General features: G+C 41.6%; 10 protein-coding genes across 11 annotated transcripts; 4 read left to right on the top strand and 6 right to left on the bottom strand.

The window, feature by feature from the left end:
- Positions 1-24,780: 24,780 nt before the first annotated feature.
- man1b1a (mannosidase, alpha, class 1B, member 1a) lies at positions 24,781-49,173 on the bottom strand. Its single transcript, XM_083982837.1, has 13 exons — positions 49,050-49,173; positions 45,758-45,866; positions 44,433-44,638; positions 44,089-44,234; positions 43,763-43,875; positions 43,018-43,209; positions 41,774-41,922; positions 41,346-41,534; positions 40,635-40,825; positions 38,348-38,468; positions 27,021-27,215; positions 25,589-25,720; positions 24,781-25,193 (listed from the first exon to the last, which is right to left on the bottom strand). The coding sequence occupies exons 1-13, from the start codon at positions 49,149-49,151 to the stop codon at positions 24,984-24,986; spliced, it is 2,055 nt and encodes a 684-aa protein (XP_083838963.1). The 5' UTR covers positions 49,152-49,173; the 3' UTR covers positions 24,781-24,983.
- Positions 49,174-55,644: 6,471 nt separating this feature from the next.
- LOC310994289 (uncharacterized protein) lies at positions 55,645-169,297 on the bottom strand (the record flags this gene model as incomplete). Its single annotated transcript, XM_083982931.1, has 64 exons — positions 55,645-55,794; positions 57,240-57,320; positions 58,841-58,950; positions 59,532-59,697; positions 59,801-59,863; positions 60,207-60,260; positions 61,357-61,410; positions 63,943-64,062; positions 65,137-65,190; positions 65,284-65,337; positions 65,677-65,730; positions 66,315-66,368; positions 66,490-66,543; positions 66,710-66,817; positions 67,179-67,232; positions 67,329-67,382; positions 68,875-68,928; positions 69,092-69,145; positions 69,495-69,602; positions 69,683-69,736; positions 71,059-71,166; positions 71,352-71,405; positions 72,247-72,322; positions 72,501-72,554; positions 72,655-72,708; positions 72,862-72,977; positions 73,775-73,819; positions 75,815-75,859; positions 81,274-81,327; positions 81,596-81,649; positions 82,199-82,252; positions 82,337-82,390; positions 82,818-82,871; positions 83,750-83,794; positions 84,585-84,638; positions 84,986-85,030; positions 85,173-85,226; positions 86,218-86,271; positions 86,562-86,669; positions 86,890-86,943; positions 87,028-87,072; positions 89,157-89,210; positions 89,528-89,572; positions 89,679-89,732; positions 89,836-89,880; positions 90,174-90,227; positions 90,322-90,366; positions 90,570-90,623; positions 91,081-91,125; positions 92,146-92,199; positions 92,961-93,014; positions 93,136-93,243; positions 98,139-98,192; positions 98,281-98,334; positions 98,428-98,466; positions 109,982-110,101; positions 111,735-111,779; positions 112,927-113,628; positions 127,963-128,043; positions 128,396-128,530; positions 131,695-131,887; positions 133,741-133,899; positions 134,683-134,830; positions 169,141-169,297. 64 exons carry the CDS (start codon positions 169,295-169,297, stop codon positions 55,645-55,647), a joined length of 5,334 nt encoding a protein of 1,777 aa, XP_083839057.1.
- A 5,292-nt stretch (positions 169,298-174,589) lies between these two features.
- Positions 174,590-337,041, bottom strand: cacna1bb (calcium channel, voltage-dependent, N type, alpha 1B subunit, b; the record flags this gene model as incomplete). The annotated part of the gene is made up of 50 exons (XM_083983117.1): positions 174,590-175,159; positions 176,301-176,524; positions 180,542-180,791; positions 184,200-184,238; positions 186,336-186,446; positions 186,545-186,674; positions 188,112-188,284; positions 189,296-189,405; positions 190,021-190,128; positions 190,254-190,359; positions 194,803-194,899; positions 197,652-197,779; positions 198,702-198,852; positions 198,959-199,050; positions 201,395-201,460; positions 202,229-202,345; positions 204,467-204,550; positions 206,269-206,379; positions 207,856-208,020; positions 208,561-208,762; positions 209,977-210,114; positions 210,299-210,459; positions 214,313-214,409; positions 217,277-217,297; positions 220,781-220,887; positions 221,410-221,469; positions 222,301-222,430; positions 223,829-223,958; positions 224,635-224,840; positions 226,842-227,573; positions 229,252-229,293; positions 230,258-230,320; positions 232,711-232,817; positions 232,913-232,980; positions 233,603-233,720; positions 234,046-234,118; positions 244,692-244,823; positions 248,356-248,468; positions 248,640-248,752; positions 248,861-249,082; positions 250,702-250,791; positions 253,568-253,657; positions 253,766-253,881; positions 255,919-256,022; positions 273,832-274,019; positions 278,777-278,929; positions 280,049-280,140; positions 330,254-330,393; positions 334,374-334,479; positions 336,752-337,041. The coding sequence occupies 50 exons, from the start codon at positions 337,039-337,041 to the stop codon at positions 174,590-174,592; spliced, it is 7,236 nt and encodes a 2,411-aa protein (XP_083839243.1).
- Positions 337,042-343,897: 6,856 nt separating this feature from the next.
- Positions 343,898-375,253, bottom strand: ehmt1b (euchromatic histone-lysine N-methyltransferase 1b). Of its 2 annotated transcripts, none has more exons than XM_083982993.1 (26): positions 375,223-375,253; positions 364,051-364,138; positions 363,421-363,959; positions 362,356-362,608; positions 362,102-362,238; positions 360,612-360,767; positions 360,401-360,472; positions 360,134-360,236; positions 359,019-359,159; positions 357,017-357,285; positions 355,977-356,209; positions 355,665-355,880; positions 355,503-355,585; positions 355,247-355,353; positions 354,985-355,107; positions 354,619-354,720; positions 352,681-352,785; positions 352,411-352,565; positions 351,360-351,530; positions 351,061-351,205; positions 350,886-350,963; positions 350,521-350,636; positions 349,326-349,412; positions 346,318-346,396; positions 346,049-346,224; positions 343,898-345,237 (listed from the first exon to the last, which is right to left on the bottom strand). In XM_083982993.1, the coding sequence occupies exons 1-26, from the start codon at positions 375,241-375,243 to the stop codon at positions 345,048-345,050; spliced, it is 3,945 nt and encodes a 1,314-aa protein (XP_083839119.1). In that variant the 5' UTR covers positions 375,244-375,253; the 3' UTR covers positions 343,898-345,047. The 2 variants fall into 2 exon arrangements, with proteins under 2 accessions (XP_083839119.1, XP_083839120.1); XM_083982994.1 differs by lacking the exon at positions 375,223-375,253 and adding an exon at positions 366,794-366,823.
- A 7,270-nt stretch (positions 375,254-382,523) lies between these two features.
- On the top strand, positions 382,524-385,368 carry ssna1 (Sjogren syndrome nuclear autoantigen 1). Its single transcript, XM_083983020.1, has 3 exons — positions 382,524-382,793; positions 383,791-383,990; positions 385,145-385,368. The coding sequence occupies exons 1-3, from the start codon at positions 382,742-382,744 to the stop codon at positions 385,235-385,237; spliced, it is 345 nt and encodes a 114-aa protein (XP_083839146.1). The 5' UTR covers positions 382,524-382,741; the 3' UTR covers positions 385,238-385,368.
- Positions 385,369-389,019: 3,651 nt separating this feature from the next.
- Positions 389,020-416,717, bottom strand: tprn (taperin). The gene is made up of 4 exons (XM_083982846.1): positions 414,414-416,717; positions 392,160-392,358; positions 390,296-390,417; positions 389,020-389,145 (listed from the first exon to the last, which is right to left on the bottom strand). The coding sequence occupies exons 1-4, from the start codon at positions 416,625-416,627 to the stop codon at positions 389,083-389,085; spliced, it is 2,598 nt and encodes an 865-aa protein (XP_083838972.1). The 5' UTR covers positions 416,628-416,717; the 3' UTR covers positions 389,020-389,082.
- A 1,378-nt stretch (positions 416,718-418,095) lies between these two features.
- tmem203 (transmembrane protein 203) lies at positions 418,096-420,977 on the bottom strand. Its single transcript, XM_083983323.1, has 2 exons — positions 420,864-420,977; positions 418,096-420,285 (listed from the first exon to the last, which is right to left on the bottom strand). The coding sequence occupies exon 2, from the start codon at positions 420,021-420,023 to the stop codon at positions 419,607-419,609; it is 417 nt and encodes a 138-aa protein (XP_083839449.1). The 5' UTR covers positions 420,024-420,285; positions 420,864-420,977; the 3' UTR covers positions 418,096-419,606.
- Positions 420,978-421,233: 256 nt separating this feature from the next.
- alad (aminolevulinate dehydratase) lies at positions 421,234-428,565 on the top strand. Its single transcript, XM_083983340.1, has 12 exons — positions 421,234-421,301; positions 422,336-422,461; positions 422,604-422,654; positions 423,124-423,220; positions 423,511-423,646; positions 423,763-423,846; positions 424,890-424,978; positions 425,490-425,545; positions 425,641-425,728; positions 425,820-425,906; positions 426,101-426,230; positions 427,946-428,565. Exons 2-12 carry the CDS (start codon positions 422,343-422,345, stop codon positions 428,002-428,004), a joined length of 996 nt encoding a protein of 331 aa, XP_083839466.1. The 5' UTR covers positions 421,234-421,301; positions 422,336-422,342; the 3' UTR covers positions 428,005-428,565.
- A 2,882-nt stretch (positions 428,566-431,447) lies between these two features.
- npr2 (natriuretic peptide receptor 2) lies at positions 431,448-507,080 on the top strand. The gene is given in 23 exon segments (XM_083984119.1): positions 431,448-431,732; positions 431,734-432,467; positions 441,804-441,985; positions 445,497-445,610; positions 445,997-446,132; positions 449,442-449,536; positions 453,035-453,170; positions 457,117-457,201; positions 465,257-465,377; positions 475,285-475,359; positions 476,391-476,468; positions 479,366-479,470; positions 481,221-481,292; positions 482,093-482,252; positions 482,355-482,510; positions 486,667-486,835; positions 498,597-498,743; positions 500,416-500,539; positions 502,455-502,523; positions 502,629-502,803; positions 504,078-504,176; positions 505,649-505,740; positions 506,559-507,080. Coding segments are annotated over 23 exon segments (3,261 nt in total). The 5' UTR covers positions 431,448-431,658; the 3' UTR covers positions 506,622-507,080.
- Positions 507,081-526,783: 19,703 nt separating this feature from the next.
- On the top strand, positions 526,784-527,176 carry pmchl (pro-melanin-concentrating hormone, like; the record flags this gene model as incomplete). Its single annotated transcript, XM_083983328.1, has 1 exon — positions 526,784-527,176. One exon carries the CDS (start codon positions 526,784-526,786, stop codon positions 527,174-527,176), a length of 393 nt encoding a protein of 130 aa, XP_083839454.1.
- Positions 527,177-528,646: the final 1,470 nt, after the last annotated feature.

Below are 528,646 nucleotides of genomic sequence, written 5' to 3'. Positions count from 1 at the left end.
AAGTTATTTTTAAGCTCCTGCCCAGCGTCCCGAGGAGTTCATAATATCCCGCTTCGCTCACGGTTTTAGTTCCAAACGACGTCAAGTTCACAAAAATATATATATCCAGGACTGTTTACCAACCGAAGCTGCATGTGTTTGTCGGTTGTGTTTTTCTTATCCGTCCGGTACCGTGTGGAGGTGACCTGCTGCTCGGTGTCTCCGCTTCTCAGACGTTACTACAGCGACTGAGTGGAGAGTGGCGGCTCCTGCGCCTCTCACCGTCCTGTCAGGAAATGACGCAGCCGCGTGCAGCCCCTGCGTAGCTCCAGACCAACAACATGCGCTCGTGGCACTGGCACAACCAAACAGGACTAAACCTGAATGAAACAGTGAACAGTTTGTTTAGGTTGAAGTGTGTTATGTGACATTAAACACACTTTTGTATGGCATATCATGCTTCTACTATGTCCTATAAACGCAAAAGTAATCCATGACGGTTTTAGTTAGTCTGGCTTTTATATAATATACTGAATATTTCACTAATTTAGCAACAAGTGTGTCACCTTGATGACATGTTTGTTTGTCCTTTGTTTTGTTTCTTCAAGTTTTCTCCTCATTCCTTTTTTCCAGCAGATCTTCAATGACAGACATTGGTGTTACTAACAACATAGACACGATTCTGTTATGTGCTCACACTGACAGTGAGCCAACATAGTACTGCACACTGAAGGAGTCAGTTTGAACTAGGTCATTACTCTATTAGTTACACCTGTGCTTTTCCACCAAAAGACACAATAGTTTTCAAGTGTTTTTTTCGTAGGATATCCAATATGACATTCATTGAGAGAAATACAAAGTTAGGCAAAGAATTGTGACAAATATGTATTACTCTTTTTTACTTAATTAGTTTTGTTTGTGGCAAGAAAGATATGAGAAAATAATGCATAATGACGACCTGCAGTGCATCAAACAAGACAGATCATTCACTTTGGAGCAATTTTCAAAGGTCAACTATTTGTGTTGTGGCAGATACATTTGTTACAGAAATATATTTTGCTCCTTCTGTTTTCAATCAAACAAGACTACAACAAAACAAAAAAGAATGTACTAGATGTAATCATCAGAGGCTGTTTTGGTGGTTAATTACCAGTTGACCACAGAGTGGCACCACTGAGCGGCTTAATGTTATATTCCGAAATAACTTTATTATAATAATGGTGAATAAGAGCATCCCCCAGACACCAGAACAATTCATTTTTAGCATCCATTGGCTTAATAGCTGATGTTGGAATAAAAGCTTGTTTTAAAAGACACTAACAGTCTTTGATTTACATTTTGTGCTGAACTATTGTATTGCTATTTTCCCTTAAGTGCAGTACAACAATATATCACATTAATTTAGTACATTTCTCCCTTATCTTTTTTCTTTTCCATTTCTCTGGACAAACATTTGTCTTTGCCTGCACATCTCCCTCTGCATTCCCTGAGCCATGAGTTCTCCAGCTGTAGCCAAAAGGAGCAAAGAGTTTAACTCAGGCGCCCAAGGGATCATTTGCAGGTGTAAAATGGTGACGATGTCAGCTACAGATGAAGCCCTGCACTCTGAGGCTGCTGTGTTGACAAATGGCAGTGTGTGGGTTTGGCAGAGTTTCAAAGCCGAGCTTTCCTTAAAATCTGCAGCCTCTTGGAGCCAAATATTCCCCCTGCTTTAACTGAAGCATTTGAGCGGCTGACCAGGGCAAACTGAGGACAGGAGGCTCTCGGGGCAGGATCATTTTCATTCAAAACTGTGACCAAGTACAGTATGTGCTGCTGTGTGATACAATTACAGACGTCAGAGCAATTATTGTGACTGAAAAAAGATCAGTGGGCCGTGAAAATGACAACGAACTGGGAAAGTGGAATTGTCTTTGGAAATGAATCAATAAAACGGTGAATGCATAGAAAACACACGGAGGAGCAAATGAGGTTAGAGCAGAACTGGCTGAATTCACAGATTAAGTCAGTGCTGTGTGTGCTGAAAGTGACACAGCAGAAGTGTCAGCAGAGCAGCCCAGATAAAAGCAACAGCATCTGATAGCATACGCACCGTTTCAAAGAAGAAAGTCTATCGGTTAATGATCGTTTTATTTTCTATCTTCCTCTCAAAAACAAGCACCCAAAGCTTCTTTGGTTTGTCCATGGTGATGAAGGTTCAATTTGGTTTGTGGTAAAATTGTATGATGATCACCAGAGTCACAGTGACCAAATATGTCCACAATTGATTTAAAAAGCCTAAGGTGATGTGTTTAACCTATACTTGTTTTGTTCAAATAAGAGGTCAAATCCCAAAGAAATTCAAATATGAGTATTTAAAGTATCACAGTGCTTTCAACAGAGGAACCCTCACAGCCTGTATTCAGAACTTTAGGCTTAAAATGTGAAGCCTGATCTATCCACACTCAGCAGGATTTAGTTTCTGAGTGTCTACCTGAAATTTGCTGTTTTTATTCCATCACTCAAAAAAAAAAAAAAAAAAAAGTCATCTAATCTGCATCAGCCAGTCAGCTCACCAACCTGTTATTAGAGCTCCCACATCCAATCCCTTCAGGAGAACAATTGCTGTTGTAGCTGTACATGAACGTGTCCAAATATGGAGGTAATGTTTGGGTGTCTGGCTGATGCAAGTGGTTCTGTGGAGACAAAATATGCAAAACCTCAAGTGACAGAGCTGTTCCTCGACTAAATAAAGTCTGACAATAAGCTTTTTTTAAAATGACGAAGAACTTTGCCAATAATACCAGAGAGAGCATTCTGGATGGTGATTGTTGGTGCAGTAGTACATTTAATGTAATTTGAGGCTAGAGGGCAAATCAAAAAATGTAAAATAAATATCATTGAGCCCTCTCACTACACAAACTCTTAATGAACTGCTTAGCTGTTCTGTTGAGCCTTGTGTGCAAGTGCACAATAGTTAACTCAAGGTAATGTGCAGGAGAGCAGAAGATTTAATAAGCACAGTAAACTCCTTGTCTAACACCACAAACCAGAACACATTTTAACAAGCTCTGTGTGTATGACAGCAGCTGCCTCTTGAAGCCTGCAGGGTCAACTAGGCTTAAATTACCAGCATAGCTGAAAAGTGTCTTTGGCCAATAATCCTGTCTAGCTGAAGTGACACGCTGCAGTCTAGGACAAGTGAAATGTTTTGAATTACAATTTTCAGTGACAAACAAAAAAGGTAAATATGAATCTGGTTTTCACTGTGCAATTACAATGACAGTGATCACTTGGAAAGCAGTCATTTTATGATATGAGACAAAAATTACAAGTTGGTCGGCTCAGTTTTGGTCTTATTTAGTTTCTTTTCAATAATTATGTTAAAGACACAACAACAGCTGATGCTCTACGACCTTTATGGTTTTATGGTGGGGGTGCAAAGAACACTGTGAAAGGTTAACTTGGCTGTGATGTAATGTCATAGAATCAGCCAATTGCAACATACAATACCGGATTTATAGACAACAGCAAATTCTAAGGAGACTGGCACCTGCTGCTGATGAGCTGACATATACTAGCTGGTGTACATGGAAAGGAGAGCAGTACAGCAATGACACTCTGAGTCTGCTACCAGCAAATGAAACAAGGTGAAACAAAAAAACGTTTGGACAGCGCTTTTTCAGTCTGTGCTGCTGAGTAGGAGGTCAAACAGAGCCTGTGTACAAGGTAAGCATGTGCATGTCTACGTATGTTAGTGTGTGTTCGAAGTTGATCGATCGCAGTAATTAGGGGAGTTCACCAGTGGGAAACAGTGAAAAGCCAAACAGCATTAACTGGACACACACTGCAAAACAAGCAGAGCAGCAGAAGAGCAAGATAAAGAATATTCAGCATGGGAGAAAGAAAGAGATAGATAAAGAGAAAGAGAGCTAGAGAGGGAGAGGGAATGAACACAATGAGTTCTTCAAGAACACCCACTGAGCTAATGATTTTGGTTATTATCCCAGTTTTCAATTTTAACTGCAGAAGCACTGAGCTCAATGCCCCACGAAGCAATCCCAGGGACTTAGAAAGACGGATTTCTCATGGAGGCAGAACAATAATGTGTTAATGAAGAGACGGCCGCTCTGAACTGCACTGCTGCATTATCACAGAGCATCACAGATCTGTGTGTGAATCTCTCCGTGTGCGAGACAGCTACACTCAAGTCCCAAATCCCTCCCCCCCTCCCCCCTTGGCTGATCAGTGTGACCAGAGCATTTTGCCTCTGGAAAAGATCCTCCAAAATAAAATAAGCTACCTACCCACGAGGAAATTACCACGTTTCATGGTTAACTGTAATCATTTTGAAGGCTTAACAAGGCTTGAATACTTCACTTAACAGGCTTAACAGCTCATGACCAAAAGCTCAACAGAGTCATCAGTTTTCATCAAGTGGAAGATAAATAAGCTCCATACAGGTGGGCATTAAAAAACAAAAGGCAATTATGTTTAAAGCTGCTCCATCATTGTATATTAACAATGAGTCCGAGGGCTGTGAGCAGTGAGAATGGGCTCACAGAGTAAATCCTTTCCTGCATCTTATGTCCCATTGTTTTGGTTTAAGAGGCCACACTGTCACTACTTGGTTCATTCTGCAGCTCCAGCCGACTTCACACAACACTAAACCAATAAATCCACTGCACACCACTAGAAAAACAGCTGGACTAGCTGGGGACAGAGTGAATTATTTGCCCTGCACTTCAGAAACCAAACCTTCACCGTCTGCAGTGACTCTGTTGACCAGCTGGGCCCTTGGTTTAAACCACTTCCATCAATGGATGTACAGGTAATGTTTACTGTTGGGTGAAGTCTCCCTTTAATAAAGAATTCAGTTAAAGCAGAAGTAAGCGATCCGGTCGTTTTCGCTAATGCTGCGTTCCAGGCAGGCTTTTGAAATCGTAAATTACAGCTTCAAGTCACAACTTACGACTTTGTAGCGTTTCAGGCAACCCACTCGTGTTTTTCTGACCTGTTTTACCTGTGAAAGTCACTATAACGGCCACTCGTAACTTCCGACCCGTGAACTCGTACCAGATCGAACTGGTACGACTTCACAGGTCGGAAAAACAGGAGTTACGAGTTGCTTTGAACGCACCATAACAGTCCTCGTCCCTACGTCACCACATTCACGGCGTCCCTTGGCTGCACACACAGCCCTGCATGCCGTTCTCTCTCCTCATTGGATAAAAACTGTAGGATACGAGAAAAGTTTTCTCCTCGGCTCAGAGCAGAGCAGAGTGACTGGGAGACCCGTGTTTCGGTCCAAACACTCTATGTAAGTGATTGCTGTCGGAAGATATAACTATTTAAGACTTATATTAACACAAATATATCACTCACTTCTGCTTTAATAGTAAATCACTTTTCTATTGCAGAGAGGAGAAATATGATGGTGTGTTGGGCGGCACTAGCTTCTGTGTGCCTAGTGTGATCACACAGACCCTACCTCTCATTACTCCACCACCCACGATGGTCAGATGTAAACTACAGACAATCATACACACTCTCACACACACACACAATATATGGCTATAATGATTCATTATTTTTATCTGACCTCTGTTTCCAGGAAGCAGCTTGGATGCAAATTGACATCCTTTCAGATAAACACTCTTATGTTTTATGAAATATATATTTTATATTCTAAAAACACACACACACACACACACACACACACACACAACGGCACTCAGCTTGAAGGATAAAAAAAAACAAAAAAACAATCGGCGCAAAAAAAAAAAGTGAAACATGTGCTCAGCTACACGAGGTCCTGGATGAGAGGATTTGAGGTGAGCATGCTGCAGCAGGACAGAATGCGAGTGGACAGACTGCAGGGAGTGTCTGGAGTCGGACATTAGCACTCAGATTGGAGTCGTGCCTTAATGAGCAATGAAACAGTGAACTTTTCCCACTGATTACACTTCAGAACACAGCAAATGGTTATTCAGCCGACAGGAAGAGAGTTTTACTGTGTGTGCGCCTCATTGCTCAGAATAACAAAACTGACTTGGATCTGAGTACACTTCCTGTCTTGTTTGTATGGTGTAAAGCCTGGTTTAATGATTAGATGCTCTTAAAAAGAAGGTGGCAGTAACGTGGCTGCAAAAACACAGGGGATTCAATGGAAGTTAATTTGGGTTTTTCAATACCAATGCATTTAACAAAAACCTTCAGGAAGAATATTTGGATTTTTTACACTTACAATTAACACCTTCCTTGTTTTCCACACAGGAAAATTTGCAATAACCCAAAAAAAACCTAGGTGTCACTGTGTATGTATATTAGTGTCTGTGTGTTGGTATGTGTAAATCAATGCTTCTAAATATTCTTATGCATACTGTACTGTAAGTCCTCAGATCTAAACCACACTATTTACACAACTGGTGTAAAGCGTTACATGGAGGCTCAGGGATTCTTCAGACCCCAGAACAGAATCACTCACACACAACCAGTAGCATTTAACTAGGAGCGCTTCAATGACAAACCTTGAGAGCTTCCTGTGGGAGTGGAGCTCCAGGAGGCAGATGGCATCTGTGGAGCAGGTGAGCACTGTGGTGGATTGGAGTGGTTTGCAGGCAACAGCAGTTACAGTAAGCTGGCAGAGAAGAAAGCACAGGTAAGAGGTTGTTCAGGAACAAAGTGAGGAAAACACTGGAAGCACTGGAGTGTAGCGTGTTACCATGACATTAAAGGTACATTGATATATTGTGTAAGAATTACTCCCATCTAGCGTTGCGGTTGTATATCGCAAGCAACTCAATCGTATTTTTCATTCTGCATTCACGTGAAATTGGGCAGACAGCAGACGGATGGCAGCCGCTGCACGTTAACGGCATAAACAAACCTCTATGTAAACAAGTGGTCCGTCAGCACGAGGCAAAACAATACACGTGACAATATGTTGTCATGGTGATGTCGTATTGTTTACCTGACCCACGTTTTACCGGCTTTCTCTGGACTTCTGAGACTAAAATGACATCTGGTTTGTTACCGACGTCTGTCCGACTGCAGGTGAATGCAGCATCAGTGTAACGCTCCATTCCTCCTCACTGCGTTACCGCGGTGACTTTCCACAGACACCACCTCCACCTGAGCCGACAGCTCCGGTGTCTCCGGTGAGTTTCCGTGGTTTCCTACCGTCACGCTGCCACTGAACGTAAAAACATGGCGACACCACATGGCAGCCAGCACCGAGCTTACCCGCTCCATGTAGATATGAATGATATGAACGGCTAATTCAGAGCTGAAAGGAACACTTCAGTTTGTTGATGGGGGGGATTATGAAAAACATACTTTTGAACGAAATAACCAATTTTCGTGAATAGATAACAGGAGAAGTTACACAATGTCCCTTTAATAGGAACAGTGAAAGGAAGTGGGATTTTTATGCTGAGTTTGATTGCATGATGAGGAAGAGGTGACCCAGGTACTCAAACACAAACGCACACACATAAAGAATGGGAGCAAACACAGAAAAGTGATAGAACTCTGTTTTTCTCAGTTATTTCAACAGACATCATTATTTTGGAAGTTCTTTAAAGTTTATCCAGTTATTGAAAAAATAAATAAATAATGATGAATAAGATTTTTAAGATGAAGACCAAAAAAACACCACATTTGTAGTTTATGTTGGGTTTTAGTCGTTATATATCCAAACCAAATGATGTCTCACGAAAGTATTTTTTGGCCTTATCGTTCTCCTCATAGCTTTTTTCATTTGAGCATGCAAATGTATGCAAATTGTATTAGCTGAAACTTTCCCCACAGCTGAGGAGCTAATGGCGCTGATGAGTTAACGGAGCTCAAGGACGGGAACCTCTGATCAGAGGGTTTGATTGACCATCCCACCAGCTGAGATGGTGATGGGATGGAGTTGGATGGTGGCTCTTGAAATCAAATCAAATCTACATGAAATGAGAGCGGAGAGAGAAACGCCTTTGGATGAGGAAATGAAAAGATGGTGGGGCTTAGAGATAGTGGGCAATACTGCACGCACAAGACCAGATCCAGTGTTTGGTACTGTAGGCCTACTTGAGAGTTCTCAAAACTTGGTGGACAAAGTTTAGCAGTAAAAAATGTCTTGAGGTTGAGACCCTGTGACAGTTTTATATTAGTTGCAGCGCTGGGATACTGATGGAGTCAGACTGTACAGGTGTTACTTTTATAGTGTCCACCTCATTTAACTGTGACTGTACGTGCTCAAGCACTGAATCAGAAGAATAATGTGTTTCTTCTCCTCCTTAAGAGAGAGGCGAGTGCAACATTGCCGTCTGGACTAAGCCAACATGAACCAAACATGACTGATGAAGAATTAAAACAACACTTTCAACATTTAAGTGTTGGTAATTTGATTAACAGAAAGAAACAAGGGTTGTGCCTTCTTAACCTGCATATAAAACACAAACAGATTTCACACAACTCTCAGTTGTTAATTACTGCTTTCATCTCTGTGAACAGATCTGGAGATAAAAAAGGGCAGCACTTGTGTGATTTGCTTTCTAGTCTATCCAATTTCCAATTTTCTACATGAATAGCTCCCCTGTTGAGAAACTCTCACGGTGTTTAAAGAGAAAACCAGAAGCAGAGACACTCCTTTATTTTCTAATAAGGTGAGTTACAGACACGACAAACAATCAAATCAAAGCACAGAAATAAAGAGATGCATACAGGCTGCCATCAGCAACTGCTCTGATGTTTTCTATTATACACCGTATAAACAATCTAATACATTTGTGGGCTCCTTTATTTATTTACTGCAGGACTTTAAGATGTGTATTTCATAACTTTGGTGTGACCCCACACACCAAAGTTACCAAAGTCACATGAACTTTCAGTCAATAAAGTCTTAAGATGTCACTTGTCTTCTGAGGCAAAACTTTTCTGATGCAAACATAATGAAAATAAGTGCTGAGGACATCCAACTAAATACAGCAACTCATTTCTGTTGAGGCCATTATGTTATTAAAATGTCAAATGTCAAAGATTATGGTAGAAGTCTTTTGACTTGTCAGACCCGCTCCTCGTTCATCTCAATTCTCAGCACAACATTGATCTGACGTCTAAAAATAGCTCCACTGTGTTTGTTTGTGATTGATTATTTGATCTGATGAGGGATCACAGCTAGCTGAGCTGCTGCATTGACGGCATGCACACAAATGATACACTTCTAAACAATTTACACAGACGGCGACACACACACACACACATGCAGGGCAGCGTGCAGGGCTATCATTTGGCTTACTGCAAATGACTAGTCACATAATCTGCAGGGATAAGCTGGACATCAATCACAAATGGCTGCGGTATTGAGCGCGTGCTGTGAAATCTGCACATTCAGATCTCTGGCCGGCCTCCCCTGCATGTTGTGGAGCTGAAGCCCCCGCAGCTCTGCAGCACCGACACGTAGGTCAGTTTGTTCCGACGACGCGTATCGTAGACATTTCTGTGCATAAAAACTTCAAAAAGTCACCACCTCCTCACTGAAACTAGTATAGTTTTTTCTTCACAAGTGAACACATTTCCCATGATGAGCTGACTTGAAAACCACTGAGCTGAAACCTTTCTTTAATGCTCAGCTGAATATAAAGCGTGTGCAGGAAGAAAAAGAGAGAAGAAAAAAAAACCTTTGGTGTGTGTGACAAAGCCACATTGAGTGTACTATGAAACCTATTTAACAGAGATACAGCTGTGAGCAGAAGGACAGTTCATTTTATATTTCTAAAGCCAGATGACAACAACACCTACTGGAGGAAGACATAGATCACTATGTTTACATGACACTTGAGAAAACCAAATTGAATCAGACTATAACTGGACAACTGAGTGCATGTAAACGCGTTAGTCCGACTAATATCGAAGCTCTCCAATTCCGATTAAGACACACAGATAAAGCGATCGGAATTCGACTTTCTCTGGCATGTATACGCCTTAATCAGAGTTTAAATGGACAACGGATGTGCGCATGCTCCACACCCCCACGCTGGAAGTAAGTAAGTAAGACCCTGGAACAAAAACCCTGGAACAAAAACATCCAAGAAAGCCAGTCGCAGAAGCTATTGTTGTAGCGTTGCGCCATTCTTGTCTGGCTCTCAAAATCACCATGACCACGAGGGATAGCGTGCACCTGCACAATAAGTAACGCACACATTACGTTCGAGATTAACAAAGCTGTATGATTAACCATCTCGCTGTTGTTCGAAAATGCCGGTCTGCTGCCTGGCTAACAGGTCAACTGGAAAAGGGGCCGTATTAACCCGCTGAAACGACGCATCATCGCCACCTGGTGTTGAGGAGGAGGACACGTTCATGGACAGAAGTCCGATTAGACGCCAAAATCGAATTTTGAGCATAGCTCAATCACTCGCTTCAATTTAAATTGGTTAAAATCTGACACAGATGGTCTGAAAGAGAAGTGTGATAATCTGAATTTAATACAACTGATTAATGCTCTAACCAGACCACACCTTAATGATCCATTAAAGTCATCCCTGATTGATTTAATTCTGTGTAACAGGAGAGACAAAATAATACACTCTGGTATTTTTAGCCCCGGCATCAGTGACCACTGTTCAGTAGCTTGTGTCAGAAGAACCAAAATGGAAAGATTCTGCTCCAAAATCATAGTTAAAAGAAATGTCAAACACTTCAATGAAGCAGCTTTTCTTCGGGACCTTACCAAGAGTAATATTTATAAAACATGTGTGAACTATAAAATCAAGATCTGACCCTAGATCATTTTACAAATGCTCTTTTAACAGTTGTAAATAAACATGCACCCTTCAAAAAGCACAGGGTTAAGAACAGGTCAGCACCGACCGAACCCTCATTGTTGTTCAGAGCAAGAGACAAGGCCTGGCAAGACTCACTGGTGATGCTGCTCACTGGTTGAGTTTCAGACAACTCCGTAACAAATGCACCTCAGCTATGAGAAATGCAAAAGCTAAATTTCACATGGATTTGTTTGCTATTTCATCCACAAACCCATCAGAATTTTGGAATGCTGTAAATACACAGAAAACCAAATGTTCTGTCTCTGCTCCTCCTTCCATTATGCTCAATGACTGTATCATAAACAATCCAACTGAGGTTTGTGTTGCTTTTAATGTACATTTTGCTTCTGCAGGAAATCAATTCAATATGATTCATCCTAATGCTCAGTATAACAGTCTCATGTCTCCTCAAATACAACTATGTTTGTGATACAGCCTGTTGCAATATCTGTGGTCAAAAACGCTCTTCAAGGTACAGACTGTAAGAAATCACCTGGCGAGGACAAAATAGAACCTTATTTTCCAAAACTTTCGGCTCCTCTCATTGCAAATTTGGTTACATATTTGTTCAATCTCTCAATCTCTTCTGGAACAGTACCACAAATCTTGAAGACCGCACAAGTAACACCACTCCACAAGAATGGTACCAAATCAAATCAACTATCTGCCAATCTCCAAATTCCCATATCTCACAAAGATTTTTTACTTGACTGTCACCAACTAAAATCATTTATTTTACATAATTCTGTTTTGAGTCCTCACTAGTCCGGTTTCTCAGCTAAGCATAGCACTGTCACTGCTATTGCATCTGTTACTAATGACATCATGAGTCCGCTGGACAAAGGAAAATATTGTGTGATCTATTTGTGGAGTGGACTTATCAAAAGCATTTGATACTGTTGATCACATGCTGCTACAATAACAACTAACTGATATTGGCTTCAATTTAAACTCACTCAAGTTGTTCTAGGATTATCTTACCAACAGACAGCAGGCAGTGACACTGGGACATTATCATTCTTCACACCGGCCCTTAACGAAAGGTTTTCCACAGGGATCCATACTAGGACCTGTAGTATTCACAATCTATATCGATGATATTACATCCACGATAACCAACTGTCACACCCATCTTCATGCCGATGTTACAATTCTCTATTGTCTCTCGGATAATCATGATAATAATACATGTACATACTTAAGGGATAGTTCACCCAAAATTCAAATTTCACTCATTATCTACTCACCCTCATGTCGACTAAGGGCTGGGAGAAGTTTCAGAGTCCTCCGTGCCTTCTCTGAGTTACAGCGGGGCTCCGTGCAGCACTGCATGTCCTTATGACGGTTTGCGAATGGGCCTCACTTTTCTTCGTCCAAAAAGACACACCAAAAACCATCCAAATACCTCCATAGTGCTCGTCTGTAATGTCCCACTTGTATTGAAGCCCCAACATGAGAAATTGTTCTGAAAAAATCTAAATAAGTCTATATTTCAAGCTTGTTTGTAGCGGAAGATGCAGTGCTGCACGGAGCCCCGCTGTAACTCAGAGAAGGCACGGAGGACTCAGAAACTTCTCCCAGCCCTTAGTCGACATGAGGGTGAGTAGATAATGAGAAATTTGAATTTTGGGTGAACTATCCCTTTAGCTTGTAAGTTCAACAAATCAGTATATGCTACTGTGATTTAAGTAGCCATTTGTTCACGCATTATTTAATATAATATATAGGGATGACCAAAGGCCAATTTATGCTTAATGTGTTTTTGATCATTATTGATAATTATTGATATTCAATATGAAAACATTTTTATCAATATGCTTTTTTTCCTATATTGTCCAAACCTAATCTAACTTTCCACTGACTTACAGAAAACGCATAATAGGGGCCGTTTTTATGCCTGTTCTGGATTATGGTGACATTATTTACAAACATGCATCTGCTTCTACTCTTGCCCCACTAGACTCAATATACCACTCTGCTCTCAGATTTATCACCGGGTCCAGTTATTCCACCCATCACTGCACACTGTATAAGAAACAGAAGAGAGTACATTACTATCTTTTTATCTATAAAGTTTGAACAGGTTTCACACCACCATACCTTAGTAATTTACTGAACTGGCCATCTCAAAATTACCCAACATGCTCAAATGATTGTCTAACACTTCATGTTCCCCGGACAGACTCAGCTTTTGGTAGAACTGTTTCTCTGCTGCTCACAACTGGAACTCTCTGCCAAGATCTCTGAAAATGAACCCTTTGTTACCCTGGGCCAATTTAAAAACATCGTTATTAACATGCACTCTTCTGAATGTAACCGTTCAAAAAATACTCCTAAAATTGTTGATGATGTGTGATTGTGCCCAATGTGACTGCTGTTTTGATTTGATGTGCTCTCGACGTCATGGAAACGAGAGTTTACCCTCAATGGCCCTCGAGATCTAAATAAAGGTTCAAGAAAGAAACATAGTCCTGGTGACCAGCAGGTTCAATGTCCAGGGATTTGTTGTGTGAGCTATGTGTGAATGAGCTCTGTGTTTTGTTTCTTCACCTGCTGATGAGGACAGAGAAGCGAATCAGTGAAACGTCCTCCGTTTGTGTTCATTTCTTTTGGCTGGATGATGATGAAATGTTTAAGTCATGCTTTATTTTTGCAGATTTTAATGGCCTGAGGGAGAGGGCAGAGTATTTGGTTTAATACTGAGCTGTAAAAGAGCCTATAATTTTGGAATGAATTAAAATGTAATGAAATGATCAGCGTAACTGTACTTTTAGTGTCTTGTAAAGGGTTGGCCGCTTTGAATGAAATAAAATCGCTTCTGCAATCACTGTGAGAGTTTTCAGTGGCAGAAAAACCCAGCTCAGCAAACATCCAAACATGGCAGCTCATATTTCACCACGGAGGTAAATAAAGAGCATGAGAGCATCTTAGTACACCTGTCAACAAAAAGATGAGCTCAGCTGTCACAAAAGATTCATTTATAACCTGTATCAATAAAACACAGCGCATGGCGACACATTCTTTCCACGGGTATTTGGATCCACAGTAGTTTCCACAAATAAAACAATCCCAAAAATCACACTGTATCAACAAAACAAAAGAAAGACAAAACGCTGAAGTTAAATTTCTCCATGTAGTAAACAACACAACATGATACACACCTGGTAGAGTCTTTGTCACACACTTTCTGGTACCAGTCCAGTCCAAGACCCTTTGTTGGATTTCCTCCCAACTGTCCCCAACTGTCCCGTCTCAGTGCAGCTGAATTATGTTAAAAAAAAGAAGATGAAGTTGTACAAACATCATAAAGAAAGAAATCAACATTGATGACACAGAAAATCCAAATGAAGGTTTTACATGTGTTGTGTATTGATAGAGCAGGGCCCTTTCAGGTTTCATGCTGATTAAAGAGATATTAAAAAATTTCACATATAATCCTACTATTATCATTACATACACATGGCTAAAACTAATGCAGTCTAATACAACAGTCCTTCAACAAATCCTACTTGCTCCCACTTGTCATTCAGCCTTAGTAATATAACAGGGGTGGACAAATTGATTGAAATATTTGCCATTGTAACACAATGCAATTCAACAGCACCACAAAACTATTGTATAACCTCCAAAACGATTGTGGAATTGATTCAGCACATCTCTGAAACAGTTTAGACACAGACTAAAGATTATAACCTTCAGATAGATGATTCACCGCAGGACTCTTGTATCAGACTGTGTGAGTTTTAGCAAAGTCATGAAAAGACAAAGACGTGGAGAGTGAGCTCTCGTCAGCAACATGTAACAGTGAAACAAGGTTGGAAAGTCTTGTTTCTGAGCACTACAGAAATAAAGACATCTGTGATATTTTGCAGTAAAAATACAAAGGTTAATACACCGCTGCTTTGTACTAACCTGGTGTACTAGTTTGTTTTGTTTTTCAGACCGGTCTGAGTCTTCTAACTGTGAGGTAGAGCATCACCTGAGGTAAAAACAGATTCAACATTAACTAACAACGATCATTTCTGGGAAAGAGCGACCGGAGACGCTCTTGTCTCTCCATCTTCCCTCCCTTCGTTCCCCTTGCCTTTCTTTCTTTTTCATTTCTCATCTGAGAGACCACAGGGTTGCGGCTGACATTTTGCTGATAGATAACAGCTCACAGCGCGCAGCACAGGCTGGTGCCAAGGTCTCCAGCTGCTCCGATGAATCCAGCTCCCTGTGATCAGAGGAGTCACACTGCTCTGCCAGGCTGCACCGTCCATGGATCACCCTGCTACTACACCGAGGCGGGAGGAGAGGAAGGAAGATGGAGAGGAAAGATAATCAACTTTACCTTTTTCAGGCGCCTACAGGGGAAAGAAAGCTAACAGCCTGTCTCACCTGCTTATGAAACCAAACACACTGGAAGTTATTTTAGTGCCTCCCTGGGTTTGGATTTATTAAAAGACACATCTAAATCAAATATTTAAAGTAAACCTTTGGCTCCTAATGTTTTATTGTCTCTTCTTGGCTTCTGACTGACGGGTCCCAGGCACCAGCTTTGAGGAGCTACTTTAAGGTGCCCTGTGGGATTATGTTTACATGTCAGGTCCCTCATTAAAATGCACTGTGTCACATGTCCTGCAGTGTACTTCTACACCACAGCAGCGAGAAGGGATTTACAACCACTGGGGGGCAAAAAAACAAGATTTTCAAGGGGCGGGGGGGCATCACTTTGCTCTCTAATCTTTTTTAGCGGTTTAGAAACAGACACAGTATCTGAAACGTGCTACATCAGATGAATTTAAAAACTCTCGTGTGCAACTCGACTCTCACAAGCACACTCAGATTTATTTAGAATGATCATAATAACCTAGTTGAGTGTGAAGAGCCTACTGTGGCATTTACCGCACAATTCATTAGATTCACATGACGTCACTGTGTTTCTGCGCCGCCATATTTGTGTCCGAATCAGGGCGATCTGGGCACAGATCACAGCGTCACGTTACCAGAACAAGTGGAGTAGTAGGAGGAAATCAGCAAGAGACCGAAAATTGACGTTATTTGAAAGATGCCAGGATTATATTGTGCTGTTGACTGTGATAGCAGTCGCCAAAGAAACCCCGGACTGCAGTTTTATTCCATCCCAAAAGACGTAAAGTTATAGACGGAATAAATGGTTGACTGCAGGCAGTCTATCAGTGGCAGCGTGGGCTGTGACAAGTCTCACAAAAAGAGGGGATTCACTTTTTTTTTAATAACATGGATATATTGAATTCTGCATTTTGATTACTTTCTTATTAATTACTCACTGATTCTGCATTTAGGGTCTTTTATTTCTGTATAACAGACCGTTGCTAAGTAAAACGGGTCGTTGCTAGGGACGCCGCTCTGATCAGCGGAGCAGGGCAGAAGAACTATCAAGGATTTTTACCTTGTGTTTCATTTTTACCAGCTTCAGACTAACTGTGATATTAGAAAAATGACTTGTAGCTGGTTAGAGGGAGAGTGGAGGCTCTCTGCCTCCCTCACCGCTGCTGGAACCAAACCTGCGATCAGAGCGGACAGAGCGGACGGGCCAGCGCAGTGTCACAGCTGTGACCAGCTGTGTCTGTGCCACCGCAAGTCTGTGACACAAACGTGTCTCGTATCGTAACCTCTTATGACAGACAGGACGACATAAATGCGCACATCGTAACATGATAATTCATCAATCTACTGATTGATTATCAAAAGCTCGTTGAAAACAACTACACACGAGTCGACCGAGAGGAGGGTGAGGAGCAAACAGCGGAGAAGTGACCGGACTAAGGACTTTGATCAACATTACGTCTCAAATTAATTAATTAATTCATAAACTGTGTAATAAGTGGGATAATATAGAGTTAGTCTGTTGTTATAGAGATATAAACCCAGACAGGATGTATGAAACCCTGTCATTTTGTCAAGAAACTGTCATTCCATCCTGCGGTTTGCATGCTGTCATATGAGGAGACCTGTCAAATCGGACACAAATATGGCGGCGGTCCCTTCGACGTGACGTCACTGCAACCCATGAATTGTTTGCTGACCCTCCCTTAACAGCCTTGTTGAGACTTCATATTGTTATTCTGCAATAATTAGGAATAAACACATTCAAAACACAGCAGTGTATTAATCAGGGAGTGCGGCCAATTTAAGAAACCAGGGACTGAGCTTTTATAGAGCGGCGATAAGAATAACAGCACGCCTCAACGCCTTGACACAGTGTGTAATCTTAGAATTAGATACCTCTTTATAAAAAAACCTCCCACGTGCCCGGAACCATCACCAAGGATACAACCTGTGTGTCCTCAGAGGAAGTCACAGTCATGAGGCGTCCAGACCTCCCATCTTCTTCACTGTTGAGCCTGACAGGGAACAGGGGGACAGGCTGAGGACCTGTGACATGGGAATATTTAGATCACATGCTCAGTTCCTTAAACACATAAGAACTGACAGTCACGGTGAAAATAAATGTCACATTATTTTTTTTCTTCTTGGTCACAAAACATGAGTCAGTTCTTATTCCAATGAGGGGGAGAATCTCTAAAAAAAAAAAAACACCAAAGGTCACATGATCTACCTGGAAAGGTGCTTTGCCCAGATTCAAATGAAATCTATTTAGACACAGCCTCCACAGGCGGAGGAGAAAATACAGACCAACACAATGTGAAAAATGCTAAATAGTTAGAGCAGCACAGTTTCAGAATGTGAATATAGTGTAGGGAAACTGAAACATTCATAAGACTCTTTCAGCCCAATTTGTTGGCAAAAGGCGAAATGACAGCTGGTGAGTTCTGGGTGAAAATCTCCCTAAATTCCCCCTCGGGCAACAATTAGTTTGTATAAAACTTATTCTTCGTAGTCTTTCGGGAGAGAGACGCAGCTTTAAGCCTCAGGCTGCGTCTCACAGCCAAACCATACACTGCTACAGTGCTACCGACCCAGCATCCCTCAAGTCAACAACAGCCAGCACAAATCTGAGAAATACCCAAATCTAATTATCCATTGAAGATTTAAAGAATTTTGGATTATATCAGGAGTCTAAACCGTCTGGCTGTAGCAGTAAATCCCACACTGGTAGCTGTTAAAAACTCTAATAGGATCAATGCAGAAAGATTCATGGTTGCAGAGAGTCAGAGGGTTATATTGACATCTACCTTTTCTGCAGGCTGCTCGGTATTATTCTGACTGTCAAATCCACCAAATCCTCGTTTCTGTTGAGGAGAATATTCCATGTCAACGTTAATGAAAAGCAGCGTAGCCTGTAATCTTAATCAAAACACAAGACACTGGATTCAGAAGTCAAGGACGAAGCTGCCTTAAAACATCACTGAGATGAGACGTAACTTGAAGATGATACAGCTGAACGGATAAATAAATAAACAAAGTTTGACATATTAAAAGAATGGTAGATGACAAGAACTACACTCAAGTTATTCCTCATACGGTCAAGGGTTTGTTTACATCAAAACCTACATTTATGTACACATAAGAATCACAAAAGGCTGAAAAAACTCAATGTGCTGCCCATAATTTCAGCCTATAAGACTAAAGTCAGTGGCAAATGTTCAGGTTGTTTGTTCATTTTTATCTAAAATCAGAAATACATCACTTGCAGCCTCCAACACAACCATGTTTGTCTTCCAGATAAAACTCCTGCTCAAAATAATGAAATACATGCTCCGTATCTTCTGATATGTGATATATAAAACATGAGGCTGAAATAAAAATCTCAGCAAACAAACAGACAGCATCTGTGTCGTATTATGTCTTACAGTAGCTGTACCATCACTGTTATTTGTGATTTAAAGATGTGAAATGTCACATGCTGCTGCCTATGTGTTGCTGCAGCTGCAGTAATGACAGAGTGTGCAGTAAATGTCAGGGATGGCACATGTCTCACCTGCAGCGTCTCCTCACCGCTTCTCCATCTCATGTTATTGTGCGATCTTCATTTTTATGTGAGCGCAGCAGCAGCGACTTCACCACGGCCCTGAACGAGGAAAACAACCTTTATGAGTGGATCTGTTTTAACACCACATTAATTAAAGGGGTTCAAATGCACTTTGTTTCAGAAGGTGAAGATTTTCCACCTCTTCATTCATCAGATATTTGCCTGAGAAGGCGGTAGCTGAGACGAACAACAGAGCAACCTGTAAACACTTTGGGCTTCTGAGTGAAAGTTGGTGCTGAATAGAAGCTGCTTACTCTGAATGGTGTTTCATTCAAACAGTCAACCTGGAGTCACGTGATGTCAGAGGTGGAAACAACATTTAGGAAAGTGATGCTGGAGTTGTTGGTAACAGTAAGACAAAAATAAATACAAGAAACCCAGAGACTGTCTTCCACTTATTCTGGACTTGTGAACACACTCAGGGTATATGGCAAGGTTTTATACTGGACTATATTTATAAATGCCTTTGCTTGAACTATGTAGCCTATTATTTGGTTTCACAAACTATGAGAGAGTTTAGACAATGGATTTTGTCTTTCTAATTTCTTCATATGTCTGTGTATTAAAAACGAAACCCTCTTTTTGTACCTTTAAAAAGGAGATCGAATCCTACATTAAAACAATAACCACTACTTGCAACATAAAAGCTGTGAAAACGTTAAGTGTGTTCTCCAAATTCAGTGTTTTCCTATAATGTGAATATACATTATTATATTTTCTTATGTTTTGCACCATTTTCATTTCATTTCCGCTATCCTTTCCCATTGACGTTGTTCTGTGATTTCCCATTAATTCATAACAAATAAAGTTTATTATTAAAATAAATAAATAGGAGAAATGACTGAAACCGAAGATTTTATAATAAATAAATATTTTAAATATTGGGTAGGATTTGTGGACGAGCCTCAGCATTAGCTAACTATGAGGAAAAAATACATACCATAACGTAGGCTACATTTTGCAACTTCACTGCTAGCTTTAGCAAGAAATACCTTATTTCTCGCTAATGCTACATCATCCTAAACAGTTAAAATGACTATGGTCAGAGACTTTCTATAAGGACTTTGCTATGGTTTTGACAAAAAAGGTTTTGACAAGCAGGTGGGTGGGTTGAAGGCTTCATCTGGCCATCACTACAAACCCGTTCACTCACTGTTTCTGCGGTCTCTCCTCATCCTTCAGCGAAGTTCTCCACGATAAAAACCTATGATAAAAACTCACCGGTTTCTTTGAGTCTCCAGTTGGCGCCATTATTAAGTAGCAAAGAGCCTCTTCTGCGCATGCCCAGACCGGCCCAGACTAGAACCAGAGAATTTCTAATATCTAAACAACAGCAGTGTTAACTTTTGCTTAGCTTCTGCTGCTTGAGACTGGCTCATTATTTTCCAACTGAGTCACAGTAGCTTCCACTGTGTCCTGAAGATGTAGCTGCTCAGAGGACACATTACAATCCAGCTGAGCTACAGCCATTATAACACTCACTCCTCCATTTGGCTGCAGTGAAAACCTACAAAAAACATGTTTAAGATAGACATGTTTCTGATGCAGTGGTGGGCACAGTGCTGCAGCAGCATGAGTCTGCTCCTGTTGTCCATTAGCTTCTTATGAACCTGATGCAGACTCGTGTTATTTGAAGATGGCAAATGTTCCCTAGTCGAGCAAATTGATGCCATGCATTAGAGTCATTAGTTGTAGTTAAGTTCCTGTAGTTTAGACAGTGATGGATGATTTCTGCTGCCCTCTGGTGTTGCAGAACCGAAAATATCAACATACTGAGTCAAAAGGCAGCTTGACTTCATGTATTATTTAGCACGTGATACTTCAATGTCTCATTTTAAATCCGTGGGTATTAATGTGCTATTAGAACAGCCCCCACTGCGCTGGGGAGGCAGTGAAGCGTGCTGAAGCCACGGATCCTTTTCAGACTTCTTTCACAGAGAAAAAAAATCAATTCAGAACAAGATACAGTACAAAACACTCACTGAAAAGCTTTATTCAAAAACATTGTTGGCAGGAAAATAGTTTGAATTTGGTGAACATAGCAATAAGCCACAAAGTGCTCAGTCGTCTGTGCAGTGAACATGGATTTGGTGGCAAATAAGAAACTTTAGCAAACTATGAAAAATACGAGCATGAATGAGGTTCTGCTAAAACTGTGTCAGCTCTCAAAACAGCAGTGAACAGAATGATTTCTAATTTCAAATGAATACTTTAAAAAAATATTTAGATAGTCTACTGGCTTGTGGGCCAACAGAGCCGCTCTGCTATCATGGAGAAGTGAGTCCTGTGTCAAGATGGGTTTTTATTTTATTTTATTTTTTTAAAAGAAAGAAAAACAAAGACATTATTTATCCATGTTGATGGTCCCTGACACAGAGTCACAGCCACTGCAGCAGGAACCTCTGTTAGCAACACTGACGTTCTGTAGCCCACATAAATCTAAATAGCAGAGCTGTCATTTTGATATGGCTTGGATTCATTAGTAATTACATTAAGATTCATCATCAATCACATCAAAAAAGGGAGATTTGGCCAATCAGCTGGCAAGAGAGGAGATCAAATACTGTACATGAAACCCTCCAATTTAGAAAACCTTAAAATTCTTGACAGGGTTTTGCAAAACGCCCTCTGCAGAATATGTTCTACTTCTCTAACAGTTTTATACAGTGCATATATATAATAAAAAAAAAAGTCAGATTAGATAAGACTGTCTAATTTCATTTAAGAAGAAATAATTATTTAAAGTGGAGCAATCAGCTGTGAAACACATTGCAATATGAAATGCCAGAGCTGAGTGAATTTAAATAGGTTCTGCTGGGAGCTGGCTGCGGAGCCGAGTGGGTCTTTTCGGCTCTTTTATCTTTTTTCTTACCATCAGTTACTCATCACAAAAGAGTGATTAGGATTGTGTGACATAAAGGCTAATATGAGAGACCATAATATGGAGAAAGCAGATTAATTATCAATGTTAAGAACCTTTCACTCACAGTCTCTGGCAGTATAACTGCTTACTACATGGTCAAGCTAAAAAATAAAGCTGCTTTTCTGGCATTGTAAAAATGGAAAGGCAAAATATTAGTGAACGTCTTATGAGACAAAGAGATCACGTATTGATCTCCTGAGGCTTGGACTGTTGCTCAACTGTGCAAATGCATCTGCAACATTAACAACTGTAAAAACAGATTTCAAATGGTCAATAAATCCCATCTACTGTAAGTATTGCACGTATGATTCTTCTGTGCAGCTCCACTGTTTCCATAAACCACTGAGGACACATCGGTGAGCAGCACTATTGCACTGGGTGAAATGTTCCTTCATTAATATACAGTAACACACTGCAAGTTATTTTTTATTCAAGCCCCCATACACTGCCCTGTTGCGAGTGCTCATTAGACCCCAAATGTTTATTAATCCACACCTGAAAATAGTCCCCAACAAATCCACATTTGTTAAAAACTACAGTTCCCAGCTGTTTGAGGAAATTACTCTGACTTTTAAATCTTTATATAAATCTGTGAGCCATTTCTGAAGATGCATATTTTCAGAAAGCTCCAGTACCACAGACTGGCACTGGCACTCAAAGCTGAGACTAATTGACTATTGCTGATTTTTGCAGAATTTGATGACAGCTAGGAAAACCATATGAGACTGATCCTGTCAAGTGTGGAGGGTTGCTGACAGATTTTGTTATTGTGTAATTACATTAAGAAAATGAAACTCATCAAAGCCATATAAGAATTAGGTAAGAGTCATGGAGCATCGCAGCCCCCCCACCCCCCACCCAAGTGTGGAATTCAGTCTGTAAACAAAAGACATTTTAAAAAATAAAATAAAATAACAAAACAATTAAAACAAATCACACAATCATCAGTCATCACTTGTCATAAATGTTAACCCAACATTAATACCAGCAGCCTGCACTTCATATACACCTGTGTCTGAGCATATTCTCATTTAGCATTTACACTACTAGAATAAATTACAAGTGCCAATTAGTGTGTGAAGTTTCGGACAGCTGAAAGCAGAGATGCTACAAGTTCCATGTGTGTGAGAGGCTTTTAAATAAAAATGATAATATTTATGAAGGATATCAAGAAAAAAAAAAATAGTGGAAAAGCAGAAGAGTAGAGACAAAAACAAATAGACCTGCTTCTTTGACATTATAGCAAAGCCCATAAAGACTGGAAATAGCTCAGTCACCAGCAGACACACAGGTTTGATTCAGTAGAAACAATTTACACAAAATATGTACACCCTTATTGTTTTGTCACCCACCCATCCAGAGTAAAAAATACGAGCCATAAATCAAACTGTCACGCATAGCACTTCACAAATAAACACCACTTATGCAGCAGCAATAAAACAAAATAATAACCAATCCACCATAGCACAATATTCATTTCAACAGGCACAGCAGAGCGTTGGCAAACGTGGTGCACATTCAATGGCGTGGGTTAGCATATGGCTCTCTGTGGGACGGACTTCATTAGCGAGAGGAGATGGTGAAAAGCAGAACACTGCTGTCTGTCAAAACACAAACTCCAGATCCTTTCTATGGTGAAGAATCGAACCATTTTCAAAGCAGCGCGCACGGGAGGCCGGATGCGTCCTTCATGTTGATTTGTCAACATTAACCGTATGGGGAAAAAAAGAAAGAGCTTGCACGCTGCTCTTCATCACATTTGACAGGGAGTCAGGGATCGCTTAACAGCAATGAATCAAACTCCTTCAAGTATGAAGAAAACAATTCAACAAACTTCATTTCTTAAACAAGTCGTTTTAGGGAAGAGGATGAATGGCGTCTGCGTGTAGAGTAACTCGTCCCTCACCATCATGGACCTGGTGGGTTTATATTGATCCGACTGGAGCTTCTGATCATTCCCCTTCATTTCATATAACACAAGAGTGAATGAATCCACACCAGGATGGGACTGAAAACCAGGATACAATTGTGCATGTTTAAGTGTTCTGTGACAAAGATTAAAAAAAAACAAACACAAAAAAACATTTACAGAATAAATGTCTACATTCATCAATAAAACAAAGTGTCATTGAGTGTTGAGACTGAAAATCATTCAGGACTGATTCAGTCATTACATCTCTATATACACGTTTCCTTCAAACGTCCAGGTCATGTGGACACGACCTAAAAACCAGGACTTTGTAACGATCAGACAACAACCACATTTCCCTTTGCTTACATCACGAGGTGTGAGTGTGCAGTGAGGTTTTTTTCTCAGTATCGAAGCATCAAAGCCATTATTGCTATATGTGCAAAAGTGATCCAATAAGTAACGAACCAATAAGTGATCGGTCTTAAGTGCAATGCTTTCTGGGGGGGTTGCACAGCTCTTTAAAACTGTCCTGTCTTCATTCTAGCCAGTGTTTTAATCTGTTGGCCTCAACTTCCCTGATACTTGATTTAAAGTTTTGACCCCATTAAAGACTTGCATGTTAGCTGTTAGGAATACTAGGTGCAGCCTTTGCCCCTGGTCTCGGAGTGAAACTGGTCCCTGGATGCTGCACTTTCACTTTCACTGCTCCTAAACACTCAGGACAGGACAGTACAGGGAGACAAAGTCCTGAGAGGGTTGAAAAACTTCTAACTAGACCTAACTTCACTTATTTTATGTCAGTTTAATACATCAACAAGTGCACTCAGTGTTGCCATAGCAGGGGCAAACAGCAATGTACTGTAATTACCCCATTAGACTAATAATGTTTAAATAGACGTTTAGCTTAACATGGTCCATACATTTCTATAACAGGTTACTGCACCTTCAGACGTCGCTTTTGTTGACTCCTCCACGGCCATGACACCTGACTGTGAGGGAGTCACCAGGGTTTTCACTTCACATGAGGGGAAACATGTTTGCTGTGACCACACACATACAGTAAATACAAGAGCTCTTCAGTCGACCGGGTTATAAAGCACTCCCACTTTGTTCTCTCTTGTTTCCCGTCAGCTCCAGCTCCTCAGGACTGATTCCAGAAAGTTTTTAATCATTAGAGACCAGCTCTAACACAAACCTCTGCCTTAGAAAAATGTAAAGAGAAAGGAAAAAAACAAAAAAAAAAGCTCCTTCACATGGAAATGTATCAAAGTACAGATGGAGGGCACAGACCTGCGTTGCTGCTGCACACAGCGGCCCAGCCTGGACGGTTTGCTTAGAGATGTGCCCGACTGTGCAGCAGTAACAGTCTTTTAGACTCATACGGGCCTGATCTTTGCTGACGTCTACTGTGCGGACACATCACTTGGGTGGAGAGGGCCATATGGGGAGGGGGTGGGCCTCCGTGTTGAAGACGTACTTGTCTAGACTCAGCAGTTCCATGTCGTCGGAGAAGAGCAGATACATATATTTCAGCGTCTCACCCAGGAAGAAACTCTCCATCTTGTCCCGGGGCCCGGGGTTAAGGGGGTCACGGACGTTGTTGATGGATGTGTAGCCGCCTCCAGGAACCTGCGGGTATTTAGTCAGAGGTTAAATGAAGCAGAAAAAATCTGTAAGGAAAGTTGTATTTTCCAAAGCTTCCAGATGTGTTACAGAAAAAAAAACACACATGGACCTCCTGCCAACAATGTCAATGAACCTGACAGTCATATTTTTTTCATCTCTGCTCTGACATGTTGACCTGTTTCTCTTCTCTTCCTTGTCAAAAATCTGCCCGGAGTGATTTTTTGCCGTCAGAATAAATCTTGCTGACCTGAATGTTAATTTTTTGTACGACACCTGGACTGCCAAACAAAGCAATATTAAAACAAACACTTTAGTTGACTCTCGATATGAGATAATATGGCTCATCTTTATGATTTAACAAGCCGAGTCATTAAAAAGAAGTAATTAAACTGAAGTACCTTAGTGTACTTGTTGAAGCTCTGCAGTATCTCCCATCCCCAGTCTCTGTACTTCGTGTCCTTGGTGAATCTGTACATGTAGAAGAGACTTTCCACCGTCTCTGGTCTCAGCAGGTTGTGTCTGTCTGCAGGCTGGATGATGCAGAGGAAGGTGGCATTAAAAATTAGAATTAATCACAATGATCACACAAAGAGCTTTTTTTTTTTCAGTCTGACCTTACTCAACCAGGCACAGCCAGTAAACCGAAAATGCATTTACAAGAAAGTAACGCCAGTGAGTTAAGATTAAATACGAAACTAATTCAAAATTCAGTGTGTGACAGTAGGACGCACAGATGTACGCGCCTCCTTCACAGCACGTTGACAGAGAAGTGAAATAAAATTCAGAACATCTTGGTGAGATTAGTTATGGCTTCAAGCACAGAGAGACAAGAAAAAAACAAATGCTTTGAAAACATCCCAAGGCTAGATATGACTCTCCTAACTTTGACACAAACTATAAAAGTTCCCCATCCCAGAATTCAGTTAATGGAAGCACTGCATAAATCTCAGAAAGAGATTTAACTTCATAAAAGTGAAAGAATAAAAACTCTAATAAATAAAGCTTATGAAAAGCCTGTCTGTACAAGTAATCCCTCAGCTGTCGAGTAAGAGTCCACACTAATACCAACTCTGTCAGGCCCCAAGGCTCTGGAACAACCTTCACCTTTATATGATGATTTCACTTTTCGTCTTCATTTTTTTCCCCCATTTTCTTATTTTGTTTGACTGTAAATGAATAAAAACCTCTACATCTTTCTGTCAATTGAAAACCAAACATCCAAGGACATGAAAACACAGGACAAACATGTTTTTAACCAGAGGCAGTGTTTCAGAAATGTTCAGTCATGGTTAGTTCCCTCACTGAATTACACAAAATCTGAATGAATTAAGGCTTTCTGATCTGACATCAGTTTTCTAAGTTTATAATACTAAAACCTTTGAAGTGTTTCATATTTACATCTGAGGTAAATGAAGGCAGCAGTGCAGTAGACACAGGAAAAATGAAAAACTCAATAATTGCCTCCTTGTAGTTCTACACCTACAGCAACTGTCCAGACTCATGATATATATAGACAACGCCTCATCATGTCATAATTAGCACATGAATTTGTGAAGAAGGTCATAAATGTGTGATGGCCAACACAAAACATTTGGTCATGCACCTGTCACTGAGGCAGAAAAGAAGTTTCAACCATTCCTGAAGACTTCAGTGTCTGCTGTTACTTTATCCACTGAAAACATCAGCTGCCAGTCACAGCTTAGTTCCTGCTTTTAGTCAAGGTTTAAAATAAGTTCAATTTTGAAATTAAGCAGTACAGCATTAGTCAGGCTATAATTTGTAGTACACACAGACCTAAAATTGCTAAAAAGCTTCTGTGATTAACCTCACCTTGACAACAACGTCTCCCCTGTCACTGCCCTGCAGACTGAAGTGTGCGATCTCTGGGCTCAGCCCGGTCTCCATCTGCGCGTACATCTGGTGACAGGTCTCCATCAGCTGCACTGCCAGATCCATGTGGTCCTCTGGAAGGTTGTTGTGGGCCCCCAGCGCCAAGGTTCCTGGCAGGAAGCACACCAGGTGATCCTGTACAGGAACGACACAGGGAAGGTTTAGTGTGAGAACCACCCCGGTATGACGGTCTGAGGTCCATGTGTTGTGTACAGTGCTACCAAGACACAGTGGGCCACTGTCTCTTAAAGAGGAACTATGCAGGATGTTTACTCCTTAGCTTTGGAGTAATTGTGATGGTTTAATAAATGACATGTAACTTGTTACAGGGAGAATGGAGGCGATCTGCCCTCCACTTAGCGTCTCTTGGCTGAAAAACTACTTTGTAAGATCAGTGCCTCTGCTCCGGTGTCCCAGCTCTCATCTCTGCGGCACTGTGACACAACGTGCCCCGTAATTGTAATCTCTTGTTTATGACAGATACAACTACACAAATATATACGTATTTACATCATATATGATATATAATGTTATGTACCGCTCTATTGATTTATTTCTCCTTGGCATTGTTCTACATGTTGCATCGGATTTACTCTTACCTGGATGAACCTGGGCGATATGTGAGACTGCTGTTTCTAGACTTTTCCAGTGCCTTTGACACAATTCAACCTAGTATTCTGAGAGGAAAGCTGGAGAAGATGGGTGTAGATCCAACCATCATCTTGTGGGTCTATAACTATCTTACAGAGCGGCCACAGTTATGTGAGGCTGGGGAATTCCATGTCAGACACAGTGACTGCGTTTACATGCACTTCAGTAACCCGGTTTTAATCGGGTTTTTTAAGTAGATCAAATTCGGGTTATGGTGTTTACATGAACTTAGAGAAACCCGGTTATTCAGTATCCTTGTATACATGATAAATACAGTATCCCGGTTTCTGATTACTGCGTCTTACGTGCGTATGTGTGTTTCATTCATGTTTATTGTTTACAACAGGAAGCGCACCTACTAGGAAATATGTAGGTCAGAAAATTTACAAATTAAAAATGCTGCCATGTTATATAACTTCATAAAAGAAAAGGTAATGCAGACTGATCGGTTTATTGTAAAACTTGCATCTATTGATGTAAAAGTGGTGATTTCTGTACACACGTTAGGTGACAGAGCCTCCAGACAGCGCTGCTCCTCCAATACACACATGAAGCTTCACTTTTCATTCAAACAAACTAAGGCAACTGCCACAATTATTAGATTTCATCAATGAAACCAGCATTTATCTCCTAAAAAGAATATAACCAGCCGGCACTAAACATCTAAAAACCTACGGGTAAGTTAATTAACGACCGTCTTCTCCACCGAGGTGACGGAGTAGTCTGGCCCGTGTTGTGGCCCAACTGGTTTTTAATTTAACTGGTTACCGTACTGAACAGCTGCAGCTGTTTTGCGCTCCCTCAGCAGATTCGTCACAAATTCACAAACATACACAGCATATTACCAGCGAGTTTCAAGCCGCAGTTCACATCTACTGCAGCGAATATGCTGCTGTGAGTGAGCACTAACAGTTACGTACCAGCCACATGAAAAAAAAATAAAGTGGAGAAAAAATAATCTTCACATATTAGCGTGGAGCGGGACTCGATCCCGCATCAGCAAAAACAATTACACCTCCAATCACCTGTCTACCTCTGTGAGCCACTCAAGCTCACAGGTGACTGCGGTTCCCCTGCATATTTGTCAATTACGTCACTACAGGTAACGTTTTGACTCGAGCTGACCTCAAACAACTGGTTACCATCGGTTTGCCTGAAATACACGGACATATGCCTCGGTGTTTATTGTTCTTTTTCCTCCAGTCTAATGAACATATTCAGCGCTACACTCCACTCCGCACAACACTACACACTATGACAAAGCCTGTCGTGTTGAGAAAGTGATTAAATAACTTGGAAATACTGTCAAAATACGCTAAACAATATGTAAACAAAAGCGAAACACTTGAGCCACTGCGTGTAGCTACATGAGTGAAAAACGTACGACTTGCATTTACTCACATCACTGTATTGCGAATGTTTTGTGTACTTACATTTCTTTACAATTATCTACAGATCTTATAAAACGCACAACGTGTTTATTGGCGTGCATTAAAACAAATGTTCTCTTGAAGTCGCCGTGGTTCGCGGAAGAGGCGATGTTGAGTCTACCTGTTTCTGCCTGTGACTATGATGCGTTCAAGGGAACAGGGCAGCGTCGGACGTGAGTCGATTGTTTGAAATGTATTTATAGAATGGTCTGATGCTTTAGATTTTGTGTGCCGACATATTTTATCATTGCCCTTTGTAAAGGTATACATTTTAATTAAAACTAGTTTGACATTCACAGAAAAAACTGACAAACTAAACAGTTTTGGGTCCATGGTGATCTAAATGGCAAGAAAATTATCAATCTCTATTTGAACATTAGTCCAGAATGATTTTCTGTCATACATATGTCAGTTTTTTCTGTGAATGTCAAACTAGTTTTAATGAAAATGTATACCTTTACAAAGGGCAATGATAAAATATGTCAGCACACGAAATCTAAATTTCAAACAATCGACTCACGTCCGACGCTGCCCTGTTCCCTTGAACGCATCATAGTCACAGGCAGAAACAGGTAGACACAGAGTAACATCGCCTCTTCCGCGAACCACGGCGACTTCAAGTGAACATTTCTTCTAATGCACGCCAATAAATACGTTGTGCGTTTTATAAGATCTGTAGAGAAGTGTAAAGAAATGTAAGTACACAAAACATTCGCAATACAGTAATGTGATTAAATGCAAGTAGTACTTTTCACCCATGTAGCTACACGCAGTGGCTCAAGTGTTTCGCTTTTGTTTACATATTGTTTAGCGTATTTTGACAGTATTTCCGAGTTAGTTCATCACTTTCTCAACACGACAGGCTTTGTCATAGTGTGTAGTGTTGTGCGGAGTGGAGTGTAGCGCTGAATATGTTCATAGACTGGAGGAAAAAGAACAATAAACACCGAGGCATATGTCGTGTATTTCAAAGGCAACCCGATGGTAAGCAGTTGTTTGAGGTCAGCTCGAGTCAAAACGTTACCTGTAGTGACGTAATTGACAAATATGCAGGGGAACCGCAGTCACCTGTGAGCTTGAGTGGCTCACAGAGGTAGACAGGTGATTAGAGGTGTTACTGTTTTTGCTGAAGCGGGATCGAGTCCCGCTCCACGCTAATATGTGAAGATTATTTTTTCTCCACTTTATTTTATTTTTATGTGGCTGGTACGTAACTGTTAGTGCTCACTCACAGCAGCATATTCGCTGCAGTAGATGTGAACTGCGGCTTGAAACTCGCTGGTAATATGCTGTGTATGTTTGTGAATTTGTGACGAATCTGCTGAGGGAGCGCAAAACAGCTGCAGCTGTTCAGTACGGTAACCAGTTAAATTAAAAACCAGTTGGGCCACAACACGGGCCAGACTACTCCGTCACCTCGGTGGAGAAGACGGTCGTTAATTAACTTACCCGTAGGTTTTTAGATGTTTAGTGCCGGCTGGTTATATTCTTTTTAGGAGATAAATGCTGGTTTCATTGATGAAATCTAATAATTGTGGCAGTTGCCTTAGTTTGTTTGAATGAAAAGTGAAGCTTCATGTGTGTATTGGAGGAGCAGCGCTGTCTGGAGGCTCTGTCGCCTAACGTGTACAGAAATCACCACTTTTACATCAATAAATGCAAGTTTTACAATAAACCGATCAGTCTGCATTACCTTTTCTTTTATGAAGTTATATAACATGGCAGCATTTTTAATTTGTAAATTTTCTGACCTACATATTTCCTAGTAGGTGCGCTTCCTGTTGTAAACAATAAACATGAATGAAACACACATACGCACGTAAGACGCAGTAATCAGAAACCGGGATACTGTATTTATCATGTATACAGGGATACTGAATAACCGGGTTTCTCTAAGTTCATGTAAACACCATACCCCGAATTTGATCTACTTAAAAAACCCGATTAAAACCGGGTTACTGAAGTGCATGTAAACGCAGTCACTGTGTTACTGTTTATATTTGAATGTACCTCCCTGATGACCTATGAGCAGAATGTGGGAGCAGCTTCAGAACAGTGACACTGTGACCTCACAAACAGGGTTCCACTTTAGAACCCAAAACCACCCAGTCTGAGCTCAGTTTCTCAGTCTCACTTTGTGCCAAGAGGATCAACCACGTTGTTCTCTCAGCCTTTTTGTCGTATCGACCGTTGTGGACTTTCGTTTTGTTGCTTTGCCAGTTTGGCTTGTTCTGTATTGTGACGTACAGAAGTTGAATATGGAGTTTGTGGAGGGAAGCAGAGGAATCTACAGACCCATCAGGGTAAGACAGCTTGTTGGTTTGTTTCTACTGGACTTAGACTGTTCAGGTGTGTTTCATCAAGTTAAAGCTGATGACTAACATGATATTGTTTGGTGAACAGGTGTTGTTTGACACACCAATCTATGATCGGGCTCTTCAAATCTGCTGGAATATTAAAAGCTACAAGTGTCAGGTAAGAAGTGCAATCCTTCACAGTCCACACAGACACAGATACACCAGATAAATCCTGATGAACTTTGAGTTGTCCTGCTTAGAGGTGACATTGCTCTTCAATGGTTTCCAGGTTGCACTTATGATGGAGCTCCTGAGCCTCCAGCAGGAAAACCAGATCCCATCTTGGGTGACTGCTGAAGACATGATCCAGCTCATCTTGGAGAAGAGCAAAAGTACTCTGAGAGAGCGGTGAGTGGCCGATACCTAAACACAGTCCACCGCTGCATCTTCAGCTCTTCTCACGTCACACCAGTCTGTCTGTAGTGATACAAAGTAGAAGCTAAAGTTTGTGTTTGTGTGTGTTTGAAGTCTTTGGGAGTATAAGCTGCAGGGCTGTGATGAGGATGATGATGAGGACGAAGCCAGGCCACTGCTGACACTGGTAAGACAAGAATCCAGAGTCGACTAGAGATAGATGCTTATCATATCATGTCCATTTTAATCTCGATTTATGCAATAACTGCATTTCATATGAATTTGTTGTTTCAGTTGTGGGCAGTGAACGTCAGTAATAAAATGAGGGATGTTGAATTTGAGGCCAGAATGCTCCTCAAGTCCCCAGAGGCTGCGCCTCCTAATTTCCGGTGACATTATTTATGGACAGCTAAACTAAATTGGTTTGAATATGTCTGTGATTTTCTGAGTGGTTGTAATTTGAATGTTATTGTTTTCAACCCACAGACGTAATACAATCCTCAACGTGGCACAAGAATATGCCAAGATCCTGTGTGATGTGGAGGCCCCCGGCTCCAAACTGCTGTGTCCACAGGAAGTGGTGCTAGAGGTGGTTCCCAGAGTCCTGCAGGGCTTCTGGGTGCTCCCCCCTCGAGCCCTCTTAAACATGCCCTCCCAGCTGCTCAGCAAACTCTCTGTTGGTGTCGCCAAGGCCACTTTGGACCGTGTTTGCCATGTCCTCACCGCTGTGGGACATCAGGCCGACTGCAGCCGCTCCATCAGGGACGACATGGTCCTGTCCATCCAGACAGAGATCAGGCAGACGTGGCCACATGATGTCCTGGTGAGCAGCATCAAGAACTTCTCTCCAGCTCTGTTGACTGAAATAGCAGATGTTGTATCAAGGCACATTTGCGAGATGTTTCAACCTAGGAGCCGTGAAGTAGCGGTTCTTCTGATACCTGAAGTTGAAACGCCTGAGGAGCAGCAAATCAGCAATCCAGAGACAAACTCTGCTGAGGTTGAAGGTCCACCATCACCTACTGCTGAACCTGCAGCCAGCATCCAGGCCAAGGAGGATGGCAGCGAAGAAGCCAGCCTTGAAATGGACAACTCCACTATACTAGACACTGCTGCTGTGGTGACACCTCTGCTGCCACAACCTGTTGAAGCTACAGCCAAAGTTGAGGCCAGAGAGGACGGCAGCAGAGATCCCAGCCCTGAGGCGGAGCCACAAGTTACTACAACACCAGATTCTGTTGTAGTCCAGAAGTTGAATATGGAGTTTGTGGAGGGAAGCAGAGGAATCTACAGACCCATCAGGGTAAGACAGCTTGTTGGTTTGTTTCTACTGGACTTAGACTGTTCAGGTGTGTTTCATCAAGTTAAAGCTGATGACTAACATGATATTGTTTGGTGAACAGGTGTTGTTTGACACACCAATCTATGATCGGGCTCTTCAAATCTGCTGGAATATTAAAAGCTACAAGTGTCAGGTAAGAAGTGCAATCCTTCACAGTCCACACAGACACAGATACACCAGATAAATCCTGATGAACTTTGAGTTGTCCTGCTTAGAGGTGACATTGCTCTTCAATGGTTTCCAGGTTGCACTTATGATGGAGCTCCTGAGCCTCCAGCAGGAAAACCAGATCCCATCTTGGGTGACTGCTGAAGACATGATCCAGCTCATCTTGGAGAAGAGCAAAAGTACTCTGAGAGAGCGGTGAGTGGCCGATACCTAAACACAGTCCACCGCTGCATCTTCAGCTCTTCTCACGTCACACCAGTCTGTCTGTAGTGATACAAAGTAGAAGCTAAAATTTCTGTTTGTGTTTGTTTGAAGTCTTTGGGAGTTTGAGTTGGAGAGCTTTGATGAAGACGAAGCCAGGCCACTGCTGATGCTGGTAAGACAAGAATCCAGAGTCGACTAGAGATAGATATTTTATCATATCGTGTCCATTTTAATCTCGATTTATGCAATAATTGCATTTCATATGAATTTGTTGTTTCAGTTGTGGGCAGTGAACGTCACTAATAAAATGAGGGATGTTGAATTTGAGGCCAGAATGCTCCTCAAGTCCCCAGAGGCTGCGCCTCCTAATTTCCGGTGACATTATTTATGGACAGCTAAACTAAATTGGTTTGAATATGTCTGTGATTTTCTGAGTGGTTGTAATTTGAATGTTATTGTCTTCAACCCACAGACATCGTACAATCCTCAACATGGCACAAGCATATGCCAAGATCCTGTGTGATGTGGAGGCCCCCGGCTCCAAACTGCTGTGTCCACAGGAAGTGGTGCTAGAGGTGGTTCCCAGAGTCCTGCAGGGCTTCTGGGTGCTCCCCCCTCGAGCCCTCTTAAACATGCCCTCCCAGCTGCTCAGCAAACTCTCTGTTGGTGTTGCCAAGGCCACTTTGGACCGTGTCTGCCATGTCCTCACCGCTGTGGGACATCAGGCCGACTGCAGCCGCTCCATCAGGGACGACATGGTCCTGTCCATCCAGACAGAGATCAGGCAGACGTGGCCACTGGATGTCCTGGTGAGCAGCATCAAGAACTTCTCTCCAGCTCTGTTGACTGAAATAGCAGATGTTGCATCGAGGCACATTTGCAAGATGTTTCAACCTAGGAGCCGTGAAGTAGCGGTTCTTCTGATACCAGAAGTTGAAACGCCTGAGGAGCAGCAAATCAGAAATCCAGAGACAAACTCTGCTGAGGTTGAAGGTCCACCATCACCTACTGCTGAACCTGCAGCCAGCATCCAGGCCAAGGAGGATGGTGGTGCAGAATCCAGACTAGACCTGGACCCTCAACCCTCCTCTGAACCAGACACTACTGCACTGACAAACCTGCTGTCAACCCCTGCTGAACCATCAACCCAAGATCAGGCCAGGGAGGATGGCAGCGAAGAAGCCAGCCTTGAAATGGACAACTCCACTGAACTAGACACTGCTGCTGTGGTGACACCTCTACTGCCACAACCTGTTGAACCTTCAGCCAAAGTTGAGGCCAGAGAGGACGGCAGCAGAGATCCCAGCCCTGAGGCGGAGCCACAAGTTACTACAACACCAGATTCTGTTGTAGTCCAGAAGTTGAATATGGAGTTTGTGGAGGGAAGCAGAGGAATCTACAGACCCATCAGGGTAAGACAGCTTGTTGGTTTGTTTCTACTGGACTTAGACTGTTCAGGTGTGTTTCATCAAGTTAAAGCTGATGACTAATATGATATTGTTTGGTGAACAGGTGTTGTTTGACACACCAATCTATGATCGGGCTCTTCAAATCTGCTGGAATATTAAAAGCTACAAGTGTCAAGTAAGAAGTGCAATCCTTCACAATCCACACAGACACAGACACAGATACACCAGATAAATCCTGATGAACTTTGAGTTGTCCTGCTTAGAGGTGACATTGCTCTTCAATGGTTTCCAGGTTGCACTTATGATGGAGGTCCTGAGCCTCCAGCAAGAAAACCAGATCCCATCTTGGGTGATTGCTGAAGACATGATCCAGCTCATCTTGGAGAAGAGCAAAAGTACTCTGAGAGAGCGGTGAGTAGCCGATACCTAAACACAGTCCACCGCTGCATCTTCAGCTCTTCTCACGTCACACCAGTCTGTCTGTAGTGATACAAAGTAGAAGCTAAAGTTTCTGTTTGTGTGTGTTTGAAGTCTTTGGGAGTTTGAGTTGGAGAGCTTTGATGAGGACGAAGCCAGGCCGCTGCTGACGCTGGTAAGACAAGAATCCAGAGACGACTAGAGATAGATACTTATCATATCGTGTCCATTTTAATCTCGATTTATGCAATAACTGCATTTCATAACTAATTTTTTGTTACAGTTGTGGGCAGTGAACGTCAGTAATAAAATGAGGGATGTTGAATTTGAGGCCAGAATGCTCCTCAAGTCCCCAGAGGCTGCACCTCCTAATTTCCGGTGACATTATTTATGGACAGCTAAACTAAATTGGTTTGAATATGTCTGTGATTTTCTGAGTGGTTGTAATTTGAATGTTATTGTCTTCATCCCACAGACATCATACAATCCTCAACATGGCACAAGCATACGCCAAGATCCTGTGTGATGTGGAGGCCTCCGGCTCCAAACTGCTGTGTCCACAGGAAGTGGTGCTAGAGGTGGTTCCCAGAGTCCTGCAGGGCTTCTGGGTGCTCCCCCCTCGAGCCCTCTTAAACATGCCCTCCCAGCTGCTCAGCAAACTCTCTGTTGGTGTCGCCAAGGCCACTTTGGACCGTGTCTGCAATGTCCTCACCGCTGTGGGACATCAGGCCGACTGCAGCCGCTCCATCAGGGACGACATGGTCCTGTCCATCCAGACAGAGATCAGGCAGATGTGGACACTTGATGTCCTGGTGAGCAGCATCAAGAACTTCTCTCCAGCTCTGTTGACTGAAATAGCAGATGTTGCATCGAGGCACATTTGCGAGATGTTTCAACCTAGGAGCCGTGAAGTAGCGGTTCTTCTGATACCTGAAGTCGAAACGCCTGAGGAGCAGCAAATCAGCAATCCAGAGACAAACTCTGCTGAGGTTGAAGGTCCACCATCACCTACTGCTGAAGCTGCAGCCAGCATCCAGGCCAAGGAGGATGATGGTGCAGAATCCAGACTAGACCTGGACCCTCAACCCTCCTCTGAACCAGACACTACTGCGCTGACAAACCTGCTGTCAACCCCTGCTGAACCATCAACCCAAGATCAGGCCAGGGAGGATGGCAGCGAAGAAACCAGCCTTGAAATGGACAACTCCACTGAACTAGACACTGCTGCTGTGGTGACACCTCTACTGCCACAACCTGTTGAACCTTCAGCCAAAGTTGAGGCCAGAGAGGACAGCAGCAGAGATCCCAGCCCTGAGGCGGAGCCACAAGTTACTACAACACCAGATTCTGTTGTAGTCCAGAAGTTGAATATGGAGTTTGTGGAGGGAAGCAGAGGAATTCAGGCCAAGGAGGATGGTGGTGCAGAATCCAGCCTGGACCTGGAGCCTCAACCCTCCTCTGAACCAGACACTGCTGCGCTGACAAACCTGCTGTCATCCCCTGCTGAACCATCAACCCAAGATCAGACCCGGGAGGATGGCAGCGAAGAAGCCAGCCTTGAAATGGACAACTCCACTGAACTAGACACTGCTGCTGTGGTGACACCTCTACTGCCACAACCTGTTGAAGCTACAGCCAAAGTTGAGGCCAGAGAGGACGGCAGCAGAGATCCCAGCCCTGAGGCGGAGCCACAAGTTACTACAACACCAGATTCTGTTGTAGTTACACCACCTGCTACACCTGCATCAGAGGTCCAGGTCACAGAGGAGCTCCTTGAGAAACAGTTCCAGGAGAAGGAGCCTGAAGCCTCCAGTGAACCAAACACACAAGTTCCTCTTGAACCTGTGGTGATTGTGACGGAGCACTCAGTCGTCAACTCGTCTGTGAGGGAGAGAGTGAGGCGCTTCCTCAACCGGCTTCGACCCCTCTTCTGTTGTTTCCCACAACAAAACCGGAATGACTGAATAATGAATAATGATAATGTGATGTGTTGATGTGCTGAAGTTAATTAAAAAAATTCTAATGTATTAAATGATTGTGATGAGTGAAATTGATAAATGTTTAAATATTTATAAAGACCAGGTGTACTATCAGCAAAATGTAGGCTCCATCATGTATAATGCACAGCAAACTAAATTAAAGCTGCTGAATGATCTTTTTAAAAATCTTGTTCTGCATTATAGTTCATTTTACAGCTTCTTTTTCTTTCTTCCTTTTTAAACATTTCCAGGAAGTCATATTATTTTCTGCTACATTACAAGATAAATAGCAATTTCCCTGAATGAAAACATTTCATTATATAATTTCATATCGGTTAAATTGTACTCTGTCTTGTTGCTTATTTTACATTATTGCATATTCCCCTGAACTCTCTGTGCACTGACTCACTGCGTTACACTTGCAATTAATTGGTAATTTGATTTAATTGATAAGTAACTTAAATGTGTGCCAACTAGACCCTTTCTTTATTTCCCCTAAAGTGGAGCCAAAACACACAGTTCCCCCCTGGAAGCTTCTGTAGCTGCTGCTATTGTTACTGCTGCACTAAATATAAAATCTGCTCTTAATCACAATGCAGTTGTTACATGTTATGAAAAAAATGAATCAGGGAGAAATACATTGTGGCGAGGCCAGCAGGAATCAGTGACTACAGACCAGTAGCCCTGACTTCTCATATTATGAAGACTCTGGAGAGACTACTACTTCGCCACCTTCGACCTCAAGTACAGCATTCTGTGGACCCCTCGCAGTTTGCATACCGGGAGAACATTGGGGTGGACGATGCAATCATCCCAATGTAAACAAATGCACATGGCCAGGAGGAGGGTTAGAAAACAGTGGAATAGTGACCAGACTTGCATAGTTCCTCTTTAAGGGCCAGTGACACCTGACCTCTCCTGTCTCTCACACACTGACTTTAAGGGAGCATCTCTACCATTTTAGGGTTGAAGCGGTTGTGGGACAGCTCTCCCACAAAGGTCAGTCTGCTGGGCCCCGTCTGTCTCACCAGGTGTTTCTTCACTCCCTCCACTGCCTGCACGTAGTCCTCCAACAGGCTGCACAGAACACACAACCACATGGAAATATCAGCTGTTGGGATTATAATATAGATATCACTCAGACTCATTAGAGAAGACAGAATGACAGTGTATCACAAAACAATGATTACTGCACAAGAAAGATCACATACAAAATACATTACCAATTAAATCCAGCAAAAGTCGCTTGTTTAAAACAAAAACTTCAAAGAGTTTTTGGTGTTGTCACATTTTTAAATCCAATTTACTTGGAACAGATGATAAAACTATCTTATCACAAATTCGGTTCCGCTAAATATTTAGTTGATGTAGCTGGAAATTGCAAGATGTAAAGTAACCATTTACACTGATTGTCATATACATAATATTATCCCAAGTGAGTCTTGATATGCATGTGAAGCTTGAATTATCAGTATCCCGTCTCACATTAATGTGATACATTCTGTCTCTTAAAGCCCCTGTCTGGACTTTTCATTTAGTGCTGATTTTGGCGGCCCCTGTGGACGAAAGCGGCGGAATGAAGACTGCATTTCCCACTGTCATGAAGACATTTGTCTGGCCGGCGCGTGTACTGTAGATTTGTTTTGGAAACTTCGGAAAGAAGACGGGACTTGCTTCTTTTTTTTTTTTTGCAGCGTAATGTATCTATTCGTATCTTTTCATCAGTGGTCCGACCAGACCATGCCTTCCAGAGGTATAGAATTACACTACTTAGAAAAAGCGTATCTTCACACTGATGGGCTCATTTGCTGTTGTAGGTAACAGAGACACATCAGCAGAAACCAGAGACTTTTGCGTATCCAGTTAAAAGCTCCGTACAGGGGCTCTAATGGCGCATTTCCACTAGCACGGCTCGGCTCGGTACGGCTCGGAACGGCACGGCTCGGCTCGGTTTGGTTGTGTTTCCATTACAACTGAGTATCACTAGTGCCGCCGTGACGTCATTTACACGGCGCCGAGCAACGCTCTAAACTCTGTAAATATATAACTTTAGCAACATTTGAAACATTTTCAGGCGAGAAAGTAGTCGTTTAGATCCCCAACGTGTTGAAAATCTGACAAAATACCAGCTGTTTACAATTTTGTTTCAACGAAGTCGGCGTTACTAAAGCTAGCCGTAGTGAGCAACGCACTTCCGGTTATTTTCACAAAATAAAATACCCGTTGCCTTTTATCATAAGGAAAGCCATTACGATAGAATTGGTGCTTTTACTTTGTAAACAGGAAGTGAACCTACCCTCGCTGTAGCTAGCTTTAAACCGCCGTTTTGACTGCTCTCGTCCCGTTAACGGCATTTAACCGTTCAATATGCCTTACCGGAGAGTCTTGCCAGCTCTGAGATCGGCCTGGTTCATTGTAAAACATTTATTTATTGATGTAAATGTGGTGTTTTCTGTGCGTACAGACCCCAAGGCAGTGCTGCTCTTGTGTCTAACCACAAACAAACTTCTGCTACAGCCACAGATTTCATCAATGAGACTGAGCAACATTTATCCCCTAAAAACAGTTTAACCAGCCGGTGGTAAACCTCTAAAAGCCATCTGGGAAGTTAATTAGCGGTCTGTTCTCCTCGGGGTGACGGTGGTAGGCTGGCCGGCGGAGCACGTCAGGAGCCGGGCTGCTGCCTCTGTGATGTCGCGGTCGCTGCTCGGACCTGGAGCTTCACTTCCCCGAAAAACATCGGGGCAAACTTCTAAACAGCCGTCGTTTGGATAAACTAACCGCACATGGGGATCTAAACAGTTACTTTCTCGCATGAAAAAATATTAAAACTTAATAAAGTCACGTAATAACAGAGCCAGTCCCAATATTAGAAATTATCTGGTAATAACAGGCTTCAGGCTTCAGCAGGAACATTTCTGTTGTCGGTCGTCGCTTCCAGTGACGACACTCATCGGCCAATCAGTGGAAGGCAGTCGGCTGACGTCACGTTTTAGTAACGCTTCGGCTCGCTTGGAACCAGGGCTGAGGTGATACCAAAAATGTACCCGGTTGCAGGTACTGCGTGCTAGTGGAAACACGCAATAGCGCGCCGAGCCGTGCCGTACCGAGCCGAACCGTGCTAGTGGAAATGCGCCATAAGTGAGTGGGATTTTGTAAATAAGTTTTCCTCTCTGTGGCTTTGCTGTTGCAGCTTTTACAACGTTTTGCAAATCCTTCTCAGAATCAGAAAACTGGACTCACTCGTCTTCTGTCTTGCCTCCCTGGAGCCACTGTTTCAGCAGGTATTCGTAGTAGCTGTCTGCCCTGGCACCGAGCGTGAAGACCCCTTTGTGTGTGAACTGGCCGCTGTTGGTGTTGATGAACATGGGCACCAGGCCGTCGTGTTTGCCTGGCAGCTTGTGGACCAGCTTCATTACCTCATTGACAACCTCCTGGGAAGATAGAAAACACCACATTACAGCCAGGATGTGAGATAATGAACCCAAAGCCTCGCTTCACTTACAGCTCAGTGTGTTTGAAAAAGATGGTTTTAAGCTATTTATCATTGGAAGATCATTAGCCATTTCACACTTTGATGAAACTGGGCTCATCAAAAGCTATGTCTCAGAGGCCTGGCTCAGGTTATGACAGATATTATTCAAATTCCTGTCAGACCGGGTTGGAAATCTTCAGCCACGAGCTCTGCTTTCTGGGATCATTCACACACTGACGACATGATGGATTTAAAGAAAATCCTGGGTTTTGCTTGTCACTTCAATCACACAAGTGTTTGTGAGCTGTGCTTAACGTCTCAACTAAAAACCTTCGTCTGAACCCTGGAAACATTAATAATACAACTTTATAAAACTGCCTCCAATCTTCTTTAGTCCATCCCAGAAAGCTGGAAATACCAAACCTAATTATATGACACACAAACACACACGTTACTATTACATAGACTGTTCTCCTGACCTGATACTGCGGCTCCTGCGTGAGGCGGCTCAGCTCTCTGAACTCCAGCTGAATGCTGGTCACCTCGGCCAGCGTGCTGTCTGTGGTCCAGCGAGGGGGGTGGGCCGTTCCCTTCCCGATGTTGACATCTGAAAACGGGATCTTTGAGGGAGTTTTGAACGCAGGCATCAACCTGGACCCCAGATCTTTCTTTAAGAGGAAAAGAGAACAGGGATTCACGGACTAGTTCTGTTTTGTAGGAACTGTGGCATGTATTTTAGAAAAGAAACTGAAGAGATTAGGCTACAATGATTGTTTTTCTTGTTCATTTCAACATGATGTCCAGAAAACCTCCAAGCTCTATAATACTGCGTCATTATGTTGTAAAACAACCACAGTACATAAGGCCACAGACAGACAGAGTGGTTTTCTGCTGTGTGCTGACTCACTGCTTTGTCTAGAAAGAGCTGGTCCCCTGTGAGATGGTAGGTGCTGAGCAGGCCCCCGAGGATGCGGATGGTCGTCTCAAAAAGATTCACGTCCACATTCTTGCTGAAGGTAAGCTCTTTCTCTACCCAGGTCCTCGCTTCTTCAAACTCTGTGTGGAGCGAGGCAGAGCGCAGGAGAGAGGGAGGACAACAAAGAACATCCTTAATTCAGCATGGCATGGTGGTTTAAAGGGCTCAAGTCAGGGGATCAACTCATTAACCAGCTCCCGTCCCTGTAGCCCAGTTCCCTTAATCAGCATCAAACTCTTTTAACAGATTACAAAGTGGCAGTTAAATAAATGTATTATGGATGGGCAACGATTTTTTCAAGAATAGTCATTAAATTATAAAACATTGAATAGTGTATGAGACTATTGTCTTGTCTGTAATGTAAATGTTCTCTTGTTTTTACTGGAGCAGAAGAAGGAGAAACATGAAAAGACTCATACAGCCATCAGAAGTGTGGAACTCTGTCGAATAAAAAAACAAATGAAACCGAGGTGCAGTACAAACTCTGCAAGGTGCGGACTTTGATGAGAAGCGGTACCGGAGAATTTTCACGCTGAGAGAGGAGACACCGTCCCCGTTTAGATGTGCTCCCATTCCATGACCAGGACTTAATTGAACGGTACCACTTCTTGTCAGAGCAGTACCGTTACAATATTCTCCGGTACCACTTCTCATCACAGTCTGTGATTTCATTTCTAAATGTCGGATGGATTTTTTTCAGTCCGGGGGTGGGGGGTTGGTGGGGCGAATAGGCGGAGAAAGGTCAAATAGTGCGTTTGCTTGAAATGCCCATCCCCACAATGTACAGTAGGTAGATAACTGGGACAGATGAACCAGAGTTGTTCTTTATACAGCTAGCCTCATGCAGTAATGAAGAGTGGGTTATGGAAATGGGCCAGGTTTACTTATCTTCACATTCTACCATTCAAACACATTTGACCACACACGGCTCTCTCAGCAGCCAGTAACAGGATGTTTTACACATTTTCCTCACATTCACTTCACTTTCCCACTTGGAACAGACTCTGATGCATTAAATCAGTGAAACATCCTTTTTAAAGTTTGTGTCTAAGTGTTAGCAACGGCACAGTTACTCTATACACACTATCTGTACAAAATGGACAGATGCATCATTTTTAGTTTCTGAAACAAAACTCTATCTCTCTCGTATTTGTGTTTGTCATACAATACTGTACCTTCTTTTAGGCCCATGATCCACATCGTGTCCAGAGCGTCAATGAGCGTCAGCCCGAGTCCAAACCACTCGCCAAAAGACTTGGAAATGGGTTTGAGCTCATCATGACCCCAGGCGTCGCTCTTATAGCCTTTCCATGCATGTCTGAAGGCGTCGCGTACTGCCTCCAGTCTGTCCACTGTTCCATTTGAAACTACAAACAAAAATCCACAAAGGGATGGATAAGAAAGGAGCGTGTGATCTTAAAAGTCTTTGCAGGAGGGGAAGTCTCTCTCTACGGTGCCCGTCCTATTTTTCTAATTATTTTCGGCAGACAGAATATTTTGTGTCGTGTGTCGATTCTGCCGCTTTGAGCACAGCAGGGCTTTATCCTACGAGTTAGAAATGTTCAAACTTTAAGTCAGAGAAAGGTGCTGGACTTTAAAAGAGCATATAGCAGGAAGGTTGGCCAAAGCTCCGTTAAATAATCTGTTTGAGGGCAAATTTAAGACCCAAGTTTGAAAGTTTGAAGTTTCCTCATCTCCTTCCTACATAATTCTTCTACTGACAACATCCAAACGCTTGTTTGACATCTTTGCTCTGTTTGTGTTCTGGACTGTTGGTCAGAACAAGACATTTGACATGAACTTGATGAATATTTTAATAAACTAAATAAATAATCGGTAGTTGCAGGCCTCTTTTATTCACTTCTTGTGTTCTCTCCCTGTATGAAGCTCTTGTACGGTTCCCAGCAGTTCAGTACTGACCTTCCAGTGGGACGGTGTTGGCCGGGTTAGCTGGGGGCGCTGCAGCTTCTTTCTCATTAGCTGAAGGTGGGGGCTCTGTGGCCTGGTCAGCTTCAATCATGGCTCCTCTCCAGCTGCACAACAAAAGATAAAAACCTGTGTGATGCCTGAATTATTAATAAACTGCTTCTCTGAAGCACGCATTTCACAAACATCCGCTACAGGGCCTGGATTTGATTCTTATCCTCTGAGCGGTACTGTGTTAACACATCAGCTACTGTTCTCAGCTGTTCCAAAACAGCTGCTTAGTATATTTATTTATAGGAGAGAGCAAACAAAAAGATCACCTGACAATCTTCTTCTCTTTGTCCTCATCCTCTCCTCCTCCATCTTGAACCACCTCCTGCTCTTGCTTTTCCCCAACGACTACATCTGAGACGTTTCCATCTTTCTGCAGATTCGGAGGCCCTCTCTTAACTGGAAATGTCTTTTTCTGTGGAGAAACAAACAGCTAGAGCTAGGAACGAGGGGACAACATGAACACCTCACGGTAAAGGACTGATAAATACGTCAGTGTATGAGCCACACATTTGTTATTACAACATCAAAACAGATCCTCACTCCTCAACCGTTCAGCAAACGGCTGTTGATTGACAACACTGAAATAAATACACACAAATACACGTCGAACCTTGGTGGGAGGTTTTGGCAACATGAGGATGTTTGGTTGTTTGGGCTCCGCCACAGAATCTGGACCTACAGCTGGGCCCACATCTGGCCCCACCACCGGAGCAGGAGCTTTATCTGCAACTGGACCCAACACCGGCTTGGCACCCGGAGGAACGGCCTTCACCTCTCGGTCGTTGAGCTCCAGCCAGTCCTCCCTGTCCGACAGTCCTACACACACAGAATCAACAAGAAAGCTAATACACAGCTACTTTAAGCATTGTAGCCACTTCCTAAGATAATTCAAGATCTGTCTGACTACAAATACATTTACTCATCACAGAGATGGCCACAGATGGAAACAGAAGTTGTCTTCCAAACCTGGCCACCGCACGGACACCGGCCAAGTCTGGGCAGCCAGAAAGTAGATAAAATGTGCTCTGTCCCACTCATGTGCAATACCCCAGCACTTTACTACTCCAGTCGTAGCTTTTTAATTATTTTTAGCTCATATGTATTTTAATGCATTTAGTATTCATACCTCATATGTATTTTTTAGATGTCTTCAGCTTAATTTATATTGTAGATAAATCTGTAATTCTTTAGATAGATCTCTTTTTTTTTTCCTGTTGTTACAATGAATGAATGATTGAGTGCAGAGCTGCTGTAACAATTGCAATTTCCTGTGAAGGATTATTAAAGTATCTATCTATCTATCTATCTATCTATCTATCTATCTATCTATCTATCTATCTATCTATCTATCTATCTATCTATCTATCTATCTATCTATCTATCTATCTATCTATCTATCTATCTATCTATCTATCTATCTATCTATCTATCTATCTATCTATCTATCTATCTATCTATCTATCTATCTATCTATCTATCTATCTATCTATCTATCTATCTATCTATCTAAGTTTATATTACTTTTCCCAAAGCTGAGTTTTTCCAGTCTGTACTGAAGCTCTAAAACTCATGGAACTTTTTCACATTTATCTGCTCCGGAGAGGGATTTTTGAAAAGCTTGTGGGTGTAAAAATATCCTAAAAAAATAATAAAAAAAACTGGCACAGATTTTGAATGAAATATCTAAATAGAGGGAAATAGAAGTATTTTCAGATTTACCCATCCTGGTGTGTACACTAACAATACTTCCAGTAGTACTCAACAGCAGAGGCAGGCAGGTGCATGGAAAACTAATCTAAATATAAAAAAAGGGTCTCCAAACACAATAAACCAGGCAATCCAACTCATCAGCTTCAACTGGTCATGGAGCGAGACATTCAAATTAATGTCAGACTTGTCTCTCCCTGTGAGCGGTGTGGTGTGGGTATTGTTTACCTCCCCATTGCTTTGCCATGCTTGGATAGGAGAGCAGTCCAAATATGAGCAGCAGAGCCAGCAGGAACAGGATGAGGCTTCGCTGGAGGCGAGACAGCTGCTTCCATTTCTGTAGGCAGACAAACAAACAAACACAACTTACCTCACCGAATCATGTCCAACAACTCTGAATTTAAATCACCAGCAGATTCTTTCATCCTCCCTTTTCTTAAAATATCATCAATCTGCTTGAGTTGAGACGGAGTTGCCTGATGGCCTTCGTTCTTTGCCTTACCCTGCACAAACTAAACATCTCTCCACCTGATGCACTTAGCTCAGCGAGCGCTCGCAAATAAACTAACCATTTAAAGCCGGCAGTGCAGAGGGAGGGACAGAGCCGGGCGTGTCTCAGGAGAGAAGACGAGCAGGCAGGCTGGTACCACTCTGTTACCCTCTCTAATTAACACCTGTGCAACACCATGAAACTATTGAGCCATCGTCTACGAGCTGTGACGGAACACACAACAGAGACTTCATCTCTGGAGACGTTTTCATTTTACTTTGCAATAGTTCATTAAACACAGCAGCATGAGAACATTCAGTACTGCCTCATTTTGGATCTTTAAAACTTTAGTTTCTTTTCCTCTGAATACTCGGCTCTCACCAGAAGTCTTGTAATCCAGTGTTATACTTTATGACGAGGTTTGATATACTCAGATTTGTGGTAAGCCATGCAGCCAAAAGCTCTAAAGCTACTAAACCCTGAGTTGTGAATATTCTATTACAGGAAACACAGTTTAATCAACCAGGTATTTGTGGCGTATTGCATCAACACGACTGTGTATCGGTCTCTACGTCAACTGAATACGTGAACGGCTCCGTGGATGTTATATTTCACTCTTATAAATTCACAGCGCGACATGAAGAAGAGACAAATATTCATTTTCTCCATCTGCACTGGGCTGCAGGCTGCAGGCTGTCTGCTGCTGACGCACTGAGCCCCAAACTCACACCCACATACCAATGAGAGTTTCGTGTGCTTCCATTCGACATGTATGTTTGAGGGAAGTGTGTGTGTGTGGGGGGAGAGGAGCTCTTCACGGCCTTTTCATTATGTGTGGAGCAAACATAGAGCCAACAAGCCACTCAGAGCAGCATGACGATAGAGAGAGGTTCTCTCAGGAACCGTAAACACTCATCACCACATCCACAGGAGAGATCTGAGCCAGGTCCACGGCTCTACTATAAAGCTGGATTTATAGGAGAAATGTCGATTGATATATTGCCCAAATAAAATGTTATAGATCAGTCAGTGAGAACACTGGTTCGCATTTTCAATTCATAAAGAATGAATTTCTTTGATAGGGGCTGACCGTGCTGTTTTTGATTTTATGGTTTTTGATGAAAAGATGATTGTTGCTGATGATTAAAGAAGCACAATTCCTTATAATGAAGCTGGTTGCTAGTATCTGGAGACTTTTTTGAAAGTAAAACAACAGTAATCAAAACAAAATCATCCCTTGTGTTCTATACCAACTCTAGGAACAAAAAAAGTGGACACTGATGAGAGAGTTAAGTGTGGACACAGGGTCCATTCTGTTAGAAATGCAGCAGATTCATTGGAGTTGGCAGCAGCAATAAAGTCTGCATATGAAAACACTGTTTTCCATGCAGACTACATTGCTGTAGTGTCTTGATATGCATCACTGCAGACACATCACTGTCTGATTTCTCAACATCGACACATTTTTGACTCTCCAGAAAATATAAAATGCTTTCGCAACTGTCCCGGAGAGTAGCACGTCCCAGCTACTGCTCCCTAACCATTAGTTCTGCCTGTATGGAACATTAAATAGATGCCAGCAGAGTCAGATGTCGGGCTGCACAATTAATAGCAAGCAAATTGAAATTGCAATAAATCGGCCAAGTGCAAAATCCAGACTGCAGTAGCTGCATTTTCCTTTTATTTTCTTCCTTTCTTTTTTTTAATAAAGGTTAAATGAGTCTCAACATTGTTGTGCATTGCTAGCACTGTGAATGTTGAAATTTCTTGAGTGAAATTGAAAAGCAGAAGAAACCCTTCCTGTAAAATCATCACATATCACAATATCTGGCCATGTAATTGCAATAAGATGATTTTTGCATACTGTCTAGCCCTAGTCAGATGATGTGCATGGAATGAAAGATGGTAAATGACATGAATGGTGAGTGATGAACATACAGTATTAGCTGTGAACATGTAGAGCAGAGAAAGCTGCCATTGCTCGGTAAACTTCTAACCTCATTCAACCCACTTCAATCCAAGACTGATAGACCTGAATTGACTCCACAGAAACATTCAGTGAACAACCAGGTAGTTTCACTAAGAGGCTGTAGGACCAGCTGAACAAGGGTGAAAGTGGAAACCTGTGAACAAAGCAGCATGTGTCTAGAAACTGCAACATAATATACCTTAGCATCAAAACAAAGTGGGAAAATGAGGTAGCCCATAGTCCGAGGGCAAAGGGAGGTGAGAGGGATGTGAGGATATTGAAAACAAAGAAAACAAGATTAAAGAAAATACGCAGGGAGAGAGAGAGAGATGGTGGGATGAACGACTCGTTCTATCCTCCTGTTGTGAACAGACACATTGTGCGCTGAGGGGAGGCTTTTATCTGCTCGGTCTGAAGGTTCAGGCTGCGCCACTACAAAGAAAACGGAAGAAAGGAAGACTGAAATCCAAGAATCGATCTGTCACAAAGGCAGATACATTTCATAAAGACAGAGATGATCTATCTCAGTGAAGTCATCGGAAACATAAGCAGGCAGGTTGCTGGCAGCAGCAGGTGAAGCCTTTAGGCAGTGTTCACAACCACTCGCAACTGAGCAACCTAATCAACTAGGTCTACAAACAAGACAATTCAATTTTGCAGTTATCCCTTCAACATTTGGTTGTATTATATCAATCCATGATGGATAATACTGCAAATCAATGAGGGATGACTGTTTTATGGCTAAATTTAATTTACAGGATCAATGAATCAATGTGATGCTTTGATTTCTCCAGCATGCGACTCGCTACAGTATCTGCATTACTGATCATTAAACAGTTTATCAAACAATTTCCCCGAATGAACCTCAGGATGAGCAGCGTGTGGACCTCAGATGTGGAGAAGAGCCTGGAGCGACTATGGCGACTCGTGACAGCTCATCATCACACAGGGCTTTGTGTGTGTGTGTGTGTGTGTGTGTGTGTGTGTGTGTGTGTGTGTGTGTGTGTGTGTGTGTGTGGTGGTCAGGTCACACTACGTGTAGAGCACGGAGGACCACTCACCCTCCAGCAGGACTGTCTGCGGTGCTTGCCGTTGTTGTAGGAGTGGCTGTGCGGATCACTGAGTGTCAGAGAGATGAAGTCCTTTCTGGACGGTGGATACATCCTCTGATCGGGGCTGACAGTCGTAGCTCATAGAAGCTGCACTCAGACAAGATGAAAGCCACAGTTAGACTATGACTATGACTGCTAATGTCAAACATGAAAGGTGAAAGCAGGATTGATGCCAACATTGTGCTGAAAGGACTCGGGGGAAGAGACAGACAATTAGCTCATTATCTTTATATTCTATCTTTTAGTGATTTTAACTTTCTCACAACTATTTCAGTTGTTTTTTTTTTGTTGTTGTTTTTTTACAGTATTGTAAATATAAACTGTTGAGGTTATTGGACTGTGGCTATTGTGAGGCCAGAGGTTATAGTACACCTATATACACTCCTGACTAATATGATATGATGATGATATAGGTGTCTGTGGAGTCTGTGCATGATGGGAAGTACCATTAAGAGTGACTACAGGGAAAATAAATATTTGACCTTATTTCACTTGATTAAATGTAAATTAATCTTTAACCTTTATATGCTGATATCACTTCTGGATGTTTTGTCATAAAACTTGCCATAAAAACTATAGACCACCCATTCCTTTTGGGGGAGCAAACTTACAAAATCAGCAGGGGATCAAACACTTATTTTCCCCACTAAACTAAAACCAGTGTTTATAGAGGTTTAGGGCATGTACTGTGTCAGTGTATTAAAACTGTTGATTGAATGTGTACTTTGAGGGATTCCCAGACAACAAGTAGCTACAACAATTGATTGAGTTTCCAGACTATTTGTCACTTCTGATTACAGTTTGCCTGATCCGAGAACCATTTACTTTTTCTGTTTAAGGGCTTTTCCTTCAGTGACTTACAATGTCCAGCTGCTGCACTGTTAATGATCTAGACTAAGACCTAAACAAATTGTTAGATATTTCCATAGAGGAAGCTGGGGCTTGTCACTGAAGTTTACTTGAGCTAAGCAGCAGGTGGACTGACCAAAATAAACAACTCATTCACCACAAGCAAATATAGCAAGACTGATGATGGTGCATGACATCAGGGTTTGCATGCTCCACAGATACTGTTGATTTAAATCCCCCTCATTTCACTTAGAAATCAATTAATCAGCACGTCCTTCAGCACCATGGACAGCTGACACAACAAGCCCTGACCTGTTCCAAGGATGTTTTAGGAAGGGAAACACACTGATGGTTGTCAACCTCTGAGGCTTAATTCACTGAAGTGATGCTTCTTTAAGTCTGTGTGTAGTTCATGTAAACCAGTTATCAGTTATTGAAGTATAAAACTTCAATTAAAGACAGCATCATTCTGACGAAGCAATGATACACGCTGCCTTTGCACGCTGTTTAAAAGTCTCCCTCCCATCAGCAGATAACATCTTCAGAAGCCATTGCTCATACCGCTATACAAGCTAACGCAGAGGCTAACTGGGCTAATCCGTAGCCTTAGGGCGCATATTTTATCACTAACCCGCAGTGTAAACACTCCTACAAATGACAGGTGAAGTCAGACAGTGAGGCGAGCTAGCTGCACCCCCGCACCCCCTCACCTCTGCGCCTGGTTGGCTGCCTCGCAGCGGAGCAGCTGTTAGCTCCTGTAGCCGCCGGAGGCTCGCTGCTTTCTGGACGGACAGTGACGCTGCGGAGCCGTCAGGAGGAGCAGCGTGTAACACAGCAGCTCGTCCGACTGTCACGTACAAGGAGCCGCTGCTACATGAAATGTCAAACCAACTAAAGTGGGAGAAACATGGCTATAGTTAGCGTCTGGGAAACCACGGACAAATGCGGAAATGCAAAAGCTGGTGAGAAGGGGACGCTCTGCGTCACGTGACGTCTTCACGTATTGTGACAGCTTGAGAATTAACCCTTTGTGAGCCTTCAACTTTTTGGTGCTGCAGGTCTGGACCATAGACTGTAAAGGTCTGGACCTATTATATGGTCTGGACAGGTGAAGTACGTTACTGTATGTGTTTGTGTTTTTGATTCAGACACCATCTCTTCTGTTTATTCTGATTTAGAGGTGCTTTTTAGACCGCGGTTACCATTCTTAGTTATCATTTGCACCACCTGTAAATCAAACACATCAATTATTGATTTCATTAGTTGCTGTGTTGCTTCAATCACAACAATGCCCTCAGAACTTTGGCATATCTTTATGTTGTTGCTTTTTTCACTATAAGAAGATAGATCAAAGATAAGATCAAGCAAATTGGTTACAACTGAATTCTATAGCTTGAAACCATGCAACACTTGAAATTCCTTTTTTTCTACAGTAGGCTGATGCTACTGTGGTTCTTATTGTGACTATGTACGCAAGACTACACTGCTTCAACTAACTGTGTGGCTGCTTCTGCTGCTGCTACTGCCCCCGTTAACCTCTGTTAGTGCTCATGGTCCAAAACAGATGACTGATCAATACTGAAACCCTCAAATCCTCAGAGCCATTCACAATAAAGAGATAAGCTGCAGCAGAGGAGAGAGTCTGGGTCTTGGAGTAAACACAATGAGGATGGAGAAAAGTAAAGTAAAGAACTCTAACTGAACAGGAGACTGAAGTTGAGAAAAACAAGTCCTGCAGCTGGAGGCCTTGGCACCCAGCTTGTGAGGCTGATCGTTCTGTTTTTTGTTTTTGCCTACTGTGCTCTCTCTCTCTGTACATGGAAGAGTCCCAGCAGCCAGAGGCACAGGAAGAGTTGAACCAGGTAGAAGAACCAATGCAAAGATTTTTTTGATTTTGATTTTGATTCTTTTAATGACCACACAGCCAGGCTGGTGGAATTTGCTTCCAGTACAGCTCATTGGTACAGGTTCCAAACATATAACATGTATAGACAAACACACAAACAAACAAACTGACTCTTGACCAGCTGATTGTACCACTGTGTAAGTGTAGCTGAGTTCACTTCACTTCCACCACTTACAGTTTAGTTCTTTATCTCAACCAAGGAAAATACATTTTTCATTTGTTTGCAGGTTTACATAAAAAGCACTGAGCTGATTTGCACCAAACGTCCTGGAGTGATTGGCTGTGTATAGTGCCCATCCAATTCTATTGTCAATCCAGGGTCCTTCATCACTTTTCTCAATACTGCAAGGTGGTGGTTTTTCAAAAAAACAAAACAAAACATTTTTAATAGTAATAAAACAACATTTTGACCTTTATGTATAAATCAGACATTAATGGTGGTTAGATCTATGACTTTGTACAATTTGGGGCACATCCAGATAATAATCTAATCAATCTTGTGTAGGATTGTCTGGCTTTGGTTGACGTAAGCACTTGAGTGCCACTCTATTTCTTCATAATTTATAAGTTTCATGTTACATAAAAGTTGTTTTTTAAAGCTACAGTTAAAGCAGAACCTGACAAATGGTTCATGTGGTAAGTGCAGGTTCTACAATTGTAAGACAGATGAATGTCTCTATCAGCCTGTTTAAAGAGAAGGAACCTAAATGGAAACACAAAGGGGAAATATCTTGTGTGATGACAAACTTATTTTTGTAATATATGTGGTTAACCATAATCAGATGAGCACCTATGATATAATGTAAAAACCTGCTTTTGATAATTTTGTTAATTATATTTTTAAAACATATTTATGTTTTCTGTTGAGCAGTGGATGAGCTGAACAAGATATTGTTTAAGTGAAAATGAAAACTATGTCGCTTTGACTGCACAACAACTGGCTGGATTTGCTGTGAGGCAAAGACATTCATGCTTCCCTCAACTCTTCATACACTACCATGATCATGCCTAAATGTAATTTTATCAATTACCAAAAATAAAACAGATAAAAGACACTGAGTACTAAGAACACTTGGTTATGTTTTTTTAATTCAGCTGACACAATTCTTTGAATGAGCTGACGGCAGGATCACAAAAGACAGATGTCCAGCATGTCATTTCTTATTTTCTTTTTAAATGACAATTCGTACAAAACAAGAAGCGTAACAATGATCAGTCTCAGCCAGCTAAGGCAGTCATGTGGATCGGTGATATGACAAAATCTAAATACATATAGTAAACATAAAAAACAAGAATCTTTGGCCAGAATCTGCAGACCTGTGGTTACTTGAATCTAACTGACATTAAGGTCAAGCACATTTCCTGTTTGATCACTATGGCACGCCTCAGCCATGTGAAAACCCTGGAAGTAAATTATTATGAAAAAATGAAGAATTGATATTTTCCCAGCTTCAGAGCTGCTGTTTCGGCGCTCTCACCACAAACTCCCTGAGATCTTACTCCAGTGCCTCCTCTCCTCCCTGCAGACCGTACACTGTACGAGTCATCAGTCACTACTGAGCGATGCTCTGGGATACAAACACCACACTCTGATTCTGCTGAGAAGCTACAAGATTCGCTTCTTTTCTCTGGACCCAAGCACTTCTCAGATTGAATGAAGCAGAAATTCAGACCGACAGCAATTACTTGATGTTAAGCGGGTGGTAATAGGCACTTGTTTTTTCCACTGGGGGCCGAAGAAGCTCTGCAGGGCTACGAATCTTGCACTTGCCGTACGGCCAAACTGATACATTACCATTACAGTACAGTGAAAAGTTACAGTATTGTTCTGTGAGGAAATAATTGGATCTGTTCCCTCTGGCTGCTTGACTTGTCTTTGGTTTACATGAGAGCAACTAAAAATAAACACCTCAATAGACTCGAATAAGATTTCTAAATAATGTAATGTACACCTGTTGGGCAGCTGTGAGGGAGAATGAAATAACCAGAGTGAAATGCTGTTTTGTTTCACTTCAGTGTTCATACGGTCCAATTTCTGCTTGGAAAGCTGCACTTTTTAATACTTTGTAATCTCAGGTTTTCATTGATTTCTTCCTCAACGAGGTGTGCTGACTGGGGCTATTGAATATTCACACTGTCTGGTTATTTAGAGATTGGTTGATGCAGCCTGAGGCAATTTTACAAAGATGCTGCTTATTGTGTTGTTTCAAGCCTAATGATAACCAGTGACTGATTCAACAATATCATCAATGTGCAGGAATTCAGCATTTTATAGGGTACGGCAGGACGCATGTTATTTTCTGTTATGTCAACAAGTCCCACTAAAAGACCAAAATCAACAATGGGCAGGTCCATCTCTGAATACTCTCTGACCCCCCTGCCTCAACAGTGGCTCTGTTTTCCAAAGCCCATTTATTCGCCTGAAAATTTAAATCTTTAAAAACACCTAGCATTGTCAGGCTTCATTTCTAGTTTTATAAAACCATTGCCAAGAGAGCTAGCCAGTGCATTTCAGCTGCACACTTGTCAACAGCAGGACAGTGAATGTGGGACTGAGTCAAAATAAACATGAGTTCATTATAATGAAGGAACAACACTGGAGCTCTACAGAGTAATAAGATGGACCAGGTGCTGTCAACACATACAGTTGAAAGTAAATTGGTTCATTGTTGGTTTTTGTCATTTCATGTTGACTTCTCATGTGTTATTTCTAATCTTAACTTACAGACATTATGTTTGTGTTGTGGTATTGGCTAACATTCGCATCAATAGCTGTTTACTTACCAGTCTTGGGAAGAGCTTGAGTCATTGTTGTGTTTACAGTACAAGTAGTTATAATATGTCCTCCAGGGCAGACTGGACACCACAGTGTTTCTGAAACATGACCACATGGTCCAGGTGAGAAGAAGCAAAACAAAAGTGTTGCTTTCCACCTCTGGAGAGTAAAGGAATGAAGTGTGATGCTGAACCAACATTTCTCCTAGACTGGTGGGTAAGGAGCTGTTAATGCTAAAGCTAGCTATGTGGCAATAACAAAACTTACAAGTTTTGTAAAGTCATGTCATGTAAAGATCATGAAAACATTATACCTGAGGTGTGAAAAGACATTATACCACTATAAGGAACTGTAAAAACAATGGTGTTAAATTTAGTCTCACTGTTGACAACAAACAGCAACACGGATGAATAAGATAAGATGTCCACTTAGATTTTTGGATTAAATAATGTTGGTCTAAGAAAACACGATCAGCACCTTGATAACAGTGACACCTCTGAGTTCACTTGCTGTACGAAAGTAGTGGAAGTACAATGAGAGAATGTACTGGCCTGGTCACATACAGCCAATGGGACGACAGTAGCTGTGTCCTCATCCAGAACACATTGTTAAGATGTGAGCTGGAACAGTCTGACTTTTATATACACAATGGGCAGGCTACATCAGAGGCCCTGAATACATAACAAAACTCAAACACAGGAAAGAAAACATTGTATATAAAAAAGGATAAAAAACATACATTTTTAAATTATTCAATATAAGATAAATGTCTCTGTAAACAACATTGACTTCTCCTTGAAAGAAAAGGCTGGGTGCCGTTGTGCCCTCTCATATTCATAACATGGAGTCACTCAACTTGAGAGATCAAATCCCCAAACAAAACAGGAAAAGCAAACGACGTCCTCAGATATTGGAGGATATGTTCCAGGTGACCTCTTAGTGTCCATGTTTCAAACAGAGGTTTGTGTCCTGGACCGGTGAGTCCTTTGGGACGGCACAGCTCTATACCACCTCTAGCTGAAACACACAGGTCCGATAGTGAAGCCAAACTGATGCGTGATGTTTCCGCCTCCCATTAGGGCCAAGTCTCTCAGAGGAAGCAGCTGGAGATCCTCAAACTCGAACACAGACTCTCGAGTTTCAGAATCCGTCTCCTCTCCAGGCTGATACACAGGAAACACAAAGCAGATGTTTCACATATAAATGTTATGAATAATTACCAGGTTTGTAACTTATGAACATTTCCATGATCTGTTGATAATTTTTTTTAATGAATTGCTCATATGTTCTACATTATATTTGAAAACATTAAATAACCCGGTGTGACACCTTCTCTGCTCTATTCATGGTATAACAGAATTATATTTCCAGTGATGCCAGAGGATACATCCTGGACTATTTTTTAAAAATTTCCATAAATATGATGTCTGGGGTGGCTGTTGCTCAAGGGGTAAAAGTGGGTTATCCACTAATTGAAAGGTCAGTGGCTCCTCCAGTCTGTGTTACAGTATCCTTGGGCAAGATATTGAATCCAAATGGCTGTGATATATAAATGTGTGTGGAGTGTATATATAAAGTGCCTTGAGTGGTGAGAAGATGAGAGTTATGCAAGAGCTGTTCATTTACCATTCAACCTCAAATCACCACAGCTTCAGGCCCTTCCACCCATTTTCATAGCAACTACTGCTATTAATTAGAAGCTGATGATAATAATAATAATAATAATAATAATAATAATAATAATAATAATAATAATAATAATAATAATAATAATAATAATAATAATAATAATAATAATAATAATGAAGAACTGTTCTATTGACGTGTAGTAATGTTGTCACTATTTGACTTACTATTATATATTTGGACTTGAAGCTTTAGCTTGTTTTTTGATATATTTTAGTAAAATATGTTCTGCAGAAATGTGGAGAGGTGCTGTCAAAGCTTCTCTGATTAAAAGGGTTTGAGTCAGAAGAGAGAGCTCATGTCTGTCAGTCAATACATGATCGATATATCCTCTCCTCTCGCATCAGAGATTTAACATTAGTAGCATGACTCGTGCTTTCTCAAAGCTTTGAAGAGTAGAGCTGCAAAAGATTTTGTTTTTACCATGCAGTCTTTAATTTCTCCAAGGTAACTCTGCTTTTTTGTGTCAGTGAGAAACTTGATGTCTCTCTGTGTCTGGCCCAGTCTGTGTCCAGGGTGGCAGGAGAAGGTCACTTTCTGGACGGCAGTGGTACTGTGTAACCTCAGGAAACGCATCTGGACCACATTAGCACCTGGATAGTAAAACTGTGGAGAAGAATAGTAGTAGTAATAATAATTTAATATATTATCAGTTCATGGTTACCGATCAACAACAACAATACAAAACATATAGGTTCAAAAACAAACACTGATGAAAAATGAACAAATTGTCATCACATTAATAAGACAAAAACAGAGCCGAGAGGTGAGAATGCTTGCAAACACAGACTATACAAGCTATATACTGTGATATGTTAGTTTCCAATTTTTTAGATCTTTCAGACTGCCCCCAAATGCCTACTTCAAGTATTAATCAGTGTTTATTTTGGTACAGTAGTTCTCTCCAGAGAGATCCACCCACCTGAAAGCCCTGCTCCAGCCTGCTGAGCCACTCAAAGGACTCTTCCTCAGAAAATTCCTCCAACCAAGCTTTCATAGGCAGCTGTGAGCAGAGGGGAAAAGGACACATTTTTAAATCTGAATGCAAGTCTCATTTCCACGTAAGAGACCTGTGAACATCAGTGATGCGCAGGCAGTGGCTGGTGAACTCTGGATTAGCATGCAGCTCAAGCACGATCCTGAGCTAAATTGGCTACATTAGAAAAAGATGCATCCACTTCACACCGCCCGTCAACAATTCACATTATCTTGAGGTGAATGAGTCAATGTTCTCTGTGGTATTGACTGCATTACAGTGGAGAGGGTGAGAGGTGAATGTGTCTTGTGTTTTCATCCACACTGCAGCACAGAAAAGGAGAACGGGAATGATAGCTTGTATTGAATATTCAGACGCCCTCTGAATGACTTTGAATGCTTCATTGCTCCTGCTCCACAGCAAGGGAATATCTTCATTTTCATACACAAAACTAATAATTTTAGGTATTTTAACTGAGAAACAAAGCAAATAGTTACTGAATTCCTAATAAAGCCTGTACACACCTCTAGGTAATTAAAAATGGAATCATACATTTAGTAATAAATGTCACCACTTCCTGCCTATTATACATACACTCTACATTTATTCTACTTACAGACTTATTTGGTCTAATAATACATTTAATGGATTGCGAAGTGAAAAGATGTGAGATCCTTCAAGCTCATTGTACTGGCACTTTTCTGGACAGTTTACAGTTTGCCTGATAGATTTGATCTTCTCCATGATAAATATGATATCTATCTCTTATCTATGCTCCCTATGCCTTTGATTGACTTGTGTGTACTCCCATTTGTTTGCTGTTTTTACTGTTTTGTTGTTTAAATTAGTTTTCCTGCAAACAGTTTGCAGCTAATCAAGCTACTCAGTGTATTGCTACTTAGCTTTAATACAACAGTCTTGAAAACCACTAATGTATTGTTAGACTAAGTGAATATCATTTATTCTATTCTCTTTACTTCCACCCCTGTGGATCTATGTACTGTCTGTTTGCAAGATTAAATACAGTGTTGCCCTTCCTAATGTGGATTAATCTTGAGCTTGTTTCTTCTTGGTATAAGCATCAAACACAGTAAAATGTAAATGGTGAAACTAAACTGCTCCAGTCTTTTGGATTTTTCAGGACCTTTGGTCTTCTTGATGTAGATCATCTTTCCTGATATTAATCACTGTGTTTTATCGTATACAGTTTAAGGACCAAAATTTTATATTCATGGAAATTTGGTAGCGAGTCCTGACAACTGTAAGGTGGAATAGTGTTTGCTTGTGGTTGTGCAGGCATTTCAATGTGCGTGTCAGGCAGCAGATCCCAAGAGTGACAGTGGCAATGCTGTCCAAAAGACCAAGAATAAGATTGAATTGAAGTCATTGCTGCAGATGTGTTAGTCAACACTGTGAACATGTGAGCTGACTGATAATGCATCGAGTTGAGATTCAGGTCGTACAACACAGCTGTGTGAGGTTAGTGGGCATGTCATTGATCCAGAGGTGCAATTTCCTGTGGCCCTTCTCTGGTGATGTCTCCATACCTGAGAGTCTCGAGGGTGGAGGCAGGTCTGTTTTGATGTGGAGGTGAAGCTGCAGTAGGCCAGCAGAGCGTCAGCCGAGCTGCCCTGGTTGGGGTCGATGTAATAGATACCTGCAGAGAAAGGTCAGTGAAAGCTTAGTGACAGGGATCAAAGTACTGTACACCACCCTGACAGGAGGACCTGAGCAGCCACTCCAACATACAGGGCTAACTAAAGAGAGATTACAGATGTTCAAGTGTATTCAAAGCAGGTGAAAACTTTACATACAGTATTATTATGTAGGCAAATGTGGAGGAACATGATAAGTGGAGAGGATTGTTTTTGAAGGTCTAGGTCCAAAAATGTAACAATAAACTGTTGAAAGTTAGAAAAAGTGCAGGGATTCTTTGAATATCTGATGTTTAAGTGTACAAATCTGCAGTAAGTAAAAAATGTGCTGTGGTGCTCTAAGTATCCCACTGGTGTAATGTGTGCTGGATGTGCTGCTACTGGGGTCGATGAGAATATTCACAAATAATAAAGCTGCTTTACTCTTTAAGAATGGAGTTTATCACTATCAATGTCTAGACAGATTTCAGGGAGGTAAGGCCACAGTTGTTACCAGGTGGATTTATTGTGTCAGATAAGTAATTTCCACAATAAAATCAAGTGTGGATTGGTGTTACTGTATCTGATTGTCTCTGGAACTGACCGCTGCTGTATTCAGGGTGGCAGAGCCAGAGCTCCAGGCAGCTGGTGGCAGGATGCTCCTTGCTGCCGTCGGGAGGATCCACCAGCAGCCGGAGCTCCTGCTGCAGGGAATCCAGCAGAGTCTGGATCAGGGGATAGTTGGGCTTATCAGCCACATACATCAGGTCCTGGACACACAGACAGAAACACACAAGTGTTTTCATTTCATGTTTTATGAGAGAATGTTTGTGTCTTTTTGACTTGGATGGAAAACTGCAATAACTAACTCGCCTTGAGTTGAGTCAAAGTCATGTTAAGTGACTGTCCTGGAGGTCCGGGGATGCCAGGTGGACCCTACAACACAAGGTTACACCACCATGAGATGTAATAACATCGATTTAGATATTCAAAACACAGGATGCACATTTTCACAGTTTTTCAATATAATGTTCAACAAATGACATTCAAAATAATGATGTCACTATGAAAAAAAAGAAACAGAAGCTGGTCAAAATTTAATTTCAGCAAACAACCGGACACATGAGAAGTGTGACCACTGTGCTAATATCATATTTAATTGAAATCATTTCTAGGAATTTGTATGTTGTGTTTTGAAAGAGGTTTACAGCAACTTGATAAAATAAAATAAAATATGAATTTCCAACCCTTCTGTGTTGCCTGACTGCTATAAACTCACCGGGAGGCCCCTCCTGCCAGGCAGACCAGGCAAACCTTGGTATCCTTTCAAACCCTGCAGGGAGGAGAGTGTGAGATGACCATGTGATTCTGCACAGTGATGCCACACTATATGAAAATACTGATACGAAAATAAAAACTCCTGCAAAATCCCATTACAGTCCAACACCGACTCCACAGTGTGACAGCTCCATGATTATGTGCTATCAACATAAACCAGAATGATGTTGATGTAAAAAAAAAAAAAGCCACAGAAGTGTTTGCTCCAGATAACACACAGAGAGCTGAAGTGGAGGGACAAGAGAAGTTGAGGATTTCATACCTTTAATCCAAACAAACCCTGCAACAGAGAGAACAGCACAAGAAAAGGGCATTAGCATGATTTTTCACCGCGACGTGCATTTATCAACAAAGAGCTTCCGAGTCCTTTTATCTCCTGCATTACGAACCCATCAGCCACGGCTTCACACATTTTATAACCCAAGTCAATGGATTCTTTTCCCGCAGGACACAGTGGGTTGAACATAGTCATAATGTGTTGCTGAACTGTGAAAGATTCAAGAGACTGGCAGATGATTAGCTGGCTGATAGATAGCAGTTGCTACTTTACAGGAATGACTGGGTTTTGTTATAAAACAATAACACTGCCATCACATGTTCCATTTCTCTGCCGTCTCCATTTTGCAAACACAATCTAGAAGAAAGTATAGAGAGAGATGATCTGCTGATTTTAAAATACTGAATATCCCAGAAAAAGAAAAAGGTTCTGCATGAATAAATGCTGTGTATCCAGAGGGCATTACACAGCTGCAGAGGTTTTTCCAATGAAAGTAACAATATAAAAAACAAATTGAGAAGCAAACTAGTGGTTACAAACAAATGAAAACAGATACGACGGGTGGCTACAATAACAATGTAAAATAAACAAGTCTGTGAACATGTACTGTATGCTATTTTACAAAGTGGATGAAAACCTACAGGCAGTCCTGGCATCCCTGGTGTTCCCCTCCGCCCTGGAAAACCAATACTCCCCTTAAATAAGAAAAAAGAGGAGCAGAACATCACAGCATATTAATGTCTACTAAAAACTCCGGCCTCTAATCACAAATTTGGAAAAGAAACAGACAAAATACAAACTTTACACTGCGTACCTGCTCTCCCTTTGGGCCCAGTGGACCTGGCAACCCATCAGGACCACGAATTCCCTGAAAAACAAACAGCAAGAATGACACAGAAGTATGTGGTCCAGTTCTTGTCTTAAAATTCTGTTTCTTGTTCATCAAAATATTTTAACCGCTCCTTTCAGGACCACCTCTTCATGAGCAGACTTCATTATTAGCATAATTAACACCACTGATGTGGCCATATAAGGCTTCCTCTTCCACTCTGTTTGTGGGACTGTTTCAATCAGAGATGTCACACAAGAGTGAAGTAATCTTCACACAGCCTCAAAACTGCTGTCAGAAATCAGAACATACACATTTATCAGAATCAGTAGTTAACATTACATCTCTCACTAATGTGTGATTGAAGCAGTGTTGCACTGTGATAGAAGATGTAACTAACTGGATGAAGGGAGAGAGAGAGAGTTTATTGTAATTTGAGAGAAAAAGGTTTGTTCTTGCCTCCGTCTGATCCAAAGCTGTTTTAAAACAACTATTTTCTGACTTTCTAACAATGTTCTTGAATAGGATGAATTATTATCATTAAGATGGAGGTTCTGTACTACCTAAATGTCTTTATCTTTTTAACATTCAACGTCATGTCCTCCTTCTGTGACAATAAATTTCATCATTATGCCTCTTATCTGTGCAAACAGGTTTCCCAGCATCTTCAAGGTGCACTCTCAAAAGCTCATCGCTGAAGATGACCTTCTTGTTTTCTTGGTCTGTAATAGCAGGGCTAGGATTTTCTGGAAACGTGTTCCAGCTGTGGCAGGGAAGGGCAGGACCCTGTATCCCACCCAGCCTGAACACGGTGCCAATTATTGTTGCTATCCTATTCCATACAGATACGAATATATCTATTAAACAACTGAAGGGTGATGTTTGTTGTTACTTCTATCTGCTTGTCAAGAGCAGAGCCATCACTGTCTTCATAATACAAGAGGTTATAATATGCTGTCAGAGCAGCCATGTCTTCAGGGCAGGCTGGAGGATACAGTGATGTGCTGTCAGGAAGCAAACAGATGGACCACGGCTGGCTGATTTAAACTTATGCTCCGATATGAGGTCAGGTAAGATTCTGTCTACTAGTGTAATGAAGGTCCGTGGGTATAGCCACAGTCACGAGGTACCAGAGAGGAGAAGTGACAACGTGTGGCGGTTAGCGGTACTGAAGTTAAACTCACTCATCCATAAAAGACGTGCAAACCCACTTGCCAAGAAACGGTTTGTATCGTCACCCGCGGTGCAGGAGACCCGGATTCAAAACCCACTCAGGGAAGGCCAGACAACACCGATCACACTAGTAAGGATCCCTTCATTAACAATCAATGTGCAACTTTTTTCATCATCTGCAAATTACAAATCTCTCGTCAATATGGTGTTATGGTGTTATGGTGTACATTTAATCTCACAGTTTGTCTGTCCATTTTCTCAGGCACATTAAAAGGGACTGGATTAAAGAAACTGATTAGGGGATTTTGGATGAGTTGTGGGAGAAAGGGTTAGATAGGATCAATGCATGTTCTATTAATGCTAGACTTCAGCTTAATCACTTTAAAGTCAGCCATTGTCTTCACAACCACAGTGAATAGAGGTTCTCCCTCTATCTCTGCTACCTGCCCTGATAAGTGGAAGTGAGGTGACAGGACCCTAGGTCTTTGTCTCTGGTCATTTCCCAGGCTCAAGAGTTTTTTGGACGACACTTTTCATCTGCACAGCGACATGTAGAGCAGACAGTTAATCCCCGACTGTCTCTGGGTGATAATGGGTTGCTCCTATGACCCTACTCCACTCCCCCACCTGCATTTCAACAAGCCATCAGGTTTGGTACAGTATGGTCACAGCAAAAAGCCTTATCCAGAGAGTGTGTTTTTTTTCCCAGTGTGCTGGATAACAGTAAATAAATCATGAGGACATCTCACACCATTTAGTGTTTAATGGTCCTGTTCCTATCCCAGCACAGTGACTGTGTAAAAGATGACCCAACAAAACCTGGTACAACTTCATCGCTTCAAAATAACTAAAAACATTCTCGGCTCATCAGTCACACAAGCAAAATAATAGGCACAACCCACTCTCCTCTGTAGGAAATGACAGTAATATGAGTTACACAGATATTTAATGTATTTCTGTTTACATACAACATGTCATGAGGAGGTGGGGGGCATAAAACATAATCCTAAATGTCAGCCATATCAGTGTCTCTTGGTCTCTTCCTTACTTTCCCGCACTGCCCATTCTCAGAATTAGGGCTATATATATATACTGTATATAAACTGAGAGAAAAAAGTGATTAACCTTCTGGGACACACATTCAATACTTGTCAAAATGATGAAGATGTTTGTAATGCAGGGTGTTTGTATATTTGCATGTGTTCTCTCAGGGCCACTGTATCCTCTCCTTTCCTACAGTTGTTGATAAAGTGATGTCATGAACATTGGCTGGTACTTTATCATCACACCCACAGCCCACCCAGAGCTACCACATTAACTATCACTGCTATTATTATTTGATTTTGCAGACTTTATGTTTATCTCCTTATTAACACAATACACCTTGGCAGCGCCTACCTTCATGCCATCACCTCCAGGTGGTCCTGGCAGCCCCATGTCTCCTTTCTCACCCTGAGGAGGCAGATAACGCAGTTTCATCTCCACAATAACAAACTGTTCAAATCTGCTGAAACCAAACTAAACCCAGAGGGAACAAACACATTTTATGAGCTGAGGCAGCTTTCATTAACGGCATTTTTTATTTCTGCTTATTAACCCCATCAGTTGTAATCCTTCCATGCGTGTTGCTATGACAATCAGAGCAACATTAAAGCTTGACATTTAATTATGAGTCACTCCCAGGAAGCAAATAATTTACCTTATTGGTTCTGATACTGTTGTCGACAACTAGTTGCTGTTTGTTTCATGCTGTCTGTTGTGTAGTTGCTGTTTTACAAAGAAAACCCACACATCTACCTGATAAGCTGAATTACAGATCTGTGATGAGGTATCACATATTTAGTATTTGCCTCTTATTGATTGATTTTTATCTTCATTTTACTGTTTTTCTATTATTTTTTCCATTAATTCTTCTCAAATGCAATTGTCTTTAATGTTTGTATGTGGTCATGCAAATGTCATGCAATGAAGGATCTTTTGTTGGTTCTCGAATTAATTCCGTTTTAAATCTCCTGGGGATGTGTATGTATGTAATGGCATCACAGTATGATTCAGTGCTTGTGCTTGATGGAAACTGGAATAAACTACATTTACATTTGAAGTTAATGTGTCTTTCAGAGGAAGAGATTATGGTAGAAATGGAAGCAACACAAAACATGGTGTTTTAATGAATCTAAATCACTATTATTATTCCAGGAGAAATCAAATTAACCTGGGTCAGTTTCAACTGATTGAATCCAGTAAGATCAGGCTGAGGTGTCAGTGAATGGAGACATTTCACTGAATCTGTGTGATGTTGTATTTATTCTTGTTTACCTCTTTTCCCTTTTCACCTTGATCCCCTGACTCTCCACGTAACCCAGGGATTCCCTTGGAGAGAGAAAATAAATACATGTATCAAGTACAGATCAATTCACAGTCTGATAAAATGCATCTTAATTGTGAAATTCATTGCTTTGTTGAGGTCTTCTCTCTAAATCACAGAGGGAGACAGGCTGCTGCACGGACAATGTCAGGCTAATGTGTGGATATGTTCAGCTATGACATGAAAACAGATGAAGTGATGTTAAGTGAGTAAATAAATTGACTTACGATGAGACCCGGCCACCCAGAGACGCCTCCCAGTCCGATGTCTCCCTTTTCGCCCTGAACAACCGAAACACAATCTACTGTTGACTCATACATCATAATTACACTGAGTGTACACAAAGCCTGAGGTGCCATTTCCATATATCCCACCTTTGGTCCTCTGTCTCCCCTGGTCCCCCTGACTCCAGCCTTCCCTCGTTTCCCCTGAGGATGAGTTTGCCATGTTTTTCAATGAGGCAATCAAAAGCAAGACACACACACACATACATACGAAACAACCTAATATTTAATGTATGAATCGGTTCATGTCTTTCAGGATGACTTCTTTCTGGCCACCTTCCTTTATTATCCCATGTACATCCCATGTACACGAAGACATGAAGACATACAGTATGTCTATATGAAAATTCCTGTATTCAACACTAAATGAAAGCTCTTCTCCACAAATTTGGATTCTTATAGTAGATTAATCACCACTGTGGATTTCCTACAACGCTGCATTTCATTATTTAGAAAGGCATTGCACCTGCAGGAATCTCTTACCCTCCTGCCTACATGACCAGTCCTCCCCTGTGCTCCTTTGCTGCCATCCTCTCCCTGCAGGAGGAAAACAAAAACTCATCAGTATCTGTAGCATCTCTAAATGCAAAGTGGGATTTTCAGCACCTGCAGTGTCATTTCTGTTTTTCATAATCTGCCATTAAATCAACAAAACAAAGTGACACATGCAGCTAAAAATGATATATGTGCAAAATTAGTTAGGGGTGTGTTGAGTGCTACAAAGTCTGCATAGGCCCCACCTCATGCACAATGAGGTGGGGGCAGGATTTAAGGACATAGTAAATGCTTATTCACGATCCAAATATAAAGTTACAAGCACCAAGGGGTTAGCATGTCTTAGCATTATGGCTGGAAACACTTTACCTTCTCCCCTTTCATGCCTTGTTTCCCCTCAGGTCCTGGTCTTCCTTTGACTCCCTGCACAGGAATAATAGTTTTATTTTTTTTTCTTCTAATTTCTCTGTCTAGAGCATTTGTTTTCAGGCAGACATTACTGAGACATCCTTACAATATTAATGTTTTGTGTGGTCTTAAAAATTAATCACCAGCAAACAACTGCTGCAGCAGCAAAAAATGCAATGTCATCATCTGCGCTATACTGTACACATCTGCATACTTACAGGAGCCCCCGTGGGTCCTGGTGGACCCTGGGGTCCCATCTCTCCAGGAGGCCCCTGAAAAAGAAATGGAAGAAACACAACTCAAGTAGTTGTAGAGGGGAAACAGCAGTCCTCAGCAGTGGTTATCAACATCAGACAAAGAGCTGAAGTTGCTTGATAGTGGTTGTGTTTTCACCTCAAGTCCAGGGAGAGCTGGAGGACCTTGGACTCCTGGCAGACCATCCTCACCCTGCACAGGTAATCAATATCATTGAGGTAGATTTATAGATAAATGCACACAGCTCTCTGTTTTTTCAACTAATGTATTCTTCAAGAAGGCACAGTCGGTGTGCACAGAGGCCATATTGTGTTTATTTATCACTGTCATATAGCGGGTACAAGAGGTCCACACTAACCTGTTCCCCTGGTGGGCCTGGAGCTCCTGGCTCTCCCTTCAGTCCCTGTAGCCCGGGTTCCCCTTTAGCTCCCTGGTCTCCCTGTGGCCCAACTTGTCCCACTGGACCCTATAATGTTGCAAAAAATACAAATTACAACACAATATTAAGTTGTCAGTTTTTTATTCCCTGTTAAAAACTAACTGGGGCAGCTCTGGGGACAGCTCCAGCCAGGGATAGGCCACAAAAAACAGAACTGTTCACATGGATGTCTGATCACCCAACATAAAAAGTGTAGTCCTCCCATGGACACTTAATAAAGTTTGCTGTTACTGTTACAGAATAAAACAAAACACATAATCGTAGAAACGTTGTCCCCTGGACGAAATTTTAAAAGTTCACTCTATGTGAACTGTGAAAATAACAGATTAAATATTGATGGAAAACAAACCAAACACAGTGAACAATGTCCTGACACAGGAACACTTACAGGTGGCCCCAGCTTCCCCATGTCTCCTCTGACACCACGTGCACCACTTATTCCCTATGAAGGAGATAAAGACAGAGCAAAATGGATGGATGGATGGATTTCCACATGCACTCTCCATACAGTATTGTACAACATGGAAACAGAGTTTACCCGAGGGCCCCTCGATCCAGGAGGTCCAGTAATTCCAAAGAGTCCAGACTCTCCCTGGAAAGATTAATGAAAATCTTTATTGCTGCTCCTTGGACATTTCTTCTAGTTTGACTGATTGGATTCAAGTGAAGCCCATCAGGAGGAGAACAGTATGTGACAGGGGCGAGGTTGAAGTCCTCTCAATCAGGTGGTTAACTGAGGACCAGCGCCTCCCCGTCATCAGCAGCTGTAACGCTGACAACCTCAAACAACCTCACTCAAACTCTCAGCGAGTAACTCTAAGCTCAACTATTTATATATATATTTAAAGCAGAAGTAAGTGGAATGTTTGTGTTAATATAAGTCTTAAATGGTTATATCTTCCGACAGCAATCACTTCTATAGAGTGTTTGGTCTGAAACACAGGTCTGTCAGTCACTCTGCTCTGCTGTAAGCCGAGGAGAAAACTTTCCTTGTATCCTACAAGCTTTATCCAATGAGGAGAGAGAACGGCATAAAGGGGCGGTTCTCTCTGTGTGTGCAGCCAAGGGATGCGCATGAATGTGGTGACGTAGGGACGAGGACCAATAGATCCATGACGAGGGCGGGGGCTGCTAACTCCATCGGCTGACAAGAAGTTAGCCAAAACGACCGGATCGCTTACTTCTGCTTTAACATGGATTTCTCATGGAAGTAAAAATCTCCTTCATTTTCTACTTCACCCAGGACTGAAACAGACTGTGCAGACTGATGCAGACTGGGTTACAATAACAGAACAACAGTGACATTTTCCATTGGCTTTGTTTTGTCTCAAACATCATGACTGTGATGATTAGACATTTATGTTACTTAAATTGCCATCAGGTCAACAACAAATGGGGTCAACTGGTTAACTTATGTTCAGGAGCAGGGCCAGGCCTCAACCACACCTCCTTTTGTCTTTTTTTATTAGGTGCTACGGTTACTGGACAGGTGGAGAAAAAACACAAACATAGAGGGACATAGAAAACAACTTATTAAAAGGATTGACAAGACAACTGAGACAAAATAACAAAGACATGGACTGTGATGTTAATGGTGCTGTACATATATTGTGGTGGAAGGTAATGTATGCAAGTACAGTATGTGTGTGTGTTGTTCTGTGTGTGCCTGAGGTTAAACTGGAAGCCACTGGAACCTCTAATCACTAGTCAAGCCTACAAATACCTGGTCAACCCCTTCTTCCTCCGTTTGCCTCAGATTTCTCGACTCTCCCTCCCTTCTTCTCATCCCTCCATCCTTCCCTCCCTTCCCCCATCCTTCTCTATTTAACCAGCGCATCTCCTTCCTAGGTACATGTACTGTCTGGGGGGCATGAATCCAGCTCGGACGGAACCCCCACTCTGAGTCTCCAGTTCATCCTCCCAGACCAGCAGCACAGATCCTCCCTTCACCTTTACCACTCTGTACAATATTATTCATTTCATCCATTAAAACAGCACATTGTTGTGGCGTGGTCCTTGCTAGTGAATAAACACTATTTTAAAACTCTGAGTGCATGTCAGCAACTTGTTTTTTTTTTCTTCACCTTCTGTCCTGGAGGTCCATTTGGTGCCACAGGTCCACGAGAGCCTGGGATTCCCTACAAACACACCACACACACAACTAAATCAATGGTCTGAATATCTGTAGAGACAGGACTAAAGATTTGTGACAAATATTTGTGTCATATAGATCAATAAATGCCAATCACAGTGGTGAACTGTTCAGTAAAGGTTAAATGCTACATCCTGCAACAAACTCACCTTTAACCCTCTCAGGCCTCCAGGTCCTACTTCACCCATCAATCCCGGTTCACCCTGTTCAACACAAATGAAACACTTTCAGTTGATCATCCGCAATCTCATTCACTAGTTTCATACTTCACTTTCACTCTGATCTGATTTTCTTCTCATTCCATTACAGGGAAACTAAACAAAAGATAACATTTCTATTTTTAATCTATACATTTTTAAAAATTATTTGGTCTAACGAAACTAACAAAAGTCCTGCATTTGTAATATTGTAGACATCACATCATCAAAACTTTGAAAGGACAAATATCACTACTATAGTCTCTCAATTCCTTCTTGGGGGTGTGTTCAGGTTTCATTCAAATATGACAAAAATATCAACTGCCACACATCCGTGAGGGGTAAAAATGCTCACCATCAGTCCAATGTGGCCCTTCTCTCCCTTAGGACCCCTTTCTCCATTTTCTCCGAGGGCTCCCCAGGGGCCTTCACGACCAGACAGACCTAGAGGTCCCACCTCACCCTGTGGACAGAAAGCGGTGAACTCCCTCATAGTTTTACCTCTAACAAACTAAAGTACAGTAGTAGTGATGCTTACTGTACCTTCTCCCCTTTGGGACCAGGATCTCCAGCCTCACCAGGAGGCCCCACATCTCCCTGTAGAGGAAGGGTTCATTAGGCCGGGGATGAGTAATTGTCTATGCACAAGCAATGTATTTATTTTGTGTGATATTAGTAGGTGTGGTAAGGCTGAGCCTGCCTGAGCTGGATCAGTATGGATCAGGTCAAGATAACAACACCCGCCAGCTGGTTCATGTCAGACTTTGGGACAAGCACCTCACAGATCAAACACCTTGTTTAACTGGTGTTATTTTGTAATTACTAATGCACAGTGAGATCAGTCAATAGCATGTGTATGTGTTGCCATTCATCAGTAAACAGAATATTTGGTAACACTTTATTTTAAGGGGTCCTTGTTCCTGTGTATCTACCTAATTAATTACAGTGTAATTACCTATGTAACCGTATGTAATAACATGTACTTACATTGTAAATACATAGTGTATTTTGGTGTACTTACAGGTCCTTGTTACACTTGTAATAAGAAATGCCAAAGTGGCCTCTCTCTTTGCACAAGCATTTCTTATTACAAGTGTAACAAGGACCTGTAAGTACAACAAAATACACTATGTATTTACAATGTAAGTACATGTTATTACATACGGTTACATAGGTAATTACACTGTAATTAATTAGGTAGATACACAGGAACAAGGACCCCTTAAAATAAAGTGTTACCGAATATTTTAAGGCCGTGGTCTTTGTATTCTCTCATAGACTGTTGACTGATTTTTTTAAAGTATATTTTAAGGCTTTTTATGCCTTTATTGGATAGTACAGTTTAGAGAGAGGGGGAATGACATGCAGTAAAGGGCCGCCCGAGGACAGTAGCCTCTACATATGGGGCACCTGCTCAACCCACTGCGCCACTCTGCGCCCCGGTAGACTGATTTATTTTAGGAAAATGAATTGTTTGGATTGTTTGATTTGTTGCACTTGGCACTACCTCTAGGTGGTGTTTGAGATACTCTCACCATTCCTGAATTTGATTCTGCTTTTTTAAACCAGATGCTTCAAGGCAGAAAGTACATTTACAGTTTGTCAGAAAAAAGTTGAATGTTCAAAGGTGGTCGTTTAAAGCTTTTTCATGGTGAACCTGGAATCTTTTTCAACTTTATAGACTGATAACCATCTAATACCAGCAATAAAAGACAAATACATCTGTTCACCATCACACACTTTAGACTATTTGTGTGATGTCATAAAGTAAACATGGTGATGGTGATCTGGTCCTGAAATTCTTCACTGAATTAGAAAATCACCTCTTGTGAAGCTGTTGTCATTTAAGAGACAGCAGTTCAACATGTGTGTCAGCATCTGTAACCATTCACAGCTGCAACAACAATAAATGCACCTACCTCTGCACCCGCTGGTCCTGCTGGTCCCTGTAGACCTTTCAGACCCCCAAGTCCTCTCTCTCCTGCGGGCCCTGGAGGACCAAGTTTCCCGCAAGACCCTAGGTCCCCCTGTCAAACACAACAGCATCGGAGGCAGACAATCAGACAGATATTGACTGCAGGTCCTTCAGTCAGAGCACACTGCTGGGCCTCTCCAAACTTGAGGCTGCAGAATGTTCCACTACATTCAACACAGTCAGCACCACTTCATCCTGTATGAAACAAATTAATCTTAACTGAAAACAATCACTTACCTGATCTCCTTTCCGTCCAGGTGGGCCCTCGATTCCTGTTTGGCCTGGGAGACCCTGATGTGTCAGAAATCAAAACAATCATCATCTGACAGAACTCTCTGTGGTAGAAGAGCTGAATGTGGACAGACGGTGTATTTGATCCATCTGACAGCATGAAGGTGATCAGGACTTTACCATCACCATATTAACTCCCTTTTTCTCTGCTGTCAGTCACAACACAGAATACAAATTTGTATTTGTATTTCAATACAACAGAAATATAGATGTGGCTTCTCCGCAAGAGCTGCTTGTCAAATCCAGACTGGATTTAGGATGTTACTAAACACACGCATGGCCCATGTTTGAGAAGCTGCTGATGGCAGCGCACATGTCAGCCCATGATCATATGACAGCTGTTCCAACCTTTGGGCTATAAATATACGTACGTACTCGATCAAGATATGATACATACAAGACATTTAAAGCAGAAGTAAGCGGAATTTTTGTGTTAATATAAGTCTTAAATAGTTATATCTTCCGACAGCAATCACTTATATAGAGTGTTTGGTCTGAAACACGGGTCTGTCACTGTCACTCACTCTGCTCTGCTGTAAGCCGAGGAGAAAACTTTCCTTGTATCCTACAACCTTTATCCAATGAGGAGAGAGAACGGCATATATATAATACGGTCCTCTCTGTGTGTGCAGCCAAGGGATGCGCGTGAATGTGGTGACGTAGGGACGAGGTCGGGGACTGCTAACTCCATCTGCTGACAAGAAGTTAGCCAAAACAACCGGATCGCTTACTTCTGCCTTAACAGATAAAGACGCCAGATGATATTAGATGTAGATCACAGGTTAATGAATGACCTTCAGCAGACTCGGCGTGCTCAACTCCAAGTATAAGAAAAGTAAACCGGGTGCCAGTCCAAAAAATCAACAGAGTACAGCGCTGAGGACGGCTGACTGTCGAACGCGTCCGTTTTCTTGCTGCTGTGCAGTTTCATGAATTAAAAGTGTTAAACTTATAGTGAGTGCTGTCAAACACTTTTTTGTACTCTAATGAATGACCTTTTCATTTGGAAATGTTTTTAGTCACACAATGTTTTTAGCTCTGTGTGTGTAAAAAGATGACTGAAAACACTGTTCTTTATTATTAAACTTAACCCACCTGTGGTCCATCTTGTCCTGTGTGACCTGCATCACCAGGTACGCCAGGTAAGCCCTAGAGATTGTAGTTGATCAGTAAATCTTACACACAGACTTAACTTAGATCATAAAGGCTGATATTCCATGCGTCCATGAGGCTATGTTCTGTAATTTACCTTGGGTCCTCTTTCCCCTGCTGCTCCTGAAAACCCATCAGGACCCTGTGAACCCTGAGGAGATCCAACAAACAAGCTGTTTTTTTAAATGTGTTTATGTGACGGGTCAATCAGAAGTTCTCACAGATGTGTTTAATTGAAAACACAAAGAGGTGAGCCTCTTAAGCATAAATTACATAAAATAAATCAGCAGTCGATGGTAAGTACCCACTCACTGGGATTCCTGCTGGCCCCTGTGGCCCCTGAGGTCCTGGGGGACCTATACTTCCCCTGGGTCCTGGTTTTCCAATCGACCCATCAGCACCTGGAACACCTGGAGAGCCCTAGATATCACAAACAGCTGTTAGAACAGAGATCAGCCGTAAAGTGTTGTGTGAAAACAAATCTAATCGGTTCTTTTAACTTTACAAGTGTGTTTGAAAGACATTTTGGAGTCTCACAAATTCAAGACTCACTCTGAAGCAAAAACAGACACAAAATGTGCAGCATATTAAAATCACAGTGTTGTTGTTTATCAGTAACACCCAATGAGCTGTGAGTCACAGCTGAGTCAGTCAAACTGACTCTAGACAGGAAATTGTCTTGATGGATGCATACACATGTGGTTGTTGTGTTTTTATGAATCAGTGGTGAACAAAGACTGAGAGTATCAGTTTTGATGATTGGTTTATAATCAATGACTTGCATTTTTCAGCAGGTGTTGTGGAGACCTCACTGAAAGAAAATCAATTAAATCACATTTGGTGACCAACAGTTTAATGTCATCTGTTCCACATATATAATTAATGCCTGTCTGCACAGTATCACTCTGGGATACTGTTGTTATGCTCAGTAACAAAGACAGTGTCATCATGAAAATGACTGATTAGTTCATGCTGAAGTTACACAGCCTCGATTGTAATCTGTTTTAGTGCAGACTACAGGAGTAATAGGTTTCTTCCTCTGTGTAGACAGATAGCACCTGTAAAACTACACACCTACACCGCTTCATAACTACCCACACACCGCCCTGCTGTACACACTCCCACTTCATGAGTCAAATAATGACATCAAGATTAAAACATGTGGTAAAAAGCTGTTAAGTCTCTGTGAAAATACTTCAGTATAAGGTGTAACTCACGGCTGGGCCGTGTATCCCTTTAGGTCCTTCATCTCCAGGTCGACCCTGTGAGAAACAACATGAATTCCAGTTAATACACTGGTTGACTAGGAGACAGAAAACTGTAAGACGCAGCATTTTAGTTCTGAAAGGTTCTCAGCAGATTGAACTGTATCAAATGGTCCCACAACGACAGATTGCCAGCTGCCTCTACATCCCTAAACTTTCACCTTCTCCCTTTGCATCACTCTACTGTAGGGCTGCACAATTAATCGAATTTTAATCACGATCACGATTTTGGCTGCCACGATTAAATTAAGATGATCGTCACGATTATTAACATGTAAAAAAACGGGCTGTGCTGCATATGAAATCAAGCGCTTTCTCGACCAATAGTCCGCCAACCACCAGGGGGCGAACGAGAGGTCAGGGCTCCATGAAGCTGCCTAACTAACAAGCGAGCGCATCCTCCCTTTACATGTTGTTTACAGTCCAGAGTGTGTGTCCCGGCCGGTCAGTCGGCACCTTCAAATGCTGCTGTACTGTGTCACCTTCTGCGCCCGGTGTTACGTCTCACTCAGACTAGAGAGTGAGACGATGTCGGGAGCAGACGGTGACAGTAGACATGACGTGTGTCTGTGTCTGGTCAGTCAGCACCTCCAAAAGGCTGTCTACTGTCGCCGTCTCTCTCTGGATCGGATCGAGGTCGGGCTGCGGGGTGGTCTCGAAGCTGGACCGAGACCCCGTCACCCCACGCGGCCGTTTTGGTGTTAATTACATACGTCGTGTAAATAAAATGTTCCGACCGTGATCATAACGGCCGGTAACGGCGATCTATGGTCGTTTTGGTGGCAGCACAGTTGAGCCAGGCCGACCTGCTGGACGCTGCCTGTGTGAAAACACTTGGTCTGTTCATTAAATGTTTTTAATTTGTTCCAAATTGCTGCTGAACCACCCGTGCTGTGCTTTGGTCCATGCTGGACAGACTCTTGCCCACACATCTCTGTGTATCATTGATGGCAAAAATTAATTTTTACCTATACCCTACTTTGAAATTACATTTCAGAGCCTGTACTTTCTTACTTGTATTTGAGTAAAGGAGTTGAATCAGCAGCTAGGCTACTTCTACCAGATTTTTGTTTTGTTTTTGTTTTTCACACAAGTATCTGTACGCTACTGTACAGAATGACACCTCTGCACTCTGCAATGGCATTTATTTTTCGCTAGCCCTTTGTCTTGGGTAAATTTTATTTTAGGCTATTATTTAATTTTATTTTACGTTTTATTTTGAACTGAAAGCCTTGTTCACATAGCCTATTGTTTGTTTCAAATAGAAAGTGCAATAAAAACATGTTTTATCTAACATAATGTATAATCGTGATTAATAATCGTGATTTCAATATCGACAAAAATAATCGTGATTATCATGTTGGCCATAATCGTGCAGCCCTACACTGTCAAATAATGTTGTTCAAAAGAGCAGTTTGGAAACATAGTACATGTTACTGTTAACTTTTGAATGAATTACATCACTCTCTATCTCTACAATGGATAGATTTTCATCTGTAAATCTGTGATCTTCTCTGGCATGTTTTTGGATCACTGGTCTTTTGTCTAAGCTTCAATTAAAACAGAAAACGAAAAATTGCATGCTCATGTTAACATGCAAATTACCACTACTTTTTAAAAATGAATTCCCTCAGAGACAGTGGCTCTGTTCAAACATTTCAACAGGCGTCTCCACATGTGTCAAATGACTATTTGTAATCAGGTCTAATTTCCCTACATTATGTACATTTAAATAAACACATATGAGTTGTTTTTAACATGGGGTGGGGGTAGAACCAATCATTACATTGCTCAAAGTTCTACAGTGAATTAAGGTTTTATTCATTTCAAATAGTCAAATATTTCAGTCCATAATCAAACTGTGTTTGACGATTAATTTAAATAATTTAAAATCAACAGCATCACAGTTTAAGTTCATCAACAAAATGTGGTGGGAGGAAAGCATCTACTTCTCATTGATTAACAGACTCTCCAATTAAAGACTTCTCTCACCTGACGTCCCTGGAGTCCCTTCTCTCCAGGAGGACCTGGCAGACCCTAAAAAAAAACAGGCAAGGCAAGTTAGAACACGTTAATCCCACCCACGACTCACACTTCTGTCTGAGTACACAAAGGGGAAATAAAACAGATTTCAGTTTTTGTAAAACTGATATATTTTGATTTTTTTTCTCAATTGCATGTTGAACTCAACCTGCCAAAAGGTTTGTTGGTCAAGGAACACTATGAAGGGGATGACAGGGAAAATAACGATAAAAAAACAATATTCGAGAGTGCTATATGATAATCTCTCTCTGAACCCTAACATAAATGAGCTGTCAACCTCTGTGTGTGTGTGTGTGTGTGTGTTGGACTTGACAGTACAGTAGGTGATAAACACCACATACATCCTAGATGTCTGATAATCAGAGGTGTGGACTTGGACTCGAGACTTGAGACTTGACTTGGACTCGAGTCCCGATTTTGATGACTTAAGACTTGCTTGATCAAATCAAAAAAAGACTTGGACTCGCTTGGGACTTGATGCCAAAGACTTGAGACTCTACTTGGACTTGAGAGCAAAGACTTGAGACTCTACTTGGACTTGAGAGCAAAGACTTGAATTCAAGTCAAGTCACAAGCAGCAAGCACAAATATTAAAATATTTAAAAAAGTGTCACATCAATGTTATACTGCAGCAGCCAGCCAGAGACATTCCTATAGAACCCTCTCCTGTTATCAGTCTTGGCTGTATAATTAATGCCAAAACACTAATTCCTACCACACACATAAAGATAATCTGGCTGTTTTTGCCCCGATTTTCCCCCTTCCGACCAAAGACAAAAATCGCCCGATTATCTTGGCTCTTAAGAGTATTTTATGAGATTCTCCTGTGGTGTGTGGTGTTTGGATTTAAATTCTCCCAACAATCGGCTCTTAAAACGGTCGGCGGCGACCAGTATTTACTGTTGTTGGTCCCAACAATCGTGACCGTTTGGATCAAAAATCGGCTTGTGTGTGGGGGAAGCCGACAATCTCGAGTCACCGGCTCTGCTTCTTTATGTAACCAATAAAGAAGCGAGCTGACTGCAGCACACGTAGCATAACAAACCAGTGTGGCTAACGGCTCCATGGCATGGATCTATATAATACATCCATGCACCATGGCTACCATCAACAGAGTAGCCTACATCAGATCACATTTGATCACACGAGATTTCTGACGTGTTACTGTACGTCAATTTTAAATAGCTTTATTGGCATGAGAAGGCAGTGCTTATAGACAAAGCATATCACAAGAGAATATTAATAAAAATAAACAGATGAATAAGTGGCAGAACATTAACAATAAAATATAAACAACTTAACAATTGAGGCGTGGTCATGATCTTTACTTATCATTAATTATAATGGATTTGTTTGGGACTCGAAACAAAAATCTTAGGACTTGGTTGGGACTTGAAAAAAAATCTTAGGACTTGGTTGGGACTCGAAACAAAAATCTTAGGACTTGGTTGGGACTCGAAACAAAAATCTTAGGACTTGGACTTGACTTGGGACTTGAGAGCAAAGACTTGAGACTCTACTCGAGACTTGAGAGCAAAGACTTGAGACTCTACTTGGACTTGCAACATAGGGACTTTCTCCCACCTCTGCTGATAATAATCTGATTTAAAACACCTGCCTGTAAGCCTGCCCCCGGAGGTTGCCATGGTGATTTTATCTGCTGGGTTAGATCAAGCTGAAATGTCCCTCTCAAACTCAGGCTTACAACTTAAACAGCCCACACTGTGTGTGTGTGTGTGTGTGTGTGTGTGTGTGTGTGTGTGTGTGTGTGTGTGTGTGTGTGTGTGTGTGTGACTTCATATAACTGTATGCGACTCAGGGTCAGAACTATCAGTGCAATAGTTGATCAACTGCAGAGATATCAGAGGAGCTCCTAATTCATCAATTGGCCTCAGCTGTGGCTCTGGCCCGAGGCTCAGAGTTTGCCATGGCAACAGTTTAGGGAAGTAACTTCATGTCCAAGGTATTAGACATGTCCCTCCTGCTGTTTTCCTAGACTGTAAAGTCACTAGGGTTTAGTCCAGTCTGGTCTGGTCTGTTCCACCGCCCCGAGCACGTCTGTTCCAAGTTTCATTTAGTCATAGGTCACATTTCCACCAACACACCAACACTCAGGTACACGAGGACAGATGTCCTCACATCATCTGATCATGTCAGCTGATGGAGAGCCAGGGACATGATGGCTGCCTGTCACGAGGCATGTCTCAGTGTTAGACTTATAATATAAAATGATATTCAGCAACATTTCCTACACTTCATGCTGCAGCAGTGCATCATCCGGTAAACCTACACATTGGCTTTTAGCTGGTGGGACCTCCCAGTGGAGCATACTGTAACAAGTCAAAAAAAGAAAATGGTCAACAATGGCTCTGTTCTTTCTTGCTGTTTTTTGTCACTTAAACTCTATGCCCTGAGGCACTGACCTCTATAGCTATAGAGGTCAGTGCCTCAGAGCTGAAGCCTGTGGCACTAATAAAAACATAAACTGTGGCAGAATGTATGATTGCAGTGCTTCTGTCATTCACTGTGATCAAGTTTTATGGGTTGGATGGGTTAAATCAACATTATTTTATGCAGTTCAGATGCATGTTTATACAACAAACTATTTATTTTATTTTTTATGTAAACTCTACAAAACATGGAGATTAAGATCAGGTGTCCTGTGAAGGCCTGATTGCTCCAGCTGAGTGGTAATGTCAGATGGCATGGGATTGGAAAGTCAGGCGCAGTGTGAAACTTTCTGAGACTCTATTTGTAAATTCATTCAGTTCCTTATTCCAGTCGATATATTTTTCTCTAGGGCCAAATTTTTGAATTGTGCTGAATATAAAATGTCCAGATAAGTAGAAGTCTAGTGCCTTATCTGCACTGAGAGATGGTGTTATTACTGGTTGCTCAGTGAGCTATGTGCAGTGAATACTGGATAAACATTCTGCGAGTTAAATAAAATAAAATAAATCTGCCTTTGGTTAATTGTTGTTTGAACTGTTTGATCATCTTCCATCATCACTGTATCTACTACAGTACAATCTTCTTTCTGCTGCTATGACCACAAAGAAAGTTAGAAAACAGTTCAGGTTCAGGAGCAGCAAGACCTGTGAACAACAGTAGCTAAACAGGACAGTGAAGACAGCAGGAACATTGGTGCCTCTCTGCCCTTCTTGATAAGGATCTATCAGCAGCACTGCAATCACCAGCCACCTCCATCATTTAGGACCCTCACCACCCTTCTCACGCCATGTTCTCCCTCTTGTCTCAGAAAAGGTTCAGAAGTATCTGCTGCCAATCCAGCAGGATGCTCAACAGCCTACAATAAGCAATCAGCCGGAGGGTTAGTCGTCATTAAATTATTTGCACTGAAAGGAGCTGGTGAGAAACATTTATTTTCCATTTCATTTTGTGTGTGAAAATACCCTTTGAAATGAAAATAAATTTGAATCTGAATCTTAATAAAAAATTGTCTAAAAAACTGTAACCCAGAACATTTCCTGTATGTCAAAGACAGTGAGGACTGTATTGTCACATGAAGAAAAATCACAGGTTTAAAAAAAAAATTCTGCAAATACTGATCCCCACTGCCTTCACTCTCTCTTTTGACATTTCATTTTATTCCCTCTGAGGATGAAGAACAGACATGATTTTAAGAAACTGTTGCAGTAAGGCATGCAACCTGACTCAGACAGCCCGTGCCCTGCTTTTGTTGACAGGATTATTTTCTACAGTTTAGCTTTCAGTGCCTTCACATAAGTGAATGAAAGCATCCAGTTTACCACGGTATTCCATGTTCGAGCCTGCAGCTGATGAATCCACCTTCTTGGTGCTGTATGACTTCACTCCATGTCAGACTGATGGATTTCAGTACAGCAGTGGGCGACCATGTGAGTGAGCAGAGTGTGCACTGTGCAGCCAATGACACCACAAGGAGGACAGCGGGGAAGTAGTGAACTTCAGACAACAGCCCCACTTGCACTGCTCAAACTAACCCTTTCCATGCAAGAGGGACTTTCCTATTCCCAAATCCAACCAACCAAAAGACAGGGGGACTGATTTATCGGGGGCGCACAGAACGTTTGACCTTGCAGCTTTTCTCACCACTTAGACAAATTGTCTAAGCTAGTTTCTTTTCTAATAGTAGAAACAACAACAAGACAAAGCTTCATCTATCTGTGGGGACAGTGCATGCTGGCACTGAGGTTCATGTGTGCGTACACTAGCGGTGTCCTCCACTAAGGATTTTCTCATCTGATTTGTCAGATTTTGCCTTTAGTCAACTAATCATTGAAACATGTTGTTTTTTCCCTCATTGATTCATGATCTCATCCATCCTTTCCCTCATCTCATTCATTAAGCTCACATTAAACATCACCGTCTCTCTTTTGGGGATGGTGTAGCGATGATGAGTATGAGTATCTGCTGTGAATTAACAAGTGTGACCGGAGAATGAAAACATGAAGTCCCATCATTGTGTGACCATGATATGTGCATCAGTGCTTGTATAGACGGTTCAGAGGTTGAGTGTCACAGCACCATGGACAGCGCTGTTAGACGGGCGCGTCGGTGCTCGAGCACTCACTGTGATGTTTCTATCAAAACAGTCTCGCCTATATTATAAGAAAACAAAGAAATTCTCTGTAAAATCAGATGTTCAGCAGCAGGGAGAACCCCAACATATAACCACATTTTTGCGACGATTCGACGACGAGGTTGATAGTTGAATCAGACCTCCCGAATAGTCGACAATTCGAGGTCAACCGTAGCGTACACCTGCTTATCCATGCAATAATCCAATCAGCCGGCTGGAATGAGCAGTGTTATTATTGTTGGTGCCTGTTGTTCGGTTGAGCTGTTTCTGAAACTGCCGATCTCTTGAATTTTCATACAGTCTGAGTTCTACTCCTATGCAGTCAAAAACTAAAACACATCCAGTGAGCAACTGAAACACCCGTAAACCCCTTAGACCGTGTAGACCTGTAGTAAAGATATAAGGCAGAACAGTGTCAAACACACACTGCCCAGTGAAGCTGGGCTGCAACATGTGGAGAAAAAAATCATTATCATTGGGGATTTCTCCTGGCGCTCTCACACTGAACAGGACAACAGAGAAACACAGTTATTTATCCTCCATCGGCTGAACGTGACACATCACTCTGCCATTAGATTTGCCAGCGGTGCCCCCAAGAAAATCAATCACTGTGTCCTGTTCGCTTTCATAAACTGGCAGTCCCAGTAGACCAGCTGCACACTTCACTGGTTTATAGAGCAAACCCTCCTTGGCATGACCCCATCATCAGTGCTGTCTTAATCAAATCCTCCCTAACAATACTCAGTCCCTCTCTCATATACTCCTAACAGCTCCCAGGGGTCTGTGGATAGGAAATGAAAAACAAAAATAGACTGTTCACACTTACTGGAGGTCCTGGCTTCCCAACAGGCCCAGGTAAACCTCGTAAACCTGGCTCACCCTGAAGGACAAGAAAAGAAGAGATTTTTAGTTAGATTCATCTTGTCACAGTTAATTTTAACAACTCTGAATAAAACTTGATATAAAATATCGGCACTTTGTTAGAAATGTCAGCAAAAATCTGTTTCATTCTCCTGGCTGGATTGTTGCCACACATGCCTTTATGAGCTCTTTAACATCTTTGACGATTATCACATATAACGCAGTCAGTGCAGGCTGCCTTTATAAAGCTTTGAGATCAGAGACATGTGAGACAAAGATGATCGTACCCTTTCTCCGTTGACACCTGGAGGCCCACGCATTCCCACACTCCCTTGGATGCCCTGATTGGACAAGAAGCAACAGATGGAAGAAGTGAATGATCAGTTAATCTCACAAATCAAGCAGCTAGTCCAGTACCACAAGACAAAAACAACCCTAACTCTGCTACTAGCTTGTTCTACATCTTGATCATTCTGTCAAGGTTCTATATCAGTGCTTATAATAATTCATTTTATTTATAACGCACTTTCACAAGTGCTCAAAGACGCTTACATGAGCAAAATTATAATACAGACAGAGAACAATGTACAATATCAAAAAGAAATAGAATTAAATGAAACAGATACAATTTGGAAATTAGACACATTTAATTACACATTAAAAGCAGTTTTAAAAGGTGGGGTTTTAGAGGGTTTAAAGGTGTGGAGGTCTGTACAGTCTCTGATGAGTTTTGGGAGTGAATTCCACTGGGTGGCAGATACGTTAAAACTTAATTTACAACAGTGTCCTTCATTGATCATGTACTGTATATTCTGTGTACAGTGTGCATGTGCTATGAAAAGGTGGTGCAGGTGCATTCCTTGTATCTGCCCGGCTGAAAAATCACTTACATACATGCCTATTGGGCCCTGAGGTCCCTCCATGCCTGGCTTCCCTGTGAAACCCTGAGAAAACACACACACGTTTATATAACACAAAATTATGAAATACAAACACACACACAGATATCTGTGCGCCTGTGGGCTCACCGTCTCCCCTGGGGGTCCTGGTAAGCCTGGAGGTCCCGTCTTCCCTGGTGGCCCCTTTCAGATGAAAACACTCTGTTACCAAAGTCCTTAAGTCACAATTCGTTAATCTATTCAGCCAATCAGATTTGCAGGACTGCACAAACGTATATATGGTATAAATTATTCATGACTTTAAGCTTTAATAAAATTGTGAATTATTAAAAAAAAAAAAAATACTGTTGTCATGAAGGAGGAACTGAGGTGCAGTTTTGGGCACTTGTGTGTTGGCTTCCTTTTTCCAGCTCTTTCCAGGTTCCCTCATATTTACTTCACATGACACAGATTTACAGTTGCTAGAACCCAGCGACTATTTCTTGTGCTATATGCTTAATGGATCCGTTCATCTCCAAATTTGCTGCCTGGCTGCCTCAACTCTGAGGAAGTCAGTTTCAAATCCTCTGTCCTTCAGACAACAAAGCCACAGAGTGACAATTTGGCATACCGTAGAACCTGGTGGACCATCTGCTCCTCTCTCCCCAGCGATCCCTTGAAAACCCTGAAAAAAATACAGTAATAAAAATTGTGAGGAAAAAGAAGTGAAATGGGAAAAGAGGAATGAAAGAAAACATGGGAGTCGCAAAGCTGTTGAAAAATACAGTATAGAAGTGCAAATGTGAAACAAATTGCCATGTGTTGCACTAAACAGTTACATATTTAGTTTTTAAATGAGTTGATTCAGTATTTCACTAATTAGTTACTTAATCTACCATTTAATTGCGTCTTGGTCATTCATTTGATGGAATTCATGAAGCTGCTGCCTAAATGTCATTATGTATTGGTAATGAAGAATTTAATTTAATACTCTTTAACAGGCTACATTTGTCTTTGTTAACTGAAGCAATTAATAGTGAGGAGACTGTAAATTTGTCAATACAGAGCTTGTTCGTCAGCAGCAGAACATCTGGAGCAGTAAATCCACTTTTCTCAGGAGATTAGAAGTTTTCACACAAATTACACAATGTAAACATGTGCAATATGAAGGTATCCACATCATTTTGGCGAATCAGTGTGTCTATACCACATATTGTATATTATATGTAAGCATGTGTGTGATACGAACTCACATCTACTTGCACTATGATCAGCCCCAGCCACCGAAATGCTTACTTAACACACCTGATATGTTTCACTGGCTGGTAGTACTTTATTTTGTGTCCTGTAAAAATCTGTCTTTGGCAACATTTCTTGTGTTCGCTTGCTCACAAATCTGTAAAATCCTCCATAATTTGAACCTGGGACGTCTTGTAAAACTGTAATAATGTGTTTGTGTTCATCCGAACCCTGCAGCATTTGGCAAAGAGCCAAACAGAGCCGAGGTGCAGGGATGATGTCACAAACTGAGCACCGAGGTCGTCCTGTAGGTAACACTCTTACCGTCAGTCCATTACTGCCTGCACTGCCAGCTGCACCCTGGGGACCCTGAAACGGAGACAGAGAAAATATCAGAAACGTCATTTTTCCCAGCAGCAGAGGATATTTATGGAATTAATGTTTAATTAATGTTTAATCAATATTGAATCTCTTTACCATTTTAATTAGAACGTTTAGCATTGTTAGCGCATATTTTCTCACAAAATAAGATTTCAGACTAAATAAACAAACATGGTCAATCTGACGACAAAGATGGGAAAATATGAGGTGTATATGACACCTCTGATCCAATACAACAAATCTCAGCCATGTGAAGCACAGTCGTTCATTATTGGATACAGTTCATTGATGGATAAATGAGACAGAGATACACCATGAACTCTTACTATGGATTTACAACAGCTCACCACAGCCCTGTACATAGACTGCCTCCTGCTGTCCAAACCAACAATTACTACAGAAGAGTCAACTCAACTCAACTCTGGAGCCAGTTTTGACATTTTTGGGGCATTTCCATCTTAGCAGCGTTTCAGTATGTCACTCCTCTAAACTGTCACTCAACAGTCATCTAATCTTGTATTCAGAGAAGACTTTCTTTACAGAGGTGTGTGACTACAATATATGCAGTGTAACATCTCTTCTTTCTGTAAGCATCACTCTGCAAAGCTGGGAATCAGGCCAAGAGATAACGAGTGTGGAATAGGTTTACACATGTTGGTAGGAATTAATTCTTTGAATAAACAGTGGTGCAAGTGTGTGGCAGAGAGTCAAGGAGACACAGACACATACAATCAGCATTTACAGGTGATAGGATTGAAATATGATAGAGAATGGGAACCTGTGTACCAGGCTTTCCTTCTGCTCCCTCTGGTCCTGGTGGCCCCGGCAAACCCTGAGGAATCATCCAAAAACACACACAGAGACACAACACACACACATGCAGACAGTTCATCCTCCATCCTTCATGCAGCCTTCTTTTTTGTTTAGTAGGCTACTCTCAAAATGTGACATTCAAAATGAGCAATAAGAATGACACATGACTTCTCTGCTGGTCAGTACAGGTGTGTCAACTGAAATAACAACTTTTTTTTACAACATACATTTCTAATTTAACTATAGTTTTTGTGTCTCATATTTAACCCATATTCAGATTTTGTAGGACCTGGATTTTAAACAAATGACCAGTCCAGTGTTGACTACACTACACTATGTATCATGTCTGACAGTAGAAAGGTTTACCGGTGGGCCTGGTTGGCCAGTGTGGCCCCTCTGTCCAGTCCGACCCTGAAGAAAAGAAAAGACAGAAGGCAGAATGAGTATAAACTAAATAAATTAAATTAAAACTACGTGGATACTACCTCTAATATGGCATAGAAATGTCTGTGTGGTATTGAGATGAACCCCATAAATAAACTGAAATCAATACCTTGTTCCCTCTGGGTCCTGGTTTGCCGTTACGTCCATCTGGTCCCCTGTTCCCCTTTAAGGAGGTTCAGATGTTAGTGTGTGTTGCTGAGCAGCAGAATCCAGTATTAAGTGTTTGTCATCATCTTTAAAGAAGCATTTTGCCAAGACACTTAAATTAAAAACTACGAGACAGAAATATCAGATGATTCATTCATGACAAATTTTGATGTTACTGAATTTAGACCAGTGGAGCAGAGTTTGACTTCATACCCACATGGTCACAAAATGCTGGATTGTAAAACTTTTTTCCTCATTGTTAAAACAAACATATTGGCATTTTAAAGTGGTTAGTCATCATGGTTAGCAGCTCTCAGCCTGAGAGAACAGCTGTATAATTGTCTTTTGTGACTCTAGAGGAGCTTTGTCAAGTTTTGAAAAATAACCTTGATGATGTCCCTGAAGGATGCTATCAAGTACTGTAGGGTTATGGGATTTGTATCTTGCTAGATTAAAGTGCAGTATGTTCAGAGACAGTCATCCTACATGCATACTGAGCTCTTTCAAATGAAAAGATGTAAGTGTCTGGAATTCCTAAAGGTTGAAAGCACTCTTAGGTATTGCTTATTAACAACCATCTGCAGTTGGAGTCACCAGTGAAGAAGTAAATTGTGGATTACTGAGTGGGTCTTGAAACCATTTAAACAATCATGTTTTACCTTGTGTGTCAAATAAACGGCATAGAGTTGGTGTTTATTCAATAACGGGTTAAATATTTAACAGAAGGCAGAGAATGCCTCCAGCTCTGACAGATGATTCTTTTGCAGTATTCATTTAATTTGCATGCCGCAAAAAGAAGACATTTTTCATTCAAAACATTTAATATTCCTGCAGAATGTAGAAACTGGAGTGTGATAAATTCATGTCGTTGCACTTGGATTGTTAAATACACATGTTAGGCCACTGGATGCTCTAACGTTACACTGTTAAATCTGGTGTTAAATCTGGAACAACATATGAAGTCATCTGACATTTCATGGTGTTCAGAGGCACAAATCATCACTGACCTTCAACCCACGGCTGCCCTGTTTCCCCTGGGGGCCTGTTTCTCCACTTGTGCCCTGAATGAAGAAATATAAAATCAGTCAAGCTTATCTTGTTTTTTCACCTTCACCACACACCCTCTTTCACCTCTCTCTGTCAAGCTTAAAAGACCATGAAACAGACTTCTGCAATCACAGTGGGTTAAATCTATGGTAATGTTTCATTTGTTGCCAGTGTAAATCTGAAACAAGTTGTGTGTTATCTGAAAACAGGAAGGAGATCCATAATCAGGACAGTTTGTAAGAATGTTTAAAATACTTCCAAACACCGAATCAATACAGTTAACACACAGTGCTGTAAAGTGTACCTCGGTGCCTGTGGGGCCAGGCTGGCCCTTGTTCCCTGGGAAACCTGGGAAGCCGATGGGGCCCCTCTCTCCCTGAGGACCCTTAATACCCGCTGCCCCCTTAATACCCTAAGAGAAAAACAGAGACGTTGTAGGGAGCAGAAACTACTCACCAGCTCCTTATTATAGGTTTATACTCAACATACAATTGTACAAAACATGAGTGGTGTCAATTTGCATCTAACTTTCAAAAAAAGTGAAACATATAATAATTTCTCTCAAAATGTTGAGCAGTTTCTTCCAAGTAGCTCTATAACATTCTCTTCGAGCTGAAAATGTTGTTTCCTACTTTGTTGCCTTTAGGTCCTGGATCCCCCTTGTCCCCATCCGGTCCTCTGCCACCCTGTGAAGAACAAAGTGGTCATAAGTAGGTTCAGCCAATAATGTTTTGGAGTAATTACGTTTGTAATCTACACTGCGTACATACCAGTATCCCGGGGAAACCTGTAGGACCTTGTATCCCTGGAGCGCCCTGTGAATGAAACATTATATGATACATGATTTAAAACTTGGCACTGTGAAAAAGGCAAGGCAAGGCATCTTTATATTATATAGCGCATTTCATACCAAGGCAACTCAATGTGCTTTACATAAAGACAAAACATTAAAAAAAAAGAAGCATAAGACAGAATAAAAACAGACAAAAGGGTAATGTCATCATTCAGGACTAATTTAGCAAATTTATGGGCAAAATTACAATACCTAACATATACAGTAGAAGGATAGCTAGAGGATTGAATGGCTGGTACTGTAAAGATGATATTTATTTTTCATTGCATCAAGCTGTAAACTTTAATCTGTTGGAGTGAGTAACTGTGAAGAATGACAGCAGAGTGAAGATGTGATTTCAGTGTTATAAGCAACTGAATGAGTCACAACCAGTAGATGGCAGTGTGAGGCTATAGCAGAGGAGAAACATGTCACTGTACAGTCAGTGTCAACAGTGAGGTGCAGCTACCGTGGTAACAAACGTTATGAGAGAAAACCCAGCACACACCTGGGACTAAACTCAACGTCTGCTTGTGACCTTACACACACACACACACACACACACCTACTGTGTTATGTGTTCACACACACAGTGGCAATGAAACAAACACCATTCATTTAGTATAGTTTAATATAGTCTATAATTAAAACAAAACACAAATCAAGCATTTCCAGTATGAGCTGTGAAACAGTCTCAGTCACTAGCATTGATATGAAGTTAGAAAACAGATAAGAGGACTTTACATCTCCACACCACAGAATTATTTGTGAACATCACATCACAAGACCAAAATCTTTTTGCCCCTGATTTGAACCTTAACATCAAGGGGAAAATTAAATCCCTGGTTTATCAAGGTCTCTCACAGGATGATGTCAGAGTGGCTGTCCACCAGCTGTGGATTAGTAGAGGTTGTGTGATGCAGCAGGACAAAGACCCAAAACATCAAAGTAAATCGACAGGGAACGAGTTCAAAAAACAAGGTCCAAATAAGGTGGAGTGACCCAGGAAAAGTCCAGACCTTAATCTTGAAGAGATGCTGTGGAGTGACCTGAACAGAGCTGCTCACACATCAGACATCCTGAGAATGTGTATGCAGCTCTGCAGGAAGAGTGCTGCAGGTCTGATCAGCAGATTGTTTGATTTTATTGGTGTCAAAGAAGGATTGGCCTGTTATCAGGTCCAAGAGTTCCGTTAGCACTGTGAATGTGATGGATGTGTTCACTGAAAACACCAAAGATTATAATTGTTTGGTATTACTATCTTACATTACATTGTGTTTGACTGAAACCTGTATGCAATTATTAGAATTTCTCTGTTTATTTATTATTATAATTTTTTTTTCTTTTTTCTTTGATTTACTTTTTTGTTGTTGTTTGTTGTACCCTCTTTTTTTTCTTTTTCTTTTTATTATTATTATTATTTTTTTCTTTTTTTTTTTAAATTATGATTATTGTTACTGTCTGTTTGTTCGTTTATTAAAAGAAAAAGACAATTCAAAAAAAAAATACATTGTGTTTGTCTGTGATTGTGGCTTGGATGAAGATCTGATCACACTTTGGCGTTTCCAGCAATGTGAGACTTTACTTTTGGTGGTGAATGGTGCAGAGTGTTACCACTGTGCATGCAGAGACTCATGTAATTTAGTGGGTAAGAGCGAAACCCAGGACATTTCTGTGGTTACAGTCAGATGTCCTCAACATCTCACACACGCTGCACCATGGCAACTCATATGGCCACCTGCAGTGAGGACTGTAGTGGAGCGCCTGCTCAACCTGCTGCGCCACTCGACACCCCATGTTGGGTTTACTTTTGTTTGTCTTTAGATTAGTTTCCTTTTTAGTTGTGCATATAATAATCATATTTTTACTCATGTGTGGTCTTCTCTCATTAGTCCTGCCTTGAGCTGGGTTGTGACAAACGGAAACGCTGCATTTATGATCAATTACTGCAGAAAAACAGATAATTCCCATGGGTTCACATGCTTCCTCCTTAGTGCTGTATAGTGAACCTGCATGTAGGACTGCCATGATGTAATACCCTGGTGAATATGTTCGAGTGCAACTCACCATGGGCCCCTCAAAGCCAGGATCCCCCCGGGCACCCATAGGTCCCACGGGCCCCTGGTGAGAAAACAAAAGAAAAACAAACAAAACCAACAGTAGATCAGTGGTTAGATGCTGTTTATTCTGTTTAAATGGTCAGGTCTGAACTGCATGTGTTGATACACTATTGTAGGCTCCTCATCATGCACAATTAGGTTTACATGTCTGATTAGACAGACTGATTAGGTGGACAGACTGATTAGGTGGTTTCAGTTGGAATAAACTGGACGAATAATTGAAGTAACGGGGAAACCCTGTTACTTCAATTATTCCAACTGAAATTAACTGGATCAAAAAATACAAAATACAAAATAAAATGATGAAAACAAACTCACAAGATCTCCTTTAGGGCCAGGAGCGCCGGTCAGTCCTGGATGTCCCTGTTCAGATGCACAGTTTGACTTTAACCTCCTGTAGTTCCTGAATACAAAGCAGCTCAATGAATCATCAGTCTCCATTAATAGTTTTGTCTTGAACTGTACTCACTTGGGGCCCTCTGAGTCCAGGAGGTCCGATCTGCCCATCTAAACCCGGAGGCCCCTAGTTGGAAGAAAAAGACGGCAACATACTATGTCACACCAAACATAGTGTTTAAAAAGAAATGGAGGAGCTGCAGCATAATTATAATAAACTAAATGTATACCTGTGGGCCTGTGGGACCAGCGCTGCCAGCAGGTCCCAAGTCCCCCTGAAAGACATTTTATTTTACAAATTTAAAGAATGATAAAACAGTCATTTGTCATTTAAACCAAAATATCTGCCAGCATTCATCCATTCAACATTTCTCACTCAACAGAAAAATAAATTGACTATCGGTTTTGATGTGTATGTCCATAATCCATCCAATGGCAGAAATGTCTTTTTCTTTGGAAACTTCCCTGTACTTTTAACCACCCCAATCCACCACACTCTCTCCACCCTCACTCCCTGGTTACCCCCCCCCCCCCCCCCCCCCAGTGGAAGTGTTTAGTGTGATCCTACCCTTGAGCCATTAACCCCTTGAGCGCCAACACGTCCCGTAGCTCCAGGTGCACCCTGTGTCATGCAGAACAGTAAATATTAAGTATAATTATTAATACAGTAATTGGCACTAATAGACAAATAGACAATTTAGCATCTGTCCTCTTACCGTTGACCCTAACAGACCTGGGGGGCCGTCCAGCCCACTCTCCCCCTAGTGACGACAACAGGAAAGTAATAGCATGAATGCTCTCACAGTTCATCAGTTCACATTTTCAGTGCACGTGTGAATACAATATAAGATATATGAAGTATCATCCTTCATGCACATTACTGTCCCAAAATGCTACAGCGGCAAAGAATGCACAGAATGTTTTCTATCCATCTTTCTTTATTTCTGGAAAGCCCATCACTTACGTCAGGCCCAGGTGGTCCCTCTAGCCCGTAACCACCTCGGACCCCTTGAGATCCCTGCAGAGAAAATAAAAGACGTACTGTACTCAATGTCAAATCAATGAAAATAAGTCATTAAAATGCACTGTATTCATAACGCAGAATGGTCACACAGCCTGTGCTAAAACTGTGAAACATTCTTTTTAGACGCCACATAGAGTCAGAATAAACCTGAGAAAAGACTAAAGTGAAAATGAGTGCTTCACCGCCCAGACCTCAAAGTTCAGGGACTGCTTTGGGGTTCAAATGTTTTTTTTCTCTTATTTTATACCAGTATCTACTATCTACATACGATAGGTTAGGACTGTGTTGATATCCAGCACATTGTATTTGCACATATGTTTAATATGAAAGTTGCATTATGTCGAAGGACAAAGGGAAAATGTTCATAGCTTATAACGCACCTACTTTACCAATGTCAAATTTCTCTTTTGCTTCACATTGAAAAAGATACTGTAACAGGAGAGATACTTACTGGTGGTCCAACAAGACCTGGTGGGCCAGGTAAACCAGTTGAGCCCTAAACAAAGACAGAACATGATCATTCAACTTCTTGAATTGTTCACTAAGAGAAATAATAATTTACTTATCAACATTTTTTTTGGACTAAGTAATTTGATTGACGAGTCATTCAGTAAGAGCTGAAGAGCTGATATAGTGTACAACATAACTGAGACGATGCTGTGTCTGTTAAAGCAGAAGTAAGTGATCCGGTCGTTTTGGCTAACTTCTTGTCAGCCGATGGAGTTAGCAGTCCCCGCCCTCGTCCCTACGTCACCACATTCACGCGCATCCCTTGGCTGCACACACAGAGAGGACCGCCCCTTTATGCAGTTCTCTCTCCTCATTGGATAAAGGTTGTAGGATACAAGGTAAGTTTTCTCCTCGGCTTACAGCAGAGCAGACAGACCCGTGTTTCTGACCAAACACTCTATGTAAGTGTTTGCTGTCGGAAGATATAATTATTTAAGACTTATATTAACACAAACATTCCACTTACTTCTGCTTTAACTAGTGTTCTATTAAGCGTTACATTAATGGGTGTAACTTATCTCAGACTGTAAAAACCTTTGTAAAGATGAAACCATTTCCAGAAATAACATTTGAAATAACATATTGGTGGTCGTCAGAAGGGATAAAGGGAAGGAAGGATAAAAAGTTCCTGCAGATCATCCAGACAGCAGAAAATCATGGCGCACGGCTGAGTTGTAGGTATTAGACCACAAGCAATACTACACACAATACTGATGTTATTTAAATCAAAAGCTACAGGCTGCATGGTCTGTCTGTTTTAACGCCATCTAAAAATCATCATCTTTATGACAGTAAGCCACAGAACACCAGAGGTCATTCATTTCAATTTTGTACCACTGTGTATAAATCACATAGGTTCAAAGTCTACTTTAATTTGAATTCAGAATCAGACTAACTTTATTGATCCCCGAAGGGAAATTCTTTGGTTACAAACAAGCTCCCGATGGAAAAATGTAAAACTTAAACATTGTTGGATGATGGATGATAAATCAATGCATCACAGTACCTTCTCCCCAGGTTCACCAATCTCCCCTTTTGGTCCCTTAAGGCCAATGAGACCCTGTTGTGGAAGAGAGAAGACGACTTTCTGCAAGTTTGTTTTTTTTACCCTTATCCTATTCACACAAGCATTGATTCACAACTGACACCACTTAAATAGATCATTATCAATGAATGTATTCCATTTCCTCTTTATTCTACAATGGCCTGTCTAGCAATTCACTCTTAACTTTGCCCAATCATCAAATGAGGAACTAGTAGAAGAATCAGAGGAAGAGCGAGCTGTAAGGAAGGTGGATGTTTACTTTTACTTTTTGTTGTGTGTACCTACCTGGTAAACAGTAAAGCTAATGCTGCTCTGTAGATAATGGTTTATTCACAAACTTGCTATTAAGTTAATCAAACAGAAAAAAAACTCCAGCTTCTTTCCCCACACTGCCCCATAGTGGCCAACATTTTTTTTAAATTAAATTACAGCTTCAATTAATTGAAAAACATATTTAGTGGAATATAATATTTGAAATATTTCTCAAAGTTACTAAGTTTGTAATTAGACCAAACAATTGAATCTGGTTTCGACAAGGTGTTACCTGATAAATACTTTATTACCACAACCACTACCACTAATAAACAATAACAGTGAAAACATAAGTGCTGAATAAATGCATAGTGGTTAAAAGATAAAGCATATAGGAATATGCATTATAGGGTACAACGTGTTCTTCACTCCACACATGTTTAATTTCACAACAGTAAATCAAAGGTTTAAATGGTGCTGACGTTTCTTTCCCACAAAAACAGCTGTGCTGTTTTATTCCTCACCTCATCACCTTTTTCCCCCTTGGTCCCTCGTTCTCCCCTGTAACCCCAGGGGCCCTGATGTCAATTAGAGACAAGATGGAATGATTTAAACAGGTGAAACAACACATAATGAACTCGCTATAACACACTTATTCTAGACAAACAGTATTCTGTCTTCTACACAGAATGGGCCCACCTGAGATCCAGGAGCACCAGCTGACCCGGGCTGACCATCCTCTCCATTTTCACCGTCTCTCCCTGGGGCACCAGCTCGTCCTGGAGGACCTCTGGGACCCCGCTCACCCTGTCAGGTAACATAAATCATCAGAGGTGGGCCGCTATGGATACGGACTGCTACTCTATCAGCCTGTGAGTCAACATGAACAAATACCAACAAATAGAACAAACAGATGAAAAAAAAACAGAATGGGGATATAAAAACTCTGGCTGTGTGCGAGCTTTCCACCCTGATAGTTACATCATAAATTACATGTCTGCACTCTGAAGACACTGACGCCTCTCCACCACTCTGCAGAGCTATTCATCACACAGGCAGGGCATCACCTGAGCAACAACACGGTGTGTAGGAGACTGTTGTCTGCAGTAACTCTGCCTGAAAACAGGTGGGAAATGTGAACAGATTCATAATGAACAGCTAAACCACCTGTGCTGGCACTGGACAATCATATATTTTGCGATGATGGATATGGAGTTATACATGTGGAGACTGGCATGATGAATCAGTTTTTAAACTATTGTTCAACTGCCATAGTTTCCCCTCTTACACACTTTAATGATTGAGCAATCATGTAATGCCCAGAGCCAAACATGTTACAGTATCTTCACATATTCTATTCAGGGCCGTTGCTAGGAATTCTGGGCCCCCTTAAAGAATACTAAAGTGGGCCCCTACGCCCTGACTTTTCCAGTTTTTCTTCTTGGACTACGTATGTATTATCATTTTTTATTTTGCCTACTTTGTTTTGATGCTAATGCAGCATTACTATGAGTATTAGTCAGGGTCTTATGCAGAATAAATCAGTCATACAAAGATTAAACTACTGGGGTTTTTTATGGGCCCCACTGGGCCCCAAGAATTATCATCACCTTTCTCCCCTATGCAACGGCCCTGATTCTGTTGTGTACAAGCAACAGTCCAAAACAGTCCAAAACTCACTGTTTATTACAATGATATAAAAATGTGTAAAGCAGCCATTGTTCACATCTGAGAAGCTGAAACTAAGTGTCCGCAAATTGCCATTATTATATCCATGACACTCACAACAAACAAAAATATTGTTGTTCAGACTTTTTTTCTGTGGAGCTAATTTTAGTGCATCCAGTTTGCTTTAATTATCCTTGAGCTGTCACTGGAATTTCGCTAGAATCTAATTAATAGTTTAGAGAGACACACGCACTTGTGCATATAAAGTCCCACAATTCAAACTGCATGTCATGACAAAACCAAACAAGAATGAACTCTCCACGAACCTCCACAATAAAATTTTGTGATGAGGCATAGATCAGAGGGAGAGGGTATAAACCATTTCCAAAGCTTTGAGTTTTCCCAGGAGCTCTGAGGCCTTGATGATTGTGAAATGGAAGTTTGGAGCCAACAGGACTCTTCCTAGAGTTGACCAAACAAACTGGACGACTGGGCAGGACGGCCTTGGACAGTAGGATTGTCACGAATATAGATAAGATATATTTTATTGATCTCAAGCTGGGAAATTACAGTAATATTATAAATTAGATAAGATAATGGAAATCTAAAAAACAAACATGAATAAATACATTTCATTATGAAAATCAAAATGTGTGGGAAAAAAGGGGGAGTTCTAGTGTGTCTGGCTTCATGATTTCTCATGTGGCTCTGGCCCACTGGACTGAACGCACCATATACAGCGGGGAAAATAAGTATTGAACGTGTCAACATTTTTCTCAGAAAATAAATTTCTAATAGAGCTATTGAAATATTGACCAGATGTCGGCAACAACCCAAGTATACACCCCACACATACAAAGAAATCCAAACATTTATGTTCATAAATTAAGTAATTCGTAATAAAGTGAAATGACACAGGGTATAAGTATTGAACACATGAAGAAATGAGGTGCAAAAAGGTTTAGAAAGCCAAGACAGCAGCTGGAGTCTATCAGTATTTAGAAAGTAATCCTGTCCCCTACAGTGCAAAGTAATATCAGCTGTTTAGTCCAAATTGACGCCTATAAAATGGTTGCTCATCACCAAGGTCACACAAGAGGCATCTCATGATGGGAAAAAGTAAAGAGCTTCTCAAGATCTTCAGAAACGTATGTTGCAGAACAAACTGATGGCATCGGACATAGACGTGTCTGAATGCATCGTTTTATCCGTTAGTGCCATTATCCGGAACTAAAAAGCACAACATTTTACCATAAACTGGCCACGACAAGGTCCTCACAAGATTTCTGACTGATTTCTGATTCTGAGTCAAAAGAATTCTAAGAAGAGTTGTCCAAGAACAAAGAGAGCTTTAGAGAGACATGCAACTTTATTAAGGAAAGTCCGCACACCAACAACAGCTCCAGAACAATAATTCATTATCACCAAAAGGGAGTGTAACGTTTCGGGTTAGAAACCCTTCCTCTCTTCCTCTAACCTGAAACGTTACACTCCCTTTTTGGTGATATTAAATTAATGCTCTGGAGCTGTTGTTGGTGTGCGGACTTTTTCTTATGATTTACTTGTGTTGTCCAGCACCCAGCATTTAGACTTTTTCTATTTTCACTATGCATGCTCACCATGCAAGTCTATTGACACGCTCAATACTTATTTTCCCCGCTGTATTGGACAGGAGTCACACAAAGTCACATTCACTGACTGACAATAAAATGTAGGCCAAGTTGACGCCGACTTCACAACCCAACTCAGCCACAGAGAGAATTAGTTACACTCTGACATTTCTACAAAGCCCTACACTGCTCACATGGTGGTGGCAGCACAATGCTCTGTGAGGATCTAACTGGCAGAGACAGGGACACTGGTCTGAATGGAGGGAAGGATGAGTGCAGTTCAGCAGAGAGGTCCTTGCAGGGTTCAGGACCAGTCTGACCGTCCTTGAAGGTGACAGTCCATAGACACTGCCAGGAAGAATGGGATAAACTGCTCCTATCCAACAGGGGTGTAAAGGTTGTAGAGACTTCCCCAAGAAGAATCAAATCTTCTGGTAAAGAGACTCCTAGAAAGTGCTAAAATTCAGGCTCTGAATACATTTTCAATTGCAAGATCTAAGTTTTTGATATTTAAAACATGTTTTTACTTTGAGTTATTGAGTTGAGGCTGAAGGGAAAAGAGTACATTCATTTCTGTGTACAGTTAACTCTACAACACTATAATGTGAAGCTGTCTGAGTACCGTGTGAACAGTCACCAGGGGCTGTTGTACGGGCGATTGCGTGTTTCCAACTATCCCTAACCTCAGTGTTCCTCAGTACCAACTCATTACCAGACTGAGACCTCACACAATACTGGCACCAGGCTTTCAGTTTCCATACGGTCACACTGGACTTGCAGGACTCATGTTTATGTATTTTGAGATGGTTGTTGAGATGGATGTACCACAGCTTAAATTACCTCCACCTTTACAACTTGTTCACCCAAACAAATTACGTCAGTACTTTTTAAATCTTATGTAACTCGACACTACAGCAGAGTAAGGGAGGCCTCAGTGAGAGAATGTGAAACTTATAAAATTACACTATATAAATTAGGCAAACTTGATCAACTAGGCCTATGACTTACTCTGTTCAAAATAGAAAGAACTATGGAAACTCTTAATATAGCAATAAAACTTTGATTGCTTATTCTCAAAATATGGGAATGGTTACATCATAGAGGGTTTCATACAGACAGCACCCACTTCTTTTAACCACACACACTGCTGTTGCTACAGTATATTACACTTAAATTTGACGTTCAACCGATGCACTCTGTGGCACTGACCAATGCAGCATTCAGCAAAGTTTAATTTCAACACCAAGTTTCCAGCCACACCAAATTTATCAGACTGAAATACTGTACAATATTTCTTTTTGAAGTGATGACACAGCCATAAAAATTTTATTTTTCACTGTTTCATCAACTGTAATGCAACCAAGTTTTGGAATGACAGAGGTATTAAATCAAGACACACAACAGGCTTGTAAATTTGTTATTCACTGTGACCAAAATCATAACAAGTCATAATCTTGACTTGGAGGACATTTTGCATACATTTCATGGAATAAGTAAAACCACTGACTCAAGCGATTAGAGCAGGGGTACCCAAATGCTTCTCAGTGCAAGGCCAAAAATGATCGTGGTGGAGGGTTGTGGGCCAAAACTAAGCATTCATGTTGCAGTGCATTAAATGAAATATGCCTATAACATAGGCTAATTGTGCAAAATAAACACTCAAAAGTAATTTTGAAATACTGTTGATTGTGTTTCACTTTTAAATCAGGCTTCCAGACTGCCCCTAAATAGGGGCATTTTGCCCCTAAAATTCGGGACAGTGCAAGTAAATTTGTCATCTACTTGCACATGTGCAACCAGTAAATTTGCCTCGCTTTTTATTTTGTAACGTTGGTGAAACATGGAAGGGGAGACTCAAAAAAGCTGATATTTGTCATTACAGGGGGCAGGTCAATGTGCGAGTATTGTGAATACTTGCTTTGCAAGTCGACTTCTAATATTTATACTAATTTCTAATTTGTGAATTTGTTGCTGCCGGTACCGGTGCCGTACCGGCCCCAGCTCATGCCCAGTCTCCCTGCTCCTCTCACCCACACAAGTGCCCTGGGCTGGGCCGCACGGCCGACCAGCAGCCTCCCCTCCAGAGCTCGCCAGAGCACTGGGGAAAGTTCCAAAGCTCTACTCTATTCACGTCACCTTTGCCGGTGCTAAAGCTCTTGGAGCTTGGAGCTGTGTTTGACTCCACCTAGTGGTGGGAGTCATACATGCAACATACAGTGGGAAAATAATTTCAAAAATTAAAAACTAAAATCGGTCGCAGGCCAAGCCCCAAATTGGGCAGCCCTGGATTAGAGGATCATACATAAGGCATTAGTTTTATTCCCTTGGGATCCTGAATGTATAGATCACATTTTTTCTAAGCAGTCCATCAAATAGCTGTTGAGATAATTCACCCTGCACCAAGTGTTAATTGATAAAGTTTACCATCTCTCCTGGCATCCCTGGTTGTCCACGGCCCCCAGGTTCACCAGGTGGCCCCTGAGAAAGAACATATACATGTATAAACTGAGGCTGAACCAACACTGAATTTTCTACCTCAAAGTTGTGGATGGAGCCCATCACTAACCTGCATGCCAGGCCTGCCCACCTCTCCAGGTGGTCCTGTAGGACCTTCTTTACTCTGCAAGCTCACAAAGAAGAAACCAGTCTCAGGTCAACAGGAACAAACTAAGTTCCAGTAAGGAGAGGTTATTAATTGTCACAGCATACTTACAGGCCAACCCGCACGGAGCAGCTGGTAGAAATTTGTTTGCTACAGGGAGAATGAATACACAGAGGATGAGTTACAGATCCAGGAACTAAGAGACAGAAAATGACACAAAAGAAAATAAAGTGGATGCGAATGACATCAGTGCAGCACAGTGGTGGTTAGCATTGTTGCCTCACAGCAACAAAGTTGATGTTTGATTCCCCCCACCTCCTTTCGGTGAGGGGAGAAAGTTCTCCCTGCACCTTCATGGGTGCTCTGGCCTTCTCCAAAAGCCTGATTCAATTTAAAGTGGATCGATTGCCACCTGCCCATAGGTGTCAGAGTGTTTGTGCCGTTTGTCTCTACATGTCAGACCTGTGATAGACTGGAAACCTGTCTGGTGTGGCAGGTAGCAGGGCAGGCAGAGAGGAGCAGGAAGACAGACGGGGGTCGTAGATCCAGTGAATAAGCCGACGCCAGGAGCTCTCATGGTGAAGAGCTGTCTTGGTACTAGGCTGGTGACACAGGAATCTCGACAACGCTGAGGCAGAGGTACGCCAAACAACCACAGGCAGACAAAACCAGTAGAAGGGCAAACGGAACTCGTGGTCAAGGAGTTTGGTTTGGTTCACCAGGGCAAAGACGTGGACGGATGCAGCCGAGACAAAACCGGGGAATCAGTCCAAGAATGAGCGCTGGAATTCTGGCATACGTGCTGAGAACGATCTGGCAAAGGAGTGAGTGTGGAGCTGGTGAATAAAAGCTGGGCTGATTGCAGGTGATGAGGAGCAGCTGTGTTCACAGGTGAGTTGTGTTGTCCTGATGAGGGGGCGGGGCTTGGCCAGCAGAGGGAGGCAGGGCCAGGTGAGTGGAAAAGTACTGTGGAAACTGGGTAGTCTGGGGCCGTTGACTCGCTGTTTTGGTAGGAAACAGATCCAGGGCGAGAGAGACAGACCTTTCCGTCAAAATAAAAGCACCGAGCTAATAAAATGCGGTAAAACTCTTTAATTTAAGGAATATAATTTACAAGAAAGTCCCCGAGCCATTAAGTTAACATTTTGCTTTTATTGTATTACAAGGTAATGTTTATTTTATAAGTTTTATGTTGGTGAACACTTTTATTTTGGTGAATTTGGTGATTTTGGTTTCCGCTACAGACAGGAACCAGAATGCAGACGAAATTCGAGGTAACGGACACCAGGCTCTTCGCTTGTCTGAAGAGCCTGGTGATGCGAGGCTAGAAACTGGGTGACTGAACTGTGTCCCGCCCTCAGCTGGGAGTGGACAAGGGGGTGGATCTGACTACACGCAGGCGTAGCTCACAGTCGGCCATATGAGGACGGGCAAATTGCTCTGACTCTGGCTGCAGTTACAGTGCAGTAGATAGGTGATCCAGTCATTTTCACTAAAAAAAACTATTCATAACTCTGTGTAAAATAAATCAATATGTAGCTATTACTTTAACTATTTGCATAATGTCACTATAATGTTACTTTTACAAAAAAAAATACATTATTAAAATTATCCGTGATTCTAAATATGCTGGATCATAACTGCATAAACGTTCATAAAAACCAAACCGTTTTGAAATCGGACAAAAACTGAGCAAGTTATGGTCATTATAGCAGAACATGCAGCAGAGGCTTAATGCTCTGAGGGAGAGAGTTGCCCGTCCCAAGATGGCCGCCGTACTGGCTACGCTTTGTCATTAGAAAACAGCTGCGGGTGAGTCATCTAGTCTTCTTATATATATCTATGGGAGTGGACCCCATGGATGAGCAGTGTAGCAGATGGATGGATGACATCAATATAGATTAGCTTCTTTTCTTTTTTTAGTCAATTTTAAAATGTAATCATGTAGTTACCAATGAGAGAAATAAATTATAAATAGGTAAAGAGATACAGCTGAAAAGATTAATTCTCAAATAACAAATTCCTTCACATTCTGTAGAGTCAGGTTATTTCTAATGTGTAAGTTCCTGAGGCAAAAAGTGGAATAAAACCTGAGCAGAACATCTCAGAAAACCTCTGGTTATTTGCATTTTTATCAAGATTAATAAACATCATTACTGTACATCTTTAAGGCTGAAGGGTACCGACCGACTGAGTGAGGTTTCATGTAATTCTTCTCTCCAATACTACTACATGCTATAACATTCTTTAATTCAATATTTGCTGGTTGTTGTGATCATGTGCTGGAATCCCAACGTAGCATTTCTCCTCAAACTTCTGCCAGTCGTTTCAAACACACATTCAAGAATAGTTACCCAGTGAGAGAGCAGGTCCAGAACACACGAGTCCCGTCTGCTGGAGCCAATGACATCTATCCAAGTCTTGTCTAAATTAGGATCTATTTTCTCCAGTTTGGCTTTTGAATAGTGGATACGATGGATGACTTTAAATTGAATCAGGCTGGTCGAGCACAAGGGGTACCTTCATTTCTTTTTTTATTTCCACTACAGCATCCCAAGTTTTCTCTGAGAAAGGTTCCCCATTTGCGTTTCCCAATTTACTTTGGTCACTCGACAAAATAATCACAAAATGCAGGGTGTCAGATTTGAGCCCTATTGGGAAATGTAAGACACTGACACTGAGCTAAGAGACAAAAAAAATCCAAAAAGGTTTAAATGATGAAGTTGTTCTTTCTTTTTTTTCTTTTGACAGGTCACTGAAATGTGACAACATAACTTAAACTGAAACATTAGCCTCTCTCAAAGTCCAGAGTTGGCCCCTTTAGTTTAAATAGCAAACCTGACCTTCAAAATGAGTGAAGGTATGACAATGACCTCTGTAGCCTAGAGAGACATCAAGTTCAAAGCACACAAAGTAACAAATCGCCACCACAAACTACCAGCAGACTTTTATCTTTTGTCATCTTTTTTCAGTGACGGACAATTCTTCATCATGCTGACACACTGGACGACAAACAGCTGTGTCCACAGCAGCGATATTAAACAGATGAGGACAGAGCAGCAGCCTGAAAGCACTATAACTACAGAGCCAAAGGTTTTACAGAGAGTTGATAGAGGACATGGCCTTTTTGAGGAAACTGGCTTTGACTCAAAGAACATTTTATGTGTTTTTTAGGTAACTGACAATGAATTACAAAAATGCTTAGGTAGAGAGAGGAAGGAAGGAAAAGCCATCTTCACTTCAACTGGGTGAGATGTTTTAGGGATGCCAACGCTTAGGGATGTGAAAGCTCAGCAGGATTTAGATAAAACAGTTGTTCAGAGTTACAAAAATGCAGCGTTGGTACTTCTCTGTGATGGATGGACTTTAAAGATGTAATGTGTTCTCAGTGCTCAGGGCAGTGCAGATGTCAAATTGGCATGGTAACAGAAACCATGACATGTCAGTTTGAATTTCTTCACGTGTTAAATAAGCCGCGTTTCCACTGCAGGAGTTCCTGGTAAAAGGAGGGGGTAGGAACTTCTACAGGAACCGTGCTCTCACTCGGCCCTCTCGGTGGCCGTGTCTCCACTGCAGACAGGAACCCACCGGGCTCCTATGGCGACGTGCAACAGTTTCGATCACTGCGTGGTCGTTGTGCAGCGTTTTTTTTTGTTTTGTTTGTTTTTTTACTGTTCTTGTTGGGGTTTTTTTCTGTCAGTATAGACGCTTTCTTAAAAAAAAAAATGCCGTCTCTATCGCCACGTAATCCTGCGATCGCCTATTTACCAATCTCTCTTTTTTTTTTTTTTTTACCAGGCTTACTGCTACTCTCGTCTTTTACTGAGCTTTCTCTTAGCGTCACATGATCCTACTTTGAGTCTGACCAATCAGCACAGAATAAATCTCAAGCCCCACCACGACTTCTTCAGGGCCGATCCGAGTACCTACTGTTTTTTTTTTTTTACTTTTTATTTAGACATTTTAAACATTTTACAAAACATGTCCTGACATATGACTTTGAAAATGCATGTTAGACTGTACAAGAGAATGAAAGGTAATGTAAATGAGAAAATATACATAGTCATGATATAAACATTAGTAACAACCCTGACATTAATAGGTAGGAAAGCAGATATCTATAGATAGTAGCTGAGCATGATTCTCCAAAGAGGGACTCCCAAAATTACTCCGTCGTATATTCCCGTTATTATACACCCAGGTATCTTGAAATACAAGTCCATCTTTGCATGAAAGTGTCCATTGTGAGCTGGAGAGTAGCTGTCATTCGCTCCATCATATATACATTTTTCAGTCTCTGGGTCCATTGACCTATAGTTGGTGGTTTTACCTCTTTCCAGTTCACTGTAATCATTTTCTTCGCTACCAGTAAGAGAATCCTCAGTGCATATCGTTGGTCTGCATTGTATATATCTTTGGGTATAGCTCCCAGCAAAAATAACATTGGTTCTAGAGTAACATCTATATCCAGGATATTATCGATTTCCTTTTTAATATCACCCCAGAATCCTTGCAGTACTGGACAGTCCCAGAAGATGTGTGTGGTGTCACCAATATTTCCACATTTTCGCCAACATAGTTCCAAATTAGAGTTTTTCACATATGAAGAGATAACAAGAGGAGTATTAAAAAATCTTATCTTTACCTTCCAGTCAAACTCTTTCCATAATTGACTATTAATTCCCTTATGGCAGCCTGCCCATATGTCCTCCCATGTAGAGTCTTCAATTATAACATTCATTTCCAATTCCCATTTTTCTTTAATGTACTCCGTGTTTTGTAAAGTGTTCGTTGCTAGCCTTTTATAAATATTAGATAAGTGTTTTTTTGTTTGGAAATGTTTCTCTAAAACACTAATAAAGTATTCTTCTATTTCATTTGGGTTTTTACTAACCATTTCCTTTTCCTTATGGTTTGTGACATAATGTCTTATCTGAAGGTATCTGTATAGATCCTTCGATGGGAGGTCAAATTGTTCTTGAAGTTGAGAAAATGATTTAAATTCTGTTCCTCTGAAAAGTTGATTAATTGTACGGAGACCTTTGTCGGCCCACCTTCTAAACCCGCTATCCCACAGGGAAGGTGGGAATTCTATATTTCCTACTATCAACATGGCTCTTGAAATTGACACTGGTCCACCGAGCATTTTTTTTACTATTGTCCAGACTTTTAGAGTGTGTTTTATCCATTCATTCTTTATTTTAATTTTATTGACTGACTTTATATCCATAAATGGGAGTACTGATAAGGAAGCGCCCTTAACAGAGTCTTGTTCTATCTTGGTCCATATTGCCTCTCGGTCATTTCTGAGCCATGCCACTATTGCATTTATTTGTGCAGCCCAGTAATAACTTTTGAGGTTTGGTAGACCCAAACCTCCCTTGTCTTTGGATAGTTGAAGAGATTTTAATCTTACCCTCGGTCTCTTCTTTTGCCATATGAATGTTGAAATTAGTTTATCTAACATTTTTAAGGTAGAAACGGGCACTCTAATAGGGAGGGATTGAAACAAAAAAAGAAGTCTGGGTAATAGGTTCATTTTTACCGTCTCTATTCTGCCGATTAAAGACAGGGGTAGGACTTCCCAGCGTGTCACATCATTTTTTATTTGTTTAATTAATTTGTTGTAATTTGCCTCAAACAGTTGAGTGGGGTTAGGTGTAATCATTATTCCCAAATATCTAAATCCTTGTTTGGACCAGCGAAAAGAGACAATACTATTCAGCTGTGTAGGCCAGGTACCTGAAATCATCATGGCTTCTGATTTATTTTCATTAATTTTGTATCCAGACAGTGACCCATATTTATGTAGGCAGTTCATAAGTGCAGGGATGGAAGAAAGTGGATTTTTTACAAAAAGCAAAATATCATCTGCGAATAAAGCTATCTTATGAACTGAACCTCCTTCATCCGTTATCCCTTGAATCTGTACATTTTGGCGTATCACCTCTGCCAGAGGTTCAATACTAAGAGTAAACAGGATGGGTGACAGTGAGTCTCCCTGTCTCACCCCTCGTTCTATCCTAAAAAAGCTAGAACAATGACCATTAACTCTAACTTTGGAGCTGGGCTCTTTATATAATAGATTTATCCAGGCTACAAATTCCCTCCCAAAGCCCATTTCTATCAGTGTCTGCTTCAGAAAAACCCAATCTACTCGATCAAATGCTTTCTCGGCGTCTAGGCCGAGAAGCATTGATGATTGTTTGTCCCTTGCCGCTATTGCCTGCAAATTCAGGGCTCTCCTTATATTGTTTGTTCCTTGACGTCCTAATATAAATCCTGTCTGGTCTGGTTCTATTAATTTTTTTATGTTTTTTTGGATTCTAGTGGTTATTATCGAGGTCAGGATTTTATAATCTACACAAAGTAGACTTATTGGGCGATAACTAGTGCACAGAAGGGGGTCCTTTCCTTCCTTATGAATCACTGTTAATATGGCTTCCGACCATGAATTTGGGGGGTTTCCTGATTTTAAAACATAATTATATAATTTACACAATATGGGTGTGAGCTCATTCACAAATATTTTATAGTATTCTCCAGAGAAACCATCTGTTCCTGGTGTTTTGTTGTTTTTAAGTTTGGTAATGTTTTCTTTAATTTCACTTTCTGTAATGGGTTTTATTAGAAGTTCTGCCTCTTCATTTGATAGTTTATTCATTTTAAGGGATCTTAAAAATTCTGATGTTTTTTCTTCCTTAAATTCTAGTTCTTCAGCCTTATATAGTTGTTTGTAATACGTGGCAAATGAGTCTGATATTTTTGTGGGTTCGGTCTCAACCTGATTGGTTTCAGGGTTTCTAATTTTGGGAACTGCACGGTTAGATTGGGCTTTTCTGAGCTGAAAGGCCAATAGCCTGCTAGCTTTATTCCCCATCTCATAATACTTTCTATTAGTATATCTCAGAGCTCCCTCTGCCTTATATGTCAGAACCTCATCCAATTGTTGTCTAACTTCCTTTAATTTTTTAAGAATGTCTTTCTCTCCAAATTGTTTGTGTTCTCTTGTTAATTTTTTTATTTCAGCTTCCAGTCCTTGTTGTTTAGCGAGTCTTTGTTTCTTAATTCTAGATCCTATAGAAATAATCTTTCCTCTCATCGTGGCTTTACTGGCATCCCATACAACCGAGGGGGAGACATTACCATCATCATTTATAATGAAGTACTCAGTCAAAGCTTCTTTTAATTCCTGTCTAATATTCATATCTGTTAATAATGAAACATTAAGTCTCCAATATCTAAAGTGGCTGTCTACTCCTAAGTTAATTTTCATGGTCACAGGGCCGTGATCTGAGATAGAGATTGGTTCAAGTGTGCTGTCTTTTATTCTATATAGTTCAGTTTTTGATATACAAAAGAGGTCTATCCTTGAATAGCTCCCATGTACATGAGACATGTAGGTAAAATCTCTCTCATTAGGGTGGAGTTGTCGCCAGATGTCCACTAGACCCAATTCCTTCATCATATCTGATAACCCCTTGGACATTTTGGATTGAGGTTTTCTTGTTGCAGGTAACCTGTCCAATTTTGAATCCAAGGTGCAGTTAAAGTCGCCTCCCACTATTATAACCCCCTCACTTTTATCTGCCAATAAGGTTGCTATCTTTTTAAAAAAATGAGGACAGTCTTCATTTGGGGCGTATATATTAAGTATAGTTATCTTCTTCCCTCCAATTGTGCCTATCACCATAACGTATCGACCTTCATCATCTTGAAAAACTTTCTCATTGTTATAGTATACAGATTTATTAAACAATATTGCAACCCCTCTCTTCTTTTTCCTCCCACATGATGCGCTGTAGACCTGATCAACCCACTCTCTCTTCAGTTTTAAATGCTCAGACTGCGACAAGTGCGTTTCCTGGATTAGAGCAACAGAACAATGCAATTTCTTTAATTGTCCCAAGATTTTTTTCCTTTTGATTGGGTTATTAATTCCTCTTATATTGTAGCTTATGAAATTCAACTCAGCCATGATCCTCGTATGGTCTTGTGATATAGCTCCCTACCTGTTTTAACAAAATAAGTCTAATCACTAACAAAACATTGTCTGTAGGATATGTCAGGAAAAACAAAGAATAAAGAACAACATAGATAACACAAAACTGACCTTCCACTTCATCAATCTGACGCTGGAACTGAACTAAAACTGCGTCAGATCCCCGGTGATGTTGGGGCAGAGAGGTGTGACCTACCCTCTCTGTGGAGAAAAGCACAAAAAGTGCGAGTGTGACCAATATTACATTAAAGTGTAAAAGAGGTCCAGATGAGTGTAATCCACTCATATATTCAAGCATAGCCTCCTTGGACTAACACATAACCTTATTATGTGACAACAATATATGTTTGAAAAAAAAAAAGATAATCTATTGACGCTTGTGTTTTTTTTTTTTTTTTTTTTTGTGGTAGCAGCCCGTTAGTTGCATAACCTAATGTGTGGTTGTCAATCTTACCACCGATTTGGTTGACACAAGTTTTTTGTTTTTCTTATCCATAAATGACATATTCACTTCAATCTTCCTCCTGCAGAAGGGTCTTAAAGTCAGCTGCTGACAGAAACGCTCTCCTTTTTCTCCCCTCTTGGCTCCTCCATCCATCCTTCAGTTCTTCCTCGATGCGCTCCCTCTCCTCGTAGCGCACGTTAACCCCCAGCTCTCTCAGCAGCGTCGCGGCACCTGTTAGTGATGTAAAGGTCTTGTCCCCGGTGTTCAACTTGATGCGTAGTTGGGCTGGGTATAGACATCTCGCCTGTATGTCTTTCTTTTTAAGTTGCTTGATAACTTCGTGTACCCTCATCCGTTTCTGCTGTAGGTCGGGGGAGTAGTCCTGATCAAAGTAGATCCGCTTTCCTTGAAAGAGGACTGGACCCTGGCTCCATGCCTGCTTGATGATTGTGTCCTTCACTGCTGCATCCAAAAATCTCACTATGATCGATCTTGGGGGGGCTGTAGCATCTCTGGGTTTGGCCACAAGAGAGCGATGTGCTCTTTCAATCTTAATGTCCAGGTCTGGTGGTAATTTAAGTTCCTTCTGGAGCAGGTCTTTAATAAATCCAGCCATATCTTTACCTTCACTGTCTTCCGGGATTTGAAAGATCCTGATGTTGTTTCTTCTCATCCTGTTTTGCATGTCGTCGCATTTTGCCGAGAGTTCAATATCCCGGTGCAGCAGGTATCTCAGTGCCCTGTGGTGGCGTATCTCCGCATCCTCGGCCGCCCCAATTCTCTCCTCCATTCTTCCCATTCTGTCTTCGTGTTCCGCCAGTTGGTCTTTTATGTCCGAAACAGTTTGTTCAACACGGCCAAGGGCCACTTTGGTGTGGTTGTGTCCGTCTTGGTTTTCTTTTCGGAGTTTCTTCAACTCCTCCAGTATCGATTTATCAGGCGGAGACGGACACATGTTGCTACTAGCCATGTTTTTGCTAGGTGGGCTCGGTTGATTCAGCTTATTCTCCACTTTTCCTCGTGAAGGGTCGGGTTTGTCCTGTCTCCTTTGGCCGGCGGAGGAACTCATGCTTTATGAATGTCTTTTTAGCGTTTCGGCGTCAAAATATTATTGTTGTCACTCTAATCTGTTATTTTGTCCAGCGGAGCTCGGCTGCTATGCTGCAAGCACGTTCATTGCGTCACCGGAAGTCTCCGAGTACCTACTGTAACCCCAGGCAGGTTTGCCAGGGGTTTGGCCCCGTAAAAGTTCCTGTAAGCGGCCCTGTGGGGGAGGTTCCTGCAGTGGAGACTAGGGCCCGACCGATATGGATTTTTTGGGGCCGATGCCGATTACGATTATTAGGGGGAAAAAAACCCGATAACCGATTAATCGGCCGATTATTATTATTTTTTTAATTAAGTTTTAAAATTGTATTACTATAATAATATATCTATATATATTATATAATATATAAATTAGGGCTGCCTGGTCGACCAAAAAATCATTAGCCGACTAAAATTTCATTGGTCGATTGGTTGCATGAAAAAAAAAAACATTTGAAGCCCTGTCTTGTCAAAATGAAGTCAAAATCAATATGGGCTTTTATTTTGAAGGGCCAAATACAGGAAGTCATGACACGTGATACTTTTTTGTTGTTGTTTTTTTTACACGGCACGGCGTCTCTCTCTCCCTCTCTCTCTCTCTTTTCAATTAAAAGCGATCAGCGGTTGCTGCCGTGCCCGGCACCGTGTCAAAGCGCTCACCGGCGGTCAGTCTCACGGAGCAGAGACATGATAGTCCCCGCTGCAGTCAGAGTCCCGCACCGCTCCACGCCGCCGCGGACCCCCGCCCCACCAGCCTCAGCTCAGTCACTCCCTCCCTCATCTACTGTGTTTATTGGTGATAAATGAGCATACTGCCGTGCCGGTATATAACGGTAAAACCCGACCCCGACCGGCTTGTTGAATCTCGGACCCAACACGGCCGGAGACGAGCATTAATTAATTAATTCACAACCCGACCGCGGTAAAAAAAAAAAAAAAAAAAAAGGGAAACAGAAATCCAGTGGCAACACTGGTTTTGAGACAGATCAGTCACTCTGCTGTGTGCTGTGACTGAGGTGGTAGTGGATGGAGTTTGTCATGAGGTCGGCGCCGGTGCGGGGGAATCTTTTCAAAGTAAAACCAAGTTTTATTCCCTGCATTTTATTCCTGAAAATATCGGCGACAATCGCCGAGTTTTGGCCGATTACCGATTAGTTTCAAACGGGCTATAATCGGCCGATTTAATCGGCTCGCCGATAAATCGGTCGGGCCCTAGTGGAGACACGCACCAACGGGGTAAAATTACCCCGAAGTTCCTGCAGTGGAAACGCGCCTATACATGTTTTACCAATTCTGCTGTCATTTAGTCCCAAATCAAAGTATGGGATTAATTACATTTTTGTGCTGATGACATTTCAATTTGGGATCATCATATCTTTAACACTTCATCCTGAGAGGATTGTCCGACCCATTTCTAATGGAAACCTGTTTGAAATTGAGATGAATGACATATCTAAGTCTAGTGCTAGACCCTCTAGTCCAGAACCACTGAGGAATGCTAGACCAGCATTGCAAGTAGAGGCCAAAGCTGAAAATGCTTCTGATGTGCAAGATCTACACTACACTTTTATCAAATTATAGACAATTCTATTGTTTCTGAGATTGTAACTCCCATAAAGTATTTGTCCATTAAATGTCTTGTAGCCCAATCTCATCTTCAAAATGACTCTTTATCACGCTGTGGGTGAAGCCACAGAGGCTAGGTCCATACAGTCTACAGTATGGGTTCTACGTGTTCAGACATTCTTGTTCTCAAACTGTAAAATATCATGGAGGATCATGTGAAAGGTCCACTTTTTCTTACATGCTTGACTGACAGCAACAAATCATGCAGGTGTAATCTCACAGTTCAGAGATCAGCTGATTCAGGACTCAACCCTGACCCTTTAACCCTAATTAGGATTAAGTTCAGAAGTGGATGACAGTTTGTTATGGGACTGAACCAGACTGGCTGTCTGGAAACATTTAATCTATACAATAACAATACCTCCTAGCCATTCAAACAAATTAAACAAATTAAATAAATTATATAAAATTATAATTATTATAAATTATAAAAGACTCTACACAAACAGAGGAATCTTGTACATACTGCAAATATTTGCACCAAATATGATGAAGACACATCTTACCTGGAAGGCAGCCCATTCCTCAGCAGTGTTCCTCCACAGGTAGAGGGTTGGTAAACCTGGCGGTCCAGGAGGTCCTCGCTCTCCCCTCTTTCCTGAATGACCTGCAGGGCCCGTTTTACCCTGTCACGAAAGTAAAAGGTACATTTATGCACGACAAATCAATTTATATGGGATTTAACCAGATAGAGGCCCACTGAGTTTGAGATCTCATTTACTGTACAAGGGCGGATACTTATTATTACAGTACAGCACTGATTTCAGCTTTACGTCATAAGAGTGATTTGTTGCAGCACTCAAGCTCCTGCACTTAATAATATAAATGTAGGCATAATGGAGAAAGGGACAGGAGTTTACAACTGTACGTATTAAAATGGGAAACTGAGCATTACAACACGGTATGGCTTTGGATGTTTTTTCTCATACACAGGACACTGCACTTCAACCCTGAAGAGTCAAGTGGACTCATTTATCACATGTTCATAGGCTAAAATGTCTTAAAGGGGACATATTATGCAAAACTCACTTTTTCATTGTTTGAGTATGTGTATTTGCGTATCTGGAGTGCCTCCTCACCCCTTAAACGTAAGTTTTGACAACTACGTCAACATTTTGTAAACTGCCATAGTCAGAAAATGTGTCTCTTAACAAGCCGTTTTTAATTTCACCCGGCTTATTACATCACAAGCCGGGTGATGTGAACATTCAAGCCCTCGCTCCCATGGTTACCTCGGCTACCAGAGCGAAGATTCTAAACCGACCGTTTAGAGCAGGGCTGTGAAACTCATAGATATATAAACGTAGATGCCGCGTTCTATATCTGGCGATACGTCAGCGGGGCCGCCATATTGTGCAGGACACAGAACGTCAAAGCCTGTGAATATTCTCATTTGTCCAGGTCATTTGTCCAGGTCCAAGAGGCTTCATCAGTCTGATGCGTACATGAACTGATGAAGCCTCTTGGATGAGAGGTGAAACGTCTTCCTAGACAAAATAACCAAGTCCAGTTGCGTTTGATTTAAATTTATTTGGGAATATCTACAGGTCTACAGCTCTAGGTCACTGAATTGATAGACTACACTACAGTTTGGTCATTTCAATTTGCGTGTCTGTGTGTTTTCCTTTTTTATTAATTTATATGCGGATCAAGAGTGAGCGAGTGAGCAAGCGCGAGAGAAACAGCAGATGCGCACCAGATGCAGATGCAGGTTAGATGTTGATTTTGTATAGGGACTTTGTTGCACCCAAACATTAAGCATATCACCGTGGTGCGTCTTGAAATCCCTCTTTGTCCAAAGCGGGAGATGACAGAAAGAGTCTGAGAACTACTTAATTGAAGCTACATTGTTGCGAGTTGGCTCCGGCGTACAGGAAGCTCTGCGCCGTGCTCAGGGTTTCAGCTGCTTCTAGGATAATGTAGTTAACGTCCCCAGCGTAAATGACGCCTGTGAATAGATTTAATCAAAATCTGGGGTTACAACCATGGTTACAACGTTTAGAACGTCAGTCTTTTAGAACTTATGCCCTGCACAACATGGCGGCCAGTAGACGCATGGTGGCGCTGTTCGGCAGTATGGAACGCGGCATCTATGTTTATATATCTATGGTGAAACTGGTGTGTAGAGAAGCCAGCTGTGCTCAATCTTTTGGTTTTTCTGACCAAAGCATGTTACTAACATTACTTTTAGACATCAAGGTGCCATGTCAAGAAGCAGAAATGAGCATAATATGTCCCCTTTAAACAAAGTTATTTTACCTTATCACCTTTAAACCCAGGTGGGCCAGGCTCACCATGACAGCCCTGTGGGAAGACAACAACACAATTATCTGCTAAAAAACACGTTAAGTATCCCTTAGAGACAAATATTATTTATCAGTGAAAAGTTGTGTGTAGAAATCTATCTATGTATCTACTACTGGCTGCGGGTGGGATATGGGATTATCTTTTATGCCTTGATGTTATGTTAAAACTTAAAAAAAGAGATTTATTTTAGTGAGTGAGGTCTTGCAAGAGCAGCCAGAGGGATTGATGCTGAATGCAATTATTTAGTTAATACAACTTGCACAGTGCCTAAACTGTTACCTGGGTCTTCCCTTTATGATTTTAACTCACCTGCCTACCAGTCAGGAAAGAGTTTTTTCTGTGATATAGAAAAATTATTTTGTAGATTTTGTGAAGTACTTTTTATTCAAATAAAATGAGTTTGCTAAAACACTTGTAGAGGATAATGCTGCCGGCTGTACACCACAACAAGCTAAGCAAGCAAGACCTGAGTTGTTAGCCAACAGGTCTTCCTTCATGTTCCCTGCAGCCGGGTCCAATCACAGTAATCGTGCTGAGTGATCCTGTGCATTTTATGGCAGCGTGACTCCAGAAAACGGCCCAGACAGGACCAGATGTGCAGTCTGGTTCTGGTTCTGTCTACCCTGAGGTTCCTGCCCACCTCTTACACCAGGTAAACCTTCTTATAAAATGACTTTCCTCACTGGCACCAGCCAGATGACTTGGCAGCCAGAGGTTAAGATTGTCACATTGAGTAATGCTACGACAAACTGCTGAGACTTGTTCACTATGCAGTTCTGAGGGCTGAGATCGCAGCATCAAAAGACATGTGGATCAACATGTGTTTGAGCAGCGTAACCTCTGCTGATCAGATTCAGATGGCAGCTGATGGAGAACAGCTCTTGTAAGCTGGAAAGCATAAACAGATGTCCTTCATTCACAAGGTTCTTCCTCCCTTTTTCTAAACCCCTCATCTAACAGATACCTCCGATACATCAACTTCACTTGTTCTGGAACAAGTCTTGGCTTGGCTATCAATATCCTCAAAAAAGTAGTGAAGGACTATGCAAAAACAAGAATTTCTCACTCGGATAATCACTTGTTTAGTAAGTGAGAGATCACAACAATAGCATTGGATCAACAAGGGCACCACAAGACCACTCACTTCCTGTCCTGGAGGGCCCATTCGGCCTGGTGGTCCTCTCTGGAGCCGGTATGTTTTGCCGTCTGAGGTCCGGACCAGATCACCATCTCTGGATACAATAGTCACAGTTCCAGGGCGTTCCCTGTCCAGCTGTTTACCATTGTGCTTGGAGCTATTATTCGAGTCTGTGGTGCTCTGTGTGGTGTTGCGTTCCCCCTGCTCCACTACAGCCTGTGCAGACGGGTCTGAAGTAACAACATGAGGTGGAGGTGAGACAGTCCTGGCCGGATCATCTGTCTTCTTCCTTAGTTTGCTGGAATTTGTGGATGTTCTAGGATCTGAAGGGATCCTGGGAAGTGGAGGAAACCCTGCTGAGGGCTTCTTGGGTGTGTTTCCGGTGTCAAGCTCAATTATGTCATCGGAGGGTTTTCCGGGGAACAGCGATGAAGTCCTAGCACTCAAATCTGTCTTCTTTTCTGTGGTAATATTCTCGTCCAAATGTTTAGAGGAAACTTCAGGCTTTCCCTTTTGGTTTCCTTTAGAGCCATTTCTTGGGGGCTTCCACTGGGGGTTCACCTGTCCTCCAGTTTGGAAAGTTGGATCTAACAAGTCAGTGTCCTCGTCCACTACGAAGATATCCCCACGAACTACTGACCCTTTCCGGTTGGGTCCTGTAAGCAGCGTCCCATCCCCTCGAGAGCTCCCTCGACGAATGAACTCATTCTGTCGGGAGAAAAAACAAGAATTTGAGATTCAATCAAGAATAGTCAAGATGACCCCATTGTAGTTTTCTAATTTGTATCATGTTGAGACCTCAATAGCTTAATGGGATCATGTCTTATGGATGTTTTGTGGTGGACTTGTACAGGCAGCTTGTCTGAGGAGTAGAATGGTGAAGTACAAATGATTTAAGATAAGAGATTATAGAGACAGAAGGAAGAATCTGAGATTCACAATACAATTGAGAAAAACAGAGAAACCACTGTACACACAATCATCTTCCTTCTTGAGAACTGTCATCAGCTTTTCATTGACATCTGGTGTTGGTTCATCTGCCTTCGAGTCAATTAGCTTCTCAGCTCTTCAGCGGTTACCCCTGACCTGTCTGCTGTCAAAACCTGCAGGCCACTCCTGAGTCTGTCTCATTTCTTTCCAAGACAAATTGTGTCATTGGTTTGCATAGATGTAATGGAATCATGCTTTCCCGTGTTGCGATGTGTTTTGGATACTACTCTTGTTTTTTCAATCAATCAAATTCCACCGCAGTACTGTAAACTGTGTAATTTTGTCTTCCCTCATCATGTAATATTTTCATTAAAGCATGGTGTAAGTTTAACATCTCTCTGGGAGACGTCTTCCTTATCACCACCCAGTGTCAACATACAGTGATTTACATATCATGAGTTGTGGTTCAAGACATCTATGCTTCTACTTTACTTTAAATCACCTCCAATTAGAGCAGACACTCGACTCCACTATGCAACTGACAGTGGAGTGGCCCCTGCAGGCACCTGGGAGCACTCCCCTCCTGGCATCATATCAAAGCTCAATTCCAAAACATCAGGCCATCATAAAGCCCCTCATATTATTCTGGTACTTTGGACAGCTTTGCTCTCAGCCCCCTTCGATACATCTAATACCAATAGTCTTCTCTTTCATCTACCCCTCTGGAGGAGGTGCTTCCATTTAAATCAGAGCAGGATTTTCAAAACTGTGAACGCATTATTAATGAGTCTCATGAACCCCCTGCTTAATGGGGCGCTGCAGTTTTACTAGGGGTGACAGGGACAAAAAGTAGTACACACAAGTACTCACGCCCTGCCACACGGCCACAAACGCAGCAAAACACAACAAAATGTTGGAGTGCAGAGCAGCAGAGAAGAGCAGCACAGTGAGAGAGGCCTTTGAGGGGAAGGGACCTAAGGGCTGTAAATCTGGTTTGATGACCCTAATGGGCTGAAGTGAAGAGCACTAAAGTGGAGCTACGAGTCATATGGAGAGCAGGAGGAGAGGAGGAGGAAAGGGAAGCAGCGTGCATGCTCAGAGAATTTAGTGGAGCATATTTTACAATATACAAGTTAAGAGAGCTGACATATGACACCACACTACCCTGCTGTGTTGTGTAATTATGTTTTGTACACAGAAAACAACAGATCAGAAAAGAAAATGATGTTAAATGCATGGGGACATGGACAACATCTTTCAGCTCTCCTAAGTGCAGCACTGTTTGAAGTTTAATAACCATTTTTCTATTATTGGCTGGTTCTGTAATGTATATCTAGCTACTTTAAACAAGTTAACATTTAGTTTAACCTCTTAAACAGCCTGATTTTTTTGAGCCATAAATTCATGGTCTTGCAGGACTAACAAAAGTGTCCACTGTAAAAGCACAGAGATCTTAAGGTATAGGTATATAAGATATGTGTACAAAATATAAAAAGAGAAATTATATCATACACATTTTATCTATTAGTGCAATTACCACAGCGGTCAGCTCAGGTTTCCTATTTGGTTACAGACATTTGTTAAGGCAAAAATCAATTGAGCATGGTCTGATTGTATTATCAGAAAGACTGATATGCCCAGACACAACGCAGAAATACCCTGCTGAACCTGGCTTTCATTCATCAAATCTGAAACATTAGAAGAGTCCGTCTAAAATACTGTATCTGCAATGAAACCCAGCCGGTGGTGGAGCGCTGGCTGGGTATGACAGGGGCCAGTGAAGGAATGAGATAGGCAAGAGACCAAACAAAGTGCCCCAGTTCCAAACAAAGGCCCTTTCTCTCTGTTTCTTATCCAAGGCTGCAGTCAGGCAGCCAGCCCTGGTTGATAAGCTGACACTGGATCTGCTCTGGTCAACATGGTCCCCTCAGCTTATCTCCCCTCCAGTCTGTGACATGTCTCTGTGAGCGCCAGCCCAGGCCACACTTAGCGGGAGAACCACAACACGTTGGCCAGTCAGTCAGTCAGTCAGGAGAAAGACAAGCTCCATGAAAACATCTCCACGTTATATTACTGTATATTTTAAACTTATCTTGCTGTCTAAGAATTTTAAGTACTGCTACTACAGCAGCAACATGGTTGTTTCTGTCTGCACTGCAGCTCTGCTTCTCACTGGGTGCTTTTCTCGCCACACTCAGTAAAAATGTAAAAGACTGTTGTTTGTGAAAGTCTCAAAGAGATCAGCAGTTTCAGAAAAACCTTCCAACAATCACAGAAATGTTGTTGTGTTGCATCTGGTCAGCGTACATTCGTGAGCCACAACAATGTCTCTACTATAAACCAGAGAGACTAAAGCGGAACGTCACAGACAGGGCAGAGTATTCAGAAAGAATTGGATGGCAAAGCTAAATATTAAAGCATTATTTTTTTTACAGAATCTGCAGACAATAAGATAAATACATAATAACCATGCCTCCACTGGAGGAGTTGATTTATGGTTACACAGTGGATTTTACCCACTGTTTTCACCACAGCACTAGATCAATATGTTTCTTAAACTTAATTTATGAAAGGGAAGTCACGCTCAGCTTTGCAGGAACACAATGATCAATCTCACAGTCAGATGTATCCACATCTGGAAGCTGCCCAGTCTGATCTGTTTACTGAGCAGCTGGAGGTTAAGGGCCCCACTCAAGGGCTGCTAAGTGGTAATGAGTGATGGCCAACTGTTGCTTTTTCCTATTTACATTTATTCTGCCAATCAAATCCAGTTTGACCAAACTGAGCACCTTCAGGTGTCAGGTGACCAGTCGTACTAGGAGGACCATTTACCAGCTGACAGGTTGTTTTTAGACTCAGATCTACTCTAGTCTTTCAGTGATAATACCATGACAGACATGACAGTGTGTAATTCTAACAACTGGATGGAAAATGGGCAACCTCTGAGCTGTCTTCAGCATCCAGACCGCTGTTGGGTCAGAGACTCTGTGACAGCTACAGCTACTGTACAAGCTACATACCGTAGATGACTGAGTTTAAAACACCAAAGGCCCAACAACAAACCAATCTGCAGAACAGGCGCTGCATAACATGAAACTGAGTATTTATCCTGTCAAACAGAACTATTAATCCCAGCAGGTATCTCTTCAGGCCTTTAAATCATGTGCCAAGGCAACATTTAGGATCACTGTCTGGCTCTGTAGCAGCAGGCTCATGCAAGCAAGGGCACTGTATTTGTTCAAGGTCTGTACTATATGTGTGGGGTTGTTGTTTTTTGTAATAAATAATGACTTTCAAAGTTCAAGCTTCCCGCAGCAGGGGAAAGCCCTTTTCTGTTTCAACAGTCTCCCACACACAAAGCCAGATCTTTACAAAAATGGTTTTCCTGGTTTGTGGCTGCACAGCGCCCTGACTTTAAGCCCACCCAGCATCTTTAGGATGAACTGGAACATTGAGTGTAAACCAGGTCTCATTAGCCACTAATGCTGTTGTGGCTGAATGATAGAAAATCCCTACAGTCAGGTCTTCCAATCCAACTGTTCTGGATGAGTGGAGGCATGTTAAACATTGACGGGCATCTTGTGGTGTAGACATGTTGTCCGGTAACACTTTACTTGACGCCTATCTCTATAACGCATTATAACCATACTAATGAGTTATAATGCAGTTATAGCACTGTATAACTATAGTTATAGACATTCATAATGATGATCATAATGCTTTATAACAATAATCACCGATAAAGCATTTTATCATGACTTATAAGGTCAGGTATTATAATACGTTATAATTGTTAGTAGCTCACTGACAATGCCCACATCGATAATGCATTACATATACTATATAGTTATAATGTGTTATAATTGGCTTATAGACGTGTATGTGTTATGTGTTATGCTTATTGTTATAAAGCCTTATGATAATTTATGAGTGTTTATAATTATAGTTATACAGGTTTATAAGCCAATTATAACACATTATAACTATATTTATAATGCATTATCGATGTGGGCATTGTCAGCAAGTTACTAACAATTATAACGTATTATAACACATGACCTTACTGTATAAATCATGATAAAATGCTTTATAGTGTGTTATGATTATTGTTATAAAGCATTATGATCATTTATGAGTGTTTGTAACTATAGTTATAATGAGTTACAATGCAGTTATAGCACTGTATAAGTATGGTTATAATGCGTTATAGAGATAGGCGCGTAAGTAATGTGTTAGCTATTGTCCTTTTTTGGTCCAATTACTGATCATATCACATGAGGTTGTACGAGATGAAAAATAAGACAACTTAAGTTTGTTGAGGATTCACACACAGTCATATTGTGAAGCCAATACTGTCAACAGAAGCTAAAGGACTGACAGGCTACTTGTTCATTAGACAGTTGTGGTGAATTGGAGTAACACTGCAACACTGTCACACTATTTGCTGCAGGGGGGAATTCTAACAATAAGTAATAAGTAAGTTTTAATGTGTCCTAATCATTTATGAAGTAACTTCACCCTGGAGTCTGGGAAAATAAAAAAAATTAAATTTTTACATTTCTATTCCTGTTACAGAGTTACAGCTTAAACTATTAATCACATTGATTAATAATTATAAAGATTATTATCAATAGTTGCAGGCTTAGGTGCAGTAAATTGGGTAAAAATGTCACATTGCACCGAACATTTGAGCCGAACCAAACATGTGCATTTCTTTTCAGTGTGTCTCCAACCACTGGTCCAACGTGCAAGGACTTGAAACTTCCTTTTTTTTCTTTTTTTTTTTCAATCCATCACACTGTCACACTATGTTTTATTATTCCCACAGTTACAGTATCATTGCATGGTGAGGGAGGAGAAAGTGACATGAAATAGTGCTGACACAGAATATATTCTTAAATACTGACTTCAACAGGATACTAGTACATATCACCTGCATGTGATAATAACACAGTGCAAGTAAAGTTCCAATAAAACAAAGTATTTATGAGTATTATGCTGAGAGAACATGATGATCATGACTCAACTTCTTTGCATCTCTCAACAAATATTTGTGGGAAAGCAATAAAAAATTGATTAGGGCAGATGTTGACACCTGGACAAGATTAATGTTTATCATTAACCACTGTACGTTCTCAGGAGTCTTTGTGTGTAGCTGACAGATCCTCTGGTAAAGCCAAAGAGAAATGTGTGAAGGCCTCACAGTCTGTTACAAGCGCTGCAGGCTAGAGCACAATCAACACACACACACACACACACACGTGCACACAAATACACACGCAGCATACAGACAATGAACACTCGCTCGTACAAAGGGCTAATCAAATGGCAAGGTCCGTAAATCTCGCCAAGACACAGGTATGCAAATGTTCTCAGACTGGCTGAGTCTTGCAGGAGCAGTAGGCAATTTAACCTGGAAAAATGTACGATGGGAGCAGTCCGATGGTTCAGGAATAAAGACGCAACACTTTGCATGGCAAAGCCTGATCCCAGGTAAATTAGCAATCAGACGGCTGCTTTTATTTGCCATGATTATAAAAAATGACAATAAGCATTGCAGTTATGGCCAGAAGTCTGACAGAAATATGAGGAAAATAGCAACAGCAGCCTGATGAAACAAATGGGCCGTGGGTCAAAGAATTCTATTAGTGTGTGTGCATGTGTCTGTGTGCATGTGTGTGTGTGTACCTGTGAATTCCAATAATGCTTGCACTGCGTGTAGTGATGTGGACTACAAGGCACTGCACTATAAGCATGCATGTCTTTGTGTATGTGTTCATGCGTTCATCAGAGCACTGTCATGTGCACACGAGTGAGCGTGTGACTCTCTATTATGACTCCGTGTTGTCGGGTAGCTAAGGAGGCTGAGCGCGGTATTAACACTGTCATGGTTGGGGATTGGACCACCCATGTTTGAAAAGCCGCTATTCGTTGGGATCAAAGTGCCCACCAAGTCGCCAGTGGTGGTCCTGGGATATATAGAAAGATCATGAAGCATGTAGGATGGAAAGAGCGCTTTGCATTGTTCCGCCCCCTCTAGCTGGCTACTATGCAAACCAACAGACTGTTGCCTCTGCGGGTTTCTCATTTTCCCTTAAAAACCAATTGGCGAGCCCCAAACCAGAGGGCTCCATGATGATGATGCATCTGTCTAATGTTGGTCCACCAAAGTCTGAGGACTGAAACAAGCCGGTAAATGCAGCGCACGATTCTTCAGTTCCTTGTTAGTTTAATCAGCTCAAAACAAATTATACACCTGACCCATGAATTTGCAGTCACACAAATAGTAACTGCTGCTGAGCTAGCTACTGTGCATCACAAATGGGCTGCTCTCAATCACATTCAGCATGTACTGTATGTCTATTTATCTCCAGTCTTTTCCATAATCAACGTTAGATGAAACCCATGTATCTGCAAAATGCTTAGAGATACTGCAGTTTCTCATTAACTGGTTTTCTCAGTCCCCCCAAAAAAGGCAATGACATCCATGGCAACGATGTCAACGACAAGACATCAGGTTGTTTCTACACTGAAAACATGAGCAGGTGCAACCCTTGTGCTGTAAGCCAAATCAGAATCAAATCCTCAAGAGAAAATGGCTGTGAACAGTGTAACTCACACAGATACAATCCATGGGTATCATCATCCTCATCCAGTAAAATTAACAAATGCACCAGTGAAATCATCTAGAGTGTTACACAGTCAGTCAGTGAAGTGCAGAAGAATCCAAAGATACAAAAGGAAAAGCAGTGTGTGGTGTTTCAACAGGCCGTACCTTTACATTCTGTCGCCTTTGACCTTTCACGTGCAATCCATCTAAATCCAACAGAAGACATCCCAGGAGCAAGTACCATCCACCATGGTAGAGCATGACTGCAGGAGACACTCTGAGTCTGTCCACGCTTCAGCTCTGCTCACTGTGCCCACAAGCAGACCTCTGCACAGGAGGCTGATCCAGCTCTGAGCAGACACACCCACACACACCTACTGGATACACACACCCTTCCACTTTTACAAGCCATACATCTTGTACAAACAATACACCTAATCTGGATGGAGATGTAGCCCAGCCCATTAGCCCTGGGGAGGAGGCCTCTGAACAGAGAGAAACAGTCAACTAACAGAGAGATTGAAACTGACAGTGTCGTCAAAGCTGGAATAATTTAAACTTCAAAACAACCCAAAGTCTTTTAGATAGTTTGGATTCACGCAGCATTTACTGTCAGCACTCAGCTAGCCAAACTAGATTGAGGGTGAGAGTGAACATCTGATCACAGCAAGATATTGGCACAACGCTAACTGCAACATCATGGGCAACTAAAACTCTGCACTGGTGAGTAACTGCTCCTTCCAACTGAGGGGAAGCAGAACAAATGAAAACAGAGACGCGGATGATGTGAGGGAATCCCCACTGCTTTCACACATGGGTGGGTTTCGGTTGAAGGGAGCCTGCACACCAGAGTGAATAAAAAAATCTCTGGTAGGGAATAAGAGGAGAAGAAAGCCACAGTGAAATAAACCAAATTCAGCAAAAGAACCACAGTTGAGAGGATGTTAGAGGGGGAAATATTCACCACTGGCTTGATTTACACCTGTGGGCGGACATGGAGGAGACCTCCTCTGTATGAAAAGTCAAGCTCAATGGGGCAGCTCAGTGTCACAGGAAGTGTTACTTCATTTCTATTAGGAACAAAAGGAGAGGTGGTCTAGCATAAACAGCAATATAAATAAATGAGAGCAGAGGGAGGTTGAGTCAGGGTGAACAGAGCAGCTTTAAAACTGCAGGGCAGATGTGCACAGGGGAATCAATGATCCCTTTTTTTTTTAAATTGTAAACAACTTCCCAGGACGTCTACATCCTCCTCGCCACATAATCTCTTCCAGAGATCTGACGACATGAGGATTTCAGTCCTCGCAGTGGGTTTGTAGCACAGTGAGGGCACAGAGAGGAGAGCGGCTGCATGTTGCTGATGCAGCAGTCTTATGACAACTTTCCATCATCTGGCATTCAGCCCTGTATGATTTATCTTCACAGCATACATAGACGCCTCATGCTAAATGATGGTTTGGGAGAGGAAAATTAATAGTTTGAGCGTGTTGGGGCGTCTCACGTTGAGAATTGGTTCTGCGCTGCTTAGTGACAAAATAAAGAAATGAGGCAAGAATTCTTCCTTTTCATCATTTCCATCCTTTCTTTCCAAATTCTTGATCTCCTTCTCCTCCACCTCCTCCGCCTCCACATCTTTCATCAGTGCATCACCTCTTTCAATAACCCACTTCCTCCCGTCCTCCATGATTTGAGGGCCTCCTGGCTTGTCTGTAATTACTTTATTTTATATTGGAAGCAGTGATAAACTTTGCCAGGCAGATGAGAAGTTACTCCTTGTCTGTGGCCATGTGCGTAAAAGAAAAGCTTGACAATGTGCAGAAACTTCCTGTGTTAAAACCAAAGGCTCTTTCACTTTTTACAGCAAATGCAAAGCATGACTCCCTTTCCTTGTTTTAATTGAGCAAACTGTTCATTCATACTCTTGTAAAGCCTTTATTTGCTCTTTAATGCATCATGCAACTAAGAAACCCCCAGAAAAGATGTTTTAGCCCCAGTTTCCATCCACCGCATGGATTTTGAGGGTTTGTCATAATAATAATAATATTGAACTTTTCTTCCTAACACTGTCTTGAGGAACGAGAGCTCTGTATTCTGCTGACTCTGTTCTTTTGCTGCTCTGACATGTTCGTGGTGTTGTGTGTCATCTTCCTGCGATGCCAACAGTTTGGTTGAGCAATTCCCAGCATGAACCGACGTCAGAGTGTCTCTTGAGACTATTATTTGATTGGTCTGACCTTTTAAAAGAGTTCACTTAACTGTTCGTAAATCTGTAACACAAAGGACTAGAAAACCATATTACTCATGTACTTTATACACTTTACAGAGAGAGAGACATTCATAGAAATAGAACCTCTTCACTGTCTTCTATTTTTCTTTCCTGATCATATAGGATGACTTCCACTAATGGCAGAGCTCTGCAGACACAGGAGCAGCGCTGTGAGTAAACTCCATCGGCAGACCCATCATCTCTGAGCCAACCACAGCAGGACGTCCATTTTGCACAGACAGAATATTCGACTCAAGCTTTTTCTGGCCCCCTCCAGCAGATATTGAGTCTATCATTTCAGGAGATATGTCAGCACATCTACCATTACATCTGCTTCCTGCAGTCTTTGTTGCCTGGAAACCTGGCAAACTTGTTTGTTAAGCAACCCCATCCTCCAACAGAGCACCATTTACAGGAGGGCAGAAGAATTAGCTGAGCAGTATTGGATTGTTGCTTTCTGGCACGAAAACATGTTGTTTTTGGCCAACGATGTACTGTAACCTCTCTGATGCTGAAGGAATGATCTCGCAGCAGTCTACAGTTTGCACTGGTTCAGCTCTCCTGACAGGTAGATGATCAGTGATGAAGTCCGTAATGATAGGTGTGTAGGAGCAGTCTGGATGAGGGGTGAACGCTGGGTAACCTGCCTGTCCTCATTACAACCCAGCTGGATAACTCTGACCTGGACCTGACCTCTGACCTCAGCTGCGGCCAGCTGCTGCCTCTGGCCAAGTACGCAGCAAGGCCGGAGAGTGAGAGTAGAAATGTGACAGAAACGCATGAGTCCACATTAAGTTCATGTGTGTACTCTACTCGATGTGTAAATAGGCCAATGATTAATTAATGTTGAAGATAATGATCTGGAACATCATCTGTTTGGTGAAGACTTTTGATCTGATGGGCAATTTATCAATCAGCAATGCCTGATCACCTCAACACTTAAACTTGTCTTAGACATGACATTTCCACCCAGACTTTACTTAAAGGTTTTTATGAACCTTGGTGGATTGACAGAGTCATGGAAAAGTATAAAAATAATGAATCATTTTCCCCCCACTACTTTGTTTTTTGTCTCTTTCCAGTTAAACGCTATTGTTCAACAAGTTTTATGAAAGAGGGCTCTCTGGAGATTTGAATGGAAAACACTTGGTTGTGATAGGATGTGGAACAGGGAATATTACAACCACAGGCGTGTGTGTGTGTGTGTGTGTGTGTGTGTGTGTGTGTGTGTGTGTGTGTGTGTGTGTGTGTGTGTGTGTGTGTGTGTGTGTGTGTGTGCGTTTCTTTCTGACAGATGCAGCTTTAGGGAACAAGTGAATAAAACCATTTATAAAAGTGAGTGGCCTCTGAAGAACTGGTTTCATTCTTGTGGCGACACTCAATGTAGAAAACCAAATGGCTCTGTCATGCACAGTCTCTCCCTCTGTCACTGACACACATTTTTTCCAGACACTGAGAAAGCCCACCTTCTTACCCACCATCTTTTGGAGAATAAATGTTCCAATCAAAAAGGAACAATTCTGATCACTCAACTTCTGATCACATGCTTAAGTTTTAATTTACTAAAGCTGATTAAGGCACCGCCCAAGTCTGGTTCTGCTCGAAGTTTCTGCCTCTTAAAAAGAAGTTTTTCCTGTCACTGTTGCCATGTGCACTTGCTCTTGGTGCAATCTGTTGTGTCTCTGTAAATACTACGAGGAGAAGGTCTATATCTTCTCTCTTTGTAAAGGGATACCTTGAGATAATTTGTGAATTACCACAATATGAATAAAACTGACTTGACTTATCATTTGTCTTAGCCTAATGTAAAATAAAAATCATCGTATTACTTGCTTGGTTGGGTGAGAAGATAAATTTGCAATTAATATAAATCAATAAAAGCAACAAACCTTCACGTAATGAGGAAAAGTACAATGAAAACTGTTTCCAGAAGAAAGTAGTTCTGACTAACATTGAGCATGCTGAATATGGGGGTTCAAAGCCATTGACACACTAAGCTCTGGCTTTGTAATCACACATTTAGCTGAGGTTCCTGACCTCCAGGAGTGTTTAAAATCACCAAGCACATTGAAGTAACTGCACATTAACTGGTCAAGTACCATGTCTCTGAAGAGAGCACCTGTCAAGGGAGCTATTGGCCCCAGACAGGACATGCATCAGGAAACCCCAACAACGAGGCCCCACAGTTTGAAATGTTCCGCCTCAAAGACGACAGCAGCAGACCTTAGCGAAGGAGAAATAGATCTTGTTAATGAAGTGCTGTGTGTGGATTTAATGAGAAACAGGCTGCGTCCAATATCACCTACAGTACTTATTCATCTATTCATTTGTTGTTTCCTACACGATAAACGAGAATTACGCAATAATCAGCTATCTACAGTATATTGTTCATCTGCTGACTGGTGATTACACTATTAGTTGTTCAGTTCATAAATTGTCACAAGCTGCCAGAGTCCAACTTGACAACCTCAAACTGCTTGTTTTGTTCAACCAATAGTGAGTGTTTGACAATTGTTGGACATTTATGTGACAAGACAGACGCCACTGTATATTATGGTTTCAAGGTAACTGTATGTATGTAGCCAGAGACAGCAGGCACTTAGCTTAGCATAGCACCTGCAAAGCTCACTAATGAACATGTTATATCTTGTTTTACAGTCCAAAAACAGTGTTATGGACCTGCACCTTTCTTGCAGCAACCAGCAGAGACTACTGTTAGAGGTTACTGGATACTGAATTCTTCAGGTATGTAACTCTTGGCGATTTGCTATTCATAGAAATGTGTTTTTTTTGTTGTTGGTTTTTTTTTGGTTATGAATGAGGTGGTTCGTAAAATTCTTATTTAAATTCATAACAGATTCAAAACTGATCCAGGTTTTGATCCAGGTGGATCATATTAAATGCATAGGGTGATTGATACTGTAAGTGATTGACACAGCAGAGGAGCACAGAGACGGAGATACAGGGAGACATGTAAACATAAAAAGATGGACAGCCAGAGGAGACGGATTTGGGCGCAATAAAAAAAACTGAAAAACAGAAACAGATGAACAGAGATCGACAGATAATAAGAAGGAGATGCAGCCCGCTGAGGAAGATTTTACCAACTATTAAGACAGATCTGCTGCGGCTTGTTCCTGCAAACAACAAACAACACAAAACAGCAGGAGAAGTCTCTGTCGTCTACATCATCGCAAAGGCATCCCAGTGCCATCCTAATGGAGGAGCTCTGTGCCTGGTGGGGCTGGCATGGCACGGCACCGTCTGCTATGTTTTATACTCAGGATTGTAGTCACTCCTCTGGCTGCACACTACTGTATGCTGTAAAGAGAACCAGACCCGAGCTGATTATTTCAGAGATTTTTCTATGCACACGAAAATGTAAATTCAAACCAGCTTTTCTTTTCCTTCATGTCCAAGCATATGGTTGCCGATGTTTCCATTTTAAATGCAGAAACAGAAACATGGTTTATTCTCCAACTGCCAATGTAAACAATCCTATGTATATGAGCAACTATGTTTTGTTTGGTCTGAGGTATTAGACTACAATGTGTGTGTAGTGATAACAAGATGGGTTACTAAATCTACAAACTAACTAAAAACTGATCAGTTTCATCAACACAAGTTTGAAATTGAAAAATGAAAAAATGAAATATTGTCATGACTTCCTGTAACGTTTTATGTTTTATGTTTCCTTTTGAAACATGATTTTCAGGTGGGATAACACAAACCATTGTGTTGGCAGCTTTAGAGAGAAAGAGTGTGAGGGAACAATCATAGAACTGAGCTGGTCAGACACTGTATGACTAGAAAATGTCAAACACCAGTTCAGTTCATATGGGGTATTCATTCAGACAGTGCAGTAATTTATTTGTGCTATATGTAAATGCTTCTTTGTTTTATTGTGAAAGGTCAATTGCTGCTGACAAACTAGCTCTATCTTGACTCCTCCCTTCTTGTCTCCCTGCAGCTGTTGGCAGTGGTACTTGTTCGGCTCTGGTGGAGAACTGGTTGATGTGGAGCTACACCAAACTCACAGAAGCTGCTTATCAGAATAAAGACAGTGGTACCCACTGATGCATCAAGAGATGACTGAAAATTGTGATGTTGCTGTGAAAAAGTGATTTCCAGTAAGTCCAAGAGCCCATTGGACTTTAAATGACAGAAACAAAGAGACTTGATGCAGCACTGTTCATGTCTAGATTAAAGTAGAACAGTTAAGGTGCTGCAGCTCTCCACTTCCTCAGGCTGATCCTTTTAGTTTTACATCAACTCAAGACTGACACTAATGACTTTCATTACGAATCTGATGATTACCAGCACAAACAGTTAGTTAGAAGTTGAATCCAGCATTTGTGCAAATTTGCTTTAAAATACCTCAAATAATTACGGTTATTTATCAACTTTAAAAAAAAAATATTTTCCAAAAGTTAACAAAGAAAGAAACAATAGAACAATAAAGATTGACCACCATGTATACACTGTTTTCTTGCAGTGATAGAGTATTACTCAATAATTCTGGTTCTAGTTATGAACCACTGACAGAGAGGATGAGAAAAAACAATGAGTAAAGCAGAAGCTAAAATTAGATAGTGTGATTTTTCTTTTCTTTTTTTAAAATCCTTGTTTGCTGTCATTTTCCCCCTAGACTTTCCCAGTGTTTCTAATCCTCTAAATAAAACATGTAACTGAACTGATACATTTCCAGCTGTTTTTGGTAAAAAATCAAAAGGACTCCTACCTGTAATTAATCAAACTAGGTTTTCAGTTTCAACACCCACATGAACCCTTGTGCAAGTAACAACAAAGACCAGTGAGAAGACACAGACTGATGGGCCACAAAGCAGACACACACACACACACACACACACGCGCACAAGCAAAGTGGGCCAGTCAGCCAAACATGAGAGGTGCGGCTGCCGGTCGGGGCCTCTGACGCCTGAGGCTCAGCACCACAGCACTAATTAATGACAGACACTGGACTGGTGGTTTTACAGACAGTGAAACCAGACCAGTGGTTGATGGACCGGACTGAAGCTGCCTGCCTGCCCACAGCTGGATATGATCACCATGACAACTGGTCAGCTGCCCACACTATTGAACTAAAGCTTCAGGACTCAGCTGCCTGCTTTTTTGTTTTGTTTTTAACACCTTAATGAGCAGGGGATTTTCAACACAGCTTTAAAGAGCACTGCTGATGTTTATCAGCAATTAGGGGCCAATATCTTTCACTCACAGTTCTGCCAAGGCTGAATAATGACTCATCCTCAGGATTCCCCAGCAGGTCCTCCAGGTCGTTCGAGGACAGCAGAATATTCTGCAAGGAAACAAGAGGCGACAATTTCTAAATTTAAAAACCACAAACAAACACAGCTCAGGGCTGAACTAATGAATAACCAAAACACACAGAGTTGTTAAAGTCATCAGACGGGATCAAAACCAAGTCGGAATGCTTTTGAATCCTCTCATGGTATTTTATCATGCTTCATAGTATATGACACGTTCAGCATTCAAGGTATTAACTGCAGGAGTCTGAGTGTCTGGGTTGTGGTTTCAAAATACTTTGCTTTGTCTTGCTGTTTACATAAGTCAAAGGAACCATACTACAAGTTAATATCACTTGAAATTTCCTGATCCTGCGTTTTTCTTTTCCACCCAACTTTCCTCACCTCCAGGCTGTTTTGGTTGCGTGTTGAGCGGGGAGGCTTGGGGGCCATCTCACCGCAGCGGGGCAGGTGCTTGCTGCAGTGTTGTTGGGCGGCGTCTGGGTCACCCATCAGGAAGGTCAGCTGTCTGAGATGACCCTGTGGAGAAGGAGACATGAACTGTAGGGTGAGCAAACAACACTCACAACACTCGATGTAAAGACAGGACACCATCTTCATAGGAAAAAGAAATGTATATTTTTCTTGATTTACAGCTGCAGCCTGAGAATGGCTGCAAGTCACAGACAGATACTGAAGTGTTTGCATGTGTACACCCGTAACACGCTACATCAAATTGTCCTTTTGAAAGGTTTAGATTTTCTGGACTGTGCCAACTGCGGCAATAAATTTCAACTTTACAATAAACATAGTTTATTGCTTCTTCAAGTAGAAGCCACAGATTTCTGCTCTAATCAATTCTACTTTCATGAATCTCCATAAAATCCAAATATCACAGTAAAATCCTGTGTCAAAGGTCAAATGGGGATCAGTACAAAAGAAGAAAAGAAGAGTGAGTCACACATATCTTCAGACATCTATTCTTTTTTGAATGATGTAATTCCTCTGAGTACAACGCAGGAAATCATGTCATTTTATGAGTTAAATTGTAAATCAATAAATGATGCAAAAAGGACCAGTGAATAGATATGTTCTACTGCTCTCTTGACATTGAAACACAGATTCTGAAACTGTGTCCTGGTAGTTTCAGCTTCTGTCTGTACTACGCAGCTTTCCATGCATGCACATACAGTACATACACACACAGAATGGAAGCACAAGTTTCTAACACTCACACTCAACACAGGGAGGTTACTGCAGGTCACGGTGCTCTGTGATTGCATCAGTGACATGAAAAAACAAAACATTACCAGACATTTTGAAAAAAAAACCTGTGTCCTCGGGCTGGTGTTTTTCGAAGAAGGGGATGGTGGGTGATAAAGTATGTGCCTGTTTGTCTGTATATATGTGTGTGTGCACTCTTAAAGACAGGTGAAACCACACACAGATTTTAATCTACAATATTAAAATGCAAATTTCCCCTTGTTTTGCCAAATTCAAACATGCTGGTGCTTGTCACAAAGCTAATGAATTAATCAGACCCACTAGAAAAGACTGAACTGACTCATTTTAATAAGCCGTCTGATCTCACATCTTTTAAATCAAACCCTGAGACAGGTGGAAAGTTGCAGACACACATAATAAGTTCCAAGCAACTACATCTGAGAACTGTGGTTTTCTTATTTGATGCAGATTCCTGGTACCTCTGTTAGAGAATGATGTGGTCTAAAAATAGACTGTAAACAAAATATCATGTGTGTCTGCTCAACACACATCTGCTGAACACTTTCATGAGAGTAAAGTTTTTCTACTGATTTTTATTGGTCATTGATCTTGGGTTATTAAACCAGTTCAATTAAGAGTATATATTGCATTTCATTACATGTTAACAAGATTCAGCGTTTAAGTGAGCACTGGACAACTAGTTTGTTTGCTGCAGAAAGACTGTGTCAAGTAAACAAATCTTTATCTTTACTCATCACAGCCAGAAAACCGTCAAAAAACAAAAACATCTGGTCAGACAAGAACCAGTCCATTAGTAGATTAAATAAAGAGAAATGGGTCTTTATGATGTTTAACACCTTATAAGGAAACTTCATGTGGCTCAAAACATTATTACTTAATGAGCATCAAAGGCCTTAAACTACAAGGTGAAATTGATGGGAAAGGTGGGAAAGACATGATACCACGAAGACCTGAATTCAAGCCCACATTACTGAAAATACTGAGTGTGATTCTGAGGAACTAAACACACATCCAATATAACATCTGCCTAATGTGTGTAATATGAAACAATTTTTCACATGCAATCATAACAATTATCTAGAATCACTCTCTGAGATGGATGACAGAGTAATAGAAGAAAGCAGGGTACAGTAATGAATAGTTTAGCACTGTCCATGACAAAAGAAAGTCCACAAACAAGAACTGTCACCACATCTGGGTGTGGAGGTGCTTCGTCCTTGGAGCTCAGTAAAAAGCTGTCATCAGGGGAAACAAGTCATTGGAGAATCCAGTCTATCTGGTGCTAAGAATAAATCCAGATGTAGCCTCTTCACCCCCATTGTGACACAGTCACACTGTCTGCTCTGATCCTCAGACTGCCTGTTGTAACTGGAGCCCAGTCACAACTTATGGCCAGAATTTAGGCCAGGAACTACACAGCCTTTAATAGAAGACTTTCAGTTTTTCAGATTTTTCAATTTTAATCTGCACTTAATCTACACAACTCAATTCATTCTCACATCAGACTGAAACAAAAACCAGCAGGCATCTGAAATGGACATAAAAAATACATGCATCTAAAACTGGAATTTGATGTAAATATTTACATGATCTGAACTTTACATGTTCCCCTTCTGGGTTATTCCCAGAGTCTGAACACACATAGGTCTGGTTAACAATCAAATAAAGGGAAATGAGATCTTCATGGTGTGTGGAGAACAGGGAGGGGGATGAGGATACTGAACTCATCCTCTGTCCAAACACTCATCAGCATTTCCTCTGTAATTTTACATAACACTGGTGCTTGGGGGGGGTAATTGGAGTTGTGGTGTGGGCAGGTTACAGGGATTTCTATGCATACTTTATCAAAACAAACACGTGGTTTCTAAGCATCACAGACAATACGTCTTTGAGTCTGTGATGAAAAGGGACTGGGGTAAGGCTGGGCCATGGAGCTACAGTATCTACTTGGGTGTTCTCTCCTGTGAATGGGTGTTTGTATGTGTGTGTGAAGATGAGAAGACATGCATGTCTTTTTGGTCAAAATTGGACAAAAATGAACTAGACGTTACACATGTGAGTTATTATCCTGACAAAGTTGTGTTAAATATCATTTGGCTGTGGTATAACCATCCGGTCATAAAATGTGTCCTATTACACACATGCAATATAGCATAACACTTGAAAATGAGATCATTCAAAATCCCACTAGGGCTATCAGACCCCCTGAAGTTCATTGTTTAGTCAGCTGAGGGTCTGACCTGCGGTTAGCAGAAAACTACTTAATGAATTCAGCTTCTTGTAAATGTTTAGAAAGAAATGTGGGGACTGACAGAATAGGTGATAGGGGGTGTGTTTGATGATAGATGATGGTGGATGGAGCTGTTTCATTTGACTTTGCGTTTTTATGAGCCATGGCAAAGAGAGAAGGAAAGTTGTGGAGCTGGACAAAAGCATGATACTGGGTGGAAACCACTCACTTCAAAAGGAGTCTCAAATCCCTCGATGATGCCTCCAACCATGAGCAGCCCATCTGTGCTGATCCCCATGCCGTGGTAGACCCAGTCCACACTCTCCAGCAGAGAGCAGTCCATGTACACCGCCAGCCGCTTGGCAGACACACTGACCGCCACATGGTGCCACTTTCCATCTGACAGACCGCTGACTGGGAACCTGACAGAGAAACACATGGGACATTACTGTATATACATAATCATGTCTTTGCTTTTGTTCGTCTAGAGATCAATGTGTCCAGGAACTAATCTATGACATAAATTCAAGTCATGCTCAGGCCCTCGGACTATTACAAGACAATTAAAATACAGATGCCTGTAGAAATGAAAAGCTTTTTATTCCTCATAACTCATTAACATGACTTCACAATCAGAAAAACTGTGGACCCAGTTTTTATGGCAAACATTTGGTCTGACAAAGCTCCAGCTCCAGGGAGGCTGTTGAGTAGTATTAGATCCTGTAGCCAAAATGGGCTGGTAGAAATTAATCAATGTACAAAACACTCTGTAACATGTCTATATAACAGTAAAAAAAAACTTTTACAGCATTAAAGCTTGATAAAACTTTTTTTGTTCTGAACCCTTGGGGGCAGAACGTAAATTGTCAAACACACCTGTGGCCTATTATCAGCTTATAAAGTTGCTATGGCTAAAATGTTAGCCCATTTACACGTTGAGATACGGCGTTAACATGCAAACTGCAAATTGGTGTTTACGTCTACCTGTTGAATTTAAAGTCCAAAATTCACTCTGCTTTTAGTTTTACTCTAGTCTTCGTCATGTCTGGAGAAAAAATGGACTATTTAAAATTAAGTGCTCTACTCTGTGGGTTTATTAGAGCTTTAGCTGTTGCTGAAGACTCAGAGCACTGTACACAGAGATGTAGATGCTAAACTAAACAGTGAGCTAAATGACACTAAAACGCTAAAGAGATAATGAGAATGAGACTAACCCATTCCACTGGAATCTTACAATGATTAATTTTTGGCAGAGAGTTGGAAGATAAAAGTGTCAAAATCCATGCAGCAGAATGGTTGTCTGTTTTACTACGCACATTCTTCTTCTTTGTCAAAACCTGGTGCCTAAATCAGCTAAAATCCAGCTCGCCCACAAGAAAATCATTGCTGGTAGCAGCTAAAGTCGCCTTGAGCTGCTGTCTTCAAGATAAGATAAGGAGCGGTCTGGGAGAGGTGTGGGGGAGTGAGCTTCACTTCTTCCTCTACACTCCTCATCTCCAGATCCTGGTCATGTATAAATTAGTTGTTTTCAGCTCCAACCAACACAGACATTGACTGAATTCTCTACATAACGTATGTAGGTCCCTCTAGACCTATGGGTGGTCCTGCAAAGTTAGTGAAGTTTCCCTTAAAAATGTAAATATTAACCAGAGAAGCTTTGCCCATAAACATTCTGTAGATGTCGAAAGACGACTAAACTAAACTAAGAGGACGCTGCCACTCAACTTGCTTGACGGACAAGCAGCTTTTTCTTTTTTCAGAAAGTTTAAAATAAAATCAGTCATGTGCCAAAAATATATGATAGGTTCAGTATCAGTGTGTGTCTATGTGTTGGCTCAGTTCAGTCTGCTGTCTTATAGTGATGTATTGCTTCGAGCTCTGTGGTTCTCGAGGAGGAGGAAACTGCCAAAAGATGCCTAATAAATCATCCCACCAAAGGGACAGCCAAATGCAATGCTCAGTCAAAGCAATACACACAGGCTGCAAACAAATACACATCCACAGAACCCCTCTGGATCTTAAAGACACATTTGCATACATTGAGCCAAGAGCAGGAATGGGCATGAGTCCTGAATTACCTGAGATGGCTGTATCAATCACCTCTTGACATCTGGATTTTTTTTAATGATGGGTAATCCATAAAAATGTTAGACGTATAAAAGCTTATTGTGTTTGCCAAAGAGCTTTTGCAACATAAACTACATAGTGTCACTCAAGTTGTATTTATTCAGAGGTTGAAGGTAAGAGGAAAAACAAAATAAAGAAGTGGGCTCACTCATAGTGCCGTTGCTGTGTTCCTATGAAGATGACGGCGTGGGCACTGATCCGTACTTGCAGCATAACGTGGCTGTCGGGGCTGAGAATGGTGAAGACACTGCGTTCTTCCGTCTGAGGACTCCGCAGCTCCACCAGTAAACTGAACTCATCTGAAAGTCTAAATACAAATTCAATTCAATTCAATTCAATTAGATTCCTTTTATTTGATAAAGAGGGACAATGTACATTGATAAACATTTTAAAAGATAAAAGATCAAATGTAAATGTACTCAATTCTAGCTAAAAAGTTAATTTCCCCCTATACTGAAATAGAAACAAGCAGGTTAAAGAAAACAAAAGTATAAGTACAGTATTAGAATATAAATGAATCTAGGAATGAATAACAATTCCTTTAAAACTCTAAAAGTGCAGCCACAGTGGGTGTTTTCACACTTACTGATGGTATATAGTGATACCTTGTTTCATTTCAGTTAGCACACACACACACACACACACACACATTTTGTTTTCGCTCTAGTCCAAATGCTGCACCACTGGCAGAGTGTCATGTTTCCATGACATGTTTCCAAAGTGCGGCTGCCCAGCTTCCTACAGGAGCCTTTTAAACTCAAACTTGTGGCGTACCCCGGGCAGGTGGAGCGGATCGAGGTCCAGCTGCATCTACAGCGCAACTGTTTTAAGAGCGGCAATGGTGTGTAGCGTCAGTCAGAGTTAACACAGCTAACTGGTAAACAGGTTCCTGTTTCTAATACATGTGGTATAGGATCAGTGCCTGGACTTCAGTACTTGCTGATACTGATGCAGCATTTTCCACAGTATCGGAGGCATGGTATTGGTATTGGTATTGGTACTGGAATTGGAATTGGAATCGGAACAACTCTATGAAATAGTACAACTGGTGACAAAAGTAAATAAGAATAATAAAGAGAAGGAACTGTACCCATCAGTGAAGAGCTGTCGTAGGGGAAGAGCCAAGGTGGAGTACTGTCCCACCTGCAGAACTGAACACCTGCTGTCATCTATGGTCAAGGAGGTGTTGCTGCTGTTTGATACTTGAAGAGAAAGCTCCTGCAGGATGTTCACCTCATCTGTAGTGAGACAGTGAAGGAAAAAAAGACATGAGTAAATATGTCCTGCAACCTCCTTCATGCTGCTATGAAGTCAGTTCGTTAACTGGGGACACAGCTTGAGAACCATTTCAACCAATAATTGTCCACAATTAAATCAAGCTGAATTCAAAGTAGGCTACCAATGGGCGTACAGACAGCTGTCACCGAAGTAACAATTTTAAGCAATTTCTTTGGTAACAAGCAGCTTGATTCTGATCTCAAAGAAAGTGGCTTAATGGACATCAGAATGAATGAATCCATTAAGAGTAAGTTGCACTGAATCCGATAATGGAGTAACATTGTCTGGCTGTTCAGTTATGACTCAAAGGAGGTGTGTACATTGTATTGAACATTGTATTTTACAGCCACTGCTGCTGTACCAGCTGCCGTCTGACTCAGCAGTGCTTTTCACCTCAAAGAGTAGCTTCTCCTCACTTCTTTTTCTCTGCACCCACCTCTCTCCCCCAACTACCCCAGAATCCTACACCGAGGCCCCAATAAAGTGACATTTTGCCAAAACATACAAAGATAATTAAGACAACACTTTGGACATGACAAGGCTCCCATGCATGAAGCCAGATCTGCGAGGAATCTTTTTCCCTTTTTGACAGATCGGCACAGCCTCGTCCAACAGGTTGAACACCGACTCAGGCTCATATCACTCCAACATCAGTGGTCGACCTCACCAACACTTAAGTCTGATTGACAGACAATCTCTTTAGCGACTAGCGAGGTTCAAAAACAGAAGTGAAGGCTCTTATAGCATATGGCTGCTTAGAATAAAACTCTTTAGGGTCTGATGTTCAGCTGTCTACATACGTTTGGCCATGTTGTGTATGTTCAGTGCCGTGTCATGATTAAGGGGACTCAGGCGGCTGCCATCTGCAGCAACCAAACCAAATCATTCATCTGTTGGCACTTAGGAGAAACCCTAACGTTCTGTGAACACACCACTCACTGATGGCATTACAAAAAACCACTTATAGGGCCACCGCTGAGGACTGCTGCAAATTCCATCCCGTTTTAAGATTTTATTTTGTTTTTTCCCTTCTTGTGGTGCCCTACAGTACAGATCACTGTTTTACTCCTCACCCACTGACAGTTTCCCATCATTAGAAGTAGGCAGAAACTTTTTTCACCCCATGTGAGAAGGTAAAATGGGTGTTGTTGATTGCCTTCCTCCTACTGAGCACTGCTCTGAGGATTATGAAAACATCTCTGCATCATTTGGTAAAAGGGAGTCACCGCTGACAGGCTGGTATTATTGTATGCTGGTCACACCTTCACTTACACTTGAACTTCAAACCTCATTATGGAAGAGGTGGTACTGAGACAAAGTGAGCTAACAGAGAAGAGCATTGGCATAACATGGGAGGCAAAAAAACAAAACAATTAAACTAAAGAATATCGATTTTACAATGATCTGCACAGGCAGCAGGGTGGTCCGAAACAGCAACCAGCCAACCACACATGAATATGTGGGATTTAAGCACTGGGAACATGTTTGAGAGCCTCCAGGCTTGTTCCAAAGACATGGGATCGCTCACGCAGATTTAACCCTATTACTCTCAAGCACTTTTATTAATTAATCTACATCTTTCAGCTCTTTAGCAGCTCGTTCTCTCTTCCAGACGGCAGTGTCATACAAATGGCTGGTCTACAGAGCACCGTGTGGTCACACTCTGCTGCCCACAGGAATGACCCATGTGAGTCGTATCTGGAGTTGCACTAAAAATTCCAGCATACCAGCCTTTCAGGAATCTTCAAAGATATATGGAGGAGGACCACTTAGAGAGAAAATGTGATTTGAATGATGGTTTAGACTGCACTTTTAACCTTTAGCTAACAGCTGTGAGGGACGTGAGGTCAAAGTGTTTGCTAATCAGGTAAACAAGACGTCAGTTTTCAGGTTTGTAAAGGGGGATGAAAGGACAATGCCAAACAACACCAATGCCAAGTTATTTTCTTTATCTAAATGCACAAAGAACCCAGCGGATGAACACAACATCTGCTCAGTCCAGTTTCCTTTCTCCTCACAAATACAAACAGCATTAGATCAATGAATTATGTTAAGCAATGGGTGGATTTGATTTTAAAGACAAACAACCCTGCTGACACAGTGATTTAAGCCCATAGTGGCTGTATTTTATGAAGTGTAGAAAATTAAATTAAATAACAGTAAGTCGAACAGTAACAAGAGGATGAATTTATGATCACTGTGCTGTCTTATGATTTCAAGTGAAATGGGATCAAAACATACTGTAGTGTATTTTAGATGGGGCACAGACAATAAGAACAACGACTTCCCACAGCTACATCAAACAGGATGAGTCATCTATTTAACCAGAAGACACACTGATTAAACACTGTCATTAGTATTTTTCCATTTATGGTTATTTAACATTGGTTTGGCATTTTAGGATCGGATGTAGGCTACATGAAAGAAACAGCTGCTCTACAGTGACTGGAGATACGTCATGTCTGCTTTGTCCTGGAGACTCTTGTAGGTAAAATCACTGGACTGAAAACAAATGAAGGGTGGAAGAGAGAGTCAGATACAGATACGACTGGTGGAAAATGCCTGTCATGGTTCAGAGTCCAGGGTACCATTGTTTGGATCCAAATAGAGAGAAACACCAAACCTCATGGAGAATCAAAATATTGTCAGTCAACTAGGAGATTTTTTTTTTGACTGTCTCAGCACCAAAAGGATGCAACAACACTTAATAGTTAATTCAGAGAAATAATCAATTTCAGTGTGACCTCAACAATGTGTGGTCACACTGAACATTAATTTTTATTTCAGAGCAGGCAAACAGGCTTAAAATATGAAATAGACAAAGAACAAAAAAGGAAATATTGCACTTATATTGTGCCACTCCAGAAATGTACTGTATATTTATATAGGCATGAGAAGTCCAGTGTGCACAGCTCATTGGAAAAGCTCTCATTTATCAGCTGTTGTCTTGACGCACAAGCACAAGCTTTTAACAATTTACAAATTGCAGTGAACCATAATAACAACATTAACATCAATCACACAATGCACAAACTCCTGTCACTGGTACAATATCTAAATGAGCAGTAATTTGGAGCTGGGAAATGTTCTCACACACACACACACACTCTCTCTCCCTCTCTCACACACACACACTGATCTAATGCTCTCATGGTCTTTATTAGGCCCCACTTGTTTTCATGAAAGAACATTTCATGTGCCAACGATGTGCCTGCAAGGAAAACCTCGGAACATACTCATGTGCTTTTCTCCCAACACTATAATCAAAAGATCAAGCCATTAAGAGGGGGAGAGGGTATGTAGGGGGGGGGGGGGGGGGGGCTTCCAGTCATGCCTGTTCTGTTTCCTGCAAAAGCAAAACAGATGTTTGAGCCCTGTATCAGGAGAAATGTGTGAACAGTAAGGACTTTCACGGTTAGCTCGGTCATTGGATAATTTTGCTGTTTGTCTTATTTACCCACACACACAGTTAAGTCTCTCTTTGGGCTCTATAAAAACTCTTTTTTTTTCTTAAAAACACGAGTTACCAGGCTGCCTTAAAATGTGTGTTGACCAAACCAATTTGTTCAGATTGTACATGAGATCTCTTTCAGGAAAATCCCCCAAATTAACTGAACTGAACTTGTGTCAGAACATGCAAAATAAAATTGAAGAGCCTGCACTTGTCCACATCCGATTTTTGAAATTGTCCAAATGAACACCAGCTGGGTGGTTTGTACGTAGTATTAAACCTGGACAGCTTTCTTACCAGTCGTACAGTAACACATAAATACCATAGTGCAGTCTATACTGTTCTCCAGAAAGAAGGGAACATTTCTGTTTGGCACATATTGCTTCATATTTTTGCTCTCTTTCTCTAATCTTTTCTCTGTCAAAACAAAATACATAAAAATCACATTTCCATCTGAACTCATGGCTTGTGACAAAATCTGTCTTATGATAATATTATTTTAATTATATTTAGTCTCAGTAACCAGTGATGCCATCTCCAGCAAAAGTTGGTAACACCATGTTATCGTGGCCCTGTTGTCTGTTAGGGTCTTTAACCCTATGTTCAGATATCACACCCTAGGAACAACTGTTCTCGACAAATAACTAGTCGTCTTTGTTTCCATAACACCTGCACCTTTAGTACATATCTCCTGTACTCACGTGGTACAGTTATTTCTATTACATTAAGTACAGTAAAAACAAAAACAAACCAAACACACTGTATGTCTGTAGTATGTAACATGTTGCTTTTGTACTATTTCTTATTCATTTGTACTTATTTCTTCTAATTTGTAAATACTTTTGCTTAAGTTAAGTTAAATTGTTTCTATTTTATCCTCTTATTTTTCTATTTGCACTTTGTGTTATTGCTTGTTGCTGTGACACAGTAATTTCCCAGCAATAAAGTAGATCTTAATCCTCTTAACTATAAACACCACTGCCTTTGTTTGGAGCCTGTGCCTGTCTTAAGCAGTAGCAAAGACTCCAGTGCAGGTTGAAGAAAACTGATTGGGTTTGAGCACTTTGTAAATCTGCATCAGTAAGTACTGAGCTGCCGAGTTACCTGGGTGATACTGTTGTTGTTGAATTTTTTCTGGCATTCCCTCAGCCTGCAGCATCAATGTAGAACAGTAGCTGTGCATGAGACAGGAGGCTATCGTTTCCCAACCCATCACTTTGAATAGGACTGTGAGCAAGACATTAACTCCAGGAGATAAGTGTGAAACCAAAACAGTGCAGCAGGGAAAAGCTGCCAACAAGCACAAACACAAAGAACAAGCCGTGTGATCTTCTTCACATGCTCTTAATGTAAAGCATCTCTTGTGTAGTATAACATGTCCTGATTCTCTCCAAACATCTCCTCAGCTGTCTTCTAATAAATGAAGACTTTAATGATGATCCATTGTCATACAAAACAATCAAAAGCCTCTAGAGAGAAAAATAGTAATAAAGCCTCAGTAATTCAGTATTAAAACACTTCAACAGCTACTGGAACTACTATCTGCCAGAACAACTTTGATTTAGTTGAGTTTAACAGTTCAGAGTTTGGTGAGTGCTGACAATGGATGTCTAACAATGACTCAAAATCAGTTTCAGATTACAACGGATAACAACTTGGTGTGTTCCTGTTTTAAGGTTGAACACAATGCAGAGTTAACAACGTGGGACAGGCTCTTTGTGAGGATCATCATATGTTACTCATCAGGCATCCTTTTGAAAATGGTTTTGTGTGTATGAGACGCACATATGGTTCTCATGCATTGTGAACTCTGATATTACATAAATCCCATCATTCACCATGATTCCTTCACATGTCAGAGCCAGTCACCATGTGTTGATGGTTGCGGACGTGACTGTTACATGATTGCTGTCTGACATAGTGAGCTGCACCCTCAAAGCAGGACTTCTTGATTAAAAGACGTCAGTAAAGCAGCATTGTGGTTTAACACATTTACCATGAAAGGGGCACAGGACTAAAGACGAGTTTAGTTCATCAGCTGCATGACGCCTTAACCTCTCCTCACCTCCTGCCTTTAAATCCATCAGTGTCCTGCTGATGACCAAAGGTCTGTTTGTACTTTAGCGTTCAGAGGGTCAAGGTGAGGAAGTCAATGCATGGAGCCTCCACAGATTGAGCTACTTGCTGGAACATGCTTCTCTGTCTGAGTGTGAACAAACACACACATACGGGTGTGTGTTCCTTTCTGTATGGACTTTGGCTGTAAAGTTAACGTGTCTGTTTTGTATCCAGCCTACAACAGGAAGTGATTGCCTTAACTACTGTAGCTGCGAACTGAGCTCTGACAGGTTCTTACCTAAAGTGTGGAAACACTTGATTCAATATTGGTGTACAGTGGAACGTTGTTTTGATTTGATTTTTACTGTGATTTCTTTTCGTTAGTCCTGTTGTCGGTCATTTGTTTCATTCTATGGACACCAATGACTTTGTGTGACCATTGCAGTGTAGGCTAAAGTGTGATAACAACACAAGAAAAGCTCCATATAAGTGCTGCACATTTACCGTTATAACCTCAAACCAAATCAGATTAAAAGATTAATGAACGCAATCATTAATTACAGCCCTAGTCGAGATTTGAATTAACTTCACCTCGTCTGAACATCAGCCCCTGCCGTGCTCCTGTTACACCTTTCTCTGTATCTTATGTGTTCTTTTAATTTCCACTGTCAGTGGAAACAGAAAGTTATATTTCCTCCTTTCAGTAAAACATCTAGCAAAGTCATTTACCATCCCTCTTATTCCCCCAATTTCCCTGAGGGAACCCTCCCCAAGGGATTAATAAAGTACCATCTATCTAAGAGAGAATAAAATGAAATCAATACTTTGGCTGTTTTTGATTTTGATTTGATTTCGCAGAACATTGTTGCTCAATGCCACAAGTGTATGAAGGAACATACTGTAATAACATTGGGACAAATGAAGACATGACACAACACATTCAGTCAGTATTACTGTGATGCGATCAGTGCATGAGATCTGCTGCTAAACTGCAGTCTATGTCAGTTCCTTTGCCAGAGGTGTGCGGTAGCCACATATGGCGGCAGAAGTACTCTGTATATACAATTGAAGATGCTCTCATCCACACAGCTGTGCGCTTTCCAGACAGGTGTGCAAATCTAAACACTAGAATATCATATACACACATATGGTAGTCTCATGCAAAAAAGGCCGATATCCACAAACCAAAAACAAACAAGTGTATAATCTGGCCGTGCTGCTGCATACAGTATTGTTTGTTTGGGATGAGGTCCACTGTGAAAGGCTCTTCCTCACATGTTGTTCACTGTATCTATCCATCCAGTCATTCCTCAGTAACCACTGCATCTAAATCATACATAGACTCTACCCACCTCATTAGCCTCAAAGGAATACTGTCTCCCAACACTGTCATCCATTCTTTGATAGAAATATCTCTGACAGCATTGAAAGATGATTTGTGGAAACATTCAACAGATGGAGTGAGTTTTACGTAAGTGGATGAAAACAAAAACTTTGAGCATGTGCTACAGTGAAAAACCTCAAACATTTAAATATTCTCATTCCAGAGGGAAAACGCCTCAGCGTGAACACGAGCACCAGCGTGAACAGGGTTTTCTTTGGAAGTGACTGTAGAGCAGATTGAGGTCAAAGAGAGAAGCCAGACACTCCCCTACACTCCACGGCTATAAATCCCAAGCGTCAGGGCCTGGACACGCCTCTCTTGATTGCACTAATTTCTCTTGGCTCAGACATCAGTGAGGCAGGTAAAGAACATAAAGACTTTATGTCAGACCGTTACAGCGGGTATAGTGGGCTCTGGTTCTCCATGAGCCAACAATACAGAATAGCATAAGGCCAGAATAAAGCCGGTCCACACTTCCTCTAATTTTCCAACTCTCTGGAGTGGCAGCAATTATGGGGCTTGGCTGATGTCCAGCTCTGAGCCAGAGTCAGTCCGCCTGCAGCAGCTGCCAGGCTCTCCCTTAGAGAAAGGTGTTGTACTGTAGAACAGACATAACCCAACAGTTAGCAATTAGTCAGAACTGACTAAAAGATGCTTTAAAGAGGTCACAAGTTAAACCGACAAGCTACAATTTTCCAAATTAGACAATTTACAACCACTACCAAATTTGAGAGCAGCAGGATTGAGTCCTTGTTCCTCTGGCTCCTTCGTACTCTGCAGCATAAACAGTCTTCTGCTGTACTGAACTTGCACGTACCCAACATGTCGCTGCATGACAATGTGTTCTATATATTACACAAGTTTTTAGTTTCTAATATTGGTTCTTAGGTTATTTATTGTCTTCTTTTTATCTTTTATCTCACTGGTCCTGGGAAACACTTTTCGTTCTGTGTTTTTAACATGTAGAATGACAACGAATCTGAATCTGAATCTGTACTGAGGTTTGTCTGCTTTTCAAATTAGTTTTGGTCGGATGGCTGAAGTGAGGTCTGTGGTTAAGATAGGCTAAAGACATAGTTCATATACTGTGACATAATTTGTAGCAGAAAATACCAGGGTCCTTAGAAACCTCCTCCTTTTTTAAAAGGCATTAAAAACTGAAAACACTAACAAGTGACTCAATGAGTGTCAGGGACTAATATACTCACCACTTCACTTTTACAGTCTTGTTGTATTTATACTGACACTTTTGCAAACCTTTGCCAGAAGAAAGGCTTTTGAAGAAGAGATATGTATGTGAAGGTAAATCATATTACACACTGGCTGTTGGTGGAGGTGACTGAAGTCATGCCACCATGTTGTCGTTCATTTAAAGCTTATAACAGAACTTTAGTTCTTTCTTGTGGCAACTGAATTTAGTTTCAAAATCAAAGATGTAAAGTTCCTTAATGAGGATTATCTTGTTGAATGAGAAGGTTTAAGGGTCATAAACTGTTTTTCCCAGCCAGTAATCCCAAAGCCCATTGTACTGTAGTCATCGTGGTTCACTCGATTAAAAATCAAAGTCTGTGCTGGCCTACAATAATGCATCATCCATACTGCACTCTATACACTGTGCACAGTAGTAGCACTGAAGTGCATTTTATTCAGTGTACTCATCCATTGATTTAGATGACTTTGCTTTTCAATACATATTAATCAAAAACTATGACAAGTAGGAGTAGCCTCAGTCTACTAACCCTAAAGCTATTCATTTGAAAATATGATGACACCACATGAACACCACAAGAATGTTACAGATTTATGGCATGTACCTAAATCATGTTTGAGATTTTCCACACAGTGCTCATCCAGTGGGATCACTGGTCATTATGGGATGTGAGCCATCTGTCAGCGAGGGTCAGACCTGGCAGGGACCACTGAGGGTCACTGGGACGGGACACGCTCAGTCCAGAGGTTCAAACTCTCTCTACGGCACATTGACTTTGTGAGCTGATCAGTGGGGCCCGTTTCCTTCTCAAACACAGACAGGCACGTTTCTACTGTTTACACTTTCCTCTACTCAGTGTGCACTGTGAGGAATCCCGAGGGACACTGAGGGAACAGAGCTCCCAGTAAACCATGCCAAATAACCCTGAGCAGGGCGCGCAAAGTGATTCTAGCAAACTGAAGACTGTTGTCTGCAGCTATAGGGAAGGGAGATTGATTTCTATCATCAGAACTAGTATGAACCTTACACAAACCAATTATTTAAATGATGAAGATGAAAGACCTGAAGTTAGGGCTCAGGGAAATCTGACAAGGAAAAGGAAGAAAGAAAGAAAATCTCGACATGTTGGAGATTTTGTTGATAACAGTAATTGACAATATTTTTTGTCCCTCAAAAATGTGTTAAAAAAATGAAAATAGCTTAAGAGGCGGTAATGCTTATATATTACATGTCAATGAGATTTATAGCAACAACTTTTGTCTTTATAACTGAGTCATTCCAGTGACTCTGCCAAAGTTTGCAGTGTGGTTTTCTGCAAAAACCTTAACTGACTGTTGGCTCCTGAAGCTTCTCATACTCTTCATATTCTGTCAGTGATAACTGACAGATGATGAAATAAGTTAGTTGTCAAGCAACTTTAATGGCAGCAGCTTTCCAACATAGTTTGTAGACAAACATCATTTGAGCAGCAACTGTCTTTTTAGAGCCAAGTTAGGATGATTCACATCCAGCAAATAAATGTAACAACATCCATTTCTCTGTTTGTGTTTTGTCTCCTGATGCTGTTCATTCACTACATTATCAGGGTTTGTAGTGATGCTGAACGCTGCATGTGTTTACAAGTTTATTTATTTAGAAATGGGACAAAACATATTAATGAACATTTTAAAAGAAAAATGTAAATAATATGAAAAGAGATTGTAGTCGTACGGCTAATTTCCATCTCCTGTCCCATGGGCAGGTAGGTGTATAAAAGACGAGAAGAGAAGGAAGGAAGGACAATAAATTACAGTACTTTCCATAACACCACAAATAATGCACCACAACAAAGGCTATCGGTTTGGGATGACACATGATTAATTATTTAAAAATTCCATTTGTACGTGCCGTGGGAAAAGTGCCTGTATAGGGTGCTACACTGGGCTACCAATATAATCTATTGCAGGATGCCCGGTCATCTGTCTGTCAGTCTGTTCTGGCCTGCGAGGTTTGATGTGTGACGACTCTCAAGACGTGTTTTGATTGTGTGTTCTTCTTTTGCAAAATGGGTGCTATTACTTGATATTGTCATGTTGCACCTCCTAAAAAATGTAACACTTAACATATTATCATAGAAACTATATATATTACACACTCATACTTGCAGTGTCAACCAACAGAAAATATCTAATAGACGTCTTTTGTTTGCCAAGACATAAGTTACAGGTGTGTGAGCTGACTGCCTAACTGACCGCACACATCGAATATACGAGCGCCCCTCTTCCACTGCCTTCCCAGAATTAAAAATAATCATGCTTGGCTGTGCTCAGTGTGATGGTCCAGGGGGCTTACAAACTCCCCTCACTAAGCTACCACATGTAATGTGTCAACAACTCCCTTAACATAAAGCAACACTGGGAAAATAGTTTTAAAGTTCATGCTAATGGTTACGGTACTAATGTTGACAAGCTGCACTTTCCAACTGCATTAACAACTTAATGTGAACAAAGTGCCTGGGCTGGTGGAATTGGCCTGATCAGAAGCCTTAACAACCTCATATGGAGACAATATGTCAGTGCTCTATAAACCTCCTGTGAAGTTAATGTATACATGAAGTCATATAGATTTCAAAGACATACATTAACAATTACTCCATTTTAAAGTAACTGAGGTATGTTGAAGTGGTATTCCTTTGTCCCTGGTCAGCCATTGGTGGTTGGTTACTGCGGAGATAACCACAAGGACATGACAAGACATCCTCCCACCAATCTAAATCAAACCCTGCCCGTCCACCACTGTCCTCCTGCTCTGGCCGTCCTCCAGCAGCAGTAATCAGGGGAATCAGAGCCGGCTGCCATGCCGTCCTGTGGTGGGATCACGTTACTCTAATGAGCTGGGATGGACCAACAGATAGCTCAATTACTGTGCTGCTACAATTACTGGCCTCTGCTCAGCAGTGTGCAGCCCAAACAGGCAGAAGATTAAAGACTTCCACCTGCGCTGGTGGAAAACGACGGCAGAATCACCGGGCCAGATAAGTAGGAAATGAGAGCTGGAAAGTTGGAGTGAACACAGGAAACATAAGAAACTCTGCTCCTAAACATCTCAATCAGTCAGTCATCAACAAAGCTATGAGTGATGAGCACAACTAATGCCACACTACACTTTACCTGTAGAGCAGATTGTGAAACGCTCATACATGCAGCACCCTAATGGAAATACCTTCTGTCAGATGCTGGGATATTATTTCAAGAGGTGTCCCTTACAGAGGATATAGAGAGCTTAAGTCAAATCTGTGTTTTGTGTGAAGACGGGCTTGTTAACTGGGCTTACGGCCCAATGGAGGACACAGAGGGAGTTTGGTGGAGTGAATGGCTATAACAGCGATGCTGTTAGCCTGAATGCAACATGGCCTAGGGACCCACACAGAACACAGTGGGTTCAGGTTCTTGTCTTGAAAACTGAGAACATTTCCTCGTCTGGAAAAGCAGGAAATATGTGCAGTCAGGAGAGGAGAATTACAGTGCCACCAGGGGTACTTTTAGGAGGAATGACGTTAGAAAGGTGCAGTTAGAGAGACCAGAGAGATCTGGGCACAGATTGAATCCAGCGGTAGCAAGACATTCAACATTTACACTACATTAACTCATCCAACTTCTGGAAACAGTAAATTTTGATTCGGTCTGCTTTTGTTCCAGCTGATCACATTGGCACAACTATATTGTGAATAAATCTTAAAGAACCTTTGACCTTTTTTAATGGGTAACAAGCCTGCAGGACCAGGTCTCTTCCTCAACTCATTCAGGGTGGTTATCCAGAGCAACTAATCACTCAGTCCTGGAGGGTTGAGAGACATAAAAACTTCCTGTGCTGTTTTTCTCTCTCTTAACTGCAGTTGTAATCCCTTCAAGACAGAGCCTTAAGAACACCGGAGCCAGTCATCAGCCAAGTAAATTAAACATTATGGTGGCATAAGTTGGAGGAAAGGGAGGGTCCCTGTGTGGTGCTTAATGCTTAAAGTGCATTACATCTGTAAAGTCCTGGGCTAGAGTCACACCACAGTAAGAGATTTATCTCTGCACACTGACATAATGTGACATAGCTCCAAGCACAAAGACTTTTGCTGTGTTTTTTCGGTCATTTGTTTATATTTGGCTCAATCTGACCAGTTATGGAGTTATGAGAAACGTCTCTGTCATCCCAAGTGGATTTATGAACATCTAATCACCAAAGACATTGCAAGTAATGATATCCTGCTGGAGCGTAAGTCACACCAGCTATTAACACTGTCCTTGCGTGTTTGTTTGCGTTTGGCTCCAGGCGTTGGGCCTTAGTAGAGCCTCTCGGAGCCACCAACCATTTAACTGTGGTTTGGCACAAAACATTCTAAAACTCCACTGGCCTACATTGTGTTGGGGTGGAGGCAACACCTCAGCATGGCTAGACACCAGAAAGGATGGTTATATGTGCTCTGGCTGAACTCACCGAGTAAAATTCTGTTATTCTTATTTAGTATTGAGTATAAGGTCATTAAGTTCACTTGGTTCATAGAAAACATCACTAATAACGTAAAGAGAAAAAAAAATAGATTTTGCAGATGAAATCGTAAACATTTTATATAAGGATTTAAACTTTTTGAAGAATCACATAAAATCCAACACATTTGGAAAGAACCAAAATGAGAATAATAAACTTAGTTTACTTCACAAGATTATGCTGAGCCCCCCCTTGAACATTTTCTCATTTCCCCTCTGTGATGAATAATATTTAAGTTTGACCAACGGGTGCAAGCAATCCAAATATTTTTGGTTAACACATGAATGCCATTTCAGCTTTAGCTATAGCTTTATGCTTACGGACTCGCTAAAGCTTTCAACACCGAACAGATTCCCTGAGACAACGCTACAGTTTCCTCAGGACAACCCTCCTTCAGGGAGAGGAAACACTGAAGAGCACTAGTCAGCACTTGCCCTGTTCTGCTTCTGAAATTGCCTGTTTGGAAATTCATCAGAGGCCACCAAAGGAAGTGAATGGAGGGGTGAAATTGCCCCCAGGTCTAATTCTCTGTTGTTCTTTGCAGCAGTGAATAGCACTAATGACATGGTTTTAGCTGTGTAGAGCTTGGAAATGTTTCTGCACATCAAAACAATGCAGACTGCAGAGGTCACACCGGGGAACAGTGTCAAAAATTAATTTCACCAGAAGAGTGAGAGAGACACTTCAGATTCCTGTAGAAATCACACTTAACTGACAGCAACAGGCAGTGTTTCTATAAGTCAAGCACCATATATAATTAACTTTTCCCCTCTCTATAATGTACTGACAGGCCCTGAACTTGAGACATCCAAGTGCGAAAAGAGATGGCTGCGTGTAGCATAACATTAGCTTCTCATGTTCAGCAAATGACATCAGGGCAAAGGGCAGGAGACAGAGTGGTGAGTCAGTCTGACTGTGGGGAATCCAGGCCATCCGTCAAAGGTTTGTTCCATTGTTTGACACACTCCCTCTAAGCATGGAGACCCCCAGGTCACTTTGGTTAAGGTCAATGTTAGTGTGAGAAGACAGACAACCAAAGTGAATTTTTGATATAATGTAAAAACAAAACACTGAAACTACATTATGTACATTATAGTGTATAAAGTGCAGTCACTTGTTTGTAGTATGTGCCTCGCATACAGTATACAGGTCAGGTCTTGCAGTTCTTCCCTAGTAACATATGCACATACACAGTGAACGCTGATCACATACACTAAAAACTAGTGGAAAAGTCAAAGATTTGTGGGCATCCATCTAACATACAGGTTATTATTTAAAGGATATCTGAAAGTTAAATATAGCCACATAGTATGCACTATAGCTAAGGAGGATAGTCTACTGACTCATAGTCATACTGAAGATAAACAATACATTTTGACTATTTCAATTGTCAAACTTTGGATTTAAAATTAATAAAGTAATACTCCAACCCCTGACCATCTAAACAACAGTGCTGGGCAAGGTGCATGAATGTTTATCAACTTAAATTTCACAGCGAGTCATCCCAACAGTTGTTAAGACAGTTGATTCAAATGTCATAACTACTGTATCAAACCCATGGAGGAGAAAGTGGTATAAAACATCTGCACCAAACTTCATAGCAATCCATGTAACAAGGTGATAAAGCAGTTTGTAGACGGCATGAAATATGAAAATGTGCTGTTTTCCACTCTGGTGTGATGGGTCAAATTGTGTTAGATCTGTTTGGTAACAATGTTGTGATAATATCAGCTACAGAAAGACCGGCTGTATGTATATGAGTAATGAAAACAACCAGGTTGCAGCTCCAGATAGATGTTCGACATTGAGCATCTATGACAACTGAAATTATTAGACCTCTAAGAACTCTCTTTGTAGATTCATAGATTTCGGCGAGAGCAAATAAGCTTTTCTGTTTTCACAGATGTGAGGCTGACAGTTTGCTCAGCCTTAGCGAGGTTTCATTTCTCACTGAGCAGACACACACGCACAATACGAATACAGCTCCTGGGACAGGATACATCCCTGGACCCCACCTGAGGAAGCAGCAAAACAGATGAAAGGGGTGAAAGGGCCTTAACAGACAAACTCCTCGCACATCTGGAGAAGTACTGTATGTTTCAGACAGCCGGTCCCAAAGCCGGACTCTAACCAGGCGCACAAACAGCACCTGTGGTAATCCTCTGGCCTGTGTCCCACAAGCAACATGAGAAGTTCTTTATCCATGTCAAGCCAGGTATTTAGGGAGATTTATTCAAAGGCTTTAGCTAGCTTTACTATGAGGCAGTTATACGTGATTACATCCTCATTAACACTATCAACATTATTGTGTCTCTCTTGCCATGTCCTAGCTGGCTTTTTGCAATTCCAGGAACCACACAGCCAGATGAGGAATGTGACGGCTGAACATGCAAACAGATGGAGGAAGAAAGCCTTTGTGCTGCTACATGTGTCTTACATACCAGTTAGAAAAATAAAGCTGCAGAGGGCGGGGAGGGCAGAACGGCCTGTAAATGAGTATTTTACATGAGATGAGGAAAGCAGAGAAGGGCTCTTGGACGTCTGAGGGAGTTGGTGAGTCAGATAACGAGCCTGCTGGAACACTGAAGGAGAAACACATCTCAAGCAGAGTGGAAACGCGAGGAGTAAAACAGGGTGTGTGCTGGACGGTTCCCAAACCACCCAACCCCAGCAACCACAGAGAAATGACCAGGGGATGGGGAAAAATCACTTCCAACTGAAAGAGGCCACTCTATTTCCACAGAAAACATTAATAAACAGCGTCAAACGCTCTCTCAACAGAGTGAAATTAAATTTTAATTTACAGCTCCCTTACGTTTGTTTATATTTTCATGAATATTGTTATCTGTGAAACATATAACCACGGGCCACAGCAGAAAAACAGATCAGAGTTTCCAAATTACATAACTGATAGTGTATCTATTCCATGTTTCATGTTACGTTTCTGTAAGCAGCCCTTCTTTTCAAGCTGGAACATGAATGTGTTTTCAGACTGACAAATTAAATAGGATCCAGGCCTCTGGTAGCGTATGGGAACGGCCCCGTAGCTCTGGCTGCTGTCACCTCTGTACAAACACTACACGTCTACTGTGCTGCATCTGTCTTCATGTGGCAAACACTTTGGATTTCATTTAAACATTGTGTGAGATAGACGTGGTCTGTGTCAAACACTCATAACACTGTTTGTCAGATGAAAACCCTGCATCGCAAACTTGTCCACCTTTTTTAAAATACGACTTAACAGCCTTGTTAATGGTTACAGAGCATATGAAGTGTGTTTTAAAGGCTTTCACTCAGCTCAACGTTTGTACAACCCTCTCACAACGGGAATAATGTTTTCTAGCGATGTTAATAGCAATTTACAACAATTTTTTCTTGGGAAATCATAGTCCATGGTCTTAGATGGGCAGAAAATCCCCTGATAATATACAAGTGAGTGTTTCCATCCTGACTGGAAGTTGTAAATCGTATCTTTCCATGCTGCTTTTAGATGTTTGTCTCGCTCTCTGCTATTCTTTGCCAAAGTTTACCATCTTTACACGCCATGTCACAACCACAAGCAGGATGAGGACAGACAGGCTAATAACTAGCGGGGTGCAAAAAGAGAAAGGATGGACAGGTTCAGGACTCAATCTGGTCTGCTGTCTTTAAAGCAGCAGACCAGCACCGTGTCTTGTGAGGGTCATCATTATCGTGTAGGCCACAGTGGCCAGCGAAAGACAACACCACTGTTACATTGACAAAGTCATTAGACTGCTTGTAAAAACTCTTGTAAAAACCTTTACAAGACAAGCTCAGTTCTGGCAAATGGCCGAGTGCTCTATGAATCCTGACCCCGACAGTCAAGTTCAGTTGAGGATGTTTCTCTGCAGGTCTTCAGTCAACTACAAACCGGCTGGAAGGTCACACCAACAGAGGACTGAGCAGGTGGCAAAAAGTCTTCCTCATTAGTGATGTTAATGATGCACTCTATTTATGATGCCAGTGAGTAACTAGGGGGAAAAGACAATGTCACTGACCGAGTGTGGTGACTTTTAATAGGGATGTCTGGCACAGTGAGAGGATCTGTCTCCATATATCTGTCCATTTATAGACGAGTGACAAATGAAAGGAAAAATTCAATAATGAGTAGCGAAAGAACAAATGCAGGTGATTCCCCACAGGGCAAAAGAGCTCACTGAATGCTTCAATGATAATGATAATGATGTGAATCTCATGCCACGGCCTTTACAGTCACTACATCTACTGAACACCTATGGGAGGCTTAGTGCTTTAATGTCCTCCATGCATGACTGCACACTTACAAGTCAAATCCATTTGCAGGAAAATGACACTTCTAAAGTTACTGTGATGAAGTCTGAGAGATATGACATAACCAGATGCTTTGGCAGGAGGCTGTGTTTCAGTTACAGCTGCCAACTTGTGGTTTCCATGTCTCCAGTACTGTATTTACAAACTGGCATCCCCTGAAAACTTCACATCTAGGTGACCGAAATTCAGTGCACGCACCCACTGACTGCACACAAGCCAATTAATGCAAAAAAAATTTGCCAGCCTCATGTTTGTTCTCTGTGGTCGGGTCAGTGTCACGGCAACAAGTTAACACAGTTTAAAGCAGATATCAGTGGAATGTTTTTGTTAATATAAGTCCTAAATAGTCCTATTTTCCGTCAGCAATCACTTACATGAAGTATTTCAGCCTAAACACGAGTCTCTCCGTCACTCTGCTCTGCTGTAACCCGAGGAGAAAAATTTCCTTGTGGGATACAAGTGTTATCCAATGAGGAGAGAGAACGGCATGAAGGGCTGTGTGTGCAGCCAAGGGATGCGCGTGAATGTGGTGACGTAGCACGAGGACCAATTGATGCCTGACAAGGGCGGGGGCTGCTAACTCATGGTGCGTTCAAAGAAACTCGTACTTTGTGTTTTTCCTTCCTGTGAAGTGACAACAGGATGGTAAAAACACGAGCTACGGGTTACCTGGAACGCTACCAAGTCGTAGTTGTGACTTGAAACTGTAACTTACGGTTTCAAAAGCCTGCCTTGAACGCAGCATTAGCCGAAACGGCCGTGAAGCTGATATCTGCTTTAACAGAGTAAATGTGAATACCATCTCCAGGATGTGTGCTCAGTAAGCCCTGGTGGCTGCAGATGGAGGGTAGATGCACCCTGCACATCCACCCCCCACCCCCCCAACATCAAACTACAACAGCACACAGCTACATTAAAAAAGAAGACCACAGAGACCACTGTTTGCAGGATGATAGATTGGGCCCAGTATAACATGTAATGGGCTGTCACTCTGACAGACACTCATGAATTCTGGAAAATGAGTTTTCATGTACGTGTGTCCTCAAACTGACCTGTTTTGCATATGCTGGTGGAAACTCAGCCCACATCAAGTCTCAGGTCTACAACACAGTAATGACAACCACACTGGGCCATCCTGAGAGGCGTGTGTCTGTGTGTGAGGGCGCCAGCAGCACAGATACTGGTGCTTTTCTCTTCATGTCTGTCAGCAGCGCAGACCACAGTCGATTACGTAACGCTCACCTAATCAGCAGAGAGGAGAGCACAGCCGGGTCATGAGAACCAGGTTATCCTCACTTCATTTAAGGTTTAAAAAAGGGGAAAAACCTCAGCCTGCGACATAATGATGATGATGATGGTGATGATGATGATGATGAATGATGATCGATTCTCACAGCTTGGCAGTTATCCAAGTAGGCATCTATCATTAACATCTCTGGGTGTATTCGTTAACCGCTATTCAGCAGGACTGGACACTTTCAGCAGCAGGTATATGTCAGGATCTGGGTCCCCGTTGTGTCCCTGTGTCTTGTCTTAGTGTTATGTCCTTTGTCTATTTATTTCATGTGTTATTTTGAAGTTCTGTGTCCTGTTTTCCTGTGTGTCATGGTCTGTGTCTTGTGTTCCTGTTTCCTCTTTTACTTTGAAGTCTGTCTTACTCCTGTCTTCCTGTTAAGTTTACCGCCGTTTGATTACCTCATGTGTCTCACCTGTGTCTGATTGCACCACCTGTGTCTTCCCCTGTGTCTCCCTTTGTCTTTGTCCGATCGTCTGCGTTTATACCCTGCGTTCTACCCTGTGTTGTGACCTGTGATTCCCTGTGTGTTCTTTTCTTGTGTTTTGAATAAATAATCTTTCCCGCAGCCTGACAGTATGGAGGTGAAGGATGGAGGATTTCCATTCTGGTTATTTAATTTACTGGTTTAACTTTATATATTACATTTGCTGTAAAACAAGCCTTAATTCATGATATTTTCAGGTACAATTAAAAAATGAATGCATCCTTTCACTTGCTCACTCTTTGAGTCTGTGGTGTTCATATGTATGCAAATTATACTAGTAAAAAGTGTGACAGGAATGCAGCCTGCCGAGCCTTTATCTGGACCATGTCAGTCTGCAGGTACACTCTCATGTCTCTTGGGTATGTGCTGCAGACTGAGAGACTGACAGAGGCACAATCAGTTGCATTGTTTCCACCGTCTTCCCTCTGTTCATTGTTCTCAGGCTTTTTGTCAGCATGCGCAGCACACTGCTCTGCCTACAGTGTCTTTACAATTACAGTAAAGACACTTACAATTTACAGACACTGTCTCTACAGTTAAAGACTGTGCCAGTGTATGAGGTCATCACAAAGACAAAGATTTGATTTGTAATTTTTTGAAGAGAATAATAGCTACAGTTTATGTTTCTGCTAACAGAATGACCCTTCATGACATATAGACGTCTTTAAATCTCACATGTAATCTGGCCTATAACAGCATGTATACTGTATGTGATTATTACTTGAACATGTGAGCCCCCTGCAAAAAGTCTTTATCAAGTCATTTCTCTGTGTAAGTGAGTCCTTGAAGCAGCATTGTCTTTAAACAATTATCCCAAATCTGGCATTGCACTAAGACAATTTTACTTTGTTTCCAAAGCCAATCAGCTTGTTTCAGTATATTGTTACAGTGACCTTCAGATTTGCTCATGATGTTGACAATGATCTTTATCCAGTCCAGGCTGCGACACTGATAATCACCCTCATCCCTACAGCACAGCCTAATGTGGTCAACAGACAAACATGTGGCAAACAAATCTGTCATACACAAAGCATGAAGACGATGCTTAATGTCTCTGCTTGGGGACTGTTTTGATTAGAGCGGCAGAGCTCCATGCAGCCGATGAATGGAGACAAAGAAGCAGCCTGTGGTCCCAGGACCAAGTCCTCCAGGCCTGATCGACACTGTGCAGTCTGAACCAAAACGTGAGCAGTGAGGGCGACACACCAGACTGAGCCCAGGCTTCAAAACAAATCAATCACATTAAAGTAAACAAAAGCTTAGCAGGTCAAACGGGTCCCGACACATAGCAGCTGATATAGGAGTTTGAAAGCAGGGGCATGGTTCACCCACATACGGCAGAGAAGAAAAAAGAAGGAAAACAAAAAGTAACGTGTGGAGCTCAGCTCTCCCTCTGGCTGTCCCATGTAGGATCTGCTCGAGTTCTGTTAGTCATAACACAGTTGTCACCTCCAGTCCCTCATCAGTCAGCTTCAGCCAAACCAATAAAGATAAGCATCTGCACATGTTCATCATGACGGAGAGCGTTTATGAACATGTCAAGGACTATTTGTTTCATTGAACTCACAGACCCGTTCAATTCATCAGAGCGCTTTTCACCTCCATCGAAGCAACAGTCTCTAACTAGGAATGCAGAGAAATCACAATTCAAATGCCACCAGGCCACAACCAGGTAGTAACAGCATTTAAGGTGAGAGAAAGACTCTCAGCTTCTTGATTGTGACAAACATTCAAGAATAAAAGTGGTGCTATTTTATCTATTTGATCCAAAAGCTAAAGCCAATGACAATAACACTGAGGCAAAAACAGAGCTCATGCTTATGTGTCACAGAGCTGTCCTATCATCTCACCGTTACATTCAACGGCATATTCCCTCCTTACACTGAACACAGTCAGCACAGTTTTATCTGAAAATGTTTGGCTGCATTGTTGAAAACAGCAAAAGGTAAATATCAGTCTGCAAACCGTCCCACAAAACTAAGATGTGTTTTACAAAGAAACTAAAAGCAAGGGGAGAAAATGGGAATGGAGGCTCTATACATCGGGACAATGCCCAGTGTTAGAAATTATAAACAAGTTTTTTTTTTATGTCTGGCTACGCTGCAGCAGTCTGACTTTGTCATAAAAGAGGTTTAAAGCTACATGTTCAACAGTGGTGGGGCAGTCAGAGTTCATGGTTTATTTTACCATGCAGCGCACCTTGCTGATGTCACACAGGGGTCAGTGAAACTGCAGATGGTGAATGGAACAGAGTGTCTGTGTGTCAGGGCGTCTGTGTGGGAGCAGAGGCATCACAGGGGTGCGTGCCATGAATCTTTGATAATTAATTTTAAGAAGGTTTAAAATCAGTAAAATTTTTATGTGGTAAGAAAAAAGTTCCTGTACTATGAGGTAAAACAGGAAAGAGTCTGGCAAGGACAGGAATTAAGTGCGCCTGTGTCGGCGTGCGCGTGTCTCACTGGTATGAAACAACATTGCATCACCTGGCATCTATTTGGCGGAACACAAGCGTATTAAGGCAGTTATACATGTAGCAGCTGCAGCAGTTAAAAATGGCCTCCTGGCTCCACCTTGACTTTTTTTTTTAATGATGAATTACAATAATATGATAGTTTAAATGTGTCCCACAGGGCAAATGGTTGCCAAATAAATTCAGACCCTGCTATTAGACACCGGTTGGCACCAGATTTAGGTCTGCACGGCTGCCAAGGCTGAAGACCCTCAGCCAGATTCATGCCAAGTGCTGTTACCGAGCCCTGTGCTCATAAGCACTGTTTGGAGGCAGAGAGACAGAGAGACAGCGTGGCTTAACCTTGGCAAGATGAGCAGCACATGACAAAGCAACACACAACACATCATCCAGAACAAAGACACAAAAATGAGACCACAACCTCTCTCACAAAACATTACCATAGTTACACAGAATAACACGTGTATGAAATGAAATTTGATCAATACCATTATGATGAAGTACCACTGTGCTGTTGTTTAAAGTGGTTGTAACGGTATCAAAGGACAACTTTATATGTGAATATGTGCAAGTGCTGAAAGTTGCAGAGTTACCAGCTGAATGTGCAGCTCCTGTCAGCGCTTAGAGGCTTTATATGAACACAAACTGCTTTTTGTATGAATAAGCAACTCTTTGCTATTTATTTATTTATAGTTACTGTTGTGTTCACAGTTTTTTTCTGCTGCCCCCATGTGGTCAGTTATTACTAGTTTTATTGTTTGGAAAATCTTGTTATTCTCACCTGGGAGCAGTAAACATTATTCCAAGATGAAATTGAAAATAGCCACATTTGACTCTTTACTATGCATACAGTAACTGGTTTCACTTTTTGTAGATCTGTTTTTATTGACTACATTTACTGCATTTGTGGTAATACTGGATTTTATTTGGACAAACTGCTGGTGATCTTGGCTTTGCAGTCATTTTACCATTGGTTTGTTGAGATTTCTTTAGCTTTCTTTCACCCAGTGGGAGACAGCTAACATTAATTGAAGTTAAACCAGGCTATCATTTGCTCATTGTATTTTTGCTCGGTAAGTTAGACCATTCCCTGCTATTACCAAGCTAATTGTTGATAATGGCAGTAACTAAAATGGCTATTATAACACAAACAGTAACTTGCTAATGTTAAGCCAACTTTAAACTCTAGGTTTGTTAAAGAGGCATTTCTCTCAGCAGGAATGTTAACTCATCATAGCAGCAAAGGTACAGATGTTACTAATAACATTAACAACAGCTCCACTCTAAGTGCCATACACATGGTGCACCAAACCAGGACTCTGAAAGTAAACAGTCAAGGGATTTCACTGGTATTTTATAATAACTAAGCTTTACATAAACATTTAAGATAAAGAGGGAATAATAGCATGTGAAATACATTAATTTGTTAAAGCAGAAGTAAGCAATATTTTTGTGTTAAAGCAGATATCAGCTTCACGGCCGTTTCGGCTAATGCTGCGTTCAAGGCAGGCTTTTGAAACCGTAAGTTACAGCTTCAAGTCACAACTACGACTTGGTAGCGTTCCAGGTAACCCGTAGCTCGTGTTTTTACCATCCTGTTGTCTGTGAAAGTTCCCTATAACGGCCACTCGTAACTTCCGACCCGTGAACTCGTACCAGATCGAACTGGTATGACTTCACAGGAAGGAAAAACACAAAGTACGAGTTTCTTTGAACGCACCATGAGTTAGCAGCCCCCGCCCTTGTCAGGCATCAATTGGTCCTCGTGCTACGTCACCACATTCACGCGCATCCCTTGGCTGCACACACAGCCCTTCATGCCGTTCTCTCTCCTCATTGGATAACACTTGTATCCCACAAGGAAAATTTTCTCCTCGGGTTACAGCAGAGCAGAGTGACGGAGAGACTCGTGTTTAGGCTGAAATACTTCATGTAAGTGATTGCTGACGGAAAATAGGACTATTTAGGACTTATATTAACAAAAACATTCCACTGATATCTGCTTTAATATAAGTCCTAAATAGTTGTATCTTCCGACAGCAATCACTTACATAGAGTGTTTGGACCGAAACACGGGTCTGTCAGTCACTCTGCTCTGCTCTGAGCCGAGGAGAAAACTTTTCTCGTATCCCACAAGTTTTATCCAATGAGGAGAGAGAACGGCATGCAGGGCTGTGTGTGCAGCCAAGGGATGAGCGTGAATGTGGTGACGTAGGGACGAGGACGGGGGCTGCTAACTCCATCGGCTGACAAGACGTTATGGTGCGTTCAAGGCAGCCCGTAACAGTTTAGCAGTTGTTCATAATTACACCATGCACCAATGTTTCAAGTCAAACCACTAAAATGGCTGTTTAAAATTCTTTAAAAAAAAGAACTGACCCGACACCTCTGCAATCAAAGCGAACGGAACCATCACTACTTGCAGATTCAACAGGTACTTCCTGTTACCCTGGTGCAGCTGGAACCATTGGTATTTTAATGCAGCACTACAAGGCAGGTGTTTAACATCTGGGAGCTACAAAGAAACTTACAAGTGATGCAAACAGAATGGACGCAATTATTTACTTTAACACTTCAGTCAAAGCGGAACCACAAACGGCATCATTTGGGACAAAACATCAGATCATTAAATTTCCACATAAATGTGAGTCTGTGTCCTACAGGCTGCACTGCGTCTGCAGGCTCTTTGTGGTGGCGGAGCAATGGGACACACATTGAGAAATTACACTACAAAGTGGTCACTGAGGTAACGCTGTAAAGAAAAAATAAAATAAAAAGCCCTTTCTTTTATTCATCACCAACATCAAACATTTGAGGAGCATTGTCTATCTGCCATCTGGTTCCAGTTGGTTGGACAGGAGATTACAGACAAGAAAGGAGCTTCTCGTGCAACATGTGGTTCAGACCTAACCCTCTCTCACCCGCTTTTGTTCACACAAAGCTAACCACAAGCTGTGACCCACTCCGTTCCCACAACCAGACCGGTGACCCGGCCTGTGTGTACTGTAGAGAGTGTTGCACCAACACATGCCACAGCATGTGGGCCTCCGCCTGGTTAAGGCTGGTAATGGGCTCCAGATCTGGGCTCACCCAGTACTAAGGCCTAGATCACGTTTCATTGGATGCAGACACCTGGTTATGGATCTGGCATTATATTGGCAATGACATCATGAGCTCACCTTGCTGCAAGAGCAAAAGTGTCTCTCTGACCGGGCTGGCAGTCTGCTTTTGATCTGGTTGTTTTGACTCAAGGACATGGTGATGGGACCACAGACAAAAAAACAAGACAATACATCGTCTGCCAGATTTCTGGTCTACATACTATTATAGTGTTTACTGGCTGTCACACCTCCCTGATCCACTGCTTGTAATAAAGCAAAAATAAATTAGCCGTCCATAGAGCCTGCAGATTGATCACACTTTACCATTCAGAAAAACTGACAGTTTAGCTGTTGCTGCACTATACTTCAATCAATATATCCGTCATCAACTCTCAACTCTTTCATGATTGAAATCGGCGCTTATCAGTCCCTCTTAAATTGGTGGTGTGATGTTTGGTCATAGTCCATGCTGCATTCAGCACTGTCTACAAGTCCTGGCTGAGGGAGCCAATCAGGAAGCTTCATTGTTTCCAAAAGTATTTTCTGCCCATCCAGACCACTAAACAGGTTTTAGGGAGGTGAGAAATCTGGTGTAGTAAAAAAAATAAAAAAAATAAAAAACCACACAAAACAAAACAGATGTAAATGTACCAAAAAAGATGTGTTATAGTGGTGTCATCCATAAGCTATTGTGATTGCATGAGAGTGAGCATGTGGTGGCATTTCATTAAAGTGACACTTCATCTGCGAGCTGTGGAACGTATTTACCTAATTAACTTAGCAACTTTACAGTGACGACACTTCACTCCCAAACCAGTAATGGAGCTAAAAATATTAAGTACAGGAAAGGTTACAAGGTTATTAAATAAAGGTTCGTCATTAGGAGCATGAAAATGCAAGGAAAGTTATATGCAAATGTGCTAATTAGATGACACATTATGTACAAGTTGAAAAGTTTACATCAGAGGCAATAATACAGGAGACGAGAGGTCAGATGGTCTATAGAAAACATCTATCCTCTTGGCACTATGATACATTAAATTGAGAATAATAAGTTAAACATGTCCTCAGCTTCAATAAGGATCCCACCTAAAGATAACTGATAATCATCCTCTGGGGATCATGAGTAAAATATTATGGCGATCTGACTGGTAGTTTTGGAGATATCATCTGTAGGGTTTCAAAGTCCCAGACAGACAGACAGACAGACATCCTCTGGCCCCACTGAAGGCGGGGCAGACAGTTTTTGAAGCTGGATAATCAAAAGCACATTTATGTCATCTGTGGTATATGTGATTGAAAATGCTTTAAAAAATGGCTACAGCCATGTCTGTGAAACAATGCCCCGCCAAAATCCCACAATGTGCACTTCAGACACACGATAAGGACACTCAGTTCCTCTCACTGTCGGAGCACCACTGACACTCGCAGAGGGTCAAGAGGGTTAGTGAGCAATTTCCACTTCTGAGGAAAGTGTGCTGGTGCCATGGTAGCAGTTAGGTGAGTGGGTGGGTGATGTAGAGCGATATGGAGACACTCAGACATCGGCATATGTCTTTTAAACATCACAAAGCTCTTCTCAACAGCTGTTTTAGATACAGTGCTGTACCGATACCCATCTCATAGGGTCAGAGGTTACAGTAAGCTATTCCAGACATATGGGAGTCACATATCACAGCTGGATATAGCTGACTGGAGGGATGGATGGACACAGGGATGAATGGATGGATGGATGGATTGGAGATGACAGAAATGCCTGATGCTAAAGTCAAGGAGCAACGGAGCTACAGCACCGCAGGTCTGTCCTTCATTCATGCTTTACTATACAGAGAAGTAACACAAGGTCCTCAAAAGTGGATTTAGAAAATTGTTTCCTCCTCATCCATGGCGCCAAGGAAGGACTTTAAGGAGTTTATACAGAAATGTATATTGTTTATTAGATCTGACACCAACTACCAAATTTATCGTATTGTCACTATCTAATTCTTATTTTACAGTATTACATTAGTTTTGCTCAATGTCCCAAATAACAATGGAATTCATCGTCCGTCCATAATGAATGCTTATGGCAAGTACTTGTCTTCCCCTCAGCTGTACAGTTGGATGTCTCACATATGGGACACACATACACACAGCTCAGGTGGGATTAAATGTCTGCACAGAGTTATCTCTACTCACTGGTGGTGGGTGAATATTGCACCCAGCACCCAGAGACAGGGGCTTCAAAGTCAAATCAGAGCAGCTTTGACAATGACACCTTTGTAGAACAGATAAATCACCTGCAGGGGAATGTTTTAAATGTAATAGTATGAATGAAGGTAATTCATCAAACCTGAGGGAAAGGAATGTCTTCATGTGCAGTGAACGTGATTCAATGCAGTCACACAGGGTTCAAATATGAAGATGATGAGCGACTCTTGTGCAACAGCTCAGACGATACCTGGTTGATCCTGCCAGTCTCTCTTTATTCTGCTCTCTAAGACTATGGAGGATGGATTTCTTCCAGCCATCTGAAACTGCTTCAGCTTGGAGTCAGGCCTGATTTGCCTTGCCAATATCAAAACAAGTGCCCATTCCCAACACATAAAGCAGGCATCTAATCACATGGCCCTGTAAACTAATTGCATAATGAATAACTGCAGTCCAGTCAGCACCAACGCATGAACACCTCCCAAAATCCCGGCAGGTCTTCAGTAGAGCTTCACCGGTCTAAGACTTGTCACGACCCGACCCAAGGTTGGACAAAGGAGGGCGGATCACACCTGAGCTTTAACTACAAGTAGGTTCATGGCACATAACTGAAAATCTAAAAGGCAAATAAAATACAACCAAACCCAACAGGGTGGAGGCCTGAGAGACAGACACTGGCTGACTGCCACCAGCTTACAGTACATATTGCAGCCAGGCCAGGTGAGCTGAATCTCCCTGACAACCAGACTCCATCCATCAAGGCTCTTGCAGTCAGACATGTAGCTCACCTCTGATTAATGAGGTAAATGTATCTCACCCGATCATGGTCGACCTGACGAAAAACTATCATTAAATGAACAAACTAAATCAAATTATCACTAAATAAATGAGCTGCAGTAGCTCCAGGTGAGCTCCAACAGAGATGATCTCCTGTCGCTGATGTTAAAGGTCCAGTGTGTAATATTTGTCAAGGTATATTGGCAAAATCTGAATATAGTACCAATCAATATATTAGTATAAGTGTATAATCGCTATAAAATAAAATCCGTTTGGTTTTTATAATTCTTCTTTTATATTCATTAGATTCACATGACGTCACTGTGTTTCTGCGCCGCCATATTTGTGTCCGAATCAGGGCAATCTGGGCACAGATCACAGCATGTCACGTTACCAGAACAAGTGGAGTAGTAGGAGGAAATCAGCAAGAGACCGAAAATTGACGTTATTTGAAAGATGCCAGGATTATATTGTGCTGTTGACTGTGATAGCAGTCGCCAAAGAAACCCCGGACTGCAGTTTTATTCCATCCCAAAAGACGTAAAGTTATAGGCGGAATAAATAGGCTAGTTGACTGCAGGCATCTATCAGTCGCAGCGTGGGCTGTGACAAGTCTCACAAAAAGAGGGGATTCACTTTTTTTTTTAAATAACATGGATATATTGAATTCTGCATTTTGATTACTTTCTTATTAATTACTCACTGATTCTTCATTTAGGGTCTTTTATTTCTGTATAACAGACCGTTGCTAAGTAAAACGGGCCGTTGCTAGGGACGCCGCTCTGATCAGCGGAGCAGGGCAGAAGAACTATCAAGGATTTTTACCTTGTGTTTCATTTTTACCAGCTTCAGACTAATTGTGATGTTAGAAAAATGACTTGTAGCTTGTTAGAGGGAGAGTGGAGGCTCTCTGCCTCCCTCACCGCTGCTGGAACCAAACCTGCGATCAGAGCGGACAGAGCGGACGGGCCAGCGCAGTGTCACAGCTGTGACCAGCTGTGTCTGTGCCACCGCGAGTCTGTGACACAAACGTCCCGTAACCGTCATCTCTTATGACAGACAGGACGACATAAATGCGCACATCATAACATTTACATGATAATTCATCAATCTACTGATTGATTATCAAAAGCTCGTTGAAAACAACTACACAGGAGTCGACCGGGAGGAGGGTGAGGAGCAAACAGCGGAGAAGTGACCGGACTAAGGACTTTGATCAACATTACGTCTCAAATTAATTAATTAATTCATAAACTGTGTAATAAGTGGGATAATATAGAGTTTGTCAGTTGTTATAGAGATATAAACCCAGACAGGATGTATGAAACCCTGTCATTTTGTCAAGAAACTGTCATTCCATCCTGCGGTTTGCATGCTGTCATATGAGGAGACCTGTCAAATCGGACACAAATACAGATGTTACTGGTTCAAATTTGCGGACTTCACGCGTGGTCCACGCGAGACGGCACAAGACTCATGCATTTTTTTTCTTTGGCGAGACAAGAGGTTTTAATGAAAAGCCTCAATGTGCCAAAACAACCGCCAGGTGGCATCTGTGAGAACGGAGGACGACAGGCGGATGACTCAGTGATCTGAGCAGTAATCCACAGCTTAAACTCTAGGCTATTAAACTAGAACTAACTACTGTATACACTGCCTAAATCACAGAAACTATTGTAATATGATAAAGCCTGTCTTGCTTTATGACTTGATGATTATGTATCACATATCGCCGCAATTAGGAGTGGCGCTGTTCATGATACAGAATACAAGAGGATGAAAGGAGAACTAGCTGCAGACAGTAAATAATATAGTAGCCTAGTTTTTCAATGACAAAATGTAACGACGGCAGCTACAGTAGACTATAGCCCACGTCTCACTCTCTTTTTTCGGTCATCTGTCTCGTCATCTCCAAAATGTGTTTTTAAAATGAGCCAACTACAGTACTGTGCAGTAGTGCCGCAGATTTCTCACTCCGCACCTTGTTTGAGAGTGCAGCTGGATGATTTCTTGTGAATGAACGGGTCTGTGTCACTTTGGGGCTGGGCGATAAAACATAGGATAAATAACTTTCCCTCGATAGAAGACGCGGCCGATACAAAGTGACACCGTCAGCCATGCAGCCGGCCTGGACTTTTTATTTTTAATTATGAAGGATCATCTGCGCAAGGCAAAGATGATAGCATCAACAAAACACGGCGTAACACACGCGGCTGTATGGGACAGGCTTTTATTTAATTCAGAACAAACCGCTTAGCAAAAATGGAAAATATAGTCTATAATAATTAATTGATCTGTTGTTTGGCCACTGTTTGAAAATAACCCGAATTATGAGCAAATAATCTGATCCAGAACAGCAGTCATAATCAGACTTCTTCTAAATAAACCTAAACATTAAATAACTGGGTCAGGTCGGACCATGGGGTTATTTTTTCTCTTCTTCTTCACAGGAGAAAATGAGGTGCGCTGCGCTCACGGACGCGTTGATGTTTTGTGATTTATCTGCTGCCTTGACTCTGCCCTTTATACATGTGCGTTCAGATTAACAATAAGACAAGCCATGGTTGAGTTTATTGAGTTTTAGCTGCTCAATCTCATTGTTTCAAAGAAAAGGGATTGATTTTTATAACGAAATGAAACGAAAACAATATTATATTGATACATTGTTGTAAAAAAAAATCCAAAAGAAACGAAAATGAACTAAAGAAAATAACTTTCACACACACACATTAAAACAGTGCGATTGGTTGAAAGCTGATAATTAGCCATGTGCTTATAAGCTGATTGGCCGAAACCAAGAACAAAGCCGCGTGAATGGCCAATCGCCATGTGTTAACATTTCCATATTCCGCACATTCTGTGACAAACTGTAAACTGTTTTCTTGTCTGTAACAACATCTATTGCACGTCTGTCCGTCCTGGGTGAGGGATCCCTCCTCTGTTGCTCACCCTGAGGTTTCTCCTGTTTTTCCCTGTTAAAAGGGTTTCCATGGAGTTTTTCCTCAGTCGATGTGAGGGTCTAAGGACAGAGGATGTTGCTACGATGCCATGTAAAGCCCTTTGAGACAAACTGTTTGTAAAAACGGGCTATACAAATAAAATTGCCTTGCCTTGCCTTAACGGCCGACATGTAAATCAGCTGTTTCGATGGGCGTTATATGAATAGAGATGTTAATGTGGTACTTTGCACATAGTTTAGAGTTCTGCCCTGTCTCTGAGCAGCGTTCTGCCCAGTCTCTGAGCAGCGCACGTTTCACAGATAATATGACCTAACAACAGATGAATTCGTACATAAACAGGTCCTAAATTATGAAATGTCATAGTTTTGAAGTTTAGAGGCAAAACAGGTTTTATTGTCAGTAGTCGCTGCAGGGACGATTGATACAGCTGTTTCAAATGTCCCTCACGCCACCGTGCGTAGTGATTGTGGTCACACTGCGCGATCAATATCTGTATATAAATCACCAAATTAATAGCCTAACTGTTTTGCAATGAACAACAACCGATTTGAATGAACAACATGTATTTTTAATAAACACCACATATTTTTAATGTTCGTGTTTATGACATGAATCAACAGATATTCAGCAAAGTGAGGGGAAAATGCCGAGGGAAAAATGACAATATGTTCAACTGTGTATCCATAAACATGACTTAGGACAGGGAAATAAGTAAATGAAATTAAAATGCAGTTGTCCAACAACTCGTACAAAAGAAGAAAGGCGAGTTTAATCGAAATGCGGATCCTGACAATTGCGCACGGGACAAAAATATTTATTTGACCTATTTATATTGTGAGAAATTATGTGACATTTTGGCAATAACTAGTAGCCTACACTAGTATGTTGTCCGATATGCTGCATAAAAACGAGAGTAATGTCAGTAGTTTCTGTTTAAAACATGCTGTTTCAACCGTCCCTCCTCTGTGTCTCTAACGACCCGCATAGGTGGGGCGTTTGAGACAAATGTCAACTTACGTTCAAAGTTATAAAACAGCGCGATCATCCAACATATGTGTTAAATTACACTTGTAACTAAGAAAATACACATGTGAGTTGTTGATCACATGATAAAAATGTTTGTGTACATAACGTCATCTTTGAAAAAGACGTTTAAATGAAAAGTGTATCAATCGACCCGGCTCTCCCCTAGACTATATTTTCCATTTTTGCTAAGCGGTTTGTTCTGAATTAAATAAAAGCCTGTCCCATACAGCCGCGTGTGTTACGCCGTGTTTTGTTGATGCTATCATCTTTGCCTTGCGCAGATGATCCTTCATAATTAAAAATAAAAAGTCCAGGCCGGCTGCATGGCTGACGGTGTCACCACTCTCATTATCACTGGCTGTTTGTGTTGTCTGTCAAAAAATGGATGAATTAAACCTATAGACTTTGTATCGGCCGCGTCTTCTATCGAGGGAAAGTTATTTATCCTATGTTTTATCGCCCAGCCCCAAAGTGACACAGACCCGTTCATTCACAAGAAATCATCCAGCTGCACTCTCAAACAAGGTGCGGAGTGAGAAATCTGCGGCACTACTGCACAGTAGGCTACTGTAGTTGGCTCATTTTAAAAACACATTTTGGAGATGACGAGACAGATGACCGAAAAAAGAGAGTGAGACGTGGGCTATAGTCTACTGTAGCTGCCGTCGTTACATTTTGTCATTGAAAAACGAGGCTACTATATTATTTACTGTCTGCAGCTAGTTCTCCTTTCATCCTCTTGTATTCTGTATCATGAACAGCGCCACTCCTAATCGCGGCTATCAGGCTGTCAGCATTGTCCCCAAAACGTCTGAGCAGTATTTAGTACGGTGCTGCCACCTAGAGGAAAACAGTTGTGGTGAAAAGTCACGCGATCACGCGATCCTGCAGTGCAGGACAAACCCCGCAAATTTGAACCAGTAACATCTGTATGGCGGCGGTCCCTTCGACGTGACGTCACTGCAACCCATGAATAGCAAGGGTCTTGCTTAGAGAATGTCGCCATCTTGCCATGTTTGTATGGAATGGAAAATCCAGCCAACCAGAGAGCACGTTTCAAGAGTTTCATGTTCATAAATAAACAATAGAATTATTTAATAGATAAATAATAGAATTGGAATGCTGGATGTCACTGTTTTCCCCTCATTTTACACACTGGACCTTTAAACGCCGTCTCATTTTCAGGTGTTGATTCACTGTATCTGCAGAGATCACAAATTCCCTCAGCTCGGTTACATCTGGAACAGGGCGAGATTTCACCGAGGAAACCCAACGACAACAGAGTTAACGCAGGGGAGATTATTGCTGCAGCATTACATAACCAGCCGTCTATTCAGTCAAAGTTTACACAAGGCTTTCGCACTCTGCCATCTACAGTAACTCTATGAAAACACACAGTGAAAACAGGATTTGTCTGTCACCTCGCCGGTCTCAGCCAAACTCTCAGCTGGTTCCCTCCCTGCCCTCACACATCTCTGTTTGGGTCTCCTCTGTGGCTCTAACACACACACACACACACACACACGATAACAGCGAGGAAATGTGATAAAACTTAAAATAAACATTGTGCGGTGTGACTCTGTGGAATCCAGACGTGACACACTCGGGCGCCTGGCACAGCTCCCATCTGAGATCAATTTCAACAGATCAGGGATGGATTAAACAAGTCTCAGAACGATAATGTAAAGCTACAGCATGTACACCCATCGCTGTCAGTGCATCCACAGTGTGCTGATTAAACAAAGACACTGAAAACACTGATGAGACAACAGAGTTGGCTGCCTGTGGAGGACCATGAAGTCTGCTTGGCGCAATAAAAGCATTCCATGTGATTTAATAACTGCGGATGAGTCTTGGCTTCGGCTTCCACATGTGTTTCATGCAAACTAAAAACATTTTGTGCACATGATGCTTCCAGCAAGTCCCAACATCTCTTTTGAGCCATATAAAGGAAAACACATCCATCAAATAAGTTCCACCATACACGTCTCATTGTCTTCAATTTAATGCACAAATAAAAAATATCCTTGACTTGAATGATCCCACGCCCAATTGAAAAAGATCTGACGACTTTACTTTGTAGGGTGCAGAGAGACAACACCAACCATATTGAATGTACGGCTGCTTTTGGTTGCAACATCGGTTATGTATTACTGATTGGTTTTAGGGTTTCAAATTTATGAGACCTGTTGATGATAAATGGAATATCAGTGGGATGGTAGTTTGAATTACAGATGTGGCCTAAAAAACTGTTCTTAATGAGTGTTTTCTTCTTTGAGAGGCTGTTAGAGTCATTGAAAAAAAGTAATTAAATGCAATTGTCCAGTAGTGGAAAATAGGCCTAATGTTTCATTGTTTCTTGTGTTGGAGGTTCACTCTCACACCAGGGAGCGACCAGAGGGAAATATAAAGAGAGTTACTGCGTCAAAGTTGGAGGGTCTGAATGTCAGAGGAGCGGCTCGAGAGAAGCGGAAGATTTTTCATCAGCCCCCAGACTGCACTGGAGAAATGATGTAATGAGCTCCAGCTGATCAAATCTGATGTATATATCAGCCTGCTGTTCTAAATGAGCCTCTACAGTGTTTCATCTGTGTGGTTTCTACAGACATCACAACTTTGTCTATGTTACATTACACAACATTTGGTGGATATGGAGTTCACTGGGGAAACTGCACGTTTTGCACAAGTATTTATAAGACATTAATGTGTTTATTATAAACCTGTATGCAGTGGTACTGATGGTGCTCTGAGCATAAAGACCAGCAACACACTTTAACATTTAACACAGCTGTCTCAATCAAGGTCACACCAGCTGAAACTAATTAGTCACTCTGTAGAAGCCGAGATGATGCAGATTTACTTTGCTTTTTGGGAAGTTACAACTATTAAGATTTTCAATTCTTTAAAACATCCACTAGCATTTGTGAATCTAATATTAGCAAGAAAAGTTTATGTCTGTAGCTGACTTGCACTTATCCAGGTAAAAGACAAGGTTTACTCCGCTCTGAGGCTCCACAGGTGTTGGAGGGCTCTTACCTGTCTGCAGCATCCCGGAGCCGGACTCGCCTCCGAAGTCCTCCGGTGTGTCCCCCGGTGAGTCCCCCGGTGTGTCCAGCGGTGAGGCGGTGCTGGTCGCCAGGAGCCACACGAGGCAAAACGTCCATTTCAACAGCCGGCGGAACATCTTCTCCATGACGTCAAATCAACCTCTGTAGCTCAGGTCTGAGGACAGGAACTGGACGAGGGTCAGACTGGTCTCGAGCTGCGGTTAAACTGAACTAAACTGAAGTAAAGTGAACATGAGCAACATGTCTGGAGTCTGGACTTAGTCTGCAGAGTGTCTGTGAGGTCTGAGCAGGACTGAGACTCAGAGCAGCTCACCTCATCCTCTTCACCTCTGCTCTCCTCTTCATCCCTCTCTCCTCCAGCAGCTGCGTCACATCACCGAGGCGCCAAACGAGCCATCACTGGCCCCGCCCCTCCCCTCTAATGTGGACCAATTAAAATCCTGCAGGGCCTCCACCCTGTCTGCAGCTTCCCAGCTAATCCGATCAGAGTTCTTGAGAAAGACTGAGCGGTTTTCTCAGCTGCACTTGATTTGGACCTTTTATCATTTCTGGTTTGATCATACTGCAGCAGCAGAGGACGCAGTAGTAGGCCTACAGTGTAGCCTACTGTAGGTGAATGACCAGTCCCCTAATGGCCCCCATAAGAGATCACCTGCAGACATCAGTGGTGCACTGGTGTTGGCATAAAACAGAGGAAATGTGTGGTTTTATGCAAGCCCACACTTAAAAATCAGCTCAACAAGGTCTTCCTGTCATTTGCACTTAATTAAACTGACAGAGTGAGTGAACCAAAACAAGACAGGGCAGAAATCTGAAACAATGTCGCTGACAGACTGTGTATGCTCCATTGAGCTGAGAGGAACTGCAGGGCTTAATAATAATTCACTGAAGAATTCATAATTATATGAGAGGTTCCTCTCTCAGGTAGTCATAGTCATAATTATTAATTATGGCCACTCTTATTTGATAACACCATCAAGTTATTTTCTCAGCCTGCCTGGACAAAATGAAGACAATATGAGAGCATGACAGGCTGGGTACTGATCTTTAATATGAGTCGCTTCATTAAGTTTTTGTTCCGTTGCCATTAATATTATTTAAAGGTCAAAAGTAGGTCCTAGTGCAAAATTTAATCAAAATCTAATGAGGATTTGTACCTACTTTTCTCTGGCAATGAGCAATATGAAAGCTACATGGGATAATTACATTTTGGCCACTGGAGACTGGATCCAAACATGTGACAATTACCCTTACCACAAAATGGCATCTCCCAACATCTCTGTTCCACATGCTCCACGTCTTTATACATTTTTGTGTTAGTCATAAGTTAGATGGAGACCAGCACTGCCACGATGGTGACGGCAGGACAGCTCTCTATGAGCTTCAGAAATTCTTCTTCAGAAGCCTGGGTGACGTTACATTGGCCATCTCTGAGGTTTGAAATTCAGATTGAAAAAGATTTGCGTAAAACATGACTAGGGATGTCACAATTACTTGTTTTCACAATTAATCGCGGTATTAAACGCCACAATTAATTAATCGTAAAGATTCCTAATACCGTCACTTTCCAAAAAAGATTATGTTGGAACCGTATCGGCAGATGTGCGCCAAAGTAAAGGTAAATATACAGATACTGGTCCATTTACGTAGTACGTAACACTGAATTGGTAGTAATTTAAATGTTAGACTGTCATTTGTAATAACAAAAAAGATTAAAACAAACTTAAACATTTGGTATGGATGACTTCAATACTGTATTTCAAACACTTCCCCTGGGGTATTAATAATTGGCCATATTTTAAGAGATACTTTTGTGTAAATAATTCGTAATGTAGTTATATTTTGACTATATTTGATTTTACACTGGTAATGCATAATAATTGTGATAATTGTAATACAGTGATTATTTCTGTGACAATATTCGTACCAAGAAAATCTATAATCGTGACATCCCTAAACATGACTGTTATAATTCTAATACAAATATTCAGAAATCTCCATCATGTGTTTTCATAATCATACCTCTTTATTCAAGGACTCATATATTAATACAAAATCTATAGGTACAGTCAAAATGACTGCGGGAGAGACAGTCAAGTAACAGATCAGGCAGCGAAGGATTCAGCCACTCCAGAACCTCTTTTCTGAGAAAGAGCCTTGTTTCCACTTTGGTGGTTCTGTGATAAAATGTTATTCAAGCTCATGTTTTTTTCTTTTTTTTTCTTTACCTGAAACAGATACATGTGTATTTAGATAATCAGAAAATACAACCAGGAAACAAATTGTACAAATTGTGGACTTAATGAAGTCAAACAATGCCTCTTTTTTCACATGCACATTTTCTTTTCAGAACATGCAAACAGGACATGTCCAGAGGGGTCAGCCACTGTAAAACTGTCAGAGGAAAACTTGGCACCCTGTTAACATGGGGCTCGTTGGAGGTCTGAAAATGGAGCATCTTTTTTCAAATCTACTGTAGAGATGAACACAAATCTCTGTTCCAATATGGCAACTTACAGAAACGTTTAAAGACAATAAGATGACAAGCAATCTATTACATTACCTTTACGAAGAGCAGAGTCACACCTACAGTTTGACCTCACTGCTTTAAAGTCCACAGTCTCCTTTAAGATGGTCCATCAAATAGATTGCACAAATATGAGACCACAGGAAGTAAATTAAAACACAAGGAAGTAGTCAGACTTGGATCAAGTGACATTTTCAAATAATTTTCATGCCTTTAAACCTTTAAAGGATGAGCTGTCCAATGCGCACTAAGATTCAGACACCCATCAGTCTCTTTTTTGATCTAATCTGTGTTTTGATTTTTAACACATAAGAGATAATCCTTTGATAGATTAAACACCAGTGTGTTAAAAAATCCCTTTAAAGGAGCCATCTGTTAGTTTTGCTATTGCTACATACAGTATCGTAGCCAGTTTAGCATTAACAGTTATTTGTTTACCAGTTTTGCAAAGAACTTCAATTACTGTACTATTTACAATACAAGAGATTATACCACACCCTGTGAGCACTGAGCACGACTACTTGCTAAGATTGGACGCACCAGTAACTGAGTGTTGTAAAGTGCTGCTCTTAAAAGAAATGAAGCCTGAACTTCACAATATAAATAATAAAGATCTTTATACTGTTTTCAATTTCTCTCACTACCAATAGCTAGACAGCAATGCCAAAACTTACAAATAGCTCCTATGAAACCCTGTCCATGCCAAATCTTTAACTTTAATTTATACACTGCTGATTAATAAATATGACATGTGTATTTGTGATCTGTTTACAAAGGAATTGATCTTCAGTAAGAACTAATAGGCTTGCAGCTGAGAGCCAGGTAGCTGGGCAGGATAAATGTCATGTTAGAGATTTGTTGTCAACAACAGCCATTGTCCTATCAGTAGATATGTTGGGAAAGGGTCAGAGTCAGAGTATAGCTGACACGTTGTCTGGCATGACATGAATAGTCAGTCACAGATAAAATATGGCACAAATAGAGCCTCCTGTCTTTGATCTGGCAGAACCAGATTGGTTAATCTGGTCCATGTCTAAAGGAGGTGCTGCAGGACTGGTGCAGGTTTGGGGCCAACGCAGAGCTATGAGACAGAAAAATGTTTCATAGTCAGTTCAGGCGTTTGTGATTGGACACAATAGCTGACATATGCTCCTCTGGACAAGATTAAAGGCAACTGAAAACTATTTAAAAAATAAAACTTGACCCAAATCTGGAAAGAACAGGTTCATATTTTGTGTGTTTCTATCTGGGCAGGAGTCATGCAGTCAACTTCCCAACCTCAAAAATGCCCTGTGATTCACAAATATCAGCTTTAATATGAGTTGTGCCTCAGTGTGTTTTCAGTTCACTGTACATCATATCATTTATTTACAATTTACAACTCTTCACACGTAAATGTAAAATTTGGTCGCAGTCACACTAAAGCCTGAACCTGGAGATTCCAGAGGGTAAAGCTACAGGGCAGATGAAGTGTCGTCTTGTTGCATAGCCCTACTTTAGGTCAACAGTCAGCAGCAACAACACAACTCCTAAGTGTACCGGTGAATACACACACAAGTACATGTAACCTCGCCTACAAACCCTCACATGTTACTGCTCTCAGTGGAGAGAGGTGAGAAGAAAGGAAACCCATGAAATCTGGGCAAATATGGCAGACGTGAGACATACGGTATGTTTCAGGAGGCAGGTGTTTCTGAATATGAGAAATATCTGTTGATTTTTCATCAAAAAAATGGCACTTTTCTCCATCCAGAGACCATTTCTACCAACTGACTGGCAGTATATTTGAAAGAGAAAGGCAAATGCTTACCACACATCCTTAAGCAAAAGTACAGACACTTTTTTTTTTTTTTTTGACAAATTCAAGACCCTGGCATGCACTACATTGCTTACTTTGCATCTGTAATTCTGATTTACCTACAACAAGATTCAGTACAAAAGAAGTCTTTTTTTTTGCTTTCTATTCTTTATACCAGATTCAAACAGGAGCTTTGTTCTGTCCACTTTTCCTCAGCTGTGTACATACTTACATCAGTTCAAGTCCGTCTGACACAAAGCCAGGCTGCATGTCAACACATCTTGGAAAACGAGGCACTTAGTATTCAGCCACATGACGTCAGAAAAGAGTTGACCTAGTCCCTATGTGCGCTCCAGAAATCTGGCACGATTTACAAAAGACGTGATCATTAAAACTCGGCTCTAGTTCCATTCTAATATATCCCTTTGTTTGGTTTTTGTCACATTAATTGCTGTGTCCGTTAAGTGTCATGGCAGAAGTTTAAGACTGAAATAGATCTGTTCTCCTAATATCTCTTGTTGTCAGGATTTGGTGATAACTTTGAATAGCTTATGGAAAAGAAAAATCAAAAGAGAGGAAAATAATTTGGTGACAGCGTAAGTATGATCAAGTTATAGCCTAACACTTTAACTCTTCTCTAACCTACATGGCAAACAGAAAATGGAACATACAGTAATAAAAACAGTGTTGTGAGCAGCCACACTAATACCAGGGATGAGGCATTCAGATCAGTTCATGAGTGACAGAATTTTGGCTTTTGTCTTCTGCTCCAACACTGATTTTACTGGCCAAGGCAAAATACTTCAGGGTCTTCACATGTGCTATAACTTCAGTGCAAGTAAAGGGGCTAGAAAAGTGATCGGTGTCTTTTTTCCCTTAAAGAGTTTGTTGTATAAAAAAGGAGAGTAACACTACAAAGCTGGAATGATTTCTGATCCCCTTTAACAGCACGTTCCACTGGTGTCTCCTCCCTTCTGTTTCAATCCTCTGGCTTCCTCTCAGCTTATTGGACCTGACATGAGCGCTGTACAACACTGACAAGCCGCAGCCTTCTCTGCTAACATCAACATCTTTCTCAAGTGTTCTGCCATGTTAGCACCAGTCCTCCTCATCCCTCTCCCTGAGACTTCCTGTTCCTCTGCTCCCGGGTCCCGACATGGAGTTGACCCCGAGGGTGAAGTGGTACCCGTTGGGCACCGCTCCCGCCCGGGCCTGTGTGGCGGCCACTGAGGCGGGCGCAGCAGCACTTCCGTGTGAAGCTGAGGCTGTTGTTGAGGCAGTGGTTCTGGCTGAGTGTCCCGCTCCATGGCTGCTCACAGCGTCCTGGAAGTCCTCTGTCTCTTCGAAGAGGGCCTGCTGAGAAGTGTCCTGCAGCTGCCGGGTTAAATTAGAGTCCGAGCTGATGCGGGTGACCGGTATCGGGGACTCGTTGCGGCCCCCGAGTAAACTATCGTGCTCTGAAAGGCCACGGCTGAAGCGAGTCTGGTGCGCTGTCGTACCGGTGCTGGCACTGGACGGCAGAGGCGAGGAGTTGGCGGTCTTGTAGGCCACAGCAGGACGAGGGGTGAGGGGCGTCTGTGGCAGCTGCCTGCGACCACGGCCCGGCGTACTGGAACCAGAGGGGAGTGTTCCTGGGACAGCTTTAATCACACTGCTACCATACTGAGGAAGACAACACAAGTTGGGGTTGGTCAGTTTGCTCTGATATAATCAACAGATTGAGACTAAATCAATTCCTTTGAGGATTTCAATAGCCACAATATCATGCTGGTTTTAGCCCTATAGTATATACAGTGGAAACCGCTTATAGTGATCATGGATATAGTAATCAACCGTTTATATGGATCAAAAGACTTGGGACAGAATCATTTCTATACAAATGCTGTTTAAATAATTTGTTTATAGTGATCAAGAAATCTGCTTAAAGTGTTCATTTTTGGTCATTTTATGAATGAAAACATGTGCAAAAGCAATTTCAAAAATATGTGTAGCCTATTTATTTTATTTTCGGCGGTGTCCCTTTAACGTGCACGGCTGCAGCAGCCCGCACATGTCACCACGCTGTGTCTTGTGCTGTGTGCTTCACCTGGCTGGCTGAGCCACATGACTGTCGGTGCGGCGCAACTCACTGGATGTTTGTGTTGTCTGTCAAAACATGGATGAATGAAACCGACTTTCTATCGACCACGTCTTGTATTTCCATCGAGGAAAAGTTATTTCGGGATATCATTTTGTTTTATTGCCTGGCGGCCCGACAGCGACATATTGCCCGTTCATTCATGAGAAATCATCCAGCAACACTCTCAATCAAACAAGGCGGCGAATGAGAAATCTGCGGTGCTACTGTACAGTAGTTCGCTAATTTTAAAAACACACCGGCAGCAGCGGCCAGATCTATACTGAGACTGTTGTTATTCTGTCACGTGAGTTAAATGACTGCTGTGTGGAAAACCACACTGTGGTCCGTGATCGAGGTGCAGACAGGTGAGTTTGGAGCTGACGAGAGGATCGCCCTGACGACCGTTTCGTTACATTTTTTTCTCATTGAAAAACTATACAAATGGTATTTAGATGATGTTCTGCATAAAAAATTAAGTGAAATAATAAAAAATCGGTTATGGTAATCAACCGCTTACATGTATAGTGATCAAATTGACTCTGGACCCACGTGATCACTATAAGCGGTTTCCACTGTATTCCCATGCTGAAGTCTTGAGTAATAACAGCTTGGCTTCTCTTTAATTTGCTCTGCACATTGGATTTGTTATGAAACCGTGACTTGCAGGTTAAAGAGCAACTAAACCTGTTTGAGCAAACCCACGTCCTGTCCCTCTCCAGGAGACGTGGATCTACTGGGACCGGCTGACTTGGCGTGACACTGCTCCCTGCTGCCGTATCGCTCACAGGAGTAGTAGCGCTGCTTCTCTCCTGCTGACGAGTGGTGCCTCCTCTCGTGAGGCCGGCTGCGGTCCCGCTCCCTCGCTCGTTCTCTGGACAGACCCTCGGCTGAGGGGTCTGTGAACGAACCTGGACGACAACATCATGGAATGAATGAAGAGAAAAATCAGGAAATACGAAATATGCAACTGTAATATTCAGTGTGGAATAAAAATCAATAATCTCAATAGATGTAAAAGAGGAACTTGTCCTGCAGGAGGGGGTGCTCCTCATATGTAGTTACCCTGAACTACTGGATGACCTGCTGCTCTGTCAGTAAAATGGGAGATTGTTGTTCTATTGAAAGGCTTAAAGTGGAGGAAACTCCATGACAGTGCTGTGTGATCACCACAGCAACCTGTATCCTGACTGCAGCTTCATATTTGTTGTCTACACATGTAGGAAGATAAGGCACCATTAAATAATCCAGAATCTACTTTCAGATTAAGTGTAGGATTGAACTGTATGACTTTAATGGAGTGAATGTAAATATTATTACTGTAATTTATTATGATTTATTATAAATTAGAATGAATGTAAGTTCACATTAATTGGTACAATAGACACTGATCAACCATAACATTAACACAGGTGACTGGTTTTACTGTCGTGACTGATCAGTGAAATAATTTTAGTTTCAAATCAAATCACTAATAATTGAGTATGAACACTAAAAACAGGATAAATGGTCAGCTGCAACAATAAAAACAGTCACTTGTTGACTGGTGTATTTTATAGGGTTTTTTTTAATGTAAAACTATAGGATTTTATGTGATTTTCTTTTTTAATTATTCTGGTAGTAGATGGAGATTTAAGCTGTTCATCTAAACTCCTCTGGTTTATTGCCTGTGTGTTGTCATGGACAGAGAGCGGCTGCACTCCACCTCCAACACTCATATTGTGATCCATATTTTAGCTCTGTGACATGTGCAGTATCACCATGTTTTTCCACATACAGTGAAATATGGTGCTTTGATATTTCTGTAGACGTCTGATTAAAGGCAAATAACTCACACACACTCGCTGCGTGTGTGTGGCATAAAGCAGAGCACTGTGGTGGAATTACTTTCTTCAGTGCTGGAATAATTCCAGTTTTGAGATTAAAAGTGCGATGACAGAAGCACAGAAGCCTATTCATCATTGTGATGTGTCAGATCTGCCTTGAGAATGACAGGCTTTGAGGAGTGGACGTCTTTCTCTCAGTTTAATAGATGTAGAGAGAGCTGCTGGATGTTCTGCTATCCCACCAAGAGGTGCCTGTAAATCCCTGTGCTGGCTCTCTCCACTGTGGCCTTTTATCTCAGCAATAAAGCCCAGCTGCTGCCCTCCAGTGTTAACACACAAAACACCCTGACACCTGCTCTCGGCCTCTGATCGCTCCAGCAGACGGCCCCTATTGCTAACAACGACTGTGACCACCGCTGTTTATACTCAAAACTTTGCTAACTCAACACTATAAAAACCAACATACCGAGCCGTTTCACATTTCTGCTCTTGTTTTCTTGTCGTACCACTTTGAAAATCCTTTACGGTGCATTCATGGGCACTCATGGACACTGCGACGTGACATCTAAGATTTACGGGCCAGCTCGGAAAAGTTGCCATAAAATCAAACCCAGTGGAAAAACAAAAAAGGCAACATGGACAGTGTGAAAGGGAATACCTGAAGTACAGATGTTGCTGCACTGCTGATTCTCAAATCGGAGGTATCTGAGGCACACTTGAATGCACCGCCACAGGTACAGAACTGGTGTCATGCATATTTATCAGACTGAACAGAGGCAATCTGCACGACTCCCGTGAGATATGCACCACAAGGTTCTGTGCTCGTCCTTTGCTGTTTACACTCTATTACAATACTATCAGTGCAGCGCAGGAGGACGGTGATATCCATTTCTAAGCAGATGACACAGTCTTGTGTGCACACTTGGCTCCTCTTCAACTCAAACTGCTTCAAGATTACAATCTGCCTTTAATGTTATTCAGGCATCTCTGCATAATCTCAGGCCTGTTCTGAACGCCAACGTAACAAAATGTGTTTTTCTCTCAATAAACCAACGCACCATTCCAGTCACCGTCTCCCGGCCATTCGCACTAAACGGTTCAGAATGTGCAAGTTCGCTATCTTATAAATATCTGAGGATTTAGGCTGACAGCTGAGCACCTGGCACTGGTGCTAGAAATAAAACACAAATACAAATGGATTTTATACTGGAGTAAAGCATGATTTGTCAAGAGGACAGGGACATGTTGCTATGGGACTGTGTGTCTATGTCTGTGCTTCAGTGTAGGAGTATTCTTGTTTCACCTTAAAACAACATGATGCATCTCACTGAGATAAATGTCATCCTCATTTACAAAAGAGCAAATGGAAACTTTGCTGTTATTGAGTGAATAGGTGAGCTGGCCCTGATTAGAAACAAGAGGACAACTACATCATATTATTTTTTATTGATAAAAGCTCTCTTGCTGCCCCAGTACATCACTTTTATGATTGTCTTTGATGCTGCATATGTTTTTGTTATGACTGACTCTGGTCTTAGTATGTGAGCTTTTGTTCTTCTGTGTGTGTTTGTCCTTTTCTTTTGTCTGGATTTTCAACTCCTGTACCTCTCTTGAAAAAGTTGTTTTCATCTCATTGATATGACCTGATTAAAACGTGTAATGATGGGTACTAAGGTAACACAGCCGGACATTTGGTGGTAGTGTTTAAACGCTTATCAAATAAATGTCTATGGTCTGATTCAAGGCCATACGTAGACAACTGCATGTCGTGCCTCCTCCTCTTGTACAGTTCTCAAAGGCCAGTGATGTCATGTGCAAGAACAAATGATCTGACTGAGTATGAAACACCAGAAGGTCATTTTATTTCTATGGATTTTAACTGCGGACTTTGAGATGACCTCTAAGTTCAGCTCCAGTGTGAGACGTGACCTCATTGATGGGAAACGGCCAATAACGGCTGCCCCACCCTGCTTGTGTGTCAGAAGCCCTGCAAAAAGGGACTTCAGATGTACTGTACAAAATGTGTGTGCCTCCTGTGTGTAGAGCAGAGAACCATAAATAAAACTTGTATTTTTGACTCTCAATGTACAGTAAGTTTGTGAGCGGCTCAGAGATCCCGGCACTTACTCAGTCTTGAGTGTATAAATGTGACTATCGAGGTCAGAGGGAACAGAGGGAACAGCCGATAAAGAAAAGGAAAAATCCCCAGCAAAGCAGATTTTCCTCAGAGCTCACGACTCCCTCTCTCTGCTAATCAGCCTGACAAGTAAAATCCCTGGCTGTGTGCAGCAGAAACCCCCTCACCTTCCGTACATAACCTGATCATGGAACTTTAATCCTATAAAGAATGTCTGCAGCTATGTTAAGACATCCGAGTGATCTGCGGGGAAAGCCTGGCCTGTTATCTCTGCCTCATGCAAGGGATGCCAACTTCCTATGAGCATTTCCTCCCTGTTTTATAAGAACTAATATGAATTAAAATTGATGTGTTATGTAATTTAATTTCCGTAACAAGCTAAAACATGCTACTGAACATGAATAGACATTTGTAAGCTCTTTGTCCACGAGCTCTTTTACTTAATGTTGCAGGTCAGAGCTGGAGAATGTAACAAATCAACAAAGTGAGACTGCTAAATGAACTGTGTCTACAAGTGATACAGTAATTACAGGATAATGATGCATTCTATTTCCTTCATGCTTCATGATTACCTGACTCGGAGTGGTTGGAAACAGGACCACAGGCACGAAACAACAAACAAAACAATAATTCCAACACAAGGTCTAGCTCAGTGAATGGAGTAAGCAAAGTAGTCATGGAAAAACCAGTTGTAGAAAACCTCCAGATGCCTCCACAAGTATTACTCATTTAGAACTGCCATGTGTAGCTGTCAACGATGACCCAACAAACATTAAAGTCTAGTTTTTATCTTACTTATATTTTATAAAAGCTGATTATACTATAAAAAACTGTATACACCAATTTTTCATTTAAATAAATAAGGGGCTATATATTTTAATGCAGTGTTTACTGTTTATGTCAACCTGAACATGACCCATGATGCATTTCAGGTTTTGCATGTACTGTATGTGTTTTTGTCTCACCGACAGTGCTGGACGGTTGCACTGATGCAGCTCTATCCAGAGACTTCTGCTTCTTGTCTTTGTCCTTGTCCCTGCGTCGATGGCAGCGGTGGTGGTGGTGATGGTGGTGGGCTCGGTCCTGGCCCTGCCCTGTTGAGGACTGGGCCAAGCCAGGCCGCTCCAGGTCGTACTCCCTCAGCCCGACCTCCTGGTAGAACTGCGGCGTCAGTGAGGACGCTGAGCGCCTGATGGGACTGAGGTCGACGATCGGCTGCGAGGGGAGAAGAGACGTGGAGAGGCGTGATGAGAGAGCGGAGCAGAGGAGAGGCTGTGGTGGTTTTACCCAAAGCCCTTGATCTGGATCACCAAAATATCCACGACACACAAATGACACAACCGGTGGATGGCAACCTTTAGTCTAAAGACCGACGCTCAACCCGTTCTTCTCCAGGCAGAGATGTTGGAAATGTGTGAGAAGAATGAACACAAATCTGTGACAAAGTTGAATACTTACGTTTAAGGAACTTACACAGTTTGTAAGCCAGCAGGCGTCTCTGCTCGTGAGCAAAGAAGAGGAGGGGTGTTGTCATTGGCCTCTGTGAAGCTTTTTGCAATATGCTGCTTCTGTCCTCAGACAGAAGTGTAATCCCTCTGTAAATAGCTAATACTTGCAAAACATCACATTGTGTTTTACTTAAAGGAATATGTCACTGAGGTCATTCCATGAAATCGGTAACTTTTGCGTCCCCAAGAAGTAATCAGTCATAAAATTATGATAACAACAAATTAATATGTAATTTAAAAATATAACATTACCATGTCTTCTCTCCTTACTATAACATCAAATTAAAGTCAATTAAATATAATTTTAAATAATTAAAATGACTTTTATGCTGATGAGGGTGAGGTTTTTGGCCTGTCCCTCACTGTTGTTGTTGTACGTCAACAGGACTTTTTATATGTAAAATGTTGGCAAAATGTTAAAACGTTCACATTTACATATTGTTATAAGTATGATCTTATTGTAAAACAGTGTTTTTGGTAATAATATATATTAATTATTATAAATATTTACCAATTTATCGGTGTCCCCTGATTTTATGTCAACCCTGTTACCCTAACCAAAAAACCCTAAAAAAAACAATGGTACATCCCAGATTTGACATGGTTGACAGGAGTTTGCATCATCTCTTACCCAGGATGCTAACAGCTCAGTAACAAGTAGCTTTCTCTCATCTCTTATGTGCTATTTTTGATGTTTTTTCAAGGTTGGACAGGGGGGGACAAGCATACAACGTCAACCCTGTTACCACTTTTTAACATATAAATCTAAACAATTTTCTATTTCTCATAATATAATCAATATCTACAGGTAATTACCTTTCAAAGCACATAGCTTGCCCTTTAGCTAGCATTTATTTCAGCTAGCAATGGGCAAATTAGCTTGAAATAGTCAACCCTGTTACTGTCAACCCTGTTACCTTTGCAGTGTAGACAATAGAATGTGTGTCCTGTTACTATTACTCTTGTCAACCCTGTTACCATAACTTCAACCCTGTTGTTGTCATTAATTTGATAAAAATGTTTTTAAAAAATGGTATTTCAACTGTTACCATTATAATTAAAACTATATAGACTATATATAGAAAATATTCTCAATAAACTCTAATTAGAAATACTGTATATTGTAAAGTTTATGTCGGTAACAGGGTTGACAAGATTAGGAAAACATTAAAACTGTAATAAAATATGGAATTTCACAGCTTGAGATGGCACAACATCATTTCTTGTCTTTTTAAACTTTCTTTGATTCCTGGCTACTTAAAAAACAGCAATTAAATATAGTTTAAATTTTAACTTTTCAAAGTTGAAAAGTTACCGATTTCATGGAATGACCAAACCCATGTTGGATTGAAAGGTGGCTCAGAAACGTCTATAGGCCTGATTCATGTTGCTGTCAGAGGGAATGTGGAAATACAAACTCAGCAGATGGATGTATAGATTATATAAATGAGACTGTTGTCTTTAGCATGACTTGATTTTTTTTTGCCTGTGTTCCAGATAAGTTACTTTAAAGTGAATGGGACACATAAGAGAATACTTTAAGGGGGGCTATCTGTAAGTTTTGCAGTTGAGACATAGCCAACTTAAGCATCAACAGCACATTAACTATTAGTACAGTAGGTGTTCTTCTTTCTACCTGATCAATGCACATACAATATTTGTTGGACTCCACCAAGTCCTGAGGAAATATTTGGCCCTAGCTGCTAAATCCTCCACTACTGTGTGTGTCACTACTAATATAACTCAGCAAGTTGTTCATGAAACATGATGTGTGTGGGCCGTGAAATCAAAACAATACAGCTGTGTAAAGCTGGAGGGCGTGAGTCAGTTGACACCTTTTATATATAAAAAGTATAAAAATGATTCCAGCAGCTTTAGTATCAAACAGTGGCATATTCCTTTGATGTTTCATATTAACTCTTTTTCCTAAATGGATTAATACTTTTACTTATTTTTTGAGGACATTGACATTCACCCCGCCTGATTCTTATCTTACTGACCAGTACAGCTACCAGGCCACAAACTGGTGTGATAGGGACCTGGGACAGCAGCTAAGACAGCACCCCACCTGCTGGTTACTCTGTAAACCAGCTCGAAAGTTTTTGGATATGTTATTTGTCTTGATTCATAACAGGTACAGGCACAGGCCCAAAGCTTAGGGGTCTCTAGTGCTGAAAATGCATTTAGTCATCGTGAGTATCTTAATACTAAACAATCAAAATGTTCCTCACTTCCTATTTCGTAAGCAGATTTGGGTGTCTGTGCTGTCCCTTTTGTTCCTACCTCACAGTCTAGCCTGTAGCTACAGTCAAAGAACAATATCACAACACTGCAAAAAAAAAGAAATTAATATTACTAAGTCATTTTTACTAGTACACAGTCTTAAAATCTTAAAATCTGGCATTAATTGCAGTTAATAAATCCCCTCTTTACTTCACATGACTGAAAGAGACATGAAGTAAAGGGGGTAAAAGATTCAAGAGATAAATCACTTGTTTGCTTTAGTGTTTGTTGCATAAAATAAGATTTTAAGACTGAAAATCAAATGACAAATAAGGCAGGGCGGGTTTTTAGTGGTGTAACCAAAAGAAAAGAGTTACTTCAAAGCAGGAAAGTAGCAGTACTGTCCTTGCCTTGTTTCAGAATCACACACCTACTCACAAAATAACTACACACTACTACACTACTACATTACTACATAACAACACACACATACGCACGACCACATTGTACCAAAGTGTAGAATTGTACTGCCGTAGTTAATGGCTGAAAAGCAGGACAGAGTGCTCGACAAACCCCCGCACTGAGATAGTTTTCTAGGGGTGTGAGTATGATTTGTATAGGGTGTAAATTTGTGTGTTGCATGTAATGTGTCCATCAGCAATTGCATGGGATGAGCAGTGTGTAGTGTATGTGTAGGAGGGTCACTTTGTCCATGGTGGTGGGAGGGTGTGAACCCTGCACTGAGATGAGAGGAGCACATGGAGGCAAACATAGACATGAGAGGAGAAGAAGAAAGAAGAAGGAGAAGAAGCGGGAGAGGACGAGAGGAGGAGCCAAGAGAAGTAAAGAGGAAAAGAAAAAAGAGAAAGGTGGCACAACAGGTGGTACATACTGCCAGGTGGGTCCCAGGGGCGTGGCGAGGGTGGCTCCGCTATCAGACAGCACACACAAGAGGGAGGTGGGCAAAACATTAGCAGTGGGCATTGAAATAGGAGAAAGGGAGGAGGAAAAGACTCCAGAGGGATAATTCTGGTGTTATTCTAACTTTGTCCTTACACCAACCAAATCTCATGAAAACACCAAAACCAACTGATCAGGTATCATCTGCAGACAATCTCCCTTTAGTTCTGTCATCCAAAACCCATTAAAACACATTCACCTTCCTGCTGTTGGATACACTCACTGAAACACCAAATGTTCATTCATCTGCTCTGAAAATACTGCACCATTTAGCTCTAAGCAACATTTTGCACCCCTGGGCCTTTTTTATACATCATGAAACTATTAATCCTGCTCTATTTTTAAAACAATTACTTGGCTGTGTACTGCAGACAGGGCAGAGAAGTCAGAAATTATTAAGTGAGGGAGCAGCACCGTTTAGTTTTTGGTCTATTCATGGGATTTTTGGCACTAACAAAAATATGGAATAACGCCAGATACATCCTTTCAAAGAAAGAGAGAGGGAGAGATCCAAATGCAACGTAAACATACAAAGACAGGAGGAAAGCACGTGTTCAGTGTTGTGGGACAGAGCAGGGTGACAGAGAGAGACATACAAAGACACAGAGGCAGATAAACAGTGAAGCTAAACAGACAAGATCACAGAGGTGCTACAGTCCAGGAGACACAGGAGTGATGGACAGAAAAATCATCTGACATGACATCCATATGCAGCAGAGAAGAGCAGCAACTGTAAAAAGTGAACATCTCTTAAGGTGAATGACAAGTGAAATTCAGAAAAACAAAAGGATTATTGAAGTCATGCAAACTCTGGTGTTAGATTAGATTATAATGTACTGAAAGAAGATTGTATGAAATGTAAAGATGGATGATATTATGACGTTTTATTGTATTGTTTTGCTACAAAAACCAAATGTACTTCCCCATACAACTTACAATAATTCCCAGAATATTGTATTTGCATGATGAGGTTAGTTCAAAAAAGAGCAGAACTTCACAAATAATTTCATCAGTTTATATTTTCATGAAAAAAAGGGCTATCTGTCTGAACTGCGCAATTAAAATATCAGGAGCTGTGGGTGTAACAGATTCTGTGGATTACACAGACTGGAGGCAGTGAGAAACAGCAGCTCAGAGTTCAAATCCACAGCAGCTCTAAATTTGCTGTATCTCCTCTGTTTAGTCTTCACAAAAATAGCAATTTTACCCTCAGGGAGAATCTTGTACAAAATCTATTTCTTGTCACGTTGCCTCCCAGCACCAACTCCGTAGTTAACACAGACATCAATCTCCTCATGTTTGTCACAGAAAGACTGGAAATAAGCAAATTACACACAATGTCGTACTATTCCTTTAAAAGAACAATCACAGCTGTTAGTAAATTTCATTTTGAGTTTGTTCCTCTAGCACATCTGATGCTGTTCTCATCAGCTTTATCAATTATTCAATTAAATACCATTTTTCGTAACCTAAAGCAGACACAGGCAGAAATTCAGGTTTCTGATAATGAAGGTGGTAATAATCAACCAAGACATATGTGAGGTTTTGTAGAAACAGCAGTCAGTTTAAAGGTAGTTCTAAATAATTACTGTATATGGCTAATGTAATGTAATGTAATGCATAATTCAGTTAATAATCAGACATTTCTAAATTGATCGCTGGCTACTGATCGTCCATGTTGCTGCTGTGTCCGTCTCTAGCCTGGATCTTGAATTTCCTCCTCAGTAAAGATGACAAACAGATTAGAGAGGTCAGTGTCAGCTGGATGAACTGATGCAGAGTGACAGAGAGCAACTCTGCCTCAGTTAGCTCACGGCTGCTCTCACTAACTGGCTACCTCTCAGTCTCCCATCAGCCACTTTCCGCCCTTTTCTCTGTCTCCCACCTCAGCTCTTTGTTTGAATATTTCATCAAGGAAAAATTGCAGGTATCCACAGCGTCTGCATTGTCTAAACCTGTGACTATCACAAGGATGCGACTCAAAGAAAACAACTGTGAATGAAACAAGGATCTTTTATCTGTGAGCTGTAAAAAACAAAAGAGGCATGATGAGCACTCAAGAGCTTACGTAGTACTCAGCATTGAGTCTGGGCAGAGAAGCTGCTCTGAAGTGTCCTTCCAGGCTGGGATATTCCTCTGTGTCGGAGATGTTCTCCACCTGTTTCAGCTCCACCACCTCCTGAAAGAAAAGTGGAGGCAACACAGATGACACAGATTTCACCAAAAGACTGTAAAATAACAATTAGATGAAGAACTATTCTTGGTGATTTTTTGTACCTGGGGTCTGGTGGAATATGGCACATCCTCTGACTGGCCCCTCTGTAGTTTCCTTCGACCTTTGGGTCTCTGAGCTGTCTGAGAAACATCTCCGGACTGGGAGTGTTTTATTGCACTCCTCTGGTTTGATCTGTGAGCAGACATTCAACAGCTCTGACTGGGAACATTCCCATTTCACTCTCACGGTAGTCTGGTGCACATACAGTATGGTTTCACAAAATTAAAGACTGTGCAGAGGTCTAATAACACTGGAAGTTTTTTCTTTATCGTAACACTCAAAATGCCTGTGTAAATGAATTCTTTCAGAAGTCAAACAATTGGGAGGTGCTTTGTTAACTATGATTTTTCTTAATTTACCCAGAATTCATGACAAATTAGTACTTCACAAAGCCAAGAAAGTTCAGAACTCTGACTGTCAGTAAGCTCTGAGCTGAAGTCTTTATGGAACTTCCTCTACCTATAAACTCAGGTAATACCATGAGTTGTAAAAAATAAGTTGAATAGTCCTTTAAGATAAATCAGTTTAAAGGGATAGTTCAACATTTGGAACGGAACGTTACGAGACAGAGTTGTTTTCGAAGTAAATGTCCCTGTCTGACACTCAGGCGACAGAGAACATCTCTGCTCACCTAGCAGACACGTCAAGGCTCCAACAACAGCTCAACCTGGATACAACTCCCCCAGGGGAGAGGGTGTCTCCGTACTGACAGTTCGGTATTCAGGCAGTGAACCTGAGTGTGACCCTGGTTTACAGTAAACATTAACCTGCTCCTGGAGATTATTCCTGCACAACACTAAAAGGATCAGCTCATCTTCTGTTTGAATCGCTGCTGCTCCCTGTGTCTGCCACCAGACCTCCACAGCTCTACAGCCCACTAACTTACCTGCTGTTCAGTCACCACACACTTCTCTAGTCACTTCACCAGCTTCCTGAGCAGCTCACATTCAGGATAGTGATGGGAACTACTGTATATATGTGGCTCGACTCTGCTCTGACCTGCGATGACCCTGCCTCTCTTGGCTGCTGTGCGCATGTTTGTCTGTGGTGGGGTCCTGGCTATTAGGAAGACCTGGAAACGGGTGGGTATGAAAGTGAAATGACACACCTTTTCTGGTGCCACGAGGAGAGAGAAAGGGGAAAACCTGCTACAATGTTGGGACTAGGAGTGTGACACACCAGGATCACTCTCTCACTCTCTCCTACACTATCAATTACAGTAAGCGACTGCCACACCTCATAGCATTTTGGACGTTTCTCTAGATTTATTATCTTCAAATGGAGACATGATATTTACTTTAAATCTTTGTCACCACAAACTTGAACTAATCATCATGATCCAGACTTAACAGGTGCTACTGATAAAACCCCTCACTGAAATCAGTTTGTTATGACATGTAGCTCTTGCACTTATAAAAGCATTTAGACTAGAGAATAATAGTTAAATAGAGACAAAAGAACATCAGAGGGAAAGACACTCATGTACAAAATGCACCGTGACGCAATGACGTAATACTGTGGTATCATTTAGACTGGGGATGTAATATGTTAAATACTCCTTGTACTTACATTGTGTCCCTGTTTATTGAAGTGGTGGCCATGGTGGTGGTGGGCAGGGCCTCTGGCTTAGCGTCTGTTTCAGGCAGAGGTGGGAGGGGCTGTTTGGGGCTGCAGATGGGTGGTTCTGCTTGCTGTATGTGAGTGAGGGGCAGCATAGGACGGAACAACGCCCCCAGTTTACTCTGCAGGACAGATCAACAGCAGTCGTCACAAATGGAACCATTATATGGACATTGACAAATAGATTTTAGCCACAGCAGAAAGACATTTATAAACAGTGGAGCACCAAATCAGTTTATATGAATTACATGCTCACCCATCTTCTTAAAGGTCAAACATAAAAAAAAAACATCTGTCTTGATACTTTTATTTATTCAATCCTACCTTTTATTTCTCATATTTAGCACCACGACTCACTTTGTTCGAGACAATAAATGTTTCTGCAGTCATACAAATCATATTTCAATTTCTCGAGATGGATTTAAGTTGTTATATCTTTGCATATAAAGTTAAATGATCCTCTCATTGACTTTAACTGTTCTTCTTATCATGAAATACGATTTTTTTTCAAATCCAACAAAAGAATTAAACATTTTGTCCTTGATTAAAATTTGCTAGAAAAAATAAATAAATGAGTGATGCTGAAAACTGGATTATTTGTTTTACATATACAGTATATTTTTCTACATATATACATATATATATCTTTATTGCAGACTCAGGGTCCATAGCAAGACAAACACAAGAACAGACACAACACAAACGATAAAAGAGAAAGCTAAAACATAGAAATATGGATTTACATAGTTCATATCAAAAATAGAAATTACTATAAAGTTAAAAAGAGACAACGGTACCATTCCACTCGCACTCCGCCATCAAGTTCTTTTAAGTAAGATTCTTACAGTAATGTATCGTTATAAGCAACCTGTAGTTTTTTCATGCTTGCTTTCTTGTAGTTAACCCACAGGTATGCGGTTTACATAGTGGTAAATTCTTAAAATTTTTATTCCTTACTTAGGCATCCTGTACTCTTTGCTACTGTTACAAGTGAATTTCCCACACGTGAGATCAATAAAAAGTCTTATGTCTTATGTCTTAAACATACGTAGGATTATCTCTCTCACTGAGGTTTGTTGGTGTCTAAATGAACACAGAGCTCTTCACACTGACATTTTGTCAACACACTGTACCTGAGTTCCTGCTGCAGGATTCTGCTCCTGGAGCCTCTTGGCACGATTCTGCTTGTAGTAGTCAAAGATCATGAGTGCTGCGTAGACCTTCCCCACTGTCAGCTCATTGTCTACAGGAGGAGAGAGCGGAGGGAGACACAGTTCCTACATCACAACAGTAGATGGTGCCACAGCTCAGAGCAGCTGATGTGAACAGTGTGAGTCTGGCCGGTGAGGGTGTGAACTGCGCTGTGCTGTTAAAACACACTGCAAAAAATCTACATCTTCTCCAGGAAACAGTGAATCTTCCATTACTGGTTATCTAAGAGTGCTCGGTCATGTTTCATTCGTTTTTACAGACTAGTGTTGATAACTTGATATCTAGAAAACACACATAATATTACACATCACCACAGCAACATGAAGACAGCTCACATTTCTCTTATTTGACACAAGATGAAATGACTTCACAACTCTTTTGGACTTTTTGACACGTTTTTAATAATTAAGATTTTCAAGGCTCAACCACCACTGGTAAAAATAATTATGGATTTTGCCTCATCTATTATTGAATTTTTTTTTTTTTTTTGGAATGATTTTATTTAATATATTATTGATATAAACAAGTATGTGTCTTTTCAAAATGCCAATTATAATTATTTTAATTAGTTCCCAAAATACATCGAATGATAGAAGAATTCAAGTGATCAGCAAAAACTCAACTAAACAGAACATGGCTCACTCACATTTATGTGGCGTCACCAGCAGGTCGACAGTCTTCTGCGACAGGTTAGGCCAGACTCGGCTCAGCTCCCTCTTCAGGTCAGCGTCACACAAATTCTGCGCAAGGACCCCTGGGGACGCACCCACAAACATGTCACATCAAATCTGCACCACAGTGATCCCAGCATTCACATTAACGTCAGAGCCGCTGGTTCGGCTGCGAGGGATTCTGGATTTCGTAGTTTCAGTCTCTCACCAGATGCCAGTTTGATGTCCAGGGCTGTGCGGATCAGGGCCATCAGTGTGGAGGTGAAATGCACTGTGTTGTCATCTGCAATAGGCATGTTCATCCTCACCAAGCGCTGAGAGGAACAGGAGCAAGAGAGGAGGGGCCATGAACCAGGAACTTACAATCAGCTCAGGGAGAGGAGGCTGCATTTAAGATGGAACTATGAGTTCAATCAAATGATAGATAATTAAATATTTGGCTTTGAAGTACACCAATTTTGGTTCACAGCCAGGTTAATAAAGCTTTAATAAATATAATAATAATAATAATAGTAACAATAATAGTTTTGTATTGAGTCTGAATTTTTACAAACAAAATAAATTATCTAGGAAAAAAAGATCCACTGTGAAATGTGTGGACTTTAAATAAGGATCATTATAATTACATCAATTATTTGTTCATCATCTGTCTTTTTTTTCTTTTCTTTTTACATCCTTAATTATTTAGTATTCACACATGGCCAACGATGCTCCCCATAACAGATAAACTCACATTAAAGAACCTAGAGTCACTGAATGTTTGGCATTCTTGCTTGATCAATGATATAATAATAGATACTAGTAATTGTTATTTGCTATCAAAACATGAACTGATTCACCAATCAACTAGTTCAGTGTAGACAAAGGCTTCAGCCTCTGTGTCCACAACAGCCTTTCTGCTGCCTGTCTGAGCACCACACAGATGAATGCAGAGCGCCTGTCTCTTGCTGCTGCTGTTTCCATGACACTATTACAAATCCACTTAACTTGTGAAAGTTGTGTTTCTCAGCACTGTGAGCTCTGTGAACATGATAAGCTCTTATTGTTGCAGTAAACTAGAAGCAGACTCATTTCTTTCAGAAAAGAATCACTCTAAAACACCTGGAGTGAAAAGACAGGTTGCTTTAAGACACACAGCTGTGGATGGAGACACATTATTCACCAAACTGTTACTGCAAAATACAGACTTCATCTTAATGCAATATTCATGTTATATTTGTACTGAAAAAGCTACTGGGCCCTGTGATCATTCCACTCCTCCATATTGCCTGTTATAATATTCCACTGTAGTGAGCGCACACTGTAAAGATATGAGGAGAAAACCCATGATGCAGAGTTCAACTGAAGCTAATATGAAGCTTGAATGATTCTGATGATCTGTAATATTGATGATCAGTAATCAATAAGTAGTAGGAAGGCAGGTTACAGTGACCAGTTATACATACAGGCCTTTTAGCGCACTGCTAAGATCATACAATACATAATCTGAACCTGTCTGTAGTGCATCATTTCTGACCACAATGAAAGAAAAAGGTTTTCTGGAAAAATGAACCTGTGACAGAATAAAGTAGGTCACTGCACAGGAATCAAGAAAACACCTAATTTATTTTTAGAATATTTGCTGTCAGTTAACTGATGAGTCACTGACAATTTTGTGAAATGATTCATCCTTTCATTTATCAAGCAAGAATACACAACATTTGAGCTTCACCAATGTGAATTTGGTGTTTTTTTCTGATTCATATTGAAGTAAACTCAGTTTCTTTGCTCTGGACTGTTGACTAGACAAAACAAGCAGATTCAAAATGTCACCATGAGCAGTAATATGACATTTTCATTTTATTTTCCAGATTAAACGATTAATCTGTTCTATCAGTTATTGGCCTTGCGTTGCTGCAGTGTTTTTTAAAAACAGATACTATTGAGCAAAGAGGCTCAGTTATCATTAATTCATCACTTCTTTTGCTTTTCCAGTATGGTATGAAACTTAAAAGTGCATCAGAGTTTGACTGTAAAAAGTAGGAACGGATAAATCCATGCCATGCAGAACTACTGAATCAATGCTGCAGCGACGTGACTCATACACAAACGCATGCTTGAATTAGTGCAACACATTCACATTGAGGCTGGATGGAGGCGCAGACATGTACTAGAAATAAAACTTTTAAAAAGAAAAAAAAAACAAGAGCTACAGAGAAACATCAGAGACATTTGTGAAAAAAGGGGAAAACTGCAGCTGATGGTTCCCATTTGATTCGAACCAAGTGAAGGCAAAACAGAGACAGGGGAGAGAGAAAGTGTATTCACTCTGGGATCATAACAACACATAAGAAGAGGCGGAGCAGTGAGAGGAGAGAGACAGTCTAAAATATCTCTGCATGTAAAGGCAGTAAGAGAGACAAAGAGCAGACACAAGCAACAAACAGACAGACAGGAACAGATCCCTAAAATACACATGCAGAGGACACACTCAAAGAATAAATATGTACAGTACACGCACACACAAAGACACACGCAGTGCAGGTGGAAGATGGGGAAGAGAGGACAGAAATCCCTCGACATGGTGAAATAAAGATCGTTCAAAGGAGAGAGTGAAGCTTAGCCTGAGGACAGAATTTCAAACAGGAAACTGGAGGGAAGCAGGTAACTCTCAGGTGAAGATGTGTTCGTTAGGAGGGGACGGTAACGAGGAGTGACATCAATGACATGGTGGTGGGAGGGACGAAACAGAAAAAGGAGGGTTGTGGGAAAGATGCTCTCATGTGCACTGCTGCTCTCTCTCTGCCTTTGTTCATGTCGATTCACAAAAACAGGAGTTATATTTGGAGATGCCACCACGTCAGACCCAGACATTTTTAACTGGGGCAAGGGCAGGGATGTTTTAAACGTGATGCATTTCGACAGCTGTGCACGCACTGGAACCACTCACATTAAGTCTGCATGCTAAGAGGTAAGCAGCTGGCACAGACGCTACCTGAGGATTGTTGCACTGTATATGTTACTCTCATATTTCTGCTCTTGCATATAATCATGAGAGACATGTGCCAGTGTCATTTTCTTTCAAGCTGCTGAATGAGCTGATGAGACGAAGATGAAAATGTCCTTACATGCCTCAGCCTGCAGCACTTACAGATATCTCAGTAAATCGTGATTAGAATCTGAATCCAGAAGTGATTGAGAACTAAAGCATTCCATAATTTGTCAAATTTGACACCAAGTTTAGTTTGAAAGCTCCAGTTTTTGAGATATCCTGAATCAGCTCCTCAAATGAAATTTTAGCCACTAGTGAGAGTTGCAGTTCATTTCCACATGATGAATCTGTGACAACTCCAACATTCACTCTCCTTTTAGCTCATCTGGACTCATTTTAGGACTCTACATTTCATGTGTGACTCCATGTGTCAGTCAGATAGTGTTCCTGAGGCAAACCTTAGGGGGAAGAAGAATACAGCCATGCTAGCTGTATTTTGCGTTGCTAGGCACTGTGATGTTCTTGCTAAACGCTAACATCAACAGGCAGTGTAAACATGCTGGTGGTCTCTTACTATGTTAAACATCATAGTTTAGCATGTTAGCATGCTAACATGAATCAGGACACAGAGTGGGCTGAGGCTGATGGGATGTCAGGTCTGACCAAACAACAGTGGTTCTGAAAATATCTGGTCATAAACCAAAGTGTGTGACAAAGTGAAATGTTGACCTGAGGTTGGTGCTTTCACTAAAGCTGTTACAATTCATGCTGAGGGGAACGTTCATGTCTGCACCAAATGTCAACGCAATGCATACAGAAGCTGTTATGACCTCACACTCTGAGCCAAAACTGTCTCTTTGTAGTGATGCTAGATGAAACTTCTTGAGATGACCGGTCAGTAGCAGTCTTCCCTTGGGGACCGTGACTTCCCCACAAAACACAAAGCAGTTATTTGGCCAGTCACCCATTGGATAGCATCTTCAAATGGATTTTCTCGATCTTACAGATGTCTGCAGTCAGTTCAGAATAATCAAACAAGTGCCTGAGGGGAGAGCACATTTTAAATCCTCTCTGCTCTTCTGCTTCTTAGCTGGATGTATGTTAAATCCACTGTAAGAGCCAGAGAAGAACAATGTACAGTCTGTGGAAACACTGGTTTACCACCTAGCAAATATATACTGCATCACCTCAGACAGACTGACAACATGTGTGAGATGCAACTTGGAGGCTCTGGATGTCACTTTATCTTAACCCTAAGGTTTGCATACGGAAAGCTATCACACAGGAATGCACACTTCAACTCCTGCAGCATAATCCCTGGTGCTTTAGCTGCTAGCGGCTCCTCTAGGTGTTGAGGAGAGCATTAAGATTGTCATAAAGTTTACTTTCTGTTTGTCTGACATAACAGCTGATCTCTTTCAAGGCCATTTACTGCAGCTGTAACTACCTAACACACGTAACAGCCCTTTTTCTTTCAGTTTGCTTTGCACCAGCAGCTGGAGCTGTTGTTTTTACAACCAACACCTTCTATTTTCTCACCAAGATGACATTGCGGAGTCAATATTATGGCTTTGCTCCACTCTCTGATCTATTTTCATTTATTAGTGTTATAGCCCTACCACAGACAGAACAGGAAAAGACCATAGAGCTTCACAGATAAAACAGACAGAACGACACAGCGGCAGACAAGAAGATACTGACTGCAACACACTGACAGAAGCCTGGAGATGTTTGACAGGTGGAAGCGGGGAACCAGCAGTGAGGGAGGAGGAAGGAGTGATTCTACCTTATAGGCGATTCGGGGCGGACATTTCTTTCCCAAACCTAGTGGAGGGGACATGTCGCGAAGCATCTTGTACATATCGCGGTAACTCATGCGTCCGCTTCCCAGGGGAAAGGCAGTGGGAGGCCATGGAAGGAGGGATGAAGATTTCCCGGATGAGGAGGTAAAGGGATTAAAAGGAGTAGGGGGGAAATGGCATTGGAACAAAAAGTGGTAAAACCCAAGAGAGAGAATGGGAGAGAAAAAAGAGGGAGACACAGAAATCCTTGTTAATAAGATTTCCAGGATATGATGATCTGGAATGCCATCCTAGCCGGATTCACAGACTCAGGAATGGTTTCCAAAAGGAAGAAGAAGGAGAGGATGCTCCAGAGGATTCCCTGCACAGAGGTGCTGGATGGAGGGATCCTGGTGGAAGATATGCACTTGGGAATGAGAGTGCATTTTATTCTAAAGGAATATGACACCAAAAAAAAAAAAAAAGATCCTTTGAGAATCAAACACTCACCACCCACCAAAGATGGCTCTAATAAGATAGCAGCATGTTAATATTGTTCTCTTTCTCTCCAATTAAACAGGGGATTTGAAGCCCTCACCAACAGCACTAGGCTGTGCAGTGATTTTGCTGTACTGTGATGTAACTGAATACAACAAGTAAAACAACAGAGAATATTTTGAATGTCACAAACAGTAAAACAAGTCTAATAGACCCAGTAATGAAACCTCAAGAACTCATTTGGTCTACACGCCTATAGCAACATTCAATAAAAATAATGGGGCACCATCTGTGTTTGTTACTTTTTTCTCTCTTCACCATCAGAGGACATGAAGTAGAGACAGTAGAAAGTTAAAGGTAGGTAGTGGGTCTGTTTTATTCTTTGGTCTTTAACTTGCAAGACAACTTCAAAAATCAGCTGAATAAATGAATAAAGATCACTGATGAGCAGCAATCTATACTCTGACTTCTTCAGTTGAACAATGTGGTAAAAGAACAGCTTCCCCCAGTGTCTGTCTAACTGTCCTACCTAGTGTCTGAATGTTTTTCAAAGTTGTTAGGGTTTTTTTTTTGTGTTTTTTTTTCTTTTACACTTCTACAGGGGAAAAATGCATTTTTCTGCACGACTAGTTTGAGAAGTCTCTATGGATGTTTTCATGTTCTTTTCATTCTCCTCTTTTTTTGCCACAACAAACAAACAAGCTACAAACTTTTCAGAGCCACCTTTCGGAGGGGTTTGGTACGTCACACTTAAACAACAGACTGAGAACATTTTGGTGGAATATCCCTTTGAGATTCCCTCTGTTTCTGCATGCTAAGAGACGTCAGCAGTAACCACAGTGGAAACAAAGCACACAATGCTCTCTCCTCACTACCCACTCCTCTGTCACTCCTGTGTTTAGAGGCAGGAAAATGTTCGACATTGCATACGATGCCATTTGTTTGAGCCTGACTTGCGGCATTGTTTCCTGCGCTCGCCATGGTTATCTGCCAGCTGGTTAGTGGAGGATCGATGCATGTTTGTATGCGTAAGTGTTCGGGTCATTCTCTGGCACGGCAGGGAATGAGAACAGACATTCACAGTCTGAAACCATCACAGTCCCTTTGAAAACAAAAGGACTGTGTGGGAGTGCAAACCTTATAAGCCACCCTGTTAGGGCACTTCTTCCCCAGGCCCAGAGGAGGAGAGATAAAACGCAACAATTTGTACATATCCTGATAGCATATCCTCCCGCTGAAAGAGACGACACATGTTCAAGAGGTTAGGTCACAGGATATTTCATTACATCTGTTTATAATGGTCTGTAATAAATGAGAGGGCATCAACAGGCAGGGACATATCAAAAAAGAGCAGCATGAAGAATACAATACACCTTGGTTTCAACTTTTACTTCCTGACTGGGAGAATGTGCTGGAACATTAAGATCTTTTTTTTCTTTTCTTTTTTCTTTTTTTTTTTTTTACATTTTATCTCTTCTAGAATAAATGTTCTGCATGTTTTGTTTTTTATAATTTCTCAAAGTGAAAGTCTAAATGCAGTTTAAAAGCTCTCTCCACTTTTTTAGCCTCAAAGTATTCTCATTATCTAAAATATAGGATGCCCGTTACTGTCTTAAAGTCCAGGTTAAACCACCTGCTCCTGAGCTTTAAATACACTCCTCTCTGCAATCTGACATAATGATGAGTTATAGCACTTGGAAATATGCTGAATGTTACTGTAGACACCTCTGAGAGCAGCTCATTTATATTCAAGAGTATAAATAATAATTCCTCCCCCATTATGTCTGTTAGGTGATGGCAATTTCACATCTCACACCTCTCCTGGAGTCCTGACTCACTGACAAGGCTCCTGCGAAGCCTTCGTTAAAACTTAATGAGCCTTACATAATCTGGGACAGATTACGCCTCACACCGTCTCACTCAAAACTTGCATTGTGCTTTAGTGGAGTTAAACAGTGTGGGTGTAAGGGGCAGAGGGGCGTTGACATAAACCTGTATTCCCTTGTTGGAGGCATAGAAATGGTTTCTCTTCACACCACTGTGACAGACTGAGGAGCTTTGGAGCTTAGAGCAGAGAGGAGGGCTGAGTGGACGCCGAGCGGAACGCTGGATTTACATGCATCAGTCCGGCCGACAGGGGGCTCATCACCAGCCTCAGCCAGCGCTCCGGGTTCAGGCTTAATGTCATTCACCCCGCACTCCTAAAACGGGATTTTTCCACTTCCACGTCACAGAGTCACCCTGCTGGAACTCGGAAGCCACTCACGTAGTTCCTTACACTCCCTCTCTCTTAAAATCCCCCTCCCCTCTCCCACACAATCATATTAATCAGAGATCATGTGGTGGCAGCACCTACCAGGCAGCAGGGTCGTACTCCGCCCACACGCGGATGAATTCATCAAGGTGGTGAGGCCCCAGAATAGAGGCGTCTCTGGTCAGGTACTCAAAGTTGTCCATTATGACAGCGACAAAGAGGTTCAGCATCTGGTGAGTCAAAACACAAGTGTGTAAAATAAATCAGTAATACACAGAAATATATGTTTGCACATTAAACAACACCAGAAAGTATTATCTGAACCGAAACAATGATTGAAGAAAAAAGATTGACAGTGTTGCTTAATACTTGGAATCACATAAATGAGATGGAAATGAGATTACTGGTATGCAATTTCTATTTAAAGGAACATATTGATGAGTTTGTATTTTAACTTTTTTTTGTCTGAATTGGTTCATTTCCTATGTTTAATACACAGACATTTTTTCAGAACAGAGCAAACTTGCAACTCCACTAAATCACAGTTGTAACTAAAAATTGGAGAGTCCAAAAAAAATCTACATAACACCACTTTGCTATTGTTTGCAATTTTCTTCATCTTGTGAGCAGCCATGAATGTATCTGTCCTCAGTTTACTTTGATTACTGTATTATAAAAAATACTTTAATTACATAATAACACAGCAATACCAAATTTAGGTGATCTGATTAAAAATTCTGTTTACAGTGTTAACACTAATGGAAGATGTCTAAGGATTTTCTCACATTATCAGCAACTAATTTGCATTTTCTTCTTGTTCCTCTCTTTACTTTCTCTAATTGGCAGAATTTTCTGAGTCATCTTCAGTGTATGATGATAATATTTACTCTAAAGTACAAACAGGGTCTCCTCACAGCAGGAAACATTTTGAGTTTATAGGGAAGGAACTGGGGTGGAAATAAGTTTGAACCCGTTTGCTCTGCCTTTAAGAAAAAAGATGAGAATCAGTAACAATGATCTCAGTTTGACAGTTTAACAGAGTTGGATCTGGTAATTGATGGGTTCAAAAGAACAAACATCTGTGTAATTTCTGTCAGTCAGAACACACGCTGTGAGACTGGACATGAAGAGCTGCTGTTTCCTCATACTGACCAGGAAGGAGCAGAGGAAGATGAAGGAGACAAAGTAGAAGTAGGCAAAGTCACTTCCACACTCCTTCCCCAGAGTTCCTGAGAGCTTATCGCACGGCCGGTTACTGAGACACGATAACATGATGTCATGCCACGACTCGCCTGTCGCACTCCTGAGAGACACAAACACACACGTACACAAAATGAGTGTAAATCCTGCTCAACAGTGAACATTATCAGCTGTTAGTGGATTATTGGTGACACAAGGAGCAGGATTACCTGAAGAGCAGGGTCAAGGCCTGGAAAAAGGTCTGGAAGTTGTTGTGGTGATTTATGGCCGTGTCCTCGTTCAGCTCAATGTTTCCAAACACCTGAGACATCGGGAGAGAGGGGGTTGTGTTTATGGAAGGAAACTGTGAAGCTGTGATACTCTGCTGTGAGAATAAACAACTGCAGCGTGAAAACTGTTTTTAAAAGCTCTGCAAAGATGAAGAATTTATGTATCTCTTCTCTCTTCAGATTCTCCACATGAGAGAGTTCTGCACATTCTTCACTCATCTCTAATTTGAAGCGAGCAAGACTCAGTAGGGAAGATGTGAAGCTACAGACCTACTTCCTGGGCCTCAGTCAGGACTTTGCAACTTTTTAATTAGTATCTGATGACTGTCATTGACTGGTTTTGTGATCGGCTTCCTAATAAAGAAGATTATCAGTGGTTTGTCATTTATTTAAACTCTACAGTTCTTCTTGGAATATGATTGTTGATTGATTTTGACCTGACTATCTAATGTTATAGATGATATTAAACCAATCTTTCGTTGGTTTTAGACCTGGCCAAACTGAATCCAGCTGGTGAGAGGCCCGAGCCTCAACGTGAATCCCACTGGTGATTCAGCAGGTCCAGAAGGTTCTGGGACTACATGTGGTACAAATCCAGTCCGACCCTGCCTGAGCCCACACACATTCTGTCCAAGACTGACCCGGCCTGCCTGTATATGTGGGCCTGAGCCCAGTTGGAACTACATGTTTTTTAATAAGTTGCTTTTATAATCAAAGTTTGAAACTACAGCTCTGAGTTGTTTGAATCTCAGAAATCTGTTCAGAGCACAACATGGAGGAGACACTGTGAGCAGTTTTGCAATTTATAACACTGTGACTTTGTTGGAACTCCATTATGTAATAATCACAGTGGGCTACGGTTACATTGTTAATACATGTTATATTTAAGCAATATATCACGACAGGCCGTGGTATATGCTCATTATACCACGGCTAAGGGGCGTTGTTCGGCCCGGCCGAAGATTATCTGCGGCACTCGGCCTGCGGCCTCGTGCCTACGACCGAATCACAGCCATGCTGATATACAGTACAACAGCACTCCCTCTCGTGTGATATTGCTTAATTATCACACAATAGTTTCCACCACAGTCATCACGCCAACTTCTATCCGACCTTGGACTGGACCTGGACCGACACAAGATTGTTTCAGTCCAGTCTTGGGCTCAGGCAGGGAATCTAAAGTTTAGCATGTGTCGTATGTAGATGGTTTATGGTGCAGTGGTTAGTGCTGTGGCCTCACAGCTAGAAGCTTCTGGGTTTAAACCCTTCTGTAGGGACTCTGTGTGTTGAGTTTGCATGTTTTCCATGTATCTATGTGGGTTTCCACCTGGTACTTTGCCTTCTCCTACAGTCCAAAGATGATTAAACTAAACTGGCCATAGATATGAATGTGAGGATGAATGGTTGCTAGTCTCTGTATGCTGGCCCTGTGATAGACTGGTGACTTGTCCAGGTTGTACACACTGCCACTGCCTTACGTCAGACCTGTGACCCTACAGTATAAACACAAGGAGCAGTATGGATGATGGATGGTGTGTTGCACTATGAGTCCAGTAAAACATCCTAAGGCCATTCTTTAAATATTTATTTAGCCCTGGGCGTGTCCATCCTGCTGACCTATAAACATGGCTGCTGCACCCAGGGGACATGACAACAGTCAGATACTGTACTGTATGTACAGTATGTAGCATCGTGACCCTGTAGACAACAGCAACCGGTTACACAAACACCATAATCTTACAGTACATGCACTATGAGGGGAAGAAGGCCTTGGCAAACCTTTATATATAATGTCGTCACTAAATCAAATATCTGTATATTATGATACATACTTGGTTTGCGAAGACTACAATAATAAATCTTTATTAAGATGTGTTGATTCAGCTCTGTGGTAATATAAGAGGTGAATGTGGAGGATACAGCACAAACACACAACAAAAGAGCAAACTAGGATCTTACAAAGGAACTGGATCAACCCCTGACTGACAAAAACTGTTGTGTTGGATTGATATTGTGCAGTTGTGACTTATACTTTCCTCCTGTTTTATATGTCTCCTGAGGAGAGATGGCCTCACTCTGTGCACGCTGCTTATATTGGAGCCAGAGATTCATCCATCAGTCAGTTAAATACAACTGACAGATATGAGTGAGGTTTTGATCTTCTCATCTAACTTTCAAAGCTCTGACTGCTCACTACTACTAGATGCTGAGGATTATGTGCTGCCCATACTCATTCTAATAGTCCTGACAGGGGGAATTTGGGGAACCCATTGGTTTTCAGGTTTTACTGAGAAATGCAACATTTCTGGGAGACATCCACTGTAGAGGATTACATTCAGATTTGCTTTTCGTGCAGATGGTGATTTCCAGACTCACCTGCATTCCGATGATGGCATAGATGAAGAACAGCATGGCGATGAGCAGGCACACATACGGCAGGGCCTGAAAGCAAACATGTAAACACAGCTTAAAGACTCTCAGAATACAAACAGATACACGTCGCCACAAATTTCCACACATTCGCTCCTCTGTCTCACACACAAACACACTTACTGTAAGCATTGGACATGCACAAAACCCTGTGAGCACTCTTCTGATCTCTCTCTCTTTCTCTACACACACACACAAACACACCACAAGCTGATTCTCCACAGAGGACTATAGCGCTTGTGTAAGATTTTACAGTCATCTTTAAGAAACAGAGCAGTCAACCTGACCTGCAGGGTCGATTCTTTCAACCATCTATTTATATCCCTGTGAGGAGGAGGTGAACATTTGTTGTAATTAAATAGCCACCTTTTAACACTCTGTAGCTACTGTCCATTTTCATTGGGCTTAAAAGCTCTCACCACTGACATTAAAGCTGCTACAAATTCCCTCGGCTGCGCCCCAGCGCTCTGCATTTAACTCAACTTGTCCCAGGGGATTTGGAGAGCAAACCGGCACTGTGTGAAAATCCGAACTGCTGTCTGCTGAGAGCTATTTGGTTCGATTTTAACACTAACAGAGGAATTCTGCAGCGTGTCTCGGCCTGCTCTCAAGCTTTCCATCTATCTATTCTTTACGGAGATACTCTCTCATATCTCTGTAAGACACGTGCTACATACTGTACATGCAGTTTACCTACTCACTAACATGTTTTATCTACTTATCCAGATGCACACACAGCACACAGTCGGCATGTTAAGGTGCCTGTGTGCGTCTCATCACCTTGAAGGACTGAACGAAGGTCCACAGCAGGATGCGGATGGTGTAGCCCTGTCGCAGCAGCTTGATGAGACGAGCGGCTCTGAACAGCCTCAGAAAACTCAGGTTGATCATCTTGTCCTGGGAGAGAAAGCGGCGGCCGTGAGGCGCGGCGTTACACACAGATTAAACATTGTGCCACTTCTGGTAGGATCATTAGTTCATGCTGGCTAATACACATAAACTACAAGCTGCTCTGTGACCTTTACTTGATCTTGCAGCCGTGGTGGACATGGACAATACTCAGCATAAGAGATAATATAAATGAACAAAATCCTAGATCAAAAACCGGAATATGTACATCAATTAGTTGCAATAAAACAATTTACCTATAGCATTACAATCAACATCTACACCATCATGTTACAAAAAAGATTGGTAGCACATTAATGGATCTGTTCATTTTTTTTTCTTTCATTTTGTATATAAATTGCTATTTTTCCAATGTAATGAATTTCTGTATTATCATATATTCCTGACTCTGAAGACGAACATTATTATTTTTTACAAAGGGGAGGTATTTTTTATAAGCCTTTTTTTGGCTTCCACCTCTCCTGCGCAAAGTTGAAACTCTCATTATTCTCATTGTTTATATCATGTGCATATACTCTGTAAAATAAAATAAAATAAAGCCTGTTCTTACAAAATGTAGAACAATTCAACACCTTGATTTTTGATCTGTCTCTCCTCAGTTCACTAAACCCAAGCAACCCAGATGGCAATGACTAGATCCCTTATGTAAAAGTATTTTGTTTACTCTTTGCTTGAATGATTCATTTGAATTCAACAGGTACAGAAAAAAAACACAGGATAAGATAAAGAGTTGAAATCCAGACTTTTTCATACTGATGCATTGATCTCATCTGAGCTCTGAAGTGCAGGGACTCACTATTAAACCACTTGTTAAGTTGAACTTTTGGTTTTTTTTTTACACTGTACTGTATATCTTAACATCAAATCTTACATAAGTAAAATTGTTCTATATGATATTATATATATATATATATACTGTATATATATATATATATATATATATATATATATATATATATATATATATATATATATATATATATATATATATATATATATATATATATACGTATGTGTGTGATAATTGACATTTCTAACAGTTTTAGAGGTGATCTTCTTCTCTATCATGTCAGCAGGTACAGTAGACACTTGAAACTAAGAGTGCGAGTGAGAGTACAACACACACTGACGAGGGAAATGACAAAATCAGCGGCCAACAAGAAAAGCCACTTACCGTCTAGAGGTGTCAGATGTGACAGAGTGACGGCACAGGCGCCAGGAAAGACACAGCAGAAGATGGAAACAGCAAAAGAGGAAAAAAAAGCAGAGAGGGAAAGCGAGAGGGAAGAGACAGAAAAGAGAACTAATGATCACATAAAGAGAGAGAGACAGACTCTGCCACACAGAAAGCTACAGTGCCCGGCCTCAGTCCTCTGTCTCCATAATCAAATACGTTTGTCTATTTGTCTTCTGCTGTAATTCAATAGAAGGAACTAAATGCTCCAAACTGTAATGGCAGTAATGCTCCTCCTGCTGCCCTGCGTCTGCCTTTGTTTCAAGTATTGATTTTCAGGATTTCATTTTTCTGCTCTTGGTTTGCTCGGCTGAGCTCATGATTCGAGGACTGAGAGCACGAGAGCAAAGCACAAATTCTACATCCATGATTAGAAGCTGCAGCGATTTGTCAGACATGAAAAAGGCCCATCCAGGATGACAACAACTGCACGTAAACTGGAGTGGAAATAATTAGTCAGATAATATTTTTTCAGTTAAATGACAAATAATTGAATGTTAATCTATTTGTAATTGGACAAGTGTGAGACTTTGTTGATTTTATTCCAGGTTAATTTGAAAAATAAAACAGAGTGTGAGGAGGTCAGCTTGACTGATGGGCATTTTTCACTTTTTCTGACTTTATACACTAAACAATTGATCAGTTAATAAAAAACACAATATTACTTGAAAGCTCAGTGTTAATGGTAATTGTATACATAGCATCTGCACATGAACAACTTCACACTTGTACTGTAGCATCACAGTTCTCCTGTCTCGGCAGCTCAGAGCGTGCACTGAGACTGATCACTGATCAGTGATTTCCACAGTGACCCACACAAGGCTGGTTGGCATAGCGGCACCGGGGACAGCAGCCGCCCGCTGGCGATCTCTTACCTTAACCTCTGTGACCACGATGTCTGTGATGCTCCCAAGCACAGTCACAAAGTCAAACACGTTCCACGCTGCTTTCAGGTAGTTCTACGAGATGAAGAGGACACACAGATTAGACTGGACAGACACACTTTTAATGTTTGTTTTTAAAGTTCTTAACGGCCTCGCACTTTGGTAGACAGAAAGGATTGTTGTAAAGGGCTGTATAAATAAAGTACATTTACATTTACAAAGTACATTTACTTTGTTATTAAATGTGTTGTCTTTTACACTTTTAGACTCAATAGGAGAAATTAAAACATATACATTGGCACGACAAAGCGAGTGGATATGTCTAATTCCATTCATGGGCAGTATCATTGTGATGTTCCTGTTTGTGTTGAAAAAAACAAAACATTCACAGTGCAGTATGGAAAAAGCATGTGAACATTTTGCGATGTCTTCAGTCAATAGACAAACTGGAGATGAGTCAGTTCTGTTGCTTCTGTAGAAGAGACCACCCAGCTAACATGAGAGCAAACACACAACCCAGTGTGGTAAAACAAAAAGAAGTTCAGAGTAACAGCTGAAGGCTTATAGGAATCATTGGAGCTGGTTAATATCTGTGTTTATGAGTCTATCATATATTAATCATGGTGTGTGTGCAGCTTCATTAAGGCCTGGTGTCCATTGCAGAACACCACAGAGGAAGCTGCTGCACTCTGAGAGAAAACACTCCACTGCACCTGAGGTTTGCCAAAGAGCAGCTTGACACTTGTCAACACTACTGGGAAAACGTTTGGTGGACTACAGTACGGCTCATTTGTGTGGGAAGAACACACAGCACTGCCTGTGGCACAGGACCAGCACAGCATACCAAGATGAAAGCACAGTGACAATCTGTGTATCCAATCAAGTGAAGGGTCGACATCAGAAAGAAAAATCTAGCTATGCAAAAGTTGCAGTGGTGCACAAACAGGTTCCCATAGAGTGAGGGAAGGAAAAACAGATCAAACATCCTCTAGGGCACAAAAATGTGTATGTGCACATGGAACACACAAAAATGTTGACACAGTCTCCTGCATAAACCAACTGCTGAGCCTCCGCCTGCAGCCTGGATCCCCTCAGACTGGTCAATCATCCAGCTCCAGAGGACACAGGCTCCTGCCAGGCCCTGCAGCTGCAGTCTGAAGAGATGCAGCAGCCCGGTGTTGATACCAGCAGATGCGAGCCCATCCGTCTGGGCTTAACAGCTAAACAGGTGGAGGTAAGTGGTGTGTGAGAAAAGCTATTTAATAAATGGGCCTCGTAAATGGAACGGAGCCAGAGATGAAATGCCTCGCTGGAGGCCAGACAGCCTCATGTTGAGATAAGATTTATTCTTTTTGTGCACTCATCTGTTCGTTCTCTCTTTCAAACTAGTTCACCTTACTGAATTTAAGACTAAACATTATTTTGACCCCGTTAATTAGCGTTCTTTACATGTTAAACACCCTCAGATTCTTTTTATGTAACCCTCACAAATAAAACCAAAATCCTTCAACAAACATTCATCTAAGTTTCTGTGTGTCTGTCTCTGACGGCTGACACTAAAGACCACATTTCAAAAACCTTGTAAATGATTTTAATGTTCAAAAGGCTTTAATTATCGGAGGACTATGAGCCCATTTACAGCGGTTTAATGCAGTCGGCCTCAGTCTGATATTTCTGGCTGCTTTGCATATTCAAAGAGCGATTTTCTTTCATGTGTGTAAACAGAAACAAAACAGTGAATAATTGTCTGGTGTTTGCAGAGTGTTGCGCGGCATATGGTCTTGACAGCTCACCAGCGGACCAAAGGCAATAATCTTGAGGATGCACTCCAGTGTGAAGAGGGCTGTGAAGACGATGTTTAAGTATTTCAGCATGGACTCGTAGAGGTCTGGAGCTCCGTAGAACTGAGGACAAAGGGAGAAAGATTCACTGGATATGGACCACAGTCTTCTGCCCCTCTGACTGCAAACTCAGACACATCAGAGCACGGTATGATGCCATGTTACCAACCAAGATGCATCACAGACAAAAGACTACTCCAAAAAGGTGCAAATGCATCTGTCAATCCCAGCTGCATACATTACATTTAATCCTCACCATTGGTGGCGGCTGAGTCCTGCCACTGTGATAATTACAGGTGATTGTGACACTGAAACTGTGTGTGTGTTTGTGTCGGTGTTAGTTTCTGTTTGTCTATAGGACTGTCATGACTTTATGTTCCAGAGGGAAGATCAGCATTTTAGCCACGCAGGAACTCATGTCTTACATAAAGAGAGAAAATGAAAACTGCAGCAGTAGTGATGTAGGCATATGTTGGAATAAAGCTTCGGTCTGACTGGACACATTGATGCTGAGAGGCACCAGCGATCTTCACTTTTACATGGTTTTTAATGACTATAATAGAATTTCTGTTACTTCTTTCCCTCATGAAAAGTTATGAGTCGTGAGACGCCTCATCTCCATAGTTCATTTTGTTTCAAATATTAAATGTAAAAATGTGTCTCGGTGAAACTGGATTATTATCTGCCTAAGCTAAGAGGAAACTCCTGGAGGCTACGGTGCCTGGTCAAGAAAAATAATTTCTGTTACAGTTTTAAACCTATTTTGTACACACTAAACAAATGAGATATAGTGCATTAATTAAAAATGTTCAGAGATGCTGGTAGGCAGATTTAGTTACTCAACAGAGCCAGATTAACCTTTTTCCAGTGTCCAGATTCTCCTATGTAGTAAGGACAGACATCAGATGCCTTCCTTTAAACAGAAAATGTGAGTCTAACAGACAGATATAGTACCTGCATAAACATGAACTACAAGTTAGCTTAATTTCTCGTCACTGCTCCCCTCTCCCAGCTTGAAAAAATCCTAGGATGCTACGATATCAATCTGATCTGACAAAAAGAAGTAAACTTGAAAAAGTGTTTGATAATGTAGAAGTTGTTTTCACTCAGTGAGCTCCTCCCTGTCACCAGCCTGTCTTCCACAGACAGGCTGTTTCATTCCCTCAGAGGTTTTCTCCTCTGAGTTAGATGAATAAAGGGGCTGCCAAGGCACGAGCTCCTCTCTCTGAGAGCAGCAGGCCGTGTTTGGCAGAAGTGTCACAGTGGTGTGTGTTGGCGCTGGTGCTGTTTGATTTTTAATTGTTGACCATGTCTCAAGGCCAGATCACTGCTGCTGTTGTAATTGCATCTCTGCCTTAACAACTAAATTATTAAATAGTTCAGATTTATGGAAACAGCTTCTGCAATCTTTTTTAATATTTCAGCAGTGTGTTGTATCACACTGGGAGCTGAATGAGTATTACTGCACTACTTTATTCTGGCTGAGAAGTATCTGAGAGGAATCGGTGCTTCGCCTCATTAACGGGAGGAACCACTGACCTTCATCATCAGCACGACCGTGTTGAGGGCGATTAAAGTCATGATGGCGTACTCGAACGGAGGCGACACCACAAATTTCCACATCTTGTACTGGAAGGACTGTTTGTTTTCTGGCATGTATCTCGTCAGCGGTTTGGCGTTGATGGCAAAGTCGATACAAGCTCTCTGTTGGGTGAATTAGAAAAACAAAGACAGGCTGCATGAATCCTCTCACACCTTTCATCAAAGGAGAAAGTGTTGGAAATTAAGTCTAATAACATGAAAGACAGCTGGCGACACACCAGAGGATTGTCTAAACATTTTGTAATATGAAAAGATGAGATGTTCTTTGATCGCCGGCCAATATTTTACAGACAAAAAAAACAGCATGATTTTAACAAAGTCCCTGTGAAGTGGAGATGAAGAGAACAGGGAAGATAAACCCCACTGCTTTCCTTTTTACTACTTCATTCTGTTTCGAGTGAATCGTAAGCCTTGTTAGATATAATTTGCCTGCAAGTGATATTTAGAAGAGGATCAGCATGTGCTCTGATTCTTAATGAAGAAAACATTGGTGACGGATGAGACAAACATTTTCAGATACTAGTGTTTCTGAGAGACAATCAGTAGGTGTTCTTGTAGAATCTGGGGTGGAGGTGGAGGTGGAGTTGCTGATTGTTTTCCAGGAGCAAAACCTAGAAGCTACGTGTGTTTCCGCTCGCCCACCTCGTTCTTCTCCAGGCTGCACTCCGACATGGCCTTGTCTCCCTGCTCCTGAAAGGTGATGATGATCAAAGCCACGAATATGTTGACGAAGAAGAAGGGGAACACCACGAAGTAGACCACGTAGAAGATGGAGGTCTCCATGCGGAAGCCCGGGCTGGGGCCCTGATCCTCGTACGTAGCGTCCACAGAGTGCTTCAGGACCCTGGGAGAAGGGGGAGAGAGACCTGACATGAGATTCATCCACAAATGAAATGACCCTGCAAAAAATACACGCCAGCCTGTAACATGCAGAGCGACACCTTGTAAAATATCCTCAGCGATCCAGTGAATTCATGTCCTTCCTCTCCTCTCCTCCTGGAGGCTGCGTGTCCCAGGTTGTTTATTTTATCAGACTTGTACAATAAAACACTTCATAACTCCCCAGTGCTACTGAGCTCCATATTTTCCATTTCCCGGCACAGTCAGGAGCCGCGCTCGCCTTGAGCAGAGGATACGCTGGTGCACTCTTTACAAAGTCTACCTTTACACACTCAGATTATTACAGGTGCCAACGAGAGCCAGAGGAGCGAGACTCTCCCGCTGTGGGATCAGACTTGTTGAACTCTGCCTCTACACTTTCCATAAGCTGCTTTATAATGTGTTGCTGTGAGTGGAGCACTTTGTAAATTCTGGAAAGTGCTCTACGAATAAATATGTTGATGTATTAGAATTACTCTGCCTGTCACTGGTATTATTTAGTATGTTTGTTATTTCGCCAAGCACTCTAATTACATAAAGGTATGAGCTGCAAGTCAATGAATATTTATCGAAAGCAAAATTTAATTTCCTATGTTTGCCAAACTGTTAATAGCAGTAAATAAAGTCTGTCTTGATGTGAAGTTCAGCTCTGGTCATCGTGTTATTGCTCTGTCTCTGCTTGTTTAGAAGTGTGTGATTGCGGATGATCAAGATGAGCTCAGTCAGTTTAACAATTTACAATGAAAGAAATAAGCAAACAGCCATCAATGGCCCTCGACAGAGATGATGGTGATGTCGATGAATCCGCTCTTGGTGCTTTAGCTGAGACACAGGGAGGCAGACGGAGGACAGGGATGCAATGGGTCTTGATTGCATCTTTAGAGTAGGCACAGTAATTAAGGCTGTTTGAAATCAGTTGGGTTTAATCTGCACTGTGCTGGGATGTGTGTGCCTGCAGGTGTGTTCAGGACAAAACCACTGAAGGATAGTCAAACATGGAAAGATAAAATGATCCAACAGTGGCTCAAAAACTCAGTCACTGATTTTCAGCAATAAATTGGCCATCTTTGCTTATTCATATTCAGTATAATATTCACAGTGTATGCCGCTGCTTTAATGTGATATTTTCAGTAGGACAGGTGGTGCCCACATAAAGCAGAAGAGGTGGTGCTGACTTACAGTGGCCAGCCCTCTCCAGTGGAGACGGTGAAAAGCGTCAGGAAGGCCCAGAGAACGTTGTCGTAGTGGAACTCGTACTTCTTCCACTCTCTGGGCTGAGCGGTTATCTCGTCTCTGTCATACTCCAGAAACTGACCCCTGAGAGAGACACACATGGAGAAAACAGATCTCAAGTGAAATGTGACATGTAATGAGATCAAAAGGCGTGAAGGAGACAAACAGTGAAAGACAGCAATTAGGCACCAAATTGGAAAAGAAAAAGTCAGAATGTCAGTGTGCAGTCGTATCTGAGCTTCAACAAGAGCGAGTTTGGACGATGTACCTGCAGTCTTTCTCCAGACCCTTGGACTCGTCGGTGCAGTAGAAGAATTTGCCCTTAAAGAGCTGCACGGCTATAACAGCGAAGATGAACATGAAGAGCATGTAGACGATGAGGATGTTGAGAACGTTCTTCAGGGAGTTCACAACACAGTCAAACACGGCCTGGAAAAAAACCCAAAAAGCATTTACACACAAACACACACAGTAAATACACATACAGTATATCTGCACATTGTTTTGATGCACAGTCTCTGCAGTCTCAGGAGGCTGATGCTAACGGTTACTAGTTTATTTTCTGTCAAGGTTCATTTCAATGCAGATAAAAACTCGAATGAAATGAAAAATTCATAAAGCTGAAACCTGACTGAAAAATATATTTTAAAGATACGACTTGAAGCGCAAACCCCCACTTTCATTCTTTATATCCTCAGCTTTCCTTGGCCCCAGAGGAATCAATGAATCAGTTGATCAAAAATGCTTTAAGCACTGGAGGATAAACTGGAAGCTCTATGAGTTTTAAGCATAACCAGTACATTTAAATCAAACTGAGTGCAGCATGATGTAATTAAATCTGGTTATTTGTTTAAAAAGCTTTGTGGCTGATTGAGAAACCCTTTCCCAGTCAGCTGTAGTGTCACTTAGGTTTTTCAAATGTAAATGTTTTCACTCTACATTACTGTCCTGTAAACATACAGGAGGATACATCCGTGATTATCTGGCCAAAATAAAACTCACCATCACTGACTGTTAAATCCTTCAACTGGTTTAATATGCTCAGTACAGAGTCAAAGTGACATGATGTGTGGATTACTGTCTGAATTCAGAATGTGTCTGACTCACCAGAGACTTTGTCTACTGTCAACATTTCACACTGGTTTCATCTAACCATGACTGTGACCTGCCTCTAAACTTCAAACAACAAACCCTTGTAGTTTCAGAAAACACAAATTCTGGTCATGTTGAAGAACAACAACATAGTTTGTTGTTCACTCTCATGGACTTGTTGGCCAAAAGATGTCTAGAGTTCTCAAGTGCTTGTATAAACTGAAATCCACTGTTTTCACAGTGTCCACTATGAACTTTTATGTAACACATATGTCTAACAACCCTCCTTAAAACAAATTCTACTCCGTTTTAAAGGGGACATATTATGGAAATATCACTTTTTGAAGGCTCTTTAACATACTGTATATCTGGGTGTTTGTCTTGCCTTCTGGCCCCCAAAATTCGAGAATTGACAAAAAAAAATCTGTAACGTGCAGGCTCCCTAGATTGAAATCCATCCGTGGTTTTATGAGCTGTTCCCTCAGTCGTCTTCCAGTGATGTAACTAGTTTTCAAATTTGTATAACCCCACCCCTACCTGGTACCAGTAGAAGGGGCGGGGCAAGCAGTGGCTGATTAGCATTTAAAGGGACAGGCACTGAAACCAGCCGTTCTGAACAGGGCTGTTTTGAGAGGATGAAAAGAGCTGTGATGTTTGATCCTTGGGGTATTTTGACCAAAGCATGTCACAGACATGTCTTTAAGACACCTGGGAACTATCTTAATTTGTGCAAAAGGGGCATAATATGTCTCCTTTAATGTAAACATCCAGACATCTTACAGTCTACAAGCTACATAATCAGTACTTCCAGAGGACATGGACAAAGTTGGTCTTTATCTCTCGACCTGTCACTCTCTCTCTCTCTCCAGTAATTTCCCTCTGTCAGTTAGTGCTGTGATCTTTCCATGAGACAAAGTGCTTTGTCTATCCATCCTGACATGTATGCAATCTAACCAATGAATATGCTGCTGCATGAACGATCGCCATCCAGGCTTCTGTCACCACAGTGAGGGGGGAGTGTAATTCTCCACTCCTCCACCAGCCTGTCTGTCAAACTCCTCTGTCCAAGTATCCTAGAAGAGTTGTGTGTGACGCGTCTGTCTGCCAGCTCTGATCTGTCTCAATCATCTCACTTCTATTACTCCAATCAGATCTCTCATCTTTTGTCAGGTCCATCACTTTTGGATGATCAACTGCCTCACGCACCAGAGGGAAGCTGTCATCTCTGCATCAGAGGAATCTGTTGCGGGTCTCGCCTTGATGAGGGTCACGAGGATCAGCATATTCTCATTATCAGATTCTTCACTTTACTCTGTTTGAGATTCTTTCTCACTCTGTAGGATTTGCATTTCCACATTTGACACCCCCCACTGGTTGTGTTAAGAGAGAAACTGCTAATTTTTTCCAAAACCTAAAAATGTTTCTTTGTGAATATCTGACAGATCACAGCAGGCCATCCACAGTTCTGCTGAGGTGCAGCTCATCATAAATAAATAATTAAAAAAAAGATGCTGATATTTAATCATTTATTGACACCTTGCACTTTATGTTATTTATTTATCTAACTTTTGTGTCCTTTGCTGCTACAGGAGAGAGACTGCCAAACTACATTTTGTTGTATATGTCTATGCAATGACAATAAACAATAAAGTTAAACTTAAATACTTCCATTTTACGGTAGGTTCTGTACACTGAATGAGAACATGTGAGGTTGTGATGTTTCCTCCACTTTTTCATACCGTATCAGAGATTATATTATATTTAATGGCCCTCTTCTGAGTACAGCTGAAGTATCTTTCTCTCTAACATACTGTAGTTGCACTCTGGGCTTTGCTTTTGTTGTAAATCAAGTCAATGTGGGTAAATTCATCATATTTTATGGCAGACAAGAAGCTCAAATAAATGAAAACACCAGACAGAATCAGACTCCATCTGTGCAGCAACAGTTACACCACTATACTCCAATGAATGCCAGTTTGTCAGCTGTAAGAGATAAACGGCAGTCAACACACTGTAATGTCACAGCTAACTGAGCTACAAATAGGACAAATAAATGAAAAACTGCTCCGAAACCAACCTCAGACGCCAGCTTCTGCCACAGACAAATTACAACTTTTTACACATCGAAGCTACATCACAGGCAGGTTCACTATAAATTCAATGTACGGTGTGCTTGAGTGTTAGAAAGGTGCCTATAAATAAAATGTATTATTATTATAAATGGAGCTGACTGTTGACCAGCACACAGCCACCTTTGTGACAATACAGATTTATATATATATATTTATCACACTTCTACATATTTGTAGGTTATACGGTATATATCTATATATATACTTAAATTAATGTCCCTGGGGGGAAATTTGGCCTGGACTCAGCGCCGCTAGACCCATCAAACACACACAGTGTTCTAAAGGGTGGCGATTGTAGTGAATAAATAGGACCCAATATGGGGTCAGTATGAAAATGAAATCTCACACAGTTTCCTGGCAAAGTAAATCTGAACTTTTGCCTCATTCCATCCAGATATTCCCAAATTAGCTAGCTAGCTGTCAGTTCTTGACAACTTCATTCAAGCTGGTGCTGCAAAGGTAAACAGCTAACTATGGTACAGTCAAACAGAAGTGAATTATTACTCAGTCTTAGTCTATATTCAGGTAAATGTATGACTGTTGACCATGGGTGGAGAAATTTGTATAGTAGTTTGTATTTTTTTTTTCATTCTGACATAACTTTCCATTTACAACTATGCTAACGACTGTGAGCAGTACAAAGCAGAGTTGCTGTGTTTAACTAAGTAAACAGAGGAGCATTTCTTCAGTGGTTTGCCTCATGTGTCTGTGTCTTTTACAGTGGAGGACTATGTTCTCTGGGACATAGAGCGTCTTAATGACCCTGCACAGACGGGCACAGAACTGATCCAATAAAGGAAACAATATTTTGTCACTTACATCCAATTTTTGACTTTAATTCCTCCTACCCCCACACAGCTCATAATGCTCCAAAAGTTAAGTGACTATAATAGATGATTAGAATACAGATACCCACTCCTGTTTGATAAACAGTTCTTCACATGCATTTGATTCATGACAGTGCGAGCGACTGTCACCAGCTGCTGCATCTGCTGCTCTCTTACGTGTTTTTTTTCTCTCAGAGTGGACTGGGTGGATGACAGATTGGATTACTTTACCTTCAGCTTGGGCAGACGTTTAATGGTCTTGAGTGGCCGCAGGACTCGCAGGACCCTGAGGGACTTGATGGTGTTGATGTCCTTGCCTTTTGTCCCTCTGTGCACAGCGAGAGTACAATCAGTCTGGGTGATGTAGTGTAACCGATAATCATGTAAAACCTCTCATCCAATCCTACAGTAACAGGAACAGGAACAGTTGTTATTCTGTTAGTAGAGAACATGCATGTGGCTGTGTAATGTTATCCTACAGAGACAGCTACAACATACAACGTATAATATGTTAAGACATGGACGCCAACCAAATGCATTTACTCAGGTTCTTTTTTTTTTCAGGTTTTTTACTACACTGTCTGACACAGGCAATGAAGGTTTCCTTCCTCATGCATTTTCATTCTATGCTTTGGTCTCTCCCTTTTTTTTCTTGTCTTCCTTTATTCTCTGTTGGTTGTTTCCACATCTCTGCTCTTTGTTTCTTTCCATCTCCAGTTTTCCTTTCTTCCTTCTAAATCAAATGTTTTAATTTCTTATATTTCATCATCATTATTATTATTATTATTATTATTGTCTTCCCTTATGTTATCCTGTTTTTCTTCATTTTTAGTTTGTTCTGTCTTCCGGTCCTTTTTCTTCCCTCTTTCTTTCTTTCTAGTCATCACACTGTTTCTGTAGAATAACATCAGATATTTAGATGTTGACAGTAAATGCACAAAGAGTCGGCCCCTGGTGCAGGAGGCAGCTTCTTTGCAGAAACAACTGCTGTCAGTCATTGCTGATGCTGCAAGTTGTGCTAACTGGTCACAGAGTGGGAGGTGGGTGTGGGGGTTTAAAAAGTAGCAGTTATGCTAATAACAGACAGCTGAGCCATCATTCACTCAGAGACTGACATTGGCCAAGGACGGTGGGAGAGGGATTTTTAATTAATTAGTCACACGAACAATGTGGCTGTCACTCGCCATAAAAAGGATTTCTCATTTGTTTCATCTTGACTTTAAAGAAGCTGAAATTGTGAGTGTGTAAATATCTGTGGATGTGCAACAGTTTCATATGTGGAGAATGTGGAGAAGGACACAGGGATATTTGGGACAAATGAAGTCTGCAAGCCCTGTCAGTGGCCCTGTCAGTGGCCCCGAGAGGCCCCACTGCTCCTTGAACCAGTATGTCACTCAGGTGGAGGAAGTGACCAACCAGTGTTTTCACCCACAAGTGACACAGATGAATGGCAACTGTAAAAAGGTGCCATTGAATAATGTATAAGCAAAGTGCTTTAAGTGTATTTGGCCTCACAGAGCCACTAAATATGTCCGTCCAACATCTGCTCACAATCACTCATATGGGAATTCAGTAAAAGGTTGGGGGTGTCACAGTATCTGAAGTAACACTTTGTTTTACATGGCTCTTTACCAGAGTAACTGATATGAAATGAAGGCAGTTTTATGTATTATTTGCAATGAAACTTTACTGTACTTTATCAGCACTGTGTTTCCCCCCTGCAAAGTCAGCTGCTTTAAACCTCACAGGGACACACACACTCACAGGCCTCAATCTGTCCATCAGTGCTGCAGAAGCTCTCGTGTGAAACACACACTGGCTGACGAGGGGAGATTGTGACTTCTATTTACACTTCATGTGTGTTAAAGTCTATAAAGTGGAGGAGTAGCATGGAGCTAACCCTAAGCCCTGGGGGTCTTTTCTTTTCTCAGAGTAAAACTCATACGTCTAACAAAATGGCATGCAGCTCTCATGCTCAGATGACTCGGTTACCCTGGCATGCAATCTATGAAGTCAATGCCAGTCCTCACTATTCAAGGACCTCAACACATTGAAACGGCAAGAACAGTCTCCCAATAGCTTTCAGAAGGGTCGTGGGCAAGAAGGATGTAATGTGTGTGTGAGTATGGGTGCAAGGTTGTGTGTTCACATCAGCACTGATTGCCCCGTCCTGAGAGCAAGGAGCATTTCCTGTTTAGGGACGAAACAGCTGATGTCCAATCAGAAGCACTTTACTGGCTCAGCAAAACAGGACGCACGAGGCTGCTACTATTGAGTAGTTTCGCATTTTCCACAGGATTAGATTACATGGTGGATTCTGAATAATGTATGTGTAAATAGTTAGGGCTCATTATTTTATTTTATTTATTTAAAATATTACTTTGTTAGAGTTTATTATGATGATTAGAACTATATGAAAATCCAGTTTAAAATTCATATTTTAAAAATATTATTTGCAGCACAAACACAACTGTTGTCGTGCATAATCAGCAGCTCATTTGCATCTTTTTTCTCCATTTTGCTCCTGCAATTACTGGGAGCAAAAAATCTGGGTGAGAGGTGGTTTTATATTTTCACCCTCCCCCCTTTAAAAATGATGCACCCTCCATACATTATGGTATTTATGAAAAAAACAAATAGCTTTCTTGTATAATTTCTTCACATTCACTGATTAGACAGTCAAGGTGAATCCAGGTAAGAAGCTATAATCCTCTATCGATCTGCTGCTGCATAAAGAAGGAGAGCTGTAGGTGAAGGGCAGGGAGGCGAATCGTGCTGCAGGCTATAATCTCTTGGCAATTTGACCAATTAAGATCACTTTAGGCACGATTAAAGGAGATTTACATGTGGATAAAACGATAGCTCTGACACAGCAGATATCTGAGGTTGCAAGTGGAAAGACATTGAGTGCAGATGAACATGTCTGCAGCTATATGTTTATCTTCTGAAAGCTATGAGGTGGAGCTCCCAATATTATCTTTTTGTTCTTTAGTCCTAATATTGGGGGCAAAGGGGTTAGTCTTCTAAAAGGGAACAGAGGGAGGGGGAGGGAGGGAAGCCATGGACACATCCCAATCACCTTGGGATTTGAGATTTGTTTGGGAAGGTTGATAAGAGGAATGTTCTCTGTTTCACATGTAGGGGAAAGGGGACAAGTGGGTCAATAAGCAAAAGTTAGATAGGGACAGTTCCCACCTGGCCACGCTTTGTTGCGATCTGATGAGAAAAAGCAATGAAAATCACACACACACACACACACACATACCCACACACAGAAACACACAGACACACACATAGTACAAAAAGACACACACCACCCACATAAACAGAGCAAACAAGAATATAAAGAAAGGCGGAGCAAAGTAAACATATTAAGCAGTTATCACACCGGCACGAAGGTACAGTGACATTATTCAACCTATAAATTGACAACATCAATGCACAATGAAAAGCACTAAAACTAATTACCCTGCCGAAGAGCAGAGCACCAGACAAGTCGGATAAAACATTCAAATGAAGTCGTTATTATGTCAGCGGGTATGTGGATAAATCAAATCTATAGCAAGAGGATGATCGTGATGGAGTGAACTGTTTTCCACAGTGAGGGAGGTGAGGATGAGAGGACGCTGTTGATGAGAACAAAAACGACTACGTTCACACTGCAGAGGGGGAAATAAAGTCACCTATTATCTGATCTGATCTGTTTTAATGACAGAAAAATGACAGTGAATAAATCAGCTCTGATGTGAGCCACTCTCAATGCTGAGGGCTGACGCCCTGATGTCAGCTCAGGAACAACCACACTTTCAGGAGCTTATGTAACTCAAGGCAAGCTCTAATTTGGCGATTTTCAGACCTCAGTATCTCACTCATTCCCACGTTGGTAGTAAACTCACTGACAGCTGTTAAGAGAGTCAGTCAGAGCTTTATAAATTAGGACGTATCAAAAGGAATATTATCTTTCTTTAACAGAGACTGGTGCTGGTACACAGATCAACTGACAACAACACTGACGTTATGTGTCCATGGCCTTTGGATTACACACAGAAGTGACTTGAACAATGTTTTGTTGACGTGTTAATCTGTCTCATCCTCCTCCTTACATGGACTGTCGCTCTGTGACATCACCTGACTAATTACTATGGCCACTAGAAGGCTCCGTCACTTCCAGGTACAGTAACATACTGTGCTGTTTAAATGGCTGACGTTTTTATTCCTATTGCAGGCACAGTCTCCGATTGGAGTACTGGAGAGTGGTAAATAACAGCAGAAGCAAGAAGTAAACATTCTGTCATTTTTGTCATTTATCAGTACTTGCAGTTAAAATTTGATCAGTCTGATTGCTTATACTGTAATTGTGGGTACATCCAAGACATTTTTTTTTACAAAGTCCCCACCCTCCCGGATCACAGTGACTAACTGACTGTGTTATCATAACAGCAAATAAAATCTGCACCAAAAGAAGATCGACGCTTCTAAGAAACCAGAATGATCCTTTAAGCTCTGTGATCTGTGTGAACGTGGCCTGTTACATGCTCATGTGATATGACAGTGAGCTGATGATGGTGGTGATAGGAGCGACTAAAGGTTGGACAGGAAGTGAACGAGGGGGAAATGGATTAATCTGATCTGATGTGAGTGAAGTTCACTCTCCATGGATCAAAACACGGCCACAACATACTGGACCACGCCTAATAAATGGGATGATGTTATCATACTTTAAAGAATTTAAAAGTGTTATTAATGTTTATAAATGCAAGATACTGACAGAATGCTGAAAGTTTACATTATCCTGCGTATGTATTACACTTTACATAAGTCGCTGTTTCTAATAATGACAAAGAAATGGTTAATAGCTGCCATTCCCTGTGTTTAATGGTTTTAAATGAGAGCTGTTTCATTTGTTCCAGACAGGAGCACTCAGATGCTCTGTGCTCATGAATATCCTGAGCACCTTTCACTCTTATGAAAGCTTGTTGTTTTTGACATTTCAGTATTTTTCTTATCCACTGTGCTGCCCCAATGTGCATTATGTATATTGTTCCTACTGACACACATAGGATATATCCAATAAATTAAAATAGGTAATTGCACTTGTGCAACCTGAACCCAGATGTACCATAAACACAGTTATGTAACACAAACAGAGTAAATGCCAGTATCTTTGATCGTGACTGTGGTGGTGATGATAAGAATAGCAAATAACAAAATATGACATTTTATTCAAAGACTGCTGCAGACACTTGTAAAAAAGAAAATCTGCAATATACACTGGCTAAGAAGGACAGGAAGGAGAGAGGAGACATGAACAGGAAGACAAACACATGGATAGAGCGATTCACAGGCAGAGAGAGAGAGAGCAAGCATTACCCCATAAGGCTCCTGAAAGATATCCAAGCCAGAAAACAACGAAAGGAGGAGAAAGGTGAAAGAAAGACGACAGAGACAGAGTCAGAGTCAGCAACAGATAAAAAGACAAAGAGAAGCATCAGTCTAGAGCTGGCCAAAGAGAAAATCAGAGCAACACAAGGCGTTACACAGAAAAACACACAGAAGACAAAGTGCAGAGATTCAGAACGATATGTCGATATGTGAAAACAGTGGCAGACGCCAAATAACTGACTGGTTGTCATCGAACGTGACTACCACGGACCGAAGATGGAGGCTTTTACGCCTTAGTTACCTCCCATTTTGATGTGGCGCTAAAAATAACATTTATTTCCAAGGTAGGAAACTCTTTCAATTTTATAAAAACCTTGTTAATAATTTAGAAATCTGTCCTGAACAGCAGGTCATGTTATCGACACTACTCTGATGAATAAAACAGATCAACCAGTGGTTGATTTGAACCAGTTCTCACTCATTAAAAGTACCAGACAGATTTCTTAATGGACTACTTCCATTTGAATTGCATTGCCACTTTACTGTATGATAAATGTAGATACTCAAGTTGTATTGTGACAATAAGCACTTTGTGTCTGAATATATATGTACAAAATAAATACCTTGACAGAGGACACAGGATAGTAGATCTAACACAAACTGGTGCTGTCTAACAAAATTTCTAAATGCCGTGTGTTAGTAGTTGTATATAAAAACAACTAAACTTCAAAGGTTTAGTTCAACTACTGCACAGTCATACTGTATAATCAAATACAATTATTTTAACAGTAAAATGTGCCATGTGTGAATAATGTGCCATCTTAGAGACTTCCAGTAAAAAAATATATCCATACATCTGCTTCCTCTCCTGAACCTTAAACCTGTCAGCCAAACTGAACATGGCCCATTAGCCGACGAGCAGGGAGGGGCACAGGGACTTTATGTAACAGTGAAAGATGTATTTGACATAGTCATGTCGGCAAAATAACCCCAGGCTGCGCAAAAGCCTTCAGAAGAATTCATGGAAGTAATTGGATGAACACAATAGATGTGTTTGTCAGAAAAACACACAGGAGCAGCCTGCTGGCCTGATCGTGTGATAGAGGGTGGAGGGAAGGTAACAGCAGCTAATACTGTATATAACACACACACACACACACACACACACACACACACACACACACACACACACACACACACACATACACACACACACACACACAACAGTATCTTGCTCTTGCCTCGTCTGTGAGATACATATATTTGGAGCCTTACTGTGATTAGGAAAGATGTGAATGAAAGGAAACTTTGACTTACGAGCAGGCAAAGGCCACCAGAGCTCCACTGACCACGATGAAGTCCAGAATGTTCCACAGGTCACGGAAATAAGCTCCAGGGTGGAGGAGCAGTCCCAGGTCAATCATCTAGAGCCACAGAAAAAAAGTGGAACAGAAAAATACAGAAAATCATATTCTGTCACTGAGGGGTCTTTCTTTCTTTCTTACTACGTAATCTTTCCCTTTTTGTTTGCCTGTGTAAATCTGCCTCTGATATTTTGATATTTTGAATTCAGCATCTTTTTGCTGTGACCCAGAGCATTATCACCCAAAGCGTCTGGTATTATTGCAGGTTTTTAGGTCTGCAGTGCCAGTGCGGCTGTCTGCTGTGTGCTCGCCTTCTGAATAATCACACATGTGAGGGTTAGCAGGTCAAAACATGATGAGACGTCTATGCTAAGCTAATGTCAAGCTAAACTTAAAAACATCTCAACATGAAGCAACTCAAAACTGATTGACCTACAGTAAATGTCTAAAAAAGTTTTAATTTCTGAACGCTTTCATCTCAACCGCAATTCCAAGATTTTCTTTGACCTGCAAAATACCAAAACTCTATTTTGTGGTTTTTATTTCAGAGCTCAAATCAAAGTGAACCTCCAGTCTTCTCACCTTAATCACCATCTCAAAAGTAAAGACTCCAGTAAAGACGTAATCCAGATACTTCAGAACCTGCAAAAGCAAAGCGCATGAAAATATGCTGTGAGATGACTCATCTACAGATGCAGTGACAGATGCTTGTGTGTGTGTGTGTGTGTGTGTGTGTGTGTGTATGAATGAATGGACCAGATATGCACAACATGTTCTCCTGCCCTGTCAGGGGTCTCAGACTCTGTCAGCTTTGTACTCCCCTGCACATGCACACTTCGCCTGAGCACCCACTTGAGCAAACACACACACACACACACACACACACACACACACACACACACACACACACACACACACACACACACACACACACACACACACACACACACATATAAACAACACACGAAAACATACACACACCATCACCTCAGATTCCCTCTGTGCATCTGACTTGAATGTTAATTAGTTGTGCTTGTCTGTCAAAATGCAAAAACTCAAGTCTCGTGTCTATGTGCATATATTACTTCCTCATCCCCGACATGAGCCAACATGTCATGTACCAATATAAAGAGTGCGGAAACACTTTGTGCAGTTTTGTTTTTAAAAATCATGCATCAGAGTGTCAGTATTTTACCAAAAATTATTTTAAAAAGCTTTTTTCTTGTGCTTCCTACTGCTTCTTCCTTAATATGGGCAAACTGTCAAGCCCTGTAAACAAGGACTTCTCGATCAGTCTGAATGAATCAGCTCGGCCGGCAAAATGTCACATGCTTCTGTGCAAAATCTTCATGCGCTTATTTGAGCATGCACATTATCATGCAAACGCTGATCTGTGTGCTTGTGTGTCTGGCAACCAGTGTGCTTGTCGTATACTTCCAGATGTTTATTTATGAAGTCTGGACGCTGACTCACGTTGTTGCGCGGTGCGTTGGATTGCACGGGGTCCTCGGCCGCCAGCGCAATGCTGCTCATGGTAATGACCATCAGGATGCACATCTCAAAGTAGCGGAGGTTGACTACGTAGTGACACAGCCGCCGCACCCTTCAAGATCAAACACACACGCATATAAAAACACACATACACAAAGGACGCTTGTTACATATATTCAGGTGAAGTCATCCAGTAACAGGCCACAGACAACTCGCATTTCCCTCCATGTCGAAAACAAAGGTACAATCATAAACGGCAGAGGAGATGCATCAGCCTCAGTGACACCACGTGACTCAGAGTCATCTGGGTTCAGTGTGTTTTAACTCAATCAACCTGTAAACTGCTATGAAGAATTATTGAAGTATGAAAAATGTTGCATGTTTCTAAAAAAAAAAAAAAAAGAGTCTGCACTTTCTGGAAGGTGACTCATGAAGAATGTTGAGATCAATCCACTATTTTCCAGAAGTGTATCAAGGCTTCAGATTTGAAGGGCTCTCAACAGCTTTACACTTTGCTACAGTGTGAAGTCACATCAACTTCAGTCAATACAACTACATCACTGGTATGAAGGAGAGCACAGCAAACACCAGAGTGGCAGGATAACAGTTACCTGTGTGATGGAGGATTTGACTGCATGAACCCAAAATATATTACAGAGGCAAAACTTCAGGACCTCAAGATGTTCTTGTATCTCAGACATGAATATGAAATTTCTGATGGTCAATACATAAGTAGCGCCAAAGTCTGGAAACAAACCAAGACCCAAGATCATATCAGAAGTGGGTAATTATTACTAATGACCCACCTCAGGGTTGTCAAGTGTTTCAAGTAGCTCAAGTCTAGCAGCAAAACTGTGGAGCAAATGAGATGCTGAGATGCCAAAAAACCGGCACAGAGTCCAGCACCATGCCATTTCTGAATAATGCCTCACTGTGGTCTGGTTCAGTGTTCTGCTGGACCTCCGTGTGACCTTGTGCCCCATATGAGGGGCTGAATGTTTTCATAGACTTTTCAACACATGTGTGTCACCATCAGCCTGGTCGCCTCAGCCCAGGTCTGGAGAACAGGAGGTTCCAGCTTGCACCAGCTCTGTCTCCATCTCTACCAGAGTCCAGACTCTACTACTCTAGATATGAGCTATTTTCAGATTATATACATTTTGTCTTTTCAAAAGATCCAGACTGTCATTTGTCACCTTCTCTTCTTGTCATTAAATACAAATCTACAAATGTTTCTTGCAGAGATTTGTACAAATAGCCCAAAATAAATAGTCTCAGTCTTAGAAATAATCAACACATTTGTTGTATAACATATGACCCTTAGTTTCAACAGAACTACTTTGGTAATTTTGGGGCTTATCATCTATAATTTTCAATTCATTATGTGCCTATTTTTAGACTTTGTTAGCAATGAATGGACTTCATGAACTTCCTCTTGTTCTTAATTCAACCCAAACTATCAATTTAATTCCAAGTCTTTCCTCTCAGCCACCTCCCAGTCGTGACTCACGGATTTGTTTGCCCGAAGACGAACATGGAGCTGTAGGGGAGGATCTGCCGAGGCCCATTAGCTGCCTCCTCTTCCTCCAGATCTTTCTTCTCCTCACTGAGTCGGAAATTGTCACAGTCGATGTTGTTCACTGGTGTGGAAAAATAAATATATTCATTTGGCTCAAAGAGGCACAAATATTAGTGACAAGAGGCAGGCTTTCTGGATTCATTTGTATTTACATTTCTCGTGAGATGCTGGTTGCAGGGTCAAGTCTAAGCAGGAGAGGTGTGATAACTTTGTACAAAAACAATAATTTTACAACTTAAATACAATCAATGGATGAATACAATAAATACTGAGGAGGAAGCTGCTATAATACAGATAGAATAAATGATTGCAGGTTTTGGGAAACATATTTTTCATCTTCCAAATTTGGTGTAGTATTGACTTTCTTTAATCCGATGATAAAAAATAGTTCCTATATTCATTTAAGAAACAAAGTAATCTAAATCTAACCTGTCTTATAATAGAATATACTGATTTTTATTGGCATTTCAGTTTTTCACAACACAATCTTTATTTATTTCGGTCCATTTGGATGTCAGCGATACTGTTGACAGCAACATTTTATTTACTGGTTTCTTAAGGACGATGAGTCATTCTTCATTAGTTTTAATTACCCAATAACTCTTGTAAACTGATGACTAGTGGAAATATAATAATACATCATATAACATAATTTAATTTAACCAATTATGGTCAAAACTTTTCCTCCAGCCTTCTCCAGCTTCCCCTAATAAAGGACCACGCCGTGCTGTACTCACTGGGTATGATGGTGGTTTCTCCGGGTGGGGCAGTGATGGTGACAGGGATGTGGATGGCGTTACTGTTGAGGCCGGCCTGGCTGGCCCTGGTGGAATTCTTCTGGTTGTCGGCGTCCTCTTGCTTTTCCCCAAGACTCAGGCTGCTGTGCATCGGCTGCAGAGGAGTGGAGGCCAGGCCGTTGTCTTCAGCATCTGGCTGCCTCTCCCTGGAGAGAGAGATGTGGCTCTTATCACAGGCATCATTAGACTCTGCTCTCAGGATGCTCCAAGCTTTTTCTGCCAAATGAGTTTGTCTGCCCTCCTGGGATACAGACCACAACTTGTGTGGCTGGCAACCAACCAGAATTCACCTTTTACTGCCATGTTATCCAAACACACAGTTGCACAAAGTCTAGAAAATAATCCAATAATCCACTGGCCAAGTTAGGTGCACACCAGGCACCTTGAGGGCTGTAAAGTGTTTACATGATGTTATAGCACGTCACGGTTACATCAGGACCTCATGAACAGACATGTATAACAGGCGGTGAGGATATAAAACGAAGCGTCTGTAACCTCAGGTTCATTCAGACACAGTTTTATAGGATACTTGATGATTCCAGACCTGTCACTACACATAAATCACAAATAGACAATCTACAGCCCATATAGTTGTTAGTCCAATCAGTGCAGTCACATTAGGCCTCTGTTCTATTAAACTGCCCACATTCACTCCTGCGAGAGGATGTTGGGTTGCGGCTCCAATATGAGGACCAGATAAATATTGAGCAGAGTGATCACAGCAGCGAGAGTCAGGCTGCGGTTTGTCGTCTGCTGGTGTCATCATGCTGCACTTTATATGGTGATGAAAAACTAATAACCTCCTCCATTTTCAAAAACAGAGCATCGGTGACCTGACGTGACTTCAAGTCCACCACAACTGCATTTGGAGAGCTTCAGTAGAAGTGAACTGGAGACGGAGGTGAGATGTGGTTGTACCTTTAAGCCCCGATGATTGATTTTTATCCACACGCAGCAACTGAAACAAGCTGCAATCACAGCACCGACTCTTAGCTGAGAGGGCCAAGCGGCCGGCAACCAGCTGCTTATTTACTCATCCAGCAGACACAGAGCAACATTAGTATTCATTCGGTGTCGTGCTTCTGTCCATCTGATGGATTTAACTCCAGCATCCACTCTCTGTTCCTGGGCCCAAACTCCTGAGGGGAATATCTGACTCTTTAGCTGCTAAATGCTGTACTATCAGCTGGTCTCTAACTGCGTCTGTCTGCTGTGAAGCAGATAGTGTACAGTGGGTGTGTCTGTGTTGTTTTGTTTTGTTTTTACTGCTCAGCTGTTGCTGTGTCTGGAAACACTGCTGATAAGAGCTCTGGGAAACAACTAAAACTATGAGCTGAAAGACTATAAAGCTATAAAGCTTCACAGAGCTGACGGCAACAGCAGAGGTAGGTGGTAAATTAATCCTCTGTAGGTTTATCCTGAGGTCCTGACACATACCTCATCTCAAAATATTGAAGATAGCTTTGTTAGGACAGAACTAAGAACTTCATTGCTAATTGCATTGTCGTGTATGATTTAAACTAAGCACTTACTTTGTAATTTGGTTGCCAGAGGTATAAATCCTTCATAACATCTGCCTTAGGTTAAATTCATGCTCATACAGTATTTGTATCCCAGCCCAAAATGTGTTCCTCGTGACTGTCAACATTTCTCAGACTTTCATCAGTGAAACTAGGACAGGTTGTCTCCTGTTTGATCACGCAGGCGTTTGCTACAGTAACAAGTGCTTGTTTATTTTCTTATTCCATCCCGTCACTTTGTATTCAGAACGAGGCCATGAGCTGAGAACCTTTGGAAGTACATCATTTATATTATAACTGTGTATTGTTCATTGACCCAGATTGCTGTTTTTTAATGAGCTGCATCTTGTTTTCTTAGTTTGGGATATTGTTTGTACAAATAACACTGATCATATGATTTCATTGCTGAGGGGAAACGGCACAAGGTTTTACAGCTTTAATAAAAAAACAGCTGTAAATACTGTATAAGGTTTGAGGTAAAAAGGTGTGTGTAGTTTAATATGCAGGTCTAATGCCAGGCCTCTTTAAAGTTATTACATATGAAAAAACATGTTATTATCAGCAATAACATGTTCAAATCAAAAACAACTTGAATACAAAGAATATAATAAGTCAGTGCAGCCTCACCTTTGACCTCTGCTCCCGTTCTTGTTCCTCCTACAGTCGTCTCCGTCCAGAGTGGACTGAGCTCTGACCATACGAGAGCAGCGTCCCTTCCTCTCTCCGTTACTGTCCCCCCTCCCCTTGCACTCTCCCTGTGCACCGTTCGCTATCATCCCGTTTCCCTCTTTTGGTGGACGATGGGAGTGGTGATGGCGGTGCCCCCTGTCCTCTCCTCCCGTGTCGTAGGTCTCCTCGTCGGGGGAGCCAGCCTGGTGGTGGTGTCTGTGACCCTGCCCGTCACGACTCTGGCTCCTCTCCCCCCTCCTCTCTTTTGTCTGGGCGCCATCAGCGTTGTGATCTCTGCTCCTGCTGTGATGGATGTGGTGCCTTCCGCCCCGGCCGTCGCCGCCCCCGTCTCTGCTGTCCCCGTTTCTGTCTCGGTGGCGGTGATGCTTCCTGGAGTGTGTGTGGAGGTTGTCTCCCGCCCCGTCCTGCCGGGGATCCCCCGCCTCCTCCCGTCCTCCCTCAGGAGGTCTGCTGGGTTTGTCTCCGTTCCTGGCTTCCACCACCAGCGGCCGGTCCAGGTGAGTCTTCATGTCGGGATGCAGGTGGAGGGCGGAGGACATGCGGAGGCGTTCCTCTGGGTCCAGCTCATTGAAAAGGGCCTCGCTGCTCGCCCTTATGTTGTGTCTCCTCAGCTGGTTGGTCCTTTGCTCCCACACTGACATGCTTTTTGATGTTCGCTGCTGCTCCTTACTGCACACAGGAATCGAACCCACAGAAAACATCAGGCACAAAGACACAGAAACACGTTTTGTTTATCTAGACTTCATGAGTTTTTTTTATCGTGTGAGTTTTGGGTGAACTTCATCAACAGCTCCATCCATAGCCACACAATCATCTACTCATCAGGCCCTGAGTAAGGTAAAGTAACTGAGAAAGATCTAGACATGAGGCAGTCTATGGATGCTTCAACAAATGTTCACCATGGTAAAGCAGTCACTTACCATGCCTGAGTGTTGTATGGACAAGTAGTTCAGTCGTCAGTAACAAAATTATGATTCATTTTACTGTCTCCATACCATCTCCATTAATTCCTCCTCCTCATTGTCTTGACCTGATTATGATATAAATCTTTCTACATGATGAAAAATGTCCAATAACCACCCTGATTAGCAAACTGATAATGTTATTGATTGATGTGGTGCCAGCCAATTACAGTGTCCCTCAAAATGTGTCAGAAGAAAACTAAGATTTGCCAACAGAGGATGTGAAAAACCAGGATGCGCTGGCTCAAATTAAAGCTGCTATGTGTCTGTGTTACCAAAAATACAATTTCAGGGGAAAGGCAACAAAAACAGCAGAGGAATCACCTCATGTGATGATCCTGAACAAAAAACAGGCTTGTAAATCTGCTGATGTGGTTGAATGAGTATAAAGTTTTAATCAGATCAACTACTACTGTATGTACCGTCGAGGAAGAACAATTAATCGGCAAAACCAAATGAATCAGTGCCAACAGGACATTTTATAAACTATCCTTATTGGCTCCTCCACCATAGCACAGTCAGGATACATCATCTTACCTCACCATATCTCCACACTGGAGGTTCGGGTACAGGCCTTGATATTAACACTTGTCAACTAAACTAAACACAAAATAAACTGCCTCCTCTATCACAGGAGTGGAGCTTTTTCAATGCTGTCTACATTGTTATGGTCATTTCTACGGGAGACAGCTAGGGACAAAATATGTTATTGTGATTAAAATGTGTTGTGTCACCCGTGCTGACTGTGACTGACTCGTAATGTGCTTCTTTTGTGGGATATCAGCTGATTAATCGGCTTTCTGCTTTTTTCAATGCTCCAAATTATTGTTATATCGGCCTGTAAAAATAAACTAGTGATGGACCGCTACTGCATATACACTGTTATACCTAGAAATTAAATTATTTGTCCCAAATAAAATGACTGATCATTAAGAGGTTGTATGACGGGCTGGTGGATAGTACAATAGTACAGACGTCTTGTGTGATGTGTCTTCATCAGTTTGACAGCTGTCAAAAACACCTGATGTTTACCTTCTTCAGAAGTTCATGAGTATCATGTTTTGTCATGTGCTGCTTGGATCTAATGGGACATGCAGGTAAACTGAAACAGATGTAATCAGTTTGAACCAGCTCATGTGTAAATGATACAGGCAGGACCAACATGCTATGGGTGATGGACCATTCTTGATATGTATTGAGTATGGTCTTTTTGAACATGAGGTTTTCTACAGGAGTCCAAAACACAATCAAAAATCCTTTGATGTGTTCACATTTCCACCTAATGTGTGAAGTCATTGCATACTGCTTCTGCTTCCGCACAGTATGGACTCATTTACATGGGACTTTATGGGTTAGTTAAGTTTGTTCCAACTGGTAACCTGTACCTCAAGATTCGTCGAGCGGGGGAGGAGTAGACAGAATAACTCCTAAAAGACAGAGGACATAGACAGACAGAAGACACAGAGGACAACGGACAGGTGTCCACAGACAAGTGAGCAACAGACGTACAGGTAGTGATGAGGCGCTGGATGGAGAATTCTCGTAGCGATATAGTATTAACAAAGCACATGCACACACTGAAAAACACACAAGGGCAATGTCAGAGAAATTTAAGTTATGTGTAGTAGAATAGAGTTTGAGTTATCTCAAGGAGGTGAGATGTTAAAGAAACCACCGTCTGCAATTTAATCGATAGAGACAGCAGATTCCCGGGCAGGAGAGTAAACTCACAGCTGGCCGTTGCCTTTCATTTTGGCCTCAGATCATATTGTCTTTTAAAGTGATGTCCTGGGGTCTACGATAACTAACAGACTGGAAATGCCAAACTGCCTGTGGTGATAGCAACGCTCAGAGAAATTAAACATTTCTACACAAATTATTCACATCAGAGAGCACAGTGCGCAGGGTGAATTAGTGTAGGCGCCAACGCTGAAGATCTCCAGCCATCAACAAAATACACAATGGTTGGTGAGGGCCAGAGGGAGATGTAAATGTGTTTAATGCATCAGCAATTTACACTCAATTATACTCACACAGACCCCACAGCTTTAAGTGTTGCATGCGTTTATGCTACTTATATATGCGTGTGTTTTTCTGTTTATTTTTAATAATACATTTTAACCCGCAATGAAGACATAACAGACTGTAATTTGGTTTTATGGAGGCCCAGAGGAGAGGAGAGGAGAGGAGAGGAGAGGAGAGGAGAGGAGAGGAGAGGAGAGGAAAGGAAAGGAAAGGAAAGGAAAGGAAAGGAAAGGAAAGGAAAGGAAAGGAAAGGAAAGGAAAGGAAAGGAAAGGAAAGGAAAGGAGAGGAGAGGAAAAGAAAGGAAAAGAGAGGAGAGGAAGAGAAAGGAAAGGAGGACAATATTGTAACAGAGAGTGATAACTCACGGTGACTGAATGCTGTTGATGGACGACCTGCGAGAGAGTGCATCTCGATTTTGCTTTACAAAACTGTACATGCAGAACAAAAACAAAAGAAAAAATGAGACACAAACCTGAGGGGGACAGGTGGACAGGCTGTTAGTCAGCGTGTCCACCTGTCCCCTTCACTTTTACAGTAAAGAACTAATATGTGCAACTACTTCAATAACACAACAGCAACAAAAGCGTGTTCGTCAGCTGGTACATTGTTCTTATAAAAAACACTGAAACTGAAAAAACACTCAGGAGTTTCATTACAAAACAAACTGAAGACTGAAGTTGAAATGATATGTTAATAGGACTATTTCATAGAAAATCAAATATACTTAGATTATTAAAAAAATAACGTTTTTCAGTCCCCAAAGTCGTTTTGTAATGAAACTCTGAGCTTCGCTGAAACACCACACAGAATCCACATACAACAGTTCATTTAAAATAAAAGCAGGTCTATAATCTCTCTCACTGGTTACCACACTGTTCAAGGTACAAATTAAAATATTGAGAGAGCATTGAAAGTAAAGTACAGGATCACATAATAACAGTAATGATGGTGAAAAGGGGTGAAGGATTGAAGATTTATCTAACCAGAGCTGATCATTTTCTACAGTCTGACCGACCTCTTTCTTGGTGAGGAGGGCGGCAATTAAGGAGCCAGCATGACTCAAGGATGAGCACTTTGTCAAAAAAATAAATAAAGGGCTGTGCAGAGTTACACAACAGGCAATCAGTGAAACTCATCTGATGTGAGCAAAATGCAGAGCCAGTGTGCATTATTGCTCTTGTTCCACATTAACAGAGCAGATGAGTATCAAAGAAGCAGGCTCACTGAAACCTCCAGTGTTACATAATGTGTCTAGAAATCACTGGTAAGGACGCAACGCTCCCGTTTTCACACCAGTTTTCTCTTGACAGACTCTCATAATTTCAGTGTTCATCAAAGCTCTAAAAATAGGTGGAATTTTGAGGCGCAATTAATTCCTGGTTGACACAAGACCCCAGACCTGTCAGTCGTGGGCTTGTGGTGAAGAGGGGGCGGGTCAGAAGTTTTAGCATGACAGGAGGTATCTGCGTTCATAAAGACATCTCCGTCATTATCACATTAGCGAAAATGGGGCCGACTGACAGTAAAGATTAAGCTTTTCTTGTGTCTTGCTCATAAGCTTCTGCTGTTCCTCTCTCTTTCAAATAGTAGCTTTCATCTTTTCGACCTTCAAAATAAGGCCAGAGGATAAAAAATAAATGTACAATGGAACTCTTATTTAGACACTGAAAGGATGCAGATACACATTTAGAGTCATATTTTTTTTACTGATTCTGAAATATTATTTTAAAAGGGGCTATCCATACTGGTTTTAAATTAAAGATGCCCAGTTGACTTTCCTTTACAGGTCTATTTACAGTCAATGCTTCTTTCCAAAATGCTGATTGTATTCTCCTGACCTATCAGTGCTGCATTTATCTTTTTTAGCTATGTGTAAGTTTTGCCATCACTACATTGCCACTGTTAGAATTATAGGCTGTTTACAAAGCAGCATTTACGGTAGACATACATGTAACAATTTATTTTCTATTGCTCCGAGGACATGTGCAAACCTCCATATTGTAAATACTGTACAACAATAGCTGAAACTCTTGGTACAGTACAGTAAACGTCTGTTCATGCTAAGCTATGTAGCAATTGAAAAGCAATGTGTTCCTTTACGTATGTAAGACGGTGCTTTGTTGTTGTACATCAGCCCACTCTTGAAAAATTGTTCCATAGTCCTACTGGTCTTCTAGTGGTCAGAAACTACAAAAAGTACTATATGTATGTATGTCTGCAGTTGAAGCTGATTAAATAATTAAAGTACAAGTTGAAAATGAGCTGAGAGGTGTTTTGTTAAATGACATTGGATTTACTTGTTCAGGCTTCGAACAAATGCTTAAAAATGAAATGCTTTTTTTGGAGCATGTAACAAGGCTCATGACCTTCAGTAAAACATTTAAACGTCATATTGCAAAGCTGAAAGTTTGTATTCAGACTCCACAAAAGCTTCCAAACTTCAATTTATATGTGCAACTTTGCCACTAAAATTGGAGAACATGTACTAACACTGGCAAAACAAGCCAAGAATGAAATAGAAAACAACTAGTGGAAGCTAGTAACATGAACTGTGGATTGAAGCGTCCTTAATTGCCACTCCTAGTGAAGAAGGGGAACGTGGGGTATTATAAACACAGCAGCACCATGGGAGCACTCTCACAGCGGATGAGGAGTCCAGAACATACACAGATCAAACACAGTACGTATAAACACAGACATTTCAGACTAAGAGGGAAGAACATACAGAGCGACAACAAGACACTATAAGACATGTATCTCCAGTGGGTGACTGAACAGAGCTGCTGTCAGAGGAGGAGGAGGATGTTCAGATACTTACGCAGCGATCGAGATGTTGGCAGCCGACATGGGGCTGACTTCCTTCACCTCCAAAGCCTTCTGCAGGGCCAGCTTCTTATTGGCTGCCTCCTCCTGCTCCTCCTCATCCTTTAGCCAAAGACAATCAAGGCATAAGAAGAAGGAAACATGTTATTTCTGTGTGTTATTAATGTCTTCAACTATGGGACTTTTTCCAAGGCCACCTTAGTCAGCTCCTGAGCATTGGCGAGGTTATCGACAGCGATGGCCAAGAAGACATTCAGGAGGGTATCTGAATAACAACAGGACTCAGGAGAAAATACAGATGGAAAATATACATCCTGTAAAGAAACACCATACTAGAAACAAAGCCTCCTAGTGTGAAGGAGTAAGAAATGAGTCAGAACTAGGCTCCTCCTTTTAGGACAACAATTATATCAATATATACTATACTGTATATTTTGTTCATTCTCTTAACTTAGGAAATAACTTCTAAGCCCTACTGTAACCTTCTTTTCTCCTCCACTCAAAGATATGTAGATAGAGATGTATTTCTTTTATAATTACAGATAGGGGAGCTATATTTGTGTGTATGTTGCATCCCACACTCTCAAGGGAAGACTGCCATAAAAAAAGATTGTTTTGATTTCATCTGCTGTCTTTTGAGGATTTGAGTTTTAAGGATTTAACAAATTAAACATTAAAAGTTGCAAAGTTTAACAGATGACTTTGAGTGATTTATTCAAAGACGCTGTATCACGCAGTTCAAACCAGAAAAAGAAATAGAACAACTAATCACGCCTGGAAAGAATTAAAACCATTTTCATCCTAAAACCATTTTCACGTTGTCACCAGCTCCTCCTGGCTCTCACACGAACATCACAGTTTTTATTACAGGATGTTAAAGAGGATACAGTTTCCAAAGAGTGTGAGGACGATGAAGTAGACAGCGGAGAACATGCCGCGGCGAACGCCTCCTTGAGACTCGATCCCGTGGTACATCACGGCGTTCCAGTCCTCGCCAGTCAGAATCTGAGGAAGACAGGAGAGTCAGAGCGGTGCCAGGGACACGGGTGGGCTGTAAAGCCCCTGCAAATCTCACAGAGTGCAGAATTAAATTACTTTACAGAGTGAAGGGTTATGAGCACAGACTAATTGAAGGATTATCAACGAGCTCATTAGGGGACAGAAGGTACACAGACTAGTCATTTCCTTTAATTAAAATGACTGATAACAGTCGTTCTTTTGCCATAAAGTCCATATTCGCTCATTTATTCAGAAAGTGTGAAGTGTACCTTATGTGTCTGTGTGTGTAAATGGAAGTATGACTGTGCAGGTGTGTGCCGCAAGGCCGTACCTGGAACACTGTGAGGATGGCTGCTGGGAAGGTATCAAAGTTTGTTGTTGGGGTCTCATCTTCAAAGTTAAACCTGAAAGAGTGAGGAGGAGAACATCGTTACAACGAGAGGAAAGACAAAAAAAACAACAACTAATATGTAGCCCCAGTCACATCTTAATGGTTTCTACCTGCAGTTCAAGAGAGGATACAGAAATACCATTATTTTAAAGATCAGAATTAAAATGTGAACATTTGAAAAAGCATGTGGATTAATATGTTAGGAGGTTCTTGCTGAACTAATCTAAGCAATAATATATGTTTCTGTTCAAGGGAAACATGAGACAGCACAGAGACAGACACATTCACACTCTTATCACAGCTTCTTTTTCTCCTGTCTGCAGCTCTTTTACTGTTAACGGTTCATTCACATGGCATACACACACACACACACACACACACACACACACACACACACACACACACACACACACACACACACACACACACACACACACTTGCACTTCTATGCTTGTGACGACCTTCACTGGCACAATGCAGTTCCTTGCCTTCAGCGCTTACCTTCAAGGTTACATCTAGCTTAATACAACTTGGATCTCGTCTTTAATGTTGTGTCTATTTTCTCTATCTGTTCTTTTGTCCAGACACTTGGTTATAAGTTATATATATGATGGTAAAACACCATAAAAATAGGTTCTACCTTAAACCAAGATTTTCCTTATACTGTATCATCCAACCAGGTCTAGGTTCTATACTAATAACATGAAATCCACAGACAACATGCACACAACCTGTAGTCAACAACTGTATCTTCTGCTGAACTGTCAGGACTTTTGTGACTCTGTGATGTCACAAGCAGTTGATGAGCTATCCTGCCCAGCATGGCCCACCCAGACCCAAAGTCCAACCTCGCAGGATTTAATTCCTGTGTTTACCTGATATCTGCTTTATTTCTCAGAAACTGATCAATTAACAAATGGTAGTTGCCAGAGGAGATATGGAGGAGATATAGAACTACAGTACACATACACATAGATATTCAAAGCAAATGTGGTCTTTGACCCTAAAAGGAACCCTTATGACCTCATCATCCAAAATGTCTAAAACTCACATTGGTCATCACAAACACAGAAGTACAACACAAGTACTGTACAGGGGCAGGTTTATCAGATTTCTTCACAGCTTCAGGTAGAGAACAGCATATTCATAGATGAGGGAGGTTGTCTTGTATCGATAATGCATGAGACAGAAGGAGAGGGAGAGAGACATGCAGCAGCAGGAAAACACCAGTCACCAGGGAGCCACGGCTCCAACTTTCAAGTCCAAAACACACTGTCACACACATCATATAGACAAATAAGAGGAACTGTGACACTGCATGTCAATAAATCCACACAGCATCCTAACAATCTGCTCTCGGAGCGACGCCTCGATTCAGAATTTTTCTCCTATTAATTTGATTCCTCGCCCCAAAACAATCTCACCAGGAAAGGTCTGTTTTAAAAAAAAACCTTTATACTTTCAGAACTGGCAGTTTGACGAATCTGAGTATTGGAGTTTCTCCTTGCCCTGTGACAGTTGCAACACCACAGAAGACATGCTTTCAGTTGACAAGTATAGCCTGGATATGCCAAGCAGCGGAGTGAGAAAAAAGATTGCGCTCTTCTGGGGTGTCGATAGTTGGGCATCTCAAAAGAGCTGTGTGAAGCAGAATTGAACACGCACCCCTACAGTGCCAGTATGTTTTGGGCTGAACACAAAAGCACTCCTGCATGGAAACACACTTCAACACGAGGAAAAGATAATATGACAGGAAACACAAACAATGATGGAAAAACTGATTAGGAACAAATGATGAGAAATTTGGCCTTGACATTTTAAAATGTTTACAACCTTTCTCCCTTTTGACAAAAATCACACAACACAACACAACTTCTACAACTGTTGTTTGCTAAATAAGAGGAAAATTGTTAGTCTCAAAGGTCCATGACTCTGAGTTTTCAACCAAACTGGATCCAAAGTGGATTCAGCTTTTTGAACCTACTGTACTACTGAGTTCACACACAGCTGAAACACTATGGGGTTTAAAGCTCACAACATTTACTGTACAATAGCAGGGATGTATGGAACTACTTTTTGTCAACATGTCGTGAATTCAATTGAGAGTAAAGACTAGGATCCAGCTTGATGCAATCACTACTTTTATCACACATGCACATTTGCTACACAAAGGATCTAAATGTTTGCAGAAAGCCCCCAAATGACCCAACAAACCTGCCAAAACCTGTATCCGTGGTCTTGAAACTGAAGAAGACAATGAGAGAATGACACAGAGATGTATAAGGATGGGTTCGTCACTCAACTGGAAATAACCTACACCGCTGAGCATTCATCATTTCAACTGTCAAGTGTCAGTTCATCTCAAAAATGAAGAGAATAAATACTTTCGAAGGTTGGACAGAAGAAGGACATGTTACAGACTGAGGCAATAATGACGACAAGTTTGAAAACTGTACAGCGCATTTTAAATGTGTACTGTAGGAGATGGAAAAGACAAACAATAAATGAAGTTATGATGATTATGAGTTTCTATTAAAATGTGAAAACTGATGCTGGTGATTTCACCTGTGTCACATTCAACAATTTAAATGTTGTTCTTTAATGTGACATTATCTATTAAGAAAATGTCACGTTCATTCAACTTCTACCAAATAATTTGTTGTTATTGTTATCTGCTGAAAGGGGATAGAAATAGAAATTAATAGTTTGCTTTTCTCTTGAGATCATTCTTTTCATTCTATTGTTGGATAAATTTGGGAGATGTCGGTGTTGGGTAGAAGTTAATAACTGTGACCTGAGATGCAGCTGTCAGGGCTCTGTTTTTGTGATGCAATGCCACTCTGCACAAACTGGAATAACAAGTGCGTTTTTAATGAACACAGCATGAAGAGTGCAACAGTGGTGCCATTGCAAACATAATGGAATTAGGAGGAAATTGCAGTTGCAGGGGAGCACATGGCACAATAGTACAGGAGCAATTTCAGCTAATTTGAACACTGCATGTCGTTAGGATAGAAAATTTTAAATGATTAACTTAGAGTAAATAAATAAATTGTTTTAATAGATGAAAGATGGCAAAAGCGGTAAAGTTATGTAGTAACAGTTGAACTAATGTGTTGCTGTTGATAAATGGGAGCTACCTCAGACAAAAAACACTGCCTTACTGTAGATGATCAGATATAGTCTGCAGTCTAAGCACAGACTATGGCCCATGTTTACCTTAAAGGGAAACGTAACATTGTTATGGCAACATACATACATGCACACATAGTGCATGTAAAAGCCCTTTGCAAAATGAGATGGGAAACCACAAGGGTCTGGACTCGGTCCAAACTCTTTCCATTATTGTGAGACCATTTCATTATTAGTTAAAATATCACTCTACTGAATCAGTGTATTCAATTCATGTTTTATGCTGACGACACCATTACATCGCCCACTAATTCTACTAACAAACCTCTTACCCATCTTCTCTTCTTTACCTGTGATTCTCTGGTTGTCACTTTTTAAACCTGAGCCTTGTTTTAAATGACCGAAGACTATGTGCACAATCACCTCTACATCCAGTTGTGTCTTTGACTATCCAACTCTAATGTCTTTTGACATTACAACTTTATGTTACACCTATCAATACTGAGTCAAAGGCAAAGTAGTCCAGTGGTTAACATTGCCTAATGCACTGATACTAATATGTGCTTTCTAATCCAAAATTACTAAATTAATTTATTCAAAGCACCGGTAGCTCTTCAGCTATTTCACAACCTGAGACATTATCTTTATCTTTAAATCATCTTTAAAGATAAAAATGAACTTTTCTTCCACACAATCACAAAAACAGAGCCCATTGAATTCATAACAACCAATGGGCATGAGTATTGTTGTGTGTGAGTGTTTCAGTGTCTAATGTCAGTTTACACCACATGTGAAAAATCCATCTTGAGTAACTTTTGACACCAGGTGTAGTTTTGAATGATCCCATTTGAGAGAAATGATCAAACATATATGTTCACAATTGAATTGACATCAGACAACACAGTCAAGAAGATACATGCAACAGCTTATGAATTATACAGCAATGCCCCACTGAATGTATTTCCAGAGCATACTACTAACGTTAACCAATGAAAAGGCTTCATGGGAGTTCAAAGATTGTACATTCGAATCTGGGAACATCATGATTTCTGATACATAGATTGAAGTGGAATGTCTAAACAACTATAAGCATGTGATATGTGCAACAGGACAGAAAAATATCCTTCAGTATTTGGGGACAAAAAAATTGCATGATGGAAGAGAAGATGAAGGAAGAAGAGGGGTCTTTAAAAGTGAGGGGAGGATGCAGAGCACAGTCACCACAGTGACCGTCTGCACAAATGACAGCTGGTTTCTACTCCTCAGAGCAGATCCTCTGATGTGTTTATGTGTGTGTCTTGTATGCATTTATACTAGATCTGGACTGATTCTGGATTTTGAAGTTGATACTGGTGGAGAAAAACTTTAGAGTGATTTTAAGAACTGTAACAAAATTAAATTCATAATACCAATGCACAGCTGTTCCATTGATTTGTGCCTCTATGTCAACATACTTGCTTCAGGCATACATAATATAGCCAAAAGTATGTGGACATAATGGCATATATTTTGTCTCAGGTTATTCTCCCATTAGTTCCAGTTGGAGGGGATTTTAAGTGTTCCCCAGTGTTGTAGTAACAGTCAGTGATGTGTTTGTGCACAAATCCAGGTCCAGACAGAAGCACTTTTCCCAGTTTGATGTGGGGGAATTTGACTGAGCTCAACCCCATCCGACCCCTGTGGGATGAACTGAAACAGCCTGACCTGATCACCCACTGGCGTTAGACCACACTAATGATCTGGTGCCTGAAAGGAATCAAATCTCTTCAGCCAGAGAGTGGAGGCTCTTGCATCAGGGGATAATGCCCATGGTTTTGGAATGAGATGTTCAGCAGTCACACATGGGTTTTAATGGCTGGGTGTCCTCATACTTTTGGCCACGTAGTGAATCTGTGAAACCCAATATCAACCGATTGTATCAGCCAGCATATATATCAGTCTGGCTCTAATATGTACTGTACATGCATGAGGGAGCTGGGGGAGGATGGGAGTGAGTAATGGAGGGAAGAGAGCTGGAGGAGAGGGGGGAGGAACAACTAATTCAATAAGCTTTTTCTCCCTTGGTATATCATCATATTCTCTCTCCCCATGCTCCTCTCCTTCTACCTTTGTCCTTCTCTGTCTCATTACTGCATCCTCTATCACCCACCCTCCACCCACCTCTCCACTCATTGCTCATCCCTCCATCACTTTCTCGATTGCACTTAAGACTCATTCTTTTCCCTCCTTTCCTTCCTGTCTGTATTCCCTGCTCCCCTCCATCTCTTCCTCTCTCCCCATTTCTCCCTCCATCCTCCCCTCCTTCCTTGAGGATTAGCGGGCCCAGCGCAGGGAGCGGCGGTGGTGGGTTGCAGCTGCGACTGTGTGTGCCGACCTCTGTTTACTCTGATAATAGGGATTGGAAGCGTGCTGCTTGGCTTCCATGCAGCACCCACGGGGACTTCATTAAATCAATCCTGAAAACAAGAGTCATGTGAGGCCAAACTCCCTCACAAGCTCCTGCCCTCACCCCAGCATCGTTCAAACAATAGCAGCAGGTTTACATTGTTTAAGTGACGACAACACATATCTCTGAGAACACATGGGCATGTACAAGTGGACTGAAGATAACTGCTGTATAATAATAAAAAAGGGGGGGAAACTGCAGAGTGTCAGGAATGAATCAGAACACACACAGCATACTGCAGCTTTCTGAGAAGTCAAGAAAAGAAACTGGCTTTTACTGAATGAGAAATGCAGCTGAATACAAAGAGGGAGTCCACTGTATATAGTCAGACTGCAACCAGGCTAAATGGCTGAAACAGCAGCAGCTTTTCCAGTAATTGCACTAAAATGTTAAAACAGTTGGAATGAAAAAAATTGTATCAATGTTTGAAAATAGTTTGTTTCCAAAATGTATATTAATTTTTGGCTTACAGAGCAGTAAAATTAGTTTAAAATCATTCATTTTGTTAGCCCATCACTTTGGGCCTGATTTAATATAACTTATTTTTAACCTGTATTCAATTTATAGGGTTACAACAGTTACACATTAGCTGACAGTTACTGTAGTACAACCTACGAGGTTCTGGGGAAGCAGAGTTTGGGGCTTGATTTTTTACTTTACATTGGCTCATTATAGTGGTTCAAAATGTTAAGTGACTGATGACAGTAACGTTCTTCCAGTTTGCAGTGTGAGGAATTTTGCGGACTTGTTGAATTTGCGTTACAGTTACAGCAAGATTATAAATTCCTGGGTGGACTGAGAAATGATTGTCTTACATTTATCTGTTTTCATTTTTACTGCTAAACAGGATGTGAACTGGTTGCTATTTAGAGTTATATAAAAAATAAAAACATTTGAAGCAACTGCCCAAACAGGAGGTTGGACACCGGCTAAGCCTACACACTAAAGATGCCGGAGCTGAAAATATAAAATGCCATCTCTCCTGTGTCTGACAAAGTCAGAGTTAATCAACAAAGGTCTGCAAACTGAAAGCTACAGAGCCACAACCAGTAGAAATCCTTATTCTATTACAGTAAATCCTGCACATTTCCTTTGAGCTTATCACATATTTTTGTCCAAACAGTCAGTGATGTCCTGTGAGTCTCAGCAGGGAGACGCTCCTCTGCCTCAAGCTGTTTATCTTTCAATTCTCACAATTTTACCAGGAGATTACTTTAGGTGTTTTGAGAGAAGGAACATCATTTCTGAGCCAAAAATAAAGTCTGGATCCAACAAAGAATTTTCTCTTGTTCTTAACAAGCTGCAAACCTGTTTTACATCAAACAGCTAAAATTGTCTGTTTGAAAAATGGTTGCTGTCTTTGCTTTTGATATACTGTAATTCAACACCTTCTGAAACACAAAGTGACATTATCTGTAATGAATGGTAGATTGCCTATTTACTTACTGATATTCAGCTCTGGAAAAATCTGAAATTATTTGACACCTTTCAGAACATTTTTAGACGCAAATGAGCTTGAATGTTACAGCAGATGTTATTTGCAGAGAGCAGTGTGCTCAGCCCGATGTGCTCGGCTGGCTGGAAGCACCATGTGGACGTCAGACTCATCTCACACTTGTCCATCACCAGAGACTGATGCGATGCTAATGATGGCGCAGACTGATGTAAGACTTGCCGCCATGGCAACAGCCGGCTGCTTCAAAGATATTGAGTTGTTACCTCTGTGGTTTAGGCATGGTGGAGATTAGTGAACTTAAACTTACTTGGTTAGGGTTAAAGAAAGATCATGGTGATGATCAAAGGAGACAGGATGCTAACAGCAGCCAACATCCTCCCTAACAAAGCTGAACTACACTATATTACCAAAAGTATTCGCTCACCTGCCTTTACTCATTCTATGAACTGAAGTGCCATCCCATTCCTAACTCATAGAATTCAATATGATGTCGGTCCACCTTTTGCAGCTATTACAGCTTCAACTCTTCTGGGAAGACTGTCCACAAGGTTGAGGAGAGTGTTTATAGGAATTTTTTACCATTCTTCCAAAAGCGCATTGGTGAGGTCACACCTGGGGCCAGGCCAAGTGATTAGGACACCTGATTCTGATCATTTGAATGGGTGAGCGAATACTTTTGAATGGGTGAGCGAATACTTTTGAATGGGTGAGCGAATACTTATTATACAACAAGTAGTTCCGACCAAGCAATCTGATTGGTCTATAAGACATTTAGAACGTGCTCAAATCAGCATTACAGCAGGGCTGACTCATCACTGAAAATATTACTTCGCCATGTCATGTTGTTTACACATCTCCATGGCAACATGGATTTTTCCCCCTTTTATTTTCAGAAACGTCATTTATTACTCGTGAAAATAAATCACAAACTACACTGACCTCCTGTAGGTTGTTCCTGTCAGCTGCCAAAGTCACATTTATAGAACAATTATTTTATTTTATTTTTTGTTAATATATTGTAAACCTCCCCGTTACAGCCGAGAGGATTGTCTCCCTCCCATGTTACAAAGTCGGAGAGTTGTGATCGCGGTGAATATGTTTTTAAAATATGGCCTGGAGCCGAATATTTCATTGGATAAAACGGAGGTGATTACCTGTATGTTTCTCTCTCTCCCTCTCTCTCGCTTGCGCCTTTTGGGCTTTTAAATAGTCTGGAGTAATCGTTTGGCTTTCTCTATCAGCTGTGTCGGCGACACCGCGCTATAACTTCATTTACATGCAGAGTTTGCGGTTGTAGAAGCTACATCTGTGAAAAGAAAAAACCGGCATCTTTGTTATAACTTGGGCGAGTTTGTGCAGTATTGATTTAGTTCGGGAAAGTCCGAGACCGCGTTAAAACATGAACGTCAGCTCAGAGTTCACTCATCTGGGACTAGAAAATCATTTCTGTTGCTAGGTCGTTACTAAGGTTCGGACTATTTGCTGTAGAGGTGAACTAGGTTCCATTACACATAGGAGTCTACTGACGTGACTGATTGTGTTTCAGTTATTAGTCAGACCCCATTTATTTCCATGGAAACGGGAAGCACACTCGCAAAAAACTTTACATTTTGAGAGCAAAATGTCCATCAACATGAATATTTATTTAATTATACGCTTTATTTTGTTGGTAATTGTTGTATAATCGCAATATTACCCGAGAGGGTGTGCTTTAACGTAATTTGAGCACTTCGGTGATGCTTGCGGACCTCGGCGCAAGCGCCTCGGTCCTGACCGCATCACCGTCGTGCTCAAATGACGTTAAAGCACACCCTCTCGGGTAATATTGCTTAAGTATTCGCACCCATTCAAATGATCAGAATCAGGTGTCCTAATCACTTGGCCTGGCCCCAGGTGTGACCTCACCAATGCGCTTTTGGAAGAATGGTCAAACATTCCTATAAACACTCTCCTCAACCTTGTGGACAGTCTTCCCAGAAGAGTTGAAGCTGTAATAGCTGCAAAAGGTGGACCGACATCATATTGAATTCTATGAGTTAGGAATGGGATGGCACTTCAGTTCATAGAATGAGTAAAGGCAGGTGAGCGAATACTTTTGGTAATATAGTGTACTTCCTGCTTTGCTCCTGTAACAACAATCATTATTCATGTGACCACAAGAGGTCAACGTGGGTCACACAGTAGGTCGATGACGGGTCTGCAGCGTTTGTCATTATCTTAAATTATTCTAAGAATCTTCCACTCAGCTTTCAGGATAATAGGTTGAAAAAGATTCTGGTTTTGGATCTTATTTTCATAGTTTTTGTATCTCTGGAAGTAATAACACTGCACGCTTCAAGTGTTATTTGTCTTATTTTATTCTAAACGTGACTCATTAAACAAGAAAGAAGACAAATGCAGCAAGTCCACATTGTGTCCTCATCAAGTGAAACTCTGGGATCTGGGAGAAGACATAAATAAATAACAACTAAAAATAAGGTAATGAATAAAAATGTAAAAGGCCGGGGGAGGTTGTTAAAAACAAACTGATGAAACTTTGTTGGAATCAATGACACAGGGCCAATGAAAAACTATTACCCAGTTGTGTCTCATAAACATAGATAGAAGTCTACAGACTGACTTCCTGGTTAAGCTTTGCAATTAAGACATTTCCAATGCGTACACTTTTGGCAACATCTGAGATAACATCTTGTTTACAACACCGGCTTGTATGTTGTGTCCTGCTGGACTTCATAGTGGCAATGTTGCTTTTCTTCCCAGATCCTGGTAATAAAATATCGTTTGTGAATTCAATATTTTAAGAGATGAGATTGACTAGGAAAATGTGATCCAAGTTTAAATGAAACCAAATTATCCTTTCGGGGCTTTTAGCTATAAAATCGTTTTTCCTACTGAACAGCGCAAAGCAATAAACATTACCTCAGACCTCACAGACCAGTTGGCTGTGAACTAAACACCTGCACAGACATTACAGTAAATATGTGTTATATAATAAAAAAAATAAAAAACAAAATGTGATCACGTGATCAACCTGCTCGGCCGTACAGTGTCTGCGTGATGTGAGGTGATGGGGAGAGAAAGGAAATGTGTGCGTGCGTGTGTGTGTGTGTGTGTGTGTGTGTGTGTGTGTGTGTGTGTGTGTGTGTGTGTGTGTGTGTGTGTGTGTGTGTGTGTGTGTGTGTGTGTGTGTGTGTGAGAGCTGAGTCAGATAGGGCTGGATGCCAGGTCTTTGATAATCTGCAGCCAGCCCAGAATCATGAGGTGTTCCTGTCATTAGAAAACACGGGGCTCCTGCTGAGAGTGATATCAAAGGGCTGCAGTCGGCACTGCTTCTGTGCCAGCTACCTGCTGTGTCAACACGTCTGTCACCACCACCACGCCGGGCCAGAGATCACACACAGAGACGAGGAGGAGAGGAGACACTGCGAGTGTGTGTGTGTGTGTGTGTGCGTGTGTGAGTACAGTACATGTTTGTCTGTGACGACTTATGGATGGATGGGAAGGAGAGAAAAGAGCGGTCAGAGAGCAGGACAGGTTAGAGAGTGTACTCACTGTCCTCCAAAGAGCTGCATGCCCAGCAGAGCAAAGACCACGATGAAGAGGAAGAGGAGGAAGAGCAAGCTGATGATGGACTTCATGGAATTGAGGAGTGAAACCACGAGGTTCCTCAGCGAGTTCCAGTATCTGAGAGGGAGCGGCAAACATAGAGAGAGGCTCAGAGGAGTGATGGATGGGACACGAAATAACACTAAACAACATAACAAAGCTAGAGTAAATTTAATGAAATTTTAATGAAATTTAATGAAAAATATCTGATACAGGATATAAATCCTTTACATCAGACTCAAATAAATAACAACATACAAAAATTAAACACAAATATACCAACTCATACATAATCACTAAAATACATATAACAAAATAATCCCCAACAATCTCAAGAAAACTACAAGAGAAAAACAAAAACAAGAAAGAGAAAAAAAACAAACACAAAACATAATAATTCATACCCTTGCCCTGTAATTATATAAAAAGTCCTTGTTTGACCAACATTGATCGAGTCTATTTTTAAAAGAGTTCACTGATGGAGCCTGTACTACGTCCTCAGGAAGCTCGTTCCAAACTCTTACAGCTCTCAGTGCAAAAAAATATTTTCTTTTGTCACAACGACACCTTTTTGGTAGGAGTTTTAAGGAGTTCCCTCTTAGCTCATAACTATTATTCCAGAAACTAACAACCGGCTCCACTGTGGGATCATATATTTTATGTACAAGTTTATACACCTCAATCATGTCACCTCTATACCTCCTATAGACAAGAGTTGGCAGTTTTAAGTGCCTTAATCTTTCTTCATATGACATCACATTCAGACCTGGAATTAATTTGGTTACTCGTCTCTGAACTGCTTCAATTTTTTCAATATATTTTACTTTATAGGGACACCAGACAGAGCTAGCAAATTCAAGATGAGATCTCACCAGAGCTTTATACAATGGTAAAACAATTTCCTTACTTAAGTTTGTGAAGGTCCGTTTTATTATGGCCACCCTTGAGTTCGCTATTTTTATTTTATCACAAATGTGTTTTTGAAATTCTAGTGAGCCATCAACCACCACACCTATATCTTTTTCCTCCTCAACTTTATGGACAAGCACATCTCCAACCCGGTAATTAACACAGTTGTTATGCCCTCCTCCAAGTTGCAGATATTTACATTTCTCTGGATTTAATTTCAGTAACCAGGTATCACACCAGTTACTCACGCTATTAAGATCTGCTTGAAGTTGGGCTGTGTCTGTGTCCCCTGTAATTGTTCTAAATATTTTAGTATCGTCCGCAAAAAGGTATAAATCAGAATCAGATTGTATCACACTTGGCAAATCATTTATATACAGGACAAAAAGAACAGGTCCCAGTACTGAGCCCTGTGGGACTCCTGATACCACAGGTTTCCAACTAGACATAATTCCATTTACCCTCACCTGCTGTGTCCTATTATACAAAAAGTCCTCTATCCATTTTATAACTCTCTCATCTAAACCGTAAGATCTTATCTTTGTAAGTAATCTTTTATGTGGGACTTTATCAAAGGCTTTTTGGAAGTCCATATATATACAGTCAACCCCTTATCCCCTTATCCAAAGCTGCTGTCCATTTATCCAATACTGTAAGAAGCTGAAGTGTTGTTGATCTTCCGGATATAAATCCGTACTGCTTCTTACTAAAAAGCTTGTTGGTCTTCATGTGATCTACAACATAATTTCTAACTAATTTCTCCATTGTCTTACAAATTACCGATGTCAGACTAACTGGTCTATAGTTTTCTGCCCTTGATTTGTCTCCTTTCTTAAAAATAGCACTAATTTGGGCCTCTTTCCATTCACAAGGTAAAGTTGACTTTTCAAATGATCTATTAAATAACATTGTTATGGGTTCTACAATTACACTTGCCAACTCCTTTAGAATCCTAGGATGTATCCCATCTGGCCCTGGTGACTTATTGATGTCAATATCCTGTAAAAGCTTATGTACATCCTCACTAGCAATTGTAAAGTGTTTCGTTTGGACATTCATTTTTGGAAGTTCAGGCATGTGCCCATCAGGTTCAGTCACAAATACACTACTAAAATAATCAGACAAAATGTCTGAGAAAAGAGAGAGGAAGAAGCAAACGGAGGAGGAAGAGAGGCCACACTGGCAGTACCAGCTGTGGGGAGCATAAAACAAATCAATGCGTCAGGGTCTATAGCTGCCAGTTCCACTGAATCACAGGATTACAGCTCATCTAATGATATAAAGGGATTTCCATCAAACTCTAACAGGATTGTCAGTTCAGAGAAAAGGAAATTAAGACAAAAGTGATGCTCCTGTAACAGAAAAACCTCGAATCCCTGAGATGCGGAGTTGTAATCACGTCACAGAAATCCTGAACATTTAATCAAGTCAAGTGCATTGGGTTTTAGATCAGAGACGTGCTCATTAGTTGTACTTACAGCGACCACTAAGTGACTGTGGCTGTGATATGGCCCTTTTAATCAAAGACTGTTTTTGCATGGTTCTCACTTGTTTCATTTTTAATGCTACTGCACTGTCATGGTTACGCATATCATATGCTGTTATTTTTAGAGGAGGTCAAGCTACTGATATAACACAGAATGCTCGTCTCTGGTCTATATTCTTAACTTACATGTTAGTAACAAACTGAATGAAATGAGAGAAGAGACATAAGAACCATGTTTATGAGCCTTAGATGTGTTGCTGGGCTTCAACCCACTGATTATTAGCCCTAAGCCTCAGCTCTGTCAAAAATGATTAAATTACCAAAAAAGGAGGTTTGGGAGAGTTCCCAGCATGCTTTGGTTGATGTAAACAGGATGTTTTCACATAGTCAATCTCTGTTTTTGTCGTCTTATGAAATGTCAGCAGTCACTGTAAGTGTTCTTGATCTTATAGAGGAGACCTTAGGACTTAGGCTGACTGGTGTGCTCACTAAGTATCCCAGAATGCATTTCATGGTGACAGGGAAGAAATTTAAATCAGAGTCACAGCTGTTATAACTATCATCTTGTGAATAATAATATTATTATATAATATTTTTCAGCCAACAATGTAACCATTCAAATTTAGAATGGTCAAACCCTATTAGGCATTTTCATTTTGCAAATTGACTTTAAAGGGGACATATTATGGAAATATCACTTTTTGAAGGCTCTTTAACATATATCTGGGTGTTTGTCTTGCCTTCCAGCCCCCAAAATGCAAGAATTGACAAAAAAATCTGTAATATGCAGGCTCTCTAGGTTGAAATCCACGTGGTTTTATGAGCTGTTCTCTCAGTTGTCTTCCAATGATGTAACTAGGTTTCAAATTTGCATAATACCACTCCTACCTGGTTATTTTGTGGATAGGGGGCATAGTATGTCTCCTTTAACTGAATATTTTACTTGTAACATGAAAAGGTATGCATTCATCAGTGATACAGGTATCAGTCAAAAGTTCTACTTTGATTGCATCAGTGTATGAATGATGTGTTTGTGTCTGATTTATGTCACTGAGTAAGAAATTCACAGCTTAAAATAATCAGATCTTTTTTTTTTTAATCCCAAAATGAGATATTATCTTTAAAGGTTGACAGTTGTAGATCTGTTAAAGAATGGAAACAAGGATCTTTGACTTCATGTGTTTCATGTGTGCATGTTCTCTGATGTTAACTCACTTGGTGACTTTAAATATCCTGAGCAGTCGCAGTGCTCTGAGCACACTGATACCAAATGATGCTCCTGGTTTTATCATGTCCCAGATCACCTCAAAAATACTTCCCACGATCACCTGGAGAGCAGAGCAGAGGGTAACATTATTAGTCATCATCTATTTCAAACATTTAAAGCAGTTTAAAATGGATCCAATCTTTCTCTAAACCTAAAGGATGACCAAACAGAACTGGCACTGACTTCTGATGTTCTGATCTGTTTGTGAGTGTAACAACTGACAGTAACTTACCCCAAAATCAAAGCAGTTAAAGGAGGAATGGAAATAGTTTCTTGCTCCGAGGCCGTACATCTTCAAGGTCATCTCAGTCAGAAACAAACCCAGGAACACAAACTCTGCTGTGTCTGTTTGCCACGAGGACAAAACCAAGAGAATGGAGTTTTACACATATTTCATATGACTGAGTGTGTGTGGGTATGTTGTCTATGTGTGACTGAGTACGTGTGACTTACAGAGGGCCCTTGTAAGCCACTCAGGTTGGTCATAGTGAACTATGGCCACACACAGAGTGTTGAGTCCCACCAGACACAGAACGATCCAGTAGAAGCTCTGAGCCTTCACCATGCGGCGGATGAAGAAGCGGGTCCGTTTCTCCTTACGGCGGAAGTACGAGGAACTGTCCATTTTGCTGCCGCTTTTCACGCTGGCTCGGCCGAACGGAGAGCCGGGAGGGGCTGGGAGAGATGACGAAGAGGCGGGAGGAACAGAGGACATGTGGGTTAAATATTTGTCAGCTTCCAGTTTACACAGTGAATCACTGTGTGTGTGCTTTCTTTGCTCATCACAACAGCAGATAGACGACAGCTTCCCCAGCATCGACGTTCTAATCAAGATCTTAAAATGACATTAGATGTTCTGCTTGATCAGTACAGCTTTATTGTAACTGTAGACACAACAGGCTATCTGTGAGGACAAGAATATAACCTATTAATGCACGTTGGGTTTGGCTTTAACACAGGTTAAGGTTTGTCTCACCACTGACCACACTAGCATTATGATGGGTGCAGCTGAGTTTGTCTTTTTGTACCTGTAACAGCAGTAATGTCACAGTATGCCTTCAATTTACAGGGGAAATACTTACTATCTTAACTCATAATGGTAAATATGAAGCTATTATATTAAGTCCTTATCATTAACATGATGGCTCTGTCTTCCTTCCAGCCAAGCAACATTTCCAGCGAGTAACTCCCAGTGAAAACAGGCAGAGCTGGGTGTTTTGGGACTTTTTGTTTACCCAACTCCTCCTGCTGATGCTGTTATCCGCCAAACACTGATATTTTCATCTTTGCTCCAGACTCTTTGCCTTTCAGTTTTCCCGAGTTGCACCAGAATTGCACTCGTGCCTCAGGTCACCAAAAGCTACACAAATCAGTTGCCAACACCTCCAAATATTTGTGTGGAGTTGCTGCTACAAGTGACAGGATGTTAACGCATTGAGATGCTGCAGTTTAGTAGGAAACCATTCCACTTAGTAATATCTGTGATTATGCACAGATAGATGTTTGTGATCAGGACTATAAACTGCTAACAACATGTACCTAAGGGACACGAATAAAAGCATGAAATCACCTGAACACTCCTTGAATTTGAATTTTACTTGCAGCTGCTCATTAAAAAAATATGCACCTAATATGTGTGTGCTGTGCAGCAGAACTGCAGGCGTAATGTGTGAAACAAGTGAGATGAGACTACATTTGATTGTGCAGTGCACTTATTCCCCTGGCACTTAATTTGATGTAGAACAATCATGGGATGAGATAGTCGGTGGAAAAAAGTGGCATTTTTAAATTGAAGGCAACAAAATGGTTTCAATTACCGTGCTTCTGTTTATTTCCAACCCACAGACAAGCAATTACATGTTGTCTGTTAATTCCATTAATATTAAATGTCTAATTTTAATATGCTGCAGGTGATTCTCCTGCTATTTTAATTTTACAGTCTAATTAGGGAAAGATAATTATACTTCTTTTCCCTCAAGGTGATATAGTTCCACAGCCAGGAGAAACTGTTTTAGGTCCCCTGATCCGCACGGTGCTGAATCTGCATCTGTCATGAACATGGTGAAGTTGGTGTGAGACATTTAACACCATGTTTTATAGTGTTGAGGTGACATGACACACTAATCTGACAAATGGGAACCAGAGAGTCAGAGGACAGGACACTGGCTATGTTCGGTGTGGAAGACAGGCTTTTACAGCAGCTTTTATTGTAAAGGTCGACCGTGTGGACAAACAGCATGTGAAGGTCAGAGGTGCTCTGCTGGAGGCTGTGGATGAAAAGATGCGAGATTTACCAACAGAGGAGATGTCAGCAAAGGGGTCCTCCCCCTCCTCAGCGCCGATCAGGTCGTTTTTACCTTTCTTGGCTTTGCCTCGTTTCAGGACTGTAAAGAGAAGAGCACAGGAGAAGAATAATCATGCATGAGTCTTTAAATATACTGAAATTTATAAATAGTCATTCATAGTAATGTAGAAATGGTTCTGTGCCGTCATGTCATGCAAAACGGCACTTGTTATTATCATACTGTCAAAAGACAAAACAAGCAATCACAAACTGACTCTCATCCAAATGTAGGATATACTGTATATGCTTTGTGTGTGTGTGTGTGTGTGTGTGTGTGTGTGTGTGTGTGTGTGTGTGTGTGTGTGTGTGTGGCAAAGTGGAGGGGTGAGCTAATTGGAAACTATGAATAGCAGACATCAATCATGTTTTTCATTTGGAGATTTTCTGCCTTCCTGCTTGAAGCCAGCCTTGGAAATGAAAAACTGCCAGCATGACATGAATGTGATCGTCACGTGACCACAGCCAGCTCCATCTCGCCGGAGCTGTGGGCTCGTTCTCAAGATCTACAACCCTGGTTCTCCACCCGAAAGGGCAGCTGGGAGGCAGAACGGGGCTGCAGAATAAAGGAGTGCTGTGAGATTGAGAAACGCTGCAAAGGTCTCGTCCTTATCAGATCCTTTGTGTTTGGAGCTGACTCTCAAAGAGTCTCAAGACATTTCTTGAACTGAACTTGAGTAGTTTCATGGTATTAGCAGGTTTGGGGGAGAGGGAGACAAGAAACATGATGAACAGTATTAAAAAATTAAGAAAATATACTGTATATAGATTAGTATGTGTTTTGGTGTTTGTTTAAAAACATCGAGCAACTATTTTTTTCATCCAACAAAAATATAAATATGAAAATACAAAGAGTGAGTTGAGTTTCCTGTTAAAAGAGACAGTCGATGGTGGATGAGCTGGTTTACATACTCAACTAATCAGCTATGATTGGCACTCCACCCCACTCATACCTGTCATTCATCTGAAGAAGCCCAACTCCATATTTTCTGCTCTAACAACATCAGAATGGCTTTTTTCTGCGTCTGTGGATTCAGACATTTTAATCCCTTATATGTAACTAATTGAGAAATAAGGCCGCTGGCTGCTGTCACTTCACTGGAGTTGTCAGCTCGGATTTGTTTTCGGTTTGTGTCCCTTTTACTGGCAAACGTGTCTCCACATGTGTGTGTGTGTGTGTGTGTGTGTGTGTGTGTGTGTGTGTGTGTGTGTGTGTGTGTGTGTGTGTGTGTGTGTGTGTGTCTGTCTTGGGGAGCGTGGTACAGTGAATTTATGTTTACGAATCCAGTTAGAATATAGCTGTAAATCTTTCTAATTAACCCTCTTCACACCAGCCCTAATGCACTGGCATCATGGTGAGTGGTAGAGGGTGAGGGAGTGAGAGACAGAGAGACAGACAGAGAGATAGAGACAGACAGACAACATAGGAGAGAGAGAGAGAGAGAGAAAGAGAGAGAGAGAGGCAGATAGTGAGAGAGAAGTAACATTGTGCTCTTTCAGCAATAAAGGCAACAGGAGTACAGTGTGAAAACCATGATTAGCACTCCAGTAACAGGCTGATCGTAAGTGCTGATTATATGATTACACTTGCTGTGTAATTGGCTGGCTTGGCTACAAACATCCCAGTTTGCAGTCACACAATAAGGGGTTACTGTTAATGTGATGAACCATATGTTAACTGTGATGTTGTACTGTAATTTTAACCCTATCAAATGTGGGCACAGTGTCAGACAAATATAAAGGACGCAAAGGATACTAAATTAAAATTTGACTATGAATCATATATATATCTTTTTTTTTCAGTTTATGGGTCCATCAGCTGTAGAGAGTGAGTCCTATTTTCTTTGTTGATCATACAGTACTATAGTGATTTAATAGTGTGAATTCTCCAGAAAATGGTTTGAAAACCCTTAAATATTCTGGTGTACAAGGTTTTGGCTTGGTCACTTAACCTGAGAGGCTAGGATAGACCATTTTACTTAGTATTATTTTTTGTAGACAATGGTCTGAAATTGGATTTTTTATAATTTGCACCTAAGCAGATTTAGTATAGGAAATACACTGTAGGCGGTCATGAAATCACTGCATGAATAAGCCCATGAGGCCTAGTTATAGTCGTATGCATACTATGATAATAATGCATTCATTCTGAGTATGCAGACCATCCAATTCAAAGGAATATTTATTCAAAATAATATATATTTTATATAAAATATGCTTACAGTATATGCAACTTAACACCATTCTCAGTGGGTGCAAACAGATCTTAATTGTTTCCCTCTGTTTTTTCAGGACAAAACATACTACATCAACATTTCTCAATATGCAGAAAGAAAATATGTCAAATGAATATTAGACTGAACTTTAGACCCATTGGAATTACATAGCTATCTGTGAAAAAGCCTGCACTTTAGCTGGTGAAATAATTTATTGACCAAACAGTTAGGCTATATTACATTAATTTATTTAGCTAGAAAAACCAGTGTCTCCTCTATCATTTTTTCAAGATAACAGCCCGGTGAATTATTATTACGTTTTGAGAAACATCAAAATTTATTGTCTATTGCTAAAAGGAAAATCTGGACAAATCATGTCGGAACATTAGAATCACTCCTGTACTCCACTCCTCACATTAAAGAGATCACATTCATTATGAAGTAACTGATGGTTTTATGTGCAGGACATTGTTGATAAACAGCATCAACCTGTGAATGGAAATGATGAGCTCTTATTCTTTGTGCCTGCTTTACCACTGGCCTCCCAAAGAGATGGACCATGGTACAGTGAAGCAGGAACCAGATACTCAGCCCTCTTTTCACCTGGAAGGTTTTGTTTCCTCTTGTACCAGGCACCGTCCAGCGGGGACTTCTCCTCTGCAATCTCATCCTCCTCCTCCAGTAACACCTCCTCTGCAGCGGGGAGAGGCGGAGAAAGACTTGACTTTGTAATGTTTTTCTCACAACAATACTAACAACCACACGAACGCCTGCTCACAATGTTTCAGAGACGACTCTAACCTGCTTTGCAGATCCACTCCAAGTAACCGGTGAGCTCTCTCTCAATCTGCTGCTGCCTCCGGAGCTTCAGGAACTCCTGCCTCTTCTCCACGCGCTCTCTTTCTTTGGCAAATTCTCTGTTGAAACACATATAGAAGTGTTATTATACAGGCACATTTCAGGAGGAACAAACATGCTGTATCACAAAAATGATACTCGGGTTCAAATAGGCTTCAAGATTCAGGTGATGGCTGCGCGGCTGTTGAGGTAAAGTGTGAGAAGTGAAATGTATGCATGAAGAGGAAAAAGCAGGAGAAACCATGATTACACACTTCATGTCAGATATAGCACATATAGATTATAGGCACATTTATCTTGAGATAATAGATATTGTGATGTGGTTAATATTCATGAAAGTCCATTCTACAATGGTTGACAGATAAAATGAACGCATGGGAATATCTGAATGTTAAATCATGAGACAGAGAGAAAGAGCAAGCATGGGGACTTCTGTCTGTGTACGTTCTCAGTCGTCCAGGTCATTGTGGTCTTTAAGTGCTGAAATGACGGCAAATGGACTTTTTTTTAGTCTCTTGAAGACGTTTCAACTCTCATCCAGAAGGCTCCTTCAGTTCTAAAAACTGGTTCAAGAAACCATAAAGAAGTCCAGATGCCTTCACTTCAGCACTTAAAGACCATGTGGAGTTTGCCTCTCTCTCTCTCTCTCTCTCTCTCTCTCTCTCTCTCTCTCTCTCTCTCTCTCTCTCTCTCTCTCTCTCTCTCTCTCTCTCTCTCTCTCTCTCTCTCTCTCTCTCTCTCTCTCTCTCTCTCTCTCTCTCTCTCTCTCTGAGTGATAACACTAGGGTGACAAATACATTTCATGGTGATAATAAACCGAAACTGTCATCACAAGTACATCATTAGTTATTTTCATTTAATAATCACAGCATTCACAACAGTCAGCAGGGGGAGGTGCATAGAAACTGGCTCTCAGTTCTCTCTTCCTCTCTCTCTCTGACTAAAAGTTCTATTTACAACCATGAAACACAGCAGGATAAGAAACTTCTATCTCCTCTGCTGTGTAAGCACCTACACACAACAAGCAGCAATTCGCACTTATATTGTATATATTGAGCTATGGCAGGGCAAATAATAATGATAGTTGAATACATTAATTGGAAAACAAGCCAAATATCTTCCTGACAAAGGAACAGGCTGTCAACAATCGCTTTTAATTATCTTAAAGCAGCGAATGAAAATACAACATTGAAAGGGCCACTTTTTAATAATATTAACAAATACTGGCTTTGTTTTCTTTCTATTTCGATAAAAGTCCTATCATTTCTAAGACCAACTGATGAAGTATGACATATGTTCAACTTCTGCTTGTGCCAGGAGGCCACACAGAAAAACAAACTGCTCATCATACAGCGGTGGGTTTCATGTCACCTGAAGAGTAATGGCCGCACACATGTTTGCTTTTATCCAGATGCTGGTGAGATAAGAACTATGAGTCACAGCAGGTGAGAGGAGGCCTTTTGCAAACACAGACTCAGTGAGATGGGCACACGTCAGATCAAAGATGATAAAAACTACAGACGGAAACCTTTTCATGACACAAGGAAGGCTGATGAGAAACCCAGCATTAAAAGAGGAAGACGCTGCATGATGAAGAATAGAATATAATTGAATAGAATAGAAAAATACTTTATCCATCCCCCTGGAAGGAAATTAAAGTTGTCCAGCAGCAACAAAAACATGTGACCAAATGAAGAGCGGGTTAGTTTCCTCACTTCATCTTCAACTCGGAATTTCCTACCAGGACATGATTGAACCTTTCTATGAACAGCAGTTAACAGATAAACCACAACATGGTGACAGTTTGTCACAAAGGCAGTATTCAAGTGTTGCCAGAAAAGAAAAATCCAGTAGTAACCCACTGAAAAAGCACAGAGTCCTGGTTCATGAAGGCATCATGTTGCCAATCTAACTGCTCATTTGTCTGAAAACCGCTGATCAACTAAAACAACTTGTTAGTTTATGATATACAAAATTGAACAAGATTAGATTTCAGTAAATTAGTCATAATAGTTGCACAGGTTTTCTAATCAGCAATAATCAATTAACTTTAACTAGAAATGGAGTAGTGCTTTTTATATCTGGAGCTGACTTACCCCGAGAGGACACCAAGCACCAGGTTGAGCATGAAGAAGGAGCCGATGATGATGAGAGGGATGAAGTACAGCCAGTTCCACGTGTTTCCTGCCACATCATTGGTCTGGAGACACACACACAGACACACACACACATACAAAATGTTATTATCATACCACACATTACAGCTTTAAGTACACAAATGAAAATATCAGCATTACATTAGTAATATACAGTGTTATTTCTTATGAATACAAACGGCTTACAAAAAAATGATGCCAAATCAAAATGCAAAAGGTCACTCATGCAAATAAATACCTGGATTGTCAGTTTCATTTTCTTGGAATCACTTTTTTAAAATAAATGTGTCACCAAGCCATGTATTGTGTGTCACTTGAAATTTAAAAGAGTCATTTGTTTTAGTCAGGAATGGTGAATCATAACTCACAGATAAAAAAATCAATGAAATGATGTTTAGTTTTGAATGAAAAAGCCATGACAGTGCAAGAATGTGTTTCACCCACTTTGCCATCTCTCATTCACAGCTGTAAACAGGAATATTTTGTTTTATTAACTTGGAAAACTGAACAAAAAACTTTTGCCAACTAGAGTTGAATATTTTCCAGTTTTAAAAAAGCAATTAAAAAGATTCTCCCTCATCTCTGTGCGCTTCCTGCCACACAAACTCATTAACTGACGCCCCGTCCTCTATCACTGCAAAACAACAGTTTAATTCAGCATGAGCTACAGCTCAGAAACATCTATTTCCAATGAATTGTCCACAGACAAATAGGTGTGACGATTCAGTCTTGCAATTGGAGTTGTCATGGCTCGGGTGATTAAATGACTTACACTACACCCAAACCCACACAGCAAACTGCACTGACCCATTACATTTGATTTATGCTCCAAGGCTCGCTCACAGTTTCTTAAACAATATTCTAATTGAAAATTCTCCTATTATTTTAAAGATGCAAATCAGTTTACCTTAAATTTCACCCTGTTATGTGCCTGTGCATTCAGAAGCTCTTGTTTTTCTTCCAGCCGAAGAAAAGTAATTTCATAGTAAACAAAACCAAAGCTAAGACTAACAGAAGCGTGTTAGGCTACTGTACAAATAGTATTTCAGTTACAATGATTTATGATTTATTTATGTAAACCATGGATCAAATAGCTGCATGAAGTGAAATGGGTCACTTACAGTACAATGGCAAAACTGAGCCAGATATTCCTCTTTAGAGGTGGTAGAGACCAAAAAGAAGCTTAAAAAAAAGACAACATGTTGCTGCTGGCAAAAAGCCATGACTACCAATGAATGATACTAGTGGTTCATACAAATAAATATATTGGTGATGTCAATGTTATAAGCTTATAGTATGACAGTGTGTGTTCATAGCTCGTCCAAGCAGCCAAAAACTCAGATTTTCACTACAGTAGTTGTCTAATTCTCAGAATAAGCACAGTATATGTTTTTTTTCCTAAGTAATGAAGCCAAAAAAACAAATGAGGCTTCGACTTCACACAAAGCACTGTTAGTCCTGGCTGGATACCTTAAGATAATGAAGATGGACAAAACCCACTGACTATGTTCCTCTGTATCGAGCTACAATAGAGCTGATGTTCATGTTCGTTTCCCCCAGGGGATGCTGGGAGTCACCGCCCTCCGTGTCTGAGAGGGCTCCCACACAGCGGCCTGTTAGCAGGGGACAGACCTGCGGACGGATGGCTTGTGTGAAGCACAGTGACATTTTGCAGACGCCAGTATTGAAGCGCTGCCACATGCTGGCTGTAATTGTGATGGGAAGTTCAGGGTGGCTGAATAAGCAGACTGGAGATCTATATTATACACTCGAGTATAATATAGATCTCACACTCACACACACACACACACACACACACACACACACACACACACACACCGTCTGTGTCAGTTGTCAGACAAGGAGCCCACACACCAAGATAAATGGGCAGAAGACGCTTCACTTTGCTGCTCGGCATAATTTTTTTGCTACATGTCAAACATTTCATCACCGTCTCATCACCTCATCACTCCATCTGTTTTGTTGAACATTAATATAAACATTAAATGGACATCCTATTTTCTTCTCTGACGTCTCAATTCACCTCAGTTGAGTTAAGTTTTAAGTAGTTTTGAAAAATATTTGTTTTCTTTCCAGAGGTGAAACCAGGACCTAGTTAGCCTAGCTTAGCATACAGAACCAGCTTAACCCTTAAAAAACATGTTAATGAGTTTTAAAAGGTGTGAGCAGAGGAGATAGATAAACAAAACATGTTTTTATTTCTGCTACTATTTCACAACAATCATTTGTTTTAACTTTTAACACTATTATCACTGAAGGTTCTGTTTTCAGTGAAAAAAACATCTGAATGCTATTTGTATAGTACCAAGTGAACGAACGTTAAATATAGCTGCCATCTATTGGCTAAAGAGATATTTCCCTCAGTTGGTAGAGACCAAAACAGAGTTAGATTCACTTGCAAAGAAATGCTGCTGTTGTTCTGTGTACACCAGTGGCAAACGGTTTGCTAACATATTAGCTTCACAAGGGGATGTGTTTATGGTATATTATTAGTATCTCAGCTCATTGTTGCTTAGTTAAATTGACGTCTCTCTTTCTGGGGAATCCGGCAGCAGCTCTGGTGTAGAGGAGAACATGATTTGGACATGCACTCTGTTGCATCAGCTTTCAGAGAGTCAGCTGGTGAGGAGGGAAGACTCTTTTCCTGTGGACACGGCCTTCATTCTTTGGCTGACAGCTCAGGCAGACGAGCTGAGCTCAGTCGTGCTTGTGCAAATTTTTTTCCTGATTCAGAAACATGGCAGGGTCTCACGGTGGAAGCCTCCGAGCTGCTGCGTTTCTAAGATTCAAGACATTGAACAAGCTTAAAGCAAGTGAGCAAACCATGTGATTCTGTGACATCATTTAGAACACATTGAAAACTCACGAGAAAACTAATGGTGCGTTCCAGGCAACCCGTAACTCGTGTGTTTTTCCGACCTGTTCCTATGGTTCCCCGTTAGAACGTACAGTCAAACTCATAACTTCCCACCTGTGAACTCGTACTAGATCGATGTACTCCCAGTTCCCAGTTAGTAACTCGTAACTTGCCTGGAACGCTACAAACTCGTAACTGGTGACTTGAAGTTGTGACGTACGGGTTCAAAAGCCTGCCTGGAACGCACCATAGGTTTGGGAATTTGTTAAAGGTAATTCTGAATATCACTATGTATGTTAAAATGCCGCATTTACACACCATGTAATTAGCAAAAGATTTGCATTTTTTCAACATTTTTCTCTTTCTATTACTAGATGCTTTACTGAGATGTACCATGCCTTGTTCACTGTAACTACTTCATGGTTTATCAAAAGAACAAAGACACAGTATGTAAGATTGAGTAAATGGACTGCCAGTGTCACTGTCATAAAACACTGTTGATTAAGAGTTATTTAGAAAGCAGCTTTCAAAGACATTAAATTGAAAAGTGCTTTACATCAGTAAAAAAGTACAAAGGCTCCAAAGGCAAAGGTCAGTAAAAGGCAATAAGATAAAATGGAGGTTATGAAGTTATGAAGAGATTTTCAGCGAGATTTCACAGGAGTCTATGGATCGCGATGAGGGCAGAGTAGTTCATAAATTGGGTGTCACAGCTCGAGAAGCACGGTCACCTCTGATTTTATAGGAGGTTCAAGAGCCATTCGTTTTTGTCCAGCAGACCAGAGAGGCCAGTTGGCTGTATAAGGGAGGAGGAGGTCAGACTCAGCAATATACTAGTATGTCTGACTATGCAAAGTTCTTAAGGTGAGCACCACTACTCTAAAATTGATGCAGATTTTGGTTGGAAGCCAGTGCAGAGAGGATAAAACTGCTGTGATGTGTGAACCAATGTTATTTCTAGTTAAAAGCCTTAGCAGCTACATTTTAGGTGGTTCAAATAAGTTTGCAGGTAAAAACTGCGTTACTACTATAATAAAAAGAAATAAAAGTATGAATTATTATCTCAATCAATAGATGTTAGTTTGGCAGAAGCTTCTCAAAAAGAGGGAAGCATGATCGAACAAGCTGGCTGATCATCAAAAGAAAATGCTCGATCAAAGGTGACACCTTCAAGGTTATGCTTATAACACTTAACGACCACATCTACTTGCTTTACTGTGGCTAATTATCAGCCACCCAAATTAACTGAATGTTATATCAGCATAAAAAGATAGGAGCTATAAAAATGATATGTTACAGTCAGGGTAGGATCAGACTATGGCATCAGCTGCAGTAGAATATTGGATACAAGTGTCAGACTTAATCGTCACTTAACAGTTTTATCTGTAGAGACCTCATTGTAAAGACAAGCCTGTCAGATTTTTTGATTTACTCATTTTGCTTCTTCTTGTCTATTGTGGATCACACTAACTACACAGAATGGATGGACACAATGGTTTTTGACAGTCCTGATCCTGAACACCTCTCTCTAACCGCTCCTGGACATCAACCTCTGCATGTCATGCAGGTTGTGAGAGAGTGTGTGGGAGAAGACAGGAGACCTGTATGACGATGGCCCCTGGGCAGAACGGAAGGACATCCATCACTTCATTTTTTCAAACCGTATGTCACTTCTGGATGGCAGGTGTGATCCAGTATTGTATATAACAAACAGCCTGTGGCACTGACAAGCAGACACATCTGTGGTTTCCATCTACATTTAATTCATATATTTAGGATAAGATGTGTGTGTGCATGTGTGTGTGTGTGTGTGTTTCTTACCAACCCTCTCCATTCTGATAAAGCAGCAGAGAGAATGTACAATTCTTTCCCTTTACTACCAATTTTATGTCGCCAATGATTTGGTTTTGAAAGTTTGACATAAATATGTCATTTCTATGTGTGGGCCGATTAGTTCACCCCATCTTTCAGTACTCTGGGTATGAAGCAATGCACTGAGGTAAACGCACACTGTCTACACTGCAGGACAGAAAATACAGGGCATATGGCAGTTAAGGCCACTGGCTATACTAATTTAGTTCATTACAAAATTGCTGATGCATGATGTTGCCTTCAGCAAGGTACTTGAAATGACCCTGGATGATGTTTAAACCAACGTGATAACTAAAGAAAACAAATTAAACAATAGTTATAGGTTAAAGCTTAATTAACAGGTTGATTAAAGCAGATATCAGTGGAATGTTTTTGTTAATATAAGTCCTAAATAGTCCTATTTTCCGTCAGCAATCACTTACATGAAGTATTTCAGCCTAAACACGAGTCTCTCCGTCACTCTGCTCTGCTGTAACCCGAGGAGAAAATTTTCCTTGTGGGATACAAGTGTTATCCAATGAGGAGAGAGAACGGGATGAAGGGCTGTGTGTGCAGCCAAGGGATGCGCGTGAATGTGGTGACGTAGCACGAGGACCAATTGATGCCTGACAAGGGCGGGGGCTGCTAACTCATGGTGCGTTCAAAGAAACTCGTACTTTGTGTTTTTCCTTCCTGTGAAGTCATACCAGTTCGATCTGGTACGAGTTCACGGGTCGGAAGTTACGAGTGGCCGTTATAGGGAACTTTCACAGACAACAGGATGGTAAAAACACGAGCTACGGGTTACCTGGAACGCTACCAAGTCGTAGTTGTGACTTGAAGCTGTAACTTACGGTTTCAAAAGCCTGCCTTGAACGCAGCATTAGCCGAAACGGCCGTGAAGCTGATATCTGCTTTAACAAGCAGAAGTGTTTGTGGTTTTAAGAACCAAAGATCATCTCAGTGTAATTTTTACATCGTTCTCAGGATTCTCGCTGTAGCTTCAGTAACAACAGGTTAGTGTCAGCCAATCACAGGCGAGACTATGATTCTCCTGTTTGATTGATTGACTGTTTAGTAAATAAAAAATATAAAAGTGTCAGGTAAACACTCAAAGAAACCCAATCCCAAAAGTTTGGATGGTAGGTCCAGGGGGGCGGGGCCTGGGGCCTGACTGAGAGCCATTAGTCTCTGAATACAGGTTGTACACATTTCTTTGTGGACAGCATTTTGACACCTGCACCGTATTAATACAGAACCTAGTCCTGCTTTATATATAGAAAGACATTGAAATCTCACTGAATGCATTATGGAACCTTTGAAAGGTGAATTATTTCACTAAGAAACTTAACAAAATATATTAATGACTTGGGTAAACTTAGAAGTTGTTTGAAGAGCACTTTGGATCACATTCCTCCGCATTGTCATACATACAGATCGGGTTTCAATCTGCAAAAGAATATTAGAACTTAACATGGTGTAAAGTTTCAAATGAAGATTTATTGGAATAGCACAGTGTGTGTAAAAGTCACATCTGTTTGTAACAAACTAGAAAAATTAAATGTTGAAGCCAAGAAGAACTTTGCAGCTAATGCAGTGATTAAGTTTAGTCGGCCATCTGATATTTGCCCACATGAGTATTTGTACTTTCTTACGTAACGCTCCCTTTGTGACTAACCATGCCTGAGCTGAAACAGCATAGAAATGTTCTTTGTTGAAAAGGAATGAGAAGAAAAAAACTGTCAGACTGAAGAACCTCCATCACATTATGAAGGATCATCTAATAACTACACAGCTGCAGCAACCGACTTCACTTACAGCTGCAGGTGGTAATATCACACCCTGGCCATGCTGTGCACGTTTTAAATACCACTACAAGTGACATATCTAAAGTTAGATTCGGCCACATTTATGAAATTTAGAGAATTGTGAAGAATAATAAGGTTCACGTGGATTTATAAACTTAAGGAAATAACTTATATCCACAGCTTGATATTTTTCTTATAAATTCACGTAATATTGTTATTCCACCTCTGTTACTCCCATGAGTCATCGCTGGCTGGCTGCTCTGAATGATCATCGAGGTGAAAAGCAAAAAGCTGCCACAGAATTTGGAGTCATGCATCATGCAGTTGCAGTGTGACAGTTTACTCCCACTCGCAGCTCACAGTGCTGCCACCGCGGACATACGTGCACTCACACACACACACAAACATTCACACAAACTAATTTTCTCTGATGGCAAAGAAAGCCTGCTGTGATCAAGACAGCCACTCGGAATCAATTCTGCAGTTCCTTACAGTCGTGAAACATTTACACCAAGCAGACGGCACTCAACAGCTCAGGTGGCGCACAGAGCAAAGGGTTTTCAGAGAGCTGCTTCAAGAAGAAGAATATAACAAAACAGTTTCCTGGATAAATTGAATTTGAGGCTCTTATCGTCTCTCTCGGTCAACTATTTTTCTCTTTTGACACTTTGAATTAATGTGCTGCAGGCTCATTTTAGTGATATTTCATCAGCAGTTTGAGTTTGAAAGGCTGACCGCTTCAATTTGGACACAAAGTTCCTCTCACTTCAAAGTACAAGTCCCACAGGCTCACAGAAAGTCTGATATCCACACCAAAGCATTTTCAGCGCTTTTACGTGAGTGATAACAAAACTGTCCTGTATGAGGCCTCAGAGGCATCATACTTCCCTGTTAATGATGCAATGATGTCATCTAAATTTGCATACATGCATAATTCATCCAATCACCATCAACCCAAGCCAATTATTTTTTTTAATTCTGAGAAATTTAGAGAAACATTGCCATCATTTCTCAGCGGAGTATATGACGCTGACGTATAGATGGTTTTAAACAAACACATTTATTTTAAGGTAAAAATGGATGACATAAATATTCTTTTTAATACTGTTTAAAAGCTCATACTAGCATTTGGCCACTGCCCAAAAACAAATAATCAGTTATTATGAGCTGAGCGGTCCAAATGCAGCGTCTAATTTGTAGCTGACATAAAAATGAGGATTAAAATATGTTCACATTTTAAAGGACGTAATTAATATTTCTGTCAGACATCATACTGTATATTATTTTGCCTGCAACCCATCCGCTGTTAATCAGAATGTCCATTTGTATGGCTCAGTCCCTCTGACTCAACCTGCAGTGACTTTGCATATAACTGCAGTCCACACATCATCTTTCCCTATCAAACTTTTTTTCTCCCCTCATTAACTAAAAACGAAAGTTTTTAATGCATCGAATGGCACAAGGCTGTGTTGGGGTCCACAGACAATGAGCCCTGTTTAGCTACTTTTGGCTTCATGACACGTTTGGCACAATGGTAGAGGCCATTCTGAAACGGCGGTGGCAGACGGCTCCTTTCTCTTCGCTGCAGGATGGAGAGATATAGAGAAGATTTTTTTGGCTATTGCCACATGGCCAACTTTAGCATCAACAGTTTTTACTCACCAGTCCAAAGGAAACACATTGTGAGTTCATTATCAAACTTCATTCCTTTACTCACCAGCAGCTGTCTCCAGGTGTGGAAAGCACTGTCAAAGTTAACTCTTCACTATAACTAGGGCTGACCCAAAAAATTCGAAGCTTCGAAGCTTCGTTCGTTGCCATGATAATCGATCATGAAAGTCCGTGATCGATTTCTTTTCCCCCCTCCTTTTTCCCTTTTTGACACCGGTTCTCATCTGCAATTGTTTTCATTATTTCTGCTCGAGACAATGAAGGCTGAAGCACTGCTTCCGGGAAACCACATTTGGCCACAGAGAAAATTTTATAAATAACTTTTTGATTACTTGTACCTACCCAGCAGATTTTGTTAAAGGGATAGTTCAACATTTTGTCAAATTGGCCCATTGCCATAATCCCTATACTGTAGTTGTAGGAGTAGGTTAATTGTCGGTGCAAGCTATTTTTTGAACGGCGGAGCAGAGCCGCAAGCTGCTCAGAGCTACAGTACGCTACGGAGGCTAATGGGATTTCTTGGTTTCCCTCATCAAACTCATCAAATACACAATCCAGCAACTCCAAAACGCTCTCGTGGACAAGTTGTGACCTGCACGTTCACCACGCCATGAGATAATAATGGAACGTTATGAGACAGAGTTTTTTCGAGGTAAATTCGTGCAAAACCACTGATGTGTGTTATCGTTGGGGGCAGTTTTTCGACAAGCAGTCGCTGCATCTGCCTCGAAAACAACTCTGTCTTGTAAATTAATGTTCCATTATTATCTCATAGCATGAATGTGCAGGTCACAACTTGTCCACCAGAAATGTTGGAGTTGTTGGATTGTGTATTTGATGAGTTTGATGAGGGAAACCAAGGGAAACCAAGAAATCCCATTAGCCTCCGTAGCGTAGCTCTGAGCAGCTAGCGGCTCTGCTCCGCCGTTCTAAAAGTATCTTGCACCAACAATTAAAGGTAACGAACCTACTCCTAAAACTATAGGGATTATGGGAATGGGCCAATTTGCCAAAATGTTGAACTATCCCTTTAAAATATAAAACATTTGTGTGTTGATAGTCGTTTTCTTTTATTATTACACCAATTGCATACAATCGTTCATGATGACGTTCAAGAATTTACACAAAATGTAACTGTCTCTCTCAGTGCTGCTCTATTTATACTTTGACAAGCACCATGCCTGCCCTGACTGCACAAGACGTCGTTGCGCTGACAGGGTCAGGGTGCACCTGCCTGAGTGACTCACACTGCTCTAATGAAGTGAGATGAAAAGCAGTGTACAAGACCCCAAGCATTTCACACACACAAATACAACTTTTTCAATGAAAGCCTCACTCACTCACAACCAGTCAGAGGAGCACCGATCATAAACAACACACATCTCCCATGTGATGTAAACAGCACACCTTCACCACTACATGTAGGACTGATTGACAAAACCTGCCTTTAGGTTCCTTAAAAAAAAGAAACACAAGATCTAATCACAAGATTCAAGTGAAACAAATACAGTTTTTTTAGTGTGAAGCCAGAACATGACACAGCAGAGGTAATTAGGGCCGCTCCCAATCTGATGGCGGCCACTGGGTCACCAGGAGAGACAGAGGAAATGTAATAAAATCATGAGGCATGAAATGAAGACTGCCACATTATCAATGCTGAGGAACCACCCACACAACCCTGCTGCTGCTACAACAGAGTCACTCCCCTGCTGATTGGCTCAGAGCTAAGACAGGACTCTCAGTGTGAATCAGCGCAAGGCTTTACTGTCCTTTTGTAGATCATTATCATGGCATTACTGATTAAAAAGAGAGTAAGTCTTGTGCTGTGATTATTATGATTTGATTTAGTATTCTTAAATAAACCTGAGGAGACTTGAAAAGCTGTAGATATTATATTTGTGCCGTTGGTGTGTGCACATCAAGTCAGCCGGCTCAGCCAAAGAAGGAGTCTAATGTTGGGTGCTCTAGTGGTTCAAGTAACTTTCTGTGAAATGAATGGAGGTGTCATCTCTGAACGCATTGACCATTTCTCCTGATACACAAGATTCCTACTGTATTTACAGTTAAATTTGCTGAGCTGCACAGCTTTGTGATTCCAGGGGAAAAACACATCAAGTCAAGCTATTGTCAAATAAATTGTTCTCTTTGCCCTCACAAGCATCTTAAAAGAAATGCAGAAATAATCCCTGCAATTATGGATTCGCTTTAGTATCTGTTCTGAAAGAACTACTTGTGTTTCCCATGCCCGACATGCCTCCAGAAGCACTTGACCACACGGCAACATCCAAGGCTGAAAATAAAGCCAAAACAAAACTACCAAAACTGCAGTTCCTCAAATGCTCCAAAAGAGAGATAGTCTTACTCTCATGAATGGTCAACTTCGCTGCAGAAATAAACATGTTTACAGCCTGGTATAAAAAAAACATGACAAATGTGTGGGGGGTGACTCGCTTATTCAAATTCTAGTATTATTGAGGGTGTGGCAGTTTTGAATGACAGCTGAATAAGTGTATGCCTGCCACAAGCTGGCCATGCACCAAGGTCTCAGCTCCACATGCCCCCCTCCTCTTTTCCCTTTTTTGTATTAGCCTGGAGTTCAGTGAGACAGTTACTGGTGAGACAGCAACAGTGAGCAGCCAACTTGTTCTTCAGTGGTTCACCTCAGTGGTTCGAGTAGATTGCGTACCACATGGATCTACAGTCCTGACCGCAGTGGCCATGGGTTTGAGTCTGACCCATGACCCTTTGCTGCATATCATCCCCTCTTTCTCTCTGACTTTCCTGCTCACCGTTTCATCCAAATAAAAGCATAAATCCCCAACAAATGTGAAAAAAAAACACTCTTCAGAAGCCTGTGGGTGATGTCACAGAAGCTACATCCATCTATTTACAATTCAAGCCAACAACTCACAGACGACCAGGGGACTGCCTTCTACTCTTGCTAATGTGAACTTAAACTGAATAGTTAGTCTTTAATAATGGTATAAAAGACTATTCTTATACTTCTACTCTGGCCTTAACAAAACACAGAACAGAGCAACTTCAGTGAATGCAGTCTGAATCAGTGAGTCAGATCTGACCTAGTTGCTTCTAGTTGGTGGTAACATGGTAACAATATCTAACCTGGGATCTTAAAGGAGAATTACGGTCATTTTTGACCCCTAAATCGTTGTCCTGATGGTCACCCAGTGTTGGGGGGAGCAAAAATCATGACTAAAATTGATGCAGGCAAACCGGAGTTACACCATGGCTACCCGGCGCTAGGGATAGCCACAACGCTAACCTGGGGGCAATTTTTTCAACCACAATAAACACTCAAAAAACACAAAGTTTATACTGTTTATACTGTACACTATATGAGTTCAGTGGTGTGTCATAATAAGGATTTGAGTCATGTACCATAGATATTTGATTGTTTTCTGAGTGTTTGTTGTGGTTGAAAGAATTGCCCCCATAGTGCATCAATTTTAGTCGTGTTTTTTGCTCCCCCCAACACTGGGTGACCATCAGGACAACGATTTAGGGGTCAAAAATGACCGGAATTCTCCTTTAATGTGAAAGTGAAGGTGAATTGTGTTTTGTGTGATGCTTTGTGACAGATAACATGGTCTGTTGAGAACAAGAAACAATTCAGATAAATGTTGTGAGAGAGATAGAAAAACAGTACTGTACTGTGTCAGTAATTTGTCCTCATAATAATATCCAGTTTTCTCCTTGAGAGCTGACTGCCACTATCACAGCAGGAGAAATTTAGTGGGGGAGGGAGGAGATATGAAGGAAAAGCCAGCAAATGACAGAGTAATTTGGAAGGATAATGCTCATTATTTTTCTCTGCATGCGTGGTTTGAACTTCTGGATGTGTATTCCACTGTAATCTGGCCTCCGACGTTCTGGAGTTGCGTATCAGTAACATCCACCGTGTGGTTTAGCCGCTAAAGACGACACTGATGGGAGGACATTTTGCTCAAGTCAAAAGCACAGCTCTGCAGCAGCTGGCAACATTATGATCATTAGCATAAGCTGAAATCTCTCTTCATGTGCACTCCCTTCCTTTTACCCCTGGACCGTTCATGATTAAAACATCAAGAAGGAGCGTCGGCTCAGTTTGGTGACACTCTGTCCTTCCCAGGATCCCTCATAGGGCGTGAAGACTTCACTAAATACCTACCCATTCCTTTCAACAAGACTTATGTGTTGTTGCAGTGTGAGCATTGCAAGGTGTGTGCAAGGAAATAAATGCCAACCAACCAACAAGTCTTTTTAGATAATTGACAAAACTGGCTGTTTGTTGTTGCCTTCCCAAATGACCCTGAAGATCATTATAAGAGCTATTTATACGACAGGCTCCCTGATCAGCCAACTCTGTACTGGTCTAGTGGAGGGAAACTGCCTTCACAGCTCAAACTAACTCACTGAGTTGTCGTGGGAGAGAGGAAACACCTTGCAGACTTGTGTGGTCAAACCAATGAACATTGTTGTTAGTAAAGTCATTACGTATTAACAAAATGACCATGTACAGTTGTTTTTTTTCTGGTAAGGAGAGTTTTGTTGTTTTTCCACCAATCCAACACTTAATGTTTCTCTTAACTCTGACCATCACTGATTTTTAATCATGAACAACCACAACCATGTGTTTAAGATTGCAATCTTGTGATGATAAAGGTCCTGTAATCTTATCCAAGTACTTATTTGAACTCATACCTTTGTCTTTGTGCCTAAAATTATCCAAGACTGGACTATGGAAATGCTACATCATAAAACTGTTTCCACACAGCATGTTGTGGTACTGTATTTGTATTGGGTTGTTTGGGATCGAGGACTAACTTACTTGCAAGACAATCCTGCATTTTTTTTCAGGACCTTCAGGACCTGTGCAAATGTAGACGTCTCAATGAAAAGTACAAATGCTACTCCTGGTCTGAACACCCATCGTTTGGTGTCTTTACACTCAGTTTGCGTCATGCACATGAAAGTAGCTTTTCTGAGCAAGTTTTTTAAATATTAAATCTTCATGGTAAAAAATTTAAGTCTTCCTGTCTGATCGACCTTGAAGCCGAACTTTCTGGTCTGTGTTTCATCTTCTCACCGGTACCTGTAGAAACATGCTTACACCGTCATACAGTAGGTGGTGTTACTGTCAGTCTGAATGCAGCCTCATTGTCAGCGCTCCCTCCAGCTGAAGAATAACATGGCAGACAGCGGTGATTCGTTTCACTACATCAGCTGCTTGGAGACCACAGGGTTGTGGCGTGTGGCCTCTCTGAGGGGGCTGAAGTCGTACGGTAAATGGGGGGGTTTGGACGGAGGCAGAAAGGATGTATTGAGGGAAGGAGAAGCAGAGGAGGCAGGATGGTAATGACTGGGAGGATGGGGAGAGGCACATGGCATTTTCTTTTGCACCATTAGAGAGCCGGGTCTGAGAGATCCCCCTCAGGGAAGCGGTAGCACAGTCATCAATCTGCAAGGTTAACACTGGGTTACAGGAAAGTATGTAATCCAGAGAACAGAACCAACCCCCGCCTGAACGCTATTCTGGTTTCCTGATGTTACAGAATTCACCCTCCCCCCCCTGCATCTGTGCCAAGAGTGCATCCTCATTTGTGGACTCGGGATACTAATGCTTACATGACATGCATGCGCGCTCCACTGCATTCACACAAATACACCTATGGCTGTTTTTTTCATGGCTGTTCCACTTCATAACATTGTCATGATCTCTCCTTTTATTTCCTGCTACATGCCTCGGGGGACATTTCATTTACATTTCAGCCCTGCTCAGATGGTGACTCACAGGAACTTTAAAAGAGGTGATAACAGTGGAGTCTATCAAGGTGAGTCAAGGAAGTGTCAGTGTTCGTAAGGACTATTAAAAGGACAAAACAATTATTATTTATTGACCCATCTGTAATAACTGTTTTGTTTCTTCTAACTTCAGAATTGCCCTGAGTTAGCCAGACAGAACCAAAACTTCTTTAAAGTGCAGGTTATGAAACATTTCATGTCTGGGGTTCTTATGCAAGCAAGCAATAATATATACTGAGGTGTCCTGATATAGAAAGCTATAGACAAGGAGGAGGCACAGTCTGTTCCACTGACATCTGGTTAGCTACCCAGCTACTGTACTGTTCATGACACATGGTGACAAAAATGGAGAAAAGACAACACACTGACACAACTGTACAGGCTGATGTCAATTAACTTACAGAAATAACAGCTCTAAAATTGGCATACATCACCCTCTTCTGATTGATTAGGGCCAAACAAAAGAAGGCCACCCCCACTCCGAACAAGTAAATGGCTGACACTGTGCTGAATAAGCAGGCTACATTTAACCCATACCAGTTAGTCAAAAACAAGTACCCCCACAGCTGTGCTTCTTGTAATGGATAACTGGCACTTGCTACTCACACAAGCCAACAGGGTGACGATCCACTGGCACAGAAAATGAGTCACCAAAGGCTTCAACAGACAGATGGAGTGAGCCAGGTGTCAGAGAGGTGTTAAACCACAGTGAAGCTCTTCAAAGACTGTAAAAACCCTCTTCAGTGAGCTCGACTGAGCTCCTATCATACAACCTGTTCAAGACGAGAGCGTGGCACGTTTACCCTGCCTTATCCGTTCTGTATGGTTGTTGCTCCAGCCGGCGCCAGAGGGAAGGACTGGGATTCATGTTGCTGCAAAAGGGAGCGTTAGCTAAACTCACAGGAGCAGCATTAGGCTGGCTTTGCTTGGTTCAGTGTAAACAGCCAGAGCCGGCATAATGCAGTGGCTTCTTCATGGCAAAATTGTGTGGTTCCTGTTTAAAAGGGACTAATGTCTGCATATGGTGGTAAGACCTCCATAGCAGCGTACCAATCAAAACAGTCTGTGAATAAGTGAATTGAATTGTCTCTACAAGGCCACCTAAACACCGCTTTAGCTAACCATGACAGGGACAATAAAGACACAGAGGAAAAACTGCCATATGGGAGACTGAGAAAGGTGGGCAGGAGGACAGACAGTAATAACAGACACACAAAAAGTGTGAAATAAAAATAACTCAGGAATAAAACGAAGCAAGTTTAAGCAGGAAGAAAAGAAAAAGAACAAAATGCAAAAAAAAACAAAAAAAAAACTACCAACTGAGAGAAAAGACATGCTTGGATCACAGCTGTGTGGATCTGCAGTGCTTAGGATAATGAGCCAGAAAAAGCTATGGGAGATGTACAGATTGAAACGAGGAGAAGGAGAAGAAGGAGAAGATGATGGAGAAAACATGGCTCTATAAGAGGCTCAAAATACAGTGCCAGTTAACTGCTCTCTCCTGGGAGAGGAAATATGGAGCAGAGGGAGGAGGAAGAAGGCAGGAAGAGGAAACTGATGAGTGTTTAGGGAATAACAGGAAGAGATAAATGCAAAGGAAGAGAGACAACAGTAAAATAAATAAATAAATAACGACAGAAAGAGATTGAGAGGGAAATGCAAAAGGTATAGAGGCACGTACAAATTATGCCGCAATTAAGTTGGTAAAAAAAATTCAATGAATCAATAATAATTGATTTCATGCTGAGAGTAGAGCATTAACTTTGACAGCAATTGTAACTGATTCCTCGGGTGTGTCCAATAGATTCAGTCTGTGAGAGGTGGAGTCTCAGGTTTTACACATCTCAAGAACAAGTCAAGCAAAACAAGGAAATGATCCACTGACCACACTTTAAGACATGAGAGATTTCAGTTTTTTAGCTTTTATAACATTTGCAAACTATTTTTAAAATGTGCTTTGTGTTATCATCATGGTTTATTGAGTATAGCTTGGTAAAAAATAAATAAATACAGTTAAATCCACAACATAATAAAATGTCCAAAAAGTCAAGATGTCTTAAAAAACTTTCTGACACCTCTGTATTTTCTCATTCAGCGGGTGCAACCAGTCCAATATGAGAGGCTTGTGTTTGATTTTACAAACATCATTTAGTTTAAAAAATTGCAGCTCTGAGTCAGACAGACCATTATGGGATTGGCCTCGAGACTTCACCATTTTTTAGTTCTGCTTGGTTGGACGTCCCTCATCCTTTAGGGATTCCTATTTCTCTTGTAAGTGTTCTGAGATTGTGTGTTTTTAAAAGACACTGTCATGCGTTTGGCTGCCCTAAAGAACCAGATATGTGCTGGCATTTAGATAACAAAACTGTTTGGGCTGGTGAAATGGAGAAAAGGAACTCAAAAACTTGAACGGCTGGGGGGGTTCGTCCCAGTGACCCAGTTGACCCACATTGGCTTAACATCTGTGCAGTCCAGATTTAGGATGCTACATACTGAGATATATCACATTATAAGGAACACTGCATATTACATCTTAAAATCATAATACCAGATCCACAAATTTGCAACAAGGGTTCATATACCTGAGAATGGAACAACTCTATTCTAAAAGATGCAGATCATCATATTGCTTATTTATTAATTTTAACATCTTTTTTTGTCCACATACATGAGTGTTGTATCTTGCTGAGAGCCAATCACTGATCATAGTCCCCTCTTTGTAGATCATATCTGACTTTATATTCCTAACTAGAAAAGACGCCCCAAACTGTGTTAAAGGTTTGACTTTTCCTTTTCAGAATACAGGTTATATTCTTCATAGAAGAACAACTGCTCATTTCTGAAAGCCTCTGGCTCTCCTGTGGTCTCTGAGTGTTCTTCCAAGATAAGGCAGTCAAATACTCTGAGCCTTGCTTGCGTTATTTCAGGTGTATTTTGTACATTGCTACAAAGTTCAAGTCTCCTGCCTCTATGAATGAAAAAGCACTTGATGATCATATCACTGCCACATAACGACTGCTGACACAGAAACTGCTCAGACCTGTGACTGTGGCCACAAACTGCTCTCCAGTCCACACATAGTGTAACTACTGCAGCCTTGGTGGCTTTTCAACTGGGCTCACTATGGCTTTGGGCATTAACCAGGGTCCAGTTCTTAACTCTGCTCAGTCTCATGAAATGAAACCATTCATTAATTTTTCTAAATAAAAGGTCTTGTGAGTTTTAATCACAATTTAATCATAAATCTTGTAATTTATTTATTACAAACTTTTTTTTAAATTGTTTGACAGCTGAGTTTCTTCATATATTTCTACTTCAAGCAACTACATGAAATTCTCATATGTGAAAACTACTTGGCAGTAAACCTGATTTTGTTTAGTGCAAACTTAACCTCCAGTGTTAAAACAAAACTCATTTGAATCGACATGGTTTCTATATCCAAAAGCTACAAAGACTCAACAAATTTCCTTACAATCTGCTTATTAGGTAAGAAGATAATCTCCACAGAGAAAATGTTAATGCTCTGAAGAACACAAGGTCTCCAGATATTTTCTATGTGCTCAGGCTGCGAGATTGATAGTTCTCGTGCACATGTGATTTTTGCCAGAGGGCAGCACTAGAAGAAAGGTCAAGAGGTTGCCAGAAAAAAACAACAGGGTTCATTCTCTGAGGAATATTTGGTAAATTGACCAACAACCACAACGGAAACAAAACCCTCATTCCCAGCTGCTATGGAGTGAGAATCAGTTGAGCAAAGATGATGACTGGAGATGATGAACAAGAAAATGTGAGGCATGAAAGACAGGAAAAAGATCTGAAGTCTTCAGTGTTTGTTATACTCACGTTGTAGAGGATTTCCACCCAGCCCTCCATCGTGATGCACTGGAACACAGTCAGCACTGCAAACAGGATGTTGTCGAAGTTGGTGATACCAAAGTTGGGTCCGGTCCAATACTCTCTGCACTGGGTCCCATTGGGACACGTCCTGGCAGGAGGCTCCTGACCACAAGGCCAGTCAGCTGCTTTCTCACCTGAACAGAGGAGAAACAAAGGAGTTATGACATGAAAGAATAACTCATAGATCTCAAAGAGTCTACGCTGAAACCATTGCCCACTAATCCTCACACAGAGGAACCCCTCACACATATCAATGCATACTTTTTTGTTATGTGGGCCAGAGATGCAGCAGGGAGATTGCAGCGGCCAAACGTCACATTCCACTGTAACTGCTCCGGAGAGTCCCATTATCTCCTGCCCATCAGTCATGACTCTAACACTTCTAAAGGGAAAACCACAGAGGCATCCCTCCCTAGTTCCCCACCCACTTCAAATGATACCTCTCAGTGAAACCCATTGACCTGCTGACCCTTTCATGCAGAGTGAGGCTGTGGCCTGATTCTGCCAGGCATTACATAAAACTAGGGACCACAGGTGAAGGTCGGTACAGCGATCGACCGGTCAGCAGCAGCAGCAGCAGCATGCTCCAGCAGAGCGGCACTGTTAGCACAGCTGAGTGAGCCGACCAGTAGCCAGTGTCACAGCCACTCGTCTACACACAGGAAATCTAGACGTTGAGTCTCTTGGTTTTTTCCCCCCCACTGTTCTCCTGAGAAAAGTTCTTCTAAATAAACAAAAGTTTGCCTTTTCTCAGCAGGTGACACCAATACACTGTTCCAGGTCCTTTTAGATGGTGCACCAGGCTGATCATGCATTTACATGACCTCAAGGGCCCATATAACAAATCAATATCCACTATACTATTACAACTGCAACATTTAAACCACTGAAATGTGAATGTTGGCATTTTTTCCTTGGATGATTATGAAATCCATCAAAGCCCTCAATAACGTTGTTATTACAGTGAGTAGGGGAGCTGGAGATGTGCCATATGGCAAAACTGCAGGGAAACAATAAAGAAAATGATATGATAACAAATGATAAAATGATGAAATTAAAAGACAATCAGCAAAAGCTGAATGTGATTGAAGATGCACATTATGCTATCTAGGTTTTGGATGGACAGTGTTTGGCCACATTCTGCTCAGATACAATAATGAAAAGTCGGCCTGAGACCTGGATGTCCTATTATTTGTGCCACTGCCCCCCTGGCTCAAACAAACTAAGATCTCTGTTGTGGCCACAGTTTATCTTGCATCTTTCATATAAACCAGCAGAGCATACACACCACAGACCACTCTGGCTTACAGGGCCTGACTCAGACCAAGATTTAAGTGATGCTTATTGGTCTCTACACACACGCCTCACTGTGAGGAAATCCAGCCTTAACTCACAAGGATGCAGCATCATCAAGGATGTTCACCTCACGAGAAGATGTACACCCAGACGTCCACATTTAAAGATTACACTACACAACAACACAGCTATGGAAGTATTAAAAAACAAAAATAATAGTTGCATAAACCCTGGCAAATTATTCCAGGGTTCCACGTTTTACATCTTTAATGAGGGAAAGAAGTGGAACTGTCCGTAGAGAGGAAAAAAACACGAGAATGGTTAGTAGGAGCAACAGTCAGGTAAGCTTGTTATATCTGCTCCTAGTTTGATGTCAGCAAATAACAGCAGGCTAACAGTAAGTGCTACCACACTGTGCATCTCTCTCAAGTCTGTTTATCTTGCCAGCCTCACTGCACAGCTCAGCTCTTGGTGTCTGTTCCCTGTTTACTTCCATGGTTGTTCTGTGACTTTGTCCCCAACAAATGAGACGGTGAAATACAACTATTCATAACAGATGATACACACTAATGGGCATTGTTTATAAAACGGCTGTTTGGAAAAGATAATTGTGTTGTGCATCCATATGCACGTACAGAAAATAAAACTTCCAAGCAGCAATCTCAGGACTGACAATATAAGCGGAAAGTGAAAGAAGTGATGAATGCCAAGAGTATCAAATAAGACAGGATTTTATGTGCATCAATCCTGTTTGTGCTATTTATTCAGGCTTTCTACCATCACATACACTAGATTTCTAAAAAGCCAAAATCATAATTTTGTTGTTCGCAAAGTAGTCAGAGTGAGATCAGCTATACTGACATTGTAAATGGATTTTCACAGAGAGGGCTAGAGTGCAAGGATGAACTCATCAGCTATGTGCTTGAGTTTTGGGGCGGCTCATGAAGTGACAAAGAGATGATGTAGTACCAGAGCACATGGAGGCTGCTGAGAGTTTGTCTAAAGGATGTGCAGGCACATATGTCAGCAGAAGGGGATCAGAATAAAGAAGAAATGTGCTGAGTATAACAGATGCCTTGTGCAACCAGCGTTTCATGAGGGGCAGTGCCTCGATCACGGGCTGTGCCAAGTTTTAACGATGATTTGCGGAGCCAGACTGCACAGCCAACATCTCTCGGGTGTCACTCCAGTAAGATGCATCCTTTCCTCCTTACCGACAGGTGCTGTGTCAGCTGGACTCAGTGTCAGGATAATAACACCTTTCTGTTTTCTTTTACTAGGTGCAATTACTTTATGAAACTAAACAGTTTACAAAATGATTTGGAAGACATGATACTGTATATGTGAATATTAGAAAATCAAGGGTTGATCATTTTAGAATTCTGTGTGCAAAGATTAGAGAGTGTGTTAACTCTGCATTTTATTATATGTCAAAAGTTGGTTTAATTGTTGATTTATTTATATTAAATAGATATTTTTCTTTATTTACTTACCATATCTTACGGTCAGCAACATACCAGTAGTATGATACGCTCTTTTATAAATGTCACTATATATAAATACACACACACACAAGAAAAAAACAACACAGCAGTGGTCATGTACAAAGTCATTAGGGGTGCTGTTCAGTTTAATTGAACCCTGCTGTGTCTCTGACTGAAATAACTCACTAACACATGTACTGTACATTAGCAGGCTGCCACAACAGCTCACACCACTACGAGCACCCTGCTTCATTTAGACGCACACACATTGATAGATGTACATATGTTACAGCTGGGCCAGCCAATAACCCTCAAGTCACACCTTCACACTCTATCTGACACCAGTGGTGGGGAAATAAAACCTCCTCATACAGTAATTTTCATCAGTGCATTACACAATAGGTAATTTCAGTCAAGCAATCTGACTGTCTATAATTACTATAATGTTGTAATAAAACAATAAATCTGGAATAGTACCCTGGCTGTGGTTTCTCAGAAACATTTTTACATGAACACATGCTCCCTTTAATTTCTACTTATTACAGGACTATACAGTAGCTTTTGATTTATATTCATGTATAGTATACTTTGCATTAAAGCAGCAAACCATTACGAGTTGTGCTGTTGTATTTTTCTGAAAGGATTTTCCAACTTGACAGGCAGCTATTGCTTTCAACGATCCCTTTACTACTGATACTCACCAGGTAATATAGAAGTAATGGAAATACAAAACTGCATTGATGCTATTGTTATTATTAATCTAGTTAGCTCATTGGGCTTGTAGCGGAAGTTCAGAAGGTCAGAACACTGCTCATTAGAGTATGTCATGGCTCTCCTGATGAGTTCTGTCTGAAGCTCTGACCACAAATAATCTATTTAAACTATATAAAGTGTCCATGAAGTTGGATGCAACCTCCATGATGTTTCTGAAGTTCAGGTATGAAGAGTGGGCTTCTCCCCTGTCACCATCTCAGTACCTGACTTCTATCAACAAATCCAAAAATAGACAAAATAGAAATAGAAGACTTTGGTGGATACCAGTTCAATAAAGCATACACACCCCTCAGCATCATTAGCATAGCTGGATGCCAAAACCTAACCCAAGGGCAAATAGCTAATTAATGAGCTAAGCTAAAAGCTAAATGAGCACAAACAGAGTTAGCTAACATATAAATAACATACTGCTAGATTTCCTTGTGATCTAATTTTCTATTAACCACACACCCACGGCATTAATTGTCCAACATTGATATGAAAAATATAACAAAAATCTAATTTTAAATGTATCAAGTTTTAAACATGATTTTTCTCCATATAATCTCTTCCCCTCTGTATGGTTACCTGTAATCTACAACAGGTATTCAGTTCACTAAAAAGAGAGTTATTTTTGGTCAAAGAAAATTTGCAATTAATTACAATGAAGTCAACATGATCTAAATGAACACTTGATTTCCCCGACCCCTTTCCACTATCCACTAGAACACATGACCCTAAGTCTATAACTCCACAGCACACCCTGGAAGATGTTCAACAGTAATGCATGATTTGTATCTGAGGACATAAAACGTGCAAAAACAGTGATATAAATCTAAGTTGCTCTTCAGCAGCTCACACAGCAAAGAACGCCCCGTCAGGTTTTATCGCTGCCTCACTGGCAAACATTTCTGATGCAGGTGAAAGATAGAACCGGTGAACTGCAACCTCATTAACGCCATCTGAGTTAGCGTTCGATCGGGAGGCCAAGTGCATAAGCATCCCTATTGAGTTACAGCAGAAGCTATCAATCAAAACCTGACGACTGTGAAAATTCTATTCATCAAAATCAAGATGTGAAAAACAGACGTCAAAAATTCTGCTGTGCACTTGTTTGTTACGTTGATATAGGCGCAGAGATTGCCAACACTGCCAGTACGCAACTACTCATAAGCTACGTGTTCATACAGAACTTATGAATCATTTATGCACACCTCCATCAATATGCAATGCAATATACGTTCTCATCCGCAAGAAAATACAAGAACACAGCTGACAGAAAAAAGTTTTCCTGCCGTCAGCTCACATGATAATCAGTGTTGTTGTACAAACACATTGCGTCAAGCTGTTGCTCTCACCAGTGTCGATCTTGAAGCAGGTGTGGTGGAATTTGCCCATGTAAAACTCCACCCCGATGATGGCAAACATGACAATGGCGAAGAAGAGCAGCAGGCCGATCTGAAGCAGAGGAACCATGGCTTTCATTATGGACTTCAACACCACCTGGAGACCTGAGCGAGAGACAGACAGAGGAGGAGGGGCAGAGGGAAGGAGAGAGAGTCTTATCACAAGGCACTTATTTTCTTACTTCTACTGAGGAGGACATACCAATCTGTTTCAACACTTTGAGCACAATCATGTTACTGAGTATGAATAGGATAGACTGACATTATTATTATTTATTTTCTGTTTTTAGGGAACTGACATTTTACATCAAAAGTAAAATGTACTTTGATTTCAATTGTTTGAAATATGCAGTTAAATTGTTCACCCAAAATTCAAATTTCACTCATTATCTATTCACCCTCATGTCGACTAAGAGCTGTGAGAAGTTTCAGAGTCCTCCGTTCCTTCTCTGAGTTACGGGGGGGGGGGGGATACCAACTTTCTTCGTCCAAAAAGACACACCAAAAAACATCCAAATAAATCCATACTGCTCATCTGTAATGTCCCTCTTGTATTGAAGCCCCGACATGAGAAATTGTTCCGGAATCTTTTTTAAAAGTCTATATTTTAAGCTTGTTTGTAGCGGAAGCTCCCAGTGTCTCAGTTCACTGCTCTTCCTGTGTCAGTGCAAATCTCTTGTGATTTGCACTGACCAGCGGAACAATTTCTCATGTCGGGGCTTCAATACAAGAGAAGCCACAGATAACTGCTCTTAGTCGACATGAGGGTGAGTAGATAATGAGTGAAATTTGAATTTTGGGTGAACTATCCCTTTAAGTAGATAATCTGTGTGTTTCCTTCAATTATTTTAAGAGAGATAAGATATGCAGCCTTTTATTAGAAGCAGTACAAACCTTGTCAAGGAACCATGAGGACAACAAACAAAAAAAAACCCTGAAAACTATCACTCATCAATCACAATCGAGGTAAAAATGTTCAATGAATCATGATATTGATTTGAGGTCATCCTGCATGAATCAAAGACTGGTTTACGTCAGATTTCTCTTCTTTGATACTACTAACCAATCAAAAGGAGTGAGAGCAATTTACTGTGATATTGATCTATATGGCACTCAAAACAAATTCACATCATGATGAGATGTTTAAAAATGGAGAAGTAATGGAACAGGAATGAAACAAAACATCATCAGACAATGGTGGACTAACTAACTACAGTAACTTACTTGGGATTCCTGACACCAGTTTCAAGGGTCTCAGCACTCTCACTGCCCTCAGTGTCCTCAGGTCAAAGTCTGAACCAACCGTGGCCAAGATTCTGTAAACACACGCAGACATGCAAACATTAAATAATTCATCTTCACACACTACTCATAAAAAGTCAGCCACTAACATTTTTTGTCATCATCGTCTAATAGGGAATAGAATCACATTTTTCTACTGAAATAAATGACAAATAGCAAGTTCCCACAGCACAAAGTGATGTCCTTCGTAAAAAGCAACAATTTCTAACATGTAAGTCTGGAGCTGGAGAATATGTGGTACTTCTACTTGACAAATGACTGTAAGAATGAATTGATAATAAAGATTGTAGCTGATTAATGATGATGAAATGATCACTGTTAGGCTGCAACTGGAGCTTCCATTTTCATTATTGCCTTATCTTTTGATTATCTTGTCTAAAAACTGTGAAAAATGTACGATTCAATTTACAGTAACCAAAACCAGAGTTGATTACTCTTCCATAAATTGTAAATTAATCACTGTCGCACTGAAACAATGACAAGATAATGAGGCAGTAGACTTTTTCTGGAGAAGCGAAGAAAACATTAGCACTTCAGGTGTCTTATTATATTTTAGTTAATGAGCCATATGTCATTTTACATTGCTTCAAATAATTACTTTCATTGTTTTGTTTTTCTGTAATCTATTTATATTCCATACATTTTCAAAAACTAGTGAGTCGGGCCGACTGCCAGAGTGACGTCTTCACTTCACTTTGTTTTTTCTCTCCGTAGGACAAATATATGCAGATCATGATGATATAAGCAGAGAACAGAAAAACATTTTAGCGCTAAAACATCTTCACACACACGCACACAAACGCACACACACCCTATAGGTTGGTTGCATATGCAGCTGATTACATCATGATGTGCTGTTTATCTCTGCTTTTACCTACACTAAGTGGAGTGACTGTGGCTGGTCCTTGTGTGTGTGTGTGTGTGTGTGTGTGTGTGTGTGTGTGTGTGTGTGTGTGTGTGTGTGTGTGTGTGTGTGTGTGTGTGTGTGTGTGTGTGTGTGTGTGTGTGTGTGCGCGCGCGCACTGGCCACAGCTGGCAGCCCTCATTACAGGCTGTACACAGAGGGGGGGACTTAAGTGCTCCACTGAAACACACAGAAAAAAAACACGCTCTAGGCTAAGGAGAGAAAGAGAGAGCGAGAGAAAAAGAGAAAGAAAGAGAGAGAGGGGGATAGAGAGAGAGAGATGCAGTACATGCAGAAGAGAGGTCAACAAGGAGGAGAGTAGGAGGAATATGAAAGTAAGAATTACTGTTGAGATGCAGAGGATAAGTGAACCAGCAGGAATGTCAGAGAGAAACATACCTACACACTCACTGCTTTGTGAGGCCTTGTTTGTTGTTGAAAATTGGAACAGAGATGATGTAGATAACTCTTTTTTAATTTATTTTTGTACCATTTTCGCATATTTAGATGGGACAGTCAACTCGATACAGACAGAGAGTTGGAAGAGAGAGGAGGATGAGACGCAGCACAGGGTCACAGGATTGATTTGAACCTGTGGATGCTGCGAACTATAAGCCTAAATGCTACACGCTATACAGGTTGAGCCACAGCACCCAAAAAGCTTCTAAAAAGGCTAAAATATTTGTTTAGTAAACACAGGGCAGAAAGAGGTTTTCAGTTTTCAGTGGTGTGCCACCAGTGGGAACTGCCCCATAACTATTTCATTGGCTGAAAACAGTGGGTGCTGTGGGTGGTGTCCAGGAGTCTGGAACCAGGCCTGAAGAAGCCGAGGGCACGTCCCCAGGTCTGTAGGGTGGGATGTCTGAACAACCAGAACAAGACTTTATATTAAATAATTCAAGAACTTTGTTTGTTACACAAGGCGGGTCTGAAGAGGAGAGGGTTGAAAACATTTGAATCTCAGATAGATGCACAGTTTTAAAGAAGGCTGATTTGCAAAAGTAAAAATGTATTAAAGCCATAGAATAATCAACCGTGCATTATCAACAACAACAGTATTTATTGAGCGTAATAAATAAACTCCAAAATAACAACTTTAACTGTTATGATATGAAATCGTACGGACAAATAGCTGCTATTTGTAACAAACACCCTACAGCCATGGACGGATAATGAGACAATGGGTCTATGGAAAAAGACATGTGAGAGCCCCCTCCCACTGCTCCAACACAAGAGCAAGACATCCAGACAGGAATACAGTGCAAATGACTTGTGTGTCTCGTTGTGGTTGTGTTATTTTGAGTCGCGCCGTTGTGGTTTGTTTTGCCTCTGTGGTCAATTTCGCTGTGTGTGTCCCAACAACGTGGAAAAGAAACCTCCGCCTCTGCTTTATTTACTGGACGCTGAATTCATCAGGTGTTTTTTATTCCATTAGAGTGTAAATGATATTATTTATAACATCCCAAATGGCTGAGCTTTTTAAACCTCTCAGTTAAGCACCATGGGGAGTCCCAAAGCAGGTAGACAATCCTCAAGGGTACAGCAGCTTTTATGTAGAGGGAAGCACACTGATGACTAACTGAAATACAGTCTTCAAACAAACACAAACACAAATACACACACACACACAGAGAGAGAAAGAGAAACAGTAGAAAACAAGAAAGGTCGCTTATTGCTCCCTGGTTACCAGTTGGCATGGTAACTGATATAGCACATCTGTGCTTTATGGGAATTATCATTATGGGTGAAATCAGTCTGCTGGGTTCAAAGTGTCTGTTTAGTAATAAAGAATGTATTGTTTTATACACATTTCACGCTCAGGCTTTGCAGCTGATCAACTTCTCAGTGACAGTGATAGATTTCCAAATGATTTTCTCATTACTGTTCCCACATGCAACTTATGATTTTTATTTATCATAGTGTTCTTTCATTTTCAGGTTTATGCGGAAAATCTAGATTAAAAAATATGCAGTGTGAAGTGGGAGAGCAGAGCTGAAGGATGATGTAGAACACTATGTATTGATGAGAGGACTGCAAAACATTGTGTAGAGCAAAAAAGCGTCTTAACACCACATATCAACAGTAACACCTGCACATCGGCAGTCAAAGCCATAGTGACGTCACTGTTGAACATTAAATGAACATTTAAACCGCAGACTGTCTCTGTCTCTGTCCGTGGTGCTGAACATGTAAGCCCAGTCTCACTGACTCACAGTGGCTGCGTCTTAGCTCATTGTCCAGAGGCTCAAGTCTAGACATAACAGATCCACCACTCTGTGAACATCAAAGGTTCATCCTTCTGTGGCCAAGGATCTCTTTTTTCACAACCAGTATATTTGTGGTATCGCAGCATCTCCCCCATCACTTGTGAAATTACGTTTTCAGCTCAACCTCACCAAATCTATGAAATCTGCAGAATCCTTAGAGTTAAGATGGAAAGACATAACTAAAATAATCACAGACATTAAGGATTTTTCTTTCATTCTTCCAAACACAGGAGCATAAGCACAAACATGGCAACCTAAAACCTTTGTTCTTGACAATTATTCACTATAAAGAACCAGACTATCAACCCATTCAACAACACTAAAAAGGATGAGAGCAATAGAGACGGGGTTAATTTACAGAATCAACAAGCTGTAAAATGTTACATGTTTATTCCAACAGTGAGGTCTGCATAGGTGACAAATTCAAATTTCTACCACTTCACCATCCATCCATCCATCGTAGGTGGGGACTTCGTCAATCCCAGCTGACATAAGGTGAGGGTTGGGTACACCCCTGACCAGGCGAGATATAGAGATGAACAACCTCACACACTCAAATTCACACCTAGGCAATTTAGAGTCTCCAGTTAACCCGGAGTGCATGTGTCTGGACTGTGGGAGGAAGCTGGAGAACCCACACAGGCACAGTGGGAACACGCAAACTCTACCCAAATGGGCCACAAGCCGGGGGATCAAACCCAGAGCCGTCTTGCTGCGAGGTGACACTACACCACAATGCTGAGGTCAGAGGTCATCCTCTGTCAGCTCCAATCAGACTAATGACTGTCAACCACACGTCACCAGATGCCCAGGTGGTGCTCCTTATTTGGACCAGGCTTTAACCCAGACACTGAACCGGAAAATAAAGATGATAAATGTTAGGTAAAGAAACAGCACAGCGGGATTTTTTCTTTCTTGTTCATGCTTATAATGCATCTCTCTCCATGTTTATTATATTAGTTGATTGTTTAATCAGGGTTCCCACTCTTTTCTTGAATTTGTTTTCCAGGACATTTTCAGCTGACGGACATTAGTTTTTACGCCATACACTGATTCATCCCCTGTCCCATTCATGCTTTGGAGAAGTGTTCTTTGCGACAATGGTACCTAAACATAAACATGTTTTTTTGGGGGGGAAACGAAATCCTTAGAAGGGTCTGAAAAAGTCAAATAGAGCTCTGGTAGCTGTGATAGATCATTTTCCAGGAAAACTCAAGCTCAAGCTGTTTTCCTGTTTTCCAGTTTTCCAGATTTTCCAGGATGCGTGGGAACCCTGTTAATATTTCTCCCAATGGACAATTTTATACACTACTACCTGTTTCTTCTGCTACTAGCTCCACTGGTGCAAACACAGAACACACCCAGTCCTGTTGTACGTCACTGTAACCACATTACGCCACCATAGAAACCACCTTATTGACGTTATGACCACCCAGACTGACTAACCATGGCATGTACCCTCGAAACAACCGTACAACTATTTGAAAACACCCCAACAACCAATCAAAATAATTATTAGTCACCTTAACGCCCCTCATTCCCAAACAACCACCTGCCAGCCCACATCTGCCAACAATTACACCACATTAAAGAGTGAGCCGGAAAAATGTTATTGTTCTCTGTGTGACGTTAATGGAGAAACGAGAGGCGCACAAGAATAGTCTATTCACGGTGAATAAAGCATTTGTGACCTGAAGACACAGAATGAAAAGCGGATATAAAAACATGAATCATCCCTCAGTGCTGTTTTAATGCCCTTCACAATCAATAACTCACTTTGTTCTGCTAAGTGCACACATGCATGTGTGTCTGTGTGTGTATGTGTGTCTGCATTTGCCTGTGAAGGGATGATTTGATGACTGTGTAGACAGACGGTCGGGCAGGGAGCAGGCTCAAGAAGAAGCTATGAGTTTTAATATCCCTTTATCATCACCACAATATATCCATGTGGGCGCCAGACGCTGGCACAGGAAATACAGAGGGTGATGCTATCGTCTGTCACTTGCTCACACACACCACACACATAAACACACACACACACACACACACACACACACACACACACACAGAGCTGTATCGTCGCACACAGGTATCATGTAAGTATGTTGTTCAAGCATGAGAACACTCAAATAACATGAGAAAACACACAAACACACTCTGATATAAAGGCAAAAAACACTGGAACATGATTTGCTCTTTACATCCTGCAGGTGCTCAGATTCACACGTTCACAATACAAGAAGCCACTTCCTCTGTGGTTCATCAAATACATCTCAGGATCCAGTGATTCAGCCTTTATCACTGGAATAAAAATAGAACCTGGACTAATTTAACCTTGAAGAGACAATAGCAGAACAAGACAGAGAGATCAAAGTGATTCATGTTGTCCATCAAAATTTATAGAAAGGAACACACACTTCTATTCTAATGGTGAAAAGAAAAAAAAAGCATGAGAAACGTGACTGTGTGGCTGATCATCGTGCTCATTCCCCGCTAAATGGACATGCTTTTAGAAACTGAATTACACTTCGCTCCTCACGCTTCGACGGGTGAGCTTTCATAAACATGAATGAAGTCTGAAGTGGCCGTTGAGTGAAAACAACTTTACGCTTCTCTGGCAGAAATTAAAGCTACACTAATCAAAAGGGAGCATGTAATGTGAAAGGGGGGGTTGCTGGCAGTAATTAACCCACAGAGAATTATCTATATCTCTGCAGCTGTGTGGAGGTTTTTAAGCCTCTTTTAGCTCATTGTTTTGGTTCATTTCACAGTTCAGCCTCACTGTTCTTCTTCCTGCAGCAGCTACAGCTGTTGTCTGCAAAGAAGCCCTGTGACTTTTGAGGGTAACATTTATGCTTTTTTGTAAATGTATGTTTGTGGTTTGTGTTATTATTTGTGTGAAACCTTGGACGTCATGGGACGCAAGACAAATTTCAGAGTGATCTGACAATACAGTGTAATCTTATCTTATCTTATCTCATCTTAAAGGCGCTGTAGCAGTAGCAAACAGCACAGACACAGTTAGTGGAACATTCCAGCAGATATATATTTTTCTTCAGGAGTCAGAGATCAAATCAGAGTTAATAGTGATTATTGGAGTTCACATTCATCAGGTGAACAGATTCAAGACTCCTGATAATGCTAATGCTGCTATAGAATGTGTGAATAGGAAACTGTTTGCCAACAGGTTAGCAACGTAGCACCTTCTGAAGCCAACAACAAGAGCTGTTGGCAGCTTGTTTGGGAGATTTAAAACATGATTAATTCAGCTTTGAGAGAACAACTCGCCATTTTGGGAAAAGCTCTGATTTGATTTTTCATACAAGTTCTATCTTGTTTGAAGAACGAGATGGACGGAGAAAAAAAGAAAACAACCAAAATGCAACAGAGATGGACTGAGATGAGGCTGAGAGAAAGAAAGGAAAATGGAGACACGGCGCTTCCTCGTGAGGCTGAGTGATGTAGTTTAATTACAGCGACCCTCCCCAGCTGGGGGCCGGGGGCTGTGATTGAGTTTTTCACACATCCAGGATGTGTGTGTAAGAGGAGACTGGAGCTCCCAGAGGACAGACAAGAGAACATGGTGCTGACAACCTGACTGAATAAGTGCCTCCCTGGCTGTCTGTCGGAACAGGACCAGCTGGTCGCGGCGTGGCTGTCTGCCCCTCCACTCGTCTCTCTGCTCGCTCTCCTGCTTCACATTTGAACGGCACCAACCGGTGAATATTTTAATTCAATACCTGCTTGCAAAACTGGTGCTGATGTATTATGCATGTGCGCCGTTTCTGCACAGTAAATAGAAGGAGGGGTGAGCATTAAACCTGAGCCAACCATCATCCACACCAGGAGGCTCTTTCATAAACCTTTGGAAGCTAAATAAAAGATAGATCTTTCAACACCTGTCGAAGACACTGAAGGCTTAGTTGAAGACTTTTCTTTTTTAATGTGGGAGATTTCCCTTACCAGCCCCTCAGACTCTGGGTTCTTGGTTACTTAAAACATCTCCAAGTAAAACTGCTGCAGTGCAGATCCTACTGTATTTTCTTCATGTGCAAGGTTATTATAATTTTCATGTTAGACAACACTTGATCGCATGACAGAACACAACAACACTAATGCAGACAAAGGGAAAAAAGACAAAAGTGTCACATTTGCCAAAATGAGGAGAAACAGAGCACCATATGATAAACTCTGGGGAGAAACATTAAGATACACATATCTAGATATACATATACGGTTCAACAAACACTGGTTTAGTAAATAAAGTACAGAAAGCACCATATGTAGACAACTCATTTTGAATTGTTACAGTTTGCCACCTGCTTTGGTATACATATCTCCAGGGTGCAATTTGCCAGAGGGGGTGGGGGAGATTTACCCCTCCTCTGCTTTCGGTCGGGCTAAGAATTTTCTTTCTTTCAGTCTTTCTTATCAAAAGAAAGAAAGAAAGAAAGAAAGAAAAGACGCAACCCGATTATTAAGAGTTTTCGATCCGAACCCGGTGCGTCCGGTCGTGTTGAGAACTCTGACTGACCCAGGAAAAGAGCCGGAGCCTACAGTCTGTGGCCAGAGCACACATGTATTCAGAATAAGTTTAATTGGTGCTGGTTAACTTCTAAATGAATGTGTGCTGCAGATCCGGCTCTTTCTTTCTATTATTACTCTTTTAAACAGTAAGGAGGATTGTATTACTGTATATTCTTCATCTTTACTGAGCATAAGATTTGTTTAGACATTATTAGGCTGTTAACTACAGGTCTTCAACCTGGAGATTGTAGCCCACCCCCATCTACTGTAGCTCCCCCTCTGTTTTTTTTCCACATTTCGCACACTATACACTACAGTATGTCTCTCTGAGTCTAGTGGACCACCATTAACATGTCAATTTGCATTGATCTGCTGTTTGCTTTAGACTCAAAGGCCCAAGGTTGAAATTGGTGGTTGACTGGTTCATCTGCTCTTGAAATACTGACCAGATTGCTATGGATTTTGGGATTGACATTCATGTTCCCTTGAGGATTATGGTAAACAACCCTTTTTGTCTAGGACCACAGGTGAGTCACTATTTCCTCTCCATCTGTTTGGTCCATGTCACAGCATTTTGAAAACCCACTTAGAAGATTTTAACAAATATGCTAAGGATTAGTTTGGTAATCAGGCAATAGACATTCTGTAACTGTAAAATTAATTAACTACCGGTACATACTTTAAAATTGTGCTATAAAAGTACAGGAACAGCACTCTAAACACAGCTTAGAAAATAGGCCTCATTAGAGCATTTCTTGCCAATTAGACCTCATTTCTACCATCTCATCTAATGGGAAGCGAGCTAACCAATCATGAAACAGGCTTTAGCATGTCACATCCTGTTTTGTGAGCAAAAACTGGAGGGCGTGTGTGTGAGCGTGTGTGTGTGTGGATGGTGCTGGGTTGTACTGCCATGACATTATACAATGTGAGCGTACAGCTGTGACAGAGTCAGGAGAGCAAGCATTTCCCACAATGCACATGAGGACAGAAGGGGGTACTCATGAACTCATCGTGGCTGCCAAAGCTACTCGTCGTCAAACATGGCTGCTGTTGTAGTGCTGTGGTTCACACACACACACACACACACACACACATACAAGCTTACTCCTTATTAGACTCATAAACAAGTCAAAGGCAGGGGACTGGAAAAAAACAAACTCGCTCACATCCTCAGGCTAGGTAACCAAGCTCTGATTTTCCTGATCAGTTAACGTCTGGAAATCTCTCATTTCCTTCACAACCAAGAAGAGATGGAAAAAAGATACTGTTTCATTAAATGTTGAGGCGGGTGTTCTTGTTAATAATCACTCTATGAGCAGTAATGTAGTTTTTATATTCTCTCCGTACGCTTCGGGAAACGTGAAAAATAAATTCACATTAGTGCATGTTTGATGATTAAATGGACATTGTTGTTTATTTTACAGTACTGTAAGGTATTTTTGCAGAGAAAGGTCTTTCAAAATTATGGTATAAGGTATATCCTTTTTTAGCTTAGTATCTGACTGGTAATAGTTGAATTTGCATGATCAGTTACTTCATGAAATTACACTTAATAACCAGCTATAGTTTGTTTCCTCCCCTCTAATCCTCTCCTTCTTCTACATCTCATTTTTAATGAAGACCGTTTCTTCATTCCAAGGTGAAGAGTGAACTTTAAAACTCATAGACACACAATCCAGGACATACAGTAGAGTAGACAGTCACCCAGTATCCAGCAGTGACGAAGAGTTTGATTCTTTTGCAGACAGGAAATAGATCATAACAGTTGGTTAATGCACATGTCAAGCATTAAATTATGTTACATGACCAAGCATCTTATCATATAACAAATGCTGTCCTGCGCCATCATGACAATGTTAGTTAAAGAGAAAGTATAACTGAGATCCCTGGTTGGTATTGGTGCCTGACATGAGTAATGGCAGAATCTCAGAGAGGAAATGGAGAGAGAGAAAGAGAAAGAGAGAGAAGGAGGGTGGGGAGTGAAAGGCTATTGCAGGGGAGGTGAGCTGGTGCTCGTGGTGGAGGGTATCAAAGTTCAGCCATGTGTCTCTCCACTCGGCCCATTTTTAATTTTCGCCTCTGCCCCTCAGAGGGTGTGTGTGTGCCACTGGGTAGCCGCCTCACCTCAGCCTCACCTGATGATTAATGACCACAGAAAGCATCTTTGCAAAGCTTTCCTCTATAACCCTCGATGAAAAATCTCTGCAGGCCGTGTGCCTGTCTAATACGAGCACATAATTAACATAGTGAAAAGTAAAACAATCAAAGCAGAGAGGCCTAAAGGTCTGACTTCAAATGGACTTGTGGAGAGTCCACCATAAGATAACAAACAATTTTTTTTTTCAGAAAGAGTCTCAACACAGACACACGGACACACAGACTCAACGCCCACCTGAGAATATCAACTGGACCCGCCCAGATTGTGTTTATTAATGAGGTGGATCCATGAAGACGTCATGCAGAGGGTTGCATAATAATCGTCATTAGGACTGTCATGAGCCTCCCCCAGAGAAGCAACAAGGCAAACATGGATCAGTCAGCTTGGATCTCAGCCAATACTGTAATTAGTGCTGTGTGCTGCCACTGTGCTACATGCTAATTCTGTGACCACACCGAAAAGTTTTTTAAAATTAGTCAGAGGTGCCCACAACAGTTTTAGTAGTGCTATGGGGGAAAAAATTAACATGTAGGTTTTAACATATTTTTTTCCACAGGTGTGCAAGTGACATAACACAGATCACAAGTTACTGTAGATTTCATGCCAGAAATCCACAACGCAGCAAGAAATATTAGCAATGTGCAAGCAGAGGCAGTGAGGAACGAATAAATATAAATTATGGTCATCTGCCAATGAAGTCAAATCTTCCCTCTGTTCTAGCTTCTGTGTTTGGTCTCCACCAGCTCCCGAGGGACATATCTGTCTCTTTAGCTGCTAAATGCTTCCTCAGGAAGTCTCTAACTGTGTCTGTGAGGTGTTTTTATTGAACAGTGGGTGTTTTTTTTATATAGCTGATAATCAAACTATGACAGTAGCAAAAGTGAAACAGTTAAAAAATATATGTAAACCCAAACGGTTGTGCTGCAGTCAAAAGATGAGCTGTTAATCCTTAGATAGGTGTGACTCAGGTCAGGGCTAACACCACTGATCTGATACTGACAGCACGTCAATGTCCTGTCGTCTCCTATCTTGACAGTATTGTACATCCCCATACTCCCCACAAGTGCTGCTCATTGTGGGAAATGCACACAAACCGATACATGAAAAGTAAAGGTGAATTTTCTGGCTGAATGTGCAAACCCAAAGATAACCTGAATGTAGAAGTTTACAGAGTATTTTTTAAAGAAATGATATCCTATATTTTTGCTCTCTCTTTATGCACTAATGTCAGTGTCGCAGTTTTGACGTCTGTCTAGAAATATTTCTTGTTAGTTCAGAGAAGTAAAATCTTTGATACAAACCTCAAAAACAATAAGCATCAGTATAAAATACACTCTGCAGTGTGTTAATATGATACAGGAAACGGGGACACAGCTACAGCTGAACTTGTCTTTGGAATCCCAGTACATCAGATTGTGTTTGGAAAACTTAACGCACCCACAGTCCAGGTGTTCCAATAAAAGCGCTGCAGATCAGATAACCTATCATCACACCTGGATCCAAACAGGAAGCAGATGCACAGCCTGCAGGCAGCATAGGTGTTATAACGGTCAAAAATAGAGAGTCAGGACACGGTGTGATGTTCTTTTTTGGGACGTCATGGCACTCAGCCACAAGTGGAGCCTGGAAATCTGTGTTTTGATGTTCAAATATTATAGTTCATTCATAAGTTTATAAATACTATTATTATTAGTTGTAAAGCTAGTGGTGCAACAGGAGTACAGCATGTACACAACCCAGCTATTGAATAAGATAGAAGACAATATTTTCAGTGTGTGAGAGGAGCTATTGTTGTTGGACAACTCCCCCAAGGAGACATCCTGACAAGATGTGCTGTGATTTATGTTTGGGACTGCAATGAGGTCTGAACTCAGCTGAGCGCCGTCTGGAAAGCTGCATGGACACGACATCATGGCACAAATTCACTGCATGAGTAGATAAGTCATTGTATAGATCTTGAAGGTACATCACTGGAATTGTAGCCGCTGGGGTTTGTTGAATCTGGACCTTCATGTAAAACAGTGTTTCCTGTCTGGCTCAATAATGTACAGTACATAAGTACAGTCAGAGAGGAAGTCAGCAAACCTTTTCTCTCCATTGTGCTTTTTAAAAAACCAGTGTGCTGCTCACGCCAAAAGAATCTAATAAATACAGAGAGAGAAGAGTGGACACAAACGTACACAACAAACATTAATAAAAGGAAAGATTAATATAAAGCCAGACAATAAAGGTATTGCTCAAAATATTCAACTGAATTTCTTCTCCTCTGTCAGAAGACACAACATGAGATCAGTAAACACCATACGTCTCCTCCACCTGCAAACAAACTCTGAAACTAAACTTTTGCAGCTTCAAGGCTGTAAAACTCATTTATTCCACAATGTCTGCCAGTATCATGTATCATAAATATCACATCTTCTTATAGCTTCTACAGTAGATGCTTCTTTTTCTACACATTTTATTCGGAGGTTTAGTGGTGCATAAACGCAGGTATATGGTGTATAGGCCACCCAGCTCTGCGCAGGAGGGTTTGCCATATACCTGACTAAAAATAGCTACAAATACGAATCAGTGCACACCTTGCACACTAAAGGCAATCAGGTCACAGTCTATCATGTGTAATAATGTGTGGCATTTACTTAGAGATGCACCAGGGCAAACCAGGCAAAAGCTAGGGGCCCTTGGGGGTGAATATTGGCCATCGATGGTCCCTCCTACTGGAACTATAACCCCCCTTAAACATTAACAAAAACACTATAAAGTGTACTATACTTCTCTCCAAAAATCTCCTTACTTACTTACTGACTCCACCCACCAACACATCGCTTCACCACTGACTTCACCTCAGCTGTTTTCAACAGTGTTTTGTGAGTTTCAGTGTTTGGCTGCACAGCATGAGCTAATAACTGACTCACAGGTGGGTTAGTGGGGTCTCTCTCTTAATAAACAATATCTAATTTAGGTAATGCAAAATTGGTCTAGTCAAGTTTATCTCTGTTTTTTAAAGCAAATAACACAACAGGTGCTGCAATGAGAGGACACAATTTACAAGTCATTAATTAAAAGCATTTAATTTGTGGCTTTAATTTTAAACTTCAATTGAATTATAGACTAATTATTTCATTTAATTTCAATCAAATTAAAACACAATATAAAAGGGTACTAATTGTGGCGGACAAATTAGAGCAATTATACTATTAGGTTGATAATTATGGGGATGTGAAAACAAGTGTGTAAAGGCAGGTCTGCAGCCAGCAGCAGACAGGGACACTGCTCCAACACTGAGAGTAAACTGCTACAGTCACAAACAGCCGCAGCTTTTACAGACATCCACTCATTAATATATAAGAGATCGTATATTTGAGCTACGAGACAAGAGTGTACAGACTGGATAGTTCAGCAAAATTCTGTATGATTTACAATGATATTTTTAAATTCTCACTCCTGCCATTTCTGCACATGGTAACTGCAGCAATGTTAGAAAAAGAATTTACGGTTTATAATAAGATGAACATAAATTACAGGTCTGTGACGGCATGCGAATATTGGTCTCCTGTATTACAGTCAGAGGTGCTATATAATCTCCAGCTCGCTGCATGGAGAGCTCACTGCACTGGGACTGAACATGGCAGCAGAGTAAATCATAACTTGCTGAATTATCCAACATGGATGTTATTCCCAGGAATACAGTGAGTTCTGTTTATGTGCTGTTTCAGTATGAGGCTGACTGTGGGAATTGTGGAGCTTAAACACAACAAAGCAATCAAGAGCATCAAACCTGCTGATACCACAGAATGTAATAATGTAATAATTTAATATTAATTCAGTTGAAAGACAGGATCCAACTGTACGTGTGACTGCGTAATTTACAGGAAGAAATATCCTTAGATACGATCTTAAACGTGACTTTATTAATCCAATCATAACCTGGTAATGAATTAGTTGTGATTTATAATGAAAGTCCTCCAGTGAGAGGTCTACTGTCAATCTTCTGCTGCTAACAGGACTCTGCTGTGGTGCACATGCTGAAAACTCAGAGTCTATTTCTGTGTTTGCTCTCTGACTGTTTTGATTGCCTTATTGGTTTCAATATACTTTTTCAACTTCATTTATTTGGGGGTTTAATTTGTTTTTCATCGCTCTCTGGCTCCTGTGATCACAGAGGGAGGCAGTTTCATCCAAGCAGCAATCATCACGTCTCAGCGTCATCTGATCAAGACATACAGTATTAAATGTTTTAACCCTTTCATATTTTTTACCAGCTCGGCCTGAACACACTGTCTTTTATTTTTATGTCTGTGTATTTCAGGGTCTTTGTTGCAGATTTTTTTTTGTGCTACTCGTGGTGAAAGGAAAACTGCGGGCCTGCTGACATGCTAACAGCCAGGCTGTCGTTCACAGAAGTCTAATCAGCGGGGAGATCTGACTTTCTTGGAAGGAAAATTCCCTAATGTGCAGCCACCACTTGCTGAATTTGGATCACTGTCAAACTCTGTCAGAAACAGATTCCCAGACTCTCTCCCTCCATAAACTTACTCTGGATGACAGCACATTGACAAGATGGCACCAACACTGTACTTTCCTCCTAAAATGTGTGTCACATCATACTGTGATTTATCTCGAAAGAATATCTAATTCTAAATGTCAGGATTATATCAGAGATAAAGAGTTTATTCTCAAGTGTACATGTGTTAAAAGCTGAAATAACTATGATACAAACTGGATGCTAAATAACTGGGTTCTTTGGTTATGCAACTGTCAAGGTGTGTAATAGCACACACAGATGAACATCCACAGTGACCGAGCATGACAATTTCATTTAGAACAATTAAACCATATTAATGATTTTAGCAGAACAGCTGGGCGCAAATCCACTAAAACAATTGAGAATAGTAATGGTTTTAAACCAGGGAGGAGAGAGAGTGTGGAAATGTACAGTAGTCCCTGCAGCTGATGCACAAAGAAAGAAAAGCTAAAGGTAAATGCAGAAGAAAAGATATTAAACTAATTTAAGTACTGGATTAATTGAAATAGCTACATGAAAACATAGAGATTAAAAAAGATGGCAGACATTTAACCAAACAAAGGTGAGGTAACTGATGTGATGTATCATACATATCCCACCACATATATATCCATTTAAAGGGATACTTCACCGAAAATCTATCATGCCAAGGAAGCGTGAGATTTCCTGCGATATGTTCGTTTGTCGTTGTAAACCATTGGATGTACAGTATGATGTTAACACGGAAGAACATCTTGCAGCAAATCTTGCGCATGCGCACAAACATCAACAGAGCCACTGGGAGCTACTGCTACAACAAAGCTAAAAACAGAGATCAAATTATTTTTTTCCGAACAACTTTTTCATGTGATGGCTTCAGGACACTTGGGTCAGTATGGACGAGCAGTATGGAGGTATCTGGATGTTTCATAGTGTGTGTTTTGGATGATTCAAAAGTGAGCACCATCCGCCTCTACGATAAAAGAGTTGGGCCTCAGCAGCATGGGCCCCAGAACTTCACTCTGAGCAAACAAGCATGGCGGTCAATACCTTGTGTGGCGGGTTGCTGCCATCAGTATGCGGGTGTGTGTGAGAGAGAAAGGGTAAATGAAAGGCAAACCGTAAAAGCTCTTTGAGGGCTTTTATGAACTCAGCCATTTAGCACTGAGGTTGCCGATCAGATGATTCCCATATAAATGGTTTTTGTGACAGTGATGTGCATTTTAAAAGGCAACAACAAAAAACTTTTCTGTCCTTTGGTCTCGAGGGCATATAGTTGTGATGGAGGACACAGTTTTTCTTTTGAAACTTTGTCTTTTCAGCATAGAAGTATCCCCAGCCTGTTCCCGTCCCACATCCGCACACGCCTCTGAGGTGATTACAATCTCTTCATCATCTTTACCATATCTATGTTGTCACATACAGATCCTGAAGGACAGAGCACACAAACAGCATGATACAGTAGTAAAACATAGGCTATAGTCAGGCCTCTAATAAGTCCATGAAAACTTATATTTGAATAGATATTGAAGGCTGTTAAAGTGGGACAAAGAAAAACTTATAATACTAAGAGAACAACAGGAGAGGACGGATAGACGTGTCACTGCGTTGTCCTGTTTCCATTAGAAGTGTATGAGCAGCAGAGGAGACAGATCAGTGATGTGAGCTCAGAGCATGAGCTTCCCATGCGTCCACTTATAAGACCGCTGCGTCTTTATGCTCTTGAGACAGAAAAGGGACTGACTGGTGCTGGGATTTTTTCAGAGGACGTTCAATTCTTTACTTCTTGAACTTATCAGAAAAATATCCCGAGAAGAACCAGATGTCAGTGGGTTCAGCGTCCTTGTTAATACTTCATCAATGATCTGTTCATTAATGATGAAGCCATTAAGCAGGACTGGCCTGAGCATATTTAAGGTCAGTGAAGACTGGTTTTCACATAGGATTCATCTGTGAACATAAACAGCTCAGAGCTCCAGTCACTGATCATCAGATATTCATGTTTCCTGGTAACCAGACATTGGACAGACTCAGTCTCAGTGGGATCTGACTGAGAATAAAGAATGAAGTGAAGTTAAATAAAAATCTGCTGCGCTGCAGGCACCCAGGGTTTTATGGGTGAGAGAGGATCTAATCTATGCTAATCAATTTAGCCTCTGTTGACAAATTAAGTTTTTAAGCAAACAAAATGATTGCTGCATCGCAGCCAAAAACAACAGATATAAAAGTCATAAAATATGTCTGAGAGTAAAACAATGTTTAATACTCTCTTATATTGCAAGACTGTCACATAAACAGCCACAGACCATTATACACCAAAAAAACCAGTGGACTTTTCACAGCAGGTGATTTGGCTCGTCTTTGAGGGAGAGACTCAGGTGTGACCAGGGTGTGAATCCTGTACAATGACAACCAGGGCGGGAGGGGGTCGGTTCTTTATCTGGGACAAAGGTGAACCCAGTGTAGGAAATGGTATTGTCCACTCCACTTAGGATTCTTCCAGGTGTTAATATAGATAATAAATTATTATCTATATTAACACCTATATATATATTAATAATATATTGTAAAATGTACAATCATAAGTAAGAGTGGGGTTCCTCTATTATTCCAACCTACTTATAACACACACAGCATCTCACTGAAATATCCATGACTGTACCTGAGTTTAGTCGCTATCTGTTTCTGCACACATCTGCAGAGCCTCCATTTGTCTGGCATTAACTAATTTCCTCACATCTGTCTGTGCTGTTAACAGCTAATCGGTTCAGTCCCTTGCACCCAGCTGTTCTGCTAAAAACATCACTGACACACTCACTCAATGTAACATCAGCAGGAACAAATAATGAGTCATCTTTGATGCAGGAAATGAGCAGGACAGACACTGTAAAATCTACTAAACACTTCCTGTTCCTGCTTCACCAGCCTCTAATCTGTTTACATGCCGTGGACTGCTGATTTCATGTCCACTCCCCCTTTTCAGGCTGTTTATTCTAACATCCAGGTTTATTATTACTATTATTATTTATCCACTCACAGAAGAAAAATAGCACGTTTTAAACAGAGAGCAGAGAAGTTTTTTTTCTCCTCTCATGTGGAAAATCATTTCAGAGTACGAGTGCAAATGTGTGCGCTATTAAGTTGAGCCAGTGAAAAATGAAAATATGGTCTCAACACCAAAACACGCCTTTGTGCACCGTCAGTGCTCAGCATGCCTAAGCTTTGCGGCGCATGTGCAGCTCTTTATTGCTGAAATTAAACCTCTCTCACAAGGCAAAGTGAGATTTAAAATCATTGAATTATTGACTCCATGAAAAGCCGGCTCCCTGTTCTGGCTCTGCTGCATATTACCCATTAACAGTCACGGGTGTGTGAAGTAGATGATCATTTTCATTCCACTGTTGGATCAGAGAGGGGAGAATAAGACTTTTTAAAATGAGATTTTTCATGACTGTTTTAATGAGAGACATGCATAGATTAGCTGCTGCAGAACAGCACTACTGTAATGAACTTGAATATCCTCCATGGAGCCATGTCAAACCACTCAGGAGGAAAAGTCAGTCCCACATGCACCTGCTTTCCTCTAAGTACGTTATAAGTACCTGCTCTGTGATGATAATGTTGGTCAAATTGTGAAAATGAAGGGAAACAGTCACAAATTCTGTTGTATTTGTTGACTGCTGCTGAAGAAATTGTATAAATTGGAAAAACAAGCCAATTTCACCAGCAATGAACAACACAGGTTTTTCAAAACTCTCAGCCACAGATTTTGCAAATCTCTGCCAGTCCAGGAGGACTGCAACTTTTCTTCATGAAATTAAGTTCATTTCAACTAATCTGCACTAGAAAATACTGGGTGTGAAACTTCACATCAAAGTGACGTAACGATCTTCACATCTTTCAAGTGAGTCATCTCAACAACTGAGCATCCACCATATGCTGGTCAAGACCATGAGTTGGAAGCTTTATACAAGCTTGTTATCAGCAGACGGTTTGCAGAAACATGTTTGACCCCCTCTGTAATATATTGCCTACTGCATGGTCAACTCTTTGATTTTTAACCAATTACCTGCAAAACCTCCCATTAGCTTCAGCCATTCCTTGTGTTTAGTGCGAATCAGTGAGCTGTCAGTGAACATGATGAACACTGTTAAACTCACACCTGCTGCACATCAGCATGTTGACAATGCCACTGCTCTGTTTTCAACCCCTCCCTTTGCTCTTGTTATCAACACCATGAGGCCGTCTCTACTGCATCTTTACCAGGGCTGAACCACACCTTTGATTTTTCTCCTGCAGATCTGGTAATCAGAAAACCCACTGGTGTGAGTTTTAGTGATGACACAGTCTGTGAGTAAAAGTTGGCATCGTGGTCAGTTATGAAATCCTCCTGCACTGGGGGAGCGTTGTGTCCTGTCGGGGCTGCTGCTCGCCTGTCAGCCGGACGCTGCTGCTGAGAGAATCGGAGCGGCCAACAGAAACGAGTCACGCTGCCCTGCCTCACACTGCCTGGTGCTGCTCTGCCCTCTGCCTCCATCACCATCTCTACTTCCATCACACTTGGTTCAGTCATTTTAAGACAAATCCACAGCCTGCCACACTGTTGCTCCTGCGCTCTTCTGTTCACTGAAAGGCAGCTTAAAGGGATAGTTCAACATTTTGGCAAATTGGCCCATTGCCATAATCCCTATAGTCATAGCAGTACAGTAGGTTCGTTACCTTTAATTGTTGGTGTAAGCTGTTTTTAGAACGGCGGAGCAGAGCCGCGAGCTGCCCAGAACTACACTACGGAGGCTAATGGGATTTCTTGGTTTCCCTCATCAAACTCATCAAATACACAATCCAACAACTCCAAATACTCCAATAATAACTGAACGTTACGAGACAGAGTTGTTTTCAAGGTAAATTCATGCAAAACCGCTGATGCGTGTTCCCGTCAGGGGCAGTTTTTCAGCAAGCAGTCTCTGGATTTGCCTCGAAAACAACTCTGTCTCGTAACGTTCTGTCATTATGTCACAGCGTGGTGAATGTGCAGGTCACAACTTGTCCACCAGAGCGTTTTGGAGTTGTTGGATTGTGTATTTGATGAGTTTGATGGGGGAAACCAAGAAATCCCATTAGCCTCTGTAGTGTAGCTCTGAGCAGCTCGTGGCTCTGCTCCGCCGTTCAAAAAATAGCTTGCACTGACAATTAAAGGTAACGAGCCTACTGCTATGACTATAGGGATTATGGCAATGGGCCAATTTGCCAAAATGTTGAACTATCCCTTTAAAAAGTCTAACATTTGACAACAAAATCTTCAGTGACTTGGCTTTCGTATATCTACTATCTGTGCATCTAAATCAGTTATGGAGCCTGCTGCACTAGAGGACAAATCACAGGTGTTATGCAAACGCTGAAAGGTCAGATTTCTTTCTACAGTGGTTGCTTGAACCTCTAAATGTATCCGTTGGTTTTCCACTGAATCACATCATAACTAATTACAACATTCATTATGTTCAATCAAAAACCAATTTCAAGCTGATCAGCTGCCTTCTTGACTCTCTGAAATCAAGCATTGGGTGTCCCAGATCTTTCTGCAGCCAAGTGAAAATACTGTACATTGTGTTTGCTCCTTAAAATCCATCCACATTTACAGAGGAAGATGTCAGCTAATATTCCACTGGCAGCCACAAACCTTGGGGCGGTCTTTGACAGCGATGTTTTATTTCACAAACAAGTCGCATTAGTAATTCACTCATGCTTCCTTCACCTGAGCAGCATCTTAAAATCAGGTATTTTCTTGTGCTCACCTTCAAGAGGTTGAACATGTCTTTACAGTCTCATGTCTGCACTGTTGCAGTTTGCTGTAATACAGATGTACCGGACCTAGTAAAAGATGCAGCCAGTCAACTTTTGACCAGTATCAGAGAGATGAAGATGACACTGTATTACTGCTGAGTTAGTCTATTTTCATTGACTAGCAGTCAGCTATAGAGCTGATTTAAGATTTTACTGACCCCAGTTACTGCTGCTCTACAAGCCAGAGCACCACTTCAGATCTTCAGACAGAGCCCTGCTGGCTGGTTCAAGGCTGGTAAAGGAGATCAGGCTTTTCTTTACACACACTCTCTCTCTCTCACACACACACACGCAGCTCAATAAAATTATGGATGCAGGCTATGGCTAATCAATGCCGAAAATGAACCTGTGTGGCCAGTTCTGTTCTGAACACCATCACCCATAAATCACCTTGTCTATACCAGGCCATTACTGGGAGCTATTAAACTACACAGTAATCAGCCTTCAACTCATTAGCAATGAGAAGATAAATCAACACAGTGGCTGTTGCATAATGGAGGCCTTATCACTTCAGTCAGCAGCTTATTTGGAAAAGAGAGGGCGTGATACAGCTTGAAGCTACAGATACACCCTTTTCTGAAAAGTTAATTTAGCAAAATCAGGGAGCTCTACTCTAAACTCTAAATATAAGTATTTATATAAGAATGACAGAAGAACAGTTAATGCAAACATTAGTGTCAGGACTTACATGTGCAAAAAAAAAAAATAGGGTTCTCAAAACAATACAGTATCACATGGTCATTATTATCTTTGAATTATGACCAAACAGTAACAGATATACTGTATTCCTGAGGTGAAGGGTTAGGGTTAGGGTATTTATGTTGTATTTACACTAGTTATCTTACACATTTATGCATTGCAACATCATTTTCGTACAGATACATAAGGGCACTGAAAGCTGAAGCTTTAACTAACAACTTGTATTGTGAAGAACATTTTGTCACTAATAATGAACAGAAATACTTTCATTATGGTCTACCATCTTAAAACAAGGGTTTGCACTGAAAAATCCATCAACAACCGAGCAAATTGATGAGGACTGCCCATATGTGGTTTACATGTAACTGTGGTGACTGTGTTTAGAAGGTCAATGTACTTACTTACTATGAAATCTGAGACAGCACATGTGAAAAAAAAACTATTTCACACATAATTGAGTTTAAATACAACAGCATTTCACTTGATGAGTTCACATATGGTATTAGAAGTGTGACAAGATTTGAATTACGGCGCTGATGATATCGCTGTGATCAAACATCTTTCACACTTCCCTGTCACTTTCTGTTTTCTGCTTCTGATGAGCCTCTTAGTTTTTGTCGGTGTGCCAGCAAGTTGTGAATTCACATTAGACATATGTGGTTTTCAGACATGATATTTCACATGTAAAAATATGAATTTGTGAATTCCAAATTAGCTTTTTTTTGTCAAGGGAATGCTGTACAGGTAGATTAGCAGTGGAAAACGATGCGTCAAAGGAATTAAAGCAACACCTTCAACTCTGGATGGTTATTTTGAATATTCATAAAAAACAATGTAATGCAGCCATGTTTGTGCATCTGCTTCCAGTAGAGCAGGGAGGTCAAAATGTTGTTTGCACTTAAATCAACATCTAAATATTATAATTCAGACTCCATTTAGCATTTCGCTAAAATGCTAAATGGAGTCTGAGGTCATGAAACGAGAGGAATGAGTGGTGGTGGCATCAGGAGGGGTCTGGATTGAGGTCGAGATAAATGAGGTAGAAAATGAGCAGGTTATGTTTAGGAGCGGCCTGGGAAGTCCACACCTGTGCCACCTCTGCATTTAACCCACAGGTCTAGACAGGTGCTGCCAAGCCTGGGGCCCGGGGACCAGCCACACACACACACACTGACTGTTGCATGTCATAACGTTTTCTGTATACGAACGGACTCCCGTCCCCTCATGATTAATTATGTTCAATATGAGTGTATTATTTACAAACCAGCAGCAGCGCAGTGCTAATACATCATCCATCTTGAGACGGCCCCGGGCACTTTGTGTCATAAAGAGGACGACACGAGCATAAGCACATGAGAAAATGATCTACACGTGCACGAAAACAACTTGTCAGCGACTGCATCTCGTCTCCTTTTGCCAAACCAAGACTCCCTCCCTCTCTCCTTCCCTCCCTCCCCCCTCTTACACTCTTGATGTCTCACTATTATGTTGGTGAATTGGAGCTGAAGAGAAAGCGGGAAGCCTTGACACAGAGCTGCTAATGCAGAGCCGCTACACTAACACGTTGTGTGAACGGTCGGGGAGCACATCTACAGGACAGTGAGGGATAGACGACGCTAACACTGCATTCAATGCACGCTCTAATCCCCCTGAGTGGCTTTACAAACGCAACAACGTAGTACAAACGCAGCCACAACAAAACGCAGCTCATGGACGCAGCTGAAATATGGTATTTCTAAAGAATATTTAAACAGTTTCTGAAAGGATTGAGGACCTTCACATTGTGACTGTGTTCCACTTATCAGTATCTGTTAGACTGTAATAGATCAAGTCACTGCTTCAAAGGTGAAAGGTGCTGCTCATAGTGCTGAAGCCGCAGGAACATTCATTGTGTGATTCAGTCACAGCTTTCTAATAAACCGAGCCAATACCTACAGCAGCAAACAGCAGATAAAGTTCCGAACTATCTGCTAAAGAAAGTGAAACATTTTTTTCCTCAGTAGTTGATGGAACTGCTCTACATCCTGGAGAGAAACATCAATAACAAACAATTCCGAGTAGTTGTTTGAGAAAATATCAACTTTGTGTATAACACCTTGTCACGACTGTGAGTCTGTCACAGCCTCACAATTCTGTTGCAGAAGAGCATTATGTTCACAAATGACATTGTTGGAAAGACTTACAGGAGCTACAAGTAAGTTTTGGTATTTCTACAGCAGAGCTGTTTACTTAGTTGTGCCAAGAGTTTCACCTATCGTTGCTACTGTGACATGGTATAAGAGGGTGAAAAGGTGACCCAACAGGTCATCGTAGCGGAAATAATTAAAGTAATGGCAAACAAACACTGCATATCTCCAAAATCAGGCAGGTTTCCAGGATGCCAAGTCGCCTACTCATTTTAATGTAACAATTTCCGATGACAACCGGTGTCAAAAAGTAAAAAAGGAAGAAAAAAAAAACAATCAATCACGGACTTCATGATCGATTACCATGGCAACGAACGAAGCTTCGAAGCTTCGATATTTCTGGGTCAGCCCTAGACATTAGGCCATATTTCAAAGTAAAATGACATTTGAAGTAAGTTAGCCGACATTAGCTGCAACTGCTAACGTTAACGGTAACGTTTTGTGACAGCGTTGAATCTTCCCACCGCGAGTGACAACGTACAGTAAGCAAAGATGGCGATGCTTTGAATATGGTCAATGGACTTTGGTGCTAAAATCACCTTTCTTGACTGGTTTGCATTGACAGCAATTCACTTACCAGTCAAGAAAGGTGAGTTTAGCACCAAACTCCAGTTTAGTTTGGCTAATAGCAAAACTTACAACTAGCTCCTTTAAGTCACATCTGTTCAGGTCCAGCTGCAGGGATGAAGCTGGAGTCCAGGTCACTGGAAGTTGATGACTCTGATGCAAAAGGTGCAGGGCATAGATTTATTCATTTAGCCTATAGCTCTTCCATGGCATCATACTGTAAAGCCCCATAGATACATCATTCTGGAACATTTATGGAGTGGTTGTGCTTTGATCGTATACTGTAGTGACTGTGAGTTGTAGTGCCACACCGGCACTGTAAATCATATTTTGTTGTGTTTAAATTTGGATTTCATAGGTTCCTGTCTAAAATGATATGAAGCCAGCACCATACAGTCAATGGGTGTTCATTTAGAGATCTATCAGAGCTGCTCCAAACCAGCTGGAGTATACTGTAAGCAAGAAGAGGGCAGAAAGTCTGGGAGGGAGGGAGGGAGGATGAGGCAGACACGATGAGATACATCGACTGACAGAGACAAAGGTTAAGAGAGAACAATACTTTCACACAGAAAGAAGGAGAGACGGTTTAGAGGAGTGAATCAATTCAATCAGCTGGACCTGTTTACCAGCTGGCACAATGCCTGAGTGCCAGAGTGAGTGAGTGTTTGTTTCAATCTGTCTGACAGGCTGCCTGTCACGCTGTTTGAAAACACACACGGCCATAAAATCGGAAATGTATACATTGAGACTTTCACAGCAAAACGAGATTTTAGCTTCAGGAGAAAGAAATTGTCAATTTAGAAAACGACCAGCAGCACAAACGGCAAACAAACACAGCACTTGAACAAATGAATGAATGAAAAACAGGAAATATGCTGGTGGCATCAGAAAGGTGGGGAGAGATCTGGCTACTCTCATGGCCACGTTGTTCTAAACCAAATAAATTGTCTTTTTCAAAAAATGAATCACAGGACAGGGATGCGTGACAACCATCCACTCGTGTACGTATGCTATTTAGTAGGTCTGACCCATGATGATGGAAGGTGCTGAAAGACACTTCACAGCGCATTGCATTTTGTTACTAAACCAGAACACACATTTTTAGTTTTACCGACTGTGTGAAAATCTGATGTAAACTCACTGAAATGTGAGTGTTGAGTCCAGTGTGCACGAGCTGCACTTGTGTTGTTCACATGATAAGTGAGGGAGGTAGTGTCCTGTCTGGTTTGTTTACTTTGGAAAGTCAAAAAATATTTAGATGCAGTGCCTCCACAATACCAGGATTAGAAATATTTGGCAGGAAAGTGGTTTGAGAAATGTTTGATGATGCAACGAGCACTTTGGATGAAGTACGCTGACCCCTTTGAGGGAAAAAGTGAGACACACACAGACACAGACACACAGAGGGGTGTGTCTCATTAAAATAACACTAACCTAAGTAGAAGCAATGGTTATGAAATGAGTGACATCTGTTTAGAAAATAAGGACTGAAGACAGCACAGAAGTTCAGTAAGACAGATCAACTGAAAAACATCTCTGACCAAAATATTTGTGTTATCGAGCGTTGGGAATCGATTTTATCAAATCCATCTGAATCCTTTCAAATCCCTTAACAAATCTCATTAACTTCACCATTTGTAAGTATTTAAGTTATAAATAACCACAGCTTTAGGATTCAGTTTAGGTTTGTCATCACCTGTGTTTTCAGTGAGACAATTAGATTTTGGGTTTTCACAACCTGTAGCTTCAACCTAAAAATGATCTAAGCAACAGATGATGTGAAATGTTTATTGCTGATTATTTTAGATTGTGTGAACTTATCCATGAGTTTTACACCACATCTTTCACAGACTACCAGAGTAGAGGACATCCTGATTCTTAACTAGGACCTTAATGAGTCCTCATGTATTGATTTGATATGCATAAAAAGCAGTAACATGCTGATATCGTCACTGTGATCACTGTTGTAGACAGATGTTAGAGTTATCTTTGGGCTTAGGATCACAGTTTCATTGTAGCTGTTACTTCATTATCTGTATAAGAGAAAATCTATTCTATAATCTGTTATTTCAACAAGTGAGGGCCATAATGATGATGCTGATGTTATCTGTATGTTTTAAACACTTATCTTTGCTAATAGGAACTGAACTGAGATAAAAGCTTTGTTAAAAACCTCATTAGCATTGGATCTTAACAAATATATTTTAAGTGTTACCAGCTATGCAATCAGATCTCAGTCCTGCCTTCAGTTTCCTCTGTTTGATAAAAAAAAATGTCAAAAGAATTTTGAAATCTTTAGACCATTTCACACTTGTGTGCCTTCTCAGAACTCATATTATATTTATAACATACTACGAAAACATTCATCTTCTCATCTACAAACACATCTGTCCTTCAGTAGATGAGCTGGATGATGTACTGTACTGGACGTGTCTGTAATGACTGCAGTGTGCATGTGTAAGCATGTGTAATTCATCATGGTGTTGTTACTTCCTCAGGCTCTGTCAGAGGCTTTCAGTGTGTGTGTATGTTTGAAATGGTGGTATATTAACATGCACATATGTGTTGGTGCCAATCATGTCTGCTCACAGCTGCCCCAGGATCAGTGTGAGCTGGCCATGTGATAATGTAACATGCTCCAAAGTCATTTCACAGCCTGATGTCTGCGAGGGAGAGCAGGTGTGTGTTCAGCTCATAGCTGCAGCTGAAGAGACGTCTCTTTGAACATAGGGTCCTATACGCATTATTTTATGGGTGGAGAGAAAATAGTCTCAAAACTGGTCTTTAGTGGGTTTCACTGAGATGAGAAAAACATAACTAAACATACAGCATCTAAAACTACAAATACATCTAGAGGCAGCACAAGGTTCGATGAATCTACCTTTCTGTTTCCAAATGAGACGAATAAACAGAGAAAAATGAGACTGTCAGCTCTGCCAACAACAAGAGGCAGAAAAAGAGCAACACTCCTGCTACACTGTAGGCTGAACACAGAAAATCGACTTCTTCACCAACATCCAACCCAAATACTAAGAATTGGACACGCTATCAGACCAAAACCAACGTGGCATTTACAATGAAAGCAGCTAAATATGTCAAAACACATCACAACAGAACAACAGTCTTGGTGTAATTTCAACAGCCTCCGACGAGCAGCCTCTGGGATATTTTATAGTAATCACCTAGTCTTTTCAGTAAAGCTGCAAAGACTTGAGACTATAATGCTGCACCACACACAACACCAAAACTCTATTTGTTGATATGCAGGATAAAGTGTGTTATGAAAGGCACATTTTTTGGGGGGGCATGGCAGCATATAGTCAGTGACAATTCACCCCGGACAACTGACTCAAAGACAGGTTCACATGAGCTGAAAATGTTTCTACTTGTAGAGAAAATTGGAAAACTGGAAATTGGTAATCTTCCTAAATGAACAAAGGGGGAAAAAAGGGATTGGAGGGTCAAAACTGGTGAGTTCAGAGATCAGTCAGAGGCTGAACAACAGCTGGTGCAAAAAAAACAAAAATCACACATCTTCCGGGGGGGTTAGGGTTAGGGTTTGTTTCTGGAGTTTATTGTGACTGCTTCTGGTATCAGTCATAGTCAGAAACCTTACTTATTCCTTGAACAAATCTCAGGCAGTGTAATTCTACACAGAATGTGCTTTTTACTTGTATTATTGCAGTTGAAGGGATAGTTCAACATTTTGGCAAATTGGCCCATTGCTAAATCCCTTTTTAGAACGGCAGAGCAGAGCCATGAGCTGCTCAGAGCTACACTACGGAGGCTAATGGGATTTCTTGGCTTCCCTCATCAAACTCATCAAATACACAATCTAACAACTCCAAAACGCTCTTGTGGACAAGTTGTGACCTGCTCGGCTCTGCCGTTCTAAAAAATAGCTTGCACCGACAATTAAAGGTAACAAACCTACTCCTAAGACTATAGGGATTATGGCAATGGGCCAATTTGCCAAAATGTTGAACTATCCCTTTAAGAACAAACTGAATGACCTCTGTGTTTTAGAATGAGCTATATATTTTCTTGCCTAAATACGACTTGGTCAGCAGCAGAGCATAGAGATTAAACTTATTGGTGGAAGAACATATAGGAACACCTTCAGGTAGAGTATAGACTCTATATTCAGGTCCAAAACATTAACTTTTAATAACACTGGCATCACAGCTCTAGTCTAAAAGTCTATTTGAGTGTGCGTGAGATAAAGGCACAGTGAGCATGTGTGCGTGAGCCTGGTGGACCCCACTGCCATTTATAAGATAGTGGACATGCTTGAAAGTCACTGGGGCAAGTGAGGAGCACCGAGGCGAGAGACTCGCTGGCGACAGATCGCACCTCGTCACCATAGAAACAGGAAGGCGACATGACAATGCCTCGTGGAAGATAAACCGCAGGAGTGGGGAACGAGTACGAGAGTCAGAGTCAGAGAGAGATGTGATGTGGGTGGGAGAGAAAAGAGGCGGTGGATGAATCATATATTTCTGTTTGTTTTGTTAATTCAACTCCGTGATGCCCGGACATATGGATCCATTTAATGAGACATGTGACGACTAATGAAGGTCCAGGGGCTCTGTTTACATTCAGGCAGTCTCTGTCCAGATGTTGGTTATGAAATTAAGTGGAGGGACAACATTAATTTCACTACATAAGCAGGTTCAGTAATGTACTCCTCCGTATGTCAGCTGAAACATCCAGAATGGCACCAGAGATAACAACAATAATGGGAGGAAGAGAGAGAGAGAGAGAGAGAGAGAGAGAGAGAGAGAGAGAGAGAGACAAAGGCAGGATCATAAAAAAATCATGCTAAATGCAATCACACATTCCAAAACAGACTGAAAATATCATTTTCAAATCAAGCAAGCTGTTCCCAATCAACAGGTTTAACTCATGATGCATTTGTCCCAGAACGTGGTAGAAATCAGAAACACACACACTCTCCCACTCTCTCTCAAATCCGAGCATTGATGCTGCCACGGTTCCTAGAAATCATGTGTTGATGGTGACAGAGCAGAAAATGATAATCCTCTACTGACAGGGAGAAAAGAGCGAACAGACAGGAAAACAGAGAGAAACCAAGGACAGGTGGAGACGTGACAACACACAGTATAGTACATATAAAGAGAGCGATTTATAATTCATTTCATTTTATGTATTGTCGAGGGATTCTCAGTGGCTTAAATCACAGCAGCTGTGTCCTGACTCGACTTCCAAAAGGCACCAAGATAGGTGAGATTCTGCATTCAGAGCAGGTTTATGCTTAAAGGAATAAAGGAACAAGCAAGTATCACTATCATGTCTCCAAGGTAATTATAGAGTTGCAGTCTGGACGTTGTTAACATTAGGACTAGAAGCTGCTATTACAAAGCAGATAATACAGACTTGATGGCTTCTCTCACTAACTGTTGCAACAGGCAGCTGAAACATGTCTGTGAAACCAGCATGTTAAGACACAGAGACCATGGCACGGGCCAGAGTGGAGATGGTGGGAAGTGACACAGTGCATTGTGGGGGTCTGGGGACATGTGAGGCGGAGTTAACATTTAAATGTCATTTGCTTGGATGGGAGGACTTGTTGGCAGCGAATGACCCCGGGGTGGTCGTCAGAGACAGAGAGAGAAACAGAGACAAACAGACAAAAGGATAGAGAGCAGCTGAAGGAAAGAAGCAGAAAAACAGAAGAGAAACAGAGAGCAGGAGGGAAGGAGGTTTCATGACTTGCACTGACGTCAGTGCTTTATTGTGTTACGTAGACTCTAATAAACCGACTCCCAAAGTAACACCAAAGAGGTTTCACTATAACCCCAGACTGTAAAGCAAGTTAGCATGAAGAGGCAATAATTGAAAATGACTCAGTGTACGTGCCTGCAGCTCTTTGAGGCTGCAGGCGCTGCACTGCTCTCAGCTAAATACTCCAGTCAGCATGAACATGCTTACAGCAACAATACAGACATTTTACAGCTATAATATTTACCATGAACAAAATAGCATGTTGCTTATTGCTGCGAGTGACACAACTGGCATCTGTTGATAAACTCCCCAGTCTGTTGCTGTGCAATATTTTATCTATATTTTCCTTTTAAACCATCTCCATATGGTAAAAACCAAACTTAAAGGTTAGGTCTGCATATAATAACCCAATGGTATTTTATTTTAGTAAACAGCCCGATGGAGCAGTTATTAAAAACTCAACCTCAATCTCACTTTTTTAAAACAGATCTTGTAATTTTATTTCTTTGAAACAATAAAAGGGACCAGGCAAAGGAACAAACTGCACTTTTTGTGAGCAAACTTGAACATTTCATTCACTCCACATTAACTGAACCAATGAACAGAGTCTGAAGACGCCTCTTGCTAACGTCATTTTGTAGAGTTGATCTGAGATTGAATATGGCTGCATGAACAGATCAGAGCCAGTTCTGCTGGTCATCAAGAGTGAAAGGAACACAGACAGAGGCTGATGAAAAGAGACGCGGTGCACAGTATATAATCCAGCCCGAGCACGATGGAAGACAATAACTTCAATGTTACAGAGCAATAAAGACTGATTCCCCACAGGAGCCATTCTGACAACATTTGTTGTGACTTATGCCTTACAAAGTAATCAAGTCAGTGCAATAACGTCCTCAACATAAACATTTCTCAGACACTACACTGACATCACATTACGGTATATGTTTATATAAGAGAGGGTGCCCACTGTGTCGACTGTAATCTTCAGCATGATGAAATATAGACACAACACACAAAAAATGTTTTTTTTTAGATAAATTATAATTCTGCACTTGATGTCAAATAGAAAGGAAGTGTAACAAAGAAGTTCAAAGAGCATCAAAAGAAAATTTGATGCATGTCAAACTTCATTAACCTACACGCCTCATCTTGTCAGATACTATCCGTGTACCTTGACAACATGTTAATTGCCTAGGTACTTCATATTTTGATTTTTCCATATAACTGCTTGTACATAATGTGACACCGCCTTAAATGTGTACATTACATAAGCCATGTGTGTGTTTTATAAAGGTCTATCGTTATAAAATGTAGTAAGATGAGCTTAGAATATGGACTGGTACAGTATTCAAAGATAGAAAAATACATGTGCTTTTCAAAAGATGGACACGGGAGGATTTTAGCCCGCAGCAACCTAAAGAGACAGCCTAAAGCGATAGCCTTTTCCTTAGTCCCGCCCTACTGTTCACATATACTGTATAGAGGCTGCTCAGAAGTAGACCTATAGTTGCACTATTTGCAGTCAAGAAGACCAGCTTGTCTTTTAAAGACAACAATTCTACTTCTTACTCCTGTTCATATAAATAAAACACTAACATCTGAGCTGCAATTCAGTCTCCACCAATCTGAAATTAATTCATAACTACAAAGAGACTGTGAGCAATGGAAAATGAAAAGGATTAAGTAATTCAACCTGCCCCATCTTCATTGAAGACAGCATTTGGACACATTTTGGATTTTATCACCCTGAGGGGAAAAAAGCAGCTCAATAAGACTGGCTTCATCTGCAGTCTTCATACACACGCTTGAATATCGGATCATTAAAAAGAGAATGTGGAGTGTAAAAAAATATGCAAAAATGCAGAAACCACTGGTAGATAAAGGTGAGGTCTAGATGGTGGAGGGAGCTGTTGCAGCAGTTATCACACATGGCTGCAAACATGAGCACATAGTGACTATCAGGTTAGAAAAGCTGCACAATGCACCTGCATGAATACTGAATGCTACAATCAGCTGGTTTCCAAACAGCTGGTAGTTAAACAGCTGATGCAGGTGAAACCTCCTCAGTTAGACCACTGGACTGGTACATACATAACACAGTGGGCCTATTAGAGTGTGGTGTCCTGTACCTAAACATCTTCATATAGACATCTCTACAGAATATAAAAGTCCACCAGTCTGTTGCTCTGAGGCTGTTGTGATTATGAATATTTTTTTCATGATGTTCTTGGCTACATCTGACAACCGAGTCAGACTCATCTCCAGATCATTATTGGCCACTCTCCCTCTATACGCTGTTGATCACTGCCATAAGTGAAAATCATGCACGGCTCTCTCTGAATCATCCCTTCACCTCTTGCCACATGCTCTCCCTCTCTCTGTGTCTGGATGTCTCTCCACCTTCAACCCATCCTCTCTCAGTCTCTCTCATTACTGCCCCACTCCCCCACCCCCCCTCCCATCTGTTTCTTTACAACCTTTTTTAATGCAGTGTGACGACATAGTAGTAAATTGGTCGTTGTGGTTACTAAAATGGACCCATACAATCTGAAAGTAAATATCCACATTTGCTCAAATACAGGCAGATATTGTGGTGAGGAAGTGGGAAGCAGGTGGAAATGGAGGCAGTGGAGAAAGATATTGATTAAAAGGCGAACACATTGTGGTCAGAAGCACGTTGTTTGAGCTCCCAGGCCTTCCAGGAAGGACTGTTTTAAGAAAAACAATGTACAAGAGGAAAAAGGGACATAATATCCACCCTCATAGGGAAAGCCTTTGTTGTTCTGCCCACTTACAACCACCAAGGAGGAGGCTATGATAATTTATGATATCTAAAAACTTTCTTCCCTACTTTACTTTAGTCTGCTGCATGCTGTAGCTGCATGACTGAGGTGATGTTCCCAGCTGCTTGTATAAGATACATCTTGATTCTGGTGTAATAAGTCACTGATGTATAAAGATCATAGATGTATTAGAAGATGTATTACTCGTACTAACTTACACTTTCTCCAACTCGATGTCCTGATAGTTTAAAGTTTATGAGACGCTAATATAAAAGTGCAGTGGGCTGCATGTCAAAGCAACCAATTAAAGTGTAACTGAGTGGACGGGTCCAAAGTTACATTATATTCAGTGTAGCAGGTAATAGCAAAAACAGCCTAAAGAATACAAAGGTCTACTGGAACACAAGAAATCACAGCATTGACTGCTTCATCCTTTGGATTGTTACCATTTAATCTACCAGGAATGTGAACTTGTCTTGCACATATTTGTTTGTCCATGCCAGGGCCCTTAATATGACAAAATGGAGCAGAGTACATTCACTTTAAGCACTGCAGTTAGTGCTCATTAGTTGGGAGTAGTTAGTATGACTCTACAGTGGTTCTTAAGACATGGGCTGCTACTCTTTTGTCTGCACTGCTTGTTAATGGCTGCTGCTGGTATTCTCTGCCTATTAGGGTCTGTTCTAGTTGGCTGTATTCTGGATTGGGTCTAGTTATCCTCTGGTCTGAGTCTCTTGATTGTACTTGGGTTTCTTTTGGATCAGTTTTTCCTTTTTCTTTTTTTTAATTTATGCACATTATTCGGCAGGATTTTCTGTCTGTTTCAAATTTGATTCAAAGATGTGGATATGAATTAAAGATGAGTTGGAATCTACGTTCCTTACAGTAGTATGGTCAACGCCCTCTGCTCCAACTGAAACATACTGTTAATAAACAGTAGGCATACTCAGGTTTCCATTTCACCCCTCAGTAAGTGTTTTGTCTTTTTGTTTGTTTCTAGTTATCATCTCGAAGAAAAGGAAAAACCCTTTGAATGTCTTCCTCCAGGCCAAGCAAAAGAAGCACCTGCATGTTTTAGGTAATGTTGTGTTTTGAGGCGACCCAAGTTCTTAGGGTCTTTTAGATAAATCCTTGGTAGATTACAGTAACCATGATGTAGACAGTTAAGATGCTATTTCTATGGTGGTGGGAGTTGAAGACCTTGACTGTGCAACCTGAAGGACAAAGCTCCAGCTCCTCTCTGTAAAGGGAGGGTGGGCCACTTCCATTCCCATTTACACTCCAGTATCAGCATGGCTCTCCAGAGATGGCCCTGGAGTCACACAACACACCTCACCTGCTTCTCTGGGGACGTTCAGTCTGAGCGCACAGAAACAAAGACTCTTTGCTAGTTTTTGTCTGTTATTCAATGTTCTATCTTTGGAGCAGAGGCAGCAGGGGTCAGGGCCGGTTGGGATTGAAATGCAGGTGTTGGGACAGAGATAATAGCAGTTATCATCTTGGGTTACTTTATGTGCCACTGCACTGGCTTTTCTTTTTGTGTATGTGTGTGTCTGTGTCACCTGCAGCAGGACACTGAAATTGTGATTGGTTGGTGAGTTCATCCACTATTTTGGTGTCTTGACATCTATTCCTGGCCTCCTGAGGATGACTTCTGATTACTTCAGTGACCCTCCAACCTTTCATGTGGTGCCAACAGTTAAATAATTTAAATTATAGCTTTAGATAGGTCTATTTACTCCATGTGGGACTGGGAAATGGTTCTGAATTGTATTTGGCTCATTACAAAAGGCTCACTGCCAAGTTAGATAGCAATCTTTCCAATATAAATTCACACCCGGGAATTCTGAAACAGATATTCTCTCAATCTTTTCAGAAATAAAAAAGTCACCACCACAAGTATTTAACACTTTTAAAGGTTAATGCAGAGCCCCTTTAGGCTTTCTTCAGTGATTCTCAGACACGTGCAGGTATGACTCTTGTTAAATGGACAGAGACAATAACCAGCATGGAGAAATCAATGAATCATCATCATCAAAAGACAAATGGGCAATTAAGACAAATGGTAGACATAAAAAACAATAAACGTATAAGATCATCCACAAAAATGCCTATACACTGCACACAAGGATTTGAGAGTGAGCTTAGCGTCATAATAAGTTTTAAGAACACACAATCAGCCATTGAATTCTCTCAGACAGAGGTCCTGACATAGGGATAAGATGTGATGTGTATGTACGTAGATATAGTAGTGATGGCATCTGCAATTGAGCATTTTCTGAGTCCAAATAAAAATGCAAACTTCTGGGGAACAATAGGTTTCCCCTCAGTAATGGCCTGTTGCCGGGACGCCGAGTAGCGCAGTAAGTTGAGCGGGTGCCCCATATGTAGAAGCTACAGTCCTCACTGCAGTCGACCCCGGTTCGAATCCCGCATCTGGCGGCCCTTCACTGCATGTCATTCCCATTCTCCCTCCCCATTCCCTGTCTCTCTCAACTGTATCCATTAAAAAGGCATAAATAGCCCCAAAAATTAAATAAAAATAGTGGCCTGTTGCCTCATGAGCTACAATCCACAAACCCTCAATGCTCAAACATCCTGAATCCAATTTAGTTTAAGACCGACCTACACAATAAGACTATCTAGGACTTGGAAGACTATTGGTTTGATATGTGATTCTAGCTCTCTCTCTCTCTGAGGGGATGTGGAAAGTAGTTCCTTTTAATCATGACAGTGCTATTCACAGAATCTGAATAAACGAAATCCCCCAGGTGAAGAGAGCTGAGGAAGACTGTAGTTATACTGTAACATAAAGATCTGTCTTTAGGACTCTGCCCCTCAAATTACTCCATCGTTTAGTAATGAATATGAGAGGGTTTAAAAGGCTCACTATAGACAGAATAGACAGAACCTACAGGTGAGAGGATACAGTGGTAAGGAGGAGGAGGATTGAGTGCTAAAGGGCTATCTCTGTCTTTCTCACAAGCCTTGGACAAACATTTGAAGTTCCCTGGTCATAATTCTTTTCTCAATAACAAACACACAGGTCATAAGCCTGTCTTTCAAAGTATTATTTGAGAGAGCTGACCACAAGGCATGCCTCTGTGGATGTTAACCTAAGTAATGTAAATAGTTATTCCACTGTCTATTTGTCAAAGACTGTAGTGGGCAGTGACAAATCGAAATCTGCTGTGCTGTACATTTGTGATAGTGGCCGACATTGGGTTAAAATACTCCTTAAATGGCACCCAGTTATCGGTTGTACCAGTCAATACAAAAAACATATTATTCCTATATTTGTACCATCACCTCACAGGAGAAAAATTAGTTATTATAAACATGATCTTTCTCAAATTTTACCATAAACAAGCTAGTATAGATTTGACTGAAAGGACACTGAGAGTTCCTGTCTGTGTGTTTTGTACTCAAATCTATTTCCATTTCATAAATAGAGCCACAGAGGGCAATTCTTGTTCCATAACATCCATTTTACAAGATCTAAATGACTTTACTTTACTTTCATATTTGTCTTTTGATCAAACACGGCACAGTGTTGCAGTGGTTAGAGTTAGGAAGTTCTAGCTTAGAATCAACAGGGGCGTTTCTGTGTGGAGTTTGAATCCCCTCCATGTGATGGTTTGGGTTCTCTGTGGGTTCTCAGTCCTCTTCCACAATCCAAAGACACACAAGCTAGGCTCATCAGCGCTGCTAAATTGCCTATAGGTGTGAGTGTGAGGATAAATGGTTGCTTGTGTCTGTGTATCTGCCTCCCCCAACCCTGACAAGAGAAGTGGTTTGACTAATGAATGAATGAATGGATGAAAAGCTCAAGAAAGCCTAAAGCTGATGCATTTGTTAATGCTGTTGTGCATTTCAAGTGTTCACAAATCCAGAGATTTTAGTTGCAGGAACACTGGAAAGTGGCTCTTCAGTCTTAAAAAGAAGAACATCACGCATATATCCTTGCTTAACATCACGATTTATTGATCACCCTGCACACGACTGTTCTCAGCTGGTGGACTCATCTGTTTGGTTAACTGCCTTCAATAACAAACGACTGTTCTCAGCTGGTGGACTCATCTGCTTGGTTAACTGCCTTCAATAACGAACAAGACTCCTGCATGCTATCTAGTTACATGGCCCTGTTCAGGATGATCAATAAATGGTGATGCTGAGCAAGAGCTGTGTGTGGGACAGTCTTCTTATCAAGCTGAAACCTGCAACAGTCTGAAAGGTCAGACTCTCAGTGACCCACTGACCTTTCTCGCATATAGCCCAATACAAGTCTGGAGACCTTATCATTGTGAGCTTGGTGCTTGTAACATAATTACATCGGCTTTGTACTCAAGAATTCAAAATGAGCAGTTCTCACTTCTGAATGTCAAAGAAATAAATTCTTTAAACCCGAAGATCTTAGAAAATCAAAACTATCTTTGTGTTTCAGAATTTAAAGTGACTCAGATTTTCTGATTTACATTTCACAGTCAGTCTTGGTGAAGGGCAAAGCGTTGCAGCAGTTCCAGCTGTGCAAGGCCTTCAACTGTGAAGGACAAACGAGGTCAGGGACCTGATCGATCCTCAACATCGCCACTCTCAGAGTGTTAACAGGCTTGTTCAGTCGCCCACACTGCTGAGTAGACGTTTAGCCTGAAGGCCTGCCTGACCATATGGACCAATAAAGAGAAAGAGATACTCAGCCGGCAGATTACTCAAGAGATATCACTAATTCTTTGCTCCCACCTGACCTAACCCAGTCTCCACATTTCTCTAGAGTCAATATTGACTTGGCTGTAAATTGGTGAATTGTCAGATAACCAAGCACGTTGTCAGATGGGTTCGGCCGAAACGTCAAAAGGTTGTGTTTTGTTCAAAAACAAAAAGATAAAAGCTTTTCTTATCTTGTTTGCTCAATTTGCCTAGATAAGAGATGGGATAATTGTGGCGTTACAGAGCATCGAATTAACAGCAGGAAAACATTAGCACTCGAACTGCAGTAATGGCTGTGCAAAGCTGAAAACGCCCACTGGATTAATGAGTCTAAGGAAGACATACTTGAGACAACAATTTACACCAGTGCCATCTGAAATAACATATCTGCTCATTACTGGGAACACATTTCCGGGGTTAGATGTTAATTATTTGTACGAATAAAACATAAAACAAACAAGGCAACAACAACAAAAAAGAATAATGGAAAAAAAATGTGTCCAACTGAGCAAACGTTCTTACAATGTCTCATCCTGGGTTTAGCAAACACACCTGGTGGTACAATGCAATGCAATGTTGCAGAAACCAGAGCAAAAGCTGAACTACATTTTGACACCAACGCCAAACATCCCCGAGTCAGTCATGTGGTCGCTGAAGCATGGATAACAAGGTTCCTTCCCAGGAAGAACAAGCTGGTCGTCATATCAATACACTCCATTGCCAGGATCAATAGCTGGAGAGCATAACAAGCCGACACAGAAAGACAGAGGGGAGGACATGCACTAAACCTCGAACTTTACAGGTAGGTACACCCACACAGACATACATGTACTGATGTTTATGTGTTTTCCTGCTCTGCTCTTCTAATACACCTCTGGTTATTTAAATGGGGTTGGCTGGTTTGCTGGTAAGTGAGGTGCGGTACTACTGAGCCTTCACAGAGACAGAGGCCTGTACTACAACCTGTGGTGAGGACGTTCACTCTAAAACACAATTTTTTATATTTACTTAAGCCATATGAGATGATTATTCTAATTAGATGCAACACAACAAATACAAAATACGGTAGATAAATCACTGCTACTGGTGTTAGGTTGTCAGAGACTGAGCAGACGTATCAGAACGGTTAGCATTGTTAGCATCTTTCTTTGTTCACGTTGTTTAGGTTGTGGCTGACGCAGTGTGTGAATCAGTTTCTACGAGGCTGTCACTGGTGCACTGCATTTCCAAATTAGAAATACACACTCGTGGTGTTGATTCCTAAGATGTTCACTGAGACACACCAGCCTAACGATCATGTCTTGCAGACAAAGGAACCTGTTGGTTGGTACATAAACCAACAAAAATCATGTCAATATTTTTACATTTTCTTTCTGTGGAAGTAAAATGCAAAAGTTTAAACATCAAGGTCTCTTCTCACTTTTGGAGGCTTTCAGGTAGTAGATAGCAAGAGAATATATGGTGCAGTTTGCGTTGAGACAACAAAGTGGCCAGTTATCTAAACTTAAATTAGAATAATTCACTGGAATAAATAAGGACAAATTTCAAAAATGAAAGTACACAGGCGCAGATGTCCAAAGATAGCGGAAGCACACTGGTGATAGCAAAAACACCATCACGTGGTATCAACCGTACACAGACAGTAGACGGTACAGTACATTCTGTTCCCTGCCTGAACATTATATAGGCCTGCCATACAGTACACTTGACATGTAGACAGCTTTGTATTGGGTAACTCGTCCACTTAAATGCGGGAGGGTTACACAAATATGCAGGAAATGGAAAATGAACACGAGGGAACAATGCACACCAAATGCAAAGAATGAAGTACACAAGGTTATGTATACTGTTTATTGTGGTGGCTAATACTTTAGCACTTTGATCTCAGCCTCTCTTATCTCCCTCATTTTCACTCCTCTCTGTTGTGCCCTACACCTCTCTGTGTGTGACTCCATCAGTTATTCCACAGTGAGAGAGCTTACACGGGGGCCGGGGAGGGTGAACAAACAGAGCACCTCTCCACTGAGGCGAGACGGAGAGAAGACGAGGTGGAGAGGTGGAGAGGAGGAGAGGAGGAGGAGGTGGCGGCGAGCGCCTCAGCAGCAGCAGCAGCAGCAGCAGCAGCAGCAGCAGCAGCAGCAGCATCCTCCTGGTAGATCTAATGAGACATAAGGGAAGAAAAACCGGAGGAGGAATGCTGTTTCTCGCACCGCACGGTGCAAACAAAACTCCCCACGCCTTCTGCCTCGGCCTGAAGCCGGAGACAGCAGGCAGTGAGGAGGAGATGCTCCGTGTGCCAGAATTTGCTCCATTACGCAAGATGTTTGGGAACAGGAGGGGACACCATAAAGAGCCACTTTCCAGCCCTTTTAGGTGCTGGTGATACGGCTCAGAAAAAAAGCAAGGGAAGCCAATCCATCCATTAAACCACCAATATGAGCAAGTGGGGCCAGTTTTGTGGTGCAGCTGCTGCCCTTGCAGGTGAACTCAGGGGGGATTGAAGACAGGGACGCTGACTGAGCGACTAAACCGAGACGCAGTTGGATTCAATATTCAGCCTGTGTCAGCTTTCGTGCATTTGGCTGTAAGAGGTCTTGGAGGTCAATGGGGTGCAAGACTCCAGCAACAAGGCAACAAATCATAATAAAGGCCAACAATAAAGGCAAAGACAGACATTTCAAGGGATGTAGTCAATCATGGTAATATCATAACTCTGTCTACCTAAGAGGTTTAAGTTAGGGCTGTGCAATAAAGGCACAAAGCCCAACCACAATTATTTTGTTAAATATTGAGATCACAATTGTTTAACACTAACACCAGCCACCGACTGAAAAAAACATTCACACAGATCCAGGTCTCTCTAGACTACATACTGTATGTTGCCGACTTATGCCAAAACGTAACAAGGAGGTGGATGGTGCAGGGTTTTTATAGAGAGGATGAAATTTCTTGAGCTTGTGAGATTGATGGAGGAAGCACTTTTATTTTTATGTCAACATTCTTATACCCCCAAACTGATGGAGAACGAGCAAGGACCCATATACTGGACCTAGTACCATGTAAAAGTATGTTGTTATGCATTCAATACTAAACTATTCAAATATTACACAGGTTCATATATTCTTGTTTTTATTTTAAACATGTGCAAGGGACCTTGAGTAGGGCCGTGCCACTGCCATTTATAAGCATACCTTGTTAACTGATACCAATGCAATCATGTCTGTCAACTGCATGATAATAATGCATACAAGCTTGAAATTGACATTTTTATTTTAAATATAAAGCATCAATGTGGAAATTAAAATATATTTAAAAAAAACTGACTAATCGAGGTATCAAGGTATATCATCCTATTTTACACTCCCATAAGAGCTCTGATGGATTTAATCTCTCTCTCTCTGGTGTTTACGGTTTTACGGTTGGACAATTCAGAATGAAAAAAACAAACCTTGTCTTTGATGTGGCTCATAAGAAAATAAAATATATAGCAGACACAGCATGACAACACTGTGAATGGATGAATATGTAGAGTATATGATACATAATACTGTGTGATTAAGTCAAATCGATTGCAGGAAACGACTTGAAGAAGAGGGAAAGACAGAGGCAAATCCTGTTAAATTTTTTTTACATAATCTTAGTGGGAAATAACATGTGAAGAAGGATCATTAGTCAGGATGGAAAAGTGCAGTAAATACTCACTTAACAATGGTGACATTTAAAGCTAAATCATTTTATTCACGCTTGTAGGTTCCCTGGCGCATAAACCCCCTTCTGAACCTGAGAACTCCTGGCTACAAAACAGGGCAGCTCCTGCAGACGTTGCACCCCAGACATTTTTTAAGAAACCAAACACAAAACAGAAAGTTTGTGTGTCACAGGTGTCAGTCATGTGAACTTCCTACAGGCGGACATGTCATTGTCTCGTCTTTGACAGTCAACACACTCACACGGCCTGATAAACGCTGACATTCTCTTTAGTGCTGCTGACCGCAGGCTCCAACATTCAAAGGTCTCTGTTATTTACTGTGAGCTGTGTGAGCCTGGCCAACCCAGCGTCCACGTTGAAAGCTGACCCTCTCCCAGCAGGGGGGGCACTACACACAAGGCCTTTTAAGGCTCAGCCTGGGACGCTTCCCTGCACACATGAGTTAGCCACTTATGAAAGTGGATGGGAGTGAAATTTTGGTGAAGTTCAGACTGCCCTTTGTTTGGACTGTAGGAATCATATTAAACACCTTTTAGATTATAGATGCATAATAATTAATAACAAATAGTTGCAGCCCTAGATACATACAGTATATGTCCTTTTCCACTAAAAATTAACAAATAACCACTGTCACTCTCACACAGTTGTCCCTCTCCAACATAATGCAGTTGTGTTACCTGTGAAGCTACTGATGTTTACAGACCACATGTTGTTTTTTAATTAGCTCTAGACTGAGTCATGTGTGAAGAGGGAGAACCTGCCAGTCTGCCACATCAGCTGTGGTGTAGTGCACTTCCTCTGCCTACAGGAAATGACAAGCATCACTTTCAGCCACGCTCCACTGGAACCCTGGCAGCCGAGCCAACAGAGACACAAAGTTGTGTGTTCGACTGCATGTGTGTATATGTGTGTGTGTGTGTTAGAGCAAGAGAGCAATTACTCACGTTTTTTCCTTTTTTTGTGTGGGTTTTTTTGTGTGTGTGTGTCTAGACACGTATGAGTGCTTATGTGTACTTCACTTACACGTGTGTGCACATCAATTAGTTGGACAAATTTGTGATTAACGTGCGCCGTAGTGTGTCTCTGTGTGCTCGCCAACTTCCCACTGAGCCTAATGAAGTTGCGTTATTCTTCAGAAGCATCTATATCATGAGCCGTGCCTCCATACCGGGGGCTGTGTCTCACAACTGGAGCAGATGATGCAAAATGTGACGGACTTGCCCAGAACCTGCCAGATATATGTCATCATGATAATTGGTTGAGCCACTTCCAGTGAAGCCATCTAGCTAGCGGCCATTTTAGTCAGACACATGAATATTGTGGGCATGGTGGCGGTGGGACACAAGCAGATTGGCTTTGTTAGATGTTAGACTGAGTCACCTTGGCTTTACTGTATTTCTGCTCTCATAAATATTCATGGGCCAGGGCTTGTCTGCCAGTTGGCACAAGCTGTCATTAGTCAGCTGTCATGTCCAAACATGCTAATGCAAATGTAACAAGTGTCACAGCCACATCAAAATATAAGTTAGAACTGACAACACGCAGGGCGCCCTGGTGGCACAGGGATCAGGGGCTGACCATGGACTGAAGGGTCTGTCTGGAGACCCATACCCCGTCCCCTTTATGTCTCTATATTCTTTGACTAATAGAGCAGAACAGGTGATTATTGATAGAGTCATTTTTATAGTCATGATTGGTATCGATTAAAACACAAAAGGAAAGTCTGATATTCATGGATGAATGTTTGGATGACGGCACAGACGCATCTGGAATTACCTTTATCTTCATATTTGTATTATTGTAACTGTCCGAAGCGCAGCTGAGGTTTATATTTACTCTGTAGTTAAGACAAATGATTTGTTGGTTGATAGAAAGTTTGATAGAGAGTTTTTCAATAAAACTCTCTGCAACTGGAGCTGAGTGTGCGGCGTTCCTCTGTTTCACCACCAGCACCTCCACAACCTACGGTATGCGTTGCTTCTCATCTGATAGAAATTAATTGACACTAATATTGATCATTAATGCCGTCATCTAAAAATGAAAAATGACTTCCTGCCCCTCTTCTCAAAGATGCAATTTTTATCTCTCTTAACCTTCGTTCCAAACAGAAACACTGGAATACTTGTTGGTTGCAGCTCTGCTTCAGTTTTGTATTGCTGACCATAACCGTGTGTGTGTGTGTGTGTGTGTGTGTGTGTGTGTGTGTGTGTGTGTGTGTGTGTGTGTGTGTGTGTGTGTGTGTGTGTGTGTGTGTGTGTGTGTGTGTGTGTGTGTGTGTGTGTGTGTGCATGAGCGGGAAGAGAAGGAGCAGACTGGATTGTCACCCGCTGCTCAGAGCTCTGGTGTCGCTGCCGTCAGACGGAGCAGAGCTGCTATCAGTCTGCTACTATGTGGACAACATGGCCTCAGCATCAGCAGCACTCAGCCGGCCCCACAGAGCACACAGTGTTCACTCACTGAAGAGATCGCTAACTGGCTCAAGACATTAAGCAGAACAGCCTGTTCCAAGAACACAATCTCACACACAAGCACAGATACAAACCAACACACCCTCACAGCTGACAGCTCTCTGACTACATCTGTCAATACAGCAGATATTGAGGAAAGGATCAATAACATGAGAATGAAGCTCCATGATCAAACTGAAACACCTCAGAGAAAACAACCCCCAGATTGAGGGAAACATGCTCAGAGAGCGTCTGAATGACGACACAGTGAAAAACCCCTAATTATCACTGGAAATTGGCAATATGTTGCATTTTTGTGATACCACTGGAATATTTTAGCAAAGACTACTGTCTCATTCTATCTTGTGCTTCACAACATTGCCAGTATGTGGTGATAAAATGTGTATGAGACACAGATGTTTACTACACAGACTGAATGTGGCAGTGCTTTTAACATTACATAACAAATGTTGCCTCACTTCAAAAAAAAGTTAACAGCTCAATAAAAACCCAAATCATCAGTTCCCTGCTTAAAACACTGAGGGGGTAATGAATGTTTCAAACGTCATGCCAATCCTGCTAATATAAAACACTGCAAACACCAAACAACCACCTGATGCAAAAATCAGAGGATCAATGAAGTCAGTCACTATCACCCCGGCAACATCACTAGCATGACTATGAATTCACAGACACAGATTTGATAAGGGAGAATTTCTGCTTCAATAAGTGGATTAAATACTTAAGGTAAACATGACTAAATGTTATTTACCTTGATCTCAGACCTTAGGTGCAGTAATGCACAGCAGACGCAGACACACACACACACACACACACACACACACACACAATAGGCTGAGACACAAACCAAGCTCTTATCAAGCACGTGTGGCGTGAGCGTCAGACCAACATGATCAGTCAAAGCATTCAAAGGAAACATTTGTTCATGTTAAAGTGACCCGACCTCTGTTGTGTCTGCAACTTTACTTTGAAGCCTCCTATTGTGCGACCCCGTCGTCTGAGAGGCACATGAAAGGAAAGCACAACTTTGAAGTACAGACGCGAGCACCGACTCTTGCCCTGACCACTTACGACCGGGACTCGTGAATCAAACATACAGATAAATACATGAAAACGACTGCCTTGGCTTTGTTTCCTTGGTGCTGACAGTGGGAGTATTGCTCTCCGTGGCTTCAGCCAGGAGCCTCAGATTGCTGTTGCCATAGCGTTTGCACGGGCAGTAAAAGGCCATGTGAGGTTTTGGTCAATAACAGCAGTGCAACTTACAATCAAAGGCTGAGAGGCAGAGGAGGTAAACTAGACAACAAGCCAACTGTTCAGACGTTACTGAAACACATTAAACGTACTATACATAAAGCATAGGCTGTTGTTAATATCAATTATCATAGTGACGTGTTAAATGCAGACTTCAGTTATCCAGTTGCTTGGACTTTTCCACATATGATAATATCTTTTCCCCATATGGACTCTCTCAATCAATAATTAAATTTAAAAATAAAATAAAAAACACAGCATGGCCAACAATAACTATAATGTTTCAGTTTTCATGCATTCCAGCAAATGCTTCATAAATATTTAGTACTTTAGCATACAACTTAAAAACCACAGTCAAATTCCCCATATGGGAGTAAAACAAAGGCATGAACAACAAACAACGTGAATACTGAATGAATGTTAAATGGAGACAGTGTTCACATACAGGGTGCATGAATACACACACAACACCAGTATCTGTCTATATATAGCACATACTGTATAAGTATTGCATTTCTATTAGGTTGGACCAAGAACTGGATCATACACTTCCCAGAATGCAACATGAGAGAGTCTTTTATCAAACAGTTCATCAAACAGGGTGGATGGTAGATGGAAAGAGTGTTGACATCTGTCATCTGGAGACTTAAGATGTTGATCATACACTTTGCTGAGAGCTAAAATATACTGTATTGACAAAATTAACTTATATGCATTAATTTAGGTTTAATTACAATGATGAATTACAACTTGCACGTCGACATGATGTGTGTTTACAGTTCTGAAACTCACAATATATTACAAAATTACAGTGCCTCAGATGAGACTTGAATGCAGTATTAGCTCCTTCCACCCCCACACTGTCACAAGCTCTCTTGTGTATTGTACTTTCCAAGCCTGAGCTCAGATAGCCAGGTGACGTCACCAGGTATTTTTCTAGGACTTCCCAAAGCTCCTCCACAGCCTCAGGAAAACATGGAAAGCTGTTTCCACAGCCTGAGTAGAAGCCCCTTGTGACTAGTTACCCACACTCACATGTAAAACTGATGGACTGCCCCTTTAATTTAACATCAGCATTAGAGATCATATCTGACATTATCTGGTGGGGTTATCTGAAAACAACAAACACCCAGCAGTCCTCCAGAAGTGTGGCTTTCAGAATAAAAACTACATTTTAAAACTTTTCTTTCCCCCTTAACATATTTTGTTTCTCTTAGTGCTTATCTAAAAAGGAAGAAAAACCCATTGGTTACACACAGTAGGATAAATTGGTAACTGCTTAATTTCACCTGTGAAATTAAGAGCAGCATTAATGTCATAAATGCCTTTCATCCTGGATTCATTTTTACTTTTATTTCAAGCCACTGATTCATTAATCCCCAGATTCCAGATGCTTCATACTAACATATGATAGAAATGCTCGCTCAAAGCAGGGCAGGCCCCTCGCCCTTTCTGCTCATGGACGCCGTCATGCTCAGCATGTGATTGGCCGTGTCGGGCATCTCAGTGTTCCCGGTGCTGGCCAGCTCAGTGTGCTATTGATTAGGCCTTTGGCAACCCGGGCAGATTTATTCTCTTATTAGAGAGCTCCTAATGCCTGATCAGGACAGATTAAAGGTCTGCCACTGCCTCCAGCTACACTATCATTTAGACAATTTCATTAGGACTGGATGGCTGTATCGACATAATTAGCCTGAGGACTGAGCACTGGAATTGTACAGCAGCCTGAGAACTAATGCTGATTTTTACCAAAGTGGAAAAAGCCTAAGATGCGTTATTGACTTGTGTAATATAAGAAGATTTATAGAGCAGAACGGAATATGTTTTAATTTCAAACAGAGCAGGATGATTTCCCTCCTCACAACCACAATTACATCCCCTCAGCCTGGATTATAAATTACATTTTCTAACCAGAAGGATCAATAAAAAAAAAAACCTGACCAGTCACTGTTGATTGATTGCAAAGCATTTTAAATACATATTTTATCCATTCCTGCATTGATTGATAGCATGCAACAGTAGAAGTGTTTTGTTTATCTGTGGGTTTCTTGCTTACTGATTTGTAATTCCCCTGCTAATAAACATATTTTCCCTGTGATATCATTTTATCATTGGTACCACACTAAGCTCTAATTATGATCACTCATTCTTATCTGCGGGCTGCTCGTTCCCTCTGTGGACTACACAGGAACAGGTTTTAACACCCAGGTGAACGGTAAAGTCTGTTTAATCCTCTCCACTTCACACGGGGAGGATGAACATCTAAGGACGCGGCTGAATGTACTTTTGCATCTTTTGTCGTTTGACATCAGGACCAAATCTCACAGGGATGGATTTAGCTCACACTGCGAGCCAGTGAGCCGAGCCTTACCCAGAGGTGATCTGATTGATTGTGCATTGACGTGGGCTCAGTCCGGACACCTTTAGACCCCTGATCCCACAGGAGCATATCGAGCACAAAGCAAACACAACGTCTCTCCCTCTCTCTCACACACACACACACACACACACATGCAGAAACCCCTGATCATGCCGAGGCACATTACCTACTGTGGTTGCTTGGCAACCAAACACAGACACACACACACTCACACACACAACATAATAGTTCATTTATATCCAGCTGTGTCAGCAGTGGGTAGCCAAAACTGAAAAGCCCTATTCCTCAAGCTTTAGTTTTTGAAGAGAAGAAAAACACTGGAATAAAAAAGCGATTTTAAACGTCACCACGTCAACAAGCAAATATTGATGTAGCCCTTTAAATTCTGTCTCAGCGTTTTTTTCTGATACAGGCATATTTAAATAACTGGCTCCTATATCTGCCTTCAGAAGATTAAATAACATGTTGCTTCCTTACATCCCATAAAGCTGCTAAACGCCGCTGCTGTTTGGAAATGTATAAGCTCAGACAAAAACACACTTGGAGCGTCTTGCAGCGCACAAGGTGTATCACATGACACTGAAAGCAGCTGGTGCGTCTTCCTGCATGAAGATAGTGGAATTCAAGTGTTTGGCTCCAAGCGACGTGCCTCTGTGTGATCCAGTCTTACATTTAAAGAACGCCTGCTTTCATCTTCCAGCACACATCAGTCTCTACGCTGTGTAGGTATTTCAGGGTGAACAGTCAATCCAAACACAAATGTCTTACTGACAGTATGTGCCGAGTGAAAGAAAAGTGAGACAGGAGAAGAAACATCTTCATTTTAATCAGTTTTCTGATTCTGATATTTAAATATAATAAATATATATATACTGTATATAAAGACATGCAAAGGAAAATTTGTCATTTCCCTGTTTGCCGTTTTTCCCTGTCTTCAGTTTGACTGCTGTTTTTCTCATCACCTCGCGGTCATGCCTCTCTTTGTTGTGTTTCTCATTCAATATCCACCTTGATTCATTTGTTTATTGACTCTGAAACAGTCATTATTTACAGCACAAATCCAATCTTGGTCCTCATACAGCGTCAAGAAGGTAAAATATGTCTCTGTTCATGAATTTAACAAAGCAAAGAAGAGCGTTTGTCTGCTGCATCAACTGAAACAGGCAGATTATTTTTCAGTCAGAGCGGGAAACTTTCTGTCAGGACAAATTGACTGCTTTTATATTGTTACAGTTCTGCCTTGACTTAAAGGTAGGCTACCATCACAGGCGGTTCATTTTTGGCAAAATTTGGGCAAAATTATAAAAATCTGATTATATCTGGTAAGTACTCCTATAAATATAATTTAATAGTCACTATTAAATTATATTTATAGGAGCCCTTGCAGTGTGCAAGCTTTTCTTCATTTTTTTCAGTCTTGTTTTTTGGCTCTGCACCTGCACAGTGTTGTCTATGGATGTGCGTGCGTTGCTATATCTGGTAAGTACACACTACAGTAATCGATGACATAAGTGATTTGACATATCAATGACGAAATTTAACTTAGCAACGGTCTATTTAACAGTTTTGGTGATTCCTGATTGGACAGAATGGGAGGGTGCTAATCAGTTGTGCAATTCAAAAAAAAAATCGTAAGTCCAGCCGCCTGGGATGGTAACTTTAAGTGAAAATATGATGTTTCCTCCATCACTTGGAGCAAGTTGGGAACGAGCTGACCAAAAATCACCCACTCTACTACTGGTGGAGCTGTCCAAGATTTGACAAGGCTTAATATGAGGTGGTGGCTCTGGAAGACTCTTTGTACTTGTATCCTGCTGTCAGAGGTGTGAGCAGACTCTAAAGGACGTGAGCTGCTTCCTCTGCCCACACTGACCAACAAGGCATTTCTATGGAGTCCTCCTTACTTGTGCAAATGCAGCTATAGACTACATAACAGACACACCACCCTGTATGCTGCAATACAGTTGAACTTCAACAGCATCAAAATATGCATCCCTCAACACTATCACATTGTTTCCATGTTATAATTAAGTTATCAAGATTCAAGATCAGGATATTAGTGGAAAAAAGCATGTAGTTGAAGCATGTTAGATGTTACTATCCAACTACTGGTGGGAGGGAGCACCATGCTGCCTCCCACACAAAGACAAAAGGCCTAAGTTGAAATCCCAGCAGTAATTACTCAGAACTATTGACCTGACTGTTGCTCTGTCATTCATGGCTCCTTACTGATAATACGACACACAGGCCATTACATGTCGCCAAAGCCCCGCTATCTGACAGCTTCCCTGCCAGGCAACCACTCCTGTCCGAGACTCACTAAGAGCTGCTGAGAATAAAATATACAACTTCCACCATAAAAGCATCTGTCACAGAGGAACTCAGTGGTCCACTTAGCTAATAATTTGTACTGCCGACATGTTTTTCTTCTGAAAATTACATCACGAATATGTATTTATTGCATCTTCCAGTTGCCGTGCAGTACGGTGGTTCTGAGAGCTCAACGTGCCGCAACTTAAGAAAACACATGAAAAAACAAAAAAGCATGGTACAATTCTGAAACAATGTTCATCGGTTTAACAAGAAATGAGCTGCATAGAGTCACAACACGTGTAAATTAGGGTGGGCTATTGATTTCCTGAATTGGTTCAGTATTGATTCACAAGGTCCCAATTCAGTTCAATTTTAATCAATGGTTAATTTAATCAGAGATATTTCACATACAATATCTGTTTGCTTAGATATTAATTGTACACAATGTTTTTTGTGTACGTCATTTTGGTTTTAGTAGTACTTACGTAATACAATTATGTATTACATTTCGTGCAATATCTACACACTTCTGCTTGTGCAACTGGGTGTAATGGGCATCGTGCAATACAACCTGGCACTTAAAACTTTACATGTTTTTATGTCCATTAATGTGCACTATCCCATTAAAACAAATAAAGTAAAGTATAGAGGTTCTGAATCTATCACAAAGTTAAACATTAGGATTATCACCAAACACACAACTGTGATGACAAAATTGAGTATGAATAAAAAACTGAGGACAAATTGGTTCTTCCGTGTCAAACTGGGAAAACTGGCTTTGTGTGTGTGAGCACTGTCCACACAAGGAAAGGGCCTTTCCAAAAGGCCACAAAAGATGTGCACAGGGTGTGGTTCATAAAACTAAAATCAAGGAGAGAAAACCAAAGGCTAAAGCAATAAATGTGCACGGTGACAGTCTTTTCACATCTTTTACAGGCTTGTGTTACTTGTTGAATAACAAATAGACGCTTTCAGGCAGATGCTCTAACCGGAGGAGGGTTGATTCCACTACAATCTCACTCAGGGCGGTCACAGATACACACAAAAGAAACCACTCTCTCACTTATGACTTCCATCTCAAGCTGACACCCAGCGGGCGCGGGACTCACCCCGTGAGGACGACCACAAAGTCCATTACATTCCAGCCGTTGCGGAGGTAGGAGCCTTTGTGAAACGCGAAGCCCAGGGCGATGATCTTAATGGCAGCCTCGAAACAGAATATTCCAATAAAGTAGGGCTCTGTGTCATCCTACAGAAAGATAGAGAGTATTGGAGAGATGATGAGAATGACAGAGGGAGATCCTTTTGTGAGACATAATAGAGTGCTTAATGAAGCATTCAGTGAAAGAGAGGGGGGTAAAGTAAAAGATGGCTCCTTTTACTTCATGCACCAGCATGACCACAAGTGCAAGAAGTGGAGCCCCTCTTCTTTGGATGAAAACAGAGTAATGACAGTGAAAACAAATATTCACACACATGGCATGATCTCAGAGGACACAGTAAGTCAGTGTACTCTCAGGCCTGCTCAGAAATTATAACAAAAATTGACTTCAACTGAGAGCAGACCCCTAATTGTACAGAACAGGAATAATAAGGAGAACGGTTCTCTGTCTTAATTGGCACCTTTGATAAGATCGGTGATGATACAGACTCTATATTGGACAGGGGACAAAATGTATAAGGGGCACCCCTGGTGAACAGCACTTTTAGTTAGAGGTCAGGGTTCAAATGGGCCCAAATGCTACATGAAACAAGTTAATGGAGGTGAGACTGGGGCCATGCAAAGGGCACACTGACAGAACGAAGGCCTCTCTGACGACCATGAGCCAACCAGAGTCCTGCTGCTCTACCAAAGGGACACAACACACAGGAATCATCCCCAATATTTCCTATCTGTCTAATTTAAAATAAATGTAGTCTACACTTGAATAAACTTTGTTCTTATACTCACTTAAAGCTTAGCTGTGAAATCATGGCAAATTCATGGCATTAAATTATAATAATAATTATTATTATTATTATTATTAGGCTATTATAACTTGGTTCAGACATACTGGACATGATGCCAATAACTATAGCCTATGTTGCCTGCAGTTTCTTTCATGACAAATCTAGACTGAACAGTGTATGCTATATTGTCTGGGTCTTAACAGTTTAAATCACACCTGAGCCTCTTTCCTGGTAATGAGAAGTTGACTCTTTCAGGTGGAGTTGTTACACACCCACTGAGCAGCAAAGGTTCAACAGTTCATATAAATATTTTTGGTCTGTGTGAAGCTAACAATGTAAACAGTATACCGTTAGCCAGTATAACACATACATTGAATCCCCATTCTTTTAACAGACTACAGCCTTTTATCATCCAGTCCTCAGTGATTGAACCAATATAGCCTAATTTTAATTTATGCCCATTGCTGCTCAGTCAGAGTTCATTGACAAACCTTCAGCTCCGCACAAAACAAGCTAACCGACACTTCGGCTGCAGCAACTGAACCAAACAGGCTAATTATTATCATAACAGTTTCAAAAACGGAGGGAAGAACACGGTAACTCTGTAAACCCAATAAAATAAACATCACAACGAGGAGCCAGACGTGACTTGGATACATTCACAGGATAATATGACTCACATCCTTCGTAGTTTAGACATCTTGTCGACTGACTGACTGACTGACTGACTGACTGTCAATCACCACACCTGCTGCAGAGCCTGACGTGACCCCGTGCTGCGTTCACAGGCGTTACAAACCACGTTACAAACCATTACAATCTAATGGCAGCCTGTTCAAAATACTGGCTTCAATAAAGTAGCTTACCAACATAACCCTGATCATAAAATATGTTGTTTTTCTTAGTTTTAAGTGTTGGAGCTTTTGTTCCTCGGTTTGTTTCCTCGGTTCTCCATCCACTTTGTTAACTGGTGAAGTTGTGCTGGATACCCCCACTCTACTGTATGACCCTGAACATAACCTTAAACAGGATAGGAGCAAATAATTTCCAGGACATTTTACTTTTTCTTTAATTTCCTTACCTCACCTGTTGCATAGATTTTCCAGGAAAGTAGGCTTTTTGGTGTTTGGGGTGTTTTTTAGTTTAGTTTTAGTTTCTAAAATCAAGCTTTAAAGGGGACATAGCCTATTATGGAAATATCACTTTTTAAAGGCTCTTTGGGTGGCTTGCCTTTCAGCCCCCAAATGTGAGAATTGACACACACAAAAAAAATCTGTAATGTGCAGGCTTCCTAGATTGAAATCCAAGTGGTTTTACTAGCTGTTCCCTCAGTTGTCTTCCAGTGATGTAACTAGGAATTTGCATAACCCCACCAATACCTGGGACCGGTAGAAGCGGTGGGGCGGGGCAAGCAGTGGTTCATTTGCATTTAAAGGGACAGGCACTGAAACCAGCCGTTCTAAACAGGACTGTTTTGAGAGTATGAAAAGCAGGGGCATTTGTCTAACCATGGCACTCCATTGATTCACATGAATAACACACATGACTGGACATGATTGATCTATATACTAAAAGTGTCTAACAATCAACATGTCACTGTTAAATCATTTGCACTATGTGGCTGGGATAACCCTGGGCCTCGCTGTAAGGGAGTTGGATCAGGCGCGTATGACATGACACTTTTTCTTTGCCTCCATTAATATCTGCAAAAGCCCCGGGCGATGCACAGGGCATGAGCTGTGGATATCTCATGCCTACACTAACCTCTCTCCCCCTCAATTTTTCTCTCTCGTTCCTAGCATACTACAACCTGACAGACAGTGTCCCCAACCCCCAGCATCACCCAGCCTCCAACATAAATAATCATGTAAAAGCAGTGTGACAGGCCTGAGCACTATAAGAAATGTGACCTTTTGTAAAGGGCTGCATGGCTGACTACAGTCAACATCCAGTGATAATAGATATGTTGGACAAGAGTTACTGTATGAAGCATGAAAGGCTGTGGTGGTGAAATAATGGCAGTTTATTGTTGTTATATGGAGAAGCAGATAAGCTGTCCCTGGCCAGCAGACGTAGCTGTAGGACCCTGCATCCTTTAAAATAACAAGGACAGGCATTCAGCGTGGCATACAGTAGCCTACATTCATTTGGTGCGCTATAAAAGGCACGATTCATAGACAAAACAACTGAATGTCTTATGTAATATCAGAGCTGGAGGGCTGCCTGGATAACTGTCTATACTAACATGGGTTAACATCTATTATACACACATATATCACTAACACAGATAATTATGAATACATACAGCTGGGGAAATCCCAAAGGTGCACATTGCTTAAGACCTGCGTTGGATCTGAAATACTCTTCGTGAGGAGCTTCTATCAGCGCCTCCACTTACAGTATGCCTCCTACTCTGTTGACAGAGCTTCATAAATAAAAGCTGATCCCTCATTCTAATTAAAAGGCTTCTTGTTGTATTGCATCCTCAAGGTGGAGGAGGCAGGGGAGAGGATGCTTGTTTCCTCCTTTGTATAACCACTCCAATCACTTTTCGCAGGTGCTGAAAGCTACTTTGTTGTTTTCCTAGTAGTAACATCTCCACTGCTGATTTTTTTTTCTCGCCACCGCCACTGAGATAATTTAAAACAGGAGCAGGTGGTACGACATGAGAGGAATTAATTGACTTTTGCACATCAAGCTGTTGCTCTTTGTAACACTCTCTGGATCTCTATTTTAAGACAAACTCCCCTCAGCTGCAACACCCTCGGAAACAAGAACAACAAAGTGCTGAAGCATGAAGATACATCATGTTATTCAGATGTTTGTTTTTTTGTTCGTTTTTTTTTTTTGTTTTTTTTTGCTTCCAGCACACAAGGCAGGATCTGCCACTTGACCTCAACGTGCAACAGTCGCTTTGCTTTCTCTCTGAGACTATTTAGCAGTGCAAACGTGACTGTCGGAGTTTAAATGTTGGTTTAAAGTGAATGCATATGTGAGCAGCTGTGGGGGAGCAGGGAGCTGGAGCAGGTGATCAAAGCCAGCCCACTGAGAGGCTCTGATGGCTTACAAGATAGGAGCTGCAGGGGACAAACACAGTAAAACACACAGGGTGGCCCCCGGCACAATGGCTGAAAGGTGCTGCCACAATTAAGCTGCTGTAGGTCATTGGCTTCTAACTCTAGGAGGCTGGTACTGCTGGCAGGGGTCGGGGGAATCAAAGTCTTTGATTACTCCCTGTAAAAGCCTTAAAGGAAGTGATCTCAAAGAAAATGCACTCACCAGGCGTTCCGACATGGGCGTCTTGTCGCTGGCAGGTAGATGCTGCTCCAGGGCCAGGACGATGCAGTTGGCGATGATGGTAGCCAGGATCATGTACTCAAATGGAGTGTTAGGGGTTAAGGAGCATTTGAAAGCGGAGATGCATTCATTTCATTTCACAGCTTAATCATATCATTTGCTTTGAGAAGTGAAAAGACCTTGTGTTCAAACAGGATACATGACTTTGAAACATGAGTGCAATGTGAACACAATATATAGATAATGACAACAATGAATTGCACAGAGAGCAAATCATCCTGCTTATTGCTGTATGACAAATGCCATCACACTAAAAACATCAACCTCCCATCATGCTCTGGTTGAAGGCTCTCTCTAGAAAGAAAGCATCCTATACATGCGCTTATGATCCTTCCAGATGGCTGACCATTTCCAACCATTATCAATGCTTGGCTCATTCTGCAGTCTATTTTTGCTGGGTCAATGTCCGCAGGTCAGGGCCTATTGAGGGCCTGTGAAACGTAACGGAACAGGGAGCCTACCATTAAAGCCAAGATGTAAAACAGTTCTCCATAAAACACCCGGCTATCAGCATCATGCAAACAGAGGGCTGTTTTTCCTGACAGTGAATCGTTAAAGGAAATTGGTGTAATGGCTACTTTTACTTCATTTCAGCTGTGGTTTTTATTTTCATGTTTTTTTCAGTTTTGATCCTGTGGAGTGGAAATTCAATTCATATCAGCTTATAGAGGGATAACCATTGTTATTTGATTAAAGCTAATACTGTTCTCACTGTCGCCCACAGAGCAGATCCACTTGTATCGTTGTGTTTGTTACACAAGTTCTACAGCAGCTCTCTAGACTTTACAACTTGACTGCAAAAAGATATACATTTCATTTAGTAAAGTTCAGTTCGTTACGTATCTCTTGAAAAATGATCAGGGACGGCTTGAGAGCAAGAAGATTCTGGATTTGAACCTATTTCAATCTATAGTGCATGTTCTCTCTGAACACCTTCGTCTACACAGTCCAAAGACATGCGCACTGGGTTGATTGGAGACTCTAAATCCCCTGTCGAATGTGATTGTTGTTGGGGTTGTTTGTCTCTATATGTCGGCCCTGTCAGAGACTGGTGACCTGTCTAGGGTGTAGCCTACCCAACCCTCACCCTGTGTCAAGCTGGGATTAGCCCCAGACTCTGCGACTGTCTATGGGTGGTATAGACTATGGATGGGAAATGTTTTTTACTTGTTTCAAATCACCTGCTTTACAATGTAACCTGCATTATAGTGCACCATTATAGTGCTGTAAAAACAGGTTGAAACCCATGTGTCACTGAACTTGTTGTTGAACAGCATCCACTCAACAGCCTTCAACCCCTCATAAAACTTCAACACAGGCTCAAATGCTCATGACCTGACAGTATTTAACTTATTATTTTCAGGGTAAAACACAGGTTTTCAGACATTTTTTTTCTATCACATATAATTTTCCTCATGGGTTGTGACACTTTTTCCATTTTAAAATGAGTGACACACATCCATTAAGGCCCCCTCCCCCAGAATCTGTCTCCTGATAGAAAATATTGAGACTTGATGGGTGACCGTGACTGGTTCAAGTGGACTTTTTTTTCTTTTTTTTATGTAGTGGCAAAAAGAGAGAGCGGCATGGAGCGATGAGCGTGGGCGACTTCAGCACCATGGAGAGGGCTCCAACTAAGACAACGAGGCGGTGCTGCAACCTCCGACCAGCGGTCTCCCTCACCGAAATAAAAAACTGCGCTTTTTTCTTAGTAATCAGTATTAGGCCTACATGACTTTACAGGTTCCCTCTAAACCCAAGCATATTTTTTTATTGACTTCTATATAGCTGCGGTAATCAGTAATGATGTTTGATAATTATTAACTACGACGCTGCTGCCCGGAAGACAGTTTCACAGCTGACATTTTGACAAAAGAACTTATCAGTGAACGTGGACGCCCAGAGGCTGTGTATTGAGCTGGGAATAGAAAAGGCAGCACAATGGGCGGAAGTGAAGTCTTTTCAGTGTCCGCACCTACTGAGAACATCTTTGTGTCGTGTTGAATGGAGATAAGAGAGCAGAGCGACAGGTGCAGGCAGCGCTGCGCGGCGCGGCCAGAGCGAAAAGAAAAGACACCGGTCGCGGCTCCACAGGCACAAACAGCTGGTCTTTTTTTCCCCTTCTACAACCTAACCCTATGAGCAAGTGAACGCAACACAAGAGCTAAAGTTAACGTGCGGGCACCAGGCCTGCAGGCAATAGTGTGTGTCTGCTTTTTAAACCATCTGTGCGCGGCTGCCAGGCAAGGGCAGCCAGGTTACAGGCTCCAGATGCACCTGCTCTGGGCTCGCAAGGATATGGCCACTCTGTTATCCGCTTCGCATACTTCCTGATGAGGTTGTCCTCTCGGAAGATGAAGAGGGAGCGGTTGACAGTGAGGCAGTTCTGTTTGACAGGGTTGGGGTTGTAAATGGCCATTGTCCTGGCTCTCTGAGCCATCGACTGCTTGTACATCCTCTGGCCACCCGGAGCGCCGCCGCCGGCGCCGCCACCCCGGGCTCCCCCTCTCCCGGCGCCCGGCGCGCCTCTCCCTCCGCCTGCGCCTCCTCCTCCATAGCGGGTGGGTAGATCTTCTGCGAAGCGAGCCATTCTGGAAACGCACAGATCCAAAAGGGAAAATCCAAACTGGTGTCAGTGTAAATGGAGGAGAGGCGCATCACAACAAACACACTTCATCCAGACTACACCATACAGCTTAGCGTTGGAGAGCGGAGGAAAAGCGCTGTTTGGGTAGATGAAAAAACAAGGTGGCCTCATGGAAAACCATGTTCTCTGGACCCTTTCCATTCATTCATCCTCAGTCACGTTTAAACACATCTAAGTTTGAAGCGACGAAGCACTTTCAGTTGCAAAAACAAAATATTCACTTCACTGAGGCTGTTGCGTCCATATCAGCCAGAGAGTGAGTGGAGAGAATCACATCAGCCTGTCTCAGAGAAAAATCCTGACAACATCGTGTCAGCGTCCAAACACCAGTTGAAGCGCTGAGGATGTCAGTCAGAGAGAGAGAGAGGAAGAAAAGCACGAGCAGGGGCGTCAGAAAACACTGAAATCCCTTTTGCTTTGGTTGTTTTTTTGTTTTTTCCAGCTGAGAGCAACAGTAAAAGATGCCAATCCAACACGAGCAGTTATCCTTTGATTTGTGTTTGATCGCTGTATGGGGGCTGAGGGCTATATAGCAAGTCCTCAGCGGAATAAAGGAGGAGCCCATGTGACCAGAGCGAGCCTATCGGCGACTGGAGCGCACGGACGGACGCGCTCCCCGTCTGTTGGCTGCTCAGAAGAGACTGTAAAACTAATGAAGTTCAGGGAAGCCCTGAGGGTCACAACACGAGCCATGGTCAATCTTTCCTTCAGCTCCAACAACAAGACCACTGCAGCTTAGAGCAGGTTTATGAGCCAGTTATGTTGGAGTCAGGCAAAGATGAGTGGTTTATTTATTTATTTATTTATTATCAATGATAGATATAGAATGTCTTTATTGTCTTTACAAGAAGCACATACAAATTTAGGGGTTGAATCCTCCTTCGGTGCCATTAAAAAGAGGAGTACAAAAAGAACACAGGTAATGTGCGATTAATAAGAAAGAAAGAAAGAAAGAAAGAAAGAAAGAAAGAAAGAAAGAAAGAAAGAACACTATCTATAATCTATAATGTCAATAAAATATATTTTCATAAATGTAAACATGAAAACCTACCTTGTTGGCACAATTCACCTGCTTTGGATATACAATTGATAAAAATGTGAATGTTTTTAACCTCTGCTTTCTTTCCTCACAGGTTCCACATGAGGACATGTTCCATATAAATGTGTTGGTATATTTGACATCACCCACCTTTTGAAGATGTGTTTATAAATGATAATAATAATTAAAAAAACACCTTAGATTGTTAATTATAGTAATAAGGTGGACCTGAGTCGGCCAGACCTCTAGTAAGTGCTTTCATACAGAAGTGAAGACAGAGGCTCCGTAGAGGAACATATGTCTCATTTTGTGTTTATGCAGCAGAAACATCCAAACATGCAGATGTTGTGACCTTTGCTGTGACTCCTCTCCAGGCTTTGAGTCATTACAGACTCTCTGCTCTGAACAGGACTGAAACCACTGGAGATGATTTGAAGGAATAAACAGTTTCTTTGTGAATGTTTGATCGTGGTTAAAATAAAAACAAACGACTCAGTCCTGGGAGGGGTTTTTCTGCTTCTTTTTTGTGTATGGTATTTAATTATTTACACTTTTCCCACTGTCACTGTTGTTTTTAAAGTGAACTCTCTCTCCCTCTCTCTCTCGATGTGTGTGATGTGCTTTGTGTGTATGTCTTAATGTGCTGTTGCTGTTTATGTCAGTAGCTGAAAAGCCCATCGGCAGCACCACAGAAGACACATAAACAAGTTGTGTTCATGGCTGCAGGGATTCAGAGCTCTGTGACTTTAGGTTTGACTCTGTTCAGTTGAACCTTCATTATCATTGGGAATATTTTCACGTTTGACATTCAATAGAAAAAAAAAACTGACTGGAGTGCAGCATCAAAAGTTCACTTTGATGTAAAGTTTATACTTGTTTTCATTATTTCTTTTCTTTCTCTCTCTATTTTTTCCCCCCTCAAAGAGCCACATTATAAAAATAGTCTGAGCCAGTGTCATAACTGCGGGGCACAACTTGAGCTTCAAGTTGTGACTAACGACATGTTAATATTCAGAGATTCAAAAATATGTTGTTCTGGGCTGTTTTGCAGATAAACAAATAGATAACAGACGGCTTCTCTGCAGCTTTCTATAGACACCAAAACATGACATCAACACTACAGCATGAGCACTGACAGTGTGTCTGTGATCTCTACAGTGTTGTCTCATCTGGCTGCAGATATCTTCATTTTAGGAACATGATGCCATTTATTATATGTGTGTATATATCTTGACCGCATGGACTTCCCTTTTCAAATGTAACGTATTCATTCTTTTCTAATTTAGCTGCTTCAGAGAGCATTTGTTAACAAACTCACATCCAGAGGCTGTTTACGCATTGATTTAGCTCATTGTTAATTCAGCATCTATACATCATCTGCACCCAAGTCATCACGGTTCAGATACAGCAGAGGAGCCATCCGGTGGTTTAACTGATGTACTGCAGTTAGACTGAAGATAACAGCACCAGTGTTCAGAGTTTTCCGCTAAGAGACACTTTATTATCTCTCTAGTCTTGATTTTGCAGCAGCTGTTGTGGAAGCAATAAAATCTCCAGTGGATCATAACCAGAATGCTGCAGAGAGTTATGGCCGTCTCTCGTAAACACTGAAGAATGATGCCTGTCTTTACAAAAAAGCCAAACTTCCTACAGTAAAAGGCCAAATCACTAACTGGACAGAGTCAAAAGACCCTCAGGGGCCTATCTATCTATCTATCTATCTATCTATCTATCTATCTATCTATCTATCTATCTATCTATCTATCTATCTATCTATCTATCTATCTATCTATCTATCTATCTATCTATCTATCTGTCTGTCTGTCTGTCTGTCTGTCTGTCTATCTATCTATCTATCTATCTATCTGTCTATCTGTCTGTCTGTCTGTCTGTCTGTCTGTCTGTCTGTCTGTCTGTCTGTCTGTCCGTCCGTCTATCTATTTATAATAATAATAATAGATAGATAATCGATCTATCTATTATTATTACTTCTGCCACTACTAATGCTATTAATAATAACAACAGTCTACTTTTTGGTTTTGGTGTTTTTGCATTTCTATTTCACAGCTAGACTGATAATAATTTAATAACAAAAAATAAATCATGCCTTCATTATTTCAGTCTTGTCTCATGTTATATGTTTCTGAATTCTTACATTACTGTGTAAGAGGATTAAGAGGAGGGAGGAGCAACAGTTCAAGTAAATGCAGGATTTGTAAGTGTTAGTATCTGCTGTTACGTTTTGTGTGTCTCACCTGCCGGGCCACAGCATTTTGTTCAGGGTCTCGTGCTTCGTGACGAGCTGATGGACTCCGTCCTTCTTCCCTGCTTTGCTCAGTCCGTCCAGGTGTAAAACTGTGTCATACCTCTGCACAGTGTCGGGGTCAGTAGCTCTCCATGACGCCTCCTCTGGCTCCCCGTCACCGGGGTCAGACGTCCCCTCCTTGGACCCGGCCTCCCCCTGTGCCCCCTTCCCGGGGTGCTGCTTCTTGTCAGATGATGGAGCCCAGGTGTCCTCGTACTCTGCCCCCAGGGTCAGCCTCCTCCAGGAGCCGAAGGTGGCCGAGCGCACGGCTGGAGAGGAGACGTGAGGAAGAAAAAAAAAACAGACAGAAAAAAACATGGCCACTGATGATAATCAACAGAGGTGGTGAGATGACTTGACCTGACGAGACGACCTGAGAGGTGGATCTCAAGCATTTATTGGTCTTTTTTCTGGCCATCAGGTTTTCAGACTAACAACAGTTATGCCTCATTTTCACAAACCACTTGAAGACACAGTGTACTGACTTTTTTTGAACTGCTATAATTCCCCTTGATAGTCATAACTCATTAATTTTCCATGCTAGGTCCCTGAAACAGACTCCAGCCTCACTGGTGTGTGTTTGAACAGCAGTCAAGAAAAAGAACATTCTCCAAGAAAAACTCAAGGATTGAACACACATACTTCTAGTGTTGCAGAGATCAAAAACTTTTCTGCTTAATCATTTCGTGACCCCAGAATGTACTTTTGACCCCATGAAAGGAGACCCTGACCTTCAGTCTGCATAGCTACCAGTTAAACTATAAGAAGCCCTTTACGTACCTGATGTGCATTCATACAATAAAGAGATGTAAACAAACTCCAGGTGAACGTACCATAGATCACAGTGGATCGTCTCTCTGCCCATCTCGAGTTGTATGGAGTTGATCTACTCATCATTGCTTCTCCAGGGTGGCTGAGGTGCGTCCAGCTGTGCTCTGCGGTGAAGCAGCTGTGGGACCTGAGCTGTGCGACTTGCCTGCAGGAGGCTCCTCTCCAAAGCTCCAGGGGCCGGGGGCACCAAAGGTTTGCTCCCACCTAGGAATGCGGAAAAGGCTGTTTCCTGTGCTGCCAGTTAAGAAGCTCGTTATCAGAGCGGCCATCTTTGAAGCTGGAAGGGTAAAAAAAATTCTCTGATTCAATTATCCACTCTGTTTTTCGCTGCCTGCCCTGGTAATCAGGAAGGGAGCAATCATCAGCAGACCTAAAAGGCCCTGCAGATGCACAGCCCCTCACTTCCCACTCTTTGTGCCCTCCTTCCCTGGTACAACAGACATTTTCTAACCAAACCCACTGGCTGTTTTTTTTTCTTTTTTCAGCTGATTTTATCCATGTTTTTACACCTTTCCTTCTTCACTAGGTTAAGTTGTAGGGGTGGAAGTGATGAGATGTAGGCCTACTCACTCGGGTACTGAAAAGCAAGTACTGCTTTGACCTTTTACTTCTTTTTACATTTTCCCAGCAGCTGCACTTAGGCTACAAGTTACTTTGCATATTATTAATGTTATTAATTCAGACTTTAGGTATGTTAGGGGGGGAACATTATATCAAAAATCTCTTCAAGCAAGTGTTCTTAAAGGGACAGTGTGTATCTGTCAAGGTGCAAAATCTGAATATACTATGAATAAATTATATAAGTGTATAATTGCTGTAAAATAAAATCTGTTTGGTTTTCATAGCCTTATGATTCTTCTTTTATATATACATATAGCAAGGGTCTTGCTTAAAGAGTGTCGCCATCTTGCGCCGCCATGTTTGTACGTAATGGAAAATCCAGCCAACCAGAGAGCACGTTTCAAGAGTTTCACGTTCATAAATAATAGAATTATTTAATAGAGAGAATTGGAATGCTAGATGTCACAGTTTTCCCCTCATTTTACTCACTGGACCTTTAAAGCAGAAGTAAGTGACCCGGTGGTTTTGGCTAACTTCTTGTCAGCCGATGGAGTTAGCAGTCCCCGCCCTCGTCCCTACGTCACCACATTCACGTGCATCCCTTGGCTGCACACACAGAGAGGACCGCCCCTTTATGCCATTCTCTCTCCTCATTGGATAAAGGTTGTAGGATACAAGGAGAGTTTTCTCCTCGGCTTACAGCAGAGCAGAGTGACTGACAGACCCGTGTTTCGGACCAAACACTCTATAGAAGTGATTGCTGTCGGAAGATATAACTAAGACTTATATTAACACAAATATTCCGCTTACTTCTGCTTTAAGGTTTGCATTTAGGAGTTGATCATTTTTACTCTATCTACCGTGTTGTGGATTTGTAATTTTCACATATCAAAGTGCTCTGCAGACTTACACAGGTATACTGAGTTCAACTGGTTGATTAGAGCTGGGAGTTAGGAGGTCGCCTCAACACGCTGATGTTCACAGCAGGAAAAGCACTGGTGAAATAAATCCTGTCATCACAACTGAGTTCCTCTAAATACCCCCATCACATCCCCACCGCCATTCATGTCCAACTGTCAGTGTCCTAATGAGGCTTCGTTAAATGAAGTGAGTCTCATTAGAGACCACAGTCTGTGTTTGAAACATAGAAATGAAGAATTAATTTAGTTTTAAATGTTTGTATGAAAATGAATTAATTGATTAAACTGTGTTTCACAGCCATTTCAATACTCTGTATCATACTTAGCTTTTTATTCAAAAGGTTCAATCAGTGTTTTCAGTGGTTTGTTTAATAATCATTAGGTTCTGTAAATGTGGAACAATGCAACATGTTGACATAAACAACATAGTTTCTAATTTTAAAGTAGTAAAGTAAGCAATTTTTTTTTACCATAGGTATCTTTACTTTGACGTCTATAATGATTATTATTTTGGTAGGGTAAGGCCCAGCGGTGTTATAAGTCAATGACAGGAACTTGAATGTTGTCACCCGCCTAATTAAAAGTGCTCTGAGAACTAATTACATGGCCTCCAGATTGCTCAGGGTTGGATGTGGGCAGTCAGGTTGGGAGCTCCTGCTTCAGACAGTGGAGCCTGAAGTCTGAATCCAAACTGTCTTTTACTTGTAATATGAGGTACCTTCCATGGTGGCATCAATGCCTCCTCAGCCTCTGTCACTTTGAAATGAGCTCCTCTCTCCAAACATCACGGCTTCTGAGAATCTAAACTCATTAAAGCGCATGCAGTGTGGGACGTGTCGGCCTCTCTGATGCCACAGCTGCTCAAATATTTCAGTGCCAGGCCGCGAGCCTGTCTGTCAGTGCTCATGCTGCTGCTGCTGCTGCTGCTGCTGCAGGGTCCGGCTAACTGCAGGCTTCAGTTTGAAGATATTTCAGTGATGTGTTTGTGGTTGAAAAGATGACGAGCCAGGGAAAGACATAATGTTTAAAATCTGCAGCAGAATTTTCAGGTAGCAAGAGAAACTGCAACAAGTCTATCTGAATAAATGTATTAGTAGTAAATTTATTGAAAAAGATACAACCAATTAGATGGATGGTTCACGGTCCAGAAATATGTAACAGAACATAATGGAAGTGCATTTTTATAACCTTTTTTTTCTCAGTTATACCTTTCAAAACTTTGCACAACAGCCACTGCTTTACTAACAACATTTAAAAAGATGGGTTGGCGTCTGTCGGCAAAAATCAAGAGACAAAATTAAAAACAGGCTAACTACAGTAACTACAATTAGAAAAATTAAACATAAAAAAACTTAAAATGTTCTCTTATTTTACAAACTATGTTCACTTGGGTAATACAAATGAAAACAAAAGTAAAAACCTTTGTCAGCACCATGTTATTTCTTCTCTTAATTCAACCATTTTAACTCGTCCACATCTGCGAGGAGCGGAACATCTGACACATTAAGATCCCCATGCTTCATAGAAAAAAAGAAAAAGCTCTGTCAGTTTATTCAGACTAGAAACGCCTCGTTGTTGAGGAATGGTACAGCATCTTTCTACTGGACAGTCTATACTCACTCGAGTAGCAAATTTAAAAAAAAAAAGAAAAAAAAAGTCCTTTTTCACATCATGTCAATTAATTCATCAATTCATAATCAACCTCGGTGGCAAATGTTGGACATCCATTCAAACACTGCAACAAAGATGAAATGACACAAAAAAGTGGCAACATAATCCAATATATTTATCAGCTAATTTTGCTGGAATGGTTGGTGATAAATGACCAGAGCGGTCAAACAGGTTAAACACAGCTGTATGCCGAGGTTGCCTTTGCAAAAGACAACGATCTGCTCGTCCTGAACCCCCGACACTCCTCGAGCACGACTCTAAGAGAAGCCATTTAACAATGTCAATCAGTTATCTTTAAAAAAAAACAAAGACTAAATGCACAGTTCTCCCTCCCAGTAACGTTGTATATGAAATGTAAAGACAGTCTCACTGTGCTGCCCTCTGCTGTTCAGGTGGAATAAAGGAGCAACCGCTTCTTCCAGGATTTGATTGTGCATCTGCTTCTGTACGTGTGTGTATGTGAGCGAGTGTGTATATGTGTGTGTATATGTGTGTGTGGTCTATGGTCCAAGGTCATTGAATAAGAAGTGGAGATACAGTACAAGTTCACTGATAGAAAGTTCACGGAGAATGGACACAGTCCTGTGGGTGTAGTGAAGCTTTAGTGTGAGGGGGGGGGGTCCTATGAGGGGCTGGGGGGGCTGTTGGAAGAGCTGGTGTCAGGTGACACGCTGGGCTGCCGCTGGTCCTCTGGCGTGCTGTCGGCCTGCAGCGATGCCATGGCCGCCGCCGAGTACTTACACTTGGAGGAGCCGCATTCGCAGTTGAACAGCTTGCTTTTGACTTCCCAGAAGTGGTCGCCATAGTTAAACCTGAGGGGGGGGAGAGGGGGTAGAGGGGGAGGGGGGCAGGTGATTAAACCACGGAACTGTCATTTAATGAAAACCAGACATTAACGCTGAAGGACAGAGCTAAGTCGTTTGTAGGAAATTGCAAAGTGTGTCTGTGGAAACTTCAAATCAAAGCAGAATGCACAGAGGATCTTCAGACAGATATTACACAACAGGAGTGGGAGAAGGTGCAAATACAAAACTCATCTGTTACTAGTAGATTTAAAGTGATCCAATATATTTGGATTATGAGGATGTAACTCCTGGAAAACCTAATAAATTCAGTCCTATCGCCCCAGACAGATGTACAAAATACAGATCAGAGAGAAACTATATCATTACATGTGGAGTTTCTAAATGTTTTCTAGTTTTCTAAATGAGACAAGGGGGACAGACCCTACACCATTTTTTTTCTTTCTTTAGATATCCAGATATAGGATATCTATATAAATGCATTCACATTTGTTTATTTATTTTACTCATTTACTTATTATTTGGTTCACAGGTGAGGGGTTGGTGGGACATAAACGAGAAAACCAAACCAAAAAAATGATATATCAAGTTGAAAATGAATAAAGATAAGTGATACAAATAAACTGCACTGAGGAAGTGTCATCAAAATGAATGTCAGACTGTATCACAACCCTCTGTCGTCAATATCCACTAAATCTATACATAGACACTAATATCAGACTCATAAAGGGATCCTCAACATCGTGAGACGTGATGAGCAGGGACAAAGACTTTGACGTCAACGTGGCACAAAATGAGGAAAGAGACAAAGAGATCTCACCCGAGCTCCTCTCCAGCCTTAATGTTTTCACTGGCGAAGAAGGCGATGTGTGGGAAACGAAGGTCCTGGTGCGTGGTGAACACTCGACAGGCAAACAAGTTGGGCTCGCACATGTGATTGAGGAAGCGACTGATGTTACCATAGAAACGGGCATCGATGCAGTACAAGTCTTGTGGCTGTGAGGGGAAACAAATGAAAACACATGTTGTTATACGGAGAAACCAATCTGCTGTAGCTCTGGTTCATTCTGTATGTCATCAATACGCTACCTTGTCGTCCAGGCTGAACAGGTAGGCGTCGTTTTGCCTCATCTCTGCCTCTGCCTCAGAGATGATCTCACCTACGTACCTGTTGAAGAGAGGAGACGTCAGCAGCTGCAGGCATCAGATTTTATTCTGCTGCTGCTCTCAACACATCATGAACCAGGAGTTTTTTTTTTTTTACTGTTTAATTTGGAAAAACTGCAGGTCTGAGATACTGAGCATCAAAGATTTCACACCCATGCTGGTAAACCTGGGATGTATTTTCACATCTTTTCAAATATTTAACCCAAAAGGTTATTTTTAATTTAATAACTAACACCACACACATTATTCAGCACAGAGAGACCATGAGTAAGTGGATGACTCAGTTTTAATTAAAAAAGAAGACGAACATTTTACCAGCCAGTGAGCTCTGGATTATAATGTCTGAGCTACAAGATATTTCACTGTCAGATTATCAGTTATTATCAGTTATTATCTTAATAATTCTGCTTTGCTGTGGTGTGGGTCATACGATCAGCACCAAGGACACAGTCTGTTCTGTTCTTCACCACAGAAAACCTACACATGCACCAACGGTGACATCACAGACTGATGAACACACAGCTGTTAGAGCTGCTCATTACTACTACACAGTCTGGACGCTGCCATCAGCAGAGAGAGACTTTTTAAATCAGAATCAATTAATGCATTGAAAAATATATCAATACAAATGTCATATTTACTGTGTTTAATTTCTTTTTTTTTTAAAGTATATTCTTTGGCTTTTCATGCCTTTATTCGATAGGACAGTTGAGAGTGTGACAGGAAATGGGAGGCAGAGATGGGGGGAATGACATGCAGGATAGGGCCGTCTGACGCGGGACTCGAACCGGGGCCGCCTGCAGCGAGGACTATAGCCTCAACACATGGGGCGGGTGCTCTACCAACTGAGCTAAACACCGCCCCAATTTCTTTGTTTTCTTCATTGATGGCATAAGAAAACCAGGTGTTACATGAAGGGGACACAGTGGACAGACATGCAGATTATGGGATGTTGCTTAAAGTGACAAATCGTAAATGCAAACTGTAGAGGCATATCAATTAACTGTTGGTGTACTGTATTCAGGGTTCCTACACATTTGAAATTTCCAAATTCCATACTTTTTCCAGACCCTAATTTCCAGATTTCTCGGTAAAAAATTCAAATAATTTGTGATATTTGAGTAAATAGTTGTGCATTATATAAAAAAAATCATGCAATTAATCATTTGTTTTCATTTGTATTCTGAACGTGTATGCCATTATGTAACCAAATAATTTCGAGGAGATTTTAGCTATAGGTAGCACATATACACAAATAATTAACCCAGATAACTTCAGATAAGACCAAACCCAGATAAGATATTAAGATAAATATATTTCCATACAATAATTTCCATTTTCCATACTTTTCCAGACCTGGAAATGTATAAAATCAAATTCCATACTTTCCATACTTGCGTAGGAACCCTGTGTATTAAAAACTGGTGCACAGCCATTAGTGCCACATTCCAACTATAAAGCAACAGTCTGATGGTTCTCTTGCTCTTCTTACATCACAGTGCTGATCGTGCGTCTGATGCCTGATGTAAGGTGGAGTATGAGCCACACAGATCCACATCAGTGAGCTCCACTGTTAAACTGGCTGACATGTTGGTTCATGACTATGAAGTCACACTGTGGTTTATTTAAAGTCAGACCAGCATGCACGATGCGCTGTCCTGCTGCTGTAAATAAAACACAGTGATTGTCTACTGCAACATTGGAGGAAACGGTCAAACAAACTCACTATTCACTCCTGTGTAAGTGATATTTGCTAAAAACTACAGTGTCCAGCTGTTTAAAGAGTTTACTGAGAGTTATCTTGAAATAAGAACATTTATTTCTGGACTGATTAGTAATATTTACATCTGCAGTAAGAAGCAACAGGGTGAGGGCAGCAGACAGAGGTTGGAAAGTTCTGAGACATGAAAACACCTTTGGTTTGAATGTAGTGAATATTATAAAAATAAAGAATAGCTCTAAGCTTAAAGTTAATTTACTTCCTTTGTCAGAACATACAAGTAAGGGGCGTTATGTGGCGCAGTGGGTAGAGCAGGTGCTCCATATGTAGAGGCTACAGTCCTCGCTGCAGTTGGTCCCGGTTCGAATCCTGCATCGTGCTGCCCTTTACTGCATGTCATTCCCCCTCTCTCTGGCTCATGACCCCATTCTGACATCACAATTTTCTGGCGACCCCGTCAATCAAGATACGCCAGCTCAGATATTTTTATATGCTGCATTTTATTAGAGAAAGTGAAAGTATAGAATACAGTTGTTTAGGATTGTGCGTGGTGTTTTTAATCTGAATTTTTAAAAAGAAAAATAATTCGTTTCAAATATATTTTTGTAAATTTTTTTTTTTTAATCTATTACTGGACTTTTCAGGCGACCCCATTCAGATGAAGGCAAAAATGCCCCAAAAATATACTTAAAAAAAAAAGCATACACGTAAAGATGAAAATAGGCAGCAGACAGTGAGGATCTCGCAGCCACAACATTTACTGAACAGTTTCTAAAGACGACTGTTACTCAACAGGTTTTTGAAATGGTGCGCTCAGAATCCGAAGTGTCACAACTTTCTAGAAAAGCTGTTGAAAAGCGTCACAATACTTGAGCGGGAGAGTGAGTGACACCACAGCGAAACACATCGGAGACACCGACAAGCACCTCTGAGCAGGAATGATAATCATGTCTCTCGTCTGCGGCGCTCACACTCTGAGCTGTTACCATCTGGCAGGAGCTCCAGACGCCGTGTGTGAGAGGAGCAGAGAGAAGTGACAAAATATCTACTCCGGGTCGACCCACGTTAAAAACACTCACAGTTCTGCAAGTAAACAAACTGTTTTCTCCTAGGACCTAGAAACTGCTGAGAAATATTAACTGACTGAATCCTGGGACAAAAAGAGTTAACTGCAAGTATATACAATGTTTTATTTGTGAACAGGACTTACTCGCATATAAAGCTCCCCTGTGGTATGTCCTGCAGGCTGCGCACACCCCAGCCCTTCGTACTGGTCCTGTAGAGCTGAAGCCTGGTGCTGGAAGATCAACACACAACAACTTTAACTTGTAGGTAATGACAGTTTCTCAAGGCACTTTCTGGGACTGACACTGATATCTTTTTTCTTTCTGATATTAACTTAAAGGGATACTTCACCCAACGTCGATAATTAACCTATTCATCTACTCACCGTCATGCCAAGGAAGGGTTTGGAGAACTTTTAGAGTCATCAAAACTCTTTTGGAGTTCCAGTACTGGTCCGGCTGGCAACAGATTTTCATATAATGGCGGCAGATAGTTCTCACTTTTGAATCGTCCAAAACACACACTATGAAACATCCAAATACCTCCATACTGCTCGTCTGTACTGACCCAAGTGTCCTGAAGCCACAACATGCAGTGAAGTTGGTCAGGGACATGCACGACGAGAAACACCCTCTGCATGACCTGCTACCTCCAACACGAGGCAACTGCACAGCTAAGACGCTGAGGAACCAGCACAAGCTGGCTGTACCGATGGCCAAGACCAGCAGGCTAAGAAACTCAACCCTGCACACTGCAGTCAGGTTATACAATAGTGGCTACAAATGATAGCTAACTGTCTTTGCTCACTGCCCTGAAATATTTTCTTATAACTCTGAAATTATTTGTTTGTTTGTATGTAGCTTCTTTTTTTAAATGTTTTTGTAAAGTTCTGCAGTTTTTCAGTGGAGCCAGGGCTCCACTGCAAGCATGAATTAAATAAAATCAATCAAAAAAAAACATGAAAAAGTTTTTCGGAAAAATTAATTTGATCTCTGTTTTTAGCCTTGTTGTAGTAGTAGCTCCCAGTGGTGTTCATGTTTGTGCGCATGCGTGAGATTTGCTGTGAGATGTTCGTTCGTCATTGTAAACCATTGGATGTATGATGTAAACACCGAAGAACATCTCGCAGCAAATCTCGCGCAGCCACTGGGAGCTACTACTACAACAAGGGTAAAAACAGAGATCAAATTAATTTTTTCCGAACACCTTTTTCATGTCGTCAAAAGCGTTTTGATGACTCTGAAAGCTCTCTGAACCCTTCCTTGACATGACGGTGAGAAGAAAATTTGTGAATTATCGATTTTGGGTGAAGTATCCCTTTAATAATAAAGTTTGAATACCTGAGTCCATTCTGTACGACCCGGTTCTTGCAGGTTCTCCAACAGGAACATGCATGGTTGCACTCAAAGATGAGAGGAGGCTCCTCACGGCAGAATTCAGGGAGGAGACGACCGGTCTGAACATGACAAAGAAGAACGTGTAAGTCCTAAGTCTTTAAAACTGTGTCATGAGGTCATGATTCATTAATATACTGTACACTACTACCACTGTGTGTGAACCCCCTGCTCACACACACATTCGCTCTGGTGCTGTTTTTCCTGCTTTGGTCCCTTAGCTCCAGTGAGTTCTTACTTTACTGAGGTATCCACATACAGTACTTTCAGGTTTATCTCTTTGCTCCAGATGCGTAGCGATTTGTTCTCACCTTGTCGTACCAACAGCGCAGACTGAGCTGTCCACACATGCAGATACTTGCTGAACAATCTTCTTTACAGACACAGTACTGTGAGACAGAAAAAAACACAAAGATGGTCACTCCACACCGTCAAACGTTTGTCTTTTTTCTCTCTGAGCGGCCGATGAAACCGTTTCACACTGACCTGTAGGTGTGTGATGTTTCTGTCGATGTTCATGGGGGAGGTGACGCAGTTCTCAGAGATGTACTTGTAGTTGTCTGGGTAAGATTCACTGTCAACCGAGTTGACGCAGGGGATGGGAACTCTCTCCTGGCCCAGAGCGATGTCACTGTAAACGGAGGAGACGCGCAGGTTAGAGGCTGTCACGGCTTCCCAAGTCAGGAGGGAAAAAAAATGACTGTGTTTTTCCATTTTGATAAGACTTTAAGTCACGGATGAGTGAAACTGGCCGCCCACTGTCATCCTGTACTATGTCAGTCAACCTGTGAAGGATTTTTTCCTCTGCTCGACTGAGCCTGGAGTTCTTGGCGTCCCTCTCCCTGCGGTTGGCCTGCAGAACCGCCCAGGCCTTTGAGTTGTGGCTGCAGCAGTCTGGAGGAGTTTCTCCCTCACGGTTCTTCAGGAACACGTCTGCTCCCCGAGACAGGAAGACCCTGACGAGCCAAAGAACACATTTACTGACCGTCAGACCAACAGGCAGCCTGTTACAACTTTTTGTTTGTTTTGTTATTAAACTTTTTATTTGAAGAATAATAGGTTATACATGTTGCTCTTAAGTTTGTATACACGCCATTAAGTCTTATCATCCAAGCAGATAATGAAAGAAAAATAGATAAATAGTTATTAATTAATAAATACTTTTTTTTTTTTTAAAGAAAAAATTCACATCATTACAAAAGCACCCACACTCTCTCCTATCACAGTACTACTGTACAGGTATACTTGTATCTGAACTGGGAGGCAACTTAAGGATCCAAAAAATAAGAAATGATGACAAGGAGAAAAATAAAAATAGAATTTAAAAAAATGTAAATAAACAGTAGTAAATAAAAATAGTCAATAACAGCTGTAAAATGAATACGTTTGTCTGCCCATGATGCACCTTCCTTTATCCATAACCTCTCCTGTGAACAGTATCTTATAGTAGGGTGAGAATAACTGGGATGACATGAACAACAACACAAATAATATTCATTATAAATCAAATAAAGATAGTTTGCTGTATAACTGAGAACAGTGTAATTACTGAAACAAAGAAAGAAAACAGAACCAGATGAGTGGAGTCACAAACTAGGGGGTTTTATCACATTCCCCAGTATCCTGCCAAGAAGTTGTTATATAGTTTATCCAGATTCTTATCTCCAGTAACTTTCAAACTTATCCTGTTCAAGCCTGAGATTGAATGTTAGTTTCTCCATTATGAACCACTTTGATCCAGTCTCAACATTTTGAATTATTCTTTTGATTCAGACCCGACAGAGCAACTCATTTAAATTCATTTAATCATTGATTTTCATGGTGGCGCAGACTCACGTGACACAGTCCAGGCGATTCTCTCGAGCGGCGATGTGTAGAGGAGAGTCTCCGTGGATGTTGACCACATGCAGGTCACAGTGAGCGTTCAGGAGCAGCTCGGCGATCTCCACGCTGCCAGAGAACGCTGCCCAGTGGAGGCAGATGTTCTCCTCCTGAAGAAAAGGAAACAACACAAACCGACAGTTACACTGTGCCTAATTCTTCTGTACCGCAGGTTCAACACACGGGGGGGTGGGGGGAGGGGGTGGGACAGATGTGTCAGCCGACCTTGTCCCTGATGTTGATGTCGGCTCCTTTGGACAGAAGCAGCTTCACCTGGTCCACATGTTTGTACTCTGTGGCCCAGATCATGGCTGTCCAGCCTCCGTCATCCTGAGGGAAAACAACGAGCAGCAGAGTGAAGTTATAAAAAACAACTCCTACAAACTTCTCTTTGATAAATACTTTTAAAACAGAGGTTCATTTACGGAGAGAATGTGTCATTCCATCACATCACAGGTCACAGAGGAGCAGTAGGGTTTAAAACAAAGAGGGTTCATTCAGTCCAGCCTGACTACATCTTATTTACGTGCAACAGGAGTGACTGACACCTCCTCTACAACGGCAGAGAGCCAAGTGAGAGAAACAACTCAGCGACACCAGCTGACTACATGGAAGAGTTTTCTTTATTTCATGAATGTGTTTCGGTGCTGGGCTTTCATCACAGACACATACAGACTGTGTAGAAAGCAAACAAACAAGGGAGAGTCATAGACAGTTGTTTTCACACACCTCCTGCTGCTGATTCTGAGGGATGATTGTGAATACTCACATCAGCTGCTGAGAATTTATCTGACAACAAGGTCATGTAACCATGGATAAGTCTGTACAATCTGTATCAACTGTGGTTTGTTCTGTAAATCTCCCTGTTTAAGGCCCAGAGCTGAAACACTGGAGAGAAGAGCACCACTCCTCCTAGTTCATTTGTGTTGCTTCTTTAATCTGATATGTTTAAATGGAATTGCACAAACCACCCAGGTTAGTTTTGCTTATTAAGGAGTCACTCTTTAGTCATCGTCCTTCATTTCTATCAGTTTGGTCTCATCTTTGTTCACAATCTTTGTTTTGATAGTGAGGAACAAACGTAAACACATGTGTATGTGAAGCAGCTTCCTGGGGGGTGGGGGGGTTACACTTCTTCAAATCTCACTTAACCAGAAACTCTGAGGCTTTCAAACCTACGATGTTTTCTCTGGAATCTCCCATCAAAACACTTGAACTCAGGTTGAACTGCATGTGTGAAATGACTAATTAGAGTCACTGCACCTCTGACAGTTAGCATATCCTAGCTTAGCATAAACACAAAATCTGGTCTGGCTGTTCAAAAGTTAAAAATAAATACATAATAAAAAACAGCTACCAGCATCTCTCCGGTTCACTAATAACACGTTGTATCTTTTTCTTTAATCCTTTAATCTGCCCACAGAATAAAACACAATAACATCAGAGCTGGATCTTTTCTCTCAGGGTGCTCTGACTTCCTGGTGCCTCTAGATGTGGTTATAGTGTCTCTGTGAGTCTCACGACCACGCTGCAAAGTGGTTCTGTATTTCACCCCTTTGATGGGTAAAGTAAGAACTGACTAACTTCTTTTAATTCAATCAGCTGTATAGTTATGTTGCATGTGATTGTATTTATGTATGCTTTGAATGTGTTTGAAGCAAGAGCCAGGAGTGGGGGGGCTGCCTTTAAGTTGTAAGATGAGTGTTTTATTTTTTATTTTTATCCATGTTATATTTTATTTTTTTTAGATTTTCTTTTCTTCGTCCCATCTATCTGTTTCTCCTTTTTAATTTGTTTATGCCATATCTGTGACATTTGAAATGTTTGTAAAGACATGTTAAAAACAAATAAAAATTTGAATGACAAAAAAAATAAAATTCAATCAGCCGTGCCGTCATCAGCCCGACAGTCAAATGTCAAGAAGAGAATAATCTTGAGACTTTAATAAGAATCACATGTTTATAACGACCTGAATGGACACTGGTAAATGTCTATGACGAAAAAGTTTGACATGTGATCAGTCAGAGGAGACAGTAATTTGACAAATGTATTTAATGCTATTGGGTAATAACTATTAGATTACACTAATTACCACTGATTTAAATAATTGTAAATTATACTGAAATGTATTTTCATCTGAAATGAGTGAGAAATCACACTAACCTGACAGTTTATGTTGATCAGTCCTGTGGACAGAAGGTGCTCAACAATGTTGTAATGTCCAGACTTGGCTGCTAGGTGGAGACACGTGAACCCTTCAACATCCTGAGAGGAGGAGAGAGTTGAGTTATTGATGGTTTCTACAGACTAAAGTCAAACATCTCACAGAAATATAAATATGCATGTCATCAAGGGGTTTTCTTAAATATTTTTTCTCTTTTATTCCAAACAAACAGGAAACAACAGAATGATTCTTAACTTTTAAGATCTGTGAGCTGCCAAAATAACTCAGAGGTTAAATTACATTGAGATTTGACTTCGGCTGCTGAGAAAACATCTCAGACCTGATGAGACTTGTTGCGGGTTTACCTTGTGCGAGGCGCTGGCTCCGGCCCTCAGCAGGTACAGTACCGCCTCCATGTGGTTGTTCTCACAGGCCTCCATCAGCGGCGTCCGCTGGTCTTCGTCACACATGTCCAAGTTTGCACCGGCCTGAGGCAGGACACATCAGACAGGGAGGTTACTGAGGTCCATCGGGTCAACTTTTGTCATATTTTTTGGCTTTTTTCATTTTAAAACCTGATTTTTCTTTGTTGTTGCTCCTGCGGTAACAAAGTAAAAAGAGCGGTACCTGTACGAGCATGTGGCAGATGTCTTTGTGTCCTCCCTCAGCTGCAGCGTGGAGCGGTGTACGTTTGTTCTGGGATTCCATCTTAAAGTTTGGGTCGATGCCGTCCACTGGAAGGTAAATGGAGAAGGAAATGATTTGATTAAAGCTCTAATACAAGCTGGATAAAAACGGAGGGAAGATGCCTGTACTACAGTGAACCATGTAGCTGTAGAAACATTTATAGTATTTATAAATGGCCCTGGTGGGGTTAACATACCTAGCATGAGCAGGACCCTCTTGAGTTCTCCCTGTTTGGCTGAGAGGTAAAGTTGCTTTGGATGAAAACGCAGCTTCTTGGGTCTGAAAAGAACAGAAATATAAGTTCACTTTAATGGTCCAGATATTTGGTTGTTTAAAAAAAAATTCAGTTTGCGCTTACTTCTCTGTGTCGAGAGCGACCAGGATGCTCTCCAGAGTTTCTCTGAGTGGTCCTTGAGTAGCTGTCGGTGAAGCCGTTGTTCCCATACTGGCCTGGAGTGTCCCGGTCCTGGACGACCCAGGAACAGCAGAAGCGTCGAGTCCGTGTGAAGAACGAACAGAGAGCGAGCTGTCGGCGCGGCCGCTGGCCTCAGCCCCGAGGGCCAGACGAGAAGAGCTGGAAAGCAAACATCGTTAATCTTTAGGGCTCGTTATTTTATTTATTTTTTTCCCCCCCGTCTAAAAAAAAGGCTCTGGGGGGAGACTAGTTTACCTGCCAGTGGTGGTGTCTGCTCTGCCCTCGGGGGCTCCAGGTGTGGCGGGTCCGTGTGCCAGCACAGCGGGCACAGTGGAGGTGGTGTCGGCCTTGGCGATGGTGACCTCCTTGGCCTTGCTGGCCTCCTCTCCGCAGTGGGGGCAGAAGCTCTGACCTTTCAGCACCGAGGCACAGGCTTGATGGAAACGGTGAGAGATGCTGACGTCCGGTTGGCACTCCATGAAGGTCCCCTTCACAATCATAAACACATGGCCTCAGTGAGACACACAGACAGCTGTGTTTATGTTGACTGAGAAGTCAGGTTGGGCCGGGGAACCAGAAAACACCTTTACATCTGCTATAATACCATGATTTCTACCATAGGTGGATTTCCCACCTCCTGAGGTTGGGTCTAAAAACTCAGAGGTATGACTTTATTACCAATGTGGACTGAAACCCTCAGATTTGAACAATCAACATACGTCTGTGACTGTTTTCTGCCTGAGATGCAGTATACCAGTAAAAATAATCTTGTTTTGTTATAGGAGTGATAAATGTGGAAAGATGACCACACAATATATTTTATTTTACCCTCAGCTATCCACACTTTTTGAAGAAAGCATTGCTGTATATGCAACAAGGTGGTTGCTTGACTCTTCAAACTCTTCTTTCTCTTTCTCTTCTCTTGTTTCAGTGCAGAAACATTTGATTTGACATTCTTTAACTTGTCTGGTTCTAGTGTAACATTTCCTGATCCTCAGCAGGAACAGTAACATCATCACCTGGCATTTTATTGACCCCGAACAGGAAACAAACCAAGACTTTAGAGGTTATGTGTGTCAGAACACTAAAGGTCACAGTGAAAGTTTCCAGGTCTGAGTCATACTGGATTTGCCTCTAAGTATTTTACGGTTGTGTGTCATTTGGATTAGTGCAACCAGGGTAAAAAAGACATACTGTGTGGAGTTGTGTATAAAGTGGGAACCTCCCAGTTAACTCAACACTCTCCTTTCCTGTGAGGCCTGATCACAGGACACCGCTCCAGTGACTGTACTCACAGCCCTGCAGAAGAAGCCGCAGCCGGGGCAGCACTGGTGCTTCACCATGCCGTTGCGGTGGTCCTCGCACAGGACCAGCAGCTGGACCGAGTTGGAGGGGCGCATCATTTCGTGTTTCAGCACGGCGCCCTGGCAGCGGGTCAGCTGTCCGTCGACGCTCTCCGTGGCCATGCACTTCCTGTCGGCCAGGATGAGGATCTCTCGACTCTTGGGCGTCTCCATGCGGCAGCTGCAGAGAGGAAGCTCCTGAGCCTCCTCCACCACCGACCCTGAAACGTGTGTAGAGAAGCTGCCTGTAAGTCTGGCTGCAAGTTAAATTAATTTAAGTTATTATATTATAAGAATTATGTTTAGTTATCATTATTAGAATTAAGTTATCAGTGACTCAATTCAGTCTTTGTTAAATCAACTGACTCAATGATCCAGTTGACAGTAAACGGGATAGTTCAACATTTTGGCAAATTGGCTCATTGCCATAATCCCTATAGTCATAGCAGTAAGTTCTGTAGGCTACTTTTAGAACGGCGGAGCAGAGCCGCGAGTTGCTCAGAGCTACGGTACGGAGGCTAATGGGATTTCTTGGTTTCCCTCATCAAACTCATCAAATACACAATCAAACAACTCCAAATACTCTAATAATAACGGTTCGTTACCAGACAGAGTTGTTTTCGAGGTAAATTCATGCAAAACCACTGATGCGCGTTACCGTCGGAAGCAGTTTTTCAGCAAGCAGTCTCTGCATTTGCCTTGAAAACAACTCTGTTTCGCAACGTTCCGTTATTATCTGATATCGTGGCGAATGTGCAGGTCACAACCAAGAAATCCCATTAGCCTCCGTAGCGTAGCTCTGAGCAGCTCGCGGCTCTGCTCCGCCATTCTAAAAACAGCTTGCACCAACAATTAAAGGTAACAAACCTAATGCTAAAACTATTACATAGGGATTATGGCAATGAGCCAATTGGCCAAAATGTTGAACTATCCCTCTAAGCTGCGAGTTGACAAAACCTCAGAGACACTGACAGGTAGACAGGTGTGGTCTAACACTGCCAGTATGACTTTTTTGGAGCAACACTAAATCGATATACTGTAAGCCTGTGGAATATTAACATATTTTTCAACAAAAATACATTTTTCATTCATTTAACCAACGACCGAGTTTTAGTCTGTCAATACTGACAACTTACAACGCTCTACAGTACCAACATGTGTAGAATGATACCAAAAAAACACTGAGATACCCAGTGTGACTGATCATTGAGAGCTGTGATATTGGGGAAAAACTCATTTATATCTTGAAATATTCAAATATGTTGTTTGAATCAGCGACAGTGTATATGATGAACTGGATACTTTGGGGACACCCACCAGAGAATCTGACCTGGGTTTACAATGAAAGTAGTCAAACAAACATTTTCAGCAGACTTATTTAATTTCACACAGACAAAAACTTTCCCTCAGAATACTTTAAAAGAGTTAATTACAGTATATACAGTGCACATATCAGCCTGGTTTCACATCTGTTGTTTCCTCAGTGACTGTACTGGCTCTGGTGTCATATAGAAACTAACTAGAGCCTGTGACAGGGGTTTACAAAGGTGATGTCATCTTCCCGTGCCACAGCCACAATACATTATTAAATAAATAAATTAATAAATTAACTAACAGACATATAGCACGTCAACTATTTATATGACAAACATTAAGTGCTCTTAGCAACCACTGTACAGTTTCCATGTCAATAATGGAAACAGGATGTAGAAGTCACTGGCTGGTTAGAGAAAAGTGCCCACTGGCCTGTGAAGACTATTTCTGCTTCTTTTAGGAGCAGTCTATATTCTAGGTGAGGTGTCTGACCTGAGCTACAGACCCTGCTTTAACCACTAACATTATGCAAATTGTCGTCAACATGGAAATGTTAAATTCAGATGCAAAAGGGTAAGAAGACATTCATTTGTGACTCTGGTGGGTAAAAAGAGAGTTTCCTCTTTTCTTCTACGCTCACCTTTGGTGGTTTGTGTGGGGGCCATTGGGTCTTGGGGCTTGTTGAGGTTGACAGGCGCAGGGGGGAGGATCTGTGTGTACTCCTTCCTCTCACCCACCAGGGCCTGGGCTGAGGCCTGAGGCTGGACCACCTCCTCCAGGTCTGAGGGAAACAAGAGAGAGAGAAGAGTCATTAGATACTTCACTGTTCAAACTGAGAGACGATGGAAGATGCTTTAAGACTCTATGACATGTAAAAACACATGTCCGACAAAGGAAGCAACACAACACCGTGTGAGTTACTGGAGAGAGAAAGGTCTGACAGAGAATAAAGTTGTTAGCGTAGGAGGAGAAGGAGTTGTATCTTCTTATCATGTTTTACATAAAGTGAAGGAATAGTTTCAGACAGTGACAGATGCCTCTTGAGGTTTTGTAAAGTTTATAGTAATAAAAAGTTTAAAATTAAAGTGTTAATTAGACTTTTCCGCATTATTCTTAATGGACCTGAATTTGTCTAACTTACAACGATAGAAATGGGGTGAGTGAAATTACGTAGAGTTCTTGTGTCATTAGGGCTTCGCTGTGCTAAACTTTCAGACCTAATGCAGTTCAGAGGTTATGTTATTTTCGGTATAATATAAAACCTACTGGGTCCTGACACCAGCTCTGTGGCTTGACATCAGGATTTAAAGAGGAACTGTGCAAGATTTTGACCTTAATTAAACAGCTTTGGAGTAATTGTGATGGTTAAATGACTTGTTACAGGGAGAATGGAGGGGGGGGGTAGCGCTGAGTTTTTACAACATGCACTCCGAAACTGTAGGGGGAGCTCTGTAGAGAAAAAAAGCGACCAAAACAGTGAAAAAGCGACTTGCATAGTTCCACTTTAATAAAAAAAAAAAAAAAAGAACATGGTTTGAAACGTGTGTTTTGAAGGTCTGAACCTTCAGATCTGAAAGAAAAACAAAAAATCACTTCCTCTTTTAACTTCTTCAAACAGACCTGTTGACCGTGAGCAGTGAGAGAACCCTTTCAGTGTTGACTGATAAACGATTGTTGCTGAACACAGAGGTAATTTCTTCCTGACAGCTGGGATGTGGACCAGAGGTGAGCAGCTGGATGACTCTACACTCTCACCTTTGGTCTTTATCCTCCTCTTCCGTTTCCTGGACGGCCTGAGCCATGCGCTGTCTCCTTTTGTTTTCTTCTTCAGCTTCTTCTTCAGACCGGACTCTGTGCTCTGAGACAGACACGCCGAGTTCATTCACAGAGTTCATTTAATTACAACGAGAGATCATTTAACTGCTGTCACTTCTCACTGTCTTCTGTCAAAAAGAAGGTGAAATGAGCTCTAGCGCTCTGACATAGTTAGGTGGAGTAATGATGGTGAGTAGTGGGTTGTACCATGTCGGACTCTGTGCCTTCCTCCTCTCCCTCGTCTTCTCCTGACTCTTCAGAGTCCGGCTCATCTCCCACCTCCACCACAGAAACAAAAAAAAAAAAAAACACTCAACACTGCAACTGACGAATCATAAAAGCGCTACATTTCACACAGGATAGAAATCACCACATCGTCAATTTGGGACAGTGTGAAAGAAACGTGTCGTGTTCCAACCTGAGAGATGGACTCGGACGTCGCCTCCTGTGCAGCACCGACAGGTTCCTCTGCTGGCTGCTGTCCTTCCTCTTCCTCAGATTCCACCTCCTCTGACTCTTCCTCCTCAGATGCATTGTCTACCTTCTCCCCATTTATGTTTGCTACTTCTTTAGCCTGTGAGGTAAGAAAGGAACCGAGATGATCACTGCAATCCCTAAAGGTCATATTATATCTCATACTTAACTGATGCTAGACATCGCATGGTTTCCTGTGATGGGATCCTGAGATCATAAGATCAGTTCCTGATTTAAATCTCGACAGTTTTCTTTACAGAGTGCTTTGAACATTTATAAAGTAAAAAAGTACACTACTGATTTAGCACTGCACTTCCATATTACTGTGGAACTGATGAACAGTTCTATATTCACTCATTCATCAGCCAGTCGGCTGGGAGAGGAGTGGTGGGGGGTGGGGTCAAAGGGACTGGAGCTGGTCCTAGTCAGGGGTTCACCCTGGACCAGATCAACAGTCAATCACGCTCACATTCACACCTATGGACAATGTAGAGTTACTGTCTTGGAGGAAACCTACACAGACTCGAGAACTCCGGGCTACGAGGCGACAGCGCTGACCACTGCACCTCCATTATCTTAAAATATCAAAATCAACGTGGCAGAGCCTGAAACATCATCTTTTTAATGAAGAGCCGACTGTGAAACTAGTCGTGGCTGATGAAGCCTCAAGCAGAGATAAGGAGCAGACTACAGAGGTGCAGTCGGCTCTCTTGTCTCTAACCATATCCAATTTTTATTTTAGCACAGAGCACACAGCTCCCTCTGGATCCATGAAAGACTCTTTATAACTGTTTTCATATATTCTGCTCAAACAGACTTTGATGTGAAGTGACGTGAGTGAGGCTAAAGTATGAGGCCAACACGGAAGTACCAAAGCATGCACTTCTTTGAATGACCACTAGAGTCTGCCTCCAACACTGAGTCAGTCCCCACAGACTGCCATGTTACCTGACAACAGAAATAAACATGTTTACAGCCTGCTGCAAACAACAGGTTTGGTCTCTACGACTGCTTTCGTCCTTCATAACAACTGCACAGTGGGTGGGTTTTAATGCACCTTGCTCGTTTAAAATGGATAAAGCCTACAAGTTCAAAGTTCTGGGTAAATGCATGCCATATTGTTGCCACAGGCCAGCATGCACTGAAGTCTCGGCTCCACTCACGCCCTCCCTCTTCGCCAATTTTTGCATTAGCTGGGAGTTTATACTGGCATCAGGTTCTGGCAAGATGGCAACAGTGGTGCTGCCCACCCTGAGCTTCACAACACTCACAGAGGCCATGTCACAGCTGTTTTTACTGTAAAAACCTGGAGTTCCCTGTTAGGAGATCCACTATTAAATGTAGAAAGGAGATTAATATATAAAGTTTTGTCACCAAGTGGCCACATGAAGCTTTGTGTTTAGTGTTGTTGATAGTGATGAGTGGAGCAGAGACCTGTTGGCTCTTGGCAGACTGCTGTAGTTCCTTAAACATTTCAAGCACAGTTCTCTGCTTAAGCACTTTGGTTTTCTTCTTGGGGACCAGGCTGTATGTTCCCATCCTCCTCTTCTTCTTACGCGACGACAGCGCTCCTGTGGAAGAGCCAAACAACACGTTTACAAATGTGAGTGCAGATCATGCTCTGAAATCTGAGAATTAAAGTCTGTTTTTTTTTCTACAGTGGGTCAAAGTTTTGTTACGTGTCTGACCTAGTTGGAACTTGTTTAGGGCTGGAGCAGAAGGAGTCGAAGGAGCCGAAGGAGCTGGAGGAGCTGAAGTTGGCAGAGGTGCTGGTGAAGCGGATGACGCAGTTTGTGCTGAAGCTGGCGTGTCTGGTGGACTCTGAGGTAGATGGTTCTGGGAAGAGGACTGCTGTGTGGAGTTCTGCGCATCAGGCGCAACGTGAGTCTCCACTTTCTCCATTTTGGCACTTTTTGCTTCTCTTAATTCCCTGTTAATAAGCTGCAGACGACAAGAACCGAAAGCTTTGAGGGTGAAGTGTCAGTCTACACATTTCTGCTAAAGCTCACTGTTTCATTTTTCCACAAAACACCCAGATTTAGATTTTAAAGAAGAGAGCAGTTAAACTTATTTTTAAAATCAAATCAGTGACATGCAAATAGCCATTAAAAAAAAAAATCCAATGTCATGTGATGTAATGGAACACAGGTCATGATGCAGAACAACAGTTTGATTGTTTTGCATGTGATTTTACATATATTTGCCTCATCTGTACGGCCACATGTACATGGACAGAGGCTTTTCTAATTGTTTGGGTTTCTTAGATCCAAAGAAAGCTTAGTTAAAAATACAAATAAAATATTTACAACACAGGACACAATAACACTTGCAATAAGACAATAATTTGTTTCCATCTATGTGCCACTGCCTAGTTCAACATGACAGATCTCTTCCATAAAGAGATGGTTTCCCCCAGGTTGGTGTGGAAGAACCTGAACCCCATCCAGCAGCTTTGGGATGAACTGCACCGCTAAGTGCTGGGCCTCACTAATGCTGTTGTGACTGAATGGGATCAAACTACTAATGTAATCTTGTGTCAAGTCTTCTTACAGGAGCTGAGGCCGTTACATAAGCATCACATGTGGGTGCACTGCATGTCCTCCTACTGTGTTTGGATGTCCACATACTTTTGTCATGTGTACAGATATTCAAACAATCTTTCTTATCATCTTGTGGTGATAGTTCAGTGATGCCACTAAAAGGCAATAGGAGAAAGGGGGCAGAAAACACTAATGAGCTCCTAATGAGTTTACCTTCTGTGCCGGGCTGACAGCAGGTCTGGACATGGTCTTGCGTGCTCTGTGTATCGTGACGGGCGCTGGAGCCGGTGCAGGAGACGGGTCTGTGCCATTTTTAGTGTCTGATATACCCTGTCCCGACGTAGTCCCTGTACTGGGGTCAGTCCTTAACGCGCCAGAAGGCTGCGCGCACCCCGATGCCGAGGAGGCGGGGAGGGCTTTGACCACATGTCCCCCTGCTGATGTGCCCGAAGGCAACCAGTTAGTCCTGGGGGGGGAAACCCCCAAACCTGGCATGGCTGCAGAGCTGCCCTCATGCTGCTGCTGCTGCTGCTGCTTTGTGAGGATGAATCCATTACTTCCGGTGACAGAACCGTGCGGCGGCTCCATGTCCGGTAAACCATTTTCATTCACCAACAGGAAAGTCTTGTTGCTGCTCGTGGTGGATCCGTGTGTGGGGCTCTTGAGCCGGGTGTTGTCACATTCGGTGCCGTTGAGCATGGCCTCTGCTGCGGGGGAAGAGGCCAGTCTGGCTGCTACGTCTTTGTCTCCGTCTGTGGAACCAAAACCAAAGAGATTATTCAAAAAGTACAATGTCAGTTCCATAAACAACTAAATCATTTGGAGTTTTACTTTGACTACTACCTGGTGTATCTCCATTGCTTGCCGGATCGAGGCTCTCCTTCTTTGCAGATGCACCCTTATCCGCACTGCCCTTGGCTAGACCAGCCGGCTGATGAAAAAACACCACAAACGTCAGGGGAAATCAGATTTAGAGCCGTTATTAACATGAATTAACTTGCGGATAGCTTTCCCATTGAAATGCTTCATGTCAAATATCTAAAACCGAAAAGTCTGATCATAACTCAATAATCAAAACCACAGAGATTCCACTTACAATTATCAACGCTGAAACAATTACTGAAGTAGAATCATTAATTATCTGACAATTTTCGTCGTCAGTCAGTGCTTTCAGTCACTGCTCGATGTGAGGAGCTGCTGTTTTTCTCAGTTTTACTTCTTTGTATCCGAATAAAGCAAACAAGAGAAGCAAAGCCTCACAATCTGAGAAGCTACAGGCAGACGGTGTTTGGTTGACAAAGAATTGATATTCTAACAAAATTGATGATCATTAATTTTCTGGCAACTGACGAACCAATTCTCGAGACAAAAAAAAACCCCTCTTTGAAAAACAAAGATTACAGAGTGAGCTGAGAGAAAGGAGGCTGACCTCCGTGAACTTTGATTGTGTCTTCTCTCTTTACCAAAAGGAGCAGCAGATCCCTGCCGCAGATTCAAAAGAGAAATCTCAAACCACCCACGGATCGTCCTTACACAGGAGGGAGGCAGCTGAAGAGGCAACACCAGGAAATGTTAAAAAAAAAAAAAAAAAACTGCAGACCACAAGCCTCATGCTCACTCTGGGAGAATGGGCCCAAAGGAAACAGAAGAGGTCTGGGAGAAAAGAACAAAAACACGATGAATCCTACTTTTGCTTTCTTTTCTGAGTCCAGCTTTTTGCCATCCCCTTTTGTTCCAAGGCCTTTCAACCTCCGTGGATCATGTTGAAGGGAAGTGGGGGCTACCCCCTGAAGAGCAGCAGAGCTAGCACGCTCCTCGGCCTCCAACACCCAGCACACTCAGAGTACAAGCACAAACAGATGGGACAGAGATTCTCATGGTAAAAGGCAGGTACCGAGTTTGACTGTCCCCCAGAAAGCAGAGGAAACACTGCTCCTCCACACTTCTCCAATCATAAAGACTGCTTTAGGCACAGAGAGCTTCACTTTAACAAACCAGTTCAACTCTCCTCTCCAAAAGGCTGACAATCAAATCCTCAGATTTAACAGAGCATGAGTCCTGAAGCCTGCAAACACAACCCAGACCCCAACCCAAAGAGCCTTTCCTCCAATCACGTGCTCCCGAGTCCCTGAGCAGGACGAGGACGTGCACCTTGTCAAACAGCAGCGAGGTCAGGACCAAGAGCAGGTCTGACTGTGAGCACCAGGAACTGAGGGTGTCTCGCAAAGAACATCTAGTCTGGGACAATCAGTGTGATGTGTGATCTCAAGGAGGTGAAGGTGGTGAGCACATGCCAGGGGGGTGAGGAAGGAGAAGAAGAAGAATCCTTTAGTTCCTTCGTTTTCATGGATTGAGGAAAAAGCCAGTTACAAAAACCAGCACACCAGCCTCATCCCTCCCCCTAGTGGCGGAAAGTGGAACCTACAACCTGGAGACAGAAAGGAGAGGGGGGGAAGGGAGGCAGAGAAGGCTGTCTGCAGATCTCCGCCATTTCGCAACCAGATTGTTTACTGACAGAACGCGGCCATTGCAGCAGTTTTCCACTAGATGGGGAAGGTAGGGGTTTGGAGGCTGGTGGATGGATGTGGCTGCTGCTGAGAGAAGCTCCAAATAAGAAGCTAAAGGCTTTGAATACTGATCAGGAACCTTAAGTGACACATTAATAAAAAAAAAATGTAAATGTTAGTGTGGACCAAAGCTTAAACCATGACTGCAGGATTAAAGCTCTAGTGGTTCACATGCTACAGTCCAGATTGGACCTTTTTTTGTTTTGTGGAAATGCAATTAGCCTTTTAATTATTAGAAATAAATAATTTGTATATTATATAGCTGATATTCCTAAAGCTGTAAAATATTCCATCGGATCAACCATCCACTGCCCCTACGGCATAAAGAGACGCTGGTATATGAGATGGCCTGGACGTTGGTAGTGATGTGGCCTATCTTTAGATCTCAGAGGCCTGAATACAAGTCAACACAAAGCACAAACACATCACACAAACAGCTGTCACACTGTGAGTGAGAAGCATAAGATCGTCAACTACCCGGTGAGATGAGATGAGATGAAGCGACTACGTACAGAAATGAGAGCCTGAGAGAACAAAGGCATGATGGGACGCATTCCTGATCTCTGAAGCACTGCTTTTTTTTCCTTTTAGTTTTTGCGCATTGTCTCTTTAAAAAAAGGAAGCTTGTGAACTCTCCACTACAGGCTGTTTGTCCAGGCCGCTGCGCTTCGTCGGATTGTTTGGTTTGTATCTTTTCGAGAGGCCTACAGAGGTGAAACTGTCGATTTATCTCACGAGGAAAAAAAAAAAAGCAAAAGATTGAAGTGAAAATGAAGCTGAAATAACGCACGGTTGTCTCCAAACTGCCTCCACAATCACAACCTCACGTTTGACAAATGTGGGGCTTCCTGGTGGCCTAACAACATGACACAACATGATCATGCAATCACAACAACGTTAGTCCAGGATGCCATCCTTCCTCGCCCACTCATTTCCTGCCATTTCTCTATTGTCCGTGCTCCAAATAAAGAAATACCCAACAATAAAAAATCTATTTATATTAGTACATAATCTCATACCATGTTCAGGAACATGCAAATGAGAGCTGCTGAGGACCTGTGGAGGCTCACACTGCTGCCTCACATTCAAGCTCCAGATTAAAAAGCAGTCACTGGCACTGCAGCCTTTTGCTCCAGTATATTCCTGATGCATCCGGTCCCCAGGATCATCATTATGTACCAACCATGAGGGGGCACACGCACACGCTGAGAGGAGGGAGGAAAGACCAGGTAAAGAAAAAGGGAGCGTGACGGTCTTGCTGTTAGGCTGGTTTCCAGATGTTCAGGAGGTCAGGTTTCCATCCTGCCATAATGAGAGTGACATCATATTTCCTGTGCTGATTACTCTAAATACAGCAGTCATCCTAATCCATGACACCACGCTCACATCTCTCTCAGACACAGCAAACAAACCTCTGCTCCTCGAGCACAAGTCCTCGAATTTCAGGGATCAAGAGCAAATCGGCTGCTGTGTTGAGAGAGAAGCACATCTTACAGACTGAGAAAGCGTCTCAATGAGAAGACAGCCATAGTTCAAATCTAAACTAACTTTTAGAAAACATAACATGTCCAAAATGAGCTGAGAAGTAAAGACTACACATCTCCTCAGACCATTCAAACCCAACCAGGGGTGAAGAGTAGAAAGCTAACATGTCTCTTCTCTTGTGTGCCTCCAGGAAGCATCATACCTGCTTTCTTCTCATGGCCTCCATTGAGAAGAAGAAGGCGTCAGAGAGGGCGTGTGTGCTTGAGAGAGAGATAGAGAGATAGAGAGAGGGGGGGAGAGAAGGGAAGGGGGGAGAGAGAGAGAGCGAGAGAATGTGTCGAACAGATTGTTCCTCTTTTCCTTTTCTTTCCCCGCATGCACATTCACCTCGCCGGTCATGTGACCTGGTGGTGGCTCCCTCTGTCGGCCCTCTTCTTCAGAGGGGTCTCCACAGAGCATGCTCAGTCTGCTCAGACAGAAGCACCACTCGCTTCTCTCTGAGCCTGAAGACCTCAAAGCCACTCAAGACATCCACCACGCAAACTGCTGCAGGACCGCACAGACTAGTACTAACTGTATTTACATTTACACATTCACACCTCGTGTTGTTACTTCTGTCGAGTGCCTTTCCACTCAGCCATTTCCTCTGTTGCTCGACATTGCCAATTCCACTGCTGTTTTGTTTCTGTCTATTTTTGTTGTTGTTGTTGTTGTGCTCTGTTCCTTTTTCAATGCAAAGCGAAAGCATGAAAATAAAAGCCTCGTATCAAGTGTGCATGCTGCAGGCTGCAGCACCTGGGGAGGGAATAGCAGTATTAAAGTCGAGGGATAAAGGGCCCAGAGGGGGAAAATCAGACGGCGCTGAGGAGCCTGAAGGCCCCGAACGTTTTTCCACCGTGGACATCAGGCCCCGTCCAAACCTCTCAACAGGAGAGTCTTTTGTACCCGCTGAGCTTTGAGCCAGTGAAGGCAGTAAAACACAACACTGCCAGGCCATGCAACACATATTAAGTCAGAGAAGTGAAGGAGCGGAGGGGGGGAAGAGCCTGAGACAAAGCTCCAACAGCAACAACCACCACAAAAGGACCAGAACAGATAACCTGAAGCATGTGGCTGCAAACAGAGTGGGAATGAGCACACAATAACACAACTTCACTGAGACTTTGTATTGTTGTCAGCGCTTTGATCCACATGTGGTCTGGTGTGGTTCTGTTCTCATTGGGTCTTCGGTTTATTTTCACAAGATTCCTAATCAGGACCACAATTTCTGATTCGTTTTTATTTCCTTTACAGCGGAGACGTGCATTACCAGATCCCAGAAATATTTGCGATGTGTCAAAAGACTGAGCTAGTCTGGCCAATGATTCTTAAATACAAACAGGGTTCCTACACATTTGAAGTTTTCAAATTCCATACTTTTTCCAGACCCTAATTTCCAGACTTTTCTGTAAAAAAATTCAAATAATTTCCAATATTTGAGTAAATAGATGTGTATCATGTAAATAAATGTGTATGCCATTATGTCCAGGGGATTCTAGGTACAATAGCTCATACAAAATAATTAACCCAATTAACTTCAGATAAGACCAAACCCAGATAAGTGTTGAGATAAATATATTTCCATACAATAGTTTCCATTTTCCATACTTTTTCAGACCTGGAAATGTATTAAATCAAATTCACTATTCTTCCATAGGCTACTTTCCATACTTGTGTAGGAACCCTGTACAAATGAGCAAAAAGTCGTCACAGTCAAAGAGCTGGGATTAGTAAAAAGTCTGGCATTTTTGCTTCATTAATGATTTAAATGATTAATTTATGACTGGTGGGGTCGAGGTGTGTCGCTTCCTACGGTGAAATGACTCTTCTCCTCTGGGCCCACCTCAGACACAGAGGAATGCAGATGTAGAGATGTTGGTGGCCTCTCTCGTTTCACTACTAAATGACAAACAACCTTGTCCTGACACATGAGCTCAGGTTGCTCAGCTTTCAGGAGCCAATGCACACAAAAAAAGAAAGTTCTTCCCTCCGACAAGGCCAGCGGAGCAGGAAAAGTAAAAACTGAAACTGAAAAAGCAACGAGTGTAGGTAAAGACACGTTGACAATGCGGTCTGGCAGAAATAGTTAATTCATTACCAGCGACGAAACGCCCACAAGACACAAAAGGACACCACCCACGAGCAAAGAACACTTGAACGAGGAGGAGCTGCCCATGACAAGGCCTCTTCCTGTACACAAGAAAACCTGTGTGTGCAACTCTGTAACGTGAAACTCATTTAACCAGAGCATGAAAAACTTTTCTGCTTATCTCGGCCTCTGGTTATATTATTTTTGCCTTTGAGCTCATGTACAGATTTTAATTCACACAATAAGGAGACAGAGCAGCTGTCTTGTTTAATGGCAAGAAAGTTGAGGCCTTGTCTGGAGCCATGCTAACAGACCTGGACTCTTCAGTGGAGTTTTTTTAGCCACGCTAGCGGCGTGGTTCTAGGAATAGCAATGTCAGCCTGTTGGTCGGTTACTGTGGCTCAGACTGAAATATCCCAACAACTACTGGACTGATGTCAGGAGTTGCCGTGACGTTGCTTGCCACAGACAGTTAGGTCCTCATGAGGCCCGTTGATTCTGGTGATCCTCTCTGGGGAGGAGGTTGTGTTTTCTGGGCTGGAGTGAAACATCGACTGCTGTGAAGTTTGGTACACATACTTTATGTTCTCTGACGATGGAGGACTCCTAATGACCCTAACTTCCTCTCACACTGCCATGACGTTGACACTTTCTCAATCTCAACCACGGACGCCCTGACTGATCGGCCACCAGTCATTATTGGCCAATTTTGATAAAAACATGCATGACTGGTAGATCATTTACGCTTATAGTCACCTTCACCTAATGACCGATCACCTGTGGTAAAGGGGACACCGTCAATGTAGCCAAGAGGATCAGTATTAGTCGTGGATTGGCAGATCTCACTCTTTGATTATCGGCATCCATAGCAAAAGACATTGATCAGAACGTCCCTCTCTCAGCTAATCTAGTAGATGAACTGATATTAATGTGATAGAGATATTCAAGTCCCACACAAGACTGTAATAATGTTAATAATGCCTTGACTTTTAATCGATTGCCATAATTAGGACATTTTTATTTTTCCAATAATGACATCATCATCTTTTCAGCTTTTTACACAGATCAATTCTTAAATTTAATCTGTTAATGACTTAAAGCAGCTTGTAGAGCTGCATCAATCTGATCTGTGCCTACACAGCATGGGGAATTATGATCAAATCCTTAATCTGTCCTTTCTTACTAAAGACCCATCAAGTATTGAGCCAAGCCACAGTATTGACAGTACTGTGTGTGTAACAGGATAATAACAGGATTTACGGGGGGCACGTGGATGGTAAGGTGACCAGTTTCAGTTAGGATGAGTTTTCCCCCACGTCAACATTTACAATTCATCTTAAAACCATTTAACTCCATTTACAACCAGCTCACGAGTGCTGCTCTCATTTTCACAGCTGATGGATGCAGGTGGTGTCAGGTGGCTGGAGAAGCCCTGCAGCACATCCTGTACTCAGAGCACCTGCACGGTGACGGCACTATCATACGCTCAATGTCGGGTTTTTGTTACAATATTCACATTATCAGAAGATTTGGTTAGGAATCTAGCAATGATCATTTCTCTTAATCATAAAGAAATGTGACGATGGTTGAGATGAAAAGATAAATAACAGGGAAAGACTGTGGGATCTGCTACTGACTGAGTGTGAGCACCACCAGGCCCAACACTCTGAGGGTCAGGGTTATCATCCTGACACAGTGAGATAAGTATAATGAATTACTGATGTACAAACAAATACAACATTGCATAACTAATGTTTAACTTAATCAGCACATTTACATCGGTGCCTATCTAACAGGTCTAAAAAGCAGATCTCCTTGAAATTTGTCAATTCAGTCACTACAGAATATCATCAGCTACGTTTGGTGATCATTTTAACTCGTACAATAATCCACACATCAAAATCCAACCTGCTGAGAAGTTTACCGAGCAGCTGTTAAATAGAGGACACTTTGTTTGGTTTCTCTTGTGCCGTCCACATGACAAAAGGTAGGTCCCTGCAACAAGTAAAGTGTTTGGTATGTTAGCTCTGTCTGGTAACGAACAGTTGAAAGCTTGAAATTTGAGCTGTAATAAACACTGTAATCTCCAGGGGCTTCTGGCCAAAGTTCCTCAAAGTTTCTACAAGGCAGTTTCTTCTGAGTTCCTCTTGTCTCGGTATCCAGCACAAACTTTTTCAGCAGTTTTGTGGCCACACTCACAACGTATGTCAACTTTTTTTTTGGGCTCTAACCTCAATTAGAGTCCTTATAAGTATTGGGCATCAGGCAATGAACTAGTTGTAGCAGGGTCTAGTTTTAGAGTAGCTTAGCCGGTTTGTGAAACATCCCACACAGGAGGTGAAACAAGTCATACTGCTCCGCCCCTCTCGGCTCTGTGCAGCGTCATCATCTCTGTTTCTATCGTTAGTTTTGTAGTTGGGTCATTCTGAGACAAGACTTGTTTTGTTGAAGTTCTTAGCCTATCACGATGTTATCCTGTTGCTCGGCTCTGAGCGCAATGACGCAGTTAAAAAAGAAAAAATGCAGTAATTTGATCAACTTAAATGAGAGCAAGCTCACGGCCTTCTCAAATGAAGAGTCAAAGTTAACATCAGGAAATCAAGAAAAACCCCAACCTTTTACATTGGCTACATTCTAATTTTCACATGCGCATGTGAAACGAAGGTGTAATTACATCACAGTTTCTAATCACAGGTACACCTTGTGACTCTGACACCAGTGGGTTGGCTTGTTGGCTCTCTGACTGAGTGTTTGGAGAGGGTTTGACATGAGCTCAGTGGGCGGACTGGTCCAGGACATGGCTGAACCACAGGTTTGGACTGTGGGAGATATGCAGCTCCAAAACTGTCTGATTTAAATGTTGCTCTTACAACTGGAGGCTGTGTGACTGCATTTCCTGAGAGCCTGAGTGCCACGGTCACTACAGCTGAGCTGGCTCCTGGATGGTCAATCCCTCCCAACTGTGGGGGCTGCCTGCAACGTCATATTTTCTCAGGATGCCCAAATTGATTGGCTGCTGATCATTATCAGTTTTCATTAAAAATCTATGACCTGCAGATCACCAACCACCTAAATACTGGGGCTGAGAGAAGCACTGTGTGCCATGTAGAGTAGCTCCGCTTGCCACCTGGTTCAATTCAAGTGTGTGAGGCTGATATAATGTATGCCATCTGCAAGGCACGCCAACACTGACTGGTAATCAGTCATGGATCGGCCAGTCACACTCAGACATAATTAGTATCAATGGCAAAAATACATGACTGGGTATCCTCATCATTTTGTGCTTCTACATGTTAAACACAAAAGATGTGATTGGTGGTGCGTCCCCAATTTATAAAGACACCTTGTACAGAGCTGACAGCTGAATAGCAACAATAAGACCCAATATAAGGTATTTACTTTTGTTGTTAGGAAGTTAGAAAATATTACTATTCCAATATATTTTATGTAATGAGTGACGGTACAAGGCCTTTTACATTCTGCAATTATTACTTACATATTATATATCACACACAGTCGTTGGCAACATTCTATGGAGACACTGACATGGCATCAGGTCATGCTATCTGTCATGAGACCAGTAATAGCTATTTCACTTCAACAATGTACTTCACCTTAATGAGCCCAAAGCGCTGCCTGACAGCCACCTGAGCTGCGTCTCCTGTCTGAATGAACCCACAAACTGCATGCTGATGGAAACACACACACACACATACACACCGAACACTGAGACCAGGAAATTACCCACAATGTGATGTGAGGCAGGAGTCCTGCAGACACCACCTCACCTCAAACTGAAATCAACTTCAAAGATAAGGATTATTGTTAGTCAATTATTTCATTCAGTGTAATTAACCAATAAGGCTGATACTGTGCATTTCCTGTTAACATCCATGCTGTTAAGCCTCTACGTAGCCAGTAGCTTTGTGTGTGACAATGCAAAGTTTGTTCAACATACAGCTCTATAATAGGAAGTGATGCTTCCCACTTTCAAGCAGTCAAATCAATAATAAAGCCTCAGTAGTTGGCCTGAACCTCAATGCAACGGCTCATTCAACTAAACTGCAAGGTTTGACACTTGTGCACTAGATAGAGAAGAAGCTTTTGTTAGCAACGCACCATCTTTACCGTTCAAAGATGTAGGTGGTTCAGAAGCCGAGGTCCTTTCATGTGAACATGAATGTGTGAATAATGAGGCAGATGGATAATATCTTTTCACTTGTGCTAATTGGTGGTCAATATTACTGCAATCAGTGGCTACTTTCATTGTGTGACTGTCTGCTAATCTTTAATCATCATTCCTCCCTTGTCATATATCGATTAGATCAGTTCTTTGGGTGATAAACACACAAAAATGTGAAAAATTGGCATTATTTGCCAGAGCTCAAAGTGCTGAAATTGTTCAATCCTCACATTTGAGAAGCTGGAACTACAGCCTAAAACAACAGGTCAACAATCAAGATAGCTGCTGGAGAATTTTCTGTCAATCACCTCTCCTTTAGTATCATCAATACATCCATGTGACGCAAAACCCAAAGAAGACATAAACAACAAATCAACAACCAAAACTTATCTCCACACCATCAAGCAGCGGGGGGTATTCGGGGTCATTTGGGTGACCTGACCTTTTAAGGCGATCTATTGTATCAATGTGTCAAATGCATCAACATACCACACATGACAAAGTTGTGAGTGCCAATGGAGGCGGCTGCAGAGCTCACAGCTCCGAGCCCAGACACTCACAGCACCGACACACACAGCGCTGCTCGAGCGACCTCTGCCGAACAACACCGGATCAGATCATTCGGGAGGGAAGAAAAAAAAAAGAAAGCAGAGAAACAAAAGACTGAATCCCTGATACATTTGCACAAGTCTGTGCTGCTGCAGCCGAGCGATCACAGCCAAATCAATCTTATCTTTACTGATGAAACCCCGGCAAAACAATGCAACTGGTCCCAGCCAGCCCCTGGTCTGGTTTACACCGACTGAAACCCAGCAGCAGTGTTAACAGTAGAGAGCTAAAACAAGACGAGCCTGCACCGGAGGGAAATCATCCCAGATAAAAGTTTAACGTGAACATTTCATCACGGCCAGCGCAATGAAAGCCGGTGCAGGAACTGGCGCCATATGTTTACAGTGGGAGGTTGTAGCAGCTCTGCCAGTGTTGCCTTCATTTGACTGCATCATTTATCATGAAGCTAACACACTGCACTGCACACAGGAGATAACATTGTGAGCCGAGCAGCCAGTCCTGCTGCCCCCAAATCACACCGAGGCCAGCCCCCTGTCGTTTGAACCAGATGATAACCTCCGAAATGTGTTTTTGTGTCGATTTGTGATTCAAGTGTGCACAGTCTGCTAACTAGCGCGGCTGCTAGCGGCTAGCTACACAGCAGTGTGCACGTTAGCCGCCAATGAGCCGGTGACAGGCAGCGCGGCTACAACAGACAATACTGTCGGTGGAAGAAATTTTCGCATGCACATCTATCTGAGGTTTATTTAGGAGCGCTAAAGCTGGACAGAAGCAGGACAGTGACATGAGCCGGGACCATGTATGACTAAACCCCGGCGAGGAGCCCCCAACGCGCCCGCATGGACCATTCATGTTCCGGGGCGCAGCATCTTCCTGCACATTCAGTTGCCCTCCGGTCCAACACAAAAGCAAGAGACTCCAGGCTGGCCGCGGGAAATTCACGACAAACCGGCACCTCCGCGCCGACATTTCGGCCGCTCCCGAGCGGAGTCCGGGCTGCCGGGCCGGAACACATTTTCTACGGCGCGGAAAACAGTATGGAAGTAAAACAAGCTTGGCATAGATTAGACTCACACACTCACCTCGGTCCCTACCGAAGCCATGGTGCCTGGACGTAAACCCCGCCCACCCGCGATTACGTCACACTTATTGATTTGCAGACGGTGTAATACCACACCTGGGAGTGTGATTGTCAATAACAATAATGATAATAACCCTTTGATATTAAAAGCATGCATTTGCCATTTATGCATTCAAAAGGAACAACCTGTTCTTTAAACAGACTAGTTGTGTCCTATTAGAGTGAAATCAACCAAACCCACACTGACTGACAAACCTGACTAAGGACAGCCAGTCTGTATAATGAACAAAGTCGTGGAAGAGCATTAGGCTACATGCCACAATATATGGCCCTAGTATGTGGGTGATAATTGCATAATAATAATAACAGTTCACTAAGTCCATTCCTGAGTCCCTTCCTTTGGCGGAGGTGTTGTACAATCTGATGTCAGTGAAGACAAATGATCTCCTGAACAGGAGACGTTGCTGCTGCTGCTGTTCTCTGACCTGTCCTATAGTGTTGTGGAGGTGGGTGATTGGTGTTGTCTTTGTCCTGCGTCTGTTCCTTACAGTCCAGACTCCTGCTAGTCTCAGCCTCTTTAACCAGTATCTCCCTGTGCTCAGGTCAGATGCTGCTGCTCCAGCAGTGGCAGACTGCAGCATAAAACAGTTCACTGATCAGCACGGACTAAGAAAACATGTGCAGCTTTTCACTGCAGACGTCAGAGGACCTGAGCTTCCTGAGGAAAAAGAATAGATGGTATCAGTGTTCAGGGAACAGTCTATTTTACCGTCCACGTGCTCAGTATTTATAAGTGTGCACCACCTTAGTGTCCTTCCATCATACGTTGACTGGACCTGCTGCAGGGATTATCTCCCGTTGAGCCACAAGCACATCAGATAGGCTAATAATATTGATAAGGATATTTGGCACTTTACTCACAGATAGTGTTCAAAATCAAGGGTGAACATCAAGATTCTGTGCAGGCCAGATGTATTTTTCATGGACCTGAATGACTTTGTGCACTTCAATCACGGATTTCAGGGGTTAGGGGTCACAATCTTGGGCAAACTTGCTGAACTTGGAACCATGTTATTATTACTGCATGTGCTTTGGGACTAGGTTGCTGAAACCATGATACATACTGACAAATTTAAGACAAGACCATCATATCACTGATGCACCAGACAAAAAAGATGATTGTATCTGTCCAGTGTTGTGCATTGAAAAGATTAAGGTAAGCTGACTACTGCGTTGGTAGAGGCCGTACACAGGACACAGAACTGACCTCAAACCATATATGTGCCCTATACCTAGTCTCTGCCTCAACACTTCCTATTACAAGGACCCTACAGCTTCCTCAAAGCAACAGATTCCAGTCACTGTCTGGAGCTTATATGTGAATGACACCTGGGTGAAAAATAAAAATCCTTCACAGAACAAAGAAACTGAGTAAACTGTCATATGGAGGTCACAAGGAGAATGAAGAATGTTACACTCGGCCTTCGTGGATTGTGTGGTGCACATTAGAGAGGAAGCCTTGACATGAAACTTTCTCTCATGTCTCACTGTAACGTGCTGGTGGTTTTCACAGGTGTCAGCCTGCCAGCCTGAGAACGTATAGGAGCCTTTAAAGCTTGTGGTCAAGTGGATCTGTGAAGAACAGCTCAACAACAGATAGAGAAGAAAAGAGCAAGAAATGCAACAACATGGTCCCTCCACATGTGGCTCTTTCAACAAACATGCATGAGTTTTGTATCTATTTACAATCTGGCTGTTTGAAATGGCAATTACAGCATCATATGTGGCAATTATTTTATTAATGTGCTGAGGTAACAAACTTGTCTTGATAGACGATGTAATCAGTGGTAGAGGTTTCGTTTTGCATTTTTATTACATCTATCTGTCATAAACATACAGCAGTTACATTACAAATTAACATTTGACAACAAAACATATGAGCTTTTAAAACTGCTTCTATGTAACTGCAACAGCAATGTTTAAATCCATTAAGTTATAGTAATATAAATTAGGCTCAGTTTGACCAGCTACATTAATAAAAGTTATTTAACTGCTTCTCTATGTGGTAACGAGCACCACTCAAAAGTCAACAGTGGAAAGCCAATGAACGACTTCACGAATATTAGTATTAGTAATTCAGGTTTAGTTAGATCAGTGGTTCCCAACCTTTTTTGGCTCGTGACCCCATTATGACATCACAAATTTCTGGCGACCCGCGTCGATCAAGATGCGCCAGCTCAGATTTCATATGCTGCATTTTATTTTAACTCGATTTATATTCGAGAAAGTGAAAGTATAGACAGTTGTTTAAGATTGTCTGTGGGGTTTTTAATCATAATTTTAAAAAGAATAATAATTCGTTTAAAATATATATTTTTATCAGTCTTTTTTTTTTTTTATCAATTACTATACATTTCTGGCGACCCCATTTGAATTCCAGGCGATCCCACGTGGGGTCCCAGCCCCAAGGTTGAAAAACACTGAGTTAGATCATTAGACTGGAGGCATCATCACATCTGCTGAACCCTGTAATCACTGTCCATCCACCCATTGTCTATACCTCTTATCCACACAGGGCTGTGGGCGACTGGAGCCAATCCCAGCTGATACAGTATGAGGCTTGGGGCCACTCTGGACAGGTCACCAGGTCTATCACAAGGCTGATATATATAAAGATGAACACTCACACACTCACATTTACATCTATGGGCAATTTAGATTCATCGCTCAACCTATTGTGAATGTCTTTGGACTGTGAGAGGAAACCATGCAGGCACATGGAGAACATGCAAACAAATCCAGAGCCATGTTGCTAGGAGGCGATGGTGCCAACTGCCAACCACTATACCACCCATTAATACCGTCATGCTTTGACAATGTCATTTGTCTTGAGACTCTTTACAAAAGGGCAGTGTAAGTTTTTTCAAGACAAATAATCTATTCAGTATTATACAAAGGATGATAGAAAGGAAAAAAAAACAGAATGTACATTTTTATAGCAGGACCTTGTTTTTTATTCTTTCAACACTATTAATCATTTCATAATTCCGGACCAGACTATCTAACTGTAGCCTGTGTATGTAAAAGTAGTTAATGCTTGTCTTGCAAAAATGCTGCAGTAAAGGCCCTGTACACACCCTTGCTGCACGAATACAGGTGCTTTCATTTATGTAGTCTGATTCGACCATGTAGAGTGTGTGTGTGTGTGTGCGCGTCTCTCTCTCCTGTTACAGCTGTTATTGATTGACTTTGTTATCTCAGTAGAAATTAGTCCCTGGCTCCTCCCAGTGTACAATAAAAACTGTACTACTGTACAATCTCCAAAACAAAACACTCATTACAACATAAAACATGTAGAACCTATATCATCATCAGTCTTATTGGTCCATTGAGTTTGGTGATATCTCTGATTGAAACTCTAATCAAACTCAGAGACTTGCAACAGCTGTTCACATTTGGAGGGCCTCATTAATGTAATATAATATAAAATGTCATTCATAAAAGGCATTTACTGCATCATGAATATTTAAAAATTTGAGGCTTTAACTATATTTAACTTACACTTATATTGGGGCATAGAGCAAATTGCTGACAATCATTAATCATTAAATGTAGATCTACCACATATAATTTAGGCTATATAATTTATTTGCATCATAAAACGTTAGTAGAAACATTCCTCAAATGTTTCTGAACATATGAAATGTTAAAATCAAGGTGCTCTGGTGTGAAACGAGAACATCTCTGTGGGTCCAGAGTGTATTTTATCTATGTTATGCAGTCTAATGCTTCATGTAGTCATGGAGAATCAAGATGAATATTATTCTGACAGTTCATTCTTGACTAGATCACATGGCCATTCTCAGCAAATAAAGTTTCCCAGTTGTCATGGAAATGTGGATGTTCACATTTCCCCTTCCATGTTGGCTTAAAAGCTGAGACTGAAATAAGATGACTGATTGAAACAACTGAAGAGAACATAGTATACTGCTAATGTCACTGACGTCATTAACAACATCAGTGCTTCCTATAATGACATGTATAAATGTCGGCTGTGCTTTTAGTGTTAAAACTTGAATGACCTCTCTTACACTTTTTACATTTAGACTTACAGCTTTACTACAGTACAGATTTACTCTATTGTAGTGTATTACAGCAACTTACTTACAGTAAAGATTTGCCATATTTACAGTCATACTACATCATTTTACAAGTGGAAGAACTTTTACAATATCATACACTATATGGGTTGATGCAGTACATCTCATCTTGACTGTACATTACTGTAATTTTACTCTGCACCACATAGGATTGCAAGACAACCTGACTTTTTACTCTGCAACAAGAGGAAGCCATTTGTGCAATGGTGATTGCAAACAATGCAGGCTGAGAGAGATACAAACCAAGGATGACAATATCTTTGGGAATATTGAATCTGTTTCAGTCGTTATAATTGACAGAGTGATGTATGAAAATATGTGGCCAGACAGACAGGAACATCTGGATGTGGAGGAATGATTGTATTCTGTAGGTTCAGTTACAATGTACTGCAATATTGTTTACAGCTCTACCCAAAGGGTGTTTCTTATGTTTGTTGTAAATTAGATGACTGTATATATTTTTCTTTTGCACAATGCTGTGAACAAATTAGAACTGCGAAGAACACTAAAAATGTGAAACATACATATTCATGGGTTACTCCACTAAATACAGTAATGTGTAACTTTACTGTAGTTTTCATGGCTGTACAAGTAGTGTATAGTGTTGTCTTGAGCATTTTCAGGTAGACCTGACTTTTTTGCATTGGAAAACACTTAGAGAATAAACTGTCATAATGAAAACATGACAAAGCAATTTGACCATCTTGTTCATAAACAATGGTGTCAGGACTTCTCATTTTGATGACACTGACAGTTTCATTGACATGAATACTTGCTTTTGAGGGATGAACTATCCATTTTGAGCAAGTGACAGGCTTTTACAGGTTATCCACTAGGTTTTGCAGTTTGTGCTAATTGTTTTGAGAAATTCATTAACTGTTGTGCAAATGTTAATAGAGAGGTGAGAAAAGCCCCAAAGCGACTGAGAAAAACTGTAATTAGAGATGCAGTTCTTTCTATCACACATTACTAACTGTTACCGTTACCACTAACGCTGTCAGGTTCATCTCTGCAATAACCTCCCCTTGCTCTATTTCTTACCTGTGAAACATTAATGCAATAACCAAATTTTTCTAGTTTTATTTGATCCCTTAATGTACAAAATCATGCTTGCAATTTCGTTCTGCTCTGCATCCTTGATGGTTTTATAGAATGACAATAAAGTGAATCTTGAATCACATTGCTTTTTATTGGTATTATTAGTGATCTATATTACATCCTTGACTATACATGAATGTCAAATATATCTGAGAAACACAGCACCAGTATGAGTAATATATAAAAAGCTGATGGTAATGATTTCAAAGCATCAGAATGTTTTACAGAGTAGATATAACAACATAATTTATGATAGGAGGCCTTCTTCAGATCTGACTGGTTGAACTGTGATCTGCTCTAGGTCCCATTGTCATGACTGTATTACACCACCAGGGGTCCTCATTTGTCAAGTCTAACAATTATATTTCGTCTATTTGTACTGTATGTGGTGCCAGATTTATTCACTTGTTAGCGTCTGCTTTCATGACCAAAATAAACTCTTAAACTCTTAATTCAGTATGATACCTAATTCCTATCAGTGATAGCATATAAACCAGACTGCACATAAACCAACACACAGTTTTACTGTAACAACTATCTCAATAAATTAGGTCTCTACACATGGACAACAGAGGGAAGAATCACACTGGCCCATGTCTGTGCAAGGCAAATGAGTCTTTGAAGACTCACTCTTTTGGTTGTAGTATTCAACAGGTAGTTGGTGGGTCGTGTGTTTAATTGTGAAGTAATTTCATGCAGGGGAAATAAAGAAAGAACGGGAACAAATTATGTACAGAGCAGCTGTGATTTGAATGGATAATGATTTGAGAGTCAGAGTGACTGAACTGTGAGAACATGGAAGTAAACAGTGCGGCTGTATTGGAGAACAAAAACATACCAATTTTTGAATCATCAACATAAAAAGTTAGGACATCTACCTCAGGACTCAGATGAGTTTGTGCATTGATCTGAACCAGGATGAACTACTGATGCTTAACCAAACAGAGAATAAGAGGGCTGGAGCTGAATCACAGAACAACAGACAGGAGGCCCCATTTATATTAAGTATGTACCAACATGTTTGACTTTATTGGATCGTAGAGAGCTGACAGGAAATGAAGGGAGAGTAAAGGGCAACTTGATCCAAGGAAACTGGCCAGCACTCTTAACCCCTATACACCGGGACAATATTTAGCGTGGTTCACTCATTAGCCTAGGCTACTTGTTTTATATAGCCTAAGTAAATGACATGAATTCACGATCAAACTAGACCTCCAGTTTTAGGGTCTATATCAGCTGTGACACCTGGGGGACTCTGACAAGACGAGTTAACCTCTCATATCTATTGACAAGGTTTAAAGGTAGAGTCTGTAGATTTGTTCGTGGTTGCAGTTTGTAAACACAACATTCAGTTTGGGCCCCTTCTCTCGGGCTCAACTGTGCATGCCCCCTGCCCCTGACAGCAGTTGTCAGGACTGACCCATGTTCTGCTGCTGTTCACATTGAACCCTTCTCTACTTCCAAGTTCTCCTTATTTGAACCATGGTGGAAGCCCAAAGGTGATAATTAAACTGGATTTCTTTTGCATACGTCAATAATTTTTTTTTATTTTAGGAAAATCCTGCAGACTCCACCTTTCTGAGTTTTAATCTTAGTAGGCTATATCATAAGATCTTGTAAAGACTGGGGATCCTGCTTTGAGAACGTACCCCAACATAATGGACATTTACATGAGGAAAATTTAATTTTTATCCAGACTTTTTGACTCTCTTGTCCCATCCTACATTATTTTCACAAAACAACGTGTTTCTATTTTCATTGTAGGCTATAGGCCTATTTGTTGTTGTGACCATAGGCCTGGGCTACTTCAATGAATGTCTGGCCTGTTCAAGTCACACACACAGACTGAGTTGAATTACAATTAATTGTATCCCCTGAAATGCCTGTTGGACTTAATTTGGTAAATGAAAATAAAACATTTGATCGCAAAAAAAGTCAATGTTTTATAGATAAAATCGGCAGTGATGGCCAGAGGAGGGCGCAAGCCCAACAGCCCACGAATGAAGCGGCGGAAGAACCAGAGGACGAAGAAGTGTGACGTAGGGCGGCGCTGAATCCGGTGTTGTTGTCAGGGAAACCCGCCATGTACGAGCGGTCGGTGTGAAAGCAGTCAGCGGAGGAGTGGCGCCTGGTTGTGTCAATGGTTTGATGTCTGAAGCCCGGCTCGTTCAGCACGGAGACACGGATGAGCAGCTAGGTTTCACCGGACAGTTTGGAGACCTCTGACGAGCAGTGACCGTTAGCCACCGTTAGCTTAGCATCATGACCCAACAGGCTGCTGCTCTACAGACCTACAACAATGAACTCGTCAAATGTAAGTGACCTGTTGCTGCTCGTAGAGGCTCATGTGACGGACCACCAGTCGTTGAATAATGGTGTTGAGCTGGTCAATGGTGACCTAGTCTGCTTAAACCACAGAGATACTTCGACGACTGTGCTGTGATAGTCTCCTCTTATGTGTTTCGTATGTAACGTATCTAACTGTGGTTCGCACAAACTCTCCCTCCAATTCTTTCTGCTATGAGTGTGTCACACACTGCTCTGTTTGTTCTGGTTTTGGACGTAGCTGCTGGTGCTGTGACCAGCTCCCAGGATAACTCTGAGATTAACAGTTACACTGTGGAATCAGATTAACTCACAGATTATGTTGTCTATCAACTGGAAATCAAGACGTATCTATTCTCTGCAGACCACGCGGTGTTACAGCTGCAAGCTATCACACATGATTGGCAAATTTAAATTAGTTTCAAGTGTTGATCGTGCTCTTCCCAAAACCCTCAACATCTTCAGTGTTTTTCATGTCTGTGAATGATGCCAATTTAACACTATTAGCTAACACTTGTTGCTCGTCAGATGCTGGTTAATCTGTTTCTAGTCTGCCAGTGTCCCTGACAGGTTACCACAGCACATTGAAGACTGGATGTTGTGATTGGTTCAAACTAAACTGCTCAGATATGTTTTTACAGTCAGGTTGAAGTATACTGTAGGTTGAGGACAGCAGCTCAAGGGTATATTTTACAGTATGACATGTTAACATGAGAGTTAAATACACATTTACTTCAGATAATGTGTGTGGATGTTAGAAAATCCTCACATTTGAAAAGATGGAACTACTAGATCATATTTTACATGACATTTGACATTTGGCATGATAACTCATGATAACAGCCAATTATCCAGATTGTTATTGATTTACTTCCTGTTTAAGACCAATAGATCTGATCATGTGATTGTCTATTTGCATCAATACTGAAATAGCCAGTGTAACAGCCTGAGGCTCTGGTGTAATTACCCCTTACGGTCTCTCTCAGGTATCGAGGAGCTGTGCTCAAAGCGGGATGAGCTGAACCGTCAGATCAAGCAGGAGGAGGAGGAGAAGGAACGACTGCAGCACGACATCCGCATCCTGTCAGAGAAGCTGAGCAGAGTCAACGAGAGCCTGGCACAAAGACTCGCCGCTCGTGCAACCTTCGACCGCACCATTGCTGAGACAGAGGCTGCCTACACCAAGGTGTGTGTTGAGCCGTTATTCAAACTACTGACGACACTGAAATAGGTTGATGCTGGAACAGTTCATCTTACTTGGTGAAACATCTGTATTTGAGAGGATTCCCACTCGACGGTCTTTATTAAGTTGAGGTTCTTCTTGATGGCAGACAGGTGGTTTTACATTAAAGCGATAGTTCAACATTTTGGCAAATTGGCCCATATTTAGAACGGCGGAGCTGCTCAGAGCTGCTACGGAGGCTAATGGGATTTCTTGGCTTCCCTCAAACTCATCAAATACACAATCCAACAACTCCCAAACGCTCTGGTGGACAAGTTGTGACCTGCACATTCACCACGCTATGAGATACAGTAATAACGGAGCGTTACGAGACAGAGTTGTTTTTGAGGCAAATGCAGAGACTGCTTGCCAAAAAACTGCCCCTGACAGAAACGCACATCAGCGGTTTTGCAAGAATTTACCTCGAAAACAACTCATGGTGAATGTGCAGGTCACAACTTGTCCACCAGAGCGTTTTGGAGTTGTTGGATTGTGTATTTGATGAGTTTGATGAAGGAAACCAAGAAATCCCATGAGCCTCCCTAGCGTAGCTCTGAGCAGCTTGCGGCTCTGCTCCGCCGTTCTAAAAACAGCTTGCACCGACAAAGGTAACGAACCTATTCCTAAAACTATAGGGATTATGGCAATGGGCCAATTTGCCAAAATGTTGAACTATCCCTTTAAGAATTATGTCTCAGTAGCTTTGTGACATCACATCCTGACAATGATGGGTCAAAACATAACTCACTCTGAGGCTTTTATTGTAAATTCAGCCAACGTTTTAACACATTTATTGTGAACAGCCTGAAGAACTGACTCTGCTGTATACATTACATTTTTGTGGTTTCTTGGTTTGTACTTGAGGGGTCCTGGTGCAGCAGCGTCAGCTCACACAGACTCTCCCCACTTATTGATGCTGGACTCCCTGAGCACGCTCACTAATCAGTGCAAGCACACTCCTAAGCTGCTCTTATTAAAAAACAACAAGACAGTCAGCAATGCCTGGACCCTTTTAAAATTACTTTTACAGGACACACCACACTATCAGCTGTACATCATCTACGGTTTCAGCTCATGCTCTGAAGTATCTATATATATTTTTTGTGTTGCTCCTATAGATCCTGGAGAGTTCCCAGTCTCTTCTGAGCGTCCTGAAGCAGGAGGCAGGAAATCTCAGTAAAGCCACAGAGCCACGGAGGAAGGAGCACTAATGGCAGTGAAAGGTCACTTGTTTTGACCACAGCAGCACTTGACTCTGCACTTTTAATGCAGTTCCTTCTCCACCCCAGACTATTTATATGTGAGCAAATTGTTGCAATTCTTCTATTCCAATAAATGTGTTTCTTTTCACTCCTATGACTCTGTTTTTCACATAAGTGCAGATTTGTAATGCGTGCGTATTAGTTTACGGAAGTGGAACTTGTTTTTATCATTTTGACCCACACACAGCCTGGACGTTTGTTCAAGTCTTCTATTTATTGAGCTTTCATTTGTACAAGTATGACATCACTTTGTTTCTTTTTCTCTTTTTTTTTTTTTTTTTTGCAATTGCCCAAATCATTGACGATAACTTTACAGTAAGCACATCTGCTGCGATGTAGATTTACAGACAAGGGAGGGGGGAAATTAAAGGGGGAACATGACGGAGCTTCTACTACAGAGTCGCTACAGTGTGACCAACACAAACTGCTCACTTTGCAACAAGAGGAGACAGATGGGAGAACAGTGCAGTGAGAGAATGTGTCTCTATGTGCCGGTAGTGGCCATCAGAAAAGTTCTTGCTGGTGTCAATTAAGACGGTCAGTGAAGTTTCCCACAGTTCGTTCTGCCTCTTTTTGTCCTTCAGTTCACAGAAGGACAGGGAGGGAACAACATCCCCACAAAGAGCTCGTGACCTCTTTGTGGGGTTTTGTTTTGTTGAAGGCAGCGGTTACCACAGGTGAATCCACAGGTGTGTCGTGTGACCACGGCTCCACAGCAGGTCCCGGTGGGGCAGTGGACCAGATTAAAACACAGAACACGAATGCATTTGGAAATTTAAGCTCCATGACTACACATCGTATGTAATTCACATTTCGGCTTGAATATTTTCAAATACATGCTGTACAGGTTGGTTTATTTTCTGTTCTGTCAGGCAGCCATTAGTTTCCATTCAATTGTTCATGATATAAAAATGAGACTCTGGAAACCTGATTATAATCCGTCACAGTGATAATCAAACTTGTATTCATATTTGCCAGTCATTACATTATGGTAATATGGTTTTCAGTGTGGATTATTTTGTAATGTCAGGAAGTCCAGGAAGCTGGGTACTGAAACAAAAGGGTCATGACTTGAGCGTCTGTGTTTTTTTATGAGACAATTTGTGATTTAAATTCAAACTTACACTGTAAAACCTATTTGTGTTACGAAATATCCAGTTTGAGTTGAGTTGAATGAAATCAATACTAAGAGTCTTGTAAATTATCATACCACCTAAATCAATTGGAAACTAATGGATACCTGGAATTGTTAAAAAATACATTCAAACTTCTAAAACACAGTTTCATGGTTCGCAAATAGTACTGTAAAATATATGCATTTCAATCAGTTAGACTGGCCAATAATAACAGTGAGGAGGATGATGTCATGTGATGGATGTTCACGGGGATTTCTGAGGTAACTTTACATCAAAGATGGAGCCTGGACCTGTGTGGATGTGGACGACTGTTGTGGTGGCAAGGCCGACAATCATATGACTTCAAATGCAAGGCTGCGGCAAAGAGTTAAAAAAACATGGACATGGCATTCATCGGCAGTGCATTCATCGTGTGAACAATTGAAGAGTTCTTTTCCGAAACGCTACTCGTTCACTTTTGATATAAAAAGTTCTTCCTCATCCATCTTGTCTGACACACAGCCCGTGGTTGTGTAATAGCAGGTGTCAGTAGTGGCTTTTGTTTGGAAACCAAACTCCCCAACTCCACTTTCTGTTCTTGAAGTGCACATTCCCTCTGTCGCCGACTCTGCTCCTTCTCATGAGGTGCAAAACAAAGCTAAAAAAGCATGACAGTGCAAAAGACACTCGACGTCCACGACTCCAGACGAGACAGATGATACTTAAATTCATGGGACAAAGACCAAAAAGACAAAATCTCATCTCCTAACAGCAAAATCCAACCTTCATCTAGTTGGAGAAAACAAAAACAAAAAAATAAGAATTAGAAATAAATCTTCATATTTACGACAATCTGGTGGAAACTGTACAACAATACTGGCCGTAGAGTTGATCCTGGGAGTGTAAAGAATGGATGTGAGGCTGTTAATACAGCAACACTTTAATCAGTTGGCATTATGCGTTAAAAAAAAAAAAAATCTGGAAACTTGGTGCATTTTTGTATATAAAAAAATCTTAATTAAAAAAATCATTACATATTCTTTCGAAACACACACAATCTAGCATTCGCTCTCACAAACATGCCACATCATGAATGATCAATATCACTGGTGCCTTCGTTACTCCAACGGACCGGCTTCTTTCTCTGTGGAATGTCAAAGTACATGAGGTCCGACTGGGAGGAAACTAAACTAAAACTAAAAAGTCCGGTGGGGCTGTTTTTGGACCCGTCCGGTCTCCTTCCATTACCAACAAAGGGTTCTTTACACACACACAAAAAAAAAAACGTTTCTTTTTGTACATGAACAGGTCTGAGACATGCAAAACTTCAACTTGAAGCAGGAATAAATACACAAAGAAGCCAGAGAGAGAAAAAAGGTGACGGGAGGTCGAACAGCTCTGGATAAACGTGACACAGATAAACCTTGATAAGAGGATATACAAGAAACATTCAACGGCGTGATGTTTAGTTTTTTGTCACCAGCAATACGGACATACAGACATTATTGGCCAAGGTCACTTTTTCAAGCATTTTGATCAGGGATCAGAGTTGCTACTGATTGACAGAGATCTTCCCCAAGGGTGCATAATGTTTCCTCCCTCGTCGCAAAGAGGGGAAGCGTGTTGAAGTCCGCTTGCCGTAAAGACTCTTCTACCGAACGTCCAGCAGCTTCAATACAGCATAGTTTGCCAGAAAACATATAAAACTAAAAAAAAAAAAAAAAAGGCATACAGAAGCTTTACAGTAAAAGAACCAAAGGAGGTGTTGGTTGAAATCAAAACATGCAGGTACAAAAACAAGAAGACAAAAATAAACTACACTTGTGGCACCCTTTAACCAGGTTTTTTGTTGTCGTGTATTTGAGTCTGCTGTTGATCTACTGTACGCAAAGCGGACTGGTCCTCCAGGTCCTACATTTCTGGAGAGCGTCGTCCTAAAGACATGTTTCCATGCTAACACTGAACTCTGTCACCGTGGCGATACTTACATGTGGGCACTGGCGGCTTCCTGTTCTTTTTTTTTTTAAGGAGTTTGGGGTCGCTCGCTTGAAACCCCTTTTTTTTTACTCGCCAACCTTCGCCCAAAGGAGACCTGAAAGCAAACGTCTGAAGCTGAGATGTTGACTTGGAAGCAGGAAAGAGACAACGAAGCCCCCACAGTGGGCTTCTTCCAGAGTCTGGAGAGGAAGACGGACATCTCTCCAGAGTTTCACAATCGGTTTGATTCTGTCAGGTTCATCTTGTAAAGTGAGGTGGGGGCAGGGATCGGGGAGAGGGGAGGGAGGGAGGCGACAGATCAACTGTCCAGGATCAGAGCGGGGAAAAGACAGTCCAGCTGCTTTGGGGGGTTTTGCTGCGTCAGGTCACAAAAGGAGGTGGGAATCAAACACCAGCCACCTGGCAAAAAAAAAAAAAGCTGTGCTGCTCAAGATATACAGTTGGTAACGTGGCGTGTTGTGGTACCGTGGCAGGAGATCAGCCCATAGAACAAAAAAAAACCTAAAACAACAACAATCAAACCCCAACAATCTGTCCTTTCTGATCAGGAGGATGTGCTTGGAGATGGCTGGAGTGTGTGAGCTGGAGGCAGGTGGGGCGCTCCACCTGGGCCCCCGGCTGCAGTCTGGTCCCACAGGTGTGATGCTGCAGAGCTGCTGCACAGCCGACCGGTCTGACCCATCAGAAGTAAAGAGCAGGTTCGCTGCTGTAGTCAGACAGGGAGGAGCTGTCTGCAGGTGTCAGCTGGGGAGACAAGGCACAAGATTAAACACTGGAACTTGAACTGCAAGTTTGTAATTGTGACTTCATTCCAACTTTAATACACAATTTGCATGTCTTTGATGGATAAAGAGTGGAAATAAAATATGTTCTCTGGTTAAATAAAGCTATTTGCACTTCCTGTGGCCCTGCTGTCCTTATGTAGAACAGGAATCTTTGTTTTCAGTAACATGTGGATCTGATTTTTCATGTCTTTCCATATACAAACTTCTGACAGGACTTATCACTAAACATCTAAACCAATTTTAGTCCCTTTAAAGGGATAGTTCAACATTTGGCAAATTGGCCCATTGCCATAATCCCTATTGTTATTGTGACCTGCAAATTCACCACGCTGTGAGATAATAACGGAACATCATGAGACAGAGTTGTTTTCGAGGTAAATTCATGCAAAACTGCAGATGCGCGCTCCCGTTGGGGGCAGTTTTTTGGCAAGCAGTCTCTAACGTTCCGTTATTATCTCATAGCGTGGTGATGTGCGGGTCACAACTTGTCCACCAGAGCGTTTTGGAGTTGTTGGATTGTGTATTTGATGAGTTTGAGGAGAGAAACCAAGAAATTCCATGAGCCTCTGTAGTGTAGCTCTGAGCAGCTCACGGCTCTGCTCCGCCGTTCTAAACATAGCTTGCACCGACAATTAAAGGTAACGAACCTACTGCTATAAGACTATAAGGATTATGGTAATGGGCCAATTTGCCAAAATGTTGAAGTATCCCTTTAATGCTGGTTTACATGGAAAATCATGAAAAACCACAATAACCAATCAAAGCACAACTTGATTGACTGTTGATTGATTGTTGATTGACATCTGATGACTGACAATTAACTGAAAATAATCAGTAGACTATGTGATTCCTTGAGTAACTGGAGAAGCATTGAGAAGAATTATAAACAGTAACTCCTATATTTATTATTTTTGAACATCATATAAAATGTATTGGATATTTTATGGTTGGATCTGAATCTGATATTAATGTGGTAAAAAAAATAGATAGAGGCTTTAATTGTATTTAAACCATTTCAAGTCTTGAAAGTTGTGGAATTGTAGTGACCTCAGTGAGATGCACCGACACCTAAAGTGAGTGGACAGCTTTAAAGGGAGGAGCTCTCTCACCATAACTTCCTCTGTCATCTGTGTCTGCTGGGAAGAGTCTTCCTGGTAAACACTGTCGTCATGTTTGTGCTCCTGCCAGGCGCTGAAGTCCACTGAGTGCTTGGGAATGTAGCTGGATAGGTCTGCAAGATAATAAAAACACATCACACACTGTGTTATCTACATGAGCATCATTCCTCTTCTGCGCAGACTCACTGTGATTTCATCGTAACAATTAGGCTTTCAAATGCATTGCACCCTTCACTTTGTGCATCCATTAAGATACGTCATTCCTGCATTTTTCAATAGCATGCATGCATATTAATTATTCATAAGTTACTTTTCTATTGAGAAAATAGGGCTGCATGTTGTGAGCACTTTAAAGAAAGCTAATGCTCCGCTGGTTCATTACATATTCCCCAAGTGAAGTTCACAGTTTGTCCAGTAGGGGTCTCGGTCACCATACTTTTCCACTGGGTTACACTTGTTCCATACAAAAAAGGGCAGAGTGCTGATATAATAAAGACCAGTGTAGTTGAGCAGTGTTTCTCCTTCCTATCGATCACGTCTCCTCTTCCTTTGTTTTCCTCATTTCAACTTTTCTCTGTGGCAGCAAACACACACACAAACACACACACACAACTGTCCAGGTGTTCTGTTTCTTGACATCTTTTTCCCTTTAGTCATCATATATATTTCCTCATACACATAAACCGTCAGGAATCAAATTGTTACACAATGAAACAATTGTCTTTTTTTCTAGGTGGGAAAGAGGAAACGTGGATGAATGCTGCAGCTCTGAGAAACGAGGTGGTGGACACATGTGGACATTTAAAAAACCATAGAACAAGAAGCAAAAAATGATGACAACACCTCTGTGACTCACTCAGCCTAAAGCTGTATGTTAAAAGCTTCACTGGGCCAGTGGTTTGGGCAAAGATGATTAGTTCAATGATTTAAAGTAAAACACAGTCAGATGATCAGTTCTCTTCTTTTACTCCTCAACTCCAAGAGGATAGATAGTGCCTCCATATGAATGTGAGAGAATGAATGAAACCAGATGAAGTGAAACCAGCTTCTATTGCCTGCACGGCCCGTTTTATTTGGTCATTAATGGTGCATTATTGGGAAGTGCTGAAACGTTAAGCAAAAAGCCAATTTTCACTTCCCTCGTGCTGAAAAGATCTGCAGGTTTTCATAATACAATCTGAAAAGTGAATACATGTCATATTTCCACTCTGCCATATGTGCAGCTGATTCTTCTCTGTATTAACATTTTGGTTCTTATTGATTTAATCTCACCACTATGTTTTTTTTTAATTTCTGCTGCTAATGCTTCCACTTCCTCTTTATGTATTTAGTTTTTATTGATCTCGTGGTCCTAGGAGCAAAATTCAAATCTCTTTGTTTACACACAAGTGCTACACAAATCCACTACAGGAAATGGTTTTGTGTTGATGTCCATCTGATGAGTCGAAGATGAGGAGTATCCTCCGAAGAGCAGGAACGTGCATCGTCCATTTAATGACCAGAATGTCAGAAAGGTTTAAATACCTAATTAGCTCATTAGTTTTTGCTTCAGAAGACAGGAATGTTAAGGTTCATCTCCAGTTAACCAGACACTGAACCATTCACTGTCAGGGGACTTGCTGTGAAAATGTGTTCTAATCTTTGTGCAACATGTGAAAAAATGTCCAGAAACAATCATCAGAACCAAAGCGGTGGACAGAAGAGGCTGACATTTCTGAGCTGCCGGTTGGATGAAAAAGTTAAACCTGCACGATTGCCCCCCCAACCCCCACCCCAAACCAACCTCCTTCCCCCCCAGAAACTAAATGATCCCTGCCTCCCCCACTCCATCACTGCTCCTTCCATGCGGTCTCACCGTTGCTGTTCGAGTGTGTGGGCGAGCTGGTGAAACTGGGTCGAGGGATGTGGATGCGTCCCACCATGCTCGGCTGCTCGTCCGCTACCTTCCCGTCCCGTTTGTCCTCCTCGTCCTCCTCCCCGCTGTCCCACACGCTGCTCTCTGACGGATACTCGTACGTGCTCTGGAGACTCGACTCGTTGAAGGAGATTTTGAGCTGGAGGAGACACAGACACATTTGTGTAAATGATCATTTATCTTCAACATTCAAACTGCTTTGATTTGACTTTATTGTTCTGTTCATTATTTCCCCTAATTAATGAAATAAAAAAACAGAAACAAATAGCACAAATGGGTAAGCAACATAATTTGTTCCCATGCATGTTACAAATACACGGCGACATTGACTTCCCTGGGTGCAGGACTTATTTTACTGGCTCTGGACTGAGGACGACAGCACAAAGTCAACAGCCAAAAGACAGTGATTATTGGCTGTGACTGGGAGACTTGGGCAGGTGCCTGCTCATGATTCAGAGTGAGTACTATATTTATAAAAATCTAGGTGACCTGATTTAGCTACAAAGGTGTTCTGATGCTATTTGTTTACACGTGGCTGATTCAAGTATTTTGGAGTCCAACGCAGGAAACTGTTCAGTTAAGGTGAAATAAAGCATTTTTGGATATGGAGAAGATACAGCAGAAACCTATATGGATAAATATATAGAGTTTCACTTGATCAAATGTGCATTCATTTAAAACCTTTATATGTTGATATTATTTCTTGATTCTTTGTCTCTTTCTGTCAAAATAAACCTACCATAAAAAACTATAGACCGTCAATTTCTTTGTAGGGGAGCAAACTTATAAAAACAGCAGGGGATCAAATACTTATTTTCCCCACTGTGTCATGCTTTTGGTTTAATTTCATGATAAACCCAATTTTGGGATTTGAGGACACTAAAATGAAAACATCCAGATTAAAATGGTTAAATAACACCCACCAATCAACCATTACATTAAAATCGGTGACTGTTGAAATACGTGGCCTGTCTTAAAGGGATAGTTCACCCAAAATTCAAATTTCACTCATTATCTACTCACCCTCATGTCGACTAAGGGCTCGCGAGATTTGGACGGAGCAGGAAGAGCAGTGCTGGGAGCTTCCGCTACAAACAAGCTTAAAATACAGATTTATTAAATTTTTTTTCGGAACAATTTCTCATGTTGAGGCTTCAATACAAGAGGGACATTACAGACGAGCACTATGGAGGTATTTGGATGTTTTTTGGTGTGTCTTTTTGGATGAAGAAAAGTGAGCTCTGTTCGCAACCGTCATATGGACATGCAGTGCTGCACGGAGCCCCGCTGTAACTCAGAGAAGGCACAGAGGACTCTGAAACTTCTCCCAGCCCTTAGTCGACATGAGGGTGAGTAGATACTGAGTGAAATTTCAATTTTGGGTGAACTATCCCTTTAAGACTTGGTATGATTAGTTCTTTGATCTGAAACTTGATTTGTAGTCATTTCATCATGGAATGATTGAAAAAGTAAAAATACTTTGCAAGTGTGAATTCACATTTTCCACTGGCTTGTAGCTGCGGGGTGGTGAGCAGCCGTTTACACCCTCTGTGGTGCAGCTCTTTGTTTACAACCCAGATTTGTTGACCAGGAAAACAAACCTCCTGCTGTTGACTGTTTGTTTGCTGAATTGGCCGCTGAAGAGTCCAAACTTCACAGCCACCAGCCAAGATTTCAAAGTATCAGACATCTTCTCATTTTGGAGTCCGCTCCCATTTTATATGAGTAAACATTAACAGGTTATAACTTCCTCATTGTTGTGTAATTACCCCGTCCACAAAGATGCTTGTCACACGTCTGGGCCCTTTGCTTGCACTGCAGTTAACGCCCGTAAAGCTCAACATGAATCAACTACCTCATAACTTATTCAGCGGGGCTTTTAATAGGGATTGTCTTGGAGAGCACAGCTGCAGTTTGTTTGGAGCTGTCAGTGGGCGCACTGCGCTGCTCTTGCTGTGTCCTCTGAGTGGGACAGGTGGCAGCCTCGCAGGAGCTCGAGGGAGCCTGTGATTGATCGTTTCAGAGCGTTTGCTCTAAGACGTGTCTGTTTGGCATCGCTTCAGTGGTCTGCAAACACGGATCCGTGGGGTGAGACGGGCCCTTGCACTTTGCTGCGCCGTGTAATCCAACATGAGAGGCAAAGGTGCAGCCAGAGAGCTCAGCATGCTGGCTGACCGTCACTCTCCAAGGAGACACCTCACACCTTCAGAGAGAGGTCACTGCTGCAACAAAGTTTGTGCATGTTTTTTTTTTTTTTTGTTATATTTCAATTGCTGTCAACTTTTCCTGGACTGAGTTTTCTATGATTTCATTCTGTGCAGTCTGCAGTTCTCTTCAAACTGGCAAAATCGTAGGGTTACGGTTTAAAGATGACCGAGCGGCCATAAATGGTTTGTAATAACTTACTATTCATGTGCTCTGGTCACACACAGGCTCTGCTAACCCGCAAAAAGTTTTATTTCTTCCTCCTGAGTTGCCATGGAGATGACAGCCCATACACACTCATATAAGAGCAGGGTTCGCCCGTGTCTTCCCCGAGGTCGTCAGCTGACTGCTCTTAACTCACTGTACCTGGCTCCATCTACTCTGTAGGCCCTGATCTAAATCTGCCATAATCTCCATCACAAGGCCACAAGCCAGCAGCCCCACCTCTCTCTCTCTCTCTCTCTCTCTCTCTCTCTCTCTCTCTCTCTCTCTCACACTCACACACACAGAGTTCAGATTTCATACTTATTCCATATCTTTTATGACTTCTTTAAAATCTATATCTGTAATTACGTTGAGGTTTTTTCTTGATGGTGGACAGGCGGTTTAAGCAGTATGTCAGTTTGTATGAACTCGTGTGTCACAGCATGTGCATAAAACCACGTTTTTCTTACCAACATTTAAATTTTAAGCCCCATTCCTGAACGGGACAAATTGGAAAATTAAACACTCCTGTATATAATAGCAATGTTTTGTTTGGGAAAGTTGCATTTGTATCATTTATTGTTCTTTATGTACGTCAGAGAGAAAAAAAAACTGACATAAACTTTCTGATAAAGGTGTAAGACTGGAAAAGGCCACTATTTTACACAATATTCACAATAACACTTATATTTTGAAGCATGTAAACCAACCAAACAGAAGGTTCACTCTCTGATCACTGACTCCTCTACATTTCAAAGCATCCTTGGGAAAGATACTGAACGCTAAATTGCCCTGATGGCTTTTCCATTAGTGTATCTGGGTGAATGAATGAATGTGTTGGAGAACTGGTTAATAAAGTGTTTTGAGCGGCTGATAAGACTAGTCCATTTACCATTTGAACAGATTCTGAGAACAGATTCTCGATGACAGTATAAAGATTTAGAGCCTAAGACAATGGTCTATTGATTCCCAACAAAGACTACAGGTATAGAAGTAGGTGGGTAGTAGATTAAGGATGAGAGTCTACACATCAGAGTCTAATGGTCTATAGATCCGACATACAAGGGTTTATAGATTCTGGACAGCAGTAAACAGATCAAAGATAAGAGTCTGTAGATTGCAAGGCTCATTGGATTCAAAATAAAAGTTTATAGATATTTATGATTGAGGCTGAGCATCAACAGATTCTGAATAAGGAGCTATGGAGTAAAAGCAAAGGATAAAACCAGAATTTATAAATGGCGAAGAGTCTAAAAGTTTGAGAAACTAGATTTTAGATGAGAGTCTAGTTCAAGGGTCCAGTATTCAAGATAATGGGCTAGCTCATCATGGACAATAATGACCTTTTCAAAACAAGGTTGAGGATCTAAAGATGAAGCACAGGTCTACAGGTTAAAGACAGTGGTCTAGAGTTAAAGGCAATGATCTATAGACAAAGGATGAGAGTCTGAACTTTAAAGACAAGGTCCACACATTCCAAAGAAAGGTTGACAGATGAAGACAGACAGATTCAGGGTGAGGGGCCTACTGTACTGATTCCAGTCCTGTGTACAGAGCAGGGACAAGAGTCTTTGGTTTTCAAATTACAGATCCAAGGAAGAATCCTACCATGGCAGAAAATCTACAGGTCTGCAGATCTAGGCATTAGTCTAGACTCAGTACTAGGACCTAGAGATTAAATTTGACAGTCCATAGACCCAGGACGTGAATACAATACAGACAATGAATGGTCCATAAATTCCAAATAATAGTTGACAGATTAAAAGTCGGCCACTAAATTTAGGTCTACAGATGAGGGATGAGGCTACCATGAACCTTGGACAGGTGTGGCTTGCCCTGATTGAAACTTCCTCAGACGGAGGTGAGAGACTAAAGCCAATAGATTAGAGGTGACGGCCTGGACATTCCAGACAGGGCACTATTGATAAGAGATGACGGTCAATAAACCAAGGACTGGACAGGCTCAGGTCTCTGGATTCAAGACAACTGGCTGCAGATTAAGGTCAGAGGTCGATAAAAGGGCCTAAAGACTGAAAACTAAGACCCACGGAGTCAGAACAGAACATCGGTCAATGGGACACCACCAGCAGTCCGTCACAGGCTCCTTTCTCTGGTTTTAAAGTTAAATAACAGTAAAGGTTCAAAGTGTGGTAACACTTTATAATAAGTACACACTATTAAGCGTTACTTAAGTATTAAATATTGAATTCATCATTTATAACATGAATAATCATGTAGTTGTTACGGCTCTATGTGTATATATCTATGGGCTTGCCTGCCTCCCAGCGTGGCTTTTTTGTTCATAAACACAGTTAAAAATGTTTTACCCATCATTGATAAGAAGAATTCAGTATTTATTAATGCTTAACTAATGCTTAATAATGTGTACTTATTATAAAGTCTTACCCAAAGTGTTGGACATTTCCAGAAATATACTCTAGTGATCTGCTCCGTTTGTCGACTGGATCTCCACTATCATATTGATTGATAATATCTAATTGAGCAATAAAAATAGGGATAAGAGTATCTGTAGTGATAACGATATCAGTGGCTGTTTTGTTTCACTCTCTCTGATGTTCACGACGGGTGGTGGTACAGAGAAGGACCAGGGTTCAAACCAGTTAGTGAACCATGTCAACTGAACAAAGAGGATAGCCTTAACCAGTTATTCATTTATCTAATGCTAAGTACTTGAATGTCCAGCCTGTTCTTACACACATCACAAATCCATCCACAGATCCATCAAGTTGGTCAAGGTTTCAATAGAGGTACTGATGAAATGACTGCACTACCACCCTCTTTGGCTTGTTGGAAAATTGACAGAAAACTCATGGATGAAGAGTTTCTCTCAGAGAAGAACAGAAATTCAAGTAACACCCCTGACCTTTCAAGACGAAACAAACAGAAAGTCATAAAAATTCTGTTTCAACCCTGACCGATCTCACTATTCCCACTCCTTGGATTTTTCACAGTTTCTTTTTTCTTCTGACAACCAGGAAGAAAAAAAACCCATTAGCATTCAGCCATCGTAACAGCACAACCCACAATACAAATCAAATCCTGTGTATAGATCCAGACTCTGCTACTGCATTAACATCTTTAAAACGAGTCCTCTGTCCCAGACGTCGCTTATTTTTAGGCCCCCCCACTCCCGCCAACTTCCTTTTTTTAGTTCCTGTGTTAAACTTACACCACAAAAAGCGTTTCCTTGCTAACCTGGCATCCTGTACTGAAGGAAGTCTCCGGCTGCCAAATGCAAGTCTATCAATAAATCAGACTTAGCTGCTGGCTTCACTTCCCTTCACACTGTCTTTCACTTTTCACTCTCTTCTCATATCAGCCTCTCGTTAGATGAGACGGCGTCTCTGACTTCACATTCTGCCTGTTTAGCTGCGGCGCTGATCCGACTAAGAGTGAAAGACAGAAGAGCATAAATAATGGGGCCAACGGAGCTGTGATCTTTATCTGCGGTGCGGTGCACCTCTCCCTGCCTGCTGGTGCTCGAGTCTGAGCCTCGGCTTCAAGTCTTTTTCATCTAGATGATGTTGAAAACGCGACATTAAAGAGGCAGAAGTGATTCGTCTTCTTTCCTGGGGCTATGGGACGGGCCAACAGGGGCCCGATTCAGGCCAACTGGGGCCCGACTCAGGCCTGCTGTCCTTCTTGTTCACTCAGACACAATGCTGCCGCACTGACTGACTAATTATCTTGGTTTTGGTTCATGCTCATCAAAGACCAACTATGTGTGTGTACATGTGTGTGTGTCATGTGTGTGTACGAGGAGCTGATACTTTGTGTCTTGAATTAAAGTAAAACAATGAAAAAAAAATGCTACTTTTGTAGAACCTGTGTTGTTTTTGATACGTATATTATCTCATTTGTAAAAGGATTTCTTGAAAAAAGGGCTAGACTATACGTTTGCTTCTTTCTGCCCCCTTTCATTCAGGAGTAGCTTTTTTTTTTTGTATTAAACTGTGTTTATTTTCTTTTTTCAATGAATGACACAAATAGAGAAACTAAACTAAACTTGTTTTAACAGCTCTTGGGTTATTATCAAAACGGATGTAGTCTTTAAATATAACTGGTTTCAACACATCTGTGTGTTTGTCTGTGGTTTATGTCAGTCTTGTTATAAATCAGCTCTGTCAAAAAATGCTTTTCTTTCACTTTCACTAGATGTGAAGAGCAACAGTATCCAAGTTCAGTGACGAGTGTGTCCCAGGTTACTTATTGAACTGAACTGTCCAGTTACAAATGTAATCAACATACCTCCACTCTGAGAGGCCTATAAAGAAATCTGGGAAGCATTTGATCATGTTTCGAGATTAGTGACGCTGAGAATCTTCTCGCCTATAGACCTGGGTTACTTATGAGAAAAATTGAATTATACATATAGCAAAAAGGTGGAACGTAGATTTTTGTGTGTAATATTTTTTTTGTTTTTAAACTGTTGCCATTTTAGGACATTTCTGTCTTTACTTTTAAAATCAAAATCTCTCTATCAAGAATGAAACAGGTTAAAATATGGAAACTACGAAAATGGGAGGGGAGATATTAAGAAAAAAAGGAATTCATGGGGGAAAAAAATCCTTGCGTCACACCAGAAAGTCCAGTCACTTCAGCATGAATGCTCATTTATTCGAGGGGAGTTTTGCAGCTGACTTATGTCAGGACTGTGGTTGGTCTGTGGAGCAGAGGGACAAGACACTGTGGTGAGAGACACATGTTTCTGCTGAAGCTCCTGGCTTCATTTTCATCAGCTGTGTTTGTCTGTTGTTTGCGTGTTGTTGTTGCAGGAGGCATTAAAAAAAAAAAAAAAGGCCACGGAAGGGACGGACAAAAGGAGAAGTGAGCGAGAGGGGAAGAGGAGAGTCAGCAGAAGAGATTATGTCTTCATGAATGTGCCTTGGCCAATCGGCGAGATGGGAGCAGCGCCAGGAATTTTTTCCAGGCCACCCAGCATGGCGTGTCCTCGTTTGGTGAAAAGTGGCTCCTGCTGAATGGACACACACACACACACACACACTGATGGACTTGAAGCTGAAAGCTGTTAGAGTAAAGCTATGACGCAGCAGTGCACTTCCAGCTAACAACTGTGGGCGCAGCAGCATGCCAGCGTTTTGTGTTTACATGCGTCTCACTGGGCGTGCGTCTCTTTAAAATACATTTCTATATTTATCCAAGTATCGTCAGGTGCCACGAGGCGTGGTGCGCTTTTGGCACACCTGCTCATACACTGTGTGTGTGTCTCTCTGTGTGTGTGTGTGTGTGGCTAAGCATCTGATGCCCGTGGTGCATGGAGGAGCCTCAATTAAATCAGTGGCTTCAAATCAGGAACAGTGTAACAAAATGTGGGATAATAAAGTGTGTGAACAGGGCTACAGGTGTGTGTGTGTGTGTGTGCCCGACCAGGTGCCTGATTAGAGCTAATCTCCAGCCAGGCAGGTAATATTAGAACAGCACCACAATGAACCGGCTGAGGAGTTGAGCTGCAGCTGCATTAGTGCCTGAGGAGAGGGATAATAACACATACATGGACTTAAACAAAGCATGTGGTATAACTCAGCACGCTGCTGCTGCTGCTGCTTAATCAGGAGGACCAGTGTCAACTACATGATCCCAAACAAAACAGCATGATGCACCAACCATCACACCCAGAGGAGATTCACTTCACATTTCAGAAGGCTGCTCTCCCGTCCATCCATTTTTCATCATGTCATGTCCTACTTTCAAGACTTTAACAGAAACAGAACAACAGCTGTGAAATAAGCTTCAGTGTCTCTCTTGATTAATTATTTGTTCACCCCAACACAGTATCTACAGTTTTAATCATTACAGTCTAAGTAGTTCCACTTAAACGTGTTGAAATCCCTTCAGTGTGTAAGAATAAAGGATGCACTGATCCAATATTAAGATCAGATATTGGCCCCAGATATTGACGAAATAGCTAGATCTGGTATTGGATAATGGGGCTGATCCATGACGCTGATCTATTCACTTCAGTTCTATGTTTGTGACGCTGGCTATACCACGTGTCAGCAGCACACGTGACATCAAACACAGAGCAACAATGTTTTACAAAGTTAAAGTCAAGCCACTCTCTTCCACATGGCAGATATATCGTTATGCAATAGAAGGAAGGTTTACTGGACTGATGTGTACTGGGCAAGTGCTAATGGGGGATCCATAATCAAGTAAAGTAAAAGTAAAGTAACAGTGGTATCAGATCGGTATCGGGTATCGGCCGATTCGCTAAGCCGAGGTATCGGCATTGGGATTGAAAAAAACAGATCAGTGCATCCCTACTAACAATTATACCAGTAAACAATATACAGAATAATTTAGGAAACAGCTACAGTGACTATTAGTCTGATAAAAATGCACTTTCATGACAAATACGCATCTGAATTTGTTATATTTAAAGGGATAGTTCAACATTTTGCCAAATTGGCCCATTGCCATAATCCCTATAGTTTTAAGGAGTAGGTTCGTTATCTTTAATTGTCGGTGCAAGCTGTTTTTAGACAGCGGAGCAGAGCTGTGAGCTGCTCAGAGCTACGCTACGGAGGCTAATGGGATTTCTTGGTTTCCCTCATCAAACTCATCAAACACACAATCCAACAACTCCAAAACACTCTGGTGGACAAATTGTGACCTGCACATTCACCACGTTATGAGATTATAACGGAATGTCACGAGATGGAGTTGTTTTTGAGGCAAATGCAGAAACTGCTTGCTGAAAAACTGCCCACGACAGGAATGCACATCAGTGGTTTTGTATGAATTTACCTCGAAAACTCCATCTTGTAACGTTCTGTTATTATCTCATAGCGTGGTGAATGTGCAGGTCACAACTTGTCCAGAGCGTTTTGGAGTTGTTGTGTATTGTGTATTTGATGAATTTGATGAGGGAAATCAAATCAAGAAATCCCATTAGCCTCCGTAGCGTAGCTCTGAGCAGCTCGCGGCTCTGCTCCGCCGTTCTAAAAATAGCTTGCACCGACAATTAAAGGTAATGAATCTACTCCTAAAACTATAGGGATTATGGCAATGGGCCAATTTACCAAAATGTTGAACTATCCCTTTAACTGTCTTCATCAGTTTAGACTGGATCCTCCTCTACCATAACGCCACAACTGTCGACACTATATAAATCATGAGCTTGTGTTAGCTGCTGCAGCAGTGATCATAGCTGTAAGCACATTACTTAGAGTCATTATGTACAGTCATTTGCTGAGCAAACAGCATCCTGCTGCAGAGGAGATGCACCTCAGCAGCTGACAGACAACACACAGACCCAACAACATCTGTTGCTGGACACAGGGATTCAGTGCTGAAAATGTGTCCTCCTCCACCCCCCCACCCCCTTCCCACTTACAAAACCTGTAGGCCCACAGTGTCCTGACACACTTCAATAAAAGGTCAGCGCCCACCAGAGCTACAGCTACACCTACTGAAAACCCCTGCAGCTGGAATCTGTGCCAGAGATCCAGGTCAGAAAATGAACAAGCTCTCGTGTGGGTGTCGTCAGATCTCTCATCACGAATCAGTTCAGCGTTTTAGCAGAAACTCGGAGTGCTACGATCACTGATGAGCGAGTATCACAACACAGATGCAACCGAGAAAAGCTCTACACTCCCGCGTAGGTGGATGGTGGATGATGGTGCTCGGCGCTGGTTGGTTGGTTGGTTGGTTGGTTGGTTGGTTGGTGTGGGCAGGCAGCAGAGCCAAATGTGAAAATGTGTGTTTACACTGCCATGTCTCCAGATAGTGTGAGTCACGGCTGTAATAGTATGCCCTTTGTAACTGTGTGTGAGCGTGAGCGTGTGTTGTGTTATTCTCCCAGTGCTGGGTTGTATTGTCTGTCTGATAACACATGAACAGGAGAAGAGACACATTACCAAAAACTTGTTTGTATCAACAAGCTTCTCCAACAGATCAGTGAGAGCTGTTTTCATATTTCCTCCCTGATGAGAACAGTGTTGTTGGCTCAGACTGACAGGCCTGCACTCGGTGTATACGTAAGGTGAGACCAGGGTGGGGATCGAACCCTATCAGCAGCCTTCCTCACACACACACACACAGTCTTTGTGGCAGCGTTTAGGGCGTTTAATACATAAATGTTCACTTCTGGACTCTTGTGTGAAAGATGGGATGGTCGGGTGTGTCTGAAAAACAACTATCAGGACAAAGGACAGAACAGGAGTCTGCACACTGGGTCTGGGTGATTCTTGTGGGAAAATCCACTTCGGATCTTTATTCGTTTAAAGGGATAGTTCAACATTTTGGCAAATTGGCCCATTGCCATAATCCCTATAGTTTTAGGAGTAGGTTCGTTACCTTTAATTGTCGGTGCAAGCTATTTTTAGAATGGCGGAGCAGAGCCGCTAGCTGCTCAGAGCTACGCTACGGAGGCTAATGGGATTTCTTGGTTTCCCTCATCAAACTCATCAAATACACAATCCAACAACTCCAAAATGTGTGTATGTTGTGACCTGCACATTCACCACGCTATGAGATAAGAACGGAACGTTTGATGAGGGAAACCAAGAAATCCCATTAGCCTCCGTAGCGTAGCTCTGAGCAGCTCGCGGCTCTGCTCCGCCATTCTAAAAATAGCTTGCACCGACAATTAAAGGTAACAAACCTACTCCTAAAACCATAGGGATTATGGCAATGGGCCAATTTGCCAAAATGTGGAACTATCCCTTTAATGTTTGTTTTTTAAGGACATTTGGCAAATTTTTCAAAAAATACTTTCAGGGAGTGAAATCATTGTTGGATTACCTGTTAATTCTTTTACGGGGATGTCTGTACCTGGTTTTCAGGCGCCAACATGTGGACCACTGTTACACCGTCACCCCTGGTGCAACTATTTGAGTAACTGTCCTCAATGACAAAAGCCAAAGCACAGACAGAAAGCTGATGGGCGTGTCCCACTCTGTTCATTGTGAGTGGCTGTGCAGTCGACTGGACTTCCAGAAGTGATAACGCTCCCGTTTCAGTGAACTTTGGGTTAAAGATGAGTCAATGATCGACGCAGTCTCACTGCAGGCACACAGTAAAGAAGGTGTGACATTCTGGACAGATGTAGCATGATGATGATGACGAGGCTGAATGATTTCTTATTGTTTATTTATTAATAGAGTGTAAAAAGTGACTGGAAAATATTATTACAGCTCATAAAATGCTAGTCGACAAATCCAAATCAAACTTGTGAATGAAAGGTAGGTGCTGACATTTAGAGAAATATGTCTGTGCTGTTCTAAAGGGTGAAATCTGACTTCTGTCAAAGGATGGAAAATAAAATCTCTAAAAAGAACTGACATGCGTTCATGTGCAAAACACTGGACTCAGCTGTCCACATATTAAATGTAAAGGCAAATACAAAGAAAAAGCAAAAAGGTAAATATGAGTTTAACAGCATTAGACAAACAAGGCTCGCTGTTTCCCCCCCACTTCCAGTATTTATGCTAAGCTAGGCTAAACATGGATGGGTTCATCTCTCTGCTGAACACAGAGATAAAACTGAGAACATCCTCTATCATGACTCCCCCTGTGACAACGATCCGTCCTATAAAGTTGAGATATGTTGCCTCTTACAATCATCCAGAGAGCTGCATCTCCAGCACAATGATGACGTGTTATTCAGTTCACTACGCACTGAACTGTGGATTGTTTTAGGCAGCATATATACGCTGTTATGAGCTATGTATAAAAATGTCCACCAGGGAATAATGCATGTTTATTTAATTGATGCCATAAAACATGGAGACATACCAGCAATGTCGCATGTCATCTGATACCGTAACTACAAAGAAACTGCATTAGAAGGCAGAGATACGTTTGACAAACAGTTGTAAAATTAAAGATCTTATGAGCCACAGATGACGCACGGATGAAAAACCAAAGGAAAACAGAAACATGTTTTTCAACCCTGTCCTGAAATAACTGACCTTGGCTTCACACTGGGCCTCATGAAAACACTCCGGTCCTCCCCTAAACATCAGAGATGTTGGAGTTGGAGTCTCCACCCACAGAAACGCTGATTTTTGGTTTGCTGATTACAGAACGAGCTCAGTGGGAAACTCATTAAAATATTTTTATTAGATGATGAGACGCTTCAATTTGATGCAGCTCCTCCTCACAGCTCTGTACCCACCACTGACAGCAATATCTACAGCATCAACACCGATGTCTTTCTCTCTTAGAGACCCTAATCTGGGTAGTACCTCAGGTTGTTTATTTGTTTGTTTGTTTGTCTGTTTTTAATCATTTTTGTTCTTTACTTTGTGAGTATATACTTGAAAAAAATTTAGATTGAAGAGATTGGAAAGATTGATTGTACATGTGAAGGCAATGAAAGAAGCTTTACAATAAAGTATTAAAAAAACAAAAAAAACAACAAAAAAACACTGACGTCACAAAGTCTGTGTGTGTGTGTGTGTGAGAGAGAGAGTGTGTGTTCTTATCCCAGAGTCCTAATGACAGGATAGAATGGCCACGGCTCGTGTTGCCCTGGAGACAGGCGCCATGGATATGTGACGGTAGGGAAACGGGAGAGTAGAGGTGGAGACAGACAGACACGGAGAAGCAATGTAGCCGTAATACAGACAGGTTTACATAGAAACGCTCATTATTAAGAGCAGCGATGACGCCACACGGGGCAAAAAAACAAAAACCACAACAGAAATATCATCTCCAGGCTGCACGTCTCAGGCCTGAGCCGGAGGATTACTCAGCCTAAACAATCCAGGTAGAGCACATGCACCGTCCATGGAGAAAGCATTTGAATGAAATTTACATTACGGACAAAATGCAGCACATACGGCCCCATATTCCCAACAGTGTTTTGCATTTGTTAAAGCAGACTGTGGGAAAAAAAAATAACACTACAGGTATGACAAGTCAGTGGTTTCTCTCAACTCGCCCACTCTGTTTCTTTTTATAAACTTTTCAAAAAGCCCCGTCTCTTAGCGTGCCCTGCTCTGAGCCTCTTCATCTGGTTACTCATGCACTCTAAAGATACACACGCACCCATACACACTACACACACGCACACTGAATTAAACATGACTATGATAGTGGGGCTTTGCTGGCTGAATTCTAATTACACCGACGTTGCAGGGTAGCGCATGAGCCGAAGGGCTATGTGTGTGTGTGTGTGTGTGTGTGTGTGTGTGTGTGTGTGTGTGTGTGTGTGTGTGTGTGTGTGTGTGTGTGTGTGTGTGTGTGTGTGTGTGTGTGTGTGTGTGTGGGAAAGCAGCATTTCCATATGTGGGTGTTTATGCAGAAACTGTATGTGTGTGTTTAGAGTGTTTGTGTGTCTGCATCCTACAGCAACAGAGCCCCCGGAAGAAATGACAAGCTTGTTAAAGAGGAAACCATATTTTCACCACAAGCGATATCAATAATGAAAACAGAAGTAGCACCTCTCTCTCTCCTGTGACCAGCTGGGTGACAAAGGCATTAGAGGGGTTTTAAAAAACTTTTTTTTTTTTTAAGTTGCTGATGGGACTGTGACTCAATGTGACTACATGTTGAGTCCAGTGGAGTGAAACAAACAAAACACAAACCAGCTTTTCAGTTCCCTTCAGCTCTGTGCAGCAATTTAGCCTCTTTAAAGGGACATTGTGTAACTTCTCCTATTATCTATTCACGAAAATCGATTATTTCGTTCAAAAGTCTGTTTTTCATTAATCAGTGATCATCCCCCCCATCAACAAACTGAAGTGTTCCTTTCAGCTCTGAATTAGCCGTTCATATCATTCATATCTCCATGGAGCGGGTAAGCTCGGTGCTGGCTGCCATGTGGTGTCGCCATGTTTTTACGTTCAGTGGCAGCGTGACGGTAGGAAACCACGGAAACTCAGCGGAGACACCGGAGCTGTCGGCTCAGGTCGAGGTGGCGCCTGTGAAAAGTCACCGCGGTAACGCAGTGAGGAGGAATGGAGCGTTACACTGATGCTGCATTCACCTGCAGTCGGGCAGACGGCCGTCGCTAACAAACCAGATGTCATTTTAGTCACAGAAGTCCAGAGAAAGCCGGTAAAACGTGGTTCAGGTAAACAATACCACATCGCCATGACAACATATTGTCACGTGTATTGTTTTGCCTTGTGCTGACGGACCACTTGTTTACATAGAGGCTTGTTTATGCTGTTACGTGCAGCAGCTGTTGTCCGTCTGCCGTCTGCCCAATTTCACGTGAATGCAGCATGAAAAATACAATTGAGTTGCTTGTGATATACAACCACAACGCTATATGGGAGTAATTCCTACACGTATAAGCTCACTCTTTTGGTTTTATAGCTCACAACTTCGCTGCTTCGGATCAGTCTCACTGATTTGATTATCTCACGCACATCACCAGTCCTAACAGCACAACACACACGCATACACAGTGAGTGAGTAACAGGTGAACAGGGTGGAGCGTTTAGCAGCTCAGGAGCAGGTGGAGACCAAAGACCAAGTAGAAAGACAGTGAATAATCAGTGGGAAGGTAGAAACATGAACACTAATGTAGCTGTGTATGTTCAGGGCGTGTAAATACTAATTATATAGGCTACTCATCTGCTGCAGTGTTGACATAACACAACTTCATAAAGGTGATAACATGTTAGTATAGAACCAGTCCTGACTGTATAAACTCTGCCAGCTGCCTGATAATGTTAGAATGTCATATCTTATGTTATTGAACACACAAACACACACACACCCACACACACTTAGAAATTGCTGCTTTGGGGACATAGAGTCATTTTGTCTAGAGGGCAGCTCAAGGCATTACTCGACTTTCACTGGAAAACAAAACAAGATCAGCTATTGTGGCGATCTTAGTGAACCGAGACCAGATTCAAATCAGTATATTAAAGTAACTAACAAGACGTTTCATTGTTAACTCAGACAGTAAAAAAAAAGAAATAAAATGCAAATATTTTTCTTTGTGTCTAAGAGGTAAAAAAAAAAAAAAAAAAAAGGATAAAAGGTTCACTCAGGGGCTCTTATTTTGAAAGGGACTTAAAAAAAAAAAAAAAAGCAAGTGGGTGGAGTAGTAGGTTTCAGGAAGTGTAAGAGAGGAGCGATGGGGAATGTCTGCTGGCTGGTAAATAATTAAACACAATGGACTTTCACACCTGTAGCCCAGGCACACAATGTAAATGTAGGAGTGTGCCCTTTCTCTGGCCTTCCTGTGTTACTCACAGCTTTTAACCATTTACGTTTGGATATTTTTATCCTGCTGCTACGTATGACATTTAACCATGAAGTACTGTGTGGCCTCCAAACAAAGATGGAGGAAACATCTTTCATGCTCATGTTGGGGGAGCAGAGGGATTTCTCCTCGCGCTGCAACAACATGACTTTGATATGATAACAGTGCAGAGGGGGAGAAGTGTCATTTATTTATACGGCACCTTTTACAAGTATTATTCATAGGTGCAGATACTATCAATACATAATGTCACAGTCAGCCTCATAGTGGCTGCTATTCTTAGACTCACATCAGTCTACAGCAGGGGTGTCAAATATATGGGCTGCGGGCCAAAACCGGCCCGCCAAAGGGTCCACTCCGGCCCGGGGGATGAAAATTGTGTGAACATTGCATAGAAGAAGAGGCATTATATTGTTGAAATTACATGTATTTTTCTTCAGAGATTTCAGGTTGTTCATAATGTTTTGTAATAAAAAAAAAAGTAAATAAAAGTTTTGATATAAATGAAAACATCTTAATAATGCAGCCATCTGTACTTCTTTCCACTAAAACAAAGGTAAAAATGTAGAGTTCTCGTTACTCATAGGTTATAATGTTATCATTTTACTGGTCCAGCCCACTTGAGATCAAATTACGCTCCTATGTGGCCCCTGAACTAAAATGAGTTTGACACCTCTGGTCTAATAACCGAGTGTTTTTAAACTTGTAGTTCAGTTCATTAGTCAAAGAACAATCAATTAGGCTTATGTCTTGTTATCCTGGACTATATTTGATTAGTCATATTAATGACATCATCATGCGCCATATCAGGACTTACAGGGCATTGTTAAATACCAGTATCTGATAGGGCTGTAACCTCTCATTCAACTGGTTGATACGTTCTGGCTCGACCAAAGTTCTGATTGGTCGATTTTTTGCCGTGTTAATTCCATCAGGAGGACTGGCGCCTTTATTTACAAAATGGGCTCTATGTTCCACTACTTCCTGAATTTAAGGCAGCTCCTTTATTTCCTGTCTTACATTATTGGACACACTGATTAACCCAGGTGTGTCTGAGTAGTCACACTGGTCAGACACACCTGGATTAATCAGTTGGTCCAATAATGTAAGACAGGAAACAAAGGAGCTTGCTTAAGATCAGGAAGTAGTGGAGCTGTGCATAGAGCCCATTGCCCAGGAGACCCGGCCTTTATTGGGGGCATGCTTTTATTTGAGGGAGGCTTTTATTTTATTTATAAATCCCTCCACATTGTTCAGTAGCTCATCTTCATCTTCCTCACGTGCTGTTCTCCTCGCGACAAAAACAATTGTCTAAATATTCTTTAACAGTTCTTGTGCTGATATCACTAGTTGACATAGTATATTTTTGGAATTCATGGGCTATGATATTGCGCAGATGCACGTGCTGCAAAACAGCGTGTAATTAATTTCAGTGCAAAATAATTAGGTCAAAAACGATTTAATATGAAGCAAATAGACTACTAGTCTTTATGTTTATTTATAATTAATTGAGGCGGACAAGGCTACCAAGCACTGAGCTGAAATTTCAGGGCTTCAGTCGACCAATAATTTCTTTGGTTGATTACAGCCCTAGTATCTGACTTTACTGCACCTTATATGTTTATCTATCTGCTGTGGTGCCATAAAGAACTCAGTCAGCTGGTCCCAATGAAAATGTTCAGTAATGTCTCACAGCCAGAGAAGAGAGGCTGAGGTGGATCTGTAGCTGCACGTGTAAAGGCCTGTACATACTCTGAAGGTGGCAAGAACAAGAACAAAGTTAGTTGTGACCAGAACATTTCATACTTCACGACAACCTCAAGTGCAGAACTTCAAATTTCTGACCAATCACACAATACAAGAAAAAAGTTCTGCCCAGATGATGTGTTACCAACAAACTGCAACAACTCCCAAATAAAACCAGGGCTGCAACAAGAGAATGACATCATTATTTTTTTTGCAGCCCTGGGAGAGAGAACACATTTCTCTGTTCCTTCCAGAGTCCAGGCCTTTAGTCCATATAATGTATAGTGACAGCGGACGTGTTGGCATTAAAGGAGAAGACCCAGTGAGAACTGAACGAGTCATACTGTACACATGGCCTTGTCTGCAGCTATAATCCCAGAAGAACAATAATGACCTTCTCCACCACAGACATTCATCCACTGACACCGACAGTAAAGATTAACCCGGCCCTCTCTCACCACTACATTGTGTTTTTGTCCTCGGTTTTTCCAACTCTCATTTGCATTGTTAAAAATTCTAGTGTAATACCCCACATTGCAGTCCCGTCCTGCGTCACCTGGTATCCCATAATGCATTCAAATGGGGAACTTTGCACTGCACTGACCTTCAGTGAGTCTTCACTGTTCCTGAGCCTCCCGTGCAATGAGACTATTTAAACTGGTTATGGTGACAGGATCTACACAGATGATCAGCATCACACTTAAAGGGATAGTTTAACATTTTGGCAAATTGGCCCATTGCCATAATCCCTATAGTTTTAGGAGTAGGTTCGTCACCTTTAATTGTTGGTGCAAGCTGTTTTTAGAACGGCGGAGCAGAGCCGTGAGCTGCTCAGAGCTACGCTACGGAGGCTCATGGGATTTCTTGGTTTCCCTCATCAAACTCATCAAATACACAATTCAACAACTCCAAAACGCTCTGGTGGACAAGTTGTGACCTGCACATTCACCAGGCTATGAGATAATAATGGAACGTTAGGAGATGGAGTTGTTTTGAGGTAAATGCAGAGACTGCTTGCCGAAAAACTGCCCCCGACGGGAGCGCACATCAGCGGTTTTGCATGAATTTACCTCTAAAACAACTCCGTCTCGTAACGCTCCGGGATGTTGAACTACCCCTTTAAACTGATCTAGTTCAACTGCCTCTGACTGTTTGCTTGAATTAATTGAACACACACCCACATGGGTCAAAGAAACATTAGAGCGAACCCTACCAAACAAGGTTATGTGTGAAAAAGCCATTATTTCAGTTACAGTGACAGTCATTTCAGATTAATAGGAAGTGAACACACTGATACCTAACCCCATCCTTAATCATCCTCCATTAGAATAATAGTCACTCAACTGAATAATCACCACTTTCAGTAACAAACACATCATCCTCTTCACTAAACCTCATCATTAGCCTGACAGAATGATCACAATGACACACAGATACGCTGCAGCCATTTAGAAATGAGTAATCTGAGTGTTTCCTCTGTGCAAACGCACAGAAACTATGAACACTGGAAAAAGGCGGGGTGCACCAGAAAATCTCTTCCTCCCTCTCTCTCTCTCTTTTTGCTCTCTAGATGTTGTGCTGACAAACACATGGGTCCGTCTCCATTTTCCCATAATAACCGGTCATAGGGAGCAGAGACTTCAAAAACAAACCACTCTGCCCTCGCCCGTGTCTTGTCGCCAGCTGCACCTCTCTTTGACAAAGAAAAAAGAAATATGAAATAATAAAAAAGAAAACCCCTTCCAATTCTGCCTGGGCTAAGTCAAGAGCCCAATCCAATCAAAGTGCAGATGGAAACTGAGTCAGTCCTGGCCTGCGCGTTTCACTAGAAAGCCCGTGTCGATTTTATGCAAATGCAAGAGTGATGCGGTACAAGAAGCTGCACTTGACCTACATAGCTCTTCCACAATTCCTTCCCCAATACAGAGGAGGAGATCACAGGAAGCTGGAAGCGAGGGGACAGGCCTTATTAACCACCGCCCGCACAAGAATAAAAGCAGCGCTACTGTGGCTAGAGGAGGACGACAACAAAGAAGAGTGGCGCCCATGGAGCGATAAAGATGAGCACCACTGAAGGAAACTGTGCTGGATGCGGTCCAGCCGTTCAGCACTCGTACAAGTCATGATGAGAGCGCTCAGAAATCAGAGCGTGCAGCAGCAGCAGCAGGAGGAGAGAGGGCGGATAGAGTCAAATATTTTTGGAAAATCTAGAGGAAGAGTTGATGATCTGCTTTGGTTCTCCAGTCCTGATGTGCATATGGAACATTCTTTTCTAGCCAACTTCCTCATAAAAAAATGGTTTAGGGTTTGTAGAGGGGGGAAAAAAAAGAAAAAAAAAGAAGGCTCAAAAAGCCCAATCCCAGACCAGAGGGCTGAGCCGAGGCCATTCTCGGAGGCTTGCTCTCACACAGAAGCAGCACTGAACAAAAAATTCCACACAAATTATACAGGCCAGGCCAAGCCTCGATGCTTTTGTAATTGCTTGCGCAGCCCTGCCCAGAAAAGAAAAGAAGAGAGAGAGAGAGAGAAAAAAAAACAACAAACGTGGGCCTTGATGATGACCAAGAAGAGCAGACAGACAACAAAAGGAGAAACTGTTTGGTTTGTTGAGCAACAAGGACAAAAGACAGGATGTGTTCACGTCTCATGGCCGGGTCTCGCTGCTCCGTCTGCATGCACATGAGCACACAATAAAAAAAAAAATCATGCACAACCACAACCGGGTCACATGGACCAGTCTGCAGCATGAATATAAATCATTATAAAGTCGTGATGTGAAGAGGAAGCATGGCTCCTCCAGCCCACAGAAACTTTATTCTGAAACCTTGCAGTCATCACAATCCCACACTTTCCACCGATTGGCCGCCGAGCAACAGAGAAATGCTGAAAAGATGCTGCACAACACATTAACAGATTCCCATTTAGTGGAATGATGAAACATTTACAAACTGTTTTTTAAAAATACTGCCAAGACTTTATATCCCAAAAACCTACACTGCACTTTTCGGACACATTAAACATGTTTTTATCAATTAGATAGAGAAAACTAACTAATAAACATACTGGGTTATACTTCTCTATTTCATTCCCAATTTAATGGGGCTGTACGAGTCTAGATGGCTGCAGTGTGCACTAGATACAAATCCTGAGTGGGCTGAGTTTCGTGCCCTGGCTGTAAGAGGTAGTTGGATTTCCTTGGAGAGCAGAGGATTACAGCAGACCAGGTCAAGGAAACAGGACTGTGGGCCAAAGTCTGAGAGGCTGAGACACCGGCCTAGATTGAAGAGCTGCCAAGAGGCTGAAAATACTCAGCATTAAAAGGCAACGTGGTGCTTTGTAGATCAAAAAAAAAGAAAAGAGAGAAGGGCTGTGATGTAACTGAACGCATCCTAAAAACACATTTCCACTTGGCAGAGAGAGTACAGTAGACCAGGAGAAGAAGGCAGGGGGGGGATAACATGCGTCGCTGGACTCAAACCCAGGATGTTGCGGTGGTTCCATGCTACACACCCTGCGGACTTCCAAAACCAGCTCCATGAGATGCATTATGTTATGTAAGGTAAAGAATTCAAGCCACAGGCTGCAATCACAGCCACACAAACACCAACACATGCAAAAAAAAAAATGCTGGCAGATCCAGAGTCTGAAAACAGCCTCGAGCACTGGTTAAAATTAATTAGAGGCATTCTCTGATATTTAATTAATCCCCAATACAGATCAGACAGGAGCAATTTACAGCAAGACCTTCTCCAAGGAAGTGCCAGATATCTGATTATGATTGCAAGATAACTGTGATGTCCAAAAAAAACCGCACATAGTTATCATTTAATTATGATTTGGGAGCAGGCCTGGGGAAACCTCAGCTTTATACAAAAACACAGATGAATTTTACTGTAAAAAAAAAAGTGCTCCTCAGAGTCCCTGAGCCAAATCCTGAGCACTGAATACAGCCTTGATGAGATTGTTCAGTCAATAGGCTTGGAGGGCCACCTAACCCAATAATGCGCTCTACAACAAATAACATGCTTCTGCGGGACGGCAACCCACAGGAAAGAAAAAAAAGCTGTGGTTGGTTCCAGTAGGCTGTGTAAACACACGCTTTTAATCCACTTAGGCATTGAGGCTGAGAGCAGGTCAAGTGATAGGATGTGGAGATTTATAATAGCAAATGCACACGCACACACTCACTCACACTGTGGGGATTAAGCATAAGGTGGAAAAAGGCTGAGAGCTCAGGTGATGGTAAAGAACATAGCAGTGACAGATCCACACACAGATGAAACGCAGCCTTTCCTTGTGTGATGCTTCACTGCTAAATTTAGAACAGAGGAAAACTTTAAAGATCCCACTGGGATGATTCAGCTCACGTTCTGCACTAAAACTCCTAATAATACAACAATACTTCCTGCAGTGCTGCAGTGTGCGTTTGTGTTTTTCCGCTGAAAGATGATAATCTAGGAAGGAGAGCTGCAAATGATGATTATTTTAGTCATTGGTTAATTTCTGAAACGTGTTTTTGATGAGCTGATGATTCAATTAGACTTTCAAATGCCATAAAATGTTAAAAAATTAAAAAAAAAAAAAACAGAAACTTAAAGGCAATGTCTTCGTGTTGTTTGAAAAGCCAAAAACATTCCGTTAAAAAGCAGCAAATCCTCACACTTGAGAATCTGGAACCTGCTCCTCCTTTACCTTTTTTTTCTTCTGGAGAATGACTTGATAAATTAATCAATCAATCAAATGTGTTAAACCAATCAGTCTCCTCCCTATGTGCCCACAGAACCACTGTAACACCTGTCAATAAAGCCACAAAGTCGGACTCTCACCTTCTTGCCCGTGGAGCCGGTCTTGGAGAGGCAGGACTTCTCGAGGGCCAGGTACCCACCGATGACCTGGATCTCCTCCACAGCGGGGTACCGCTTCTTCAGCAGGGAGCCCAGCTGAGCGTAGGGGGCCTGCGGGGGCGTGGACCCTGGCGGGGCCTCGGCGGAGGAGGTGTCCTGCTGGGGCTCGGGTGAGCTGGGCTGGCCCTCGGTCTCCGCCCGGCGTTTAGGCACCACAGTGAAGGTGTTCCCCTTCTTCCTCTGCACCATGGGGCTGGGGACGGGGACGCGCTGCGGGGGCTCCACTTCGATGTCATCGATGTTTGTTACTGGCAGCTGATCCACTGGAGGTTGCTCTGGGGCTGGGGAATCTGAGGGGACGGGAGATGCAGCAGGTGGAGAGAGGAGGGGAGGTGACGTGGGGACAGCCAGGGGAGAGGAGGGGGGCGAGGACGGGCCAGATGGAGGAGAGGGAGCTGGAGCGAGAGCAAGAGATGGAGACAAAGGTTCTGAAGTGGGAGGAGGTGCAGAACTTGTGGCAGCAGAAGGAGGTGGTTCAGGCTTGAATGGCCTTACGACCCTCTCCACCTCCTTGTCTTCCTCCTCCTTCCTCTTTGAGGGGGGGACAGCGGGTGTAGTAGGGGTGTGAGATGTTGGCACTCCCGGTGTGGGCACCTCTGCCTCTCTGTGTGAAGGTGAAGACTGGATGGGACCGGTTGCCCCGGTTGACGAGGCAGCAAGCAGACGTCGCTTGGGGATCACTGTGAAGGAGTTTCGGGACTGCAGGCGCAGGTTTGCCAGGGCCAGGGCCTGGGTGTCCCCGTCAGGGATCCGGTCAAGGTCCGGCTTCGGAGAGGGACGGATCTCAAAGTCAGGTGAGGAGCGAGCCACCTTGGATGAGACGGGGCTTGAGGGGGTCTCGGCACGGGCACGTCGGGTCTCCGGAGAGCATGGCACCTTGGATTTGGGTGGCACCTCGGCGCCCTCCCAGTCTCTCTCCCTGGTGGGCTTGGTGGTGACCCCCCTGTCTGTCTCGTCTCTGGCCACACCTCGTCCCCCACTGTCAAACCTCTGACGGAAGGAAGACACGGACTGTGGGGACCCGGGAAGGCGCTGGGGGCTGCCTGGCTCAGAGGCAGCAGGCTGGGGTTTTGGTTTGGAAGACCAGTGGGTCTGGAAGACGGGCGAGGATGGGTGGCTGCTGCCCGGGCTGCTGGGCGAGGGCCCCGGCCTGGGCTTTGGCACCAGATCTGGCTCTGGCTTGGGCCAGAGTCTTGGCCTGCTGCTGGCACTACAATCCAGGTCCAGCAGGTTCTCTGTGCTGTGGGACTTCTTCTGTAACTTCCCATAGTTGCTGTCAAACTTCTGCAGCATCCTGCTCACCCTGCCCTGACCCTCACCCGACTCGTAGGATGGGGCGTCATGGTCGGAGCGGCCCAGGGTGCTCAGGTTCTCCTCGCTCTTGCTCAACGTGGTGTCATAAATGACCACTTCCTTGGCTCTTATCTCAGTAACAGCGCTCCCTCTCCGGTCCAGGAGGTCGTTTAGGGAGCTGTAGCTACTCACACCGTTTTGTTGCCACTTGGACCCCGTTGTAACCCCTCCGGCTTCCGGAAAGTAATCTGGATCCGATTCAATGATGATGATATTCTCCGCACGGATAGTCCGTATGCCGGGGACGCTGCCGTACAGCTCCAGGATGTGCTGCACCGGACGAGCGGCGTTTTCTCGGTCCTGTCGCCTCCTCCGCTCCTTCTCCAGCTTGATGAACGGGTTCTCCTCCAGCGGGCCCAGGCTCTCCTGCAGCACTAGGCTCTCGTGCCTCCCGTCCTCCCTCAGCGTCGCCCTCTCCGCGGCCGCCGGTCGTGTCTCTTTGTTAGTGGCGAAGTGCTGGTTGGCCGTGGTGATGGTGTAGTTCCGCCCGGACCCGCCGCCGCTCGCTCCGCTGTCTCTTTTGGGTCCACCACCACCACCACCACCACCACCGCCGCTGCTGCTGCTGCTGCCGTTGCCGCTGCCGTTCACGTTTCCCGTCGTCTCGCCGTTAACCCGCTGCGGGCCCGCGCCGCCGGGGCTTGTCTCCGCGGCACCGGCGCCCCCAGACCCACCGCCCTTCGCCTTCCTCCTCTCCAGTATCTCTCTCTTCCAGGCCGGCATCCTCGGGCTCTCTTGTCCACCCTCTTGGCGGAGGACGCGCACCTCTCCTCCGCCGGACATCGCGGAGGGTTGTTGGGGGGATGAGGGGGGAACGGAGGCTCCGAGGCGGTGGTGTTGCCGCGGTCTGGTGCTGCGGCTGTAAAAACCTGTATCCGGCTCTGAGTGTACCTGCAGCACCGATCACCGCTCACTCAAACACATCCCTACCGTCTCTTTTTTCTCTCTCCCTCTCCTCAGCCTCTCGCCCTCTCATTAGCACACTCTCTCCCCCCACCGCCCCTGAACGCGGCCCCGCCCCTCCGCAGCTGCACGAGCGGCCTTGGCAGTCCCCCTCCGCTTCGTGATTGGTCGTCACGACCCACGGACACGCCCCTCCCCTCTCTGTAGACCGCCGCACATTGACGCAAGCCACTCGGCCTGTCAATCAAACGTGTTGCGTTCACGTTCAAACCGCACCTTCAAAATAAAGACTATAATTAACGTTGTGAACGGATGTGTCTCATGCCATTAGGTGATATCATTGAAACTGTTTATACTAATCGGTTTCGTTATCAGAAGCACCTCTACTGGACTGCCAGTGTTGTATTAAAGTCAGTGTTTTGTAACACGGTGTTACAGTGTGAAGATACAGTGAGGTAAGTGTTGGCCTGCCATGAGCAGAGTGTCCTCAGCCGGGTGGAGACGGGACGGTTGTTCATTCAGCAGCCCAGTCGCCGGTGATGCCACCTGTCGATAATCCGGCTGTAGTAAACACATGAGCCGAGGAGCAGTCTGCTGCACATGAATCAGCACTTAGAGGGCTATTCTTGGGTACTACAACAGATTACTGTACCTCATCAAACATTTATCACCAAGCTACAATTAAGAGCAGCAAGGCTAAAGAGCGCAGAGGCGGAAAAAGAATCGGTCAGGACAGAGCTTGTTTACTTCACCCTCTCGTCTTGAATCTGGTAAACACTAGACGGGGAGGTTTAAATTATATTAATTTTTTTTTATGATAATATTGCTGTTACAATTTAAAATGTAAAAGGTTGGGGTAAAATAATCAAATATATATAGAAAGCAAAACCATACATCATTTCCACTGAATCAATGTCCACCACCAAAGGTGATGAATAAAATGTGTCGTTTTCTGATTTGTTCGGTGTGCAATTTGACTTTCACATGATCGTGGCTGTAAAACATAATCAAGAGACAGTGACAATAAAAAAGCAGATGGTATATATAGGCAACTCGTGACTGGTGTATGGGGAACATTACAGGGAGGATATGACAGACAAAACAAAAACACTGGGATGTTGATTAGGTTGTGGTTTTCCAGTTCCTATATAAAAGGTGGTGGCGCCACCTTGTGGCAGAGTTGACAAAACCACTGTAAAAAGAGTGGTAGCTCTTTATACACCACTTAGCAGATTAATAGATGAAATCATACTCTATACAGCACAGGTAAAATGTTGATGGTTTATTTACATGTATATACAGATGACAAGAATGTGCCATAACAACAACATAAATAAGGTTTGGTGATTCTCTCTTTCCAAAATCAAAATATACATATTACACAGAATCTCACATCTGGAATTACCTTAAAATGAGGCACACATACACAGTACAATACATAATACATGCAGTCCATACACAAGGTAAGGTCAAATACATTACATATTGTACAAATAAACAGCAATATTCAGGGAAGACATGTGCACACAATTGACGTGTAGTGAAAATCACATTCAGTTCTTCAACATTAGTGTGAGACTGAGCTAACAGCAAGTTACAGAACCAGCGTCTTGCTGTCCACACCGATCTCACCAGTGGAGCTGGAAAATTAGGCAATCTGGGGGTATAGTGCATGAGTTACACTCCCGGTAACAGGCATCAGAGTGAGACAAAAGATAATAGATCTAATCGTATTCTGCTGGCGATCAAATGCTTCTTCTGGGAAAAAGCATCAGTGCTGCTGAAGCAGCTCTTCTGGCTCCGTTATCTACGAAAGATGCCACAAACTGCCTTGGGCACTACTGCCATTACGTTTAACCTGTCTGTTTATTCTATGTGTTGTGTGCACATGTGCATTAAAACATAACTGTAGTATAATTTTCCCTGGCCTATTCTCTACCATGGTAGCAGCACACATGGTCAAAATACAGACTATACTGCTCTGACATGTTCTCCAACCGTTTGTAATCTTACAAAATATCACAACGATTTACAGCCATAATCCATCTCCATGAATAAGGGGCTAAAAAATGTAGACAGTTTACTTCAATGTCAGTTAAAGCATGGCTGTTGTAACAGGCAACTTTACATAGTTCACACTGCATGGACAAAAGTATGTGATCATTTTATTATTCTAATATGTTACTGTTCTCATTTCAAAGCAACTCTGAAACAAAGGAGCCATCACTCGTTCTGTTTCAGTCTTCCTTTAAATTTTTGAGGCTGGTTGCAATGATATGCTCTTTTTCATTTTCTTAGGCGTTTAGTGAAATTGGTCACCGAGGCTCAGCTCAGTGTTCCCAAATTTGTTGAATGAGGTTGAGGTCGGACCTGTTCTTTACACCAGATTGAGAAAACCATTTCTGGCTTTGTGTATGAAGGGAAATAAAGTAAATTAACTGTTGCCACAATTTCGGTAGTAAAAAATATTACTGTATTGCAGTAGCAAGAGTTCCTTTCAGTGCATCTATAATGTGGAAACCAGATAAAACAAAACAAAAAAAAAACAGACGTGCAGACAAAATGCACACAAATGTATACAGAATGTGTGTTACATACTTTTGGCCATGCAGTGCATTTTAGCATTTGGGAACGCATCAAATTCTCCACTCCTTCAGGTAAGCAATGGACATGCCTCTTAATTGGGAGCCTATTAAAAACAAATGAGTCAAAATTGGATTCCGGTGTGACTTGGAGCATGTGGGTGGGAAAAAAATGAAAAAGGTGCCAGAAAAGAGATTACACTGTTATGCTTTAAATCTCAAATGGCAGATGAAGACTGCTCTGTGATGTGAAATCTAAACCAGTGACTGCCTCCTCTCAGGTGACGCGGCATGCTCGAATCATCAGGAGCTGCAGCAGGATGAACAGCGGTGAGACAATGAGGCCAAACCACAGGTCTCTGGCTTGTTCCTGCTCGGCCAACTTCTGACACAGCAGCACCTCGCACACCAGCTTCAGGCTGAGGACAGTCAGCACCCAGAGGAGCCGCAGGACGGCCAGACGCTTCTCATTCTCCTGGTAAAGACGGATGGACACGATGGCTGTGAAGTAGGTGCTGAGGCCGTCGGCGGCGAACAGCGGGACGAAGACCAGCCACCAGCTCAGCGTGGGCGTGAACATGTCAGCTCGCAGAGCGACCAGCATACTGAAGATCAGCAAAGCTAACAGGTGCAGGAACAGTTCAAAAGTGGCGAAGCCCAGCCACTGGACCAGTTCTCTCAGGGAGAAGAGCATGGCTGAGCGCAGTGGGGTCTTCTACCAGGGACTGGCTGACAGGGGACGACCAAGTCACACACTGGGAAGCCCCTTAGGTGCCGGGGTGCTCCAGGATAGCAGAGGGTGGCCGTGGGGTGTCACTGATTATGCCTGGACACAAACGGCAGGGTACCACAGAGCCGACCCTCCTGGCTACATCTTCAAATCCACCCTGAGGAGACAGACTGGTGTCGATGACTGCAGGCAGTTCACTCTCAGCCTCTCTGGAAACCCCTCCTTCCTATAATGAATAAAGACAGCAAATAAGATCAGATAGACTGACAGCCTTTATTGTCCCATGGGGAATGGTCTGTGGCTGGCAACAGTCTGTCCAACATACAAACACATAATACACAAACCCCACCAGACATTAGAAAAAGAAAGTACAAACTGACACATAACATCACTGATAGAAAACTAGAATAAGGTCTACACCCACACACTGCCTGTTACTCAGAGTAGACCAGGCCCAAATCACGTCTCAATGAGTAATGAAAGTACTTATGAATGCAGCCAGCGAATCCAGCTTTCTCAATCATTTCACCCGGGTGTCAGTTCAATATTTAGGCTGATTCAACTCACTTAGATACCGACTGATATTAGTAGACAGAACATAAACCGGCATACGCTGTAATATCAACGTTACAGGTCAAGACGAGCCAGAGAGAGACGGAGATGATGTAGCCGATCCTACCACTACAATGTAAGCTAACCACAGTTAGACATGATACAGAGCCCTAATAAGGTCACAACGACAGAACACGCATATACGAAGATGTGTTTGAGGTGTATTTTTACTGCGACGCCGTGTTGTTTTACCTTAACAGCAGTCTGGTGCTCTCCCCTCCATCTAGGTGGTCGCTAAACTGTCAGTACACAAAGCTAACAAACTCTTAGCATCGTAGCTTCGGTTTTTTCCCCTTTAGGTTGAGGAATTATCGCGAGATGACAAAACCTAGATTCTACGGTGGCCGAGTGGCATTTGGCAAATACACTGTAAGATGAACGAAACCCACTTTTTATACAAACGACACACCTGCAATATCGATAAACACGGCTGTATAGTCCGTGTAACTAAAATATAAACAATTCCGCTCCGGTTGTTTCTTCACATGGTTCAAATTTAATGGGAGTTTTGGAGACTCCAGTCGGTAGGTGGCGGTAGCGCGCCGCCATGTCGCCCGCGAAACGTCGATTGAATAAGGACATAGTTGGGTTTGACTGAAGTGTAGAGAAGTCGCACACTCATACTCACAGGTACGTGCACTGTGTTCATTTGTTATTTTTGCACTTTTAAACATTTCTTTGAAGTGTAATGTCACATATTCCGAATGTAGTTGCTGTGATTGGGTTTTAAACCCGCGTTTACCACATAGCCTTGAGCCAATGTGGTAAAATGTCATGCAGACTGCTGAAAACATAACATGTGATCGTTGAATGAAAATTACAGTGGACATGAGTTGTGTGTTTGGAAATATGCCACCTTTTAACTCACTGCTAAGTGTCACAGAACTAGTTGTAATCTGAAAGTTGCATTTACTTCTCGTTCATGTCAGTGGATTTAGGTTTAAGGAAATTACATGATTGTGGTCAGGGTCATGTTAGCACTGCAAACAACACACGTCATTTGATGCATTAGTAAGTAACTGTGTTTTCTAATCGTGACCTGACTCATCAGTCACTGAACAAGCTAAGATCAAGTATTATATGTTACAACGTTATGACGAATGCACACTGTATTCACAATCACATATGAATTGATCATGTTATTTTGTTGTGTTGTATATGAGTCCAGACTTTTCATATTTGTTGTTTTGTTGGGACATAACTTGACAAAACATGCTAACACTATGTGCTTCTGACCAGAGTCAGTTAATGATTATATTAAACCCAGATTGGTTGATCCATTGGAGAAATGTTCTCCTAAATCAAGAAAGTGATCTGTGCCATGCCATGCCGTGGTAAGGGGTTATGCAGAGGAATGGGAGGTCATGGTAATGCAAAAAAAGACGTGGATAAGAAATATGCAAACTTTATTATGATGAAAAGAAAGGTTAGGTAGCTTGACATCCTGCAGCTTGCTGACTGAGCTATGAAACAGAGCCAAGGTGTTGTTTGGAGAAGCAGTGTCACGCATGCTTGGTCAGTTTGAACGGTGACTGAGCTGTGATGAAGCACCAGAGCGTGACATTGATATTTTTGCTCTGCTTGTTAACTAAAGACAAAGAAGAACCTGCCCCGTTCCCTGATTCTCTGTCTGTGTTTTAACACTGACCCTTTCTCTGCTTCAGGGTAAAGATGCAGACACCGGCCGAGTCCATCATCCACAGCGGCTATTTCCACCCAACGCTCAGATACTGGCAGACCTGTGTTGCAGATTTAAGACCTGACAACCTCATCTACCCAATCTTCATCACGTAAATATAATCTTCAAATGAATCCAAGTTACTGTCAGATAAAATGGGTAAAAAATGAATTGTATAGTAGTTTGGCTGATGTAATAATGGTCAGAAGAAGTGAACTAAACTGTGCTATTCTGGTATTTGTCATTCTCTACAGAGACGGTGCAGATGCAGTGGAGCCCATCGGCAGCCTACCGGGACAGGCCAGGTGAGAATGACATCATCCACTAATACTTTCATAGTCATCTCAGAACTGCACACTTCAGATTTAACAACAAGGTATCAGTTTCTGCTCTTGAGGATAATTTCTAATTGCACTGTGCTGACGAAGGTGATTAAAGTGTTGAGTGCACACACACACAATGTCACCCCGCAGCTGTGGCCCCCACTGAGGGTGTTGTCCTTAGATAAAAGCAAGCAGGCAGGGTGGACCCAGAGCCAAACACTGGACCTGGACCAAGATAAGAAAAGAATCCGTTAGACCTTTTATTCCCAACTTAACAAAGCTGAACTCTAAACAGTCACAAAGAAACAAAAGCTTAAAAGTCCAGGTTTCATGGGTGAAAGTTTGTCTCAAACCAAACTTTGCTTGAGATTTTGAATTACTTTCTCTTTAAATACATGTAGCATATCATGCGTTGTGCGTGTACTGAATGTTCATGTATTCTCATCAATAGATATGGGGTGAATAAGCTGGAAGGCATGCTGCGGCCACTTGTGGAGAACGGCTTGAAATGTGTGCTGATTTTTGGTGTGCCTGCAAAAATAGAGAAGGTATGTCTGAGAGAGGAGTAAGTTCTGTTTATCACTTTTAAATGAGCATATATTTTACTTAATTTCTCTTGTATATGTCAGATATGCTTTCTTATGGTCTAATAGTCCATGTATATTTAACTCACACTGCAGCCTTATCAGCCAGTATCAGTTTTGGATGTCACTAATGCTGCTGTGGCCGAACTGCCACCAGTTTCTAAACTCTTTCTGGAGTGGAGTCTGTTACAACAGCAGAATAATGTCAGTGGTTTAGGAATGACATGCTCTGTGACCTGGTCTTTCCTCATTAGGATGACAGGGGTTCGGGTGCCGACACAGACGATACGCCGGCTGTACTGGCAGTGAAGAAAATCCGATCTTTGTTTCCAGAGCTACTGGTGGCGTGTGACGTCTGCCTGTGCCCCTACACGTCACATGGACACTGTGGTCAGTGTCACTTCAGATAATTTGCCTCCTGTTTTATGTCACATTGAGAGCAGAGTAAAAGATCAGAGATAATGTTTGTCAAACATTTGAGCTTTACTACTTGTTTTTTCTCGCAGGTATCTTGAATGATGACGGCACTCTGAACAATGACGCCAGCTGTCTGCGTTTGGCTGAGGTGGCGTTGGCCTACGCCCAGGCTGGTAATTCTTGTTTCTCATTTTCATTGTCATTTCTGCCCTTGGAGTGTGACACAAGTCACTGCTCTTCTTACTCCTCATTGTTTCTTGTAACATTGATGATCCTTTAAAGGGATAGTTCAACATTTTGGCAAACTGACCCATTGCCATAAACCCTATAGTTTTAGGAATAAGTTTGTTACCTTTAATTGTTGGTGTGAGCTATTTTTAGCTAATGGGATTTCTTGGTTTCCCTCATCAAACTCATCAAATACACAATCCAACAACTCCAAAATGCTCTCGTGGACAAGTTGTGACCTGCACAATCACCACGCTATGAGATCAGAGACTGCTTGCTGAAAAACTGCCCCCGACGGGAATGCGCATTAGCGGTTTTGCATGAATTTACCTTGAAAACAACTCCGTCTGGTAACGTTCTGTTATTGTCTTACAGCGTGGTGAATGTGCAGGTCACAACTTGTCCACAAGAGCGTTTTGGAGTTGTTGGATTGTGTATTTGATGAGTTTGATGAATGAAACCAAGAAATCCCATTAGCCTCCGTAGCGTAGCTCTGAGCAGCTCGCGGCTCTGCTCCGCCGATCTAAAAACAGCTTGCACCGACATGGGCTCTATGCACAGCTCCACTACTTCCTGAACTTAAGGCAGCTCTTTTATTTCCTGTCTTACATTACTGGACATACTGATTAATCCAGGTGTGTCTGACCATTGTGACAACTCAGACGCACCTGGATTAATCAGTTTGTCCAAAAAAATAATGCAACTCCTGAATGAAAGAAAAGTTTAGTTTCCTAAACTGGCGTTATGAAGAAGACTTTGAACAAAAAGTTTGACTGTTAAAAACAAATAGGATTTGTAGTACATAAAGGAGTAAAGTTTTTCTTTAGTGTCAAAGTGTTTTGAGGTCATGGGATTGTCAAGATGTTTAAATTCCTGGTAGTGGCCTTTTACTCACCAGACACTTGCACTTCACCCAGATACTGAAAGTTAAACTTGACTAAACTTTGGAGCATCCCCAGTGATGTTGTCTTGGTCATGTGCTCCACAGGCTGCCACATCATCGCCCCGTCTGATATGATGGATGGAAGAGTCAGAGCTATAAAACAGGCGCTGATATCCAATGGTATAGGAAACAAGGTAAATGAATGAAAATGATTCAGAAATAATTTCTTACCGCCAACAAATCCCAACCAAAACTAACAATGTGTGTCAGTCCATCCCTCACTACTTTCTGGCTTTTCTACTTTGCCGGTGGCATCCAGCCCCAGACCCAATGGTTCCTGCTGAATAAATAAATCACAGATACTGTATATAATCAGAGTTACCGGTTGGTGACTTTTTTCAGCAGAAAATGGATCCATATTTGGTTTCTCAAGTTGGGTTTTCATGGCAGCAAATCTGTATTTAAGCAAGTGTAAATAAACCACAGTCAATGCTAATGATGGAACATACCACCCACTGCAACTGTGTGGCTCAGTGATGTGTTTTTAATAGTTTTGGGAAAAATTGAACCTTCATCGGGTCAAAGGAATCAGACACATCAGAATTGTTAGTGGAACCATTCGATTGTTGTCTTGTAAGTATGTAAATATAGCCAAAGTGTGTTTTTGTAGCAGCTGCTTTCATTTTTCTTTTCCTCCTTCTCCAGGTTTCAGTGCTGAGCTACAGTGCAAAGTTTGCCTCTTGTTACTATGGCCCCTTCCGGTGAGTAATGGCTTTTGGATCATGTGTAGAAGAAGGAGCAGTGAACTGGTGTGCTGAAGTGAGTGAACTGAAGCTCCTGCTGTGTCTGTGTACAGAGATGCTGCACAATCCAAGCCTGCGTTTGGGGACAGGCGCTGCTATCAGCTGCCTCCCGGAGCGAGGGGACTCGCCATTCGAGCTGTGGTATGTTGATTTTCTGTGTGTACCGTACATGTGGGGATGAAAATATTGTTGACACGGTTGTGGGAGACGCTGCTGTCGTTCTGTGCTGCAGGAGCGAGATGTGAGAGAGGGAGCTGATATGCTGATGGTGAAGCCAGGTCTGCCGTATCTGGATATCGTGAGAGAAGTCAAGGACAAGGTCTGTAACTAAATCAGCTCAGCGAGGAACAGTGCTGCAGCTTTGCATTTTTGGGGAAACTTGCTCAGTTGCTATGAAACACAGATGGGAAGGTCCCACGAGCATACTCTGCAAAATATCAGAGATTCTTTTTAAAAACTCACTGTGGCTGTTGGAGGAAGTGTCTCACTTCTCCTCATATGTCTCCCCCTCAGTTCCCCTCCCACCCCTTGGCGGTGTACAACGTGTCAGGGGAGTTTGCCATGATGTGGCACGGAGCGCAGGCTGGAGCGTTTGACCTACGGGCTGCTGTGATGGAGGCCATGACCGCCTTCCGCAGGGCAGGTGAGATACGTGGAGAGAGAAGAGGATAACACTCAGATCACCTCAACATAGAACTCTCCACTGAGACCCTTACTCATTCATTATTGGAGCTCTGCAGTAATACAATATATAATTGGCACACAAATTAATAATACATTCAAATCAACACTTGATTGAAAAGGAGCAATAAGAAGAATTTAATTCTTATTTATGTCCAAACCTTACTTGAACACAAAGAATCTTAGGTGGTCTGTTACTTCCTGTTAACTACACCCTTAATTACATCAACACAAAACAAAACACTTATAAGCAGTGTTGTTTTCATTAACAATGACGATGATGAAATATTTCGTTGACGCCCCTTTTTTTCATGACGATAATAACGGGACAGTGACGAGATAAACATGGCTCTCTGATGACGAAGACATGACGAGACGTGTGTGAGTTTTCGTTGATGAGACGAGGATGGACGTAAATTTCATATTGTGGATTGTCATTTAGCAACGGCTCCGTCAAAAATAGAACAAAGCTGTTGGGACGAGCCCGGTGCTTATGATTAGAGTGGCAGAGAGCAGTGATCAGCTCCGGTGACCGCGGTGCAGCCGCTCCGCAGCGCTGACGGGTGGATGCAGACGTTCAAAATGCATGACATTTCTGCTTATTGTACGTGTAATCTGTCAATTAAATTCAAAAAGTATCTACAACGCTGCTGCATCCTTGTGTGGTCACACCCACCACCTGGCATGCAGCGCACATTCTGCTCAACACACCTGCCGTCACTCGACGAAAAGATATATGGACGTATTTTAAATATAGGGCCTAATCCAGCAGAAAAAAAACTGAATGCACTACTGTTACCACTTTATCTGTGTGTAGGCTAATACATAATCCTTAGACCATAAAGTATTTGCCATTGGGTGGAAACATTATGTGTAAAACCATTCCTTTATTGAATTAATTTGTTAAAAGACTTTTTACTTTACTTTTTACTAAAACTGACTAAACTAGACTAAAACCTTTTTGAGTTTTCATCGACTAAAACTAGACTAAAACTATCACATACAGAAATTACTAAAATTGACTAAAACTAATAAGTATTTTAGTCAAAAAGACTAAGACTAAATCTAAAATGCCTGCCAAAAACAACACTGCTTATAAGTTAATTTTAAAGATCAAAACAACAAAAATTAAACATCCAGGCAAGTTTCAAGTGCATATTTTCAAATTTGATTCTCTTTATACACTCCACACTGAGCTGTTGCTGTTCACACCTGGTAGTGGAGAAATCACTGTGATTATTTTTTCTTTTACAGTGAATGAAAGAATATAAACAGAGGACAGCACTCGAGTCTCCTATTCTCTACACTATCCCTCTGAATCAATCAGAGCTGTAAAAATGGTTGCTGTTTATAATTAAAGCGTGATATGCCCTGATACTTGATACAGCCATTTAAAGCGAAATCTTGCATTATTATCTAGATTGACAGTATAAACTGAAAACCTAGGAGACTGTAATAACTGTCATAAACCTGTTCTGTCTAGTGTAAACCCAGTTGTAGTCTGACTGTGCTCATTCTCTGACTTTATCAGAGAATGGACACACTTGTTTAAAGTAAATAATGAAAATGTGGATGGAGTTTCTCTTCAATTTAAAACATTTTAAGTGCATTCAAATGTGCATTATAAGTTTGGATCTAGGTGTGATCTGACTCATCTTTCCTTACCCTGTGATGCAGGTGCTGACATCATCATCACCTACTACACACCTCAGCTGCTCACCTGGCTGAAAGAGTAGAAGAACCAATATCTGAAGCCAAAGGATGAATGGACCTAGAAACAGACCAACAGCTGCCGGAGACTCAGTCATGCTAACAAAGAGCACTAAGGAAAATATACATGTACATATGAAAACAAGTAATCTGCCAGTTTTAGCCCTCTGTTATACTCTTTCTCTTCAGTCTTGCGTTGGCAATTCAAATGATGGGCTGTGAGTTTATTGGTGTATGGGCTGGTTTGCTGAAGTGATTATTTTTTTAAAGGAGTCCAGAATCCAACTGGATACTGCTTAAAAGAAGATGAGATGTATTTCCTTTTAAGCTATTGAAGGGCTAATGGTGATATGAGCGTTGAGAATGTAAAAACTTGATAATCTTGTAGGTGTTTTCTAGCAGGAAATGTCTCCTGCGTGTCATTGGGATCAGCTTTAAGTCTCTCAGCTAATGTGATTATGGAATGTATATTTGTATGAATCTGGGCCACACTAATGTCTGATAATATATGTGACAACTGTCTCAGCTAAAGCACTATCATCCTCTAACATGCTCTTATTCTCTGAGGGAAATAAAGCAATTCATAGTCAGAAGTGTGTGTGTCTAAATTCAAATTTGGTTCATGTTGCTGAATGACTCCCCATACCAATGCTGCAGAATAGAAGTCACACATTAGCCTAGGCTTTACTTAATACATTGAACAGTACCTTATGTGTACGCAAATTGCATACCAAAAGTTTTACATTAATAAAAATGAATTTAAATTCAGTGTGATCAAAGGTGTGTCCTTACAGAACAGTCAAGTATTTGTAGTCAAATAAAGTAAATGTTAAAGGTGCTCTGTGCAGCTTTATGAATGGGTCACCCACCACTGACACCAACATCCTTGCCATTGATTTTCTTTCTCTGACTGCAGGTGGCAGTGTCACTCCAAGTAATGTCATCAGCAGGGCGCCCTGAGTGTACCTTCACCAGAGAAAGGAGCAAATAAATACCATGTAAACACTGATAATTATCATGTACTTAATTCACATTGAAGGTGTTGGACAAAAATGTAGCAGGAAACTGTTTTCTATGTAAACATCTAGTAGAGTGAACAGATGATACACTCACTCATCTGTGTCAGGTAGGTTGTCTGAGTTTCTCTTTGTTTTGGTTAATCTGACAGCATGTGCATGTCCTATGACATAGCCTACTGCATAACACCATACAGTATGCACCATGCACTATGCAGTTGGCTATGTCAATAAAAGGTGACAGGATGCCCTCCATAGAAAAACAGGCCTGATACATAAGGGGAGGAAACCACCTGAGTGCAGGCGTTACTGGACCAAATCCTGGTCAGTCACCTTTAAACATTTTTAATTTATTTTATTGATGTATTAAGCTATGGTATTAAGTCATTCCCCTCAGTCATTTGTGCAGCCGCCGTGAGGGTATCATTGGTCCAAAGCTGAGTTTCTTTTTTATACAGTCTATGGTTTCTTCCCAGTCCGACCGGAGCCAGAACTTCGCGGGCTTCGCTGAGACCAACCAGCTGCTGAAGGCTCCGGCTCGGTTCAGAATGACTCATCTTCTTCAATTGTGAGAACCATGTTGGTCACACAATGTTAAAAATCTGTTTTTGTTTAATACTTTCAACACTATAATGCTAGCTAGCTTCAGTTTCTGATATATATTTTTAATTTGTTCGGCTAATGTCGCTAGTCAGCTAACTGTTAGCATTGCAATGGAGAGGGCTAGCTTGCCTTGGGCTAAAATGTTGTGGTTGTGTTTTTGTTACCTTTCCTGCACTCAGTGTGTACCTTTATTCAACTGTGTGTGTGTGTGTGTGTGTGTGTGTGTGTGTGTGTGTGTGTGTGTGTGTGTGTGTGTGTGTGTGTGTGTGTTGTTTTTTAACTGTGTGTTGCTTCTGTGTGTTTAGTGGCTTAATTAATTGGACTCCAGAAACACCTGGGCACCTGATTACCAAGCACCTGAGGACAGATGGCTGACTGGCTGTGGTCCGACTGGTTGCTGGTGGTCCAGTGGGACATCTTGTGGCAGTGGTCTCTGACAGTAGGTAGGCTACAAGTAGGAAAAATTGACATTTAAAGTATAGGAAATACATTCACTGAATGTAGACAGAAGACAGAAATGTCCTTTTAAATTTCCTCTGTCCCTCTGCTAAAAGATTGGAGTAGGGCCTCCTAGGCTATCTCTCTGATCATCAGTGCTATGCTATTAGTGCTAGTGGTAAATATCAGTCTTACCAACAAAACATTGCACAAGGTTGAACTTACAAAAGGTAACTTTAATTGTAGGCTACTCAATGTAAATTCTGGATTAGAGTCACTCAGAAAATAATCTAGTGTTGGCAAGTAGTCAGTATAGTCTTTTTAACACATTGACATCAAGGTAAGAAAAGCACAGGTATGATAGGCTACATAAATCGTGGCTGAATTCATCTAAACCGTTCTGGTTTCAGGGTCCTGGTTTTGTGTGAGTTGGCCCACCATCACATTGTCATGGGATGTTTTAATTGAACAGGAGAAGGCAATAAATCCCATTCTTATTTTTACTCTTTAACTGAGTCATCAACTCAGCAGCTGGAAACTTTGGGCTTTGCACAGAGAAGTAATAAACCTGACACGGTTTTCAGCTGACTGTCAAACCGATGCTTGGCAGATTCGAGCAAGCAGAGATCAACTGTGACATTCTTAGTGAATCAGACCCTGGAGCCATAATCCAATGAAGAATGGTGCATTTCAGTCCCTGTAAATGATCTGCTGCCATGCATACAAATCAGATTAATCAACAGGTCAACAGCTTCATCCAAAAAGAGACTGTTAGAAACGTATAAAATCCAATATTTTCATACACGTTGACACTGACTTAGAAACTATTACAACAGCTGCACGTGCTTGGATCTCAAACACAATGCACAACTGTATGCATGCAAGACAGGAGCAGGCCAAGACCCTGGAAAACCTCCACGGTGATGATGAATGACGGCCAGGGGGCGACTCAGGCCCGTTTCAGAGGGTTTAGTTAAACACTGCAAAAAATGTCACATATTTCAACAAGTCACTCCGCCTCTCACTTTGCTTTACAATCTGTTTTATTAACTTGAAATGTAAATAAGTTGGTGTGCCTTCCTTGTGTTTTGTGGTGCAGGTTCTATGTTTAGGTGATTTATATGACAAATCTCAGTCTGGGTCGGTCATTGTGTAAGGAGGCAGGAGGAAGCAGATATTTTAGGGAATGTCGCAGAGAATAATGTGCAGAGATGATCTGCGAGGTCATGTCAATTCACCAGAAACATTTGGTTAATTACCTAAAGAGACATAATTATTTAACTCGCTGGTGATTTATTGATAGTATAGGTAGTAGTGGGAGCGCGCGCGCACGCACTTCTTGCAGTGTGTGACGTGCGGGGGCAGAGCAGAGGGCTGCACTGATTTAAGTTGCAGTCATCTGGATGGATGTTATCACACTCAGCGAGACCCATCAGCGCGAGGACCGCGCCGCGCTGGGAAAGTGTCTGTTGGAAGTGCAACAACTTCATTTTCACGTGGATTTACGCAGCGCATACGCATGGCACTGGCCGGCTGGCACGACGTGATGGTGCGTTTTTTGAGTTTTGTTTGAGTTTTGAGAGAGACTGAAGGAAGACTGCAGTGAGGGAGAGACGGATACTTATGGTTCGGTGTCAGGGTGCCACAGCAGCCGGCCCTGTCTCCTCTCCAAACGGTGCGCTCTCCGTGGCCCGAACCGCTCTCCGGGACTTTGAAGCGTCTGGGACGCGACATGGGATGCAGAAGCGCGCTGGGATGCTGCCTGCTCGCGGCGTTGTCCTGCTGTTTCCTCCTCCCCGGCTGCACAGGTAACATCACCGTGGCAGTGATGCTCCCGGACAATCACCACAAGTACCCGTGGGCTCTGCCGCGCGTCTTCCCGGCCATCCTCATGGCGCACGAGGACCTCCACGGCAAACACGGACTGCTCCTCGGCCGGACCATCAACATCCTCAACTACAGCACCGAGGACCCCGCCGCGGGCTCGTGCGCCGAGAGCCGCGCGCAGGTGGTGGCCGTGGACGCCAAGCTTTACATCCAGCCGGACGCGTTCTTCGGACCCGGGTGCGTGTACCCGCTCGCCTCCGTGGGGAGATTCGCGTCCCACTGGAAACTCCCGCTGATCACGGCCGGAGGTCCCGCGTACGGCTTCGACAAGCGGGATGAGTACCGGACCATCGTGCGCAGCGGGCCGTCCACCACCAAGCTGGGGGAGTTCACCAACATCCTGCACACGCACTTCAACTGGACGTCCCGGGCCGTGGTCATCTTCCACGACCTGCGGGTCGACGACCGGCCGCACTACTTCCTCTCGGAGGGGATCTTCCTCAACCTGAAGGAGGATTTGAACATCACGGTGGAGGCCCAGCCGTACGCGGACGACTACAAGTACTACAAAGATCACATCAGTTTTATGAAGGACCGCGGGAGAAGTAAGTTCATTCTGAAATTTAAAAAAAAACAAACGTGTGATTTAAAGTTTTAAATCTGAGAAAGGGCTAACAACTTATTCGGGCCTGTGGTGTCAGACTTCACCTTAAATGTTGTAGCCTACACGAGCTGTTTTTGCTACTTTGTCTTTGAGGCATGTGACATTATCTCAAAAATAAAGCAGGCCAGCAGCTGGCTATGGTAAAGATAATGTCAGTGGATGGAGAAGGAAATTCCCTTTCACTAGAGTAGACGATGTGCATGGGAATCACTTCAGTGGAATTGTCTCACGCTGGTGCTCAGATTTATATCTCTTATTGTAGGGAAAAAAATATTTAATGACTTGAGTGCATCAGTCTTTGCCTTCTGCTGCAAGGGAGGACACATATTTAAAATGTATTGGATCTGCATGGAGCGCTCATTTGAGGTGTTTTACACACAATGTTGCTGGGAGATCCCAGGGTTCACAGAATGAGGTCACAGTGGAGGTTTTTCCCAGCAGATCCAAACGGAGGTGGACTGGAATAGGTGCAGGGAAAAGCCTGTTTATTCCGGAGTTATTACAGAGGAATGTTTAGGCTGTGGGTAGTCTGCTGCTGCTGCTGGTTTATTGCCTGTGGAGGACCACCACCTGCGATTTTTAAAGAGAGAGAGAGAGGGGAGACACACACACATGCACGCAGAGGTCGTGATCCAGTGGGTGCCCTCTCAGCCAAAACAGGCTTTGTGTGTGTGGTTGTCTGCGTGCGTTCCTGCCGCTGTTCAAGATCCAGAAGGGGTTTATTCGATCAGTCTGGTCAGGTCTTTACAAAGTCATGCTGTGAAGCCAAACTTTATCCAAAGCCGCAGAAGTTTATTTTAAATCCTAGTCGAGAAGTTTCCAAAGATATCAAATGTGTCATATGCATTTTGGTGGGGGAGATGCGTGCAGCATTTCCAGTTGATGGGGTGATGGAGACATAAACATGGAGTTCTGGGTTTGAACGTTTCACTCAGTGGAAACATCATATAGCCCGAGTGAAGAGCTGGAACGAGATGATACAGAATATACATATGATGCTCTCAGCAGTGTGGAATGAGCCGGTTTTTCCAGCCCCTGAATGTGTAATTGTAATTCATTTCTAAATAGTTTCTCAAGTTGCAAAGCAGTTGTTTGGTTTTTAAAACGTAAAAAAAATAATAATCAGATTTTGTTTATGAACATATTTATTTGATGAGACGCGAATCACACAGCAGAAAGGCAGTTAATCTCTCCTCTCTGTTCTGGACTGAAGTTTAACTGGAAGCATTGTGAGGCAGATGTCCTCATTACTGCTGAAACGTTAATTGGATGATGGCTGTGTAGCGAGGTGTGTAAAGTGACATTCCTGCATTTCTGTAGCTGTAATAGATGGCTTTATTCAAGCTAAATGGATAACTGCTGATGTTTGATTTTATAAATGAGACGTTAATGAGCCAGGTTTTGGGTTGCCAGGTTGTAAAAAAAAAAAAAATCCCTTTAATTTATTTTTATAAGGTAAAAATGAAGTAACAAATGCTAATAATCTTCAATACATGACTTTTATTTGCCTTGTTTCTGGGAGTTGCAGAGAAGATTGATATTTATCTCAAGTCTCGAGACGGAGTCAGGATGTCTTTTAGCTTTTCGCTTGGCTTTGCATAAATACTGTCGGTCGTAACAACACATATGGCTCTGTCAAAAGTCCAAAAATAAAACTTCTCATCAATTAACACACTTATTCTTTTATTTAACCTAAATATGCAGAAAAGTAAAAACACCAGTTAGAGTAAGTTATCTTGTTTGATGAAACACAGCCAGGCTCAGGGAGTGTGTACAGCTTCCTGAGTCCTCACGGTCACAGTGCAGTCAGGGTACCTGTATCACTGTGCCCGCTCCGACATCAAAAACCAAAAAAACCCACAGCTCACCACTGCATCTGGCAACCCGGCGCTATAACCAAAGATTCTGGACTGCAGGACTTGGCAGAGTTTAGGCAGGAGATAGTTCCAGCAGGTAACTCCCTCGAAAAAACCACAAATAGCCGTTTTATATTTCTGCTCACGGTCTAATGAATCAAACCAGATGAAATGTGTTCATTAGTGAGTTTTAGAGGTGTTGGTAGAATGTCAGGAAGGACTGGGCTGTTTTCCTCTGCTTCTGTGTCTGCATATGAGTGAGACAAACCACGTCCCGGCTCCAGTGCAGCATATAACACACACACACACGTGACACTGACGTTTATCAGCTCTCGTTTTATATTCCTTTTCAAGAGATGAAAGTGTCAGGCTAGAGGTGGACAAACAGACAGATTTTTTAAACCATGGTTACCCTAAACGTTTTTTTTTTTTGTGTTAGTAGGTTGTTTACTTACAATGAATGAGGTCATTAATAACCTCTGTTCTCATATTCCTAATGCTCAGAAATGTTTGTCAAGAGGGATAAATTACTTAAATCCAAGGTGCAATACCACAATGAAAAATGAGCTGAGTTAAAGTGCAGTCTTTACAGTCGTATCAGTGATGCCCCTCACTGTTTTACATAAACCAAGAGCACAAGATGATGATTGAATCTGATTGAAATGTGGGTGTAAAAGAAACAAATCTCTAACTCCGGGGATGTTCATGCTCTCAGAGCAGTTTAAAGGGATTACACGCTCCTCTCAAGACACACATTTCCAGCCAGTCAGTCTTGTGCGTAAACCTGACTGAACCTTAATTACAGTCACATCAGATCAGAAAACACCAACATAAATGTTTTCACATTTTTTTTATAATGGTGAATTGTGGCGCAGATGAACAAAATCCTTCTGCTGATAAGAAAACAGGACTTTTGGAAGCCAATTACAAATGAATGACGTGTGTTGTCCTTTGGTTTCAAGAACAATATTTCCCTCTGAAATGTAACGCAACTACCTTCATGTTGTGTTACATACAGTTTGAGTACATGCCCTTCCCGGCGTTGCTTGTTCGCTACAAAGCTGACACACAGTTATGTCAGCCCGACGTTTTTCTCAAATTGTGATGCCCCTGGTCTTTGGACTGTGAAATGTGTGGCTGATCGTGATAGTGCATGGGTGTGTTGCAAATATTTATCTGCCTATACTCCTGGGAGTGTTTCGAAGGGGAATCAGTTTTGGAAGCGGCTCAAAATCTCAGAGCAAAATCTGCCTCCAACCAGTAAATCTTTTGGTATTATGGTTTTTGGCACAGCGGTAACAATCTGAGCTTTAAACATCTTAATCTGTTGTTACAGTAACTGCATCAACAAATGGAATAAACACAGTGTCAAGGTAATTAAAGGGTGGTACGGGGGGAAAGAGGTGAAAGGTGCAAGCAGCCAAATGCCCCCCTCCCACCCCCACCCCCTCACCCCACCCTTTTCCCAGGATGAGTTATGGAGCTGCAGCAGTGAGCTGGAGGTCACGGGAGCTAATGGTTTTGTCAGGGCTTGTCCTGGCTCTGCGTTCGGCTCACTTTTCTCCTGGCAGATAACCTCCGGGCCATCGGGGCTGAGAAGTCACACGATTGGCAAGAGGCTGAGCCGAAGAAGAAAGTGTAAAACCGGGGGTTTTATTGTGAAGCCACACATTGTTGGAGCCTTTACAAATCTCTTTAAGGAACATAAAAAAATATCACGCAATCTGTTGATCAAGAACAAAGTATGGGGTCATGAAGAGGTGATGGTGAAAACGAAGATGATCTATGGGAAGGCAGTCTGAACGACTTAACATTTCCATCCCTGGAGCTAAAAGCAGTGAAGCCAATTAGAGCTTTGTAGGTGGGATTAAGAGCGTGGATGCAATCTTCTCGTTTAATTGGCATGATAATGGTGCTGATCATAAATGAGACTGATGCAGATGCAGATGCGGATGTCGAAACTTCAGAAATAACTTTATAAACTGGCACTGTTCTCTCGCTCCCAGCCGCTTCCATGGCTTCACTGGCAGCTGCAAATGACAGATGGAACAGATACACTTGTTACTGATTAGTTACGACAAAACAAAACAAATCAGAGCCGTAGTTTTGTCAAATCAAGTCGATATATCACTGAATTTACAGTCATTTGAAAGTTATCGGGGTCAATTGGGACTGGGGGAATGTTTTTGCACCAGTCCTCTGTGATTTGATGGATAAGATCACAGGATGTTGCAGTTGCCAAGCAAAAAATTTCAAAATCACCAACATGTGAATATTTGAGTGTTTTTTTTTTTGTCTTTTCTTTTTTAGATCTGCTCCAAAGTGATGCAAACTATTTTCTCATCCTGGAGAGAAGCATATAACCTTTCACCTGATCTGAAAAACATGAAAATCTACTTGATCATTATTTGATTGTCTCCAGGAGGTTGACATAATCATTCTTTTGTGGTTTTGACATGAAGAGTTAACTCATCCAACAATAATATTAATAATAAGAAAATAGATAGATAAAAAACAAACAACATTAATGCATAATCATAATAGTGTGTCCTAACTTACATGTAGTCATATGAGCATATCAGCATGTTTTATTGGAACTACAATCTATTGAAAAAATAGTGTTGACCACAGTTCATTCACCTGCATTATATTATGGAGGAAGAAATCTCAGATCGCTTTTTCTCTTTTTCTTCTTTTCATTTAATTTTCTTTTTCGCAATTTAGCAATTTTTTTTATTTTAAAGTACAGGTTTCAAACTCATTTTCCATCTCTGGTCCAGTGTGAGATGAACAACCCTATGAATGTATTCAAGCTCTCATCACATTCCTGAGTGACACTCTCGTCTTGATGCCTTTCACTCTGTGAATGGCACACGAGAGGGAAAATTTCAGCCGTGTGAGTGGAAGAATACATCAGGCTGTGCTGCGTCTTTTTTCTCTCTCTTTTGACTACAGTACGTATGCCAGGGGTTTTGTCGCTGCCAGTGAATAATGAAAAGCGTGTCCCTTCACAATGAAGCTCAGGTAGTGCCTCGGAGTAATTACAGAAATCCTGTTTCCTGAGTGAAAACATTCCCAGGATGCACAAGCAGCAGGAGCAGGTTGGATGAACTGGATGTTGCTCACATGGATTCAGCTTTCCACACAAAGGAACGCCACATAGGCGAAGCTACAAGTCGTAAAAGGCTCCCAGACAGATTAGAACATGAAAACACAGGATAATCTTCTCTTAGAAAGATCCAGCTACAACACAAACATGACACAGAGTCATGTTAGAAAATCCTTCTTAATCCAATTGCGAAGACGACAAAATCACCCTGAGTGCAGTAATTGGCTCGCTTCTTGTATGTGCACTTGCATGTGATTATCTGTGGAGCTATTCAGAACAGCAAAATGTCCCAATTTACAAACCAAACCAAACACAGTGTGATTAAGAATTTAAATCATTTTAATTATGAGGCAAATGGAGCAGATGTGCAGGAACAAGACTTATTTCCATTGGTGCAGAGAGTTTGTATCACCGGCCTTCACATTAACTACAAACAAGCGATCTTCATCCAAGCTACTACAGTCTTAAGTGTTATTTACTTATCTGTCTTTTTATTGCCTTGTTTCAAGAGACTCAAACTCAGCTCCCAGTTCCTTAAGCAAAATGAAACTTCTCTCTCTCTCTCTCTCTCTCTCTCTCTCTCTCTCTCTCTCTCTCTCTCTCTCTCTCTCTCTCTCTCTCTCTCTCTCTCTCTAACTTTCTGTCTATAATGATAAATAATAACACAGAGTTATTGTTTTTTGAGGTGTTGAATGAACATCATGAACACTTGTGCTGCTGTTGAATTGTATTGTGTTGCACTTAGATGCGTATGTAGGGCTGTTGTATTAGGGCTTTGGGTATATAGAAGAAAATGTAGTCGTACAGAGAGTAAAACGATGTGTGGTGATATAAACATTTTAAATTACACCAGTCCTGAATATTTTGGCAACACCCACAGTAGCAGCGAGTGCCCTTCAATAATACAAGTCCCAGAGTGGCACTGAAAACGACACGGGTATCGAGCACACGCTGTAAGGAGCTCCTCCGTCATAGAGGCAACAGAAAAATGTGCTGAAAAGAGTCATTGCTTCATGTTGTTTTGATAAAAAAGAGCTGGAAACATAGTCGACGGTTTTGAAATGCCTGCATGTGCTGTTCGAAACTTAATGTATCACATCTAGTACCTGCATGTGCTGTTTCCTGTGAATCCCTTATGTGTGGTTATGCAATTTGAACCGTGTGCCAGAGGAGCCTGACTCTGCCAGGAACAATGAAAACTACAGTGTACTGAATGGCTACTGCTGAAAAAATTAGTCATAAAGTCTTTAAAAACATAGGGTTTGAGGCAGTGAAAATCATAAGGATTATCACATTAACAAATGCCAGCCAATCAGAAACAAGCATGCATTGTGGTCAGAGCGGTATTACGCGATGGCAGGAGGGTCTATGCTTAGAAAAACAAGCGTGGAGCAATGAGCATAGAAGAAAAAAAACAAGCTGTTCACCTCTCAGGAGTTTTTCTGTGTTTGTCTTGCTTCACTCTTCTTGGTTTAGGCCTCTTTGTAAATGTCATTTCTAAAGTGTCATTATCTTGAAACGGCAACCTGCGCTGTTATCAAGTAGGAAGTACCCAGAGCTCATGCATCCGTCCTCTATTTGTGTGTGTTATTGCATCGTATGCTATCTTGCGGTGTTGAGAAATTCTGGATCTACATCAAACACAAACCTCTTGGCTCAGCTTTCCATCAACCTGCAACTATCAGACTGAAAACAAACACGAGTGATGAAATGAAAACACGGGGTAAAAAAAAGGAGACTTGATAATAGGAAATCCTTCAAACAATCTTGTCCTTATAGGTCAAATATTTGACACTTTCTTGTGTTTTATTTGAATTATTGACCCATAAGATGGTATATTTGTGGTTCTCGTGTGTTGTTATATCTTCTTTCTCAGGCCTCTCTCTGGAGCTCTACAAACAGCAGGTCAGGTGGCTCAGACTCTCTCTTCTGATTGGCTGATTGTTTTCTGAGTGATGGAATTAAAACATAGCAGATTTCCAGTAAACACTGTGAGAAACCAAATCCTGCAAGCCTTCATGGTGGGTCTGAGGGCAGTGACAGCTTTGTTGTAAACATCACAAAGTTACACAAGTCCTGACGACTCGGTTTAAGGCTTGGTTTCTGAATTCAGGCTGTGTGCACTTCTCTGTGGACTGAGCCTTTTGATGATTTCACAGCTTTAATGTAGAAGCTAGACCTGCTTTATAATCCAAAAAGACATGAAAATCTCACTTCATACAATAATGGGACCTTTAATGACAGGCCAAATTATGTAAGAAGGAGCTTTTCTGCAGTGTAGAGAGCAGAGCAGGGCTGATTACCATCCTGGAGTCTGTGAAGTGGAACAACTTGTACCAAACAATTTAATGTGCTTTTGTGTAAAGCCTCAGCAGGTCCATATAGTGTACAACCGCTACAACACAGGAGGACATTTTCCCTCGGCTGTGTAGCAGCATTTACTTTGGGAGCGGTCCAGGAGACAGCAGGACTACTTGGCATGGCGAACCATGTTGGAAGAGATGAGAGTTGGGGTCTAAGCAGCAGCCAACTTTGGTCTAACACATGAGGAAATGTCTGCTAACTGGGAGTGCTGCCTCGGAGCTGGCAGCAGCCACTCTGACATACGCTACAAATGGAAATAATGTGACGTTTAAAAAAAAAAAAAAATGTATTGATTCAATGACAGGAGGTGGCAGGGTGAAGGTAGTGAGTAGAGACACTGTCAGAGGCTGCGACAGAGGTCTCAGGTTTGAGTCCCGCAAATTCAGAAGTGTAGTGTCTTTGTGCAAGACAGTGAATATCTATCAGGTCGCTGATCAAAGCCAAAACCTCAGACTTTGAAACCCAGTACTTACTTAGCGCTTACCAAAATGTGTCTGAAGCACTTAATATCGAAGGCTGTCACATCGTGCAAGTTGGCAATGAATATTTGCTGAGATGTGTCATTTTAATGAGTTGTTCATCAGATTTAAAACCAAAATCAAAATTTATTAAGTAACAGTCGTTTTTTTGATATCATTTTCTTGAGGCAAAGTTTTCAAATTCTTGCTTGTGTTAACGTACATTTAACATTTTAAAATTGCCCTTTATTTACCGGTAATTAGATTATTTCAGTTGTTTAGTAAAGACCTGAGAGGTTTTCAGTAATATCCAGCCTTATTTTTGAATTTGAATTGTTATTGTTTTACCTTGGTTGTTTGCACTATATGATGAAATCTCCTCTAATATTCACCTTGAATAATTTCTGTCTCCAGTTTCACCTTTTTGCTGCCTTTTGGCATATCTGCTGCAGTGACGGGAACGTGCGTCAGAGCTTAACATTTATTTGAATCATTGCAAAAGTTGAAATATCCACTAGTTTTCAGTGTGTTAAACATAGCTGACACTATCTTATTTTGTAAAACTCCAAAAAATAGCAGAAAATGTGACCCACAGCTCTGAGTTTAACAGACATTTCCAGCTGGATTGGTATTACGCTATAGAGATACAGTATATAGATTTTCAGCCCCAGTAAATGTGCGAGTCTGGTCGTCTAACAACTCCAGGCTCCATTTTCCCAATAGTTTAAAGTAAAAGAAGTCAGATTCCTGTTGGAAGAGGGATTTTTACGCCCAGCTCACTGATGTTGTGAAATTCAACACAGGTCACAGCTGAGCTTTAAAACGTCAACACTGTGCTGCCTGAAAGGAAATTTGAGGATTTGGGCAAGTTACAACAAAATCAACGAGTGTATATACAAGAAAAGGGCAAGTAAAGTCCCGCCCCCTTGCTACAGGCCCCTCCCACTGCTGTGGTCAGACCTCCAGCCCCGGACCAGACCAAAGCTGCCTCCACCCTCTGCTTGTTTGTGACCGCTGCAGATGAAATGTGATGTGTGAAATTTATTCCTTTAACTCATGAATGTTTTAGTCCCAACGATTTCTATTTTTATCACACACGTGTTGTCTATTATTGTGCTCTAAATGTCTTGTTGTCCTCAGCCAGTGTTTATGGTTATTTTAGTCCGCTCCCCAGTGTAAGTTAACATGTTTCAATGATTTTCTGGAACTTCTGGAGAGTCAGTGTTTTGCAAGATGACAAAATAAGCAGATTGATTGCTGCATTAACAAAAACCAAAGAAAAACAACACACTTGAGTCTAGAAAATTCTTGAGAGTTGACACATGTTGATTCATACTGGAAACTCGCTGAAATGTAACAGTTCTGGCAGATTTAGTCACTTGTTTTACGAGAAATGTATTTTTGGACTAATCGTAACACTAAATATGATGGATTTTCACAGTGTTTAGAAATAAAGATAAAGGTCTTTGTTATTGTCATTGTGTCTGCAGTCGTATACATCTGCGGCCCCCTGGAGACCTTCCTGAACATCATGAAACTGTTCCAGAGTGAAATCCAGGACCCAGAAAACTATGCCATCTTCTATCTGGATGTTTTCGGTGAGAGCTTGACTGATCGCAAACCATGGAAGACCAATGACTCTGACGGGGTCAATCTCACTAAGGTCTTTAAGGTACAATGAACGCAGGACACACATACTCATGCATGCCCATACATGCACACATGTAGAGCTTATCTACAAAAACAAAACAAACAAACTTGGATCTGTTAGATTATCACTCTTGATAAGTTGAGACTGTGCTCAGATTCTTTGTAGATTTATTGAGTATGGACTGTCACTGTTTCATCCGCTTTGTAATTGGAGGCAGGAAATAATACAAGACCAAAACCACCATTTGGCATGGAAAATGGATGTCTGAGAGAATGGATATTTAATTCCCCGTTTCTGTTCGTTTTCTCTCTAAATCCCATAATCTTCACTGGGCTCTGTTCACTGAGTTACACAGAACCAAGTTCTTAAACGTTGATGAAAACCAACAGTTGACTCAAATATGATACTCATCAATTGTTTTAACTGAAGTGTCACTTATTCCAAGAAGTTTCTTAAAGGTCCCATATTGTATAAAGTGAGATGTCCATGCCCACTTAGATTGTAGAGTCAAAGCCTCAGTCCACAGAGGAATACACACAGTTTGTACACACAGCTTGTATTCAGGAACTGAGCCGTAGAGCCAGCCGTCGGGACCTCTGTAACATTGTGATGTCACAACAGAGCAGTCACTGTCCTTAAGCCCGTCCACACCCACCATCTAGGAGATGTTAATTATGGGACCTTTAAATAAATCCTCCTGAAACCAAGCCCATCACTATTTTTTTTTTTTTTATGAAGTAGAGTCATTAAAGCTGTGTTTTCTTAAAACCAGTGAAAAGAGTTGTTATTTCTAACACAAAACGTCCTGTTCAAGAATATATTTTAAATAGGGGTCTGTATCTTATGCCAATTAATAATGACAGGGCCTGCAGCACTGCAATCAAAAACAATGAAATAGGATTTTATGATAAAAAAAAAAATACTTTTAAACAGCTTGCCGTGTGTTTATTCAGCCTCTCAGTTTCTAAACCATTGAGTGTACAAATCAGAAAAGCTAACAAATTGCTTCCAACACAATCAGAGTGAATTGCCAGTTTCTATTCTGACATTGTTTTAAGATAGCGTGTTCTCACTGCTGATGTTAAATTCAACAGACTTATCTAAGACTAATCACTACAAAAATACAGAAACGTGGGGAGCGATTCAAGGTCCCGGTGTCTTTGTCCAACTGACTTATATTACATGAAGTAGTGACTGTGTTTCAATTAACATGCCCGTTGAGAGAAGTGACAGTGAGCCAAAACACGGTGTTGGAAGCTTTTATGGTAATTTGAAAAGCTCATGTTCACTCACGTGATCGAAGAAGCTGCAACATTTCTTCTACGGGACAGGCAAGCTGATTCTTCCCAGAGGTCCCCCTCCACCCCCCAAACCCTTTCAGCCACTTCAAGGAGTGAAATTCTTGTGTGACATTAATGAATTGGGGGGGATGTGTTTTCCCCGGAAGCTATTTAGTCCTACAAATTAGTACAATGAGACATAACAGAGTGGGCACAGATGTGCTGCTCGTCTAATGTATTACCCTAAATGTCACCGTGGCTTCTCTTAGCTGAAGTTTTGCAGGAGAGCAGCTATCTGCTATAAATCCAACATAACTATGAATTTATTAAGTCAGTCTCTGTCAAAACAGATGTAATATATGTTTGCTTTAAGTGTTTCAAATGCATTTGAAACATAAACTGAAGACAGTTCAGAAACTAATGTCTTCCATTTTGTGTCATTTTTAGACTTAAAGGTGATTTACTTTTGTGCCTGTAGGCATAAATACAGTATATGCAGTATTTAGCTCAGCGCATTTGGAAATTCCCTCCATTCATCCCTCTGCAGTGAGTACTATTAGCTAACAGGATTAGAAAAGTCAACTTTAATAATAAATCGTCTAATCATTTAACTGGATCTGTCTAAGATGGGAAAATAGGTTTTGAGGATAGAAGCTCTAACAGATCCAAGATTTTTTGCAACTTATAAATACTGTATATTTTTTCATCTAATTTGAAAAATTACTAATGTGCTGTACATTCAACAGTCATGATGTATAAATGTTCACTGGGTTTGGATCTGTTTCAAGAAAAAAAGCCATTTTGAGACTGGAGACTAGATTTATTGACTAATTCTCATGTTTGTTTGTTTTTTTATGTTCAAACGAAAAAATACTCAATAATCTCAGAATATGTTTACCCATAGTTGAACTGCTCCTAACCTTGGCTGGAGAGCAAACTTTGGTCGCAATTTTGCTGATATTGCAAAGCATTATTTGGCTGTTAGTCATAACAAGGCTCATTATAACAATGTGCTTCCTTCAGAGCGATAGTTGCTTGTGGAAGTTTGTGGTTGGACTCTAACATTTACCATGTGAAAAATCATGAAGGAATTGATCGTTGCCAGTCACTCTCTCTGAATTAATATTTAGGCAATTTTCTGTTTTCAGTTCAGTTGAACAATGGCAAGGTTTTGAATTCATCAGAATTGGCTTTTACTTACTGGTAATTTGATCATTTTATCTGTAAAACTGGATGTGAAAATCTAGATGTGATCTTAAAATGCAGACGAATAGTTGCATTATACAAAAACACCTATTGTAAGAATCTTCACAAATTGAATATATATTTTTTTTCTTTCTAGCACAATGTGTTACATGATCCTAAGATAGCAACACAGAAATTTGAGAGCAGAAACAGATGGCATGAAATAAAGCATCTGTCTGCTTTGACATCAGATGATGGATACGGTATTTTCTTTTGGCGTTGGCCTGGCTTAGACAGGTGTGCTTAAACTGATTAGTGTCTTTGAAAAACAACTGTATTTTTCATTTTATACCATAGACACTTAATTATGGAAATGATTGAATGCAATACCAGTATATTTTGAATCCTTACCCTGAAATACAAGCTAATTGACCCGTGGCGGTATTATATATAAATATGTTTAAGTTACGTAATTTATTTTTCATTTTATACTGACAATGGCTTCTATAAGGTTCCAGTAACAGCTTGGAAAATGTCACTGTAAACAGACATTTTAAAAACAGTTGAAAAACAGCTAGCATACTCCCACTTAACCGACCTTACCTTATGTTGGATTAATGAAAGTTATTACACACCGCATCAACTGTTTGGTCTGTTTGTTTCTAATATGAAGAAATAGCAGAAATAAGCCTGCCTGAAATAGCATACTGAAACATTAGCTGCTACACAAATTAGCTGCAGACACACAAAAAACAAAACAAAAAGATCTTGTGGACAGTGGTGCATGCCCAGAGTGATTTGTTGTGCTCAAAAACAGTGACAAGAAACATCACTGACTACTAGCTGTAAAAACAAGATCAAGTTTTTCATCCATAACTTCATTATCGGGTGGAATAAAACGGTTTTGAAAACATTAAGGATGGAAATGAGAGATAGCAATTTATAATTCACAGTCAGAACGTTTTCACAAGATTTCCCAGTGTCATTTTCAGACTGAAAAAGACTAACACATGTCATGGCTCAATCCTCAAGTCGCATTTCTCAATCTGTGTCTGTGTCTCCTCCAGTCTGTTTTCATCATAACGTACCGGGCTCCTGATAATCCAGAGTACATAGACTTCCAGAAGAGACTCCATGCCAGGGCTAAAAAGGATTTCGGTGTGCACTTGGAGCCATCATTGGTAAGTTATAGCCTATGAAAACCCCGTGCATCATGACCTCTTTAATCTTTTATGGGATATTCTGTGCCGAAAATTCCCCACTGTGCTGTGTAATTGTCAGCAGTTAATGAGGAATGATGTTTACAATAATGTTAGCAATTAATACTTTTACTTTTACGACGGCTTTCATCTCAGCCGTTTAAGTACGTGAGTTTCACAAAAGTAAAATAAACTGTAATTTTGAAAGAAGTTATAATTTGTCCGATTGGCCAAAAATCGTATCATTTCATAGAAGCAGGCTCCTGAGGCCTGGCTTAAGGAAATATTAAGTAACTTTTTATGACATCATTAAGGTCCTGTGCCAAAACCCTGTCTATTGCATCTAAATTTCGTCCCTCTTCTTGCAGATGGACTACATTGCTGGCAGCTTCTACGATGGCTTCGTGCTGTACGCGAAGGCCTTGCAGGAGACTCTGGCGGAGGGTGGAGCCCAGAACGACGGCATTAACATCACCATGAGGACGCAGAACCGCCAATTCTGGGGTGAGCGAAAGTCTGAAATGTGTCCTTTTTCCCTGTTTTACATGCGCTCAGTGATTACAAACTTGCAGCTACACATAGATATACATGTGTATATGTGACCTTGTGTTTTTCAAGCACAGAAAATAAGTGTAAATCAAATCAGTCCAGGAACAATCCTTGCCAGTAAACATGCCGTGCAGGCCAAGTGACCGGCCCAGCTGCACAGCGCTGGAAAGCACCATTGACCCAAAGTGCGATTAAAATTTGCCCTTTCAACACAATAATTACTGTGTTATTGAACAGTTATCACACAACACTCCAGTTAATAGTCCATTTGATGCTTGATGTGGGTGCTCGTACACTTGCTTGTTTATATTGTTGCCTGCCAGATCTGCTTTCACATCAGGCTGGAAGAAGCAGAACAATGGGATTTTGTAGCTTCAGCTCCAGAGTGTTGATGAGGGTTGTTTTGCTTTTTGTTTCTGGTAAAGAAAACAAGAAAAGGAAAGCCCACGTTTCAAACAAAGAATGGAAACTTTCAATTCATTACTGTGGCTGTTTGGATAATGTTTAATGCTACCTGTTTTTATGGAAGGAAAAGCTTTTCAGATATCCTGCACTGACTCAGCAAATGCATTTTTCTACTTAGAGGTTACCTTTCAACTCCGTTTTAACCTTTACTTGGCACAGAGTAATGCTCCGTGCTAATGGAGCTATTTTCCACATAGAAATTAAGCTGAAAATCGTGACATGTAAATTGCCATGATACTGAAAATGACGGTGGTACTCCCATTTTCATCATTATGTGTTGAATCCATTTTAAACGGCAGTATGAGTGGTGAAGAAATGAATCTTGTGTGCCCGATGGATGCTCTGAGCGTCTGTGTTTGAACAGTGTGAACCAGCTCAAACTCTGTCCCTTGAAGGTTGATTTGTAAAATCCTGTATTCTTGCTGTAAGTCTTCAGGTAACATAAGAGGAGGGGTCTTGTAGAAACTTCTCTGGTGTCTGTTTGATACTGACGGGAAGGGACAAAGAATCGACATTTAAGGGCTCTTTTCAAACCACCCTGCAGCCTCTCTCTACCCACCTCCGCTCCGTTTGTACATTCGTGTGGAGGGTCTGCCACATGAAGTGCCATCCATACTGTATGATATCCAGATAGTGTGGAGTGGGTGGGTGGGTTATAAAACCCTCCAACAGTGAGTCAACATCAATCTGACTTGCTGACCATGTGCAAGACCTGTGTCTTCATCATGCAAGACTGTCCAGTCAAATGTTAGCTCTACTGTATGGCTCACAGACATCTGACATTATCATATGGAAAGACATTACAGACAACTTAGAGCATGGGAGTACTTTTTTTTTTTGGTGCTGTATTTATAACTTATACCTCAAAGGGATAGTTCAACATTCTGGAAAATTTGCCTATTGCCATAATCCCTATAGTCATAGTGGTAGGTTCATTACCTTTAATTATCAGTGCATGTTGTTTTGAGATCAGCGGGGCAGAGACGTGAGCTGCTCAGTGAACACAATGGAGGTGAACGGTACAGGTCCCCTGTCCCTCATCAAACTCATCAAATACACAATCCTACTCCAAAACATTCTCATTGACAAGTTGTGATCTGCACATTCACCACACTATGAAATAATCATGTATAATTATGTAACATTATGACACATGAAGCAAATACTCGGAACTACTTGCGCTTTTGAAATCACTCCGCTCAGCTGCCGTACCTGGAATGTAGTTCCGGCTACTCATTTGCCTCGAAAACAACTCTTTCAACTTATTATTGCACCTATAATTAAAGGTAATGAACTTACTCTTATGACTATAGGGATTATGGCAATAGACAAATTTGCCAAAATGTTGAATTATCCCTTTTGGTGCACTAGAGTCTGACCCTGCATTGTAGAAATTGATGAGACAGAACAAGTCTGTGTGCACAATTACTGATTCATCAAAATTGGAATGGGAGCAGATGACAAGAGCACATCTCAAGGACGGTGTGTGACGTTACCAGAGATGTTCACAAGTCTTTTTTTGCAAGTCCAAGTCAAGTCTCAAGTCTTTGGTCACGAGTCCAAGTCAAGTCTCAAGTCTTTGAGGGGTGAGACTTCATCAAGTCTCAAGTCTTTGGTCACGAGTCCGAGTCAAGTCTCAAGTCTCTAAAAAATAAAAGTCTCCTGTCTCTTCTGGTTGTAATGACCTTCTATCATCTGCTGCTACCTGGTCTACTAAAGATACTGCACAGCTATGTCTAAGAGATTCAAAGCATTTACTGTAGGTTATTATCACTCCTTTATCTATACAGTAGCCTATTGATTAGTTGTTTATTATATGATCACTTTAAACAGGATATTGCAATGCAATATGAAGAAAACACACAATGAAAGCTTTCCTTTAAAGGAAACTGTATTCTGAGTCAAGAAATAATCAAGGCTGCTCTGCCCTCTGCACTGGCCTTTTCTCTTTTTTTTGCTTTGTTGAATTCAGAAAACCCAGATGAACAACATGGAAAATGATTTAGGCTGTTAATTATAGGTCATTAGATCTGGATGGTATAGCTCACATCTTTATGTGCAGCAAAACCTTTCTGGATCCGCATCGTTGTTATTATTTTTTTAATTAGCTCCGTCAACTCATGGGGGCGTGTCGACACATGCAGACTTCCATACGAGCCTTCAGTCATATTTCGCAGCAAAAACATAAATAAACAGGAGGATTTAGCCTACAGTAGCCTGATATGTGCCCGTTATTCAGCAGCTAGTCCCCGTGAAGGAAAGTTTCACAACAAACGGGCGTTGTGCCTCACGTGTAGGCTACGGACAGTGCCGCTATTAAAAAGGGGAAAAAAGCCAGTTCACAGTCGCCTGTCACTCACCCGCAGCAGCTGACTGCGCTGTCAGAGGAGCTCTGCTGTTCCTCTCTCTTTAGCCTGGTGTTTGGCTGCACTCTGTAGGAGTTCAATATGAAGATCTAACCTCCATCTGAATAACGTTACCGGCCATGTGGCGCTGCTCCGCTAGTGGTGTGTTAACGGAAAAAAAGAAAAAAAAAAAAAGAAGAAGAAAAAAATAGATCGTCGGTCGTCCTGTCAGGAGGGAGGCACGAGCCCAAAAAAAATAAAGATTGTTCACGAGTCTCAAAACACGAGTCCGAGTCGAGTCTGAAGTCTTTTGGGCACGAGTCCAAGTCAAGTCTGAAGTCTCTGTGCGTGCGACTTAAGTGCGACTCGAGTTCGAGTCGCAAACTCGAGTCCCCATCTCTGGACGTTACACACTGAATCACACCCTTAATGTAGGTATTGTGTGTGTTTCTAGGAGTGACAGGACTTGTTAAGACGGACCAGAAAAACGCCAGGGACATAGACGTCAGCCTGTGGGCGATGACCGACCAGGAGACGGGGGAGTACGGGGTAAGTAAAAACTTAACTCGTACTGTGGCTGATCTGCTTTGTGTTGATGTGTCTTTTCAGGCCAACCTGGAAGTTGGCATCACAAGGCATCCCTCGACTAAAAGACAATGGGATTTCTCGCTTTGCTTGTGGATTATTGCAGAAAATAAGATCTGTGATAATTGCATGTTTTGTTCAGCAGGATAATCCTCACAAATAAAAATGACTTATTCAGATAGATATCATGTCCTAGAATAAATAAACATGTCTTTTTCAGTTTGTGTGTTCACCACAGACCTTATTTCAGACAACTAAACAAAAACCCATTCAAGACACCCATTGACTTTGGGACAAAAAGCTAACTCATTGCCAACTCACTCCTGCAGCATTTTATGGACGACTGAACAGACATTCTGCAGTGGAGTGTTCCTCTTTGTTGATAGTCATCATCACACCTCTTCACTGGCGCAGCCTCATCCAGGAGAGGAGGCCATGCTAGTTTTAGGCCTACAGTACAGAACAGAGGGATCAGCTGAAATCTCTCTAGCATTTTATTGGATTGATTTTTTATAAATTCACAAAAAGCAAAAGTGGTCATCAACCAAGTTTGAAATATTTTGCAAGAAAGTTTAGATTGAGGGTCCATGCAGAGAGAGTGGGGGCAGTTTATAAGAATATTTTTTGTTGTCATGGGCAGTGGGAGAGAGGGACTCGGTCGACCTTTTTACTTCACACCATGTTGTTCTAACAGAGCTATTATCACCTTATCTCTGCTCCTAACACTTTTCATGTTGGTGCTGTTTCATTACCAACCACCACATATTTTGTTCTGCAAAAACCACTGATAACCAGTGGGGCAGAGGGACAGGGAGGTTAAGGTGCTAAACATGGACCAACTGCTGTGGACGAACTGCTCGGGAACTTGGTCAAAAATAAAATCTAAGTCTGAAATCTTGAAAATACATGAATTGGACTGATCAGTAAAGTCATGCAGATGTTATTGTGATATACTATACCGCTCTTTTTATGCACTGCAACATTTCCATGTGCTATAAAATGTAATTTTACATGAAGTAGATCATTATTGATGAATGTGCAGAGTCTCGTGAGAGTTAATGAGCATGAGTCTACTGCCCATAACTTTTATAATGATTATGTTAGAGTAGTAATATGTAACTCGTCTCCCACAAAACAAAAAGTCTTTGTTTTTTGTTTGTTGTCGGCTATTCTAATGAGGACCTTAAAACAATATGTAGTCTCACTATGTAGGCTTGTGTCTGTAATTGTTATAACTTTGTCAAAGTTGACGTGTGAGCTGTTTATACATGGAAGGCAAATGGATATGACCATTTCTGAGATGTTGTCCAAGTTTGATTTCTCTAATGATCAGATGCATAAAACCTCAAATTTCCCTCCCAGTCTGATGAAAATATTTGTGTGTTGTGTGCCGTGTTCACTGCTGTGACCCACTGGTGTCCCGTAGCTTTCTTTTTTTTTTTTTTTTAGCAGAAGTGGGTTAGCAGTCTTGACTTCAGTTAGAATTTCACAGTGGTCCTCGGAGGCCGTCAGCGTGACTTCCTGCTCTCATTTATCCTCAGCTTTTAATTGGCTGATTCAGATGGCCAATTGACCTGAGTACAAACACTGAAACAGTTTTAGCTTCCAGGTCCTCAGACTGTGGAACATGTTGTGTAGATGACGATGGATGAACTTCACTTTCAAAACAAAATGTCCATCCATCAGAATAACTAATAAATGTTCCATCCCTATCAATTCAAGATTATTATAAGCACTTCTCTGGATGATTGCACTGTTTTTTGGTGTGGTTTAATTTGTCATGTTTTGGTCTTGTGAGGAGAAGTTGTATAATGCTGCTGATCTGGCATTGCACTCTTTAGATGTACAGTTCATCATGTTTCTTTACACTTTGTAATGAAATTAGTGTTTTATTTTATTTTTTTTAATGCAAAAGCAGCCTGTTACACGATGATCACTGGTTTTCGAAGTGTGTTCAGAGACAAGGCAAATGGGGGAATTATTTATTTTCACCATTAGTCCATCCATTAGTGGCACAGTGTCAGAAGAATCTGTGATTATTCTGGTCATTGGTTTCAAACACTCTCTGTAATAACACATCTTAAAGTAAAGATCTTATCAGATGAGGGACCCTAGGAAAAAACCTAACTAAACCGGGGTCTCTGGTTAAATTTGTATCTGTTTACCATTTCTGAATGTGAAAGCTGTTCCGTTATGGCATAAATCCAGTCCATCACATATAGGTTTAAAATGTGCCCCCAAACCTTTGTCCACAGTGTATATTTCATGCTTCCAACATATATTTACTCTTACATTTATCTATCCGCGAAACATTTACTCAGCTGCACTGAAAATGAGCAAACTCTTCCTGCTCTCAGGCTAAGAGCTATTCAAGGTCTTAAGAGTGAACACATGATGAAGTGAGTTGTTGGAAAAGAGCTTTTGGCAGTGGACTGCAGTAAACATAGTCCCTGAACTGAAATACTGGAGCTATTTCAGACTGCGCAGCCTCTGCCCCTCCACCCGTCAAATTCTGCATTGTTTTGATGACCCTCTGTGGGGGTGACGGCCTTCAAGGTCTGAGCAGAGGGGACACGACATGCTGGGAGCAAGGGAGGAAAACATCAACCTCCTCCAGCTAGTCTGAAACACCAGAGTCAGGTTTCACAGGCACGACAACAGATGCTGCTCAGGAAGTTGCACCATCAAAATAAAGCTCACACAAGTTATGATGATGGTCAAACTTTTGCTTTTGAAAATGTACTGCCTGATTAGCTTCTATGTTTTATCTTGGTTCACAGAAACAGCAAGATGTTTTTTTTTTGTTTTTAGTTTTTCAGCCTTGTTACTTTACTTTCTTATTACAACTGTTTTGTGGTCTTAAATTTCTATTAACATTCTGTTAAAATTTCTAATTAATATAACTATTAATTACTGACTTCTTTTGTACGTGTTGTCTTTAATTTTAATTTGGAATTTGAGTTTCATTTTAAAATAGTTATTCAGGGGTTCACATAACAGACCTTTACATATTCTTATTCTTATCAGATAATTAAGTTTAAAAATGGTCACCATGAGAAAATACTGTAATTCAAGCAAACTTGATAATGATAGGAGCGACACAAACTTTTTGTCACCGTGAGGTTACCATGCAACCACAGGAGACTGTTTATGTGTCCATGAAACAATTAAGATACAACATGTTAATTATTCAAATATACACTTGCTGATATGTATATCTGATTTGTGACTGTATCTGACCACGGACACAGTGTACAACACATCTACTAAATGACTCAAGACCACTTGTGTTGGTTCCTGCCACAGTCGTCATCTCCTGGACCACATTTTGGTTAATTGCACACGAGATGAAAACTATAACTGACCTGCTGATGTCAATGAGCACTTATGTGTCAGGAATAAATGAATGAATTATAAATCATCATCCATAGTTTGATCCATTTGCTTCCTCTGTGTTTGCAGATTGTTGCGGACTACAATGGAACCACAAGAGAGATCATTTGGTCGCAGACAGAGAAGATCCACTGGCCCAGCGGCGGCCCACCGCTGGACAACCCCCCCTGTGTGTTTTCCACAGACGACCCCTCCTGCAATGACGGTATGACAGCTCTGTCTTATCTTATCATAGCAGGACTCTGCTCAGAGTCAGTCTGCCCACGGATGATTTTAGACTCTCTGTTTACAAGTAAAATATTTCCTAGAAATAAACAACTTGAGTCGACTGACTGCTGGTTGATTGATTGGAAAATGGCATGCAAAGGAATTGGACAGGGACACTCATGCACAGCATTAAAATTAACCCGGATACCAAAATAAATCTGCCCCATATTTGGGCAACATGCTTGTATTCTTCTCGCCCAATGTATGCCAGGTTCCACAGTCTAAATCTGACCCAAATACAGCATGATTATGAGATGCTATTTCCACATCTGGATCAATTTGGGCACACACACAGAAAATCTTCTGGCTGTCAGTCAATACCAGAGGATAAAAGCTTGAATCTGCCCAGATCTGCAAGTACGTGGGCCGGACTTGGGTGGAAGATGTGGACATGTTGGACCAGAAGGTTCATTTTTCTCGCCTAACAAGCTGTAGACTGATTGAGAGGACACCGGACAAATGTTCCTGGAAAATCCAAAGGATGTGACGTTAATTCTCGCTCCCAAGTGCCTCAGTTCGGTTTCCCCCTTTGCTCCCCTACAGTGTGTACACCACTGACTGACGACATGGCAGCACATAATATTCATCTAGTTCTCTAACCCCTAGTGCTATTTATCACCTAGCGCGCTGACACCGCTAAGCCTCTCGGTGAAAGCTAGTCAAACAGTGAAATGCAAAGTTGGCTAACTAGCTAATGTTGCGAAACAATGTAGTTCAACATCACAGGCCTATATTGTGCTACAGCTAGCAATCTGACAACAATGTGACTCTATAAATCCCATTTCAAAAACCATGTTCGTTTAGTTCTCATGCATAACCAAACATATTCATTTATTTCATATAGTGCCTTTAAAGGATAATTACTGGATTTTTACAATCTGACTCTGGACCTTATTTCTAGCATAAAATACGATCATTTACTCACCCAGATAACTTTGATGTCATTACAAGTCATTCCGAGGAAATTAGATCCAGCGGAGAGCTGCGTATATCCATATAATGCACGGGGCACGCCATGCAGCCTCTAAATAACACATTATCTGCAGCGAAACTCGTTCATTTCACCAATATTTTGTTGTGATGCTGGTGCTATTCCCCTCTGAGTCCAGGGTTAGCTGTTATCACCATCCGTGGTCTGTAGGTTGACCTACTAACCTCTGACCTGGATGATGTCATCTCCGAGCGCTGCCCGGCTCATTCTGATAATAATCATTCCGCTTCGGCATTCGGGTCCATTTTTAGCGCAACTAGCCAGAGCTTTAGTGAGTCCAGGTTGTGGAGAGGAAGCCTGAAGAAGCTGAACTTCGTCCAGCTGCTCATTTTGTTCTGACAAGTCGGAAACACGCAGAAATGAATCGTAGCATTAGTGGTAGCAACATGCCGCGGTCGGAGATGACATCATCCAGGTCAGAGGTCAGTAGGTCAACCTACACACCCCGGATGTTGATAACAGGTAACCCTGGACTCAGAGGGGAATAGCACTAGCATCACAACAAAATATTGGTGAAATGAACGAGTTTCGCGGCAGATTATTTAGAGGCTGCATGGCGTGCCCCGTGTTCTTGCATTATACGGATATACGCGGCTCTCGGCTGGATCTAATTTCGTCGGAATGACTTGTAATGACACCAAAGTTATCTGGGGGAGTAAATGATCGTATTTTATGCTAGACATAAGGTCCAGATTGTAAAGAACTGTAATTATCCTTTAATGGCATATGTTTGACTTTGAGAACGATTGAAACACCCCTCATTCATATGACAGAGCACTAATGCTTTGCTTATATCATCAGTCTCTAAAGGGCCTGTGATATTTTCATGTTCAACTAATTTCTTTCCACTAATGTGCTGTTTTTCAGTAATTTCATCCCAACTCTTTCAACCAGGGGGAAAGCTAATCTTGAAGTGCGATATCTATTTGAATAAAGTCAAGTGTGAAAGATGAATGCTGGGAATAGTCTTTGCTGTATGAACATAGTGACAGTTTCAGAGGGAAGTGTCACGGATGATGAACCGCGGAGGAAAACCACAGCAATTATAAATACATTTTGGCATGAAGGACAGATAATGAGTTGAGGAGCGATGCATCTGACGCTGTCCCAAAACTGCGAAGCTGTCTGCAAATAATTTGAGAACTGAGCGTCTGGGTGTCGCCTCGTCTAGTGTTGCTCTCACCACCGACACAATGAACTCTCTAGAATTTGCAGAAACATATTGATGACAAACAGTTTTACACCATGTGCAGACACAAATCAGAATAAATGACTAATATACGGAATAAAAAAATCAGAGAGAACATTTTTCTACTGTTAGTGTCATGTTTTTTGAAGAACAAGCTCACGCAAATCAATTGTAAGCTTAGGGAAGTTGCAAGTAATGTCAGACTTTGCAATCTCAACAACAAAGAAGTCAATTCAGAGCAGCTTCGGAGGAAATTACTGTGATCAAATATGGACAAGTAAAAATATTGTGACATTTTTCATTTCACCCATGCCACAAACAAAGACAAAACAAACAAAAAAATCTGATTCTGTTATGTTGTTCATTCTTCTCGTGTTAAGCTGCTGTCATGATGTTTGTTGGTCATGTGTTCTGGTTTACTTCTACAAAACTGTTACAAAACAGCTGAGAACAATACGACTGATGAAGTTTACAAACTGCATAGCAGGTTTGACACTGATGTTAATTGTGTTTCATGGACCTGTGCTCACTGACCGTGTCTGGATTCTGCTCAGAGGTGCTGCGTGGATGAGCTGTAGTCGTAGTGAAGAAATACTGTAGGTCCACTGCCCTTAAAATCACAAATAGATCAAAGGTTTCTGAATGGATCAAACAAATGTGTAATACAGACAGCTGTAGAGGTGCTGCCAGAATTTTCACTACCTGTCTTGGTTTGGTCCATACTGAAATGCACATCCATGTCTCCAGAAGATGAATCCTAATGGCTCTGGTGACCCCCTGACTTTTTCTTTAGCAACACCACACGGTTGACAAAAAAAGAAAAAAAAAGTCTGCACAACTGCTGGACAGATGTTTGATTAAGTTTTGGTTATTTCGCTTTTGTCACTTAGATCAAAGATCGACTGTGGCTACAGTACAACCTCATGGATCACAGCAGCTAACGTTGCTGTACACCCTTATTTCACCTTAGAAGAAGACAGGCTAGTTGTTTCCCCCGGCCCCCAGTCTTTACGCTAAACCAGGTTAAGCATGTCAGGAAAGCAGCAACGCAGATGCTGCAGGTCCCTCTCATCACACAGTGAAACCAGAGAAGCAAATGTTGAACGACTCCTATAGTTGTTTCTTTTATGCTGCATTTGCAAGTAAGAGAGCAGCACGGCAAAGATAATGATGCTGTAGAGCAGGATGAGCTGAGATATTGACAAATCCACATTTAGAGATCATTGACTGTTATTATTCATATAATAGCATCTGTCTAATTGATTTGTTAAGTCTAAGAGTTTAATTTAAAGGGCCACATCTGCAGATGTTTCTGAAAATATATAGATTTACAAATCTCCAAATCTCATCTTTGATTGATAATATAGAAGAGTGTAGCTGATGTAAGTTAGTAAGAGTTAGAAAATATATTTCTCCAGTGATGACTATCAGTTTATCCGGTGCAGCTGATGGGATAATCGGTCTCCATCAGGTTTTAAAATAAGAATCAGAAATGTCAGATGGATGCAACTGTATGAGCTTGTTGCTGGTGTTCACAGCTGACAGATTGCTAAAGCGGAGCAGCTGTGCTCCAGGAAGTCACAGCTGTGTTTTTCACAGCGCACACTTTTTTTTTTTTTTTTTTCTTTTTTGAAAGATATGAATGTGAACATCTGTTGAGCATATGAGAGACAACTGAGTGTGGAATCCGTCTCCTGTTTCCAGGTCATCTGCCAGTTCTGGGCATCGTCGCTGTGGGATCTGGCCTGGCGCTCATCATTTTTGGAATCTCCAGCTTCCTCATTTACAGGTGAGTTTTTGATCTCATCGAGCTGACGCTTCCTGTCTGTACTGCTTTTAGCTCCAACGGCAGACGGTCTGCTTCTGTCTCAGAGAGAGTGAATGAGAGAGGAAGAGAGAGGGAGAGAGAGAGAGAGAGAGAGAGAGAGAGAGAGAGACATGTTTGAAACAGGATTTATGGGTCGTGCTGCTATAGGTGCCAGTGTGGTATTTACACGATTGTTGCCACAGCAACAGCTCAGCAGGTGATGGCGTTAAAGCAGCGGTGAAGTGTGTTTAAGCTGCCAAGTGAGCTCATATACTGGCCCCAAACAACCCTTACTGTTATTCTCATTTAATGATCATTAGTGTGTTCATTAAGTTTATTTTCTTTGCTCTGGATTAAAGCTAAATGCCTCCCATTTTAATAATCCACACACTGCTGATGTCAGGTGGAAAACATCAGTCTGTACTTCTTTCAAAGGCTTTTCATGTTTGCTTGTTGCTTGTTTATAATCTTTTGGCACAGAAAAGTCTTTAAAATCCTATTGAAGAACATAAAAAAGGTTTTCAATCGAAAAACAAAACCTGTTTCTTACACCGCAAAACAAACCTTTACACAGCAAAAATCTCAACCCGGTGAAGTCATTTAGTCTAAAATTGACAACTAAATTGTGCAATTGAAAACATCTGCCACTGTGGTAAGATCAAATTGAATGCGCTTCTAGTGTAAATCAACTTTCTTGAATCAAATCGTATTTTCTGTATAGGACTAAAACGTTGTGGCTTATTCTGATGTTTCAAGGAGAATACGAGCAAAGATTTCTCTCACGCAGGATGGAGACACTGTGACGTGATTTTAGGTTATATGAATACAGGCCGCATAGTTTCAGGGAATTTTCAGGATTTAACAACATTTTTATGTTCTACAATGATTGGTTATTGGTCTACTGGTAAGATATTGACCTCTCAGTATCTGCCTTAACCAAATACAGTATATTGGCAAAAATATACTTGGTTTTGCGTTTCCTACCAATAGGACTGATAAAAGATGAAGCAGCATCGACAGTAGACTGTCATGTAGTGAGATTAAATCAAAACCTCACTGGAGAGTTAAAGATGTGGAGAATAATGTGGAGTTTTGCTGTGGAGTGATGTGTTTTGTTGGGGGTTGTAGGGGTCACGCTGGAGGAATTTGCACTCATGACCTCTGTGTCTCTAAAGTCCGGGCTACAGCCTTGAGACGCGCTGAATAAAATCCAAACCAGGTTAAATCACTCGCTGCCCCGGCCCCTGGCAGATTTTTTTCACTTGACTTTTATAACTGACTCTTGATTTGTGATGCTTTTACGACACCACGACAGATAAAAATATCACAATGTGATAGGATGAAGATGTTTTGCGGTGTATCATTTACTGAATCTAAAAAAAAATCTTGCGATGGTCAGTGAAAACCTGCAAAATAGAGTGTCAGGTTTGCCTGATAGGACTGAGGGGCTGATACTGTAGCTGGTATTAGAGGTCCTTCACATCCTACAGGTTGTGTGTGTGTGAGTGTGTGAAGTTAAAAATAAATGGGACTAGAAGAGACATGTAATTAAATATTTAAACAAGGGATGGTGTTTATTAGTTAATCGCTGCCACGCACAGCTGTGTGTGTTGAGGTTTCTATTCAGCTGTAGAAATCAGTTCAAATGAAACTGTTGACATGATTGTGGAAATTATTCTGAGAATTAGATGTAGCCTCATTTAATAACTCAACAAGTTAATTATGCATGCTCTAAGCAATTAAGATACTGGAAGTTTACTTAATTCTGTTTAATGTCATGGGTAAAAATCTGCATGTAATGAAATAAATTTTATGTTTATTTTCTCTTATTCATAATCACTTCTGCAAAGTCTTCTCCCTCTACGCGTTAATTGTGTTCATGACTAATAAAAAAAGTGATTTTCAATGAAATGGGAGCTGATTCTTACAGTATGTCACTGCACAGCTCCAACTAACAAATCACGGTAATGATCGGTAATTTCACCTGTCTAATACTGACTATTAACACAAACCAGTGTTAATCACCAGCCAATCAGAATGGATTTTGATCAGACGAATGGTGGAAGAAAGATGGAGGAGCGGCTATCCACCTGAGGTAAATCCACTAAACCTGAATCTGAGTTAATTATGTTTAGTATCAAATTACTACCAGATCATTGATTAGATGCAGAGCATGCACGCAAATGTGAAAACATTAAGAGTTTCCTCTCCGTTCTTTTCAGCTCAGTGCGCAGCAAGCACAGCGTGGTTTCCTGACCAGCTAGTCTCTCAGCAGGTAAGTTTACTGAAACATGCTTTAAAGAAAGAAAAAAAAAAATCTGAGATCCAAGTGAAACATTTGGCAATTTATAGCAGCAAGTATCTATTTCTGCCCCAACAGGGAATCTCTGTGATACGTTTTTGGTCCTGACCCACAGTTTTCACTCTCTGCCCCAGTCAGACTATATTTATATCCATCATTTACATCAATGACAGTTTTATACATGGAAAGTCATTTCTCACAGACCTGAACATGTTGTTTTTTATTGGATTTTGGGTCAACTTTTTTCAGCCCAAAGCCATGAAACTATAAATTTAAACCCTCTGTTCAAGTTAAAAAAAAATAATAATAAAAGCATAAAGTACACCACGTTCAGAAGCTGGGGGGCTTTTCTCTGTGACGGCTCTGTTTGATACCAAAGGCTAACAAATCGCTTCCTGTTTTTGCAGACACCAGTGGAACCTTGCTGATGGACGGAGGGGCAGACAGCAGAGCTTTTTACAACCGTCTACGAGATCAACCAGCTGCTGAAAGGCCCTCATGTTCACTACTTGCCTTACAAAAACACCACTAAAATGTTTGCAGTTTTGTCACTGGTGGAGGTTATTCTCAGATCAATCAGTCTACAATTTTCTCAAGCTTGGGGTCGCTTGATAGGGTTGCAGTTTATTGGACAGATATATATTTTATTAATATATTTTTTTAATCAGAAAAATGAAATAGAAAATATATTATAATTTCTATTAATGATATATTTGCTGCTGCTTTTGTGTTTTGTTCTTTAATACATACAAGAAAATATTTTATACACAGAGTAATTATGTCTTTTTTTGGGATACATTTGGGGGTTTTAAGTTTATTTCAGGTAGCAGAAAAGGATGCAAAACATGCTCACTTTCTGTAATGGGTAGACTATACTTTAAATTATTGGTGTATTTTGTATAACAAATGGTGGCTGGTTGGGTAATTCTTTATTTTTGTAATTGATAACTCCACTGATGTAAACACCTCGCAGCTGTTGCCTGTGTGAAATGTACACATAACGTAAAGATGTGTTGAAAATGCAGTTTAATAAAAAGCAACAGGTGGATTAAGTCTGTTTCTTTGTATTCCTTTTTTCTTAAAACATCTGCAGTGCAACACAATGTTTGAAAATGCCATTTAAAGTAGAAGTAATTAGATAAATGAAATAAGGTAAATCACTGCGCTGTGGTACATTTGATTTCTATGAGAAATATATTTTTACTGTCAGATGTATCCCTTGTTTTACTACTACTACTAATTAAAAAAAGAACTAGAGCATAAATCAAACTTTCTACAATGTACAAATGCAAAACTGCAAAAATAAAGTAATGCTCTTTGTTGTTTAGAGCATGTTGTTTTTATGTTTAGCTACTGTTAAATATCACCCAAGATCTCACCAGGTGGACGGTCGGCGGCTCTCATCTGATTTTGGCGTCTGCTGAGCAGCAGCAGTGCGAGGGGATGTAGAGCAGAGCAGCAGTGGCTCTGTTGTTTTAATGGAGGGGTTGGTCCAGCAGAGGTATTCACATATGGGAGTTATGAAACAATAGGCCCAGTGTGAAGCCCCACACTTTGGCCCTCTGGCTGCCAGAGGTCTCTAAACGAGGCTCTTTAAATAGAAAAATACCCTTTTTTTTTGGTGGTGGTGGATGGGGCTGGAGGGCACCGGTGGTTTAATGGTGTTTCCTGTCCTGAAAATGGTTTCACATAGGCAGGGTCTGGAGTATTTGTAGACGCAAACAAGCATCAGAGTCCCATTTAAGTTTTCTGGGTCCACCAGCGCACTACGTCCTGGTGAAAAAGAGGTAAAACAGAAAAGAAAAAGAGAGGAAGTAAATGGGGGCACTTTTGGGGCCAGCTGGGATAGTTCGGGGAAAGGCTAAAACACGGTGATATGCAAACACTGCAATAATTTCCTGCAGCCATCTGGAAGTGTTTTACACCTTTTAGATTGGATTGGAATGTGTGGGCTCTGCTCGTTTTTCATTTTCTAAGTGTTTAAAACTGAAAATGAAATTCCTCCACCCCCCAAAAAAGAAAAGAAACACAAGCCTGGACTAATAGTTTTATTTTTGAACGTGTTACTGTTGTTAATCATTAAGTGTGAAGAAACAGCAGCTCCTCTGAGATTTGCCCCAGATGTGTTGATTCACTGGAATTCCTCTTACCCTCTGTGGTTCTTGGTGTTTGCCAGACAGACTGATGCTCAAAAATAACACTTTAAACATGTCAAAAATATCACTGACATGTTAATTACTTGATTAATTAATGTGGTTTGGCTCTGCTGATATTTAGAGGTTGGTTAAAAACTTTGTGGGCGTTTCCATCCCCGTCTGGTTTTATCCATCTGCATCACACAGTGATCAGGGTGAAACCGAGTGACACATTTTGGTAGCATTTGAAGTGTTACACCTGAATCAACCACAACACCTTTACTCAGCTCAAGTATAACATCACATAAACAAACCTAACACAATGTAACAGGACTGAACATAGCACAACGTAACACAAACCAGACAATGTTACATTACTGATAATGCATAATCCAATGCATGTAACTTTATCGTCTGTAATTACATACTATTACATAAGGTTGTGTCATAATTACCAATGTGATGCAACAATGCTATACAACAACCCAATGCAATGACACCATGTAATGATCGTGTGCAGCAACGCAATTCAATATATCACACAACGTGACAGGTGAAACAGTAACATGCAACAAAATGTGACTGAAGGTGGTTGAGAAAGGAGACGACACATTTACCATCATTTGCTTTAAATGTGTCTGTGTCTCCATGTCTTCATCACCTCCCCCTCCCAACCGGAGACCAGCAGCGGCATCAGTCTGTTTGTTCCAATGGGAAAAGTGAATATGATCACAAATAATAACCCATTCTTTCACCTCGTAGACACTGAAATAAAGCCTCCACATCTCCAGGCCTGTGTATGCTGATGGCGCACACTCACCCAACTGTCACTTAAAGCATCACACCATCAATTATTCAAAAGTTTAATAAAATTTGAATGGCCGAGTTATATAAAAATTCACTCCCTGTACAGTCATCGTGAAGGAGAAACTTTTTATTTTTTTAATTTCTGTTGGAAAGTTGGACATTTTGACATGAGAGTCTATGGGTATTAACTCACTGTTGGATCCAGACTCGTGTGGCCATACGAGGAACTGCAGTTGTTGGTACTTTAGCTTCATTTGATCAGTTTTGGAGGTTGCTGATAGAAATTAAAAGATATCAAAATTATATTCATAGTAATTTCCTTTAAAGCTTCAGTCGGTAACAAGGATTCAGTCATATTTGCTGGAACTGTCACTATATTCTGATAGTAGGACATGAAATGGCTAAATTACGACCAAATCCAACTCTGGCTCCACCTACAGCTTGTAATCGTATTGATCGTATGTATCGTCTTGAAATTTCCGACCAAATCACAAACTTTACTTTCACTTTCGTCAACTTACCAACGTATTACTTGATATCTAAGGTTTGTCTCTAATTTATTCATAAGTAGATGTAAAAAGAAAAAAAAAAGTATCTTCCCAAGTTTGTTACATTATATTTATGACTTTTATCACTTTTCATGAAGACCTTTAATAGACTGTTAATACACAGAGTATGAATATCTCAACACATTTCAAACAAAACAGATTTGCAAAACGCTCAGTCCTTAGAAAACAACTGTTAGTGTCCTAAAAATCCCCAAATCACAGTATTTTCAGATATCATTATATTTTGTATCAACATTATGGAGATGAGCAGCATTGAAACATTATGGCTAATCACTTCCCCAAATGCAACGCATTTCTTTCTCCACTGTAATGTCACATTGAGTTTGTGTTAGTGTAGTCTGTGGTTTACTGTTATATGCATTCAAGCATTACAATATGAGCTTAATGTATTTTCAGTGCCAGAGTCTTAAATTGATCACACATGATCACAAAAAGTTTTTCCCCCCTCGCTGCTTGTTTCCTTCCCTTGCTTTTCCTTGTCTACACAGTATTTAAATAAATGACCTGATTAGACTGTTTGACAGCAGTACATGATTATGAACATATTAGTTTAATGCAACAGAGATTGAAAGTCACTGATGCAGTGTTCTGATTATCTGCTAAACATGTTTTATGATGTATTTCTTGCTGTAGTAGCACATTATGGAGGATTTTGAGAATAAATAACAAGTTATTAAGTTATTGTGGCATTTTGTGTTCTGGGTTTTACACATTGAATCTTTCTATTAAAACGGAGCCAAAGTAACCATAAAACATCGATGTATGTTTCAATGTTTTCGTTATAGTACTCCCTTGAGTTTTAAGGAACCACAACCCTTCACAGTTTTGGAAAAGGGAGTTATTTTTGTGCCAGTGTTAGGACTAAGATAAGGTTAAAACATCTGAGTCCGCTCTTAGTGAGGTTGTTAAAAATAAAGTGGGAGTGGGAGTGGACTCTAATCTTCATCACATTTATCATTGTTTTTTTTTTTTTTCATTTTACACAGAAGAAAAGCTCATGAGTCATCAGAACAACACTCCGTCCACATATCTTTATTTAAAGTGGAAGACAGAAGGCTCTCTGTAGTTTTACCTCAAGCACAGAGCATGCAGGGAGAAATAAGATCCACAGTTTAACAACTGGCCAATGCTTCAAACATGTATTTTTTTTTATATTGATTTGATCTTTGAACAACATTTCTATTTGCGCTGAGTTACTTATTACAAATCAGCTGATTTCACAAAATTCCAGCATGGTCTTCGCCGATGTTTTTCATTTCAGCGCGTGTTTGAAAGAAGGAGCCCTTTGTCTCACCTAAAAAGTTGTTTCCACTTCGCCAAAGTTCAATAAGCATCTGCACCTGTGAAGTTAAAATCTAATAAAAGACAAACACACGAGCCCGCATGCATCAACACATGTTCCTCTGGAGCTTTCTCCCATCTCCACGCAGGACTTTCTGGAGCTTTTCCAGGGACGGACCGCCGGGTACTCGGTCTCATCTGTTACCAAGGTCCTCCTGGAGGCCACTGTGATCTTGGGAAGCTTCAATGCAGCACAAATAGTTTTTGTAGCCTTCCCCACATCTCAACCTCAACACAGGACTGTCTCTGAGCTCCCTCCTGCTCATGGTTTTTAACCGTCATAATCATTGAAGCTATGAGACATCATATTGACAGATGTGTGTCCGCATCATGTTTATTGCAGGTGGAATCTAAACATCTCAGAGCTGGTTGGAGGAACCTGAGACAAATATCAAATGTCATAGCAAAAGCAAAAATGCAAAAATAGTTCTCACATTGTCGTCATGAACCGTGAAAGGGTCTGAACACTTTGTGAATGCAACTGACTATTCGCTGCACATGAAGCGTTCTGCAATCACCGCTATCTCAGGAAATACCTCCAGTAAAGATGGAGATTGGATGCAACTGCGCAAGCGGAGCAATTAGCTCTCTGTCGAAGGCAACTTGTCTGATTAAATCTATGTTGTTTTAAACTTCATGAACTAATTCCTCAAAGTAAAAAATGGTGAGTCAACAGACCACCTGGCCTCTGAAGGAGTGTTATTTGGTTAGTTTTGTTTTTTCTCTCTCATCCAGATTCACAACCTTGTGGTAAAAACATCAGCTCACAGCCCCTGCAACATCCTCCGCTCCGACGCGCTCCATGTGAGACTGCTCCTCTGCTCTTTGAGCTGCCGTCCTTGTTGATTTCACCACCTGTTTTTTTCTTTTTTCCTTGCTGCAGGAAACTGAAGCTGGAGAAGGAGCTGGCTGGAATGCTGTGGAGGATTCGGTGGGAGGACCTTCAGTTCGAGAGCCCCAATAAATACCACAAACGAGCTGGTAGTCGCCTCACCCTCTCACAGGTGCGGACCGTCTTCCCAAGATAATCTACACATTTAACAAAGGCTCTGACTATTTCTTAATAATCCAGAGTTTGCATCCTTCCGTCAGTCCGCAGTGTGTGAGTAACACACGGCCATGTTTAGGTGGTAAGGACTCAACGCTGGGATCGACAGCTTTCATTCATACAGCGCTGATTATCAGTCTTGAGATGATGCTGCCGTAAAATTGGACCCAGAGGAATCAAAAAGGCTATTTTCACACGTAGAGTTTCACCCTGTTTACACACTGTCAGCTGTGTATTGAAATTCGGTGTGAGGTTTTTCGTAGAAATGTTTCTCCTCTGGGCTGCGTTTGGTCCCACACGTGCTAGCGTTCATGAAAAGCATATGCACACACCTTTTTCATTACTGGTTTCCAGTCCAATTCCTGGGATAATGTGTGTGTGTGTGTGTGTGTGTGTGTGTGTGTGTGTGTGTGTGTGTGTGTGTAAAACACAGTAATTTTCCAGACCAATGTATTTTCCAGTGTGCCATGTGTTGGTAATATTTGCATTCTATACAAATGTGTAGTTAGTGCTGGCTGTTTGTCTGCACTGCATTCGTTCACCTCCAGTCGCTGTTAAGGAAACTGAAAGTGCTTTATTTTCTCAAACACAAGTGAAAGGCAATTTCACATAGCCCAGAGTTAAGTACTTTATGCATGTCAGTGGATGAAGCCCTTTTTCTGGGGGGGTGGTTGGGGGGGGGTTTGCTGCGATGAAGTGGAGGCACAGGGCTCTACTTTGGTAGACTAGGTGCAGGCGAGGCGCATCTGCCCTGCGCCTCGCCTTCGCTTCGCCAACGGGGAGTGGCCAGGAGCAGATTGCGATTTTGCTTCGAGACGCAGCGGAGCGCATCCCGCCTACTTCCCTCCCACCGGCGCAAATGGCATAGAGGGTGGAGAGAAGGCGTGGAGTGGGTTTGACACAGCCGAGTCAGATCTTCACCAATCAAATGAGCTCCTCTCCTCGCCTTTAAATCCGCCGCGCGCGCAAGGCGGACGTTTGATTTCACCGTGGAAGAGAAGATTTGAATCAGCACATACAGATTACAGCATACACATTCAGCACATCTACAGTATATCGATTGTCCCGTCACACTGATGACAGATCAAAGGCTGCACAGATGAAAGATGAGGATGGATTACTGCTGTGTTGACACTACACGATTATCTGCTATATTTATGTATTTACTTATTGATTTATTGAGCCGCATCGTCACGCGACCATAACAAATAAAACTGAAAACAAATAAACTATCATTTCTCACAGCAAACCACAATCAGCCTGGCATAGTGCTCATAGTGAGCAGATATTAACATCTCCCCTCTCAGGTAAATTCTAAAGAAAAAAGAAAAAGAGAGACGCTCCGCGATGCATCCATTACGCACAGCTGTTTGTGCACACGTGTTTAAATATAGGTTACTAAATATGAGTGTCTTTATTAATGGAAAAGGGGTGTGTGTGTGTTTTGTTTTTTTTTTTTTTTTTACTGGGCAACAGCTCTCAATCTGTCAGAGCAAGTGAGACGGGAGGAAACTGATGTTCTGGTCCGGTCCAAGCTGGCAGTGTCCGGTCACGCGAACAGACCTCACGGGCTGATGATGCAAAAGTAGTCTGGGAGGGAGGAGGTTATGATGTTTGCTCTGACAGATTGCTGTTGCCCAGTAAAAAAAAAAAAAAAAACAAAACACACACAGCCCTTTTCCATTAATAAAGACACTCATATTTAGTAACCTATATTTAAACAAGTGTGCACAGATCACAACATAACAAACAGCTGTGCGTAACGGAGGCATCGCGGAGCGTCTCTCTTTTTCTTTTTTCTTTAGAATTTACCTGAGATGGATATGTTAATATCTGCTCACTATGATGCCAGGCTGATTGTGGTTTGCTGTGAGAGATGATAGTTTATTTGTTTTCAGTTGTATTTGTTATGGTCGCGTGACGATGCGGCGCTGGCCCCTAATAAATCAATAAGTAAATAAATAAATAAATAAATAAATAGCTGATCATCTGCAACGGCACAGTGTGTAGTGTCAACACCTGCTCTTGGGACATCCACGGCTGTCTCAGTCCCTCCCTGGTTTCATCTGTGTTAATTCAGTCAGGCTGAGTTTCCATTACGCATGCCTTTGATGGTCATCAGTGTGACGGGACAATCTATATAGATATAGGTGTATGTGCTGATTCAGATACAATAAATAGGGGTTATTGTGATGATTATTATTATTATTATTATTATTATTATTATTTTTTTTTCCAACTTTTTTTATTGGGTTTTGCAGGTGAGTACAATTGTATTAAAACATTTACAAAGAATAAAGTAGACTCTTTTTTGAAAAAGCACAAACAGCAGAAAACAAAAGTGGTCATTAAAGTATTGTTGCATACCCGAACAACTCACAGAACTAGAACAGCCATAAAAAGATAGATAAATAAAATAAAATAAAAAATTAATTACATAAAATAAATAATAATAATAAAAAAGGGTAAGAATACGACATCAATAGACATCTAAAAGAAAATAGATCAGGAAAGAGAAAAAGAAAAAAGAAAAAAAGAAACACAGGTACATCAGTCAGGTAATAGTAAACTGCAATTGAGATAGCAACAGACATCATAAATCAGAATAGCGGCATGTGACCTTCAACACAGCAGAAATAACATACCCTTCTAAGTCGCTTCTATCACATCAGTCAGGGGTAAGTGGAAGATCTGTCGTCTTAACAAATTGTAAGAATGGACCCCATAATTTCCCAAATTTACTGGAGCAGCTAGATAAAGATAGTCTGATTTTCTCCAATTTAAGAAAATAAAGGGTATCTTTAATCCAGTGGGCATGACAGGGCGGTGTTGTTGATTTCCAATTAATTACAATTAGTCTTCTGGCTAACAGGGTAGCAAAAGCTAGTACATCCCTTTTGGACTTAGTGAGGGAAGGGGGAGCAACCCCAAAAAGTGCACTCAGAGGATTTGGCTTTATTTCCTCCCCAACTACCTCTGACAGGGTATTGAAAATCTCAGTCCAATAATTATATAGAGAAGGACAATGCCAGAGTGTATGAATTAAGTTTGCGGGAGATTGCTTACACCTATCACAAGTTGGAGTCACACTGTCATAGATCTTAGCCAGTCGAGCCTTAGTATAATAGGTACGGTGGACAAGTTTGCACTGAATAAGACTGTGTCTTGCACAAATAGAAGATTTATGTACCCGTCTCAAGATCTCTGCCCAGTCTTCCTCTGATATTGCCACCCCCAGGTCCTCCTCCCAGTGTGACTTAATTAAGTCTAGGGGCTCTGAACGTAAAGTATTAATTTGGTTATAGATATACGAGATAGAGCCTTTAAGAGTAGGAATTGGTGTCAGGAAACTGTCCAAAGTTAAATCAGAGGGAAGATTAGGAAAGCTAGGAAATGTGTCATGAACAAAGCTGCGGACTTGTAAATATCTAAAGAAATGTTGCTTGGGAAGTGAGAATTTATCAGAAAGTTGCTGAAAAGTAGCAAAGACATTATTAATATACAGGTCTTTAAAGTTATGAATACCAAAATTTGACCACCGTAAGAAAACACAATCTATGAGGGAAGGAGGAAAAGCATGGTTAGCTGCTAGTGGTGCATAAATGGAGAATGTCTGTAGGCCAAAGTAGCGTTTAAACTGGACCCAGATCCTGAGTGAGGTCTTAACAATCACATTTTTGGTGTAGGGAAGAGTGGACGAGTGAATAGGAGAGTGCACTAAGGCTTTCAAGGAGACAGGATTTGCTGACCTTGCTTCCATAACTAGCCATATTGGAGGAGGATCAAAAGCCTCATATTCAAGCCAGTATTTAAGAGTCCTGATATTGGTGGCCCAATAATAGAACCTAAGATTCGGTAGGGCTAGCCCTCCCAGAGACTTTGGTCTTTGCAAATATTGTTTACGTAGCCTAGGAACCTTCTTATTCCAGATGAAATCTGAAATCCGGCTATCTAATTTGCGGAAAAAAGACTGAGGGAGAAAGAGGGGAATGCATTGAAACAAGTAGGAGAGTCTTGGGAGTATATTCATTTTAACAGAGTTGACACGTGCAATCAAAGACAGATTAAGCAGAGACCATCGTTCAAAGTCTTTCTGGATTCGGATCAATAGGGGGGCAAAGTTAGCCTTGTAGAGGTCTTCAAATTTGTGTGTAACATGGACTCCAAGATAGACAAAACTGTAATTGGCGACTTTAAAGGGGAAATCTTTCAAGGGATACATCTTAGCAGCAGGGTTAATGGGAAATATCTCACTTTTATTTAAATTTAATTTGTACCCAGATATTTGACCAAATGAATGAAGGGTGGCAAGAGCGGCGGGAACTGAGACAGACAGGTTAGAAACATATAAAAGAAGGTCATCCGCGTAAAGGGAAACTTTCACCTGAGTATGATGTCTAAATATGCCTGTAATAAGGGGGTTAGACCGAAGGGCTACTGAGAGAGGTTCGATGGCGATAGCGAATAATAGGGGGCTCAAAGGGCAACCCTGCCTAGTGGAGCGATACAGGTGAAAATATTCTGATTGGATATTATTTGTCCTGACTGAGGCTTGCGGCGCAGAATAGAGCAACTTAATCCATGAAATAAAATTATTTTTAAAACCAAATTTCTCCAAGGCATAAAAGAGGTAATCCCACTCAACTCTATCAAATGCCTTTTCGGCGTCTAATGATATTACGGCTTCGTGGGTATTGGAAGAGGAGACATTGTAAAGTACATTGAACAAACGTCTAAGGTTAGAGAAAGAGTGCCTATTTCGAATGAACCCCGTTTGGTCCAAGGAAATGATAGAGGGGAGAAAGGATTCCAGGCGTAGGGCTAATAGTTTGGATAACAACTTAAAATCAACATTCAATAAACTTATTGGACGGTAAGAGGAGCAGGCTAGCGGATCCTTGCCTTTTTTTAGGAGAAGGGAAATGGAGGCTTGATTGAGAGTTTGAGGGAGGCGGCCCAATTCAAATGATTCGTTGAACATATCTAATAACAGAGGGGCAAGCTTGTGCCAAAACTTTTTAAAAAATTCGGAGGGAAAGCCATCTGGCCCAGGACTCTTCCCATTTTGCAGAGAGGATGCAGCCGTATTAAGTTCAGCAGTGGTGATTGGCCTCTCTAACTTTTCCACAGCTGATTGATCAAGTGAGGGAATGTCCAAGTTTTCAAAAAAATTATCAAAATCAGGAGTGCTGTCTTGTTCAGATGAATAGAGAGACATGTAAAATTCTTTAAACGCATTATTAATTTCCATGGGTTCAGTAGTATTATGTGAGTTAGTATGAATTTGTGGGATAAGGTGAGATGATGATTCCTGGCGTAACTGGTGTGCTAACAATTTGCTGGCCTTGTCTCCATGTTCATAGAACTGGGACCTGGTTTGTAGGAGAAGTTCAGTAGTACGCTGAGTCGTGAGAACATCAAATTCTGCCTGTAGACAAAGGCGCTCTTTGTATAGCTCTGGAGTTTTGTGAGTAGCATATAACCTGTCAAGTTCAGATATGCGTTGTGTCAGTTTAGTTAATTTCTCCTTTCTAAGTTTCTTCTCATATCCTGTGTAGGAGATTATCTCCCCCCTGATGTATGCCTTTAAGGCCTCCCATAGTACTGAGGCAGACACCTCGGGTGTTTTATTTACGCTCACAAAGAAATCAATTTGTTGAGACACAAAGTTAACAAAATTATCATTCAAAAGTAGGCATGTGTTAAGACGCCATGGTGCACGTGTAGAATTAAAGTTCTTAAAGCATATATTCATGGAAATAGGGGCGTGATCAGAAATAACTATAGCATCATATTTACAAGTAGATACTGATGAGAGCAGTCTATTATCGACCAAAAAATAGTCAATGCGGGTGAAAGTGTGATGGACATGAGAAAAGAATGAATATTCCCTCCTAGAAGGATTCAAAAAACGCCAGACATCAGTGACAGCAAATTCCTCCATAAAGGACTGAATTACCTTCGCTGACTTGGACGGAGCGCAAGCTCTGGGGGAGGAACGGTCCAGCTGAGGGTCAAGCCAGCAATTAAAGTCTCCACCTAATATTAAGTGGTGTGATGACAAGTCAGGGAGAGTCTGAAAAAGGCGTTTAAAGAAAGCATCATCGTCAAAATTGGGAGCATAAATATTAGTCAAAACCACCCTGGTGTTGTGAATCTGGCCAGTAACTATGACAAATCTACCATTAGGGTCAGAGATAGTACTTGAGTGCACAAAGGGAACAGATTTATGTAACAAAATAGCTGCACCGCGAGATTTGCCTTGAAATGAGGAATGATAAATCTGACCTACCCATCCCCTCTTCAATTTAGAGTGGTCTGAGACTTTGAGGTGGGTCTCTTGCAAGAAAATTACCTGGGCACCAAGATGGTAAAGGTGGTGCAGTATCTTACTTCGTTTTATCGGATTATTAAGCCCTTTACAGTTGAAACTTGTAAAACTAATGGCACACCCACTGGGTGATGTTACATTGGCTGAAGTCATAGCTAGCTAACGGAAGCATTATGTAAGAGTGATGATCTGAAGCAAAACTGAAAGTAAAAACGTGACTGATGTGAAACAAAAAGAAAGAAAACCAGAAACAAACGCATAAAAACACACACATACATTATCCCTCCCACCCATACACCCACCCACATGAACTTTGGCAGAAGCATCCCCCCAAACGGGATGCGCGCGATGTACCCCCTTTAACAATCTGTCACACCTGTATAGCTCTAAGTAGAGCCTATGCTAAACTACTAATGAACTACAACGACCTAGGCGTTGGAATTGTGACATGGGGTTAAATCAATGAAATTACACTGTAATAAATGTACTTATAAATGAGCCGGATAGCTAAGGTTGACTAATACATCAATACACGAAACAATCTTATTGAACAATAAGTGGAAAGCGTTTATGCTTGAGGTATTCTGCACTCAAATTATCACCATGAGCCATGTTAGGGAAAATCAAGAATGACAGGAATAAACAAGAAAACAAAGTCTGTGTCCCATCAGAACTGCAGCTCACTGAACACAATACGAGGCATCCAGGGTGAGTAGCAGAGATGGGGACTCGAGTCACTGTGACTTGGACTCGAGTCGACTCGAGTCGCTATTTTGACGCGACTTGACTTGACTTGACAAAAAATAAAAGACTTGCGACTTGACTCGGACTTGGAGGTTAAAGACTCGGGACTTGACTTGACTTGAGACACGATGACTTGAATGACTTGAATGACCAGCCGCCACCGCTGAATTTCTCACCGGCACGGCACCAGCTCAGTCGGTGTTTTTTTTTTTTTTTTTTTTTCCCTCCGGACTTTTTATGCACTTATTTTGAAAGGACCGCTGGAGAGAGAGAGAGGGAGGGGAGAGGGGGGTTTGGCACGGAGCAAAGGGGCCGTCAGGGTCGCTGCAGCGGGCGTGCTACATGGATCTATTAGGCTATAATATAATACATCTATGGCGTGCTATGACGCTCGCAGCTCAGTGTTTTATTTCGGAGATTTCATCCGGAGTTTCAGTGACGGTGAGCGGCCTGACGCTGCTTCATTAACGCCGCATCGCCGCCGCTGTTCAGCGACGGGCCAGACTCACAGTAACCAATAGACATATCGTTACCATAGCGAGGAGCTAACGTGTCCTTTTTTTTTTTTTTTTTTTTTTTAATCTCCTCTCCTTCAGCCTCACGTTCTCACTGCTGCAGAATCTGCAGTGACTACACAGCTGTTTGCCTGTCACTCATAGCATCCAGGAATGTTTCAATGGTACACATTCTTTGACTTTTGAATATAAAATATCAAATTAATATCTAAAACTACTCTGTATTGCAGGCTGAGAATGGTGTTGTCATGATAGAATAGAATAGATTTTCTATTCTATTCTATTGATGTAGTTGGAGTTGACCTTTTGTGATCAGATCAGGTATGAAGAGGTTTATTAATGCATTAAGACATGATAAGACATAAGACATAATAGATTTTCTATTCTATTCTATTCTATTCTAATATATTGTCTTCACTTTATTTAGATTAGATTCTGTGGGTGAAATTGCAATTATAAGGTGACTTGACTTGGACTTGACTTGACCTATGCAGGACTTGACTTGGACTTGACTTGACATAACCTGTGACTTGACTTGACTTGACTTGCCCAAAGTAAAATGACTTGGGACTTACTTGAGACTTGAAGGTTAAGACTTGAGACTTACTTGAGACTTGCACATGTGTGACTTGGTCCCATCTCTGGTGAGTAGTAAGTGTAGTCCTCAAGGCTAGCAACAATAGCAGCTAAATAGCAAGCCAACATGTCTGCTAAATAGAGTCAGGGGTGACTCCCTTTTTAATGTTTTTCTTAATGAAATCCGAAGCTAAGGCCGGATCCTCAAACCTGTGGGTCTGCCCGCCGGGCAGAGTGATGCGTAGTGTTGCCGGGTAGAGGAGGCCAAACTTGACATTCGGGCAGGAATGGAGCTCCTTCTTTACTGTAGCAAAGGCGGCCCGCTTCTTAGCCACCGCCGGTGTGAAGTCGGGGTAGATCGAGATCCTCCTGCCCATGTAGGAAAGCGGGGAAGCTTCTCCGGCTCGACGTAGAATTTGGTTCCGGACTTGAAACAGGTTTACCCGCATGACGAGTGGACGAGGGGGCTCGCCGTCCTTGGGCTTGGCGCGTAGAGTGCGATGGGCCCGGTCCAGCATAGGTTTGTCATCAAGGCCGAGTATATCTTGTAGCAGCTGGGCAGTGAACTCGGTGGGACGAGGGCCCTCTGTGCCTTCAGGCAGGCCCACTAGGCGAATATTATTCCACCTTGAACGACTCTCCAGGTCCTCGCATTTCTTTGACAGGGAGTCAACAGTGGCTGTTAGCTTGCTAACATTAGCTCGGAGGTCGGATAGCTCCGTGTCGTGAGCATTAGCCGAGAGCTCGAGGTCTGCGATTGATTCGCCATAGGAAGCAAGTCTGTTCTCAAAGGGCTCCAAAGCCGCCACGATCTCTCTTTTAACTGCTGTTGAGATGGTAGTTTCAAACTTACTGAGGATGTCTGAGCGCATTTCGTTCATCATTTTCCTCATGCTCTGCAGCAAGGTGGCATCGGCATTAGCATTAGCAAATGGCTGACCTGGGGCTGGGGACTGTGGTTCAGGTGATAGTCGGGGCTTGCCGCGGCCTGCTTGTGCTTTGGGGGCTTCACCTCTCCCTCGGTTTGCCATCGTTGAGCGCCCGCAAACAAAACTTTTTTTTTTACATATGGTGAAAGGCTGCAATATTAGAGCTTAACGCCGGCGCAAATAATGAAAAAGTGTAATATAAAAGTATGGAAAAAGTCACATTCCAGCGGAGCCTCTGCGAAACGCGTCTTACATCCTCCTCGTTCCGCCGGAAGTCACATTATTATTATTATTAATTGCATTTAAATGTGCCTGGAACTGTGGAAACCTGCCTGTGGGGTCTTGGTGACGTGTCTGCACTGCGCGCTGGGCAGTCAAATTGCCACTGCGCTGGCTGCGCTTCGCCTTGCGCTGAGATTAGACCAGGTTGGAGCTGGCGAGCTTTCGGCGCACTCTCCGCGCGGTCTATCGGCAACAAATTGTCACTGCGCCACGGCGAATCTGTCGACACCTCCCCCTGCTGCGCGACCACTCCCATCTCAGCGCACAGCAGTCTGCCAATTTACCGAATCCGCTGCGCACCTTGTTGAACTGGAGGAAAATGCCACTGCGCCAGCTGCGTCAGGGCTCGCTTCGCTGCGCCCCCGTGAGTTGCGCCAAGAAATTAGGGCCCACATTCTTAAATGACCGAGATTTAATCCTCTTTTCTTTCATCTAACTGACAGTTTTTTCTTCTTTTCTCCTCACTATTCCTTTCCACTTTCTCAGAGAGGCTCCAGCTATGGCTCCTTGATAACTGCCCATGGAAAATATCAGCTATTTGCAAAAACAGGCTATTTTAAGGTAAGGCTTAGTGAGTTCTGACATTTTCAACTCCTGCGCACTCCTTCCCCACCCACACATGTGCACACTCGCCGAGAAAGCCGGAGAGAGCCGCAGAGGAGAGAGAATGAGGGAGTGTGGGCGCATTTAGGTAGTTGGTTTTAATGTGAGCTGCAGAATGTGTCAGTTTTCTTCTTCGTCTTTTTCTTTCTCTCTCTCTCTCTCTCTCTCTCTCTCTCTCTCTCTCTCTCTCTCTCTCTCTCTCTCTCTCTCTCTCTCTCTCTCTCTCTCTCGCTGTTTCTACTCTCCCGCCTCGCAGTCTGGCCAGAACCATCCAGTTGTTGCTGCTGTTGATTTCTCCGTTTAAGATGGAGGAGGTGTGAGGAAATGTGACATAAAGAAGCTGCTGAATAATGAGATAACTGTCTTTGTTTTAACACCCATAACATGGGTTTTTGTATAAACTGCTGATGTCATGGTATACGGCTTGAACATCTCGTGCCGACGACTGATAGACATCTCAAATTTAACACAGGCTGATTAAATCTGACACCAAAGCACAAACTGTGAGATGTAAGGTGTGACATGCAGCAAAATAAACCGGGCGCACCGGGATTGCATTTTGATTAAGCATTCAGATGCCAGATGTATCTGACCTACTGTCATCTGCATATTTCATACTGAATAAAATGTAAAGCTCTCACATGGCCTCATGCATGACTTATCAGCTGTGACTCGAAGCTGCTACAACAGAGTCACATCTGTAGCTCTGAGGGATTCACCTTTGTTTTGCTGATCCTCACATAATGAAACAGTCAGAGAGACAGCTCTCCTCCTGCAGCAGACTGAAACAGGCCCCAAATGTACCTGTAGGATAAACTCCACGGTGCCGTTCACACCTCTAAATGATTTCCTCTCTCCATTTTCATGGCCCTTATTGGTATTTAGTTTTTTTTTTAGTATCTCTGTGTAGTTGTTTTTCCTGCCTTAGTTACACCCAGTCCTCACTGTGATAAGAGGTGAAGTGAACTCTCTTCTTGTGTTGCTCACAGGGCAACCTGGTGGCCATCAAGCACGTCAACAAGAAGAGGATCGAGCTGACCAGACAGGTCCTACTGGAACTCAAACATGTGAGTGTTCATTCAAACTCCTCCGAAACTTCCTCTTTGATCAGTTTTATTCAGAATCACAAACAGGACCATTTTCATCTGCACAACACAAAACACACAAGGCACTTCTTTGAGTATGTGTTTGATGTGTATGTTTGCTGATCATATGGTACAGTGGATGAGCACTGATGTCAACTGATAAAGCTATTCACAGGCCCCATAAATCTAAATTGGCTACTACGGGTGGCTGAAAATCTACTGTCGTGGCAGCTATAAAACATCTTTTATACATTTATTTTAATTTATTACATAATTTAAAGTGGTGAGATGCAATGCCATTTAATTGCTCTGTATTCAACCACTTTTTATCACAATATGAGTGATATTATTCTCAGAGCTACTCATCTGGCCGAGTTTTCCATTTGTTTGATGTTGTTATATTAATAGAGGATCATATGACATGTGAGGCGTTCATTCAGATATACAAAGTGTTTTAGCCTCTTTCAGCTCATTGTTTCGGTCTCATATTTTTACTGTTTTCACTCTCATTACAGATGTTTCCAGACACAGATAGATGATTTATTAGCAATTATCTGATTTTTAGAATATGCTGGAGGACAAAAAAGAAATAAAGAACACATTTTAATGCAGACATCAATAAACAAGTTAGTGTTTGTTACCAAGTTTGGTATTGAAGATATTGATCAGTTTTGTTGTAGCTAATTCCATTTAGTTTATTCTTCCAACAAGTAGCCAATTAATAATTCAGTTCAGGGTTACATTATAAAATCTGGTTTATTCAGCACGTGTCTGTGTGGTCAGACTGTGAAATCCAAGTGTTCTCAGTCCCCAGAGGATGAATCCAGATGTCAAGTGAGAATTCTGCCTGGACAAAGAAAAATACACTACACATATGTATAATATAAAAACATGTGTTTTAGGAGAATGTAAATAAAGTTTTCAAGCTCAGTGGAAGCTTTGCTTGTGGTTTAACTTTCATCATTGTTTTAACACTTAGTATTTCTGTAGACGCTACTCAAAGTTGTATTTTTTAGCCTTTTTTTTTTTTCTTCAGAAAAATAATCCTACATTCTTGCATTTGGCCATGAAATCTGTCCATTGGCTTGTTCTGCTGAGTGTTTTCAGTGGCCTGGGCCCGATAGAGGTCTGCTGGGAGCGGGGGAAAAGCGAGTTCAATTCATCAAATCATTTCTCATCTCGCTGAAATGAAACAACCACGAACTGACGTTGTTGTGCTTGTTAGCACTGCTGGGGAAAGACCTTCGTACAAGGTTCAGTCGCTCCATCTGCTACAAAACAGGCTCCTTAAAAAAATGGAACTGTTTCAGCATACTGGCGTAGAGTGTGTTTTTCTGACTCGGGGAGGACAGTGAAGCTTTATTTTTTGAAAGAAGTGGAACCTGGCTCCTTGTTCGCGTGCTCGAACGGAGGCGGTGACCAGTTCCGCTGCAGGATGTCACTTGTTAACTCGCTTCCAGCAAAGAATTAACATCGTCAAAGTGTCTCCTCGACATCAGGGAGAGCAGCTGCTGGAGAAGAGGTCCCTCTGGGTGGAAAATATTTACGAGAGCGCTATAAGGAAGCTGAGGGACAAACAATTTATGTGGTTTGGTGATGGAAACGCAGTGTGGCACAAGGAAACCCCTAATTTTGAAATTACACGGGCGCTCATGAATAAGACGGATGCTCGCGGGGGGAAGATTCTTGGCCATTTCCTCCCTTTCAACATCTTTTAGTCTCCAACTTTATCTCCCCCGATTCTGTGTTTCTGGTCCTCTCATGTGAGCGAGCTGCAGGCATCCGCTGGAGGAGAGGAGCTGGGGCGTCTGGGTTGCCTCTGTGGCCTCTCGGTCAGTCGGCGGGCTCACAGGGGAGAGAGGCTTCTGTCTGAGCTGGCAGCCTCTCACATGCCCCCGGGGGCCTGATCGGCTGTCAAACCTCAGCTCATGAAAAAGCCAACCAGATGGGGGGAAGAGACGGATCTGCCAGTGGAAACTTAACCACTTGTCTTCCAGCTCTCTCTCTCTCTCCTTCCCCCCCTCAGCAGTCTGCAGCAAGGGGAAATTATATAGGCCAAAGGGTAGGCTAACATCTCCCGAGCCGTGAAACAGGAGCGACCGACTCTCGGGTTTTGGTGTGAGGGCAGCTGTCACTCACTCAGCTCAAAGAGAAAAGTACACTGTTGAAATCATGGAGACTGTTTTTGAAGTTTCATGCTTTTTCTTTTTTTTTGTGCTCCTGCTTCTGTCAGTGCTGCATCACGCTGGAATGAAGGAGGACGTCCATGTACATGTAGTTTGTTTCTATAAAAGAAAATGACTGGGCTTTTTCACACTTTCTCATAAAAAGGAATCTGCCAGAAAATGTTCTCCAAAGTTCCCTCTTAATCACTTAACCTCAAACATCTTTGTTTTCATACTTTTTTTTATATTTCAAGTGATTCATGCTTTGGAAGACTTTTTCTATCGTAAAAACCAGTGTGTGATTAGTGATTATTTTCCATGTAGAGCACTTTTACACGTTTTGCCCGCTCCGCTCGCTCTCATACTCCTGCTCGTACATCCTCTCAACACCTCCACGTTTTTTTTTTTTTTTCATCATCCCCAGCACACTGGCTCATTCATAACCTCCAAGGGCAATTTATGCACATGCACATGTTTCAACTGGGTGCCCTGAGCAGGAATGCGCCTCAACACGTAGAAAAAGGAGCCAGTGCCAGCTAGCCAACTGCAAATAGACTATTTTGATGAAATGCTGGCAGCGTTATTCTCAAAACTTTGTATATAAATGAACCGTCAGTCCTCTCCCCCGTCCCTCTGTTTCCATGGGGTTTGGGAATGTGATGTTTGGAAAGAGTTGCACTCACAGTTGCAGTGTGTTTGTGTGGTTATTTTCAGATGAGAGACGTTCAGTTCAACCATCTAACCAGGTTCATCGGGGCCTGCATTGACCCTCCCAACATCTGCATTGTAACGGAGTACTGTCCCAGAGGCAGCCTGCAGGTAGAGTCTCACACACACATACACACATACACACGGTGCTGAAGAGGATTATGACACATGACATTACATCAGTGTCAAACTGCTGCTTGACGCCACTGTCACCAGAAATTGTGTTTTCCTTATTGTTACTCCAAACCTTCGCTGCACAGAGTTATGTTTGTAAATTGCTGTTGTCATGTTTTGCTTTAAAAGCTTCAGTGCATGAACTGTAAACTGGCCATGAACCTCACATCTGCAAATCTTAAATCTAGAATCCAGTGGTTAAATGTCTATTTCCATGTTCCTAGAACAAGAAGTGGGGATGTATTTCTTTCTTTCTTATTTATTTAACATTTAGTGGGGAAAAAACCCCCACTTCAGACAAATTATTTTTCAAAGCAGTGTTTTTTATGTCCTGAAAATGTCTAATTAGCACCTTGTTAATCATAAATCTAATGATATTATACTTGAAAAGTGAACAATTTTACAAAAACTAAAAAGCCTCAGATGATCCACACCTCTGCCAAGGCCCAGGTACAGTCCCCCTCTACATCAATCAGTCAACACAAGGAGGATTTATTAGAAAAAGTAATTCTGTGAATTGAATAAGGAGAAAATTAAAGGTACAGTTCAACACTTTCCATCCATTCACCTTTTTTGTTGAGCATTTGATGACAAGATGAAGACCACCCTCATATGATCCTGCAGCATGCAGCTAGATGTTAGCTTGGCATAAAGAATGGAATTACCCAGGGTGTGTCTGAAAGTTCAAAAATCTCAGCAAGCATTAAGCTCAGTGGTTGTCCAAGTATTATTTATTTTGAAATCAGTTGTAAAATGTCTGTGCAGTGATTACTGAGAAACAGATGCAGCCACAGCAACAGCAATTTTAATCAGATTCAGTCAGAAGTCATTTATTTAGGTGAAATGCCAAACATTTCAACTTCTCAAATGTGAAGATAAGTCGATCTTTGTTTTACATCTTCAGCTTTTGGATGACCGGTCAAACAAAACAAGCAACTTTGCACTCTGGAAAATCGCCTCGGCATATTTCAGTATCTCCTGACAACTCCAGAAATCATTTTCTATCAAATTTAATTGGAATCACTTAACAGGCTGAAATGATAATAATCAACAAAAATGGAAAAAAAACAAATCATAGATTAGAGTAGTGGCACCACAGTAAACAGTTTGTCATGGACAGCCTTTCCCTCAGTGTGTCAGCTCTGCCCCTGGAGCTCCACACCACCGGCTGAAATCACTTTATTTACAGTGTGTTCACAGTTTGTTTGACATCTTTTTGTCTTTGTCTTATATTTCATCTTTGTCATTTGTCTAAAGAAGCACACGGTGCTCCAAGTAAAATTGTTCTTGGCCTGTTCTCGCTGTTCCCAACATGCCAGCAGCTTCTTAAAGTGGAGGAGCTGGAAACAATGGGAGACTCAGCCATGGACTTCATCACTCGCACTCGTAGAGACTTCGACGTAAAAAGACAAACAGTTACAGCTGATGTGATGTGGCTGAAAGCTCAAAGCTGGGCCCAGATTCCAGTAACCAGCTGGCTGCAGGGCCTTTTCAGGGTTATTCATTAACATCCTGACCCTGACAATAAAAAAGGAATATACGGTGCCTGCTCTGAAGGTGGTTCTGTGTTTAGCCCCAAAATAAACTTTCCTGCTCAAATGGCTGCTGAGATTTCTAAAGATGGAGCAGAAACTTGATTTTTTCTCTCCTTGTCTATAACTGTTTCCTCTATTTTTGATTTGCCCAGGACATTTTGGAGAATGAGAGCATCAACCTGGACTGGATGTTCCGCTACTCGCTGATCAATGACATTGTGAAGGTACGTGTTGGTCAGACTGCACTGTAAACAAAACCCAGGGGTCAACGACAGAACAGGGACATCGATTTATCTCTTGTTTTTATCTAAATGCTGCAGAAAAGGTTACTTTTCAGTGTTAAATGAGCTGCTTTGTGTGCTTCAGAGACACACACACACACAAAAAAAAGTCTGGGTTGCCATGGTTTCACACAGACAGGGAAAGTGTGAGCGAGGCCTGGCACAGCGTCAGTGTATAAAACTACTGTAAATATTGCTATTATGGAGTGTAAAGCGGGACAGAAACAAAATCATAAACTTTGCGGAAATTTCCTTCCAGCTTTAATCAAAACTAATCACGGCCGTTCCTCAGAAGATTAGTTTCAATCCGTCCTAATAAAGAGACTCCTTGTCGGGAGCTTTGGATTTGATATTGAACTACATGTGTGAGGAAGCGCTGCGGCTAAACTGCTCCACACAGATAGCAGCGTTCTGCAGCGGAGAGGCGCTGCTGCAGCTTTGAGGGATGTTTGACTCACCGTTTCCACAAAATATTGAACATGAGTAGAGTACGTGCCCTAACCCCCCCCTCCCAAAGGAATTAACAGTAATTTCACAGAAATTCCCCCAATGACTGTGCCGTCCTTGAAACAAGGCATCTTTTCAAAAGCTGCAGCATACATCCACTTGTCAAAGCATATTATTTCCATATGTCTGGATTTGTGTGTTTTCATGTATGATTTGCAGTAGAGGGGGGGGGGGGGGGGGGGGAAGAGTGGGGGAGAACACCCTTTAATGCTTGACTTAACGCTCCTCTCCACCAGGGAATGAACTATCTCCACAACAGCTACATCGGCTGCCATGGAAATCTGAAGTCATCTAATTGTGTGGTGGACAGTCGATTTGTTTTGAAAATCACGGATTATGGCTTGGCCAGCTTCCGCTCGTCCTGCGAAAACGATGACTCGCACGCTCTCTATGCAAGTAAGTCGAGTTCAAAGTTTGTAAGGGGCCACGGCGCGGGATCTCTTCATTGGTGAAAACATGGGCTACTGTTGTTTCACTCCTGCTCCTTGTTTTTTTCAGAGAAGCTCTGGACGGCTCCTGAGCTGCTCATATACGACCGCCATCCTCCTCAGGGCACTGGGAAGGGCGATGTGTACAGTTTCGGCATCATACTGCAGGAGATCGCCCTGAGGAACGGGCCTTTCTACGTGGAGGGCATGGACCTCAGCCCCAAAGGTAAACACAACTGTCTTTTATAGACCCGAGGTCAAAGGTCATGTGGCCCCCTGAGGCATCGAATGACCCGGAGCCTTTAAATCAGCAAACTAATGTGTATTACATGGAGAACGAAAGAAAAGAAAACCAACAGGCGAGTTCATGTGTACACAAGGCTTCTGTATAAGAAACTGGGAACAGGGAGGACTGTGTTTGAAGGACAGGGACAGAAAAGACGGAAGTTCACATAATAGCAACACCATTCATTGGCTTTTCTCTGACATTTCAAAGTGGACCTCTGTAAGGTCAGACTACTATATCGTGGCCCTGCAGCCGTGAACACAAACAAAGGACACATGTTAACCAGATGTCAAAGGCAGGTGGAGTCACACAAAGCAACACACAGCTTCTATCTGAGATGTGAAAATGTCTGAGCCCTGCTCAGACACAAACCAAACAAAAAGCTCAGTAACACTAATAATAACAGATGATAAAATATTTTATAAAAGATATAAAATGTGTTTTTTGCCTGGAAGTGGTTGAGGCGGTTATTGTGTGTTGGTAGAAGACGTTAAAGGCATTCTCAAAATTCTGAAAACTGTAAATATTGTATTTATTTAGCCTGTATTTGATTTTGGAAGGTACAGATGAGTTAAAAGTATGATAAAAAAAAATAAAAAATTTTGAAGCTTGTCACCATAAAGAATATTTCAGGTTGAAGTGAATGCTGCCTATTCAGCACCTCCACTCCCTGACTGTACTTCATGTTTGGCCACTGTAAGGGGAACACTACCTGTATTGACACTAATTTAAATTATGTGCTGATGCTCTATTATGAATGTAATTACTGGGGCTGGTCTGGGAAAAAATGAGCAGCTAAATGGCTGCAGAGGCATGTAGGTATTTGCCCAACAATACATGAAAGGAAAGGTTGATGTTTTTTTTAAATGAAAACAATCTTCTCGTGCCCACATGTAGCTCCAAGGCACCGCTCCGCTCGCCACTTTGATTAGCCTCCGCTCCCTAACTGGCCGCAAAGAGATCCTTTCCAGGTGATCAGGGATCAGCTCTACAGTTCATTTATGTGGAAAAAATACATCTAAAAGTAATACAAATTAAATCAAATGGTTATTTTTAGTTCAGCAAAGAAACACAGCTCTAAAACACGAGGAAACGAGGTGCTAAGGCAGTAACCGTTCCAGCTCACAATGTTCAAGACGATTAGCTTCAGATGCGCCTCTGAATAAATCTTGCTTGAAAACCCCGGCACATTGTTGTTATCTTCTTAGATGCACTGAAACTTAAAGAAAATCTGAGTTTAATCACCGCCGACATTTTGGCTCGTCACTTTCCTGCACAGATGTTGCCGATTGCGGTTTCTTCACCAAAACTCTTCTACCTCCACTGCTGCTTCTGCTGAGAGTCGATGGGAACAAAAAAAAAAAAAAAACTTTAACTTTTAAAGCTGTTCAACATCTTGACTTCAGCTTCTAAACATGCAAAGTTAGTAAATGTGTAAAAAACCCTCCAGGGGAGCTTCCTCCATGTGAGGACTTTCATTGGCTTTTTTTATTCACAGTCATGCTCAGTGCTGATTGAACAAGTGCCTGATATTTATCCATTAACAGACTGAGAGCAGTGAAAGCCGTCACCTGTTCTCTGCTGCCTGAATGTGTCTTACCCACACGCTGGCCTATAGTTGTAATTGTGAGATGATCATACCTCTAACAGAGAGAAGAGGATGTGGAGGAATAATTGTGGGAATTATGTCGCTTACAAACTTGTAAATGAACATGATTAATGGAGCAAAGAGAGGAAATCCGATACAGCAAAAAGATTATCCGCACTGAGGAATATATTGAGGCTCATTCTCCAGAAATAGCACAATGCCAGAGATACTTGACTATCGAAATACTAATCTAGGCTCTGATTAACTGCCACTGAAATAAAACAGGAATAATCAGAAGCCACAGTGAGCTCCCTTAAGACATGTAAGTCACACTGCAGCAGCATCCTGATGGCAGTACGGAGTCTGAATACGAGTTCAGCAAATGTGTTTCAGCTGCACAAGTGTAAAACATGTTTGGTTTCAGCTTGGCAAATGCGGCAGGCCACACATCCATCCATGTGTTTTCAAACTACCACTCAAACTCAATTTACAGATATATCACAAAAAGTGGTTTTACACATTTAAATGCAATAAAGGGCATTTACTGCTACATGCTAGAGGCTCTGTGAGGCTTTACCTAAACACAGCTGTGCTTTAAGGGAACATTAACATGCTAACGTGTTTACACAATACTATTTTTATGTTAAGCCTGTGTTTACTTTGTTTCCATCTAAGTTTAGCATATTGAGCCAGCTGACATTGGCAACAGATATACTGTACACAGACAACAGCTGGTTAAAGGGACAAAGACTGGAAAATGAACAGAATAGAATATTTTTTTTGTTGTTCACAAGGGTAGAAATTTGTCTTCAGCTCACCAAACACAAGAAAGAACGACACAAGAAACAGAGAAAAACAACCACAGACACGACTGAAATCTCATCAGTCACTTTGTAGAGTTATGAATATTCACTCTCATATACAGTATATTCATTGTATTCAAAACAGAAGAAGCCTTTTGATGAAAGGTAATTCTTCTCCGAGAGTTGGCAGTCCAGTTGCCCTCAGTTCAACTCGTCTTGGATAACCACGGCCTGACGACTGAGATCCTTCACAGACAGTTAATAATACTGATGGTGTTTGGATGAAGGGCTTTTTAAATACATTTTTGTTTTCCAAGAGCCTCCCAGAGTTCAAAGGCTGAGGAGAGGGTGGGAGCTTTCTGCCAGGAGACTCATCCTGTCAGTACAAAGTTGAGTCAGAGGCTTTTGGGGCCGTGTCCGGAGGAAACAAAATCTGCTCACTGACATGTTGTGGCGTTTCTAAAGGTTATGCACTGGACTGTCTCTGAGAGGTACAAGCGTGGTATTTATTTGCTGGCAAGACAGAAAAGGATATAATAAAATATGTTGAGCTATTCCTTTAAAAAAGCATTTAAAGGTCCAGTGTGTAATAATAATAATAATTTTCATAACCTTTATTTATTCTCAAGAGACATTGAGGTTACCCTCATTTTCAATGTCGTCGAGTTTACAAACCAATTAAAAATATTGACAGTGGTTACAGTCATTTGAAGTGATTACATGCCAAAATACAGTTAACAAGAAACAAGAAACACAATCATCTGAAACAGTTACAAATGGAAACACAGCTATCCATGACCAAGGTCCTAAACTAAGTGAGTGAAGGGAGCACGTCCAATCTCAGGATGTGCTGTAGCGTGTTCCAAGAGCTAGGGGCATCATAACAAAAAGCAGTCTTGCCAATACTCGTATAGACTCAAGGAACTTTGAGTAACAGTAGTTCAGCAGAACGGGTCATGTAAGTATCTGAGTTCCATTCCAACATATTTGCTACATACAATGGTAATTTGCCTAAAAGGACTTTAAAAATATCTAAAAACCAGTGCCTCTTGCAATTGGCAAGGGTTATTCGCAAAATCTGAATGTACTACCATGAATATATTAGTACAAGTGTATAACCGCTATAAAATAAAATTTGTTTGGTTTTCGTAGCCTTATGTAATTATTTTTTATATACAGTATATATGCACATAGCAAGGGTTTTGCTTTAGAGAGTGTTGCCATCTTGCGCCGCCATGTTTGTACGGCAGCCTGAAAGGAAAATCCAGCCAGCCAGAGAGCACGTTTCGTGAGTTACGCGAGTTTCGTGTTCATAAATAAACCAACAAAGGCGGAAGGAAAGAAAAAGGAGTAGGAAACAGCTGACATATCGTAAAATGGTTTAGATCTTCACCTCATCGCTCCATGCTCCTGAAATATCATGATAAACAAGTTTTTTTTGTCCTCTGAGGCCATCATCACTTTGCCGACGGGAGGGGTGAGCGCTGCAATCTAGAAACTTAACGCTGGATATCACGGTTTTCCCCCCATTTTACTTATTATTTTTCCTCCCCTATAATACGGTGGTGTCTGGTTACAGCAGCACAGGAGGTTGCATCGAGTCACACCGAACACAATGACAGTATCTATACGAGCCTGCACATCCAACACACACTCAGGCTGTTTCTCAAAGCTCACACCTCCCTCTGTGCCCTCTCCACCGCAGAGATCATCCAGAAGGTGAGGAACGGTCAGAAGCCGTACTTCCGCCCGACGACGGACAGCAGGTGCCACTCGGAGGAGCTGACCATCCTGATGGAGGGCTGCTGGGCCGAGGACCCCGCAGAGAGGCCCGACTTCGGACACATCAAGATCTACATGGCAAAACTCAACAAGTGAGACCCAACACTTCACATCTTTTCCTGAGCCAGGGTAGTAAGGCTCCTCCACAATATGCAAAGTGATAAAGAAGTTTTGTTTTTCTTGTAGTTTCGGTGGAGTGACGCTTTAATTGACGGCATTAAATCAAACTAAATTGCCCTTAGCTGATTGCACTCCTGATCCGTTTAGCGTTTTCTACACCTCCACCCTTCTCTTTCAAAACTTAGATAATTTGACAAATTGAAAGCGACAGAGAGGCTGTTTTTTCCCCCACGCTATCAGTGTCGTTCCTGCCAAGTTCAACACACGAACCCGGCGTTGACAGCTCCGTGTCCCTCCGACTGCCACGAAAGCTGATTTGTTTAAGAAGTTCAAAAAGGCAAACAGGATAAAAGAATCATGTTTTGGAAATCACCAAGGCAATTTTAGATAAAAGGCTGCTTGTAATTCCTGACAGGCAGCTCTTGACAGGAAGCGCTCTTTGTTGCCTTTCCATCTCCGAGCGTGTGTTCGAGTCCGTGTTTCTGGTATTGTTTTGAATGATCCCATGAATCATTCATGCGCATATTTTGGTTCTGAGTTTTCTGTTGGAGCAGGAGGGGAGGCACGCATGTTTCCCCTGGAGGAGGGCAGCTCTGACAGAGGGAGGTGCTGTGTGAAGCATCCCTGCTGATACAAAGTGACTCCGGAGCACACACACTAAAACACACATGGAAACACAAGAGGCCGGTCGGAGGTGTTAAGGCCTCTACAATACAGGTCTACTGTGTATGTACAGGCATGATTCCCTCTGTAAAAACACAGTTTGTATTAGTTGTAGTGACCATCATAGAGAAATCCTGCACCCACTGTTCTCCTTGAGTGAAAACACTCAAGGATCAAAGTTTTGCATTAATGCATGAAGGTTTTCAGAAAGTGGCTTCTGGCTCACATGAGCAGCTACATGTGAAACAGTTTATATGTAAATTAAAAAGTAACTAAGCCTTTTGAAAATTTGTAGAAATCGTGTTAAACTCAAGTCTTTACACATACAGAACTGGACTAAAAGCTGAAAATCTTCAAAGGATTTATCACAACACTGATCATAACTCGATACATCAACCTGTGTTCATCACTGTCAGTGTCTGTGCTCCTCCGATCGAGTCCTCATGGCTCTACTCTGTTTCAACTGTTTGATGGCACATGTTGACCTCTTTGTTGACAGCTCTCCTAAATATATCCAGCTGTATCTATTTGTGAAATCTGATACATTTCTTCTAAAATTTGGCAAAACTGACATGGTTGGTTTCCTACAAAACTGAAGTTGTGGTTCAATCAGAGCTTTGATTTGTTTTTGAACAGCACGTCTACATATCAAAGGTCTCCCTGTTGAACCCTCCATAGTTATTCTGACTGAGCTCACTTTAAATATAAACTTAGCATTTACATTATGTGCAGACTGGCTGTAGTTTACAGGACTGTTTTGACTCGGGATGCTTGGCTGACTCTGACTATCTAGTAGCAGATCTAAAGATCACATCTACATGAGAGATATGCTGAAAAAAAAAAGACTCTGCAGATCTGAACTCTGTGTTTGTGTTTGTTGTGTGTTGTTGTTATTCCTGGCTGTGATATGTGAAGCCAAAGACGCTGAGTGAACAGTGTTGGGATTCTGCTTGATTCAGTCGGTGGCTGCCAACGTCTGCCTGCAGAAATCAGACAAACAAACAGAGCAGAGTTTTATTTTGTGACAGACTGTTGTCTGCACTCCAGAGTGATGATTAAAGTGGATTTGACGCATTTTGTTGAAGCAGCTGCTAGTGACACGAGCGTTATCCCACACAGCTTTCAGGGATAGAGCTTATTGTTTAAAAACTGCATGATAATGAGGCCAAGATGAATGTGTGCAGGTTTGGTATTTTTTAATGCAGCTCCACTGTAGCATATTTTAGTTGTTTTACATTTACTAAAGGAAATGAAGATAATGTGAACTTTATACACTGTTATATTAAAGGAAATAACAGTGTTGTTCACATGTTGAAGTCCCCAGGATCAATTCTGAATGTGCACAGTTTTTTACTGGATGTGACTGAATCATCAAGAATGGGAATGAAATGAATTTAATTTTGGTAAATTGAATCATGACATCAGTGCTCTACTTTTTTAAACAGTCTGGCTCGGCTCAGTATCAGTGACTGAGTTGTTGACCCCTTATAGGTCCACTATTTTATTCTTTATTTTTCATTTTTCAGACATCTGATGTCATGAGAACACAGTGTCATGGTTGTTGTGCCTCGAAGTTCAAGTTGTGTTGGCAGAGCTTTTTCAGTCCTGTCAAATCCATGTGTGTAATGACCCCTATCCCATAGAGGGAAATGTGAACCCCTCAAAAACTGTCATTCATCCATGCGCGTTGATGCACCATACATCTGTGTGTGTGTGTGTGTGTGAAAACACTGAGGTAAAAGAAGTCGACAAAGAGCAGACTGATGCAGGTTCAAGTCAACACCAAGAAATAATGTTTTCCTGAAGAAACAGCATCACTCACTCACTCACTCACTCACTCACTCACTCACTCACTCACTCACTCACTCACTCACTCACTCACTCACTCACTCACTCACTCACTCACTCACTCACTCACTCACTCACTCACTCACTCACTCACTCAGTAGAGACAAAGGGAGGACGCTGGAGCACACGGTCGGGTTATACAAATTTATTAAGGTGCGGCTGCTGACGTTTCAACACTTAAGTCTTCCTCAGAGCAAACGGAGCTGTTCCATGAATGGGAGATTTAAATCCCGTGCCTGCGTCCCTGATTGGGAGAACAGGGAAACACATCATAAACAAACGGCTCACGTGATAAGCTACCACATCGCACAATAATACAAGTGTTATGAATACGATACAATGTATACATAAAGGGATATGATTCAAATCCAAAATGTGATTAGATATACGAATTTACAACAATACAATAATTCTGGATTTTTACCATGGAGCCAAATGGTCTTACAGTAATGAGGAAATTAATCTGTCTTGTTTTTTATGAATGGTGCCCAAACATGGCTTCTATTATTGTATTGTTGTAAGTGCTGTGTCGAAACAAAAACCTGGGTCAACAATCTCTATTAATCTTCTCCATCAGTACTGTGTGGGCGTGGTTTGATCAATTAGTCCCAACATCTCAAAGTGTTTCCAAAAACATCAAATACAATACGTGATGTGTATAAAATTGAGCATGAAGACTAAATTGAATATATTGATTTGATGTGACAAATACAGCCAAAATAAACATGGCATCTTAGCTTTGAGTAGTGTACCCATTCCAAGTGTCTTACACCTGTGTTAACATGCGGATACAGATTCACAGTACGTATGGTGTGTTGCTTTTAGCTGCCATAGCATTTAATGTGGATTTACAGGTAGAATCAGCGTTCAGGAAGCTCAGCTCAGCGCCCAAGCGGCTGCTTTTTGTCGGTGCCAGAGGTTGTAACGCTGTGCCTGCCAGCTGCAGTCGATCCTCCTGTCCCGTGAGTTGTGACAGGGAGATCAAAACACAGGTCGCGCTTCATTACTCTGAATGGCTACCTGGAGCCGCTTGTGCAGGATCTGGCTTCGCTTCAGATCCGGTTTTACAGCTCCGGCTCAAGGTGAAGACGCTGATTTTACGGCTCGGCGCTGATGTTCACCTGATGATACTGTACCACCGGACGGATGTTGCACATGTGATCAGAGCCGTGCTGTGCTTTAATTATAAACCTCACAGTCGATGTGTTTACATTCCTTCATTCACTTTGTGATAGAGAGCAACCACGGGAAGATTCACCTCATCACACCACAAACAATGCAATCAATACTGGAAGTAATCATTGCGTTCTCTCTAATGGAGTGTCAGTCGCTCAGAGCCTCAGAGCAGGAGGTTTGCAGCAGAATGGCCTTGTTAAATGTGTGTTAGTGAAAAGGAGAAAGTCGCTGAGCTCTCCCTCACCCTGTGTTTGCTCCTCACTGTCAGCTCTGTCCACCAAGACACAGGCACTTCCTCTGGTCTCCAAAGGGTAGCCATGGTAACACACACACGTAGTTACAACTGTATTTTGGGGGAGGTAGGCCTACACGACAAATTAATGCACAAGTGATGCTTCCACTCTATTTTTCAAACCTGCTGGAAGTGTATTAATAAATATAATATTCATATTAACTTTTTCAATTTTATTATTCTTCATTATTTCAAAGCAGAATTTGCTGATGAAGTGATAGTTTGGATTCTCTGATGGAGGATTTTGTGTTGGATAGTTGTACATAGTCTGTGTAAGTGCAGAATATTCAGACCAGTGCAGACACAACTACATGCACAGACTCTTGAAAAAACAAAAGTAATATCTGTTGAAAAGTCAATTTTATCTTGAATGTTTTCACAATCTGAAACTGTATTCCTACACACACACACACTAAGGCTTAGCTGATCTTGTGTGTAGTGATACAATAGTTCAATCTGTTCTAGTTATTTTCCAATAACCACACAGTTCTGTCATGAGCGGCCTCATCAGTGCTGTGAAGGTTAAGTCTGAAACATGAGCTATTATTATGAACAAATGAATAATTTTTGACCACAAGGTTCCCAGTTCAGCCCCTTGCTCTTATCATGTGTTATATCATCATGAATTACCTCTTACATAAGCCTGAAATTGTGTTTTCTATCCGTTTTATTAATCACAAATATACCTCACATTTGTACCGACCAATTTCCATCCACTCACTGTTTCCATCTACTTCAACATGATATGAAAATCTTACTGGAAACAGGAAATCCATCACAGTGACCATCTCATCGCCTTTTCCATCTAAGTATATTACCATCGCCTCCTTGTTGGTGAGTTCAAGGCCGTCAGTCATTTGAAGTTGGACGCCAAAGACCGCTATATTCATGACTTCCATACAGTATAATAAAATCCATAAGCCTGGAGCTGCATTTCTTTGTGTAACCCTGCGTTGTATAATGACCGCTGAGCCTTGAACCTCTAAAGCAAACAATATTCACACAGATATGCGACGAGAGGAGTACAGTGTCATTTTTTTCCTATTGAAAGCTTGTTGCTCTCAGCTGAAATGCAAGTGCTGGATGTCAGCCCATTTTGTACCTCAACAGGAGAAATGAAAATTGCCTGAAACAGATTGAAGCCTGTCACTGCTTAAATACTGTGCACAACATCCACAAGCTCTGAGCCCTATAAGATAATGAAGAGCTGGTGCAACAGCTGCAAACGTGCACATGTAGATTCGCTGGAGGAGCAATCTTAAAAAAACAGGTGGTTTAGTAGAGGATCTGTGAACAGATCTGTGTGGTTGTTGTCAGTGTGTTTTCCTCTCAGTTTGACCTCTCTGTTATCTCTGGAAGTCAATGCAGGATGAGCCCAGTGATGTATAGCTATCCATTTGCAGGAGCTCGGAGTCGAGAGCTCTGTATGATTTATATCCCCCCAAGCACTCAAGGATGCTCTTGACAACCACAAGCTAAGTCCCCGCTCATGTGCATGAAGCCGTTTTGCCTCGGCGGCCCGTGCGTTAATGCACTGTTTGCCGGTTATTTTCATTAGGTAAATGTATGTTGTTGACATGATGTGATGGATGGGCTGTTATTTTTGGTGTATGCACGGGCTCGGGCTTGAAGGGCGCCGTAACAAGAGGGGTGTTCAGCAGTAAACGGTTCGGTTTAACCCCCCGCACGAGGAGCTGACACTCCACTTGCCATGAATAGCTGACCTCCCACCGCTGAACCTCAAGTCTGTCACTGTTTGCCATCACAAAAAAAAAATCAGCTCACTTTGTTGTCTTTTTTCTTGTACTTTTCTTTTATTCTTATACGTATATACTACAACTCTGGAAAAAAAAGAGACCACTTTCACAAATGTTTCTTAAAAGCATCTCTACATGTATGACACTCATTCTTTTCTTTTCTTTTTTAAATACCAACACAAACACAACTCATTCTACTGAATGAGACACTGATGAGGTCATCACCTGAACCACATCTGATTTGATAGGAAGATTATAAAAACCACTGCTGATTTATAAACTCTTCCTGAGTTAAAATATTCTTGCTGTGTTGTTTAGGAATAAATATGAACATATGAACATGTTTTCTTTGCATTATTATTATTCAAGGTCTGAAAAGACTTGATATGTTTTATTATTTTGACCAGTTGTCATTTTCAGCCAATAAAACCTCTAAATGACAATATTTTTATTTCAGTTTTGGGAGAAATGTTGTTGGTAGTTGATATAATAAAACAAAACTTTTTTGATTTAATTTTACTTAAACACAAAGCTATAAATAGTAAAACCAGAGAAACTGATCATTTTGGGAGTGATCTCTTAATTTTTTCCAGAGCTATATACAGTATATACTGTATATATATTACGGTATTTTTTCAATGTTTTCTGTTGGAAGAGAGAAGAGAGACTGGGGGAACGACACGCAGTACAGATCGGCACAGTCGGGATTCAAACCGGTGATCGCTGCGTCGGGCATTGCCAACGTAGGTCGTGCTTTTACTGTAAAACCACTCGACCACCGAGCACCCCACTTTTCTTTTATTCTTGACTGGGTTTTTCACATCAGCTCACGTTTTTGGAGGAAAATATGTGACCGTCCTGACGCATGTTTAGCTGCTTTGTAAACAAGAGAATCCTCAGAGTGTGCACATAACGGCCAAGGCTGCACAGTCCTCTTGATTTGTTTTTAAATAGTGCGCAGTGTTTTCAACTGTTAATCAGCATCTGGATCCAGATCAACACACACACACACACACACACAGTGATGGACAAACTGGCTGACGAAGGACTTGATTTCCTGAAACTACAAAGATCTTCTCTGGGAAAATAACAGCTTTGTCCAAGTGACTCACACTCATAAGATCTGCTATCAACTTTTAATAAACGCTGGCCTGTAAACTAATATCACACTCATACTGTACTGTTTGTTCAGCTGACCCGCCGTCCACTGACAGAATCTCGATTAGGTTGATTGAAATGAAGTAATTGGGAATTTACCAAGTTAAAGCTGTTCATGTGAAACCAAAGTTGGTACCAAATTACAGTTTAGCTCTGGAGGAAGCTTCCTGTGAGTGAACAGTCACACACCAGTCCCTGTCTTGGAAATAAAAGTCTACAGGAAGCTTGAAATAAAGAATCCATCTGAAAATGGTTTCTGTTATCCACCAACTGTTCCTACTGTGCTGTACTCAACTCCCATTACACAGATTAAAGGGATACTTCACCCAAAATCAATAATTCACCAGTTTTCTACTCACCGTCATGCCAAGGAAGGGTTTGGAGAACTTTCGTAGTTATCAAAACGCTTTTGGAGTTCCAGGGGGGGTCCGATTTTCATATAATGGCGGTGGATAGAGCTCACTTTTGAATCGTCCAAAACACACACTATGAAACATCTAAATATCTCCCTACTGCTCGTATGTACTGACCCAAGTTTCCAAGTGTCCTGTTTTAGTTGTTCCATCTCCCTTTCTGTTTTACTTCTTTTTATACTTGTTTTAATTCTTTCTCTTGTCTGTTTTTAAATAATGTTTGCTTTTTATGTTCTCATTTTGCTAATATGTAAAGCACCTTGAGTTGTCTTGTTGCGGAAATGTGCTATACAAATAAACTTGCCTTGCCTTGCCTTGCCTTGAAGCCGCAACATGAAGGTGGCTCTGTTGATGTGCGCATGTGCGAGATTTGCTGCGAGATGTTCTTCCGTGTTTACATCATACATCCAATGGTTTACAACAACGAACGAACATCTCCACTGGGAGCTACTGCTACAGTAAGGCTAAAAACAGAGATCAAATTATTTTTTTCAGGACACGAGCAGTATGGAGGTATTTGGATGTTTCATAGTGTGTGTTTTGGACGATTCAAAAGTGAGCACCATCCGCCGCCATTATATGAAAATCTGTTGTCAGCCGAACCCCCCCTGGTACTCCAAAAGCAATTTGATAACTCTGAAAGTTCTCCAAACCCTTCCTTTGATGGTGAGTAGATGATTGATGAATTATCGATTTTGGGTGAAGAATCCCTTTAATCCCTTGTTGTGCCCATTATGTCTGAGTCACTGCAGACATGACTTTGACTGAGGAGAGGCTGCAGTGATCATTGTCCCTTCGGAAGTTTCTTCCATCTCCACACAGGGATACCATCACTTGGTCACCTCTCCCCCTGCTCAGGTCGCCGTGGCAGCAGCTCTGAGAGAAATCCTGGTTGTTCAAACTCTAGAAATGCAGCAGAAACAGTTTTCGTAGCCTTCCCCAACGCAGTCCTGTTCCCAAGCTCTGTACTGTAGGCAGCTGCTCCCCCCTTCCGGCTTCGCCATCCCTCTGATATGAATTGTCAGCTGTGAAACCATTTCAAAATCAGTTGAAGTGGCCACAGGTGGACTCCAAACAAGGTGTAGAGACATGCCAGAGATGATCAAGAGGAACTGGAGGCTGCGGAGTTAAATATCAAGTGTCACAGCAAAAATATTTATGTATTATTTCAGTTTTTTCTTTATAAATTAGCTTCATCTTCATGATGTATTGAGATTAGATTGATGACAAAGGAAAAAACAGTCGACTGCTTGTTTGTTCAGAGCTGCTGAAAAGGTGTAAACCAGATGTAATTCAGGTACACAGATGGTTCTCTTCTGTCCGGTTCCTGTGGTCGCCATGGTTACACAGCAACCGCATTGAAAGAGTACGATCATAGACATCTCGGTGGCAAACAATCTTGCACATTCAGGAGAGCAGCGACTCTCTTTTCTCTCTCTTCTCTGCTCTGCTGCCAACCTCAGTGGCAGCGCTGCCGTCGTTTTTACATTACAGTAGAAACAACAAAGTGGCAACAAAAGATACAGTATATTATAGATAAAAACAATTTGTACCAGTGAGTTATCTGATCCAATTGACAATTCTCCCCTCAGTTGCTTTAAAGGAAACCAATCCGAGCTGGAAAACCTCACACTCACCAAACAGGCCGCTCGCTCTCAGTCTTCACCATCACTATTAGTTTGGATGAATGGTGGCGAAACATGGACGTGTGTGATGTGCGGCGCAGTAAACAGTGCGTGGCCTGTGTGATTGCATCCAGTGTATTGATACTCATGCGCGTCTCTGATGTTTTTTCTTCTTTAAACTTAAACAACATGTGGGCGTGTGGAGGATCTGTGACCCAGAAGAAGAAACGTGGCAGGACGCCAGGCATTGATGCTTTTAGCCGCCACGGTGGTGTGGATGACTCACCTGCTCGCTCCGTTGCCGTTAGCTGCGTGTACATGCGTGTGTGTGTTTGTCTGTGTGCGTAATGTGGAAATATCCTGAGACACGCACGTTATACAATGCACGGATTATATAATTAGAAAATATATGTGAAATGATGGGATGGCAGCAGGAAAGCCAACCAACAGCTGTTTTTTTAAACACAGTGTACAAAATGTAAATAAGAAACACAAATATCTGTCCTTTTTTTTTTTTTTTTTTTGGAAAGTGGTTGCCAATAGTGACAGTTGTGGGGAAGAGCTCCTCAAACATGTGAGACCTGAATGAATAGATTGTTAGTTTATGTTTATTTTATGTTTATTTGCACGATTATAAAAGCAACAATAAAAGCAAACAATTAAATTGAAAAAAAAAAGACATGTGCGGGTGAGGTAGAAACCCACTACAGGCTTATATTTAAACCTCATCTATAAAAGCAATTGCACAAATAACAAAGCAAAGCAAACAAAAGAAACATTAATATATCTTGAGAAAATAATACAAAATAGAATGAAATAAAAGAGTTTTTTTTTTTTAAATAAATAGAAAAGAGAGAAAAAAAATACATACACATATACACAAATAATAATAGGAACAAACGAACCAAAAAACAAAACAGATCACAAGGTATTACAAAAAGTCTGTACTATCATATGCAACAATGTTTTGTGATCAGAGCATTTTTTTAGTCTCGATTTGAATGTGGATAAAGACAAAGAATTAGTAAATAAATGCATATTTTTGTTCCATAACTGGGCTCCACGGTATCATATTGAAAACTGTCCACGAGATGATACAAAGGTAGTTAAGCCTGTGAAGTCACTGCAGAAATGATGTAAAGCTGAGAAAGCTGGGTCTGTGTGTGGAGCTGCAAGCAGCACAGTGTCCCAGGTCTTTGGAAACGCAGGCTGGGACACCTTATACTCCAGGTGAAGTCATCAAACAGCTTGAATTCTGATCTCTGGACTTTATCCCCACTGCTCACTTTCTGTTTGAGTCTGTTTCTCCTTTTACAATATACAGAATATTATTTACAGCCCCTCGCTAACTGGAACCTCCCCCTCCCCTCTCACGTCTGCTGCTTTCATCAGTTGGACACAAACCTCTATTGATGTTTCTGCCAATCACTGTAAATTGCTCAGAACGAGGTTCCTCAGGGGTCACTCTTATACTTGGCATTGACGTTTACACACATTTAAAACGGTGGAGTTTACCTCGCTAATTGTAAAGGACGTTTCATTTACACTAATATGATATGATATTTTATTCACTTCCTCACTTTTTGACACTTTTAACGCACATTTTCTAGTGTCTAGTGATGTCACAAGTCAGTGTCAGTCAATGGTGAAAACAGCAGGTTTGAAAAGGATAAAAATCTGAGGACAAGATCATTTCTGCTCCAACTAGCCTGACATAACACATCCCAATTTTATACTGTGACAACAAGGAGAAAGTATGCATGGAAAAAAACCCTCTCCATTATGAATCTGATAGTGTTACAGGAGTTCAACACTAAACTGTTGTAGTTCTCCTGTTGAAGACTGATTCTGTTTTATTCCAATTTGAATCTGGCTTTTGTAGTTTTATCATTTCTATCTGATAAAATAACTTTTTGCCAAAGCAATTGAGCTGTTTTCACCACAACATTGCTAAAAAGAAGTCAGTTCATCCAGACTTTCAATTTCATATTATTTGGAGGTAAAATTGACAGTGAGAGCAGCTGGAGCTTGTGTAATGACTTTAGGTGTGAAAACAAAGATGATCAGATCTTTGTTTTCTCAAACACCTTTTGTTTTGTCTGAAGATTGTTTGAACATGTGCTGTCTGACCAAAGCAGATATCAAATTGTGTGTGTGTGTGTGTGTGTGTGTGTGTGTGTGTGTGTGTGTGTGTGTGTGTGTGTGTGTGTGTGTGTGTGTGTGTGTGTGTGTGTGTGTGTGTGTGTGTGTGTGTGTGTGTGTGTGTGTGTGTGTGTGTGTGTGTGAAATGATAACACATTTTCAGCCACTCTCTCCTAGAAGACACTCGTGCTGCAGCAGCACTCAGTTGTTCTCCTGTAAAAAGGGCAACAGTAATTGTGCGGAGAGTTGGAGGTGGAGGTGCAGTGCACGGCTCCTCTCTCACCTCCAAACCTCTGGTCAGTCACTTCAGTAAGTGGGTGTAAATGTCAAGTCGACGGTTTCAGAAAGTTACAGAAGATGGTTGACATGGACATCGCTATCTGACCATTTTCAGAGGGAGAATACTCATCTCACAGTGTATTCTTTGACCGCTCTCCCAGCTGGATCTTTTTCTCAGTGATGTTCCCAGATTTCATGAATGAACTGTGTGGCTGCTGTGTTATTATTACACATATGGATGATTGCCAAAGACCCAAGTTGTGAAAAAGCAGAATAACTGTGTTGTAACTGTGTTGTGGTGCTTAAATGTGAGTCCATGTTGTGTTTTTCAGTCTGTGGGGATCTGTCCTCATGCTCCTCTGTGTTTGTGTTTCCCACAGGGAGGGCAGCACCAGTATTCTCAACAACCTGCTGTCCAGGATGGAGCAGTACGCCAACAACCTGGAGAACCTGGTGGAGGAGCGAACGCAGGCCTACCTGGAGGAGAAGAGAAAAGCCGAAAACCTCCTCTACCAAATTTTACCGCAGTAAGAAACAGAAAAAACGTGCTCTTGTCCTTCCAGCCAAAAGCTTAGGAGTCCAATTAACTTGAGCCCATGCAAATGGAATGGGGCGGGGGCTGAGGGGGTGCACTTTACCAGCATGGCTCAATGACACATTGTCAATCGCGTTAAATCCTCGTATTAATTAAAGACTCGAAATCACTCCTGACATCACATTTGACTAACATACCCATTTCCCCACGGTGCGATCTCGCGCTAGATGAAAGAGAGAGGAGGGAGCTGTCAGGCGAACCGCTCATTAAGGGCGAGACAGAAAAACCGACATGATAGAGAGTTCGGGCTTCTGGATAACACTGCAGCGGCAAATCCCATCTTTCTCCCCCATTTATCCTCTTCTCCTTCCCCCTCTCCTTCAAAGACAGCCAGGCTGAGAGGAGCTTGGGAGGAAGGACAGATATCATTTCTCACCACGCTGGAGAATTAGAGGAGCTGACTTTGCCACAGTGTTTTTTGCCTTTGGTGTCGTTTGATTGAGAGAAAATGAATGTGAGCAGAATTAACACAGATAATTTGACGAGTGCTAATTGAACCTGCCAGGCGCAGATTAATTAAGTTTTAGAGATGAATCCTTTTTACTTTAAAGGAATAGTTCAACATTTTGGGAAATTGTCCCATTGCCATAATCCCTATAGTCTTAGCAGTAGGTTTGTTACCTTTAATTGTCGGTGCAAGCTATTTTTAGAACGGCAGAGCAGAGCCGCGAGGTGCTCAGAGCTACGCTACGGAGGCTAACTCTTCCTTCATCAAACTCATCAAATACACAATCCAGCAACTCCAAAACACTCTGGTGGACAAGTTGTGACCTGCACATTCACCACGCTATGAGATAATAACGGAACGTTATGAGACAGAGTTGTTTTAGAGGTAAATTCATGCAAAACCACCGATGCGCGTTTCCATCGGGGGCAGTTCTTCGGCAAACAGTGTCTGCATTTGCCTCGAAAACAACTCAGGTACCGGTACTCACAGGTAGGGGTGGTATTATGCAAATTCAAAAACTAATGACATCATTGTCAGACAGCCGAGAGAGCTCGAACAGCTCGTAAAACCACAAGGATTTCAACCTAGGGAGCCTGAAAATTAAAGATTTTTTTTGTCAATTCTCACATTTTGGGGGCTGGAAGGCTGGAAGACAAACACCCAAATATATGTTAAAGAGCCTTCAAAAAGTGATATTTCCATAATATGTCGCCTTTAAACCTGGCGACATGATGTCAACAAAACAAACAGAACTCACAGCTGTATACTACTAACGCTGTACTATAAGCATGTGGCTGCTATTGTTACATGACCTGGTTCAAGGTAAAGCTTTCACTCTGATACAGCAGTTGCCAGTGGTTGCACGGTCCAACTTCCTGTGTAGGCTGCTGTTACAGACTAGAGCAACTGATTCCTGGGAAAACAGCTGTTTTATCCAGGTGTGAAACTTTTAGAGTTTAATAGTAAATGACATGTTACTGGATCAGCGCATAGACTGATACTCTGATACACATCGGTGTTGGAACAACTCTAAAAACAATCATCTCATCACCTGCAGGTGCTTGTTTGCTCTGGGTCTTTCTTCTCTGTGAAGCTTCTGGTCCGTATAGATTTCAGCATGAGTGATCTGACCTGGTGTTTCCCTCTCCTCATGCAGTTCAGTAGCAGAGCAGCTAAAACGAGGGGAGACGGTGCAGGCGGAGGCTTTTGACAGCGTCACGATTTACTTCAGCGACATCGTGGGCTTCACGTCGATGTCCGCAGAGAGCACCCCGCTACAGGTACGCAGCAGTTCATATGTCACCGCAGCCCTCCGCCAGCTTCTCTGACATGTATCTTGAAGTAGCAGCTTCTGTTTCCCGGGTTCTTTTTTTTCCCTCAGCGTCTCCCAAGCGTTTCTGAAAGCTTATTAAAAAGCACTGGTCGTGATCACAGTCACACTGAATTCTCTTTCTCTATTCATGCATGAAAGTGCTCACCAGTATCAGGTCTCTTCCTACAGTGTGTCTCATAGTTCCCACAGTGCGCTCCCACACACGGGCTACAACTCAAAATAGTACAGTTGTTAGATGGAAGAGTGAGGAGCGTTGACGCAGAGTTGAGTCACATAATGCCACTCCACATCTCGCTCTCGCTTGAATACCAGGGGGAGGTTTCTACACCGAAGACTTGTTCATGATGTCACATGCAGGCGGGGGGGTCGTCGGTGTCGATGGACAATCTGACACCTTCAGATGAAGGGCAGTCGCCTCCAGGAGAAAAACATGTTCCATGCATTCTCATTGTTTCCTTTATCAACTTCTGTAGAAGTCCCAGTTTTCCTCCTGACGAGGCCAGAAACCCAAACACTACAGAAAACACATATCCATCAATTTAGTTCAAAGAAATTAACATGTTGCTCCATATGAAGGAGGCAACACAAACACACATATAAAACAGTAAAGTATGATCTAATTAAATAAATAATCAATGAAAATTGTTGTATTATGAATGCATGAGCACTTGCAACAGGTTTAATGGGGTTACAACATTTCGGTCCTTCATCAGGTAGTATCTACAGTAGATAGACAGTGTGCAGGAGTTTTCTCTGTTGAACTTTGTTCAGTCCTCTCCTACGCATCTGTCTATCTTTTGAGGTGTGCATACCTTTTTCAAGTTTAATGCACTAGCCCTAAAGGTTCAGTGGTAGATGTTGTTGTGATACTTTAAGCTCCCTGCTGTGAAGACTAAACAGCATTAATGCAGCACTGTAAATCAAAACACAATTCAAATGTTTTTTTTTTATCATGTAATACAAATTAGGGCAGGGGCAGTTGCTTTTTTTCATCAGTGAAGATGACGTCTAACCAGTGTAAATGCTCATTTAAATAACGGAGCCTCAGCGTGTGTTTTGGTGAGCTACACTGTAACACTCCGCAGGATACCCGTAAAGGCCCAGTCACTGATCACTCCATAGATATAAATAACAGATGAATTCAAATACTGGATGTTCCAGTAGAGCTGTATGTTCACAAACCATCAACAGCATCAGAAACCAGTGGTAGTTTGGCAGCGACAGGGTCCAGTCTGTACAACATGACCTCACTGATGCTGAACCATCACAGGTCAAATATTCACCTTCCCTCAGCACTGCTTTTATACACCGCTCAATGTATTAGCTTGATACTGTCAGGTGTTGGAACTGGATCCAAAAATGCAGACTCACGAAAACAGGAAATGTGCTAAATACACAAGGAAACGAGACACAGGAGGTAATCACAGGAAGGGGAACACAGGAAGACAGGACACAGAACTTCAAAATAAAACAGGGACTAAACGGGATGAGAGAGACATAAACCATGACGGATACAGAACTGCTCAGTTTTTTTTATACAATGAACAAGAAATGAAGATCAAAGCTGAAGACTGGTGAATGATCGCTCTTTGAGTGAATGACCAGCCTGTAATTCCTCCGTTACAGACTGTGTGTGTGCTACTCCATCTGTGTGTTTGATGTATGATGGTGTAAATGGGTTTGTCAGGGAGCCTCGCTGGGCAAACGTCCAGCCACACAGATAATGTGAGAGACTGAGGTTGTGCAGACACAGTCTACTTCCAGTCCGGCAGCCTTTTACTAAAACACACAGCTTAATTGCAGCCCTGTCGTTTAACTGCAGTTACATAATGAATAATCAAGACTCTCATCCGTCTCTATAGGTCGTCACATTGCTCAACGACCTGTACACCTGTTTCGATGCCATCATCGATAACTTTGACGTGTATAAGGTGAGTCAGGACGATCGCTGTTCATTCATCCTGTTGACTAATTACTGAGTTATGTCTTATTTTCTTACGCGCTGATGATCTGACCCCCTGTGATTGGTCCCTCAGGTGGAGACCATCGGCGACGCCTACATGGTGGTGTCGGGGCTGCCGGTGCGGAACGGGAAACTCCACGCCAGAGAGATTGCCGGCATGTCGCTGGCGTTGTTAGAGCAGGTCAAAACCTTCAAGATCCGACACAGACCCAACGACCAGCTCAGACTCAGGATAGGTATACACACAGGTGAGTCTGGACCTGTGTGTGAGCTCCCTCATGTGTTTCCTTTATGTTGTCACTTTTCAACACCAATCAACAGCAAGTCCACCTTTAACAAACTGTGCAATAGAGTTTATCTCAACCCATTCCTGTGGCAGTTTCTCACAGATGTAGATGTTTCACAGGGAGATGAATATCACTTTTAATTCTGCCTTGTGTCCATCAACAAGTAACGAGAAAATGGCTGGAAATTAGTTCAGCACCAGAGCTTTTTGAATCGTTGAACGCATCATAGATGCAGGCAGTGATTCGGAGGTCTGAGCCAGGCTTTGTGAATCTTATAATTACCAGAACTTAATCAGTTCCTCTTCCCCATTACTAGGAAATAGACTTAACTGTCTGGGCATGTTTTCTGTGGGAACACGGATCTAAGCAGCATTGGGTTGCGTGAACCTGTGTGACCCCTCCATTTCCCATGCACCAGGTTTTGATGTGAATTAATTAGAAACAACTTTGCCATTAAGAGCAATAATTCCCTGGGCTAACTAGAACACACTTCTCCATCTGCTCTGTCTAAAATAAAATATAATTACAGTACAGAATGTGTGAAGTGACAACTCGTGCTGGATTAATAGTGTTTTAAAATGAGTAAATGTAGACTAAATTATCTCTGCTACTTTCCCTCCAATAAAATTAGTCTCGTCCGTCTCCAGTAATCAGCACCAATATCCCTTTATCAATCATATTAAAGTCAGATTTTTAATAACTGTGAAAGACTCTACATGCTCATCACCATGACAAACTGGACTAATTAGAATATATTTAATAATTAATAGATGCTCTGTCTATTGGCCCGCTTTAATTTTAGTGAGGTGTATCTAATAAACCGGTGACTTCTAGCGGAGGCCTGTGAATTCCCGCCTCCGGATACCAACGTACCAAGTGGATGTAACCACTCAGGATGTTTAATCCTCAACCGTCCTTTTTGGTCCCATGTAATTTCCGAGAGGCCTCTGACACGCTATTTAGACTTCATCAGCTCATGGTGGAATTGTTTATGTTCTTCTTCAGGCACTTGACATGCGGCAGAGACAGACCAGTATGCGTAGGCTGGTACTGAGTCAGTTAAAAACATTCTCAGCACAGTTTCAATTCACTCACACCTTTTGTCCGACTACTTAAACACGCTTTCATTGAGGTGGTCGTGTGATAATGACAGCAGCGTTTCTCCCAGCATTCCACATGTTATTGTTTTTTTCCACTGTAAAATGTGACTATGTTTAGCTCCTGTTTTTTTCCAGGTCCGGTCTGCGCCGGCGTGGTCGGGCTGAAAATGCCCAGATACTGTTTGTTTGGAGATACTGTCAACACAGCATCTCGAATGGAGTCCAACGGAGAGGGTGAGTGTCACCGTCACCTGTTTCTCTTCAATATTTCTTCCTGTAAAGAAGAACATGTTCAACAGGGGAACATGTTTGACACAGTTGTACATACCAGTGACAAGAAGGTCCAGCTTGTTATCGATGTGCTGTAAAATATTTCTTATTCTTGATTTCCATCAAACCATCAGCACTCACTGACCATATTATTTTGGAATCATAATGTAATTCTTTGTCAGCTGATTAATAATTGTATTATGTACATTTTTGTGAGACACTTCTCACTCAGGTTACATTTTATGAATGTTAAAGTAGCAGATGAGGTTCTTCCTGCTTCTCTCTTTGCAGCTTTCTCCTCTGTCTGTGGCTCTCAGCCTCCAGCACTTTGGTTTCTACTTAAGATGTAAATCTATAAAACCAGCTCATAAGTATATAATTTCATTTTTTAAAATAAGGGTTACGGGGCTCTGTGGTTTTCAGCAGCACAGCACTCTAATAGGAGCCAACAGTGCATTTGTTGGGAACTATTTTCAGCTGTGGATTAGTACACATTTGGTTCTTTAACAGTGAGTATTGACGAACGTTGTGTCTCACTGATGCGTTTGAATACTTAACGGACAACATATGTGTCGGCTTAGTGTTTAGTTGTGGCTTATAACTGTATTATTTATTGTATGAAATGCAAACGTGAAAATATGTTAATCTGTATTAATTAATCTGTGCTGCTTTGTGGTGACATCACAAAGTAACAGCAGTCCTGACAGCTCTAATGCTCAGTCTCTGGTGCAGTGTGCATATATATAAAAGCCTAGAGCTGTTTTATAATCAAACATGACAAGGACATCTACCTTTATACAAATGACACCTTTAAGAAACAGGAGTATATTATGTTTGGCTGTTTTCTTTAGGGTTTGTTATTTACTTGGTGAATATATACCTGGAAAAAAAAAGCAAAGTACAAAAATGCAAAGAGAATGAAATGACTGATTATGCATGTGAAGGCAAGCTTTGCAATAAAGAGTAGTGGTTGCCAAGGTAACAACTAATGGAGTCCAAATAAAAGAATAATCCATGAATGCATTCTCCTTTTTACACTAACATTTCTTAACCGGCAGTGACAGGAACTAGTGTTATGAAACTGTGGTTGGATATTTTGCGAGTGGATCATCAGATGTATTGATTAACTACCGAGTCGCTTCCTGTATTGTGCCTCCACTGGTAAATAATTGATAGCACTTACAGCTAAGGGCCCTTAGCCAGCGATAAACTGTGCAGCCTGAAGCTTCACAGGCAGGAATCACATCTCATATCTCTGCACAGTGAGCATTAATTGGACCAAACAGTACAGATTTTCATCATCGTTTGCATTTCAGCTGCCGGCGAGAACATCGGCTCGTCTCACTCTTCAGCTGCTTTCTCTCCTCAGGCCTGAAATCATTCACATAGTCAGAGTTGTCATGTGCCATTCACAAACTTCTCGTGTGTTTTCGCAGCCTTGAAAATCCACCTATCCTCAGCCACCAAAGAAGTTCTGGATGAGTTTGGCTACTTTGATCTCCAGTTACGAGGAGATGTAGAAATGAAGGTGAGACCTGTTCCTTTCAAAATGAATATCGTTGTACAAACCGAAGCCGGTGTTTCCTCACACTGCACAAAACATCTGTATGAAGTTATTAGGTGATTCAAAATGATTCATTTTGTTGTGCTGATTAAAAAGATTCTTTTTCTTTTCTATAGATTTCTATAGGAGCTGCTGTAGATCAAATAAAAGCTTCTCATTTTCTTTAGTGGTGAACAGCATGTTAGTGGCTCTCAAACTTTTTTTTTTTTTTTTTTACATCGATGTCTATAAACTGACACAAATGAAACCACAGCTTGTCTTTAGACGTTTTATTACAGAAACTTACTTTGGATGGGATTAAAGTGAAATACTAAGAACAAGTTATTCCCTGGACCTCACTCTGAGGACCACCGTCCCATACAGACCTACTCAGGTTCCAACAACTGATTATTTTCATTAATGATTAGTTTGAGAAGAATTATATTGACTAATTAATAGTTTTAGTTTTTAGTTGAGTTTCTCTGTGGCTTCCGCTGAGGATTGTTTCTGTGTATTTGGACATTGCGATACCTGTTCATGTTCTACAGTTACAGACACTACACATGTCCAATCGAGACTCAGTTATAGACTTCTAACATTGTGGTTACTGTTGCTCTGCTCCTATATGATGCTTCATCAGCGGAGAAGGTGGAGGTGTAAGCTGAGCCGCAGCAACCATCAGGGTCACCCTTAAAGAAGGGCAGTCTAATAGAGGATGTTGCCCCCACCACCCACCAACCCACCCACCCCCACTTCTTCTCCATTGATGAACCTATTGATTTTCTCTGTTTTTTTTTTTCCAGGGCAAAGGCAAAATGAGAACGTACTGGCTTCTCGGGGAGAAGACTGATGTGTATGTTATCTGAGAAGCCTGCAGATAATGTGCAGCAGCAGCAGTGGAGACGACAGCAGAAGCTCCGGTGGCCGAGCCACTTCTTTATTTGTTCTAGAATAAGTCCTTACTGGTGATTTCCGTGCAGAGGAAAAGTGAACGACACCATGTGACACAAACAGAGGGAATTCCAGGTATATTTATTACCTGCATACTGTAACTGCAAAAAAAAAAAAAAAACAAGAAGAAAAAAAAGAGAAAAAGAAAATGTTAAAGTCGTTTTTTGTATGAAGAACCTTTCTGTCCTGAGAGTGAGTACTTTTCACTGATAAATTCTTATTTTTTGTGCTTTCTATATTAAGATTTGTATAATGTGTTTGGAAGTCAATGATGTATTAATATTTCCTTGAAACATCCATTGGAGTTTGGAGGCACAGCTACAATCAACGTCACTGCAGGGGTTCATCAACCGTGTTACACAGTACAAAATAATATGTATATATGTATATCCAAGATACTGTAAGATATTTTGTTCAATAAACTGAGTAAAATACTCTTTTTTCCATTTATGGAGCTGTTAGTATTTCATACCTTGCCTTCAGTAGTTGGAGTGTGGTCGATATCTGTCTCCACATCAGTCTGTTCTGTTTAGGATTCCTGCACAAGCTGAACTTTAAAGGGACTACGAGGAGTTTCGGATAGCGGAAGTGTTTTCACACTACATTTCCCATGAGCTTCCGCGCACACGGTGAAATTCTTGGACCGGCGCAAGATGGACAAAAGCGAAAGCATCTGCCAAGAATGTTTGGTAACACTTTACTTGAAGGTCTCATCAGACACTGTCATAAGAGTGACATGTCAGTCATGAACATGTCAAACATTATGTCAATGTCATAACGTTGTTATTAAGTGTCATTCAGTTAACCCTAACCCTACAAACCTGGGTGTTATGACATTGACATAATGTTTATGACATGTTCATGACTGTGACATCTCACTCTTATGACAGTGTCATGTCACTCTTATGATGAGACCTTCAAATAAAGTGTTACTGAAAGTTTTCATTAATCAAGAACTATTCTAAAAATAGCTTGCACTGACAAATAAAGGTAACCTACTCCTAAAACTATAGGGATTATGGCAATGGGCCAGTTTGCCAAATTGTTGAACTATCCCGTTAATATGAGACCCTTTTATAACCAAAAGCAAACTTCTTGGGGTCTCTCTAAAGTCCCATCACGCTGCTCGTGTGAACTCTGTGTACTGTATCTGGGCCATATCCTCCTGACAATACTCAGCCAAATGTTTTCATCCAAATTTAACCCAGAAAGAATTTATAAATAACCTTGTGCTGAAACCCCCCCCCCACCACCACCACTACAGTAGTGTGGCAGCCGGTCCAGCAGAGGAGCCGTCTATAAGTGTAACCTTTTGGGAACGTCCGTTGAAATGAAGCTGCACCTTGAAGACTTTATTTCCTATTTTTATCTTCGATCAAACACGAGCTCCAAGTCGTGACAATTAGTTCAGCTTTATCCAACATATATCAGCAGCCGTGTCACCTTCACGATCACACTTTATGATCCTGCCAGGACTCTTTTATCATTATTATCATTTAGTGCATAGGAAGTGTGTCTTATAAAAGCCGAGCATCAAGTATCTGCAGCCTAATTAGCTGCGCTGATAAGGGAAGAGGTGGGGAGAAGCCAGTCGGTAGCTGGCAGCTGTGTGTTTGTTGTAATGACATCACCACTCATTAGATGCTCATTATCAGTGTGTGGACCGGGGGCATGACCACTGTGTGCGACTGTGTGTGTGTGTGAGACTGTGTGTTTTCATCTCTGCGGGAGGACATCTTCCCCTCCTGCACAGCTGTAATTACCACCCACGTCCCCCAGCACTGACACGCGGCCAGCACCGGTTGGAGGCGCAGCAGCAGAGTGAAGGTCTCCACTGACCCGCCTCCTCTCTACTGACCAGCCTGTCTGTCTGTCTCTCTCTCTGTCTCTCTGTTATCCTCTGTCTTTCAGCCCTGACCTTGAAGTACAAAGTCTGCAGGCATCAAACTGAAGTCAGTCCAGTCCAGTCATTTTCTAAATCACTTAAAATCAAATGAATATCTCACTGTTTGATGACTGCATGACTCCAGCAGCAGATTACAAACTGTACTTTGATGTGTGTTCGACTGCAGACAGCGGAGGTGTGACAGTGAATGAGGGGAGAGAGAGCGCGAGAGGACGACCAGCAGCAAACTGTGTGATGATCAGCAGACCATGAGACCATTAGGACGCCTTCACCGGGGGGACTTCTTTTACACATCTGGGCCACATTATCATTTCGTTTATTTCATCATTCTTGGTTCCTGTATTTTTGTACTCAAAATGGTAAATTGCCTCCCCCAACCCCACTTAACTCTAATCCATATAACAATAAAATACTTTGTGTCTCACCACTGCAGTCCAGACATACTGTAGAGCTCAGCATCTGTTTTTCTGAAAGATAAATATCTGGCAAACCCATAAGGTCACAATCTGCTACTCTGAAGATATTTCCTGAAGATTCTCCAAACATCTGCAGCACAATAGAAAAATATTTTAACTAGTTTGACAAGTTGCAACTCTATTTCCCACTGCAAACTAAGATAGAGACATACATTTTGTTATACAGCTTTTATTTGCTTATTTCTCACAACATGCAAAGTATGGAATAATGAATGAAAGTAACATTTTATCTAAATGTTAATGAGAGTCTTGAGGATTTGGGATAAACAGAACTCGGTGTTTGTAAACCTGGATTTACAAAATTCAGAGGTTAATTATTTTTCAGAAAACTGTGTGCCTTCAGCTGCTTGTTTTAGAGCTAATTTTACCCCAGAAACACACCAACAGGACACACAGACCCACAACAGAGAGGCACTAGTGAAATTAAAGCAACAAAATGAAAATTGCTGTATCTCAATTCATTTGAAATGTTAAGTACAAATTTGCTCAAAGCCCCCGTGTTTCAGAGGCAAATTGGTTTCCCTGTATCATCCCATGAGATAATGAAATGTTTGGAGAGAAAAGCTGCATAAATATAAGCTAAAATTACTTGTCGCCATAGCTACCGCCTACTAATCCCTGCTGAAAGCTCAGAAAGGATCAGCAGCGCCTGGAATTGTCCTCTGATTGACAGAGTACATATGTGGATCTGTAGTGTGTACACTGTGTGATTCTCAACAACGCATTGTGTTTTACATCTGCATACTGTGAACACACGTCGGTAAAGGTGCAATTTTCATTTCATTGGTTTTCGTGTTATTTTCTTCGAGGATAATGGTGAGATATTTACTCGGCGTGGGAGGAAAAATGTGGCTTTTCTGTTGCACAGTTTGATTGTAATAATTAGAGGCTGTGAAAAGCAACAGTGGAAAAAAAGATGAATGGAGCCTGAAAACAAAAGCAAACACCTTGGTGAAGCACAGACAGCATGAGAGTCAGTACAAACAGCTGTCGCTCTGAGAGAAAAATCAATCTGTCAAGGTGTGAGTTGGAGTACTTGTTTCAAGTCAGATCTCTCTTTCACAACTTCAAGTGATTGTTCAGGTTCTCTAATGTGGAGCTGTGTGAGACGCTGATCCACAGTCAGTGTATCACCTGCGGTAGACTCACTTTGGCAACCTCCCAGTTTGGAAAAAAAGCAGCAGGAGTATCAGCATCAGCACAGAATGATGTACTGCTGGTCAACAGGAAGACTCATTTTAGCAACTTAAAAACAATGTAAATCAAAAAACTAAATGTGAATTGAAGTGGACACTATATCTCATGATTTTATCCTATTGTCAAACAGCACATACCAACTAAAAACAGATGATCTGCAGCCTGGTAAACTAATGCTGCACCAACCAATACAAATCAAAGACCACTGAATAATAAACAAAGAAAATCGTGTTGTCTAATGATTGCCATAATGAACATTGTTAAGGTGCTGAGCTGGAGCTGTTCTCTGGATCTGCTGGTGTTGATGCACTAATGCTGCATCTTATCATATACTGCGAAGTAAAGTGTAAATAGGATCAAGGAAAAGAAAACAAGGGAACAAGGAAAGGCAAAAAAAAAAACACTACATTTCTAATTCAGGATCTTTCTATGCAATTAAATTCCACTCATTCTAATCCAGTAATTCAATCTGCTTTTACTTTGTCAAAGTTACTGTACTTATGGTTGATAATATTTACATGTGTACTGTATGCACTGGAGAAAATGTGGATATTATTATCAAAAGTGACAGCATCAAACTGTTATTGTGGCCGACCAGACATACAACATACAGTGTTACAATCATGTCCAGAGAAGAAAAGGGATGAAGATGAGAGGAGGACCACAGGATATTCAAGTTAACATTCAACACTTGGATTTTCTGGAAGAACAAAAACTAAGAAACTAGAAGAGAGAATGAGAAGCAGCTCCATCTCTGCAACCTTTTAGTCATGGTTCACTAATGCAATGTGCACGCTGCACCAAAGCAATGCTTTGGGTGAGTGTTGAACAGAATTACACACAGAGCTTCCACAGACAATAAATGATCATTCCTGGAAAGTGTGTGTGTGTGTGTGTGGGGGGTTGTTTCTCAGTAGATGTGTACATCAGAAACCTGTAAGTGCGCCTCATTGACGTAAAGAAAGCTTGTTTGCAGATTCCCAGTCCAGATGTCAGTGTAGTGCTATCTGTGCTTTCACAACAACTCTGCTACTGATGCATATTTTTTCTCACAGTCACTCAACAGTTGTCCCATTTCTAATAAATGTTTATACAGAAATGTGCTGTGGATAATGTGTCTCAGGCTGAACATCACGTGACAATGGAAGCTGATCATCAGAGAGGTAAACCTTTAGTGGACCACTTAGTTTTCATCTGCCCATGTCACATCCTGTCTGAGCTGTCAGCTGACGGCTCGATCTCATCCAGGCGCTCGCTGATAGGTGTGCTGAAGAGAGCCGACTTCCTGAAAGGTGTTGTCAGGGTCTGTACGGGCGTCACACCCTGCACCACAAAACAACACAAACATAATAAGATAAGATGAGGTGAGATAAGATAAAATAAGATAAGATAAGGGATTTTAAATCATGATTAATCAGTGAATCTTTTGTGAATCTTTCTCTGAGTGCTGTGAGTTCAGCTGAGGACATTCTGTGCAGAGCAGAGAGGAAATTAAGGGAGAGAGCTGTGAGTGCAAAAAATGACCCAACAAATGACACAAACACAAAGAGACAGAGCACAAACAGATTCGTTCAGCATCAGAGATAGATTTACTTCATACCATAATTAAATCTTCTAAAAGGGACTAAAAATATGTAACATGGTTTTTTAGTAAAAACTCCTCCAACTAAAATATAGTGACAACAACAAACACTGAGATGAAACATTATGACCCACCTGCACCCGCTGGTGGTTCTCACTCCAAAATGTAACTGCCTGGTCAGTTTTATAATCATGAGCCTGAAAATGTGACAACAGAGAAACACTGTGGGTCTGATTTTCCTCTTTCTACTTCTGTTTTTAAAGCAGTTAACATCAGCCGTGTATTCAAAGACCATTGCAAACACAGAATCTGTTCTCTACAAATCTCAAAAACATGACATGTGTGAAGTTCCACCTGTTGAAAATGAAATCGTCATGCCGTCTTTAGTCCAAATCACAAAGCTTTCATTTACATTGATGTAAGACACGGGAGGAAAAGCTAATCACCACATTTAAAAAGCTGGCAACGCTAAATGTTGGGCCTTTTAACTTAAAAACCACCCACAGTTGACTGAACCGGCTGATTACCAGTTTGACCAATGTCAGGCTTAATGAGGCCTTGTAGCTCAGATAGAGCCAATCGGAAGCTGCTTGGTGACACAGGCCTCTGGTATTGTTACTGAGTTGAATCATGAATGTTGCTGGCTGCTCCACTGCTTTCTATTTCAGTCTTACAGTGTCTTATCCAATCAACGTTTAAAATAAACCACTAATTTGAAACAGAACAGCAGTGAAGTAGAGTCTTAGACACTTAGCCTACCGCACTAACCAGCATTTTTTAATTCAGTGGAGGAGATTTAAACATTCAGTTACACACAGAGTATCTTGTGTACAGCACATCCACATACCTGGGTTGGTTCAGGTTTTAGAGACACAAATCCCTCAACACAGAAATCCTTCTGTGTAGTGGAGCAGAAGTCAGTTTTGGGCGTTGGTGGATTCTTCTGAGACTGAAACTTGTCACTGTAAAAACAGGCAAAGATCAATATCTATTACTGTTATTAGTACAGTATCAATATATCTGAGGACGTGAGCACCAATCAGCAATCAGCAGCACTGGTCTGCTTCCCTCTTCATGGTCTAATACAGTGTTTTTCAACCTTGGGGTCGGGACCCCATGTGTGGTCGCCTGGAATTCAAATGGGGTCGCCTGAAATGTCTAGTAATTGATTAAAAAAAATACTGATAAAAATATTTTTTTAAACTAATTATTATTTGTTTTAAAATTATGATTAAAAACACCACACACATCAAAACTGTATTCTATACTTTCACTTTCTCGAATTTAAATCGAGTTCAAATAAAATGCAGCATACTGTATAAAAATATCTGAGCTGATGCATCTTGACTGACCGGGTCGCCAGAAATATGTGATGTCAAAATGGGGTCACGAGCCAGAAAAGGTTGGGAACCACTGGTCTAATACATTTACTTAGTGTTACAAGTGTTACATGATGGTAAGGTGATTACTACGATGCTTTCTATTCCCATTCTACAAACACCGCCTGAATGCAGCATAACACGAGAGGAAACAAGTGACCTGGTATCAACAGAAATGGTAAATGTAACTTGTCTGAGCCCAAGGTGAAGCAACACTATCAAGAGAGTGAGTCAGACACCACTCATGATACACAATCTGGATCCACAGTCCTGACAATAAGTATAATTAGTGGAAACAACTATATGGGAGAAGCAGTGGTGTGTGTGGGTGACCTTAAAGACCGGTTATGTACAATAAATGTTTTCCTCACATATTATTTAATATCACTGGCTTCTTGTCATGCACTGGAATAGAGACTGATGTGATACCTCAGCCATGAAAAACAAAAAACCCCTTGCACTCCACAAACCCCTCATCTTGCTAACTCTGTTGATTCATTTAATCAAAATGTGCGTTGTGTTTAACATAACAACTGATCAGCCTAGAAAAACCCTCTGAGCTCTTTCGCTGGAAAGGGACCCAGTCTGAATCAAGCAGCGTTGGTGTGCACCTATAAAGTCCAGGAAATTTAGTGTATGGCTTTGGGGCTGAGTGATGAGACACTGTCTACTACTGGAGGAACAGATTTCATCGAAGACATGGTTTGTATTCTTTATGAGCAGTTAACTTGTGTGGGATGTTAATAACCACATCTGTGGGGATAGACTCTATAAACCCCATTAGGATGACTGGCCTCCACGTAAAATAACATCATAAAATCTGATTTAAAAGGTATTACAGCTGTGATTGAACGGTAAAACAAACCCAGACGTATAAATATTACATCACTTTGCTCCACTATGTTCCCCTCAAGACATGGTCAGGCAAGCGTTCTCCGTTTCCATAAACAAACCACTTTCAACAGTAATTTATTTAGCATCAAAAAGACTTGTTTCATAGTTGATTTACCTTATCATCTGGGCAATATGTTTTTCCAAAAGCTCGCTCCTGATGCCTGAACCATGGAAATAAAAAAGAAGAGATGATCTGAGCATGTATAGCAAATCATCTGCAAAAGATTTATTGAACAGTAAAATATAAAACAGAGAAACTAAATATAAAAAAGGTCAGAGCAGCTTCAGCATCTACGTGAATGCTTTACAGACTTGAATAAAGTCTTTTCAGCGCTCATGGAACATGTTTCTGATCCATACGGAGGCAACAATGGCACAAGATGAAATAGTCTCTCTGTGTGGCTGCTGATGGACAAAGACACATACAGTACCTTTAAGCCTCACCCCTGGACTCTTCGGAGGGACATAAGCTGCTTTCTGTGAGGTGACAGTCTCCATTTTAGACTCCTGATCAATTGTGAGAATCCCTCTGTGCCCTTGTCTCTGGATTTGTGTCTTTGTCCTCTCGTTGTCAAGAGCTGCAACAGCCAGCTGGATGAATGGATGCGAAGGGTTTACATAAAAAGAAACAAACATGTTACAGTCTAAAAGCAATGCAGATGAATACGGCCTTTGTTAAACCTACAGCACTCAGTTGTTGTAGCCTTCAATTAAAGACACTGTCTTGCTCTGATTTAATCAATAACATATTTGTGTGTTTCTGTTTCATGGTATTTATAATTTTCTATTTTCGTTTTGTACACATACCCACATTCTCTGGGTTTGTGTTTTATCTTTTAAAATTAGATCTGAAAGGATTGTTTGTCAGTTTGTTTATTGTAAGGAAAATAAAGAAAACGCCTCGGCTTCTCGAATGCAAAGAATTCCTGCTTTTCTCTTTGTCTTTGTTGTTAAAAAAAACTTAAAATGTAGCTGGTAGCTGGGAACTTTAATGATTTATTTTTTGCATCTTCTGAATATTCAGGCCATCTGTGTTTTGGATTTTTCTGTGAGCTTTTCTGTATCTAATGATAGGTAGGTACAACATCCTTTACGATCGTGTGCCACCTTCAACAGCCTGTCATTCACTCATTTTACATCCGAGTAAATGACATATGCAAAAAAAAGAGACAAATGAAAACATCCTGTACAATCACACTTTGATCCGGTACCATGAAACTCAATCAAACTACAAACTACACAAATAACCCATATTTGTGCACACAAAAAGAGTGGTAGAGACACTGAAACGTGATAATTGGTGATGCACTCCATGCGACCCTACATAAATACAGTTGGATCAGCTATCAAAATATAGCATGTGAGCATGGTTGAAATAAATCAAAACAGAATAAAACACACAAACAAGGTGGCGTGCCATTGGTTGTAGCATCAGACCTCTCACGCACCTTCTCAAACACAGGTGCAACTAATAACATCAGTCATGAATGAATTGGACGTATCACTGCACTGCATGCTGGCACACTGATATGTGACACATACACATCTGCACACCTGCATATCTTGTACCCTGACGACATCTACATTATGACTTGTCACTGCAGGAAAAGCCCAGGTGAGACGGTGGTTCAGGTCCATGGAGCATCACTTCAGAAGCCATGCTGGTGAGCCGCCATGAACAGCAGCAGGTGAGCTGGAACCAGCTGGAACCAGCTCACCCTCATCCTAATATTGTCAGTTATGGCACACCACCAGTGCTCCTTCTGCAGTGACATGTCAACATGTCTGCTGTAAAATACGTTTTCACACTACGACTTTACAGTGTGCTAACAGCGTTAAAGTGATAGTTCAAAATCTTGGCAAATTCGCCTTTTGCCATACGGTACAGGTCCCCTGTTCCTCATCAAACTCATCAAATACACAATTCAACAACTCCAAAACGCTCTCATGGACAAGTTGTGACCTGCACATTCACCACGCTATGAAATAATCATGTATAATTATGTAACATTACGACACACGAAGCAAATACGCCTTATGCTTTTGAAATCACTCCGCCCAGCAGCCGTGTCTGCAATGTAGTTCTGGCTATGTATTTGCCTCGAAAACAACTCCGTCTTGTAAAGTTACATTATTATCTCATAGCGTGGTGAATGTGCAGGTCACAGCGTCTCCACGGGTAGCGTTTTGGAGTTGTTGGACTGTGTATAGTTTTGAGGGACAGGGGACCTGTACCATTCACCTCCATTGTGTTCGCTGAGCAGCTCGCGTCTCTGCCCCACGGATCTCGAAACAACATGCACCGATAATTAAAGGTAATTAACCTACCCTTATGACTACAGGGATTATGGCAATAGGCAAATTTGCCAAAATGTTGAACTATCCCTTTAACACCTGATGCTCAGCTGGTTAGCATAACACATGAAGGTAGGAAGTGTCCTTTCAACTTTCTACAGTCACACAGTAGTATTGATGTTTGGCTTTGACCTTACCCTATGAAAACATGTCCCCAGTGTTAGCTACTAGCTAGCACAGTGCTAACGTTAGTTGTGCTGGCTAACGTTACAGTAACTCTACCTCCAACAGCTACACAGCTCCATGAGCCACACTCACCTCTTCAGCCCAGTTATGCAACAGACACTTTCCCATTTTATTTTGGCGGCTGTCCCTCAGTTCGGCCATTGTTGGACTAATATAACTCTGTTACACAGCACTACAGTGACAAAACGTGACCGTGTTTACTCCAAACCCTCCGTCCTCTGTAGACATTTCACTTAGCAACAGCCCTGTGTTGACGGACGTGTCGCCATGACAACGGTAACTTTTTTGTTGTTGTTGTCGCTGATGGAAAACGGAGCCTACGCGATTAATGCCAAAGGAAGGTGAAAAATCAATGATACAAGTTAAATCCTCTGTTCACTTGATGATATGACAAAGAAATGACTTCAGCAACAGGACTCTGTTGACGGAAGTGTCACCATGACAACAGCAGAAGAAACACGAGCAGAAAGAAACTCACTTGAAAATGTATCAGAATATCAGAGCATCCTCAGAAAAAAATAAAAAATTAAATTGGTACAAAGAAAAGACAAAAGGCTGGATCATTAGTTTCCTCTCTCAGTAGAAGAGAATGGGTTCTTTAATTGTAGGAAATTTACATCTCAACATTAAACATAATGCGTCAAAGTTATGAGGCTGGAAGCAAACTACAAAAACTAAATAGTTTTTTTTCTCCTCTCTTACATAAAATACTGAAAACTTGAAAATATTTTTGATACGGTATTCTTATGAAATAGTTTCCTATTTCATTATCACACTGGTATTTTTCTATTTCCCTCATTTTTGCATTTTGATGTGTTTAATCATTCCAAACTAATAGCCTACAGAGCACATCTGGATTTCCATATGATTTTGTACAGTACATTTGAGGTAGCCTAGTAGCCTACCTGGCTGTATAGGAAATACTGTCACAATTATATAAGAGTTGAAAGAGTTCTTCAGAACTGAAGGTGAAGGGATGAATAATTTTCCACGTGTTCTTTTGGGTGAGCAGAGCAGCACATCTTCTGGTCTCCAGGAGACAGCAGTGGGTGAAGGCATTGTCCCTTGAGAAGCAATTAAAGTGAACAAAGATGATACTCAGTCATTTCATCACCTGGAAAAAATGTCTTTACATCCAGCCACTGTCTGATCCATCCAATCATCACCCATTGTTACATCCATCCTGATGCACCAGGGTTGAGGTGGAGAAATCTCGCAAATCACACTACTTTTTGCCTCTATTGAACTCATAGTTTCCTCTCCTACAAAGAGCATTGTTTTACTGAAAGTGAGAAAAGCTAAAGTGAGGCAACTAACATAAATGACAAAAATAGAGAAACATCATGGTTTAAGTAATTTTCCATACAGTTAAAGAGGCTTGAAATGGGCCTATATGAAGTTACATTTAGGCTTGAAATGGGCCTAGGCCTACATGAAGTTACATTTCGATGACAAGGGAAAATGTAAAAAAAAAAAAAAAAAAAACAGATTTCTTTTTCTTTAACAATAGCTATACTATGTTTTTCCCAAAAACTTTTAAAGGTCTAAAATGTAAACCAACAGACACCCTCTCCCACCCTCCATCTCCCTAGATATAGTCACACAACAGCTGATCTCAGATGACAACCACATTGACCTTGAGTTGAATTATTCCTGTGAGTGGTGAATATACCTTTTGTCAGTATTTAAAAGTAAATTTGAATTTCTATGAGAGGTTTCCTCTGAGAGTGTTTTTGCATCTTTTCTTCATTTGAAAATTATATTGGCACCAACTAATGAAGTCATATTAAACAGTAATTCACATTTACACTGAACGTGAATCATGTTGTAAAGAATAGCTTTTAAAATCATGAGACCACTGCTTTATTATAACATGAAAAGCAATTAGGCTTTAATGTGAAAGAAAATGAACTGTAGTTTTCTAGCATTTAAAAAAAAAAAATCCAGTAGCTACAGTTCTAGCAGGATTCTGCAAATCAATCTGCAAAAAAAGCTCACCTCAAATGTTCACTGTGTATGTGCTGCAGCTCTCTTATATTACTGACGGAGAGCATAATTTGCTGCCAAACCAAAAAAAATAACATCATCACTGGGAGAAAAAAAAGTAAGTAGGTAAGTAGTAAGTTATTTGCTCAGTTACCTTGTTGAATGACTTGCTCATTGAGAATCACACACCATTTATTCTTATCAGTGCAAACCCTGCTAAATTTAACACTTGGTGCTTGTTACTGTGGATATGAGACACAGAAACAAACCAGTGAGTCTGTTGCTGAGAAACAGCAGAGGAGTTTTCACTGTCAGGGCGTCTGGAACAGTCTAACACCTCAGCATGAAGCACAGTCAGAAATCTAATCAATGTTTTATAGACGCTAGACTGTCAAACTGTGCCCTGTCATGCCATGCAAACTAATGGGTGTCCACCCTTTATTTAACAGTGATCTGTGATTATGTTGGCTGTAAATGCCACTTGTGCTGTAGTATGTGCTGCAATAAACCAGCAATGTGATGTTGACGTTATGTCAGCGGCTGGTTAAGACAGTCACCAAGAATACTGCATACCTGTGGAGGGGGAAGCTGTTTTGCTGTTGTATATTTCCACTTTTCACAAGGACACAAAATACCAGAGCAACATCAACAAAAGACAGAAAGAAAATTATTTTTCACACAGCCCACCATCCCCACACACATCCATAAATATAAACTAGATGCAGAGTGTAGAGTTGTGTTTCTTCATTCTTTACTTTACATTGTTAACTTAAGAGAATACTAACAGACTCATTAGTTTTGCTCATACTGGGTGTTGTGTGAAATTGCAACATGGGAATCCATCACATGTGACTTTGACCACTTGAACCATTTTTTATGTGAAATTTCACATCTGGCCACATGTGGATCTTTAGATTTTACACGTGATGACATACCATAATATGTCAGGTGATAGGCACAGGTGATTTTCAGATGGTACACATACGTGAATGCAACAGTCTCTCATTTGAAAGAAGCGGTAAAATAGTAGGCATTTCTCTGCAGCCGTATTTCACACAATCTTGACAGTGGATCGTCCAATAAAAATAAGAGTCATCTGAGTCAGAAAGCTCTCCTTCATTCACTCATAGCGCCTTAGGTAGTAAATGTGGAGTGACTTCACACAGCCTGTTTTTGATTCTTATTGTTAAATTCTGATTGGTGCATGGAAATAGCTGACATCACCTTTTACCAAAAGATCCACACCCACTTTAAACCAGACACAGAGGCTCAGACAAAAACATAAATACAGAATCTCTGAGGTGATATAATCAGTATTTTCTGAGCGTTGTGCTCATGAGAGATTCAGTCACTTAGAGCAAGAAGCTGAAATTAGGTTTTTGAGGCCTATATATATTAACACATACAATACTGTAAATGCTCAAGATTTATTCCCAGTGCAGATGTGTGGAAGGAGCTTTTCAAAGCACAGCATCTCCAAAGCTCAAATTCCTGAAACCTGGAGCAACATTCCCCCACCCAGCTTTAGCACTGCGGCTGACGTGTGGTCAGTGAAGCGAATGTAAGCTGGACGGGGATCAGATTCTCCAACATCCATGTGGTCCATTAAACCATTCCTCCATCGAAAAAAACATGAAGCTAAGAGAATTTCTTTGCACTCTCTCGTGTCCTAACCAACACACAGAGTGAATGTTACTATTTTTGTAATGCATTGTGATTACATGTTGACTGACCATCTCCATGACTACCAATATCTCTGCAGATACACTGATGTGATATGAAAGTGCTGGGCTGTTTTTCTCCTGGAAACCCTGCAGCTGTGATCGACACCCACCTTGAAGATGTCACTTCTTTGTGGGAATTTCATACTCGTTCTGAGAGGTAGCATCAGCTTTCATCTCTTCTCTTTCATCTTCCCTGCTGTCGAACCCTGACCCCCAACCCCCTACCCCACTACCAGACCAACAATACAAACACCCCGTGCCATTAACTGTATTTACTTAATATGACTCAAAGTAGTGTTTGGCTTTCATCTTGGGCCTTTGGGTGTTTTTAGAGTTGTGTGCTGTCATTATTATCTGCAGTATACCAATGGACAGGATTTAGTCATTATATAATCCCAGAGTGAAATCTTGTAATTCCAGTAACAGTGTGTGGGTAATTGGGTTTACTGGCTTTAACTGTGCATCCAGGCCCAGCTTTAGACATTTCTGATTTGGGGTCTTTGGGACTGTGATTGGACTGTGATACCACTGTTTGTGTTAAATAAAACTAAAGCCGTAGAATCTAATGATACTTCACTCTATTATCTAGTTCCAACCCTTTAACCTTAATAGGAATGAAGTCATTTTGGTGGGGAATCCAGAGCATTTGTTGGGACAGAGTAAATAGTCATAACATTTGATAATGCATCAGCAGTAACGCCCCAAATTACATTTATCAGTTGGGCAGAAATTAATGGTGCATACTGTTTGCTAATCATTTAGTCACATCAGTTTATGGAGACAGCATGTCAGGGTTAAAGGAATATTTGTTCGCGACTCTCCCACACTCCTCATATTCAAATCCCGTCTGAAAACCTACCTCTTCTCTCAAGCCTATGACCTCCCCTATCCGTAACCACCTGACCTCACCCCTTTTCCCTCCATCCTCTCCTCCCAATCCCTCCTCATCTACCCCATCCTTCCTTCCCATCAGCCCCCTCTGCCTTGTAACCCAACTACCATTATATTTGTCTGCTTGTGTTGTCTTCTGTCTCTCCCACTCGTCTGTCATTACCCTCCTCTTGTCTTTTTGTAAGCGGCTTTGGGTCCTTGAAAAGCGCTATAAAAATCCATTGTATTATTATTATTATTTGCCCTCCTCAACTCACCATGAGCTGTCTTCAATGGTTGACAGCACAAACCATGTTTACCTGTTTCACCCCTTTCCTCATTCACTTCTCTTCTCTTTAAGTTAGCAATCAGCTACCTCTGACTCAGTTGACCCATCTCATCACTTGCCAACAATCAGCTAAGCTGCTCAGACTGTGTATTGTAACGTCTTGTGAAAGCAGCTCTTGGCAAGTTACCATCACTACCACCCACTCACTGCAAAACCCACAGACAAAACATACATGTGGCCTCTTTAAGTGTCTGTAAATTGTTATGTTTTTTCCCTATAGTGTTGAAAACTATCTCAAGTAAGAAAAAAATGTGCATGGGGGTGGGTCTTCCATGGTGGCACAGTGGGGCAATCTGATTGGCCACCCCGTGTGTCCCCCCCAATGGTCATTGAGTTGTGGTAATGTCAATCATTGTGTAAGATAGAGTTGATTATTGATTGATTATAATTTTAATGTTGACCAGTGGAAAATGAAAAGTTCATAGGCATCTTCCTTACAAGGTGAAACATTTAATGCGGCCAATAAAAGCAAGATGAAGACATTCTGTAATCACTGTGTAACTGTACAATATAAATATTCAAGGCAGCGATCAATAGCAGCCTTCATTTATGTTACTTTTGTTCTGGGAAATTAAATGGACTACAGTAACTACTGTATGGCACAAAAGCAGGTGTCCAATAAAAGGTTCTGAATCTCCAAATGAAAAGGGATTACAGTTTAAAACAGACAATGACTGATGAAGAAGACAAACATACCATCGTTCTAAGGTTTTATCTGGCATATTTGTATAAAATGTGCCATTATTAAAATAATCCTTTTTTTTTTTTTAAATGATTTTAACCTGAAGGTATAGCTCTCTCATAAAAAAACAACACAAATTCCATCTGTAAAAGTGTTAAGTCCACCTAAATGGAAATACTCAAATACAATTTAAACATAAGTTTCAGGAGCTGGGTGCAAGTTATATTCCACTCCTACCTTGGTGTAGAGGCAGGACTTTCTAGCAACTTATTTCCGAAGATTCAGTGAACTTGCAGGAGAGCTTCCTGTCCCTGTAAGGGAAGTCCTCTGTGCATGTTGCGGTGCAGCAATCCTGAACCTGTCTGTGATCGAATGAAAACAGGACTCAGTTGGTCAGACCTCAGAATGGGCTGGCAGTGCAGCACCGTGTAGGAATTTCAACAACATAATTCAATTTGTGCCTGTTAATACATTCACTGCTGTTAGATCTGTCTTCTGTATTTACCTAGCTGGAATAACACTGAGCCTTCGTCGCGTAGCCCACCGCTCAGTATCATAATAAAGAGAAGCGCTGCTGTGTGCCGAGGGTACCGGTGTTATGTGAGAGCCACTGTCTTCCTTCAGCACACAGATGGGTCTTTTTTTTTCACTTCTTTTAAACTCCTGTGCCGGGGGCTTTGTGTTTACGTTGGCGTCCACCAGTGTACTGTAGTCAGCTGGTCAGCACATCTTCACCTCTTGCTTTTAGAAATCCCCCTCTCCTTCTTCTCTTTCTCTTTTTGAAGTGTAGTGCTGTCTGTGGCACATAAACACCTTCAGCGGGCAGCTCATCCTTCACACCTGAGGGGAGCCATGGAAAATGTTTACTTCTTACAGCTTCTCTGACCTCCAGGAAAGTCAGTAATTGAGTTATTTCATCAACATACATTATACCTCTTTTATAACACATTTAAAGCAGAATGTTAGTTGGAAAATATTGACTAAAAATGTAATTTCTGCAATGCATGCAGGTGTAGTCCAATAACCACAAAGAAAATACAGCGGAGATGTTCTTATATTGATTTTATACATAATCATCCCAGCTCTGAAACTATAAATTATCCATTCAAGTCTAGCATTGAAAGCATTGTGAAAAAGTTTGTTAGTACTCTTGAATTATCTGTTTTTCTTCATCAATAAAACACAAACATGTAAACAATTTTAAACTTTCATGTCATTATACATTCACTATGCTGGTGGGGAACGTGAGTCAACCCTCAGATTTAGTAATTGGTTGGCATCAATAACATAAAACAAACTCTTCTGCTGGCTGCTGATCAGACCTGCACAGCTTTCAGGAAGATTTTTTCCCCCTACAGAGCTGCTTCAGCTCCAACAAATTCTTAGGATTTCTGGTGTGAACGTCTCTGTGTAGGTCATTCCACAGCTTCTCTGCTGGATTAAGGTCTGTGCTCTGACGGCATGAGCCACTCCAAAAGCCAGACTTTTTTCTTCCCCCTTTTTTTTGTTTGAAGTCAATCTGTAGTAGATTTACTTTAATGTTGCTGGATCGCCCAACCCTGACACCCTGACAATATCCTGTAAGATTTAATTTTCCCCCTCCATGATGGAGAGCTGTCCAGGCCCGGAGGCAGACCACAGCCCAGACTCTTGATGTTCCCTCAGCCTTCCTTTGCCATCGGGATGATGTCTTCATGTTGGTATGCAGTGTCTTTTCTACACCATAGAGCTGCGTGTTCTTGCCAAACAATTCAACCTTAGTTTCATCAGTCCATAAAACATTTTCCCAGTAGTGTTGAAGAGAGTCAAGCTGCTTTCTGGCAGCTGTCAGGCATGCGGTGATGTTTCCTTTGGAGAGAAACGCCTTCCTCCATAACGTCCTGCCATGGACATCATGCTCCATGCAACCAGCTTGTTTGTACATTAGGATCCCTAAAATGTATAATAGTGGCCCCTTTATGTTGTTTTCACTGTGGATGCCAGTCAGTATTATTACTCCAGTCCCCACTGTAAATGGACAAAGCGAATGCAGTTCATGTAACTGTATGACAAACTACTCTGAATATATTCAAGATGAGGGATTATGTGCTAGTTTTCATTTTTCCTCTCACTGGTAGTCTGTCAAAGTGGAGTTGAAGTGTTGGCAAAAAAGAAAAATCCTAAGACACCTTTCTTTTCCACATCCATATGGTATTTATCAAAGTCAGGTAAATTCTCTTTTGCACCTCCTGCATAGGGAGAGCTCCACCAGTCCCATCAGTTGTACATATGAATATATCTGACATCTAGGAATGAAAGATAAGATTTAAACAAAACCGTCTGTCTCCAGCAAACCACACAGGGCCTTTCAGACAGCAATAAAAACAGGGTGTAGATAATTCTCAAATGCCAGACTTTTTTAGAAACCACAGACATGGTTTTCAATAAGAAATGGTCCACAGCACTCCCCATCTGAACTGCCCAGCTGCACATTACCAGTTCTAAAATAACCTTAACAATTTAATGACACCAAATTATAAGTCTAGCCATCAAAGTTTTGTAATGTGCTGCAAATCATATCGGTTAAATCTCAAATCCTCTGTTAAAGTACTGTGTTCAGCATTGTTAAAGTATACATTATGTAAGAATGTGACGTAACTTACATGTACAATCATGTTTGCGAGTACATTGTAATGTAATACAAAAGATCATCAAGATGAGGGACAATTCCTTTGCATGCCTAACTTTCCAACTTTTAGGGATTTTCATTTTAAATCTTGGAGTGAGCCTCCTGGAGATTTTCAGCATGACAGCTAACCAGGATAATAACCGATAATGCTTGCCTGTAACTCACAGGCTACTGACAACCTCGACAATGACACACTGATTGGCATAGTGTTGAATTCAGACATTGTGCATTGTTTCTTTTTTGGCTGGACTGCAACAATGGGGCCAGCCCTATAATCACACACGTTACTGACTGACTGACTGACTGACTGACTGACTGACTAACTGACTGACTGACTGATGAAGTTTCCACCACTGGTCAGCAGAGTGCCAAGCCTACAGAGCTAGTCCGTCTTCTCGGATACTCTGTAACTGCAGGGAAAGAGGAGGAGCCCTTCTGATACACTGAGCCTCACCTCCATTACAGCAACTCAACAAGTGTCATTTATTAATGTATTACTTTTACTAAAGTAAGAAGAAGAACTAGGATTATTCTTGTTGGAATTCATGTTCTCCACAAAGAGGGTGACTGGGTGAGCCACTCCACAAATAAGATGCTCATGCTCTCCCTTTCTTTCTCTCTACCCAGTATATCTTATGTTTGGTCACTCCTCTGCCCCTAATAATGATTTTTAATGAAAGCATTCATTTGCTCCTCTGCTTCCGAACGGTTCCCAAACAGCTGGGAGACCAGAGTGCCTCTGTGTCAGCAACAGATTGCAATGATGGGGCTAGCTATTCCTGTCTGGTCCAGCCAAAAAAAGCTTAAAAGGAAATTGTCTCCATCTAGTTGTTAGGAGGACCATCATTACATACGATCAAGAAAAACAACAACAAAATACACAAAAATACAAAGTAAGAGACCAACAAGAGAACAAGAAATAAGGCACATGATAGTGGGGTCAGTCTAATCAGAAACCTGCTCATTCTGGAGCAGCAGATGACACTAAATTATCCAAAACACAGATGAAAACTTTGTTGATTTGTCAACATGTTCATCTGAAATGTCACCTGCATAAATTACATTTACTAATTTAATATGGATCTTATGTAGGCGCAGGTGTGCATAGCTCCTGCAGCACCCATCTGGCAGCTCTAATTAGTCAGGGCTGTAATTATACTGCAGATATGGTAGCTTCCCCCTTTAAGGCCTCAGGAGCAGATCAACTATATCCTCCTCAAAGAAACATTTCCTAACTTCCACATCTTCATCATCTTCGTCTTTGACACGTCTGCAAAGAGTTGCTGCCGCACATAAACACTTCAGGAATCAGTCGTTGTTTCTTCCTTTTGCACTAATCCAAGGTTAAATCCCTTATTGAACATTGTGACAACAATGCCACGAGAGGACAGTTTTCATCAAGGTGTATCTCACACCACAAAGAGCTTCATGGGTGGGTAATCCATCATTGTTGTTTTAAAGGGCAGCAATATTGGATTAATGTTGTTCTTTGCGTCACCTGTTCAAAGAATTCCCACTGTTTCAACATGATGAGTCCAATACCAGCCACCATGCTGGGGATGATTTTAATTAACTTTCTGGCAAAACAACACACTTGAACACCATAAGAGTTCTACTTAACTGCCTTTTAATGCTACTAGCTAATTTCCTGAACACAACAGGAGAAGCTATGACGGAACATGATTTAACGTGGCCATTCCTGTGTCCGAAATGGTATAAAAAGACGACGATACTATCCAAGAATCAGACCAGCAAAGGAAGAGCTCATCCAAGCAATCCATCCACTAAGCCGACACCTCGCACCTTCTAAGAAGACCTTCACCATGAGACAATCACTCATGTCCATCATCTTTGCGATAGCGCTCTTGTTCAAGTGCTACGGACTGTCACGAGCGTTGCCCATGGCCAAGGCCGAGGACACCTCCTTGGAGCAGGACACTTTTGCCTCTCTGCTGAGTGATGAAGCGACGGAAACCAGCCTCAACGACGCAGAAATGGGCGCTTTGGGGAAAGCCAGAGGGCCGAGGGTGATCGTCGTCGCCGACCCGAGCCTGTGGAGGGACCTGCGGGTGCTGCACAATGGACTTCCCCTCTTCAAGCGGAGAGCTGATTCCAACGGGCCCGAGCACAGCCAGGACCAGGCCATCCCCATCCTGAGGAGGGACAACATGAGATGCATGGTGGGGCGAGTGTACCGGCCATGCTGGGAAGTCTAGGACAGTTTACAGCTCACACTGAGTTGTAACATAATCCAAAACCCTGTGTATCTTTAATTCAATTATTGCATATCTGAGAATAAAAAACTGTTCTGCCTTATATCCTTAGTTTGAGTTCTTCTTTCAGATTTGTTCATGTTTGATGACAGAGGAGTCCAGCTGAGGTGTTGGCAGTTTTACAGTTGAAGGTTTATTTTATTTATTGAAGGTAATTTCTAGTATTCCTGTTTCTATCTATCCTATTCCTTACTTATTGCTTTTAGTCTTCTGAATTCATTTTAATTTAAGTGATAGACCACTGTGTTCGTCACTGGAGGAAAAACAATCACTGCCAAACTCCTACACAGCTCAGTGTGTATTTGGCTCTGTCCTAATAATGGCTTTGTTAGATGAAAATGAGACAGGAGATTCTTCAGCATGGCTTTATCGTAAAGTAATAGTTTGAGTTATTTGACATTGCATTGCCTTAGGTGACAGTATATCCACATCAGCACCCGTCCTGTTTAGAAAAGCAGCCAGGAGCAGTGGGACTGAAGCTGAGTGATGTGCTTTCAGCCACTTTTATTCTCAAAAAGTCCAGAGAATAAAGCAAACCCCAGTTGAAGTGGTAAAGTTTATTTTGAATATTTTCTGTTTTATCGTACTGCCAAAAACCCCCTCTTTCTGGGAGCTACATTTTCTCAGCCATTGAACTGCCGTATTCCTACACACAAACTCACCTACACTCTGTCTGACTCAAACAGCTGATCTGTGGAATACAGCGAACCACGTAGAAGGGCCTGTGTGTAGAAATGTAGCAGTTCAACAGTTCACAAGTTCTTTAAAGGAAAGGTAGAGCTGTGGAAATAATTTTAAAAGCAAGTAACTTGACCTCAAATAAAAAATTTGAGCAGAGAACTTTCACTTATATTGGAGAAATATTTGACCAAGCCTACTTTGACTGAGTGGTCCATCTTTGTCAGTTTCAGTTCTGTAAAATGTGTAGACATGAGAGTGATTCATTGATTGTCTCATCTGACTTGGAAAACGAGTAAAAACACAAAATACTGAACTTCTTCTTTAACACTCATAACCAGATGCTAGAAGATGGAGCACCCTCGATGACCGTGGGTGGAAACCATCAAGTGAAATTATGTTTTTCTTTACTCTGACTTTTCTTCTTCTCCAGAGCATCATGGAATCATAAAGTTACACAGGAAAGTGTTCATTCAAAATGCCTTTAACTAGCTCTTAAGGTCACAGTAGCTGCAGTAGGTCTGCATGTAGGCTGTACGATCTGATGCAACAAAAACATCTGTGACATCTGAGACTTGAGGTGTGTATTGTAATAAAGCCAGAGCATTAAGCTAAGTGATTTCCTGAGCTTTGCAGATGTGTCCTGCACCGCAGAGCCAGGATTTAATAGGAATTGCCTTTTCAATCAATCAGGATGGGAATCAAGCTTCCTGATGTTTGATATAAAATCAATTA

The sequence above is a fragment of the Trachurus trachurus genome (genome assembly GCF_905171665.1).
Source record: "Trachurus trachurus genome assembly, chromosome: 12".
Taxonomy (NCBI): Eukaryota; Metazoa; Chordata; class Actinopteri; order Carangiformes; family Carangidae; genus Trachurus; species Trachurus trachurus.
This window is presented reverse-complemented; position numbering and strand designations above follow the sequence as displayed.

Coding starts and splice junctions, on each gene's coding strand:
- man1b1a (XM_083982837.1), bottom strand. CDS start 49,151: ATGTATCCACCGTCCAGAAAGGACTTCATCTCTCTGACACTCAGTGAT. Junction 43,210..43,762: donor CAACACCGTCCCACTGGAAG/GTCAGTACTGAA, acceptor TTTTGTTTGTAG/TTTCAAATGGAACAGTGGAC. Junction 40,826..41,345: donor CGCAGGAGCCGCAGTATCAG/GTCAGGAGAACA, acceptor CTATCTTCCCAG/GAGGTTGTCAATGAGGTAAT.
- alad (XM_083983340.1), top strand. CDS start 422,343: ATGCAGACACCGGCCGAGTCCATCATCCACAGCGGCTATTTCCACCCA. Junction 422,462..422,603: donor ATCTACCCAATCTTCATCAC/GTAAATATAATC, acceptor CATTCTCTACAG/AGACGGTGCAGATGCAGTGG. Junction 423,221..423,510: donor TGCCTGCAAAAATAGAGAAG/GTATGTCTGAGA, acceptor TTTCCTCATTAG/GATGACAGGGGTTCGGGTGC.
- ssna1 (XM_083983020.1), top strand. CDS start 382,742: ATGACCCAACAGGCTGCTGCTCTACAGACCTACAACAATGAACTCGTC. Junction 382,794..383,790: donor CAACAATGAACTCGTCAAAT/GTAAGTGACCTG, acceptor GGTCTCTCTCAG/GTATCGAGGAGCTGTGCTCA. Junction 383,991..385,144: donor CAGAGGCTGCCTACACCAAG/GTGTGTGTTGAG, acceptor TTGCTCCTATAG/ATCCTGGAGAGTTCCCAGTC.
- tmem203 (XM_083983323.1), bottom strand. CDS start 420,023: ATGCTCTTCTCCCTGAGAGAACTGGTCCAGTGGCTGGGCTTCGCCACT.
- ehmt1b (XM_083982993.1), bottom strand. CDS start 375,243: ATGGCTTCGGTAGGGACCGAG. Junction 349,413..350,520: donor GTCGTACAGAATGGACTCAG/GTATTCAAACTT, acceptor TTGATCTTCCAG/CACCAGGCTTCAGCTCTACA. Junction 346,397..349,325: donor CAGGGGAGCTTTATATGCGA/GTAAGTCCTGTT, acceptor TCTCTTCAACAG/GTACGTAGGTGAGATCATCT.
- tprn (XM_083982846.1), bottom strand. CDS start 416,627: ATGTCCGGCGGAGGAGAGGTGCGCGTCCTCCGCCAAGAGGGTGGACAA. Junction 392,359..414,413: donor CCGGCTCCACGGGCAAGAAG/GTGAGAGTCCGA, acceptor TGTCTCCTCCAG/CTCAAAATCTCCTTCAACGA. Junction 390,418..392,159: donor CACACACTCGAACAGCAACG/GTGAGACCGCAT, acceptor ATTATCTTGCAG/ACCTATCCAGCTACATTCCC.